Here is a 576716-nt window from a genome sequence, read left to right as displayed (position 1 = left end):
GGAAACAACGCAAGGGGGATCTAGAATAGTATTGGAAGTAGAAAACTTTGATATCGGAAAGCATCAGAGATAGGATCAATAAGGCCTATCATAAATTAAATGGAGGTAGCAACTATGGAAGTCAAGGGAGGGGGGATCAATCCTTAGCATTTCAATCACAAAGCTGTTCAGTCTCGAGCACAGAGCCTTGTCCTTACCCAGACTGAACTTAGACAAGGGCGAAGGGGATGATAGTCACACTTCTTGGGGACGAGATATGTCAGACGAGGAAAGTCATCCTTCCTTGGGGAAGAGGGAGAAAGCGCATGCGCCTCTGAGGGAAGGCTGCAGATAGACAAGGAAGTAAGATGGACGGATTTAGAACAACCTAAGGATAAGACGGCAGATCCCATAGCATATCCAGAGCTCCCCGAGGACAATCATATAGTGAGCAGATTAAGATCGCTGCCATCAAGGAGATGGACAGGGACGATTGTACCTGCCATTGATAGGCTGACGATGGGAGCTGGCTGCGGGTAAAGGTTTACGCAATTTCACTTATTGGAAAAAGGGGGAGAAAGACAACAGTATATTCCATGGTCGCAGATGGATAATGACAATTTAAGGTGCAAGCTCCGGAGCTTGACTTCGGGCACTGGGAAATGGATATACAAATATTGAAAATGACAGGAGGAAACACGCAGGCCATAGGGGACATAAAGGGTCTCCTGGCAGCTATTCTTGGGGAGAGAGCTGATGACATATGGAGGAGAGCAGGGTATTCAAGTATGACAGCACAAAACACAGCACATGATGGAGCGATATTTAATAATTGTAGAGCAGATGTTTGGAGGGCTCCCAGGGTACACTAGAAAGGGGTGGATTCCAAAATAATAAATGTGCGTTTCAGAATGCACAGCATGAGAATCAGACCACACAGGGAGGATTTAACTAAGGGAGACTAGTTAGGTGGGCTCCCTCTGTATGCTGGACTTGTGGGATGACAGGGCACATTGCACGCGTCCGTGGGAGCCAAGGAAATGTACAGAATGGCCAATTCACGAGAGGGGGGACAGCTGATCCTCCACCATATAGCATACAAACTAGGGAAGGGTTCGCCTAAGATCAGACAGTGTGTCAGACACAAGCGCTGCAAGTGCAGCAGGTACAACAACCAGAGCAAGTGCAAATGAATCCACCACAAAGGCAGTCACAACAGCCCCCCATGCAGACACAACAGTATTCAAACACAGGACAAGTGCTGACACAATAGGACAGCTCACAAGGCGACTTGATGTAGTCAGTACTATCAGTGACACCAGACGCCCAAGAGAAACCAAGGGTTGATGTGATGATAGGAGGCAAATCCTTTTCTTTTTTAGTAGACACTGGGGCATCTCGTTCATGTATATGAGAGGGAAAAGATCCAATGTTGGGAATTGCCATGAATGCTCAAGGGTTCTCTGGAACTACAAGTCGAGATGCTTGTACTAATGAATTACCAGTCCCTTTAGGAGAGTGTGACTTGTCTGTTCCTTTGTTGGATTCAGGGCACACACGAGTTAACATTTTGGGAAGAGATTTGATGACAAAACTAAACATGACAACTTCATTTACTGATCAAGGGATAGTGTGGTCCACTCCAGGTATACACTATTTAAACGTGGGAACATTTATACTGACGGTCACAGGGCAAGCGGCTTTGCGAGGTGTTCCAGTAGAACCCAAGGTTTTCCTGTATGGGGTGAGCATTTTATTGACATGGCTGCCTGGCTTAGTGGGAAAAATTGTGAGGATACCGGATGAGTTTCTGTTTAGACCGCAGATACCTATGGACAAAGGGGGGGGCAGACTATCCCTATAGAATTGGAAGCAGTCATAGTACGAAGGGAAATGGCGATGCTTGAAAGAATGGACGATGAGGGTAGACCATGGAGGACAGTAATAGCACTCGAAGAAGAGTACAGATTGACTAATATAACTAATGATGACATGTTCAGAGAAGACCAAACAGAGGATGAAGTGGTGTTCTTTATGAGCATCACATACTGGATATAAATAGAGAAAAGGGAAGTCCCACAACAAATGGCGATAATGCGTCAACGTCCAGCATTTTTTCAGGAATACTTGAAGAAAGTGCCCAGCATCCTTTGGACTACAGGCCTTTATGACGTAGGGTTGGTAAAGGAATTGGGGAAGTCAAAATAAAACTGAAGCAATGAACAATTTTACCTCGAGCAAGCTAGTACCCCATGTCTCGAGAGGCTGATGAGGGTATATTTAAGACCATTTCAGCACTGATGAAACAAGGTATTTTGGTGCCCTCAGAATCATCACGCAATACTGCTGTGTATTCTATAAAAGAATTGAAAGGAGGGTCATGAAGATTGATACAAGATATGAGACCGATTAACCAGATTGTAGAGGCAGAATTTCCCTTAGTTCCCAATCTGGCGACAATATTATGCAGTATCCCAGAAGAAGCTCGATATTTTATGGTGAACAATTTAAAGAATGCGTTTTTCTTCATCCCGTTGCACAAAGATTCACAAGACTTCCTTTACATTTTGCCAAACTCGACTGAAACATACTCATTTACCCAAGGGGTACTGTGAGTCTCCATCGATCTTTGAGAACGTCGTACAGATGAACTTAGGTAATATTGATCTTAAGAGTGTGGTGATACAGTACGTAGATGACATTTTAATTTGAAGCACGACGGAAGATGAGTGCAGACGAGGTTCTATTCAGCTGATGACTATCCTAGCAGACAAAGGATACAAGGTAGACAAAGAGAAGTTACAGTACTGTCAAGAAGAGGTGTTATACATAGGACCGTTGATTTGTTTGTTTGTTTTGTTTATTTATATAGCGCTACGAACCCTCAGGTATCTGAGCGCTGCTTATTTCCCACGGTGTGTGGTGCTCATTTATCGACCTCGGAAGGATGAAAGGCTGAGTTTGGCCCTGCCGGGATTCGAACCTGCATGAGCAGGCTCTGCACGGATGTCAAAGCAAGCGCTCTACTCGCTGTGCTATCTGACCGGCTTTCACATGAAGGAAAGAAGGTAACACCTGAAAGAGCTGAAGCAATTATGAAAATCACAGAGCCAGATACAGTGAGACAAATGCAGCAGTTTTTGGAACTATGCAGCTATGTTAGAGCCTGGGTGTTTGATTATAGTTCATACACGAAAACCCTTTTGCAAGCTTTAAAGAAAGCACAACTGAATAAAGTGAAAATAGAATAGACTGAAGAAATGGAGGAAGGGTTTGGGAAATTGAGAAAAGCTATTTGTACAGCCCCTGTTTTGGGAATACCCAATTATGCTAAGAAGTTTTATTTATTTTCACATACAAATGGGACTGTCATGACAGCAGTACATACACAAAGGACTACATTGGGATACAAACTTCTAGCATATTACAGTGGGATTTTACACCCATTTATGAAAGGACACTTTCCTTGCGAACAGTCATTGGCAGGCACCGCATCCCAATTGAGAATTCTACAAGTATTGTTCTGGGCTGCTCTATGATTCTCTTTGTGAAGCATGCTCTGTTTGCCATTTTAGAGGAGCTCAAAGGTACATTGACATCCCCAAGAGCTTCTGCCTATGGAGTAATAATTTAAAACCCAGTGATTAAAATTGTCAGATGTAAAATAGTGAAACCTGCCACGTTTATAGATGAGCCAATAGCAGAAGGCGATCAAGTGCATGACTGTGCTTATTATGTTGAATTCTATAATGATATACACTGTGTGAAGGAAAATGCTTTGTCAGGAGGGGAAATTCTATTTATTGATGGTTCTTTGAAAATTGATCAGACTAGTGTGGAAATGTATTCTGGCACAGCTGTAGTGAGGCATAGATTGAATGGGGAATTTAAAGTTGTAGCAAGTGCCAAGTGTTAGGAAGGATTTCATATTTGAATGTAATTTTCCCTCCATGTGTCAACCACCAACCTTTTTGCTGCTGTTTTACACCCTGATCTAACCTTTGCCAGAGAAGTGCAGTCCTCAGCCGCACTCCTTTGGGCTTTGCTCAATTCTTATGGGGAAACTGACATGCCCTTACGGCAGTCAGTACTGGGAGACTTTGTTTCCCTTAGTCCTTTCCTCATGTTGCAGCTTTTGTGCAACATGTAACAAGAGTGCAATGTAACTTACTTTACCACACCCTTGGGTCTCTCATCATTCCAAAGGCCCCAGAAACTCTCGCTGGACTTATTATGAACTGTGCAGGTGTGTCACGGACAGGACTGGCGGCAGCTATTATTTATCTTACGTTTTTAACCCTTTTTTGCCATGTTATCTGCGCTTACCGCATTTGGCAATAGGTGGCCTGGCTCCAAATGAGGAAAAATATATATGGGCGGAACGCTCTTTTTTGGGTGCCTGGCTCTTGAGGGTTAGATAATTGCAAAATTACAGGGGGGTGGAGTCAAAGGCTTCCCTAGCCAAAAGCGTGACAGGGGGTCAACAGGACCTTGCAAAGGAGCTATGTAACTAATAGCTCTGAAAAAAGGAATTCACCGTAGGATACAAAGAAAACAATGAAGATTTATTTTAACAAGAAGACATATTTTCAGAATTCACAACACATATACATATAAAAGTGCATGTATAGTGTGCACAATAGTGGGGTAGTACATAGTAGTGACAGTCTATTTTGTGTATTGTTCGAAATCACAACACATTTAACATTATCATAGTGGTGACAGTCTATTTTGTGTATTGTTCAAAATCACAATACATCAATGTTAAATGTATTGTGATTTTGAACAATACACAAAATAGACTGTCACCCCTATGATAATGTGACCAATAGTGGAACCAACTATTCTCGGCACCTTCATCAAACCCTTCAAGTAAGCATCTTTGGAATTGTCCGTGGGCCAACCAGTGGGCGGGCCATTTTACGCAGGACGTTTGCTCTGTCATTCCTGCGGTTTCGAGGAAGCCCTCGAAACCTGGTATACTGCTTGCTCTGTGTCCACGGCACCCTCACACCGAATTTCGTACACTTGGCATTCCCAGGTCTGAAGTGAGACGAGTGCGCCCGGACCGGAGTAAACACGGTTACCGTGTTGCCCTGCTGTGGCAACGATCTGTGCAAGTTCGCTGCACCTGTGACCCTCTTGACCCTCAAGACTGCTACCACGGAAACTACACAGTGTCGAGACGTCCTGATTGTCGCATTCGAACCTGCCAGCGAAGTGGATTGAACTGGCGAAGTCTGGGTCTGCCTGCGTCAGGGACCGTTGAGTAGTCCATACCCCAACTGGTGGCCCCTAGCGCAGGAGCCCATTTCTTTTCTACCACTGTTGCAAAATAGTGACCTATCCCGCACTCTCAACCAGCCTCTAACCGCAAGTGGAGGCCCTGTTTGAATAGTGGGGACTTGTTCTTCATCGACCACATCCACCTTCCTGAGCTTCTTATGACCCTTGAAGAGACCCTATTTTTTCCAGTGGCACAAGCGTGTGCCCATAGCCCATGTACGATAACATGTTTCAGCTCTGCTGAGCCTTTTTCAAATCAGGGCCGTATTTAAATGTAAACAATCCACAGGACTGATGTCCCTGTAGTAATAACGGGGTATGATCCCCAGTAACAATCTGTCTCCCTCAATCAGATGGTCGCACATGTTGGCAAGAAGTACATGGGCTCCACATGCAATGTGTAATTGTGCAATACGACTAAAAATATACATATTTTGATGGCGCTGAGTCCTGTATTTCTTTTACATATCTGTTAGAAGTGTATGTGTTTATTCTATCGACTAGGTAGCGTGGGGCAGTGTTGTTGAGGCATTTGTGTGTCAGTGAAGCTACTTTGAGCATGATTTTATCTGTAGTGTGGAGCCAATTATGGGTTCTCCTAATGTTAGAAATGTATTCTCTCTTGGGGATGCTAAGCGCAGCTCTAACAGCGTTGATTTGTAGCATCTGTATTTTGTTGGTAACTTGCCTACTGGCTCCTAGGTAGAGGGCATTGCAGTAGTCCAGTTTTGATAATACCAGGGCTCTAGCTAGTGTAATGCAGCTTTTGGTTGATAAGAAGGGTTTGGCTGCTCTTATAAGCTTACATGTGTAGGCCGTAGAGGATGACAAGGAGCTAACCTGTTTATGGAAGGAGAGGGAGGAGTCAATGTATATTCCTAAGGTTTTCACTTCTTTTGCTACCTTGATCGGGTTCCCGTCTATAATGAAGCTAGTGTAGTTGTGGTCTAGTTTGGTTAGGTTTGAGGTGGAGCCAAGGATGATTTATTTATTTATTTATTTATTTATTTATTTGCATTTGTTTAGCGCACAGGCATCCCAGAGGGCATTGTGAAGCTTGTTACAGATATGACTTGTTGTACATACAGTGCAGTCATTACTTAGTTGCAAGAGAGGAATAGTAGTTACAGGAGAGGAGGAGAAGAGAGGAGAGGAGGAGGAGAGAGAAAAATGACACGATGGAAGAGGAATTAGTTAAACAAGGTGGTTTTCAGTTTTTTTCGGAAGGCAGTGAGAGAGGTTTCTGCTCTGAGTGTGCTAGGTAGTGCGTTCCATAGCTTAGGGGCAATGTGGGGGAAGCTTATTCCACCTGCTCTGGCTCGTTTGATGCGTGGGACCCTAAGTTGGTTGGTGTGGCATTGCCTAGTTGGTCTGGTGGAGTGAGATCTGGCTAGCGTATCAGACAGGTATGAAGTTGCAGACAGGTTGATACATTTGTGTGCGGTGGTGAGTATTTTGAATGTAATGCGCTCTTTGACAGGTAGCCAGTGTGCTGCCTTTCTGGCTTGCGTGATGTGGTCACTTTTTGGTATATTGAGAGCTGCTCTTAGTGCATTATTCTGTGCTGTTTGGAGTTTATTGAGATTGGAATTGGAGGTGCCAGCCAGTAGCACGTTTCAATAATCTAGTTTGGCTCCAATAGTGGCTCTGGCAATAGAAAAGCAATTATCTTTGGTTAGGAAGGGTTTGATGGCATTAATGAGCTTAGTGCTCAGGGTGGAGGCAGAAACAATGGAGTTGACTTGCTTGTCCATGGAGAGTGAGGCGTTAATGTGGACTCCTAGTGTTTTAACAGAAGGTAGAACTCGGATGACACAATTGTCTATGCAGAAGTTGGTGTAGAGTGGGTCGAGGTTCGTGAGGGTGGATTTTTGACCAAGGATGAGAATTTCGGTCTTATCTCTGTTAAGACATAGGCCGTTCGTGGCCATCCATGCTTGGATGGTGGCGTATATATTCTGGAGGGTGGCTGCGTCCTGATGGAAGAGTCCTGTGAGCGGGTATCGTCAGCGTAATTGGTGTATGTGATCCCAAGTGCGTCCAGTTTATCAAAGAGAGGTTTGGTAAAAAGATTATAGAGGGTAGGAGACGTACATGAGCCTTGAGGGATCCATGCCTGATGGTGGTAGGCTGTGCGTTAGCTGTATTGGAAAACACTTTCATCACTCTTCCTTCGTGGAAGGAAGTGATCCAGTTTGTGGCTTGTTTGGAGAAATGTGCGGCCTGAGTGAGATGGTCCGTGAGGAGGGCATGATCGACTAAATCAAATGCCGCCGAGAGGTCTAGGAGGAGCAGAAGGGCCGGTTTGCCTTTATCTAAAATTAGGGTAATTTGGTTCTTCAGATCTAGTAAAGCGGTTTCAGTGCCATGACCTTTGCGGAATCCGGACTGCCTTTTACCTAGGACAGCGTTGTTTTCCAGGTAGGACTGTAGCTGCATGTGTGCAGCTTTATCTAAGATTTATAGAAGAAATGGAACCGTTGTAATGGGACGGTAGTTGTTAGGTTGGGCAGGGTCCAGAGTTGGTTTTTTTAAGAGCGGGCGAACCCACGCCTCTTTAAGGCTGTCAGGGACTTTGCCCGTCTTGAATGAGGCGTTGATGAATGCTGTGATGATCGGTGTGAGGGGTGCCGCACACTCTTTAATGATGTTGGGGGGGGCATATATCGCCTTTGCATTGAGATGGTTTGAGCTGTTTGAGGATGTGGAGAGCATCTGATTCGGTGATTGGAGAGAAATTGAATTTGGAGGTGTGCTTATCTTTAGTGGTATTGACGGAGAGGGTCTGATGGGGGTGCACAGCCTTGAAGTGTTCTGCTATTTTATTTTGAAGAAGGTCTATTTTGTTTAGCATCTCTGTTTGGATGCTATTGCAGCAGGCTTCATCCCTAACAATCTCATCTGTACAGATTGTGGGGACGGTGAGCTCTTTAAAGATGGTGAAAAGCTCTTTTGAGTGGGAGTTGGCTTCCAAGATACGTTTATTGTAGGTTTCTGACTTCGCCTTAAATATGGCACTTTTGTATTTTTTAGAAATACAAAGAAAGTCTACTTTGGTGGTATCACAAGGATTGGCCTGCCATGTTTTGAGGGCTTGGCGCTTGCATTGGCGTAGATTTAATAAGTCCTCCGTGAACCATGAGTTGGAGTGAAACGATTTTTTTTATTTTTTGTTTTCAAGAGGAGCTGCGGCGTTGATGGCATGGGTGAGGGTGTCTTTGAAGATCTCTGCTAGAATGTTGGTGTCAGAGGAGAAAGGAGGTGCTAGGCAGAGGTTGTTGAGAAAGGGACGTATATTGTCTGCTGTAAGTTATTTGGCACTTCTGGCTATCTTGGCCGGTGCGGGTATAAGTGGTTTGAAGTATACGGATATGGGGATGCAGAATTGGAGGCAGTTGTGATCAGACCATGGAAGGGCTGTGTTGGAGTTGAGGGTGGAGCCACAGTTGTGATCTGCCACCCAGTCTAAGATACAGCCTTTATTATGGGTCGGGGCAGTAACTATCTGTGTGAATCCTAGATCTGTGAGGTTTCTGACGAGAGTGGTAGCTGCTTTGTCAAGTTTATCATTGTATCCGAGGTTTAGGTCTCCTAGAAGCAGTGTTTTGGAAGTTTGTTTGATATTTTATCCAAGGAGATGGTGGACTATGCCTGTGAAGTTATTGACAGGGCCTGGAGGTCTATATATGATATGAATGTTTACTTTATCTTTAGGGGAGAGGGTGAGTTTGGCTGAAAGGATGTCTGTGGTGTCTTCCCCGGTGGTAGGGGTCTGTCTTAAGGCTAGGGTGTCTTTAAAAATTAGTGCGACCCCACCTCCCGTTTTAGCTAATCTGTCCTGTCTTAAGATCGAGTAACCTGGCGGTACAGCTAGACTGATAGTAGGGCCAGAGTTCCGTCTTGTCATCATTCAGGCATAGACTGTGCGAGGCCATCCATGCCTGGATGATGAGGTACATCCTGTTCACCAAGGCCAAATCATGGTTGTAATCTCCCGTCAAACGAATGAGGATCTGGGTATCATCGGCATAATTAGTGTAGGAGATACCCAGATCATATAGATCATCAAACAGTGGCTTCGTGAACACGTTGTACAGTGTAGGGGAGACACATGAACCCTGGGGGACTCCACATGTGATGGGGATAGGGTCGGCGGCAGCGGTTGTGGAGAAGACATGCATGGATCTATTGCTTAGGAATGACTCGATCCAGCCGATGGCTTCTTGGGAGAAGTGGGCCGCTGAATCCAAGTGATTGCACAGGATTTTGTGATCGACTAGATCGAACGCCGCGGAGAGGCCTAGGAGGTGTAATAGGGCAGTTTTCCCGTTGTCTCTGAGGGTATCAATTTGAGCCTTCAGGTCGATAAGGGCAGTTTCTATCCCGTGTTGGGGTCTAAAGCCTGATTGCCGAATACCCAGGAGATGGTTTGTTTCAAGGTATTTTTGAATTTGTTGCTAGGCTGTCTTGTCTGGTATCTTGAGCAGGAATGGGACGGTGGTAATGGGTCTGTAGTTGGTGGGAATGGCGGGATCAAGAGAGGGCTTTTTGAGGAGGGGGAGGACCCAGGGGAGGACCCAGGACTCTTTAAGGTTGCTAGGGACGGTGCCTGAGGAGAAGGAGGCATTAATGAGTTTGGTAATGAATGGCGAGAGGTCTCTTGCCGCATCTTTGATGATTTGTGGGGGGCAGAGGTCACCCTAACAGTTAGATGGTTTTAGACTGAGAAAGATTTTTTCCACTTCAAGAGTGGTGACTTTGGAAAAGCTGAAGCGAGAGGGGTTGGGTTGGGGGTGTTGGGGTGTGCGGTGCGGGGCAGCATTAGTGGGGTTGGTTGGTTTAGCTATAGATTCTTTTTTATTTTTAATTTTAGTTTGTAGGCCTGTGACTTTATTGTTTAGGGCGTTTTGGACACTAGTGCACCATTGTTTGTCCTTCCCACAAGTGGCTGGAGTTATTGCAGGTGTTTACAGTTCTTTGATGATCGTGAACAACTCTTTGGTACTGGAGTTGGATTGTGCAATTTTCTGGTTGTAGGACTCTTGTTTGGCAGCTATGATTTCTTTTTATGTAATGTCTTGTTAAGGTCTATGGGAGATTGTCTCCAGGCTTGCTCATTTTTACATTTTTCTAATCTAAGAGCTTAAAGATGGCTAGAGAACCATTGGTTGAGGTGCTTTTTTGGTTTACATTTTCTTGGTTTTAGTGGTGCAATGGAGTCTAAGGCTGTGCGCATGGTTTTGTTGTAGGTTTCTACAAGGTCGTGGGGGTTGGAGGTAGCATAGAGTTGGTTCAGCGTCGGGAGGATGAGAGGGATCAGTTTTTCCACTGTTATATTTTTCTTATTTCTTGTGGGGATGGCTGAGGCTAGCACATTATTGGTAATGGGGCTCAAAGCTTCGAGGGTGAAGGAGAGGAGATGGTGGTCAGACCATGGTTGAGGTTATTGGTGATAGGGACCGCGCAGTTGTAATCTGCTACCCAGTCGAGGGTTCTCCCTTTGTTATGGGTGGGGCCAGTTACTTTTTGGGCAAAGCCTAGTTCAGACAGAGTATTATTGATGAGGGTAGCCTGGTGGTCTTTGGGGTCTTTAAAGCCTAGGTTGAAGTCCCCTAAGAGGAGGATCTGGGAGGTGTTTTTAAGGTTATTGGTGAGGATGGTGCTGAGGTCTTCCTCGAAGGATCCTAAGGGTCCAGGAGGTCTATAAAGTAAGTGAATGGTTATCGTTTGGGAGTTGGCAGTAGGCAATTTAGCTGTGAGTTATTCACATGATGGGAGGTGGGTAGAGGAGTCAAGTCTAATGTTTAGGCGTGTTTTGGCGATTATGGCCAGGCCGCCGCCTCTAGATTCAGTTCTATCCGCTCAGAGGATGGTGTAGTCATCGGGTATGGCTAACGAGAGGGCAGGCCCTGCGGCTGCGTGGCGCCAGGACTCGGTTATGGCTAAAAAATCTAAATCTTCTGCTAGAATAAAGTCTGCTATGTCTGTAGCATGGTCTATTATAGAGCGTGCATTAATGAGTGCACCTTTTATGGGTAGGGCGGTAGCCTTAGTGGGGGTGGGGATGGTGGTTGTGTTGTAGATTTTGTGATCGGTCGTAGTATTGAATGGGCTATACTTGGGTCTTTTCAACGTAAGGTTGGCGCAGGTGCTAATGGTAGGGGAGCGGTTGGTCAGTTTGGACTGGATCGAGTCCCTGGCTCGAGGCTTATATAGCTTGGCAAGTCTGGATCGTAGTTTGGTGTTTCTTTCAGAGAGGCTGCATGGTAGAGAGAGATGGAGCAGCATGGTTGTGATGTAGGGCTATGTGGGGAGTGGTGAGGTAGTGCTTATAGTGGCCGAGCTAGGAGTAGACCTAGGAGAGCATGAGAGATTAATAAGGTGGAGAATAGTTCTCAGCAGTATTGAATAGATGCCTGGTAAGAACATTTTGTAGGCGGTGGGTGGGGTATGGAGGTCAGAATAGCAGTAGGCTAGCAGTTACTTGGTGGGGCCAGTAGTAATGACTGGGTGCAGTGGTACTGTTACACAGGATAATGAGATAAGCTCATAGGCTGTGCTCAGTCAGCATTAGCAAGATTAACAATGGCTAGGAGCATTTACTAACAGCCTGGGCTAGGAGCATTGACTAACAGCATGGGCTAGGAGCATTGACTAACAGTGTAGGCTGGGAGGCACACAGTGAGCAAATTGCCAGAGGCTAGGGTGCAAACGAGTGAATTCAGTCAGCATTAGCAAGTGGCTAGGAGCATTGACTAACAGCATGTGCTGGGACGCAACAAGCACATTGTTGGGGAGAATTCTCTGTAAAGGCTAATTTCCCAAACCTAGTGAGTCCCCCAGCAGCTTTGCTGGATTTTTTGGGGTTTATTTTTTCTCCTGCTAAGAGTGAGACTCTTTTTCTCCCACTCTTAGACATGATTTGAGGTGTTCCCTTGACTTTGTATGTGTCCTATGGGCTATGGGGTCCTTTTCCCCATAGGGTTTCATGTGTTTTTGATATGTGGGTTACACAGCCCCCTCCGTGCAGTAACCCAGGGGTGTCGTAGCGACTCCATACCCTGGGACTGACTACTGTCTCCCCGGGCATGTAAAGTCACCATTGGCTTTACTAGTCTTAAATTGTGAACAGAACCAGTACAAACCATCATATTGTGGACGTACTGGTCGGGGCAATTCGATTGCCCCGGGGTCTGTTGTTCGAGGAGGCACTGTCCAGTTCCCCCCAACCGAGCTTTTGCTGGTGGCAATGGATACTACTTTTTATATTCGACCACGAATATATTCCTATGGGATTTTCCCATTGTTCGAGGCTACCATTTTTTAAAATAGCCTCGAACATACCGCAGGTTTATTAAATTAATATAAATTCACCGGTTGGTATTTTTTGCCAAAACTTGGTTCCAAAATGGCGTTTGTGTTCGCTTCTGTGACTCCAACCCAAGTCGAGCCCTTTGTTCCACTTTTTGGCGGGCTTCTCCACAGAAGCCTCCCAAAAGTGGTGTTACTCTGTCTGGGTACCACAGGGGGTGTGGGAGGGGGTTTAGGCACCCTGGACTGAGTTGCCTCGGCAACTCAAGTCGCACTCTTGTGTGATTGGCCCAAGTGGTGAGCCGCCCGGCTCACCACTTAGCATGTTTGAGTGACAGCTAGGCTGAATGAATGGGGGTTTTCTGCATAAAAGCAGGGCTTTGGGGACTGGAACTTCAGAAGTCACCACAGGACCTAAAGAATCCAAGGAGGGAGAAGCTGAGCCGACCTGCAACGACAACACCACGGGTGGAGACCTGCTGAACCGTCTCACCATTTTTCCCGACGACAGAGGAGATCTCTAGTCCGGAGAGTCTTCTTCCTTTGACTGGTGGGGATAACCAGTTTGCCTGTCTTTTTGCCTTCCTGGACCATGTCGTGGCTGCCTTGCCCGTGCCAAGCACCCCGGCAACCGGAATACCACGGTTTACCACCACTGCGAAGAAAAGGGTAGTACCTTGTAACCGGGAAACTCTGCGGCTGGTTTCTTCCCTGGCAGTGCAACAACCTTCATCTTTCATCCACGTTCAGACCTCCTCTTCCTCTGGACAAAACACCAACTTGCACTCGCTGCCAGGAACAACTGCCCCCACTGGAGCGTTCTTCCCATTTCAGGTACTGTGTCCCGTCTGGCTTCCCTTGCGACAGATCGTTCGGGTTGACAGTAAATCCTCGACTTTTTAACCTGGGTTAGCCTGGGGACTGTTAACTAACTTTTCCTAACTTGATCTCAATCTTTTGTGAACTATTTACAAAGACTCTTTGGGCATAACCCCACTGTGTGATCCTGGACACATTTTGCTTGCTCTCTCTAAGAGTGGGCCTGGCATTTGAACTTCCTTGCTCTCCAGTAGACTTTACCTAACCTGCCTCACTGTGGTTCTTTGAAAAGTATTGAGATTTGTGTGCTTTCATAACTCTGCCTTTTTCCCTCCCTTTTTAAATAACTTATTAGAGTGCCATCTTATGTTAAGCACTCACCTCTGTCTGAAAATAAGTGGTGTTTCTCACTAAGACTTGTCTAATAAGTAATTAGGGTTGTATATATATAATAGTGACTGTGTGTTGAATTTACTTACCTCTTTTTGTGCTAGCGTAATTTACAAGTGTGTCTTTAAATAAATAATTATAGACTTTTTACACCAAAGCTCTGGTCAGTGTTTGCTTGTGCTGCTGTATCTCTGTACCTATTGTCATCTTGAGAGAAGTCTGACTGCTCAGTAACAGCTACCAGGTAAATCTGGGTGGTACAGACTGCTACCAATTGGGTTTATTGCCAACCACCTGTAGTCATACATCTTTTGCAGTGGTCCCTAAGGGAACTGCACAGGTTTCTGCCTAACACAGATTTAAACAGTGGCTGGGCTAGAGTGCTCACATTTTGCACGTAAACAAGTTTATCGTAGTCTGTCTCTATTACAATGCAGTAAAGTGTTCAGTGGGCATCTAGCGTTTAGGCAGGTTGCGATAGTGGTGATCGGGTAAGAAGTGATACAGAGTTGAATTGTACCATGTTATTTAAGGACAAGTCCTTAAATCCAGCAGAGTTTTCAGGCGACGGCGACGATAGGCGTGGACAGGCAGGGACAGGCATACAGCCTTGTAGCAGGCCTTTGAGCAGAAGCCGGCTCATGCCTCCCGATCTGCTATTGGCCCAGAAATGGTAGTGGAAGGCCAATGGCAGCGTGGGCAAGTCCAGGCACGAAGAGAGAAGTGCCTACAGTTGCCGGGCGGCCTTCTTGGAATGGCACTCAGGCAGAACACAGTGTTGGGGTCTCATCGTATTAGAAAGCAAATCAGCCGTGGATGGTAGCCTCTGCGGCGGTTTCGGGCGGAGGGCTGCGGCAATGATATTCAGTGAGATTACTTCACTGGAAGCCAAGAAATAATAGCTTCTTGCGATTGCAGTGCAAAAGGCAGGTGGCCGACCTATGTGAAGGAGGAAGCTCCAGCTTCCCTACTAGGCGGCACACCGCACTGCTCCTGCAGCGGTGGAAGGATGCCACTCCAGTGGAAGTTGGATGGTGAAGGCGGGACAGTATATGCAGGCTATGTGGAAGGAATGTGGGGTCACCTATAAGTTTTCTTCCGCATACCACCCCCAGACCAATGGTCTGGTGGAACGGTTTAACAGGACCTTGAAAAGTATGATTGGGGCATTGGAAGAACCTCAAAGAAGAAAATGGGATCTTCTTTTACCATGCTTACTGTTTGCCTACAGAGAGGTACCACAAGAGGGTGTTGGCTTCAGCCCCTTTGAACCTCTGTTTGGTCACCCTGTGCAGGGACCCTTAGCCATAGTCAAGGAGGGATGGGAGATGCCCACTCCACCCATTACTACCAACGTAGTAGACTATGTGTTAGGGCCCAGATAAAGGATGGTACTCCTGATGGGTCTGGCTAGTGACAAGTTGAAGGCAGGACAAGCTCTGGTGAAACATTGTTATGGCCAGAAAGCTTCCCTCATTAACTTTACACCTGGTCAGAAAGTCCAGATCATGAATCCCATAAGGCCTAGGGCTTTACAGAATAAATGGTCAGGCCCTTACACAGTGGTGGAGTCTGTTAGGACAGTTTTTCTGAAGTCCAGTTAAGGGCCTAGCAAAACCATTCTAGTGAGGCAGTACAAGACTCCACTCTTAGTATAAGGCTGTACCACCTGAGTTCGGGGTAGCGTAGACGGTATACACACATTTCATGGAAGTACTTTTCATCGTGGGACTTTTCATCGCCACTTTTTCATCGACCAAAACTCTTTTTTGGGGTTGGGGTATGATTATATAAGTAAGGGGGGGAGTCTGGGGGAGGACCCCCCTGAAATAAAAAAATGTAAAAAAAGAGTTTTGCTTGATGAAAAAGTGGCGATGAAAAGTCCCACGATGAAATAACGTAGAACCAGCGTAGACAGAGCAGCCAGGCTTATCTTAGGAGGGAGAGAGGGCAGTAGATAAAGTACAAGTGAAAATTGTAATACAAATGATCCAAACAAACACTGAAACACTATGTATTGTAAAAATAAAGGATTTATTTAAATACAGGTAGGCCCAGATAAATCTAGGGGTTAAGTAAGTACTAACACATTATATGAAATCACAATATAAAACACAACACTATACTTGAAATTACACAGACCCAAGTATAAACCTTATTTGGAACACCTAACAGTAGTTCTAGGGAAGTCAAAACCTTGTTATACACATTAGGTCAAGCCTATTCTTTGGGAGTAAAAGACCAATGGTTACTTTTAGATTACTTTTGGTAATACAAGGACAGTGGGCCCTTCCAGTTGTACAGTGACTCTTGGAACAAATCACATAAACAGTCAACTGGACAATATACTTTTGGTGAATAGTGAAACACTTATTCTAGGTGCAGTAAAAACCTATTGTCATGATGCATACCCCCGGGGACCCAGACCAAGTCCAGCAACCCCGGAAGCAGGCATCAAGTTATACTAAGCAAACCCAACACCCCCTGCTAGGGGCTATTTGGGTGCAGTCCTGGCGCCTATGGTGCCAGGCTCATATGGAGAGTCAGTCTGGCGCCATAGGCGCCGGCCTCATAGATTAAAACCTACCTGATGCAGACCATGCTGCAAGAGCTCCAAGCCAAAGGAGGCTTGGAAGGGACTACTTTACCTAAGGGACTATTTTTTACTCGGGTGGGGCTGGGGAGGAATACTTACCTGGGACTACTTTGGAGCCTATTTAAACCACGCCCGAAGAGCAGCACACGCTTCGCGTTATTCGGCATCCAGCAGCGTAATGCTCGCCGTGCCTGCAAGTCTGCATCCAGTCTTCTGCCACGCCCGCCTCGAGTCCGGAGCTCCTAGAAAAAGGGGAGAGAAGGAGAAAAGGTTAGAACAAGAGCAATACCTTTGATCCTTACCTGAATTCGCGATCCATCGCGCCTTCGAGCTGGAAGAAATAAGTTATTTTATGTGCGTCGCCTCGCCTGCAGCAGCGCTGCGCTGAAATCACCGGCCTTCGCAGCATCTTCACATTCCACCGCATCCTTCTGCATGCTCCCGCCGCACTCCGGCACCCAAGGGGAAGACAAGAACAGCAAGGTGAGCCATGGGAATACACAGAGGCAATATTAGTTACCCCCCATAGACTTACCTGATTTTACCACCGGGGGTACTATTCCTCTTCACGGTTTGGCGCAGCTTTCACTTCATCCTCGCCGAACCCTGGTCCCTAAGCATGGTGAAACAAAGGGACAAACAAGGGGAAACCTCCTCACCACAATAGACTTACCTGATTTTACCGCCGGAGGCATTATTCCCAGAGACTTCATACTTTCTCTCAGCGCCTGAATAAGGGAGAAAGCAACAGGTTACATATTGACATTATTTTATCGAACTGTGTTGGATAATACAAATCCTTACCTGAATATTACCGGTTGCCACGAGGAACTCTTCGCTAGGGTCAAGCTGCGACCTGCAAGGAATCGGACAAGAGTGAAAGTCAGACATTTGAACTCTTACGAACTACATACTTACGGCGTCTTGCTGGGAATCTCAGAGTCAATATTGTTCTGGATCTCACCAATTCCTTCGAGCCAGTGAAGTAACTGGTTATCTACGCGCCCCTGCGCTCGAAGCAGGATGGAGCGCTCATCTTTCCAAACCATCAGGTGAGACTATAAGAGGGGACACCAAAGGTGATCAGTGGGGAGAACGGCGGGAGTGGGGGGGGTTAACGCTCAACTTCACGGGTGGTTAATTCCCTTTCTCCATTTGCAGAAGAATATTCCTACTGGCCAAGCAAACGATGCTGGGTGGGCCAGTCCAGTCCGTCATCTCGGCGCTACGCATCACATTGGTGGAGACAGCAGCTGTCCAGTTCAGATCGACGCCCCTGTGGGAGCCAGGTGAGCGTAACCCCTATAACTACTTTTGTCATAACACACAGTTATACCAGGTGAGTAAAACATAAGGATGTAATATGCAATTACAGATGCTTTCGAAATCAGGGAACCCCAGATTGAGGTAAGCAATAACTCTGGTAACTTGTTTTGGATAGCACACAGCTAACACAAGGTAAGTAAAACCCACTTACTTTAACTGCACAATGAAGTGGAAAGTAAAACCCAATGTCACACTTTACTGAATAATTATTCTAGGTTGGCAACAACCTAATGTAGACTTATTAAGGACAGGCTAGCAGCAAGTCAGGGGAAGCAAGACCCAGTTGGGGGACACTCATACAGTTATCCTAACAGGACTAACCTGGTGATACCAACAGTTGGAGGACACTCATACAATTACCCTACAGGAATAATCTGGTGAAACCAACATATTACTTTTGTAAAGAGGCACAACCTAATCACAGGAGAGTAAAATACCTTCACATCTACTTTCTTTTAGACTGGCAAAACAGTGGCTAAGGAAGAAAAGATGTTAACCATACTTTTAAGAATAGTGCATCACACATTCAAGGTCAGTAAGAACTTTTGTAACTGTTCACTCTGAGAATTACAGTTACCCACCAACTCTTTATAAGTAAGTAAAACACTTGATTTCTTTTCTAGGCAGAAGTCCCAATCCCTTCAAAGTCCTTCCCTTAGAGCATGAGTGTTCTCAGTGGCACAAGGGGGGGTCACTAGGACTAGTGACCAAAAGGCAGAGTTAGAATAAGTTCTTTAGTAGCAAAAGTCGGAGTTCCTTAGGAAATCTAGGCAAACAGGTGAGTACTTTACTTCTAGGGTTAGAAGAGGTTCCAGGGGCTTCACAGAAGACACCCCAGCAGGCTTCTAGCAGTGGGACTGGGTCTACTGGACGAGGGACCTCCCAATCACAGAAAACACCCCAGGACTACACAGAAATCCCAACAGGCTTAAGGTAAGTATATACTCAAGCCAACACAGTACCTCAGCAATGAAGAAGAGATTGCGGGAGAACTTCAGGGACTGCAGCCAACTACCCGGTCAGTGGATTCCTTGTCTTGGAGACTGAACACAAGACCTCAGAAGGGACCTTGCAACAGGGATTGATGAAGAAGGCTCTAGGCAAGGTTTTACTCACAGCTGAATGTGGTTCTGCGGGTTTGGCGCCTTTTCAAGGAGCACAGAAGAAGACAGAAAATCGCGGTTGAATTCTCGTTGTTTATAAGGTCCAGCACTCTTCTGAGGGGACTTTTTGGATTCGATTCGTGTCTCTGGAGATACACCAGGATGCTCACGAAGTTTCAGCGAGATTCGGAATTCGGAAGACGGTGTACCGCACAGTGGCTGGAGGTCCCAGGGTATTGGGGTATTGCAAGAACGCGAGGTCGCAACAACCCGTGGGATGGCTCGAAATGCAGGTCTTCTTGAGTCTAGTGGGTCTTACTAGGCTCTGCATTCACGTCATCGTTTACGGAGACCTCAGGTCAATCGGAAGGAAGGGCTGCAGCAGGCTCCGGTTACACAGCAGGCTCTCCGGTTGCTGGAAATCATTCCCGCCGCTTTTCCTTTGTCACCCTCTTCGGTTTTCTGTTCCAGTGGTTGACATGACTTCAGCTTCCAGGTTTCCAGTATTTATATGGAACTGCAACACAACCTCTGCATTCTCTCCCCGCATTTTACAAGAAAGGGGCGTCTGGCTGTCCAATCAGGACAGCCAACCCCCCACTGGGATTTGGCCCAGTTGAAGGAAGGCATGAGACAAAGGAGGGGGAAGTTTTGGACTCCTCTCCCACTTCCTGTGCTTTCCGACTGACTGGAGCCTGGGTGGGGGGGTCCAGGGGACTCCCGCCAAAGACAAAAATCAAACAAAGGAATTTCCTGCCCTGGATGGCAGGGGAAGGAACAAGAAACGACAAAACACTAAAATGGCAGAAAAAGAAGACAGGGGCCATTTTGGTAAAATGAGCACCCTTAGGTGCCTTTACTGCAGCTTTGATTACAGCCCGCGGTAAAGGTGCACCAAATTAGTAAAAGGTATCACTGCCACCAGCCATTAAAGGTAAGCTTGTCACTGTAACAGAATTGTTTCAGTTTAAATGTGAAAGGGGATACATTGTATCTCCCCAGCACTCCACATAAGGTTGGGTGTGCTGGTTTCACAGAATAAAATGTAAAAAGGGATCCAAAGATCCTTTCTACCCTTGGGAACTGTAGTTCACTCAAGGTTAGCACAAGAAAGTTAAATGGGGAGCCCCTAGGGCAAATCAGCACCAACAGGCACTTATTGCCAATAAGTTGTTAGACATGATAACTTTAAAAAGACACTATGGAGAGTCTTAAAATGACACCCATAAAAAGAGTTAAAGAGAGGTGAGTGTGGAAAAAGGTTCCCACTCACTGAGGTATTAATGAAAAATATCCCACTAGAAAAGCAAAAAGTTCTGGAGTTGAACCAGGAAAGGAAGATTTACCAGCTCTGTGGAAATATTACCTAACAGAGTCACTGGGTGAGGTCAACTATTTAGTGGACCTTGGAAGGCCTGGACAGGCTCCAAAAGTGTTCCATGTAAATAGGCTGAAGGCTTTCATCCCAAGAGTTGAAATCACAGCACTGCTATTGGCTTCAGATGTTGAGGAAGAGGAGTTGAACCTCTTCCTGACCTATTCCAAAGCAGTCCTTCAGATAGTTCCATTGAGCGTGTCCGAGTGGCCCCTCATCTGACTTCTGATCAGCAGGCCGAGGTGAAAAGTTTGCTTAGGCAATTTTCCCCCCTGTTTTCAGAATCCCCTGGTTTGACACCTTGGTGCAAACGTAGCATAGACACAGGAGACAGTGTACCTACCAAAGGTAGGGGATACAAAATGTCAGACAAAGTACGGTCTTACATTAAGACAGAGGTCAACAAAATGGTGGATCTTGGGGTGATTGAACCCTCTAGTAGTCCTTGGTCCAGCCCTGTAGTTTTGGTTCCAAAAGCAGGTACTTCTGAATTAAGGTTCTGTGTGGATTACAGGGCTCTGAATGCTTTCACCAAGACAGATGCACACCCCTTGCCTAGAACAGATGAGCTGGTGGAAACCTTGGGCGCGTCCAAATACCTCAGCACGTTTAACCTCACTGCAGGCTATTGGCAAATAGCCCTTGCAGAACATGCCAAGGAGAAGACAGCTTTCTCAACTCCAGAGGGCCTTTACTAGTTCCGGGTAATGCCTTTTGGGTTGAAGAATGCACCTGCCACATTCCAGGGGCTTGTGAATCATATGTTGAATGGATGGACGAATTCTGTCTTGCATATCTCGATGACATAGCAGTTTTCAGTGCCACCTGGGAAGACCATGTGAAACACCTAGGGATTGTGTTACAGACTCTTCAGAAGGCCCACTTGACCATAAAGGCCAGTAAATGCCAGATTGGACAAGGCTCAGTGGTTTACCTTGAACATGAAGTAGGTGGAGGGAGGATACAGCCTCTACCCAGTAAAGTACAAGCAGTACAAGACTGGCCTACCCCCACTACACAGACCGAAGTGAGAGCCTTCTTAGGACTCACTGGGTATTACAGAAATTTCATGGCAGACTATGGCACCATAGCTGCCCCTCTGACTGCTCTCACTACTCCAAAGAAACCCAAGAAGGTAACTTGGACTGAAGAGTGTGAGAAGGCCTTCAATGGCTTAAGACTCCTTGTGCCAGGCCCCTGTGCTCAGGGCCCTTGATTACCAAAGACATTTTATTGTGCAGACAGATGCCTCTGACACTGGGATAGGAGCTGTACTATCACAAGTCGATGAGAAGGGTAAGGAACACCCCATTGGTTTCATTAGTCGCCATTTTAAGGACAGAGAGCTCAGATGGTCCACAGTAGAAAAAGAATGTTTCTCTGTTGTGTGGGCCCTACGGAAGCTGAGGCCCTACCTCTATTGGACCCACTTCACTTAAAGTGGCTAATGGACATGAAGGGAGAGAATCCAAAGTTGCTTAGGTGGTCCATAAGTCTGCAAGGCTTTGACTTCACTATTGAGCATAGGCCAGGTGTCCAACATAGCAATGCTGATGGGTTGTCCAGAATGTTTAACCGACCTGAACAAGAAACTCATCCAGGGGTGGATTAGTTCCCCCTGTCCTTAGTCTGGGAGGGGCGAGTGTTAGGAAAGATTTCATATTTGAATGTAATTTTCCCTCCATGTGTCAACCCCCAAACTTTTTGCTGCTGTTTTACACCCTGATCTAACCTTTGCCAGAGAAGCGAAGCCCTCAGCCGCACTCTTCTGGGCTTTCGCTCACTTCTTATGGGGAAACTGACTTGCCCTTACAACAGTCAGTACTGGGAGACTTCGTTTCCCTTAGTCCTTTCCTCATGTTGCAGCTTTTGTGCAACATGTAACAAGAGTACAATGTAACTTACTTTACCGCACCCTTGGGTCTCTCGTCATTCCAAAGGCCCTAGAAACTCTCGCTGGACTTATTATGAACTGTGCAGGTGTGTCACAGACAGGACTGGTAGCAGCTATCGTTTATCTTATGTTTTGAGCCCTTTTTTGCCATGTTACCTGCGCTTACCGCTTTTGGCACCAATAGGTGGCCTGGTTCCAAAATGGCCATGCCACGAGGTTCTTTGTCCTGTCCTTTGGCCATCTTGCCCCTTCACCTTCCCCAGGTTGAAGCAATCCGGGTCAGTCCTTATTTGGTCATGCACTTTCCCGCGAAACCCAAAGCTTTCCCGGGTTTCTGCATGCCTTGTGTGTGTGCCTCCAGGATGTGGGCTGGGATGTCTGTTCCCAATGCACATCCTGGGTGCCAGAGAGTCTGGAGTGTCCTGAATGCCTGGGACCACTGTGGTCCGTGATTGGTCCACGTATGGAGTGAGTATTTGTGAGCAGATCTCCCATTGGGTCCTCTCCATATTGGCGCGGGAACTTTGGATAAGAGGAGGCTGAAAACACCACTACCATGTCAATCTCCTGAGTTCACACGAACAAAGGATAAGGAGCCAAGTATCCTGCAACAAGAAGCCGAGTCGAGGAACCGCTGGTGACACGCTGGAAGGTTTGGCACCCTGAGCCCGCTGTCGTCCTACGAGACCCCTCTGCATCTGATCATCCTAGATCATCCTAGAAGGTCTGCAAAGGTGCTTCGACCCATTGGAATAGTGGGACCAACTATTCTCGGTGCCTTCATCAAACCGTGCAAGTAAGCCTCTTCGGAAGTGTCCCTGGGCCAACCAGTGGGCTGACCAGCTTACGCAGGACGTTTGCTCTGTCATCGCTGCGGTTTCGAGGAAGCCCTCGAAACCTGGTATACTACTTGCTCTGCGTCCCCGGCACCCTCACACCGAATTTCATACACTTGGCATTTCCAGGTCTGAAGTGAGATGAGTGCGCCCAGACCGGAGTGAACACGGTTACAGTGTTGCCCTGCTGTGGCAACAACCTGTGCAAGTTCGCTGCACTTGTGACCCTCTTGACCCTGAAGACTGCTACCGCGGAAACTACACGGTGTCGAGATGTCCTGATTGTCACTTTCGAACCTGCCAGGAAAGTGGACTGAACTGGCGAAGTCTGGGTCTGCCTGCGTCAGGGACCGATGAGTAGTCCATACCCCAACCGGTAGCCCCTAGCACAGGAGCCCATTTCTTTTCCACCGCTGTTGCAAAATAGCATCCTATCCCGCACTCTCAACCTGCCTCTGCCCGCAAATGGAGGCCCTGTTTGAATAGTGGGCACTTGGTCTTCATCGACCGCATCCACCTTCCTGAGCTGCTAGTGACCCTTGAAGAGACCCTATTTTGTCCAGTGGCACAAGCGTGTGCATGTACTATTGAGCATAAGGCTCCTCTCTTCGTAGGGCTTGGACTGCCTCTTAGTTAGGTGTATTCGTGATGTGAAACTGGGTCTAAAGATTACTTGCATTGCCTGTTTTCCTCACCATCTAGGTGGTCTACATATTTCGTGCTTCTTAATCCGTTAGACCCCTCTGGTCTTGTATATATATTGTGCTGATTGTGATGTGTTGGTTTACTTCAGTATTATTGTGATTCTTTGCTATAGTCTATGTTACAAAGGCATTGTAATAAATGTGTCTATATTTTTAATATAACACCTGTCTGGAGTAATTTGTAAGTGTCCTTGCTTTGTGTGCTCATTGAGGTCTTTCAGTCACCCTCACCCTTCTTGAGACTTAGGGCCTCATCACGAGTTTGGCGTTAACCCTTAAATCAGGTGGTCGCGCTATTACTGCCGGATTTAAGGGTCCACCAAATCAGGGCTTTGCGCTATTCCCGCCAGCGGGAAATCCGCTGGCGGTAAGAGCGCAAAAATTCCCCATTGAGCCCAATGGGGAATGGGGCATTCCCGAATGGGCTCAGTGGGGAATGGGGAGTTCCATTACCGCCAAACCTGTGATCCGGCACTAATAGCACCGGGGGGTTTGGCGGTAGGGCTAATACCGCCGGCGGTAATACCGCCGGCGTTGCCGCCCAACTCGTGATGAGGCCCTTAGTCTTGACTGCCTGCCATAGCTACCCTGATTGGTCTGGCTTGTCCAGAGGTTACCCTGTTCCAAGAAACTAGGTTGGACTTCTGAACCTCTGCCCCTCCAGGACAGAGTTCAGAAATCCATCTTAACACCAGGTTACCATCTCACTTTTCAGCGCAAGCAGCAGAATTGGTAGCACTTATTGTCGCACTCGAGAAACACAAAGGGCAGGAAGTGATGTGTACAGTTACTCCGCCTATGTGACGTCAACCATACACGCAGGGTAGCACGTTGGAAAAGAAGAGGCTACCTCTGTGCCGATGGAACTCCATTGCAACATGCATCCTTATTGGATAGGCTTATTAAGGCACTACAACTCCCAGTAGCCATAGTGGTTGTTAAGTGCGTGGCTCACACTAAGCGAACAGATTTTATTTCTTGCGGAAACAAAGCCGCAGATGTAGAAGCCAAGAGGGTTGCATATTCTCCAGATATTTCAAGTTCTGATACTCCAATCAGTAAAGAGAAAGTTGTCACAGCTATGTTGATGCAAGAAGGGTTTAATAAATTATTGATTACCCAACTAGGGGCGATTCAAAGAAGTGCACCGCAGGAAGAGCAGGAATTATGGAAATGAAAGGGGTGTTCTTTATCCTCCACAGAAGCATTATGGTGACAGGATAGCACTGGAAAGCCGGTGATGCCAGTAGCATTTTAAAGGTTACACTTGAGTCTTGCTGCAACAAATGCAGAAGACCGGTTTATTCCAAATTTATTAAAGCACGTTGCACTATTTATAGTGAATTGCATCGTGTGTCAAATGTTTACTGCTGGGTATACACTGAGACCAATCAGAGAGGTAATACCTCGAGGTAATACCTGGATCGAATGGTCCATTTCAGCATTTACATATTGTCAATATGCTGCAGGTGGGTGTGTAATAGATATAGGTATCTGATAGTGGTGGTGTGTCCTTTCTCTAGGTGGCTCGAGGCAGGTCTGTGTACACACCCTGATGCCACTTTTTAGCACGTGAAGTCTTTCCAAGATGGGGTGTGTGTGAAGTGCTGAGATCTGATAATGGGACACATTTTGTAAATGAGGTGTTTGAACAGGTAGGACTTTTACTGAATATTAAGCACAAGTTTCCTTCTGCTTATCACCTGCAAGCAAATGGAATATGTGAGGGACTCAATGGCCTCCTGAAAGAAAGAATTAAATTGACATTGATGAAGGGATGGCTATATTGCCTACCCTTAGCTTTATAGGCCCTTCGGAATCAGCCTGGTTCAGACCATCAACTCACCCCTCACAAGCTAGTGACAGGGAGGCAGCTGAGAATGCCTCTTAAACCTTTGTCTAGGAGTAGAAGTGATGCCCAGAGTGTAGCTAAAACATAAGGTGATGAATTGAAAGAATATTGGACATTAAAGACCTCTAGCATCTCTCTCATTTCAGATCAACTCAAGCATCAGGGCGGGGTCTGTCTCAGAACACAGATGAAGACAATTCAGCAACTGGATCACTCAAACTTTTATTGGCACCCAAGCTGTTTGTTGGTGATTCTATCCTGATTGATCATTTCACCAGATAGTGGCATGAGCCACGTTTTCATGGCCCCTTTAGCGTTGAAAATATAACCCCTTCAGCAGTAAAAGTCTAAGGCAGGCAAGCTTGACTTCACTTAAGTGATGTGAAAGTTAATGAAGTTGAGACCTTCCCTCCCACCATTGTCAATCCAAAAGCAGGATAAGAAGAAGAATTTCAGTGTGTGCAGATCGATCGATGACAAAGAAGAAGGACGATAAGGCGACCAGTTGATAAATGCATATTTTGCATTTGAACTAAGAACACAAACAGAAACTCCTTATAGATATTTCAGCAGGAGTGGAAACCCTTGCTGAGAGTCTTAGGAATTTAGAAAAATGAACTTTTTTTTAATTATTTTTTTTATTTTTTATTTTATTTGTGTATGTTCCAAATGGAACTTTACAAAAGAATGGGTGTGTAGAATTGCTCATTTGCTTCTGAAGTACGGTTGAGCGTCAACCCAACATTTTTATGGCTTGTTGAAGGATCTTCACTAGTGCTGTTTGCCAGGTTGCTCTGTCTCCCCACCATCATTCTGAGCCACCATTGTTTTTCGTCCAGCTGGCCGTCAATGAGAAATTGGTTGAGGTAGGCAAGTCTTATCGACTGGTTTTTCGGGCAGGATATGAGCAAATGGTGGATCGTTTCATTTCCTGCACCACAAAGGCGACACTCACTCGTAGCCGAGGTGCTGTAACGCTCACCTGATTCCCGCAGAGGCGCCGGTCTTGACTGGGTGAATGCCGTATCTTCAAAGGTGATGTGTAACACAAGGTTGCCTCTTTGGGCTGGACCTCTGTGCACTGTATGTCTGACTCGAAGAGTAAGATGTCTGCAGATAGAAAATATGGGATTAATGAACTGGGGTTATTGGGTGCCTCTCTCCTCTTCCCTTTCTCTTCTCCTGTAGAACCCCAAAGGTTAACGCCCTCACCTTAGGTAAGTGAACGCCGAGCTCTCCATCTGCCTCGGGGCAGGGTGCCGTAACCAGTTTCTTCACTGGATAAGGGTGCAGGCCTCTTGACCTCAGAGGACTGCTGTCCGTCGTTAACTGCACGAACGGTAAGTTCTGGGCACTTCAAATGTCTTAAAAGTCTTTTGTAATGATATCTCTTGTTTTGCAGGGTTCCGGCGATGGCGGATGGCGGGCTGATGAGAGTTGAGGATCGAACCCGCATGAGGAATAGAAGCGCCTGGAAGCACGTAAGTAAGCGCTTGTAGCCTGCTTCACGATGCGCACTAACTGTCCCTTTTATCTTGCAGGTACAAGTTCGGAGCTTTAGAGAAGCTGAAGGGTGCTGGAATACCCACTGGATTCGGCGTGGGAAGGAGTAATGGCACGTGAGTAATAAAGTTGCCCAATGTCTTTAAACGCACCTTCTTTTGTCTTTCAGATGCGGGATGCAGCGCCGAAGGCCTCCGGAGCGTGCGAAGAGCTGGTAAGCTTTTGTCTTTCAGATGCCGGAATGCAGTGCGAAGACCTCCGGAGCATGCGAGGTGTAGGTAAGCCTTTGTCTTTCAGATGCCGGAATGCAGCGCGAGCCATTGGTGACAGCCGATGGACCAGGTAAGAGATGCGCTGCCACTGAAGACCGTAGTGCTAACCTGTTCTTTCTTTGTCTTTACAGGTGCTGCTGAAGACTGGATTCCAGGATGGTAAGCCTTTGTTCCCTTAGGCCCAGGATCAGAAGCAGAAGACACGATGAGCGTTCTGCTGCAGAGAATGCAGAATAACACAAAGCAAGATTCATCCATCGGGTGTGGTTTAAATAGCCTCCTGTAGTGCTTAGGTGTCTCCTTCCACAGCCACGCCTAGGTAAGAAAAGAGTTCCTGCTTTCCAGAAGAGTTCCAGGAGTGGCTCCTGCCCCACCCAACAGGAAAAGTAGTCCCAAACAGAAGAGGATCAGGGGTTCAACTGGCAGGTAAGTAAGCAGCATGGTCTGCTGCAGGTAAGTCCACCCAAGCATTATGAGCCCGGCGCTTCCAGCGCTGGGACTGGGCATCTTTATGAGCCTGGTGCCACTGGCGCCAGGACAGGGTCCAAAAGGTCCCAATTGGGACTGGCTGGCACTCGGAACCGGGGTTATGGGTCTGCTTCCAAGGGAGTCGGGCAAGTCCTGATCTTTTGGAAGCAGAGATCATGACAGCACCCCCCCTCAAGGCCCCTCCCAAACCGGGCTTCTCCGGGGGTTTGGGCTTGTTAGGAAATGTTCGATGAAAACTTTTGATTAGACGAGGCGCGTGGACATATTCTGCAGGTTCCCAGGATTTTTCCTGGGGACCGTAGCCTTTCCAGTCAATCAGGTAAAATAGTTTAGATTTGGAGATCTTGGAATCCAGGATGCTTTTGACTTCAAACTCGAGTTCTCCATCAACTAGAATAGTTAGTCGGGTTTGAGGTTGCACGGGTTTTAATAGAGAGACGTGGAAGACCGGATGTATCTTCATGTGAGGGGGCAAGTCCAACTTGACCGCTACTGGATTTACTATGGTAGTGATGGAATAGGGACCAAGGTATCTTGGGATGAATGTGCGTGGTCCTTTTAGAGGTAGATATTTGGTGGATAACCAGACTTGATCTCCTACTTGATATTGGGGGGCTTCCTTCCGATGTTGGTCTGCTCCTTTCTTGTATTGTTCTTTAGCCCTTTGAAGGTGAGAAACGGCTTCCTTAAAGGCTTGGGTGATTGTAGAATGCAGGTGGTCTACTGCTGGTGTTCCAAGATCTTGGAGTGGATCCAACTCCGAGGTTCGAGGGTGACTACCGTATAAAAGGGGTCTTCCCAGTTCCCGAGTGGACAGAGTTATTGTAGGCATATTCGGCTATCCAAAGGATATCTTTCCAAGTTTTATCAGTTTGTTGTAGCATGCAGCGCAAATACTGTTCCAGAGTTTGATTGGTCCTCTCGGTTTGTCCGTCGGTTTGAGGGTGGTGGCTGGTCGAAAGTCTCACATCAATTTGAGCCGACCGACAGCAACTTCGCCAAAAATGAGAAATAAATTGACTACCTCGATCCGAAATTAGAACTGAAGGAAAACCGTGCAGTCGGACGATGTTTTCGAGAAATTCTCGGGCCAGAGTTGCTGCTGTTGGTAAGCCTTTGAGTGGAATGAAATGCGCCATCTTGGAGAATAGGTCCACGATTACTAGGATCGTATTGTATCCGGAGCATGGAGGTAGATCGGTGATGAAGTCCATAGAAAGCGTATGCCAAGGGCGAGGTGGGATGTCAATAGGGCGTAAGAGGCCGGCTGGTTTTTCCTTTTGACTCTTGTTTTGGGCGCATACTCCACAGGACATTACAAAGTCTCTGATATCTTTTTTCCAAGACGGCCACCAGAAGTAGCGCTTGATCTTTTCCGAGGTCTTGGTCATACCGGGATGTCCTTCCATTAAAGAATCGTGATAACAAGAGATTACCTTTTTCTGTAAATCTGTGCTGGGCAGGTATAACCGTTCTTGGAAATATAATAGGTTGTCCTTCACCGTAAAGTCCTTTCCCTGTAGATGCCAATTCTGTATGTCTGCTGGAGTTACCAGTAGCCTGGCTTTATCCTTAACTTCCTCTATGATTTGTGTGGCGATTACACCTAGAATTCTTTGTTCGGGAATGATAGGTACAGGTTTAGGATTGATCAAATGTTCTTCCACTCCCATCCGAGAAAGGGCATCAGCTTTACCGTTTTTTGTACCAGGTCGATAGGTAATTATGAAGTCAAACTCTGCAAAGAATAGTGCCCAACGGAGTTGCCTAGAGGATTGAGCTTTTGCGGTTTTCAAATATTGCAGGTTTCGGTGATCTGTAATCACAGTAACGGTGTGTCGGGCCCCCAGAAGATAATGCCGCCAAGCCTTAAAGGCGGACTTGATAGCTAGAAGTTCCTTATCAGTAATAGTGTAATTGATTTCAGGAGGCGAGAATTTGCAGGACCAAAATGCCACGGGATGCAACTGATTGGTTACTGGGTCCTTTTGTGATAGAACTGCCCCCATGGCAAGGCTCGAAGCATCAGTTTCAACGATGTAGGGGAGTTCTGGGCGAGGATGTTTTAAGATCGGTGCAGAGATAAATCTAGTTTTCAAATTCTGGAAAGCTTGTTCCGCCTCGGTAGACCATTCAAAACGTTTGTTTTTCTTTAACAAGGCGGTGATGGGCTGAACTATTCGAGAGAATTCGGGGATAAACCTGCGGTAAAAGTTAGCGAAGCCTAACATGCTTTGAACACCTTTTACGGAGGATGGCGATGGCCATTTGAGAATTGCATCGACCTTCTTTGAATCCATACGCACTCCGCTAGGTGATAATATGAATCCCAAGAATTCAACTTCAGTCACGTTGAAAACACATTTTTCCAACTTAGCGAAAAGTTTGTGTTGACGCAATCTCTCGAGGACCATTTTCACGTGTTTCCGATGTTCAGTTTCCGATGAAGAATAAACGAGGATGTCGTCAATGTAAACAACAACACACACATCTATGAGCTCTCTGAGGACATCGTTCATAAAATATTGAAAGGCGGCCGGGGCATTGCAAAGTCCGAAGGGCATGACCTGATATTCAAATAGCCCATACTTGGTGCGGAAGGCCGTCTTCCATTCATCGCCCTCTTTTACTTGTACCAAGTGGTAGGCTCCTCTAAGATCCAGCTTTGTATATATGCATGCTTTTCTGACTTGGTCCAGGAGTTCAGGGATCAAAGGTAACGGATATCTATTCTTAACGGTGATCTGGTTCAGGGCGCGATAATCTATACAAGTTCTAAGGTCCCCTTCTTTTTTTGGAACGAAGAACAAAGCTGAGGAAGCAGGGGACTTGGAAGGACGAATAAACCCATTCGCTAGGTATTGATCCAGGTATTGTCGGAGGTGAAGATTCTCAGGCTCGGTGAGGGCATACATTCTACTACAAGGAGGAGTAGATCCAGGTATCAGGTCTATCTGGCAGTCATAAGACCTATGAGGAGGTAGAGAGTTAGCCTGATCCTTCCGGAAAACATCTTGGAATTCTAGGTATTCAGGAGGTAACTGGGGAGCCTCCGAGGAAATTGCTGCCAGTGCAACACCAGGTCGAGGGTGACAAGTAGAGACACATTCTGGAAACTGAACCGTTCTTGCTCGCCAATCGATCTGAGGATTGTGCTTCTCTAACCAAGGAATTCCTAGAATAATCTGGAACTGAGGGGCCTTGATCACATCGAACACGATCTTCTCATGGTGTCCATCTTGACTTACTAGCGTCACTTCTTGGGTGGTATGCGTTACTGGTCCGGAGGCTATCTCCATACCATCCACCGTAGTAATGACGTCCTTTACAGCCTTTGGACAAAGAGTCAGATTCATCCTCAAAACCATTTCATGATCCACATAATTGCCGATGGCACCGCTGTCGACGTAAGCTTCAATCGCATGTAATCGATCCGGATGTTCAGGGCTAATGAGGACCATAGGTATCACGAAATGCGAGGTCACTGAACTGGTTTTAACGCTCGGCAAGAGGACCTCTATTCTTGTCGGGCGAGGTCGTTTCCCTGCTCAGAGTTTGTGACCCTGGTAACTGCAGCTCCTACTGCCTTCTTGGCTGGTTTCACCGGACAGACTCGAAGAAAGTGCCCCGAGTTTCCGCAATAGAGGCATAATTGCAGCTGTTTTCTCCTTTCCCGCTCCTTTTGTGTTAATGGTCCTTTCAGGCCCCCTAATTGCATGGGTTCCCCGGAGTCTACTCCTTTGGTAGGAGTTGGTGGTTTGGAAAATACTCGAGCATCAAACTTGGAACGATCGGCCTCCTGTTCTGCAGTCTGTGGTCAATTTGAACGACTAAGTCAATATAGTCTGAACAGTCTTGCAGGGGATTCACTACTTGGGCTAACACATCTTTGAGCTCTCCACGTAGACCTCTATAAAACAGCGTAATCCTTTTGTCCTCAGGCCATCGAGTTTCCACTATCAGTCTGTTGAAAGACGCAATATAAGCCAAAAGGTCTTGATTACCCTGTCGCAATGAAAGGAGCTCATTGTCCAAGGCCTGCCCCTGTGAATGTCTTGCAAACAGTTTTTCCATACTGAGCTGAAAAGCTTGAAAATCATGGAGAACCGGATCATCTTGATTAACTAGAGGGATCGACCAGTCTGCCGCATTGCCACTAAGGTACGAAAGCACGAAAGCTACCTTAGCTTGATCAGTTGGAAAGGCTGCTGGCCGGCATAAGAAGTGCAACCGGCACTGATTAATAAATACTGCAAACCTCTTTGGGTCACCAGAAAATCGTTCGGGTGGAGCCAGAGGTACATTCCCAGGTAGGTTGATCTGCACTGGGTTCGTAGAGGATGTTGAAGGAAGATTTGCCCCTGATGCGGGTAACAGAGTTTGTCCGGCTTGTGACTGTAGCAATTGTCTAGCGAGATCGTCTGTTCGCTCCTTGGAAATAATCAGTTCCCTTCTTAGAGCATTCGTTTCCTGACGGGCTGCATGCACTTCTGCTCTTAGTTCCCCAAGTAACTGGACTAGCTGGTCGGTATCCGAGGTTTCCATAGCGCCTGGGTGGGAGTTTTGCGGTAGGCTTTGTGTTCTGTAACGCTCACCTGATTCCCGCAGAGGCGCCGGTCTTGACTGGGTGAATGCCGTATCTTCAAAGGTGATGTGTAACACACGGTTGGCTCTTTGGGCTGGACCTCTGTGCACTGTATGTCTGACTCGAAGAGTAAGATGTCTACAGATAGAAAATATGGGATTAATGAACTGGGGTTATTGGGTGCCTCTCTCCTCTTCCCTTTCTCTTCTCCTGTAGAACCCCAAAGGTTAACGCCCTCACCTTAGGTAAGTGAACGCAGAGCTCTCCATCTGCCTCGGGGCAGGGTGCCGTAACCAGTTTCTTCACTGGATAAGGGTGCAGGCCTCTTGACCTCAGAGGACTGCTGTCCGTCGTTAACTGCACGAACGGTAAGTTCTGGGCACTTCAAATGTCTTAAAAGTCTTTTGTAATGATATCTCTTGTTTTGCAGGGTTCCGGCGATGGCGGATGGCGGGCTGATGAGAGTTGAGGATCGAACCCGCGTGAGGAATAGAAGCGCCTGGAAGCACGTAAGTAAGCGCTGGTAGCCTGCTTCACGATGCGCACTAAGTGTCCCTTTTATCTTGCAGGTACAAGTTCGGAGCTTTAGAGAAGCTGAAGGGTGCTGGAATACCCACTGGATTCGGCGTGGGAAGGAGTAATGGCACGTGAGTAATAAAGTTGCCCAATGTCTTTAAACGCACCTTCTTTTGTCTTTCAGATGCGGGATGCAGCGCCGAAGGCCTCCGGAGCGTGCGAAGAGCTGGTAAGCTTTTGTCTTTCAGATGCCGGAATGCAGTGCGAAGACCTCCGGAGCATGCGAAGAGTAGGTAAGCCTTTGTCTTTCAGATGCCGGAATGCAGCGCGAGCCGTTGGTGACAGCCGATGGACCAGGTAAGAGATGCGCTGCCACTGAAGACCGTAGTGGTAACCTTTTCTTTCTTTGTCTTTACAGGTGCTGCTGAAGACTGGATTCCAGGATGGTAAGCCTTTGTTCCCTTAGGCCCAGGATCAGAAGCAGAAGACATGATGAGCGTTCTGCTGCAGAGAATGCAGAATAACACAAAGCAAGATTCATCCATCGGGTGTGGTTTAAATAGCCTCCTGTAGTGCTTAGGTGTCTCCTTCCACAGCCAGGCCTAGGTAAGAAAAGAGTTCCTGCTTTCCAGAAGAGTTCCAGTGTTCTGAACCTAGGGAGTGGCTCCTGCCCCACCCAACAGGAAAAGTAGTCCCAAACAGAAGAGGATCAGGGGTTCAACTGGCAGGTAAGTAAGCAGCATGGTCTGCTGCAGGTAAGTCCACCCAAGCATTATGAGCCCGGCGCTTCCAGCCCTGGGACTGGGCATCTTTATGAGCCTGGTGCCACTGGCGCCAGGACAGGGTCCAAAAGGTCCCAATTGGGACTGGCTGGCACTCGGAACCGGGGTTATGGGTCTGCTTCCAAGGGAGTCGGGCAAGTCCTGATCTTTTGGAAGCAGAGATCATGACAGGTGCCTCGTATTTGTCGGATTTCGTTAGTTTCCAGTAGGTTCAGTCTTACCCTAAGAAGGAAGTTGTGGGCTGGTCTGCTTGGGAATTTTTCTATGTAGCTCGTTCAGCTTGCACAATGTTTGCGGTAAATGGGCAATGATTTTGTTTGAGGCTGCTTCGTCTTGGGTTGTTGACCAGTCTAGGTTTTTCAGTTTCTGGGTCACTCTGACCGGGTTTGTAATTAGGTCTTCTTCTGTGCAGGCGACTGAGGTCAATAGGGACTTGTCATTTTTCCAAATTGTTAGAATTTTGACCGTTTCGGCTTGCATTTCTTTGCCTACCAGTGTGTTGGTTACTTTGGATGATACATTTTCGGTAGAGGAGCACTGAATTTATGTTTATTGTTCCCTGTAGAGACAGAAGGCTGAGTTCTCACTTTATCGCGGACGTCGAGGTTGATTTGTGTAGGGACAAGACTGTCCTCCAAAAAAAGGCCTTCAAGTCTTGCCTAGACTTTTTTTGGTATCAGTGGCATTGCCTCGGCACCATATGTGATGGAAGGAACCACTTTCATTTTGTAGAATTCGATTGCTAGAATAGTCGAAAATCTGCCGAATTTCAGGTCGATTGCTTTTCCTTGGGCTGCCAGCTTTTTTATTTTGGTTTTGAGGGTTTCTTGCATTGCGGTTTCTTGTTTTGAGCTGTCGATGGTTACGCCGAAGTATTTGAACTCTTTTATTTTTTTCTATCTCGGTTTCTTCCAGAAACTATTTGTATGTTTCTGATCTTTTTTGAAGCGGTCTGTACAACCATTATTTTTGTTTTCTCTTTGTTGATTTAAAGATTGTTTTCTGCGGTGTAGTGATGCAGGTTTGTTAACTGTCTCTGGAGCCCTATCTGGGTCTGATCCAAAAGGATAAGGTCATCAGCTTAAATGAGTCGACTAATTTTAACGTTTGCTAGTTTTGGAGAGAAAGTTCTGGTGAGGTCTTCGGTCTCTCCGAAGTCTCCCATGTACATCAGGAACAGAGTGGATGCGAGTGGGCAACCTTGTTTCCCCCCTCTTCCGGTGGGGATTTCTGTGGAGAGGTGTCCTTGTTGGGTTAATCGCATTCTAAGATCGGTATCTGTGTGTAGTGCTTTTATAGGCGAGAGGATCTCATTTGGGCATTTCCTCTCTTCTAGTTTTTTCCAAAGACGTGACCTGTCCACTCGGTCAAACGCTTGTGAGAGATCTATAAAAGCCACAAATATTCTTGGGTTGCCCTCTAAAACCTTGCTCTTTAGGCTACTGATGGTTAAGATGTTGGCTGTCGTGCCTATGTTTTTCTTGAACCCTGTTCGGAAGTTCTCGTTATATGAAGCTGTTTTGGCCCAGGTTTGAAATCTTGTCAGCAGTAGGGCGCCAAAGTCTTTCCCAATACAGTCTAGAAGAGCTATTGGACAAAAGCTTGAGGGATCACTGACGTTCCCTTTCTTGTAAATTGGGACGATTGTTACCTTGGTCCATGGTGGTGGGATGGATTTCTGTTGTGCACATCTCACAAAGATTTTCAGTGGGGTTGTTTTTTAGGTCCATATTGCTTATCCCGTCCGGGCCAGCGGCTCGAGAGTTTTTGAGTTTTTGTAGGTGGTCGAACATTTCTTCCTGGTCATCGAAGGATAGCCATCCTGTGATATTTTTGTCCCTGGGTTTGGTTTCCGGCTGCGAGGGAGGTTTGAAGAGAGACGTGAAGTAATCAGTCCATTTCTGCTCGCCCATGGAGTTGAGAATCGTGTTTTTTCTCGAAGGTGTTCTTGTTCTTAAAAGCAACCAAAATTCCCTGGCTTTGTTGCCACAGATTGCTTTCAAGATATTTTCTGAGTCTTGCTGTTAGAGGTGGAAGCAATGGTTTTTTACCCAGTTCCGGTAGATTTTGGTGGCAGCTATTATTTTTGCTTCTGCTTGGCTGGAAGTGGTTTGCTTCAGTCTTCTTTTGATTTTATGCAATCCTCACCTTTTTGCTGCTAACTGCGCATCGTATGTGTGATTGTGAGAAATGTAGGGAGTGGAGTTTGTTTTCTTTTTTGTGGTGAAGAGGACTAGAAGGGACTTATAGTCTAGTTTGGGTTTTGCTTCAGGGTAACCACTGGTGGAATATCTTTGGGTCAATTGTCTGACTTCAGCTGCAGTAAGTTTTAGGCAGTTTCCCTAATTGTTTACTTCCACCCCAAGGGACTTGTGTATGAGTTTGTTAAAGGGATTCGACCAGGTGGTTGTGGTCGCTTTCTGCCGTCTTGCGAACCTCGAAAGATGTTGTCATTTCCAACATAGATGTAGTCTATTGTAGCTCGTGAAAGTCCCTGCTCACAGGTTGGTGGACGGTCTTTTCCCTCGAAGATGGAGTCAAGATTTGACATGTGTCTAGAGGTCATTAGCTTGGACCATTGTTTGCCTCTCTGTGCGGCCGCTGATGGTTTGTTAAATCTTCCATTTTTGTCGCGAAACTTTTGGCATGTTGCATTCAGATCTCCGCAATTTATGAGGTAAGACACCTGCCGCGTGGGCTGTATGTGGTCGATCGCTTTTTCCATCATCGATATGTAGCTTTTTGAGTCTGTGGCCGTGGGATTCCAGTAGGTGTTTAAAATTGCTATAACTGTGTTTTGGACTTTCGGCTAGCCTTCCCAGTATAAAAGGACTAACAGAATTGATAGGTTGGCCTGCAGAGTTTCTTTTATCTTGAAGCCCATTCCTTTTCTACATGCCATGACGAGGCCTGATGAAGGGCGGCCTAGTGGGCCTTTTTTTTGCTGGGGCCAGAACCATTTCATATCCGTCCAGTACAGGTTTGTTTACTAACCACGTTTCTTGTAGACAGATGACGTTGTAGAATGCTAACTCTGGGTCGCCCGGTGCAGTCAGATGGAGGTGGCCTCGGGTGTTCCAAGAGCAGAGTTTTAGTAAACTTGAGCTGTGGTTGGCTCACGAGGCGTCGCGGTCATTGGTTTGCCGACATGCGGAATGCTATTTATTGTGGGTTTTGGTCAAGGCCTTTGGAAGCCAAGAACAGATGCCCTGGAGGTTGTTTTTAAGTTGCGAATTTTCTGGCGAAATTTCGAATTACATTGACGTATCAATGTTATACCTAAACGTCAGTTCTTGATCAGAAATTGGAAGCAAGCTCAAAATCCAGATTCATTTGTCACTGAATATCTGTTTCGTTCAACACATGGTTCTCACTGACAGTGATGTGCATTGGCTTGTGCTTGCTGTTTTTGTATTTATCTTTCAAGCTTATCCTGCTCTTGTCAGAAGAGACGTTGCTATTCGCACTTTTTTACAGGATCCTAAAAATGGCCCTGTGATTAGAAGGCTTCTTATAGCGATTATACAATAGATACTGCAATTGCAGGAGTAAAATAAATTTCTTGTGATTGTATTAGAAATGAGGAATGGTGAAGCTAACACGATTTTAGGGAATGTACAAACACGGCCTGTAACAGGATTGCGAGAAAGATGGATGTCGATAGTCTTGTGCATCCTATATACCTGTACGATTACTCTTATTGTCTTTCTGCTTTTCCCGTTTCACACTCTCTTTCATATTGGTCCTGTTAAGGCAGATTTTCCTTTGGTTCTTCCTACTATAAAAACTGCTTTTGATTCACTTCATGATCAGTACACAAACCTTGCATATGGGAAATAAAATATAGGAGAAATGCAGAGGATGATAATGAGGGGATAAACACATGTCCAGACAATGCAGCACACTTGGGTAATAACGTGGTATCGGCACATGAGAAAGGTGGCAGAGAGAACATCTAAGGAGAGTTGCTGTATATGTGCTCTCATACCCTATGCCATGAACACAGTGCAAACTTTAATTTCAAGGGAAGTCCCAGAACACGACACAAGATGCCTTGTTCACCTTGCAGAATGCCTGACTAGAGGACAATTTCAGGGAAGTTGGGCCACTTTGCGATGGATTATATCAAGACATAACAGATGAAAAAGCAACCAGGATGGGAGAGCAAGATTCTTGCTATCTTACAAGTTGACAGGAAGAGGTGGTTGTGAAAGGTATGAAGAGGAGGGAATGCCCAGATATAACAGAAACGGCTGGATTACCTGGCTGATGGGAGTGAGTACAAGTCTTAGTCTATGGACAAGTGAAATCCAAGAACGGATGGGAAGGAGGACTGATGGTGCAACTCATCTACTGAAGCCAGAATATGTGCAAGAGGTACAGAGAGTAAACGATGGATGTTTGAAGTCATGGGCCAAACATGCCAAGCTGCTTAGGTGGGTCGAAGATGAATCAGGTCCAATGATTGTGGTTCCATTGGCGAATGCAACATTGTATTTCCAAAGAGAAGGAAGCAAACATGTGGGAGATCACATAGGCTGCAAGACTACAGTTGACATTACCAGAATGGTAGTAGGGACATCCGTCCTGATGGATCAATATTGGGCTTGTGGGCCCAGGAGCTACATGAAGCTGCCCAAGGATTGTGGAAGAACATGTTCCTTGGTGCTCATCCATGTTCCAGTGTTAGTATTTCCTCAGATTGACCTAAACATTGGAGAATTTCTGAAGTTAGATGCCCATTTAAGGAAGAGAAAATCGCTTCAATTTCTCAATCGAATCAGAAGGGATAATTACTTCTCAGCTAAATCAATAGATGCATGTGAGGCTATTCCATATGAGCATAGGCTGTTCAGCAAGACTGCTTCAATCTTCATGACTATCTTCATGCCTGTGATCCAGACGATGGCCAATGCTAAATGGTTGCAAATTACCAGATGGGAGCTTTTGCAGACAGTCAACACCACCATAAAGGGTTCAATGTTATCATGATCACTGCGATGGAAGGAGTTTGTGCCAAATTTGGGCCATCATGTTGCACATTTATACCTTCTCACGATGATGAGAATGGGATCTTGACAGAGGCCATAATGCTGTTGATGAACCTTCATACCAAGATGGAAGATGAGACCGAGGACATAGCAGATGACAGTTGTTTTGCCTCTATCTACTCATGTATTCCACAGTGGATGGCAAACATCTTCAAGTTTCTTGGAGCAGTATTAGTGATGGTGATGTTTGGATTCTGTGTGATTAGGATAATAATTACACAGTGCAAGAAGACCGCAAAGAAAGCAGTAGTGCTGAAGATCATGAGTGTTGTCGATTCAGGGTTTGGACCCAAGGAATTGACAAATGATGATGTCAGAAAATATATGGAGGCCGGCACCATAGCACCTGAAGGAGCAACATTCCTGCATCTGAAAAATCAGAATAAGTACGTAGGATGATGGGTCAATTGTAATCCGAATGGACAGTGCAGTTACATGACGTGGAGTGTGGATGAACATGTTAAATCAGCCGGTTCCGACTCCCAAGATGGTCGCCGGCAGGAGAAGTCGCGTTTGAATCGCGCTCTCGCCTGGCCGCCAACAATAAAGCACCACAATGTGAAGATTTCCAAGCGGTTGTTGCTCAGCTGGAACCCGGAACGTCCAGTGAGGCGTTGTGAGCAGACCCGTCGCTGCATTCAGTGGGGAAAACGGGTTTGGGGAACAAAACACCCGTGAGCAGCTACGGCCCCTCCCCCACCGAAGAAATTCCCGCCAGGCCGCAGCAACTACGGGTAGCGCTGGGAGAGGAGGTGAATGGTGGTTGTGGGCCTGGTGGCGCTTAAAGGCACTTACTGCGCCCTGGCGGGTGTATAAAAATAGACTTACAAGCTCCGGAGGCTGCGGACCCGTGATCGCCGGCTGGAGGCTGTGTCCTGGGGCCTGGGCGGTGTAGAGGCACGCGCCTGCTCTCTCCCGCTGACAGGGAGCGCGGGGGCCTGTGCACGGGCCGCCGGAGAGGAGCGGGGGACAGCGGGAAGGTCACCGGCCCCTCCCACGGGGGACACACATCTATCCGGTGCAGGGTTGTCCCCCCCCGGACTCCTGGGCAGCAGTAACAGCCGTGTGCGGGCGGGGCCGCAAGGAGGATCATCGAGCTGGAGCAGAGGCAGCAGAGTCAGGGAGGACTGGAGACAGAGGTGAGTGCGCAGGCATAAGCACTCCACCTCTCCCCATCGCGCGTAGGCCTGGGAAGGCTGACCGGCCCTCAAGCACCGCTCCAGCACCAGAAACGGACTGACACCCCTTCACTGCCCTCATTGCCATTGGGGAGGCACTTGGCAAGGGGGAGGCAGAGGCATCAGGGGGGGGAATAAGTCTTCCCTGGAACAGGGCCTTCCCGGGGTAGACACAGGGGGGGCCGCACTGAAGCTCCGCATAGAGGTGCACTAAACATGGTGCCCCAGAGGCCTGACTCTCTGGTGGGAGGACACGGTGCAGGTGGTAGTCACTTCCCACCAAAAGACAACTCGATAGCTCCCACTTCCAGCACCGGGAGGACCGTACAGGCCCCTGCCCACGAATCAGCGAAGATGTCAAGGGCAAAGGGGAAAAGGGGAAGGGGGGCATCACAGACTGCATCGCAACCCCTCAGATAGGATCCTAACCTGTTACAAATGTAGTCCTCAGAAGCACCAATGACCTCAAAGGACCGACCAGGTGAAGAACCCGCATCAGACATCACCTCTCCTGGCCGGACTTCCTTGCAGCCGACAGAGGACGAAATGCGAGCCTGGTTTGTGGAGCTGCAGGACAAGTTCATGTCAACGGTGCAGGAACAGTTTACCTCAATGAGGAGTGACATGAAGCAGGCGGTCCAAGAGCTATGGTCAGATATGGCCAAACTGGAGGAACGGACGGACATCCTAATAAGAGTTGTACAGAATGCGGAAGAGAAAGCGAAACAGAGCAGTGAAACTCAAGAACACCTGGTCAGGCTGACCCACAACCTGGAAATACAATGTGAGGATCTCGAAAACTGCTCCCGCAGATCCAATATCCACATAGAATTCATGCCGGAATCGGTGTTGGACATGGACCTTAAGAGTGCGGTGCAGGAGGTCTTCGGGGACATAATAGAGGAGCGAGATGTGGAGAGAATTGGCATCGACAGGGAACACAGGGTGGGCCCAAAAATAACGGGGGCCCCAGGAGAGAGGCCAAGGGACGTGCTGCCTGCCCTATCATCGTATCCACAAAAAGAACTGATCTTAAGGAAGGCAAGGCAGCTGGACAGTATTAGGATGAATGGGGTGGAAATCCAACTGTATTCAGACCTGGCCTCGGCGACGCTTTTGAAAAGGAGGGAGATGGCCCCATTAGTGAAAGAACTGGTGGCGAAAGGAATCAGATACAAGTGGACGTTCTCATTTGGCCTCTTGTTTGAGTGGGAGGGCAAACAGAGAAGAGTGACCACTTGTGAGGAGGGGCTCCATACACTGGGCCTGCAGGCGGAGGCGGGCACGGCGGGGGGGACAGGGCTAGGGGAGACTCGCACAAGAGGCCTAGGGGCTGGGAGGTGGTAAGGCACATGAAAAACAAAACGGTGGAGGGAAAGCAAGATACCCGGCGGGTGAGAAATAGAAATCTCTGAAGGAAAATAGAGCGGTAGAATGAATCACGGAATATCATTTACATGGCGGCCAGGCAGAGGTTCCGGTGGGGCCACTATCTGGGTCAGCGGGAGATGTGGGGTTTAGGATTCCCCGCACAATTAGTCCTGAGTCATGAGAGGGCAAGGCGCGATAGGCGTAACGCCCTAGCAACCTTAGGTGCCTGGGCCCTCCTCGGGATCAAAGTTGAGTTAATGGTTGGGGGCAAGTTGAACAGTTTGGGGGGAAGTGGGGGGGAGAGACTTTGATCACAAATATCGGGAATGCGGATGCTAGCAACTGAATAGACGAGATGGTGAAGTTTAGAATCTTCTCACTAAATGTAAGGGGGCTGAAATCGCTGGTGAAGAGGAAAAAAATGGAGGGACTGGCGAGAAGGGAGAAGGCAGATTTTTTGCACCTACAGGAGACTCATATTACAAGATAAAAAGAAGATATTTCTGAAAGGGTACACTACATGGGCACAGGCGAATGCGGGGGAAAAAAGAGCAGGGGTGATGATTGCAGTGACGGGGTATGGGGGCGATCCTGGTAGATACACAAGTGGACAAGGAGGGGAGGTTTGCGTTTGCAAACCTCACTGTAGCTGGCTCATGGCTTACCCTAGCGACTATCTATGCGCCAAATACGGGGCATGATGGCTTTCTGAGAGACACCCTAGGGAAACTAGAGGGATTTGCGAAGGGGGAGATAATCTTCGGAGACCTAAACCTAGCCTGGCAACCTAAGCTGGATAGGAGCGCGGGGAGAAGCCATGTTCAGGGAGCCCCATCCAAACATCTTAAACAAAAGATGGAAGATATGGCGCTACATGATGTCTGGAGGGAAAAGAAGGGTCAAGCTAGCGGGTTCACGTTTTACTCAAACGTGCATAACACAATGTCAAGGATAGATTATTTTTGGGTGTCGGTGGGCCTGCTGGGGAAAATCCAGGATATAGATCTGGGCGCTATTACGGTTTCAGATCATGGTTCATTATGCCTGCACTTACAGATCCCAGGCAGAGAAAGGGGCCTCTGGAGATGGAGATTGCCTCCTGACATTTTGGTAGACAGAGTGCTGGGAGGGACAGTGGGGGAAAATTAGGGAATACTTTGACCTAAACGACAATGGAGAGGTACCGCTGGCGTCAGTTTGGGAGGCCTTTAAGGCAGTAATACGAGGGCACATAATAGCCCTAAAAGCCACCAAGGACAAACAGGCCTATGAGTGGGAGCGGACATTGGAAAAGAAAATTGCGGACATTCATGTGGAAATGATAGCTCATCCCACTAGAAGCCTCAAGAAGGCGTTGAGGCACGTGCAGGGACAATTAGATATGATCTGCAACCAAAAAGCTGAGAAATCCCTACTTTACTTAAAGCAACGCTGCTATATCTAGGCCAATAAGGCGGACAGATACCTAGCACGTCAACTCAAAGGGAAACAGAACGCATTGGCAATACTGAAAGTGAAGGATGCTCAAGGAGAGATGCAAACCTGCAACAGGGGTATAGGGGAGGCCTTTAAAGCCTTCTACCAAGATCTCTATGCGACGGAGCATCCGAACGAACAGGAACAAGAGCGGTTCTTATACTCCCTCCCTATTCATTCAATATCGGAAGAGGACAAAAAGCTCCTGGACTCCAGGATCACGGAAGAAGAAGTCCATAGGGTAATAAAGGGCCTCCCGAACAATAAGGCACCAGGTCCAGATGGATTCACGGCCCCTTTCTACAAGAAATACATGGACCTTCTTGTCCCAATATTGACAAGGCTGCTCAATACGTTCAAGGATAGCGGCAATGTAACCCCATCCATGAACGAGGCGAAAGTGTTAGTGTTCCACAAAGCAGACAAAGACCCCACCCTGCCAGGCTCGTATCGCCCTATTGCCCTGATTAATTTAGATGCGAAAATATACACTAAAATACTAGCCACCAGGCTGTCACCCCTCCTCCCGTCCCTAATCGACACTGATCAATCAGGTTTTATTCCCGGTAGACAAACTCATGATAACTTAAGAAGGATCATCCACCTGGTGGAAAAAATTGGCTTCACCCACACTCCGTCAGTATTGCTTTCCTTAGATGCCGAAAAGGCTTTTAACCGGGTGGAGTGGTCCTTCCTCTTTAGAACGCTGAAACACATGGGGTTCGGGGACCAATATATTAATATGGTAAAGGCCAACTATAACTCCCCATCGATAAGAATAGCAATAAACGGGGAGGTAACAGACAAGGGGGGTCATTACGACCCAGGCGGTAAGTACGCCAACTTTACCACCATGGTGTAAACTATGTTTACACCATGGTGGATGGCGGATTTACCGCCCCATTCCAAGGTGAGTGGGGCGGTAAATCCCCATTTCCCATTTTACCCTTCCCCATTCCCATTTTTGCCCCATAGGGCATAATGGGAGTGGGGAAGGCGCTAATTACGCCACCGTAAATTACGGTGGCGTAATTAGCACCAAGGCAGTTTAGCGCCATGGATTTTAACGGCTGCTAAAAGCAGCCGTTAAAATCGGAATCAGGCGTTAAGGGTTAACGACGGCCTTAACCCTTAACGCCTGAGTTGTAATGAGGCCCAAGGTCGAGATATCAAGAGGCACGAAACAGCGTTGTCCCCTCTCCCCTCTCCTCTATGCTATATTCTTAGAGCCTCTCCTAATTAAAGTCAGGGAAACGGTAGAGGTAAGGGGGATAGAGATTGCGGGCAGACAACATAAAGTTATTGCGTACGGAGACGATATGTTGTTGGCTCTGGAAGACCCCGAGAACTCCCTAGTACAGACCCTACAAGAACTGGAAGACTTCGGGGGGGATATCTGGGCTAAAAATAAACAGGAAAAAATCAGAAATGTTGCTCTTAGCGGGTGATAGGGGGTCTCTGGGCAAAGTGGCAGGACAGCTACAACTAAAGATAACTGAAGAGAGCATTAAGTACCTAGGGGTGATGCTTACGAGCAGGGTGGACTTGACCTATAAATGCAATTATTCTAAACTGCTGGATAGTGTGAAGAAGGACTTAGACAGATGGTCCCCTCTTAGGGTCTCATGGTGGGGCAGAATACAGTTGGTCAAAATGAACATTCTCCCCCGGGTGCTTTATTACTTTCATGCCCTCCCTGTGACAGTTCCAAATTCCTTTTTCAAAGCACTGTCCAAGGCCATTTTGTTATTTGTGTGGAACAGAAAACCACCCAGGGTCGCCAGGGCCGTTCTTACTGCACCGATCAAGGCAGGGGGCCTAGCACTTCCGCACTTTAACAATTACTACCAATCTGCACAACTCTGGATTCTGAGGGAATGGCTGGCAGAGGACCATTGCACGACCTGGGCAATGCAAGAAAGGGCAGTGGCTAGGCCCCCCCTTGCAGGACCTATTGTGGAAACACAAACAGCATAGACACCCGAACCTCCGACTTAGTGAGGTCATGAAAATCACCATTGGGGCATGGGACGTTCAAACCAGGAACGGAATCATGACCACCCCACTGGCCCCCTTTACACCTATTTGCCGTAACCCGCTGTTCTAGCCAGGATGCGAATTAGGGGGTTTTGATAAATGGGAAGAGGCAGGGTGCCGAAAAGTTGGAGAAATGACCCAGGACAAAGAACTAAGGTCATTTGCGGACTGCAAAAAAATGTGGAAACTGACAGATGCAGACAGATACAAATATGAGCAGATAAAGCACTGGCTCACCACTCTAGAGATATTCCAGGCAGCCACAAGAGATTTGACACCATTTGAAAGATATATAATATCCAATCCGGGCAACAGAAAACTGGTGTCAACACTATACCACTTCATAAACACCCCGGCAGAAGAAGTAAAATGGACATACATGAAAAGATGGGAGGGTACGCTGGGGGAGGACATTTCTAGATCGCAGTGGGAGGAACTGTGGTTTGATATCCCAAAACTCACCCGAGCGGTCCAAACAAGGGAAATGTGGCTCAAAATTATCACGCAGTGGCACTATACTCCAGAAAGGATCAATTCAATGTTTCCAGAAATGCTGGGTAGCTGCTGGAGAGGGTGCATGGAAAAGGGCACTTGGAGGCATATATGGTGGGATTGCCAGGGTGTGAAGAGTTTCTGGAGGGAAGTCCAAGCGGAAATGGCAAAAATATTCCCTGATGCCATACAAATGGGGAACGGGTTTGGTTGTGCGGAATGAAGGACCTACACGCCAAAAGACTCCACAAAGCACAATGGAGAAGCTTCATGGGCTTAGTTATTGCAGCCTGGGCCACAATCGCCCACAACTGGAAAAAAAGGACCAGCCATTGGTGTTTACTTGGTTACAAAAAGTTTGGTCACAAATGACAATGGAAAAGATTACACACCACCTCCAGGTTCAGAAGCACTCCTTTACGAAGGAGTGGGGGGCGGTATTGGAGTATTTAAAGTCGGACTATATGGAACAATGGTGCCCGCATAATATCAAAATCTCAGACATTTTTGGCACTTAAACTTTTCTAGACAGTACGCATGGCATGTGATCCTACTCTTCCCGGGGGTGGGGAGGGGGGGTGAGTTGGTGGAATTGATGTTTTGATGTTATGATTTACAAAAACAATAAAAATATGTTATATGAAAAAAATCAGCCGGTTCCCTGAAAGGAGTGATGAAGATCTGGACTCCGAAGAAGCACTTCTTCAACAGAAGGTATCTATATGTGGAGACTGGTGAAGGTCTGGCCGATGACTCGACCAGAGGGGGGAGTATAGAGGAGCAGTTAATTGCCTCTACAGAAAGTCCCACCGCCCTACCACCTGTATGCTGGAAGCCTGAGATTGTGCCATGCTTGACCTCAGAAGTTATGACCATTCCATGACTAATATTCAAGAAAAGGTATCCACTAAGAAAAGCTTATCAGATGTACTTCCAAAGAGATGACAATCTCATGGTGCTAAGACTGTTGGGGGTCAGTGGTCTCTCAGGCACTGCTGGCGCAATTGGACTCATGTTAGGGCTGTCTTCTACATTCCCTCCAAGATGGCGCTGATGAATGCCGGTAGTGTGCTAGTTTCAAATGACTTCCCAAGATGGACTCCGCCCATGGTCTCTCACAGAAACACTTATCAAGGCTCAAGGCTGGGATCCACACACACCTTGCGTCACTTCTCCCCATAGAAGATGCTTCGTAACTTACCTGTTTACTAGGTATTGTTTCTATTCTCAATCTGCATGTACATCGCTCACAATCTTTATCGGATCTATCTCTTTCAGAATGCTAAAAATAACAGTGTCAGCATCCTCGCTGAAACCTTAGCAACAGAACGAAATCACTACTTTTCGTTGTTATTCCTACACACTATTATATCTCAGAAATACTTACAGATTTTTCATCTTGCGGAATATCGCTGCCTTTTTGTCCTCCGACCCTCTTCTTCAGACGGAAGAGATCTCGCGTGTCAGTTCGATTGTTCACCACAAAGACAGGACACACACGCTTTCCTTGCCGAGCGACAAAGATTCTTTGGGGACATTTTCAATCCGAGTTACGGTAGCAACTCTTTTTTCCACTCTTTACTAACCCACACAACTGTTCCAAACATTTACATTCTATTTTTGCCATACTATAGGAGACAAAGCTCTCAACCCTGTATGCTGATCCCAAGTTACCGACTCCCTGCTAAAGAACAACAGTTCCGCTATCTTGGTACTTACCTTCCTTTCTTGATCAATCGTCCATGTCCGAACCCCACACATTCCTTAACCCTTCATGTTCATTAATCCTTTAGAGCTCCCCCATTTCAGGAAACTCTACATGATAACGGGTTCAAGTTCCTGAAGATCAGCGGTTAACCAGTCTTGTGTAGTCCTGCAGTCTCCAGCCATCTGCAGACTTCATCGACCAAGGTTTTCTTCCCCAGAGGGTTTCCCTGAGGGTTCTGAGTCTTCTCACGCTGTGTTACAGCGGAGGAGTCGTAGGGCCTTTAGGGGAATTCTCACTTGTTTCTGTTTGCGGTCTAATCCAGGTTAGTGCATTAAGCTTTATTGAACCTAGTTTATGTCTGGGATTCATACAGATCATACAGATGGAGGAAATCCCTTGCTCACTATTCTTAGAGAGGCAGAGCTCCACCCTACTGATGAGGTCCAACCAGACCGAAACACGTGTCTGGGGTTGCTGTTGGTAATCTTGTTCAGAGGAGAATTTCCTAGCATTTTGGTGCTGGAATGCCCCAGGGAAGGACAAAGACTGATATGTTTTGGATATTTCTCTTCTGTGAAAGATAGTGAGCTAAAGACTCTGGGTAAGGCTCTCGTACCCAGAATTAATGTCTGGCAGAGGGACTCCCAGGACACCCCCCTTATTATTTGCATATTTTAAGTAACTTTGGGTCTGACCATAAGTTACTAGGGGAATCCAGACGTGGACCCCTTGCTCACTATTCTTAGAGAGGCATAGCTCCACCCTACTGATGAGGTCCAACCAGAACGAAACACGTGACTGGGGTTGCTGTTGGTGGTCTTGGTCAGAGGAGAGTTTCCTAACATTTCAGTGATGGACTGCCCCAGGGAAGGATAAAGACTGATATGTTTTGGATATTTCTCCTCTGTGAAAGATAGTAAGCTTAAGACTCTGGGTAAGGTTCTTGTAACCAGAGCTAATGACTGGCAGAGGGACTCACAGGACCCCCTTGTTATTTGAAAACCCCTGAAGGAACATGAAACAGTGCAAAAGAGAAGCTGGTGACATCACAAGAGATGAGTGTGACACACTGGGAACACTGGCTGAAGAAGAAGATACATTACCCTTATAGAAACTGATGATGAAGTAAAGAATCAAGTAAACTTTCATATGCAAAAAGAAGATTGCACGTGTGAAGAGCACTGCAGAAAATGCAAGTGGTTCAATAACTGTACAGATGCTGTAACGCAAGTAGATCAGGTAATCGTAAATGCTGGCTATGAGTAGTGAATAGACTGCAGGCAAGGCTGACATTTTATAGAAACTGGACATCAGTGTCATAACCTTAGTAAGCTTAAACCCATGGAGAGAAGAGCCAAGAGCTGTGTCGTAGCTAAGAATTAGCAGAAATCATGGATGAGTCTGGAAGGGCTGTCTGGCTGAAGCAGCCAAGACTGGTTATCTATTCTTGAAGGCAGTGAACGCGAGATGCTGAATCATCTTGTAAAGGTGCAAAGAAAGAACAACATGGGTGCACGGTTTTATTCATTTAAGACAATTAAAGACTGAAGAATAGACCAGATCATGGTCTCCTGTCATGTGAGCCAAGAAAGGAAATAGAGGTGGGCGAAGGGTTTGAGAACAATGATAGTGTGTGCTCGCACTCCCTTACATTCCCAAAGACAAGGATACTTTGCAAGGCCAAGTTCAAAGACAATCTTCATGGCAGAAGGCATGGGTGATGAAGGATGTTGGACTAATTGGGTGGGGAGGTACAGTCTAGTCCACCTACTACAAGGTTATGTGCTGCTAGTGAGCCGAATGTTCCATACATGGCACAAGCGTGCCAACCAATTGTAGAGGGCCATATAACAAAGGACCTTATAGTTTTAGATGTACCGGTTTTCTTAATAATGATGAAGATGACTTGCACTAGAGGTAGGCACAAGATGTCCACCTGACAGTAGAGACCCTGTAGAGGAGGAGCCAAGTACCCCTACTCCAATCGCCCTGCCCTTATTACCTGTCTGTTGGAAACCAGAGTATGGGGGTCATTACGAGTTTGGAGGTAGCCATGGTGCTATTAGCGCCATGCCTGCCTCCAAACTCGTGTCCAGGTTCCTTGAATGGGGATTTACCGGGTCATTCCAACCTTGGAGGACCCAGTAAGTCCCCATTCAAAATACCTATCCCCATTCCCATTCGAGCCCCCATAGGGCTCAATGGGAATGGGGAGGAAGCTAATAACGGGCCCGTTATTAGTTCCCTGGTCCTTTAGCGGCTCCGGCTAAGGGCAGCTGGTTTCACCAGCCAGCGTTAGTGGGCTCGCTAAGGGACCTTGCAATGCGGCGGTAAGGGGTTAACGGCACCAACATCCTTACTGGCGCCATTAACCCCTTACCGCCAGCCTCGTAATGAGGGCCAATGAAACATACACAGAGCAGTTGAACAGACAAAGAGCAGAGTATGGACAGTACCAGTGAAAGTACCAATTCCTAAGAAGATCTTGGAGGCAAGGTAACCACTGAGAAAACCGTACATACATACAAGAAAATGGCCATTTAAATGAGATTCCTGAAGAAGCAAAGCAGATAAATGACAAAGATGAATGGTGACGTCACACAGAATCGAGCTGACGTCTGTAGAAGAGATGCAGGGACTAGAGAATGCAGACATTCTATAAGGCAACAAGAAAGTACCAAGGATAAGTGACCTCTTGGGATCAAGATGAAGAAGCTTATCTCACAGAAACAGATGAAGATATCAAGTCATTTTACACGTGTACAGACAAAAGAAACGTAAGCAGATGAAGTAATCTTGAGGCTAGCTTTATAGTGAATAGATTTCGGCAAGCGCCTATATATATATATATATATATATATATATATATATATATATATATATATATATATATATATAAATAGCATTATTGCTGTTGTGTTTCTAGTTAGGACCCAGACTCTTGACTGCATGCCCGGACTCTGTACTCTGTCGACGTCACCGATGGTATAAAAAGCTCGAGCCGCGCCCATTGCTTCAGTTCCGTTTTTCCGATCGCTTCGCTATCAAGAACGGCGCGCTTGAGATTTTCTGTGAAGCAAATGTCATCTTCTTTCGACTCCTTCGACAGGCAAGACTGGGTTCAAGAAGTGCATAGATTGTGGATCGAAAATGTCAATCACGGATCCCCACCGAGTTTGTATCTGGTGTCTCGGTTCAAGTCACTGAACCGACGACTGTGGCTCCTGCCAATCCATGACCGAGAAGGCCCTTCGTGAGAGCAGAGGTAAACTGTCGGTGGGGAGGGAAGCCTCTAAGAAAGCTACGTCCAAAAAACATACAAAAGCGACTGATTTGAAGGAATGGGATCGCCATAGGCATTCCAAGAGATCTCGATCTAGGAGTAGATCGAGACACTCTTCTTCCTCGTCCAACAAAATGAAGAGGAGACATAGATCTCCCTCATCATCATCTTCTGAGTCGACCGAAGAAATTCGATGTCCGACAAAATCGGATTCCCCCAGAAAATGGGAGGAATTTTGTAAAAAGATGATGGAGGTATTCGAGAATGCGGCCCGACCCCCACGAATGAACCTCGGAAGAACCATACCCCTAAGGTCGCTCCATTGGACGACAAAGGGAAGTCTAAAACTACTATGGTAAAAGCCAGTAGTGTCGAGGATACTCGAAAAACTCGAGTCGACGACAAGTCGTCGAGGACTCTTCGAGAGTCGAGCACCTCTCCGGTGCCACATAAAAAACATAAGTCGTCGAAGGCTTCGACGACTTCATCGACGCCATCGGCGTCGATTGTTTCGGCACCGAAGCTAAAAGCATCCTCGACGCCTGTATCAAAGTCATCTTCGAAGTAATCGAAGATTCATTCGACAACTTTGAAGGAATTTTCCATTCCTTCGACACATATTGTAGAGGAAGAAAGGAAATTTACTCCATTGCCCAGGTCAGACTTTTTTAAGTCCATGTCCTCAATTTATGAGGAATCTGGCTCGGAGGAAGATGAAGTCACTCCTTTCGGAGTTTCATATGGCACAAAACAAGTTCCTGAGGAACTCATTGATCAAGAGTCTAAAATGAGAGACCTGAGTGACACTCTACATTCTGCCAGTGGAATCGACACCTCCCTAGAATTAGAGTTTGCCAGACCTAATCCTGCAGAACATGCAGACTCAGGGTACAGGAGTCTTATGACCAGAGTGATTGAGTATATTATATACTTCACCCGTTTTTTAACAGGACAACATGACAGATATAATTGTCAGAGGTCCTCAAAAAGATCCAGTTCTCCCTTTCCACAGGGCTCTTCAGAGGATAGTGGAGAAAAACTGGGAAAATCCTGAGAGCATTGCTACTGCAAATAGTAATTTCCCCAAGAAATACAGACCAGCTGGTACGGATCCTGAATATTTAAACAGGCATCCAACTCCAGAGAGTCTAGTTATTCAGGCAGCTTCCACATCATTCCACAACATTAGCACTTTCATGTGCTAATCCATCCAAAGCACAGAAAGTACCTGAGGTTCGTGATTGGCAACTCTCATTATCAGTTTCGAGTTCTGCCATTCGGGTTGACCTCCGCCCCGAGGGTTTTCACCAAACTATTGGCGGTGGTTGCAGCGAGTCTCAGGAGAGGGGGTAATCACATCTACCCCTACCTGGACAATTGGTTGATCAGAGCAAGTTCTCCAATGCAAGCTCAGGAACATCTTTCGATCACCTGCCACTTCCTCCACAAATTGGGCTTCTCCCTCAATTTCAAGAAGTCCCATATGATACCATCCCAAAAGCTCCAGTTTATCGGAGCAGTCTTGGATACTTCCTCGGGAAAAGCCTCGCCCCCTGAGGTGAGAGCTATCCACATTCTGCAGATGGTAACAAAGTTCCAGAATGCCCAACGTCTACCGGCCTTCGATTTTCTCAGGTTGCTCGGCTTCATGGCATCCTGCATTTTCCTAGTACCAGAGGCCAGGTTGAGAATGAGATCCCTTCAATGGGCACTCAGAACTCAGTGGTCCCAGTTCTCAGGGAATATGTTGGATCTTCTGCAAGTCCCGAGTGCAGTTGCTCAGGATCTTCTATGGTGGGCATGCAACGACAACATTCTCAAGGGAGAATCTTTTTGGCAACCATGGCCAGAGATAACAGTAGTGACGGCCGCCTCACTTACGGGGTGGGGAGCACACACCAACAATCTGACAATCAGTGGTCGTTGGTCTCCATCGGAGTCCAAACCACACATCAACCTTTTGGAGCTGAGGGCAATCAGACTAGCGCTGAAGGCCTTTCTGCCCTCTGTATAGGGAAAGAATGTCCTGATAATGACGGACAACACAGTGGCCATGTATTACCTCAACAAGAGAGGAGGTGTAGGGTCACTACCACTGTGCATAGAGGCAATGCAGCTCTGGTTCTGGGCAATACGAGAAGAAATCTCTCTATCAGCAGTTCACCTAGCCGGAGAGCAGAACACGGCGGCAGATGCTCTGAGCAGGCAGAGCACAGTCTCTCCCGAGTGGGAGCTAGCTCAGGAAGTCCTTCAAGAGATCTTCGCCCTTTGGGGAACCCCGCAAGTGGATCTGTTTTCCACCGTAATCAATCGGAAGTGCGAGCAGTACTGCTCAAGGGAATTTCCTCAAAGAGGAGCTCTGGGAGATGCATTCGTAGTGAAGTTTCCACTGCTGTACGCGTTTCCCCCTGTCCCTGTGATTCCTCAAGTAATCAGGAGGTTGAGAAAGTTCAGGAAAACCATGATTCTAATTGCCCCGGATTGGGCCAGGAGGACCTGGTTCCCGGACCTTCTAGACATGTCCATCTGCCCTCCAATACGTCTTCCACAAAGAGAGGATCTTCTCTCGCAAGAGGAAGGTCGGGTTCTCCATCCAGAGGTCAAGACACTCACCTTCACGCGTGGTTTCTGAGAGGTTGAGATACAAGGATTGGGATCTTCCAGGTGACGTAATGGAAGTCTTGCTTTTGGCCAGAAGGCCAGCAACAAAATCTTTGTACCAATTTCGCTGGAACAGGTTTAGTAACTGGTGCAGAGATAATAATGTGGACCCTTTTCAATGTGCCACTCCAGTAGTGCTCTCTTTTCTATTACATCTAGCCAATCTCGGGCTCCAGATAGGAACAATAAAAGGATACCTTGCTGCGCTGTCCATTTTCAAGTGCACCTCGGAAGAGGTTTCATATTTCAAAATACCATTAATCATTCAATTCTTAAAAGGGCTTACTAACGTATACCCTCCAGTACCTTTTCATGTCCCAACTTTGGATTTAAATTTAGTACTAACATTTCTGACTTGCCTACCTTTTGAGCCTCTGCACTCCTGTCCATTGAGGCTTTTAACATTAAGAACTGTCCTTCTTGTGGCCCTGTCATCAGCCCGCAGGGTTAGTGAACTTCAGGCTCTCTCATGCAAACCACCATATACTGTTTTTTATAAGGATAAGGTAGTCCTTAAAGTTAAACCTTCCTTTTTACCAAAGGTAGTTTCAGACTTCCATTTGTCACAAAAAATAATATTACCAACATGTTATCCTCCTCCTCATTTGGGCAAGGAAGAGGAGAGACTGCATAGACTAGATCCCAAGAGGGCTCTTAGTTTTTACATCTCAAGGATGTCTAAATTACGACAAGATGACCAACTGTTTGTGGTTTATACTGGTCACAAACTGGGCTTATCAGTAACAAAACAGACCATATCCTGCTGGATCATTTTGGCCATAATTGAATGCTACAGATCGGCGGGAAAAGACCCACCAGATGGGCTTCAAGCCCATTCTACAAGGGGAATAGCTACTTCTGTGGCTCTACAGAGGGGAGTCCCGGCAGCAGATATTTGTTCAGCTGCAACTTGGAAAACAATGCATGCATTTATCAAGCATTACTGCTTGGATACCGCGTCCTCCAATGAGGTTATTTGCCAGGGCAGTTCTACATTCTGTCCATGAAAACTGTAATTAGTACTCCCACCTCCAAGATTGCCACTGCTATGGGAGTCTATCATAAAATGAGGAATACGTGGGAGGACACAATCCATTTGAAGAACAAGTTACTTACCAACTGTAACGTTCTTTCGACTGGATGTTCCTCCCACGTATTCCTCATCGACCCTCCCATCCTACCCCGCAGTACAGTTTACATTTTCTTACACTTTCCTCTCACGAAGAAGGTATCAGTCATGGGGCATGCCTGTGTGTTCCTCCTACATGTTCATCGAAAAAACAGAACTGAAGCAACGGGCGCGGCTCAAGCTATTTATACCATCGGTGACGTCGACAGAGTACGGAGTCCGTGAGGGACAATCGACGCCACAACCTCGAGCAGAGCGCCCTCTGCCGAGAATTATTTTTCCCGAAGCAGCGAAGCTGGAGATAACGACTTATCATAAGATGAGGAATACGTGGGAGGAACATCCAGTCGAAAGAACGTTACAGTTGGTAAGTAACTTGTTCTTCTGTTTCATTTAGTTTTCTTTTACCACGTTTTACTTTATCTGGAACAGGGTATTGTTTCAGATGAGGAGTGTACAGTGAACACAAACTATTGTATTCTAAAATGCAAGGAATATCAGCTTTGACTTTACTTGCATCAAAGTTCATTAGCAATAGACCGTCAAGTGTACGTAAGCGTGATAATGCTACGTAGCTCATGCCTTCCTTAAAGACTGTGTTTCCTATATCTATCAATGCTTTGTCTAGGGTAAGACCTTGGGATTTATGAATGGTAAATGCATATGCAAGAGTTAGAGAAAATTGCTCTCTACGTACATACATGTCTTTGAAGAGAAGGAATTGAGCAATTGAGCGCCCTATCCTTTTCACTTCTGAAACTTTATCAAAGCGAATATTGACAAACTGAATGTTGCTATCACGTGGGTATGATTGAAAGCCAACAACTGTGCCCAGTGCGTCATTACCTAGCCCTTGCTCTACGTCAAGGTTACATTTAAGCATTACTCTATAATTTAAGGATAATTTAAATATTTTTTCAACCCAGCTGTGTTAGAGATTGAATTTTCTAAACTATTTAGTCTTGTTGTGGCCTGCTCACACATGGGTACTGTCATACCATGTACGTCTAATTTGTCTATGGCGCTAATTTCCAGTATTGGTTGCATTTCTTTATTTAACATTGTTTCATTGAATTTGAAACAGCTTGCAAGAGTTGGCATTAAGGCCATACAATTGACATTTTTGTGTGCTATTTGTTCCTTAACATCAGTTGCACATGCATTGTCGCCATAAAGTGCATGTATGTGCCGGTTTTTCAATACAACTTGTGCCTTTTGCGATAATACACCAACTCTAATACTTTTTAAGATGTTGGCATAAGTGAGATATGCAGATTGCCACATGTTCTCAGTTAATTCTCTATATTGAAATGTTGCCAAAGGTTAACATTACCTATGCTACCAACAGTTTTCCGGCAGAGTTTGTGGCCTAATGTCACGCACGGCAGTCGCTGGCAGCTGTGGAGACGCTGGTGGTGGAGCGGCCATTGACTTAGCCGTCACGCCGCCCGCGCTTTCCTCGGCAGCGGTCTAGTTTTCCAGCCCTTCCGACCAGCGACGTCCTTTTAACGAGCGCCAACCCGGAAGCCAGCGCGTTGCAACCTTTTCGCGTTAGGCTTCCGGGTTGGTACGCTTCAGTCCTTTCCTCTGCGGCTGCCGCCGCTCCCTTTCCTTTTTCTCCCGCTTGCTTGCTGGCTTTCATTTTTGCTCTTGGCACGCCTCGCTCTGTTGGAGCTTTTTCTCCGCTCCACCTTGGCTCTCTCTCTCTTTCCTTTTTCCCCTGTTCTCCTGGTTCCTTCCCCCTCAGCTCATTCATTAGTCACCCCATCTTGGTACTGTTGTTTCTCCCCTGAAGCAGTCACCATACACCACTTCCTGTGGATTTCCTTATCAGCTGGATCCTTCAAGTTACACAGTCCCACCTTGTATCCTGCTGCCATCTTCAACTAAGTAGGGTTTTTTTGCGCCTATCGGCTTTTTCCCCTTAACCGGTCTGCCCCGGTACGGGGGCCCCCTTGGCCCCATGTTAGAGGGGCAGGGTGGCTTCCTCTCGAGGCAGGCCTCATCCACACTCCAGCGAGGAGGCATTGAGAATAAAGAGATTTGGACTCACATCGGACGAGGAGACCACAGGTGAGCAGGAGGGTGTGAGGGGCACTCAGGGAAGAGGGGTGAAATTGACGGAATCCAGGAGTGAGCCTGACAGTTTGCAACGCCAAAAAGGGAATATGGCCACCCCAGAACAAATACAAGAACTAGTGGCCGCACTCCAGGCCATGAATGTAGAATTACAGAACGTGAAGGCTGATAACGCAGTCTTGAGGCAGATGGTCTCTACTCGGGAAACTAGGGATTCCGATTTACCTCCTATGGCCCTATCCTCGGGCATTTTTGGAAGCCTGCTCCATTTATTTCGCCTTTAGACCTCAGTTGTTTCTCAATGATCACACCAAGGTGGGATTTATGGTATCCAACTTGACAGGGAATGCCTTAGCTTGGGCCGCCCCTCTAGTGACCAACAATAATCCTATCATCAGAGACTATGAGGGCTTTTTGACCTTACTGTGCCAAACTTTTGAACAACCTGAGATAATACATGTTGCTGCGGAAGAACTCTTGGATGTGCATCAAGGTTCCAGTGATTTGCTGACATATATCTTCACCTTTAAACGTTTGGCTTCAGATGCTGGATGGCCAGAACGGGCCCAGTACACAATATTCCGTCGAGGTTTGAAAGAGGAGATAAAGGATGAACTGGCAAGGATAGCCCGCCCCACCACCCTGTCTGATTTATTCTCCATTGTTACTCAGATTGACTACCGCCTCAGTGAACGCAAGGCGGAAAGGAAGAAGCAAAAAACCCTGGCCCCTTTCTACCAAGTGCCCACTCTTTGCCCTCCCTGCCTCACTACAGTAACAAGGAAGAACCGATGCAAGTGGGGTCCGCTAGATCCCCCTTGACACCCGAAGAGAGAAGACGTCGGAGGGATGCTGGCCTCTGCATGTATTGTGGATCAGGCGCCCACCTACTTCGGAACTGTCCAGAAGTCCCGCCTAGACGGTCGGGAAACGAACAACCTCGGAACTAAAGGGGACGAGTAACCGAGGTCAGAGCGCTAGTCCCTATGTCACTGTGACGGTAGCTTCACACCCAACCACGTTGGACTCTCGCCTCATGGCTGTTCCTATCCAGTTGGAAACTCCGAAAGAAGTACTCACCACCATGGCCTTGCTGGATTGTGGTGCCGCTGGGGTATTTATGGATACCATGTGGGCGCACCAACAAGGTCTCCCTCTGCTAAAACGGGAAGAGTTCCAGAAGGTAGAAGGAGTAGATGGTTCCCCGCTTTCGTCAGGGCCTATTACCCATTCCACAGTATCCTTGAAGGTACGCATTTTCCAGCATTCGGAACAAATACAATTCGACTTGATTCGAGCAGCCCATTTCCCAGTAATCCTTGGGATTCCCTGGCTGAGGAGGCATAATCCGCTCATCGATTGGGCACAGAACACCATGGCCTTTACATCCCCATACTGTAAACAGAATTGTTTATTTCATTCTTCAGAAGAATTGGTCCAAGTCCTTACTCCCCAACAAGAAGGAGTAAATGAGATTTGTAAGGTTCCCCCGGAGTTGGACAAATTCAAAGAAGTCTTCAAAGACAATCTTGTCTTAGATTTACCCCCATATAGGCCGGAAGACTGTGCCATCGAGCTGGTGCCAGATGCCCTGGTTCCGTTTAGCCGCATGTTTTCCTTGTCTCTACTGGAGAAGAGGACTCTTCGCAATTATTTGGACTCCCATCTGACCAATGGCCTCATTCGTCCCTCCAAATCTCCGGCTGGAGCCTCTCTATTCTTCATACCTAAGAGGGATTCCTTTGAGTTAAGGCCATGCATTGACTATCAGGGTTTGAACAAGGTCACGGTTCGTGACCGCTATCCAATGCCTTTGATAACAGACATATTGGAAGCTGTTCAGGGTTCTACCACCTTCTCTAAGTTAGACCTCCGGAGTGCCTACCACCTTCTCCGAATAAAGGATGGGGACGAATGGAAGACTGCTTTCCGGACTCCGTTTGGCCTTTTCGAGTATTGAGTGATGCCATTTGGCTTGGTTAACGCTCCTGCCATATTCCAGCGTTTTATGGATCGCCTGTTTTCTGATCTGTTATACCTCAGTGTCATAGTATACCTGGATGACATTTTAGTTTTTTCGAAGTCCACCTCTGAACATACATTACATCTCCAGACGGTCCTACATCGTTTACAGTCGCAACATCTATTAGTTAAACCCGAGAAGTGCCTCTTCAATATGTCTTCCGTTCCATATTTGGGATACATTCTTTCCCAGGAAGGCATCACCATGGACCCGAGGAAAGTATCTGCCATCCTGGACTGGCCCACACCCACCTCTCTGAAAGACGTTCAACGGTTCCTGGGTCTAGCCAACTTCTACAGGAAGTTCATCAGTCAATTTTCGCTGATTGTGCTGCCCATTACCTCTCTACTTAAAAAAGGCGCCAAACCTTTTCTCTGGTCGGAACCAGCTAATCAAGCTTTTATCGATCTCAAAAGGAGATTCTGCTCCGCTCCTATTCTATCTCAACCAGATCAAGACCAGCCTTTTATAGTCGAGGCCGACGCTTCTGCAAGCGCCTTAGGTGTGGTACTCCTTCAACTGAAGGATGGCAAGGAACATCCTGTAGCATATCTTTCCAAGACTCTTTCCACAAGTCAAAAGAACTACTCTGTTATTGAAAAAGAACTTTTGGCTCTCAAGAGTGGAGACACCTGCTATAAGGCAGAGCGTATCCGTTTACATTACGTACTGACCATAAGAATCTGAAGATTCTCCGTAATATGGAATGTGTCAATTCAAGGCAGGCTCGCTGGGCGAATTTTTTCAGCAAGTATGACTTTACCATTACCTACATTCCTGGCACTCAAAACAGCTTGGCGGACGCCCTGTCTAGATGTCGGTCTGCAGACTACCCCTCTCCCTCCGTTAGCCACCCTATGTTTCCCCGAAACAGAATCGTGGGGATAGTCTCCTCATTTCTGCAAGAGATTAAGACAGTAACTAAACCTGATTTGGCAACCACCGTACCCGGTGACTTACGTTCTCAAATCCATTGGTCTGAGGTTTTTTTACTGGTGGGGCAGCATTTGTACGTCCCCTCTAAGTCCTTACAACGTAAGGTTCTGGAATGGGGTCACAACCATGTAACTGCAGGGCACAGGGGAGTCCGAGGTACCTTAGAGCTAATTTCTCGATCATTTTTTTGGCCTTCACTCTCCCATGATGTAAGGCAACACTGTAAAACGTGTGTGGTTTGCGCCCAGAATAAGAACTCCACCCACAAACCCTACGGGTTGCTAATGCAGCCGGACTTGCCAAGCCGGCCATGGTCCCAAATTTCCACTGACTTTATAGTAGACCTGCCCAAATCCCAGGGGTCAACTTGTCTCATGGTTACGATTGACACATTCACCAAGCTGGCCCATTTTTCCGCACTGCGGGGAGTGCCGTCTGCCACCGAGATGGCCGAAGTTTTCCTCAGGGACATTTTTAGGCTCCACGGACTTCCTGACAAGATTATTTCTGACCGGGGTAGTCCGTATACATCTCGATTTTGGGGTGCCCTGTGTCAACGGTTAGGGATAGAGAGGGCTTTGTCATCAGGCTTCCATCCTCAGACCAACGGTCAGACAGAGCGGCTCAATGTCACTCTCGAGCAATACCTCAGGTGTTATGTCAATAAAAATCAGGACAATTGGGTGAACCTTCTGCCCACCGCCAAATTTGCGTATAATAACGCTGTGCACTCGGCAACGGGACTCAGCCCTTTTTTTCTGTTCTTATGGCTATTACCCTCGCAGTATTCTCCCAGTTTTTTCCTCACCTACTAATATACCCACCATCGAATCCACCCTGGATCAAATAACTACAGCCCACACTACAGCTCAACGGAGTTTAGCTTCGGCTAGACGCAGGTATAAAGACCTATCTGATCGAGCTCATTTACCCTGCCCTGACTGGAAGGAGGGCGATCGGGTCTGGTTATCTACTAGATACTTGCCTAGGTGGGTACATTCGACCAAACTAACCCCCCGATTTATAGGACCCTTCAAGATAATCAAGAGGATTAACCCAGTGGCTTTCAAATTGCAACTTCCCAAGTCCATGTATTGGGTGCACCCGGTTTTTAACTCCTCCCTTCTCTGCCCAGTTGATCCAGACACCCCAGTTAGTAAGGCTACAGGGCTATTGAGTAATCCCAAGTCTATACCTGAAGAATATGAGGTGTCTGCCATCTTAGATTCCAGATATCGTAAGGGCAGGTTGGAATACCTGGTGTCGTGGAAGAACTATCCCAGTTCAGAGGACTCCTGGGAGCCCAGGTCGTATGTACATGCGCCTAGGCTTGTCAGGCGTTTTCACCGGACACATCCAGGGAAACCCGGAGGGTTCGGGTCTGGAGGGGGGTATACTGTCACGCACGGCGGTCGCTGGCAGCTGTGGAGATGCTGGCGGTGGAGCGGCCATTGACTTAGCCATCACGCCGCCCGCGCTTTCCTCGGCAGCGGTCTAGTTTTCCAACCCTTCCGAACAGCGACGTCCTTTTAACGAGCGCCAACCCGGAAGCCAGCGAGTTGCAACCTTTTCGCGTTAGGCTTCCGGGTTGGTACGCTTCAGTCCTTTCCTCCGCGGCTGCCGCCGCTCCCTTTCCTTTTTCTCCCGCTTGCTTGCTGGCTTTCATTTTTGCTCTTGGCACGCCTCGCTCTGTTGGAGCTTTTTCTCCGCTCCACCTTGGCTCTCTCTCTCTTTCCTTTTTCCCCTGTTCTCCTGGTTCCTTCCCCCCTCAGCTCATTCATTAGTCACCCCATCTTGGTACTGTTGTTTCTCCCCTGGAGCAGTCGCCATACACCACTTCCTGTGGATTTACTTATCAGCTGGATCCTTCAAGTTACACAGTCCCACCTTGTATCCTGCTGCCATCTTCAACTAAGAAGGGTTTTTTTGCGCCTATCGGCTTTTTCCCCTTAACCGGTCTGCCCCGGTACGGGGGCCCCCTTGGCCCCGTGTTAGAGGGGCAGGGTGGCTTCCTCTCGAGGCAGGCCTCATCCACACTCCAGAGAGGAGGCATTGAGAATAAAGAGATTTGGACTCACATCGGACGAGGAGACCACAGGTGAGCAGGAGGGTGTGAGGGGCACTCAGGGAAGAGGGGTGAAATTGACGGAATCCAGGAGTGAGCCTGACACCTAAGGTTATAAAAATCGGTTCACCTTTCACTGGTGTCAATTATAGAAGATCTCCGAAAACAATGATGTGTTTCCCTGCAAAGAGTTCTTCGCTGTTACTTTTAAGTACTTCTTGCAATCTGAGATGAATCAAAGCCAACATTAGGTTGGAGACCATGCTCACTTCATCTATTAGTAACATGTTCATTTGTTTCAATACCCTGCGTAATTCCATTGCAGCTTCTGCAGAAAGTGTGTAGCAGTCTAATTTATTTTGATGCTCTAATGGAAGCAGTAGTAATCGGTGTAAAGTGACACCACCTATGTTGTAGGCAGCTAAACCTGTGGGGGCCGTTACAACAGCTGACAGTTTGTTGTTTGTCAATTGTTAAAGGAACTTGCTGATGATTTTGATTAAGAATGTTTTCCTTGATCCAGATTCACCACTGACGTACAGCAGTACAGGTTTGTAATTTTGGCGGGTACATTCTTTATTTTCGTGTTGTACACCATGTACAATTTGTTTTGTTACGTCTTCAAAAATGGTGCGCTGATCATTGTTAAGTTTTGCCTGTTGTACAGTTAACTCTTCTGTATCTTCTTGGTACTGATACATGGTGTTTTCTACTTCTGCCATAGCTACTTCAGCCTCATTTGCTATTAGTGATTGTCCTAGTGGTTCTTGACTTCCTGTTACAGAAGGTTGACTACTGTCGGAAGAGTCCTTATCTAGTTGGGCCTGAAGTTCTTCTTCCTGTTGCTGCTCATTGTGTAACATTGTTTTGTACTGCGTAAAGGTCACATCAGTGATAGCGCTTTCATTTGCTTTGAAAGCATCTTCATAGCAGTCATAGTTATCTAGTATGTCTTCCTCTTTTCTCCATGGTTTGAAAAGTTGTAACAGAGACATGTAATATATCTTTCTGTTGAGGAGTTTTTAATGACAATTTTACATGATTAATTAAGCTTTGTTTGTTAAGTTTCACTAAGCTCCCTTCACAATCAGTCACTCTATATCTACGTTTGCTTTCATCGGGTTTTACATTATTTTTGTATGCAAAGTTTTGAGCTATGTGGTGTAGACACATGCTTTCCAGAGTGCTGCTACTGTTCGGATAGTATGTGTCCAGTAAATTGTTTTTTAGAATGTCATGGCTGTTGGGATCATTTCTGGCAATTGTTTCTATGTCCTCATATGATTTCCGAACTCTTTAACTCTTTTTCTAGATTTTACAGGACCAAGACAGAGCCATACTATGTTGTCTGATTTTCCATACAAAGCAACACTGGTTAAACGATCTGCTGCTTCATAGGCGCCACATTCTCTATGAGAGAGCATTTTTATGCCTAGGCTGTACAATTTCTGTGATAATGTTTTGTCTGATGCCAGGTCACCCCAGAGGTCTTGAAGCTCTGTTTTTTCTGCTTTTGTTAAGTAGGCTGTAACATATCGTGCAACAGCAGTTGAATTGTCTGCAATGTACTGCACATCTATGTTTGCATTCCATAAGAGGGCAATGATTGCATTGTAATCATTGATATATTTTGATTCTTCCCTTCTTTCTTTTTATGTAATACGTGTTCTTAGGTGATTTACCTTTAACACTATGTCAAACTGAAGACATGAAGTTGTTTATTTCACCTGTTTCTGTAACTGGTCTAGGGAAACCAAAGCAGCATTTGGTCTAGTATTTACCTTTGTTTTTATATTTGCGGCGACAATATTTGCCACATTTGTGGCTATGAAATTGTAAAATCTGCCCATGCAGCTCACTATGGGTCTGTTGAGAAGGGATTTCACAAGTGACATATTTTTGGATAAACTGCAAAACATCGCTGTCACTGTCGTGACCAAATATCGGTGCACCTTTGATCCATAACAGCATGTGAATACGTGGTGCTCCTCTCGCTTGATATTCTTTACTCCAAAAGAAGTGTTGCACTTCTCCAAGGGGAGGAACAGTTTTATTGCAAATAAAGTGTAGCATTGCAATGAAACGATGATGGAAATATCTTGACACATTAACTGGATCTAGAGAGCAAAGTTCTCCAGGTGTTAATATATCTATGTTGTTTTTGTTGCTGTTTGCTATGCGTAGGAACTCATGTAAATCTTCCCATGCATATTCGGCACAACGTAGCGTAACAAACCAAGTCGGTGGTCCAAGATTTCTGATCATACAACGCATGTCTCCATGCCGTCGGAACCAGTATTCCTTTGTACCACGCATGTTTTCAAACAAATTTGTTATACTTGATTGTAAAACCTCATCTTTTTCCTGTACTTTTTGTATTAACTGCGTAGCTGACATATTTTGAAAGTGGGTACCAGATTTAAGAATGTGTGCAACTCCATAACATAGTGTTGCTAATTCACTTTCATAGAGTAGGTGGAATATGTATTCCACATTTTGTCTAAATCTGGGATCTTGCGAGTACATTCGTAATGAACGGTATTCTGATGTCCCAATCTGAGTGGGTCTATCATCTACTCCACCTTTGCAAGTAGGAAATAGCAGTGGAAAAGCACGTGCTTCAATACTTTGTTCCCATATACTCATTGGTGACCCTTTGGTTTGTCGCATTTGGTAAGTTTCTAGTGCATCATCTATGCTTTCATTGGAATGCAATGGATGAATTGTGTAATGGTCCAAAAGAGTGGATACTGTAGCAGGATCCAGAAGTTCGAATTGTCCAGTTTCTGATGGATCTTGAATTATTTCAGTTGTTTCCCTTAAGATTTCCTCAATATTTATTTCCTTGTAGTACTCATTATTGTCTTTTAGATATTGCAATGCTTGTCTAACTTTGTGTAAGTCCACTAATTGTTGCCAATTTTGTTTGTCCTTTGTTGGTACTCCATTTACTAAGACTATTAAAGAATGCTCTATTGAACGTTCCACTCCTAGAGTGTGCACATTTTCCATTAGATCTAATGGCAAATAAACTACTTTGCCACAAATGCCTTTCACCAATTCAGAGGAAGGTAATTGTGCTGTTTTTGGATGAAGGTTTATAATTGCTTGAAATGGGTGAACTGTTTGAATTATTATGCTCTCATACAAATTGAGCTGTTGCAGGATTTTTGGTAATGGAAAAAATTCCAAATTATTTGTAATAGCACGTGAAGGAGTGTGGTTGTTGTCTAATTTTGTAGTACAGTAACTGCAACATATTAGGCGTTCAGTTAGTTCATATTTGTTTTCTGCTAAAAGGTAAAGAGCTAATTCAAACCATTTAGAATCTTCATTGTCTTCTATTTTGTATGCTATGTCCACATTTTTTGTGTTCCTTTTGTAAAACGTTCTGCGTCAACACACAAACACATGGTTTGGTACTTCAGCCGATGACCTTTTAAATTTTGCTATTTCTTTTCTGTATGTGTGTAATAGAAGGTTGCTATGTGCAGAATTGTTGCTACTATGTTCTAGAACTGTTGCATTTTGTAAGTGGCTCTCACTTCCAAAATACTTTCTCTGAATACGGTCAATTTCTTCTTGTAAGTATTTGGGTGTACCATGCAGAAGAGTGGTATTTAAGTTGCCTAATTCTGAAGCTGGTCTTCTTGCATAGTATATTTTATACACTAGATTTCTTACATTGGAATGATGTATTGATATCCTTTTGATATCATGGAAGTTGCTTTTGCAAAAAGGCCCAGAAATGCAGGCTAATGAATGTCCTTTTAGTCCTGTGTATTTCCGCACTGGACAAATATCCATATTTTGCAGCACTTTCATTTTACTTTTATCTTTACCTTTTACATATTGATTGAGGAACTGACGTAAAGATTTGAACGCTTTGTTTGGAATGGTACACATTGATGTACACAGCCATTTGTATACTGGATGGTGTGGTTCTGCTGAATCGAGAGGGAATTCTGAGTTTTCAGGGAATACATTTGTAAGCAGTGTTTCTTGCTCCATGATGGTAGTATTGGTTTTCTCATACACTCGTCTACTGCTATGGATGGCAATTGTGTTTGTTTGATTTTGTTTGTATGCTTCTTCATTAAAATATGGTTCTGTGGTTGTTGTGTGACTCTATTCACCACCACAAACATGTAAGAAATTATTTTTGTTCACATTCCGTTTATTGCTGAGTTTCTTTTGTAGTTTAGTACTTAGTTTTGTTAGTGCTTTCATCCTATTTAACACTAATATAAACAACTTCCTTTTGAGAAGGATTGCACTGTCCACGAGAGCTTGTAGGATTAACTTTCTACGGTAGGTTTTAAGGGGTGAGGATGATTTTGGTCCTCTTCTTAGTAGATTCTGAAGGACTCTGTGATGAAACATTTTTGATAAAATACTTTTTTTACTATGCGTTCTTGTTACACTATCAGGATTATTAGGAGCATTGTTAGCTGTACTCGTAGTCGTTTTTTTGACAACATTTTTGTGTTGTGACACATTTTGATGGAGGAGGTAACGTTTTGGTAGTTGAGACTTCCTTTGCTTTGCTAACCAACTCCATTAGCTCGTTTGTTCCAACATTCTCTACAAACTCTACAACAGGTGGATGCTTACATTGGGCACTTTTATTTTTATTTGCTCTACTTTTGGGTTCCTTTCTACAGAGTTGCTTTTTGGTAGGCATTCTTTGGTGTCTGTTGAAAAAAAAGGTATACTTTGGTCTGTTGTCCAATGTCTGTGTGCTGTGTGCATGTGTGCATGAGTCTGATGGGGAAGCTCTTTGTCATAGTGTGTTGATGTGCATTAGATTCTTGCAATGATTTGGTAAGGCTACTTTATTGTTTGTATACTACTACAATGTGCTTCAGATGAGAGTACAAAGTGGGCTACTTGTGACGAGAACCATTATTAGTAAACAAAATGCCATAAACTTGCAACAGCAAGTTCTTTTCTAAATCTAACCTTCTAAGGATTACGTATGTTATTTGAGTTCCAAACACACAGGGATTTGTGAGCAATTCTGCCTGTTATTCTTTGTTCAATAAATGGATGTTTGTAGGTAGAATGGTTTAGAAATCAATGTTTGCTTTGGCGCCCAAAATAAACAAATAACCCACACAGTGTCACAAGTCTCTCCCGTTCTCACCTGTCTTTCCTTACTTGCGACCTTCTTTGATGATTTCTTTCACACGGTCTGGGATTTGTAGAGACCCGTGTGCTGGTCATCTGGTTCCAGCGTGGGGATAGCGGTCCTACTCCAGGGGGCGGTCGGATGTCCAGTACCAGGAACCAGGAAGGAGACTAAGTCCGAGCTCAGAGGCACGGAACGCCGTGACTCGAGCGCAGGCGAGGATCCCAGAAGAAACGTAAGGTAAGTTTGAGGAAAGGAAAGGGAGGAAGTAGATTCAAGAAATCGGTAAACAGGACTCGGAAGGAAGTTCCGGGCGAACTTCGACAACACACGTCAGACGGCTCCGAGCGGTAGCGTTGAGAGGCGCAGAGCCGTGGGGGTGTGTCTGCTTTGTAGAATGTTGAACGTAGTGCGTAAAGACTGGCAAGCTGTGTTCAGCACCAAACGGCCATGTTGGAAGGATCACGGAATTCAGTCCTCTATGGGTCAGGGACCGCAAAGTCCAGAATGGGTGAAGGTGGCGGTTCATGACGCACAGCCTCTTTGAGGAGTAGTTACAATATAAAGGTAGTACTGTACTTACTTTTTTTTGCAAAATAACCAGGTTTCTTCGGATATGTCGTCTGCAGTGTAGATGCTGTTGATTCTCGGGAGAGTAGTCTTCACTGCGGTGCAAAAAAACAAAATCAATTACTTTGTGTGTTTACAGCAGTGATGATACTGCACACATTAATTGTGCTTCTTTCGTCACAGCATTCTACTTTCATATTTCAACCCAGTGCATGTGTGCATTTCACTTCATTCTGTGCAGTCTTTGCACGGTATTTGCAATATGGTACTTGAAAGTCCTTCAAAATTGCTAACAATTTTAAGTTTGTGGAAATGCCTTCTTTTTTACACAGTGTACTATGTATAGGAGAGAGGTTTGTAAGCAATAGGGCACAGTAGTAGATGGGGAAACATTTTCTACTTGAAAATTAAAAGCACGATGCCGAGAAATCGGGAGACCCTCAGAGGGAAATGTCACCACAGCAATCGGGAGCGCTTACTTTTCTCATACGATTACATTGCAAGTAGCATTACTGTAGCCCGTACACAGTACACAACTCCAACATTTTCACATACAAAATTGAGTTCCGCCCTAAATAGGCATGCTTGCAACGTATGTATAGGTTATGCGGAAGACAGTAAGCAGTCGTGCGGTTTGTCAATGAATGCACTAAAAAGGGGGAGCGTTCGTATGTATTGCCTATGCACATTTATTGGCATTAATTTCTCTAAATTAAATCATAAGGGTTGCACATGTTCTCTGATTACAATATACATACCTGTATTCTATTCTCATGCATATGCGCATGCATGGAGCTGTACGTAGAAATTCGCAATACTTGCACAGTAGCTTGTCAAGTAGGTGCTTTGCAATGACATGCGACTTCTATTCAGAATCATCGACAGTAATTTTGAAGTGCGCAATGTTGATGACGGAGTTAGAATTAGCGATGTTCAATGTGATTGGTGGATGGTTGTGTGACTGCTTAGTTGTGTCCAATGAGGGACTCAACTTGCTACCGCCGTGAAAAGGGTGGAAGGACTGGGTAAGAGTTACGTGCTGCACATAGGCAACGCTTGTCCGCAGGTAGGGCGTGTCACATACAGGTTTCTACAGCAAATCCTGCATGGAAAGGGGACTGTAGGCATCAGCCAATCAAATGTTCATTTTACTCTTTTGTGTCGAAAGACGGTGCATACACTGAAGATGGCAGAGGTGGAGAGGGTCAGGGTTTTGGTGCTTGGAGACATTTTTGTGCATGGCTTACAACACCATGCCGAGAGTAGGGATGTGGCACACAATTTCGATGTGAGAGGAGTGGAGGTGGTGTGGAGCACTGACACTGATGCCAATGCTGCGGCAATTCTGCAAGTTTGCAGAGACATGCGTACAATGACCACTCCTCATGTGGTAATTTTGCACTACGGTGCTTCCCATTTGGGATACGTGAGTTCACGTACTTTGTTGGCAGATTTGGCACAGTTGGTTGAAGCACTCATGACCATCTTCCCAACAACAAAAGTAATTCTTTCTGCTTTACTTCCTAGAGTAAAATGGGGCAACAATTCTGTTTTCTGTCCAGATCAAAGTATTGGGAGGTGTATCATCAACCACGGCATGCGTGCATTCATGTTACGAGCTGGTATGTTTTTCGGCAGACACAATAACATTGCTTCAAGCAATGCAGATTATTTTGAAGCAGATGGTGTTGCGCTATCTTCTTTGGGAAATGCGATGTTCTTTTGGAACGTAAGGCTTGCTTTAGAGAAGGTTCAATGCAATGCAAATGATATTGAGCAGAGCTAGGGATTGGTCCATAAAGTTCAGTAGGTGTGTTTTGAACGGCGCACTTTAGTAAGATCGTCTTCTCCCTGACTGGAGACCACACAGTCATGGCTTTCCATGCTCGAAAACAGATTATCTGTATTTTTGGAGACTCATGGATACATTGGTTGAAGGTGCATGCAGAAAGCTGCAGTTTATCTGCATATCTTAGATTTCCTCATGTGGAAGTGCACTGGCATGGCGTGCGTGGCATGAGGTGGCTGGACTTGGTACCTCTCTGTGTTACTTTACTGACAGAGCATCCTCCAGATATACTTATCATTCATTGCGGAGGAAACAGTTTAGGCCATGTCTCTGGAATTTCTTTGCAATTTGCACTGAAGGAAGGACTTGCAAAACTCATGGACATGTTTCCAAATTGTCAAATACTTTTTTCCCGTATTGCACAAAGACAAAAATGGCTGTGTTCTTCTGCGATTGGTCCACAAATGGAGAAAGCGAGACGCAATGTGAATAAGGCTATTAGTGCCTTTTTAAGAGATGTTGGCATGTCCTCCTTCCACAATGAAAACATTTTGTTTCGCAGCTCTTTCATTTTCCACAGAGATGGAGTCCACCTCACATATGCTGGCAATCAGATTTTTCTTTGCAATGTACAAAATGGATTGCGACCTCTTTTGAATTCACACTAACCTACCTGACAATCCGTTTTCTTCAATCCACAGTTTTTGACCCACACAACACACCACGAAAAGGCTCTTTTCAGAGCCACCACTTACTCCCAGCGTACACTTCATTGTGTTTGCTCCACTTGCCCCTTCCCTTTTTTCCCCTACGACTGTCCGCGAACTTTTCCACCACTCCGCGGGGGTCTACGACCGTCACTTCATAGTTCTATCTTTAATCTGAGGAAGGCGGCTCTGAAAGGAGCCTTTTCTGTAATTTGTGTTGTTTTCACGTGTATTGCTTCACAGCACACGACACACTAGGAGAAGAGGCCAAAGGAGGGTAAGGAAGGCACACCAGCCACGGGGATAAGAAAGGGCAAGTGAACAGAGAAATATATAGGGTGAGCTTTATTTAGGTAAGGAGCAGATCTTCTGGTGCTCTGTGACCGTAGCCTCAAAAGCACTTCAAAAACTCTCCCCCCTGCAGAGTACTGCGTCACAATACTTACACAATAGTGTCACCTTTGAAAGGTAAGGTTCAACAGCATTGCGAATGGCCTGTGAGGCAGCTGGAGGGAGGCGCTCCCCCACATGAGCATCTCTTGTGGTGGGAGGATCGGACACAGAGGATGCTGTGGAGGAACTCAATCGACTATGCTCTTCACATGGGACCACCTTGCGAATGTCCACAGTGTGGAACGAAGTGAGGGGTCGCTTCATGGTTGTCATACCAAAGCTGTACGAATCAAGTCTCCCGTGACTCAGCACCACCTCGCACTTGTTACACTTCACCAGGTTCGCACGTGCTTTTAGTACGTTCCCAGAAACGGAAAACAACCGCCACTCCCACGACTCCTGACGAGTGCTCCTAGTGCTGAGTTCCTCCACTTCATTCTGTTCCTCCTCTTCTTCCTCGCTCTCAACATCCTCACCCATATAACCCTCTGCAGGCCTTTGGGGAGGTGGTGGTGGTGGCGTGTTTGGGGGTGGTGCAGAGGCTAATGAACCAACAGCAGCCATGGAAGCCATACCAATTAGTTTCCTTTTGGTCACTACAGCAGTAAAGGCAGTATAACTCAATCTGCTATAGCTAGAAGGACAATGAAGATGCGCTCGGGAGTGTGGCCATTTCTAGGGGTGGAGGGGTGTGCCTTGTGACCGTCTTCATCACTGCAAAGCGGTACAAACATTTTACACACCAAGTCCTCAGGGCAGCTATTGTCTGGGATATGTGAAATTATATTTTTACACTCTGCAATACTTTTCCTTGTGCCTACAAGTGCTTTTTGACTGTTGCGGAAGCACACAAACTGCGCAAATTAGTCCACACGCTCAGCGTGGGTGCGGTCACATGATGATGTCCTGAACACATCCGCGCCAGAAATGGGAGTCCGCTGCACAGCAAATGCAGAGTACCAAATGTGCGAATGCAGCCAAGTGTCCTACGTACAGTGTTCGGGTTCTCAAACTAATTCAAAGTGCGACACAAGTGAGACAGACAGTTAGGGACAGGTGCGATGTTCCCTATACTTACGGTTGTACTGAGTATGTGCATACATGATATGTTCACTGTACGGACAGTTCCAGTGTCCTTAGGACAACTCCATTTTGTTTGCCTACGAACTTTCCGGCCACCGCGCCTGTTCTACGGACGGCACAATTTTGGCTGTGCCCGATACGGCCAGGTATACTGTCCTTCACACACTCCCATTTTGCTCGTTTTCAGCCATCCCGGACATCTGGTGTGTTCTACGAACATGTTTATCTTGTTTACAAGCGGTACGGCGAGGTATAATGTCCTTAGGACGCCCCTTTCTGTTGATGTACGCACAACTTCAACAGATGGTGCGGTCAAACATCAAGTCCATCTTACTTGACATTAGTAAGGGTAGGTGTACTGCCTTTACAGCACCCACATTCCATTCCTTACAGATAGGTCGAACAGGTGCGCTGTTCGCAAACATTTGACGTCTTTTAAAAAAATAAAGTTTTTTACTCACACTCTTTCACTACAACTACTGTACAAAAACATTCCAAACACACACACTTCAATCCAAAGAAATAGCAGGGGAAGCAGACACTGACACAAATATGGGGGAATTAGATTATAACACAGGCTGCTTATGAGGAGAAGATTTGTGAGGGGAAGAAGGAATGGATATTTCGTCAAAACGTCTATTTTCCTCTTGAAGGTTTGGGGGAGGTTCACTACGGAATGGAGAAGCGGGGCAGGTACAGGTGGGGCAATGGTAACAAACTTTTCCTCTCACACAGTCCTCCACAAACTCCTATAAACCTTTAAAATTCTCGTTCAATATGTGAGTTTTCTGCTCAATCCTTTTTATCCTATCTTCTTCTGTTTGTTGCCCTTTCTTCTTTTCTTCCTTGTCTGTTCAACAAAAATATACATATGTTAAATGCCTATAAAATACTGGTCATTATTTTGCATATGCAGAGCAATGTGTACCATTATTGTCGCTGTCTTCAGACATTTCCCAATGCGGAAAATACTCCTCCAGCCACTCCAAAATACTAGCCATTTCTGAGTCAAAACAACAGAAAGAAATTATTATTTCTGCACCACATACCAAAAAAAACACACATATACAAAAAAATTACCTCCACTGACTCTTTTGATGTAATCTCCCTTCTTCCTACTGCGTCCGTCCACTGTCGTTCTAGGCTGCCGAGTTTCTGTGAAGTGATTACGATGGAGGCATCCTTTTTTTTATGGTACCATCCATTTCATTCTGCATGCTTATTAAATGTGTCTTTTTCTATTCACATTTTCAGGTTTCCATAATGACTTATTACTACTTATAATATCTTTATGTCCTTCTTCTATGTTGTACACTTTTTGTGTAAGACAATAGTACATTTTCAGATACCCCCCGCCTCTTTGGGTAATGTTGATCCTCTCCACCCCTGTCCGCATACAGGCGCTCAGTCCATCCCTTTCTATTATCAATAGGGAGGGGGTTCTGTATGTTCTATGTTAAATGTATATCAAGTACGTAGATTATACTACATATCTCCCAAAATCACATCATCACAGTGTATATTCTACACAACACCTTCATTGACACACTGTCATGATTAAGTTCCCCTCCCAAAAACCTGTAAAATTGACTACAAGAAAAACTTTGTTGAGGGAACATTATGGTTAAGTTGCCCTCCCAAAAACCTGTACAATTCACTACAAAAATAACTTGGTTGAGGGGACGTTATGGTAAAGTTGCCCTCCCAAAAGCCTGTACAATTCACTACAAAAAAAACTTTGTTGAGGGGACGTTATGGTTAAGTTGCCCTACCAAAAACTGTGCAGTTCACTAAAAAAATAATTTCAACCTCCCCTTTATGGTTCAAATTAAAACCGAAAAACCCCTGAAATTCGACAATTATGGTAACCTAAGCACCCAAACCTGCCACCGCCCCTGTGCACTGCAACCACTAACACCCAGACCATGAAAGATGTCATCTCAAATGTCACTGATGACTTCACTGACGACATCACATATTCAGTCCCTTTGTTTTCGTTCCCTGCCATATATATATATATATGTACATTCAGTAAAAAAACTTGATGTTTGTGATGTCATCTTTGATGTCCTGGGTGTTAGTCTTAGCAATGCGCGTAGATGGTGCGAGTTATGGTTGCTTATCTTACCATAATGGGGGAATGAGCAGTGTTTTTTGGTTTCGCTGTAAAGTATAACATTCCTTTAACAAAGTTTTTTTTTACTGAATGTACATATATATATATGGCAGGGAACGAAAACAAAGGGACTGAACATGTGATGTCGTCAGTGATGTCATCAGTGACATTTGTGATGACATATTTCATGGTCTGGGTGTTAGTGGTTGCAGTGCACAGGGGCAGTGGCAGGTTTGTGGGCTTAGTTTACCATAACTGTCGAATTTCAGGGGTTTTTCAGTTTTAATTTGAACCATAAAGGGAGGTTGAAATTATTTTTTTAGTGAACTGCACAGGTTTTTGGTAGGACAACTTAACCATAACGTCCCCTCAACAATGTTTTTTTTGTAGTGTATATATATATATATATATATATATATATATATATGCACATGGACGAGTAAAGGATGGATGTTTCCACTACGCATTACAAGCAGTGCTGGATAGTAGCAAGAAGGCCTCATTTCAGGGTGTCCACGTTAAAAAGCAAATAGAATTACAAAGTGAATCCCAGCAGAAGGAGTTGGATGAGCCAAGATGCCAGGGTCTTATCAAACTGGAATAAACTGACATTAGATACAATTTGTGTGAAGGAACAGAAACTCCTGTCCAGAAGGCTTGAGCAAAACAAAAGACGTCAGAGGACTATTAAAAATAGAATTTTAATACACTAAAAGGCTCGATTCCATGGTCTCCAGTCACGTGGAAGGATGAAGTTGTACGAATGAGGTGGTCACAAATACGCATGAGGGCAATTTCTTAGAGCACAGTGCAAACTCAAGGCCAGGCTTCAAAGCCTTAATTGACACTGGACCATTGAGGTGATGATGGATTGATTTGCTAATTGGTTGGAAGCTAGTGTTAAGACGAACTCATATGCACCTGGATGTTCAGCCTGCCTGCTGCTAGAAGTAGGTGGAAAAGTACTGACGGGGGTTAGAAGCCAACCAATTGTAGAGGACCGCGTAATTAAGGGTCCTATAGTTTGTGTAGCCAATGGGACGTTGTGTATTTAGTGACGTTCATAGTGGCCATTTTAAGGGGAGGGCTTAGTTGCCTCACCAGATGTTAAGTACCCTATCAATTTCCTTCACTATTCTATACTGATATGGAACTAATACTTAGATATTAACTTGGAGCCTATCACTTCCCTCAATAGGTTTTTGTAGTTTGCCTCATAGGATGACGTTGGTAATGACACTAGTCAACACGTCACTGATGATGATTTTGCCTAATATAACCTCAGTTCTTTGGAAGATTCGTTGAGTAAGAGGATCGAGTGAGTGCTGATATTCATTGTACTCCCTGTTTTAGATAAATGATAATAAAACAGATTTCCTTTTGCCAATCTACCTGAGTCATTAAAATTCTGCATCCCCATCCATCTCAAGGGTAATTGCTACTCATCAATGGGGCTGGGATATCCAGTTCACTTGGTAGCAGAGGTTGGTTTATTAAAAAATCCATCGACATAAGTAAACTATAGCATCCCAGAAATATCACACGACTTTTCCCATTCGGCTGACAAGCCGTGAATCTCCCCGTAGATAGTGGTTAGTGTAATTATCAAGACCTTGCAAGGTGGGTGTGATGGGTCCCCTGATTTCATCCATAATCTCCTCCCACATCTATGCGCAGCTGATCGGACAACAGTTTGAAGAGGCGGAAAAAGAGGCGTGCAATTCCAAGAGTCAGAAGACGAACATGCCAATGGTGAGTAGAAACTGAGGAGAGTGGCAAATTGATGCATGCGTAGTAAATAAAGGGAAGTGATAAGGGAAAAAGAGAGTAACGAAGGGAGGCAGGATAAACATAACATGAGAATAAGAGTGTTAAAGTGTTTAATAGATTGAGTGTGGCCGAGCAATATATGTTATCGCAAGTTTTAAAGATCATTAGAAGAAATTTGAACCCAGAGTCCCATAGTGGAACACGTGGAAAATGGATTTCATTAAAGGCGAATCCAAAGGGGTTAATTTACACTTCATATGAAGTATTTTTAGAGGGCAAGACAAGTCTTAAGGAAAAGATCGTAGGAGATTTATATGACCGGTTGAGTCTGTCTGTTTGTTTTATGTGGTTTTGAAGAATAAGCGGAAAAAAATGATTGTTTTTATTGCACTTGCGACGGTTGGTGCCCGCTCATATTGTGTTGTTTTCCTGAAACGTATTTTTAAATCTGTGATTAAAGCAAGCGAGTGTCAAACAGGTTAAGAGTAGACGAATCGAGAATGGAGGATATTACTCCACTTGTGCATCTCTGCAAGCAGTAGCCGAAACATGCACCTAAACTTAGACAGTATAGTGCAGAATGGGTGAAAGGAACCGCAGATAAAATGTTTCTGCCGTGGCCGCATATGCTAACCTACATACCGTACCCATGGTAAAAAGAGCAAGAGCAGGTGGTGCTAGCTTCCCCTACCTAGCTGCCCTGCACTGAAATGCCCTCCCCACTGCCCTGCGAGCTGAACCTACACTCACTGCCTTCCGTAAAACCATGAAAACCACCTTATTCGCCTGATCACCTTATGATATTTGAACTGTGTACGTTTTATGCATAACATGTATTACATCCCTGCGCTCCAATGTTGTAACATATGCATAATGTAACTAAGCCTGTTGCAAGTAACAGCGCCACAATGCCCCTGGGCTGTCTATGCGCTATATAAATGTAAAAAAATAAAGGAGGGTCACTGTCGAAAGCAGTCCTGCAGCACATGATGACATATTTGCATGCAGCATATACTGGGAAGAAGCTAGACAAGCGCCTAGCGAGCTTAGTGCTCTGGAAAATGTACTAGGAGGAGCGGGATAAGCTGCCTCCTATAGACTGGATACTTAATATATGCGAAGAGGGGGGTGAAGAGCCCTATGCTCCACCCGCCCCATCTGAAATGAAAGCAAGAATAAGAAAGATGATGGATTGTACCCATTGAGGGAGCATAAAGAAGCCACACGATATAGCAACCCGGCATAGGAGTCACCTACGCAAAGTAGTGACGAGGGCCCAGAGAAAAATACTGAGAAAGATGTTATCTCTAAAGTCCCGAGGGACAAGGAGAGACGCGATAAGGAACGAAGCGATCAAGTACGTACGTGTCTAGATATAGGAAGAGAAATAAAGAGATGGAAATGAGAAAGAGATAAAGCTGATGAGATGGTGCTCTTACAGAACAAATGGATGGCAGGTCAGATTTTGCTTAATCTGAATAGTAAAAGCATTGAGGAAGTAAGACAAAGAGAAGATCAAGACCAGGAAGATAAAAAAGATAAAGAAAGGGAGGAACGATTGAAAGATGAAGGGGCAAAAAGGAAAGATAGACAGAGACAAGAGCTGTTATATCAAGGTGAACAAGCAAAACAACAAGAGAGAGCAGAACAGCAAAGAAAATGAGATAACAGGCAGAGAGCAATGGATGAGCAGGAAGGATTAGAGCAAAAAAGAATAGAAGAAGAGGGACAGAAGTTAAGGGATAAGAGAATACAGAAAAAAGGGATGAGAAGATACGAAGGGAAAATGAGGGAAGGGATATGAAGAAAAAAGAGGAAGACAGAGTGATAGAGGAAGCGAGAAAGCAAAGAGAATTTGATGACGATATGGAACGCAAAAGAAGGCAGAGAGCGTGCGATCTTGATCGCCTGGAAAAGGAAGTAAGAGATCCTCATCTACAAATAGCATGGGAGGATATAGAGGAATTCTTTCCACAGTACGAGTCAATACCAGGCACGTCTAGAGCAAATCTAGAAGACGAGTTTGACTCTAGGAGTATTGGGGAAGTGATCGATAAAGTATGCCATGAAATGAAAGCTGAGAAAGAATTAAAGGGGAAGTGAAAAAATTATCAACTTGAGAGCACTCAGTTGTATGACACAGAGGGAGCCTCATGTAGTACGAAGCATAAGGAGATGTCTTTAGATAGACTAACTCTGAATATAGATGACGAATAGAGAAGGTGCACGAGTTTCACACAAGAAATGTCAGACGAAGACAGGGAAACTTTCCATGGGGAAGAGACAGATGACGCATGTGGTCCTGAGGGATGCTTTCCTATGGATAAGGAAGTAAGATGGTCGGATTTAAAGACACCTATACCTAGGGTGTCAGAACAATTTACACAGTCAGACCGATTTAAAGGGCAACTCCATGGTGAGAGGGGGGAGTCGACGCCTTATGTAAGCAGATTAAGATCATTGCCAGGAAGAAGGTGATGCAGCAATATTGTCCCTGTGGTGGACAGACAAATGATGAGAGTTGAGAATGAGTTTGGGGCTTCGCAGTTTCCCTTGCTAGAGTAAGGAGGAATGAGACCACAGTATATACCATGGCCTCAAATGGAAAGAGATAATCTAAGGTGTAAACTCCTGAGTTTAACTTCTGGCCCTGGGAAATGGATACATGAGTTAGAAAAAAATATGGGAGGAAACACGTTGGCTATAGAGGACATTAGGGGTCTCCTAATCACCATACTTGGTGAGAGAGCTGATGACGTGTGGACTAGGGCAGGGTGTGACTACAGTCAACACTGCTCACGATGGAGCACCATTCAATAACTGTAGAGCGGCACTCTGGAAAGCGCTTAGAGTACTGTATCTGGACACGCCCGATATGGGAGCTATAATGACGAAAAAGATGAAGGACAGGGATGACCCGCTTGTTTACATTCAAAATTTTTAGGAGGCATGGAGCTTGGAAACACGCAAATCCTGGGGAAAATCTATACCGGTATTCTATCATATATTATGCAAAGGGCTGCCAGAGCAAGTACAAAAGAAGCTCAAGAAGTTAGTGGGTAAAGAAGCAAAACCGTGGTCGGAGATTCAGCTGACCATTGCGCATTACTGCAGACTCCTGCAGGAAAAGAATCGCAAAAAAGACGATGTGAGAAAAGGCAAAGATGCAAAGCTAGTGCGGATATCTTTTTCGAAATGCGCCATTGAACAGGCAATGTTGACGAGTGCAGATGGATCGAATTCACAGCAAACAGTGAACATGCCGCATGTGAATAATCCAAAGCAGTTCGTTCAAAACAATAGTGAATTTATTCCATGTGGAAGAGGATTCCGAGGACGAGGTTGGCAAGGTAATCAAGGGAATTGGCAGAATAATCAGGGAAGCTTTCAGAACAACCAGGATGGGTTTCAGAATATGCAAAATGGGCAGGTTGCAAGACCACCGCCTATATGTTGGATTTGTGGTATGGCAGGGCACTTTGCTCACATGTGTAGAAGTCAAGGGTTAGTGCAAAATGGCCAGTTTTTGGCCAGTATTTGAGAGGGAGATGTCGAATCCGCCTGCATATTAGCAGCAGAACGGAGATGGATTTGCTCAGAATCAAACGTTGCAGCAGCAAGCACTGAGAGTACAGCAAGGCTTGCAACCACAGCTGGTAGCCGTTAATCCGCCGCAAGGACAGTCGCAGCAGTGACCTATGCAGCTTCAGCAAAACACAAGCACAGGACAGTTAATGACTATCAGGCTTGGTCCCACCCCGAAAGGGGCAGTCAAGGCCGAACTGCTAAATAACAGGGGATGCTTGTGGTCTCGTGCAGAAGGGATGTGACCTAGCAGTTCGGGCTGGAATACCCCTTTGGGGTTGGGACCAAGCCTGATTTGCATATGGTCTTTCCCCTTTTGTAATGGCTTGGCAGGCGAAGAACGGTGGTCTGGAGGGTTGCCCAGAGCAATGCCAGAGGTTAAGATTTATTCTAAACCTTCCAGCCATCACCTCTTTTGTTTTGCTATTCTCACCCCGAGTGGGACTGGTGTGCCCAGACGTGGGTCCCGTGCTTGCTGGGCCTAGAGACCCAAGCTACTCCTCACTTATGATGTCCAACAAGGCTGAAACATGTCTGGGGATGCTTGTGGTGGTGGTGTGCAGAAGGGATGTGACCTAGCAGTTCGTGCTGGATTGCCCCATTGGGGGTGGGACCAAGCCTGATTTGCATATGGTCTTTCCCCTTTTGTAATGGCTTGGCAGGCAAAGAACGATGGTCTGGAGGTTTGCCCAGAGAAATGCCAAAGGTTAATATTTATTCTAAACCTTCCAACCATCACCTCTTTTGTTTTGCTATTGTCACCCCGAGTGCGACGGGTGTGCCCAGACGTGGGTCCCGTGCTTGCTGGGCCTAGAGACCCAAGCTACTCCTCACTTATGACATCCAACAAGGCTGAAACATGTCTGGGGATGCTTGTGGTCGTGTGCAGAAGGGATGTGACCTAGCAGTTCGGGCTGGACTATCCCTTTGGCGGTGGGACCAAGTCTGATTTGCGTATGGTCTTTCCCCTTTTGTAATGGCTTTGCAGGTGAGGAACAATGGTATGGAGGGTTGCCCAGAGCTATGCCAGAGGTTAAGATGTATTCTAAACCTTCCAGCCATCACCTGTTTTGTTTTTTCAATGTCTAGATCAACAGGAACACTAAGTAGCATATCACATCCATAATAACTACACTTTGATAACACTGAAATGGAAACATGGCTCCCAGCTCGCTGCCACCCCCATGTTAGCAATAAGGTGCAAGCAACATAAACCCCTCTTAATCACAGGGACCTTTCCTGACCACCACAATATCAGCAGCATTATGCACTATGGTTGACAGGTTGCCCCTCTTTAAGACAAAATTACAGTCATCATTCTATTGGTTAATAATTATGTTTTTAAAAGGCTAGTGCTTTGCTTCCTTGCCAGATGGCAATTCCTCACATTTCTAGCGTCACAGATCATCTCCCCCTATCCGCTCAGGAGATGGCACTGCTCTCACAGTCTGAGGTTGGCTGAGTGCAGCAGGGACACAGCTACATCAGCTAAGACCTCACAGCAGTAACCAAGTCTGGTTGCAGGATAGGGCAGGGCACAGGGCCATTGCACGCAGCAGCCAGGCTTCAGGGCATTGTCTGGCTGAGAGCACAACTCCATGCAGGACCGGAATCCATGCAAGAGGGTCTGGAAGGCACAGGGTGATGCAGCAACAGGCTCCTATGGAAGGGGCAAGATACGCCTGCCAATACAGGGCATGGCTCAGCTTTTCAAGCTTTAAGGAACATACCAAGGACAGGTGTATGGGGTTCAAGAAGGATGTACCAAGTACCAAACCTGGGGTGAGGGTTTAAAAAAGGTACACATTTTCAACACAAAGTGTATGAATGGAAGGCTGGTGGAAAACAGGGAGTCTGGAATTAAAGTGGTGTAAATCTGAACGTGAGAAGAAGAGTTAACATGATGATTCATGGTAACATAAAGTGAATTGTTTAATTAAAACATCCGCACATGCCAGTTCCAACTCCAGTTCAGTTTCAAGTCAGATGAGGAGGCATCCTCGGCCTCCTGCAGGTGTCTGGAAGTATGAAAAACAGCACATTTTAAAGTATAGAAGAAAAACAGGAGGCAGGAAGGATAGCTTCCAACATGAGGGCTCAATTTCAGCAGACAAAAAAGTAAACACAAGCAAAGGTGGGGACAGAGGAGACGTGGTGGCTCAGAGGAGTTTCATTTTAACTGACGAACAACTTATGGCCAGAGTGAGGGCCTAGGAGACTTAGTGGCTTTGGGGGTTTCAGAGCCGGGGTAGGGTGGTGATCTGCGCCGGCCGCGAGTAGAGAAACCTGGCATCCCCCAGCGCCAACGTGACCAAAGCCGTCAGGTATTTGGATGTCGCCAACCTCCCGCAGCCCCTCTGTGGCAGCGAGGCGTTGTCGTAGCATCCCGCCGCGGTTGGGAAGGGGAGCAGGTACGGTGGTGTGTGGAGGATCTGGGCGGGATATGTGCGGGAGCGGGGGAGAGCGGGGAGCGTGTGGGTGTAATCGTGACAGGAGCATTACAACTCCCAATGGACACACGTGCTGTTCTTGGGCCGAGGAATGAGGCAAGCCAGGTGATAACAGACTCTGAGCAGTTAACCAGGTCTCTTATCCTGTCAAGTAGGAGAAAGTGATTCCAACAAGATCAGGAGTGCAAGCTTGCCCCTTTCGACTATTTCACTCAAGTTGGTGTGTAAATGATGTCTACACCCTGAGATTTTATCTTGTTTAACCGAACACCGACTCTGACTTCCTAATTCCCTTCCTTAAGCTCCCCTGACCTGAGATACATCTAAATTGGGATCTGCCCCATCAGCCCACCATTCATTGTAAGGTTCACAGGTAGACCAATAGGGTGGGCCCGACATGACAGACCCCTGCTTAATTCCTGGTACCACTCATCAATGTATGAGGCCAGAGGATGGATGGTGCCCATGTAATGTAATGTAAGAAGATTTTGTAAAGCGTAAGATCACGCCCAAAAGGCATCTGAATGCTAGCAAACCCATTAAGGAGGAAAAAGAAAAAAGCAACACTACTGTATATAGAAGAAACACTACCTAACTTAGTCAGAAGAAAAAAGCCTGAAGTGCTCTGCGAAACCGAAGATGATCAGGAATCCCCTTAAAGGACCTGCGAGTGAATTCCAAGGTACTGGGCGTGCACTGAAAAAGAACACTCTCCAGCCCACCGAGGGACTTCCAGCAGATTGGAAGAAGAGGATCGTAGGGAATACACAAGCCGGTAGGGGGCAGTTTAGCTTATAAGAAAAGAGGCCCTACTTGAAAGAAAGCACAATGGACCAGATACAGTGGGCCTCATTCCGAGTTTGGCGCAAAGGGATACTGGGCACCAGTAAGGACACTGGTGCCGGTAATCCCTTTGCGCCCTATTCTGAGTACCCTTAGCGGGTCCCTTCCTTAACGCCTGGTTTTACCCCATTCCCATTGAGCCCTATGGGGTCCCGCAAAGGTTGGACTAGACCGGTAAGTCCCATTGAACCAGGTCGGAGTCGGAACCGGTTCGAGGCAGCCATGGCGCAAAGAGCGCCATGGCTACCTCCAAACTCGGAATGAGGCTCAGTGTCTTGAACTTAATCCGACTCTTAACAGGAAGCCACTGCAGTTTAACTAACAATTGTGAAGCCAAAGAGCGGGATGGGGCATTAATCGCCAAACGCGCAGCAGCATTTTGGAGAACTTGAAGATGATGGACCAAAAAATAAGGTTGGCTCAAGTAGATCCCATTGCCATAGACCAAAGCACCAGCAACGGAAGCAGTAACTACCGGCGCCCGAAACTACAGCGGCACAAAAGGTGGCCTCAGGCAAGCTGTCACTTCATCTATTGCCCGCCAGGGCTCTAACCCCTTACGCACTATAATACTTAACACTATTTCCTATACTACTTAACATTTCCCATAATAATCCCACCTGTGTAACATTGCGAATATTTATAATTATGTACCCTGCCCTATTTAACATGTATCACACACACAACTATATACCTGAATATGTATAAACAGAAAGTATAACATGCAACATCTACCACATGTCTCTGTGCACAGGGGTGACTGCTGCACGGGCATCACAGCACACACAGCTGACACTCAAGAATGATACAATAGGGACGATTATGGAAATAAATGATGTTCCATGTCTTGCTATAATCGTGAGTTAGTCATGTGGCTCTCCAAAGATAAGGGGTCCCATAACACGGCCGCTTGCACCCGCTGGGACCCGCCCATAACTTGTGTCTGCTTAATATGTGGAACGGCTGCAGAGCTAAGAGGTCCTCCAGGCACAAGCCATGATCCCTTTCCTCTTAGATATGAAAGGACTTTACTATGGGTTGTTTTGTGGTCTAGAGTGAGGTCCTTAAATTCAACTCTGGCTTCTGCTGAAAGGCATGGGGGCCTCCTGAGCAGTGGCGTGATAGGAGAACTGCTAGGGGTGCTAGTAACCACTCTGGCAGCGGTATCAAGGAGCACCTGCAGTTGTAGGATAATGCTCTTCCTAACTCTCAGGAGCAGCACGTTTGTGTTGTATTTGTTTTTATTTAATGTATAGAGCGACGGTACAAAATAGTTAAGTAAAATGATAAATCAGAACAGAAGTACGAGAAGTGAAGAGTTGGAGAGAAGTGGCAGAAGCGTTCTTTCAAATGGGACCGAAAGTTACGAAGGGGTCTGGAGGAGTGAATATGGAGGGGTAAAGCAGTCCAATGTTTGGGGCGCCAGTAAGGAGAAAGAATGCAAATGGGAGAAGGACAAGGGGGCTTTGAAATAGAGAGAAGAAAGAGTGACTGAGAACAAAGGGATCGAGTGGGAGAGTAGAAGGGCACTAGAGAGGAGAGGTAATGAAGACATTTGACAGAGAAAGGGAAAGAGTAGATAAAGAGCAAAAGACAGTTGAGAGGTGGAGAGAAGAGAAGAAGTGATAGAGAACCGAGGGGGGAGCGGGTTTGAAGGAAGAAACATATAGAAGAATTAAAGACGCTGTGCAGAGGAGCCACATGGGAAAAAGGGAGACCAAGCAGTAGGGCAGAGCAGTAGTTAAGACGAGAAAAGATCGGCGAGAAGAGGAGGAGTTCAGTAGCACAGAGGGAGAGAACATCACAATGGTCTAACTCTGTAGCTATAACCGCACAGGATATGCATGGGCAGTGATCTTTTCAGAAAAAGGGTGGGATTTGTTTGAAAATCGTAAAATGATAAGATGTACTAATGACGAGGGATTAGCCAAACTCATAATGAGGCCCAAGGACATCAAACACATTGGCTTTTCCCGCTGTTTTATTCTTTGTGCACGTGATGGGGATGTGGGAATATATAGTGGACGACATAGATTTTAATTGACCTGCATTTAAAAAATAAAATTGATTTTCGTTTAATTTAAACTCAGCAAAATATCTCTCGCCCATTTCTAAAGAAGAGAGAAAAGGTCTTCAAGATGCTGAGAGTTATGCTCCATTTCCTGGCGATCTCTGCAGGATCTGAGCGTCGTCAGTGAAAACTCCAGCCCTGCCTAGAAGATCCCAGAGTGGCTATACAAACATGTATATAAAATACATTTCCCATTGGAGCCTTTATGCTCTCTTAAAACGTTTCCATCCTGAAAAAACAGTATTTCTCTTCATGTGCGCAGGCCTCTGCTCACGGCATCACTCCAGGGTGTATCCAGGCCCACCTGGGACCCACACTGCAATCTTCATTTTCCTAGAAACCTGTATAGTTTGCCTTCAATGTAATCTGTGAACAGCAAAGAAGTAACAACAAAAGAACAGGGAAATTGCGGACTCTCCTACGCAACCAATGAACAAAGTATAATGAATGGGCCTCATTACCAGGTTGGAGGCAGCCATGGAGCTATTAGCTCCATGGCTGCAAACACATGGGGGCACATGTACAGTGGAAACGGCAGAGGGCCAAAGCCTGGCCAAAGGCCCTAGCTAGTGGGGCCGAAAGACATGTATAGTGGCCATGGCCTTCCTAGTGGGTCCAAAAGAAACATATTGTGGAACATGTACGGTGGAGATGGTCAGAGGTCATGGCCACTGGCCATGGCCAAAGGCCACGGCTTGTGGTTCGGTAGTGTTTTAAAATATACAGTAGGCGCGGCCAAAGGCAGTGCTCATTGACCAGGGCCAAAGGCCATGGCTAGCGGGCCTGAAAGACATGTATAGTGGCCACAGCCTTCCTAGTACGTCGAAAAGAAACATATTGGGGGAACATGTGCAGTGGACAAGGCCCTGGCTAGTGGGCCCGAAAGATATGTATAGGGGCCACAGCCTTCCTAGTATGTCAAAAAGAAACATGTTGGGGGAACATGTATAGTGAACAAGGCCATGGCTAGTGGTCCGTTAGTGTTTTAAAATATACAGTGGGCATGGCTGAAGGCAGTGCTCATTGGCCAGGTCCGAAGGCCCTGGCTAGCGGGCCTGAAAGACATGCATAGTGGCCAGAGCCACATGGTGGGGTCAAAAGAAACATAATGGAGAAACATGTACAGGGGACATGGCCAAAGCGCATGGCTAGTGGCCCATAAAAATCTTCACTGAACAAATCTTAGTTAATGTCAAGTTAATTTGTGCACGTTTAACGCAACAAAACCCTTTATATTTAGCGGCTGTGGGAAGTCATGTTTAAGTCAGTGCGCTCCCGCTGCAAAGTCCATGAGCTCATACATATTATAAGAGAAGGGATTCACAATGACACACAAAATGGCGTTATGGGGGGGGCATAGTATTATGGGGGACATCAATGGGAGCCTGCTGAGTGGTAGGCTATGCTTAGCATTCCTAAGGGACTGTTGTCACTTCCGCACGTACATCTTGTGTCCTTTTTCCCTGTGTTGTTAATATGCACTGTATCAGTATTTAAAAATTGCATTTTGAAAAACCTGGCCTTTTCTACCCTTCTTTCGGATTCTCAAACCTAGGTTGCCCACCTACTTATCTCAAACCGGCACATTTTGAAAAACTCGTATCCTAGTGTTGTCTTCTGTCCTATTGTGCAACTTGCTTGCCTCTCACTGTCCTGTCTGCCTACTCCAGTGACCTTCGCTAGTGTCTTCCCCACTCCTCTCCCACCTACTCTATGGTGCTCTCTGTCACTCCTATTTTTTCTAACTGCTTCTCTATTGACTCTCCTGCTCTCCTCACTAAATCTGGTAGGAAGAAGTTTAAAAAGGACATCCTGGTCTCCAACCCAGGCCTCCCTACCGCCGACACCTATACCAGTCCCTCTTCCAAGGAAATTCTCACCGACATCCTCTTTGTCATTCCCTCACAAGACCTATGGACCCTTCATATGGTCTCTGTGCTGCCCCCTTTCTCCTCTTCTCCCATTAATGGAGGCACCCGCTGGGATGCCCTCCTGGCATCCTTCCATTCCTCTAAGGTCATCATTAATGTTTACTCTAAGGGGACCGTCCTGGTCCAAGGCCCTCAGGCTAACCTTCACCTCTTTGATAGATGCTTCCCGCGCCTCATTAACTTCCTTTCTTCTCCTTCTGTCCCCGGTCCCCTTTCCTTGACTACCTCACCTCCCCCTTCTGCCTCCTCCTTGGCTACCTTGTCTTCCCCTTCCCTCACTGCGCCTCTCGGGCTCCTTCTAACCTCCACAGGGTGTACTTCTGATCTGTACCACTCCCCAGAAGTCCTTCAAGGATGGCAACCTTCTCCATATTGCCACTCTAAACTCTCACTCTGCTGTCAAACACTCCTCTGATATCTGCCGCCTTCTGGAAGAAATTTGACCTTGATATCCTCGGTCTCACCGAAACATGGTTCACGTCCAGCTCTGTCACGAGCTATGATACGCTCCTGCCTGACGGCTACAAGATCCTCTTTGTGCCCAGGGCCAACCGCTCTGGTGGGGTGTAGCCCTGATCTTCCCTGAGTGGATTCCTGCCTCTGTCACTCTTACGCAGCCCTACTCCTCTTTTGAATGCATCGTCTGCAGGCTCTCGCTCTCCCCTAGCCATTCATTTACTGTGGCTACTATCTATCGGCCACCTGGTCACATTTCATCCTTCCTCTCTGAGTGGGTGGACCTCTCCGCCTCATTCCTGGCCTATACTACCCAACTCCTCCTTCTTGGAGACTTCAACATCCATCTGGAGGCCTCCTGCCCTCCCACCAAATTCTTTCGCGACCTCTGTGACTCTCTCTCACTCACTATTCTCCCCTCTGGCCCGACTCATTCTGCAGGGCACACTCTTGATGTTCTGATCTCCTCAGACCTTCCCCTCTCTGTCCCTCTCACCACTCCTCTCTCCTGGAGTGATCATTGCCTCCTCTCCTCCCACCTCACCCTCCCTACCCCTCAGGCCAAGCCACTTCCATCACTGCCACCCACCTTCTCGGTCATCCGACCCATGAAGTGCGTGTCAGCTGAGGCTTTCGCCGCCACCTTCTCACCCGCCGCCACCTTCTCACCCCCCCCTTTGGCTGCCCCTGTCATGAGGATCCGCCTGAAAGCCAAAGCCAAGTGCAACTCCTGGTATGACTCAGACCTCGTCACCCTAAAACGCAAGTGTAGGGTGGCCGAGAGGAAATGGTGTGCTTCATGTACATCCTCTGACAAACTGGCCTGCCGCAAAGGCAATACTGGCTTTCTGTCCTTACCAAGAAGAGAGCGCATATCCAAACCCGCGTCTCTGCAGCATCTAACAACTCGGCTGAACTCTTTAAAATCTGCAAGGAACTGGCCAATCCTGCCACAGTATCTACCTCTCCTGTCCCCTCCCAGGCCCTCTGTACGCCTCTGGTTTCTCATTTCATCTCTAAGACTCAGGACATCCTGTCCCCTCTCTCCCCCTATCCCTCCCTCCCCCACTCCCTGTTCTTCCTCTGGCCTTTCTGCAGCAACTTCCCCTCCCTCCTTCTCCACCGTCCCCTTTTTGCCGCAGACGAGGTTTCTAGACAAGTCCGATCTATGAAAGTCTCGTCAAAACAGGTTCACCCCTGTTCCTCCAAAACTATCAAGGACCACATTGACTCCCTGGCTCCTGCCCTGGCTGATTTCTGCAATCACGCCTTCACCACTGGAGCCTTTCTGCCCCCCCCCGAAGCATTCCCTTGTGACCCCCTTCTTAAGAAACCATATGCTGACCCCTCCTGCCCGGCTAACTATCGCCCAATCTCCATCACTGCCTTCCTGGGCAAGCTCCTGGAGAAACTGGCTATCTCCCAGCTTAATCTCCACGCTGAATCTGTTGGTTGTCTTCATGACCATCAGTCTGGCTTCAGAGCTGCCAGAAGCAAGGAAACTGCTCTCCTGAACATCCATGAAGACTTGCTCTCCAACCTTGACTCTAACTCCCCTTGCGCCCTCATCCTGCTTGATCTCTCTTCTGCCTTTGACACTGTCAACCATGCCATCCTGCTCAACTGTCTCCGTGATAACCTGGGTATCACTGGTCACTGGTCAGGCTCTGGCATGGCTAACTTCTTTCCTCCCCGACCGACCCTTCCAGGTCCAACTTGAGTCCTTCCTCTCTGCTATCTTTTTCTCTACCTGTGGTGTCCCCGAGGGGTCTAACCTCCCTCCCTGGCTGTTCAACCAATACTTGGCACTCCTGGCCCACCTTCATCTTCAGGCTACCCTCTGCTCCCCCTCTACTTCCCTCATCTCTGACTGTCTGTCCGCTATTCAGGAGTGGTGTGCCGCCAATGACCTCTGCCTTAATGCCAGTAAGCCTGAGATTCTCATCATCAGCACTCAAAGGCTCCTTCCTTTCCTGTTGCTCTCTTCTGGAGAGGCCGGCCTCTCTTGGCCCTCTTCCTTTTCCCACCTGCAAGGCTTAAAAACTCAGGGTCATCTTCGACTCTACACTCTCCTTTTCTCCTCACATCTCTGACGTCTCTAAGAAGTCACACTACCAGCTACACCTCCTCAGTGGTATTCTTCCTTTCCTCTCCTTCCCCCAGAAGCTCACTGTTTCCAGAGCTCTGGTTCTCTCTAGGCTGGACTATTGCAACAGTCTCTTTCTAAATCTGCCTGCCTCTACTCTCCGCCCTCTGCAACTTATCCAGAACAGGACTGCGAGACTTGTCCTTGGCCTCAAGCCCAGGGATCGTACCTCTCCAGGACTGAAATCTCTGCACTGGCTCCCAGTGGCTGCGAGGAATAAGTTCAAAACCCTCTGCATCGTCCACAAGGACTTCTGGGGCCTGGGGCCTCAATACCTTCAACTCTCTCTTCCAAAATACCTTCCTTCTCGAGCTCTTCGCTCATCTGCCTCAAACTCCTTCAGGGTCAGACGCTTCTCCAAGCAATGACTTGGTGGTAGAGCTCTTTCTTCGGCTGGGGCCTCCCTCTGGAACAGCCTCCCTGCCTCCCTGAAACTTGAGGAGAATCATCTTCGGTTCCGGAAGCACCTCAAAACCTTTCTCTTTGCTTCTGCTTTTTTTCCTCCTCTCCCTTGCTGAGATCCTAGCTGATACTGAAACTGCACTGGTTACCAGGCCACCATCTGATCTCGGGTCCAGATCCCTTCCCCCCCATTTGCACTCCTGCACTGCGTTCCTGGCTACCCCCACACTTGGGGACTGTTTTTCTGTATCCCCACAGTCCCTCCACCCGCACTTGACATCTGATGTCGGCACTTATCCTTGCACTTGCCACCTGCTGGCCGTACTTTTACTTATTGTTATTTATTTTGTTATCCCATGTACTGCACTGCCCTCTCCACCCTGCCCCCTTCGCACTTCTCCTCCTTCCCCTTCCCATGCGCTTGCATTATCTGGAGGACACCTGGGCTAGTAGGATCATTGTCTGTCTTCCCTCTGTTCCCCCTCCCTTGCCTCGTCACGCCTTGAAACACGTGTGTATAGACGCGTTATAAATGCCATATCATATCACATCATATCATGTTAGCGCATCCTATAAAAGGGATCACAGAACACATGCCTCAGCTCACAATCGTGCAGCGCATGGCCCTACGAATGTGGATAATCTAAAGTGATTTAAGAGTCTTGTTGGAAGTGCTGATACTGTGCAGCTGACTTGCACTTTGTGTCCCTGGCTTCCCTAGTGCATTTTGGCCACCAAGGCATGACCAAAACAAGGGCACATCTGTGAGACACAGTTGGGGTCCTGGAGGTTGTGGTAAGAGCTGGAGAGGTAATTAGTCTCTACCTTTGGTGTGAGGTGATGGAGAACCTTACACTAACCTCTGCAATAGAGATACCACCATGTGCACCATGCCGAGGAGATTGACATGAACCGCTATGGATGAGTGGTCACACTATCCAGATTTGGAGACTGCCTCCTCTTCGGCAGCCAATGCATCGCTTCCTGCAGTGATGGAGATGTGGAAAGACTCAAATAAATTTGAAATTAAAATAAATCTGTATTTCCCAAAACATAGCCATAGGCATGGAGGTGGCTCTTTACATGTTTCTCCAAGAGTATCACTGGTCCACAGGTGTAGCCCCTTCCAAACCGCTGATGAATCCTTCAGAACCCCTGATGAATCCTTCAGAACCCCTGATGAATCATTCCGAACCCCTGATGAATCCTTCAGAACCCCCTCAGAATCCCTGATGAATCCTTCAGAACCCCTGATGAATCCTTCAGAACCCCTTATGACTCCCTGATGAATCCTTCAGAACCCCTGATGAATCATTCCGAACCCCTGATGAATCCTTCAGAACCCCCTCAGAATCCCTGACGAATCCTTCAGAACCCCTGATGAATCCTTCAGAACCCCTTATGAATCCATGATGAATCCTTCAGAACCGCCGATGAATCCTTCTGAACCCCTGATGAATCATTCAGAACCCCAGATGAATCCTTCAGAACCCCTGATGAATCATCCAGAACCCCTGATGAATCATTCAGAACCCCTGATAAATCACCAGATTCTTTTCTATTCTATTTCCATTTTCTTTGAAATTATCAAGTGCCGTTTATGAGAATATATTTAATCATTATTTATTTATTTATTTGTTTATTTTGATATAGTGTAAAATACAGCCTTTCAAAAATAAACATTATCCAGTATAAAAATAATTACAACAAATTTGACAATACAATATCTAAAATACATTTCATGACATAAACACTTAACACTTTTTTCAAGAGCAGTTATTTGATGGGTTGCAACAATTTGAGGTCAATGGTATCAGTTTGATTCGGTAAACTTAACAATTCAATAAACAAAAGAACCGCAATGTTCATTTTTGGTAACTGACTATTATGCAAGATGTTCTAAAAGTTTTCTTGATTCAGCATGGAATAGCCAACAAAAATATGTTTAAACATTTGACAACTTTGCCGTAGTAGCACTGAACATTCATAGATTAGATGTTTTAATGTCTCTATATTTGATGGTACAAGACAGAATCTAGAGCTAACATTTGATGTATTATTTCGCATAAAGCGCACTTCATTCGTAAGGCAGATGTTCAACCTGATTCTCATATATGTAGATCTGGACTTAGGATCTGGAAACTTAATCAGATAGTTTTCAACTACATGAAGTTTTTTAATTGCAAAAGTTTGAACAATCCTCTGTCAACAAAGGTATAATCAATTATTGCTGTTTGTGTGCCTCTTTGCCATGTACTCTGTGGTGGCATGTAACCTTTTTTTGCTCCATTTAATTTTAGGAACTGCCGTTAGCTCATGAAAGCATTCCATATTACAGCTGTCGGAGTCAGAGGTTTCCTCACTTGGGCTATGCATGTTAGGTTTAAATCACCAGTAATTATTACATGGCCACAAATTGGGTCCAGTATTGTTAGTTTTAGTAATTCATCCATGGCTTCGAAAAAGTCAGTATCATTTATTGCAACATGGTTCCAGTAAATGTTTATTACACCAATATTAGTTGACTTACATTTTATCTTTACCATCTGGAGAAAACTATTCGGGGAGAACCAAGGCTCAATTTGCATATTGGGAGGTGTTTTTATAGCTACCATTAACCCTGCCACGGGTCTACCTCTGACTGGCATAATAGCTGGAATCAATAATACAACATGTTTATCCCAAACAGGGACGTGGAAAGCCATATTTCCTGAAAGGCCAGAATGTCATAACTCATCAGCAAACTATCTTTGGATTTGGTGAGATGCTTAAAGCCTCTTGTATTCCAAGAGGCTAGGGAAAGGGTATTCATATTCTTGACTAGTTAGTTGTTATTCACGCTCATTTCTCTGATATCCAACATTTGTCCATCCGTTCTTGACATGTCTGTCTGTGAAATGCGACATTGGCCTTTCGGATACCCATTTGGTTTAGAAACATACTGATTTCTCAGATTAGGGAGCTGTTGTTGATCAAATGGAGCTGGATTCAGCAGAAGGAAGCCCAGTTCATAAAGGTCATCTCTCGCCTGCCACACAGCGTTTTTGACAAAACTTGATCTCATCCATAGTTTTATCATAGACAAATCATTTCTGTGAGGAAATTCTATCTGGTCTATGTCACTCGAACATATCCCTTCAAGAGCTAAAACCTCTGCAAATATATTCATCACTGATTGTCTATTCAGGTCAAAACTGCGAAAGGGATGGGGGCGACACTGCATCATCAAACAATTTGAGGTCGAATCTCTTGATGGAGTACAATACCCAGCTTTAGTTGCATAACTTACTTTCGGTTGGGACTGAAAATGAGATTGCCTTGCGGTATTGGTCATGGGTGTTTGGATTACACCACTAGTGACATTTAGTGCTGGATTCTCTTGTATATTCGCCTGGGCAATGATTCTTTTTAAAGATTGTTCTAATTCAGTTTTCCATTCGCTCATTGAGATTATCTTTTCCTGACTCAATTCTGCTGTGTCGTATCGTCCACCCCCTTCGCAGGTTTGTTCTAATATCTATCCCACTGATTCTCTCTCTGCGTGATTTAAATCACTAGTTTGCTGACACGGCAATGAGTTAACTGTGGCATTTGGTTCGTTGTTAATATCCTTTATATCTTGCTCCCTTTGAATATTACCAGATACAACATCCTTTTGCTGTTTTGCCAACAGGATTAGATTGTCCAAGGGCTTGTATGCTATAGGCATGTTTTGCACCAGCCGATTTTGACTCGCTTTTTGTAATATCACATTTCGATATTTGTTAGCGATAGCCGTACGAGCTATAGCAGTGGCAGTTTTGGGCAGCATTAATGATCGAATAAACTGTCTCGTACCTGTAATTTTAGAATTTGCAACAGTTGGAACATTTTTTGATTTTTCTGTTGCAGGTTTTATAATGGTATTCATCTCTTTCTTTCTTACATCAAAAATGTTATATGTTAGGGCATTTTTATCCTCCGGTGCTCCTGGAGCAGTTTGAGCCAAACTATTTTTTTCCGTCTCTTTCAGGGATTGCTTTATTGGCATTTCCAAGTTCTTAGACTTGGCTTTCTTTTTTTTAGTGCAAGTATTCTTGGGCAGTATTTGTTGGAGCCCTTTCCACACCCTTTTCTTCATGCAATTCGGAAGGAACTTGTTTATTAACAATCTCAACAAAATGTCCTCCTTTTTTTTTTTTTGGCACCCAATTTCAAAACCGCCTGTTGATTTTGTGTACAATCAATTAGCAGTACCTCATCATGATTCGTTTTTATCTCTTCAATCCTCAGATCCACAGTTGGTCTATTTACTAGGCTGCTTTGTTTTTCACAGCATACACATTGTGATTCGTTGGATTTATTTGCTTGTAACAATTTGATCAGTAACATATGTTGATCATTTATTTTGGTATCTAAAGTGTCATATAAACGTGTGAGTGAGAACAGTGCTGCATTGATGGTTTGTATTGATGTTTCTAGACCTATTACGAAGTTTCCCGGTGTGGCTTGTATTTTCTCATTTGAAGCAGAATGATTCTGACGAGGGGTTGGTTGTGCAAAGGATCAAGACATTGCAGAGGATGCATTTGCCGTAGGGGAAACATCATGGGTGATTGATATAGGTCTTGTCTGTTTACGCTATCATTTAGGACCTGTTTGTAACTACTAGTTTTTTTTGCCTTTGGTGAACTAGCCATGGTCCTATTATGAGGATTTTCCATTCTCATCTCATCCACATTCTCACTTTCGATAGTAATTATAGGTGCATTCATCCCAAAATCCTCATTGCTATGTTTGTGGGTAAATTGTGAGCCAGGTGAGATTGCTATCACTTCATTTATGGGATCCACTCCCCCAAGTCCTTGTTGGTCAACTATATTTAGGACTCCTGCTGCAATTAGCGAGTCAGGGATAGAGGGTTGTATGCTTGTATCATTCTCATCAATGTATCTACTCAATAGACCCTGATTAATTAAATCAACATTGAGACCCTGGGTTTGGACAGTTTCCAGTTTCCTGACCATTTCCCCCTTACCCCCGGGGCGCAAAATGTACTTATGTCGGCCATTGCTGAGCAAGCTCTTATGCTAGAGGCCGACTTACTGACTCGCATGAGATTTATTGTTCTTGAAGACATTTTGGGTGTGGAAATGGCTTCCTTCGCTCACACCGTGATTACCTCCTTTGACGGCATCCCCGTGCGCAAAGTCATTACCATTTTGTTTATAGTCTCTTATAGTAACAACTTAAATGTTGCAGGCAGGGAATGTCACAGCACAGAAAATCGGACCACACTTTCAACAGTCAAAAGAAAAGGCCCGCGGGTTCACCCGTAACCACTTCCTTTCAAAAGGCGGAAACAATGTCTTGACCACTACATAAATACGCTGCCGAACAAAAGAGCAGCACCAATAAGGTAATATTCAAATCTATTGCTCTAATTAGTATTGGCCAGAGATAGGCACACACTTGCAAACCAAATTGCTCACAAAGGTAAACAGCCAAAACTTAGTGCTTCAGAAATTTAAAAAGAACGTTATGTTTACCCACAGCCCTCAGACCCTCAGCCAGCAGACAGCCGACAGCACTTCTCAAAGCACTTCCTCCAAATGTGCGCGCACCAAATGCATGCGGCTCGTTGTTTTCAACGATTATGGGAGAAAGGGGCGGAGCTTAAGTTCGTAGCTCTGTAAATAAGTGAAATAGCAAAATATATTATATAAATAACACTACTTTTAGTGTAGTAAAGAGTTGGAATGAAAGTCTTTTCTTTCTCTGTGTCTTTACCAGGCTTTGAAACAGTATTCCAGAGTCCAAGAGAAACGGGCATTCAGTCTCCTCCACAGCCGACAGCACTTCTCAAAGCACTTCCTCCAAATGCGCGTGCGCCAAATGCGCGCGGCTCGTTGTTTTTAAGGATTATGAGAGAAAGGGGCAGAGCTTAAGTTCGTAGCTCTGTAAATAAGTGAAATAGCAAAATATATTATATAAATAACACTACGTTTAGTGTAGTAAAGAGTTGGAATGAAAGTCTTTTCTTTCTCTGTGTCTTTACCAGGCTTTGAAACAGTATTCCAGAGTCCAAGAGAAACGGGCATTCAGTCTTCTCCACAGCCGACAGCACTTCTCAAGCACTTCCTCCAAATGCGCGTGCGCCAAATGTGCGCGGCTTGTTGTTTTTAAGGATTATGGGAGAAAGGGTCGGAGCTTAAGTTCGTAGCTCAGGCTTTGAAACAGAATTCCAGAGTCCAAGAGAAACGGGCATTCAGTCTCCTGCACAGCCGACAGCACTTCTCAAACCACTTCCTCCAAATTATTAAAGCCATGTTTTAGGTTTAGACCTGACAATGGACAAAGGGACAAAGGGAGAGAGGTACAGATATAATTCAGTTGTTTATTCCAAAGTCCAGGCACATCACAGTGAAAAGGACGTGTTCCTGGCCATGGCACAAACGAGGAGTAGCCAAGAAAGATTGGCTAGGGTAGTGAAGGGACTGAGCAGGACAATAGATCTTAGGTCTAGGCTGATGAATCACTGCTGTTACCACCATCAAGAAGTGCTCTGGTGACTTGTGGCATAGCGTGAAGCCAGCACAAGCAGCTAGGGGCAAAGGAGACAACAGCAAGCAGTGGCAATAGACATTCAAGTGGGTGCCGAGGGTCCCCTGCAAAATGGCCACCCCATTCTCAAATTGTGCATGCCCTGTGAACTTGCCCTGGACAGTGGTTGCATACAAAGTCAGCATGATCACGTTTATTGATGGAAGACAGAACATTAAGGCAGTCGCCCTCAAGTCACCCAGCTACCTCACAGAGAAATTTAGCATCTCTGGTGGACAGCACACCACCAGAAGCCAGGAGAAGTGCAGACTTGAAATCTGCCGCTGCATAAAGGAAAGGACCAGAAAACAAGCCCTCTCTGCCTACACCCCAAGACTATGGAACCTCCTCCCGTCAGCATCAGACTCACCCCCACACTCCTACAAATCAGAAAAGAACTCAAGACCCACCTCTTTAAGGAGATTCTCCTCCTCAACACCCAGGTCATCACGTTGCCCTTCGCACCACCTGACTCGCTAGATGCCGCCTGCCCCTCTCCTCCCTTCCACATTGTACAGCCGTACCCTCTTCTGTGCCCCTCTGTATCCTACCCCCGATGTATATCTCTTCTGTTGTGAACTCTGAAAAGCGCTCTGTTATGCATCTGTACGCTTGCATACCTCTGTAAAGCTCTCTGTTGTTTCTCAAAGATAGGTCAGTGCTCAACATATACCATAATAATTATAATAATAATAATAATGATGGGAAACTCAAGTTTCTTCAACCTCTTAAGTGCTAAGAGCTTGTATGTTCGCCCTGAATTCCCATAAGGTATCATTGTACGCTTCACCCACTCCCGCACTTAAGGTTTCAAAGAAGTGCAAGAATAGAAACTACCCTTAGCAGACTATGTCAAAGGGGGGGAATGGGTGTGGAGTAAGAATGATGGGTGTCGAAGAAAGCCTTCCCCTTACTGAGAGATATGGAGCTCACGTCAAAGAGACTTTTGACAGCCCAGCCAGAAAGTGAGCGGCTCTCCTAGGTCATTTTTTTGAATATATTATATTTTTTTATTGTGTATTATTATGGATGTTATCATTTCTACAATATACAGGTATTGAAATTGAGATTGGATAAGCAGGAGTTAAAAGCAGCTCGTGGGTATCCAGCATTAACCAATGACTAGGAGCGACCAGTGGGGAACCAGGAGCCAGTCATAGCGTTCCGCAAGTATAACTCCCACATAAGATGCAAACTCATTTATTTTGTACAATATTTATGCCCCTCATGCTTTAAATATCATATTGATGTGTCCTTATGTTTATTTATAGAGTGTCCAAAATGCACAAAGCATTGGTTGGGCTGGGGAGCGAAAAAGGACTCTTGGTAGGTGTTGATGTCAAGCTTACAAGGATCTTCTAAGCTACAAGCAAGAGCTAAATAGCTCCTAGCTCCCCTCAATTCCGAACCCTGAAAAACACAATCATCTCACACTAAAATATATAATAATAATGTCCAATTATTTGATTTACTAATTCATATTGCTCCAACATTCTATCAATCTCACATTATCTATAGCCCTGATCTTCGCGCAGTCATTCGTCCATTATTTATTCAACTCTATTCCATAGTGTCCTCAAAGCTATAATTATCGGAATAGTATTTGCCTGCATGCACCTACCCCAGAAAGACATAGGGCCTCATTATAAATGTTCCGGTTCAGTTCGGAAAAAATGCCGGAAACAGTGCTGGTAAATCCAGCTCCAGCATTTTGGGGGCCATGGATCTCCCGGCAGGCCTGACCTGCCAGGAGTTCAGGCCCCTACCTGCAAATAAAAGCCTGAAACACTGGCACTGTTACAAACAGTGCCAGAGATTCAGGCAATCCCATCCCATGGAGTACTATTGGACTCCATGGGAATGGGAATTTACCAGCTCTCCGGCATCCGTAATATCCCAGTAATACTGGGATATTGGGCAGCGGAGACAGTAAGGCAAGTGCCGGTATCCCGCCGGAATTACCGGCAAACCTATAATTAGGGCAATAATAGTCATTATAAGCCATTTTTCCCAACAATGTACATCTGTCATCTTTAACCTTGTACAATCGATGAGTCTATGTCAAAGAGTATCATATGAATTAGTTCCGGGGCACAATCTACACGTTCTCTTGTTTCATCCGGGGTCCTGTGACAGCCAGACACGGGAGCTGATTCAGTCTCACTAATAAGAAGAACCTCCTTAGCATGGGACAAGGGCACTTCAATAAATACCGCTGGGGTTTAGTTGGGTGTATTTTTCAATAGCTCCTTCTTGGAGAAAGACATATTTTCCTATCAATTCTCGGTTTTTGATCAAGTCCCATCTAAGGCAGCGCATCCTCATTTGTGTGTTGATTCCAAGTGTCTCCATAATGCCTTCCAAGGGGTATTCTATTTTCGATAAGAAACTACGCAGGTTTCCAACAACCAGTTCAGCTTTTTGTTTTATGCCGCACCCAATTCTTCTCTCAATAATGAGAAGAGCGGCTGGTTTTGTTGATTCTTTATTTTGAGCCACATGCCTGGCCTGCGCATCTCCAGTTGGGTGGTTAAAGAAGTACTAAGCAACAGGCTTCACATTCATCCAGTGGTGGTGGAGGAAGAAGGACTAGAAGTGCGTCCACTAAGAGGGACACAAGGATAGCATGATTTCCTAACTAATGCTGCCTATTGTGGCACTCATTCTAGATTACGCTGGAGTGCCGCTTCTCTAAAAGTGGATAGAATAAGGAAAGAAGAACAATATGCTGTCTTCTATGTACTTCAGAACTCATTATCTTGTGATTATTTACCAAAGTGCCTGCTTCAAATACTTTCTTTCATTTGTACTTAAAAAGAGAACAACTATGGCATAGTTCAGCTGTCTATTGTAGGTACAATACTGAACGTGTTCCCTAGAATCTCTAAAAATTTAAAAAGTGTTCACTCTAACAGTAGCTTTATTTTAGCCGACCAACGATTTGAGCGGAGAGGACTGCTCTTCTTCCGTATTGGGCTAAAAGTTGGTGATATGACTCTCTCTGCATGGGTGGAAAAGGTGAGTTGCATCTCGCGCCAGAACGCACGTTGTAGTCAGGCAAGTCAGGCCTTGACTGGTGCCGGTCTGGTCATTACGGCACGGTAACAGATATTAGCACACTGTAGACAGACAATTGTGATGTCTCTTGAGTAGGACAGTATATCCGTGCAGTGTCTAGAACGTGCTCTGCCGATATGATTGAATATTGGATTCGTTATGGAACATGCTTTCGCTTGGGAAGTTCCACTGATAATTGATTCCACCAATCCTAATGCCCATGTTCGGATCATAGGTGGCGCTGCCATGTGTCTTACCAGCGAACACTAGCTAACACCGCCACACCCATGGTGCATGCGGGAGAGTAATGTATGCACCTGTTATAGTTGATCCTTGAAGCACATATCTCTTAATTTGGGCCACTCCCACTAATGTCTCATCTTTCTCCCCTCAGTCACATGGATACCACATGGGAAAATGTCTAGACGCAAAATTCAAGCTCCAATTTAATGGAGCGTGGCTAGTGTCTGCCAGGGTATTGCTTCATTGAGACCCACATTGGTGTGGAGGCGAAATATCCAATTCTGCTCTCTTTTCAGTAGCAAGGACTGGATATTCCCTCTGCCCCCCAGGGACATATTACCTTTTCAATCACTGTCCACTGAATATCAGTAGATGCACGCGTGTTCCCAGCTGAGTCTGATACATGACGTTTGTTCTTGAATGAGCTTTTTGATGGGCCTGCTTGTCATTCCAATATATTTCAATTGTCAAGGACACTTAATTAGATATATTACATTTGGAGTGTTACAATTTGTAAAGGATTTCTGTTTCCATGGCGTTTTAGAGCGTGTTGTCAGGGAACAAACATTGCATTCCCCACACAGTGAATGTCCCGAGAGTGGTTCCACATCCCATAATGTACCCTGTTGCACAGTCGGATCTGGCGGTTGGTATGATTGTACTGTGTCCCGCAGATTAGGTACATTATGGGGTGTGGAACCAACCTCAGGAACACACGCGCATGGTGGCACATTTCCAAAAGCAACAACATGCAGCTACTGGTGCCAATGGTGGCCGCCTGCAGGCCGCATCCTGCCACTACCACCACTCCCATAAAGAATGTTGTAAGATTCGGCACACGGCTATGTAATGGGTAATTACATTATTGGACAATTACGTGCACAATATAAGTTGGGAGTAAGTATTTATATATAGCCAAGATAGAGCCCTCATCCACCCTCCTGTCTCCAACTGCTGACACATGTTGTTTACTTTCCAATGGCCTCATAAACAACGCATGTCAGTCGCTGGTGGCACGTCAGCCTCTCATGCATGAGAAGCTGATACTGCACATCTCCCCTTCCTCACAGTGAGGTCATTACTCGGGCACACTCTTCTTAGTCACATAGATATTCCGTCAAACGTTGAGGTCTGCGATAGGATCTACCCCACCTTGAATGACGACCACTGTCTGAGTTTCCACAGGGCAAGGAAGCATCAGGCATCAGGATTACTATCTTTTTACATTCCGCCCATTCTGGTCACTCACACCAACATCTTTGTCTGACTCACCAGTCGAGGCACCAACTGTACCTCGCACTACACACACTCTTCCCATGTTCCATACACATCCATCATCAACCCTCAACCCTCACAGCATGTTTGAACACTTCTACTACCACTATAGGTTTGGACCACCTGCAGGGCCATCCCTAAGAGTGGGAGGTAGCTTTATCCTCCCTGTGTCTCCTACAGCAGGTGCAACATTCTTGGACCTCGTCAATCCTGTTGTTACACATCACCGCAGATGGTCTTTGTGGGCACGTACCCGCATGTGCGGTACTCTTCTTACAGGTAGTTCCAAGATGGATGCCCGTGGGATTCCCCATACTACCTGCATCGGTCCAGTCTTTGCACGTCTCTCCGACGTACGGCCAAGCGCTCACGTGATCCTTTATCTGGAATCCAAGCGGACAATGCTTTGCGTCACTACTGCTTTTGGCACTCCGTGAGTTCGCTTTTGATACTTTCCACTTACTTATTCTAGTCCATTCTAATTGTGCCTCTCATCTCTCCTAACCCTGTCCTTTCCCTTTATAAAGATTCACCCTTCAGTCTTCCCCGGCTCATTTCTCCGTCAGACCAATCCGGCAGACTGGAGTGTTTCCCGTTCCTCCTAGACTTCCGTTAGAGTAAGTTTAGTCCCTTGAGAGCTCCCCCTTCACTTCGATTAGGATTCTCACCTGTTGATTCCTTCCAGAGTCTCTCCCGCTGCTCCACTAACCATCCGATCTCCAGTCCTGAATATTCTTCCTCCATCTTCGTTCCTTCGACGGTGAGAGGATTATTTTCTGTTTCCTACTATACCATTCTACTTTCTTCCCGCCTCTTACTTTCTTCTGGTTTTCTTCTCCCTTGTACCTAGAAGAAGCCTCCCTTGTGACTTCCTTGTTCTGCCATCGATCCGAGACGCTTCTACTTCAGCCTCCCCATCCGCACGAGTTTGGACTCAACCAGGGTTTTCTTCCCATTAGAGGGTTTCCCTGGCGGTCCTGTCCTCTCCCTTGGGTTATCTTATCCCGGGTCGGAGAGACCAGGGCTGTCTCAGGGGAGCTTTCACTGCTGCATTGGTCCTCCCATTTGGATTCATCGATCTGTCAAGGTGAGCTTGTTGCAGACTTTGGCGGTAAAAGTCTGTTTGACAACAGCTTTATTAAATGGCATACTGCAGTATTAACACCTGTACCATCATGCACCCTTTGTTCTTAACTTGAATACTCCTGATGCGTTGCTTAACACGTTCAAGTCTCACCTCAATTTTGGCACTCCTCTCTAACCAGGGTGGAACAAACTTTGTATTGGCCTTGCCCCCTCGATTGAGTTTGAAAGGAGAAATACCTGTTGTGCAATGAGGGGAAAAACAATGGGCAACAACAGTATCCCTCACAGCATTTTTACAATCTAGACCATTGGATCATGCCATTCGAATGGCCTCCTTGAGAATGCATTTGAACCTCTCAACAACACCATTCGTTTGGGGATGGTATATGGTGCTAAACTTGTGTTCTATGGAATGTGCGCTACAGTATTCTTCCATTTCCTTAGCCCAAATTGGGTACCATTATCGGTAACTATACACTTTGGAAGACTCTCACGTTCACTGATTTCTTTCAGAAAACAAATGACTGACTTTGTAGTGATCTCTGGTTTGATCAATACCTCCGCCTACCGAGTATATAAGTCAATCACTCCCAGACAAAAAAAAAGTTCACCCTCACTCCAAACAGGATCTAGGACATCTAAACCCAATTTGTCCCATGGTCTAACAGGGTTGTCAGTCGAAAACATGGGATATTTTGTACTTGCACACACTTTGTCACTTTTACAACAAAGGATAAAGTCCCGAACTGCTCTTTCAATCTGGATGTCACATCCTGGTCACCAATATTCGCTCTTATCCTCTGCTTGGTCTTGATTATGCCTTGATGTCCCTCGTGCCCAAGATCTATGATCCTGGATCGTACGTTCAAAGGTGGAATGATTTTGTCGCCACGCATCACCAAACCACCATGGAGACTCAATTCATTGATGACATTGCAATAAGGCGCTATTCTTGTCACCAAGATAAATTCTCCTCCTCATTCCTTCTCCACCTTCTTGTATTAACTCTTTCAACTTATGGAGATACTCGTCCTCATTCATCACCTCTGCCCATTCCTCCGGTGGAATAGGAGTAGTGTCAATGCTGAAAACTACCTCATCATCTGGAACCTCCTTGTCCGAATCCATCGCATTTGTGAGTCTGGATATGCAATCAGCCGATCTGTTCATGACACCTGGTACATATCTGACTATGTAATCGAATTCCTGCATCTGCGTGCCCCACTTCTTGATACTTCCTGACACTTATTCAAGCTCTTTGACGTGAAAATTTCAACCAACGGCTTGTGGTCCATGCGAAACTCTAAATCAGTGCCCCATATAACATTCCTATATTTATCAGCAGACCATCTTATGTCTAAAGCTTCCTTCTTGATCATGGTATATGATTTCTCAGCATTTTTTAAATTCCTCTCCATCATATTCAGGAGTGAGAACAGCGCCTAACCCAATGTTGCTGGCATCAGTGGTGACAATGGTTTTGCGGTCGCTTCTGAAATTCTGTAGAAGAGGAGCTTGGGCTAAGGCCGACTTGATGGCTGAAAATTCACCATCACGCTCTCAGGGAAGCTCACGCATGCACACTGTGTGTTCTGCAAGATTATGGACACAGTACTCTGCCATTCCAATAAACGTGCGAACCTCCTCTCTGGAGGTCAGCCTGGGCATCCTCTCACTTGCATCAAATAGTTGTTTTTTTGGGCATACACCTTCAGCTGAAATGATGTGGCCCAAATATTCAATTTCTGTGCAATTGATCTTGCACTTTTCCCTGCTTAATGTCATTCCTGCACTGTTTAACTTTCCAAACACATATTTCAACCTCTCATTGTGTCGTTCTAAACTGTCAGCATGAACAAGTATATCATCTTGGAAAGATATAATTCCATCTGTGCCATCAAACAGTCTATGCATAATCTTCTGAAAGACTGAAGCTGCCGAAATGAGACCAAAAGGAATTCTCTTGTACTGAAACAAACTATCAGGCATTATGAAAGCAGTGAGGACTCATGATTCTTGATGCAGTTTGACTTGATGATACGCAGACATTGAATCCAACGTGGAGAAAAATTTGCTAGCGCCAATTGTGGACACTATCTCTTGAATATTGGGAAGCGGGTGTCTCTCAGGGAATCACACATTTGTTTAACTCGCGCATGTCAATGCATATTCTGAGTGTCCCTGTCTTTTTGCTCAAGACAACTAACGGGGAAACCCATTCACTGGCATCTATTCTCTCAATGATGCCCTTTGACACCAATTTCCTCAATTCAGTCTTCACCTCATCTCTCATGGACAAAGGAATACTTCATAGTTTTTGCACCACAGGCTGATGACCTTCTTTCATCTGAATCTTGTGGACTAATCCATGCAAACATCCAATTTCGTTTAGAAATATTCCTTCACTCTCCATTTGCGTTTTGTCACTGAGGGCTTCGTGAGTGCTGCCTCTCTCAACAGCGAATACTAACTCTTCTGCATTGGGATCTAATCTGATCTAATCTGACCTTGGTTTATGTTGATATGTCCAACTCAATAACGACTTATAGGCAGCAGCGTGTATTTAGAGCCAGAATCTATCATCATGTCCATGACAATGCCGTTGATGCATACAGCGGTTCTGGGGCTATCAATCTCGTGCTCATCATCAGCTTCGTTTGAAATCATGTAGACACATTCTTCTGCCTCTCCTTCGCTGTGCTCATCACCAATGCAATTTGCTGTGGCTTTCTTCCTTTGCACAGCTTGCAGATGATTTTTAAAGCTGGACATTCAGGGTCATCCGCCCAATGACCCACATTGTCGCATCTGTAACATCTGCTGGGACTGTTCCTACGTCCACTGAGAGGTGCTCTGCCTCTCCTGTCATTTCTGAGACCCGATCATAGCCCCTTCTCGTGATATCTTCTCACTCCCAATGTCTCGTCAACAAGCATAATGTTGTCCTTGTTGTCAGTAGGCTGTCCGTGTGACTTCCTCTGTTTGCTTTCCTCATTGGATATATTTATATTTTTCACTCTGTCCTCCAACATTTTGATGCAGTTGTTGGTGTGCGCCACCTCTTTTGCCACGCGTAATACAACATCCAGCGATGGGTTATCTTCTGACCAAAGGATTTCTCTGACTTTTGGGTTATTGCATTCAAGCATGAACTGGTCCCTAAAATGCTCGTCCAGCTGGTCATTAACGTTGCAGGTTCTTGCTAACTTCCTCGGACTTGTAATGTATTGCTCCACACTCTCACCATCTTCCTGGATCCTCTTGCCAAATTTATAGCGTTCAAGGATAGTGCTGAGCTTCTTTTCATAGTGTTTGGCAATACTTTCCAATGTTCTCTCATATTCATTTAGGTCTGCCCTTGTGAGTTCCGGTAAATCTTCAAATTCTACCTGACCTGCTGATTCCAGACAGTGCAGAAGGAGAGACTTCCCCTTTTTCCACACTGCAATTCTGCCCAGAAACAACATTTGCATAGTGTTCGAATTACTTTATCCAATGTCTCTATAGAATGATGGGTTCCCCAAAGTCAGGTAAGAAAAAAAACAGGGGGTGGCACACCGCTGAAATCCATGCCAGTTAAAGATATCAGTGCTTGTGAAACTATATGCAATGATGAACTCTCTGCAGTTTTGGGAAAACTCTTGGATGCATTCAGAACTGGCTGTGGTTCTATTTATTGTGGTCTATGATGCTGAGGGGCTGGTGACCTATTGTGAGCTGTACAGATAGATTCAGGTTCACTAATGTTTGTAACTTGACTGGTGCAGTGAATTGTCGGAACAGGCTGTGGCCAGATCGTAGATGTGCTCCTATTATATGATGGCGGTAGTTATCCAGTAGCAAAATCGAATTGAGGTGCTTTCTGGTGCGCCCTTATTACATGGGGCCGGTAAATTTCATTGTTCGGTGTGAGCGCAACGTGGTAAGAAAAGGGTTCCAAATGCAGGTCTTTCAGAGTGCGCCTCTATTATGTGGGTGCGGTAGTCCTCTTTGCCGTGCACGTAGAAGCGTACGTGCGTGCATCCAAACCAATGGGCTTTTCTTACAGCTTTCGTGTGTACAATGAATATCTCAACGCGGCCCGTCGCAATGCGTAAATGCGGACAATTACTTGCACAATATAAGTTGGGAGTAAGTTTACATACAGTCAAGAGAGAGCCCCACTAGCCGGGGCTCTCATCCGCCACTCTTGTCTCCAACTGCCATCATGGGGTGTTTACATTCCAATGGCCTCATAAACAACGCGCGTCAGTCGCTGCCAGCGCATGTCAGCCTCTCATGCATGAGAAGCTGATACTACAAATGTCAACACCATAGCAGCAATTGGTACTGATACACCCCCCTCCAACAATACCTCTACTGCTAAGGGCAACTGTCATAGCTCACACTTGAGGTGCTCACTGGTCAATGTCCGCTCCATCAATGTCCGTGCCCTGGATATCCATGACCTCATCATTACTCATGACCTTGGCATCCTCATGATAACGGAATCATGGCTACACGAGGCCTCAGGTCCTGCACTATCCCTAGCCCTACCCCAGGTTACTCTATCATCAGACAGGACCGTCCCACTAAGGGTGAAGGAGTAGCTATGATAGCTAAAGAATTCCTCTCTATCAGAAAGACTGTCAAAAACTTAAACAATAACAGTGACTACCTCCTTGCTAAAAACAACCTCTCCTACCACTGCACTATTACTATGCATCTTGTTTACCGACTCCCCAGGACCCGTAGGTGACTTCCAAACAACCCTCACTCACCTCCTGTCTGACAATCTGAAAAACTCAAGCAAAGCTATCCTACTTGTAGACCTCAACCTAGGACTTAATGACACAAATGACCCTGCAGCCAAGTCACTCAACATTGCGCTCAAGACCCTAGGGTTCAGCAACACTATTACTGGTCCCACTCACAGTCAAGACTGCTCCCTAGATTGGATAGCCCAACACAAGTGCCCCCTTACTATCACTGCCAACTAATCTACCCCATGGTCTGACCACCATGTTATCCACTTCAGTATCCCCACTGCAAGAAACAAGCATATCTCTGCCCCACCCATGCCCCAAGCCCTTTCTAGAAGTTCTTGTCAACTTACAAAAGAAAGATTACTGCCATATCTATCAGTACCAGCTTTCAGGACCTCCTTCTCAGCCGACCCAGAGATCCTAGCACTTATGTATGACAAAGCCATCAAAGCAGCAGTTGAAGATATCGCACCACTAAAACCACGGAAGGCTAAACCTAAAAGCCACACCAATGCCTGGTTTACCACTGACCTTCTGGCACTACGGTCTAAGAAACGTGCAGCCTTATCACTATGGCAAACCACCCACACGGACAAAGCAAAACTTGACTTCAAAGTCTGTGCCAAAGAGTACAAAAAAGCAATCATCTGTGCCAAAGCCATTTCCTTTGAAACCAGGATCCTGGAAGCACAATTCCATACCAAAGAGATCGTCTCTATCTTTAGGGATTTAGAAACTGCCACGTCCTCGTCACAGAACTTCACCAAAGACAAGACCTGGTGCGAAGGAATCCAACCAGCCATGATCAGGAAGCTCAAGACCCCCCAAACTAAAATCCGAACAACCAGACAGACCTTGAAGAATACCCCTCACCCGCCCCTGGACTACCACTACCCCAGTCACCTCCGCCTCCTTTTCCTTCAAGACAATTGAAGAACTGCACATGATCAATATCATGCAATCCATTAAGCCGACTAATTGCAAAGGCGACATTTGCCCAGCTGCAATTATCAAAGACTGCGCCAGTCATCTTACACCATTTTATACAGCATTCGTTAATGCATCCTTTGCTACCAGCAAGGTCCCCTCCTCCCTCAAGGAAGCATGGGTCCGCCCTCTTATCAAAAAACCCACCGTGGACCCCTCCTCAACCAATAACTACAGGTCCATTACCACGGTGCCCTTTCTGCTTAAAATACTGGACAAAGCGGCCTACTTACAGGTGCAACAATTTATTGAGGAGAACAAACTTCTTGGGTTACGACAATCAGGTTTCCGCCCAGGGCACGGGACGGAGACCCCCCTACTTGACTTGAAAAACCAGATGGATGATGCGAGAGATTCAGGTAAACCTGCTCTTCTCCTTCTCCTTGATCTCTCGGCAGCATTTGATCTTGTTGGTCAGAATGTCCTGTGCCACCACCTATCCGCCACAGCCAAGTTTTCACCAAGAGCCACTACATGGATCTCTTCTTTCTTGCAAAGAAGGACCATGCAAGTCTTACCTGACCTGGCCTCCACCTCACCCACCATCATTCTGTGTGGAGTACCACAAGGGTCATGCATCTCACCCACCCTTTTCATTATTTTTACAAGCCCCTTCTTCCTCATTCTCGACTCATTGGGTATCTCGTACACTAACTACACGGACAATACCCAGATCCTCCTTACACTGACAGGAGACTATGACAGCGACTCCAGGACTCTCAACGACATCTACAACACCATCCAAGCATTGATGGCGGCGAATGGACTCTGCTTGAACTCTGACAAGACTGAGATGCTCCTGGTAGGCTCCAATGAAACACTCAAGAACCTTGACCCACAGTTTAGCCACTTCCTCATTGACTGTATCAGAATCCCAGCTGCCAACTCAGTAAAAAGACTGGGAGTTTATCTTGACTCTAACCTACCAATGACCAGGCAAGTCAATGCCATCGCCTCCGCAGCGGCCTACTACGCAAAAGTCATGACCGCAGCCAGACCATACCTCTCCGAGGACAACTGCATCACCATTGCAGGAGCTATTACAGGATCGAGACTGGATTACTGCAATGTCCTCTTCCTAGGCACATCTACAAAAAACATGGCATAGCTACAAGTCATCCAAAACGCAGCCATCGGCATCCCGAAAAAGGAACACATAACGGCCGCCAGGAAACAGGCGCACTGGCTCCCAGTTAAAGAGAGAGTTATCTTTAAATCCCTTGCCCTCATACATAAGTGTATCCGCCTAACTGCCCCCCTAGCTCTCAGAAAGAATTCACCTCATCTCCTCTACAAGACTGACTAGAACACCCTTCTGGAACATGCTCACAGTACCTAAAATTAAGAGACCCGAGCAGGAGGCGCCAGCTTCCCATACCTAGCAGCTCAGCAGTGGAACGCCCTATCACCACCTGCCCTTCGTGGAGAAAACTCCCCTCTGGCATTCCGCAAAGCGGTGAAAACACTGCTCTTTTCATAAGCACTGACCACACGCCAGCTAACTCAAGATCTAGTCCCGCAAGACTAGAATGCTCTAATGTATGTTATGCAACTGTATGTAATGTATATATGATCCACATGCAAATGTTTTCTATCTGTAACTAAGCTACTCACAAGTAACAGCGCTGCGATGCCCAAGGGTTGTATGTGCGCTATACAAATGTAAAATAAAAAAAATAAATCAGAAGAGAGCTGGGTCTGGTATCCTTAGCATCCACGGTAGACCAAAGAGCCATGAGCTTTTTTAGGAAGATGATACTGGCTGAGAATTTGCCGGCTCTGAACATCATTAAAGATGAAATGGAAAGCGGGCAATGTCTAGACCTGAACAGCTGGGTGGAAAGGAGGAAAGACAAACTACAGGAAATTGTGTGCACAGAAAAAGAGCTGATAGAGAATCCAGACAGAATCAAGCAAAGAATGGAAACGATGGATTGGATTCAGACACTTGAGTCAGCTACAGAGAACAAATTACTATTGCATCTCCCTGCAACTTTCAATAAAGTGAAATCACTGTTAAAGTACTGCGTCAAATTCCCAGAAAAAAGAAAAAGAATGCTGTTCATGAAAGCGAGATTGAACTTACTTTTAACCCAGGAAATCTTAACCATCAGGGGCGTAGAAGGCAAGCAAGAATCGGCTGTGCAAAAAAACGGAGGTGAAGGAAACTCTGAGACATTTAGTGATATATTGCCCTGACACCCAATATAACAGAACCGTTCACCTAGTACCTCTAATCGAGAACCCGTGGATGTTGTGTGAAAACAACCTATGGAATAGGTTAATATCGGGAGAAACCACAAGATGGACTGTGGCAATGGCGAACATAATCGAAGCAATTTTCCGACAGATTCTGGAGTTGCCGTTACTGATTTAAGGGGAACGTCGGATTGACACACTGTCATCAGGAGTGTCGAGAGGACTGAAGCTTCAACAGCTGAAAACGTTTTGATAAATTTGCTCAGGCTTTCCCTGATCAAAAAAGTCACAAAAAAAATAATAAATAAAAAAAAATCCTAAATAAAAATAAAATGCAGCTACTGGTGTTCAATGGACAGTGATAGAAAGGTAATGGGTCCCTGGAGGGGAGGGGATATTCCGCCTCCAAAAGGCCCGCGTGGGGCTCAGTGAAGCAATGCACTGATACAAGGTGATAGCGATTGGCAAATACACAGAAGGAACACAAAATTAAAATCCTGGTTCATGTGAATGGATGTTCCCCGCACATTTCCCCAGCACTCTCCGGTTGCGAAACAAGCTGTTGTGCAATGGGTTTGGCGTGTGTTCAGGACACCTGTCACTGCCCCCTCCCTTCCCACCTGTGTGCGCCTTTAAATGGCAGGGGGCAGCATGCTGGGGAGTCAGACACTGTCCCCGACAGCAGCATGAAGGCGTCTGCCGCAAGCACCCTGGCCCTGGCATTGGGCCTCCTCTGCACAGTGCAGGCCAGGCTGATCATCTCATCAGGTAGGAGCGAAATATTGCCTGTGGGGTTTCACAGATGAAAGGAAAAAAGAGTACACCGGATAGTCAGCAATGATTCAACCCCACAGGGCTTCTATAAGCGAGCTTCTCGGTTGGGAATTAGCCACATAATGCCCCCCACCCACAAGCCCCACTCCCTGCCCATGGGTTAAGGGTGAGGCAACCCTCAGAGACAGCAAAGAAGAGGAGGGGGCGCCTTGGGTGGACTGGCCTATAGGGAACTCTGGAGAGTTCCCTGTAGGCCTCTGCACCCTGGGTCTCTTGTGTGAGGTGTTTCCAAATTTGACCATAGGAAAAGCATTGGACTTGTTGAAAATGTGTACTATGGGGCCACTTTGGAAATAATTTCCAGGGCCTCTTTTGGCTCCCAGTCCACCCCTGGCCCTGCTTAGGCACTTATATTACTGCCAGCTCGCATCTCAAGCCGTACACATCACGCCCCTTCTCCGTTGGGGTGCTCGATGGAAGATATTGCTGGTGAGGGAGCAAACACCAGTGTCTATAGGTGGAAATATCAGGCCTCTGTCGGCCACTTTGAGAGGGTAAGGAGGGAGACTAGTAGAGTGCTGAGAGGGTGAGCAGGGAGACTAGTAGAGTGCTGAGAGGGTGAGCAGGGAGACTAGTAGAGTGCTGAGAGGTTGAACAGGGAGACTAGTAGAGCGCTGAGAGGGTGTGCAGGGAGACTAGTAGAGTGCTGAGAGGGTGTGCAGGGAGACTAGTAGAGTGCTGAGAGGGTGAGCAGGGAGACTAGTAGTGTGCTGTGAGGGTGAGCAGGGAGACTAGTAGAGTGCTGAGAGGGTGTGCAGGGATACTAGTTGAGTGCGAGAGGGTGAAAGGGAGACTAGTAGAGTGCTGAGAGGGTGAACAGGGAGACTAGTAGAGTGCTGAGAGGGTAAGCAGGGAGACTAGTAGAGTGCTGAGAGGGTGTGCAGGGAGACTAGTAGAGTGCTGAGAGGGTGAACAGGGAGACTAGTAGAGCGCTGAGAGGGTAAGCAGGGAGACTAGTAGAGTGCTGAGAGGGTGAACAGGGAGACTAGTCTCTACTAGTCTCCCTGAGACTAGCGCTGAGAGGGTAAGCAGGGAGACTAGTAGAGCGCTGAGAGGGTGAGCAGGGAGACTAGTAGAGTGCTGAGAGGGTGTGCAGGGAGACTAGTAGAGCGCTGAGAGGGTGAGCAGGGTGACTAGTAGAGTGCTGAGAGGGTGAGCAGGGAGACTAGTAGAGCGCTGAGAGGGTGAACAGGGAGACTAGTAGAGCGCTGAGAGGGTAAGCAGGGAGACTAGTAGAGTGCTGAGAGGGTGAGCAGGGAGACTAGTAGAGTGCTGAGAGGGTGAGCAGGGAGACTAGTAGAATGCTGAGAGGGTGAGCAGGGAGACTAGTAGAGCTCTGAGAGGGTAAGCAGGGAGACTAGTAGAGTGCTGAGAGGGTGTGCAGGGAGACTAGTAGAGTGCTGAGAGGGTGAGCAGGGTGACTAGTAGAGTGCTGAGAGGGTGAGCAGGGAGACTAGTAGAGCGCTAAGAGGGTGAACAGGGAGACTAGTAGAGCGCTGAGAGGGTAAGCAGGGAGACTAGTAGAGCGCTGAGAGGGTGAGCAGGGAGACTAGTAGAGTGCTGGGAGGGTGAGCAGGGAGACTAGTAGAGTGCTGAGAGGGTGAGCAGGGAGACTAGTAGAGCTCTGAGAGGGTAAGCAGGGAGACTAGTAGAGTGCTGAGAGGGTAAGCAGGGAGACTAGTAGAGTGCTGAGAGGGTGAGCAGGGAGACTAGTAGAGTGCTGAGAGGGTGTGCAGGGAGACTAGTTGAGTGCGAGAGGGTGAACAGGGAGACTAGTAGAGTGCTGAGAGGGTGAATAGGGAGACTAGTAGAGCGCTGAGAGGGTGAACAGGGAGACTAGTAGAGGGCTGAGAGGGTGAGCAGGGAGACTAGTAGAGCGCTGAGAGGGTGAGCAGGGAGACTAGTAGAGTGCTGAGAGGGTGAACAGGGAGACTAGTAGAGCACTGAGAGGGTGAACAGGGAGACTAGTAGGGTGCTGAGAGGGTTTGAAGGGAGACTAGTAGAGTGCTGAGAGGGTGAACAGAGAGACTAGTAGAGCGCTGAGAGGGTAAGCAGGGAGACTAGTAGAGTGCTGAGAGGGTGTGCAGGGAGACTAGTTGAGTGCTGAGAGGGGGAGCAGGGTGACTAGTAGAGTGCTGAGAGGGTGAACAGGGAGACTAGTAGAGCGCTGAGAGGGTGAACAGGGAGACTAGTAGAGTGCTGAGAGGGTAAGCAGGGACACTAGTAGAGTGCTGAGAGGGTGAGCAGGGAGACTAGTAGAGTGCTGAGAGGTTGAGCAGGGAGACTAGTAGAGTGCTGAGAGGGTAAGCAGGGAGACTAGTAGAGTGCTGAGAGGGTGTGCAGGTAGACTAGTAGAGTGCTGAGGGGGTGAGCATGGAGACTAGTAGAGTGCTGTGAGGGTGAGCAGGGAGACTAGTAGAGTGCTGAGAGGGTGTGCAGGGAGACTAGTCGAGTGCGAGAGGGTGAACAGGGAGACTAGTGGAGCGTTGAGAGGGTGAAAAGGGAGACTACTAGAGGGCTGAGAGGGTGAGCAGGGAGACTAGTAGAGCGCTGAGAGGGTAAGCAGGGAGACTAGTAGAGTGCTGAGAGGGTGTGCAGGGAGACTAGTAGAGTGCTGAGAGGGTGAGCAGGGTGACTAGTAGAGTGCTGAGAGGGTGAACAGGGAGACTAGTAGAGCGCTGAGAGGGTGAACAGGGAGACTAGTAGAGTGCTGAGAGGGTGAACAGGGAGACTAGTAGAGTGCTGAGAGGGTGAACAGGGAGACTAGTAGAGCGCTGAGAGGGTAAGCAGGGAGACTAGTAGAGTGCTGAGAGGGTGTGCAGGGAGACTAGTAGAGTAGAGTGCTGAGAGGGTGAGCAGGGAGACTAGTAGAGTGCTGTGAGGGTGAGCAGGGAGACTAGTAGAGTGCTGAGAGGGTGTGCAGGGAGACTAGTTGAGTGTGAGAGGGTGAACAGGGAGACTAGTAGAGTGCTGAGAGGGTGAACAGGGAGACTAGTAGAGTGCTGAGAGGGTAAGCAGGGAGACTAGTAGGGTGCTGAGAGGGTTTGCAGGGAGACTACTAGAGTGCTGAGAGAGTGAACAGAGAGACTAGTAGAGCGCTGAGAGTGTAAGCAGGGAGACTAGTAGAGTGCTGAGAGGGTGTGCAGGGAGACTAGTAGAGTGCTGAGAGGGTGAGCAGGGTGACTAGTAGAGTGCTGAGAGGGTGAACAGGGAGACTAGTAGAGCGCTGAGAGGGTGAACAGGGAGACTAGTAGAGTGCTGAGAGGGTAAGCAGGGACACTAGTAGAGTGCTGAGAGGGTAAGCAGGGAGACTAGTAGAGTGCTGAGAGGGTGTGCAGGGAGACTAGTAGAGTGCTGAGACTAGTAGAGTGCTGAGTAGGTGTGCAGGGAGACTAGTAGAGTGCTGAGAGGGTGAGCAGGGTCACTAGTAGAGTGCTGAGAGGGTGAACAGGGAGACTAGTAGAGCGCTGAGAGGGTGAACAGGGAGACTAGTAGAGTGCTGAGAGGGTAAGCAGGGAGACTAGTAGAGTGCTGAGAGGGTGAGCAGGGAGCATAGTAGAGTGCTGAAAGGGTAAGCAGGGAGACTAGTAGAGTGCTGAGAGGGTGTGCAGGGAGACTAGTAGAGTGCTGAGAGGGTGAGCAGGGAGACTAGTAGAGCGCTGAGAGGGTAAGCAGGGAGACTAGTAGAGTGCTCAGAGGGTGTGCAGGGAGACTAGTAGAGTGCTGAGAGGGAGAGCAGGGAGACTAGTAGAGTGCTGAGAGGGTGTGCAGGGAGACTAGTAGAGTGCTGAGAGGGTGAGCAGGGTGACTAGTAGAGTGCTGAGAGGGTGAACAGGGAGACTAGTAGAGCGCTGAGAGGGTGAACAGGGAGACTAGTAGAGTGCTGAGAGGGTAAGCAGGGAGACTAGTAGAGTGCTGAGAGGGTGAGCAGGGAGACTAGTTGAGCGCTGAGAGGGTGAGCAGGGAGACTAGTAGAGCGCTGAGAGGGTGAACAGGGAGACTAGTAGAGCGCTGAGAGGGTAAGCAGGGAGACTAGTAGAGTGCTGAGAGGGTGAGCAGGGAGACTAGTAGAGCGCTGAGAGGGTGAGCAGGGAGACTAGTAGAGTGCTGAGAGGGTGAACAGGGAGACTAGTAGAGCGCTGAGAGGGTAAGCAGGGAGACTAGTAGAGTGCTGAGAGGGTGTGCAGGGAGACTAGTTGAGTGCGATACGGTGAACAGGGAGACTAGTAGAGTGCTGAGAGGGTGAACAGGGAGACTAGTAGAGCGCTGAGAGGGTAAGCAGGGAGACTAGTAGGGTGCTGAGAGGGTGTGCAGGGAGACTAGTAGAGTGCTGAGAGGGTGAACAGAGAGACAAGTAGAGCGCTGAGAGGGTAAGCAAGGAGACTAGTAGAGTGGTGAGAGGGTGTGCAGGGAGACTAGTAGAGTGCTGAGAGGGTGAGCAGGGTGACTAGTAGAGTGCTGAGAGGGTGAACAGGGAGACTAGTAGAGCGCTGAGAGGGTGAACAGGGAGACTAGTAGAGTGCTGAGAGGGTAAGCAGGGAGACTAGTAGAGTGCTGAGAGGGTGAGCAGGGAGACTAGTAGAGTGCTGAGAGGGTGAGCAGGGAGACTAGTAGAGTGCTGAGAGGGTGAACAGGGAGACTAGTAGAGCGCTGAGAGGGTAAGCAGGGAGACTAGTAGAGTGCTGAGAGGGTGTGCAGGGAGACTAGTAGAGTGTTGAGGGGGTGAGCAGGGAGACTAGTAGAGTGCTGTGAGGGTGAGCAGGGAGACTAGTAGAGTGCTGAGAGGGTGTGCAGGGAGACTAGTTGAGTGCGAGAGGGTGAACAGGGAGACTAGTAGAGTGCTGAGAGGGTGAATAGGGAGACTAGTAGAGCGCTGAGAGGGTGAACAGGGAGACTAGTAGAGGGCTGAGAGGGTGAGCAGGGAGACTAGTAGAGTGCTGAGAGGGTAAGCAGAGAGACTAGTAGAGTGCTGAGAGGGTGTGCAGGGAGACTAGTAGAGTGCTGAGAGGATGAGCAGGGTGACTAGTAGAGTGCTGAGAGGGTGAATAGGGAGACTAGTAGAGCGCTGAGAGGGTGAACAGGGAGACTAGTAGAGTGCAGAGAGGGTGAGCAGGGAGACTAGTAGAGCGCTGAGAGGGTGAACAGGGAGACTAGTAGAGCGCTGAGAGGGTAAGCAGGGAGACTAGTAGAGTGCTGAGAGGGTGTGCAGGGAGACTAGTAGAGTGCTGAGAGGGTGTGCAGGGAGACTAGTAGAGTGCTGAGAGGGTGAGCAGGAAGACTAGTAGAGTGCTGTGAGGGTGAGCAGGGAGACTAGTAGAGTGCTGAGAGGGTGTGCAGGGAGACTAGTTGAGTGCGAGAGGGTGAACAGGGAGACTAGTAGAGTGCTGAGAGGGTGAACAGGGAGACTAGTAGAGCACTGAGAGGGTAAGCAGGGAGACTAGTAGGGTGCTGAGAGGGTTTGCAGGGAGACTAGTAGAGTGCTGAGAGGGTGAACAGAGAGACTAGTAGAGCGCTGAGAGTGTAAGCAGGGAGACTAGTAGAGTGCTGAGAGGGTGTGCAGGGAGACTAGTAGAGTGCTGAGAGGGTGTGCAGGGAGACTAGTAGAGTGCTGAGGGGGTGAGCAGGGAGACTAGTAGAGTGCTGTGAGGGTGAGCAGGGAGACTAGTAGAGTGCTGAGAGGGTGTGCAGGGAGACTAGTTGAGTGCGAGAGGGTGAACAGGGAGACTAGTAGAGTGCTGAGAGGGTGAACAGGGAGACTAGTAGAGCGCTGAGAGGGTAAACAAGGAGACTAGTAGAGTGCTGAGAGGGTGTGCAGGGAGACTAGTAGAGTGCTGAGAGGGTGAGCAGGGAGACTAGTAGAGAGCTGAGAGCGTGTGCAGGGAGACTAGTAGACTGCTGAGAGGGTGAGCAGGGTGACTAGTAGAGTGCTGAGAGAGTGAATAGGGAGACTAGTAGAGCGCTGAGAGGGTGAACAGGGAGACTAGTAGAGGGCTGAGAGGGTGAGCAGGGAGACTAGTAGAGCGCTGAGAGGGTAAGCAGGGAGACTAGTAGAGTGCTGAGAGGGTGTGCAGGGAGACTAGTAGAGTGCTGAGAGGGTGAGCAGGGAGACTAGTAGAGTGCTGAGAGGGTGTGCAGGGAGACTAGTAGAGTGCTGAGAGGGTGAGCAGGGAGACTAGTTGAGTGCCGAGAGGGTGAGCAGGGAGACTAGTAGAGTGCTGTGAGGGTGAGCAGGGAGACTAGTAGAGTGCTGAGAGGGTGTGCAGGGAGACTAGTTGAGTGCGAGAGGGTGAGCAGGGAGACTAGTAGAGTGCTGAGAGGGTGAACAGGGAGACTAGTAGAGCGCTGAGAGGGTAAGCAGGGAGACTAGTAGGGTGCTGAGAGGGTGTGCAGGGAGACTAGTAGAGTCCTGAGAGGGTGAACAGAGAGACTAGTAGAGCGCTGAGAGGGTAAGCAGGGGGACTAGTAGAGTGCTGAGAGGGTGTGCAGGGAGACTAGTAGAGTGCTGAGAGGGTGAGCAGGGTGACTAGTAGAGTGCTGAGAGGGTGTGCAGGGAGACTAGTAGAGTGCTGAGAGGGTGAGCAGGGTGACTAGTAGAGTGCTGGGAGGGTGAATAGGGAGACTAGTAGAGCGCTGAGAGGGTGAACAGGGAGACTAGTAGAGTGCTGAGAGGGTGAGCAGGGAGACTAGTAGAGTGCTGAGAGGGTGAACAGGGAGAGTAGTAGAGCGCTGAGAGGGTAAGCAGGGAGATAGTAGAGTGCTGAGAGGGTGAGCATGGAGACTAGTAGAGTGCTGAGAGGGTGAACAGGGAGACTAGTAGAGCGCTGAGAGGGTAAGCAGGGAGACTAGTAGAGTGCTGAGAGGGTGTGCAGGGAGACTAGTAGAGTGCTGAGAGGGTGAGCAGGGAGACTAGTAGAGCGCTGAGAGGGTGTGCAGGGAGACTAGTAGAGTGCTGAGAGGGTGAGCAGGGAGACTAGTAGAGTGCTGAGAGGGTGAGCAGGGAGACTAGTTGAGTGCCGAGAGGGTGAGCAGGGAGACTAGTAGAGTGCTGTGAGGGTGAGCAGGGAGACTAGTAGAGTGCTGAGAGGGTGTGCAGGGAGACTAGTTGAGTGCGAGAGGGTGAACAGGGAGACTAGCAGAGTGCTGAGAGGGTGAACAGGGAGACTAGTAGAGCACTGAGAGGGTAAGCAGGGAGACTAGTAGCGTGCTGAGAGGGTGTGCAGGGAGACTAGTAGAGTGCTGAGAGGGTGAACAGAGAGACTAGTAGAGCGCTGAGAGGGTAAGCAGGGAGACTAGTAGAGTGCTGAGAGGGTGTGCAGTGAGACTAGTAGAGTGCTGAGAGGGTGAGCAGGGTGACTAGTAGAGTGCTGAGAGGGTGAACAGGGAGACTAGTAGAGCGCTGAGAGGGTGAACAGGGAGACTAGTAGAGTGCTGAGAGGGTAAGCAGGGAGACTAGTAGAGCGCTGAGAGGGTGAGCAGGGAGACTAGTAGAGTGCTGAGAGGGTGAGCAGGGAGACTAGTAGAGTGCTGAGAGGGTGAACAGGGAGACTAGTAGAGCGCTGAGAGGGTAAGCAGGGAGACTAGTAGTGTGCTGAGAGGGTGTGCAGGGAGACTAGTAGAGTGCTGAGGGGGTGAGCAGGGAGACTAGTAGAGTGCTGTGAGGGTGAGCAGGGAGACTAGTAGAGTGCTGAGAGGGTGTGCAGGGAGACTAGTTGAGTGCGAGAGGGTGAACAGGGAGACTAGTAGAGTGCTGAGAGGGTGAACAGGGAGACTAGTAGAGCGCTGAGAGGGTGAGCAGGGAGACTAGTAGAGTGCTGAGAGGGTGAGCAGGGAGACTAGTAGAGTGCTGAGAGGGTGAACAGGGAGACTAGTAGAGCGCTGAGAGGGTAAGCAGGGAGACTAGTAGTGTGCTGAGAGGGTGTGCAGGGAGACTAGTAGAGTGCTGAGGGGGTGAGCAGGGAGACTAGTAGAGTGCTGTGAGGGTGAGCAGGGAGACTAGTAGAGTGCTGAGAGGGTGTGCAGGGAGACTAGTTGAGTGCGAGAGGGTGAACAGGGAGACTAGTAGAGTGCTGAGAGGGTGAACAGGGAGACTAGTAGAGCGCTGAGAGGGTAAGCAGGGAGACTAGTAGAGTGCTGAGAGGGTGTGCAGGGAGACTAGTAGAGTGCTGAGAGGGTGAGCAGGGTGACTAGTAGAGTGCTGAGAGGGTGAATAGGGAGACTAGTAGAGCGCTGAGAGTGTGATCAGGGAGACTAGTAGAGGGCTGAGAGGGTGAGCAGGGAGACTAGTACAGCGCTGAGAGGGTAAGCAGGGAGACTAGTAGAGTGCTGAGAGTGTGAGCAGGGAGGCTAGTAGAGTGCTGAGAGGGTGTGCAGGGAGACTAGTAGAGTGCTGAGAGGGTCAGCAGGGTGACTAGTAGAGTGCTGAGAGGGTGAGAGGGTGAATAGGGAGACTAGTAGAGCGCTGAGAGGGTGAACAGGGAGACTAGTAGAGCGCTGCACTACCGCAGGTACTCCTTCCCTCCTCATCTCCCATTGGCAGGAATCAGGTCTGATGGAGGGGCTGCAGTTCAGTGCATGTGGAATTTTCATGACTATGGACCTCAGTTCGAGTTTGGCAGTATTTCTGCTTAACTACCGTCAAACTTGTTTACCCTAACAGCCACAGGGTCCAGCAGATTTACTGCATGATTACAGGTGGGGTAAAGATAGTGTAATTCCCCATGTTTTGAGTACATAGGACTCCATGGGGCAGTAACTCCACAGCAATAAATCGGATCATTTTTGGACCTGAAGTGAGAAATCTACCTCTACAAACTTGCTGGAGGCAAATCCTCCACATAAAGGCCACATGTATTCTGCGCTACGGTAAAAGTGGCGTTAATTTTGTTACCGCCTCAAAAGTAGCAGTAACAAACTCAGTGCAAGGACATCGCATTGAAAAAGCATTCATTGATATGATATGGCAATTATAACGTGCCTATACACAAGTGTTTCTAGGCGCGACAAGACAAGAAGGGGGAAACGGAGGACAAAACAACGATCTTACTAGGGCTTGTGTCATTCAGATCGCACAAGTGCATGGAAGTCGAAGGGGAGAAGTGCAGGGGACAGAGATGTGCAGGTAACTCAAAAGTGCGGCCAGCGGGTGGATCAGTGCAAGTAAATCAGAAAGTGCACCCAACGGGTGGCTCATAAGTGCAGATAGAAGGAACTGTAGGGTTGCAGGTACAGACCCTTAAGTGCTGGGGGTGCTGAGAGGCAGTGCAAGGGCAACTGGAAATGCGGGAGCCTGGGTCCAAGTTCAGAGGGTGGCCAGGGGACCAGTGCATGGAGCAATCGGGACATCAGCAGGGGAGAGGAAGAGAGAAAGCGGGAGCAAAAAGGAAGATCTTGAGTTGCTTCCGGAACCGGAGGTGGTTCTGCTCCAGTTTGAGAGAGGCAGGGAGGCTGTTCCAGAGGGAGGCCCCAGCCGAAGATAAAGATCTCCCCCCAACTCATTGATTGGAGAAGCGACTGACCCTCAAGGAGTTGGAGGTGGATGAGCGGAGAGCTTGAGAAGGGAGATGTTTAGGAAGAGAGAGTTGGAGTTAGTGCGGTCCAAGGCCCCAGAAAGCTTTGTAGATGATGCAAAGCATCTTGAACTTGATCCTTGTCGCCAGAGGGAGCCGTAAAGAGATTTCAGAGCTGGAGAGATGCAATCCCGGGGCTTGAGGCCAAGGACAAGTTTCACAGTCCTGTTCTGGATAAGTTGTAGAGGTCGGAGAGTAGAGGCAGGTAGGTTTAGAACGGGGCTGTTGCAGTAGTCCAGTCTAGAGAGAACCAGGGCTCTGGAGACAGTGAGCCTCTGGGGGAACGTGAGGAAAGGATGAATACCTCTGGGGAGGTGCAGCTGATAGTTTGACTTCTTAGAGATGTCAGAGATGTGAGGGGAGAAGGAGAGAGTGGAGTCGAAGATGACCCCAAGGTTCTTATCCTCACAAGTAGGAGGGGCAAGAAGGCACAGAGTGGCCGGCCAGAGAGAGAGAGAGGAAAGGAGGGAGCGTGTGTCCCAATGAGGAGGATCTCAGTCTTACTGGCATTAAGGCAGAGTTCATTGGCGGCGCCACACTCCTGAATTGCGGCCAGAAGGGGAAGAGGCAGCTGAGGGGAGCCTGAAAGATATTCATTCATGTTTATATTACACATTGAAGATACAAAAATGAATTGTAGTTAAAGAAGGATATTTACAGAAATACTACAATGATAATAAAGTGATAACTGGTAAAACTGGTAAAACTGACACTAGCTTAAACAAGCATTGACAATGACAATAGTTGTAGCTTTTGTGTAGGCATGGGCTAGAACATGTTGTGATTACCTGGGCACATAATAGAAGTGCCTGGTAAATGTCTATCTAATACCTATAGACACAACTATTGGCTTTGGCTATGCTTGTATTTAACAGGACTTCAATGCAAGGGGCGGATATAAATCAGGTGGTTGAAGTCACACTTGTTCAAGACATTTTAATGCACCAGTATTGCAATTTAAGTGGTATTTAAGCCATTAACTCTCAGCACACCGCTTAGAAGTACACAGGCAGGCCAAAGTTTGATGTTACCACTTGATGGCGCTAGCTCAAGAGATCCCAGGAGGATGTGTTTAGGGCAGGTAGGGGGTTGGAATGGCAACGGAACTTAACATGCGCATTGGCAGTCAATGGGTAGACAAATAATAAAAGTTGTCTATCCCCTCTAAAATGTAATCTCCCACCAAACTGTAATCCAATGCAATCGTTTTGGAGTTTACCAGCCAAAATTAAAAATAGACAGAGAAATAAAACACTAATAATATTATAGAAAGATAAGAACGGAAAAGAGTAAAGAAAATCAACGGTGAAGAGAGGAAATATACAAGAAAATAGCAACCATTTAGATAAGTTTGCTGTATGACAAACTATACATACAAGTCATCTCCTGAGAAATTGTAAAGTCAATGGGCCTCATTATATGTTTTCCAGTATCCCACCAGTAATTCCAGCAGTATACCAGCAAACGGACCTTCCGTTACCAGCCCCTGAGGTGGCGGCAACCGCAGACAATTCCCAATTCCATGGAGTCAATTGCTGGTATTACCGGCACTGGCAAAACCCTTGCAGGTAATACCGGCTCTTTTTTGGTGGTTGGGGCCCAATTTACTCCAACTCTTGGCTGGAGGTAAATCAGCCAACTCCTGCTGGCAAACTACTGCCACTTTTCCCGCCACTTTTCTTGCGCCGCCAAACTTATAAGACCCAATGTATTAAGTCACATTCTGGTGAGTTGTCTGGGGGTGAAGTGATGTAAATCAGTTTTAAGAGTGTGGGCCTGTGCTGGAGGAAGCAAGACTGATTTGCAATAAGAATACTTTTATTGGCTTTGCTTTGCACATAGGTAGCCCGGATTACTGCACAGTGTGTTCTGCTCTGCCCTGCTGCATTAAGCTGTAGTACATGATGTGATGGAACACTATGTTCTTTTTCTTGGATATGTAGACCGCTAGCATGCCATAGGTTTCACCGAGTATGTATATGTATGAGCAGGAACATGTAAGCATCAGAGCGCTGTACAAGGGGAGCGCCCCCAGGGAGTTGAACGAAGGCAGCAGGGGTAGCAGAGGAACTGGGGAAGGGGCAATCGCACCTGCTTATCCCATCTCAGTGCTCTTGGCCATAATGGGCCTTCATCACTCTCGCCATGGTCTCTGTAATCATTGTCACCAGGTGAGCAGTTCATGACCCCCCTTGATTGTGTGCAAAGGAAAGGTAATGGGCAGCTTCTTCCAGGGATGTCCTGTTAGGACCCAGTCGGGAAAGTACTGTGGACGGAAAAAGCAGGACTGGCAATAGTGACCCTTACAGCACGAGGTCAGTCGCCCCTCATGTATACGGGTCCCCTGGGACCTTTGGGGAGATGTTCATGTGTATCAAAGGTCTGAAGAGAAAAAATAGCTTTCTTCAGAGAGAACCAAAAAAGGATCGATTTAGTACATGTATGTGTGGGAGAGTGTGTGAAGGTATGTCGCGGGAATGGGAGGGGGCGGGGCGCGAGTTTAAATGCTGAAAGTTACATGGCGAGCTGTGGTAGACGTTGCTGATCAGTCTCTGATAACTGATGCCTCTGACGTTATAAAGGACTAGGCAAAGCATAATACTACTCAGGAAGGTCTGCTGAGGCCTAAAACTGCCGACAACAATGAGGGCTTAGTCACATCTATTCTGAATTTCACTGGTTAACTCGCATTGCTATTTCCAATGTTCAATCCCACCGCATGGCAGAGTCCTAGCACCCTGTAAATTGCATGTCAAGTAAAAATAAACATTAAGAAATGCTCTTCTGCCAAAGGAGGATGTTGAGCTATGATTAGAAACACACTTATAGGAATAAATAAACGAACTCAACTCGCCTTGCACTGATTGTTTCTCAGAATGCAGAAGCCCTTGGCTGGGAAGCATCCCCTCCTTAGGGTGCATGGAGATCCTTACAGAACATCCGAGGGATTACTTTGAGATCCCCACGCGGGCAACACATGAGGTGGGGGTTTTGACTGTAATCTCTTCAGGAGGGATGGTGTTGGAAAGGGGATATGAGCGCAGGCGGATGATTGCTTTGCTGCCTGTTCAGGAGGAGTAGTGTTGGCAAGGTGTTATGTTGTCAAGGGGATATAGTTGCAGGCCGATCCCTTTGCTGCCTGTTCAGCAGGGGTAGTGTTGGCAAGGAGACATAATCGCAGGCAGATCCCTTTACTGCCTGTTCTGGAGTGATGTTGTTGGCAAGGGGATATAATCACAGGCAGATCCCGTTGCCGCCTGTTCAGGAGGGGTGTGTTGTCATCGGGATATAATCACAGGATGATCCCTGTGTTGCCTGTTCAGGAGAGGTGTTATTGGCATCGGACTATCATCACAGGCTGATCCATTGCTGCCTGTTCAGGAGGGGTAGTCTTGGCACTGGGATATAATCACAGGCATATACATTTGCTGCCTGTTCAGCAAGGGTGGTGTTGGCAGGGGAGTATAATTGCAGGCAGATCCCTTTGCTGCCTGTTAGGAGGGGTGGCGTTGGCATCGGGCTATAATCACAGGCTGATCCCTGTGTTGCCTGTTCAGGAGGGGTGGTGTTGGCATCAGGATATAATCAAAGGCTGATCCCTGTGCTGCCTGTTCAGGAGGGGTGTTGTTGGCATCGGACTAACATCACAGGCTGGTCCCGTTGCTGCTTGTTCAGGAGGGGTGGTCTTGGCATCGGGATATAATCACAGGCTGATCCCGTTGCCGCCTGTTCAGGAGGGGTGGTGTTGGCATCGGGATATAATCACAGGATGATCCCTGTATTGCCTGTTCAGGAGAGGTGTTATTGGCATCGGACTATCATCACAGGCTGATCCATTGCTGCCTGTTCAGGAAGGGTGGTGTTGGCAGGGGAGTATAATTGCAGGCAGATCCCCTTGCTGCCTGTTCAGGAGGGGTGGGGTTCGAAAGACGATATAATTGCAGGCAGATCCCTTTGCTGCCTGTACAGGAGGAGTAGTGTTGGCAAGGGGATATAGTTTGCAGGCAGATCCCTTTGCTGCCTGTTCGGGATGAGTAGTGTTGACAAGGGGACATAATCGCAGGCAGATCCCTTTGCTGCCTGTTCAGCAGGGGTGGTGTTGGCAGGGGATAACATCACAAGCAGATCCCTTTGTTGCCTGATTAGGAGGGGTGGCGTTGGCATCATGATATAATCACAGGCTGATCCCTGTGCTGCCTGTTCAGGAGGGGTGGTGTTGGCATCAGGATATAATCAAAGGCTGATCCCTGTGCTGCCTGTTCAGGAGGGGTGTTGTTGGCATCGGACTAACATCACAGGCTGGTCCCGTTGCTGCTTGTTCAGGAGGGGTGGTCTTGGCATCGGGATATAATCACAGGCTGATCCCTGTGCTGCCTGTTCAGGAGGGGTGTTGTTGGCATTGGGCTAACATCACAGGCTGGTCTCGTTGCTGCCTGTTCAGGAGGGGTGGTGTTGGCATCGGGATATAATCACAGGCTGATCCTGTTGCCGACTGTTCAGGAGGGGTGGTGTTGGCATCGGGATATAATCACAGGCTGATCCCTGTGTTGCCTGTTCAGGAGGGGTGTTGTTGGCATCGGGCTATCATCACAGGCTGATCCATTTGCTGCCTGTTCAGGAGGGGTAGTCTTGGCACTGGGATATAATCACAGGCAGATACATTTGCTACCTGTTCAGCAGGGGTGGTGTTGGCAGGGGGGTATAATTGCAGGCAGATCCCTTTGCTGCCTGTTCAGGAGGGGTAGGGTTCGAAAGACAATATAATTGCAGGCTGATCCCTTTGTTGTCTGTTCAGGAGGAGTAGTGTTGGAAAGGGGATATAGTTTGCAGCCAGATCCCTTTGCTGCCTGTTCGGGAGGAGTAGTGTTGACAAGGGGACATAATCGCAGGCAGATCCCTTTGCTGCCTGTTCAGCAGGGGTGGTGTTGGCAGGGGATAACATCACAGGCAGATCCCTTTGTTGCCTGATTAGGAGGGGTGGCGTTGGCATCAGGATATAATCACAGGCTGATCCCTGTGCTGCCTGTTCAAGAGGGATGGTCTTGGCATGAGGATATAATCACAGGCTGATCCCTTTGCCGCCTGTTCAGGAGGGGTGGTGTTGGCCTCGGGATATAATCACAGGCTGATCCTTGTGCTCCTTGTTCAGGAGGGGTGTTGTTGGCATCGGGCTAACATCACATGCTGGTCCCGTTGCTGCCTGTTCAGGAGGGGTGGTATTGGCATCGGGATATAATCACAGGCTGATCCCGTTGCCGCCTGTTCAGGAGGGGTGGTGTTGGCATCGGGATATAATCACTGGCTGATCCCTTTGCCGCCTGTTCAGGAGGGGTGGTGTTGGCATCGGGATATAATCACAGGCTGATCCCTGTGTTGCCTGTTCAGGAGGGGTGTTGTTGGCATTGGGCTATCATCACAGGCTGATCCATTTGCTGCCTGTTCAGGAGGGGTAGTCTTGGCATTGGGATATAATCACAGGCAGATCCCTTTGCTGCCTGTTCTGGAGGGATGGTGTAGGCAAGGGGATATAATCACAAGCAGATCCCTTTGCTGCCTGTTCAGGCAGGATGGTGTTGGCAGGGGGATATAATCGCAGACACATCCCATTTCTGCCTATTCAGGGTAGTGTTCGAAAGATGATATAATTGCAGGCAGATCCCTTTGATGCCTGTTCAGGAGGTGTAGTGTTGGCGTCGGGCTATCATCACAGGCTGATCCATTTGCTGCCTGTTCAGGAGGGGTGGTGTTGGCAGGGGGGTATAATTGCAGGCAGATCCCTTTGCTGCCTGTTCAGGAGGAGTAGTGTTTGCAAGGTGATATGTTGTCAAGGGGATATAATCACAGGCAGATCCCTTTGCGGCCTGTTCAGCAGGGGTAGTGTTGGCAATGGACATAATCGCAGGCAGATCCCTTTGCTGCCTGTTCAGCAGGGGTAGTGTTTGCAGGGGAATATAATGGCAGGCAGATCTCTTTGCTGCCTGTTAGGATGAGTAGTGTTGGCAAGGTGATATGTTGTCAAGGAGATATAAACGCAGGCAGATCCCTTTGCTGCCTAGTTAGGAGGGATCGTGTCTCAAGGGGATATAATCACAGGTATATCCATTTGCTGCCTGATCAGGAGGTGTGGTGTTGGCAATGGGATATAATCGCAGGCTGATCCCTTTGCTGCCTATTCTGGAGGGGTCGTGTCTGCAGGGGATATAATCACAGGCTGATCCCTTTGCAGCCTGTTCAGGAGGGGTGGTCTTGGCATCAGGATATAATCACAGGCTGATCAATTTGCTGACAGTTCAGGAGGGGTGTTCTTGGCACCGGGGTATAATCACAGCTGATCCATTTGCTGCCTGTTCAGAAGGGATTATGTTGCAAGCGGATATAATCGCTGGCAGATACATGTGCTGCCTGTTCAGTAGGGGGTGGTGTTGGCAGGGGGATATAATTGCAGGCAGAAACCTTTACTGCCTGTTCAGGAGGGGATATGTTGGCAAGTGGATATAATCACAGGCAGATGCCTTTGCTGCCTGTTCAGGCAGGGTGGTGTTGGCAGGGGGATATAATTACAGGCACAACCCATTGCTGCCTGTTCAGGAGGGGTAGTGTTCAAAAGACAATATAATTGCATGCAGATCCCTTTTCTGCCTGTTCAGGAGGAGTAGTGTTGGCAAGGGGATATCATCTCAGGCAGATCCTTCATCTGCTTGTTAGGAGTGGTGGTGTTGGCAAGTGGATATAATGACAGGCAGATCCCTTTGCTGCCTGTTCAGGAGGAGTAGTGATGGCAAGGGTATATAATCGCAGGCAGATCCCTTTGCTGCTTGTTTGGGGGGAACCTAGCGAGAATATGCTTGCTCCAAGGTTATTAAAAAGGTTCCACCGTAATCACCCAAACAAACTAGGACCAATGGGTGGATCAGCCATTAGGGGGGGTTTGGGGAGGAGTGCTGTCATGGTGCAGGCACCCAAAACCCTGAAACTGGTGGGGCCATCCCGAACTTTGGCCCCAGCCAAGCTCACCTGGACTCAGTCCTGGCGCCGCTGGCGCCAGGCTCATGGAGGTGCTAGTTACATGGTTCATTAACTTCGCTCAGAGAGGCTGAGCCATTCAGTTCAGGGTGTGGCCTGGAACTACTTTACCTGAGAGAAGGGATACGGAGAAGAGGAACATTTTCTTGGAACTACTTGCAAGGCTATTTAAACCGCACCCAACAATCTGAACACGCTTCGCGTTATTCTGCACTCCTGCAGCGTAACGCTCAGCGTATCAGATGATTTCTTGCTTCCTTCTGCCACGCCCGTCCAGAGTCTTCCATCCATCAGCACCTGCGAACAGAGAATAACAGGAGTTATTTAAGCATCGAAGGCCTTACCTGCAGTACATCCAGATCTCATCTCCTGCTTTCCCACGGACCGCCGCATCTACAGAACAGAACGAAAAGCACCCTCTCGGGTAGCTACTCATCAGATCGGCCCGCTCAAGCAACTTCATCGGACAGTTCTTCACTCAGCAGCGCGCCGCAGCTCGACACCGCCACACGGATCTTCTATTCTTCTTCCTGGACTCACGCCGTACCTGCTGAACAGAAAAGGACAAACAGGTTAGTCGCATGTAGCAAAGGAAAGCTACAGAGGCGAACATTTGCGTGCCCAGCACAGCGCTATACTTACCGGCAGGAATCCTGAGCATCATTGTCAGGAGGTTCATCCATCATCCAAAGGTCGCTTAACGCTGCACCTGTAAGGCAATAACGGACATTAGTTATCTTGAACAGAAAGACTTAAAGGCAGTCATTCCATGCAGTTATTGGAATAGAGACTTACCTGCTTACTCCCGGGCCTTCTACTTCAGCAACTTCCTTCGGATCAGTGACGTAACTCGGTCCAGGAAAGACTGTGAACCGCGCCCCTGCCAGATTGTGCAGGACGGAGAGCTCACCCATTCAAAAACAGAGGTGAGCCAGAAGAAGTGAAGGATAGACCGGAAGGAGGTGAAACCACTGACCAGCTCCCTTTGGAAGCTAATATCTTGTTTCGACTTGCAGGCTAAAATCTCCTGAAGCAAGGACTAAGGGGAGACGCAAGCTAGCATCACCAGCCAAGCGGAGCAGCATCAGGACAGACAACACCCTACGCACACGAGCACGCCCCCGTGGAGACCAGGTGAGCGTGACAGTAGTGTTGGCAAGGGTATATAATTGCAGGCAGATGCCTTTGCTGCCTGTTCAGGTGGGGTTGTGTTTACAGTGGATATAATCGCAGGTAGATCCCTTGGCTGCTTGTTCAGCAGGAGTGGTTTTGGCAGAGTGATATAATCGCAGGCAGATAGATCCCTTTGCGGTCTGTTCAGGAGGGGTGGTGCTGGCAAGGGGATATAATGGCAGGCTGATCCATTTGCTGCCTGTTCAGCAGGGGTAGTGTTGGCAAGGGGACATAATCACAGAAAGATCCCATTGCTGCCTGTTCTGGAGGGATGGTGTTGTTAAGGGGATATAACTGCAGGCAGAACCCTTTGCTGCCTGTTCAGGCGGGGTGGTGTTGGCAAGGGGATATAATCACAGGCAGATCCCTCTGCTGACGGTTCAGCAGGGGTGGTGTTGGCAGGGGAATATAATCGCAGGCAGATCACTGTGCTGCCTAATTGGGAGGGGTGTTGTTGGCATCGGGATATAATCACAGGCTGATCACGTGGGTGCCTGTTCAGAATGGGTGGTGTTGGCATCGGGACATAATCGCAGGCAAATGCCTTTGCTGCCTGTTCTAGAGGGATGGTGTTGGCAAGGGGATATACTTGCAGGCAGATCCCTTTGCTGCCTGTTCAGGAGAGGTGGTGTTGGCAAGGGGATATATTCACAGGCAGATCCCTTTGCTGCCTGTTCACCAGGGGTGGTGTTGGCAAGGGGATATAATCGCAGGCAGATGCCGTTGCTGCCTGTTCAGGCAGGGTGGTGTTGGCAAGGGGATATAATCGCAAGCACATCCCATTGCTGCCTGTTCAGGAGGGTTAGTGTTCGAAAGACGATGTAATCACAGGCAGATCGCTTTGCGGCCTAATTAGAAGGGGTGATGTTGGCATCGGGATATTATCACGCGCTGATCCCGTTGGTGCCTGTTCACCGGGGGTGGTGTTGGCAGGGGATAAAATCGCAGGCAGATCCCTTTGCTGCCTGATTAGGAGGGGTGGTGTTGCCATCGGGATATAATCACAGGCTGATCCCTGTGCTGCCTGTTCAGGAGGGGTGTTGTTGGCATCGGGCTATAATCACAGGCTGGTCCTTTTGCTGCCTGTTCAGGAGTGGTGGTATTGGCATCAGGATATAATCACAGGCTGATCAATTTCTTGACAGTTCAGGACGGGTGGCCTTGGCACCGGGGTATAATCACAGGCTGATCCATTTGCTGCCTGTTCACCAGGGGTGGTGTTGGAATCAGTATATAATCACAGGCTGATCCATTTGCTGCCTGTTCAGAAGGGGTGTTGTTGACAGGGGGGTATAATTGCAGGCAGAGCCCTTTGCTGCCTGTTTAGGAGGGGATATGTTGGCAAGGGGATATAATCGCAGGCAGAGGCCTTTGCTGCCTGTTCAGGCAGGGTGGTGTTGGCAGGGGGATATAATCGCAGGCACATCCCATTGCTGCCTGTTCAGGGGGGGTAGTGTTCGAAAGATGATATAATCACAGGCAGATCCCTTTTCTGCCTGTTAGGAGGAGTAGTGTTGGCAAGGGGATATAATCGCATGCAGATCCCTTTGCTGCCTGTTAAGGAGGAGTAGTGTTGGCAAGGGGATATAATCGCAGGCAGATCCTTCTGCTGATGGTTCAGGAGTAGTAGTGTTGGCAAGGGGATATAGTTGTAGGCAGATCCCTTTGGTGCCTGTTCAGGAGCAGTAGTGTTGGCAAAGTGATATGTTGTCAACGGGATAAAATTGCAGGCAGATCCCTTTGCTGCCTGTTCAGGTGGGGTCGTGTTCACAGGGGATATAATCACAGGTAGATCCCTTCGCTGCTTGTTAAGCAGGGGTTGCTTGGCATAGGGATACAATCACAGGCGGATCCATTTGAAGCCTTTGTAGGAGGGGTGGTGTTGGCATCGGGATATAATCATAGACTGGTCACTTTGCGGCCTGTTTAGGCAGAGTAGTGTTGGTAAGGGGATATAATGGCAGGCAGATCCCTTTGCTGCCTGATCAGGAGGTCTGGTGTTGGCAAGGGGATATAATCACAGGCAGATCCCGTTGCTGCCTGTTCTGGAGGGGTGGTTTTGGCAACAGGATATAATCGCAGGAAGAACCCTTTGCTGTCTGTTCTGGAGGGATGGTGTTGGCAAGGGGATATAACTGCAGGCAGATCCCGTTGCTGCCTGTTCAGGAGGGGTGGTGTTGGTAGGGGAATATAATCACAGGCAGATCCCTTTGCTGCCTAATTAGGAGGGGTGTTGTTGGCATCGGGATATAATCACAAGCTGATCCCGTTGGTGCCTGTTCAGGAGGGGTGGTGTTGGCATCGGGACATAATCGCACGCAGATCTGATGGTCTTGGCAAGGGGATATAATTGCAGGCAGATCCCTTTGCTGCCTGTTCACCAGGGTGGTGTTGGCAGGGGATAAAATCGCAGGCAGATCCCTTTGTTTCCTGATGAGTAGGGCTGGTGTTGGATTTGGCATATAATCACAGGTTGGTCCCATTGCTGCCTGTTCAGGAGGGGTGGTGTTGGCATTGGGATATAATCATAGGCTGATCCATTTGCTGACAGTTCAGCAGGTGTGATGTTGGCGTCAGGATATAATCACAGGCTTATCAATTTGCTGCCTGTACAGAAGGGATAATGTTGCAAGCGGATATAATCGCAGGCAGATACATTTGCTGCCTGTTCACCAGGGGTGGTGTTGGCTTGTGGGTATAATTGCAGGCAGACTCCTTTGCTGCCTGTTCTGGAGGAGATATGTTGGCTATGGGATATAATCGCAGGCAGATGCCTTTGCTGCCTGTTCAGGCAGGGTGGTGTTGGCAGGGGGATATAATCGCAGCACATCCCATTGCTGGCTGTTCAGGAGGGGTAGTGTTCGAAAGACGATATAATCACAGGCAGATCCCTTTGCTGCCTGTTCAGCAGGGGCGGTGTTGGCGAGGGGAATTAATTGAAGGAAGATAGATCACTTTGCTGCCTATTCAGGAGGGAAAGTGTTGGCAAGGGGAAAAAATCGCATGTAGATCCATTTGCTGCCTGTTCAGCAGGGGTGGTGTTGGCAAGGGGAAATAATCACAGGCAGAGCCCTTTGTTGTCTGATTTGGAGGGGTGTTGTTGGCATCGTGATATAATCACAGGCTGGTCCAGTTGCTGCCTGTTCTAGAGGGGTGGTGTCGGCATTGGTATATAATCGCAGGCAGATCCCTTTGCTGCCTGTTCAGGAGGAGTAGTGTTGGCAAGGGGATATGTTGTCAAGGGGATATAATCGCAGGCAGATCCCTTTGCTGCCTGTTCAGGAGGGATGGTGTTGGCAGGGGATGTAATCGCAGGCAGAACCCTCTCCTGCCTGTTCAGAGGGGTAGTGTTCTTTGCACGGGGAAATATCACAGGCTGATTCATTGGCTGCCTGTTCAGGAGTGGTGTTGACAAGGGGATATAGTCGCAGGGAGATCCCTTTGCTGCCTGTTCTGGAGAGATGGTGTTGGCAAGGGGATACAATCACAGGCAGATTCCTTTGCTGCCTGTTAGGAGGGGTGGCGTTGGCATCAGGATATAATCACAGGCTGATCCCTGTGCTGCCTGTTCAGGAGGGGTGTTGGCATCGGGCTATAATCACAGGCTGCTCCCGTTGCTGACTGTTCAGGAGGGATGGTCTTGGCATGGGGATATAATCACAGACTGATCCCTTTGCCGCCTGTTCATGAGGGGTGGTGTTGGCATCAGGATATAATCAAAGGCTGATCCCTGTGCTGCCTGTTCAGGAGGGGTGTTGTTGGCATCGGGCTAACATCACAGGCTGGTCCCGTTGCTGCCTGTTCAGGAGGGGTGGTCTTGGCATCGGGATATAATCACAGGCTGATCCTGTTGCCGCCTGTTCAGGAGGGGTGGCGTTGGCATCGGGATATAATCACAGGATGATCCCTGTGTTGCCTGTTCAAGAGAGGTGTTATTGGCATCAGACTATCATCACAGTCTGATCCATTGCTGCCTGTTCAGGAGGGGTAGTCTTGGCAATGGGATATAATCACAGGCAGATACATTTCCTGTCTGTTCAGCAAGGGTGGTGTTGGCAGGGGAGTATAATTGCAGGCAGATCCCTTTGCTGCCTGTTCAGGAGGGGTGGGGTTCGAAAGACAATATAATTGCAGGCAGATCCCTTTGCTGCCTGTACAGGAGGAGTAGTGTTGGCAAGGGGATATACTTTGCAGGCAGATCCCTTTGCTGCCTGTACAGGAGGAGTAGTGTTGACAAGGGGACATAATCGCAGGCAGATCCCTTTGCTGCCTGTTCAGCAGGGGTGGTGTTGGCAGGGGATAACATCACAAGCAGATACCTTTGTTGCCTGATTAGGAGGGGTGGCGTTGGCATCAGGATATAATCACAGGCTGATCCCTGTGCTGCCTGTTCAGGAGGGGTGTTGGCATCGGGCTATAATCACAGGCTGGTCCCGTTGCTGCCTGTTCAGGAGGGATGGTCTTGGCATTAGGATATAATCACAGGCTGATCGCTTTGCCGCCTGTTCAGGAGTGGTGGTGTTGGCATTGGGATATAGACACAGGCTGATCCCTGTGCTGCCTGTTCAGGAGGGGTGTTGTTGGCATTGGGCTAACATCACAGGCTGGTCCCGTTGCTGCCTGTTCAGGAGGGGTGGTGTTGGCATCGGGATATAATCACAGGCTGATCCTGTTGCCGACTGTTCAGGAGGGGTGGTGTTGGCATCGGGATATAATCACAGGCTGATCACTGTCTTGCCTGTTCAGGAGGGGTGTTGTTGGCATCGGGCTATCATCACAGGCTGATCCATTTGCCGCCTGTTCAGGAGGGGTGGTGTTGGCAGGGGGGTATAATTGCAGGCAGATCCCTTTGCTGCCTGTTCAGGAGGGGTAGGGTTCGAAAGACGATATAATTGCAGGCAGATCCCTTTGCTGTCTGTTCAGGAGGAGTAGTGTTGGCAAGGGGATATAGTTTGCAGGCAGACCCCTTTGCTGCCTGTTCGGGAGGAGTAGTGTTGACAAGGGGACATAATCGCAGGCAGATCCCTTTGCTGCCTGTTCCGCAGAGGTGGTGTTGGCAGGGGATAACATCACAGGCAGATCCCTTTGTTGCCTGATTAGGAGGGGTGGCGTTGGCATCAGGATATAATCACAGGCTGATCCATGTGCTGCCTGTTGAGGAGGGGTGTTGGCATCGGGCTATAATCACAGGCTGGTCCCGTTACTGCCTGTTCAAGAGGGATGGTCTTGGCATGAGGATATAATCACAGCCTGATCCCTTTGCCGCCTGTTCAGGAGGGGTGGTGTTGGCCTCGGGATATAATCACAGGCTGATCCTTGTGCTGCTTGTTCAGGAGGGGTGTTGTTGGCATCGGGCTAACATCACAGGCTGGTCCCATTGCTGCCTGTTCAGGAGGGGTGGTGTTGGCATCGGGATGTAATCACAGGCTGATCCCGTTGCCGCCTGTTCAGGAGGGTTGGTGTTGGCCTCGGGATATAATCACAGGCTGATCCCTGTGTTGCCTGTTCAGGAGGGGTGTTGGCATCGGGCTAACATCACAGGCTGGTCCCGTTGCTGCCTGTTCAGGAGGGGTGGTGTTGGCATCGGGATATAATCACAGGCTGATCCCGTTGCCGCCTGTTCAGGAGGGGTGGTGTTGGCATCGGGATATAATCACAGGCTGATCCCTGTGTTGCCTGTTCAGGAGGGGTGTTGTTGGCATCGGGCTATCATCACAGGCTGATCCATTTGCTGCCAGTTCAGGAGGGGTAGTCTTGGCACTGGGATATAATCACAGGCAGATACATTTGCTGCCTGTTCAGCAGGGGTGGTGTTGGCAGGGGGGTATAATTGCAGGCAGATCCCTTTGGTGCCTGTTCAGGAGGGGGAGTGATCGAAAGACGATATAATTGCAGGCAGATCCCTTTGCTGCCTGTTCAGGAGGACTAGTTTTGTCAAGGGGATATAATCACAGGCAGATCCCTTTGCAGCCTGTTCAGCAGGGGTAGTGTTGGCAATGGACATAATCGCAGGCAGATCCCTTTGCTGCCTTTTCTGGAGAGATGGTGTAGACAATGGGATATAATCGCAAGCAGATCCCTTTGCTGCCTGTTCAGGCAGGATGGTGTTGGCAGGGGGATATAATCGCAGGCACATCCCATTTCTGCCTATTCAGGGTAGTGTTCGAAAGATGATATAATTGCAGGCAGATCCCTTTGATGCCTGTTCAGGAGGTGTAGTGTTGGCGTCGGGCTATCATCACAGGCTGATCCATTTGCTGCCTGTTCAGGAGGGGTAGTCTTGGCACTGGGAAATAATCACAGGCAGATACATTTGCTGCCTGTTCAGCAGGGGTGGTGTTGGCAGGGGGGTATAATTGCAGGCAGATCCCTTTGCTGCCTGTTCAGGAAGAGTAGTGTTTGCAAAGTGATATGTTGTCAAGGGGATATAATCACAGGCAGATCCCTTTGCTGCCTGTTCAGCAGGGGTAGTGTTGGCAAGGGACATAATCGCAGGGAGATCCCTTTGCTGCCTGTTCTGCAGGGGTGGTGTTGGCAACAGGATATAATCGCAGGCAGATCCCTTTGCTGTGTTCAGGAGGGGTGGTGTTTGCAGGGGAATATAATGGCACGCAGATCTCTTTGCTGCCTGTTAGGATGAGTAGTGTTGGCAAGGTGATATGTTGTCAAGGAGATATAAACGCAGGCAGATCCCTTTGCTGCCTGTTCAGGAGGAGGAGTGTTGGCAAGTTGATATGTTGTCAAGGGGATATAATTGCAGGCAGATCCCTTTGCTGCCTGGTTAGGAGGGATCGTGTCTCAAGGGGATATAATCACAGCTAGATCCATTTGCTGCCTGATCAGGAGGTGTGGTGTTGGCAATGGGATATAATCGCAGGCTGATCCCTTTGCTTCCTATTCTGGAGGGGTCGTGTCTGCAGGTGATATAATCACAAGCAGATCCCTGTGTTGCCTAATTAGTAGGGGTGGTGTTGGCATCGAGATATAATCACAGGCTGATCCCTTTGCTGCCTGGTCAGGAGGGGTGGTGTTGGCATCAGGATATAATCACAGGCTGATCCCTTTGCCGCCTGTTCAGGAGAAGTGATGTTGGCATCGGGATATAATCACAGGCTGATCCATTTGCTGCCTGTTCAGGAGGGGTGGTCTTGGCATTGGGATATAATCACAGCTGATCCATTTGCTGCCTGTTCAGAAGGGATTATGTTGCAAGCGGATATAATCGCAGGCAGATACATGTGCTGCCTGTTCAGCAATGGGTGGTGTTGGCAGGGGGATATAATTGCAGGCAGAACCCTTTGCTGCCTGTTCAGGAGGGGATATGTTGGCAAGGGGATATAATCGCAGGCAGATGCCTTTGCTGCCTGTTCAGGCAGGGTGGTGTTGGCAGGGGGATATAATTACAGGCACAACCCATTGCTGCCTGTTCAGGAGGGGTAGTGTTCAAAAGACAATATAATTGCATGCAGATCCCTTTTCTGCCTGTTCAGGAGGAGTAGTGTTGGCAAGGGGATATCATCTCAGGCAGATCCTTCTTCTGCCTGTTCAGGAGGAGTAGTGTTGGCAAGGATATATAATCGCAGGCAGATCCTTTTGCTGCTTGTTCGGGGGGAACCTAGCGAGAATGTGCATGCTCCACGGTTATTAAAAAGGTTCCACCGTAATCACCCAAACAAACCAGGACCAATGGGTGGATCAGCCATTAGGGGGGATTTGGGGGGGAGTGCTGTCATGGTGCAGGCACCCAAAACCCTGAAACTGGTGGGGCCATCCCGAACTTTGGCCCCCTTGTGGGCTTATCAGGCCCCAGCCAGGCTCACCTGGACTCATGAAGGTGCTAGTTACATGGTTCATTAACTTTGCTCAGAGAGGCTGAGCCATTCAGTTCAGGGTGTGGCCTGGAACTACTTTACCTGAGAGAAGGGATACGGAGAAGAGGAACATTTTCTTGGAACTACTTGCAAGGCTATTTAAACTGCACCCAACAATCTGAACACGCTTCGCGTTATTCTGCACTCCTGCAGCGTAACGCTCACCGTATCAGATGAGTTCTTGCTTCCTTCTGCCACGCCCGTCCAGAGTCTTCCATCCATCAGCACCTGCGAACAGAGAATAACAGGAGTTATTTAAGCATCGAAGGCCTTACCTGCAGTACATCCAGATCTCATCTCCTGCTTTCCCACGGACCGCCGCATCTGCAGAACAAAACGAAAAGCACCCTCTCGGGTAGCTACTCATCAGATCGGCCCGCTCCAGGTACTTCATCGGACAGTTCTTCACTCAGCAGCGCGCCGCAGCTCGACACCGCCACATGGATCTTCTATTCTTCTTCCTGGACTCACGCCGTACCTGCTGAACAGAAAAGGACAAACAGCTTAGTCGCATGTAGCAAAGGAAAGCTACAGAGGTGAACATTTGCGTGCCCAGCACAGCGCTATACTTACCGGCAGGAATCCTGAGCATCATTGTCAGGAGGTTCATCCATCATCCAAAGGTCGCTTAACGCTGCACCTGTAAGGCAATAATGGACATTAGTTATCTTGAACAGAAAGACTTAAAGGCAGTCATTCCATGCAGTTATTGGAATAGAGACTTACCCGCTTACTCCCGGGCCTTCTACTTCAGCAACTTCCTTCGGATCAGTGACGTAACTCGGTCCAGGAAAGACTGTGAACCGCGCCCCTGCCAGATTGTGCAGGACGGAGAGCTCACCCTTTCAAAAACAGAGGTGAGCCAGAAGAAGTGAAGGATAGACCGGAAGGAGGTGAAACCACTGACCAGCTCCCTTTGGAAGCTAATATCTTGTTTCGACTTGCAGGCTAACATCTCCTGAAGCAAGGACTAAGGGGAGACGCAAGCTAGCATCACCAGCCAAGCAGAGCAGCATCAGGACAGACAACACCCTACGCACACGAGCACGCCCCCGTGGAGACCAGGTGAGCGTGACAGTAGTGTTGGCAAGGGTATATAATCGCAGGCAGATACCTTTGCTGCCTGTTCAGGTGGGGTTGTGTTTACAGTGGATATAATCGCAGGTAGATCCCTTGGCTGCTTGTTCAGCAGGAGTGGTATAATCGCAGGCAGATCCCTTTGCGGTCTGTTCAGGAGGGGTGGCGTTGGCAAGGGGATATAATGGCAGGCTGATCCATTTGCTGCCTGTTCAGCAGGGGTAGTGTTGGCAAGGGGACATAATCACAGGCAGATCCCATTGCTGCCTGTTCTGGAGGGATGGTGTTGTTAAGGGGATATAACTGCAGCAGAACCCTTTGCTGCCTGTTCAGGTGGGGTGGTGTTGGCAAGGGGATATAATCACAGGCAGATCCCTCTGCTGACAGTTCAGCAGGGGTGGTGTTGGCAGGGGAATTTAATCGCAGGCATATCACTGTGCTGCCTAATTCGGAGGGGTGTTGTTGGCATCGGGATATAATTCCAGGCTGATCCATTTGCTGCCTGTTCAGCAGGGGTAGTGTTGGCAAGGGGACATAATCACAGGCAGATCCCATTGCTGCCTGTTCTAGAGGGATGGTGTTGGCAAGGGGATATACTTGCAGGCAGATCCCTTTGCTGCCAGTTCACCAGGGGTGGTGTTGGCAAGGGGATATAATCGCAGGCAGATGCCTTTGCTGCCTGTTCTGCAGGGGTGGTGTTGGCAAGGGGATATAATCGCAGGCAGATGCCTTTGCTGCCCGTTCACCAGGGGTGGTGTTGGCAAGGGGATATAATCGCAGGCAGATGCCTTTGCTGCCTGTTCAGGCAGGGTGGTGTTGGCAGGGGGATATAATCGCAAGCACATCCCATTGCTGCCTGTTCAGGAGGGTTAGTGTTCGAAAGACGATGTAATCACAGGCAGATCGCTTTGCTGCCTAATTAGAAGGGGTGGTGTTGCCATCGGGATATAATCACAGGCTGATCCCTGTGCTGCCTGTTCAGGAGGGGTGTTGTTGGCATCGGGCTATAATCACAGGCTGGTCCTTTTGCTGCCTGTTCACCAGGGGTGGTGTTGGCATCAGGATATAATCACAGGCTGATCCATTTGCTGCCTGTTCAGAAGGGGTGTTGTTGGCAGGGGGGTATAATTGCAGGCAGAGCCCTTTGCTGCCTGTTTAGGAGGGGATATGTTGGCAAGGGGATATAATCGCAGGCAGAGGCCTTTGCTGCCTGTTCAGGCAGGGTGGTGTTGGCAGGGGGATATAATCGCAGGCACATCCCATTGCTGCCTGTTCAGGAGGGGTAGTGTTCGAAAGATGATGTAATCACAGGCAGAACCCTTTTCTGCCTGTTAGGAGGGATGGTGTTGGCAGGGGGATATAATCGCATGCAGATCCCTTTGCTGCCTGTTCAGGAGTAGTAGTGTTGGCAAGGGGATATAGTTGTAGGCAGATCCCTTTGGTGCCTGTTCAGGAGCAGTAGTGTTGGCAAAGTGATATGTTGTCAACGGGATTAAATAGCAGGCAGATCCCTTTGCTGCCTGTTCCGGTGGGGTCGTGTTCACAGGGGATATAATCACAGGTAGATCCCTTCGCTACTTGTTCAGCAGGGGTTGCTTGGCATCGGGATACAATCACAGGCGGATCCATTTGAAGCCTTTGTAGGAGGGGTGGTGTTGGCATCGGGATATAATCACAGACTGGTCACTTTGCGGCCTGTTTAGGCAGAGTAGTGTTGGTAAGGGGATATAATCGCAGGCAGATCCCGTTGCTGCCTGTTCTGGAGGGGTGGTTTTGGCAACAGGATATAATCGCAGGAAGAACCCTTTGCTGCCTGTTCTGGAGGGATGGTGTTGGAAAGGGGATATAACTGCAGGCAGATCCCGTTGCTGCCTGTTCAGGAGGGGTGGTGTTGGCAGGGGAATACAATCACAGGCAGATCCCTTTGCTGCCTAATTAGGAGGGGTGTTGTTGGCATCGGGACATAATCGCAGGCAGATCCCTTTGCTGCCTGTTCTGGAGGGATGGTCTTGGCAAGGGGATATAATTGCAGGCAGATCCCATTGCTGCCTGTTCAGGAGAGGTGTTGTTGGTAAGGGGATATAATCACAGGCAGATCCCTTTGCTGCCTGTTCACCAGTGTGGTGTTGGCAGGGGATAAAATCGCAGGCAGATCCCTTTGTTGCCTGATCAGTAGGGCTGGTGTTGGCATTGGCATATAATCACAGGCTGATCCCTGTGCTACCTGTTCAGGAGGGGTGATGTTGGCATTGGGATATAATCATAGGCGGATCCATTTGCTGACAGTTCAGCAGGGGTGGTGTTGGCGTCAGGATATAATCACAGGCTGATCCCTGTGCTGCCTGTTCAAGAGGGATGGTCTTGGCATGAGGATATAATCACAGGCTGATCCCTTTGCCGCCTGTTCAGGAGGGGTGGTGTTGGCCTCGGGATATAATCACAGGCTGATCCTTGTGCTCCTTGTTCAGGAGGGGTGTTGTTGGCATCGGGCTAACATCACATGCTGGTCCCGTTGCTGCCTGTTCAGGAGGGGTGGTATTGGCATCGGGATATAATCACAGGCTGATCCCGTTGCCGCCTGTTCAGGAGGGGTGGTGTTGGCATCGGGATATAATCACTGGCTGATCCCTTTGCCGCCTGTTCAGGAGGGGTGGTGTTGGCATCGGGATATAATCACAGGCTGATCCCTGTGTTGCCTGTTCAGGAGGGGTGTTGTTGGCATTGGGCTATCATCACAGGCTGATCCATTTGCTGCCTGTTCAGGAGGGGTAGTCTTGGCATTGGGATATAATCACAGGCAGATCCCTTTGCTGCCTGTTCTGGAGGGATGGTGTAGGCAAGGGGATATAATCACAAGCAGATCCCTTTGCTGCCTGTTCAGGCAGGATGGTGTTGGCAGGGGGATATAATCGCAGACACATCCCATTTCTGCCTATTCAGGGTAGTGTTCGAAAGATGATATAATTGCAGGCAGATCCCTTTGATGCCTGTTCAGGAGGTGTAGTGTTGGCGTCGGGCTATCATCACAGGCTGATCCATTTGCTGCCTGTTCAGGAGGGGTGGTGTTGGCAGGGGGGTATAATTGCAGGCAGATCCCTTTGCTGCCTGTTCAGGAGGAGTAGTGTTTGCAAGGTGATATGTTGTCAAGGGGATATAATCACAGGCAGATCCCTTTGCGGCCTGTTCAGCAGGGGTAGTGTTGGCAATGGACATAATCGCAGGCAGATCCCTTTGCTGCCTGTTCAGCAGGGGTAGTGTTTGCAGGGGAATATAATGGCAGGCAGATCTCTTTGCTGCCTGTTAGGATGAGTAGTGTTGGCAAGGTGATATGTTGTCAAGGAGATATAAACGCAGGCAGATCCCTTTGCTGCCTAGTTAGGAGGGATCGTGTCTCAAGGGGATATAATCACAGGTATATCCATTTGCTGCCTGATCAGGAGGTGTGGTGTTGGCAATGGGATATAATCGCAGGCTGATCCCTTTGCTGCCTATTCTGGAGGGGTCGTGTCTGCAGGGGATATAATCACAGGCTGATCCCTTTGCAGCCTGTTCAGGAGGGGTGGTCTTGGCATCAGGATATAATCACAGGCTGATCAATTTGCTGACAGTTCAGGAGGGGTGTTCTTGGCACCGGGGTATAATCACAGCTGATCCATTTGCTGCCTGTTCAGAAGGGATTATGTTGCAAGCGGATATAATCGCTGGCAGATACATGTGCTGCCTGTTCAGTAGGGGGTGGTGTTGGCAGGGGGATATAATTGCAGGCAGAAACCTTTACTGCCTGTTCAGGAGGGGATATGTTGGCAAGTGGATATAATCACAGGCAGATGCCTTTGCTGCCTGTTCAGGCAGGGTGGTGTTGGCAGGGGGATATAATTACAGGCACAACCCATTGCTGCCTGTTCAGGAGGGGTAGTGTTCAAAAGACAATATAATTGCATGCAGATCCCTTTTCTGCCTGTTCAGGAGGAGTAGTGTTGGCAAGGGGATATCATCTCAGGCAGATCCTTCATCTGCTTGTTAGGAGTGGTGGTGTTGGCAAGTGGATATAATGACAGGCAGATCCCTTTGCTGCCTGTTCAGGAGGAGTAGTGATGGCAAGGGTATATAATCGCAGGCAGATCCCTTTGCTGCTTGTTTGGGGGGAACCTAGCGAGAATATGCTTGCTCCAAGGTTATTAAAAAGGTTCCACCGTAATCACCCAAACAAACTAGGACCAATGGGTGGATCAGCCATTAGGGGGGGTTTGGGAAGGAGTGCTGTCATGGTGCAGGCACCCAAAACCCTGAAACTGGTGGGGCCATCCCGAACTTTGGCCCCAGCCAAGCTCACCTGGACTCGGCGCCAGGCTCATGGAGGTGCTAGTTACATGGTTCATTAACTTCGCTCAGAGAGGCTGAGCCATTCAGTTCAGGGTGTGGCCTGGAACTACTTTACCTGAGAGAAGGGATACGGAGAAGAGGAACATTTTCTTGGAACTACTTGCAAGGCTATTTAAACCGCACCCAACAATCTGAACACGCTTCGCGTTATTCTGCACTCCTGCAGCGTAACGCTCAGCGTATCAGATGATTTCTTGCTTCCTTCTGCCACGCCCGTCCAGAGTCTTCCATCCATCAGCACCTGCGAACAGAGAATAACAGGAGTTATTTAAGCATCGAAGGCCTTACCTGCAGTACATCCAGATCTCATCTCCTGCTTTCCCACGGACCGCCGCATCTACAGAACAGAACGAAAAGCACCCTCTCGGGTAGCTACTCATCAGATCGGCCCGCTCAAGCAACTTCATCGGACAGTTCTTCACTCAGCAGCGCGCCGCAGCTCGACACCGCCACACGGATCTTCTATTCTTCTTCCTGGACTCACGCCGTACCTGCTGAACAGAAAAGGACAAACAGGTTAGTCGCATGTAGCAAAGGAAAGCTACAGAGGCGAACATTTGCGTGCCCAGCACAGCGCTATACTTACCGGCAGGAATCCTGAGCATCATTGTCAGGAGGTTCATCCATCATCCAAAGGTCGCTTAACGCTGCACCTGTAAGGCAATAACGGACATTAGTTATCTTGAACAGAAAGACTTAAAGGCAGTCATTCCATGCAGTTATTGGAATAGAGACTTACCTGCTTACTCCCGGGCCTTCTACTTCAGCAACTTCCTTCGGATCAGTGACGTAACTCGGTCCAGGAAAGACTGTGAACCGCGCCCCTGCCAGATTGTGCAGGACGGAGAGCTCACCCATTCAAAAACAGAGGTGAGCCAGAAGAAGTGAAGGATAGACCGGAAGGAGGTGAAACCACTGACCAGCTCCCTTTGGAAGCTAATATCTTGTTTCGACTTGCAGGCTAAAATCTCCTGAAGCAAGGACTAAGGGGAGACGCAAGCTAGCATCACCAGCCAAGCGGAGCAGCATCAGGACAGACAACACGCTACGCACACGAGCACGCCCCCGTGGAGACCAGGTGAGCGTGACAGTAGTGTTGGCAAGGGTATATAATTGCAGGCAGATGCCTTTGCTGCCTGTTCAGGTGGGGTTGTGTTTACAGTGGATATAATCGCAGGTAGATCCCTTGGCTGCTTGTTCAGCAGGAGTGGTTTTGGCAGAGTGATATAATCGCAGGCAGATAGATCCCTTTGCGGTCTGTTCAGGAGGGGTGGTGCTGGCAAGGGGATATAATGGCAGGCTGATCCATTTGCTGCCTGTTCAGCAGGGGTAGTGTTGGCAAGGGGACATAATCACAGAAAGATCCCATTGCTGCCTGTTCTGGAGGGATGGTGTTGTTAAGGGGATATAACTGCAGGCAGAACCCTTTGCTGCCTGTTCAGGCGGGGTGGTGTTGGCAAGGGGATATAATCACAGGCAGATCCCTCTGCTGACGGTTCAGCAGGGGTGGTGTTGGCAGGGGAATATAATCGCAGGCAGATCACTGTGCTGCCTAATTGGGAGGGGTGTTGTTGGCATCGGGATATAATCACAGGCTGATCACGTGGGTGCCTGTTCAGAATGGGTGGTGTTGGCATCGGGACATAATCGCAGGCAAATGCCTTTGCTGCCTGTTCTAGAGGGATGGTGTTGGCAAGGGGATATACTTGCAGGCAGATCCCTTTGCTGCCTGTTCAGGAGAGGTGGTGTTGGCAAGGGGATATATTCACAGGCAGATCCCTTTGCTGCCTGTTCACCAGGGGTGGTGTTGGCAAGGGGATATAATCGCAGGCAGATGCCGTTGCTGCCTGTTCAGGCAGGGTGGTGTTGGCAAGGGGATATAATCGCAAGCACATCCCATTGCTGCCTGTTCAGGAGGGTTAGTGTTCGAAAGACGATGTAATCACAGGCAGATCGCTTTGCGGCCTAATTAGAAGGGGTGATGTTGGCATCGGGATATTATCACGCGCTGATCCCGTTGGTGCCTGTTCACCGGGGGTGGTGTTGGCAGGGGATAAAATCGCAGGCAGATCCCTTTGCTGCCTGATTAGGAGGGGTGGTGTTGCCATCGGGATATAATCACAGGCTGATCCCTGTGCTGCCTGTTCAGGAGGGGTGTTGTTGGCATCGGGCTATAATCACAGGCTGGTCCTTTTGCTGCCTGTTCAGGAGTGGTGGTATTGGCATCAGGATATAATCACAGGCTGATCAATTTCTTGACAGTTCAGGACGGGTGGCCTTGGCACCGGGGTATAATCACAGGCTGATCCATTTGCTGCCTGTTCACCAGGGGTGGTGTTGGAATCAGTATATAATCACAGGCTGATCCATTTGCTGCCTGTTCAGAAGGGGTGTTGTTGACAGGGGGGTATAATTGCAGGCAGAGCCCTTTGCTGCCTGTTTAGGAGGGGATATGTTGGCAAGGGGATATAATCGCAGGCAGAGGCCTTTGCTGCCTGTTCAGGCAGGGTGGTGTTGGCAGGGGGATATAATCGCAGGCACATCCCATTGCTGCCTGTTCAGGGGGGGTAGTGTTCGAAAGATGATATAATCACAGGCAGATCCCTTTTCTGCCTGTTAGGAGGAGTAGTGTTGGCAAGGGGATATAATCGCATGCAGATCCCTTTGCTGCCTGTTAAGGAGGAGTAGTGTTGGCAAGGGGATATAATCGCAGGCAGATCCTTCTGCTGATGGTTCAGGAGTAGTAGTGTTGGCAAGGGGATATAGTTGTAGGCAGATCCCTTTGGTGCCTGTTCAGGAGCAGTAGTGTTGGCAAAGTGATATGTTGTCAACGGGATAAAATTGCAGGCAGATCCCTTTGCTGCCTGTTCAGGTGGGGTCGTGTTCACAGGGGATATAATCACAGGTAGATCCCTTCGCTGCTTGTTAAGCAGGGGTTGCTTGGCATAGGGATACAATCACAGGCGGATCCATTTGAAGCCTTTGTAGGAGGGGTGGTGTTGGCATCGGGATATAATCATAGACTGGTCACTTTGCGGCCTGTTTAGGCAGAGTAGTGTTGGTAAGGGGATATAATGGCAGGCAGATCCCTTTGCTGCCTGATCAGGAGGTCTGGTGTTGGCAAGGGGATATAATCACAGGCAGATCCCGTTGCTGCCTGTTCTGGAGGGGTGGTTTTGGCAACAGGATATAATCGCAGGAAGAACCCTTTGCTGTCTGTTCTGGAGGGATGGTGTTGGCAAGGGGATATAACTGCAGGCAGATCCCGTTGCTGCCTGTTCAGGAGGGGTGGTGTTGGTAGGGGAATATAATCACAGGCAGATCCCTTTGCTGCCTAATTAGGAGGGGTGTTGTTGGCATCGGGATATAATCACAAGCTGATCCCGTTGGTGCCTGTTCAGGAGGGGTGGTGTTGGCATCGGGACATAATCGCAGGCAGATCTGATGGTCTTGGCAAGGGGATATAATTGCAGGCAGATCCCTTTGCTGCCTGTTCACCAGGGTGGTGTTGGCAGGGGATAAAATCGCAGGCAGATCCCTTTGTTTCCTGATGAGTAGGGCTGGTGTTGGATTTGGCATATAATCACAGGTTGGTCCCATTGCTGCCTGTTCAGGAGGGGTGGTGTTGGCATTGGGATATAATCATAGGCTGATCCATTTGCTGACAGTTCAGCAGGTGTGATATTGGCGTCAGGATATAATCACAGGCTTATCAATTTGCTGCCTGTACAGAAGGGATAATGTTGCAAGCGGATATAATCGCAGGCAGATACATTTGCTGCCTGTTCACCAGGGGTGGTGTTGGCTTGTGGGTATAATTGCAGGCAGACTCCTTTGCTGCCTGTTCTGGAGGAGATATGTTGGCTATGGGATATAATCGCAGGCAGATGCCTTTGCTGCCTGTTCAGGCAGGGTGGTGTTGGCAGGGGGATATAATCGCAGCACATCCCATTGCTGGCTGTTCAGGAGGGGTAGTGTTCGAAAGACGATATAATCACAGGCAGATCCCTTTGCTGCCTGTTCAGCAGGGGCGGTGTTGGCGAGGGGAATTAATTGAAGGAAGATAGATCACTTTGCTGCCTATTCAGGAGGGAAAGTGTTGGCAAGGGGAAAAAATCGCATGTAGATCCATTTGCTGCCTGTTCAGCAGGGGTGGTGTTGGCAAGGGGAAATAATCACAGGCAGAGCCCTTTGTTGTCTGATTTGGAGGGGTGTTGTTGGCATCGTGATATAATCACAGGCTGGTCCAGTTGCTGCCTGTTCTAGAGGGGTGGTGTCGGCATTGGTATATAATCGCAGGCAGATCCCTTTGCTGCCTGTTCAGGAGGAGTAGTGTTGGCAAGGGGATATGTTGTCAAGGGGATATAATCGCAGGCAGATCCCTTTGCTGCCTGTTCAGGAGGGATGGTGTTGGCAGGGGATGTAATCGCAGGCAGAACCCTCTCCTGCCTGTTCAGAGGGGTAGTGTTCTTTGCACGGGGAAATATCACAGGCTGATTCATTGGCTGCCTGTTCAGGAGTGGTGTTGACAAGGGGATATAGTCGCAGGGAGATCCCTTTGCTGCCTGTTCTGGAGAGATGGTGTTGGCAAGGGGATACAATCACAGGCAGATTCCTTTGCTGCCTGTTAGGAGGGGTGGCGTTGGCATCAGGATATAATCACAGGCTGATCCCTGTGCTGCCTGTTCAGGAGGGGTGTTGGCATCGGGCTATAATCACAGGCTGCTCCCGTTGCTGACTGTTCAGGAGGGATGGTCTTGGCATGGGGATATAATCACAGACTGATCCCTTTGCCGCCTGTTCATGAGGGGTGGTGTTGGCATCAGGATATAATCAAAGGCTGATCCCTGTGCTGCCTGTTCAGGAGGGGTGTTGTTGGCATCGGGCTAACATCACAGGCTGGTCCCGTTGCTGCCTGTTCAGGAGGGGTGGTCTTGGCATCGGGATATAATCACAGGCTGATCCTGTTGCCGCCTGTTCAGGAGGGGTGGCGTTGGCATCGGGATATAATCACAGGATGATCCCTGTGTTGCCTGTTCAAGAGAGGTGTTATTGGCATCAGACTATCATCACAGTCTGATCCATTGCTGCCTGTTCAGGAGGGGTAGTCTTGGCAATGGGATATAATCACAGGCAGATACATTTCCTGTCTGTTCAGCAAGGGTGGTGTTGGCAGGGGAGTATAATTGCAGGCAGATCCCTTTGCTGCCTGTTCAGGAGGGGTGGGGTTCGAAAGACAATATAATTGCAGGCAGATCCCTTTGCTGCCTGTACAGGAGGAGTAGTGTTGGCAAGGGGATATACTTTGCAGGCAGATCCCTTTGCTGCCTGTACAGGAGGAGTAGTGTTGACAAGGGGACATAATCGCAGGCAGATCCCTTTGCTGCCTGTTCAGCAGGGGTGGTGTTGGCAGGGGATAACATCACAAGCAGATACCTTTGTTGCCTGATTAGGAGGGGTGGCGTTGGCATCAGGATATAATCACAGGCTGATCCCTGTGCTGCCTGTTCAGGAGGGGTGTTGGCATCGGGCTATAATCACAGGCTGGTCCCGTTGCTGCCTGTTCAGGAGGGATGGTCTTGGCATTAGGATATAATCACAGGCTGATCGCTTTGCCGCCTGTTCAGGAGTGGTGGTGTTGGCATTGGGATATAGACACAGGCTGATCCCTGTGCTGCCTGTTCAGGAGGGGTGTTGTTGGCATTGGGCTAACATCACAGGCTGGTCCCGTTGCTGCCTGTTCAGGAGGGGTGGTGTTGGCATCGGGATATAATCACAGGCTGATCCTGTTGCCGACTGTTCAGGAGGGGTGGTGTTGGCATCGGGATATAATCACAGGCTGATCCCTGTCTTGCCTGTTCAGGAGGGGTGTTGTTGGCATCGGGCTATCATCACAGGCTGATCCATTTGCCGCCTGTTCAGGAGGGGTGGTGTTGGCAGGGGGGTATAATTGCAGGCAGATCCCTTTGCTGCCTGTTCAGGAGGGGTAGGGTTCGAAAGACGATATAATTGCAGGCAGATCCCTTTGCTGTCTGTTCAGGAGGAGTAGTGTTGGCAAGGGGATATAGTTTGCAGGCAGACCCCTTTGCTGCCTGTTCGGGAGGAGTAGTGTTGACAAGGGGACATAATCGCAGGCAGATCCCTTTGCTGCCTGTTCCGCAGAGGTGGTGTTGGCAGGGGATAACATCACAGGCAGATCCCTTTGTTGCCTGATTAGGAGGGGTGGCGTTGGCATCAGGATATAATCACAGGCTGATCCATGTGCTGCCTGTTGAGGAGGGGTGTTGGCATCGGGCTATAATCACAGGCTGGTCCCGTTACTGCCTGTTCAAGAGGGATGGTCTTGGCATGAGGATATAATCACAGCCTGATCCCTTTGCCGCCTGTTCAGGAGGGGTGGTGTTGGCCTCGGGATATAATCACAGGCTGATCCTTGTGCTGCTTGTTCAGGAGGGGTGTTGTTGGCATCGGGCTAACATCACAGGCTGGTCCCATTGCTGCCTGTTCAGGAGGGGTGGTGTTGGCATCGGGATGTAATCACAGGCTGATCCCGTTGCCGCCTGTTCAGGAGGGTTGGTGTTGGCCTCGGGATATAATCACAGGCTGATCCCTGTGTTGCCTGTTCAGGAGGGGTGTTGGCATCGGGCTAACATCACAGGCTGGTCCCGTTGCTGCCTGTTCAGGAGGGGTGGTGTTGGCATCGGGATATAATCACAGGCTGATCCCGTTGCCGCCTGTTCAGGAGGGGTGGTGTTGGCATCGGGATATAATCACAGGCTGATCCCTGTGTTGCCTGTTCAGGAGGGGTGTTGTTGGCATCGGGCTATCATCACAGGCTGATCCATTTGCTGCCAGTTCAGGAGGGGTAGTCTTGGCACTGGGATATAATCACAGGCAGATACATTTGCTGCCTGTTCAGCAGGGGTGGTGTTGGCAGGGGGGTATAATTGCAGGCAGATCCCTTTGGTGCCTGTTCAGGAGGGGGAGTGATCGAAAGACGATATAATTGCAGGCAGATCCCTTTGCTGCCTGTTCAGGAGGACTAGTTTTGTCAAGGGGATATAATCACAGGCAGATCCCTTTGCAGCCTGTTCAGCAGGGGTAGTGTTGGCAATGGACATAATCGCAGGCAGATCCCTTTGCTGCCTTTTCTGGAGAGATGGTGTAGACAATGGGATATAATCGCAAGCAGATCCCTTTGCTGCCTGTTCAGGCAGGATGGTGTTGGCAGGGGGATATAATCGCAGGCACATCCCATTTCTGCCTATTCAGGGTAGTGTTCGAAAGATGATATAATTGCAGGCAGATCCCTTTGATGCCTGTTCAGGAGGTGTAGTGTTGGCGTCGGGCTATCATCACAGGCTGATCCATTTGCTGCCTGTTCAGGAGGGGTAGTCTTGGCACTGGGAAATAATCACAGGCAGATACATTTGCTGCCTGTTCAGCAGGGGTGGTGTTGGCAGGGGGGTATAATTGCAGGCAGATCCCTTTGCTGCCTGTTCAGGAAGAGTAGTGTTTGCAAAGTGATATGTTGTCAAGGGGATATAATCACAGGCAGATCCCTTTGCTGCCTGTTCAGCAGGGGTAGTGTTGGCAAGGGACATAATCGCAGGGAGATCCCTTTGCTGCCTGTTCTGCAGGGGTGGTGTTGGCAACAGGATATAATCGCAGGCAGATCCCTTTGCTGTGTTCAGGAGGGGTGGTGTTTGCAGGGGAATATAATGGCACGCAGATCTCTTTGCTGCCTGTTAGGATGAGTAGTGTTGGCAAGGTGATATGTTGTCAAGGAGATATAAACGCAGGCAGATCCCTTTGCTGCCTGTTCAGGAGGAGGAGTGTTGGCAAGTTGATATGTTGTCAAGGGGATATAATTGCAGGCAGATCCCTTTGCTGCCTGGTTAGGAGGGATCGTGTCTCAAGGGGATATAATCACAGCTAGATCCATTTGCTGCCTGATCAGGAGGTGTGGTGTTGGCAATGGGATATAATCGCAGGCTGATCCCTTTGCTTCCTATTCTGGAGGGGTCGTGTCTGCAGGTGATATAATCACAAGCAGATCCCTGTGTTGCCTAATTAGTAGGGGTGGTGTTGGCATCGAGATATAATCACAGGCTGATCCCTTTGCTGCCTGGTCAGGAGGGGTGGTGTTGGCATCAGGATATAATCACAGGCTGATCCCTTTGCCGCCTGTTCAGGAGAAGTGATGTTGGCATCGGGATATAATCACAGGCTGATCCATTTGCTGCCTGTTCAGGAGGGGTGGTCTTGGCATTGGGATATAATCACAGCTGATCCATTTGCTGCCTGTTCAGAAGGGATTATGTTGCAAGCGGATATAATCGCAGGCAGATACATGTGCTGCCTGTTCAGCAATGGGTGGTGTTGGCAGGGGGATATAATTGCAGGCAGAACCCTTTGCTGCCTGTTCAGGAGGGGATATGTTGGCAAGGGGATATAATCGCAGGCAGATGCCTTTGCTGCCTGTTCAGGCAGGGTGGTGTTGGCAGGGGGATATAATTACAGGCACAACCCATTGCTGCCTGTTCAGGAGGGGTAGTGTTCAAAAGACAATATAATTGCATGCAGATCCCTTTTCTGCCTGTTCAGGAGGAGTAGTGTTGGCAAGGGGATATCATCTCAGGCAGATCCTTCTTCTGCCTGTTCAGGAGGAGTAGTGTTGGCAAGGATATATAATCGCAGGCAGATCCTTTTGCTGCTTGTTCGGGGGGAACCTAGCGAGAATGTGCATGCTCCACGGTTATTAAAAAGGTTCCACCGTAATCACCCAAACAAACCAGGACCAATGGGTGGATCAGCCATTAGGGGGGATTTGGGGGGGAGTGCTGTCATGGTGCAGGCACCCAAAACCCTGAAACTGGTGGGGCCATCCCGAACTTTGGCCCCCTTGTGGGCTTATCAGGCCCCAGCCAGGCTCACCTGGACTCATGAAGGTGCTAGTTACATGGTTCATTAACTTTGCTCAGAGAGGCTGAGCCATTCAGTTCAGGGTGTGGCCTGGAACTACTTTACCTGAGAGAAGGGATACGGAGAAGAGGAACATTTTCTTGGAACTACTTGCAAGGCTATTTAAACTGCACCCAACAATCTGAACACGCTTCGCGTTATTCTGCACTCCTGCAGCGTAACGCTCACCGTATCAGATGAGTTCTTGCTTCCTTCTGCCACGCCCGTCCAGAGTCTTCCATCCATCAGCACCTGCGAACAGAGAATAACAGGAGTTATTTAAGCATCGAAGGCCTTACCTGCAGTACATCCAGATCTCATCTCCTGCTTTCCCACGGACCGCCGCATCTGCAGAACAAAACGAAAAGCACCCTCTCGGGTAGCTACTCATCAGATCGGCCCGCTCCAGGTACTTCATCGGACAGTTCTTCACTCAGCAGCGCGCCGCAGCTCGACACCGCCACATGGATCTTCTATTCTTCTTCCTGGACTCACGCCGTACCTGCTGAACAGAAAAGGACAAACAGCTTAGTCGCATGTAGCAAAGGAAAGCTACAGAGGTGAACATTTGCGTGCCCAGCACAGCGCTATACTTACCGGCAGGAATCCTGAGCATCATTGTCAGTAGGTTCATCCATCATCCAAAGGTCGCTTAACGCTGCACCTGTAAGGCAATAATGGACATTAGTTATCTTGAACAGAAAGACTTAAAGGCAGTCATTCCATGCAGTTATTGGAATAGAGACTTACCCGCTTACTCCCGGGCCTTCTACTTCAGCAACTTCCTTCGGATCAGTGACGTAACTCGGTCCAGGAAAGACTGTGAACCGCGCCCCTGCCAGATTGTGCAGGACGGAGAGCTCACCCTTTCAAAAACAGAGGTGAGCCAGAAGAAGTGAAGGATAGACCGGAAGGAGGTGAAACCACTGACCAGCTCCCTTTGGAAGCTAATATCTTGTTTCGACTTGCAGGCTAACATCTCCTGAAGCAAGGACTAAGGGGAGACGCAAGCTAGCATCACCAGCCAAGCAGAGCAGCATCAGGACAGACAACACCCTACGCACACGAGCACGCCCCCGTGGAGACCAGGTGAGCGTGACAGTAGTGTTGGCAAGGGTATATAATCGCAGGCAGATACCTTTGCTGCCTGTTCAGGTGGGGTTGTGTTTACAGTGGATATAATCGCAGGTAGATCCCTTGGCTGCTTGTTCAGCAGGAGTGGTATAATCGCAGGCAGATCCCTTTGCGGTCTGTTCAGGAGGGGTGGCGTTGGCAAGGGGATATAATGGCAGGCTGATCCATTTGCTGCCTGTTCAGCAGGGGTAGTGTTGGCAAGGGGACATAATCACAGGCAGATCCCATTGCTGCCTGTTCTGGAGGGATGGTGTTGTTAAGGGGATATAACTGCAGCAGAACCCTTTGCTGCCTGTTCAGGTGGGGTGGTGTTGGCAAGGGGATATAATCACAGGCAGATCCCTCTGCTGACAGTTCAGCAGGGGTGGTGTTGGCAGGGGAATTTAATCGCAGGCATATCACTGTGCTGCCTAATTCGGAGGGGTGTTGTTGGCATCGGGATATAATTCCAGGCTGATCCATTTGCTGCCTGTTCAGCAGGGGTAGTGTTGGCAAGGGGACATAATCACAGGCAGATCCCATTGCTGCCTGTTCTAGAGGGATGGTGTTGGCAAGGGGATATACTTGCAGGCAGATCCCTTTGCTGCCAGTTCACCAGGGGTGGTGTTGGCAAGGGGATATAATCGCAGGCAGATGCCTTTGCTGCCTGTTCTGCAGGGGTGGTGTTGGCAAGGGGATATAATCGCAGGCAGATGCCTTTGCTGCCCGTTCACCAGGGGTGGTGTTGGCAAGGGGATATAATCGCAGGCAGATGCCTTTGCTGCCTGTTCAGGCAGGGTGGTGTTGGCAGGGGGATATAATCGCAAGCACATCCCATTGCTGCCTGTTCAGGAGGGTTAGTGTTCGAAAGACGATGTAATCACAGGCAGATCCCTGTGCTGCCTGTTCAGGAGGGGTGTTGTTGGCATCGGGCTATAATCACAGGCTGGTCCTTTTGCTGCCTGTTCACCAGGGGTGGTGTTGGCATCAGGATATAATCACAGGCTGATCCATTTGCTGCCTGTTCAGAAGGGGTGTTGTTGGCAGGGGGGTATAATTGCAGGCAGAGCCCTTTGCTGCCTGTTTAGGAGGGGATATGTTGGCAAGGGGATATAATCGCAGGCAGAGGCCTTTGCTGCCTGTTCAGGCAGGGTGGTGTTGGCAGGGGGATATAATCGCAGGCACATCCCATTGCTGCCTGTTCAGGAGGGGTAGTGTTCGAAAGATGATGTAATCACAGGCAGAACCCTTTTCTGCCTGTTAGGAGGGATGGTGTTGGCAGGGGGATATAATCGCATGCAGATCCCTTTGCTGCCTGTTCAGGAGTAGTAGTGTTGGCAAGGGGATATAGTTGTAGGCAGATCCCTTTGGTGCCTGTTCAGGAGCAGTAGTGTTGGCAAAGTGATATGTTGTCAACGGGATTAAATAGCAGGCAGATCCCTTTGCTGCCTGTTCCGGTGGGGTCGTGTTCACAGGGGATATAATCACAGGTAGATCCCTTCGCTACTTGTTCAGCAGGGGTTGCTTGGCATCGGGATACAATCACAGGCGGATCCATTTGAAGCCTTTGTAGGAGGGGTGGTGTTGGCATCGGGATATAATCACAGACTGGTCACTTTGCGGCCTGTTTAGGCAGAGTAGTGTTGGTAAGGGGATATAATCGCAGGCAGATCCCGTTGCTGCCTGTTCTGGAGGGGTGGTTTTGGCAACAGGATATAATCGCAGGAAGAACCCTTTGCTGTCTGTTCTGGAGGGATGGTGTTGGAAAGGGGATATAACTGCAGGCAGATCCCGTTGCTGCCTGTTCAGGAGGGGTGGTGTTGGCAGGGGAATACAATCACAGGCAGATCCCTTTGCTGCCTAATTAGGAGGGGTGTTGTTGGCATCGGGACATAATCGCAGGCAGATCCCTTTGCTGCCTGTTCTGGAGGGATGGTCTTGGCAAGGGGATATAATTGCAGGCAGATCCCATTGCTGCCTGTTCAGGAGAGGTGTTGTTGGTAAGGGGATATAATCACAGGCAGATCCCTTTGCTGCCTGTTCACCAGTGTGGTGTTGGCAGGGGATAAAATCGCAGGCAGATCCCTTTGTTGCCTGATCAGTAGGGCTGGTGTTGGCATTGGCATATAATCACAGGCTGATCCCTGTGCTACCTGTTCAGGAGGGGTGATGTTGGCATTGGGATATAATCATAGGCGGATCCATTTGCTGACAGTTCAGCAGGGGTGGTGTTGGCGTCAGGATATAATCACAGGCTTATCAATTTGCTGCCTGTACAGAAGGGATAATGTTGCAAGCGGATATAATCGCAGGCAGATACATTTGCTGCCTGTTCACCAGGGGTGGTGTTTGCTTGTGGGTATAATTGCAGGCAGACTCCTTTGCTGCCTGTTCTGGAGGAGATATGTTGGTATGGGATATAATCGCAGGCAGATGCCTTTGCTGCCTGTTCAGGCAGGGTGGTGTTGGCAGGGGGATATAATCGCAGCACATCCCATTTCTGGCTGTTCAGGAGGGGTAGTGTTCGAAAGATGATATAATCACAGGCAGATCCCTTTGCTGCCTGTTCAGCAGGGGCGGTGTTGGCAAGGGGAATCAATTGAAGGCAGATAGATCACTTTGCTGCCTGTTCAGGAGGGATGGTGTTGGCAGGGGATATAATCACAGGCAGATCCCTTTGCTGCCTGTTCAGGAGGGATGGTGTTGGCAGGGGATATAATCACAGGCAGATCCCTTTGCTGCCTGTTCAGGAGGGATGGTGTTGGCAGGGGATATAATCGCAGGCAGATCCTTTTGCTGCCTGTTCAGGGGTGGTGGTGTTCGTAAGGGAAAATAATCGCAGGCAAATCCCTTTGCTGCCCGTTCAGCAGGGGTGGTGTTGGCAGGGGATGTAATCGCAGGCAGATCCCTTTGCTGCCTGTTCAGGAGGGGTAGTGTTCTTTGCACAGGGAAATATCACAGGCTGATTCATTGGCTGCCTGTTCAGGAGTGGTGTTGCAAAGGGGATATAATCGCAGGGAGATCCCTTTGCTGCCTGTTCGGTGGGGGGGGGGGGGTGTTGGCAGGGGGATATAATCGCAGGCAGATCCCTTTGCTGCCTGTTCAGGAGGGATGGTGTTGGCAGAGGAATACAGGGAGGCAGAACATGAGCAGAGCTCAGGCGGCATGGGAGGTCTGGTGTAGGAAAGATCCTATCCAGCATTTTGGATACCACCCACATTCGTAGTTCAGTCCTACCTCAGCGCCACTGAGTGCAGTGTAATCTGGCAATTGATGCAAAAGAGGGCACCAACTCCTCCAGGCAGATGTCCCCTTTTGCGTTACAGTTTACAGCCAATAAACCATGGCTTGGATTTAGCTATAAATGGAGTGGGAGCCTCCCATTGTTATTGTATGCCTTTATTCATTTTGTGGTATTTATTTAGTGAGGGTTCTGGGGTGTTTTACCCAGAAATAATTAAAAAATAAAACAAGAGCCAACAGGAAAAACCTGGATCAAGTCCCATGCATTAGTGGGAACTGACCGTTGGATGATGGGAAAACCAGGGACAGGGCAAACATGTGGCGGGGGAGTGCCTACATGCAGGTGTGGTGATACGTGCAGGGTAGGTAGCGAGCAGGAGTCAGTAGTCAGAGCTCCTTTCTCATTGGGTGGTGGAGTTTAGATCTGATTTGATGGAGTGTATAGTGATTGTGTATTTAACATGGGGAAAGGGACTCCTAGTGGTGCAGGCAAGAACAGAATAGGCGTGGAAGCTAGAGGTGTCACAGGGTACTTGGGTGATGGCGAGATAGTGGAGAATACTGAAGTGGAGGATGTTTGTGTTGTGAGTAATTACTGTGTTCTATAGCACACTATTACTTGTATCCTGGTACTTACCACACTTAAGCTGCATAGCATCTGGTCCACATCTTTGGAGAGCATAGCCTGCCCTTGCCCTCGCTACCAACTTAGAGTGGAAGGAGGCTCGCTTTCTACTCCATCTGTTTAATCATTTTGGCTAAAACCCCATGACAGGCGTTGTGGTGCAGGTGTGAGCACAGTGCAAAGCAGCATTGGCTCCCCCTTCTGCACATAACTCGGTTTGGTCACAGAGATGCTTCATCTTCATACATTGCTCCCAACGAAGAGTGTTCCTGCCCCTTCATGCATTGCTACCACTGAGGAGCAGTACTCCCCCTTCACACATTGCTTCTGATGAAGAGCAGTACTCCCCCTTCCCCAATTGCTTCTGATGAAGAGCCGTACTGCCCCTTCACACATTGCTTCTGATGAATAGCAGTACTCCCCCTTCACACATTGCTTCTGATGAAGAGCACTACTCCCCCTTCACACATTGCTTCTGATGAGGAGCAATACTCCCCCTTCACACATTGCTTCTGATGAAGAGCAGTACTGCCCCTTCACACATTGCTTCTGATGACGAGCAGTACTGGCCCATCACACATTGCTTCTGATAAATATCAGTACTCCCCCTTCACACATTGCTTCTGATGAAGAGCAGTACTCCCCCTTCACACATTGCTTCTGATGAATAGCAGTACTCCCCCTTCACCAATTGCTTCTGATGAAGAGCAGTACTGGCCATTCACACATTGCTTCTGATAGATAGCAGTACTCCCCCTTCACACATTGCTTCTGATGAATAGCAGTACTCCCCCTTCACACATTGCTTCTGATGAAGAGCAGTACTGGTCCTTCAAACATTGCTTCTGATGAATAGTAGTACTCCCCCTTCACACATTGTTTCTGATGAATAGCAGTACTCCCCCTTCACGCGTTGCTTCTGATGAAGAGCAGTACTGGCCCTTCACACAATGCTTCTGATGAATAGCAGTACTCCCCCTTCACACATTGCTTCTGATGAACAGCAGTACTCACCCTTCACGCATTGCTTCTGATGAAGAGCAGTACTGGCCCTTTACACAATGTTTCTGATGTAGAGCCGTACTGTCCCTTCTTACATTGCTTCTGATGAACAGCAGTGCTCCCCCTTCATGCATTGCTTCTGATGAAGAGCAGTACTGGCCCTTCACACAATGTTTCTGATGTAGAGCCGTACTGTCCCTTCACGCATTGCTTCTGATGAAGAGCAGTACTGGCCCTTCACACAATGTTTCTGATGTAGAGCCGTACTGTCCCTTCACACATTGCTTCTGATGAAAAGCCGTACTCCCCCTTAACACCTTGCTTCTGACGAAGAGCCGTACCCCCCTTCACACATTGCTTCTGATGAATAACAGTACTTTCCCCTTCACCAATTGCTTCTGATGAATAGCAGTACACCCCCTTCACGCATTGCTTCTGATGAAGAGCCGTACTCCCCCTTCACACATTGCTTCTGATGAAGAGTAGTACTGGACCTTCACACATTGCTTTTGATGAGGAGCAGTACTCCCCCTTCACCCGTTGCTTCTGATGCATAGCAGTACTCCCCGTTCACACATTGCTTCTGATGAAGAGCAGTACTCCCCCTTCACACATTGCTTCTGATGAATAGCAGTACTCCCCCTTCACCAATTGCTTCTGATGAAGAGCAGTACTGTCCCTTCACACATTGCTTCTGATGAAAAGCAGTACTCCCCCTTCACACATTGCTTCTGATGAATAGCAGTACTCCCCCTTCACACATTGCTTCTGATGAAGAGCAGTACTGGCCCTTCACACATTGCTTCTGATGAATAGCAGTACTCCCCCTTCACACATTGCTTCTGATGAATAGTAGTACTCCGTCTTCACCCGTTGCTTCTGATGAAGAGCAGTACTGGCCCTTCACACATTGCTTCTGATGAATAGCAGTACTCCCCCTTCACACATTGCTTCTGATGAACAGCAGTACTGTCCCTTCACGCATTGCTTCTGATGAAGAGCAGTACTGGCCCTTCACACATTGCTTCTAATGAAGAAAAATACTGTCCCTTCACACATTGCTTCTGATGAAGAGCAGTACTGGCCCTTCACACATTGCTTCTGATGAAAAGCCGTACTCCCCCTTCACACCTTGCTTCTGACAAAGAGCCGTACCCCCCTTCAAACATTGCTTCTGATGAATAGCAGTACTCCCCCTTCACCAATTGCTTCTGATGAATAGCAGTACTCCCCCTTCACGCATTGCTTCTGATGAAGAGCCGTACTCCCCCTTCACACATTGCTTCTGATGAAGAGTAGTACTGGACCTTCACACATTGCTTCTGATGAGGAGCAGTACTCCCCCGTCACCCGTTGCTTCTGATGAATAGCAGTACTCCCCGTTCACACATTGCTTCTGATGGAGAACAGTACTGTCCCTTCACGCATTGCTTCTGATGAAGAGCCGTACTGGCCCCTTCACACATTGCTTACGATGAAGAGCACTACTGCCCCTTCACACATTTCTTCTGATGAAGAGCAGTACTGTCCCTTCACGTATTGCTTCTGATGAGTAGCCATACTGTCCCTTCACACGTTGCTTCGGATGGAGAGCAGTACTGTCCCTTCACACGTTGCTTCTGATGGAGAGCAGTACTGTGCCTTCATGCATAGCCTCTGGGGAAGAGCAGTACTGCCCCTTCACACATTGCTTCTGATGAAGAGCAGTACTGTCCCTTTACACATTGCTTCTGATGAGGAGCAGTACTGTCCCTTCACGCATTGCTTCTGATGAAGAGCAGTACTATCCCTTCACACATTGCTTCTAATGAAGAGCAGTACTGTCCCTTCACACATTGCTTCTGATGAAGAGCAGTACTGGCCCTTTCACACGTTGCTTCTGATGAGGAGCAGTACTGCCCCTTCACACATTGCTTATGATGAAGAGCAGTACTGCCCCTTCACACATTGCTTCCACTGAAGAGCCATACTGCCCCTTCACGCACTGCTTACGATGAAGAGCAGTACTGCCCCTTCACACATTCCTTACTATGAAGAGCAGTACTGCCCCTTCACACATTGCTTACGATGAAGAGCAGTACAACCCCTTCACACATTGCTTACGATGAAGAGCAGTACTGCCCCTTCACACATTGCTTACGATGAGCAGTACAACCCCTTCACACATTGCTTCCAATGAAAGGCAGTACTGTCCCTTTGTGTATTGCTTCTGATGAAGAGGCATACTATCCCTTCACGCATTGCTTCTGATGAAGAGCCATGCTCCCCCTTCACACATTGCTTCTGATGAAGAGCAGTACTGGACCTTCACACATTGCTTCTTTTGAGGAGCAGTACTCCCCCTTCACCCGTTGCTTCTGATGAATAGCAGTACTATCCCTTCATGCATTGCTTCTGATGAAGAGGCGTACTGGCCCCTTCACACATTGCTTACGATGAAGAGCACTACTGCCCCTTCACACATTTCTTCTGATGAAGAGCAGTACTGTCCCTTCACGTATTGCTTCTGATGAGTAGCCATACTGTCCCTTCACACGTTGCTTCTGATGGAGAGCAGTACTGTCCCTTCACACATTGCTTCTGATGAAGAGCAGTACTGTCCCTTCACACGTTGCTTCTGATGGAGAGCAGTACTGTGCCTTCATGCATAGCCTCTGGGGAAGAGCAGTACTGCCCCTTCACACATTGCTTCTGATGAAGAGCAGTACTGTCCCTTCACACATTGCTTCTGATGAGGAGCAGTACTGTTCCTTCACGCATTGCTTCTGATGAAGAGCAGTACTATCCCTTCACGCATTGCTTCTAATGAAGAGCAGTACTGTCCCTTCACACATTGCTTCTGATGAAGAGCAGTACTGGCCCTTTCACACGTTGCTTCTGATGAGGAGCAGTACTGCCCCTTCACACATTGCTTACGATGAAGAGCAGTACTGCCCCTTCAAACATTGCTTCCACTGAAGAGCCATACTGCCCCTTCACGCACTGCTTACGATGAAGAGCTGTACTGCCCCTTCACACATTCCTTACGATGAAGAGCAGTACTGCCCCTTCACACATTGCTTACGATGAAGAACAGTACAACCCCTTCACATATTGCTTACGATGAAGAGCAGTACTGCCCCTTCACACATTGCTTACGATGAGCAGTACAACCCCTTCACACATTGCTTGCAATGAAAGGCAGTACTGCCCCTTTGTGTATTGCTTCTGATGAAGAGGCATACTATCCCTTCACGCATTGCTTCTGATGAAGAGCCATGCTCCCCCTTCACACATTGCTTCTGATGAAGAGCAGTACTGGACCTTCACACATTGCTTCTTTTGAGGAGCAGTACTCCCCCTTCACCCGTTGCTTCTGATGAATAGCAGTACTATCCCTTCATGCATTGCTTCTGATGAAGAGGCGTACTGGCCCCTTCACACATTGCTTACGATGAAGAGCACTACTGCCCCTTCACACATTTCTTCTGATGAAGAGCAGTACTGTCCCTTCACGTATTGCTTCTGATGAGTAGCCATACTGTCCCTTCACACGTTGCTTCTGATGGAGAGCAGTACTGTCCCTTCACACATTGCTTCTGATGAAGAGCAGTACTGTCCCTTCACACGTTGCTTCTGATGGAGAGCAGTACTGTGCCTTCATGCATAGCCTCTGGGGAAGAGCAGTACTGCCCCTTCACACATTGCTTCTGATGAAGAGCAGTACTGTCCCTTCACACATTGCTTCTGATGAGGAGCAGTACTGTTCCTTCACGCATTGCTTCTGATGAAGAGCAGTACTATCCCTTCACGCATTGCTTCTAATGAAGAGCAGTACTGTCCCTTCACACATTGCTTCTGATGAAGAGCAGTACTGGCCCTTTCACACGTTGCTTCTGATGAGGAGCAGTACTGCCCCTTCACACATTGCTTACGATGAAGAGCAGTACTGCCCCTTCAAACATTGCTTCCACTGAAGAGCCATACTGCCCCTTCACGCACTGCTTACGATGAAGAGCTGTACTGCCCCTTCACACATTCCTTACGATGAAGAGCAGTACTGCCCCTTCACACATTGCTTACGATGAAGAACAGTACAACCCCTTCACATATTGCTTACGATGAAGAGCAGACTGCCCCTTCACACATTGCTTACGATGAGCAGTACAACCCCTTCACACATTGCTTGCAATGAAAGGCAGTACTGCCCCTTTGTGTATTGCTTCTGATGAAGAGGCATACTGTCCCTTCACACATTGCTTCTGATGAAGAGTCCTACTGCCCCTTTACACATTGCTGTGATGAAGAGCAGTACTGTCACTTCATGCATTGCTTCTGATGAAAAGCAGTACTGGCCCTTCACACATTGCTTCTGATGAAGAGCAGTACTACCCCTTCACACATTGATTCTGATGAACAGCCGTACTCCCCCTTCACACATTGCTTCTGATGAAGAGCAGTACTGCCCTTTCACACATTGCTTCTGATGAGGAGCGGTACTGTCCCCTTCACACATTGCTTCTGATGAAGAGCAGTAGTGCCCTTTAACACGTTGCTTCTGATGAGGAGCAGTTCTGTCCCTTCACGCATTGCTTCTGATGAAGAGCAGTACTGTCCCTTCACACATTGCTCCTGATGAAGAGCAGTACTGTCCCTTCACACATTGCTTCTGATGAAGAGCAGTACTGCCCCTTCACTCATTGCTTCTGATGAAGAGCTGCACAGGCCCTTCACACATTGCTTCTGATGAAGAGCAGTACTGCCCCTTCATACATTGCTTCTGATGACGAGCAGTACTGACCCTTCACTTATTGCTTCTGATGGAGAGCCGTACTGGCCCTTCACACATTGCTTCCGATGAATAGCAGTACTGGCCCTTCAAGCATTGCTTCCGATGAAAAGCAGTACTGGCCCTTCACAAATTGATTCTGATGAAGAGCAGTACTGGCCCATCACACATTGCTTCTGATGAAGAGCAGTACTGCTCCTTCACGCATTGCTTCTGATGAAGATCAGTACTGCCCCTTCACATATTGCTTCTGATGAAGAGCAGTACTGTCCTTTCACACATTGCTTCTGATGAAGAGCAGAACTGACCCTTCACACGTTGCTTTTGATGAAGAGCAGTACTGGCCCTTCACGCATTGCTTCTGATGAAGAGCAGTACTGTCCTTTCACACATTACTTCTGATGAAGAGTAGTACTGTCCCCTTCACGCATTGCTTCTGATGACGAGCAGTACTGTCCCCTTCACGCATTGCTTCTGATGATGAGCAGTACTGTCCCCTTCACGCAGTGCTTCTGATGAGGAGCAGTACTGTCCCGTTCACACATTGCTTCTGGTGAAGAGCAGTACTGTCCCTTCACAAATTGCTTCTGATGAAGAGCAGTACTGCCCCTTCACACATTGCTTCTGATGAAGAGCAGTACTGTCCCCTTCACACATTGCTTCTGATGAAGAGCAGTACTGTACTTTCACACATTGCTTCTGATGAAGAGCATACTGGCCCTTTCACACATTGCTTCCGATGAGGAGCAGTACTATCTCATTCACATACTGCTTCTGATGAAGAGCAGTACTGCCCCCTTGACGCCTTGTTTATGTTGAGGAGCAGCACTGTCCCATTCACAGATTGCTTCTGATGAAGAGCAGTACTGGCTCTTTCACACATTGCTTCTGATGACGAGCAGTACTGTCTCATTCACACACTGCTTCTGATGAGGAGCCGTACTGTCTCATTCACACACTGCTTCTGATGAGGAGCCGTACTGTCCCCTTCATGGATTGCTTCTGATGAAGAGCAGTGCTCCCCCTTCACACATTGCTTCTGATGAAGAGCAGTACTGTCCCATTCACACATTGCTTCTGATGAAGAGCAGTACTGCCCCTTCACGCATTGCTTCTGATGAATAGCAGTACTGTCCCTTCACATATTGCTTCTGATGAAGAGCAGTACTGCTTCTTCACACATTGCTTCTGATGAAGAGCAGTACTGTCCCCTTCACACATTGCTTCTGATGAAGAGCAGTACTGGCCCTTTCACACATTGCTTCTGATGAGGAGCAGTACTGTCTCATTCACACACTGCTTCTGATGAAGAGCAGTACTGTCCCCTTCACGCATTGCTTCTGATGAAGAGCAGTACTGGCCCTTCACACATTGCTTCTGTTGAAGAGCAGTACTCCCCCTTCACACATTGCTTCTGATGAAGAGCAGTACTGCCCCTCCACACATTGCTTCTGATGAAGAGCAGTACTTCCCCTTCAAGCCTTGCTTCTAATGAAGAGCAGTACTGTACCTTGACGTATTGTTTCTGATGAAGAGCAGTACTGCGCCTTCACACATTGCTTCTGATGAAGAGCAGTACTGTTCTTTTACACATTGCTTTTGACGAAGAACCGTACTGTCCATTCACACATTGCTTCTGGCGAAGAGCGCTGTCAATTCACGCATTGCTTCTGATTAAGAGCCATCCTGTCCCTTCACGCATTGCCTCTGGGGAAGAGCAGTACTCCCCCTTCACACATTGCAACTGATGAAGAGCAGTACTGGCCCTTCACACATAGCTTCTGATGAAGAGCAGTACTGGCCCTTCACACATTGCTTCTGATGAAGAGCAGTACTTCCCCTTCAAGCATTGCTTCTAATGAAGAGCAGTACTCCCCCTTCACACATTGCAACTGATGAAGAGCAGTACTGTACCTTCACACATTGCAACTGATGAAGAGCAATACTGTACCTTCACACATTGATTCTGATGAAGAGCATTACTGCTCCTTCACACATTGCTTCTGATGAAGAGTAGTACTGTCCTTTCACACATTGCTTCTGATGACGAGCCGTAATTTCCCCTTCACACATTGCTTCTGATGAAGAGCAGTACTGTTCTTTCACACATTGCTTTTGACGAAGAACCGTACTGTCCCTTCACACATTGCTTCTGACGAAGAGCGCTGTCAATTCACGTATTGCTTCTGATTAAGAGCCGTCCTGTCCCTTCAAGCATTGCCTCTGGAGAAGAGCAGTACTCCCCCTTCACACATTGCTTCTAATGAAGAGCCATACTGTCCCTTCACACATTGCTTCTGATGAAGAACCATACTGTCCCTTCACACATTGCTTCTGATGAAGAGCAGTACTGTCCCATCACACATTGCTTCTGATGAAGAGCAGTACTCCCCCTTCACACATTGCTTCTGATTAAGAGCCATACTGTCCCTTTACACATTGCTTCTGGAGAAGAGCAGTATTCCCCCTTCACACATTGCTTCTGATGAAGAGCCATATTGTCCCTGCACACATTGCTTCTGATGAAGAGCAGTACTGTCCCTTCACACATTGCTTCTGATGAAGAGCAGTACTCCCCCTTCACACATTGCTTCTAATGAAGAGCCATACTGTCCCTTCACACATTGCTTCTGATGAAGAGCCATACTGTCCCTGCACACATTGCCTCTGGTGAAGAGCAGTACTCCCCCTTCACACATTGCTTCTGATGAAGAGCCATACTGTCCCTGCACACATTGCCTCTGGAGAAGAGCAGTACTCCCCCTTCACACATTGCTTCTGATGAAGAGCAGTGCTGTCCCTGCACACATTGCTTATGATGAAGAGCAGTACTGTCCCTTCACACATTGCTTCTGATGAAGAGCAGTACTGTCCCTTCACACATTGCTTCTGATGAAAAGGCGTACTGTCCCTGCACACGTTGCTTCTGATGAAGAGCAGTACTGTCCCTTCACAAATTGCTTCTGATGAAGAGCAGGACTGTCCCCTTCACACACTGCTTCTGATGAAGAGCCGTACTGTCCCCTTCACACATTGCTTCTGATGAAAAGCAGTACTGGCCCTTCACGCATTACTTTTGATAAAGAGCGGTACTGTCCCTTCACACATTGCTTCTGTGGAAGAGCAGTACTGTCCCTTCACGCATTGCTTCTGATGAAGAGCCGTCCTGTCCCTTCACGCATTGCCTCTGGGGAAGAGCAGTAGTGGCCCTTCACACATTGCTTCTGATGAAAAGCAGTACTGTCCCTTCACCATTGCTTCTGATGAAGAGCCATGCTGTCCCTTCACACATTGCTTCTGATGAAGAGCAGTACTGGCCCTTCACACATTGCTTCTGATGAACAGCAGTACTATCCTTTCACACGTTGCTTCTGATGAAGAGCCGTTCTGCCCCATTCATACAGTTCCTCTAATGAAGATCAGTACTGGCACTTCACACATTGGGTCTGATGAAGAGCATTGCTGGCCCTTCACACATGGCTTCTGATGTAGAGCAGTGCTGGCCCTTCACACATGGCTTCTGATGAAGAGCATTGCTGGCCCTTCACACATTGCTTCTGATGAAGAGAGGTACTGGCCCTTCACTCATTGCTTCTGATGAAGAGCAGTACTGTCCCTTCACACATTGCTTCTGATGAAGAGCAGTACTGGCCCTTCACACATTGCTTCTGATCAAGAGCAGTACTGGCCCTTCAAGCATTGCTTCCGATGAAAAGCAGTACTGGCCCTTCACAAATTGATTCTGATGAAGAGCAGTACTGGCCCATCACACATTGCTTCTGATGAAGAGCAGTACTGCTCCTTCACGCATTGCTTCTGATGAAGATCAGTACTTCCCCTTCACATATTGCTTCTGATGAAGAGCAGTACTGTCCTTTCACACATTGCTTCTGATGAAGAGCAGAACTGACCCTTCACACGTTGCTTTTGATGAAGAGCAGTACTGGCCCTTCACGCATTGCTTCTGATGAAGAGCAGTACTGTCCTTTCACACATTACTTCTGATGAAGAGTAGTACTGTCCCCTTCACGCATTGCTTCTGATGACGAGCAGTACTGTCCCCTTCACGCATTGCTTCTGATGATGAGCAGTACTGTCCCCTTCACGCAGTGCTTCTGATGAGGAGCAGTACTGTCCCGTTCACACATTGCTTCTGGTGAAGAGCAGTACTGTCCCTTCACAAATTGCTTCTGATGAAGAGCAGTACTGCCCCTTCACACATTGCTTCTGATGAAGAGCAGTACTGTCCCCTTCACACATTGCTTCTGATGAAGAGCAGTACTGTACTTTCACACATTGCTTCTGATGAAGAGCATACTGGCCCTTTCACACATTGCTTCCGATGAGGAGCAGTACTATCTCATTCACATACTGCTTCTGATGAAGAGCAGTACTGCCCCCTTGACGCCTTGTTTATGTTGAGGAGCAGCACTGTCCCATTCACAGATTGCTTCTGATGAAGAGCAGTACTGGCTCTTTCACACATTGCTTCTGATGACGAGCAGTACTGTCTCATTCACACACTGCTTCTGATGACGAGCCGTACTGTCTCATTCACACACTGCTTCTGATGAGGAGCCGTACTGTCCCCTTCATGGATTGCTTCTGATGAAGAGCAGTGCTCCCCCTTCACACATTGCTTCTGATGAAGAGCAGTACTGTCCCATTCACACATTGCTTCTGATGAAGAGCAGTACTGCCCCTTCACGCATTGCTTCTGATGAATAGCAGTACTGTCCCTTCACATATTGCTTCTGATGAAGAGCAGTACTGCTTCTTCACACATTGCTTCTGATGAAGAGCAGTACTGTCCCCTTCACACATTGCTTCTGATGAAGAGCAGTACTGGCCCTTTCACACATTGCTTCTGATGAGGAGCAGTACTGTCTCATTCACACACTGCTTCTGATGAAGAGCAGTACTGACCCCTTCACGCATTGCTTCTGATGAAGAGCAGTACTGGCCCTTCACACATTGCTTCTGTTGAAGAGGAGTACTCCCCCTTCACACATTGCTTCTGATGAAGAGCAGTACTGCCCCTCCACACATTGCTTCTGATGAAGAGCAGTACTTCCCCTTCAAGCCTTGCTTCTAATGAAGAGCAGTACTGTACCTTGACGTATTGTTTCTGATGAAGAGCAGTACTGCGCCTTCACACATTGCTTCTGATGAAGAGCAGTACTGTTCTTTTACACATTGCTTTTGACGAAGAACCGTACTGTCCATTCACACATTGCTTCTGGCGAAGAGCGCTGTCAATTCACGCATTGCTTCTGATTAAGAGCCATCCTGTCCCTTCACGCATTGCCTCTGGGGAAGAGCAGTACTCCCCCTTCACACATTGCAACTGATGAAGAGCAGTACTGGCCCTTCACACATAGCTTCTGATGAAGAGCAGTACTGGCCCTTCACACATTGCTTCTGATGAAGAGCAGTACTTCCCCTTCAAGCATTGCTTCTAATGAAGAGCAGTACTCCCCCTTCACACATTGCAACTGATGAAGAGCAGTACTGTACCTTCACACATTGCAACTGATGAAGAGCAATACTGTACCTTCACACATTGATTCTGATGAAGAGCATTACTGCTCCTTCACACATTGCTTCTGATGAAGAGTAGTACTGTCCTTTCACACATTGCTTCTGATGACGAGCCGTAATTTCCCCTTCACACATTGCTTCTGATGAAGAGCAGTACTGTTCTTTCACACATTGCTTTTGACGAAGAACCGTACTGTCCCTTCACACATTGCTTCTGACGAAGAGCGCTGTCAATTCACGTATTGCTTCTGATTAAGAGCCGTCCTGTCCCTTCAAGCATTGCCTCTGGAGAAGAGCAGTACTCCCCCTTCACACATTGCTTCTAATGAAGAGCCATACTGTCCCTTCACACATTGCTTCTGATGAAGAACCATACTGTCCCTTCACACATTGCTTCTGATGAAGAGCAGTACTGTCCCATCACACATTGCTTCTGATGAAGAGCAGTACTCCCCCTTCACACATTGCTTCTGATTAAGAGCCATACTGTCCCTTTACACATTGCTTCTGGAGAAGAGCAGTATTCCCCCTTCACACATTGCTTCTGATGAAGAGCCATATTGTCCCTGCACACATTGCTTCTGATGAAGAGCAGTACTGTCCCTTCACACATTGCTTCTGATGAAGAGCAGTACTCCTCCTTCACACATTGCTTCTAATGAAGAGCCATACTGTCCCTTCACACATTGCTTCTGATGAAGAGCCATACTGTCCCTGCACACATTGCCTCTGGTGAAGAGCAGTACTCCCCCTTCACACATTGCTTCTGATGAAGAGCCATACTGTCCCTGCACACATTGCCTCTGGAGAAGAGCAGTACTCCCCCTTCACACATTGCTTCTGATGAAGAGCAGTGCTGTCCCTGCACACATTGCTTCTGATGAAGAGCAGTACTGTCCCTTCACAAATTGCTTCTGATGAAGAGCCATACTGTCCCTGCACACATTGCTTCTGATGAAGAGCAGTACTGTCCCTTCACACATTGCTTCTGATGAAAAGGCGTACTGTCCCTGCACACGTTGCTTCTGATGAAGAGCAGTACTGTCCCTTCACAAATTGCTTCTTATGAAGAGCAGTACTGTCCCCTTCACACACTGCTTCTGATGAAGAGCCGTACTGTCCCCTTCACACATTGCTTCTGATGAAAAGCAGTACTGTCCCTTCACGCATTACTTTTGATAAAGAGCGGTACTGTCCCTTCACACATTGCTTCTGTGGAAGAGCAGTACTGTCCCTTCACGCATTGCTTCTGATGAAGAGCCGTCCTGTCCCTTCACGCATTGCCTCTGGGGAAGAGCAGTAGTGGCCCTTCACACATTGCTTCTGATGAAAAGCAGTACTGTCCCTTCACCATTGCTTCTGATGAAGAGCCATGCTGTCCCTTCACACATTGCTTCTGATGAAGAGCAGTACTGGCCCTTCACACATTGCTTCTGATGAACAGCAGTACTATCCTTTCACACATTGCTTCTGATGAAGAGCCGTACTGCCCCATTCATACAGTTCCTCTAATGAAGATCAGTACTGGCACTTCACACATTGGGTCTGATGAAGAGCATTGCTGGCCCTTCACACATGGCTTCTGATGTAGAGCAGTGCTGGCCCTTCACACATGGCTTCTGATGAAGAGCATTGCTGGCCCTTCACACATTGCTTCTGATGAAGAGAGGTACTGGCCCTTCACTCATTGCTTCTGATGAAGAGCAGTACTGTCCCTTCACACATTGCTTCTGATGAAGAGCAGTACTGGCCCTTCACACATTGCTTCTGATCAAGAGCAGTACTGCCCCGTCACACATTGCTTCTGATGAGGAGCAGTACTGTCCCTTCACGCATTGCTTCTGATGAAGAGCAGTACTGTCCCATCATGCATTGCTTCTGATGAAGAGCAGTACTGCCCCTACACACATTGCTTCAGATGAAGAGCAGTACTGTCCCTTCACACATTGCTTCTGATTAAGAGCAGTACTGCCCCTTCACGCATTGCTTTTGATGAGGAGCAGTACTGTCCCTTCTCGCATTGCTTCTGATGAAGAGCAGTACTGCCCTTTCATGCATTGCTTCTGATGAAGAGTTGTACTGCCCCTTCTCAAATTGCTTCTGATGAAGAGCAGTACTGTCCCCTCATGCATTGCTTCTGATGAAGAGCCGTACTGTCCCCTTCACACATTTCCTCTGATGAAGAGCAGTACTTGGCCCTTCACACATTGCATCTGATGAAGAGCAATACTGGTCCTTCACACATTGCTTCGGATGAAGAGCAGTACTGGTCCTTCACACGTTGCTTCGGATGAAGAACAGTACTGTCCCTTCACACACTGCTTTTGATGAAAAGCTGTACTGTGCCTTCATGCATTGCTTCTGAGGAAGAGCCGTACTGGCGCTTCACACATTGCTTCTGATGAAGAGCAGTACTGGCCCTTCACACATTGCTTCTGATCAAGAGCAGTACTGCCCCGTCACGCATTGCTTCTGATGAGGAGCAGTACTGTCCCTTCACGCATTGCTTCTGATGAAGAGCAGTACTGTCCCATCATGCATTGCTTCTGATGAAGAGCAGTACTGGCCCTTCACACATTGCTTATGAAGAAGAGCACTACTGCCCCTTCACACATTGCTTCTGATGAAGAGCAGTACTGTCCCTTCACACATTGCTTCTGATTAAGAGCAGTACTGCCCCTTCACACATTGCTTTTGATGAGGAGCAGTACTGTCCCTTCACGCATTGCTTCTGATGAAGAGCAGTACTGCCCTTTCATGCATTGCTTCTGATGAAGAGTTGTACTGCCCCTTCTCACATTGCTTCTGATGAAGAGCAGTACTGTCCCCTCATGCATTGCTTCTGATGAAGAGCCGTACTGTCCCCTTCACACATTTCCTCTGATGAAGAGCAGTACTGGCCCTTCACACATTGCATCTGATGAAGAGCAATACTGGTCCTTCACACATTGCTTCAGATGAAGAGCAGTACTGGTCCTTCACACGTTGCTTCGGATGAAGACCAGTACTGTCCCTTCACACACTGCTTTTGATGAAAATCTGTACTGTGCCTTCATGCATTGCTTCTGAGAAAGAGCCGTACTGGCGCTTTACACATTGCTTCTGATGAAGAGCAGTACTGGCCCTTCACACATTGCTTCTGATGAAGAAAAATACTGTCCCTTCACACATTGCTTCTGTTGAAGAGCAGTACTGTCCCTTCACACATTGCTTGTGATGAAGAGCAGTACTGGCCCTTCACACATTGCTTCTGAGGAAGAGCCGTACTGGCGCTTGACACATTGCTTCTGATGAGGAGCAGTACTGTCCCTTCACGCATTGCTTCTGATGAAGAGCAGTACTGTCCCATCATGAATTGCTTCTGGTGAAGAGCAGTACTGGCCCTTCACACATTGCTTATGAAGAAGAGCACTACTGCCCCTTCACACATTGCTTCTGATGAAGAGCAGTACTGTCCCTTCACACATTGCTTCTGATTAAGAGCAGTACTGCCCCTTCACACATTGCTTTTGATGAGGAGCAGTACTGTCCCTTCACGCATTGCTTCTGATCATGGGCAGTACTGCCCTTTCATGCATTGCTTCTGATGAAGAGTTGTACTGCCCCTTCTCACATTGCTTCTGATGAAGAGCAGTACTGTCCCCTCATGCATTGCTTCTGATGAAGAGCCGTACTGTCCCCTTCACACATTTCCTCTGATGAAGAGCAGTACTGGCCCTTCACACATTGCTTCTGATGAAGAGCAGTACTGGCCCTTCACACATTGCTTCTGATGAACAGCAGTACTATCCTTTCACACATTGCTTCTGATGAAGAGCCGTACTGCCCCATTCATACAGTTCCTCTAATGAAGATCAGTACTGGCACTTCACACATTGGGTCTGATGAAGAGCATTGCTGGCCCTTCACACATGGCTTCTGATGTAGAGCAGTGCTGGCCCTTCACACATGGCTTCTGATGAAGAGCATTGCTGGCCCTTCACACATTGCTTCTGATGAAGAGAGGTACTGGCCCTTCACTCATTGCTTCTGATGAAGAGCAGTACTGTCCCTTCACACATTGCTTCTGATGAAGAGCAGTACTGGCCCTTCACACATTGCTTCTGATCAAGAGCAGTACTGCCCCGTCACACATTGCTTCTGATGAGGAGCAGTACTGTCCCTTCACGCATTGCTTCTGATGAAGAGCAGTACTGTCCCATCATGCATTGCTTCTGATGAAGAGCAGTACTGCCCCTACACACATTGCTTCAGATGAAGAGCAGTACTGTCCCTTCACACATTGCTTCTGATTAAGAGCAGTACTGCCCCTTCACGCATTGCTTTTGATGAGGAGCAGTACTGTCCCTTCTCGCATTGCTTCTGATGAAGAGCAGTACTGCCCTTTCATGCATTGCTTCTGATGAAGAGTTGTACTGCCCCTTCTCAAATTGCTTCTGATGAAGAGCAGTACTGTCCCCTCATGCATTGCTTCTGATGAAGAGCCGTACTGTCCCCTTCACACATTTCCTCTGATGAAGAGCAGTACTTGGCCCTTCACACATTGCATCTGATGAAGAGCAATACTGGTCCTTCACACATTGCTTCGGATGAAGAGCAGTACTGGTCCTTCACACGTTGCTTCGGATGAAGAACAGTACTGTCCCTTCACACACTGCTTTTGATGAAAAGCTGTACTGTGCCTTCATGCATTGCTTCTGAGGAAGAGCCGTACTGGCGCTTCACACATTGCTTCTGATGAAGAGCAGTACTGGCCCTTCACACATTGCTTCTGATCAAGAGCAGTACTGCCCCGTCACGCATTGCTTCTGATGAGGAGCAGTACTGTCCCTTCACGCATTGCTTCTGATGAAGAGCAGTACTGTCCCATCATGCATTGCTTCTGATGAAGAGCAGTACTGGCCCTTCACACATTGCTTATGAAGAAGAGCACTACTGCCCCTTCACACATTGCTTCTGATGAAGAGCAGTACTGTCCCTTCACACATTGCTTCTGATTAAGAGCAGTACTGCCCCTTCACACATTGCTTTTGATGAGGAGCAGTACTGTCCCTTCACGCATTGCTTCTGATGAAGAGCAGTACTGCCCTTTCATGCATTGCTTCTGATGAAGAGTTGTACTGCCCCTTCTCACATTGCTTCTGATGAAGAGCAGTACTGTCCCCTCATGCATTGCTTCTGATGAAGAGCCGTACTGTCCCCTTCACACATTTCCTCTGATGAAGAGCAGTACTGGCCCTTCACACATTGCATCTGATGAAGAGCAATACTGGTCCTTCACACATTGCTTCAGATGAAGAGCAGTACTGGTCCTTCACACGTTGCTTCGGATGAAGAACAGTACTGTCCCTTCACACACTGCTTTTGATGAAAATCTGTACTGTGCCTTCATGCATTGCTTCTGAGAAAGAGCCGTACTGGCGCTTTACACATTGCTTCTGATGAAGAGCAGTACTGGCCCTTCACACATTGCTTCTGATGAAGAAAAATACTGTCCCTTCACACATTGCTTCTGTTGAAGAGCAGTACTGTCCCTTCACACATTGCTTGTGATGAAGAGCAGTACTGGCCCTTCACACATTGCTTCTGAGGAAGAGCCGTACTGGCGCTTGACACATTGCTTCTGATGAGGAGCAGTACTGTCCCTTCACGCATTGCTTCTGATGAAGAGCAGTACTGTCCCATCATGAATTGCTTCTGGTGAAGAGCAGTACTGGCCCTTCACACATTGCTTATGAAGAAGAGCACTACTGCCCCTTCACACATTGCTTCTGATGAAGAGCAGTACTGTCCCTTCACACATTGCTTCTGATTAAGAGCAGTACTGCCCCTTCACACATTGCTTTTGATGAGGAGCAGTACTGTCCCTTCACGCATTGCTTCTGATCATGGGCAGTACTGCCCTTTCATGCATTGCTTCTGATGAAGAGTTGTACTGCCCCTTCTCACATTGCTTCTGATGAAGAGCAGTACTGTCCCCTCATGCATTGCTTCTGATGAAGAGCCGTACTGTCCCCTTCACACATTTCCTCTGATGAAGAGCAGTACTGGCCCTTCACACATTGCATCTGATGAAGAGCAATACTGGTCCTTCACACATTGCTTCAGATGAAGAGCAGTACTGGTCCTTCACACGTTGCTTCGGATGAAGAACAGTACTGTCCCTTCACACACTGCTTTTGATGAAAATCTGTACTGTGCCTTCATGCATTGCTTCTGAGAAAGAGCCGTACTGGCGCTTTACACATTGCTTCTGATGAAGAGCAGTACTGGCCCTTCACACATTGCTTCTGATGAAGAAAAATACTGTCCCTTCACACATTGCTTCTGTTGAAGAGCAGTACTGTCCCTTCACACATTGCTTGTGACATAGAGCAGTACTGGCCCTTCACACATTGCTTCTGAGGAAGAGCCGTACTGGCGCTTGACACATTGCTTCTGATGAGGAGCAGTACTGTCCCTTCACGCATTGCTTCTGATGAAGAGCAGTACTGTCCCATCATGAATTGCTTCTGGTGAAGAGCAGTACTGGCCCTTCACACATTGCTTATGAAGAAGAGCACTACTGCCCCTTCACACATTGCTTCTGATGAAGAGCAGTACTGTCCCTTCACACATTGCTTCTGATTAAGAGCAGTACTGCCCCTTCACACATTGCTTTTGATGAGGAGCAGTACTGTCCCTTCACGCATTGCTTCTGATCATGGGCAGTACTGCCCTTTCATGCATTGCTTCTGATGAAGAGTTGTACTGCCCCTTCTCACATTGCTTCTGATGAAGAGCAGTACTGTCCCCTCATGCATTGCTTCTGATGAAGAGCCGTACTGTCCCCTTCACACATTTCCTCTGATGAAGAGCAGTACTGGCCCTTCACACATTGCATCTGATGAAGAGCAATACTGGTCCTTCACACATTGCTTCAGATGAAGAGCAGTACTGGTCCTTCACACGTTGCTTCGGATGAAGAACAGTACTGTCCCTTCACACACTGCTTTTGATGAAAATCTGTACTGTGCCTTCATGCATTGCTTCTGATGAAGAGCCGTACTGTCCCCTTCACACATTTCCTCTGATGAAGAGCAGTACTGGCCCTTCACACATTGCATCTGATGAAGAGCAATACTGGTCCTTCACACATTGCTTCAGATGAAGAGCAGTACTGGTCCTTCACACGTTGCTTCGGATGAAGAACAGTACTGTCCCTTCACACACTGCTTTTGATGAAAATCTGTACTGTGCCTTCATGCATTGCTTCTGAGGAAGAGCCGTACTGGCGCTTTACACATTGCTTCTGATGAAGAGCAGTACTGGCCCTTCACACATTGCTTCTGATGAAGAAAAATACTGTCCCTTCACACATTGCTTCTGTTGAAGAGCAGTACTGTCCCTTCACACATTGCTTGTGATGAAGAGCAGTACTGGCCCTTCACACATTGCTTCTGAGGAAGAGCCGTACTGGCGCTTGACACATTGCTTCTGATGAGGAGCAGTACTGTCCCTTCACGCATTGCTTCTGATGAAGAGCAGTACTGTCCCATCATGCATTGCTTCTGATGAAGAGCAGTACTGGCCCTTCACACATTGCTTATGAAGAAGAGCACTACTGCCCCTTCACGTATTGCTTCTGATGAAGAGCAGTACTGTCCCATCATGCATTGCTTCTGATGAAGAGCAGTACTGGCCCTTCACACATTGCTTATGAAGAAGAGCACTACTGCCCCTTCACACATTGCTTCTGATGAAGAGCAGTACTGTCCCTTCACACATTGCTTCTGATTAAGAGCAGTACTGCCCCTTCACACATTGCTTTTGATGAGGAGCAGTACTGTCCCATCATGCATTGCTTCTGATGAAGAGCAGTACTGGCCCTTCACACATTGCTTATGAAGAAGAGCACTACTGCCCCTTCACACATTGCTTCTGATGAAGAGCAGTACTGTCCCTTCACACATTGCTTCTGATTAAGAGCAGTACTGCCCCTTCACACATTGCTTTTGATGAGGAGCAGTACTGCCCTTTCATGCATTGCTTCTGATGAAGAGTTGTACTGCCCCTTCTCACATTGTTTCTGATGAAGAGCAGTACTGTCCCCTCATGCATTGCTTCTGATGAAGAGCCGTACTGTCCACTTCACACATTTCCTCTGATGAAGAGCAGTACTGGCCCTTCACACATTGCATCTGATGAAGAGCAATACTGGTCCTTCACACATTGCTTCAGATGAAGAGCAGTACTGGTCCTTCACACGTTGCTTTGGATGAAGAACAGTACTGTCCCTTCACACACTGCTTTTGATGAAAATCTGTACTGTGCCTTCATGCATTGCTTCTGAGGAAGAGCCGTACTGGCGCTTTACACATTGCTTCTGATGAAGAGCAGTACTGGCCCTTCACACATTGCTTCTGATGAAGAAAAATACTGTCCCTTCACACATTGCTTCTGTTGAAGAGCAGTACTGTCCCTTCACACATTGCTTGTGATGAAGAGCAGTACTGACCCTTCACACATTGCTTCTGAGGAAGAGCCGTACTGGCGCTTGACACATTGCTTCTGATGAGGAGCAGTACTGTCTCTTCCATGAGGTTGTGTGTGTAATGTTAAATAATACAGGGCCCATACTAAAAATATGAATGGTAAGTTCCTTGTGGCACTGCTGCACTGGTGCTGTCAATAATATTGAATGCAGTGAAACACTTGTAGTTCCAGTACTAGGTCAAGTTGTTTTAATGTGCAATTATGATAAATAAATTCCTTTGTAGGAATTGGATTAACCAAAGCCAAGATGTGTTTTAAACCCTTCTGGGTCTTTTTCAAGGCTCGTACAAAAACAACCATCATATACAGTGTACACAACGCCTTAAATAAAGACGTGTATCACCAAAAGTGTGAGTCCCAAGATGGAAACACGTGACATGAGTGCGATTTGTAGCATTTCCAACATATTGTTCATAGTGTTTATACATATTTTTTTATTTTGTATTAAATGTTTATTGGTTAAACTTGTTTATACTACAACACATGGCACAAACAAGTCATTCTAACCATTTTCACTAATTCATTCATTCCATTCCTGATAAAATAAAAGTTTCATAGGACATATCAGTCTTTCCTCCAACTTAAGTCAGCGGGGAAGGGAGAAAAGGAGAAAAACAAGATAAATCAAATTCCGTTCTTAATTGCTCATGTGGCCTCCGGATCATTATTCGCAAGTGGACTTCAATTCCTTGGACTTTACTAGAATAGCTTCAATAAACCTAAGGACCTCTGGACAAAGGCTGGCACTCTCTCCATTATCATCCTCTCCCACCAGCTCTGATGTTTCTTAAGGTATTTAGTTCCTAAGCTTGACAAAGTTGGGCAGATGGTTACCCAATGATTAAGAGTTTCTACCATTCCATGCAATCTGCAGAATCTACAATGTGCTTCTTCCGGAGATATTAACTTCCTCTCAAGTGCCACCTCTCTTGTATCTAGGGTATTTAGTCTCACTCTCAAAAGGATGTCTCTGTAGAATGGTGAGGGGAACTTCTGCAGATATAATGGGAGTTGGTGTAATCTCTTTCTTGCTCTCTCACAGCATGGTCTTTGGGGGGTCTAAGTTCCTCAAGCGCACTGTTTTAATACAATCCTGCTCGTGTAGGTTCTTTTTGATTTTCATGAGGTGGGAAAGTAACTCATTTTCCACTAATTCACGGGCTGCCATTATTCTCTCGATCTTGTCCCACCATTTTCGCAGCACTTGATCATGGGTTTTTCCTTGACATTTAAATTTCTTTAGAGGTGACTCTTCTTCTGCCAATCTACTTTTTCGGTATATTGTTATGGAGTTCCGTAGCACAATACTCTCTAGGGATTGGAGCTTAAGATCTTGGCGTATGACCGCCATTGAGAGGGCGTTGGGCAGCCATAGACATTTGCGCCAAAACAAACCTTCTAATAGAACCCAGATTTTCAAAGCCATACACAACATACCCTCTGTTAGGCAGAATTATCTTTAAAGGCTACTTTCCCTTACCTATAGAGTCCCTGAGCAGCTTTGCTGGATTTCCAGGCTTTATTTCTTTATCCTGCTAAGAGTGAGACTTTTTTTCCCACTCTTAGGCATATTTGTGATGTGTGTTTGAGGCTATTTTTGTGCTTATGGTCTATGGGGTTTTCCTCACCCCCATAGGTATCATCTTATTCATGTGTCTTACACAGCACCCTCAGTGCAGTAACACAAGGGTGTCATAGTGACCCCCAAACACAGGCTCCATACCCTGGGACTGACTACTGTCTCCCAGTGCATGCAAAGTTACCATTGACTTTGCTAGTCAATAGTTATGAATAAAACCAGTACACACCATCTTACTATGGAGGTACTGGGAAGAGTTAATAGTGTTTGTGTATTTTCGAGAGGGTACTGTCCAGTCCCTCTCTCCAAAGTTTCTGGCTGGTGGCAGTGGTTACTACCATTAATATTCGACCGCAAATATTTTCCTATGGGATTTTCCCATTGTTCGAGGCTACCACTTTTTATGATAGCCTTTAACATAGCGCAGGTTTATGTTTTTACTAACTTTACTCTGGTGGGGTTTTTCACCAGATCTTTGATAATATTTCTTTCTCGTGTCTCGCTCTGTAATCCAAACCCAGGTTGGGACCCCTTTGTTCGTCCTTTGGCGGGCTTCTGGACACAAGCCCTCCTTCAGGTGCCAGTGAGTCTGGGGTAGACAGGATGTGTGGGAGGGGGTGTAGGCACCCTGGACAGGGTTGCCTAAGCAACCCAAGTTGCACTCTGCAATTGATAGGCTGGGAGTGTATCCCGCCAGGATAACCACCCCGCTGTGTGAGTGACAGCTAGGCTGTATGAATGGGTTTTTTTCTGCATAAAAACAGGGATCTGAGGACTGGAGCACAAGACGTCCCCATTGGACCTGAAAAATCCAAAGAGGAGAGAAGCCGAAGACATCTGCAACGACTGAGCCACCAGCGAAGCCCTGCTGCAGATCCTCACCACTTTTCTCCAATGACAAGAGAAGATCTTCACATGCAAGTGCCTTTTTCCCTTGAGCTGGTGGGGCCAACCAGTTCGCCAATCGCCTTCCCGGACCTGCCTTGGTCGAATCGTCAGTGCCAAGAACTAGGAGACCGGATAGCCAGGCATCTGGCCACCACGACTGCGATTTAAATGAGCGTACCTTTTTATTTCCGTTTTGGCATCACTGCAGCCGGCTTCTTCCCTGGGCAATGCAGTGACTCGAACCTTCCTCCATGATGAGAGCCTCTTTCCCTCTGCTGGATCTTCTGAACTGCAGGAACTGCGAGGAACTACCGCCATCGCCAGAGCCTCTTCCACTTTTAAGGTACATTGTTCCGCCAGGCCTTCCGTTTGGGTACTGCTAAAGGTGTTTTAAATCCTTTACTTACCTTATGGGCTGGCCATCCCTATAATCTAACATTGCCTTTTTACCTATGCACCCTCCTTTTCAACCGTTAAACAAAGACTTGACTGCAGCTACTAGAACTGTTTGAACCTGGGCACTTTGACTCTGGCACAGGCCTATTGACTCTGGCTAATTCTGTTACAACTGCCTTCTCTAGATTGCTTTTCATCAAGAAATGTGTTGGTGCACCTAAACTCTTATAAACACCTTTCCTTCCCCTTTGTATATTGTTGAAGTGCCATTTTACTCGGTTTTCATCTAAGTATTGCTTATGCTAAAGTACTACCTTGCCTAACTTGTTCACAATCCAATTGGGAAGTGTTGCTGGTGTGTTTAGGAGTCTAACCCTGTATAACTTGATCTTTCCCTCCCTCTGAAGAAATTGTTAGAGTGCCATTTCTGCTTGGTTTACACTGTGCCCTTTTGCTCAGTTTTCACTCTTGTTCGAACTTGTCTACAATTTAAATAGGGAGTTGTGTATACTTTTCTTGACTGTTTTAACTTGATTTAATGATAGTGACTTGTGTGTTGAGTTAAGAGTGTGTAAAATAAAAATATATTTTTTTTTGATACAAAGCTTTGGTCAGTGTTTTCTTATCCCATAGTACTGTAGTCCTATGGTGTAAACCCTGAATACTGCTCATGTCCCTCTTGAGATAACTCTGGCTGCTCAGCCACAGCTACCAACTAAATCTGTGTGGTACAGACTGATTCCAAAGGGGATTTATCACATATAAATGTAGTCCTAATCTTCTGTAGTGCTCCCTAAGGGAACTGCATAGGATTCTGCCTAACACTGGTGGCAGCGGTGGGATAAAGTATTGAGTTTACATTTTAGAGTGCTGCTAGTACCTTGGTTCAACTAACAACAAGGCTTAACAATCACTAAAAGCTCATTAAAAAAAAGTCAAGTCAAATATGGAAAGCTATAGCCAGGAGACCCTCCTTGTAAATACTGCTGATTATTTAAGGGATCTGTGTAGACAGAAAAGTCTTCCTGTCAAAGGCAAGAAATCAGAGTTGATTGAAATATTGCTGGAGAAACAAAGTCTGGAGAATAGAGCTGTAGTGCCTAGTCCTCCAGCAACTGTAGCAAATATTGAGGATGATAATGTTGATGATGTTATTGTGGAGACAGATGAGGAAGAGGAGGCTGGCAATATAACCCCCACTGGCCCTCTGCCTGCTCAAAGGCTTCAAGCCTTGGCTACTGGACCTTTGTCAGGTCCCACATTAAGTCCTGAGTTTATCTCACTATAAAAAATTAGGCTTGAACTTGAATGCAAAAGAATTAGTGCCCAAACTGAACAGAACCACCAAGAACTAAGGCTCAGAGAAATGTAGCTCAATCATGAGTTGGAGATGAAGAAATTTTCTGTGGAAAATTCTTCTCTCCCCGGATCCTCTAGATCTTCCAGTCCAAAGAGACCCTGGATGCCTAAAGAGATTGTGGGTATGTATGAACCTAAGTTGGATGTGTTAGATTGGTTGGCTATGTTTGAGTATAATCACGGGCTCCAGGAAATCACAGGGAATCAGTTGCTTCCATGGTTATTCTCTAGGCTCCCCCATGTTGCATCTGAAGTGGTAATGGAGGTGGGGGAGGTGGATAGGATGGACTATGAATGTGTGAAGCTAGCTTTAATAGCTAGATTTGGGAAGACCCCTTCCCAGTACCTTAAGATGTTTAGGACCCTCAAAAAGCATGATGGTACCCCTTGGGCTACCTGGTTGACTGAATGTTTGAAAAACTTAGAGGGTTGGATTAAGGGTTACAGAGTTACCACTTATGAGGGAATGAGAAATATTGTTAAGTTGAAGTCTATTTATGATGCCTGCTCCCCTGAGCTCAGACAGCACTTGGCTGATTCTAAGGAAATGGATCCTAGGAAGTTAGGTAAGGCTGCTTACTTGTGGGTTGCCAACAGGGCTACTCACAAGGAATCTGGGGCAACTGAGAAGAAGGATGAGAGAAAGCAGCACAGAAAGATAACCAAGAGAATTCTAATACCTCCCATCCCCAAGAGGGCCACAAACAATAGAATAGCTAGGATAAGTCACCTAGGAAACCAAATAGGCAAATGAACCCTCTGGGGCCGAACCAGAGGTAGGTCAGCAAAAAACCCCATTCCTGAGAGCATTTGGAAAATGCTATGTTTGTGAGTCTACTGACCATTTAAAGGGTGAACCCAGATGCAAGGGTAAACCTGCAGGGATCAGCACAGCCTCCTTAGCCTTCTCCCCACAGGAAGAAGTACAAATGGCTAGAGCCCATTATGTATTGTTTGCTGAAGCACCCTTGGGTCTTCAAGCAACTGTATCCTTAGAGTCCATGGGTCTGGTTAGCAAACAGTTGGCTAATCCTGTTACAACTGCCTTCTCTAGATTGCTTTTCATCAAGAAATGTGTTGGTGCACCTAAACTCTTATAACCGCCTTTCCTTCCCCATTTCTATATTGTTGAAGATAGGATTGTGGTTGGCTCTAGGTGTGGAAACAACCTGTGCTAGGCCCTGTTGTATCTTAAGCAAGCGTTGATGGGGTTTGTCTGTTGCAAGATCACAGGGAAAAAAAAAAAATTTCCTCCTGGATATCTTGCTTCCGTAGTTCAAAGAATGGTTCTAACACGTTGGTTATTGCGATACAATTTCACTTTTATTTGTGCTAGTGCTGGGTAACTTAAGCATTGAGTAGGTACGCATTGGGTACATTGTGGGGCAAATTGTGTCCCTTGTTTGTCAGCCGATACGTGTTTCGACCCGTGGGTCTTTATCAAGGCTGATAGGAATTCAATAATCATGTGAAGTGCGCATTTAGTGACATTGTAAGAGGATTCAATTCAGCACTACAGCCAAGTCAACGCCTAGTCTAGAATACTGAATGAAAACCCTTATTGATATATCTTTATGTCCAGTTCATGCGTTCTGGATGACTACCCATATATAACACCCCTCTCTTGGAATCCTCCTGACCCCACTGAGCCAAGAAGTAGTTCTGTTTTGCAAGTTAAAAGGTTTAATTGATAATTTAAACAATATATATATATATATATATCACGCTTTATAATAAAATTTATAATTGAATATCACACTTAATCTGATATGATAAAGATTAACAACGGAGAATCTGGCACTAGCACACTTCTTTATAATCACTAAGGAGTTGACATGAAATGGATAAGATAGCAACAATACTTTTATGGTTTCCAATGGATGCAATGTGGAATGAAATGCAGTACAGAAAATAACTTGATAGGATTTCAGCAAAAGACAATGTAATCACTTTCTTGGACAATTCACCCCCCTTTTATGCAATGCAAGGAAAGGGAAGGAAGGCACACAATTCTCAGAAATGCAATTAAATGTGATTCAGTTAACCCAGCAACTTAGACTACAGAAGTTTAAAACACAGGCAAAATGCTTTGATATGTGCTGGCAATGGAGTGAAAATATGTTAAAATGCTTTTAATTCCCTCTAGAGGTTCAGGGTGAGTGAAATCAAGTTAATATTAGTCCAGGCTCACTTTAGCAAGGATCTAGGGTGTAACTAGCAGGTTAAACGAATTTCTGGCAAATGGAAGGCAAGCAGCAGCAGATTTTTACACGTGAAGAAATTTGCAAATCGCGGTAAAATGTCAAATCGCGGCTAAATTTGCGAATGCACCGAGCGCGATTACAGAGGAACTACAAGGACTATCACTATCGTTTTGGGGTCCTAGGAAAGCCTAGGATCTCAGCTTCCGGATGAAAGTTACTGCAAGTCTCTAGCACAAACGGTCACGGAGATATGAGCGATTAAACAAAGGTCGTTTTTCAGATTTGAAATTTTAAAGTTCAAAAGACAAGTGCAGCTTGCAAATAGAAAATGACAAGTGACAGCTTTACAAATGACAGGTGACAGTTAGGAGACAGTTCTACTTAGATTAAAATAGGATTGAATTATATTATTTTAACTAAGAGATTGGTTCTGCACAGTTTTGCTATGTACTCAATATATTTAGAAATATGCCTTGCCACGGATCTGGTCAGGTTTTGGACTGCACTCCGGTTCAGCTCTCTCTGGTTTTGGATACTGCTCTGCTTTCTCTGGGTCTTTCTGCACAGCTTTCTCTGGAGATTGATGGAGGTAAAGTATGGATTTTCCCGGCAGATCGTCCCGCAGCAAATGGATTTGAAGGTCCCTATCTGTCCTGTCTGTTTGCTTTTATGTGTTTTTTTAATGGGTGTGTGTGAGCAGCATCACTAGCCAGCCCCTCTCCACTTATCATTGGCCAAGCTTTCATTTCTCCCCTGATTGGGGGAGCTAAGTTGTGTCAGAGTGATGTCATTTTACAGCCTGCAGAAAGTCCACTCCTCCTGTCAACTTGCACACAAATCTAGATTTGAACCAAATACATATTTGCAGAGGTACATATTGTTTTAAAATCATATGCACCCCTCACATATCACAGGAGGTATACCCTGTCCAAATCTGCTCTTCCTGGGGGCTTGCATTTAGAAATGGCAATATTTGCACTTTTTAACTGATTTTGCAATTTCTGACATTAACCCAAATTTATACACATGTGCGCAAGGAGTATGGACATTAGTTGATGAAGTGTCAGATTTTTCACATGCACACATTTTGAGTAATATCCTCTTTTCCGCTAAAACCCCCCTGAACATGCCACCGGTTCTAAAAACCTCTTAAAATGTGGGCAGAAAAATCACAAGAATTATGGTGTCATTTAAATAATTTTCACAAGTCCGTACTATGAGTTATTCATCTTTTTCTAAAACCATATTCTGGCTATAGAGGTGTGTCTTTTCATGTCACATGGTACAGAAACCAGTCTTTCCAGTTTCTGCCAAGCTCAGAGACCCTGCCCCTCCCAGCTTCTGCCAAGAGGAAGCTCCATTTACGACTCCCGCCAATAAAACATTTGCCTGAGTCAGGACAGGGCTTTGTTCAGAGCTCCTGTATTCTGTGGGGGTTCCCCTTAATTCAATTATCAGAGCGATGGCATATCCTTAGTGTGGCCAGCAAAAGGCAGATAGGCCTGGGAACACAGCTGTGACTCAAGTTTCACTCCTGATGGGGGGTAGTTGCCAGGCAGAATTCAGTTCCTTAAGCCAGGTTTCAGATAAAATGTCACTTTTTGTTCCCCAGTCTAAGTCAAGACATTTTTTTACATATGCAGCTAGGATGCTGATTCTAAGTTTAAAACTATGACATTTAAACAATTGCAACCTATGTGACACTCAGAAGTAGGTCACTCAGTCAATTTAAACATTTAGATTTTTTTAGTGTCTTTCAGTCCAAATTTACTTAAACTGCTGAAATCCACAGCTCAGCCAGTCTTGTTATACACCTTCAAGTCACTTCAGGATATAACTTTACATTGGATCCACCTCTTAAAATGTCTTTCTTTGGCATGTTTTGGGTTCATTTATTCAGTTTTCTACAAAATCTGGTGGTTTTAAAACGCCGGCTTTTGGATAGTGGTGAGTACTGGTACTGCACCCCTTTTTGGGATTTAAGAAAATGAATTCCCAACAGTTATGGGTTTGCTTTTGGCAATCAGTATTGCCATTCCCAATGGTTTCAGACTACTGTGTGGGTAGTCCAATGGTGGTTTTAGGCAGTGTCCTTCTGTGCCCATAACATCGGCAAAAATGAGTGGCAGCCTATTCTTCATGCATTTCCCTGTGCATTTTCTGGGAAGCTCTGGCCATCATGATGTTTTCCATGTCAGTACTGCACAGTTTTGAGGTAGGGCTCGGATGCATGGGTAAATACATCCCACAAGCCCCCCCTCTTGCGATGGCCATTCTATTTCACTGATGGGACTCGCAAGACCTGGGATGTTTCCTCATCTTCTTCCAATAGATGGCACAGTTCAGCCATCTGATGGGAATATTGGGCGGTACACTGGGCCCATTGGATCTTCGTTCCCGGTCTCCGGATCGTCCTCCTTGGCCCGTCTCAAGGTTTTCTTTCTCCTAGGACGACAAAGGAAGAGCGGCAATACCTATTCATAGACATTTTTCCCCCACTGTTGAGATAGTGGGGCAGCATATGCATTTCATCATAACAAAACATTACATTCTTATTTTGAAAAAAAACAGTATAACTAAGAGACAGTTTCATGCAAATCACAATATTTTAGAGACTAGATGTGGTATGTTTTATGGTTGGAACTGAATTAGTCTGAGACAGTACCCGCTAGGATTCCAGAGGATTCCTCCAGTTGTTGCAGAGTGTGCCTGGGATGGCAACATTTCAACTGGTTTATGTGGACCCACTTGTCTTCCCCCGCTGCCAAAGGACCTTTGGGGATGTGGATTTTGTAGGCCACAGGGGAGATCTTGTCGATGATCTCAAAGGGTCCCTTCCACGTAGGCAAAAATTTCCGCTGTTTTGCCTGGTTTCTTTGGAAGTTGTATAGATAGACCCGGTCTCCCACCTGATATTCCTTCCTGGAAGTTTTCAGGTCATAGTGGGTCTTCATGCTATCAGCTGATCTTTCTAGATTCCGCTGAGCATAAGCAAAAGCATGTTGAAGGTGTTTCCTTAAATTCTCCACATACACATGAGTTGTGGAGGCATTTATCAGTGTCTGCTCTTGGGTCCTGTAGAGCAAATGCTGCGGAAGCACCATCTTGCGCCCCGTCATCAACTCAAACGGTGACATTTTGGTTGCAGATGAAGGGGTAGATCTGATGGCCATTAGGACCAGAGGTAATCGGGTATCCCAACTTGGCCCAGAATCTACCACAAACTTTTTTAAGATGCTCACAATTGTCCGGTTATAGCTCTCTACTGCCCCAGAAGAAGCTGGTCTATAAGCAATATGCAACTTCCTTTTGACCCCCAGTATCTCCCACATCTTTGTCATTACTTCACTGGTGAAGTGGCTACCCCTGTCTGACTCAATCCTTTGAGGTAGACCAAAACGGGAAAAGATGTGGTTAATCATCAGGGCAGCTGCCGTTTCTGCCTTGCAATTTGGGGCTGGGAGACATTCCACCCACTTGGTAAACAAGCATGTCACAGTCAACATGTACTTATTCCCCCTAGCCGAGCGAATCACGGGGCCTACGAAGTCGATTTGTAAATCTGACCATGGCAGTGTCATCCCCCGCTTTTGGAGAGGCGCACGGTGCGTGAGGGATGATGGCTGAAATTGTGCACACACAAGGCACCCCTTCAAGTATTGGTCAAGGTCCTGCCCCATGTGTGGCCAGTATGCAACCTCTCTTAAGATTTCCAATGTTGTGTGAAACCCCCTATGACCGGCGGTGGCCGCATCCTGGGCGTGACTTAACATCAGGCTTCGGAATGAGGTAGGAACCACCCACTGATCGTGGCCAGCTTTGGATTTCCTTACCAGCAAACCGTCTTGGATTCGGAACATTTTTGGACATTTCATCAACACCCTTAGGTCCTCTTTCCCAGTGTAATCGGTATCCGTCAGGGGAAAGTTCTCAGGGTCCTCAATGTGTTGGTAAAATGTACCAATTATTGGATCCCCCTTCTGAGCGGTAATCAAATCAGCATCAGGGGTCTCCTTACTCCATTGTGCAATTGAAAGGTCGTTGTGAGCATTTGTCTGGGACCTAGTGATGGCAGTGACCTGGATTTCCCCCAGCAGGGACTCAATCTCAATTAGATCCCCTTGGATGGCCCCGGTTTTGGCCAGCTGATCAGCTAAGTCATTTCCAGTTTTGTCTGGTCCCTCTACTTTGGAATGACCCTTGATCTTTTTCCAATAGATGGTCATCTCATTCGAGGTGACCAGATCATCAATGTTTTGGATCAACTTCCCATGTTTCAAGGGTTTGTTGTTAGCACATAACATGCCTCTAGTTTTCCAATTAGCCAGGTGCTCCACGAACCAATTCCGTACATAATCCGAATCTGTGATTATGACCAGTTCGTGGAGTTGATGCTGGACAGCAGTGAGGATGGCTTGATGCACAGCCATCAATTCTGCCACCTGACTACTTCGGGGACCAATTTTGTATCCAGCAGAGGGTTCTGGGGACTCATTCACCCATGCATTCCCTACGCCGGCCTACAGTTCTTTCTCCCCGTCGTTGTCAACATGGTAAGAGCATCCATCCACATAGACAGTGGGCATTCCCTCACACTTGTCTTCTTCAAAGACTTTGTGTGGGGAATTAAGGTATGCCTCCATGTTGTCCTTGATTTTCCGACTTTCGTCCTCGAGACAGTTTTCTCTGGCACAATCATGCAAGTCAGCCAGACCTTGCGCGAGGGGTCTCTTCTTGTTTTGTCCATATCTGACCTCCACAGGAAAGCCTTGCATTGACAGAATCCAGGAAGTAATTCGGGAATTACTCACATCTCCGGCCCGGATTCTGTCACTTTGGAGATATTGCAGAGGCTGGTGTGGAGTCTCCACTATGATGTGTTCCCCCTGGATAAACGGGTGGTAATTCCTCAATGCCCACACCGTTGCCAGGAGTGCCTTCTCACAATCATTGAATTTTTCCTCCACAGAGGATAAAGTTTTGCTCGCATAGGAGATTACTTTATTGACCTTGTCATGCTTTTGGTATAATACTGCCGTCAAGCACGTATTAGAGAACCCCGTCTCCAGGAAGAACTCCTTGTTTCTGACAGGGTAAGCTAGGCAAGGCGCTTGTGAGAGGCTTCTTTTGAGTTGTATTACTGCCTCGGCTTGTTCTGGACCCCATTCCCACTTGACCCCCCCCCTTCAAGAGATGAATCAGGGGTCTGGTGATCTCTGCGTAGCCCTCAATGAACTTTCTGCTGTAATTAGTCAGCCCAAGGAGGCTCCTTAGTTCCCGCAGAGTTGTGGGGTCTTTCAGTTTCTGAAGTGCTTCCACTTTCTTTTCCTGGGGACAGAGACCCTGAGGAGTAATCTCATGCCCCAAGAAATTAACACGGGTTCTACACCATTGTGCTTTCTGAAAGGAAAGTTTTGCTCCGGCGGCCCTCAACTGCGTCAGAACATAACGGATCTCCGCTATGTGTTCCTCCACAGATGAACTTTTGATGAGGACATCATCTACATAAGCCAGGTTACCCCTCGCACCCAGGTCTGGCATGGCCTTATGTAGGAAAATATTGAACTCATTACCGGAGTTAAGGTATCCGAAGGGAGTCCGGGTCCATGTGTACTGCTGGCCCCCAAAGGTAAAAGCCAGTTTGTATTGGTCCTCCCTGCTGACAGGCACGGTCCAGTACCCATTGGTCAGGTCTATTGCAGTGAATACCTGTGACCCCTGGATCTGGGCCAGCCCTTGGTCAATGTAGGGCAGTGGCCATCGGGAAGTATGGACCCGTTTGTTGAGCTCCCAAGGTCAGCGCAGAGTCTCCACTGGCCGTTTGGCTTCAATATTCCCAGCACCGGATTATTGAAGGTGCTGTGGACTGGACGGATTATTCCCCGGAACTCAAGGTTCTTAATTATTTCAGTAAGGGACTCCATTGATGCGAGAGGCAAGCGATATTGCTTCACAAACACAGGAGTCATGCCAGGGTCCGTGGGGATTGTTGTTGTGTGGAGGTCAGTGCGACCACAGTCATATGAGTCTACCGCAAAGAGATCTTGGAAATCCAAGAAAACTTGTTTCAACTTTTGCTTTTGTTCCAGAGTCACACAGGCATCAGCTAGGTTGACTCTCTCTTCCACCATCTGCCTGAAGCCTGGAAAGACTTCTGGTTTGGCTATTTCAGCGGCCTCCTCCAGCTGGGTGGAGAAGTCCCTGGTCAGAGTGCTGATTTGGACTGGAGGCTTCAGGTGGGACAGGCAGCCCTCATGGACCTGGAAAATCACCTCATCCCTCCTGAAGTCACAAGTCACATCTTCCTTACCATAAGGGCAAGAAGTGTACACCATGCCGGGTAAAAATCCTGTCTGGTGTTGTATTGTCATCACTGTCACTGTCAAAGCAGTCCTTGGGGATTGGTCCTAACAGTTCATTTACTAAGTCTATGGAAAAATGTCGGTCATCAACCGCCATTCCAATAATGGTGCCTGCGGCTAGAGTAATACTCTTTAAGTCGGTGTTATCCACCTCTATTGGAATGGTGTCATGTTCTATGTTGACTAATGGAGTTGGGTTTACCCCCAACCCTTGCTGTTGAAGAGAAGCATTTAGATGTATGTAAGCATCAGGGATTTTCAAATGTTGTCCTCTTTTAACTTTCACTTCCAGGGAGAATTGTCGGGTCCTTTCTGGGATGGTGACTTCCTCTTTAATCTGAATTTCAACTGCATAAGGTAGCAATTGAGCTGACCTAAATGCTTTTTCTGGATCATCAAAGCCCATGGGATTATCCGCTAATCGGGACCAAGCTTTGAAGTTTATTAGGTCCAAACTAATGGCAAAGCGATTGAGAATGTCACTGCCTAAGTAAAAGGCGGCAGGGACGTCTCGCACGACCCAACAATTATGGACAATGCTCTTGTTGCCAATGGAGATTTTGAGCATACACCTGCTTGGCAGGAGATGTTTGGAATTAGGTGCTTCCAGGTCCATTTCCCATTTGTCTATCAGTTTGAATGTGGGAATGGCTGGATCTTTTGGGAGTTGGCGGAACATGGCTTCGCTGATGAAGCTCTTACCGTTGTTCACACACACTCGAGCGAGAACAGAGTCCTTCCCATCATTTAATTGGACAGAGATGAACAACTGCTCTCCAATTTGCTGAATATCAGCCAGGCTCTGAGCTGATTTCACATCTTTCTGGACTATAGGACTGGGAGTTTCTGATTGTGGATTAGTATAGAATTTCAGAGTGTTTCCTTCCAGCGTGGAGTACCACTTTAGACTGGAAGGAAGGTTGATTTTCAGGAATAGAGAGGACCCCCCATCACCAGTCTGTTGTCCTACTGCTATTACTGTCACGTCTGGAATTTGGCTATTCTGGAAGTGAAATTCTACTTGGTCAGGTTTTTGTTCAACCATGTGGCAGGTGCCGTTTAAACTAACATGGTTGACACTCTGTTTTAATTTTATTGGTCGGCTAGTCTGGGTCCAGAGGACCTTGTTTACACAATCTATTAGGGGTGACAACCTTCTCAGGAGGTCATTCCCCAGTAAACAAGGGGTGCCCTCTGGAGTCACAACTATGACTGGGTGTTTCAACTTGTGTCGCCCAATTTTAATGTCCAAGTCTGCCGTCCCCTCGACGGGAATTTCCTTCCCGTCAAAGTTCTGCAGTTGTCCAGGAAGAGAGGTGAGAGGAATTTGGTAATTCTCTCCCCTTCCTGCATTCAGTTCGTCAAAGGCCCTTCTGGACAGAAGGGTAGCTTGAGATCCAGTGTCCACCAGTGCCAAAATTGTACCCTGCCCCTGTACTTGTACCGGGGCATAATATCTTCCCTCCTTCTCCTCAAGGGGGCACAGATAATGCACATTTTTGGACAACTGGTGGGCTAACTTTCTGGTTTTGGACATTACAAGAGAAGAAATTTGGGGAGAATTCTGTGGAGAGCCTTGGGAATCTGAAAGGAAAAGTTGGCAACTGGAGATCAGAGCCATTGTGGGTTCCCCTGGCTCCGGTTCCGGGCCGCCCCCCCCTTTTTGGAGGCAGTCACCAGGATGGGTTTGAACCAGGGGATTTTCTTGCTGTTGGTTCTGGGATGAGATGGTGGGCGGCGGTAGCTCAGTCTCCACATCTCCCCAGTCTGGATTTGCATCCCTAGGGACCCATTTTTCTTTGGGAGGAGTTCCCCCCTCTCTGAAGGAGAAGATCCTTTTCCCAGGATCCTCTGAGGATCCCTCTCCCTCAAATTGGAAGATCTGTACCTCCTCCTCAAACTGAGTCTGTTTGGGTCTTTTGTTTCTCCTACCCCCCCTCTGCTCCTTAGGAGGCAGACTTTCAGGGGCAAGAGATTTTGTTTCCGGTTCCTGGGTTTCCAGGGGCTGTTTACAAGTGAGGAAGGAAGCTTCCTCCAAGGCTTTACACCCCCCTTCCCTTTGTGCCTCCTCCCTGGGGACCGGTGAGTTATCGGGGTGCTGCCCCCGTCATTGTTCTGGGGCACAAGGTCCAGAGTTGGGTGCGTTCTGCGCCGGCACGCCGATCTGAATGTTCTGCTGAGCCCTCAGTATGTGACCCAGATCCCGTGCCATGTTTTGAACCTGGCGCTCTAACTGGGAAACCCGCTCAGGCTGATACGGGGCCCTGTTTTCTCCCCTTGGCTGATCCCGGGAAGAGTAGCTGTCCCTCCTCTGGTAATACCCCGGGTTGGGAAGATTTGGGTACCCCTCCACCCTTGGCCTCCCCTCTCCCGGATTCAGTGGTCTGGGCTCAGGGAATTGGGGAAAGAAGGATGGATGGTTTTGGGGCTGAAAGTCGGGTGGATATCTGGGGAAAAAGTTCTGCCCAGGATTTGGAGAGTTTCTGCCCTCCGGTGGGAAGTTAGGAGGGAAGTTCCCTGGGTTAGGTGCTTGGCTGGATCCCCCCCCTTGGGCTGGAGGAGTCCACACATAACCCAGGATGGGTCGATTTCCCTTGTAACGGGGACTTACATAATCAGGAGAGCGAGGGACCCCATTTGTGGGGCTGCCTCCCTGGCTCCCTGTCTGTGACTGGCCCGAGGACCTTCTGGGCCTAGCATTATTAGGTGCAGGTAGGTTTTTAGGCCCCCCCATCTCCAACTCTAAAACGGGGGTGACCTTTACCTCTGCCACCTTGGCAGCAGCAGGGGTGCTGTTGGCTTTGGGGTTTTTCTGAGCATTATTTTTGCTATCTACCGGTTTCTGCACCTCATAGATCCGGGTAGCCTGTTCAAGGACCCAGTCTAAAGATCTTTTCTCGTGAAAATCCCTCACGAGCTGGGTCATTATGTATTTGGGCAAGGCATGAAAAAATGTATTTATGAATTCTCTACTGTCTGTGCGCACCCTTCTGGTGGTCTGCGCAAAAGCACGTTTCAGTTCTTGCACAAATTCTTGTGGGGCCTGATCCTCCCCACATTGCAAATTGTAGGCTGCCTTGCGAGCCTCTTGAGGATTTCTGTGAACAGAAAAATGTTTCAAGATGGCCGCCTTATAGGTGGACCATCTTAAATGATTTTGGTCCTCCAGCCCCGCAAAGAAACTGGAGTATTCCGGGGAGAAGGTCCACTTTACATATTGAATACAGCTTTGGCTGTCCTTCAAATGGAAAGTCTCCATCATTTGCTCAAACAACTCTAAGTGCTGCCAAACAGAATACTTAGCGTTCTTATGGTAAGGCGTGATGACGCTCCTGATCGCCTTAATCTGCTTTAAGGGGTCCTTAAGCAAGGCCCTTTTTGCCTTATTGGCCTTTTTGGTTCGGGTAACCCTTGTCCATTCATCCTCTGACTCAGAGGCACTGCTCCCAGAGGTTCCTGTCTGCTCTTCCAGGTTTTCCCGGATTCTGCGAGCCTGGGAATGGCTGGCAGAATGTGGGGACCTGGTCTCCTGTGTCCTGCGCAGTTCAGAGGAGTCTTCAGATTCCTCCTTGCTGCCAGGATTTGATGGGTACCCCCCCACTGACCTAACTGGGCAGAGGTTTTCAGGATGCCCTTAATGGGCCTACTCTCCTGGGGTTCCCCACTGAACTGTACTGTACTTGGGTGCCCATACCCGGATGCCCACCCCTCCATTCCTGAGTGGTACTGGCCTATGAGCCCCATACTTTTAGCTGGATAGTAATCTGCCATCCCTGTGGCCCTGTGCTCATGTGCGCCAGGGGACATGGGGGTGGTAGAGTCCAGGGACTGGGAGAGATGAAGGCCCCTGGTGTTAGGGCTCCTGAGGTTGGTTTATAGTCATAATGTCGACAACAAAAATGTCGACAGTCAAAAAGTCGAAAAAAAAATGTCGAAAAAAAAAATGTCGACTTTTTTTTCAATGCATTTTTTTTTCGAAATGGGGGGGGTTCCCCCCAGCCCCCCTTTTTTTTAATTTTTTTTTTATTTTTCCCTTTTATTTTACTCCCGAACCCCTAAAATAAATATATAATTAAAAAAAACGAAAGTCGACATTTTTTTTTCGACATTATTTTGTCGACATTTTTGTCTGTCGACATTTTTTTTTCGACATTATGACTCCCCACCCCTGAGGTTATGGTCAGGAGTCTCTCTTTCCCAGCGGACCTCATCTCTATCCGCCCCTGCTCCCTGTTGCAATGCAAGAGCCTGCATTTCTGCTTTCAGTTCCTCAGTCAAGGCCTTACTCGACTCTATCATTCTCTCCTGCATCGCTACCTGTTGTTGGAGCCTATCATTGTGTTGACAGAGGGCCTCATTTTCCCTCTGTGCTTCCTGGTTGGTCCTGGAGAACTGGGCCAGTCTTTGCTGCAGGAGGTTTACCTCCTGAGTCCCATCCCTACCGGCCTGCTCCTTTCTTGCCAGAGCATCTTCCACCCTTCTGGTGTGCTCTACCAAGTTCTGGTTTTCTTTTTGGAGGTCACCCAGCCCCTGGAGGGCCAGGTGATTTTCTTCAATTTCCTTTTTTAAGTGGCAGACTTCCTGGCCTAAAGTGTCTCTTTCCTGACTGAGAGCCTGCATCTCTGCTGCCAGGTCGTCCCTCTGCCTTTGAAGGGCACCAGCTTTCCGGCGCTCTTCATCAAACTCTGCCTGGGTATCCAGGTCTTTCAGAATCAGTTTATTGCTTTCTGCCTTTTCCCTATCTAGGTGGCCTTGCAGGGTGACTACCTGCTCTGCACACACCCTGTTGAAGTCCAGTTGTTGCTCCAGCTTTTTCTGGCTTTGCAGTAGGGAGTCCAAAACTTCTTGGTGTTCCTTCTGCAAGGCCCGAAATCTGGTATCCTGTTCTGACTTTTCCTTTTGCAGCACATCCATATCCTCCTTTATTTTAGTGATGTACTGTCTGGTCTCATTTTCTGACTCCTGGCTTCTGTGCAGCCTTTGCTCAGAAGAGTCCAGATCAGATTGGGCCTTCTCTAACGCCATCTGTTGCCTTTTTGCCAGATCATGGCCTTCAGCACATTTATTCTGTATGGCTCCCATATATAGATATAAATATGCCGCTATCCTAACAATCTTGTCGTGTTCATCTTTGGCCTTAGGAGCCATATATAGTTCACTCAGGGCCAAATGTAATGGACCCTGATCTCTCCATAAGTCTGACCCTGTTTCAGTGGCCTGTCGTGTGATGGCCTGCAACCAGGCATCCTGGCCCTGCTCAGCCCATTCACCTCTCACAAATAGTTTATGTAAGAAGTGCTCTCTGGCTATTTTCATATCTACCAAGGTCGTCATTCTAGAGATTGGTCTCTGTCCTGACTTACAGAAGTTAGTATTTTATTTTTGCAGAACAGAACTTTTCTTGGAGTGTCCCTTTTGAGGAATGCTTCACAGCGTAATGCAGCGTGGTGATCCGACTGGATGTATGTATCCCGTCAGTTGGCACGCTGTATTAATCTGCACAAATGGTAGATCTAACCAAACGTCCGGCACGAGCCCCCAATTTGTAAGAGGATTCAATTCAGCACTACAGCCAAGTCAACGCCTAGTCTAGAATACTGAATGAAAACCCTTATTGATATATCTTTATGTCCAGTTCATGCGTTCTGGATGACTACTCCTATATAACACCCCTCTCTTGGAATCCTCCTGACCCCACTGAGCCAAGAAGTAGTTCTGTTTTGCAAGTTAAAAGGTTTAATTGATAATTTAAACAATATATATATATATATCACGCTTTATAATAAATTAATAATTGAATATCACACTTAATCTGATATGATAAAGATTAACAACGGAGAATCTGGCACTAGCACACTTCTTTATAATCACTAAGGAGTTGACATGAAATGGATAAGATAGCAACAATACTTTTATGGTTTCCAATGGATGCAATGTGGAATGAAATGCAGTACAGAAAATAACTTGATAGGATTTCAGCAAAAGACAATGTAATCACTTTCTTGGACAATTCACCCCCCTTTTATGCAATGCAAGGAAAGGGAAGGAAGGCACACAATTCTCAGAAATGCAATTACATGTGATTCAGTTAACCCAGCAACTTAGACTACAGAAGTTTAAAACACAGGCAAAATGCTTTGATATGTGCTGGCAATGGAGTGAAAATATGTTAAAATGCTTTTAATTCCCTCTAGAGGTTCAGGGTGAGTGAAATCAAGTTAATATTAGTCCAGGCTCACTTTAGCAAGGATCTAGGGTGTAACTAGCAGGTTAAACGAATTTCTGGCAAATGGAAGGCAAGCAGCAGCAGATTTTTACACGTGAAGAAATTTGCAAATCGCGGTAAAATGTCAAATCGCGGCTAAATTTGCGAATGCGCCGAGCGCGATTACAGAGGAACTACAAGGACTATCGTTTTGGGGTCCTAGGAAAGCCTAGGATCTCAGCTTCCAGATGAAAGTTACTGCAAGTCTCTAGCACAAACGGTCACGGAGATATGAGCGATTAAATAAAGGTCGTTTTTCAGATTTGAAATTTTAAAGTTCAAAAGACAAGTGCAGCTTGCAAATAGAAAATGACAAGTGACAGCTTTACAAATGACAGGTGACAGTTAGGAGACAGTTCTACTTAGATTAAAATAGGATTGAATTATATTATTTTAACTAAGAGATTGGTTCTGCACAGTTTTGCTATGTACTCACAATATATTTAGAAATATGCCTTGCCACGGATCTGGTCAGGTTTTGGACTGCACTCCGGTTCAGCTCTCTCTGGTTTTGGATACTGCTCTGCTTTCTCTGGGTCTTTCTGCACAGCTTTCTCTGGAGATTGATGGAGGTAAAGTATGGATTTTCCCGGCAGAGTGTCCCGCAGCAAATGGATTTGAAGGTCCCTATCTGTCCTGTCTGTTTGCTTTTATGTGTTTTTTTAATGGGTGTGTGTGAGCAGCATCCCTAGCCAGCCCCTCTCCACTTATCATTGGCCAAGCTTTCATTTCTCCCCTGATTGGGGGAGCTAAGTTGTGTCAGAGTGTTGTCATTTTACAGCCTGCAGAAAGTCCACTCCTCCTGTCAACTTGCACACAAATCTAGATTTGAACCAAATACATATTTGCAGAGGTACATATTGTTTTAAAATCATATGCACCCCTCACATATCACAGGAGGTATACCCTGTCCAAATCTGCTCTTCCTGGGGGCTTGCATTCAGAAATGGCAATATTTGCACTTTTTAACTGATTTTGCAATTTCTGACATTAACCCAAATTTATACACATGTGCGCAAGGAGTATGGACATTAGTTGATGAAGTGTCTGATTTTTCACATGCACACATTTTGAGTAATATCCTCTTTTCCGCTAAAACCCCCCTGAACATGCCACCGGTTCTAAAAACCTCTTAAAATGTGGGCAGAAAAATCACAAGAATTATGGTGTCATTTAAATAATTTTCACAAGTCCGTACTATGAGTTATTCATCTTTTTCTAAAACCATATTCTGGCTATAGAGGTGTGTCTTTTCATGTCACATGGTACAGAAACCAGTCTTTCCAGTTTCTGCCAAGCTCAGAGACCCTGCCCCTCCCAGCTTTTGCCAAGAGGAAGCTCCATTTACGACTCCCGCCAATAAAACATTTGCCTGAGTCAGGACAGGGCTTTGTTCAGAGCTCCTGTATTCTGTGGGGGTTCCCCTTAATTCAATTATCAGAGAGATGGCATATCCTTAGTGTGGCCAGCAAAAGGCAGATAGGCCTGGGAACACAGCTGTGACTCAAGTTTCACTCCTGATGGGGGGTAGTTGCCAGGCAGAATTCAGTTCCTTAAGCCAGGTTTCAGATAAAATGTCACTTTTTGTTCCCCAGTCTAAGTCAAGACATTTTTTTACATATGCAGCTAGGATGCTGATTCTAAGTTTAAAACTATGACATTTAAACAATTGCAACCTATGTGACACTCAGAAGTAGGTCACTCAGTCAATTTAAACATTTAGATTTTTTTTAGTGTCTTTCAGTCCAAATTTACTTAAACTGCTGAAATCCACAGCTCAGCCAGTCTTGTTATACACCTTCAAGTCACTTCAGAATATAACTTTACATTGGATCCACCTCTTAAAATGTCTTTCTTTGGCATGTTTTGGGTTCATTTATTCAGTTTTCTACAAAATCTGGTGGTTTTAAAACGCCGGCTTTTGGATAGTGGTGAGTACTGGTACTGCACCCCTTTTTGGGATTTAAGAAAATGAATTCCCAACAGTTATGGGTTTGCTTTTGGCAATCAGTATTGCCATTCCCAATGGTTTCAGACTACTGTGTGGGTAGTCCAATGGTGGTTTTAGGCAGTGTCCTTCTGTGCCCATAACATCGGCAAAAATGAGTGGCAGCCTATTCTTCATGCATTTCCCTGTGCATTTTCTGGGAAGCTCTGGCCATCATGATGTTTTCCATGTCAGTACTGCACAGTTTTGAGGTAGGGCTCGGATGCATGGGTAAATACATCCCACAACATAGATGTGACATATATAATATTGATGCATAGTGAGTGGTGTTTAAGTGAGGTGTTTGGTTAAGTAATGCAAGGTAAATAGTCACATACATTGGATGCAATGACAAAGCATTAAAGGCAAACGGAGAGAGGAAAAAGCACAAAGGGAAGATTAGCAAGGTAGTTGAAGGAGGTGGTTGGGGTTAAGTAATTGAGAGGATGGGTGCCTCTTACCTATTGTACATGGTCTCTAGCCCTCTATGGGGTCCTGGTCCGTTGTCTATGATGGCTGTCCTGTAGAGACAGTGGCTCCTGTTGGGCCTTGTAAGGTCAGTGGGTTGGAGTTAGGTGCGGTTGTCTGCTGTTTGATGTAGGTAAGTTGGTGGTGGGGGCTCCTGAGGGAGTCTGGATGCTGTGGGTCATGTCCTCATGCGTGATGACATGCTGGGGGCATACTGGGGCCAGGGGTGTGGGTCCTGGGGGTGAGAAAGCAACCCTGTAGGAGTAGGGTATGGAAGTGGCTGTCTGATGCCATAAGGAGTACATTGTTAATGTGGGGGCTCCTCGTGGAGTTTGGGGGCGAGATGTCAACCCGTGTAGGAGTTGGGTAAAGATGTGGCTGTCTGACGCCACAGGGGAATAAGTAGTTGAAGTGGGTGCACCTAGTGGAGTCTGTGAGCTGTGGGTCACATCCACGTATGTGGTGAATATTGGGGACAGGGGTGTGGGTCCCAGGTGCGGGATGGCACCTCTGTGTGGTGAACAAGCCAGAACCGGGCTGGGAGCAATGTGGCATGGCAGCCCGGTGCAACAATGGAGCACTGCTGTTATTGTCTGCCTGCCCTGAGGGGGGGAGAGACTGGAGGGGGTCCTGGTCCCCTCGTGAGAGTGCACTCAGAACTTGTGGTTGAGGTTCGCCGGTGTGCCGACTCTCCCAGGTGGGTGGGATTAATGTGTGGTTGGCGATGCAGGTGGGGCTGGATGCCGTGTTGGGCAGGTAATGAATTAGGATACGGCCCGACCAGTTTGGAAAAAGAATTGTGACCAGGTCCGGGTGTAGCTACGGAGGGGGTCAAGGGCTGGGTCTTACCTGTGTGCTGGTTCGCGTTCGTTATGGCTCCTGTGGAGTTTGGCGGGCGGGCATCTAATATGCCTGTGCGCCACTGGTTGCCGAGTCATGTAGGTGAACACGGCGCATGCACAGGAGAGCAGTGTCACTGCACGGGAGGGCGCGCATGCCACAGGGGATCGGTGGTCCTCCCTTGCACATGGGCAAGGGGTCAGTGTGGCATTGAGTATGCGCGTGTGCAGGGGGAAAGTGTCCCATCATAGCCCAAGTGTTAGGTTATTGTGGGGCCACAGTTGATCCGGGGTTGGGGGAAGCGTGATGCGTTGAGCTGCAGCTCATTGCTAGGTTGGATGGCCCCAGTGGGCGTGTCCATTTAACATGTGGAAGGTGGTATTGTATTGGGATGAGTGTAGGCCCTCGAGGCCTGATAGTAACGTTAGGTCCAAGTATAGTGGGATGTAAGGGTTGAGCCTGCAATCTGAGAGTTGAGAAGTGGGAAGGTCTGCGTGCTGCTGGGCCATCCTTCTGAGGCAGTCCCCGTGGCCGGTGGCCAGATAGAGGTGAGAGGGGCTGGTGTAGTCCAGGCTGTGAGGCAGTCTAGGAGGCCCAGTGGGCCGTGGTTGGGCATTGTCTGTCATGGTGGCTGTGGTATGTGTCCCACAGCTCGCATGTGCCAAAGCAGGAGGGGGGGAAAAAATGAAAGGGCCCCAGCTGATTGAGTCGGAGGTCCGCTGGTATGAAAGGCTCCTTAGGGCTTTGGAGGGTTGAGGTTGCCCTGTGGGGTGACATGGGTCATGGTTGGGTCCCGGAGAGCAGGCTGGTTATGTGTCAAAGAAGAAGAGGTTTACAGAAAAACATTGAAGTCATGATCTTTGTTAAGTCCATTTTTGACACATCTGAATCGGCAGATCAGTCTTGCTTCCTCTTGTCTGACTCTTCTTATTCTGTCTCCTCCTCTGGCTCCCAACTTCACGGTTTTCAGTCCAATAAATCTTATCAGGCTTTTGTCCTCCATCTGATGGTTCTTCTGCCAGTGGTTGGCCAAGGGCAGCATTTGGTCCTGTGAGTGGATACTATTCATGTGTTCCCTTATCCGAGTTCGTACTTCCCGGATGGTGCTCCCTATGTAGATCTTGTTACATACACAGATTATTGCATAGATTACATACTTGCTTCTACAATTGAGGTGCTCCATGATTTTGAACGGCTGGCAGCCTGTACATTTTGCACATTTAGTTTGGGTGGCGTATTTGCACATTGAGCAGGTTCCACATTTAGTGAAGCCAATTGGTGTTTGTCTGGTCAGCCAGTCTTGTGCCGAGATGTTTTTCTCAGATAGGAAGGATGGGTTGAGTAGGTTTTTTAATGTTGGTGCTCTGCTGAATGACATACTTGGGTATGCTTCTAGACTGGGTTTGATGTGCTCATCCATCAGTAGTAGGTCCCAGTGGTTGGTTAGGATTTTTTGGATTGCCTGACTGACCTTATTGTATCTGGTTACAAATCTGATTGTGGGTTTAGCATCTTTCTTCTTTGGTGTGGGCAAGAGTAGTGTTTCTCTTTGAATGCTTGTTGCTTGATTCCTGGCTTCCGTGAGGTTTTTGTCGGAGTAGCCTTGGGATTTGAATCTTTGATCCAGCAGATCACATTCGTCTGTAAAGAATTTTTGAGTGTTGCAGTTTCGTCTGGCGCGAATGTATTCCCCTTTTGGGATATTCTGTATGACGCTTTTCCTGTGACAGCTTTTTGCATGTAAGGTTGAGTTGCCTCTGTTGGTTTGCGAAAGGTTTTGGTTGTTAATTTGTTGTTCTCAATTTCAATCCTTAGATCCAGAAAATCGATTTGGTCTGTGCTGATGTGTCTGGTTAGCTCAATGCCATAGTTGTTTGTATTCAGGTAGTCCACGCATTGGTTGAGTTCCTCTTGGGTTCCTTTCCATATGAGGATGACATCATCTATATAGCGTGCCCAGTTGACGATAAGGGTGGTGAACTTTGTTTCTCTCATGTCATGTTCCTGTTCATAAGAGTGCATGAAGCAGTTGGCTAACGCTGGAGCATAGCTGGCTCCCATCGCGATCCCCTTGGTTTGTTTGTAGTATTCTCTGTGGAAAAATAAAAATATTGTTGGTCAATGAGAATTTGAGAAAGGTCTTTGTCATTTCCACTTGGTCAAGGTGTGATGCTGATTCATGTTTGAGGAGATATCCTAGGCTGGTTATGACTAATTCATGATTGATAGATGTGTACAGGGCTTTGACATCTAGTGTGGCCATTATGAAGTTGGGTTGCCACTCTATTTGTGAGAGTATAGACAAGGTGTGCATGGTGTCCCTGAGATACGTCGGTATCTTGGTGACTAATGGTTGTATCACATTGTTGATATATCTGGCTAATGTCTCAGTAATTCCTCCTATTCCGCTCATGATCGGTCTACCTTCGGGAATTGTATCGAAGGTTTTATGAATTTTAGGCAGGAAGTAGAGAGTTGGCATGATCGGGTGATCTGTCCTGAGGTAATCATATTCATTATCCGTTATCAGCCCTTCTGTTTGGTAGTGTTTAAGGAGTTCTTGATGTTCCTTCAGGATTCTCGCCTGTGGGTTTGTGTCCAATTTTTCATAGTTGCCTGGTGTTTGCAGATGGTTTTGTGCCATTTTTAAATAGTCAGTTTTCTCCATTATTACAATGTTGCCACCTTTGTCGGCCTCCTTGATTATGATACTCATCTCTTCCCGTAATTTCTTGAGTATGGTTTGTTCTTCTTTCGATAGATTGTCTTTGTTGCTTGTCTTTTGATTCTGTTGCTCCTACAATTTGTGTAAGTCATTGGTGACTGCTTGTTGGAATGTGTCTATGTAGATCTCTGCAAAAAGTTGCGGAGTAAATTTAGATTTGCTTTTGAGTTCCGGGATACTCATGGCTACATTCTGGATCCCGAGTTCTTGCATGCACTCTTGTTTACTTTTGAGGTCTTCTTCCAGCGTACTGAGGAGATGGATGTCCTCTAAGTCACGTATAGTGAGCGTACTGGGTTCCGGTGCCCTTTCTTGGGGTTTGTAAACTGTTGTTTTGGTAGCAAAGAATTTGGTCAGTTTGAGACATTGTGTGAATTTAAAAAGGTCAATTTGGATATCCACAAAGTTGCTGTTGCTTGATGGCGAGAAGGAGAGTCCCTTGTTGAGTACTTTCTTCTCTACGTTTGTGAGTTCCTTATGTGACAGGTTCAAGATTTGATTTTGTCGTTCCTCTGTCCCATCCTTTTCTGGGATGTTAGGTAAGATTTCCACAGAGCTGGTAAATCTTCCTTTCCTGGTTCAACTCCAGAACTTTTTGCTTTTCTAGTGGGATATTTTTCATTAATACCTCAGTGAGTGGGAACCTTTTTACACACTCACCTAATCTTTAACTCTTTTTATGGGTGTCATTTTTAAGACTCTCCATAGTGTCTTTTTAAAGTTATCATGTCTAACAACTTATTGGCAAAAAGTGCCTGTTGTTGCTGGGTTGCCCTAGGGGCTCCCCATTTAACTTTCTTGTGCTAACCTTGAGTGGACTACAGTTCCCAAGGGTAGAAAAGGATCTTTGGATCCCTTTTACATTTTATTCTGTGAAACCGGCACACCCCACCTTATGTGGAGTGCTGGGGAGATACAATGTATCCCCTTTCACATTTAAACTGTAACAATTCTGTTACAGTGACAAGCTTACCTTTAATGGCTAGTGCCAGTGATACCTTTTACTAATTTGGTGTACCTTTACCGTGGGCTGTAATTACAGCTGCAGTAAAGGCACGTAAGGGTGCTCATGTTACCCAAATGGCCCCTGTCTTCTTTTCCTGCCATTTTAGTGATTCTTGTCATTTCTTGTTCCTTCCCCTGACATCCAGGGTGGGAAATTCCTTTGTTTGAGTTTTGACTTTGGCGGGAGTCCGCTGGACCCCCTGCCCAGGCTCCAGTCAGTCTGTAAGCACAGGAAGTGGGGGAGGAGTCCAAAACTTCCTCCTCCTTTGTCTCATGCCTTCCTTCAACTGGGCCAAATCCCAGTAGGGGGTTGGCTGTCCTGATTGGACAGCCAAACGCCTCTTTCTTGTAAAATGCGGGGAGAGAATGCAGAGGTTGTGTTGCAGTTCCTGATAAATACTGGAAACCTGGAAGCTGAAGTCATGTCGACCACTGGAACAGAAAACCGAAGAGGATGACAAAGGAAAAGCGGCAGTAATGATTTCCAGCGACCGGAGAGCCTGCTATGTAACCGGAGCCTGCTGCAGGCCTTCCTTCCGATCGACCTGGGGTCTCCGAAAACGCCGACCTGAACCCAGAGCCTGGTGACACCCACTAGACTCAAGAAGAACGATGAGAATTCAAACGTGATTTTCTGTCTTCTTCTGTGCTCCTAGAAAAGGCGCCAAACCCGCAGAACCGCATTCAGCTGTGAGAGAAATCTTGCCTAGAGCCTTCTTCATCGATGCCTGCTGCAAAGTCCCTTCTGAGGTCTTGTGTTCAGTCTCCAGGACAAGGAATCCACTGACCAGGTATTTGGCTGCAGTCCCTGAGGTTCTCCTGCTGCAATCTCTTCTTCATTGCCGAGCTACTGTGTAGTCCTGGGGTGTTTTCTGTGATTGGGAGGTCCCTCATCCAGTGCACCCAGTCCCACTGCTAGAATCCTGCTGGGGTGTCTTCTGTGAAGCCTCTGGACCCTCTTCTAACCCTAGAAGTAAAGTACTCACTTGTTTGCCAGTTTTCCTAAGGAAACTCTAACTTTTGCTACTAAAGAACTTATTCTAACACTGCCTGTTGGTCACTAGTCCTAGTGACCCCCCTTCTGCCACTGAGAACACTCATGCTCTAAGGGAAAGACTTTGAAGGGATTGGGACTTCTGCCTAAAAAAGAAATCAAGTGTTTTACTTACTTATAAAGAGTTGGTGGGTAACTGTAATTCTCAGAGTGAACAGTTACAAAAGTTCTTACTGATCTTGAATGTGTGATGCACTATTCTTAAAAGTATGGCTAACATCTTTTCTTCCTTAGCCACTGTGTTGCCAGTCTAGAAGAAAGTAGATGTAAAGGTATTTTACTCTCCTGTGATTAGGTTGTGCCTCTTTACAAAAGTAATGTGTTGGTTTCACCAGATTATTCCTGTAGGGTAATTGTAGGAGTGTCCCCCAACTGTTGGTATCACCAGGATAGTCCTTTTAGGATAACTGTATGAGTGTCCCCCAACTGGGTCTTGTTTCCCCTGACTTGCTGCTAGACTGTCCTTAATAAGTCTACATTAGGTTGTTGCCTACCTAGAATAATTATTCAGTAAAGTGCGACATTGGGTCTTACTTTCCCCTTCATTGTGAAGTTAAAGTAAGTGGGTTTTACTTACCTTGTGTTAGCTGTGTGCCATTCAAAACAAGTTACCAGAGTTATTGCTTACCTCAATCTGGGGTTCCCTGACTTCCAAAGCATCTGTAATTGCATATTACATCCTTAGGTTTTACTCACCTGGTATAACTGTGTGTTATGACAAAAGTAGGTATAGGTTTTTACTGCACCTAGAATAAGTGTTTCACTATTCACCAAAAGTATATTGTCCAGTTGACTGTTTATGTGATTTGTTCCAAGAGTCATTGTACAACTGGAAGGGCCTACTGTCCTTGTATTACCAAAAGTAATCTAAAAGTAACCATTGGTCTTTTACTCCCAAAGAATAGGCTTGACCTATACTAAATGTGTATAACAAGGTTTTGACTTCCATAGAACTATTGTTAGGTGTTCCAAATAAGGTTTATACTTGGGCCTGTGTGCTTTCAAGTATAGTGTTGTGTTTTATATTGTGATTTCATATAATGTGTTAGTACTTATTTAACCCCTAGATTTATCTGGGCCTATCTGTATGTAAATAAATCCTTTATTTTTTACAATACATGGTGTTTCAGTGTTTCTCTGGATCATTTGTATTACAATGTTCACTTGTACTGTATCTACTGCCCTCTCTCCCTCCTAAGATAAGCCTGGCTGCTCTGTCTACGCTACCCCGAACTCAGGTGGTACAGCCTTATGCTAAAAGTGGAGTCTTGTACTGCCTGAGTAGAATGGTTTTGCTAGGACCTTAACTGGACTTCAGAAAAACTGTCCTAACATGGGATTGTTACCTTGTTTGTCTTTGCTCTATCTCCTCTTCCAATTCTCTTGCGTCTTTTGTCTGGTCTTCCTCCTCTCTCTCTTCTTGTGGGGTTCTTGTATTTGTTAATGGTACTACAAAGGACACCTCTTTTTGATTTGTGGCTTGAGACGGCTTGCTTTCTTGTGTCGTTTGATTTGTTCTAAAAAAGACAGTTTAGTTGGTTGTCTATTGCGTGTTCCTGTGGTTCCGTTACTTCTTCTGGTTCACTGTCTACTTCAGAGCTGGCTGGTGAGCTGTTGGGTGTACTCTCTTTAGATTTAGGTTTGTCTTGATCATATTTGGCTTGGTAAGTGAATACCCTGTCTTCTTTGTAATCTTTGTCGTCTCTGAAGAATTTGTGAAGTTTCCTCATTTTGACTTCATCCTGATGTGTTTTGAGGATTTTGTACATTGTTTTGTAGTTTTTCTCTTTTGTTGATTTCGGGGCATCATAGTCCTCTATTTCTTGCTTTAGTTCTTCTAGGAGAATGACAGTTCTTGCATGTTTCCTTTTTGCATGTTCAATCAGTAATATTATCATTGTTGTTGATCCATGTATGAGGTTCTGCTCTCATTCATCCGCTAGATCAGAGTCTAGTGGATCATATCAAAATCTGGGAAGATGAGTATCCTTAGGCCTCTTGGTATTTTCTTTTGTTCCGCACATTCTTGCATTGTCGTTTTTTCCCAAAATGTGTTAATTTCTTTTCATGTGGATGTGGGTCACATCCACATATGTGGTGAATATTGGGGCCAGGGGTGTGGGTCCCAGGTGCGGGATGGCACCTCTGTGTGGTGAACGAGCCAGAACCGGGCTGGGAGCAATGTGGCATGGCAGCCCGGTGCAACATTGAGCGCCGCTGTTATTGTCTGCCTGCCCTGAGGGGGGGAGAGACCGGAGGGGGTCCTGGTCCCCTTGTGAGAGTGCACTTGCAGAACTTGCGGTTGAGGTTCGCCGGTGTGCCGGCTCTCCCAGGTGGGTGGGATTAATGTGTGGTTGGCGATGCAGGTGGGGCTGGATGCCGTGTTGGGCAGGTAATGAATTAGGCTACGGCCCAACCAGTTTGGAAAAAGAATTGCGACCAGGTCCGGGTGTAGCTGTGGAGGGGGTCAAGGGCTGGGTCTTACCTGTGTGCTGGTTCGCGTTCGTTATGGCTCCTGTGGTGCTTGGGGGGCGGGCATCTAATATGCCTGTGCGCTACTGGTTGCCGAGTCACATAGGTGAACACGGTGCATGCGCGGGAGAGCAGTGTCACTGCACGGGAGGGCGCGCATCCCACAGGGGATAGGTGGTCCTCCCTTGAGCATGGGCAAGGGGTCAGTGTGGCATTGAGAGTGCGCGTGTGCAGGTGGAAAGTGTCCCATCATAGCCCAAGTGTTAGGTTATTGTGAGGCCGCAGTTGATCCAGGGTTGGGGGAAGCACGATGGTTTGAGCACACCCCTCACACCCAGGACCCACACCCCTGGCCCCAGCATGCCATCACACATGAGGAAAAGACCCAGAGCATCCAGACTCCCTCAGGAGCCCCCACCACCAACCTACCTACATCAGACAGCAGACAACCGCACCTAACTCCAACCCACTTACCTTACAGGGCCTAACAGGAGCCACTGTCTCTACAGGACAGGAATCATAGACAACGGACCAGGACCCCATAGGGGGCTAGAGACCACGTACAATAGGTAGGAGGCACCCATCCTCTCAATTACTTAACCCCAACCACCTCCTTCAACTACCTTGCTAATCTTCCCTTTGTGCTTTTTCCTCTCTCTGTTTGCCTTGAATGCTTTGCCATTGCATCCAATGTATGTGACTATTTACCTTGCATTACTTAACCAAACACCTCACCTCACCTCACCTAAACACCACTCACTATGAATCAATATTATATATGTCACATCTATGTCACTAAATGCGCATTTCACATGATTATTGAATTCCTATCAGCCTTGATAAAGACCCACGGGTCGAAAAACGTGTCGGCTGACAAACAAGGGACACAATTTGCCCCACAATGTACCCAATGCATACTTACTCAATGCTTAAGTTACCTAGTACTAACACAAATAAAAGCGAAATTGTATCGCAATAACCAACGTGTTAGAACCATTCTTTGAACTACGGAAGCAAGATATCCAGGAGGAAACTTTCTTTTTCTATATATTGTTGAAGTGCCATTTTGCTCGTTTTTCACCTAAGTATTGCTTATGCTAAAGTACTACCTTGCCTAACTTGTTCACAATCCAGTTGGGAAGTGTTGCTGCTGTGTTTATGAGTCTAACCCTGTATGACTTGAACTTTCCCTCCCTCTGAAGAAATTGTTAGAGTGCCATTTCTGCTTGGTTTACACTGTGCCATTTTGCTCAGTTTTCACTCTTGCTCAAACTTGTCTACAATTTAAATAGGGAGTTGTGTATACTTTCTTGACTGTTTTAACTTGCTTTAATGATAGTGACTTGTGTGTTGAGTTAAGAGTGTGTAAAATAAAAATATATATTCTTTTTAATACAAAGCTTTGGTCACTGTTTCCTTGTACCCTAGTGCTGTAGTCCTATTGTGTAAACCCTGAATACTGCTCATCTCCCTCTTGAGATAAGTCTGACTGCTCAGCCACAGCTACCAACTAAATCTGTGTGGTACAGACTGATACCAAAGGGAATTTATTGCTCTCACCTGTAGTCCTAATCTTCTGTAGTGCACCCTAAGGGAATTGCATAGGATTCTGCCTAACACCCTCCGCACCATATGACAAAATGGGGACCACCTTCTGGTGGTAGAATGACGGGATCGGTATGAGGGAACATTTGCCATATGTTCGGAGGATTCTCATGCCTTGTGCTGCCAGGCGCTTGGTCTTTAATCTGAGCGCATGATAGTGGGCACTGTCATCACAGTGCTTATTTATGACAACCCCCAAGTACGTCATTGTGGAATTTCCAACATATTGTACATAGTATTTATACACATTGAAAAGTAGCGTCAATAATTATAACGTCCGTATTTGGTACAATGTAAAACATTGTATTAAATTACATTGTATTGCATAACGAACATCCCATGAGGGGAAATATGAGAGGGAAAAGAGGGGGGAAAGGGGAAAGAAAGAGAAAAGACAAAATTCGTAATGTTTACATAATTCTTGACCACAATGACTTTCGATTAGGCGTACATTTCATACTCGCTTGCCCAAAGGGACTCCACCTCACCCGTAATGTTATACGTCTCTTGATTCGATCAAATTGGAAGTGAGCAGTTGTGGTACCTGTTAATGAGTAGGAAGAAAAATACATTGTAAGAAGTGCTTATTGTGATGCTGCCAGACAGTTCCCAGTGCATATTGTGCTAAGCACTGTTACCTTTCTCAGAATTAGTGGCCACAGGAATACCAGTGGCCCCTTCCTGATTCAATTATGTGTGTTCAACTTTAATCTGAAAAACCCGAACACGTGTGCATAAGTACCCATGTCTGATTATGGTCTCTTAACTAAGGAAGCTGAATATGAAGGGTCAATAGGAACAGGGGCCCAAACCTATAATTTTTATTTAATTAGCATTTTTAAAGCGCTCACACAGCCTGAGGGCATCGAGGCACTGTTACAGGAATATGTCTCTTAATTGAATATTTACAATGCGCTTATACCCCAGAGATTTTTAAGCACAGACCTGGGATCGAATCTGTGTTGCTTCGCGTCATCTTGTTTCCAAGGCGAGCTCATTGCACTGAGCTATCCCCCCGGGATAGTTAAATCGTTGCAGATTAATTGTTACCTGATCGTACACTTCAATATGCCTCCATAATATCCAAAAGCCTAATCCTAAATGTTGAGTGTATGTGAACCCGTGATCCCTAATTTAACTCGGATCCATCGTAATCTTACCTTTTTGATCATGGGAAAGGTCAATACATCAGGCTGTGGTCAGACAAGATCCGGCATTCAGCGTTCATCGCAGTGATACTCAGCGCCATTTTGCGGACGTGTAATACTTGCTGGGTGACGTCACTGGCTAGGTTAGGGTGCGAACAGCAAGATTGACCATGTTGCCAATTGGGTTGGACATCTTCATGCCGTAGCCTCAGTTAAGGTGGTTACACAATGTAACAAGTTGTTACTATAACACTTAAACATATGATGGTAAAGTGTTATGAGTGGTGTTAAAATGGAAAAATGGTCAGAAGCAGCAACTTTGCATGGAGAACATTGAGAACTAGGAGCTCCCATCTTGTATCTAATAGGAAGCCCGGTTATGATTCTGGGTGCATGTGCCACGCATACTGAACACAGTGAAGACCAGTCTTTAGCTGGGTATGACTCCAATTTCATAGGCAGTCAGCATGCGGTAAGTAACTCCTTTATGGAACTAAGTGTATCATTAATACAAGTTATTGTTGAAATCAACTTTCGTTACAAGAAGACCTTGAACTCATGATCCAAATGTAATCCTTGTGTCACAGCGCAAAATTATCACGGTGCCAGTACCAGTTACAAAAACAACAATCAGTGTCATAGTTGAGGCATCATGTAGACCAGTGGTCTTCAAACATTTTTGGGCTGCCTCCCCCCCCCCCCCGAGTAAAATTTAGGCAGGCTGGGCCCCCCAAAAATGCCAAATGGACATTATGTACAAATGGCTTTGAACTATTGCGCTCCATCACCGCACCCTATTCCCAGTATAGTCAATGGGCTCCACCACCTGCTCCCATCACAGTCGCTGGGCTCCCTCATCCCACTCCTACCCAGTCCCTGGGCTCTCACCAGCCCATCCTAGACCCCAGGCTCTCCCCACCCTGCTCCCACCACTGTCCCAGAGCTCCCGCCGACCGTACTCCCCCCCACAGTCCCTGGGCTCCCCGACCCCATTCCCAACACAGTCCGAGGCCCAGTGGGAGCTGGTGAATTTTTTAAGTGGAGGGGCATCAATATTTCCCACAAAAATGCCATTGTGACCGAGCGCAGCGAGGGAGCCGGAACCATTGAAGGCAGGTTTGGGGGTTTTCCCCCATTCATTTTTTTAAAAAATGGGTTAAAATGTTGCATTTTAGAGCATACTTAAAAAAAAATGGGTAACAGCCAGACAGTTTGCAATTGGCACTGGGGGTTAAGGGGGGAAAGCATGGTATTTTTGACTGGACATCTATGATAGATATCCAGTAGCATAAAATACCATCCCTGTCCCCTGGGCTCCACAGCACCTCAGGAGAGCTGATTTTGATAGGTGGGTAGGGTGATTGAGCAACAAAGGCATTTTTAAAATGCCTTTGTTGTACACCCGTCCTTCCTCCCTCTACCCCCACTCACCAAAATCAGCTCAACAGACCAAAAGAAACACACACACACACACATTCACACAGCAATCACGCTATCATTCATAAAAGCACCCATCACCATACACTCACTCATAACACAAGCATACACGCATCCATACACATATTTAAATACAAAAATAAAGGAACATAAACGTACTTTCTGCAGTGGCCTGCGCGTGGGTTCTGAAATGCCCCGCTCCAGGTTGCTCTGTTCATATGTGGATGGATGCGCGGGAGCTCACCCTCGCACATACAGACATGCAGTGCCCCAGCCAGCATTTCCAATGAGCTATGCAAGGCTGGCGAAGTAAAAAGTCCCCAACTGTGCATGGCTCAGTGAGCATTTGTGGCTGGGGAACTGGAACAGTGTTTCCCTTTGACAGTTCAACAAGCCGAGCCCTCTCTCAGCTGGGAAAAGCAGCTGAGGGAGTACTCAGGGTTTCACTGGACTGGCTCCTTGGCTCCTCCATAATGGGTGAGGAGGTGACTGGGTGGACACCCCCTCGCCCATTATGGATGAGTCACCAGGCTCGGACTGGCCTATAGGGCAAAGCCCGTACCAAAAATGTAAAATACTAGTGTATGCCAGTCAAAATGGGTCACTTTTTTGGCCAATGTGGGCCAGTTTGATGAGTTACTTCACTATGCAGCTAGTAGTTTTGACCATTGTTGCTAAATAAACATTGTTAAAATGTAAGCAAATTGTGATATTTAAACAAAATACACCCCCTTGGGTACTATTCAAACAGTCTGTGACTAAAGGAATGAAAATACATTTGCAACTGTGGGCGCTTTTTCATTGGTGCCTGAGAAAGTTTTATGGTCCAGTCCGACCATGTGAGCAGCCGCCCCTGCCCATTTCCTTCAATCTAAAAAAAAGAAAAAAAAAATATATTTTTTATTTTTACATTTCATGCTGGGCTCTCACACCCTCCCACCCAAGATGCGGCCGTGCCCCACAGTTTGAAGAGCTCTGATGTAGACAGTGCCATGGAAAGTAGGTGAGCCAGGGAAACGTATGGGCATAAGCTCATTACAGTGTTTGTGTCGCTGTACGGTGCCTCAATCGTATTTGTGGAAGAGACACGTTTTTAGAAGTTTTCTGAAGATCACGCAGGAAGGTCTGTCACTCATTAATGGAGGCAGTGAGTTCCAGAGTGTGGGGGCTGTGACCAGGAAGCTAGATCCTCCAGCTAGTTTTTTGTTGAACCTGGGGGTGAGTAGTGATAGGGAGCAGGAGGGTAGGTGGCGTGTGGATGTTTTTCTGTTGATGTGGGTGTTGAGGTACGGAGCAGCTGTGTTGTGAATGCAATAGTGGGCAATTGTATGGGTCTTGAAATCTATACGTGCTTTGATTGGGAGCCAACGGGCATCTCTTCTTGCCTGTGAGATGTGGTCTGTTTGCTGAAGACCCCAGGCAGCTTTGAAAGCATTGTTTAGCAAGAGTTGGAGTTCAGAGAGGTTCTTGGCTGAGGTACCTATGAATAGGACATTACAATAATCCAATGTACTGCTGCTGATGGCTCTGGCTGCTATTAATCAATTGTCAGGTGCCAAGAATGTTCAGCTAAGGCTAATCAGCTTAGTAGTGTAAGCAGTGTAGAAGGTAAGGGAAGTGATGTGCGTGTGCATGGTGAGTTCCGCATCTAGGTAGACCCGAAGGGTTTTTCCTGGCTTGAAAACGGGATGGGGTTGCCGTCAGTGGTGAAGGAAGCGTATGCAGGGTAAAGGGATTTCAGGCTGTGAGGGGAGCCCACAATGAGTGTCTCAGTTTTGTCATCTTTGAAGCAAAGGTGATGGTTGGCCATCCACTTTTGTATGATGCTGTAAGTTTGCTTAATGAAGGTGGAGTCTTGGAAGTACTTACCTGTGAGCTTTGGAGAATCTTGGGGTCATCAGCAAAATTTGTGGAGGTGGTCTGGCTGAATTGTTAGGGGGCTTCTTGGGAAAGTGACGATGCAAGGTACAGTAGGAATCTGGAGTGGCATGGAGGTTGTGTGGGGTCCTTTACACACAGTCATGTTTTCATGTCTACTGGATGGCGGCACCACAGGGTAAATCTATAGACGTGAGGCAAATTCATCACGAATATGTGGTCTACATTATCTCAGAAATATAGTACCTGCCCAGGGATCAAGTTTCCTAATGTTACAGTGAGAGCGTGAGAGGGTGCGTCAAGAGCTGTCCATGTGTGATGCTTGTCTTATCCATCTGTTTGCATATTATCATTTTAATGCATTTAAACTTCTGTAGTGATGAGATTAAGAGATGATTCATGTATTTTTGTGTGAGATTTTAATGCTTGTTTATCTCTCTGTCGCAGAGAAGCGTGGCGAGTGTCCACAGCGCATCTCATGGTGCGATCGCCCACCACCGTATAATCATACGTGCAACAATGACTATGACTGTGGCGGAACCCAGAAGTGCTGCATCGAAGTTTGCACAAAAGAATGCAGGAACATCGTTCCAGGTAATAGCGTGATGTAATGTCTGGGATTACAATCAGAGTCTGGGTTAGTGATGATCAGATCAGAAGATCACTCAAGAAATGAGATCCCAGGGGGGATGGATAGATATTGACTCCACCTGCAGTGTCTCTGTCACATTATGACTTTCCTTGCATGGGTTACTCCATGTATCCCAGTGGTGGTTGACTCAGGCAAGATGGCAAAGGTGGGTCTTGCATAAACATAGACTAGCACGGCATATCAAGATAATATGTTGGCCTCATCTGCCGGCAGTAATCCCATACACTCTAATCTTGCAAGTAAACTGTGTTTGCCAGCTGTGATTGCCCTGTGGCATCTTCAGAACTAATTGTGGCTTCACTGCATCTGTTGTAAACAATTTTAGTAATTGTAATTGTTTTTTTATACAGCGCTTATACATAGCTGTAGTGCTTCAATGCGGTTTGAGGTGGGAGGGGAACAAGGGAATACAGTAATCATTCTTAGGCCTTGAAGTTTCCGAATGAATCTGAACAGAGAACTAGCCTACTAGGCCTGACGGCATTTCTCCGAGTGCGAGTGCATGAAGTGTTACAGTTGGGGATGTGGGGACAGGACAGACAAACATTGCTAGTCCCAGTACATTTAGATCAAGCATACGTACAGACGGAGGTGCGAGGAAGAGAGGGTGGGGGCCCTGTGCTGCCCTTTCTCTGAAGGAGCAATAAGCTACTATGCTACTGAGCCTCTGCCTCAACGATTCTAGCTCTTAAGTCCTTGTAGCCAGGGGGGACTCTACAGGGGGACTCTACTTGTGCACCACAGACCAGGCACACTGGACTGTTCAGACTACTTCAGTCCTTTGTTAAGCTTGCAACTCTCCAGGTGTCAGAGCTGAGTTTGATTTAAAGTGCACGTTCAAAGCAGGGATAAATGACATCCAGATATAACTCAAACCCAAAGTCGGGTTTAGATCTCAAGTAAGTCAATGCACTACTGAGCTTAAGGCAGGCTTCTTGCATAGCTCGCCTTGAGGCCTAGTTTGCAGCACTTTCTCCATGGCGTCTTTGGTCCTGTTTTGTGGAAATTGCCAAAGATGGTCAAGGTTAAGTTTACCTAGCCAGTACTTCAAGTGCTTAAGCCATGGGAGTGAATGGCACCCTTCCAAGGTCTAGATGGATCTTATTGCACCTCTGTATCTTGACAAGCCCGGGACTGTCCATATCCTAGTCCAGTATAGTATAGGCTTGAGGCTTACTTGGTCTTCTTTTGGGCACAGGTCACACTCTAGGTGAAGAACAATATGTTTCTTAAATATAACGACTGTATAATAGCCAATCAGGTTTGGGGGATTTAATGATTTGCCAGGGCCTGCCAAAGCTGTTTCCTCGGGACACAGTTGAAGGCAGTCTTAAGATCAACAAAGACTGCATACATTTTTAGCTCTTTTCAGGATCGTATATATCATCAATATCCAAAGGGCCCGAAAACTCTGGTCTGCTGTGCTGGTACCTTGCTGGAAGCCAGCCTGGAGGTGGCTCATTGTATCTGCTGAGTCGACCCAAGCCTGGAGACGCTCAAGAATGGCTTTAGAGAAGAGTTTGCCTGCTGCATCAAGTAGGGATATTGGGCGATAGTTCCCTGGGATGTCCTTCCCTTCCCTTCCTTTTTATAAATGGGCACTATCTCTGCCATAGACCAAAATTTTGGAACTGTTCTCCCAGCAAATAATGGCATTAGAAATACAGCATAGCACTGGCCCCCAGATTGATGGCTCATCTTTGTAGATGTCAAATTAGGATTTTGGCTGGGCCTCGGTTTTTCCCATGCCCCCATTGCTCTTATGACTTTACTGCATCACTGTACCTCTGTTACAGTAATGCAGTGATTTTCCTCTTCTGGTAGCGATCCCCAAGTTATTTCTGGGTCTTCCTCATCTGATACCCTTGATTCCTCACACCATGAATCTGGGCCTATGCTGCGCTGTAGGTCACAGAGTTCGTTTTCACCTTCGCCCGCCACCAGTTTTCAGAATAGACATGAATCACCGTTCCTGCAAGCATCAAGTAGGGTGTCCAATCTGCTCCTATAGACGGCTTCCTTTTTCATTTTCATCGTGTCTGGTAGGATGCACGAAGCTCCCGGAGGCAAGATTTATCAACTGACGGACCCTCGTTTAAGCATGAGTCAATTCTCCCCTTGGCTCTCCTGCAACCGGCATCAAACCATTTGTGTTGCTTCAATAATCGATGTTTGACTGTCCTTGATGGCTTTGTAGTAAAGGGATGTTACATAGCTCTCAACCATTTGTGTCGCAAAGGCGGGTGAAAACACCCGTTTTTGTTTTTGGCGGGTGAGTCCGCTCTTTACAAGGCGGGTGACACTCGCCAAAAGCGTGTGAGTTGAGAGCTATAGATGCAGGCTTGGAACCATGGCATCATTCTCCCTCAGTGTTGTGGACTCATTTGTCACAGTATCACAAATTACATTTATATTCTCAATTATTGCTTTGTAAATGTCTGGCTTACGATTCTCTTCTTTGATCTTAGCCCATTTCATTGTTCATCTAACACGGCCCTCAACTGCTATATGCCTACCTCCTATAATTCACTTCCATCTTCTAAATTAGGGTAACAAATAACGCAGGCTGATTTTCATAAATACTGCAAGTAGAAATCTACATCCATCACTTCTTATCACATGGACAGCCATAATGAGGCAGATATTCAGGAATACCACATGCAGAAATAAGTTATCCCACGCATCTTCCAAATTATTGAGGGCCAGGGTGTTCAGCTAGTCATAGTATTATCCAGAAATCAGAGGAAAGCACCTCACAGCGTGTAGAATGCGTAGGGAGAATGTGCCAGGTTGCCCCTCGCTGCACGTGCTGAATAGAGGCTTGGAATATTCCCACTAGTCACAGTATTATCCAGACATCAGAGGAAAGCACCTCACAGTGTGTAGAATGCGTAGGGAGAATGTGCCAGGCAGCCCCTCGCTGCACGTGCTGAATAGTGGCTTGGAATATTCCCACTAGTCACAGTATTATCACAAGAGTGGGCAGTCAATGACAAATCTTTGTCACATCTTTTCTCAGTGATACTGAAACCAGGAGTGTGCCCAGAAGACCCCAATGGATGCCACAAGATTGAAGATGACGAGTGCTATGGCGACAACCACTGCCCCGGGGATCAGAAGTGCTGCGTCTTCCACTGTGGCTTAAAGTGCAAGAACGTGACAGCAGCAGCAGGTACCTGTAATGGAAGGCTGTTAAACCCGATGGAACACTTAACTCTTGATTTTATTTCAGGATGAGACAGGTCTTGCCACAAGTGGGGAGTGTCTCATATTTAAAACATTTCCTCATTAAATAACACGACAGGTGGTGAGCTGCATCTGCAAAATATCCCTTCTCACTAGTCATAGTTGAATGCTTGAACTCTGAATCAATCGAAAATTGTCAGGTTCGTCCATGTCGAACTTCTCAAATGTTAATTGTGTTTCCGGTAAGCAATTGCTTTAGAAACTGGGATGTGGGGTTGAGGGCAGTTTCTAGTCCATTTGGTGCCCAAGGGAATGTGCCCCCCTCAACACCACCGCGCGCGCCACTCCCACCGCACCCCATGCGCCACTCACAAACTACACTATAAAGGGACTCCTACCCAAAGTCAAACAGTCCGTCACACAAAGAATAAATTGCCATTTGCAATGGTGGGCCACATTTTAATTGGTGCCCAAGAGAATTGTATGCCCCAGTCCCACTTCGGCTGCAGATAATGAGGACTGGGCACACCAAGAGACCATGAATATGGCACAGGATGCAGTATATACAACCAACAAAGAACGCAAGATTCTGAAGGGGGGTTGGAGGCAACCTAAGCCAAAAGGGCAATGACAAGGAGACACCTGAACCCAATAAACAATCACTTTAAAATTCTTTGAATGGGAATCAAGTGTATGCTTTGATACAGTAAAGTCTGACTGTTGACTTGTTATAAGGATACATCGACCCGGATTATTTATTTATTCATGCAATGTTTGTCGGGTACCTGTATATTTATTTATTTATGCAACGTTTGTCGGATACAGGTATCCGACAAACGTTACATAAATAAATAAATTATCCGTGTCCATGTACGCGACAATCATTGCATAAATAAATAAACCGGGTCGTGGCTTAAAGAATATTTATTCAGCAACACTGGTCAAAACTATTATCAGCACAATGAAGTAACTCATCGCCAGTGCCATGGAAGTGGTTTATAGTGGAATTGATACATAGTTTGGGAAAGAGGCAGCATGAAAGAAATAGCGCCGCTTTAAACTATTATTTTGGCCATTTTCTGGGCTTGCAAGGACTCACCATGGGCCCAAATGGGTCTCCGTTTGTATCGTGTCGGTGCCCACGGGGCGTCCCTGCAAGGCACACCCACTCCCCACTGCACTTCCCCTCCCATCAGAATGCAAGCATGAAACCATTTTGTGACTAATGACCCACCATTAGCAGATTTCTGTCGGCATTGTGATGGGAGGGGCTGGTTTTAGCTGCAGGGGGACCTGAAGTGTTTTAATTGGGGTGCTTATGCCCACACCTCACCCCAAGTGGTGCGAAAGTGGTCAGAGGGTGCCTCTAACTTCTGTAATGTGACGTAGTACTTGCGTACTACGTGACATTACAGTCAGAAGGGGCAGCGCCAGCACCTGACCCGTGGAACTTTCACCACGGCAAATCGTCGCCCCACAAACTGGAGAATTTCCTCCCCTCCAGAGGCTCCAGGGACCGGGGGCAATGTCGACCCCAGGCAGCTGCCTGCCTCGCCCGGGCCAAGAAACTTTTGAGGTTTGGTTATCAGTCTGTAAAATTGTATTCAGAGAGGCAGGGGATTTTACCATGTGCAGGCACAGGGAATGGAATGCAATTACATTAGGAGGGTAAGATCTTTGTATGTAGAGAGAAGGTTGAATTGGGATCCCTGTCAACATCCCACGCACTTAAACTTTACTTGTTAGGGGGCCACTGCATCACAGAAAGCAGCCTGGGTGATGCTCATGGTCCCTACTTTTTTGTGGTTACTGAGGGAGCAAAAGACTGCAGTGAGTGGCTTTAGTGAGATACTGCACGCAGGCATTGTCTTTCACAAGGGCCAGAAAACCTCAGTTATTTTCTTGAGTGAGGTACACTTTCTTGCTGGAGAACCAGAAAACCCCACTGGCTGGTGGAGGTTTAAGATTGTATTCAGTTAATGCAACCATGTTTGTCAGAGGCATGCCATTTTTTGGGATCCAACATCCTGTGAAGTGGCAGGAGTATGTGTGAGGAATTGCCATCTGTCAAAATATGCAAAGCCCTGGCTTTTGAGATTTGTATTAGTGCATAAACGTATGCAGGTGATTCCTTCTCCAAAGGGGTAATTTGCTAACCAGATCCCCTTTGGCGCACCTCCACGCAAAAGCATAGTGCACATGCGCCCTGCTAGCTACGTCAGTAGCCCGATCTGCAGCACCCATTCCAAGGGCATGTTCAAAGGTCACACAAAGCCCACTTGACTGCCACAGCAACGTCATTGCAGCACAGGGGTGACATTTAAAGACATGCCTCCCGTACTCAAACTACAATGATCATGAGTACCCCATGATGGTGGCAAGGTAATCTCTAATAATAAGCTATACCTTAGTTTAGGTATAGTGCATGGCGTTACTTATGTTCTCCAACATTGGAACTTTCATGGATTCACATGCTTAGAATATTCCCCGTCGTCAGGCCGGGAACCTCGTTATATTTATGAAAAAACGTTTTCCCTCGGAAAAACCGGACACTTTTGTGTCCTATCGACGTCCTTTTGGGCCGCTTACGCATGCCCCAATAGGACGTGTGGTATAAATAGCCCCGCCCCCGTGGCTCCCTTCAGATTTCAACCGTCTCCAAAGAAGTCGGGATCACCTCGTTTTTCTACTCTTTGTAAGGTTGTATTTTCTTTCCCTATGTCGGGGAAAGCGCTGTTCCGCCCGTATGCCACGTGTGGGATGAAGAAAGTGTACGAAGGAGATGGGCACATGGATTGCCTTTATTGTCTTTACCCCCATCACTCTGCGGACAACTGTGATGTTTGCAAGGGGTTCTCGCAAAAGACATTGAAAGACCGTCATCAGCGTCTAATAACGTGGCTGAACTAAGGAGGCTACCCTCAGTCTGAGGTAGGGTCAGTGCACAGTCTGACATCGAACAGGCCTGAGTCCCCTGTAGTTCCTCGCTGCTCTGTGTCAGTGGAGCCTCCGGCAAAGAAGCCACGCCCTGAGGAAAAGAGTTGATCCTCGTTGGGGAAACATCTGGCGAAAGATGCCCCTTCAACATCATTGAAGCATGGTCGTGTGGACCAGGGCCGTCAACAAGGGAAATCTTCCTCTTTGTCTAAAAAGGACAAGAAAGACCCTTTAAGGAGATCCTCCTCAGCAGACCATCATCGGTCTTCCTCGGGTAGAGATTCAACGAAGCACCGGCCTAGAGAATCAAAAAAGGTGGGATCGCCTAAAGAGTCTGCGTCACAACTACCACTGCCGTCAGTGGGAGTCCTGTCATCGACGGCTTCGCTACTGCCTGTGTAGTCAATACCCGCAGTGGCCTCGTCGACCCCGGCGGCGACGATTGTGGAAGTGGCGCCTAAATTTCCATCGTCGACGGTGGAACCTCCAGAGGTTTGGCAACCGGCAGTGTATGATACAGTTCTGCCGGATACCCTGCTACTGCAGGAATCGGCTTGGTTGGTATCGTCGATGGAGGAGGAGCGGGAACAGGTTGTTTGTCCAACAGATCTTGGTTTACAGGGTGTAGGCCCGTCAACGGCCTCGGGATGCAAAATGCCCCCTCTTCATTGTCTCTGCTGAATCCGCAATCACTGTTGTCTTTGCAAGTGTTGTCTACGCTGCAATCCCTCTTAAGCCAGTTAGATGCAAGGCTACCTCCCACGGGTACACCTCCAGGGATACCAGTGATACCTGTTGACGACGCGGCAGGTCCTGCTCCACGAGCAACGTCAAAGGCTGATTTGCCGGCCTCCCGTCTGGTTAGCGAAGACCCCCACACCGGTCACACCCGAAGGAAGGTGAATTGCAAGATTCTGAATCAGATCAAGGGCCTAGAGACTCCTTCTCAGACATTTCATCATCGCCTTCGAGGGACCCTATGTGGGAATCGGATGGAGAAGTGGAAGCTCCTATAAGCCCGGCACAGCCGTCACCGCCAGATGACATTGGTTCCTTCCATGCCATGATGGCGAAAGCCTGTTTCGAATTTGGTCTGACCCCAGAGGAAGAAAAGAAGGAATGCTTCTTATTTGACCATATGGGGAAGAGGAGAAAGTCAGTCTTCTCGGTTCCCATTCTGGACCATGTTTGGCATTTGGCAGGAAGGCTTGCGCACCATGCGTCATCCATTTTCGGAGCCTGCAATCAGGGACAGGCTAGAAAAGAAGTTTAAAGCCCCTGAATCTACACCTAAGTGTTTGACCGCGCAACCCTCCTTGGAATCAGTAGTGTCGGCGGCGGCTGGCAGAAAAGCTAGGTCGCAACACAAGTGCACGACACCTCCGGACAGTGAAGCTAGAAGGCAGGATGCCTTTGGTAAGAAAGTCTTGGCAGTGGAAGCGACGACGGTCAAGGCCGCTAACTCGTTAGCTATCATGGCAAGACATGACTGTGAAATGTGGCATCGCTTGGCCCAATCTTGAAACACCTGCCTGAAGAGCACAGGAAGACAGCCATGTTACTGGTGCGTGAGGGGGAAGAGGCATCAAACCACTCTATCAACATCGCTGTGGATTTGGCAGAGTCCGGATTCAAACAAATAAATGTACAAACTTTAGGCCGGAAGTCCAGTATAAAGTGTTAGACATGCCATGTGGAAGGTGAGCAGTTGTTCGGGGAGAAGGTTGACGACGCCCTTAAAGGCATGAAGGAAGATTCGGACACGGCAAGGTCGTTGGGGGCCTTACAAAGTGGATGAGCTTTTAGGCCTTTTTGCCCCTTCCGCGGAGCCTCTGTGTCAAAGGTTTCCCCCCGGCTCACCTGAGTTCTCCTCTTGTGGTGTTCCGCGGAGGACTCCTTCTCCCGGCCGGACCGGGACTTGTATAAGTGCGCGCGAGTCGAGTCTGACTCCAGCGCGAGCGTTCAAAGTTCCAGGAAGTTGCGTATTCCAGGACGTCCAGGAAGAGGATCGAAGAAAGGTAAGAGATACTGGAAACAGGGGAAAAGGGAAAAGAATAAGGGAGTTGGCCAGGAACTTGGAAGGGTAACGCCGAGCAGCACACACACACGTCGAGACACTACCTAGAGATAGCGTTGAGACGCGCGGAGGGGCGCGGCGTGGCCCATTTATAGAACGTGCCGTGTCCGACGTACAGGCTAGTACGGAACACGGCACTGGGCACGGCCATGTTGGAAGTATCAAGGAGCACACTCTCCATCTGGACCAGGGCCAGGAAGACCAGAAGGGGCTATGCCCATGGTTCATGACACTCTGGGAATACCTGGTTCGCTGCATCCAGGGATCAGAGTTTCCACAGATCATCATACTCCTCCCAAGGGTACAGGCGAGCTGTCCAGGTGACACGAAGAGGCCGGGATTTCCAGGGGTCTAGGAGGAGAAGAGGACAGTCTTCGTCCGCCAAAAGTAAACAATCAGTCTCAACAATGACAATCTTCAGGACGTCCTGGGAGGCAGAGTGTCCCGTTGCGTCGACGAATGGAGGAGTATAACATCGGACCGTTGGGTGTTGGACACAGTAAAACTAGGCCACTCTTTGCAGTTCAAGACCATGCCGTCTCAAATTCCACCTGTGTATTCAGCGCAACCCCATCTTCATATATTACAGCAGGAGGTGCTGCTTATGCTGCAAAAAGGGGCTATAGAATTTTCTCCAGTGGCCGAGAGAGGCCTGGGAGTTTACTCCCATAACTTCATGCTAAAAAAACAAGACTCTGCAACGCCTGAAGTTCAAGATGCTTGCGCTTCAAGAGGTCATCCGATCGATACAACTGGGGGGATTTTCTGGCGTCGTTGAACTTACAAGACGCATTTTTCCACATAACCATGCGTCGACGACACAGAAGATTCCTAAGGTTTGTGGTGGGTCAGAGTCATTACCAGTTCAAGGTGCTTCCCTTCGGCCTGAAATCATCTCCCAGGATGTTCATGAAATGTTTAGCTCTGGTGGCAGCATGGCTACGAAGAAAAGGTCACCACGTCTACCCTTACCTGGACGACTGGCTAATAAGAGGCTCGTCCCCGGCAGTGACGCAAGCAAGCCTAGAGGCCATCATGCAACTACTACAGCGGTTAGGCTTTGTAATCAACTTCAGAAAATCCTTTCTGTCTCCTCAAGGAGCTTGCTGTTTTTGGGCGCGGAGTTCCAGACTCAATCAGGACTAGTGAAGCCTTCCATGGAGAGAGTTCAAAAACTCAAACAAAGAGCAGAGGAGTTGAGAACTGGCACCAGGGTGTCAGTCAGAAAATACATGTTGCTGCTAGGAGCCATGGCGTCATGTATTCCGCTAGTGAACAACTGTCGTCTCTTCATGAGACCGATACAGGAATTTCTGGCAGACCGATGGTCTCAAAGTCACGGATTGTGGTCCGACAAGTTGAAGATCAGCAGCGAGCTTCTAAAAGCGCTTCAGTGGTGGCAACTTTCAGACAACCTGACAAGAGGAATGCCTCTGCTGGAACTGAAATTTCAATTGACATGGTGACGGATGCATCTCAAAGAGGATGGGGAGCCCATCTGGGGTCCCTGCAAGTTCAACGCCGATTGTGCCCAGACGAGTCGACCCTTCACATCAATGTGCTGGAACTGAGAGCGGTTCGTTGGGCTCTGAAGGCGTTTTTGCCGCGCATACAGGAATCAGTGGTGAGAATATTAACAGACAATACTACCACAGTGTTCTACCTCCGGAAACAAGGGGGCACTTGTTCCAGAACACTCTCGGGCGAAGCCCAGGAAATATGGCACTAGGCCCTTGAACAAGGAATAAGCATAGTGGCGTACCATCTACCAGAGGTGAACAATGTACAGGCAGACTCTCTCAGCAGAGAGATGAACCAACTACACGAGTGGGAGCTGAACGATCAACAAGTGTTGAGCATCTTCAGGAAATGGGGTCGTCGTTCGCTGGATCTTTTCGCAAACCGGGAGAACAAGAACTGCAAGAAATTCACCAGCAGATGGCCACAGTCCAATTCGCTGGGGGATGCGTACTCTTTCCGGTGGATGGGCAGGTTCGCGTATGCGTTGCCTCGTTCCTGCTCATTCGACAAACCCTCCAGTGGATTCACAAATATCCATGCTGTGTGATTCTAATTGCTCCTCACTGGGCAAAACAGTCATGGTTTTCGGAACTACTCCAGCTATCTGTGGCAGAGCCAGTGAGGTTTCAAGAGACGCTGGACCTTCTATTCCAGGACAAGGGAGCGATTTGGCATCACGACCCGGGCTCCCTCAGCCTGACGGCTTGGCTGCTGACTTCTCCAAGTTTGGGGTCCTAAACATTTCTTCAGATTGTCGCTGAATTTTGGAGGTGGCGAGGGCTCCGTCCATGAATGTTTCATATGCATGTAAGTGGAAGAGATTCTGTGTGTGGTGTAGGGATCAACCAGGTGTGGATCTGATAAACATCTCCTCAGAGCAAGTTCTGCCTTATTTGCTACACTTGGCGAAAAAAGGATTATCTTTCACCTCCATAAAGGTTCACTTGGCAGCCATTTTGAGGTTTACCTGAAAAAGGCACTCGATTCCGTTGTTCAGTGACCAACTAGTCGAGCATTTCCTGAGAGGGTTATTTCGAACCTTTCCTCCGGCCAAAAAGTTTCCTCCTAGTTGGAGTCTCAATCTGGTGCTGTCAGGGCTAATGAAGGCTCCTTTTGAGCCTATGTCATCATCGCGCCTCAAATTTTTGTTGTGGAAAATGGCTTCTTTACTTCAGCAAGAAGACTGTCGGAGCTGCAAGCGTTGGTGATTGACAGCGGTTCCTTCTGCTAATCTTCATGTTGGGTGATTACCCTTCACTTTTGGATCCCGCTGATCCGGGTTCTTTTCCTTCTCTCAGTCTCAACCTACCTGTCAAGGGCACACTGGTTCCTGGCGCAGGAGTGGAATTAAACAACCACCCCCACACTGATCTTGATACCTGCAAGTCGAAGCTTACACAGGCATTCACAACCAGAGCAGGGAAAGAGGGTTAGGCTCTCGTTGGTTGGATGGGTAATAGAAGTTAGGGTAACCGGAAAAAGGGCTAGGTAGAGGTTGTGGACAGGGCTGGGGAGATTGGGGAAGGCTTGGCTGTTGCACACCTTTATCTTATGCCAAACAAGGTAGCTTCTGTACTGCTTGAAGGTGGATGCACTGTTATTAATTGTACCCTCAAGCAAACATAACCACTATGTTAACATCACATAGAACCAAACAAAGTATACAATCACAGTATGTCAGTTGGTAGCTCACTGACACTGACTAGCAATGCGTGCAACACTTAGATCTTTTAATTGTTCTAGTCCGGTAACGTGGTCCTTGATGTCACCAGTCGCGAGCTGTCAGTCTTGTGCTGCGTCTTGGAGGTTGTGCAGGCAAGGCTCAGGCTACAAAGAAAGAATATTGTGTTATTGCTTGCTACGCATTGACACTGTCATTCACTCTGCATGCCACTTTCATACGCTCTCCCTCAGTGGTTAATACCGTGTGAGACCGCACGTGGCTACCCACGAACTGTTTTCACAAGCTGTTCAATAATGCCAGCATGAACTTAGCCGCACATGGCTTGCGGCATCAAGTTTTCCCTTGGTTCCGCTTTCTCAGCACTACGTTCTTTTAATGGCAACGAGAACGTGCTTTCACACGTGGTTCGCCCCGGGTTAATGTCCTCCAGAACGTGGAGGCACAACAAATGCGGGGAAAAAAGGTGCCTCAAAAGCAGCTACTTATCTTGTTGTGCCGGCACAGGGACGATCGTTATGGGCTGAGATAGGCATGCCCCCTGCGCTTCCCCAGCTCCCTCTGCAGTGGTCCCGGATCTGTCTGCTGCGCTCCCCACTCCCTTTGCAGCGCGTCCCAAACTTATCTTTAGGCAGGCGAGGGGCCGGATGCTGGATCAGGTGGGACGGGGCCCCTTGTGCGTGGTTTTGGCCAGAGTTGCTCCGTGCACGTCCTCCTCCTAGGGATCCTCGAACACAAGCCCCGTGCTTTGGTGCTCGCGCATGCACGGTGACACGCGCCACGCCCAATCTGCCTTCTGATTGGCTGCCCATGCTCAAAGCATGCTGGCAATGTAGTTTTGATGTGCTTTTAGACTACAGAGAGGACAAAGCAGTCTTCTGTAAGGCAGCACACCCTTCTTGGCTGATTTCACAGTGTTATTAAAGTCTTTACATGAAACATGGTGCAAAACACCCACACATCCACCACCCTTAGCATTGGTTCATGTGCTTTGTCTGTGTGTTTTTGTTTTTCCTTTGGTCTGCCCCTGACACTACCAGAGCACTTTCCAATTTAAACAGAGACTTCCGAAAGGCGATTTCGTCTCGCTGGATCACTCTGTTAGCCTATGGCAAGTGCGGGTTTCACAAAATCACAGTTCACTCAGTGTTCCCCTCAGCCGGGTGCAAAAGCCTTTTCCACAATTCCCTCAGTCGGGTTCACACTTTCCCAATGTTCAAAACTTTAGCAACTTGTCAAGGACTTTTGATTGTACAAGGGGTTGGCTTGACCCTTGTATGACCACCTTGACACCTCATGTTGGCCTTTCCTATGGCCTCTTGGTACTTGTAGTTTTAATACTCTTTTAGCTCAACACATTCTCTTTGTTTAGGAGAGGGGTAGCAGCCAGAGACCTTTGAATGAATGCCCACGTGGTGCCAGACCACTCTATCTCTGGTATCCAGTTTGTTCATGAAAAGTATTTGTATCTTAATCTTCCTAATGTTGCCATTGCAATCTTGAGCCTAACACAGTACGGCCCACTATCAGGTTCTTCCGACTCTCCGGCTGTGCTGAACTTGTGTTTTTTCATTTGCTGCTGTATTCAAGGAAGGTACCACGATGGCAACCGTGTCTCCATGCCCTGGCTATCAGTGCGGGTGGGCTTCATGTACCATCGACATCCGTCACAACATTCGCCAGCTGCGATTCCCGGTCTTATGTTTCTTTTATTTGAGGCTTTGCAGTTCTGTATTCGGAAGGGCAAGGGCAACTCCATCCTTGATGTCCTTTCAGATCTTGCTGCCTTTCTCCTCTGTTTGAACTGCCGTCCTGGAATAGCTGCTTCCTCGTGCGTTCAGCCTTGCTCAGAGTGTGCTCTCGTGCTTTGCCTTTTATCCCTATGGGGAAGGGAAAGGGCAGTCAGGTGTGTGTAGTTGTCTGCAATTGCCTGAGCTTACTTGACCCTTTTATTGGGACATGTCAGTTAAACGGCTCTGGTATTAGCCCATTGTCATTCACAGTGTGAGAAAGTGTTCATGCTGGAAAGGGGGGGGTAGAGTTTCTAAATATCCCACTGGGCAGGATGGGGAAAAGGTGTCATAAGGAAGGGAATACCGTGTCTCACCCTTCCGTGCCCCATTTCCACTCCCCGAAGGCTCCCCATCCAGTCGATCCTCCCGCATTGGTCCACCCCCAGGAACTGGATCCAATAGCGATGGTCGTGTCCTGGCCACCTGGATGACAGATCCCTGGGCACTAGCGGCTGAGACACCTTCAGGTTTCTCATAAGGTCCTCTGAGTTCTGTATCTCCCTATGTTCCCTGTTCCCTGGTAGATGTTTAGGGGCGGGATCATGCTTCCCTCTTTGGATATCCTGGCCTTCCTTCACTGGTGGAAGATTTAAGGCAGACTCTACCATCAGCCAGGGTCCAAGATTGAGATATTCTTTGTTACATTTGGTAAAGTCTTCAGAATGATTTGCTAAAAGAGGGGCCCAGCCCTCTTTTAAAGCCATGTGGGCAACAATGATTGGTGTAGGCTAGGTCTACCTTAGTGAACCCATTCTAAGGTCCCTCCCAACATTCTCCTGTATGCCTGAGGTAAGAACCAGAGTGCTTTGCAACAGGAAAGGAAAAGGGATGAAAAACGGGAACTAGGTGTGCCGCAGAACTAAACTGGCTGAACCCTTCTCTCAACAGAAAGAGCTATGGGCTCACGTCCTTGTGGTACTAAGTCCCACCCATCTTTCTGTCTGTTGTGTTCAAAGAGTCACTTTGGTTAATGCTCTCCCCTGTGTGGTCCCTGTTAAAGCAGAAGGTCTCCCATGAAGCTGTGGTGAGACCAGACTCTCTGGCTCCTGCAAACCACATTCTCGCACCTTAAGAATGGGGTCCCCCTACTGGGGTGGTATACCTTAAACAACAGACCAAGACATGACAGTTCACTGCCATCAATACTGAGAGACGGGAGCTGACTTCAGGTTGACACAGTTACATATGAATGTTTGTTGGGTTTCCTGTATCCTTTGTTATCCTCTGCAGCCAGGCCCCGTATGGGCCTGTTTGAAGTACCCTCTATTGGTATGATAATCGCTGCAGGGCCTAACAAAAAAGCAGGGTGGTTCCATGGAACCTTTGTCAATTAATCAGGCCACTGCAGGCGGAAGGTTGTTCCTTCCCCTTGCTGGGAATGACATTGTGCACTCCTTGTGTGTCACATTCCAACTAAATATGACCGGGCAGACGGTGCCTGTTGGCTTTGTAAAGCCCGGAGTACACAGGTCTGTGCTTTGTCGTGGTGTGAGCATGGGAATATGTGTGTGGATTTGTCCCACACATTTTCCTGAGGTTGATCTACCATCATTCCATTTAAATACAAATTTCAAAAAGCTCAGGCGAGCGCACATCTACCATGCCGATGGTCAAATTCCTCACAATTCCCATATAAGAACATACTCATGTTTGCTTTGTGCATAATGCCAGTAATGATACTGTAAGAAACCATATCCATGCTTGTTCTCGCAATATATGGCAGTTTCTCCAGATAAGGACATGCTCCAGTTGGATTTACCATTAAGAATGCCATGTCGCAGTATGAAAACATGTCCAAACTGAATGCACCAAAATGCCAGTTGAGTTGCATAATAACACTTACCATTTTTTGCTTTATCAAAGATGCTCAATACAAAATGTTAAACAACAATAAGAAAGGGTTACACTGGTTACACCAAAATGCCAGTTCAGCCATCCAACACTTGCCTGGCTTGCTTTATCAAAGGATGCCCAATACAAAATGTCATGCCATGGGAAGAAAGGGCTAGGCTAGCTGCACCAAAATGCCAGACTACCCACGCAATATACCATGCTTGCTTTATTATAGATGCCCAGTAAAAAAGGACATGCCTACCTGCTAGTGTGCTAGCGCCTGACACATAATCACAATAATTATTAATGTGATTGTGTGTGTGTGTGCGAGGTACTGAGGGGCCTAAGGGACAGATTATGTGTGCGGGCGCTGCTGCCCCAGGGGATAACCATGGCATTTTGTACTGGGCATAGATGCCCAGTGAATAATTTCATGCCTCCCCTCTGTGACACCCCGCACTTGGCAGACACACATTATTAATTGTGTGCATGCGAAGTGCTGTGGGACCCAGGCGCGGAATGTTTTACTGGGTATGGGTATCTATCATAGATGCTCATTAAAATATGCCATCACTGTCCCCACTAACTTACAATGAGGGCCAGTGTACGCAGTAAGGATTGTATGTATGGTTTTGTCTCATGAGAGCGCAGAGTTTTACACATTAACAACTTTTCTCAGTGAAACTGAAACCAGGACAGTGCCCAGCGGCCACCATCAACTGCTTCAGGCCTGAAGCTGACCAGTGCCAGAGCGACGGCGACTGCTCTGGGGATCAGAAGTGCTGCTACTTCCGCTGCAGCTTTAAGTGCAAGAACGACACCGCAGTTACCTGTAATGTCTCGGGGTTACATTTGATGCAACACTTAACTCATATTCTTTCTTCCAAGCGGAGACAGGTCTTGTCAAAAGACAGGGATCTCTCCATCTCCAAGAAAAACATTGCACAAAAATAACATGACGTATGCTGAACTCAGGGGCGAACTGGCAAGGGGGCAAAGGGGCAACTGCCCCCCAGGCTGGCTGGGCTGTTGCCCCATGGGCCAGAGCTTCAAAATGTAAATAATATAATTGCAAAGATGAAATCCTTCAGAATCTAGCCTGCTACGATGGAAGCGAGAGCTGCACAGCTTGCTCAGACTCTGTGTAAATGGAGCCAGGCATTATTCTTGATTTCAGCAATACTCTAGATAGGCCCGGGAGGCCCTCACACATGGGCCTCCCCAATCGGTGAGAGGGAGAGGAGCCTAGACTGCAGTGGCATGTTCATACCGCCGAGTGGCAATGTATGCATAACCAATTATGTGACCCTGCATGGTAATGTTGGCACCACTGCTCCCCATACACGATTAGGAAAATGGCTGTTCTGTTGTTATTGCAGAAAATGGCAGCGTTACCTTGAATTCCTGCTGGACTTGGATATAGCTGTTTTGGAGAGATCGATCTTGCGAGCAACACAGAAACGGGGTCGGCACCGGCTCCGTACACTCATACGGGTCAAAAGGGAAAACGCCCTCATTGCTAATGGAGACTTTCGCCCTGACATCGATAAGGCGGTCTATTGAGATATAACAGAGACACCAACCAACAAATTCACGGGAACAACATAAGGGGATACAATTGGCTCGATTAACCAAGACTATTGATGTGAGGTCCAAGCCTGAGGAACGGTGCCAAAACCTTTGCACAAAACGGCGATAGATTCCGGCCAACTATTGCTTGCCAACTACATTCCTGTGAGGCTGGAACATGAAGGCACAGGAATAAAAATAGGTGACTACTCGCTAAACGAATCCAACACACACAATTTCGAGTTATTTACAAAACTGTATTTTTCATATCTGTATGTCCTGATGAGGCGCACTGGTTGGAATTCCTTCAACTAACTAGTTGCCCGAAACTCGAGTCGACACAACCACAGTTCCTACTCCATCCAGGAGTTGGATCTTACTTGGGTTTTATATAGAAACTTACGTGGCAATTGAATATATTTTAAAGAGATCTGACAATATATGCCATTTTCAGAATATATGTTGATGCACTTTATTAGATGAAAAATATTGTCAAGCATCTAAAGGTCTGTGGAATAGACCAGGTGTTCTTATTTTAGAACAGACAATAGATATTGCGTTTGTTTGCACAAGTATGAATGATATTAGTTTGAATGGGGATGAAAGGGTATGAGATGAATATTATGAGATACGAGATCACTGGTTGGTGTGGTGTTTTGTTACAATTAGATTTTAATGATTGCAAACTAACGATTTTCTCTTTTGTACACATTTTTATGATGGTGATATAATAAAAATAATAGCACCCAGGGATGTTACTTATACGGTGGTTATAGAAACGGCTGCTGGGCTGTTGGTGGTACTTACTTTTGGACACAGTTAAAAAACACACCTAGAAACATAAACAATTCAGTTATTAATTATTAGAAGACTACAAACTAAGGGGTTCATTCAGAGTTGTGCAGATTTTTTAATACCACTCAACAAAGTTAACCAGCTCCACCAGTGGTATTTCAGAAATATCACCTCTGATGGCGGGAATATAAAAGATGTTCTTTTCAGCCATTTTCAGCATCAATGTGAAGGGAGAAACGACTATGTCCAGTAGTGGCTCACATCACTACTGTTCATTTTCTTTATGCACAAAAGGGTAAACACTGCCCCATTATGCATTATATGGGTACGGTGGTGAGAGGAGGTAATCAGAGATGCCCACCTGTTTACCGTCTCAACATGGCCCTTTGTAGAAACGTGTTTCACTCTCTTGAAGGGAAGCACCCGTGTTTCCATTCTGTAGAGTAAAAAAAAAAAGATTACAAAAAATTGGGGCCTCTTGATTTTTTTACCTGCACCTTTAACGAAGAGGACAAAATAGGTGTTTATATGCAAAAGTTCCACCTAAAATACCACCACCAGCATTCCCATGAAATGCCACTGATGGTATTTGATCAAACTCTGGATGGCAAAATCAATAGTACTTGCCAAATACTGGCAATTTTACTGTTGCCACCCAACTCTGAATGATCCCCTAAGTCTGTGATCGTTTTTCATAGGGCTTCATTCCAAGTTAACCGATGCAGCAAAAAAGTGGCGGTAATTCTGTTATCACCACTTTTCCCCCACTGCCAAATTATAATGTGTGTCCGATTTAGCGGCAGCTGAATTACTGTGTGGTAAATCTGCCAATTTTCAAAGGAAAATTGCAGATTTACCTCCAGCAAAACCCTGGAGATAAATCCCCCACTTTATACCTCCAAAAGGCTTCAGATTTACCATGTGGTAATTCCCCAGGCTGTAAATCTGCCAATAATCCCCATGGAGTCCTATGGACTCCAAACATGGGGAATTACCACCACTTGTAGTCTAATGGTAACTCCTGGGGCCCAACTGGTGGTAACGGTTACTAAGCTTGACAGTATTACAGCTGATTTGCTGCCAGAATACTGCCAAACTTGTGATAAGACCCATTGTTTTGTCCACAACACACTTCTCTTACATAACCAACAAAAGACACACTTGAAAATTAACACCAGTTTTCCGAAATATAGATACAAAGTCACATGAGCATAGATGCATCCCGCCAACTCTACTTTACACTGTCACAAATACACTCAAACACATTACTGCAGTTACAGATACTGAAACGCACACACACTCCACCTTATTTGAAGAACCACATGAATATAATAAACTCCTCTGGCTCCCTCGCCATTGCCAGGCCCAAGGTGTATTCCCTATGCAGTTCCCACTGCTTCCGTGAGTTGAAAGATGCAGCCGGCCTCCCAAGAAAGTGCCACTTGGGAGCACTAAAAAGATGCGCCCTCTTGCCGTCCTTTGCTCTGCATTGTCCAAGTGTAGACCCCATTGCCGCAATTACCAGCAACACCCTGACCACGGCCTCTTGTCGTGTCTGGCAGAGGCTGAATGGCAAATCATGGGGGTCTACTGTCTAACTTTAAACCTGGGCAACGGACGGTGGCTAAAGGCAAGGAATGGGCTTGGTGTGAAGGGCAATTAAAGGGTGTGAAGGGCAAGGAATTGGTGACTGAGCAATGTGGGCAAGTGATGCAGGTGCGTGCAAGGTACAGGAAGGGGACTTAGTTAATAGTTAAAGATGGAGCAAAAGGGGAATGGAGGCCTGTAAATTATTTGTAAAAAATGGGGGCATAGAGAATATGGTGCAAGGGAAGCACTCTGGAGGATGATGGGTAAAGAAAATAGGGTAAATGAGACGGAGGTACATATCTGGAACAGTAGGTCAGCAGGTTGACTGTTGCTGGGATATATGTCTAACCTGCATGCCATTGACCCGATTGTGGCACTGGCTTGACCATATTTCTTTTTTCTGACTAAGTGATGCATGCTTGCTTTATGGGCATATGTTACAATTACTACTTCTCTAATATTTCTTCAGGTTGCTTTATCATGTGACTCAGTGCTTTCACAGTACACACAATTGTACAGACTAAGATTATAATTATAATAATTGTTCATTATAAGTATAATCTTAGTTCATTTCTAAGGTGCATTTGCCCCAGGATATGGATAATGAATAGACCTCCCCCTTTTAGATACATTGGTGCTTTGAAAACAAGATTTATTGAACAGTATACTAATTTAACCCTTGAAAAACAACTTTGCAGAAAGCATTTATTTTTGTTTCTAATATTGAAGATGGAAAAGGAGATGAAGTCTTCCCTCCTTTCTGAATTCAAAGCTGTGGAACCAAGAAGGCAGGGCTCAAATCTCCACATCATACACTTCATACATTATGTGATCCTGAGCAAATTATGTGGCATCACTGTGTCTTATTTTCCTTAACTATCTGTAGAGAAAGCCTCACTCATCTGAATTATTCTCTATAGTGTTCCTCTATAAATGATTATAATGTTAACAATGTATGTTAAGCATACTGGTGAGAAGGCACAATGACAAGGGAGGGTCTCATGATGTGGGAGATGGGTGCACAGGGTGCAGGTATGGATTTTTAGTTGTGGGCTGGGGAGGTAGGAAGCCGGTTATGTGCATTTTGCCATTCCAGCTCCTGTTTGGCTCTGGGAGCAAATGGTCACCCACAGGTTCAGCAGTGGCTCTGCTCTACCAATGCATTTACTAGCGTTGCCGTCTCTTTACATTGTTCTAAAACTAAAGATGGGCATGGGCTGGGAGGAGATGTAGCCTGCTGTCAAATTACAAACTGCAACACATTGAAAACTGGGCTCAAATCATATCTTTCCCATTCCACCAATGATGTTATCCTTGTGAAATAACTTTACTATGTTTGGTAAGTGGGAGAATTTCCAGGGGTTCGATTTCTAAGAAGCCATGAACACCACTGACAAATTATGTTTCATAAAAGGAAAGTCATGTCAACAATGTCTACTATGTATACTTGAGAATGTGTGGGAGGGGGAGAGGTTGGTATTGAGTTGACTTGTTCTGGAAGTTGGAGGTGCTGCACCGTGGGCTTGGGGCATTGCACTATGGACCAGAAAAGTAATCTTGCCCCCCTAGGTCTAATGATGCCATACATCCCCTGCCTGAACTCCTGAACTTCCGGGTCACTAGTCCTAGATGAAGTCATTTGCATGAATTCTGAATTACTCAAAATATTGGTGGCTTTGTTCATAACAGGCTGGCTCGCTTTGCTTAGCTCCTCTCTAATGGGTGGCCGGTCGTGGCCCTCAACCCATCATGGATAAGCCACAGAACTCAACACATTGCAATAGAAAAGCCGGCTAATTCTAGATTCTCTACAGCCAGGCAGAGGCAGAGATTGTGACTGATGCACACGGACGCGCAAACATCATTTAGTAATAGCCACAACCCTTTTTTTCCTGCTTTAATTCATTTAGTTATAAACGTCTTCCAAAAGTATGAACATAGTATAGAATTACAACAGCACACTGTACAGAAAAACCTATAAAATATAATTAAATCAACACAGTTTGAATTAACAAAATGAACAAGTGCCTGGATGAAAAAGTAGGGCAACAGGGCCTGCCCAGATGCAAAACTGCAAAGCTGGTTTTTTAGAGACTTTCTAAATATCCAAACATGTGCAAATAGACAAAGATTGAGAATTTGGTCGAACAGAAGAAAACACTCCCAGAAACGATCAACAGAGGGTCGAAGATCTCCAGAAAATGAGGACCTCCATTTTAAGTTGATCGAAGCTCCTCGCCCTTGTCAGACTGTCGAAATCCAGATTCTGGCATGGCTATGCTATGAGCAAAGGCCAAGACGCCTGCAGTGCTATCATGGCTATGCTATGAGCAAAGGCCAAGACGCCTGAACTGCTGTCATGCTATGCTAAGAGCAAAGGCCAAGACGTCTGCACTGCTGTCATGGCTATGTTATGAGCAAAGGCCAAGACGCCTGCACTGCTGGCATGGCTATGCCATGAGCAAAGGCCTAGACGCCTGCACTGCTGGCATGGCTATGTTATGAGCAGGATAGGAATCCTTGGAGTAGACCTTGGAATCCACAGAGAGATAATCAAGCTGTATTTAGACATTTGGGTCTTGATGGCATTTGCTGGCTCTGGAAATAAACACACCACAAGCAGAGTCAAAGGTGATTTGTGAAGACCTCTAAAGATGGGTTAGAGTAAGCAAAACATGAAAGATCAGAAGGACTCAGCCAACAAATGAAAATCAGCAACGTGGCCTAGAGTTTTGATAGCTTTGAGAGATTATAGTTCAAATTAAAAGATTAAACTAGAGGTGCAACGTGTGTTTGAAAGATCAGTGGACTGCTTGGGGACCTCTCTTTTGCTATCGCTCTTACAGCTGAGCCTGTACATGCAATGATTTGTGATTATGTTTGTTTTAGTCGCTGGGTGTTTTCCCCATCATTAGAATTACGTGTTTCAATGTTTTCAATAATGATAGTTTGAAAAATATAAAATGGTACGTTAGAGAAGTCAAAACATTTAGATTGACACCTCCTGTGAAGTCTTTGAGTGGTGAAGGGCAGTTTGATGCCACTTCCTGTGATACCCTTCTTGTGATTCCTTTGTGTAGTCAAGGGCAGTCTGATGTCACTTCCTGTGATGCCCTTCTTGTGATAGCTTTGAGTGGTGAAGGGCAGTTTGATATCACTTCCTGTGAGTGGCGAAGGGCAGTCTGATATCACTTCCTGTGGTGCCCTTCATGTGATGCCTTTGAGTGGTGAAGGGCAGTTTGATATCACTTCCTGTCAGCGGTGAAGGGCAGTCTGATGCCACTTCCTGTGATGCCCTTCTTGTGATGCCTTTGAGTGGTGAAGGGCAGTCTGATGTCACTTCCTGTGATGCCCTTCTTGTGATGCCTTTGTGTGGTCAAAGGCAGTCTGGTGCTACTTCCTGTGATGCCCTTCTTGTGCTGCCTTTGAGTGGTGAAGGGCAGTTTGATGTCACTTCCTTTGAGTGGTCAAGGGCAGTCTGATGTCACTTCCTGTGATGCCCTTCTTGTGATGCCTTCGAGTGGTCACAGGCAGTCTGATGTCACTTCATGTGATGCCCTTCTTGTGATGCCTTTGATTGGTCAAGGGCAGACTGATATCACTTCCTTTGATGCCCTTCTTGTGATGCCTTTGAGTGGTCACGGCCAGTCTGATGTCACTTCCTTTGATGCCCTTCTTGTGATGCCTTTGAGTGGTCACAGGCACTGGCACTGTTATGTAACATCCTCTGACTGAGACATGCACCTTCCACTGATGTTTTGTAGAGGCCAGCTACAGTGTGGTCTTTAAGTGATCAATGACAGTGTACTGTCACTTCTTGTGATGTCATTTAAGGGTCATGGTTAGGAGGGATGTCACTTGCTCTACCCCTTTGCATTGTGGCGAATGGCACCACAGCAGAGCCAGGTGAGAAAGGTCTTAATAGGTACATGTCCATGCAACACAGTGACAAGGTCCTCCACCTCTGGGGTCCTGGAGATTGGCAAATAGTGATAGGGATAATTTATAAGGTGGATCTCTGGGGTGCACTGTGATGCTTGCATAAAGGACAGGTTTGACCCGAGAGTGTGCATTTTAAGCTGTGATGTGCACTGAAGGTCTTTTCATATGAACACAGTTCAGTGGGAGGTAAAGCTCCAGTTCAGTGGCACTAGGACCCCACTATTGCTGCCTTATGGCATTTGTATCCCCTTCAGTCACAGGGTTTTCTAATCTGGCTCATACTTTACTACAACAAAAACTGGTCAATTTCCAAAAGACGATTGCATATATGTTCCTATCTTGTCCAGCTCAGGACCCTATAATCATGCTGGATACAGGTCTTGGCTGAATAGCCAGTAGTCTCCAGAACAAGGCTTTATATGTGTGTTGGTTCCCGCTCATGGGTGTGTAATCATGTTTGGTAAAGCTCATGCTGACAAAGTAACGCTGTGCCCAGCTGTATGATCATGTTGTGTCGAGCGAATGGCTGCATAATCATGTTACATGATATGGGATACTTAGTGCAAGGGGGTATTAGTGCTAGCTGGTGGTGTTCATGCTAAGGGACTTATTTAGTGCAAGGTGCTGCTGTTACCTGCTAAGGGACATATTTAGTGCAAACTGGTGCTGTTACATACTAAGCCACGTACTTAGTGCAAGCCGGTGGTGTTACATCCTAAGGGGCGTATTTAGTGCAAGCTGGTGATGTTACATCCTAAGGGGCATATTTAGTGCAAGCTGGTGGTGTTACATCCTAAGGGGTGCATTTAGTGCAAGCTGGTGGTGTCGCAAAATATGGGTGTATTTAGTGCAAGCTGGTGGTGTTATATGCTAAGGGGTATATTTAGTTCAAGCTGGTGGTGTTATATGCCAAGGGACGTATTTAGTGCAAGCTGGTGTTGTTACATCCAAAGGGGCGTATTTAGTGCAAGCTGGTGGTGTTACATCCGAAGGGGTGTATTTAGTGCAAGCTGGTGGTGTTACAAGATATGGGTGTATTTAGTGCAAGCTGGTGGTGTTACAAGCTATGGGTGTATTTAGTGCAAGTTGGTGGTGTTATATGCCAAGGGGTGTATTAAGTGCAAGCTGGTCGTGTTATATGGAAAGGGGTGTATTTAGTGCAAGCCGGTGGTGTTACTTCCTAAGGGGCGTATTTAGTGCAAGCTGGTGGTGTTACATCTTAAGGGGCATATTTAGTGCAAGCTGGTGGTGTTACATCCTAAGGGGTGTATTTAGTGCAAGCTGGTGGTGTTACATCCTAAGGGGTGCATTTAGTGCAAGCTGGTGGTGTTACAAGCTATGGGTGTATTTAGTGCAAGCTGGTGGTGTTATATGCTAAGGGTTGTATTTAGTTCAAGCTGGTGGTGTTATATGCCATGGGGTGTATTTAGTGCAAGCTGGTGGTGTTACATCCTAAGGGGTGTATTTAGTGCAGGCTGGTGGTGTTACAAGCTATGGATGTATTTAGTGCAAGCTGGTGGTGTTATATGCTAAGGGGTGTATTTAGTGCAAGCTGGTGGTGTTATATGCTAAGGGGTGTATTTAGTGCAAGCTGGTGGTGATACATCCTAAGGGGTGTATTTAGTGCAAGCTGGTGGTGTTACATCCTAAGGGGTGCAATTAGTGCAAGCTGGTGGTGTTCATGCTAAGGGGTGTATTTAGTGCAAGCTGGCGTTGTTACATGCTAAGGGGGTATTTAGTGTTAGCTGGTGGTGTTACATGCTAAGGGGGTATTTAGTGCAAGCTGGTGGTGTTACAAGCTATGGGTGTATTTAGTGCAAGTTGGTGGTGTTATATGCCAAGGGGTGTATTTAGTGCAAGCTGGTCGTGTTATATGGAAAGGGGTGTATTTAGTGCAAGCCGGTGGTGTTACTTCCTAAGGGGCGTATTTAGTGCAAGCTGGTGGTGTTACATCTTAAGGGGCATATTTAGTGCAAGCTGGTGGTGTTACATCCTAAGGGGTGTATTTAGTGCAAGCTGGTGGTGTTACATCCTAAGGGGTGCATTTAGTGCAAGCTGGTGGTGTTACAAGCTATGGGTGTATTTAGTGCAAGCTGGTGGTGTTATATGCTAAGGGTTGTATTTAGTTCAAGCTGGTGGTGTTATATGCCATGGGGTGTATTTAGTGCAAGCTGGTGGTGTTACATCCTAAGGGGTGTATTTAGTGCAGGCTGGTGGTGTTACAAGCTATGGATGTATTTAGTGCAAGCTGGTGGTGTTATATGCTAAGGGGTGTATTTAGTGCAAGCTGGTGGTGTTATATGCTAAGGGGTGTATTTAGTGCAAGCTGGTGGTGATACATCCTAAGGGGTGTATTTAGTGCAAGCTGGTGGTGTTACATCCTAAGGGGTGCAATTAGTGCAAGCTGGTGGTGTTCATGCTAAGGGGTGTATTTAGTGCAAGCTGGTGGTGTTATATGCTAAGGGGGTATTTAGTGTTAGCTGGTGGTGTTACATGCTAAGGGGGTATTTAGTGCAAGCTGGTGGTGTTACATGCTAAGGGGTTATTTAGTGCTAGCTGGTGGTGTTCATGCTAAGGGACTTATTTAGTGCAAGGTGCTGCTGTTACCTGCTATGGGACATATTTAGTGCAAACCGGTGGTGTTACATGCTATGGGAGTAATTACTGCAAGCTGGCGTCCTCTGCATGCAATGGAATAGCAGTATGATGGGTCCTGGGGATCCTGAAAGCTTATCTTGATTAGATAAATGACTTCACATGCAGAGCCTATAATGCCAGGGCACTCTCTTTGCAGGTGACAAAGACTCTCTTTCGTACAAATGCGCCACACTAGTTCAATAATATCTCCAGAGTCGAGATTTATTAGTAAGTGCCCTTCAGGGTAACACGTGGTTCGACATCATTAGATAGTGCCTTTCTCAAGCCAGGGCTGTTTAATTTGACATTGTAATTCAACAAGTGCACAAACCAAAATAAAACAGTGAATAATAAAGATTAACCATTAAATTACATAATTCGCCAACAATGATAATATGCATGTCACAAGTTAATTAATGGACAGAAAGCATAAGGGATGGGATGAAGGGGAGGATGTGTAAGGTTAAGAGTATACAGAAAGAAAAAAACAAGAAAAAAACAAAATAGAAATGACATGGTTAATAATAATCATCATTATGTTTGAAATTCTTTCTATATATATCACTCTTCCTTTTTAATGTTGAACTATTGGTGTTTACATTTGGTTGTCTTACCACAGACTGAATTTAATGATGTCATAGACATCTGATCTTATATTCGTATGTTGTTACTTTCCACCATTAGCATCCAGAATGTACGTGATGATATCTAAATTACTCCAAAGTAGTTATATGTGTGTCTCAAAATACACTTAGTGCCAATAATTAGTACTCGAACTTAATATGGACTCAAAAAATCTTTCCAACACCATTTAAACATACATTATACCCATGTTACCTGTTGACATGGTGCAACTTGATAATATCTTTCCGTCTGTTCTAGAATGTGTTAACCGGGTTAAATCCCTGCAATGAAATAAGTCTTGTTATTCACCTGACTGTGCTGTTGTGTCCTTAGCTGTTGGCCGATGTTGCCTAATATTTAGAAATTTAGTCAATAACTGTGAGTGCATTATTGTGCATGAATACATGTACTAATAGACACGTTTTACTATTTAAAACGACACCCGATGCCGTTTAGACACTGTTGCTTGCTTTCAAAGCATTAATGTAACACATTGCGGAAGGCGTGTTTGCCGTAAGCTGCCCAAAACGCTTATTAGCAATATGTATTTTGTCCATGCGTGATGCAGAGAAGCCGTTTATTACGTCCGTCTGCCGCGACCATCGCGCGTGGAATAATATCCAGTATGTAATCCATTATTAGGATGAACACGCTTACCGTATCATCGGGGGCGTCCAAAGTATGAGGATCAACCTGCATACTAGCTGCATCGGTACTTTTATAAAAACTCAGCGTTCGTGTTGATGGTGGGAGTCATGGCAACGAGGTAGTCCTTCCTTGATTGCCATGACCCCGCCGGCCATCTTTTGGGCTATCTAGTATGTACTTTAATGCTGGAACGGGTTTTCATACTGCACTATTATTTTGCGAATAGATTTACAAATGTAAATGTTACGATTTACGCTGGTAATTGATGGAAAATAAATGAGCGTGAATCTTGCATTACTAATACTCATTTCTGAAAAATACGTTAAGTGGCAACATTATATTTATAGTAATCTTAGCCTTGCAATGTTATAAGTATATTGCTGATTCGGACCTGGTTGTCAAACATGCATAAATATGAATGCATTATATTATGCACGGGCGAGATACCAGATAGCATTATATTTAGCACAGGATACATTAAGACCGGTACTTGGTAAACAGGTCTCATGTATCTCCTCGCATATTTAGGTAGTTGGTCTCGACACAATAGTAGATGATTAACTGTATCGACCCAACTAATGGGTAAGTCATGCTTTGTACAGATTAGATGAAGTAAGTTGTGTCATTGCAGTGGGCATATGTGTCCATTGACCATTGGTATCTTTTCACAATAAAGTATATAGAATTTACACTGAGTCATATTATTGATTGGAATTATAAAAAGCAATACATTTCACTGTCCGTGTTCAAACCAAATTTCAAAGTCTGAAACTGACAAATGAGTCTGGCTTCTGATTGTCTCAATGCTAGCTCAAGGTTTCCTCCTCTGGTGCCAAGTCTTTCCTGTTTCAATCCAATGAATCTGATCCCTGTTTTGTCAGCCATTTGGTGTTCTTGTTGCCAATGTACGGCTAGTGGTAAGTTCTGATTTTGACTGTCAATGCCTGCCAAATGTTCGCAAATTCTTGTTTGGAGTTGGCAAATCGTACTTCCTATATATACTTTGTGACAAATACATATAATGGCATATACTTAAGTACGGCAGTTAATGTTTTGTTTAATGTTCAAATAACTTCCATGGTCATCCTGAAATTTACTTGCCGGTGCGTGTGCATATGGACAAAAGGAACATGTCCCACATTTTCTAAACCCAAAGCTGTCTGGGGTGAGCCAGTTGGATGGTTGGCTGTCACTGATGCTGGGGAGCAGTGAAGGGCTAACAATATTCCTCAATGTTTTGGCTCTGGTAAACACGATTGGAGGTTTCTTCTGTGTGAATGATGTGAGGTCAGGATCCAATTGTAATAAATGCCAATTTCGATTAAGGATTTGCATGATCTTGGAGTGGTCATTCGAATATGTTGTAATAAATCTCACGTTTTCTAAATGACTTTTAGTAGTTTGTTTTTTACACAGAGTTTCTGATTGTTTTAATGCCAAACTTTTGTCTGCTGCTTTTTTTTTATATGTTTGACATTGTAGCCTCTTTGTTTGAATCTTGTTGATAATAACTCACATTCTCTTTGAAACTGCAAATGTTCTTTGCAATTTCGTCTGGCACGAATGACCTCTCCTGCAGGATTGTTGTCCTTGACCATTTGTAAGTGACAACTAGTTGTTGTACACAATGTTGAATTCACTTCAGTTGGTTTACGGAAAGTTTTGGTGTGTATTTGGTTGTCCTTTGTGTAGATTGTGAGATCTAAAAAATGGATTGATGCAGCATCTATTTCTGATGTGAACTGTATTCCATATTTACTGGTGTTGATACGTTCTATGAAGTGTTCTAATAGCTGCTTCTCTCCTCTCCAGATCAGGAGAATGTCATCAATATAGTGCGCCCATACAATTGCATGTTCGCTCTAATGGCTGTCATTGTAGACTACGTCATCCTCTAACATCCCCATGAATAAATTGGCTAATGCTGGTGCATATTTTGTGCCCATTGCCGCTCCCTGGCGCTGGCGGTAGTAGTCTCCATTAAACATAAAAACATTGAGTTCCAGTGTTGCTTTCAACATTTCTTTTAGCTATATATAGAAAGAATTTCAAACATAAGGATGATTTTTATTGACCATGTCATTTCTATTTTGTTTCTTTCTTGTTTTTTCTTTCTGTATACTCTTCACCTTACACATCCTCCCCTTCGCCCATCCCTTATGCTTTCTGTCCATTAATTAACTTGTGACATGCATATTATCATTGTTGGCGAATTATGTAATTTAATGGTTAATCTTTATTATTCACTGTTTTATTTTGGTGTGTGCACTTGTTGAATTACAATGTCAAATTCAACAGCCCTGGTTTGAGAAAGGCACTATCTAATGATGCCGAAACACGTGTTACCATGAAGGGCACTTACTAATAAATCTCGACTCTGGATATATTATTGAACTAGTGTGGCGCATTTTTACGAAAGAGAGTCTTTGTCACGTGTTTTTACTATAGAGGTTGGAGTGTGTACCTCTATCTCTCTTGACAGATGCGACATGTACAATGACTAGTCAACTGATGTAAAACTAATACTAGGTCGCAGAAGGTGAAGGTCGGCGTCAATCCACTCCATTACTTGTGTTCACTCTCTTTGCAGGGCATGCGTCATCCTGTTGGTAAGAAGGATGTCAAGGAGGATTGAGAGGCCATGTTACTATATCCAGGCAACATGGCAGCTCATGGAAACTCATGGCATTAGCAGGAGGCTTTCCAGATTCCCAAATGCCAGTGTTAGCCTTTGAGGGTGCAAGATGACCTACTTATGTCTGGACAAACCTCCAATGAAACCTCCGGAGACTCCTTAATACTGAATCGCGGAGTTCATTAAGAAAAATCAAAGTCAATTCCCCACTTGCACCTCACTTCATTTGCTCAACAGAAGCCCTAGTTACTGGTTTTATACCAGTGAAAAAGTGACCCATGATGTCCAGTCTCAGGCTTTATGCCATGTTCTTCATCAGACTTTCTCACGTACCTGCTACATTGCTGTTCCATCAAGCATCTTTCCCTGTTGGAAGGATGAGCAGTAGAGGATGGTACTGACAGGAGAGGATTGTACTGACATGTTCTTACTGACGTTCCGGTAATGATGCATGGACTCCAGACGAAATCTCTAATGGCTGCCACTGTCTCCAGAAAGTACATTCTAACTATGACAAAGTAGACACCTCTGTCACATGTGGTTGCACTGCACTTGCACATTACAGTAAAAATATCTTTTACATGTTCACTACTAGTACTTAGTTAATAATAATAATATTTTATGACATGAGTGGACAGAGTTTGACAAATCTATAACTTTTCCCAGTGAAACCGAAACCGAAACCGAAACCAGGACAGTGCCCAGAAGACAACATCAGATGCATCGTGGCTGAAGCAGACGAGTGCACGAGCGACCGCAACTGCACCGGGGATCAGAAGTGCTGCCACTTCCATTGCGGCTTAAAGTGCATGAACGCGACAGCAGGTACCTGTAATCGCTGGCTGTGAAATATGAGGCCACACTTAACTAACATGTTTTCTTTCAAGCTGGGGAAAGGGATGAGGGTCTAGCAGATAACTCCACAAATCATATACAAATAATGTGAAATCTGGTGATTTGCTTCCATAATCTCTCCCCTCTCTCTAGTCCTATAAACTCTGAAACATTTGCCGAAAATAACTTCTCAAAATTCTTTTGAGGTACGGGCAAAAATGTTTGAGAGGTTCAACCAGCAGGTTATCTACTAAGTGTGTGCTTTCGAGGAATGGCCTCAGTGGGTAGAAGGTACTGGGGAGGTAGGAGATCGGTGGCAGGCACAGGAACAGGGGATGGATTCGAATTGGGCTCCTGGTCTTTAGTTAAACTCAAAGTAGTGTCGAATTCAATGAAAAGTGGAAGGAGATTGCAGCGTGCAGAGAAACTATTCCAAGATGGCCGCCATAAAAAAAACTGAAAGCTCCAGAGACAGCATATTTTCTGTCATTGCAGAGTTGCCTGTTCAGGGGAAGAGGGAGGGCACATCTGAGGGAAATGCCACATACGTTCCCCTCTCTGTAGAATGTGTGAACTGTAATCTGTTGCCACTACCTTAGAAAGCAAGTCACATCAATGGGGAATTCTGACCCTCACAAAGCATTCTGTGTGAGAGGAGCTGCCTCACTCAAGGATTTTCAGCTCTCTAATCTCATGAGTGCCACTCAGGCTAGTTACTAGTGTAGGGGGCCTGTGCATCCTGCTGCGTGCGTCCAATTCAAATAAACATTTTAAAAAACAACACATGGAATTCCAATTATCCAGTTATTTAAATCTTATCAGCGTCCATCCTGTGCCGCTTTTCTGTGGTGCAGATGATAATCACCGCAGGGCAAGTGAAGCCGATGGGTAACGGCGCCACACTGCCCTTGGTAAATGCCCTTACTCTAGCTGGAGGCGGTTCCCTGGTGAGACACTTATCTTGCCTGCCCTTATGGCCCCTTTGTGCCATGGCTCCCCTGGAAAGTTCACTTATTTAGTGACAAAGCCTACAATAAACTGTTTCCAATACCGCAGGCTATATATTTTATGTTGATCTATCAAATCTCTACATATGTTTTTATGTCTCTAATCAGAGCCTTTCTATACCAGTGTGCATCTTTTTAGATGCATTACCCCACTCTTAAAGGGTCTATATGTTATATTGTGCTTGGCCCTATATAGGGGCACTTACTAAGGAAGCAACCGATCACTATGCGATGCTGGTTTAGAGTTACAGCAGCAAAGTAATCCGGCTCCAGGGAAGACCTATTCTACTGTAGATCTGGGGGGGGTCCTGCTCCATAGAGGTGCCAGCTGAGGATCCTTGATATTCCCCAAGTTCTTCCTCGAGACAGGCCTTGAGATTTATCCTGAACATCAAGAGCACTGGGGCCACCCCAACAGTGCCACCAGGAGAGTGTTTCAGCGGGCAGGTGCATCCCAAGAACATGCTTGTTTTTTCTTTACGTGCCAGCCTCGTCCTGAGCCTTGCTATAGTCTGACTGCTGAAGGTGCAGGTGCAGAGGGTTTAGGTCCCTGTACAATGTTGCTTTGTGGGGGTATTGCCAGGAATGTTGTGGCCAAAGGATGATAGTAGGGTGCCAATATCCCAGTTGGCTGGGCTAACCGAGGCCAATGTTATCAGGATTTACTGCAGAGCATCCAAGTTCTAGAAGGAGCTTGGTGGAGACATGGTGGGCTTACCCTGCCCCTTGCATCCAAGTTCTAGAAGGAGCTTGGTGGAGGCATGGTGGGCTTACCCTGCCCCTTGCATCCAAGTTCTAGAAGGAGCTTGGTGGAGACATGGTGGGCTTACCCTGCCCCTTGCATCCAAGTTCTAGAAGGAGTTTGGTGGAGACATGGTGGGCTTACCCTGCCCCTTGCATCCAAGTTCTAGAAGGAGCGTGGTGGAGACATGGTGGGCTTACCCTGCCCCTTGCATCCAAGTTCTAGAAGGAGCTTGGTGGAGACATGCTGGGCTTACCCTGCCCCTTGCATCCAAGTTCTAGAAGGAGCGTGGTGGCGACATGGTGGGCTTACCCTGCCCCTTGCCTCCAAGTTCTAGAAGGAGCGTGGTGGAGACATGGTGGGCTTACCCTGCCCCTTGCCTCCAAGTTCTAGAAGGAGCGTGGTGGAGACATGGTGGTCTTACCATGCCCCTTGCATCCAAGTCCTATAAGGAGCTTGGTGGAGAAATGATGGGCTTACCCTGATCCTTGCCTCCAAGTTCTAGAAGGAGCTTGGTGGAGACATGGTGGGCTTACCCTGCCCCTTGCATCCAAGTTCTAGAAGGAGCGTGGTGGAGACATGGTGGGCTTACCCTGCCCCTTGCATCCAAGTTCTAGAAGGAGCTTGGTGGAGACATAGTGGGCTTACGCTGCCCCTTGCATCCAAGTTCTAGAAGGAGCTTGGTGGAGAATTGATGGGCTTACCCTGCCCCTTGCATCCAAGTTCTAGAAGGAGCTTGGTGGAGAATTGATGGGCTTACCCTGCCCCTTGCATCCAAGTTCTAGAAGGAGCTTGGTGGAGACATGGTGGGCTTACCCTGCCCCTTGCATCCAAGTTCTAGAAGGAGCTTGGTGGAGAAATGATGGGCTTACCCTGCTCCTTGTCTCCAAGTTCTAGAAGGAGCTTGGTGGAGACATGGTGGGCTTACCCTGCCCCTTGCATCCAATTTCTAGAAGGAGCGTGGTGGAGACATGGTGGGCTTACCCTGCCCTTTGCATCCAAGTTCTAGAAGGAGCTTGGTGGAGACATGGCGGGCTTACCCTGCCCCTTGCATCCAAGTTCTAGAAGGAGCGTGGTGGAGACATGGTGGTCTTACCATGCCCCTTGCATCCAAGTTCTAGAAGGAGCTTGGTGGAGACTGTTAGGCAGAAACCTGTGCAGTTCCCTTAGGGACCACTGCAAAAGGCTTAAGACTACAGGTGTTGGCAGTAAACCCAATTGGTAGCAGTCTGTAGCACCCAGATTTACCTGGTAGCTGTGGCTGAGCAGCCAAACTTCTCTCAAGATGAGTTAGACAGTATATAGAGTATACAAGATAGGTACCAAAATACAGTAGCACAAGCAAACACTGACCAGTGCTTTGGTATCAAGTATATAATTATTTATTTAAAGACACACTTAGAAACACTCTAGCACTATTATTGTAAGCAAGTTCAAAAACACAGTCACTATTAATATATATATACATCCCTTATTCCTTATTAGACACGTCTTAGTTAACACCACTTATTTCCAGACAGAGGTGAGCGCTTAACTAAAGATGGCACTCCAATAAGTTAAGAAAAAGGGAGGGAAAAGGCAGCAATTAGGAACAGCACACAACACAATACTTGAAGCACTTAGCAAGGCAGGAAAGTCAAAGTCTACTTGTGAGCAAAAAGTTCAGAGGCCAGGCTCCCTCTTGGAGAGAGTAGAACACAAATGCGCCCAAGATCACACAGTTTAAAAGGCTTGGAAAGTCTTTCAGAGAGTTTAAAAAGGAATCAGTTCAGCTCAGAAAAGTTCAGTTAGCCAGCCTAGGGCCAACCCAAGTGGTAAGATGAGGATTTACGAGACACCCCCACACAGACCGTTGCGAGGGAGGCCAGGCGGACACAGTACCTTGAAAATGGAGAGAATCCTCCAGCGGGGGCAGTTGTTCCTGGCAGTGGATGCAAGTCACGGCATCATCCAGAGGAAGAGAAGATCTCGACGTGAAGGAAAGCTGAAGGTCGTTGCACTGCCAGGGAAGAAACCAGCTGCGGAATTCTCCGGTAAAAAGGTACTACCCTTTTATTCGCGGTAGTGGTAAAACGAGGTATCCCGGTTTCCGGGGTGCTTGGCACAGGCAAGGCGGCCACGAGATGATCCGGGGAGGCGAAAAGGCGGGCAAACTGGTTATTCCCACCAGTTCAGAGGAAGAAGACTCTTCGGGATGAAGATCTCCTCTATCGTTGGAAGAAGTGGTGAGTCGGTTCAGCAGGGCTCCACCGGTGGTGTCGTCGTTGCAGGTTGGCTCAGCTTCTCCCTCTTCGGATTCTTTGGTCCTGTGGCGACGTCTGAAGTCCCAGTCCCCAAAACCCTGCTTTTATGCAGAAAACCCCCATTCATCAGTCCTAGCTGTCACTCAAACATGCTAAGTGGTGAGCCGGGCGGCTCACCACTGGGCCAATCACACAAGAGTGTGACTTGAGTTGCCGAGGCAACTCAGTCCAGGGTGCCTAAACCCCCTCCCACACCCCCTGTGGTACCCAGACAGAGTGGTACCACTTTGGAGGGCTTCTGTGCAGAAGCCCGCCAAAAGTGGAACAAAGGGCTCAACTTCGAGTTGGAGTCACAGAAGCGAACACAAACGCCATTTTGGAACCGAGTTCTGGCAAAAAATACCAACCGGTGAATTGATATTAAATAAATAAACCGGCGGTATGTTTGAGGCTATGTTAAAACGTATTAGCCTCGAACAATGGGAAAATCCCATAGGAATATATTTGCGGTTGAATATAAAAAGTAGTATCCACTGGCACCAGCCAAAACTTGCTCAGGGGGATTGGACAGTGCCCCCTCGAACAGCAGACCCAGGGGCAATCGAATTGCCCCTACCAATACGCCCAAAATATGATGGTTTGTACTGGTTCTGTTCACAATTTAGGACTAGTAAAGCCAATGGTGACTTTACATGCCCTGGGAGACAGTAGTCAGTCTCAGGGTACAGCGTCTATGTTTGGGGGTCACTATGACACCCCTGTGTTACGGCACGGAGGGTGCTGTGTAACACACATACCAAAAACACATGAAGCCCTATGGAGTAAAAGACCCCATAGCCCATAAAACACATTACAAAGTCAAAGGATATCTCAAATCATGTCTAAGAGTGGGAGAAAAAGAGTCTCACTCTTAGCAGGAGAAAGAAATAAACCCCAAAAATCCAGCAAAGCTGCTGGGGGACTCACTAGGTTTGGGAAATTAGCCTTTACAGATAATTCTCCCTAACAGAGACATGGCGGGCTTACCCTGCCCCTTGCATTCAAGTTCTAGAAGGAGCATGGTGGAGACATGGTGGGCTTACCCTGCCCCTTGCATCCAAGTTCTAGAAGGAGCTTGTGGAGACATGGTGGGCTTACCCTGCCCCTTGCATCCAAGTTCTAGAAGGAGCTTGGTGGAGACATGGTGGGCTTACCCTGCCCCTTGCATCCAAGTTCTAGAAGGAGCTTGGTGGAGACATGGTGGGCTTACCTTGCCCCTTGCATCCAAGTTCTAGAAGGAGCGTGGTGGAGACATGGTGGGCTTACCCTGGCCTTGCCTCCAAGTTTTAGAAGGAGCGTAGTAGAGACATGGTGGGCTTACCTTGCCCCTTGGTAGTAGGGAGGATATGAGTTAGATGGTTGGCCCTGGCAGCGTGGTCGTCCAGTCAAGTGGAATAGGGTGTAAGCATTTGACTAGAGGAAAAGTGGGGAATAGGTGATCGAATGTGTTGAGCCTAAAATGTGAAGGTTTCAGTGCACGCTGTTTCATGTTCTTTGATTCAGTGAGGTTAAGAAGAGCGTCTGCAGTGCTTTACATGACTTGGTTTTCTGGTATGTTGAAGTCATCAAAGAAGATTTATATGAGTATGACACTGATCTCATTGAGAAATGTCCTACACCTGGGAGGTGGGCGATATGGGGGTCTGTCTTTGCCATAGTGCCATGTGAGGTGCTCCATGGCCTCCATTGCCAGATGGCTCTGTACTAGACAAGCCAGATTTGTGGATGACTGCAAGTCCTACTCCTACCTTCTCATGCAGTTGGCATGTTGGACAGTGCACCGAAGGGGGAATGAGGATGTCTAGCATGTGGGAGGAAGTGCGAGAGAACCATGTCTCAGTGATAATGCTTCTATGCAATTACACCGATCAATTACTCGTGTGCGTGCTCTGATCTGGGGCTCCGTCTGGGTCTCTGCATCACTCTTCCATGAGTTCAACTCGTCAAACATGAGTTTCTATCTCCCTCTAGTGATTCCTCATGCATAGGCGGACTCAGCTGCTGCTAGTGCTTAAATGGCGTTCATGTTCCTCGAGCTAGCCAACTCTGTGGAGATGGCCGACACTTGTTGGTTAATGTGTCCACAGTAGATCGGCACACACCATCAATACATTGCTGCCACATCCTCATTTACAGTGAATAAAAACACCATTGCCTTTACTTTGCCCATCACAGGTGAACATGTTGAGACAATGCTTGATTCTCTGTAGACTGTTTAGATTCCAGGGTGCAAGTGCCAAAGCGTGATTTGGTAGTTTCGAGCAGTAGGAGTAGCCATGACTCCCACCTAAGTTGCTGCTTTCAATTATACATTACCATTGTTCTAATGTGAGAACAAAACATTGAATTGCTGTGCAGTAAATCTAATATCAGATAATCAAAAGCTACAACTACAAATGCAGTGCAAACAAGTGCCTAGCAAAAGAAGGCAGGATATCAGGGCCTACTTCAATGCCAACCTGCAAAGCAGGTAGTCAAAGATGGCTAAATTGCAAACCATCGGAAATCAGATGAAGATAAACAGGGAGCATGTTCCAACAAGAGAGAACCCTCCCAAAGAAAGAACGAGAAGGGTCGAGAAATACAGGACATTGGGGACTTGCATTCAAAGTTGATCTCAACTTCCCAAGCCTCATGAGGCCAACAGAATCCAGATTCCGGAGCCCAAGAAGCTTGCATGACCAACATGGACCACATTAAGAGCAAGGCAGGAAGCCTTGAAGGGGATCCTGGTACTTAGGTAGAGACAGCGACTCCCCAAAACAGCTAGGCTGCAGCATGAAGCAGGGCCTCCAGAGGAGCAAGAGGGTCTTCAGACCTTAGTTATAGTTGGGATATGAAAGAAGAAAGGAACAGGCAACCAAATGAAAACCCGAGCCAGTGGGTTGGATTGAGCAGATTGAACAGGAGGTGTGAGTTTCAGAACTGGGCTTTGTGATCTCTAGACATGTAAATAATCTTAAAGCTGATATTTTACATGTAATCATTTGAAATTATGTTTATTTTAGTGTTCGATCCCATCATCATATGTGTATTTAAATGTTTTAAATAAAGATTGTTTAAAACACATGCATTGGTCCGTCAGTGGAGTCAGCGACGGTGTAATATCCCTCCAAGGGAAGTCTTTGGTTGGTCAAGGACAGTGTGATGCCTCTTCCTTTGATGTCTTATTAGGATTCAAGGACAGTGTGATGTCTCTTCCTTTGATGTCTGATTAGGATTCATGGGCAGTGTAATGCCTCTTCCTTTGATGTCTTTACAGATTCATGGGCAGTGTGATGCCTCTTTCTTTGATGTCTTTACAGATTCAGAGGCAGTTCAATGCCACTTCATTTGATGTCTTTACAGACTAATTGGGAGTGTTATGCCACTCCCTTTGCTGTCTTTACAGGCACATGGGCAGTGTGATGCCACTACCTTTGATGTCCTTACAGATTTCATGGGAAGGTTCTGTACAGATTCATGGGCAGTGCAATGCCTCTTCTTTTGATGTCTTTACAGATTCATGGCAGTGTGATACCTCTTCCTTTTATGTCTTTACATATTCAGGGGCAGTGTGATGCCATTTCCCTTGATATCTTTACAGATTCATTTGAAGTGTGATGTCTCTTCATTGAATGTCTTTACAGATTCATGGGTAGTGTGATGCCACTTCCTTTGATGTCCTTACAGATTTGTGGGAAGTGTCTGTAGAGATTCCTGGGCAGTGTGATGCCTTTTCCTTTGATGTATTTGCAGATTCATGGGCAGTGTGATGCCACCTACTTTGATGTCTTTACGGATTCATGGGACATTTGATGCCTTCTGCTTTGATGTCTGTACAGATTCATGGGCAGTGTGATGCCACCCCCTTTGATATCTTTACAGATTCATGGGAAGTGTCTGTACATATTCATGGGCAGTGTGATGCCTCCTGCTTTGATGTCTTTATAAAGTCAATGGCAATGTAATGCCTTTTCCTTTGATGTCTTTACAGATTCATGGGCAGTGTGATGCCTTTTCCTTTGATGTCTTTACAGATTCATGGGCAGTGTGATGCCACTTCCTTTGATCTCTTTACAGATTATGGGGTAGTGTGATGCCACTTCCTTTGATCTCTTTACAGATTCATAGGACGTGTGATGCCTCTTCCTTTGATGTCTTTACAGATTCATGGGCAATGTGAGGCCACTTCCTTTGATGTCTTTACAGGTTCATGGCGACTGCAATGCCTCATGCTTTGATGTCTTTATAAAGTCAATGGCAGTGTAATGCCTTTTCCTTTGATGTAGTTACAGATTCATGGGCAGTGTGATGCCACTCCCTTTGATGTCTTTACAGATTCATGGGAAGTATCTGTACAGATTCATGGGAAGTGTCTGTACAGATTCATGGGAAGTGTGATGCCTCCTGCTTTGATGTATTTATAGTGACAATGGCATTGTAATTCCTCTTCCTTTGATGTCTTTATAGATTCAGGGCAGTGTGATGCCACTTCCTTTGATGTCTTTAAAGATTCAGGGGCAGTGTGATGCCTCTTCCTTTGATGGCTTTACAGATTCTGAGGCAGTGTGATGCCTCTTCGTTTCATGATTGTCTGTCCAGTGAGGTCTATAAATGGTCAAGCATAAACAAACAAATGTGATTGGTGGAAGGATATCAAACCTGACCACTGGCAATACTCTGGTCAACATCCTTTATGATTGTATTTTTTTGTATCTCATCTGCACCATTGCAGAACCATCTTGGAATGCCATCAAAGGATACAGTCCATCCATCCATGGTTGTAAATGGTACAGTACAGTGTGATGTCACTTCATGTGATATCTTTCAATCTTGCATAGCCTTGTGTTGCAGTAATACTCTTGGAAGCAGCTAGTTCTCCTAAAAGCGTGATATTTGCGAACACATTCATGCCAAAGACCTTCTCCTCTGATTTCTATAAGGACTGTCAAAGTGTGATGCTCATGACATGTGAGGTGGTACTCCCTGGGGAAGAGTAATGTTTAGGTAACTGGCAGGTATGCCTTCTGATGTGGGGCTGCACTATTATTGGCTTGCTATAGTGGTATCCCCTTCAATCACAGAGTTTTTAATCCTGTCGCATGCCTTTGTTACAGACAAAGCTGGTCAATGTCCAAAAGACAATTGAATATGTAAGCGAAAGGACCACGATTAGTGCAATAACGATGGCAGCTGCACAGGGAATCAGAAGTGCTGCAACTTCCACTGCGGGTTAAAGTGAAAGGAGCCAGAACCAGCCAGCACTTTGACTTAGGATCACTGACCCAGAAGACCACCACACCCATTCATTAACAAGTAGCAGGCTGAAGAACTGTAGGGTTGCCTACAGGCTACAGCAATGCCAGAGGTTAAGATTAAGTCTAAACCTTCCAGCTATCACCCCTTTTGTCTTGCCTAAGGCATCCCGAGTGTGCAAAGAAATGGGTCCCGATCCTTAGCCACACCACCATGCACCTGAACGCTATCATGACTCTAGGATTAGACGTCAAATCATACGCCATCCAGCTCACAGCCGTAAAATCACTCTGAGTGCAGGCTATAACCCTACATAAGATGTCACCGGACTGGATTCTCTGTATTCAATGGAATAGCAGTCAGGTTTTATCTAAGTAGATGGCATTCAAAGTGAAGGTGGTGTCCGATATCAAGGCAAGCGGTTTGAGTGAACATGTGAAAATAGCCCAAACTCATGGCATTAGTAGAAGCCCTTGGATAATTCCACAGGACAAATGTAATGAATTCCAGACCTACTGAATGTGGGCAGATGTCAGCCATTCCAAATTACAGTTGCATCTAAAACATTTGATGGCTCATGGTGCACACTTGTTTCTGCAGGTTTCCACCAAAACTCCCAGGATTGTCTATTTAGGATCATATAAACAAAATCAAAACATTCACGAAGAAAAGCCAAAATGAATTCACTAACTGTACATCTTTCATTGACTCGATAGAAACTCTGGTTTCCTGTGTCCTAGGCATGTCCAGCGTCTGGCATTATTCCACGTTCCTTAGCAAACCTTCTCAGGTCCTCCCGTACGCTACACTTCCTTAAAGCTTCTTTCCAGGGGTGTTGCTAGGTCTGGAAAAGATCCAGGGGTACGCTAATTATGGGACTATCGGGACTGGGGGCTAGCTAGCTTTTTTGGTTGTAACCCCTGAGCTTCTTTCTATCCGGGGCTACAACCAAAACACCCGGGGCTATATTCCCCTCAGCCCCCCCCTAGCAATGCCTCTGCTTCTTTAATTTGCAGGATTGTGAGAATGAGATCATGTATTGACAGAATTGTACAGATTTTCAGGCAATGAGCTAATAACTGTAAAGAAATGTAATTATTAGGCATAACTGTGATCAGAAAGTCAATTTTAACTGTGACCGTTATATGCCTATATTATTGTGGTTTGTGCCTCAATTTCGTAGGGCTGCAATTCTCTCTCATGGGAGTGCCCACCTGTTCTCTGAAGTCTGTCCACAAGAGACCCCAGAGATCCCACTCTGACACTGATCACAAATGGTCCCCTCTGATGCATCCTGTCCAGCTCTGCTCTCCTGTTTCTTAGCCAGAATCGTTTTGGTTCCATCCGACTCAGACAGAAAAAGATTTGAATGGTATTTGGAAGAAGAGCTGTAAACAATGGAGGAAGATCTCCTGTGCCCCAGTGAGAACCAAAATGTTTTGCCCCCCCCCGCCCCAGTGAGAACCAGGATCTCCTGCTCCCAGCGAGAATCAAGATCTCCTGCCCTTGCGCAAGAGCCAAGTTCTCCTGACCCCCACAAGAACCAAGAACTCCTGTCCCCAGTGAGAACCAAGATCTCCTGCCCCCAGTGACAACCAAGATCTCCTGCCCCCAGTCAGAACCAAGATCTCCTGACCCCCAATGAGAACCGAGATCTCCTGTCCCCCATTGGGAACCAAGATCTCCTGCCCCCCAGCAATAACTAAGATCTCCTATCCCACCACGAGAACCAAGAAATCCTGCCCCCAGCAAGAACAAAGAACTCCTGTCACCCAGCGAGAAGCAAGATATCCCGTCCCCAAGCTTGAACCAAGGTACATTTTTGAAGTCAGACAAAGGCATATTTACCTGCAAAAAAGGATGACCCAATAGTGTTTTTTTATACTGAAGACCACCAACTTGAAGGGTCCCTAGTGCAAGAAAGGAGCATCAGCGACAAAGCAATGCAGATGCATCAACACCACCACACTAGACCGGCTTCACACACCCCTTACTAGCTTGTGTAAGGAGGTATGCGGCTGCATCTGGAATATGATGCAGTCTCATTGTGAAGAAGGCCAGGAACCCCAGACACAGGTTGTTACCGCAGGGCTTGAGTTGGCTTTAAATTCAGAAGTGAGGAAAATCATCTGGGGATGGAAGCAGAACTCTAGGTATTTCTTTTCAGAGCATCCCTTGCACGCCAGCTGATGCTGTGGTCACAGTGAGCGGATATTGCCCTCTAGCTGCTGCTGTGGTCGCAATGGATAGATATTGCCCTTTAGCTGCTGCTGTGGTGGATATTGCCTCTAGCGGCTGCTTTGGTCGCAATGGGTGGATATTGCCCTCTAGCTGCTGCTGTGGTCGCAATGGGTGGATATTGCCCTCTAGCTGCTGCTGTGGTCGCAATGGCTGGATAATGCCCCCTAGCTGCTGCTGTGGTCGCAATGGGTGGATATTGCCTTCTAGCTGCCGCTGTGGTTGCAATGGGTGGACATTGCCCTCTAGCGGCTGCTGTGGTCGCAATGGGTGGATATTGCTCTTTAGCTGCTGCTGTGGTCGCGGAGTCCGGCAGAGTCCCAGTTTTCCCAGAGACTCTCCGTGTGTGTATCCTGTGAGGAGCTGCAGCAATCTACGTGGAGTCCGCTTTCTAGCTCCAGTGTCTTTCATTTAAATATACTTTTGCCACGCGCAGCGCGGCGCGGAGTCCGGCAGAGTCCCAGTTTGCCCAGAGACTCTCCGTGTGTGTATCCTGTGAGGAGCTGCAGCGACCTACGTGGAGTCTGCTTTCTAGCTCCAGTGTCTTTCATTTAAATATACTTTTGCTGCGCGGAGTCTGGCAGAGTCCCAGTTTGCCCAGTTCGCCCGGGGGCGACCGGGGGCGGGTGCTGGAGATGGTCGCCACTCTGAAAGCCTGCCTTTCGAGTGGGCCGCAGACGCGCCATAAGACACTGCAGCAGCGTCGGATGTTAAATCCATGGACTGCCCTGCCGGTAACTTCGGCTGCTGTTGCTGTTGCAAGTCAAAATCCACAAGGTAAGCTTGTTGTCTGCGTGAAGCCTGTGGGCCCTCTAGCTAGGGCCACGCCTCACACCACCGCCCAAGTGCATCATGATGACTCCATCGTTCATCTTGAGTCTACTGTTACGCCAGGTCGAGCTGACATTTTTGATTCTATTTCTTTCTCTAACCCGGCAGGCTTGACACCCTCCCAATCTGTATCAAAACCGCTGGTTCTGCTATCCGTTACTGACCTTGCACCGATCCTGACGCCGCCAGCTGATTGTGTAGTGGCGGATGTTCCATATGCGGCGAAACTCCCTCCTCCCGAAGCCTATTTCTCCCCCTTTGATCTTACGGACGCAGAAATCATAAGCGCCACGGCGGCTACTCAGGATAAAACCAACGAAGTAGGAACTCCGTTGGCTTCTCCTATCCTCGTAATCGACCAGGGCGGTGTTGATGCTTGCTCAGCGTTACATGCAAATGTTGAACGGGATAGTTTCATTACTGCAGCTGACTCAAATATTACGCCGGCCGCGCAGCTTGTTTCCAGAAATGGAGCGACAGACCAGATCTCCTTCTTTTAAGGCAATACAACGCTTGATTTCCCCAAAAAACTCGCTGCCTACAACAGGGCCAGTAGAAAACAACGACTTGTTACTGTCAGCATTGAAGTTTGGTGAAGTAAGCTCTACTATCAAAGCGCACAAGGTGCAGTGTGCTGCAGCCTCAGCCTTGTCTCCTCAGAGCCCTGGCTGCATGCCTGAGAAGGCAGTATTGGCCCTTTCTGCACCCAAAGTTGATAAGCACGTCCCAGATCGGCCACAATCTGGACCACTTGATGTGATTTCAGTCCAACAGCGCTTGCGTAATGATCAACCGAAGTCTAATCCTCGGACGCCGAATATGGGCCAGAAACATTTAGCGCATCCGATTACAACCTTGTTGGCTACATCCACATTGCCTCCACAAACAACGCCGTGCTCTGGTCTCCAAGAAAAAGGCAAACCTCTTCTCTCGACGTGTACAGCGAAACAGCGAGAAGGTAGCAGCTGTTTACAAGGCTCAAATTTTTCAGCACAAATAACCACTCCATCAAAAGCCTCCACGTCCAGCTTCGAGCATTCAACTGCTCCAACTCCAGTTAAAGATGGTCAGAAAACACCAAATTCCAAAATCAATTTATCTGTGGGTGCTGCAATACAGCTGCACAGCAATGTGCTAGCGGCTTCATCACAAGCCATGATCCCCTTTGTCAAGCTGTATGAGTCGCTAAATGAAACAATTAGAGACCAAGGGGCTATGCTACTAAATCTTTCATCTAAACTGGACCAAATTGATTCTTTTACCAAGTTCATCGAGCAAGATGTGCAAGCAGGAAAAGATGCAAGCACACACTGGCATTCTCGTCTAAATGACCTTGTCACCCTACAACAAGAGAGACAAGACCTCCAGCTAAAATGTCTTTTGGAGGTCCTGACTGAGATTGCGCCCTTACTCAACTCAGGCCACAGTTCAACCCAGTGCAAAGCTGATAAGTACAGTCCTGTCTCACCGTTGAACGCTCTTTCCAGGCCGCAGGCAGAGAAGCAAGGTGGTGCTTCTTTTGCCTCAGTGACATTTCAAAATGATTGCACTACTGTCCCGCTGGAGGCAAGTCAAAATGCTTGCCACTCAGCTGCAGTCAGTGCATCTCACAGCTTGGTTGGGGCTGTCCAGCATGTTTCATCGAGCGCTATGTTAGCAGTAGCGGATGCAGAACCACCATCTCAAGCTACATCGAGTTCATTAACTGCCGCAACACAAGCTGATATTCAGGCAAGTGCGCCACCCATAGCTGGCATCTTCATAGGACATGCAAAGAATGACATAGCTGGCTGCTCTACACAACCAAATGCAGCCAGCACAAAATCCAAGCTCATAGTTCAAGCCAAAACTGTGAAGCAAACTACTACGTCTAAAAAAGCAAAACCGGCAGCTCATACATCCACGGAAAAGTTCATCAGAAACCTGACTACACCCCCGCGGTTGGGGCTTTTCAAGCGCAACACTGAGGATGTGAATGGTCCTACAGTAACTCAAACCAGTGCATTAATGCCGCCCCTGAAACAAGGTGCCAAGTGTCATCGTTTAAACTCAGACGATAGTTCCTCAGTCATCTCGGTGAAATTGGACTCACTGGATTTATGCCATCTGTCTACTTATTCAAACTCTAGCGATGATGAAATATCGCAGGGTGCCATTGATGAAAATCTGTCCGAGAGGCAGAGGTTTTCGGAAGCTGCTGATGCAAGACAATGCTGATCTCCACTGAAGTGGCAAGCAGTGCATAGTCGCCGTTCAATCTCTTCTCACAAAGATAACTCAAACTCCATGGATGCTACATCCAGTCTAAATCCAAAATTGACCATAAATCAACACAACCAGCAAACTCGTCCCACATGGAGGTCTCAAGCTCGACATTTACAGCGACAAAACAACTATAAGTGCAAATTGAGACTACAAAATATCCACAAAGAAGAAAATGAGCTGAACTTGGATCGAGCAAACGTTTTACGCTTATTCAAACATATTCCACCTCTGCGACTGATTAACTCGGATGACATTAAAACCGTTGAATATGTGAATGAACGATGCTCTGATGCCGTGCTGTTACACATTGACGCTGCAGGAGTGCGAAATACGCTACTCAAAGCTGCCGAGGATCTATTGCTGTTTGGTTTAGATATTTCGGTTGAACCAGACAAGCATTCCCGGAGTTCCAATTCCAATCAGCCGGCTTTTAGTTCGGCTGACCTAAATCCAGCAGAGGTGAGAACTCTACGTCACAGTATGGTCTCTGAGGGGAAATTAGGTGACTCTAGTGCCCAAAAGGAAAAAAAAGCTAGTCACCAGAGAAATCAAATTCAGGACTAGCCATGACTATGTCACCAGGACGCCATCTCTTCCATTATCTCATGGAATACTTGAGGGTTCCATCATCTGTTCCAGGAGTTCGAGGTCTCTTTGGATGAAGTTTTTGCTATCTGTCTGCAAGAGACCTGGCTGTGCGATGCACCAATAAGAGATGGCTTTGTTACACTGATAAACCCTGCCATCAAAAACAAACAAGGGCGCCCGAGTGCAGGACTATTGACCATGATACGGTTGTCTCAAAACTGGTCTAGTCCAAGTTGCTCTAATCCAAACCCATATGTCCAAGGATCTATTATGCACTCACAGACTGAAAACTCAAATGTTGTTCATTCTCTGTTATTGATAAATTGCTATTGGAACCCAGCTAAAATACAGGAATCTGTCTTCACTTCAGCGATAAATGCTCTAATGGATGATGCAATGCTGAAATATCACAACTTGTCAATCATCTGCTGTGGAGACTTAAACGGGTCCTGGTTTAAGTGTGATCCACATTCTAACATCTATTGCCAACTCGCCCATGATGAACTAGGTACGAAAGAGCGTTGGTCAAATCTAATGGAGACGCATAACTGTGTGATGTTGAATGGGAGGGTGCGAGGTGACATGCCGGCTCAACCGACATGGCATCGAAATTCAATGCACAGTATCATTGACTACTTCTGGGTCTCCAGGAATTGTGAAGAGAAAACCAGCGCTCTTCACTCCATAATTTCGACAAAGAGCGATCACAGGGTATTAAAACTAGATTGCCTACTGCCAGCGCCTACATCTGCACTATGATATTCGGCGCCAGTGGAGGCACACCCAAGTGGCAATCGCTTAAGATTGAGCATTAAGAAGATATGCTCCTTAACGGAAAATCTGATAAATCTGCCAATTGGTGTCGAGTATACGCCGCTTTTATCAATACATAAAACAACAAACAACATGGTACCCAGCCAGCTTACAAATCACAACCATTGGTTCAGCAAAGTGATGGATGTAAAAAAAAAGAGCTAAGAAGTGACATCCGTAGTTTAAAAAAACAAAAAAAGTCTCCTGGAACATCGTGCGCGATGAAGTCAAAAGACGAAGAGCAATATATAGAAATTGGTATAGATACCAGAGACTCATCGTCGAGCAAGATCGTGCAGAACTCATGATGAAACTGTTGGTTACCAAGAATACACGAGACACTTGGAAAATCCTGAATATGGGTCCATCAATAAGTACAAACTTAATGCAGAATACGATCCCTGGTGATATCTGGTGTAAACACTTCACGGCAGTTTTTAACAGTCAGTTTAAGGACCATATGTCATCTCCTGAAGCAAACCAGTGCCGTGGGATGTCGAAATGTTGCACATTGAAATTGTGGACGCCATCAAGATGCTCAAAAATTCGAGTGCTGCTGGTCCAGATATGATCAGCAATGCGATGCTAAAATAAAATCCACAAATCTGGGCCCCTTTCATTGAGCTCCTTTTTCAAAATATTGCCAGTGCACGCAGATTGCCAGAGTCTTGGCTCACTGCAATTGTGATCTTGATTCACAAGAAGGGCAGTTGGGATGCTCCTGAAAACTATAGGCCCATAGCCCTCCTAGATTGCATTGGCAAACTTTTTGGATCCAATCTGAGAGTGAAACTGGCTTCTTGGGCAAAAAAAGCAGGAATTCTTGATGTCCGCCAAACAGGGTTTTCCAAGGATACAGGAGTGGACGTAAATCTCTCTATATTAACAGCTCTGAAACTCGATGCCCTAAAACAAAAAACCAAATTGCATCTAGCCATCATTGACATGAATCAAGTGTTTGATGGCATTAATCGTGAACTGCTTTGGACAAAATTAATCAAATGGAATTGTCCTGCGAATATTCTCACCCCAATTATGGCTCTTCACGCGAACACTTCATTTCGAGTACGCCTTAGCAAGAATGGAGACTTATCTGACAGCATCTCCACCACAAGAGGAGTGAAGCAAGGCTGTCCGCTTGCCGCTGACTTGTTTAAATTATTTCTGGCAGATCTCCCGAATCATCTCCAAAAGGGACACTGTTTTCCCCCGAGAGTAAATATGTCTCCTGTGCGCTATATTGCATGTGCAGATGATCTGGTATTGACCGATAAAACACAGATTGGCCTACAACGGCTATTAAACTGTCTTTTCGATTACCTAACTATTAACGGACTAGTAATCAATTCAGACAAAACGAAAATCCTATCAATAGGTTCCAAAACCAGCAAAAAAGATTGTGCATTTATTTGGGCTGTTGGCGGCCAGTGACTAACCTCAATCAACTCGTTATCTGGGTGTCCAGTTTAACAATTCACTCTGTGAAGAGCAGTGGCTAAATGTTCTAAAACTGAAAGCAGCAAGATTGGCACTCCAAGCGGCAAAGCTTAATAACAACTTTAGAACATTTTCGCTAACTCCAGTACTAATGTTCTACCTTCAAAAGGTAGTCCCTATTCTAACATTCGGCACAGAAGCCGGTTGGAATATTAGTGAGCAAAAATGGAACCAACTAGAGGGGCTTCTCTGGAGACGTGTTCTGAATCTTCCGGACTGTGTCTCAATCACTTTGATACGCCACGAACTATCGTTAACTTCGCTCTTCTCCCATATGATCTGGAAGTCCATCCTGCTGTGGCGGAAAATAAAAGACGTGAGTGGGGCGCCAGCCTACAAAATATATACTCTTATTGGTGATCCAAACTCCAGTTGCATGTTAGATCGATGGCACAAAAAAGTTCAAGACTGGATCGTGGCTGCAGAAATTAATAACTTCGACCTATTTTCTCGCCCCAAACTTGCAAAAAGAAAATTTGAAGCATGGTCATGGATCGCCAATGTTGAGAAAAGGACAACAATGGCAAACTCTAAATGGCTAGGCAATGCACACAAAAAACTCAACTCCCAAGCCCAATATCTGACTCATTGCTATACCCGCTTTTATCGGGAACAATTCCTACGTTTCCGTTTAAACATCTTGAACTCGAAGGAAATTCTATATCAAAGGAAACATCCCATTGTAAAAAATAATCTATGTCGCTTCTGTGCCGCTTCAGTGGAATCACTGAAGCATTTAATTCTAAATTGCCCAGCGTTATGTTATCATCGCTCTGCCTACCTAGGCGATTTCGCACCTCTGGATAGGGATATGGCGACATGGTGGCTCTTGATTTCCTCTGGACAAAACAATAAACATGTATGTGCCATTGTAAACTATCTAACAGCACTTCTAAAGTTTCCATTGGACTACAAACAAAATTCCATCATGTAGTCTCAGTAACTCATAGAGAGGCCGGTAATCCATGGTGTCTGCTGCATAGAAATGATGTGACAATGCCTTGAAACAAAAGTTTTTTCTGTTTGTTAAAACTGTAGTTTTTCAATAAAATAAAAAATAAAAAAAATGGGTTGACATTGCCCTTTAGCTGCTACTGTGGTCGCAATGGGTGGACATTTCCCTCTAGCAGCTGCTGTGGTCGCAGTGGGTAGATATTGCCTTCTAGCGGCTGCTGTGGACGCAATTGGTGGATATTGCCTTCTAGCTGCTGCTGTTGTTGCAATGGCTGTATAATGCCCTCTAGCTGCTGCTGTGGTCATAATGGGTGGCTATTTCCCTCTAACGACTGCTATATGCGCCCAGATACAAATGGTTGCAATGGGTAGACATTCCCCTTTAGCTGCTACTGTGGTCGAAATGGGAGAACAATGCCCTCTAGCGGCTGCTGTGGTAGCAACCGGTGGATATTGATCTTCAACTGCTGCAGTGGTCGTATTGGGTGGATATTGCCCTCCAGCTGTTTCCTAGCCAGAGTCTTTATTTATGGTTCCCTCCGACTCGGATAGAAAAAGGTTTCAGTGGTCTTTAGAAGAAGAGCTGTAAACAATGAAGGAGGATCTTCTGTTCCCCAGTGAGAGCCAAGATCTTCTATTCCCCAGTGAGAGCCAACATCTCCTGTCCCCCAGCGAGAACCAAGATCTCCTGTCCCCCAGCAAGAACCAGAATCTCCTGTCCCCCAGCAAGAACCAGGATCTCCTCTCCCCCAGCGAGAACTAAGATCTCCTGACCCACCGCGAGAACCAAGATCTCTAGTCCCCAGCGAGAACCAAGATCTCCTGTCCCCCAGCAAGAACCAGAATCTCCTGTCCACCAGCAAGAACCGGGATCTACTCTCCCCCAGCGAGAACTAAGATCTCCTGTCCCACAGCAAGAACCAAGATCTCCTGTCCCCAGCAAGAACCAGGATCTCCACTCCCAGCGAGAACCAAGATCTCCTGTCCCCCAGCGACCCAGCGAGAACTAAGATCTCCTGTCCCCCATTGAGAACCAAGTTATCTTTTTGAAGTCAGAAAAAGGCACATTATTTGCAGAAAAGGATGGCCCAATTGTTTTTCTTATACTGAGGAGCACCAGCTTGAGAGGGCCCCAAATGCCAGGATGGGGCATCAGCAACAAAGTTTACCCTTTTGGAATGCAAAATGCATCAACACCACCACACTAGACCTACACCATTTACTAGCTTGTGTAAGGAGGTATGCGGCTGCATCTTGAACATGCTGCAGTCTCAGCATGAAGAAGGCCAGGAACCCCAGCACAGGTTGTTACCGCAGGGCTTCAGTTAGCTTTAAAATCAGAAGCTAGCAAAATCATCCAAGGAAGGAAGCAGAACTATAGGTATTACTATGTGCAGCATTCCTTGCACCCTAGCTGCTGCTGCGGTCGCAACAGGTGGATTTTGCCTCTATCTGCTGCTGTGGTCGCAATGGGTGGATATTGCCCTCTAGCTGCTGTTGTGGTCGCAATGGGTGGATATTGCCTTCTAGCCGCTGCTGTGGTGGATATTGCCCTCTTGCTGTTGCAGTGGTGGATATTGCCCTCTAGCTGCTGCTGTGTTCGCAACAGGTGGATATTGCCCTCTAGCTGCTGTTGTGGTCGCAATGGGTGGATATTGCCTTCTAGCCGCTGCTGTGGTGGATATTGCCCTCTTGCTGTTGCTGTGGTGGATATTGCCCTCTTGCGGCTTCTCTGGTCGCAATGGGTGGATGTTGCCCCCTAGCTGCTACTTTGATTGCATTGGTGGATAATGCCCTCTAGCTGTTGCTGTGGTGGATATTGCCCTCTAGTGGCTGCTGTGGTCGCAATGGGTGGATATTGCCCTCTAGCTGCTGCTGTGGTCGCAACCAGTGGATATTGCCCCTTAACTGCTGCTGTGGTCGTATTGGGTCGTATTGGGTGGATATTGCCCTCAGGCTGTTTCCTACTGAGAGTCTGTATTTATGGTTTCACCTGACTCGGATTGAAAAAGGTTTCAGTGGTCTTTAGAAGAAGAGCTGTAAACAATGAAGGAAGATCTCCTGTTCCCCAGTGAGAGCCAAGATCTTCTATCCCCCAAAGAGAACCAAGATCTCCTGTCTCCCAGCAAGAACCAGGATCTCCTCTCCCCCAGTGAAAACCAAGATGTCCTGTCCCCCAGCAAGAACCCGGATCTCCTCTCCCCCAGTGAAAACCAAGATGTCCTGTCCCCCAGCAAGAACTAAGATCTTCTGTCCCCCAGCGAGAACCAAGATGTCCTGTCCCCCAGCGACCCAGCGAGAACTAAGATCTCCTGTCCCCCAGCGAGAACCAAGGTACCTTTTTGAAGTCAGACAAAGGCACATTATTTGCAGAAAATGATGGCCCAAATGTGTTTCTTATATTGGGGAGCACCAGCTTGAGTGGGCCCCCAATGCCAGGAAGTGGCATCAGCAACAAAGTTTACCCTTTTGGAATGCAAAATGTATCAACACCACCACACTAGACCGGCATCCTACACCATTTACCAGTTTGTGTAAGGAGGTATGCGGCTACATGTGGAACATGATGCAGTCTCAGCATGAAGAAGTCCAGGAACCTCGGGCACAGGTTGTTACTGCAGGGCTTGAGTTAGCTTTAAAATCAGAAGCTAGCAAAATCATCCAAGGAAGGAAGAGGAAGTATAGGTATTCCTATGCGCAGCATCCCTTGCACCCTTGCTGCTGCTGTGGTCACAACGGGTGAATATTGCCTCTAGCTGCAGCTGTGGTCGCAACAGGCGGATATTGCCCTCTAGCTCCTCCTGTGGTCGCAATGGGTGGATATTGCCTCTAGCTGCTGCTGTGGTCGCAACATGTGGATATTGCCCTTTTGCTGATGCTGTGGTCGAAATGGGTAGATATTGCCTTCTAGCCGCTGCTGTGGTTGCAATGGGTCGACATTGCCCTCTAAGCTGTTGCTGTGGTGATTATTGCCCTATTGTGGCTGCTGTGGTCGCAATGGGTGGATACTGCCCTCTTGCTGCTGCTGTGGTTGCAATGGGTGATATTGCCCTCTAGCGGCTGCAGCTGTGGTCTCAATGGGTGGATATTGCCCTCTAGCAGCTGCTGTGGGCGCAATGGGTCGATATTGCTCTTTAGCTGCTGCTGTCGTCGCAATGGGTGGCTACATGGGTGTAGGACATGGGGGAGCAGGTGGAACAAAACCCCCCACAATTTTAAGTGGGTGGATACAATGTCATTTATCCCCCCAGTTTGTGTCTCTCTCTGCAGCGTGTAAAATATGGTCTGCAGCCTGTCTGTGCTGTGATGTGTGCAAACTTCAGACTGTCTGCAAGCTACAGCAGCGGGTAAAACAAGAACTCTGCTCGCTCATGCATGCCCCCTCCACCCCTGCGCCTGCGCATTTGGAGTGTGCCCTGCCCAGGCCAGGGAACAACATACTGCACGTGTCCTGAGTGCGCAGTGCACTGCTGCGCAGCATCACGCAGTTTCCAGAACGAAGGAGATTGGAGAAGCAAGCGAGGCAGCGACCCGTGCTCCTGAGAGACTGACAGCGTGTGTATCGAGGTGGGAGAGAGACATAGTGAGACTCTCCGACTGCTGCGACTCGACCTCCTGAGAGACCTCAGCAGACTCAGCTTAGCTACTACCGTACTTTTAAGGTAAGTCAAAGTGGCCCCTAGGTCCTCTCTGCCCAGGTGCAGCACCTCAAGGCCATGTGTGCAGGGGGTGGATGAGAGGGGCACAGCCTCTGCCCCATTTGCACACTGTTAAGTATAAAAACATTGCAGGCTGATTACAATGGGGGTTAATGCACTGCGTACACATAGTCCCCATTCTTCTGGGTCTGTTTATCAACACCCCCTGCCTCATTCCTGCACCTTGTCGCGCACAAATACACATAACAATAAAGGTCTAGCGCCGCTGCCTGGTTTAAGGCAGTGGGTGGGGTGCAGGGGAGCTAAAACGTGGCCCACCAGCACTGATCGCTGCATGCTGCGAGGCGAGCAGTAGGAGTTAGAGATGTCTGATTCTAAAACGAGTGGGTTGTGAGAGGGGGGAGGGCCGGGCGTTGGTGGGAGTTCAGATGTGATCTCTAGAGGTTCTGCGTTAAGGGGGAATTGGTAGACCAGACTAGCCTGGCTTAGTGGTATTCTCCCAGGTCACGGTGCAGAGTGTGTCTCATTCTTGCCTTAAGGCCCTCGCAGTGGATTTCATATCCCATAGTCATTCTGTGTATGGGGGACTCTATGCTGATACTGAAAGCAACAATACACTATTAAAGGTTACACATCTCTCCTAAGAAAACATGGCACGGGCCATTTAAGTACAGCAGCAGCCCAGCTCACAATGGCCAGCACTGCCCTTTTACAATTAAGGTTGCAGCAGTTCTGCTGAAACGTCAGACTGTTGCCCCATTAAAATATTAAAAGGCCTGTTGAAACATGCAGAACTGTCTCAGAAAGACTAGAGGGATTCTGCTCACAAGTGCCGCTACTGTGCCTTTAAAAGTCTATCCCTGCTCTGGACATCCCATTCCGCTCAAGAGTTGGAAGAGGCGGATGCTGGGCGTACCACTGCATTTGTGTCAATTTTGACTCTTTGTGCAGCCCACCCACCAAAACTGAACAGAATGCACAAAACAACCCAGGTGTGTCCTCCAATATAAATGGCTAACATATGCTATAAGATAAACACAGTGGTTGTAAATCTGATTGGCCAGAACACCTACAGCCGGGCTGGGGGACATCAAAAGGAGCAGAATTTGATGCATTCCATGTTGGTAGTGGAGCAGAATGTGATGCATTCCATGTTGGTAGGTGGAGCAGAAAGTGTTGCATTCCATGTTGGTAGGTAGAGCAGAATGTGATGCATTCCATGTTGGTAGGTGGAGCAGGAAGTGTTGCATTCCATGTTGGTAGGTGGAGCAGAATGTGATGCATTCCATGTTGGTAGGTGGAGCAGAACATGTTGCATTCCATGTTGGTAGGTAGAGTAGAATGTGATGCATTCCATGTTGGTAGGTGGAGCAGAATGTGATGCATTCCATGTTGGTAGGTAGAGCAGAATGTGATGCATTCCATGTTGGTAGGTGGAGCAGAAAGTGTTGCATTCCATGTTGGTAGGTGGAGCAGAATGTGATGCATTGCATGTTGGTAGGTGGAGCAGAAAGTGTTGCATTCCATGTTGGTGGAGCAGAATGTGATGCATTCCATGTTGGTAGGTGGGGCAGAATGTGATGCATTCCATGTTGGTAGGTGGAGCAGGAAGTGTTGCATTCCATGTTGGTAGGTGGAGCAGAATGTGATGCATTCCATGTTGGTAGGTGGAGCAGAACTTGTTGCATTCCATGTTGGTAGGTAGAGTAGAATGTGATGCATTCCATGTTGGTAGGTAGAGTAGAATGTGATGCATTCCATGTTGGTAGGTGGAGCAGAATGTGATGCATTCCATGTTGGTAGGTGGAGCAGAAAGTGATGCATTCCATGTTGGTAGTTGGAGCAGAATGTGATGCATTCCATGTTGATAGGTGGGGCAGAAAGTGTTGTATTCCATGTTGGTAGGTGGAGCAGAATGTGATGCATTCCATGTTGGTAGGTGGAGCAGAAAGTGTTGCAGTCCATGTTGGTAGGTGGAGCAGAATGTGATGCATTCCATGTTGGTAGGTGGAGCAGAAAGTGTTGCATTCCATGTTGGTAGGTAGAGCAGAATGTGATGCATTCCATGCTGGTAGGTGGCGCATAATGGGAGGCATTCCATGTTGGTAGGTGGAGCAGAAAATGTTGCATTCCATGTTGGTAGGTGGAGGAGAATGTGATGCATTCCATGTTGGTAGGTGGCGCATAATGTGTATTGCATTCCATGTTGGTAGGTGGAGCAGGTTGGGTTGCCGGTTCACCACCTCTACCAGCAGAAGGTGGTGCCACGTACACTTACTCTCCTTAAATGTGGTAACATTGCTGTGACATGTTGCTTTTGTCCCAGTACATGTATTTAGTCTCTGATAATTACTAACATATAATCCTTTTAAAGGGATAGCAGCATCGGCATTAATGTGCTATTGAATTCCATTAAAGGACTGCTGGATAAGTGGAAGGCACATCGGCTCGGCTGGGTTTCAACTTGTAGCCTGCATATTAAACATATATCTCTGCAGAGACACACAAAGGGTATATACCCCAGACTTGCAGGTTAAAAGTAGATCTCTGCAGCAGGTGCAGTTACCCCCTGAGCTGTATGTACAAACCGGCTTGCATGGCTGGAAGGCCCCTAAGGTGGAAGAAATTCCAGTAGTAAGCAAGGATTCCCTGACTTTTGAATGGCTGTGCGTCAGCTTTACTGGTGACTTAAAAGAATATCCCATATAGGAATCAGGAGATCAATAAACCGGCCGTGCCTCTGAAGAACTGGTAGGCCTAAAATCTGAGACAGTAATGCAGGCTACACACACTGCCCGCCATTGTACAACATACATGCCAACACAGCGGGACAAATATATTCAAACACTGTCCCTGTTTAGTGTTTTTGTTCTTTTCTTGGCAGCAAATGTTGGTTCTGCGCCATTATAAGCATAGGAGCTCTTCTGAGAAGTGCAGTTACTGTTCCTATAATTATGTACATCTGTCCTGCCTGAAAGTGCGGGTACTTGAGCAGCATTCCTTAAAAAGCATTGGCAATCCTTTTGGTGTTCATATGCTCTTTGCATGTTGCATTTATAGGCACCAGGGTGCAAGGAGGAGAGTGCAAAGTTTGATGGGACGATGCGATAAGCGGTGCTGAATGAGAAGGGGAATAGAGCAAGGGAGGAAGCCATTGACAGAGGGTGCCACTGATGATGAGCAAGAGGAAATATGAGCCAGAAAGGGTGCAAGTGAGAGGGTAAGAAATAACGCAAGAGTGTGAGAGGAGGATGAGAGAGGAGGTGAGGTACGTGGATGGGGGAATAGAGGGTATAGGTTCGGTGGGGCTAGAGAGATAGAAGGAGAAGGTGTGCGTGGGTGGGGGTAGCTACGCCAGAAAGATTCACCAAAACCAAAACAGAAAGAAGTAAAGCATCACTGAAATGCTACCTTCAAACTGCACAGAGCTCCGCTTTGAGCCTACTCTGCGCCTGTACCAGCATCGCCAGTTGGCTCTGTACCTCCCAGGAACTGGGAAAAACAAGTATAAGCAATGCCAACAGTTTGAGCTATTGTAGAGGCATGGGAAATGCACTTGCCAGGCACTGCCGTAGTGGTATTAACTGGCCATTGATGGTAGCCAGTGCTAGTACTTAGGCATCTAATAGCAGTGCTTTGCAAATGCCTAATACTTGTATGCAAGCCAATCCTGTTGGCTTTGCCAATGCTTGTTTATTCATTTGTGTGGTTTGCTGCTCTGCAAGCTTGTTTCACGCTCTTTACTGTCTCTTAGCATGTATCTAGGATATTTAGAGCAGGATGTTACAAAGGTTTTCTTGGTGTCGGTCGTGGCAGGTTATCTTTTGCTGGATTACAAGCAAAGGTAAGCAGGCCGGCATGGGTTGGGAGGATTTATTAGAGGGAATGTCATATTTATACAGTTAACATGCGCGATTTGCACACGGAAGTTGAAACAGAGAAGGAGCTGCTTCCTCTGTCATTATCCAGGCAGACAGTACATTTAACACTGTGCGTCGGCTTGACACAGTGCTCTGTGTAAGCGAGAAACACATAGCGAACTTTCATTGAAAAGCTTTCTGTTCAACCCTCATTAAGCAGACGGCGAGCCGCGCTCCATCAACCCTGGGCTATCACGACAAACATCACCAAAATGCTGTATGTTTTCAAAACTTTTCAAGATGTAACTCTGCTAAAAGGGGGCATTCTCCTGGCAGGTTTAGGACTAGATGGAACAGCGCACACCACAATGAAAGGCCAGCATCAGCCAGAGTTTTACATTAAGCATTCTCCTCCTGAACTCGATTTTGCTGCCTGTTTACTGTTTCCACTGGCTATTTATTTGCCTGCACATACAGGAAAATCCATCAAACTAGCACAAGGCCTAACATCATGCTCTGTCATTCCATCAGTATATCATGTTTCTAAAGTTTGTTTATAGTTCAGCTCAGTTAATGGCCATAATCGGAAACGCTGAGTCCTCGGTGTAAGGCGTTTGTTGTGTATGGTATCCTCGACGCCAGAATTGGTTGCCTCTTATTGTGCGATATGTTAAATAGTAATTTGCGTCTCTTAGGTAATGCTTTGAAGCTTTTAAAACTTTGTATGTATTGAAACCAGGAGTGTTTCCCGATTAGGGAACACCTACCTTTATGAAGTCTTAGATACTCCCAGTCCTTACTTAGCACATCCGGCCCATCTCACCCCAACAGCCAAGAGCGCACAGTCTATATTCCAATCAAAATGCACACCGGTTCTGTTTCTTTTATCTAATTGCAGCAATGTCAGGTGATATTTTTAAATGTCAACAGGAGACCTTGTTTGCTTCACTCCCATGGTTGATGATTCCAATAAGGATTTGGAGACCTTACATACGTATTTTAAAGCTTAAACATTACAGTGGTGCCTCCAGTGGAGCTTGTAGAGAGGTCCCCACCCTAGTGTGTGAGCATGGAGGAGTAGGTGCGTGCATAGTTCTTGTGAGATGTAAGCATTCTAATGCCACTCAACAAGGACTTTGGAAGTCGCCCCATACCTTATGAATGCTATCGTCCCACTGCACCGCTTTCCCCTTTATGGTCACGGAATGCCTCGGTTTGCTTACCTACTTTATCCCACACATTCATGTGATGCTGATATGTCGTGGTACATTGAATTCTTTTGTTCTCCACACACTCCTTTCTCTTCCATTTGCCAGAATTTGTCTTGTTTTGATTAATCCTTATATTCTCAGCTCCAGAAAAGAGTGGCTCGTGCCCGTTGCCTCCCATGTTACCGGCATGCATTTTCCCTGCCCCGCCAACGAACGAATGCGCCACAGACCAGGAATGCCAGGATGACCAGAAGTGCTGCGACGCCGGCTGCAGTCCACAGTGCAGGAAGCCCCTGCAAGGTACAGAAGCAGCCTAGGTCCCTATTCATACATGTCGTGGGGTCCTGGGCGGGAGAAGGGGACGGGCAGTGAGAGGATTAGCCGGAGTGCTCACTAGGAGCCAGGACCTGAACTCTAACTGAGGACATTATCCCTGAGGCCAGAATACGATGAGTAAACACAGTGAGGGCCATTATGAGGCAGAAGTAGGCCAGATCACCCTTCACTGGCAGCAAGTGACAATCTGTGCCGTATTCATACGTTTTATTATTATTATTATTATGGTATTTATTGAGCTTCGAGAAGCAACTGAGTGCTTTACAGAGGTATACACCAATACAGATGCACAACAGAGCACGTGACAGCACACACAGGGTGAGAGACAGAGCCTGAAGTCTGCTTCTACCTCTCCCAGGCGCTCCGTGCTTCAAATCCACGTACAGCTCCGTCTATGTGCAGTTTCCGTGTGCACAGTGGTGATCTATGTGCAGTTTCCGGTGATCTATGTGCAGTTTCCATGTGCACAGCGGTGCTGGCACCCCTGTGGAATGCACCTGTTTTTTTGAGCTTGCTGAATCCCCACAGGGATGCGTGTGATGCCTCCTGCAAAGCGCATAAACGGTGAGCCGGATTAAGGGTACTGTATTGGCAGGGGCTTAAACAGGCTTTGTAGCCTGAAATCCCCCTGATTACAATCACCATTGCACAGAGAAGACGTGGGCATGCTCGTGGCAGCAGTCATTTAGTGCTATAGACGAGTGTGCTCGTCCTATTTCCATAGACTTGCATTTGCATTGATAACTTAGCATTTAAGGGGTTAACAGACCATGCAAAATGGCCGCCATCGGCTTGGGAAGGGCTTTTAGATGGACTAGTGAATATATCGATATGACAACAATGTGTTCTATCAGTATCATCACTGCGACGAGCAAAGACTATCAATAATGATACGGCTGGCATCTTTTAACAGTAGTGCAGTAGTATGAGTAACAGGTCTGTGTGGCGACATGCTTTGGGCCCTGCTGTTCACTCTAACGGCTGAGGGTTGTGGGAGTCGGAGTCCAAAACATGTGGTGAGCCAAAGTGTCCAGACACCCGATCTAGAGAATCTTTTCACCCTAAAGCCTGTCCAATTTATGCACTTATGCATGCAAATATCTCAAATGCACATTATGTGCACACAAGACGGGGTAAAGTGGTTTAAATAGACACAAGACAATAGCCTCAATTAAAGGCCTCTATAATGGTATATGAATTATGACGTGTATCTATCAAAGGTTTCAATATTCTGCACCAAGTCGCCGGGTGATGTTTCTTTTACAAACCCAAAAATGCATTGTGACCATCAGACCAACTCGACAGTCATTCTGCATAAAACTACACTATGGTTGAAAGTGTGTAGAATAATGATTTGTATAACTATGCCCAATTTCTACAATGCTTGGATGGCAACAGCACGTGAAACATGTAATTATTTTCTGAATTCGTTCTTTTCCAGATAAATCTGGCCACTGCCCACCCTTCAACAGCTCCATTTGCAAAACTGCCCGCCCGTTACCTGGTACATGCAGCAACGACAACCAGTGTGAAGGGACTGAGCGCTGCTGCTGCCATGGCAACTGCAGGATGGAGTGCACAGCGACAGGTAAGGAGATATGAAAGGCCGTCTGCAATGAACGTGTTTCTATCCCAGCCAAGGGAATCCCATGGCAGCGTCAGAGTGGGCCAAGGTGACAGTAAGTGGGTGGACTGGGGCTAGGCTCATTATGGCAGGCTCATGACCACATCATCTATAATGGAACTGACTTCCCTTGACTCCTCTGCCGTGTTTAACTTATTCACCAACAACCTCCAGTGCTTCTCACCAGACTCCCATTAATGATGAAGGTACTTATGTTTATACTGCCGATTTTTTGGCAAAGTAATTTTTTACTGCCATTTTGTTATGATTTTTTTAATGCCAAAATGAGGGGTCTGTCTGTCCACACTACCTAATCATGCCATTCCCCTACTCAACCCACCTCAACCCAACCCCCCCTCCACTCTACGCACGCCATATTGCCTGCCCATGACGTGCATAAGAAGGCAGGCCTGTGTGCCTCAGAAACCCTGCGATGCAACTCTTCATCTGCATCCTGTAGCCTGTGAGCTCCTCGGATAAGAGGGTCCAGCGCCCATGATAGCCAGAAGCATGTCTTCTGGGCCAGTGCTTGGCTCACTCTCACCTTTAGAGTCTTTGGGTGGGTGGGGCCTGCTGCTGTCCTCAGAGGTCACCTATTTCCCAGAATCAGGCAGGGTCTTAAGGGTGGGGGAAGCAGCTCGGCTGTTGTGCTTCTGTCTCCACTGCTGCCGGGTTTTGGAATCTCACCAACACATTTCGGAGAGAAGCTGATATGCTTTGTGAGTTCCAGCAACTCAACAATGCAATGATTTCCCTACATCCAAAGTCTCTCCCTATCCATACTCCTTATCATGGACGGGTCTCTCACATCTTTTTAAAACTTGCCTGCAATGTGGCAATAATCCTTCTGCACTGTGACGTTAACCCCTCGTTCCAAGCACCACTGCTGCAAACAGGTAAGGTGGGGGGTTGGGATCTTTAAAAAATAAATGAAAATAAAGATATGGGAGGGGAAGGAAGGAAGATGGTGGCCGGCGTTGGGGTGGCAGCCTGCGGGTTCTGTGCACCATGGGCTGAGATTATAGGTTTCAGCCAGTGATCCACGGGACCTGATTGGCTGTGTGCTCCAGCATCTTGAAGCCTCTATTGTGCTAGATGGAATTACCAATAAAGATCACAGACCAAATAACTGGACAGACTCTAGGAATATGGCAACACGTTACTTTATTCACATTTAATAAAGCAGGGAGACCTGGCAGGCATTGTACTGATGCACACACACACAAACACACAAACAAACTTGTTTATATAGAGGTTTTTTACCCCATTGTGCGTCTTCTATGATGTCATCCTACGTGGCAATTAATAAAACGTAGCGAGGGAAGGGATTGGTTAGGGGAACAGATCTACTAATAGAACATATAAGGATTAGTGCATCATTGGCTGCCCTTTATATGTAGGGCACGCCTTGAACTACCTGTAAATGCATACAGTAGTGGTTATTTTGGACAAAATAGTTGGGGATTAGTCTATGCAACATTTTATGTTAGGTTGCGCACTAGACCCACTGATTGCTTGGCATTTCCACCCAACCTTGGACTTTCGGCTCGTTACAGCATGTAAATGAAATGAAACCTAGGTGCTTTGACTCACATCAGACTACTCCCTACATTCCCAATTAATCCATCCTCTCACATCGGTTCGCCATAAGCCAAAGTCTTCTGTTTGTATTTGACCTTGTATCCTGTTCACTGTCCTGGAACATTTGAGGAAGTGTGAGCACACCACTATCTTCATCTGAGGCTTAATGAATAGCCCTTGTTTTTGACTTCTAGATCACGTGTTAAGAGACCACAAATGTGTTTATTTCGACCTTGTATTTACTGCTATTTGATTCAATTATACTGGGTGTCATTGCTCCTTTTGGCCTCTGGAGACTTGCTCACTTCATCTTGTATGAACTTTATACACTTTTAATTGTCCAATACGTGGCTCTTGCAAATATGTTCTACTTCTTGAATCTAAAAGAAATATGTCTAACATTCAGGGCTAATCCATCTACCTCCCCTTGGGCCTTGCAGTTATTCCTTAAAATGGTATCCTTAATCTAGGCCAACATAGACTCCTGTTTGTTTTGCACAGAGAGCTTTCTTCCAGCATCTCCTGATTTTGCAGCCTTGGTCTATCTCTGAGGTAGCTTGGTTGAAACTGAAACTAGCCGGCCTCCATTTTCCTATCATGACCGTCCTTGCCATGTTATATTTACCTCTATAGCACGCTTCTATATGTCTCATCTACCTTGTGTTACAGTTATTGGCCAGAAAGTTACATCATCTTTGGGTATGTGTTTCTCTTAGTGCTTCAGTTACATCGTTACTTCTTAGGTATTTCATATGGTTTCAGTATAGCTTCATATATCTTCTTTATGACATCACTCTGCCCTTGTCAGATTTCACTTAGCGTTCCATGATGTCCAGTGGTGCGTGCTAACATCCTTCCACGCAATATCCTTCCACTTGCTCAGTGTGAGGGTACATTCTTTCTGTATATCTGAGTGCATAGCATCTCTAATACACTCTATGCGGTATAGGGACAGTACATGGTGTCCCATTCACAGCTCCTCTCCTGCTGTTCCAATATGACAGTGGTGAGGTGGCAGCAACTAGTGAGAAGGCATCCACCTGCTCCTCTACATTCCACCCTCTGGTCGAATATTCAACCATATTCTCTTCTTCAATCGTTTTCATCTTCTATTCATGCTGTTCTTTCCTGAGGATCCATGTCTTTGTCACCCCCCCGCCCCAGGTGACCTGCATTCTTTATATGCTCATCCACACTCCATGTCATGTGGCAGCAATCTCCTGATGGTGTACAGAATATCCATCATCCTACATATTTTTTATGATCCTTGTGGTAGTAGAACTGTGTTACTGGAGGTGCAATGGGAATCTTCTTTATGTTCTCATAGGTACTTTCCTCATTCTGAATTTCTTCTCCAGTTGCAGCATCTATGTCAATCATTATCTTCATCCCAATAGCTTGCTTAGCTGTCTTCTGGCATTGTCCCAAGATGATCCTTATAAGACAAAATCCTAGCAACACAAACACTAGTATTTCTCCAAGTAGCTTGAAGGCATTCCCCAACCAGGTTGGAATCCATGAAATCAAAGACGTAAACCAATCATCATCCTCTATCTCATCTGCTTCATCCTCCATCTTCGTGTGCAGGGTTGACAACAATGTTATTGCTTCTGTCAAAGTTCCATTTTCTTCATCGTGGGCAGGTATAAATGTACTCAAGAAGGCCCAACCTTGGCGCACACGTCTCCTTCCATTGTTATAATTAAGTCCAGGACATATCAATTCTTCTCTGATCGCATTAAATCCTTTTATTGTCGTATTGATCGTCTGCAGCAGCTCCCATCTTGTGATTTGTAACCACTTGGCAGTCTGAATTCCTAGAAAGAATATTGCTGTAAATAGCACTGCCATTCTGCTGAACAACTTGTGCTCATCTGGAAAATCATGATAGGCTTTTACTGATTTTGCAGAGAAATAATTCTCCAGCATGGGGTCTAGCATGGATTCACATGCTCATGAATATTACCCGTCGTCAGGCTGGGACTCTTCGGTAAAAGAAAAAACAGTTTCACTTTTGTTTATAAACTGCCTTTCTCCTGAAAACCAATCACTGAGCTCTGGGTCATACTGCCCCTATCCAATGACTGCCCTCTCCCTAAGCCCCTCCTCTGGCAGCCATCTTCAGATTTTTGCCGCACTTTCAAGTGTTGGGAGTCCTCACGTATTGCTCTTCAAGCTTTCTGCGTTTTTCTGCGCTTGTTTGGTTAGAAAATCCTGTTTTGTTCAAATCGAGCCTGCTGCAGATTGCGGGAATGTTTTCACGGACGACAAGCATTCCCAGTGTATGTACTGTGTACACCCTACACACAAGGAGGAAGATTAGTGAGATTTGCCATGGCTTCTCCAAGCGCACAACGAAGGACCGGCATGCCTATCTGGCTCAAGGCCAAGGTCTCTACCCCATTTGGACCACAGGGATAGAACTCACCAGGGTCCAGCCAACCTGAGCGGGCTTCTAAGCCCTTTCAGGGCACTCCTGTGGGGGGCCAAGACAAGGCCAAGCACTGCGAGTCTGCTTCCGTTGGGGTCCTGCGACAGTCAGGGCACACTCATTGTCCCCATTCGCCTCGATCTCCAGCCATCACTCCAGTTCTTCATCAAGAAGGAAGTCGGCTACCCCAGGGAAGCTGTGGGAGAAGCAGAGGAGGCCAAGCAGGACATGGGATCCGTCCTGCCGGCGAAGGCACAGGTGCCCCAGGCCAAGACGTCCTCTTCGATCGAGATGCTGGCGGCTGCCCTCTCGGCCCAGACAACTCAGGACCCGAAGAAAGGAGGGGAGATAAAGAGCTACAGGGCACAGACATTTCATCGTCCAATGAGGAAGACGTTACTTCCATCCACACCATCCCGGAGCTCAGGGGTGACAACGACGATGAGAATGTCAAGGAGTCACCCGCCAGACGACAACGACGAAGTCGACGAGGCAGAGGGTGACTACACAGGTGCTGGACCCAGCATTCCTGTGCCCCAAGAGCCCCCCAGAGATCTGTTGCAGGACATTCTGTCGACTCTCCACTCTGTTGTGTCAGAGATTCAGAAGAGGATGTCGACGGCACCGCCAGCAACTCCACCGACGGAGACCCCGTTCTCACCGGGGCCACCGCCAACCAAACAAGAGGAGAGGGCACTCTACGCCTCCACTCCAAACATCGCTGCCTTCACCCACCCAGGGAAACGGGGATGAACAAAGCGACGGCAGACACCGACGCCGACAGACTCTCTCCGCCACCAAGGGCGTCTCCGCCGGGTGAAGTGGGATCTTTCCATTCCATGATTGCCTGCACATCTGAACTTTTTCAGCTCACCCCAGAGGAGAAGAAAAGGGAGGGATTCCTGTACCAATGCCGGGAGGCGAAGAGGACGACTGTTCTGTCGATTCCACTCCTGGATGACGTATGGGATGATGGGCTAGCGCTCCTGAAGAATCCCTCCTCGGCAACGGCTAAGAGAGATCAGCTTGAGAAGAAGTATCGGGTTACTGCGGTCGCAGCCATCGCTGGATTCGATTGTTTTGGCAGCAGCAAGGAAGAAGTCATCCAACCCAACGTCGTCGTCAGCATCTGTTCCCCTGGATGACGAGGGGAAGAAGTTGGACGCTGTGGGTCAGAAAGTTATTTACTCGGCAGCGACTACCATTAAGGCGACCAACACCCTAGCGATCATGGCCAGGTACGACCGGGAACTTTGGTACAAGATGGCCCCGATCCTGGATTTCCTTCTCAAGGACAAGCGAGTTGAGGCAATGGAGATCCTCCAGGAAGGTGAGGTCCTTGAGGAATTTTGGCGGTGGATCGTCCTAGCCCTACCACTCCACGACCCAGGAAGCCTACAGGGGTTGTTCCAAGGCTTTAGAGGTGGCCACCACCATCGTCAAGGGGCCCACGGCGGCATTCCGGCCACGAAGCAGGACTGAACCGGCTGAGACGTCAGGCCCCCACCCCTGCATCCCTGTTGGAGGCTGCTGGCAAACTTGGTCAGTGTGTGGGAAAACATCTCCACCGATCGATGGGTGCTGGATGCTCTCGCCCACGACACACCTTGGAGTTTCAACAAAGGTGTCCTCGTATACCGCCGGTGGACCAGCAGGAACAGCACATCCCGCAGCTGCTGCTGGAGGTGCGGGCGATGTTAAGAAATTGCAGGGCATCAAGGTGATTATATCGATCAAGAAAGATGCCGCCCTAATAGATGCGAGTAGGATAAGCTCTGAGGGTTTCAAAAGATGTACCACTATTCCCCTATTCAACTTCTTCCCTATTTTCCTGAAGGAATTGGCAGAGGTAGTGGCTCACCCTAAAACCACTATTTTTAAGGGAACCCGTGTTCAGCTGTCATCATAAAAACCTGTCCACCGACCCTGCTTGTAGCAATCTGCACATTTGTGAACACCTCGCTCATGGAGGGACTTGTGCTGTAAGATCTTAAACACCCAGGGGTGACCCAATTCCTGAAAAAACGGGATCTTCCTGTTAGGCAGAATCCTGTGCAGTTCCCTGAGGGAGCACTACAGAAGATTAAGAATACAGGTATATGCAAGAAAATCCCCTTTGGTATCACTCCGTAACACAAAGATTTAGTTGGTAGCTGTGGCTAAGCAGTCAGACTTATCTCAAGAGGGAGATGAGCAGTATTCAGGGTTTACACATTAGGACTACAGTACTATGGAACAAGGAAACACTGGCCAAAGCTTGGCATCAAAAAGAATATATATATTTATTTTACACACTCTGATGTTCACAAACAAGTCACTATTATTAAAGCAAGTTATACCAGTTAAGAAAAGAATACACAACTCCCTATTTAAATTGTAGACAAGTTTGAGCAAGAGTGAAAACTGAGCAAAACGGCACAGTGAAAACCAAGCAGAAATGGCACTCTAACAATTTCTCAAAAGGGGGGGAAAGGACAAGGTATACAGGTTTAGACTCTTTAACACACCAGCAATACTTCCCAAGTAGATTGTGAACAAGTTAGGCAAGGCAGTACTTTAGCATATGCAATACTGAGGTGAAAACCGAGCAAAATGGCACTTCACAAGTTTAAAAAGAGGGAAGGAAAAGGTGGTTATAAGAAGTAGGTGCACCAACACATTTCTAGGTGAGAATCAATCAAGAGAAGGCAGTTGTAACAGATTTAGCCAGAGCCAATAGGCCTGTGCCAGTGTCAGTGGTACAAGGCAATGTGCGCAGGATCAAAATGTTCTAGTAGCTACAGTCAAGTCTTTAACGATTCGAAAAGGTGGTTGCAGAGGGTGAAAGACAATGTTAGACGATAGGGGCGGCCAACCCAGTAGGTAAGTAAAGGATTTAAAACACCTTTAGCGATACCCAACGAAACGGGAGGCCTGGCGGAACAATGTACCTTTAAAGTAGAAGAGGCTTCTGCGGTGGCGGTAGTTCCTGGTAGTTCCTGTTGTTTGGGAGATCCAGCAGAGGAAGAGAGGCTCTCGTCGTGGAGAAAGGTTCGATTCACTGCACTGCCCAGGGATGAAACGAGCCGTGGTGCTGCCAAACGAATAAAAGGTACGCTCCTTTAAATTCGCGGTCCGGGTGGACGGGTGCCTGGCTATCCGGTCTCCTAGTGCTTGGCACTGGTGATTCGACCAAGGCCGGTCCGGGAAGGCGATTGGCGAACTGGTTGGCCCCACCAGCTCAAGGGAAGAAGACTCTTTCCGAGGAAGATCTTCTCAAGTCGTTGGAGAAAAGTGGTGAAGATCGGCAGCAGGGCTTCACCGGTGGTTCAGTCATTGCAGATGTCTTCAGCTTCTCTCCTCTTCAGTTTCTTAGTTCCAGTGGTGACGTCTTGTCCTCCAGTCCTCAGGACCCTGCTTTTATGCAGCAAAACCGCCATTCATACAGCCTAGCTGTCACTCATACAGTGGGGTGGCTCTCCTGGCGGGAGAACCCCCCAGCCTATCAGGGCAGAGTGCGACTTGGGTTGCGTAGGCAACCCTGTCCAGGGTGCCTATTCCCCCTCCCACACATCCTGTCTACCCCAGACATAGTGGCGTTGAGAGGAGGGCTTCAGCGCAGAAGCACGCCAATTGGACGAACAAAGGACCCCCTACCTAGGTTAGGATTATAGCGAAAGACACGAGAAAGAACTATTATCAAAGTTCTGGCAATAAAAACCTACAGAGTATGTTAATATCAAAAGAAACCGGCGGTCTGTTAGAGGCTCTCAGGAAAAGTGGTAGCCTCGAACAATGGGAAAATCCCATAGGGAAATATTTGCGGTCGAATATTTATGATAGTAACCACTGCCACCAGCCAGAAACTTTTGAGAGAGGGACTGTACGGTACCCCCTCGAAAATGAACTTTAGGGAAAAACTATTAACCCTTCCCAGTACTTCCATAGTAAGATGGGTTGTACTGGTTTAGTTCATAAGAATTGACTAGTAAAGTCAATGGGGACTTTACATGCCCTGGGAGACAGTAGTCAGTCCCACGGTATGGATTCTATGTTTGGGGGTCGCTATGATACCCCTGTGGTACGGCACGGAGGGTGCTATGTACCACACATGTTAAAAAGATGATTTCTATGTGGGTGAGAAACCCCATAGACCAGAAGCACACAAGATAGCCTAAAACACACAATAGCAATCAGTCCAAGAGTGGGACAAAAAGGCTCTCACTCTTAGCAGGAGAAAAAAATAAACCCTTAAAATCCAGCAAAGCTGCTGGGGGACTCTATAGGTAAGGGAAATTAGCCTTTGAAGAGAATTCTCCCTAACTCTCCCCCCCCCCAGACTAAGGGACAGGAGGATCTAATCCACTCCCTGATGAGTCTCTTACCTCTAGTCAGTTAAAAACATCCTAGAGAGACCATCAACATTTTGGTGGTGACATCCTGACATGTGCTGAATGGTAAGATCAAACCCTTGGAGGCAGATTGACCACCTTAATAGTTTTGGGTTTTCCCCTTTCATTTGCATCAACCAACTCAAGGGTTGGTGGTCAGTCTGAATGGTGAAAGTAGAACCATACAAGTATGGCCTAAACTTCTTCAGAGACCACACAATGGCAAAACATTCTCTTTCAATAGTTTTTTTTTTATTTGTATCTGGTTTAAACACAGTTAAACCTTTACAAAATTTTAGAATAAAAATGTTCACAGTGTTACAACGTAAAAAGAAAATACATTTGCAACATTATTCCAAATATAAAACTCATTAATCATGTTATACAATTCATATTATAGACCATAAAACAAAGTCATAAAAAATAAGAAAGAAGATCACACAGCATTTCCATCTTTCAGACTTCGTAAATAACAGTCGAAGATCAAAGAAGAAGAAAAGAAAGGCCTTGTTTGTCCTTTAGTGAGTAATTAAATTTCCAGTGTAAATTTTAGAATTGTTAATTTGTTCTTTCTAGGGTAGCCAAACCACACACTTCTACTAGGAAGGTGACCACTGCTAGCTTTAGTGTGTTTGACTTTCCGTGTAGCATGTAACACCATATTAATTCAGTGTGGACTCTAGAGGGATCATGGACACATTTTCCAAACACGTGTAACCTCTGTTGCACTATCATTGAGCAGTTTAGGAGAAGATGTTCAAGTGATTCTGTCGTGTCAACACAACGACAAAAGCGACAGGGAATTTTTAGGCTCATGGCAGATCTGATCTCGAGAATTTCCCCAGTAGGGAGCACATTGAAACGGAACCGTAAGTAGATTGCTCCCCTTACCGGGTCAGGGAATTTGGTTAAATAGGATTCCAGAGTGCCTAGCTTTTTCCCCTCAGTGACCAGTTGTTTATAGATCTTTGAGGAGGCCACTTTTTCCGTAGTGGTGGCCCAATTTGACCACTATAGCCGTTTTTTCACTTCCATTGGATTAGTGAATAGCATTTCATGAGAGACATCTATGGTATTGAGAAGGTTTACACAGTCTTTTTGTAAATTTAGCATCCATACTGAATCACTGGATCCCCCTCTTAGTCTACCGCCCAATAACGTATAATGTGAATTATTTTTAGATATCATTAGGTTCCGATATAAAGCCATTTTTTCCATTTTACTCTCATGGTTAATGAAATAAGGCCTAATTCGTAGCGAAATGCAGGTATCGGAACACAATGGGGCAGATACAAGATAATTTTCCGCCAGATCTTTGATTCCATTTTATGGACCAAACGATATATTTCAAACGGTAAGATTTCCATGCCGTATATCAGTTTTCGGAACAATTTTCAAGTTGTAAAACCTAATCAGAGGAGTGTTAGAGAATTTACAAAATTTACCTGAGATCTTTCTCATTTGGAGGATGAGCTTATCTGTTTTATCCAGGTAGAAATTCCAATAAGAGTTTATCGACATGCTTCCAAATATAGGGAACCCCAGATAACAGAGTGAACTTACTTTTGCTAGCAGACATGTATTTATTCGCAATTTAAATTTTATAGTTCTCTTCCTGGAGGTAAAGGATATGATGAAAGACTTCTTTTCATTTATCACCAGTCCATTTTCTTGTGCATATATAGAAAGGGCCCTAAGTTTTCGCTGTAAACCCACTGGGGTACTATCGACCAGAAGCAGGTCATCCGCATAGGCATTCCAACATATTTTAATGCCCTCAATTTGTGGAGAGACCAGGGAAAAATTTGTGAGAGGGAGATCAGCATCAGTGGTATAAAGATTGAAAAGAGTAGGGGCAAATAGACACCCTTGTCTGAGGCCATTCTTAGCGTGAATTATTTGGGAAAGATCACCCGACATATTTAATCTTACTTGAATTGCCGAGTCTTCATGGAGATTAATAAGAATTGTCAGCAGATGTGACGGCAGCTCCATTTGGGATAATTTAGTCCACAGTCTCACCCTGTCCACCTTGTCAAAGGCGAGCGACAGGTCTACTGAAGCCAGGTATATAGGTGTTGCCATTTTTTTACAAGCCTTTTCTAAAAGTAAACAAATAATCAGCCCGTCTATTTCAGTTCCCATCCCTTTACGGAAAACAAACTGCTGGGGGGGTAAGATATTGTTTTGGTTCGCCCATTCCTCAATTCTCTGTAGTACTAGACTTGCAAAGATCTTGGAATCAGCGTCCATAATTGAAATCGGGTGGTAGTTTGTCGGACAGGTTCTGTCCCCTCCTTTATATGTAGGCACAACGTAGGATAATCTCCATTATTGGGCAATTGTCTTGGTCTGCATAATGGAATTAAAGAGTATAAACAGTGATTTTGCCCAATGTTCTGGTTTTTTCTTCAAGGTGTTATTTGTCAGCCCATTTGGGCCGGCTGCTCTTGAGTTGTTCGACCTCTTAATCTGGGCTTCAATATTATTCATCGTAAAATCGAAACCCCAAGACCCCTCTTTTATAAGTAAGAGTTCATACGTCATGGCCATTTTCCCTTTGTATAGGGTTGAGAAATGTGTTCCCCAGGTATCCGACTGTACATTAACAGATTGGAGTACTACCTGTCTTTTTTCAAGCGCATTTATTAATCCCCAAAATTCCCGACCTGATGTTCCCTTTAGGGCTGCTAACATAGCAATATATCATTATTTTGCAGTACACACTTATGATTTTTCATCCCATTTTTTTATTTTGTTTAATTTGTGTAATTTTCCTCTTTTTTTCTATCTCAGTCAAGTTGGTTCTCAGGATAGATCTTATTTGTCGATTTGCAAAGTTTTTTTTTGGCTTACCAGCGGATCATACATATGTGAATGTGTTGGTTTCAAAGAGCCGTATTTATTAGGTTTAACTGATCTCCCTATCAGATTTTTGATAAGGTCAGTAAAATGCAAGACCGAATAACACTGTGTTTTGGCGGACAAAGACATTCTGTTAAAGTCTTCAACGAAGACTGTATTAAGTTTGTCAATGTTTCCTTCATGCCAAGTTATGCGGTTTCCACTGTATGACACTATCGAGTTTATCTGCATTGGTCTTTGTTTAGAGATTCTGTTATTTAGTGCCATAATCATTTCCAAGAATCTGTGGTCACTCATATTAGTGTCACTTATATGAAATTCCGAGCACAGTGCTGATATAGATTTTGACATAAAGATGTGATCAATGTGTGATTTATAATGTCCATTCGACCAAGTATGCTCATACAAAGAGCAATTGAATATGCCATTAACATGGTCCAGTCCCCAATATTCAAACAAATTCCTCCAAATTTCACCATTAATAAACATGTGTTTGATAGAACAGGCAACAGCGACCCCTTTCTCAATGCTAAGCGTGGGCCTTAATAGTGAAACGCCCATCTTTTTCCCAATTCCGTGCCCGTATTTGATTTCAGAGTTAAAATCACCCGAAATTATAATGTCAATTCCTCTGTATTTAAGCAGCATAGCGGCAAGGCAGTTGTTCAAGTACGAGATGTCATTGCCCAGAGATACTTGAGTATTCCAGTAGATGTTTAAAACAAGCATCAATTCAGAAACTGAGTTACTTCCATGTTTCACTACAACGGCAACTGCAAAATTCATTAATTCAATCGATTCCAAAATACAGGTACCTAATTCGAGTTTGACTGCGACAAACAACCCACCCGTTGGTCTTCCACGTGATCCCGCTTTAGCCAGAAGATGTGTACATATAAAACCGTCAAGTTGTATCGGAGCAGTCAACCACGTTTCCTGTATACAAAATATGTTAAATGATGTAAGTTTTGCACACAGTTCCCCAGAGTTCATCAGATTCGAGTGGCCTCTTCAATTCCATGAGAGGAATTTCCAATCTGCCACTACTTTAGTGGCATTAAAGGTTTTGTTTCATTTTTGCATCTCCGATATGGATTCTCTAAGTGTTTGGGCTAACCAGGCCAAATCCTGCCCCTCCTTTAACAGTTTGAGTATTTTCTTTTCGTATCTCTACCTCATCCCTACAGGGATTAGGGCTTACTTTTTCTATTTCCCGAGCACTTCCCCTCTCCCAACCATTACTAAAAATCAGGATGTCATAGCCCATTCTATTAAATTGTTCCACCTCCTGAATGATCATATCAAAAATCTTTTGTGAATTGGGAACAATGCTGACATGGTCATGGCGAGAGGGATGGATGAAGTCCATCAGACAAATGTCCGCTGTTCCAATCATCCTAAGTCGAGGGACCTCATTGAATAGTGAGAGAATGCGTGGCCTATTCAGCGAGGAAGGGCCACCAATATCACAGAGATTATAGAGGAGGATACTCGGATATTCCTGGAATGAAATGTCTCGCCACGGTACATTCCTGAGATCGCTCTCCTTCACATGTAGGGGTCTAGCTGATTCATATTGAATGGGGTTCCTCGAGTCATGGGATTCGATAGGATAAAGAGGTCCATGCCTCGGGGACGATTGGATGAGATTTCTTTCTGGTTGCTCCCACTGTGACGGCGGAGCATTTTCCGTTCCGCCTTCCCTTGTTAGGGAAAAAGTGGGTATCTCATTCGTGTTGTTGTAGAACCGAGACAAGTCGGGAAGGAGGTCCATCATAATCTTTTTTATGGTGTCAGGAAGATTTGCAATGGCCCCATCAACCCCAGACCGGATTTGTTGAACTTCTTTCAGGGGTAGTTTTGGGCACTCCTTCTTGGCTCCATCTAATAGGAGAGCCCCGTGATGGAGATTTGTTTTCACCTCAATCGCATCCTCACCAGTGGTCTTAACCGACTCCAATGGTGTAGGAGGTAGGGAGGAGAAACCCAATCTATTGGATTCTGCTGAGGTGGTAGGGTTTTCTGCCAAACCGTTGGAGAGGTCTTGTGGTAAGATCGGCCGATCAGTCGACTTCTCCAAAACCTTATAGAAGTTAGACAGCTGTGACTGTTTTATCTCTTTATTTTCCCCATCCATATGTAATGGTTGTACTTTCTCGTTGTCAGTTCCGATAATTTTATCAGTTATCTTTGGTCTGAAATCTTCCCTCTGAGTCGGGTTTGTTTTCCCCAATTTTTTCATGTTTTTCCCAGTTACATTATTTCCATTAGTTTTTGTTTTTTTTTTCTTTTCAGATATCAGCTGCATTTAATTGTAAGGCCATCCTACTTTCCTCATTGAGTTGTCTTAAATCAGATAGTGCAACTTCATTCGGGGAAGCCTTCGATTCTGGCTTGCGGGGTTCGGGTCTAGCAGGCATCCGTCCCTTTTTCATCAGCCTTTTGCTTGCCTTTAACGCCAGTCGTTTCTGTTTTCTTGAGAGGAAGAAGCCGTTCCCCACCGGACTCCCTTCCTCCTTTTGCTTTTCAGTCTCATCGACCGGGGCCCCTGCACCATCAATAGATTCCAACAATTTTGCAAGTGCTGATGGACTGTCAGGTGGAGAGGGGAGAATGGGGTGTTCGTACTGAATGGATATTACTGGTCTCACAGGGATTAGAAGTACCAGTTTTCCAGGTAGATCTAACAGGCCCTTTTCTAAGATAGACATTTTCGTTGATAGTTCTTTCAAGGCCTCCATGATCCTTTTTTCCCCTTCTGGCTCCAATTTCTGTTCTTTTTTCTCATCGTTCTTTTTATTTTCCTTTGGTAGGTTCAATGCAATCCCCACAGGTATCACACTAGCATAGCTCGCAATCTCCTTTCCACTAACCAGGGTTTGAGTGCTTTGTGAATTATTTGTTTTTGGGATTTGTATGGGTTCTTTCTCTTTTGAGAACGCCATCCTTTCATCTTTGCCCATGAGAAAACCTTCTACTCTAGTTAATTTTAATTGAGTATCAAAAGCAACCCTTTTCAGATCTTTTATCTCCCAATGGGTAAGCTCATGGCCTTTATCGAGGAGGTTTAATATTCTAGATAATACTGGTAGTGACTCCTCAAATTTGGCATTACTGTCATTAATGGTCGAACTGGTAAGGGAGGCTCCCATAATTGGCGGAGTGTTAGTATGGGTTGACAGTACAGGGATCGGCTGATTCCCCTTTGGTATGGTGGTTCCCTGCACCTCTACAACATTATTCTCTTCCACCGCCCCAACCTTGCTGGGTATCTGTGAAAATTCAGGCAGATGGTAGCGGGAATTTAGCATTTTGGAGAAAAATCTGTATGATGTAGCAGAACTCAATTTCGGAAGTGTCTTCATGGGCCTCATTCCGAGTTTTGCGGTAAGTATGGGTTTTTACCGGCATGGCGGAAAGATCGAGTCCGGTCTGGTACGACGCCGCAATTTACAGGCCATTCCGACTTCGCGGGCACGAGCTTTCCGCCATGCCGGTAAATCCCCTAGCGGCATACCGCTAAAGGGCCCGTAAATTACGGTCACCGCTAATTAACGGATACGGAAATTACGTCATCGCACAGGAACAGGAAGGAGCACGGCGGCCATCTTTAAAAACACAATCCACTGCCATCCTCTTTTATTACAGTACCTGGAGGTATATTTCGACCCTCAAAAAAGCCATCAGTGACCAGTATCATGCCGAAAGCACTGAAGAAAGGTGCCGCCCGCATCAGGAAGGAGCGTTTCATGCAGGATGAGCTCCAGGTCCTGGTGGACACCCTGCACGCAAATGCTGAGACAGTATTCAGCAGTGACATGCTTAGGCCGACCATTGCCAGGAAGAAGGAGATCTGGGACTTGGTGGCACAGAGGGTGAGCGCCGTAGGGAACTCCCCCCGTACGACGAGGGACTGCATGAAACGGTGGGATGACCTCCGTCTCAGGGTGCGGGCCATCCTATCGGCCAATCAAACACAGGCCCTGGAGACAGGAGGAGGCCCAGCTTCTCCAATCAAGATGATGCCCTGGGAGCAAACGTGTGCGGACATGATGGGCACTGAAGCCATAGAGGGGGTCGGCGAGATGGAGTGCGGTGCCCCGTCATCCGCAGATGGAGGTGAGTGTCATGAGTGAAGATAGTAAATGCATTCCCAATGTAAGGCACCGCCAAGGGCTGGGCAAGAAGTCACATCACGTATGGGAACCCCCCCCCCCGCAAATCATGCCGTCACAAGTAAGACCCAGGCTGATGCCAGGTGCAAGGCTCCAACCCATATTGGCCAGAGCACACAAAGAGGCAGTCAATGTGAGTCAGCACAGTAATCCACCAACATGAGTGACCCAGACACCTGCATGCATTTACTGTCCAATCCCAGATCACTGTCCCACTCCCAACCCAAATGTCAACAAAACGCTGCAATCCCATTGTCATACCATAGGCTTGAAGAAATGCTGACCCCCAAATCATAGCTCATGCCATCTCTCTCTTCCCCCCCACAGGCAGCGGCCATGAAAGTGAGGGCCAGGAAGCCACACAGCCCTGTTCCTCCGGGGGCACAGCCAGGGGACAGCATAAACCTGCAGGAAGGAAGAAGGCACAGGCAACACCACCTGCACCAGCAACCCCCATGGAGGCTGCACAACCCACACCCCTACCCATGCCTGCACTGCCGACGGAGACATGCCCCACGGTGCACTCAGAGGAGTCCAGTGTGGCAGGGGAAAATGCTGCCATGTGCCTCCCCGAGGAGCCAGATAGCCCGACATCTGTTCCCGTATCCGACGTGGAGGAGCCCCATGACATCATGCACGGCCCAGACACCCCATCCTACAGTCAAGTTGCACACAGCGACTCCGGGGAGATTGACACCCCAGGCCTCACAGGCCAAGGAGCACCACCTGCCAGTCCTGGATCCACCTCCCCTGCAGAAAGCCCCGAAAGGGCTGCAGGCTCAACACCACGGCTGCCTAGCACAACTGCCACACCGGCCATGGATGGATTGCACTCCCAGCGCCTCACGGACCTGATTGAGGACTTCATCCGGGACAACCGTGAATCCAGGTCGGAGTGGCACAATGACCTGCAGGCCCTGGGCGAAGTCATCACTGCCAACACAAACCGGCTCTGTGAGGTGCTGGGCCGGATCGCTGATGCCCTGGAGGCAGCACCCCCCAGACCACAGCCCCAGTGGGAGTGCCCACCCTCACAGTGCTCCTCCATGCAGACCAGCCCTGTCCGTCGGTCAATGCGCACACTCCGCTGCCAGAACATGGATACCTCTGGCTCTGGAAGCACACAATGACCATACTGCCACACACAAGTGGCCTATGTTGCACTGATGGGACTATTGTGGGGTTGTTGTGGGGGGAGGGGGAGGGGGGTGAGGGTTTGTGTGGGAGTTGGGGGGGGGAGGGGGGTGAGAGTGTGTGTGGGAGTTGGGGGGAGGGGGGGGGTGTGTGGGAGTTGGGGGGAGGGGGGTGAGGTTGGTGGTTTTGTTGTACACGTTCCTACATATATGTTGAATACACTGGTTGTCTATTCCCAAAAAACAGAGTGGACATTGCTCATTTTGTTTGTGTCTTTTGATGTCGCACATTGCATGGTGTACATGTATCCCCACACCCAGTGCCCAATGTCCTCTCACCCTCACACCCTCAGCTGACTTGTGAGTCAGAAATATTGTCCAATCAATGATTGACGCACTGAACGTCCCTCCTGTGCATCGGCACCGTGCTGCTGTCCTGCCATTCCTTCCTCCTCCCCCTCATCATCATCTGGTGGTAGCAGTTCCACGTCAGGGGGCAGTGGCATGTTCCGAAGGATGCACATGTTGTGTAGCATTACACATGCCATGGTGATCTTGGACACCTTCTCGTGGCTGTAGATGAGTGCCCCACCAGACCGGCTGAGGCAACGAAATCGTGCCTTCAACAGGCCGAAGGTCTGCTCTATCACCACCCGTGTACGGGTATGGGATCTATTGTAGTCCTCCTCGTGCCTGTTCTGTGGGTTGCGGACCGGGGTCGTGAGCCATGGCTTTAGAGGGTAGCCGGCATCACCTGCATGGAAGTGGAAAGGAGGTAATTGTGTGTGCATTCATGGTGGAGAATTGTACTAGTCTTACATGGCCGCAGATGATTACTGGGATGAGTGTGCATCCCCCCCTTTCCTACCCAGGTGGAGTATGCATCCCCCCCTTTCCCACCCAGGTGGGGTATGTACCCCCCCTTCCCACCCAGGTGGGGTATGCATCCCCCCCTTTCCCACCCAGGTGGGGTATGCATCCCCACCCCCCTTTCCCACCCAGGTGGAGTATGCAGGCGACCTACTCACAGCCCCAATGCACTGCCATGGCCCATTCAGGTTACTCACCAAGCAGCCAGGCACGTCGTCCGGCATGTCGCTCCATGTAGCGTGGTAGTGTTGAGTTCCGCAGGACCAAGGAGTCATGAGTTGATCCGGGGTATCGGGCATTGCAATGTGTGATGGCTTTACTGGCATTGCACACCATCTGGACGTTGATGGAGTGGTATTGCTTGCGGTTGCGATAAGGCACCTCCATGGCATGCGGGACCACTAATTCCACGTGGGTGCAGTCGATGGCACCTTTGCAATTTGGCATGCCTGCCAGTGCATGGAAGGCAGCTTTGGTGTCATATATCTCCTGGGGAGTACGGGGTAGGGATATGTATTCCCTTGTGTGGGTGAGGAGGGCATCCAGCACTTGTTTGAGTATCCGTGAAAATATGGGCTGTGAAATGCTGGTAGCTGCCTGTGGCGAGGAAGTGGAGCACAGACACTACCTTCAGTAGAGGGGGGATGGAAGTGCGGATTTCTATGCGGCTCACTGTATCATCATGTATCATGTCCACTCTGCTGGTAATGGTGTCCCAGTCAAGCCGGTACAGGGTGTGGATCTGCTCTGGTGTGAGGTTGAAGGGGGTGGCTCTGATGCGGGGGATTGGGGGCTGCCGGCGTGGTAATGGTGGCTGCACCGGTAGGGCATGCTGGGCCTGTCTCACCCTCCTTCTCCTCCTGTGTATCCTCTGTGGTGGGGGTTGTGGTTGTTGTAGTTGCTGTTGTTGTAGTTGCTGCCTTGCAAGCAGGGCCTCCAGCTCCAGGAATGCTGCTACAATTGGTATCATCTTGGTGTGGGAGGGGGTGTGGTGTGTGGGTGTGCTCCTTTTGTGCTGCGCCAGACTCCATTGCCTCCACCTGTGCTGATTGAGTGCACCTGTTCCTCTTGGAAACACTGCTCAAGGTCCTTAACTCCTTCTCAGCGATGCCGGTATTTACTCCATGGCGGTAAGGTACTTTGTGGTCTTGTGGAGGCCGTTTTTTCCATGTCCGCTTTACTTGGGATCAGCTCCGGTTTACGCCATGCCGCTAATTACGGCATGGCGTGTCGGGCGCGCGCCACTAAACCGCTATTTACGGCATCGTACTTTACGATGCCGTAAATAACGGTCTGGTGGGTCAGAATGGGCCGTAACGGGAAACGATGCCGGTATTCCTTTACCGGCATCATTTTTCCCTTACCACCCAACTCGGAATGAGGCCCATGGACTTGGTTAATCCCACTTCTGGAGCATTTACAGGTGTCAAGGGGCCCCTTGAGAGCCTAGCGCGCCGCCCCAATTCCGTTCTTACTGCTTGCCCCATCATGGATACATCAATATCTATTTCCTCTTGCATATTCTCTGTCCCCTCAATTGTTTTTTGATCAAGTAGGTCATTTACGCTCAGAAAACTTGATTGAGCAGGGATTTGGGTCTCAAATGAGAGACCCGCCGGCACAAAAGAGATATCCTCTTCCCCCAAGAATTGCGCACCCATTTTTGTTTGTATTTGCGAGTGCATATAGGCAAATTCCACTTCCTGTTTAATAGCAGCCATATTTACCTTTGTTTCCTCATCCACTTTCACCCCATCTAAGATCTCCTCTTGGGTAGTAATAGCCCGGAGGGAGTCATGGTTTTCTGATCAATATGTCCTTCACCCAAGGTCATAGCTTCATGATTAACAACCACCTCCATACTAGATTTTGTCTCAATACCGCCACTCTGTGCGGCCTTTGTATCTACGTCCGGGATTGGCCCGGGGGTTTTTATAGCGCATATTTTCCCATTGCGCAACACCGTTGCCATGATGGCCTGTTTAGGGTCTAGCCCCTAAAATCGGAGAGAGGAGGGGACTCACTTACCGACTCTGCACCACCGCCCAGCCGAACAGCCCAACAGCCCACTTGCATGCCACTTCCGGGTGCGCGCGCGGGTGCGCTAGCACCAGTGATTAAATGCTGTGCGCTGGCGGAGGCGGGGATCTGGGCAGTAGAAACAAAAACAATAGAGCATGAAGCAATGAAGCAATAGAGAAAGAGGAAGAGAGTATTTCAAGCGAAATCTCCTATTATCCCTATCCCAATACCAGTCCCAGTCCCAAACCCAATCCCAGTTCCAATTCCAGGCCAGTCCCAGTTCCCAAACAGGACCCAAAGAAAGTCCCACAGCGCATGGCCTGCAATATTTCACCAAGCGGCCGCGTGTTACGCAGCCAAATGTGCTTCCTCTTGCAGACTCACTCACTTCAACTTTAGTCCAAACGAAGCAGCGAAAAGCAATGTGGCTCCAGAGTCTCCCAGCCCAACAGCCCACTTGCGTGCCACTTCTGGGAGCGCGCGTGGGTGCGCTAGCACCAGTGATTAAATGCTGTGCGCTGGCAGAGGCGGGGATCCGGGCAGTAGAAACAAAAAACGGACTTTCAACTTTAGTCCAAACGAAGCAGCGCAAAGCAATGTGGCTCCAGAGTCTCCCAGCCTAACAGCCCACTTGCGTGCCACTTCCGGGTGCGTGCGCGGGTGCGCTAGCACCAGTGATTAAATGCTGTGTGCTGGCGGAGGCGGGGATCCGGGCAGTAGACACAAAAAACGGACTTTCAACTTTAGTCCAAACGAAGCAGCGAAAAGCAATTTGGCTCCAGAGTCTCCCAGCCCAACAGCCCACTTGCGTGCCACTTCCGGGTGTGCGTGCGGGTGCGCTAGCACCAGTGATTAAATGCTGTGCGCTGGCAGAGGCGGGGATCCGGGCAGTAGAAACAAAAAACGGACTTTCAACTTTAGTCCTAACGAAGCAGCGAAAAGCAATGTGGCTCCAGAGTCTCCCAGCCCAACAGCCCACTTGCATGCCACTTCCGGGTCCTCTTTCAATAGTTGCCAACCTTGTCTCTGGTTCATTCAGTTTCCTACTGATGAAGCAAATGGGGTGTTACCTACCTTTCTCATCCAGATGACTAAGGACTGTACCTATACCTGTATTGGAAGCATCTGTTTGCACAATGAAGGGTTGGTGGTAGTCAGGAGCTCTTAGGACTGGAGCTTGACAAAGGGCTCTCTTTGGGCTTTCAAAGGCCTGATTGCACTCCTCATTCCTTAGACCTTTTTTGGGAACTTAGGAGAAGAGATTACATTCAGTGGAGAAGCTATGGTCCCATAGTTCTCAATGAAATTCCTGTAATACCCAGTAAGACTTAAGAAGGCTCTCACCTGGGTTGAGTAGTAGGTGTTTTCCAATTTTGCACAGCTTCTATCTTCGTGAGCAAAGGCCTTATTTCACCACCCTCTACCTCATGACCAATTAGACCACTTTGCTCTGACCAATTTGACATTTACTTGCCTTTATGGTCAGCTGGCCCTGCTCAGGAGCCTGCAAAACATATCCTAAGTGGTCAACATGTTCTTTCCAAGTAGGGCTGAACACTGCAATGTCATCCAAGTATGCCATGCAGAAGTCCTCCATACCATTCAGAACCTGGTTAACCATCCTTTGGAATATTGCAGGTGCATTCTTTAAGCCAAAAGTCATAACCTTAAACTGGTATAAGCCAACTGGGGTGGAGAATGCAGTTTTCTCCTTGGCATGGTCTGTCAGGGCTATTTGCCAATAGCCTGACGTGAGATCAAATGTGCTGAGGAACTCGGCTGAACCAAGTCTATCCACCAGCTCATCTGTCCTTGGCAACGGATGGGCATCAGTCTTGGTGACTACATTTAGAGCTCTATAGTCCACACAGAATCTCAACTCCTTGGTTCCTGCCTTTGATACTAACTCAACTGGGCTAGACCATGGACTAGTAGAGGGTTCTATTACCCCGATATCAAGCATCTTGTTGAACTCTCCTTTGATGTGGGTTCTGACATTTTCTGACATTCTGTAACTCCTGCTTTTGACAGGTAAAAAGTCACCAGTGTTTATGTCATGCTGGCCCCTAGGGGTCAAGCCTGGTGAAAGTGAAAACAAGGGGGCAAATTGATTTAACAAAACTTTGCACACCTCCTGTTGTTCAGAAGTCAGGTTAGACGAGAGATTGACTCCTTCTATTTGCTCATCTAAAGGTTTGCTTCTGAGGAGGTCAGGCAGAGGTTCACTCTCCTCCTCCTCTTGAGCTGAAGCTAGAAGCAAAGCTCCCATTTCTGGTCTCGAGACATAAGCTTTTAGACGGTTGGTGTAAAAGACTTGGGGATCCTCCTTCGGATTGCCTAAGTCCACCAGATAGTTCACCTCTCTAAGTTTTCCCACTATCTTGAAGGGTCCTATCCATTTGTCCTGCAAGGCCCTTTGCATTGTTGGCACCATAACAAGAACTAGCTGGTCTTGAGCAAACTCACCATGTTGGCCTTCTGGTCATGCCAATGCTTAACCAGAGCCTGACCTGCTTTCAAGTTATCACTTGCCTCAGCCATCATGTGTGACATTCTCTTCCAGAGTCCTATCACATAGTCAGTCACTCTGACTGGCTTGGGGGAAGGAGCACTCTCCAACCCCTCCTTGATCAGGGCTAATGGCCTCTGACCATATGGCCATAGAGAGGTTTGAAGGGACTGTAACCCACTCCCTCCTGAGGGACTTCTCTATATGCAAAGAGAAGGCATGGCAGTAGAAGATCCCATTTTGTCTTAAGGGGGTTCTATCATGCTCTTCATGGTTCTGTTAAACCTTCCTACCAATCAGTTTGTCTGAGGGTGGTATGCTGTTGAGAACTTGTAGGTAACTCCACAATTTTTCCACATGGCCTTCATGTAGTGGGACATAAAGTGTGACCCCCTGTCGGATATTACCTCCTTAGGAAACCCAACCCTGGTAAAAATACCAAGGAGGGCCTTAGCCACAGCCTGAGCTGTAACAGTCCTCATAGGAATGGCTTCAGGGTACCTAGTAGCATGGTCTACTACAACAAAGATGAAACTGTTGCCTGAAGAGGTTGGAGGGTCAAGAGGACCGACAATGTCGATTCCCACCCTCTCAAAGGGTACTTCCACCACAGGGAGAGGCACTAAAGGTGCCACGTTCTTGGAACCACTCTTACCAGAAGTTTGGCAGGTGTGGCAACTCTTACAATACTTATCTACCTCATCCCCCATTTTAGGCCAATAAAAGTAGAGAGAGAGCCTTTCCCTGGTCTTCTTGAAACTCAAGTGACCAGCCAAAGGTATCTCATGGGCTAGTTGCAAGAACTGGAGTCTGTTCTCTTGGGGCACCACAAGTCTTTTGTAGTTTCCACGGGTGGACTCAGTCGGTTCTCTATAGAAGAGGCCATCTTCCCAGTGTAACCTATCCTTCCCAGGCTCTTGTCCTTCAAGCTGAGAAGCTGTCTGGTGGTGAAGACCTTCCAGAGTTGGACATTCTCTTTGTCCCCTATTGAAGTCTGCCCTGCTGGGGCCACCTTCTGCCGGTAAAGACTGCAGCTCAGGATGCTCCAAAGGGTCCAGATCACCAATAAGATCCTGGCCTTCTACTAGATCTGAATCCTCAGGCTCTGGTTCAACCACACAAGGTGGTAACTCCCTCTCAGCCTCAGCTGGAGGAGGAATCACACAAGTGATTTTTGAAAACCTAGGAGATCTCCTGGTTGGAATCACTGCAGTGATTCCTTCTGGTTTCTTTTTGGAGGTCTTGGGTTTCCCCTTTGCTTCTGGTTGCTTTGAAATTGCAGTTAGTAGCTCCAGTGGAGCCGGAGTGATTTCTTTTTCTATCATCTCCTCAGAAGAGCCTCTCAAGGTCCTCTCCCTTGCAGGTCTGGTGAGCTCCTGTAATCTCTTACTAGGAGGTCTGGGAGTACATGACACTACTCCAACATCTTTGAGATCATTGCCCACAACACCCTTCCAGGTACTTCAGATTGGATACTAACAGGTATTCTGACAGTCATGTCATTGCACTGGATGACAGCTGGTAACTGGGGAAGCATCTGCCCAGGCCCTCCAGCTATCTTGGTGAGGCATTTGGGTGCCTTAGCAACATCCTTTACCTTGAAAAAAGATTCATCCACCACAGTTATGCTGGACCCAGTGTCTCTAATGGCAGGTGTCTCCTGACCATTCACTAGGACACTGTGCTTATAATACTCTTTAGTATTATTTGGGAAAGAATTATACACATCTAAACTCTGTTGTTCCCACAACCCCAAGGATACTAAAGATACACTAGCTGAGTACTTGGATGGGGTCATCAGCAAGTAGTTGAAAGTTTCCACTGGTCATTGGTACTTCCTCATCTGGAGTGAAGGCTAAGGAGACCGTGTGGATCCCTGAAGGTTTAACCTTACATCTGGGATCCCCTTTCACATGGTCAGTTGAGCCACAAACATAACATTTTCCAGATGTCTTTATGAATGGCGGCTTGCTCTGACCTCCTTCTGGTTTGTGACCAGAAGGTACACTAGCCTGATTTGGTTTCTCTTGTGGCTTACCCTTATAATTTCGTTTGTGGCTCTCTTTGGAATTGGAATTATTTGAATTCTCTTTGTGGTCTTTCTTAGGCTGCTTTCTCTCATCCTTTTTCTGAGTGACCTCTGAATCTTTGTGAGTAGCCCTGTTGGCAACCCACAAGTCAGCAGCCTTAGCTAGCTTCTTAGAATTCAGTTCTTTTGAATCAGCCAAGTGCTGTCTGAGCTCAGGGGGGCAGGCATCATAGATAGACTCCAACATTACAAGATTTCTCATTCCTTCATAAGTGTTCACTCTGTAACCTTAATCCATCCCTCTACGTTTTTCAAACACTCATTCACCCAAGTAGCTCAAGGGGTACTATCATGCTTTTTGAGGGTCCTAAACCTCTTAAGGTACTGGGAAGGGTTCTTCCCAAATCTAGCTATCAAAGCTAGTTTCACACATTCATAATCCGTCCTATCCACCTCTCCCAACTCCATTACCACATCAGATGCAACAGGGGGGAGCCTAGAGATCAACCAGGGTATCAACTGATTCCCCATGATATCCTGGAGCCCATGATTGTATTCAAACATAGCTAACCAATCTAAGACATGCAACTTAGGTTCATACATACCCACGATCTCTTTAGGCATCCGGGGTCTCTTTGGACTGGAAGATCTAGAGGATTCGGGGAGAGAAGCATTTTCCAAAGACAATGGGCCTCATTACACGGTAGGCGGTAAGGGAATACCGTTACCAGTAACGAAATACCGGTAACGGTATTTTCCCAAGCCGATCACGACCCGAACCCGCCGCTATTAGTGGACCCGTAAAGTACGGCGCCACCAATAGCGGCGTGGCCGCTTGCGCGCGACCCCCACACCGTAAACAGTGCCATGGCGCAAATAGCACGCAATCACAACCCATGCGTACACGGCAATACCGGCATCCCAAAGACCCAAAAAGCATGTACCGGCATGGCGCTAATAACAGCATCGAAAACCACACGTTAAGAGTCCTGAGCAGTGTTCCCATCTGCCCATCTGCCCCAGGTGGATACAACCAGCACAGGTGGAGTCAATGGAGACAGCCAGCACTAAAGAGCACACCACACCCCTTCCCACACCCCTTCCCACAGCAAGATGGTCCCAACACCAGCAGCATGACATAGGCCTGCGTACATGACTGCAGTGCAGCACCAACAACAACAGGCAGCACAGAAGAGACGCTTGCGCCTCGTATCACAGTACCCACTCACTGCAACAATTAATACAGCCACTGGCACTAGCTACCACGATTCGCGCCCCACCACACCTCTAGCCTACAATCCCTCTAACGACAGCATACAGGCTCACCACGCTACCTCAGTTGCTACTACCCAACCTAGCCTACCTTGTGCCTTATCAATCAGGAACCACAAATTAGCATCTAGATGCACACATTGGTCTTACCACACTACCAGCCCTGCATCAGGCAACACCTGCAGTTCCAGCCCTCACAAAGCACAACACCTTTTTACTCCTACCTCGAATACTCAACAAGACAACGTTACCACGGTCCCTAAGCTCAAAGGTGCTCTTATAAACGCACGTTCTATCCAAGCTCACGCCCTTGATATTGCTGATCTCATTGTCTCAGACAACCTGGACCTACTTGCAGTCACGGAAACTTGGCTGCACGCAGCCTCTGGACCCTCTCTGACACTCGCTATCCCTGACAACTACACCATAATCAGGTGCGACAGAGATACCAACCAAACTAAGGGCGGCGGCTTAGCCGTCATATTCAAGAATACGCTTAACATCAGAATTGCGGACAGCCTTCAGTTACACTCAGCTGAATCGCTTTCTCTCAAACTATCTATCTCGCCCAATCACACAGCCACTGTTCACCTAATTTACAGGCCTCCTGGACCCACATCTACCTTCGTTGAAGACATCTCCTCTATTCTAGCATCCAGTGCGAAGCCTAGTTCCCAAATCATCATCCTGGGTGACTTCAACCTGGGTTACTTGGACAAGTATGACACCAAAGCCTCAGATCTTGCAAATGTCCTGACTGATTTCGGCTTCACACAACATGTCACAGAGCCCACCCACATCAAAGGTCGTACTCTTGACTGGATTGCCGACATGAACTGTGCCCTTAATGATATTACTGTTTCCCCCTGCGCTTGGTCTGACCACCATCTTATTTCGTTCTCTATTAACACTAGCCCTCCTGAGGACACACAAAACCTCGCACCGCCCACGCGCACACGGAATAAAAAAGACATCACTGTTGAGAAACTCTTACCACTCATCCTCCCATTATTGCACGCAGCTTCAGAGTCCTGCACTGACCCCACAGCATTAGTAGACACTTATAATCGTGTTATGCTAAAAGCCCTTAATACTATCGCCCCTATCAAACTGCGTAAACAAAAACCACGGACCCACTTGAACTCTTGGTTCACTCCGCAACTACGTGACCTACGCAAAGAAAAAAGAAAAGCAGAGGCCTCATGGAAAAGTATCCCCTCCCTGGCCAACAAAAATAATCTTACGCTAGCCACCCTGGCCTATAAAGAAGCCATCCTTGCTGCCAAAAAGGAAGCTTATAATAAAAGAATCACCCAAGCCCGCTCTAACACTAAGGAACTGTTTAAGATACTTAAGGAACTGGAGTCCCCTATCGCTCCTCTCAATAAGTGTACCCCTGACACTGATTGGTGTACAAACATCCAAAATGCTTTACTAGACAAAATCACCACTCTCCAAACTAAAATCAAAGCAAAAAAAAACTACCTCTCAAGTTCAACGAGCACCACCCTGAATTATAAAATACAAGCACTCAAACACAACTTCAAACCATTCAGCTTCTCTCCCCTCTCCATCAAGGAAGTAGAAATCATTATATCTAAACTAAAACCTTCCAATTGCCAAGGTGATGCATGCCCCGCTGTCATCATTAAGGAAGCCGCACCCAAGCTCGCCCCATTTATTACCTCCTTCATAAATGCCTCCTTTGAATCAAGCACCGTACCTGACAACCTTAAGGATGCCTGGGTCATACCATTAATTAAAAAAGCCAATCTTGACCCCAGCAACCCTTCAAACTACAGGCCCATCACCACTGTGCCTTTCCTGCTTAAAATCCTTGACCGCGCAGCCTATCTCCAAATCCAGGAGTATCTCGAACGCAACAATCTACTAGGGCTGAGACAATCTGGTTTCCGTCCCAGGCATGGCACTGAGACAGCTTTACTGGACCTGAAAACCCAAATCGAGGACCTGAAAGACAAGGGCAAATTGGCACTCCTGCTCCTCCTTGATCTCTCAGCTGCCTTCGACCTGGTTGACCACCAAATTCTCTGTCATCATCTCAAAATCGCCGCCCACTTCTCGGAAGCAGCCACTTCTTGGATCAGTTCATTCCTTGCCAACAGAACCATGAGGGTCTTCTCTCCACTAGCAGCGGCTGACCCCTCCCACGTCCCCTGTGGAGTCCCACAAGGATCCTGTGTATCTCCCACCCTTTACAATGTGTTTACTAAACCACTCTTTGATATCCTTGATTATCTGGGTGTCTCCTACACTAATTATGCGGATGACACCCAGATACTCCTCCCTATCACTGGTGATTTTGTAACCGATTCAAAATCTCTTAATACGGTCTACTCCGTCATCCAGGCCTGGATGGCCAATCATGGGCTCTGCCTTAACGACGAAAAAACAGAGTTAATCATCCTGGGCTCCCAAACTAAACTCGCGAAACTTGACGCCAACTACAATTCCTTCACTATTGACGGGATTGACATCAAAGTGGCCAATGTCACCAAAACTCTAGGAATCTACCTTGATTCTACCCTGTCCCTCACACGACAAACCAATGCAGTTGTCTCTGCATCGTCCTACACCTGCAAATTGATTACAGCCTGCAGGCCATTCCTGACTCCAGACAATTGTCTGACCCTCGCGAGAACCCTCATCTTATCCAAAATAGACTATTGCAATGCCCTATACCTTGGGACGAGCCAAAGAAATCTGGACAAACTACAGGTCACACAAAACAACGCCATTAGGGCAGCATTCAACATACCTAGACGGAATCATATAGCCACTATCAGACGCAACATCCAGTGGTCACCTATCTTGCACCGCATATCACTCAAATCACTTGTGCTCACACACAAGGCACAGAACAATGCAGCTCCAGCCTACTTAATATCACGTTTCTCGCATCACACAGCCACCAGACCCTTGAGAGCTGCCCAGGCGCACACTTTGGACATCCCCAGCTTCAAATTACGCTCGGCAGGAGGGTCAAGTTTTCCGGTCCTTGCTGCCAAGCTCTGGAACTCACTCCCCAATGCACTAAGGAACATTCCGCTTTGCCACGTATTCAAAACCAAAGCTAAACTTTGGTTACGGGAACAAGACATCCTGTAAATTTGTAACTGCTCACAGCGCGTACCCTTCTACTGTAACCTTGGGTACTGCTACTTTGTTGTTATTATCTATGTCATTTTCACCCGTTATGTTATACTGTATCATTGTCATTTTCACCGTTCATGTTATACTGTATCACTACCTATGTAACTGTTAACCTCTTCTCCTGGAACCTGTAACTTCTCCTCTGCAACTTGTAACTGCCTACTAAACATGCGCCCGCAAGCCTCCGGGCAAGGTGCGCAATACAAATAAATAAATACAAAAATAAATACGTAGGAGTAGGAGTAGGAGTAGGAGGCCGAGACCTGCGCAGCAAGCACCACCGGGGCACCCAGAAACACCACAAGGGCAGCCAACAAACCCCCGGAATCAAGGCGAAGATGACCATGGTATGTGTAAGGCACAACTAAATGTGCATCTGATGGAATGTGCCCATGGCACCATGCAAACACCAGATGAGCATGATGTGGATGTGGATGAGTATTGTCGAAATGCCCAGCCCGGACATGCAAGAGGCGATGGCATGGCGGGACAGGATCCGCGTCAGCATCGGAATCAGGAATAGCATCAGGAACAAAGGTGGAATATCATGCATGGAGAGACGTGCATTGTTGCCCTTGTGGCCGTCTTGAGGCCCACAAAGGGCCCTCTCCCAAAGAAAATCACACATACACAATGATGGAGACCATGCCTGTTTTTCAACTGCAGAAGAGTGTATTTTGAACATAACGTGTACAGAAAGTGCATAACCCCAACTGTGCAAACACTCTCCCCCCCTCCCCCCACAACACCCCCGAATACACCCTCCCCCCCTCCCCCCACAACACCCCCGAATACACCCTCCCCCCCTCCCCCCACAACACTCCCACGTGAGTTCCAAGGCGTGAACATGTCCTTCCCCAAATGTGGCCGATATTCCTTGTTGGCCCTATTTGTTCGCTCCTTCTTCGGGCGTTTGCGATGGTGTGCGCCTGAGGTTGCGCATAGAGCGGCGTAGGGGGCTTGTCGGCCGCGAACTCCCAGAGGAGGCTGGGCCTGTTTCCTCCTGGGTAGGGAGTGGACATCTGCCCTCAATCGCCTCCGCAATGCGGATCATGGCCTGCCTGAGTTGCCCCATCTCATTGCATATGCGGTTGGTGCATGCCTCCATGGCCTCCCTCGTCTGGCGTGCGAATGCACCAATGTCCTCCCTCAGGTGCCCTGTCTCTGCCACATGTTGACCTACCAGACCAGCCATTTCGGTCTGCCTCTGGTAGATGGCTGATAGGTCAAGTTCCTCGTTGTCTGCCGGTGGAATGGCTGATGCGCCTGGATCAATAGCACTGGCATCAGGCGTAGGTTCCAGGGGGCTCCATGACACATCATGTGTGTGGGCGGGCGATCCGCCTTGGCTGAACGGACCTGGTGAAAACATTGGGGATGCGAGTAAGTGGCGTGTGGGGATGGGGCTCTGACTCAGATCCTCATTCACCGGTGCTTCCTCCGCATCGGAAAGTGGCCCAGTGGCTGCTGCCTCACCCGTAGAGCTGGTGGCAGCAGAGTGCACTCCCTCCATGCTGCCTTCAATTGATGGGAGATACACTCCCGTGGTTACCACAACAGCGGCAGGCATGGCCTCTGGCTGCGTGGCACTGCTGCTCCTGCTGCCTTTGCCCCGGTCAATACTCTTGGGTCCCCTAGAGGATGTTGCGTGGTCCCCGGTGGCATCCCTCCTGGCTTTTTTCATGGGTGTGGGAGTGGGTGCTGACGTGCGTGGCTCCTCATTTTCCGTGTGTGATCCTGCAGGGGTGATAAGAAGGGTAAATCATCATCTATGGGTCTACCTGCATTATGGCAGATGTATACGTCATGCAGTTTGATGCATTTTGGGGTCATCATTGTGGAGGCATGGAATGGGGATGTTGGCTGGCTCGTGCATGATTGGCCCTGTGTTGGTGGGTATGTGATGATGCATGCATGTCTGTTTGTGGCTGGATCCACGGCATTCATATGGACACATGATTGTGGGACCCCTCACCCTTCACTGCGCATTTTTGGGTGCATACACTCACCTCCATCCGATGAAACGGCCACGCCATGCTCCATATCGCCGACCCCCTCTATCGACTCGACTCCTATTGTGGAGGCACATATCTCCTCCCACTCCTTCATCTTCAAGGGGGACTCTGCGCCACCTCCTGTGGCCATTGCCATGTTGCGGTTCACAGATAAAATGTTGCGCACACGCACCCGGAGGTCGTCCCACCTTTTGCGGCATTTCCTGACACTCCGGGTGGTGGTGCCCACCGCACTGACTTTTAGCGCGACTTCGGCCCAGATGGCCTTCTTCTTAAGGAGGGCCTCCCGCCGCATATCGTTAACAAATACTACTCCTGCATTTGCAGCAAGTGTGGTGGTCAGCATCATTAGTTCCTCATTAGTGAACTTTTCTTTGCGCTGGCGATCAGCAGTTTTTTTAAGCGCCTTCGGCATCCTCGAGCTACCCGGTATGGTTCCTGGTCGGAGTTGCCTGGATATATGTCCTGGATGCAGAGGATGGCAATGGATTGTGTTTTTGAAGATGGCCGCTGTGCTCTTTCCCGTTCCTGTGCGACGACGTAATTTCCGGTTCCGCTTTTTAACGGTGTGCGGTAATGGCGGTGTCCGCTATTTACGGGTAGCGGGAGGGCGGAGGCGCTATCGGCGGTTTTGCGGGCGCCGGTAAGGGGCTTTTTGGGGTATTTAGCGGCAGGGCGGAACGGTCATTTACGGCATGGCGCTATGCTCGTGTCCGCGTACTCGTGATGGGACGCTATTAGCGGCCTCTTGCGAGGGCGGACGCGCTAATGGCGCCATGCCGTAAAATTCTGATTTTTTCCGCCTACCGTGTAATGAGGCCCAATGTCTTCATCTCTAGCTCATGATTGAGCTCCATTTCTTTGAGCCTTAGTTCTTGATGTTTCTGTTCAGTTTGGGCACTAATTCTTTTGAATTCAAGTTCAAGTCTCATTTTTTCTAGAGTGATAAATTCAGGACTTAATGTGGGACCTAACAATGGTCAAGTAGCCATAGGTTGAGGCCTTTGAGCAGGCAGAGGGCCAGAGGGTGTGACATTGTTGTCTTCCTCTTCCTCATCTGCTTCAACAATAACATCATCAACATTATCCTCCTCAATATTTGCTACATTTGCTGGAGGGGTAGGCACTACAGCCCCACTCTCCATGCTTTGGTGTTCTAACAATCTTTCAATCATTTCTGATTTCTTTCCTTTGACAGGAAGACTTTTCTGTCTGTACAGATCCTTTAAATAATCAGCAGTATTTACAAGGAGGGTCTCCTGGCTATAGCTTTCCAGCTTTTAATTTTTTTAAAATTTACTTTTAGTGATTGTTAAGCCTGTGGTTAATTGAACCAAGGTACTAGCAGAACTCTAAAATGTAAATCCAATACTTTTATCCCCACTGCTGTACACCAGTGTTAGGCAGAATCCTGTGCAGTTCCCCTACGTAGCACTACAGAAGATTAAGACTACAGGTATGAGCAATAAATCCCCTTTGGTATCAGTCCGTAGCACAAAGATTTAGTTGGTAGCTGTGGCTAAGCAGTCAGACTTATCTCAAGAGGGAGATGAGCAGTATTCAGGGTTTACAGTACTATGGAACAAGGAAACACTGACCAAAGCTTGGCATCAAAAAGAATATATATATTTATTTTACACACTCTGATGTTCACACACAAGTCACTATTATTAAAGCAAGTTATACCAGTCAAGAAAAGAATACACAACTCCCTATTTAAATTGTAGACAAGTTTGAGCAAGAGTGAAAACTGAGCAAAACGGCACAGTGAAAACCAAGCAGAAATGGCACTCTAACAATTTCTCAAAAGGGGGGGAAAGGACAACGTATACAGGTTTAGACTCTTTAACACACCAGCAATACTTCACAAGTAGATTGTGAACAAGTTAGGCAAGGCAGTACTTTAGCATATGCAATACTGAGGTGAAAACCGAGCAAAATGGCACTTCACAAGTTTAAAAAGAGGGAAGGAAAAGGTGGTTATAAGAAGTAGGTGCACCAACACATTTCTAGGTGAGAATCAATCAAGAGAAGGCAGTTGTAACAGATTTAGCCAGAGCCAATAGGCCTATGCCAGTGTCAGTGGTACAAGGCAATGTGCGCAGGATCAAAATGTTCTAGTAGCTACAGTCAAGTCTTTAACGATTCGAAAAGGTGGTTGCAGAGGGTGAAAGACAATGTTAGACGATAGGGGTGGCCAACCCAGTAGGTAAGTAAAGGATTTAAAACACCTTTAGCGATACCCAACGAAACGGGAGGTCTGGCGGAACAATGTACCTTTAAAGTGAAGAGGCTCCTGCAGTGGCGGTAGTTCCTGGCAGTTCCTGCAGTTCAGGAGATCCAGCAGAGGAAGAGAGGCTCTCGTCGTAGAGGAACGTTTGAGTCACTGCACTGCCCAGGGATGAAACCAGCCGCGGTGCTTCCAAACAAATAAAAGGTATGCTCCTTTAAATCGCAGTTCGGGTGGACGGGTGCCTGGCTATCCGGTCTCCTAGTGCTTGGCACTGACGATTCGACCAAGACAGGTCCGGGAAGGCGATTGGCGAACTGGTTGGCCCCACCAGCTCAAGGGAAGAAGACTCTTTCCGAGGAAGATCTTCTCAAGTCGTTGGAGAAAAGTGGTGAGATCTGCAGCAGGGCTTCACCGGTGGTTCAGTCGTTGCAGATGTCTTCAGCTTCTCTCCTCTTCGGTTTCTTAATTCTAGTGGCGACATCTTGTCCTCCAGTCCTCAGGACCCTGCTTTTATGCAGCAAGAACCCAATTCATACAGCCTAGCTGTCACTCACACAGTGGGGTGGCTCTCCTGGCAGGAGAACCTCCCAGCCTATCAGGGCACAGTGCAACTTGGGTTGCGTAGGAAACCCTGTCCAGGGTGCCTCTTCGCCCTCCCACACACCCGATCCTCCCCAGACTCAGTGGCGCCGAGAGGAGGGATTCTGTGCAGAAGCCCACCAAAAGGACGAACAAAGGATCCCCGTCCTGGTTTAGGATTATAGAGAAAGACACATAATAAAAATATTATCAAATTTCTGGCAATAAAAACCTACCGGAGTAAAGTTAGTTAATATCAAAATAAACCGGCGGTCTGTTAAAGGCTGTCAGTAACAGCCTCGAACAATGGGAAAATCCCATAGGGAAATATTCGCTGTCGAATATTTATGGTAGTAACCACTGCCACCAGCCAGAAACTTCTGAGAGAGAGACTGTACGGTACCCCCTCAAAAATGAACGTTAGGGAAAAACTATTAACCCTTCCCAGTACTTCCATAGTAAGATGCGTTGTACTGGTTTAGTTCATACCAATTGCCTAGTGAAGTCAATGGGGACTTTACATGCCCTGGGAGACAGTAGTCAGTCCCAGGGTATGGAGTCTATGTTTGGGGGTCGCTACGACACCCCTGTGGTATGGCACGGAGGGTGCTGTGTACCACACATGTTAAAAATATGATTCCTATGAGGGTGAGAAACCCCATAGACCAGAAGCATACAAGATAGCCTAAGACACACACTAGCAATCTGTCTAAGAGTGGGAAAAATAGGCTCTCACTCTTAGCAGGAGAAAAAAATAAACCCTTCAAATCCAGCAAAACTGCTGGGGGACTCTATAGGTAAGGAAAATTAGCCTTTGAAGAGAATTCTCCCTAACACTTCCTATGGGAGATTCCTTAAACTATAGGCCTGTCTGTATCGGGTAGCATATAGGCAAGTGGCCCAACATCTTAATAACTTTCCCATCCTGAACTGCTGACAATCAGGATTCAGAGCAGGCCATAGGACAGAGATGGCATGATTGGAATTAAAATCTAGGTGTCTTGCGCGTATGGACAAGGGACTTTCTTCTATGCTCAAGCTCTTGGATCTCTTAGCAGCTTTCAACCTGTTAGACCATCCTTTATTGGTCTCCAGGCTCAAAGAAGTGGCAAACTTTTCCCCAGCTGCGTCTCATTGGGTTGTATCCTTTCTCAACAACAGAGAAAGTAGAGTCTGCTCCAAGACAGCTGAGGCTGCTGCTGTACCGATCGAATTTGGCGTCCCTCAGGGAGAGAGCATTTCCCCATGTTTATACAATATTTTCATGGTCCCCTTTTTCACATTGCTGGACCAGAAAGGGATTTGGTTTACCAATTTCGCCGACGACACACAGTGCATCATCGTGCTGTCGGGTTCTCACAACCAAGACAAAGAAAACCTGAATAAAGCTTATGCCAGCATTGAAAACTGGATGGTTTCGAATAGCCTGGCACTTAACAGGTCCAATACTGAACTCCTGATCATTGGTATGCAGTCCACATTATCCAATTTGGGCACGGCCTATGAAGGTTTCCACTTAGGCGATGTCATGATTTCTGCCCCTCATGTCCCCAGCCCTCCAAGATGTCAGGCTGGAGCCAGGCCACGATCACCTACATGGCTCGCAAGGGCCTCTCCATCCCTCCAAAGACCCACTTGGAGTCAGACTTGGCGCTTGTGGCACCAGACTCCCTCACTCCCATTGGATAACATTGGGGATTGGACTTGTAGTGCATTGATGGGGACAAGATGGATGCCTCCACATATTTTGGTTCCCAGAACTGCATGTGCAGTCTAGTCTTTTGGGTGTGGTTCAGCCCAGAGACACCTGGGATACCCAGAGACTATTTAAGCCACGCCCAGACTGAGAAACATGCTTTGTGTTTTCTGCACCTGCAGCGTGACACTCACCATGTTCGGATCGATCACCAGTAGGCCTGCATCTTTCTTCTGCGCTCAGCTCCTGCAAGAACAAGAACAACGTTAGGAACAGCCTTACCTTGCAGTGCTTCTGCCCATCATTCATCGCTCCTTCTGTTCTGCGGGCATCTTCGGCGGTGTCATTCCCATCCCGGCACACTGCTTCCTAAGGAAAAGGGAAAGAACAGAAAAAAGGCATTAGTAAGCATTCAGCAAATCTTTGCTTATTTTTAAAGACTGTACAAGCTTCAAACGCTTACCTGAATCTCAGCCGCTCTGGGGGAACTCTGTCTCCGGAACTTCTCATCCATCTGCAAGAGGGAAAAGACACTCCAGGTTAGCGTGGAAACATCTAGAGGCGCCGCATACCGCGCATACTCACTGCATTTCTTCTTCATTACCGGCATCCACGCTGAAAACGTTGCGGCACCTAAAGGACACAGAAAAAGAACTCAGTTCAATACAAATACGAAAGGGTTGCATTGCGCATCGCGCTCTCACTCACCTTCAGCATTACTCATCTCAGCAGCACGTCGCCATCCCCAGACGCCGGCCATCATCTAAGGAAGGAAAGGAACGAAGTTAGAGAACTGTTCAAAAGACTCATTATACTTACCTGTTGGACTTTTGCCAGTGAAGTAACTAGGCAGCAACGAGCCCGCATCAATCAACGCGCCCCTGCGCTGAAAGCAGGACGGAGAGCACACTTTCCAAGAAAACAAGGTGAGCTGTGGATCAAAGGGAAGGGTTGGACCCCGGGGAAGAAGGGGTTCAAGCACATAGAGACAATAGGGAGTTAAACTCTACCAATCCTGTGTTTCAGGCCCAGTCTCCAGTCGAGTAGACTCCAGGGAAGGGTTGGAGGTTGTAAGAGGTCAGAACAGGCTGAGTGACATCCCTGTGGATACCAGGTGAGCGTTACAGGCGATGTGAAGATTATTCCACTTAAGAAAGTTAAATCTTTAGGGGTTATTTTCGATCAGCATCTTACCATGAAGGCCCATGTGGGGAGCCTGGTCTCGGCTGCCACTTATTACCAAACTCCCTGCTCACTACCTCTCTGAGCACAGTGAGTAGGGAGTTTGCACACATTTGCAAGGAACTTGGGGTTGGTCACCCTGAGTTACTTGGGGGCAACCAGACGTGGACTCCCTGCTCACTGTGCTCAGAGAGGCACAGCTTCACCTCACTGATGAGGCCCAACAAGGCTGAAACACGTGTAGGGGGTTGCTGGTGGTACTCTTGTTCAGAGAGGAATTGCCATAGCATTTCGGTGCTGGACTGCCCATGTGGGTGGGACAAAGACTGATATGCAAATGGATATTTCCCATCTGTGAAAGGTACAGTGAGCAAAAAGCGTGTGCTGCAAACTCTCATCTCAGAACAGGTTATCATGCCATGTTCTTTCTGGAGAGGAGCGCCTGCTGCCTTTTTTTAAATATTTGCAAGGAACTTGGGGTTGGCCACCCTAAGTTACCTGGGGGCAACCAGACGTGGACTCCCTGCTCACTGTGCTCAGAGGCACAGCTTCACCTCACTGATGAGGTCCAACAAGGCTGAAACACGTGTATGGGGTTGCTGGTGGTACTCTTGTTCAGAGAGGAATTGCCATAGCATTTCGGTGCTGGACTGCCCATGTGGTGGGACAAAGACTGATATGCAAATTAATATTTCCCATCTGTGAAAGGTACAGTGAGCAAAAAGCGTGTGCTGCAAACTCTCATCTCAGAACAGGTCATCATGCCACGTTCTTTCTGGAGAGGAGCGCCTGCTACTTTTTAAAAAATATTTGCAAGGAACTTGGGGTTGGTCACCCTGAGTTACCTGGGGGCAACCAGACGTGGACTCCCTGCTCACTGTGCTCAGAGAGGCACAGCTTCACCTCACTGAAGAGGCCCAACAAGGCTGAAACACGTGTATGGGGTTGCTTGTGGTACTCTTGTTCAGAGAGGAATTGCCATAGCATTTCGGTGCTGGACTGCCCATGTGGGTGGGACAAAGCCTGATATGCAAATGGTTTTTTCCCATCTGTGAAAGGTACAGTGAGCAAAAAGTGTGTGCTGCAAACTCTCATCTCAGAACAGGTTATCATGCCATGTTCTTTCTGGAGAGGAGCGCCTGCTACCTTTTTTAAAATATCTGTAAAGCACTGAGCCTGTGCAGTGGCGATGCACCCTATCTAGCACATGTGATGGTGACATACAGCTTGCATGTAAAGCACTTTGCCTGTACAAAGGGACAGCCTGGGTATTGGAGCACCTGGGTATTGGGGCTCCCTGTGGCTCAACGGGTTGAATTTAAGACCTTGTGCATTGTACACCGGGCCATTCATGGTCAGGGGGCAGAATACCTTCAAGCTAAGTTCATGCGTTACTGCGCCACTCGTCATCTGCGCTCAGCCACCTCTGAACAACTGGAAGTTCAAAAGCACAACAGAGACCGGGTTGGAGGCTGGGCCTTCTATATTGCTGCAGCAGATCTGTGGAATAATATCCCACTTATCATAAAGAAAACTCCTAATTATCTGGAGTTTAGAAGGCGGGATAAAACTTACGTATTTTGAACGTCATGGGGCTGTCTCCTTCTCTCCTAGTGCCATGATGCCTTCGGGCGACCGTGTGCTTTACAAGAATCAATAACATAACATAACATATAAAGACTGTCCATGTGGGCAGGACAAAGACTGATATATAAATGGATTTTTCTCTTCTGTGAAAGGTGCAGCGAGCTAAAGTGGGGCTGCGGACTCTCGAGTGGGTACCTTCCCAAAGAACAGGTCATTTACCATGTTCGTTCTCGCACAGGGGCAACTATGACTATTTCTTGATTGTTTAAGGGACTTAGGTTTAGTCACCCTAATTTCCTAGAGTCCTCCAGATGTCGACCCCTTGCTCACTGTGCTCAGAGGCACAGCTCCACCTGAGGGTGGGACAAAGACTGATATGCAAATGGAGATTTCCCTTCTGTGAAAGGTACAGTGAGCTAAAGTGTGGCTGCGGACTCTCGAATGGGTACCTTCCCAAAGAACAGGTAATCTAGGCGTTTTCGTTCTCGCAGCTTCTGATAATTTGTTGACACTATATAAAGCACTTACATTGGGTGATGAGGATACACCCTTCATGTAAAGCACTTTGCCTGGGAAATGGGGGCACACCATGCATGTCCAGCACTTTCCCTGGGTATTGGGGATACCAAGAGCCCGATTCATGGAATTTTTAGCACAGACTTTGCACTGCAAAAATACAGTTCGCACTGACTTTGTACTGCAAAAATACACTTTGCACCACTCTGTGAATCAGAGTGTTCATTGGCAGTTAAAGTCACTTTGCACCAGTGCAAAGTGTGCTAAGAATTCCATGAATTAGGCCCCAAGTATGTAAAGCACTTAGCCTGGATAATGGGGACACACCCTGTCAGTAAAGCACTTACCCTGGGTAATGGGGACACACCCTGTCAGTAAAGCATTTACACAGGGTAATGGGGACACACCCTTCATGTAAAGAACTTAGCCTGGATAATGGGGACACACCCTTCATGTAAAGCACTTAGCCTGGGTAATGGGGACGCACCCTGTCAGTAAAGCACTTAGCCTGGATAATGGGGAAACACCCTGTAATGCACTTAGCCTGGATAATGGGGACACACCCTGTCAGTAAAGCATTTACACAGGGTAATGGGTACACACCGTTCATGTAAAGAACTTCACCTGGATAATGGGGACACACCCTTCATGTAAAGCACTTAGCCTGGGTAATGGGGACGCACCCTGTCAGTAAAGTACTTAGCCTGAACAATGGGGACACAACCTGTAAAGCACTTAGCCTGGGCAATGGGGATGCACCCTGTCAGTAAAGCACTTAGCCTGGGTAATGGGGACACACCCTGAATGTAAAGCACTTAGCCTGGATAATGGGGACACACCCTGTCAGTAAAGCACTTAGCCTAGATAATGGGGACACCCCCTGTCAGTAAAGCACTTATCCTGGATAATGGGGACACACCTTGTCAGTTAAGCACTTAGAATGGGTAATGGGGACAGACACTGAATGTAAAGCACTTAGCCTGGATAATGGGGACACACCCTGTCAGAAAAGCACTTAGCCTAGATAATGGGGACACCCCCTGTCAGTAAAGCACCTATCCTGGATAATGGGGACACACCTTGTCAGTTAAGCACTTAGAATGGGTAATGGGGACAGACCCTGTCAGTAAAGCACTTAGCCTAGATAATGGGGACACACCCTGTCAGTAAAGCATTTAGCCTAGATAATGGGGACACACCCTGTCAGTAAAGCACTTATCCTGGATAACGGGGACACACCCTGTCAGTAAAGCACTTAGCCTAGATAATGGGGACACAGCCTGTCAGTAAAGCACTTATCCTGGATAATGGGGACACACCTTGTCAGTTAAGCACTTAGCCTGGGTAATGGGGACAGATCCTGTCAGTAAAGCACTTAGCCTGCTTAATGGGGACACACCCTGTCAGTTAAGCACTTAGAATGGGTAATGGGGACAGACCCTGTCAGTAAAGCACTTAGCCTAGATAATGGGGACACACCCTGTCAGTAAAGCATTTAGCCTAGATAATGAGGACCCACCCTGTCAGTAAAGCACTTATCCTGGATAACGGGGACACACCCTGTCAGTAAAGCACTTAGCCTAGATAATGGGGACACAGCCTGTCAGTAAAGCACTTATCCTGGATAATGGGGACACACCTTGTCAGTTAAGCACTTAGCCTGGGTAATGGGGACACACCCTGTCAGTAAAGCACTTAGCCTAGATAATGGGGACACAGCCTGTCAGTAAAGCACTTATCCTGGATAATGGGGACACACCTTGTCAGTTAAGCACTTAGCCTGGGTAATGGGGACAGATCCTGTCAGTAAAGCACTTAGCCTGCTTAATGGGGACACACCCTGTCAGTTAAGCACTTAGCCTGGGTAATGGGGACAGACCCTACATGTAAAGCACTTAGCTTGGGTAATGCTGGCACTCTGCTTGTGACTCACTTGCCACTGACTCTGTCATCCGGCTCCATATTTACTAATGGCTCACTTTTCTCTGCAAATGCACTTCCATGGGGGCGCAATCCTGCCTGTCCCGCCTCTCCGCTAGCTAAGTAAACCTCACTCTCCACTGAATTTGCAAGTTCCACTGCAGACTTCTGAAATAATGAACACTGAGATATTTTGTGCAGGATGTGTGGAAATAATTATAGATGATCAAATGAATGTATTTTATGTTCCTTGTGATAGTAAAACCGGGTACGTGCCCAGCTGCCAAGCTCCCCTGTACAGATTATAGCACCCTGGATAACTGCACAGATGATGGGGACTGCGAAGGAAGACAGAAGTGCTGCGAAGGCTGTGGAAAGCACAAGCGCTGCAGGAGCCCTGATCCAGGTACCTTGGTAATATATGTATATATGTATCCCAGTGCTTAAAGTGGCCTGCCAAATCTAGCTGGGGCTCTTAGAGGGGCCTGGTCGAAAAGGGGTGTGGCACCACCATTAAGAGAACACTGAATGCAGCATGTTATTCTGCAAAAGGGCCATCAGGAGGTACTCAGCGGAGGCAAGTGTTGCCTCTTAATTGTGGTGCCATGCCCCTATTCGGCATGACATGAATGGGGATGCAGAAAAACTCTGACACCAAATAATCAAACCAACTCTGGAAGATAGCAAAGGTTGCTGTTTTATTAACAATTATCTAAAACAGGGAGTTACAACGGACATCAACAGATGTTCGCTCGAGCTCTCAGTGAATTTCGCATAAAAACATCCTTTTATACAAGGGATTGTGATACATTCAAGGGGAACATCTAAGTATACGTTCTATAGGGGGTGGGATTGTGATTGGTCATCTGCTGTCAGGTGGACAACTGATGCCTACCTCTAAAATATGTAATCTTCAACACTATTAAGTACACAATATATCATTGGTCTTCAAACTATACAGTGCTTTGTTATACGGCCCTCTATGATTGCTTGGCACGCTCGTATCGTGTCTGGAACATTCGGTTCACTAAGCAGCACATAAGCTCAGACCCAGGTGCCAGGAGATGGACTTGACTTGACCTCCCCACCCAATTAGCCCAACATCTCTCATCACCTATGCCTTCTGCCATGAAGATTGTCTTTGAACTTGGCCTTGCAAAGTTTTCTTGTCTCTGGGAATATATTGAGTGCAAGCACACACTATCATTGTTCCAGAACTCCAAGCTCAACTCTGTTTCCATCCTTGGCTCACGTGACAGGAGACCACGATTTGGTCCATTTCGCATCATTTAAATGTCTTAAATTAATAAAACTTGGCACGCTTGGTGTTCTTTCTTTGTACCTTAACAAGAGATGATTCAGCTTCTCATGTTCACCGCTGTAACGCTCACCTGATTCCCGTAGAGGCGCCGGTCTTGACTGGGCGTATACCGTATCTTCAAAGGTGATGTGTAAAACACGGCTGGCTCTTTGGGCTGGACCTCTGTGCACTGTATGTCTGACTCGAAGGGTAAGATGTCTGCAGATAGAAAATATGGGATTAATGAACTGGGTTATTGAATGTCTCTCTCTTCTTCCCTTTCTCTTCTCCTGTAGAACCCCAAAGGTTAACGCTCTCACCTTAGGTAAGTGAACGCCGTGCTCTCCATCTGCCTCGGGGCAGGGTGCTGTAACCAGTTTCTTCACTGGATAAGGGGAGCAGGCCTCTTGACTTCAGAGGACTGCTGTCCGTCGTTTACTGCACGAACGGTAAGTTTCGAGTAATTCTAATGTCTTTAAAAGTCTTTAGTAATGATGTCTCTTGTTTTGCAGGGTTCCGGCGATGGCGGATGACGGGCTGAAGTGAGTTGAAGATGGAGCCCGTGTGATGAATAGAAGCGCCTGGAAGCACGTAAGTAAGCACTTGTTGCCTGCTTCACGATGCGCTCTAACTGTCTTTTTATTTTGCAGGTACAAGTTCGGAGCGGCTGCAGGGTGCCGGAATACCCACTGGGTTAGATGTGGAAAGGAGTAATGGCACGTGAGTATTAAAGTTCCCCAATGTCTTTAAACGCACCTTGTTTTGTCTTTCAGATGCGGGATGCAGCGCCGAAGGCCTCCGGAGCGTGCGAAGAGTTGGTAAGCTTTTGTCTTTCAGATGCCGGAATGCAGTGCGAAGACCTCCGGAGCGCACGAAGAGTAGGTAAGCCTTTGTCTTTCATATGCCGGAATGCAGCGCGAGGCGTTGGTGACAGCCGATGGACCAGGTAAGTGAAGCGCTGTCACTGAAGACCGTAATGCTAACCTGTTCTTTCTTGTCTTTATAGGTGTTGCTGAAGACTGGCTTCAGGATGGTAAGCCTTTTTCCTTAGGCCCAGGATCAGATGCAGAAGACACGATGAGCGTTCTGCTGCAGAGGATGCAGAATAACGCAAAGCAAGATTCATCCATCGGGTGTGGTTTAAATAGCCTCCTGTAGTGCTTAGGTGTCTCCTTCCACAGCCACGCCTAGGTAAGAAAAGAGTTCCTGCTTTCCAGAAGAGTTCCAGTGTTCTGAACCTAGGGAGTGGCTCCTGCCCCACCCAACAGGAAAAGTAGTTCCAAAAAGAAGAGGATCAGAGGCTCAACTGGCAGGCAAGTAAGCAGCATGGTCTGCTGTAGGTAAGTCCACCCAAGCATTATGAGCCCGGCGCTTCCAGCGCTGGGACTGGGCATATTTATGAGCCTGGTGCCACTGGCGCCAGGACTGGGTCCAAAAGGTCCCAATTGGGACTGGTTGGCACTCGCAACCTGGTTCCAAGGGAGTTGGGAAAACCCTGACCTTTTGGAAGCAGAGATCATGACAGTACCCCCCCTCAAGGCCCCTCCCAAACCGGGCTTCTCCGGGGGTTTTGGCTTGTCAGGAAATGTTCGGTGAAATCTTTTGATTAGGCGAGGAGCGTGGACATATTCAGCAGGTTCCCAGGATCTCTCTTGGGGGCCGTAGCCTTTCCAGTCAATTAGGTAAAATAGTTTAGATTTGGAGATCTTGGAGTCTAGAATGCTTTTGACTTCAAACTCGAGTTCTCCATCAACTAGGATGGGTTTTGGAGATTTAGTTAGTCGGGTTTGAGGTTGCACGGGTTTTAATAGAGAGACGTGGAAGACCGGATGTATCTTCATGTGCGGGGGCAAGTCCAACTTGACCGCTACTGGGTTTACTATGGTAGTGATGGAATAGGGACCAAGGTATCTTGGGTTGAATGTGCGTGGCCCTTTTAGAGGTAGATATTTGGTGGATAACCAGACTTGATCCCCTACTTGATATTGAGGGGCTTCCTTCCGATGTTGATCTGCTCCTTTCTTGTATTGTTCTTTAGCCCTTTGAAGGTGAGAAACAGCTTCCTTAAAGGCTTGGGTGATTGTAGAATGCAGTTAGTCTACTGCTGGTGTTTCAAGATCTTGGAGGGGATCCAACTCCGAGGTTCGAGGGTGACTGCCGTATAAAAGAAAAAACGGGGTTTTCCCAGTTCCCGAATGGACAGAGTTATTGTAGGCATATTCGGCTATCCAAAGTTTGTCTTTCCAAGTTTTTTCAGTTTGTTGCAGCATGCAGCGTAAATACTGTTCCAGAGTTTGATTGGTCCTCTCGGTTTGTCCGTCGGTCTGAGGGTGGTGACTGGTCGATAGTCTCACATCAATTCGAGCCGACCGACAGCAACTTCGCCAAAAATGAGAAATAAATTGACTACCTCGATCCGAAATTAGAACCGAAGGAAAACCGTGCAGTCGGATGATGTTTTCGAGAAATTCTCGGGCCAGAGTTGCTGCAGTTGGCAAGCCTTTGAGCGGAATGAAATGCGCCATCTTGGAGAATAAGTCCACGATTACTAGAATCGTATTGTATCCGGAGCATGGAGGTAGATCGGTGATGAAGTCCATAGAAAGCGTATGCCAAGGGCGAGGTGGGATGTCAATAGGGCGTAAGAGGCCTGCTGGTCTTTCCTTTTGACTCTTGTTTTGGGCGCATACTCCACAGGACATTATAAAGTCTCTGATATCTTTTTTCCAAGACGGCCACCAGAAGTAGCGTTTGATCTTTTCTGAGGTCTTGGCCATACCGGGATGTCCTTCCATTAAAGAATCGTGATAACAAGAGATTACTTTTTTCTGTAAATCTGTGCTGGGCAGGTATAATCGTTCTTGGAAATACAATAAGTTGTCCTTTACTGCAAAGTCCTTTCCCTGCAGATGCCAATTCTGTATGTCTGCTGGAGTTACAAGTTGCCTGGCTTGATCCTTAACTTCCTCTATGGATTGTGTGGCGATTACACCCAGAATTCTTTGTTCGGGAATGATTGGTACAGGTTTAGGGTTGATCAAGTGTTCTTCCACTCCCATCCGAGAAAGGGCATCAGCTTTACCGTTTTTTGTACCAGGTCGATAGGTAATTATGAAGTCAAACTCGGCAAAGAATAATGCCCAACGGAGTTGTCTAGAGGATTGGGCTTTTGCGGTTTTCAAATATTGCAGGTTTCGGTGATCCGTAATCACAGTAACGGTGTGTCGGGCCCCCAGCAGATAATGCCGCCAAGCCTTAAAGGCAGACTTGATAGCCAGAAGTTCCTTGTCAGTAATCGTGTAATTGATTTCAGGAGGCGAGAATTTGCGGGACCAAAATGCCACGGGATGCAACTGATTGGTTACCGGGTCCTTTTGTGATAGAACTGCCCCCATGGCAAGGCTTGAAGCATCAGTTTCCACGATGTAGGGGAGTTCGGGGCGAGGGTGTTTTAAGATTGGTGCAGAGATAAATTTAGTCTTCAAATCCTGGAAAGCTTGTTCCGCCTCGGTAGACCATTCAAAACGTTTGTTTTTCTTTAACAAGGCAGTGATGGGCTGGACTATTCGAGAAAATTCGGGGATAAACCTGCGGTAAAAGTTAGCGAAGCCTAACATGCTTTGCACACCTTTTACGGAGGATGGTGATGGCCATTTGAGAACTGCATCGACCTTCTTTGAATCCATACGCACTCCGCTAGGTGATAATATGAATCCCAAGAATTCAACTTCAGTCACGTTGAAAACACATTTTTCCAACTTAGCGAAAAGTTTGTGTTGACGCAATCTTTCGAGGACCATTTTCACGTGTTTCCGATGTTCAGATTCCGATGAAGAATAAACGAGGATGTCGTCAATGTAAACAACAACACACACATCTATGAGTTCTCTGAGGACATCGTTCATAAAATATTGAAAGGCGGCCGGGGCATTGCAAAGTCCAAAGGGCATGACCTGATATTCAAATAGCCCATATTTGGTGCGGAAGGCCGTCTTCCATTCATCGCCCTCTTTTACTCGTACCAAGTGGTAGGCTCCTCTAAGATCCAGCTTTGTATATATGCATGCTTTTCTGACTTGGTCCAGGAGTTCAGGGATCAAAGGTAACGGATATCTATTCTTGACGGTGATCTGGTTCAGGGAGCGATAATCTATACAAGTTCTAAGGTCTCCTTCCTTTTTTGGAATGAAGAACAAAGCTGAAGAAGCAGGGGACTTGGAAGGACGAATAAACCCATTTTCCAGGTATTGATCCAGGTATTGTCGAAGGTGAAGGTTCTCAGGCTCGGTGAGGGCATAAATTCTACTACAAGGAGGAGTAGATCCAGGTATCAGGTCTATCTGGCAGTCATAAGACCTATGAGGAGGTAGAGAGTTAGCCTGATCCTTCCGGAAAACATCTTGGTATTCTAGGTATTCGGGAGGTAACTGGGGAGTCTCTGAAGAAATTGCTGCCAGTGCAACACCAGGTGAAGGGTGACAAGTAGAGACACATTCTGGAAACTGGACCGTTCTTGCTCGCCAATCGATCAGAGGATTGTGTTTCTCTAACCAAGGTATTCCTAGAATAATCTGAAACTGAGGAACCTTGATCACATCGAACACGATCTTCTCATGGTGTCCATCTTGACTTACTAGCGTCACTTCTTGAGTGGTATGCGTTACTGGTCCGGAGGCTATCTCCGTTCCATCCACCGTAGTAATGACGTCCTTTACAGCCTTGGGACAAAGAGTTAGATTCATCCTCAAAACCATTTCATGATCCACATAATTGCCGATGGCACCGCTGTCGACGTAAGCTTCAATTGCATGTAATCGATCCGGATTATCAGGGCTAATGAGGACCATAGGTATCACGAAATGCGAGGTCACGGAACTGGTTTTCACGCTCGGCAAGAGGACCTCTATTCTTGTCGGGCGAGGTCGTTTCCCTGCGCAGAGTTTGTAACTTTGGTAACTGCAGCTCCGACTGCCTTCTTGGCAGGTTTCACCGGACAGTCTCGAAGAAAGTGCCCTGAGTTTCCGCAATATAGGCATAATTGCAACTGTTTTCTCCTTTCCCGCTCCTTTTGTGTTAGAGGACCTTTCAGGCCCCCTATTTGCATGGGTTCCCCGGAGTCTACTCCTTTGGAAGGAGTTGGCGGTTTGGAAAATACTCGAGCATCAAACTTGGAACGATCGGCCTTCCTGTTCTGCAGTCTGTGATCTATTTGAACGACTAAGTCTATATAGTCCGAACAATCTTGTGGGGGATTCACTACTTGGGCTAACACATCTTTGAGCTCTCCACGTAGACCTCTATAAAACAGCGTAATCCTTTTGTCCTCAGGCCATTGAGTTTCCACTATCAGTCTGTTGAAAGACGCAATATAAGCCAAAAGGTCTTGATTACCTTGTCGCAACGAAAGAAGCTCATTGTCCAAGGCCTGCCCCTGTGAATGTCTTGCGAACAGTTTTTCCATACTGAGCTGAAAAGCTTGAAAATCATGGAGGACCGGATCATCTTGATTTACTAGAGGGACCGACCAGTCTGCCGCATTGCCACTAAGGTACGAAAGCACGAAAGCTACTTTAGCTTGATCAGTTGGAAAGGCTGCTGGCCGGCATAAGAAATGCAACCGGCACTGATTGATAAATACTGCAAACCTCTTTGGGTCACCAGAAAATAGTTCGGGCGGAGCCAGAGGTACATTCCCAGGTAGGTTGATCTGCACTGGATTCATAGAGGATGTAGAAGGAAGATTTCCCCCAGATGCGGGTAACGGGGTCTGTCCGGCTTGTGACTGTAGCAATTGTCTAGCGAGATCATCTGTTCGCTCCTTGGAAATAATCAGTTCCCTTCTTAGAGCGTTCGTTTCCTGACGGGCTGCATGCACTTCTGCCCTTAGTTCCCCAAGTAACTGGGCTAGCTGGTCGGTATCCGAGGTTTCCATAGCGCCTGGACGGGAGTTTTGCGGTAGGCTTTGCGTTCTGTAACGCTCACCTGATTCCCGTAGAGGCGCCGGTCTTGACTGGGCGTATACCGTATCTTCAAAGGTGATGTGTAACACACGGCTGGCTCTTTGGGCTGGACCTCTGTGCACTGTATGTCTGACTCGAAGGGTAAGATGTCTGCGGATAGAAAATATGGGATTAATGAACTGGGTTATTGAATGTCTCTCTCTTCTTCCCTTTCTCTTCTCCTCTAGAACCCCAAAGGTTAACGCTCTCACCTTAGGTAAGTGAACGCCGTGCTCTCCATCTGCCTCGGGGCAGGGTGCTGTAACCAGTTTCTTCACTGGATAAGGGGAGCAGGCCTCTTGACTTCAGAGGACTGCTGTCCGTCGTTTACTGCACGAACGGTAAGTTTCGAGTAATTCTAATGTCTTTAAAAGTCTTTAGTAATGATGTCTCTTGTTTTGCAGGGTTCCGGCGATGGCGGATGACGGGCTGAAGTGAGTTGAAGATGGAGCCCGTGTGATGAATAGAAGCGCCTGGAAGCACGTAAGTAAGCGCTTGTTGCCTGCTTCACGATGCGCTCTAACTGTCTTTTTATTTTGCAGGTACAAGGTCGGAGCGGCTGCAGGGTGCCGGAATACCCACTGGGTTAGATGTGGAAAGGAGTAATGGCACGTGAGTATTAAAGTTCCCCAATGTCTTTAAACGCACCTTGTTTTGTCTTTCAGATGCGGAATGCAGCGCCGAAGGCCTCCGGAGCGTGCGAAGAGTTGGTAAGCTTTTGTCTTTCAGATGCCGGAATGCAGTGCGAAGACATCCGGAGCGCACGAAGAGTAGGTAAGCCTTTGTCTTTCAGATGCCGGAATGCAGCGCAAGGCGTTGGTGACAGCCGATGGACCAGGTAAGTGAAGCGCTGTTCTGAAGACCGTAATGCTAACCTGTTCTTTCTTGTCTTTATAGGTGTTGCTGAAGACTGGATTCAGGATGGTAAGCCTTTTTCCTTAGGCCCAGGATCAGATGCAGAAGACACGATGAGCGTTCTGCTGCAGAGGATGCAGAATAACGCAAAGCAAGATTCATCCATCGGGTGTGGTTTAAATAGCCTCCTGTAGTGCTTAGGTGTCTCCTTCCACAGCCACGCCTAGGTAAGAAAAGAGTTCCTGCTTTCCAGAAGAGTTCCAGTGTTCTGAACCTAGGGAGTGGCTCCTGCCCCACCCAACAGGAAAAGTAGTTCCAAACAGAAGAGGATCAGAGGCTCAACTGGCAGGCAAGTAAGCAGCATGGTCTGCTGCAGGTAAGTCCACCCAAGCATTATGAGCCCGGCGCTTCCAGCGCTGGGACTGGGCATATTTATGAGCCTGGTGCCACTGGCGCCAGGACTGGGTCCAAAAGGTCCCAATTGGGACTGGTTGGCACTCGGAACCTGGGTTATGGATCTGCTTCCAAGGGAGTTGGGAAAACCCTGACCTTTTGGAAGCAGAGATCATGACAACCGCCTTCAAGAATAAATAACCAGCCTCGGTTGCTTCAGCTTGTGACACCAGGCCAGACAACCTCACTATTAATCTACGATCTCAGCTTATTCTTGCTGTGACACAGTTCTTGGCCTTTCCCTCCAAGGGTCCGGGCTTACTCAAATTCATGACACCCATGTCCAGCTTCAATACAATGGCGCTTCGCCTGCAGCCTATTCACTATGTATATCCAGCTTCTATGATCACTTAGTCTACTTGCGTTAGAGCATCTGTACAATTATTGAACGGATTGTATTCTCTGCAGTGCTTTGCACACGTTCAATCTTCTTTTCTCATAGGAAGGTTTACTCAACCCTTAAAGTCATCATCAGTTTCTGTAACTGTCTGTATGAGCCATACATTTTCTTCAACCAGTATCCTCAGTGCGTCACGCTCGTCTCTTGTGACGTCACTAGCTTCTCTTTCACTCTTTTTCATATTCCTTCAGGGAATTCCTCCCTCAGATTGTCGTCACTTCAGGGATACATTTGGTAGGGTTTTCTCAGTGGATATCTTCTTTCGAATATCCGCAGTGGTATGGTCACAACAGCTGGTGTCACGCATGGAACAATCGGGGGCAGGATTTCCTGCTGAGGCATGCAGCTGCTCCTTTACACTCCCCCCTCTGGTTGAGTCATCGACCACCTCTTCAATGGTCTCCACATCTTGAGATTTACTCTTGAAGATATTCATCACCCACCTCCGGGTGCCAGCTGATTTGACATGTTCATCCACACTCCAGGTCATGTAGTTGCACTGTCCATTTGGATTACAATAGACCCATCATCCTACATACTTCTTGTGAATCTTTGGATACAGGAACTTTGTTCCTTCAGGTGCTACAACGCTCACCTATTAGTATTTTCTGACATCTTCATCAGTCAATTCCTTGGGTCCAAACCCGGATTCGACATTGATCATGATCTTCATTCTTACTGCTTTCTTTGCCGTCTTCTTACACTGTGCAATTATTATCCTGATCACACAGAATCCAAACATCACCATGACCAATATTGCTCCAAGAAACTTGAAGATGTTTGCCATCCACTGCGGAATCTAAGAGAATATGGAAGCAAACCAACTGTCATCTATACTGTCCTCTGTCTCGTAATCCATCTTGTTATGTAGGTTTGTTATCAACGTTATGACCTCTGTCAATGTCCAATTCTCGTCATCGTGAGAAGGTCTGAATGTGCAACATGATTGCCCTATTTTGGCACTAAATCCTCCTTCCATCGCTATGATCATGTCAAGGACATATCCGTTCTGTAGGGTCATTAGTCGTATGGCCCTCATCTCTTCTTTGATAGTATTGAGTCCCTTTATGGTGGTATTGATAATCTGCAGGAGCTCCCAATCTCGTAATCTGCAACCACTTGGCATTGGCCATCATCTGGATCCCAGGCATGAAGATAGCCGTGAAGATTGAGGCAGTGTTGCTGAACAATCTGTGTTCATAAGGAATGGAGTCATCTGCTTCTATTGACTTGGCTGAGAAGTAATTCTCTCTTCTGGTTCGATTGAGAAATTCAAGCGATCTTCTTTTTCACAAATGAGCATCTACCTTTGGAAATTCTCTAATGTTCAGGTCACTCTGAGGAATCCCGAATGTTGGAACATGGATGAGCAGCAAGGAACACGTTCCTCCCCAAACCTTGGACAACTTCATTTAGGCCCTAGGTCCACAAGCCCATGATCGATCCATCAGGAGGGCTAGCCCTGCTCCCATCCTAGAAAGGTCAACTGTAGATTTGCAGTCTGTGTTATCTCCCATATGTTTATTTCCATGTCTCTGGAAGCACAATGTCGCATTTGCCAACTGGATCACAGCTATTGGACCTGATTCATCTTCTACCCATTGCAGTAGTTTGCCATGCTTAGCCCATGACTTCAAACATCCATTGTCCACTCTCTGCACCTCTTGTACATATCCTGGCGTCAATAGATGAGCTGCACAGAACATCAGTCCTTCTTCCCATCCCTTTTTGGACTTCACTCGTCCATAGACTAAGACTTGAGTTTGTTCCCAACATCCAGGCGATCCAGCTATTTATGACAAATCAGGGCAGTTCATTTTCTTCATCTGTTCAATGACCACCTCATCATGTCCTGCTCCGGGATACACAAGCATCTCGCTCTTCCATCCAGGTTCCTTTTCCACCTGTGTAGTCTTGATATAATCATCCTGAAATGGAAACAACCATTTCAAACTCCATGCAAAGTGGCCGAACTTCCCTGAAATTGTCCTCTTGTCATACATGCTACAAGATGAATGAGGTACCTGGCATTGTGTTCCGTGACTTCTCCGGAGATGGAAGTTTGCACTGTATTCATGGCATAGGGTAGGAGAGCGCAGATGTAGCAACTTTCCTTAGATGTTCTCTCTCCCACCTTTCTCATATGCTGATACCACATGACCCAAGTGTACTGCATTGTCTATATAGGAATTTATCCCCTCATTATCTTCCTCTGCATTTCTCATATGCCTCCCAAATTCAAAGGTTGTGTACTAATCATAAAGCAAGTCAAAAGAAGTTTTTACATTGGGGAGAACCATAGGGGCCTCTGCTTCATTGGGAATACTAACATGATAGAGACTGTGAAAAATGAGGATCAGAAAGACAATGAGCGTAATCATGCAGGCATATATTATGCACTAAAACATTGGCATCCACATTTCATGCCATCCTGGTATTTGTTGCACTTGTTAATTCTCTAGAACCATGCCAGTTTATACATTTCTCACCTATAATACAATCGTCAAATTCCTTTATACCTGCAACTGTAAAATGTGCTCAGTAATTGCAATGAGAAGCCTTCTTATCAATGGGCCATTTTTAGGATCCTGTGAAGAAGTGCAACAAGCCGATGGACCTCACTGTCAGTAAGTACCATATGTTTAACTGCTTAGAACAGGTATTCACCATGAAATGAATCTGGATACTGATCTTGTTTCCAATTTCTGATTAAGAACTGACGTTTAGACATAGTTTTGATACTTCAATGTCTTTCTAAAGTTAATTTTTGGTCTACTGAAATTCGCTGCCAATCTTTGAACTCCTGCTAAAATATCTATAAAGGAGTGTCCTTTTAAATTTCAGTTCAAATGCAAAATCTGCATCAACAGCTGGTAGTTGCTTTATCATCCTTTTCTTCATTAATGAAGTCTGCACATGCTGAAATTCTTCTTCTTGTCTTGCTTCTGGATCAGCAACGATGGGAAAGTGGATCTCACCCTTATAGGCTTTTATGTCGCTCAGGTGAAGCCAGGCTCCTCTTCCTTGTACCTTTACAGCTGAAGGGGTTGTATTTTCAACACAAAAGGGACCATTGAATCGTAGCTCATGCCACTTTCGAGTAACGTTCTTGATAAGTATTAGGTCCCCAACATATAACTTAGGTGCCGATAGAAGTTAAACTGGGTTGGTTGTTGAATTGGCTACTTTTGTGATCTGAGACCAACCCCCCTAGTGCTTGCCTTGATCTGAAATGAGAGAGATGCTATAGGTCATACATGTCAAACAGTCATGCAATTCATCACCTAAAGATGTAGCTACACTCTGGGCATCACTTCTACTCCTAGATGTAGCTGTAAGGGGCATTCCTATATGTCTCCCTGTCACTAGCTAGTGAGGGGTGAGGTGATGGTCTGATCCTGGCTGATTCCAAAAGGGCATGTAAGGCTAAAGGTAGGTAATATAGCCATCCTTTTTTCAAAGTCAATTTAATCTTGGCAATCCTTTCTTTAAGGAGGCCATTAAGTATCTCACATATCTTGTTCGCTTGCAGGTAATAAGCAGAACAAAACATGTTTTTTGCATTCAGTAGAAGCCCTATTTGTTCAAATAGCACATTAACACAATGTGGCCCATTGTCAGATCTCAGCACGTCACACACACCCCATCTCAGAAAGACTTTGCGCACTAAAAGCTTTGCTGCACAAGTGGTATCAGGGTGTGTACAACGACCTGCCTCGATCCACCTAGAGAAGGGACACACCACCACTAATAGATACTTATATCTATTACACACCTGCAGCATATCTATATATAAATGCTGAACCAGACCATTCTGTTGAGGTATTACCCCTCTTATTGTTCTCAGTGTATGCCCAGCAGTAAACCTTTGACACACGATGCAGTTTACCATAAATAGTGCAATATTCTCCAACAAATTCAGAATGAACCAGTCTTCTGCAATCGTAGCAGCAAGACTCTCCCTAGTTACATGCGCAGGGGTAATGCAGCTGTTCAAGCGCAACCTTTAATAATGCTACTGGCATCACCAACTTTCCAGTGCTAATTTGTCGCCATAATGCTTCTGTGGGGGATAAAGAACACCCCTTTCTTTTCCACAATTCCTGCTCTTCCTGTGGTGCACTCCCTTGAATCTCCATTAGCTGAGTTATTGATAATTTATTAAACCCTTCTTGCCCTAACATGTTTATGACTACTTTTCCTTTAATAGTCTCAGTATCAAAACTCGAAATATCTGGGGAATATATCAACCCTTTTGGCTTCTTCTTCTGTGGCTTGATTCCCGGAAGAGATCAAATCTGTTTGCTTAGTCTTTGCTGCGCATTTAACGACTGCTATGGCCACTGGGAGTTGTAGTGCCTTAATGAGCCTGTCCATTAAGGATGCATGTTGCACTGCAGTGCCATCCACATGGAGGTAGCTCCTCCTTTTCCAATGTGCTAATCCTGTGTGTAAGGTTGAGGCCACGTAGGGGGAGTCACTGTACACCGCCACTTCCTGCTCTTCGCGTTTCTTAAGCGTGAAAATAAGCACTACTAATTCTGCTGCTTGCACTGAAAATTGAGATAGTAGCCTTGCACTTGCTACAACTTCAAATTCTCCATTTAATCTGTGTCTCACTACCGATGCGCCTGAAGGCCTTTCCCCACTAGTCTGATCAACTGTCGAAGAACCATCAATAAAGAGAATTTCCCCTCCTGCCAAAGCATTCTCCGTTAATCGGGGTATATCATAAAATTCAACATAATTAGCACAGTCATGTACATGAACACCTTCTTTTACTGACTCAGCTATAAACGTGGCAGGATTCACTCTTTTACATCTTACAATTTTAATTGTTTGGTTAAAAATTATTACCTCATTAGATGAAGCTTTTTGGGATGTCAATGTGCCTTTGGGTTTCTCTAAAATGGCAAACGGTGCATGCTCCACGAAGAGAGTATTGGAAAAGCCCATAACAATACTTGTAGACTTTTCAATTGCGAACGCGGCTGCTGCCAATGACTGTTCGCAAGGGAAGTGTTCTTTCATTACTGGGTCTAAAATCCCACTGTAATACGCTAAAGGCTTGTACCCCAATGTAGTTCTCTGAGTAAGCACTGCTGTCATGACTGTCCCATTTGTGTGCGAAAACAAATACAATTCCTCAGCATATTTGGGGATTCCCAAAGCAGTGGCTGTACAAATTGCTCTTTTCAGCTCCTCAAACTCTTCCTCCATTTCTTCAGTCCATTCTATTTTTACTTTATCCACTTGTGCTTTCTTCAAAGCTTTCAGAAGTGGTCTTGTATTCGTACTATAATCAAACACACAGGCTCTGACATAGTCGCATAACCCCAAGAACCTTTGCATCTGCTTCACTGTATTTGGCTTTGACTTTTTATAATCGCCCCAGCTCTTTCAGATGTCACCTTCTTTCCTTAATACGAAATCAACTGCCCTATTTATAACACCTCTTCTTGGCAGTATTGTAACTTCTCCTTGTCTACTTTATATCCCTTGTTTGCTAAAATACTCATCAACTTGTCTGCACTTATCTTTCATGGTGCTACAAATTAAAATGTCATTGACGTATTGTATCACTGCATTCTTAAGATCAATATTGCCTTAATCCATCTGTAGGATTTATTAAAGATCGATGGGGACTCACAGTACCCCTGAGGCTGCCTAATATGTTTTGGTCGAATTAGGCAGAACGTAAAGGAAGTCAAGTCTAGTGAGTTCTTGTGCAATGGGATCGAGAAAAAGCATTTTTCAAATCGATCACCGTGAAATATTGAGCTTCCACCGGGATACTGCAAAGTATCATCGCTAGATTAGGAACTAAAGGAAACTCTGCATCTACAGTCTGGTTAAACAGTCTCATATCTTGTATAAATCTCCATGACCCTCCCTAGGTTTTTTGATCAAATACACTGCGGTATTACACAATGATTCCGATGACACCAGAATCCCTTGTTTCATTAGTGTTGAGATAGTCTAGAAAAAACCATCATCAGCTTCTCAAGAAATGGGGTACTGCTCGAGGTAAAATCGCTCCTCGCTTCAGCTTTATGTCAACTTCCCATATTCCCTTTAATAAACCTACGTCATAAGGACTTGTGGTCCAAAGGACGCTTGGCACCTTCTCCAAATCTTCCTGAAAATATGCTGGACGCTGCCGCATCATTCGCCATTCGGTGTGGGACTTCCCTCTTTTCTATCCTTATCCTGTATGTGATGCTCATAAAGAACACCACTTCATCATATGTTCGGTCTTCCATGAACATATCATCAACAGTGATGTAAGTCAATATATACCCTTCCTCTCGAGCTAGTACTGTTTTCGATGATCTACCCTCATCATCTACTCCTTCGAGCATTGCCATTTCCCTCCGTACTATGGCTGCTTCCAATTCCATAGGGATCGTCTGTCCCCCTTTTTCGACCATTAGTATTCGTGGTCTAAACAAAAACTCATCAGGTATCCTCACAATATTTCCCACTAAGCCAGGTAGCCATGTCAGTAGAATGCTCACTCCATATAAAAAAATCTCTGGATCTACTAGAACGCCTCACTGAGCCACTTGCCCTGTGAACGCCAGTATAAATTTGATCATGTTTAAATAGTGTATTCCTGGAGTGGAACACACTATCCCTTGGTCAGCGAATGAAATCATCATGTTTCATTTTGTCATCAGCTCTCTTCCCAAAATATTAACCAGTGTCTGTCGTAAATATAACAAAGGAAGAGACATGTCACACTCTCCTATGGAGACTGGTAATTCATTAGGAAAAGGAACTTTAACTCGTAGCTCCTGAGAACCCTTGAGCATTCATGTCAATTCCCGACATTGGATATTTTCCCTCTCGTATACATGAACGAGTAGCTCCAGTGTCTACAAGAACAGAAAAATTATTTGACTCCTATTGTCACATTGAACCTTGGTTCCTCTTGAGGGTCTGGTGTCACAGATAGTATTGAACACATCAGGTTACCCTGTGAGCTGTCCTATTGTGCGTACAGGCTCATCCCCATCCCTGTGAAAGGGTTTCCTCATACCACAGTGACACCTCTTTTCTGGGTGTCAGCACTTGTCCTGTGTTTGCCTACTTCTGTGTCTGCATGGGGGCTTGTTGTGACTGCCTTTGTGGATTCATTTGCACTTGCTCTTGTTGCTGTACCTGCTGTACTTGCGGCGCTTGTGTCTGATACAATGTGTGATCTTGGGCGAACCCTTCTCTAGTCTGTGTACTATATATATATAAGGATAAGCTGCCCCCCTCTTGAAAATTGGCCATTTTGTACATTCCCTTGGCTTCCACATATGCGTGCAATATGCCCTGTCATCCCACAAGTCCAACATACTGGGGTGCCCATCTGACAAGTCCCCCTTATATCCTCCCTGGGTACTCTTATTCTCATTCTGTGAATTCTGAAACCCACCTTGATTATTTTGGAATCCACCTCCTCTTCCTTTATAGCCCATACCTCTGCCTCATGGCAAAGACCCATATCCACCTTGATCCATCGAGCGCTGATTACTTTCCTGCGATGCGCCCATTGCTTCCTGCATTCCCAACCCTTCTCCACTTGTCAATACCGCCCCTTCTATAGTGAATTTAGACAATTTGTTCTGAACTTACTTGGCTTCCTCGATTTTCCTAGTCTCATCTTTCATCTTATTTTTCTCTTGTAATAACCGACAATGGTGTACTATCATCAGTTGTATCTCAGCCTAAGGCTTCCCTTCCATCCCCACTTCTTTCTTCATCTGTCTCTATACTGGCTCAGGCAACTCCTGGCATAAAATGTGGTAAAATAATGCCATCGTCATTTCCCACGGCTCGCAAGTTTTAAGTTGCCATTTCTCCTGAATGTCCTGAATGTAAGCAATAGGGTCTTCATCTTCCTTCATCTTACATGTCATAATTGCACCCATATCTGATGTATCGGGGTACTGTACCCTGAGAGCCCTCCAAACATCTGTTCTACAATTATTAAATGGAGCTCCGTCATGCGCTGTGTTCTGTGCTGTCACATTTGAATACCCTGCTCTCCTCGATATGTCATCAGCCCTTTCCCCAAGAATAGCTGCCAGGAGACCTGTTATGTCCCCTATGGCCAGCATGTTTCCTCCTGTCATTTTTTTGAATTTGTATATCCATTTCCCAGCGCCCGAAGTCAAACTCGGGAGCTCACACCTTAAATGATCTTTGTCCATCTGCAGCCATGAGATATACTGTGTTCTTGCTCCCCCTTTTTCCAATAAGGGAAACTGTGTAAATTCCAATTCAGAGTCGGCTCTCATCATTAGTCGATCCATGGCAGTGACGATTGTCCCTGTCTGTCTCCCTGTCGGTAACAATCTTAACCTGCTCACATATGGCAGCGATTCTCCCTCTCACCATACAATCGTCCTCAGGGATGCTCTGGATATTTTATGGGACCTTGCGTCCTATCCTTAGGTTGTTCCAGATCTGACCATCTTACTTCTTTATCCATTTGCAGGCTTCCTTCAGGGGCACACGCGCTCCCTCCGCCTGCCTTGAGGGTAGACTCTCTTTCTTCATTGGGCTGGTCTTGTCCCTCCCAAGTAGTGTGACTATCATCCCCTTCCCCTTTGTCTAAGTTCAGTCTGCTTAAGGACAATGCTCTATGTTTGTGAATAAACGGAATTCCTTTTTTGGCTTTGTAATTGAAATGCTAGGGATTGATTCCTCTTCCCTCCCCTCCCATACTTGCTTCTTTCCTTTAATTCTTTTTTAATAACATATTTTATTGATGGTTTTTGAACATTCATACAACATACCAACTGTTTCCCCCCACCCTCCCTCTCCCTTTGCCGGGTCGATTGTCGATCTGTTCGTCTCTTGCCACTCTGTACATCACCTTTCCAGTAATATGTTCTTTGCCGTGTCCATGTTGTGCTCCTGCGCTTCCCACTCTCCCACCCCTCTGACCGATCTCAGGTCACACGTTCTTCCCACTTTACCCAGATTTTTGTGGCCTTCGCCGGGCATCCCTGTGCTGTATAGATTCTGAGTTCTTTCGCCGTGTAGATGACCATTTCGTTGGACCACTGAGCCGCTGTCGGGCACTCCGGGGCTCCCCATTTCTGTGCAATGTCACGTTTTATCAGGCTAATTTCTGTGGAGAAAAGTTCTATTGTGCGACCCAGTGCTCTTGCCAAAATGTGTAAGCATTGTGTCCAGAAGGTATTGATTTTAATGCAGTCTCAGAGGAGATGGATGAAGGTGCCCTTTTCCCCCCGGCATTTCAAACAGTTGGGATCCATTGCCCTTCCCCAACCAAAAAGGGCCACTCGGGGGTAGTATACCCTGTGAAGTATCTTTAGCTGTATCAGTCTTATTCTGGAGTCTATAGAGATTTCACGTGGATGCATGAGAACCTGGATCCAGTCCTCAGGTTCAATGTTCCCGACATCCCGTTCCCATCTGGCTTTGAGGCTGGTCAGCTCTGGGGTGGCGAATGCATTAATAGCTTTATATAGAGTGGTAGTTACCTTGGTGGGGATGTGTTGTGGAAGTAAGTTGCGTTCCAGGGGCGTATAATCTGGGGCGTCAGCAAGTGCTTGCCTGTGGCCACTGAGTGCATGTGATAATTGTGTGTAGTGGTAGTGTTCTGCTGCCGAAATACCATATTCCTGCTGGAGCATTTCAAACGAAAGAATAGAGCTCTCTGTTAAGATATTTCCTATCGTGGTTATTACGGCCCTCACCCACCGGGTCCAGGCAGGCAGCTTCCACACTTCCGTCAGCATGTGGTTATTCCATAGTCGTTGTGCCATGATAATCTTGTTCCCCCAGCCTATGTGCTTGTGTGCCTGCCTCCAGATGATCGCGATGTGAGAAGACATTGTCTGTGTGGGGGGTCTGGATAGGCGTTGATACATTGTTGCGAGTGGTCGGGTGTCCTGCCTGAAGGGTAGTTCTGCTCTAATGTGTGGTAGGTCGCGGTCCCCATGGAGGAGGTCATTGACTATCTTTAGTTGACTGGCCCAGTAGTAGGACTTCAGGTGTGGGACTCCGATACCCCCCTCCCTGATCGATCTCTGCAGCGTGGTCAGCGCAATTCGAGGTTGCCCCCCCTTCCATATCAATTCCCTGAGGAGGCGTTCCACCAGGACAAATTCCGAGTTTGGTATGGCCAGTGGGGCGTTCTGCAGTACATAGAGAAACCGTGGAAGTGCCATCATTTTGAAGAGGGCCGCCCTTCCCATGAGTGTGAGGGGGAGGTGCATCCAATGTCATACGTCCCCCGCGAAGCGGGCCGTTAGTGGGTGCAGGTTGTGACGCACATAGTCTGAGAGGCCCCGGAAACCCATATGCCCAGGTAGCGGAAGCCTTCTCTTTCTATTCGGTATGGGGAGTCCCGAGGGATTGCCAGATCATCCCCTTTTACTGGGAAGAGAACTGATTTCCTCCAGTTTACTCTAAGGCCACTGAAGTCCCCATAGGTCTTTAACATTTGGGTTATGATTGGGCATGCTTGGACTGGATTGCTCAGGTAGAGTAATAGGTCATCCGCATAAAGGGAAACCTTGTCCTTCCGTCCATTTGGCCAATGGAATCTAGACCACGTGGTGATCTGTCATCGGGCCAGTGGCTCGATTGCTAGGGTGAAGAGGAGGGGAGATAGAGGACAGCCCTGCAGGGTGCCTCTGCCCAGCGGGAAGGTTACAGAGGTCCAGCCGTTCACCCTAACTGTAGCTAGTGGCGTTTCGTATAGGAGTTGAATCCAGCTAAGGAAAGTTTCGCCGATGCCCATGCGCCTCATTGTTGCCCAGAGGTTAGCCCACACCACCGAATCGAACGCTTTCTCGAAATCAATTGTGAGGAGTGCGAGTGGAGTGTTAAGGGTTGGGGCCTCTTCCAATAGCAGGTGTAATCGACGTAGGTTCATTCTGGTCGATCTTTGCGGCATGAATCTGCATTGATCTTTATGGACCAGTGAGGATATTACCCCTTGGAGCCTGTTGGCCAGTACTTTGGCAAGGATTTTAGTTTCACTATTGAGAAGCGATATCGGTCTATACGATGTGCACTGGTCGGGGGGTTTGCCTTTTTTGGGAATGACCACTATGTTGGCCGTTCCTAGATCCGGTGGGAGGGTGCCCTGTTCTTTGGCAGTGAGGAATAGGTCCCGGAGGGGGGTGGCCATCTTGTTGCTGCCCAATTTCTTCCAGGTCTCAGCCGGGAAGCCATTCGGGCCAGGTGTCTTCCCAGATTGTAGCTGGGTCATGGCCTCCGTTATTTTGGTTTCGTCTAATCCCCTGTCTAAGTGAGTCCTCTGCAATTCCGATAACTGCGGAAGCACAATCTCATCTAGGAGGGAAGCGATTGTGGGGACCGTTGGGGCGGCGTAAAGCGTAGTATAGAATTTGGCAAAAGCCTCTGACGTGTCTGTGTCCCTCCTCCCGTCTTTCCAGCCATGCCAATAGTTTTCCGGCTTTGTAACCTTGCTCATAAATTCTGGTCTTCGATTCCCAATGCGCCTGCCGTGCGTTATCAAGCGCCGTGTTATGGAGTGATGCTCTAGCCTTCAGGAGGGAGAGGTGTATTTACGGGGAAGCGTTAGATATATATCTAGTTTCCCATTTCTTTACTTCCTCCTCTGCCTCTGTCACCATCCTGCGATGTTCTCTCTTTTGGTTACAGATCCAGGCTGTCATGTCCCCCCTAAGCACTGTCTTATGTGCCTCCCATAATATCACGGGGTCCTCTACCGAGCCCGTATTGATCTCAAAGAATTTGTTGGATTTGTCCGTAATGTGCTCCACGAACTCGGGGAGGCTCAGGTAGTAGCCATTTAGCCTCCATGTTTTGGGTGGCAGGGGACGAGCCGGACGGAGCGTCACCTACAGGGGAGAGTGGTCTGATATTCACCAGGGAAGGAAATCTGCCGATATAACCCTATATGCTTCTGGGGCCGGGAGGAAGAGGTAATCCAATGTGGATAAGGATGCATGGACCCCCGAGTGGAAGGAAAATCCTTGGTCTGTAGGGTGGAGTTCTCTCCACACATTGCTCAGACCAAGTGCTGATGTGAAGGTCGCCAGCCGCGTGGGCCGGTCTGGGTTCCGGCTGCGGATGTGGGTCCGGTCAAGTGTGTTGCACATAACATTGTTAAAATCCCCCCCCCACGATCCACACCTCTGCTTGCTGTTGTGCCATCAGGGCCGTCACCTCCCTCAGGAGACCCTCCCCCAACCCCGGCGGGGAATATATCGCTAGAATGGCCACTGTCTCTCCCCTCAGCGCACCCCGGATCATCACAAAACGGCCTGAGGGGTCCTGTACCACAGCAGATAGATCAAATGGGAATCGCTTATGTAAAAGGATCAGGGCACCCCAGGATCCCATCGTGTACCCTGCATGGTATGCTAGTCGGTAATTAGTTCTGCGAAAGAACTGGCAGGTTGAACCGCTAAGTGGGTCTCGGTTAGGAGGGCTATATCAGGAGAGCGTCTGTTAAGGAATTGCATGACTAGTCAGCGTTTTATACTTGAGCCCATGCCATTTACGTTCCAAGTAATGATTTTGAGAGACCTGTGGCGTTCGTTGGGTGTCATTGGGGCTATTGCGTTTCCATAAGGAACAAGTTACTTACCTGTAACTGTTGTTCTCCAGCATGGGTCTGGCATGGATTCACATGCTCATGAATATTCCCCGTCGTCAGGCTGGGAATCCTCGGTAAAGAAAAAATCAGTATCAGTTTCGTTTCTGAACTTTCTTTCTTAGTAGTAACCAATCACTGATCTCTGGGTCATACTGCCCCCAGCCAATGACTGCCCTCTCCCTAAGCCCCGCCTCTGGCAGCCATCCTCAGATTTGGTAGCACGCCAAGCGGCAGTATGACCAAGTGAAGAGCCGCAGAGGGGTAGGTGGGAGGGTTCGCATGTGAATCCATGCCAGACCCATGCTGGAGAACAACAGTTACAGGTAAGTAACTTGTTCCTTCTCCAGCATGGGGTCTGGCATGGATTCACATGCTCATGAATGAAAGAATATATAGCAGTATACACATGCACAACCACGGGAGGTGGCAACAGGCTCAACATTAAGCAATACAACAACTCAACATTAAGCATCTCTTACCTCCTCACCAGGCTCACCTTAAGCGAACAGGTTACGCAGCACTGCTTGGCCGACCCTGGACTCCTCCCTGGAGTCCCGATCGATGCAGTAGAATCTTATGAAGGTGTGCGTCGACCTCCATGTAGCAGCCCTGCAGATGTCCAGCAGGGGCACACCAGACAGGAACGCCTTGGTAGCAGCGATTGCTCTGGTCGACTGGGCTCTCGGATGGCCGGGTTTGCCAACCGGTGACAATGCATGATTGAGCCGGAGAGCCATCTGGAGATGAAAGTCTTCGAGAGAGCCTTCCCTTGATTCACAGACCCAAAGTTCACAAACAGTTGTGACGTCTTTCGAAAACTCTTTGTGCGGTCCACATAGAACTTCAGTGCTCTAGCTACATTCAGGGAGTGCAAAGTCTTCTCGGCCAGTGTCGGCCAGGCGATGGAAAGAAAACTGGTAACACCAAGGGCTCGTTGAGGTGGAAGTCCAACGGCACCTTGGGCATGAAGGAGGGGTGTGTCCTCAGCACCACCCTCGTGTCATGAAAAGTCAAGTATGGGGGGTTGCAAGATAGGGCCTGAATCTCTCCCACTCGTCGTGCAGAGGTGATGGCCACAAGGAACGCTGTCTTCCATGACAGGAACTTCAAAGGCGCCGAATGCATAGGCTTGAATGGGGCCCCCATGAGCCTGGTCAGCACCACATTAAGCTCCCACGCCCGGACAGGAGCCTTCACCGGCGGGAATGATCAGAATAGTCCCTTCATAAATTCCTTCACCAGGTGATGGGACCACAAGGACGCCCGTCCCGTCGTCCTGGTATATCGGGAGATGGCAGCCAGATGTATTTTTATGGAGGCGTGAGCCAGTCCAGCCTTGGCCAGCGACAGCAGGTATGGCAGCACTTGAGGGGCTGTAATTCGCAGAGGGTTAATCTTCTGTGCACGGCACCAGACAGAGAACCTCTTCCATTTATGACCGTAGCACTTGAGAGTTGAGGACGCCCTGGCCTTTGCAAGAACCTCTCTGCAAGCAGCCAGGATATCGTACCCTCCAAACTCTAGTGCTGCAGGAGCCAGGCCTGCAAGTTCAGCGACTGTGGGTCGTGGTGGAGAATGGCGCCTCCTTCTCTGGAGAGAAGATCCGCGTCCGCCGGCAGCCTGACTGGCGGGGACGTTGACAAGTCCAGAAGGTCCGGGAACCAGACCTGCCTCGGCCACGCCGGTGCGACGAGGATCATCCTGCCCCTGGACTTCTTGAGCTGGTTGATGAGGCGGAGCAGCAACGGCAATGGAGGGAACGCGTATAGAAACAGGCCGTCCCAAGGGAACGAGAAAGCATCGCCCATGCTCCTCGGCTGTGGGAACCTGCTGGCGAACCTCTGGCACTTGGAGTTTGTCCCCGTCGCAAACAGGTCGATCTGGGGTTTGCCCCATCGTTGGAAGAGTCGATCCACTTGATCCTGGTGCAGTTCCCACTCGTGGCAGGAGCGCAGCTCCCTGCTGAGTGAGTCGGCAATGGTGTTTTTTATTCCTGCCAGGTGGAAGGGAACCAGAAACATCCCCTGGGCAACGGCCCAGTGCCACAGATCCTGGGCCTCCTTGGATAGGGCTGGGGATCTGGTGCCCCCCTGCTTCCGTATGTAGAACATCGTGGTGGTGTTGTCGGTGAAGATCCTCACCACTTTGTCCTTGAGGGACGGGAGGAACGACTTGAGCGCCCAGAACACCGCTCGGAGCTCCAAGATGTTGATGTGAAGAGACCTCTCCTCCGGGAGCCAAAGGCCTCTTGCGTGGAGATCTCCGGTGTGGGCCCCCCACCCCTCCAGAGAGGCGTCCGTAGTCACTGTCTCCTGAAACGCCGGGGTTTGAAAGTCTGTGCCTGTCGTGAGGTGAGCCCGGGTGCCCCACCATTGGATCGGCCGACGGAACTCCTCGTTGAGGGGGATCCTGTCCTCGAAGCAGCCCCTCGCCTGAAACCAGCGGGCGTCGAGGAACTCCTGTAGCGGACGCATCCGAAGTCTGCAAAGGGGCACAAGGTAGATGCATGAGGACATCATCCCGAGAAGGGACTTGATGGACCTCACCCTGGCCACGTCCGTGTCTAACAGGCACCGCACCTTGCCCAGGGTGGTCTTGGTCCTCTCCTCTGAAGGGGAGGCCAATTGCTCCACTGTATCGAGCTTCGCCCCCAAAAACAGTGCTACTTGGGATGGAGCCAGGTGGGATTTGGGGTAGTTGATGGCGAACCCCAACTCCGTGAGCAACCGGATGGTCCTCGCCGTAAAATCGACGGCGAGTTCCCTTGACCTTGCCCGGATTAGCCAGTCGTCCAGGTAGGGGTAGACGTGGATCCCCTGCAGGCGCAGCCGTGCCGCCACAGGTGGCAGGCAATTGGTGAAAACCCTGGGTGCCGACTTTGATCCGAACGGTAGGGCTCTGAATTGGTAGTGGCGTCCCTGAACCACAAACCTGAGGAACTTCCTGTGCCTTTTTAGAATGGGAATGTGGAAGTAAGCATCCTCCAGGTCCAACGACGAAAGGAAGTCGCCTTCCTCCAGCTTTCCCAGCACGTGATGGAGGGTGACCATCCTGAATTTCTGTGCCTTTTTGTATATTTGTTTAACTGACGCAGGTCCAGGATGGGGCGCAAACCGCCTGTCTTCTTTCTGACGAGGAAGTACCTTGAGTACACTCCGGAGCCCCGGAGCCTCCTGGGGGCGAGCTCGATGGCACCTGTCTTGAGCATCGCCTCTACTTCCAACAGCAGTTGAGGGACGTGATTCTCCTTCCTGGCCACAGGAGGAATGCAAGGGCACTTGTTTAGGAATTCCAGCGAGTGCCCGTTGGCCAGGGTGTCCAACACCCAACGATCGGTGGAGATGGACTCCCACACTCTGACGAACTTCGTCAGCCGGCCTCCCAACGGGGTGCTTCGGTGGGGGCCCGACAACCCGTCCGGGTCAGTCTTGCTTGGAAGCGGCCTTGCCGCCTTGGCCTCCTTGGCGATGACGGCGGGAACCCCCTTGCTTGCCGCGACCTCTGTAGGCCTCCTGGGAAGAGGAGCGGGCCGCCTGGCGGTAAGTGGAGGAGCCACCGTTGGATCCTTTGGAGGTACCCTGTCTGCCTCTGGGGCTCCGAAAGGGCCGTCGCTGCTGAAGCACCCCAAGGGCCCGGGCCGTCTCCGAGTCGGTATTGATGGCCTGTAGAGACTCATCCACAGCCTTACCAAAGAGGTTGTTGCCGTTGAACGGCATGTCCAACACTCTGGTCTGGACGTCCTGGCGAAAGTCCATCGCCTTGAGCCATCCTCGTCGCCGGAGGCAAACTCCGTTGCCCAGTTGGCGAAATCCGGTATCGGCAATATCCGTCGCAACAGTTATGGCGTGATCCGACGCCACCTCGCCCTCCTGCAGAATTTCTAGGGCCTCTGCCCTTTGTCATCAGGCAGGAAATCTAGCAGGGGAGCTATCTTGAACCAGAGCTCCCTGTCGTAGCGGGCCACGATCGCTAAGGCATTGGCCGCCTTAATCGTCGTCGCCACCGACGAGATGACTCGTCGTCCCATAGAGTCCAACTTCTTGCCCTCGCTGTCCGGCGGGGAAGTGGAAGTTGAAGCCGCCGTGCCCGCTGCCTTCTTCTTAGCCGCTGCCGAGATGACCGAGTCCGGCGTGGGCTGGGCCCTGAGGCACAAGGGGGCGGCATCGGGGACTCGGTACTTCTTCTTGTACCTGTCCCTCTTGGCGGGTGTCGTGGCAGGGTTCTTGAGGACAGCAAGCCCCTCGTCCCAGATGTCATCGAGTAAAGGCACCGTGAGGACCGTCTTCCTCTTAGCCTCTCGTCGTTGGTACAGAAACCCCTCCTTTTTCTGTTCTTCAGGGCAGAGCTGGAAGAGCTTGGATGCCCTGGTTATCATGGCATGGAAAGAGCCAACTTCGTCGGCTGGGGACGCCCGCAGGGGGGGTGACGATGGGATGTCCGCTGTGTCATCGCCGCCGTCATCGTCCGTCCCCGTCGCCGTATCCGTCGCTGTATCCTCTCCCAGCGAGGGGGATGAGGGGTTCACCGGTCTCGCAGGCACGAAGGGCGGAGCGGGGTGGACTCTCCTCTGCTTGTTTGGAGGGCTTCCCGACGGGCCTGGTTCTGGCTCCTCCGTCGGGGTGCATGGTAATCTCGTCCTTATCTCGGTACATAAGGATTGGATTGCCAACAAAATGGCCGCCGAGCTTTCTTGCGGCTCGGGCAATAGCTGCGATGGATGGGATGGCCGCTCCATTGGGCCCTGTTCGTCGTCGTCGTCGCTATCTTCGATCACGTCAGCAGGGACCGTCCCCTGGGATCGAACCTTCTCGAACCTCTCGTTGAGTTTTATGAACCACTCGTTGAGGCCTATGGACCTTTCGTTGAGGCCCTTCTCGGTCTCCACCAGTTCCTCCTCAGAGGCTGATTCCGAGTCTGTAATGGGCGCCGCCCCCCCCCTCTTTTTCAGCCGGGGCTTTCATGGGGGTCTTAGCGATGGGCTGGAAAGAGGATTCCCTCCGCGGCGGCAGGGATACTCTGGGCCCAGAGGCCATTTCCATTGGCGTAGTCTCAGCCGGCTCCTCCAGGGTCGCAGCGACCACTTCGGTAGAGGCCTTAGCCAGGTGGATCAAAGCCCTCACCACCTTAGGTGCGTCCTGGGCCTTCGCCTTGGGGGGAGGGTCAGCACCTCGCTCCCCCTTCGAGATCGACCGGGTCCGCTCCAGCGGCCTACCCAGGTTCTCGGACTTCCTCTTCCCCGAACCAGAGCGCTGGCTCGTGGTCAAACGTGCCGGGGAAGTAACGCCCTGCTTGGCAACCGAAGAGCCCTACCTTTCGGTGCTCCCGGAGCCCGCGGACTCGCAGTGCTTGGCCTTCTGTTGGGCCCCCGTCACCGGGGCGCCCTCAAAATACTTAGAAGCCCACTCAGACTTCTTCTTCGCCTTCTCACTTGCTGTGCCCTTCTCCAGCCAGGTGGCGAGGTGGGAACGACGATTTTGTTTGGTCCATTCCGAAAGGTTCTTGCAGAACGCACAGTCCTTCTCCACGTGCGACTTGTCCCCATGGAGGCAGTAGAGACATCGCGAATGCTCGTCCGCCTTGAAAACGTTATATAATCCGCATCCAGGGCAGTTCCTAAACAGCTTGGATCCGGGCATCGAGCTCGCCTTGTCCTGGGCCATGTCCGTTGAGGTAGGCCGCAGATCTTCCGGAATCCTACAAGAAGTGTAAACTCGACGAAAACTTCAACCTTGAGGGGCATAGAAGAATTCTGAAACAGGTCCCCGTTATCGGAAGTAGAAACGGTGGAGCTTGAGGCTCGATTAAACCGAAAAAATGAGAATTTCTCCTGAAAAAGCGTGAAAACGCAGTAAAAAAACTCTAGAGCTAAACACGAGGACTCCCAACACTTGAGCGTGCGGTAAAAATCTGAGGATGGCTGCCAGAGGCGGGGCTTAGGGAGAGGGCAGTCATTGGCTGTGGGCAGTATGACCCAGAGATCAGTGATCGGTTACTACTAAGAAAGACAGATCAGAAACAAAACTGATGCTGATTTTTTCTTTACCGAGGATTCCCAGCCTGACGACGGGGAATATTCATAAGCATGTGAATCCATGCCAGACCCCATGCTGGAGAAGTGGGGTCATCTTGGTGCTGTGTGGTCATTTCTGTGTAGAGATCTGGAAGGTTGTGCCAGGTGGGTGCATGGTGCGTTTGGTCGTGGAGGTGTGGCGTATGTGTGAGGTGGAAGCGTTGACAGCAGACATAGTGTGTTCGGTGGCATCTTGATCAATGTGGATATGGTGTGATTTCCCTGAAAGTAACTAACCTAGAACTGTATCCCTTCCCCCCTCCCCATACTCCTCCCCAACATGAAGTATCTGTCGCCCAAACTCTACTCCCGCTCAAAACTGTGTCGCCAGATTAACTTAATGTGAACTGTAGTCACCTTCCCACCAACTTACTACTCGCTTGCGGGTCTAGTGACTCGGGTCAGGGGCGTGGTGTCTGCCGATGGCATGGTGTGTTAGCGATGGCAGCGCATGACTCTCTGATCAATTGTGTGGGAGCGACGGCATCCCATCACTGATGTTGTCCCGGGAGGAGCTTTGCATTGCAAATGGTTGCCAAGAAAAGGATTGATCGTAGAGCGTACTGATGTTACCGTCAATTCCCCTCTCTGGCCAACATGACTTTTCCAGGAACCTTGTCAGGGATCACGGTCTTCGTCCGAGTCCGCTGGGATCTCCGGTATGGGTCGTTGGGTGGGTACATCTCCACCGTGATCGGGGTCTTGGTCTACCTCTGCGGTTTTGAACGGGTGCAGTCCAGTCCCCTGTGATATGGGTCTCAGCCCATTTCCAGGCTTCCTGAGGATCGGTGAAGTGGACGGTTTTACCTTCCTGCTGGATTTTCAACTGGGCCGGGAACAGCAGCCCGTACCTCACGTTCATAGAGTGGAGCTTCCTTTTAAGGTGCTCGAAGGATTGTCTGGCTTTCTGGACCTCGCAGGTATAATCTGGATAGAATGCAATTCTGGCTCCGTTATATGTCATGGTCCCTTTGGTTCGGGCCATTTGTAAGATGGCGTCCCTGTCTTGATAATTGAGGATCCTCGTGATGATTGTCCTTGGGGGTGCGCCAGGGGTCGGGCGGCTTGCGGGTATGTGGTGTGCATGTTCCACCGAGAAAAAGTTTGAGAGAGTCTTTGGCGCATACAGGTCTGCCAACCATTCCTCCAGAAAAAGCTCCATGCTGGGTCACGTTCCGGCAGTCCCAGGATGCGAATATTGTTGCGGCGGGACCTGCCTTCTCCCTCATCCACCTGGGCCTCCAGGGCTTTCAATCTGGTCAGTGCTTGCGCCAATTGTTGGTGCACCCCACCGAGGCCATCCTCCACACCGGAGATACGTTGTTCCGCCTCCCCAGTTCGGCATGACACTTTTTGGAGGTCATGGCGGAGGAAGGAGACCTCGGTAGAGATGGCATACATTTTTTGCTCCACCGAGGAGCGCGAGCTGGCGATGGCGGCCATCACATCCTTGAGTGAGAGGGTCTCGTCTGGCAGAGGGGGGTCACCCCATGGTCCTCGGTGCCCTGTACAGTGGATGTGCTTGTAGCATATTGGTCCATGGTGCTTTGTGTTTAGGTCTTTCTGCTTTTTTCTTTGCCCATGGTGTTGCTTTGTGTAGGGCCTCGTATATCTGTCAGTGCCAGTGGAGGGGGCCTCGTTCGTCAGGATTGGCATTTTTTGCGCACTGGAGGTGCTTCTGCCCTTATTGCGTGTACGGGCGTATGTTGCTGTTTCCCCCAGGGGCACTCCCTATGGGCACATCTGATTCGGGTTGGCAGGTCCCGTGTAGCGGCTTACCCGTGGCCGTTCACTTTAGTTCCGGGATCCGGGGGGGTAGAGGGGTGGACTCCCAGCTGTCACCGCCTGTGTCGGGTTCCCCCTCTGGGGGGATCCACTCTCCGCCTCCGGGGGCGGCCGAGTCGTCCGCACCCCGTCCCCTGGCCGCACCACGCGGCTCCGGCAGCAGTTTCAGCCGATGTCGCAGGCCAGGGGCTCGCCCACTCTGCTCTTCCCCGCCCCGGCCGTACAGATGACAGGATTCGGTGGCGGCTCACCCTCGGATCGCCCCGGGGATGCTGGCGCAGCTGCTGCGTTCAGCAGTCGCAGCTCGTGGGCTGCATTCGCTGGTCCCTGTCACGCTTCAGCGGGTCTTGAAGGTGGCCATCTTGTTCAGGCTTGGGGAGTTCCCGGGCAAAACTTCCAGCGCCGATATCTCGTGTTTCCCTTTGCGAACTTGGCTCTGTTCTCCGCCGGGTATTGCTCCGAGGTTGCGCCGCCCGGAGTTATCTTTATTTTGCTTTTACACAATCCATATGGCAGGATTTTGCAGGATGTTTCAGGCGGCCACGGGAGCGCCGAGGATTCACGTCTTCATCGCTCGCTCGCTGGCCTTTCCTTTAATTCTTGATAGACCTTATCGATCCTTTCTCCAATGCTCACCATATCAAAGTTTTCTTCTTCCAATACTACTCTAGATGGCGTTGGCATTGCTTCCTTCATCAGAGGAATCTCTTCTATTCTGTCCCATCATATTTCTGGGCTTGGCCCTACTGGTTCCTTATGAATGAGACTGGTATCAAGAACCCACTGTCGTCTTCTTCTTCGTTCTATTTCTTCATATAATTCTCTTTGCTTTCTTACATCCCTTCTTATTCTTTCTTCCTCTTGCCTTTGTTCTTCTCTCCTTACACCTTCACTTCTTTCCTCTTCTTCCCTTTGTCTCTGTAATCTTTTGTCCCTTAATATTTGCGCTTCCTCCACTTCTCTCTTCCTTTCTCTTCTATCCCTATCTTCACTCGCTCTCTGTCTGTTGTCATAATTTCTTTGTTCTTCTGCCTGTTTTTCATTTTTTGCTTGTTCCTCCTGATATAGCTATTCTCGTCACTCCCGCTCTTTCTTTTCTGATTGTCTTCTTTCAATCTCTTCTCTTGTTCTTTGTCCTTTTAGTCTTGTTCATCCATACCTTCTCTTTGCTTAACTTCCTTGATACTTTTTCGCATCTATTTTAAGTACTATCTTTCCATCCATCCATTCGTTCTGCACGAGCGCTATCTCGTCAATTTTATCCTTCTCTCCTTTCCATCTCTTAATTACCCTATCTATTTCTGTCGACAGATTCTTCTTTTTCTTGTATGACCTTATAGATCTCTTCTTTTCTCTTACTGCCCCCTGGAATATCATTGCTATTGTAAGCTTGGAGCTCATATATCAGATTATTATACACCGTTGACGCTTTCAATTTCTTTAAAGGGTACAACCCTATTTCTTCTGTGCTAGCGCCTTTTACTTCAGGTGAGGTAATGGGAGCTGAAGGCTTAACACCTTCCTCATTTCGCTGACTAAGCATCCACTCCTCAGGTCGAGGGTCTTCCCTTTCTTCCTGATAATTTTTCCTGAGCTATAGAATTGCTATATAATTTCTAAACTTTTCTCTAATATCTTCCCCGTGTACACAGCATGCAAGTATGTGGTCATGTGTTGCAATACCCCTTTTTTGACAATGACCCCCCTTGTGGCCACAGCATGAACATTTTATCGCCGCGCCTTTCACCCATTCCACACTATATTGATTGAGCTTGGGCATATGCTTTGGTAATGTCTTACATAAGTGCATTAGAGGAGTGTCTCCCATAATGACAAGTCTCAATAGACTGTCACTACTTACCAGCCTTATGAAATAACCTTTATACTTTTGCTTAAATCACCTCTTTTTCAACACCTTTAAAACAACAAATATGAGCATGCACAACAATCGCTGCTCAAGCCTCTTATTTCTTAATTAGCGACCTCTACCTTAATCACTATTGCTCCTCAACTTTTTTCAATTACTTCACAACTTCTATCGCTCTTCGATATTTTTACTCAACAAACAACATACAGATCAGTGCACTTTAAACATCAATAAACACAGTAATCACCTTTTTCTCTCTTGCCTTTACTTTGTGCCCTGTACAGGGTTTGAGACGTCACCTTAACGTAAACCTGTTTATGCGTTATATGTTTCTGTTCTACCCCCATTGGGATTTGAAATGTCTCCTTCTGAAACTCCCTTGAGCCAGGACTCTAGGTGCTACCTTTTCTTCACACAATATTTCCCGTTATCACAATCCCATCCCCTTCATTTGCCATTCCCCTTAGTCTACTCACCATTCGTTCGTTAATCCACTCGAGGCCTTCAGTATCGACTCCTCCTCCAATCCGACTACGTCGCCTATCGTCCGCAGAGTGCCCATGGAAACTGGGCAGGGATTTCATCAAAGGGGGACCTGCCCACTGTCTCAGTTCTTCTTGCAAGTTTATTTCTATCGGCCGCTCTCCATAGGAAACCCAGCAATCTTCCGGCTAATGGCGGAGGATACTTGATTGTCCGAAAAGACTGGTGGAAAACTGGTTTGGATCTTTTCCAACCATCCGCACCGCTCCCACGTGAGAATATGGCACTTTGGATATTGTGCATGCAATGGATGGGGATGCAGAATAACTCAGATACCAAATAATTGAGCCAACTCGGGAAGGTGGAAAAGGTTTCCTCTACCATCAACGGACGTTCGCTTGAGGTATTATACAAAGAATACATCAGACGTGATGTCATACTACGTGGCAAATAAGAAAAATACAAGTGATGGTGATACATTCAAGGGGAACATCTAAGTATACTTTCTATAAGAGGTGGGATTGTGATTGGTCATTTACTATCAAGTGGACAACTCATGCCTACCTCTAAAACATGTAATCTTCATCACTATTAAATACACAATATATCATTGGTCTTCAAACTATATAGCGCTTTGTTATACGGCCCTCTATAATTGGTTGGCATACTTGTGCCGTGTCTGAAACATTCGATTCACTTAGCAGCACATAAACTCAGACCCGGGTGCCAAGATGTGGACTTGACGTTACCTCCCTATCCAAATAGCCCAACATCTCTCATCACCCATGCCTTTTGCCATGAAGATTGTCTTTGAACTTGGCCTTGCAAAGTATTCTTTTCTCTGGGAATATATGGGAGTGTGAGCACGGACTATCATTGTTCTAGGACTCCAAGCTCAACTCTATTTCGTTCCTTGGCTCACATGACAGGAGACCACAATTTGGTCCATTTTGCAGCATTTAAATGTCTTAAATGAATACAACTTTGCACGCTTAATGTTCTTTCTTTACACCTTAACAAGTGATGATTCAGCTTCTCATGTTCACCGCCATCAAGAATAAATAACATGCCTTGCCTGCTTCAGCTTGTGACACCAGGCCATAAAACCTTGCCATACATCTACAATCTCAGTGTATTCTTGCTGTGACACAGTTCTCAGCCTTTCTATCCATGGCTCCGGGCTTACTAAAATTCATGACACTGATGTCCAGCTTCAATAAAATAGCTGCTTTGCCTGCAGTCTATTCACTACGTACATAGCCAGCTTCTATGATCACTTAGTCTACTTGCGTTACAGCATCTGTACAATTATTGAACGGCTTACATTCTCTGCAGGGCTTTGCACATGTGCAATCTTCTGTTCGCATATAAGTGTTTACTCGATCCTTAACTGTGTCATCAGTTTCTGTAAGATCCATACATTTTCTTCAACAAGTATCCTCAGTGCGTCACGCTCGTCTCTTGTAACGTCACTAGCTTCTCTTTCACTCTTTTTCATATTCCTTCAGGGAATTCCTCCCTCAGATTGTCGTCTCTTCAGGGATACATTTGGTAGGGTTTTCTCAGTGGATATCTTCTTTCGAACATTCGCTGTGGTATGGTCACAGCAGCTGGTGTCAAGCATGGAACAATCTCAGGATTCCAACATGAGGTGGGGGGCGGGGTTTCCTGCAGAGGCATGCAGCTGCTCCTCTATAAATTAGTTAGCTAAAATGGTTATATTTTTGTAATTTCCTACATATGGCTAAAGTACTCTATTTTTCACTAAGGTACAGTCTCCATCTTTACCCAATTTGTGGTCAGGTACATGCATGACTGCTAAAAAAGTCCCAGAAATTGTATCTGGTGCGTCAGAGTTTGCTTCGCTGCTAGTAAACCATAACTGACTGGATCTGCGGGGCTAAATCCGAGAGCTTTTTACTTGATCTAGCCACATGGGGGGACTTGCAAGACCCCCTGTTTTTTGTGAACTGAGTGCAGGATCCCTTTAATCAGGTGAAGCTTGCAAAATGTGCAGAGGAGTTATGAGGATCTGAACCACCATGACATGTTTTGGGATCTAAGGAAGCTGACAGGATATCTCATACACATTATGACCAGGTATCCCAGCTCGGATGGATTGATCTGCAATTGACACGTAAATATCATCGCAGGCCCCTCGCAAATGTCGATAAAATACGAATGATGTTCCAACCTGCGATGCCGCAAGCCGATGCGGCTCAACACTGTATCCGTGATACAAGGTGAGTAAGCAGATGCAATATTGGGTGTCTACAGACAAAATAGTAGATTAACTGAAACTTTGCACCAGGGCAGACACACTGCTGAACTCTTACTGGCTGCTTTACTATTGTTAACCAGCCCTGATCATGTCTACATCCCTTTCTCCTGTTCTGAGTGTAATGGAAATGTGGTCTAAGACAGCCAACTTTGACATCTCCCACAACTAGGCCTCCGTCTTCATTTTTTGGCTTGAAATCTAATTCCGAAAACATGTTTTCTTATCTGCAGTGATTGCTTTTTAGTTCAAAGAACTTCATATCCATCCGCGCCTGACAAGAAGGGAGAACATAAAAGAGGGCAAGAGATTTCAGATCCGTCCCAAACATTTAATTGATTTGAATTTGGAATATAAACCCAAAAATCACACACCGTATCCCAATCCAAAGACATCTGAGTAGAGGAACATAGTGTCAATTTCACAATTCTGAAACATGTCTGATGACCAAAGCCTCAACCCTCGCCTTTCTAGAGGTGGCCATTGGATCCGTAGATGCAAGTCGTGTATAGAGAATCTCCTGTTATATGAATTTAAGGCCTAGTATGTGAATATGAATTTTCCCCAGTACAATGAACCTATGTTTTGTATTTAATTCATTCATCTTTTATAGCACGATTGATATGGGGACCTCTCGTATATGTTGCATGACTTCCTCGTTGAGGTCGATTCCCAAAGAGGATCCAATCAATCAGAGTAAATCCACTTGATCACCCAAGCTATGAGAGTCCAACAGAGACTGCAACAGCTGTTTGAGTTGCAAATGAGACTGGGACTGAGGCCCTCCATAGCCCTAATTTCTAGAACAGACCTGTTTGTGCCTCAGTGTGGAACAAGCCGTTGGCCATTAGTGGCACACAACCTCTCATGTTACATCTCCACCATTACATTTTGCAAACTCAGTATGTTGAAAATAGAATTGTGTTTTTTCACTATATTAAACGCCCTTCATATCAGAAAGCATGTATGTCATTATGTTAATTTGTTTGCAGACAAATCCAGAGGGCGCTGGTGAACCTTTGGAGGGGCGCCAATATTTCCCAATAAATTGTGCAAGTGACCGAATGACCGAGGGAGCGTGACCCAACCTAGGAGTGAACAGGGCGCCTTCAGTTTTGTGTGAAATGAAAGAAAATACTCAGCAGGTGCCAGTGTAACATAATGACCACAGTACATGGATGAGTAGTGGCTAAACTGCGTACTCAGCCCCAGACTACTACTTTGCCAGTAATAGTAAAGCGCCCTGATGCCCTCGGGCTGCCGGCGCTATAGAAGCAGACACATAACATAACATAACAATGATACTGATGATAAAGGTGAGACTGGCACAGCCAGACAGGAATATCGCCTTCGCCTCTTTTGGCAAGCGCAGCCGAGGGCAAGCTTAACTCTTCAGGAAGGGTCTGAGAGGGGCGGCAGAAGCAATTCAAGCATCAACAGTAATGTGGGACCAAAACAAAGATTTCGGCCGCAAAATGTCAACGTTTATCAAGATGTCTTTTAAAAGCTATAGAAGGTGCACTTAAAAGTCACTGTGGTCCTTTTAGACAGGTCAGGGGGTTAGGGCCTCTTCAATTACGCTATGTTCTTATCTTTGGAGCACCACAGGGTCGAGCTAATGTAGCAGGGATGTCTACCACACGCCTTATAGGGCGACAGGTGTGGGCGGGAACACAATATCCTAATATAACTTTACTGAAGACTTGACACGCCTCTTATGTGTTTCGAGTCCCCACTTAACTGGGTCCAAGATCGCCCACCCTGTTGTGATGTAGACAAGAAATGAGCAAAGATCAGGGCAGGATTTTCCCCAAATACCCCTAACAAAAAAGACACTAGATTAAAGTAAATGGCACACAAAAGGAATGGTGGGAAAAGGAATGCTGGTGTACAATTCTTTTAGTTGTTGTTTGCTTACCTCCCCCGGTACACCAGCAGGGTTTTGAGAGGTGTTTTTAAAAAAGAGGAAATCACAAGACACTATATATAATTAACTAAACCCTAAGCAGCTGCATATCCAGGGACATCATTTCAAAAGTGAGGTGTAGCGGAAGTGACATCACACGACCCTTGACCTCTAATAAATCTTACAGGAAATGATGTCATTTTATCCCACCGTGAAGTCACATCACGTGACGCGATGGAACACAACCTTTCACCCCTTGACAAAATAGGAAGTGACATCACATAGCATTGTTCCTACACTACGAAAAAATATGGTTAAGATATCACTGTAATGCAGTGGTCTTCAAACCTGGTCCTGGGACCCCCTGAGCAAAAACGAGGGCAGTCCGGGCCCCCCCAAAAATACCAAATGGATAGTATGTGCAAATGGCTATGAACTATTGCGCGCTGTCACCGCACCCTACTCTCAGTATAGACCCTGGACTCCCCCACCTGCTCCCATCACAGTCGCTGGCCTCCCTCCCAATGTTGTATTTTAGAGCACGTTTTTTAAAAAAAATGGGTGAATAGCCCAACAGTTTACAATTGGCGCTGTGGTTCAAAGGGGGAAAACATGGACTTTTTCACTGGATATCTATGATACATATCCAGTAACAAAAAAAAATACCATCCCTATTCCCTGGGAAACACAGCACCTCACAAGGAGAGCTGAATTTGACAGGTGGGTAGGGGATTGTGCAACAAAGGCATTTTAAAAATGCCTTTGTTGTACAACCCTCCTTCCCCCATCTACCCCACCTTGCCAAAATTAGCTGAACGGACCAAAACAAACCAACACAGTTACACACACACTCACATAACAATCACTCTATCATTCATACACGCCCCTCTCCAGGTTGCTGTCTGTATGTGCGAGGAGGCGCAGGAGCTCCCTCTTGCACATACTGACATGCAGTACCCCAGCCAGCGTTTCTAATGAGCTGTGCAAGGCTGGCGAAGCAAAACGCCCCCAGCCTTGCATGGCTCAGGGAGCATGTGCAGTTGGGAAACTGAACTGAACTGTCAAAGGGAAACAGTGTTTCCCTTTCACAGTTCATCCAGCCCAGGAGCACTCCCACAGATGGAAAAAACAGCTGAGGGAGCTGGGCTGGCTCCTTGGCCCCTCCATAATGGGTGAGGGGGCCACTGGGTGGACGCCCCCTCGCCCATTATGGATGAGCCACCAGCTCGGACTGGCCTATAGGGCAATAGGGTATTGCCCATACCAAAAATGAAAAGTGCTAGTATAGGCCAGTCAAAATGGGCCACTTTTTTTGATAATGTGGCCCAGTTTAATGAGTTACTTCACTATGCAGCCAGTAGTTTTGACCATTGTTGCTGAAGAAATATTATTGAAATATCACAATTTGGTTACATTTTAACAAAAACCACCCCCTTGGGTACTATTCAAACAGTCTTTGACTAAAGGAATGAATATCATTTGCAACTGCAGGCTGCTTTTTCATTGGTGCCAGAGACAGTTTGTCCGACCATGTGAGCCAGATGTCATGCTGGGCTCTCATGCCCCCCTAGTCCCCACCTCGGATGCGACAGATTGAAGACCTCTGCTGTAATGTGATATGCATTTCATATCAGAATGGATCACCATATGTGTCATTAATATCAGTATGGATAGGCCCATATTACTAAATTAGTGTGAATGCAAGCAGACGTCCAAAGCCAAATGATACTGATGTGTTATTATATAGAACTTACGCTTAAGCGCTTTACATACAACAAATATACATACAATATCACCCAACCTGTGTTGGTATTCACTTATAAACCTCAGAAGAATAAAAGGCTGAGTTGGCTTTGCTGGGAATTGAGCCTGCAAACTGCAGAACACACTCACATCACAGCAGTGAGCACTCAACTCACTGAGTTATCTTACCAGCTACAGCTATCGATAGTAAAATGAATAATTACATGTCTGAATGATCTCAAAGTCAGAAAGCAAATTACACTCTGTAGTGAATACCATTAACCTGGCAAGTGAGATTTAACAGCAGGCCAGGTCATCTGCAGGTCTGGTGCCAAGGTGGCCACATGTCAAGCATCCGTGGATCTACTTTTCAGGCTTCAGAGGTTGGAAAAATGCATACTATTGGCATGGTTCATAACTGTGTATTAAAGAATTTAGAGAAGCTCAGGGAAAGCAGCGCACTCACACAGCATCCCGTACTCTGGGCACTCGTGACCTCATACTTGCAAACAAATATCCTGAGCAGCATGCAATGGAGACAGGAAAGGTAGACACATTACAACAAAGCATTAATTGTGGCACACTGACATCAAGGGCCACTTTATGTGTTATGGTCACACATTTCTACACTGTACACAATCTTTTAGGCACAATGATTTTGTCAAGTGGCCGAGGACACAGAGATGGAATATCTTGTGAAGATCGTAACAGAGAAAACGGCAGAAAAAACCATGCTATAACTGCAACTTGTGAAATGCAATATACGTAGTCCGGAATGGACGCTTATTCTACTCTACATGATTTTGGGATGCCCTTTGAGTGGGATCTGTATCTGTGGATGTAGGGACCAACACTAGTGTCTGATTTAACCATTGGTCTGTGTAGATGGCAGCCTGAACGCCCTCAGTGCCAGCATCATCACTGTCTTCTGGCTGGCCTTCTGCTTTTCTCACAGGGATTGAGCGTTCAAAGGATCTTCTTTGGGCCTTCCAGCGGGGAGTCACAGCTGTATTGTTACTGGCCACTGGACCGGCTCTTCTTCAGTCACTTCTGGTGTCATCTCAGCCTCTTCCACGACAGAGCAGGTGGTTCTGGTGCAAGGGCTCGATGTTCCTTGCCCGTCCCTCTTCTTGCAGTTGGTAGACTAGGAGCTCTCCTAGCTGATGCTCTATCACCTAGCTTGTTGCGTCCTCTCTTTCCCAGGCTGCAGATCGATACACAACCCCTTGGTGAAGTGCATTAAACCGAACGTTGTCATAGCAGTGTTTGTTTCCTTCCGCTGTATTCTCTGCTCTAGCTCGGACGATCTGATCTCATCTCTCCAGCTGACGCTTAAGTTGTTATAGTTCCTGCTGCCTGTTCCATCTGCAAACTCTCTGAAACACAAGGCTAGGGGCAGTCTGGTGTCCCTTCCAAACATTAAGGTCTACGGTGTAAGCCCGGTGGCATCATTCTTTGTACTATTGTAAGCATGGGTCAAGGTAGACACATAGCGATGGAACCAAATCCATTCAAGTGGGGTTCTCCTCCCATTTAAATAATGGGCTAACATGGTGCATTTTACAGCACACTTCTTAGAAAAATTGGGTTAACTGCCAAAGAGTTGGTTTTGTAGGGTAAGACATGAAAAAAAGTTCACAGAAGCATTTCTCAAACACATTTTCATGATGCTTTTGCACACAATATGTGCCAGTATAAAACATGTTCACACTGGCTGTGCCCATACATTTCTATTCTTGCTGCGCCAATCTACGCTAGTAGTCCCATATAAGGATTCCCATGTTTGCTTTCAGCATAATGCCAGTAATGATACTACAAGGAAACGTGTGCATGCTTGTTCTACCAGTATATTGTAGTATCCCCTGTTAGGCAGAATTATATGGAGAACACCACACACAATTAAGACTACAAGTGACAGCACAAATTCACCTTTGGTACAAGCCTGTACTACACAGTAAAAGTGGTAGCGATGGCTGAGCAGCCAGACTTATCTCAAGAGCAAGTGAGCAGTATCAAATAGTTACACAAAGTACAGCTATTACTATGATTCAAACAAACACTGACTCATCGTTTCTGAGTAAAAGAATATACATTTATTTAGACATCAGTTGTATAACATTTCACTAAAGTAAAGCAGTTAAAAATCACACTCTTAATACACCACACCACTCCCAATAGGTTCCAGACAAGTTCAGCTCACAAATGAAGTGGGAGCAAAATGGCACTCCAGAAATTTAAAAGGGAGGGAAAGACAAAGTTTGGCAGAAATTGAACAGTACCAAGAGTTCCAGATGAAGGTGGTCGCCAGAAAAGTTAAAAGAGTAGAGAAGGACAAGCCCTTGAATTGGAGAAATATTTCAAACACTTTCACTGCGGCTGAACGAAAGAACAACCGGATTTGCACACTACCTTTAAATGGAGAAAACGCTGTAGCTGAGGCGGACGTTCCTGGTAGTTCCGGCAGGCTCACGGTTCCTGAAGTGACTGTCGGACTGACACGAAGTAGGATGACTGGAGGGTCCTGCACTACCCAGGGAAGAAACCAGCAGCAGAGCAAAGCAACAAATAAAAGGTGCGCTCCTTAAAACCCAAGCAGGGTCCGACCTTCCTGGCTATCCGGTCCACTGTAGCTCTGTACAGCGAATTTGACCAGAGGAGGGAGTCCTGGCCTGCAGTTTGGGCGAGCTGGTTGGTCCCACCAGCTCAGGGGAAGAAGATTCCTGGAGGATCTTCTCTGTCGTTGGAGTTCGAGGATTAGGACCTGCAGCAGGGCTTCACCGGGCGGTTCAGTCGTGGTAGGGGTCCTCTTCCGCCAGCTCCTCGTCGGTTCTTTCGTTCCAGTGGTGACACTGCCTTTCCAGACCCAGAGACTTGCTTTTTATGCAGTTTTCCCCCATTCACACAGCCTGGCTGTCAATCGCACAGCAGGGTGGCTGTCCCGCCGGGACAGTCACCACAGCCAATAATTTCAGAGTGTGACATGGGTCTCCAAGGAGACCCTGTGCAGGGAGTCCTAAACTCCTCCCTCACATCCTGTCCTCCCCAGACATACAGGTGCTTAAGGAGGGCTTCTGCTTAGAAGCCTGCGAAAAGACGGTGAACAAAGGAACCAAACCTGGTTTGGCGCGCAGAGTAAAACACGAGAAAGACATTTTCAACAAGAAATGGCGAATAAACCCAGCCGGAGCCTAAATAAAACATATGGTCCAGCGGGTTTAAGTTTGAGGCTACCAAGATAGCCTAAAACAATACCAAATTATTTAAGATAACCGTGGTAGGAAAAATAGGGTAGTTACCACTGCCACCAGACAAGTCTTGATGAAAAGGGAGCTAAACAATGCTCCAAGAGAAACAGACAAAAAGGAATAAGTATTAACCCTTTCCAGTATTCTATGTAAGATAGGGTGTACTGGGTCTGTGGTTTTACAGAGGTTAATAAAGTTAATGGTAACTTTATATGTTCTAGGAGACAGTAGTCAGTCCCAGAAAATGGAGTCTGAGTTGGGAAGTCTAAAAGACAACCCGGAGTTACTGCACTGAAGGTGTTGTGTAACACATAGTAAAAAGATGATGCCTGTGGAGTAGATGAGGCTCCACAGTCTATGAACACAAACATGTTAAACACACACAGCAAAACACATGTAAGAGTGGGAAAAAAGGCTCTCACTCTTACCAGGTGAAAAAATAAATCCTAGAAATCCAGAAAAGCTGCTGAGGCACTCAGTAGGTAAGAGTAATTAGCCATTCTGGAAAATTCCACATAAGAACATACTCCTGAGCTTAGGGCCCTTGGTGGGTAGCGCGTCATGCAGTAAATGGGATGCAGAGTAACTATTTACACTAAATAATCAAACCACCTCAGGAAGATGGCAAAGATCTTTTTACTGTTTTATTATCAATTGTCTAAAACAGGGAGTTACAATGGATGTTACACAGCATTCTCTCAAAGCATTTCATAAAAACAACACACCTATAGTAACAACTCGTCCTGCGTGACGTCATGCTACGTGGCAAATAAAAAAAACTTACGGGGGGTTGTGGTTGTTTCAAGGGGAACATTTAAGTATATTTTATATAAGGGATCGGGTTGTGATTAGGTCTCTACAGTCAGTTGGACAAGTCATGCCCACCGATAATGCAAGTCATCCTCAAAAGTTACTAGAAACACAGTACCTCATATAAGGCTCTTCTTCATATGGCACTCTACAATTGCTTGGCATGCTCGTGCCATGTCTGGAACATTCGTTCACTAGCAGCATGTAAACTCATACCCCAGGTGCCGGGGGGGCTGGACTGCGCCTTTCTACCAAATTAGCCCAACATCTCTCATCACCCATGCCTTTGGCCGTGAAGATTGTCTTTGAACTTGGCCTTGCAATATATTCTCATGTCTAGGAATATAAGGAAGTGTGAGCCCTCGATTATCATGGTTCTCGTGTGCCCTGTGTGCCCAACTCTATTTTCATCCTGAGCTCATGTGATAGTAGACCGCAATTCGGTTCATTTTGCAGCATTTAATTGTCTTGAATTAATCAAACTTGGCACTTATGGTGTTCTTTCATTGCACCTTAACAAGGGATAATTCAGCTTCTCACGTTCTCTGCCTTCAAGAATAGATACCCAGTCTTGGCTGCTGCCGGTCTTGACACCAGGCCAGACTGCCCTTCTCGCTTCCTCCATGCTCCTAGCTAATTCTCTGCTGCGACACAGCTTTCAGCCCTTCTCTTCATGGTTTGAGCTTACTAAAATTGTGACACTGATGTCCAGCTTCAATATAATGGTGGCTCCGCCTGCAGTCTATTCACTACGTATTGCCAGCTTCTATGATTACTTAGTCTACTTGCGTTGCTGTATCTATACAGTTATTGAAAAATGTGCATTTTCGACAGTGCTCTTCATATGTACAATCTTCATTTTGCACATAAATGTTTACTCGATTCTTTTCTTCGTCCTCAGTTTCTATAAGGTCCATACATTCTCTTCTTCAGACAGTCTTCTCAGTGCGTCATGCTCGTTTCTTGTGACATCACCAACGTCTCTTTCTCTCTTTTTCATATTCCTTTGGGGGCCTACTCCAAGAGATTGTTATCTCTTCAGGAATAGATCTGATACCTTTTCGAATGGATTGTGTCCTCCCACTTATTCCTCATCTTAGATAATCTGCCAGCTTGCTGCTTCTTTCTTTGGAATTTTTTTTACCTGAGGGCGCTGAGCTCGAGGCCGAGTAGTTTGTCCCTCGAGGGCTGCCGTCGAGTGTCAACGTTATCCTTCGTATAAAGGGCTCGAGCCGTGACTGTTGGTCTCGGTTCTGTTTTTCAGAGCTTCTGCTTCATGTTTCGAAACAGCGCGTCAGTTCTTTCATTGAAAATGTCTTCATCTTCAACTCCTACCACACCCAAGACAGGTGTTAAAAAGTGTCTAAAGTGCGGAAGGAAGATGTCCATTACGGATCCTCGCCGCAATTGCCTTTGGTGCCTAAGCCCTGACCATCGGGTCGACGAGTGCGGTTTGTGTCAGGCGATGTCGAATAAGGCTCTTAAGGAATGCCAAGGTACGCTAGCGGTGGGAGAGGAGTCTTTTAAGTCTGCAAAAAGACTCGGTAGTGTCAAGTAGAAAATCTCGTCACGAGTCGAGGCGGTCCAGGTCGAAGAGTCGCTCGAGGAAATCTTCCTCCTCTTCATCTAAAAAATCAAAGAAGCGACATCACAAATCTTCTTCCTCTTCTTCCATCTCGCCTGACAGAAGGTTAATTTCATGTCCTTCTAATCATGATTCCCCAAAGAAATGGGAGGCCTTTAGGGCTTCAATGCTAAAGATTTTTGAGAAGGCGGCCCCAACCCCCTCAAAAAAGTCACGTGAAGAGCATGCCCCTGTCCACTCCAAGAGTGACAGGGGGAAAGCTAAAACTGTACACGCAAAATCCAACAAAAAGTCGAGGGCGTCCTCGGAGGATGATTCTCCAGCGCCTCATGAACAAGAGAAAAACCTTTGGTGCACAAATCGAGGTTGAGGACAAAATGGCGTCCTTGTTGTTGAAGTCAGGCATTGACTCGACACATCCTTCGACGACTACGTCGAAGCCAAAGATGACATCGATACCTTCAACCACAGTGTCGAAGCCTCTCTCGACGACATCGAAGCCTTCCTCGATGACATTGAGGATTCCTTCGAGCATATCGAAGCCAGCGTCTATTCCATCGACGATTTCGACGCCTTTGTCGGGGAAATCTTTAATACCCAAAATGACATTTATGGCTAAACCTAGGTCAATGCCGCCACCTTTACAAGAAAAAATCTTCCATCCTCAGCCCAGGCAGGAATTATTTTAATCTATGTCTTCTATTTTTGAAGAACAATCCTCTGATGAAGAAATTACATCAGCTGGTCTTAGATTTGGAACAAGAGAAGTTCCTGAAGAATGAATAGACCCAAGTACCAAAACGGCAGACCTTTATGACTCCCTACAATCGGCCAGTGGCCTAGATACCTCACCTGAGGAAGAATTTGAAAGACCAGACCCTACTGACCATGCAGAATCTGGGTATAGGAACCTCATGGGAAGAGTCATCGACTTCCTGGGGTGGAAGACAGTGTCATAGAGTTACGAACAGGATGACATGACAGATATTATTGATGAAGAACCTCAGAAGGATCCAATCCTTCCTCTCCACAAAGCTCTACAAAATAGCATTGTGGCAAATTGAGAAATCCCAGAATCTTTACCAGCTGTAAATAAATAATTTGTGGGAAAGTACAGACCTTCACCTTCAGATCCAGAGTATCTGTCTAAGCATCCTTCACCTGAGAGCTTGGTGATTCAAGCTGCGACTGCAAATAGGCAATCAGCTTATCCCTCCATGAAGTGTTGACTTCGGGCAGTATGACCCTTAAATCTACTAATGTGACTTGTACATTAGCTATATTTACTTACACGCTGTGGGACTGCTTGAATGCAGTGGCTGAACACATTCCAGAGGGTGAGGAACGTGATGGTTTCCTGGCGATAGCAAGAGATGGAAAGGAGGCTATGGAGGAGTGCCTCAAGTCAGGACTGGACACTGCTGATAGTGTGAGCAGGTCCATGGCGGCTAGCACGTTTTTACGCAGATTTGCTTGGCTGAGAAAATCTGGTTTGGCATCTGATGTACAGTCAATGTTACTCAATATGCCCTTTGATGGCTTGAGGCTGTTTGGCAGCAAGGGGGACAAGAGCTTGGAGAAGCTGCAGACCTCAAAAGCGGCAGCAAAATCACTCAGTGCCGCTATAAGACAGCCTCAACAACACTCTTACGCAGGCTCATCTTCCTGGAAGAGTCGCCCTTTTCTCTTCTATTCCTCCTTTGGAAAAGGGAGGGGGCAGGCCAGTCAGAGAGGCCAACAGAGAAAACCCTTTCATGGTGGAAAAGGGAGAGGTGCTAGATCAGCTAGAGCAGCGGCTTCTACCTCCTCAGCCACTGCTGCAGCCGCTGCAAAGCCATTTTGAGGTCTTAACCCACAAAACCCTGGTGGGAGACAGAATCACTCGGTATCTGGACAAATGGCGGGGCATTCCTTTTCATCAAAGACCTCAAGATCATCCACCGGGAGCCAATTCTGTAAAAATTCCAGACCTGCTTCTTGTGCAGTAGATTTTAACCCTGCTAGAGAAAGGTGCAATAGAACATGTACCTGTAGCGGAGAGGAACAAGGGTTGGTACTCCCCTTATTTTCTCATCCCCAAAAAAGAGAGAGGGTTGAGACCCATCTTGGACTTAAGAAACTTGAACAAGTTCCTCAGGAAGGACAAGTTCAAGATGGTGACCCTTTCTCAAATCCTTTAGGCTCTTCAGCTTCAGGACTGGCTGGTTTCATTGGACCTTCAGGATGCTTACTTACATGTGCCAATCCATCTCAAGCACAGAAAGTACCTGAGGTTTGCAATTGGCTGCTCTCACTATCAGTTTCGAGTTCTGCCATTTGGGCTGACCTCCGACCCAAGGGTTTTCGCCAAGCTGGTGGCTGTAGTAGCAGTGAGTCTCAGGAGAGGAGGGATTCATGGCTACACTTACCTGGACGATTGGCTAATCAGAGCAAGTTCACCAGAGCAAGCCCAGGAACACTTGACCATGACCTGCCACTTCTTACACAGACTGGGCTTCTCCCTCAATTACAAGAAGTCACAAATGATTCCAAGCCAAAGACTCCAATTCATCGCAGCAGTCCTGGATACTACCTCAAATTTCAAAATGCCCAACATCTACCATCTTTCGGCTTTCTAAGGTTGCTAGGCATCATGGCATCCTCATGGCATCCTGCATTTTTCTGGTGCCAGAGGCTAGACGGAGGGGCCCTCAGGACTCAATGGTCCCAGTTTTCGCGAGAGATGTCAGATCTTCTGCAAGTCTGTACCAAAGTAGCTCAAGATCTTCTATGGTGGGCTTGCAAGGAAAATATCCTCAAGGGGAAACAGTTTTGGCAACCATTTGCAGAGATAACGGTTATGACGGACGCTTCACTCACGGGGTGGGGAGCCCACACCAACGATCTGATAATCAGCGGTCGTTGCTCTCCATCAGAGTCCAAACTACACATCAACCTTTTGGAGCTGAGGGCAATCAGACTAGTGCTGAAGGCCTTCCTGCCCTCTGTACAGGGAAAGAATGTCCTAATAATGACGGACAACAAAGTGGCCATGTATTACCTCAAAAAAAGAGGAGGCGTAAGATAACTCCCACTGTGCAGAGAAGCAATGCAGCTCTGGTTCTGGGCAATGCAAGAAGGAATCTCTCTATCGGCAATTCATCTAGCTGGAGAGGAAAACATGGCGGCAGATGCTCTGAGCAGGCAGAGCAGTGTCCCACTAATGGGAACTAGCTCAGGAAGTCCTTCAAGAGATCTTCGCCCTTTGGGGAACCCCTGAAGTGGATCTGTTTGTGACCGGAACCAACCGAAAGTGCGAACTGTACGGCTCCAGGGAATTTCCCCCGAGAGGAGCTCTAGGGGACGCATTTGTGGTGGACTGGATATTTCCACTCCTATATGCATTCCCTCCAGTCCCCTGTGATTCCTCAAGTAATCAGGAGGTTGAGAAAGTTCAGGAAAACCATGATCCTAATTGCCCCGGACTGGGCCAGGAGAATGTGGTACCCGGACCTTCTGGACATGTCCATCTGCCCTCCAATACGTCTTCCACAAAGAGAGGATTTCCTCTCGTAAAGGGAAGGAGTCAAGTTCTCCATCCAGAGGTCAAAGCTCTCAGCCTTCACGCTTGGCTTCTGAGAGGCTGAGATATAAGGATTGGGACCTTCCGGACGACGTTATGGTAATGTTGCTTTCGGCTAGAAGGCCAGCAACAAAATCCTTGTACCGGTGTCGTTGGAAGAAATTCAGTAACTGGTGCAGGGATAAGAATGTGGATCCTTTTCAATGTAGCACTCCCATGGTGCTTTCCTTTCTTTTACATTTGGCCAACTCGGGGCTCCAAGTTGTTACTATTAAAGGATATTGAGCAGCGCTATCTATCTTCAAGCGCTCCTCAGAAGAAGTTTCATATTTTAAGATGCCTTTAGTTGTCCAATTTCGTAAAGGGTTAACAAATGTGTTCCCTCCTACACCTTTTCAGGTTCCCATTTGGGACTTAAATTTAGTTTTAAAATGTCTCATGTGTGCCCCCTTTGAGCCTTTACATTTTTGCCCTTTAAGGCTCCTAACTTTTAAAACTGTTTTACTAGTGGATTTAACTTCAGCCCGGAGGGTGAGTGAGTTGCAGGCACTCTCTTGTAAGCCTCCTCACACTATTTTCCACAATGATAAAGTTATTATGAAGGTCAAACCTTTTTTTCTTACCTAAAATAGTTTCAGTTTTCCATCTGTCACAAAAGATTGCTTTGCCTTCCTTTTGCCATCCTCCACACGCTAGTAAAGAGGAGGAAAGGTTCCACAGGTTAGACCCTAAAAGGGCTCTCAGCTTCTATATCTCTAGACTTGAAAGATGTAGACAAACTGATCAGTTAGTTGTCGGTTACACTGGACACAAATTGGACATTGGTGTGTCCAAACAAACCTTATCCAGATGGATAATCCTAGCAATATCTGAATGTTACAGGTTGGCTGGAAAAGAGCCTCCAGATGGATTAAGGGCTCAATCAACCAGGGGCATAGCAACTTCCACGGATCTTCACAGGGGTGTGCCTGTGCAGGACATTTGTGCAGTGGCCACCTGGTCATCCATGCACACCTTTGTAAAACATTATTGTTTAGACTCCACTTCTTACCAAGGAGGCCTTTTTGCAAAAGCCGTCCTTCATTCAGTACATAATGAAAAGCTCTGGTACTCCTCCAAATTACTACTGCTGTGGGAGTCTATCTAAGATGAGGAATACGTGGAAGGACACAATCCATTCAAAGAACAAGTTTCTTACCAACTGTAACGTTCTTTCGACTGGATGTTCCTCCCACGTATTTCTCATCGACCCTCCTAACCTTTCCCTCCGTACAGTTTTTAAGCTTTTTGCACTTGTACTTCCTTAAGAGCCTGACATCCTTCAATGCCTGATACAACTGCTGTGACCATTAACACCGGAAAAACAGAACTGAGACCAACGGGCGCAGCTCGAGCCCTTTATACGACGGATGACGTTGACACTCGACGGCGGCCCTAGAGGGACTAAAACTACGTGGCCTCGAGCACAGCGTCCTCTGGCGAATTTATTTTCTAAAGAAAGAAGCAGCAAGCTGGCAGATTATCTAAGATGAGGAATACGTGGGAGGAACATCCAGTCGAAAGAACGTTACAGTTGGTAAGTAGCTTGTTCTTCTCAAAGGTTCAACGCAGAATAGTCACAGCTGCTGGTGTCAAGCATGGCAAAATTTCAGGCTGCCAACATAGAGGTAGTAGGGGGACGGGACCTCCTGCAGGGGCAGTTGGCTGGTCCTCTACACTCCCCCCTCTGGTTGATTCATTGACCACACCTTCATTAATCTCCACATTTTATTTTCAACCTTTTGAAGAAATGCTTCTTTGGGGTCCAAATCTTCATCACTCCTTTTAGGGATCCTGCTGATTTTACATGTTCATCCACACTCCAGGTCATGTAGCTGCACTGTCCATTCGGATTACAATAGACCCATTGTCCCACATACGTTTTGTGTTTCTTTGTGTATTGGAACTTGGTTCCCTCAGGTGCTATGATGCTGGCCTCTATGTTTTTTCGGATATCTTCATCTGTCAACTCCTTGCGTCTCAACCCTGATTTGATCTCAATCATGATCTTCATTCCTACTGCCTTCTTCACTGTCTTCTTGCACTGTGTAATTATTATCCTGATCACACAATCCATCACTAGTATTGCTCCAAGAAACTTGAAGATGTTTGCCATCCACTGTGGAACCAATGAGAATGTGGACATGAACCATCCGTCATATGTGATGTCTTCTGTCTTGTCTTCTATCTAGTTGTGCAGGTTTGTCAACATCGTTATGGCCTCTGTCAAGGTCCCATTCTCGTCGTCGTGAGAAGGTATGAACGTGCAGCATAATGTCCCGATTTTGGCTCAAACTCCTCCATTAATCCCTGTGTTCATGTCAAGGACATATCTGTTCTGCAGGGTCATTCATTTTATGGCCCTCAATTCTTCCCTGATAGCATTGAATCCCTTTATGATTTTGTTGATGGTCTGCAGAAGTTCCTATCTGGTAATCTGTAAACATTTGGCATTGGCCATCGTCTGGATCCCAGGCATAAAGATAACCATGAATATTGAGGCAGTCTTGCTGAACAACCTCTGCTAATGCTCATATGGGATGGCATTAAAGACTTCTATTGATTTTGCTGAGAAATAGTTCTCTCTTCTGGTTTGATTGAGAAATGTGAGCGATCTTCTTCTTCTTAAATGGACATCTGCTTTCGGAAATTCTCCAATGTTCAGGTCACTCTAAGGAATTACTAACACTGGAACATGGATGAGCACCAAGGAACACGTCCCTCCCCAATCCTTGGGCAGCTTCATGTAGGCTCTGGACCCACAAGCCCAATAATGATCCATCAGGATAGCTGTCCCTTCCTTCATGCCTGGCACAGTAAACATTCGGCCACACTGGCGATTCTCTCCAACCTTCCTCGTACCATTATTTCTTAAACATAAGGACACATCCTTCAGGGGTACTATCTGCGCTGGTCCTCCTTTATCGTTGACTCATGTCAGCATTCTTGTAATCTTTAGCCATTGATCTTTGCATTCTTTTTCTGCATTTGCCACAACTGCTTCCCACTGTCCGGTTAATGCTGTTGCTTTGCACACAACTAGTCCATCAGCCCACCCTTCCTAAGTACTGCTTCTTTGATTTATTTGTAGTTGACCTTTTTCCCAACATTCTAGTATTTCCTTCCCATTCCTATCTTTGTATTGTAGAATCTTGTTTTCTGCAATCTTGATTCCTGTACCATTCATTCCCACTGTTCATATTTTATTATTTGATGCTTAGTTTCTGGCTTCTCTCTTGTCGTTAAATCTTGCACATAATTGTCTTCTCTTTGTGATGTTGCTTTCTTCATCCACACTATGGATGCCATTCTGCCTTGGAACTGTCCTCTTGTCAGGCAAAGTGCGAGATGTGTCAGGCAATGGGCTTTTTCCACTGATACTTCTGTGGCTATGAGTATTTTAGAGGTTCCCAAAGAATAAGGTATTAGGGAACACAAATAGCAACCCTCCTTAGATGTTCTCTCTCGCACCTTTTTCATGTGTTGATACCACATGTTATTACCCAACTGTGCAAGTTAAAAGCAGTTCTCCTAGTGGGGGATCATAGGAGCCTCTGCCTCTGTGGAAATAAACAAATCAGAAGTAGTTCCCGTAGTGGGGAGGACCAAAGGGACATCTGCTTTATTAGGACCAATGTAATAGAGAGTGTGAACCAGGAGAAACAGAAAGACAACAAATTAATTTGTGCATACATACACTATGCATAAGATCATTGGCATCCACCTCTCTCGCCATCCTGGTCGTGTTTGTTCATTCCCTAAAATTGTGTTTACCTCATCATTCCTCATTTCTAATTTAATCATAAGAAAATGCTTTTACTCCTGGTGTTTACATATATACTCAATGATTACAATTAAAAACCTTCTAATCACAGGGCCATTTTTAGGATCCTGTAAAAAAGTGTGAATATCAATGTTTCTTCTCACAAGAGCAGAATAAGTTTGAAGAATAAATACAAAAACAGCAAAAACGATCCTATGCACATGGCTGTCAGTTAGGACCATAGGGCTAACCAAATAGATACTCAGTGAGAAAGGAATCGGATATTGCTCTTGATTCCCATTCTTAACTAGAAATTGTCATTTAGGCATATTTGTGATAAAGCAATATTTCTCTAAAGTTCATTTTCAAATATTCCTGTGACTTCCATCAAAGGTTTACACTCCCGCGATAATATCTATAAGGGGTCTCCGAATGAGTCACAGTCCAAATGCAAAATCTGCATTTATCAGATGTTGCTTTGTCGTCCTTTTTCTTGGTCATTGATCGAGTCTGCACACTCTGAAATTGTTCTCCTTGTCTTGCTTCTGGTTCGGCAATAGTAGGTGGGGCGGTCTCGCCATTGTACAATTTCACGTTGTTCAAATGAAGCTAAGCTCGTCTACCTTGGACTTTTACTGCTGAGGGGGTGATATTTTCAACAACAAAGGGGCCATTGAAAAATGGCTCATGCCACTATTGAGTGAAATTTTTAAGCAGAATGGTATCACCAACAAAAAATTAAGGTGCCGATAAATGTTCAGGAGATTCAGTTGTTGGATTGTCTTCATCATGGTTCTGAGACCGACCCCTCTGACGCTTGAGTGGATCTGAAATGAGAGCGATGCTAGAGGTCATACATGCCAAATAATTTTACAGTTCATCACCTACCAGTTTCGCTGTACTCTGGGTATCACTTCTACTCCTCGATGGAGGTGTAAGAGTCATTCTCATTCACCTCCCTGTTACTAGTCCATGGGGGGTGAGGTGGTGGTCCGAACCAGACTGACTCCATAGGACATATAAAGCTAAGAGCAGGCAATATAGCCATCCCTTCTTCAAATTGAGCTTGATTTTGGCAATCCTTTCTTCAAGGAGGCAGTTGAGTCTCTCACATATCCCGTTTGCTTGCAGGTGATAAACAGAAGACTTAGTACTCAATAATAGTCCTATCCGTTTCAACACTTCATTACCAAATTGTGACCCATTATCGGAACTCAGCACTTCACACACACCCGATCTTGGAAAGACTTCACGTACTAAAAACGTCACTGCGGAAGTGGCCTCAGGGTGTTTACATGGACCTGCCTCGATCCACTAAGCGAAGGGTCACACCACCACTATCAGATACCTATATCCATTACATACTTGCAGCATGTCAACATAATCTATTTGTAAATGCTGAAAAGGACCATTCAGTTGAGGTATTACTCCTCTAATCATTCTCAGTGTATACCCAGCCGTAAACATTTGACACAAGATGCAATTCACTACGAAGAATCCAACATGTTCTAACAAATTTGGAATTAACCAGTCTTCCGCAATCGTTGCAGCAAGACTTTCCCCATTTACATGCACAGGGTAATGCTGCTGGTCAAGCGCTACTTTCCACAATGCTACTGGCATCACCGGCTTTCCAGTGCTATCCTGTTGCCATAATGTTTCTGTGGGGGATCAAGAACACCCCCTTCGTTTCCATAACTCCTGCTCTTCCTACAGTGCACTCCCTTGAATCTCCATTAATTGGGTCTTTGGCAAATGATTAAACCCTTTTTGCATTACCATAGTCGTGACTACTTTCTCTTTGACATTTGGAGTGTCAAAACTTGAGATATCTGGGGAAAACACAACCCTTTTGGCTTCTGCGTCTGCGGCTTCATTCCCGCAAGAAATAAACAAAATCTGCTTGCTTAGTAGGCACTCCGCATTGAACGACCTCTATGGCCACCAGGCGTTGTAGTGCCCTAATAAGCCTGTCCAATAAGGATGCGTGTTGCACTGGAGTGCCGTCCGCTGAGAGGTAGCCCCTCTGTTTCCAACGTGCTAGCCCTGCGCGTACTGTTGACGTCACATAGGCAGAGTCACTGTAAACCGTCACTTCCTGACCTTTGTATTTCTCGAGTGCGACAATGAGCTCTACCAACTCTGCCGCTTGCGCTGAAGTGCGAGACGGTAGCCTGGCGCTTGCTACAACTTCAAAATCTCCATTTAATCTATGCCTCAATACAGCTGCGCCAGAATGCCTTTCTCTACTAATCTGATACATTTTCATAGAACCATCAATAAATAGAATGTCCCCTCTTGGCAATGCACTTTCTTTCACGCAAGGTATATCATCATAAAATTCAACATAATTTGCACAGTCCTGTACATGATTGACTTCTGTTACTAGCTCAGCTACAAATGTGGCAGGATTCACTGTTTTACATCTGACAGTTTTGATTGTGGGGTTCAAAATCATTACTTATAGGCTTAGGCTCCCTGAGATGTCAATGTACCTTTGAGTTTCTCTAAAATGTCAAACAGAGCGCGCTCCACGAAAAGAGTCGTAGAGCAGCCCATCACAATACTTGTAGACTTCTCAATTAGCGAATGCGGCGGCTGCCAATGACTGTTCGCAAGGAAAGTGTCCTTTCATAACTGGATCTAAAATCCCACTGTAATATGCTAGAGGCTTGTACCCCAATGTAGTCCTCTGTGTAAGCACTGCTGTCACAAATGTCCCATTTGTGTGTCAAAATAAATAAAATTCCTCAGCATAATTGGGAATTCCTAAAACAGGGGCTGTACAAATCACTTTCTTCAATTCCTCAACCCTTCCTCCATCTCCTTGGTCCATTCTATTTTTACTTTGTTCACCTGGTTTTTCTTTAAAGCCTGCAAAAGGGGTCTTGTGTATGAAATAAATTCAAGCACTCAGGCTCTAACATAATTGCATAGTCCCAAGAATTGTTGCATCTGTTTTACTGTGTGCGGTTTTGCAATTTTCATAATCGCCTCAGTTCTTTCATTTGTCACCTTTTTACCTTCATGTGAAATCAACAGTCCTATATATAACACCTCTTCTTGACAATATTGTAGCTTCTCCTTGTCTACCTTGTATACTTTGTCTGCTAAGATTGTCATTAATTGAATTGAGTCCTGCCAGCATTCATCTTCTTTAGTGCTACAAACTAAAATGCCATCTACGTATTGTATCACTGCACTTTTCAAATCAACATTGCCTAGGTCCATCTGGAGGACCCTGTTAAAGATGGATGGAGATTTGCAGTACCCTTGAGGCAGCCTAGTCTGTTTCAGTCGAGTTTGGTGAAACGTAAATGAAGTCAAGTCTTGTGAGTGCTTGTGCAACGGGATTGAGAAAAATGCATTTTTCAAATCAATCACCATGAAATATTGTGCTTCTACTGGGATACTGCATAGTATCGCCGCCGGGTTAGGAACTAGAGGACAATCTGCCTCTGCAATCTGGTTAATCAGTCTCATGTCTTTTATGAATATCCATGACCCTCCCTTTGATTTTTTGATATGATAAACCTCGGTGTTGCATGACGATTCTGATGGCACCAGCATACCTTGTTTCATCAGTGCTGAAATAGTCTTGAATATACCCTCATCAGCCTCTCGAGACATGGGGTACTGTCTTGCTCAAGGTAAAATTGCTCCTGGCTTCAGCTTTATTTTAACCTCCCCTATTCCCTTTAATAATCCTACGTCATAAGGGCCTGTAGTCTATATGACGCTGGGCACCTTCTACAGGTCCTCTTCAAGAAATGCTGGACGCTGCCGCATTATTGCCATTCGCTGTTGGATTTACCTTTTCTCTATTCTTATCCAGTATGTAATGCTCATAAAGAACACTACTTCATCGTCTGTTGGGTCTTCTCTAACCATATCATCATTAGTAATGTCAGTCAACCTGTACCCTTCTTCGAGAGCTATTACTGACTTCCATGGCCTATCCTCATCATTTGTTACTTTGAGCATCGCCATGTCCCTTCGTAATGTGGCTGCTTCTAATTCTAGAGGGATAATCTGTTCCCCTTCTTCGTCCATATGTATCTGTGGTCTGAACAAAAATGTGTCAGGTATCTTCACAGTCTTCCCCACTAAACCAGGTAGCCATGTTAGTAGAATGCTCACTACATAAAGAAAAACATCTGGCTCTACTGGAACGCCTCGCAGAGCCATTTGCCCTGTGAACACCAGTATGAATTCACTCACTTTTAAGTAGTGTATTCCGGGAGTGGAACACACCATTCCCTCGTCAGTAAATCAAATTGTCATGGTACGTTTTTTGTCATTAAATCTCTTCCTAAAATCTTAACTGGTGTTTGTCATGAATACAATAATAGAACAGGCATGTCACATTCTCCTACAGAGACTGGTAATTCATCAGTAAAAGGAACTCAACTTGTAGCTCCAGAGAACCCTTGAGCATTCATGTCAATTCCCAACATTGGATATTTTCCCTCTTATATACATGAACGAGTAGCCCCAGTGCCTACTAGAAAAGAAAACGTTTTGCCTCCTATAGTCACATCAACCCTTGATTCCTCTTGGGGGCTTGGTGTCACTGATAGTACTGAACACATCAAGTCGACCTGTGAGCTGTCCTATTGTGGATACATGCATACCCCCGTACCTGTGAAAGTATTTCCTCTTATCACAGTGGCACCTCCTATTATAGGTTTCAGGAATTGTACCGTGTTTGCATACGTTGTGTCTGCATTGGGACATGTTGCGACTGCCCTTGTGGTGGTTTCATTTGCACTCGCTCTGGTTGCTGTGTCTGTTGCATTTGCGGCGCTTGTGTCTGATACACTGTCTGATCTTGGGAAAACCCTTCCCCAGTTTGTGTGTTATATGATGGAGGATAAACTGTCCTCCCTCTTGAGAATTGGCCATTCTGTACATGCCCTTGACACCCACATATGCGTGCAATGTGTCCTGTCATCCCGCAAGTCCAACATGCAGGGGGAGACCGCCTGACTAGTCCCCCTTGATTGAATCCTCCTTGCATATTCTGATTCTCATTCTGGCATTTTGAAACCCACCTTGATTTTTTGGGAATTCACCCCTTCCTCTTTTGCCCATACCTCTGCTTTGTGGCATGAACCCAATCCCTCCTTGGTCCATCAGACGTTGATTATTCACCTGCGATGCACCCACTGCTTGCTGCATTCCCAAGACTTCTCCGCTTGTTAATACCGCCCCTTCTATGGCAAATTTTGACAATTGTTGCTGAACCAATTTGGCTTCCTCATTTGTCTTAGCCTCCTCTTTCTCCTTGTTTTTCTTTTGCAATAGACGACAGTGATGCACTATCGTCTACTGCATTTCAGCCCACGGGTTCGCCTTTATTATGATGTAGGTTTCCCAACAAGACGCTTGCTCTGTAGTATAGTTCACAGGTTTCTTTCTTCACAACCACATCATGGTAATCAGGTTACATCAAGAGAGATCTTGTGGAGAGCCCACTGGCTCTCACCACCCAGGCTACATCTTATTGAACTGCCTAGGTCAGAACTCCACTCACTCAACATTCTACTTAGACACACAGGGATCCACACTAACATTCCATACTGACAAAACCACTCACCAAGACATGCATACAGGGTCAGGGCACAGATATAACAGCTTAGATTCCCACTTGTTTCTTCATTTGCCTCTGTACTTGCTCGGGCAACCCCAGACATAAAATGTGGTAAAATAATGCCACAGTTTTTTCCCACGGCTCAGGCGTTTCAAGTTGCCATGGCTCTTGAATGTCCTGAATGTAAGCAATAGGGTCTTCATCATCTTCCTTCATCTTACGTGTCATGATTGCATCCATATCTGATGTGTCGGGATGTTGCACTCTAAGAGCCCTCCAAAAATCTGCTCTGCAATTATTGAATGGCGCTCCGTTGTGAGCTGTGTTTTGTGTTGTTACACCTGAATAGCCTGCTCTCCTCCCTATGTCATCAGCTCTCTCCCCAAGAATAGCTGCCAAGAGACCCTTAATTTTCTCTATGGCCAGTGTGTTTCCTCCTGTCATTTTATCTAATTCATATATCCATTTTCCAGCGCCCAAAGTCAATCTCGGGAGCTTGCACCTTTAATAAGGGAAACTGCATAAACCCTAACCTGCAGTCGGTTCTCATCGTCTGTCTATCCATGGCAGGGACGATCGTCCCTCTCTGTCTCCTTACCGGTAGCGATCTTAACCTGCTCACATATGGCGTTGATTCTCCTTTTTTGCTACACGATCGTCCTCTGGGATGCTCTGGATATGCTATGGAATCTGGCGTCCTATCCTTAGGTTGTTCTAGATTGGACCATCTTACTTCTTTGTCTATCTGCAGGCTTCCTTCGGGGGCACAGTCACTCTCTCCCTCTTCCCCAAGGAAGGATTCTCTTTCCTCCTCCGACCTGTCTAGTCCCCGACTAGTGTGACTCTCATCCCCTTCACCCTTATCTAAGTTCAGTCTGCTTAAGGATAAGACTCTGTGCTCAAGGCTAAATGGATTTTCTTCTTCGCTTCGCGATTGGAATATTGGGGACTGATCTCCCTTCCCTCGGTTTCCAGATTTGCTAACTTCTTTTAATTCTTGATAGGCTTTATCGATCCTGTCTCCAATACTTCATATATCAAAGTTTTCTTCTTCTAATGCAACTCTAGATGCCCCTGACATTGCTACCTTTAATGAAAGAAACTCTTCTATTTTGTCCCATCGTATTGCTAGGCTTGACTCTACTGATTCCTTACGAACATGGCTAATATCAAAGTCCCGCTGTCTCCTTCTTCGTTCTAACTCTTCAGCTAATTCTCTTCGTTTTCTCACCTGCCTTCTAATTCTGTCCTCTTGTCTTCGCTCTTCTCTCCTCACTTCTGCTCTCCATTCCTCCTCTTCTCTTCGTCTCTGTATCCTTTTGTCCCATTTATGCGCTTCCTCCTTCTTTCTTTTCTATCCCTATCTTCTATTGCTCTTGCCTATTGTCGTACTTTCTTTGCTCTTCTACCCGCTCTTGTTTTTTCTCTTGCTCCTCCTGATACATCTGTTCTCGTCGCTTCTTTCTCTTTCTTTTATGCTCTTCTTCCTTTAAGCTCTTTTCTTGTTCTCTGTTTTTCTATCTTGTTTGCCCTTATCTTCTCTTTGCCGTACTTCCTTGATGCTTTTCCCATCTAGCTTGAGTAATATCTGTCCTCCAATCCATTCGTTCCACATGAGCGTTACCTAATCAGCTTTGTCCTTTTCCCCCTTTCCATCTCTTAATCTCCCTTTCTATTTCTGTCGCTACATTGGACCGCTCATTCTTTTCTTCTTTATTTTGTATGATCTTAAACATCTCCTCTTTTCTCTTGCATGCCTCTGGACTATTGTCACTGCTATAAGTGGGCAGTTCGTTTATCGGATTACTATGCCCCATCCCTGCTTTCCGCTCTTTTAGAGGGTACAACCCTATTTCTTCCGCACTAACACCTTTTACTTCAGGCGAGGTAAGGGGAGCTGAGGGCTCAGCACCTTCTTCCTTTCGCTGACTAAGCATCCACTCCTCCGGTGGCGGATCTTCCCTTTCTTCCTGGTACATTTTCCAGAGCATTAGAATCGCTAACCTTTTCTCCAATTTCCTCCCTGTGTACGCAGTATGCAAGCATGTGGTCATGTGTTGCAATACGGCTTTTGACAGTGATCCCCTTGTTATCACTGCATAAACATCTTACCTGCCATGCCTTTCATCCATTCTGCACTATACTGTTTGAGCTTGGGCATGTGCGTTTGGCAATGTCTTACATAAATGCATCAGAGGAGTGTTTCCCATTGTGATGAGTCTCAATTGACTGTCAATACTTACCAGGTTTTATAAAATACTTTAGCCACTTTTCAATATTCTTAAAACAACAAATATGAGCACGCTCCAACAATCGCTGCTCAAGCCTCTACCTTTTCAATTATCTCTGTCTATCTCTGGACTGGTGCCAACGACTTCCCTAGATAGTCTTTTTAGCTCATCAACTTCGTTTCAATTCCTTCCCAACTTTTGTCATTTCTTCAACACCTTAACTCAACACATAACACAAACAGACTAGTCGACTTTACTAAAAATACTCAGTAATCACCTCTTTTCTCCTTGCCCCTATTCAACTATCCTGTCACAGGATTTAACTTGTCTCCTTATGTTAACCTGTTTACACGTAGCCTAGATACTGCTACTGGAGTGTGAGACAACTTCTTGTAGACCCCCTTGGGTCAGGCTTCTGGGCACTTCTATCTCTATCTCCACACAATATTTCCTGTTACTTTTAAATTACCACAATCCTGTTCCATTAATTTGCCATTCCCCTCAGTCTAGTCACCATTCAGTTGTTTTGAGTTAAGGCCTTCGGTATCGTCTCCTCCTCCATCCGACCCCTTTCGCCTTCCATCCGCAGAATGTCCCTGGAAACAAGGTAGGGATTTCCTCAAATAGGGACCCTGCCCACGGTCTCGGGTTTGTCTTGCAAGATTTCTATTTGGCCGCTCTCCACAGGAAACACTGCGATCTTCTAGCTAGATGGCAGAGGATGCCCAATCGTCTGAAACTCTGGAGCTAACTGATCGATGGGTCTGAACCACCCTACCAGTGCTACTAGGGCCCTTCATGGGTAGCGCATCATGCAGTAGATGGGATGCAGAGTAACTCGTTACACCAAATAATCAAACCAACTCAGGAAGATGGCTTTTTACTGTTTTATTATCAATTGTCTAAAACAGGGAGTTACAACAGACATCAACGGACGTCGCACAGCGTTCTCTCAAAGCATTTAATAAAAAACAACACTTTTTATAGTAAAAACTTGTCATACTGCATGGCAAATAAAATAAACCTAAGGGGGGGTTGTGGTTGGTTCATAGGGAACATCTAAGAATACTTTCTATAAGGGATCGGGTTGTAATTGGGTCCCTACTGTCAGGTGGACAACTCATGCCCACCCCTAGTGCAAGTCATCCTCAAGATTATTAGAAACACAGTACCTAATTGGCTCTCAAACTATAAGGCTCTTTGTTATATTTGGTTGGCACGCTCATTCCATGTATGGAACATTTGGTTCACTAGCAGCATGTAAGCTCACACCCCAGGTGTCAGAGGGTGGGCTGGACTATACCTCCGTACCCAATTAGCCCAACATCTCTCACCCCGCATGCCTTCTGCTATGAAGATCGTCTTTGAACTTGGCCTTGCAATATATTCTTGTCTCTGGGAATATAAGAGAGTGTGAGCGCACGATTTTCATAGTTCTAGAACTACGTACCCAACTCTATTTTCATCCGGAGCTTACGTGACAGGAGACCACAATTCAGCCCATTTTGCAGCATTTAATTGTCTTGAATTAATAAAACTTGGCACTCATGGGGCCTCATTAAGAGGTTGGAGGTAGCCATGCCGGTTATACCGGCATGGCTACCCCCAAACATGGGTCCGGCTCCGACTTCTGCGAAAGGGGAATCACTGGGCCATTCCGACCTTGACGGGCCCGGTAATTCCCCTTGCACGGGAGCCGTGCTCCGGCTCCCGTGCAAGGGGAATCACCGGGCCCGTCGAGGTCGGAATGGCCCAGTGATTCCCCTTGCACGGGAGCCGGAGCCGGTACGTCCTCATTCCCATTTGAGCCGCCATAGGGCTCAATGGGAATGAGGAAGATGGTAGCAGCGGTACCGTTCATAACGGTACTGTTGCTACCATCCAGTTCTGCTCGCGGGTGCCGCTCTGCACGCCTGGTCCGACCAGGTGTGCAGAGCGGCCCCCGCGAGCAGAACTCGTAATGTGGCGGTACAGTGACAACTGCGCTGGCAGCACTACTGGCGCAGTTGTCACTGTACCGCCAATATCGTAATGAGCCCCATGGTCTTTTTTCATTGCACCTTAACAGGGGATAATTCAGTTTCTCACGTTATCTGCCTTCAAGAATAGATAATCAGTCTTGGCTGCCTCCAGTCTCGACACCAGACCAGACAGCCCTTCTCTTCATGGTTTGAGCTTACTAAAAATGTGACACCAATGTCCAGCTTCTATATAATGACAGCTCCGCCCTCAGTCTATTCATTACGTATAGCCAGCTTCTATGATTACATAGAAAACTTGCATTGGTGCATCTATACAGTTATTGAACTTGAATTTTCTTCAGTGCTTTTCATACGTGCAGTCTTCTCTTTCTCTCGTTTTCATATAGCTTTGGGGACCTCCTGCAAGAGATTGTCATCTCTAGGAGAATACGTCGGATAGGGTTTTCTTGGTGGATACCTTTTCTCGAAGATTTGGCGAGGAATAGTCACAACTGCTGGTGTCAAGCATGGCACAATTTCAGGCTGTCAGCATACAGGTAGTAGGGGGGTGGGACTTCCTGCAGGGGCAGTTGGCTGCTCATCTACACTTGACTTTAACATTGAAAATGTATGCCACAGTATGAAAACATGTTCAAACCGGTTGCACCACGATGCCAGTCTTGCTACATAATAGCACGTCATCATTGCTCTATGAAAGATGCCTAGTACAAAATGTTATGCCACAGTAACAATAAAACCACTGATCCTGCTTGCTTTATCAAAGATGCCTTATTACAAAAAGTCATACCACAGTAAGAAATGGCTACACTGGTTGCATAGAAATGTCAGTGTAGCTTTGTAATAACACTTGTCATGCTTGCTATATCAAATCTGCCCTGTACAAAATGTCATACCACAATAATAAACGGTTAGGCTGGCTGCTTTAAAATGCCAGTCTAGCTGCATAATAACATTTATCATGCTTGTGTTATCAAAAAAGCGCAATCCAAAATGCTATGCCACAGTAACAAATGGCTACACTGGCTGCAACAATATTCCAGTCTAGCCACATAATAACACATATCATGCTTGTTTTATCATACATGCCCAGTAAAAAATGCCAGGCCTACACTCTTTTGTGACCCTTGCGTCTCCATTATATGTCATCCTTACCACTTTAAATCATACCGATGACACTGCTGTCCCAATATATGTCACCATTGGAACATTCAATCTCTTTCATTACATTGGTGCACATAGATAAAAGCAATTCCAATTCGCCTTGCCCCAGAAATGCATATCCACTGTGCACATACACTAAACACCCCTTCCCACTCGGCCACCTATTAAGTACAAGAGACCCCAGGTTAGGGCTCACACAATCTTCCTCTCTCCTGACTTGGATCATGCACTGATGCTCCTCTCACTATGTACCTTTATCCAAGGCTGCACCATCGATTGCTTCCCCACCACTGCGACATCAGCAGATGACCTGCAAAGCAGCTCTATGCTGTGCTGATATCCTTGTACTTAAATAACCTCAGAGAGCTCACAATGCACCTCTATCAAGACTCTTACTTAGGAACTCCAGGATCCCCACGGAGGCGGCCACAGTACATCTTTCTTGACCTGCTCTAATTCGTGCATGACTTTGGGTACTCCCCTGTAGGAACGCAGGCTATTCTAGAAAGGCCCCTCAATGTACCTCTCATACCAAAGCAAGACACACAAAGAGTACTGACAACTCCCCTCTTCCATGCACTGCAGTACGAGATTGCATTGCAGTACTGCGGTGTCCACAGAGCTCTGACCATGTCCTTCTGACTTGATTTTGGTCATATCCCGGTATCCCAGTACTGAGACATTCCTCGGCATTTAACAATTCACCTTTCCATGATTTCAGGTACGTCCTGGTGCCAGCGCTCTTAGTCGCAATGCCCATTAATTACCCAGTAAGTGGAAATTATCTGGGCCTTTAGATAAAGCATGCCTTTCCTGTTCTACCCCTGCACAACTCCCTTAGTATTGAACTTTCCACTGAGCTCTCAAAATGTACATCTATCCTGATTGACACCTACACCATTATCCTTAACCATGCCAGAATCCTATCCCAGTATTGAGATCTGCGCAGATCTCCCACAATGCGTCTCTATCCTGCACTTCACCACACAGTTATGTAAGTACTGAACCCTATGCAGAGCTCCACCAATGCACCATTATCCTTACCCGTGCCAGAATCTTACCGCAGTATTAACATTTCTGCAGAGCTCCCACAATGCGTCTCTATCCTGCACTTCACTACACACAGTTATGCAAGTACTGATTCCTCTGATGAGCTCTTGGAATGCACCATTATCCTTACCCCGTGCCAGAATCTTATCCCAGTATTGACATCTCTGCAGAGCTCCCACAATGCGTCTCTATCCTGCACTTCACCATACACAGTTATGTAAGTACTGAACCCTGTGCAGAGCTCCACCAATGCACCATTATCCTTACCCATGCCAGAATCTTACCCCAGTATTGAGATCTCCACAGAGCTCCCACAATGCGTCTCTATCCTGCACTTCACCACACACAGTTATGTAAGTACTGAACCCTGTGCAGAGCTCCACCAATGCACAATTATCCTTACCCGAGCCAGAATCTTACTCCAGTATTGAGATCTCAGCAGAGCTCCCACAATGCATCTCTATCTTGCACTTCACCACACACAGATATGTAACTACTGAACCCTGTGCAGAGCTCCACCAATACACCATTATCCTCACCCATGCCAGAATCTTACCCCAGTATTGAGATCTCCACAGTGCTCCCACAATGCGTCTCTATCCTGCACTTCACTACACACAGTTATGTGAGCACTGAACCCTGTGCAGAGCTCCACCAATGCACCATTATCTATACCCGTGCCAGAATCTTATCCCAGTATTGATATCTCTGCGTCTTTATCCTGCACTTCACCACACACAGTTATGTAAGTACTGAGCCCTGTGTAGAGCTCCAACAATGCACCATTATCTATACCCGTGCCAGAATCTTATCCCAGTATTGACATCTCTGCAAGCTCCCACAATGCGTCTCTATCCTGCACTTCAGCACACACAGTTATGTAAGTACTGAACCCTGTGCAGAGCTCCACCAATGCACCATTATCCTCACCCATGCCAGAATCTTACCCCAGTATTGAGATCTCCACAGAGCTCCCACAATGTGTCTCTATCCTGCACTTCACTACACACAGTTATGTAAGCACTGAACCCTGTGTAGAGCTCTACCAATGCGCCATTATCCATACCCATGCCAGAATCTTATCCCAGTATTGACATCTCTGCAAGCTCCCACAATGCGTCTCTATCCTGCACTTCAGCACACACAGTTATGTAAGTACTGAACCCTGTGCAGAGCTCCACCAATGCACCATTATTCTCACCCATGCCAGAATCTTACCCCAGTATTGAGATCTCCACAGAGCTCCCACAATGCGTCTCTATCCTGCACTTCACCCCACACAGTTATGTAAGCACTGAACCCTGTGTAGAGCTCCACCAATGCACCATTATCCTTACCCGTGCCAGAATCTTACCCCAGTATTGAGATCTCTGCAGAGCTCCCACGATGCGTCTCTATCCTGCGCTTCACCACACACAATTATGTAAGTACTGAGCCCTGTGCAGAGCTCCACCAATGCATCATTATCCTTACCCGTGCCAGAATGTTACCCCAGTATTGACATCTCTGCAGAGCTCCCACAATGCGTATCTATCCTGCACTTCACTACACACAGTTATGTAAGCACTGAACCCTGTGTAGAGCTACACCAATGCACCATTATCTTTACCCGTGCAAGAATCTTACCCCAGTATTGACATCTCTGCAAGCTCCCACAATGCGTCTCTATCCTGCACTTCAGCACACACAGTTATGTAAGTACTGAACCCTGTGCAGAGCTCCACCAATGCACCATTATCCTTACCCATGCCAGAATCTTACCCCAGTATTGACATCTCTGCAAGCTCCCACAATGCATCTCTATCCTGCACTTCATCACACACAGTTATGTAAGTACTGAACCCTGTGCAGAGCTCCACCAATGCACCATTATCCTTACCCGAGCCAGAATCTTATTCCAGTATTGAGATCTCAGCAGAGTTCCCACAATGCATCTCTATCTTGCACTTCACCACACACAGTTATCTAAGTACTGAACCCTGTGCAGAGCTCCACCAATACACCATTATCCTCACCCATGCCAGAATCTTACCCCAGTATTGAGATCTCCACAGTGCTACCACAATGCGTCCCTATCCTGCACTTCACTACACACAGTTATGAAAGCACTGAACCCTGTGCAGAGCTCCACCAATGCACCATTATCTATACCCGTGCCAGAATCTTATCCCAGTATTGATATCTCTGCGTCTCTATCCTGCACTTCACCACACACAGTTATGTAAGTACTGAGCCCTGTGTAGAGCTCCAACAATGCACCATTATCTATACCCGTGCCAGAATACTATCCCAGTATTGACATCTCTGCAAGCTCCCACAATGTGTCTCTATCCTGCACTTCAGCACACACAGTTATGTAAGTACTGAACCCTGTGCAGAGCTCCACCAATGCACCATTATCCTTACCCGAGCCAGAATCTTACTCCAGTATTGAGATCTCCACAGTGCTCCCACAATGCGTCTCTATCCTGCACTTCACTACACACAGTTATGTAAGCACTGAACCCTGTGCAGAGCTCCACCAATGCACCATTATCTATACCCGTGCCAGAATCTCATCCCAGTATTGATATCTCTGCGTCTCTATTCTGCACTTCATCACACACAGTTATGTAAGTACTGAGCCCTGTGTAGAGCTCCAACAATGCACCATTATCTATACCCATGCCAGAATCTTATCCCAGTATTGACATCTCTGCAAGCTCCCACAATGCGTCTCTATCCTGCACTTCAGCACACACAGTTATGTAAGTACTGAACCCTGTGCAGAGCTCCACCAATGCACCATTATCCTCACCCATGCCAGAATCTTACCCCAGTAGTGAGATCTCCGCAGAGCTCCCACAATACGTCTCTATCTTGTACTTCACCACACACAGTTATCTAACTAGTGAGCCCAGTGCAGAGCTCACCAATGCACCATTATCCTTACCCGTGCCAGAAACTTACCCTAGTAATGGGATCTCCACAGAGCTCCCACAATGCATCTCTATCCTGCACTTCACCACACACAGTTCTGTAAGTACTGAACCCTGTGCAGAGCTCCAAAAATGCACAATTATCCTTAACCGTGCCAGAATCTTCCCCCAGTATTGCCATCTCTGCAGAGCTCCCACAATGCGTCTCTATCCTGCACTTCACCATACACATTTATGTAAGTACTGAACCCTGTGCAGAGCTCACCAATGCACCATTATCCTTACCCTTGCCAGAATCTTACCCCAGTATTGAGATCTCCACAGAGCTCCCACAATGCGTCTCTATCCTGCACTTCACCACACACAGTTATGTAAGTACTGAACCCTGTGCAGAGCTCCACCAATGCACAATTATCCTTACCCGAGCCAGAATCTTACTCCAGTATTGAGATCTCAGCAGAGCTCCCACAATGCATCTCTATCTTGCACTTCACCACACACAGTTATGTAAGTACTGAACCCTGTGCAGAGCTCCACCAATACACCATTATCCTCACCCATGCCAGAATCTTACCCCAGTATTGAGATCTCCACAGTGCTCCCACAATGCGTCTCTATCCTGCACTTCACTACACACAGTTATGTGAGCACTGAACCCTGTGCAGAGCTCCACCAATGCACCATTATCTATACCCGTGCCAGAATATTATCCCAGTATTGATATCTCTGCGTCTTTATCCTGCACTTCACCACACACAGTTATGTAAGTACTGAGCCCTGTGTAGAGCTCCAACAATGCACCATTATCTATACCCGTGCCAGAATCTTATCCCAGTATTGACATCTCTGCAAGCTCCCACAATGCGTCTCTATCCTGCACTTCAGCACACACAGTTATGTAAGTACTGAACCCTGTGCAGAGCTCCACCAATGCACCATTATCCTCACCCATGCCAGAATCTTACCCCAGTATTGAGATCTCCACAGAGCTCCCACAATGTGTCTCTATCCTGCACTTCACTACACACAGTTATGTAAGCACTGAACCCTGTGTAGAGCTCTACCAATGCGCCATTATCCATACCCATGCCAGAATCTTATCCCAGTATTGAGATCTCCACAGAGCTCCCACAATGCGTCTCTATCCTGCACTTCACCCCACACAGTTATGTAAGCACTGAACCCTGTGTAGAGCTCCACCAATGCACCATTATCCTTACCCGTGCCAGAATCTTACCCCAGTATTGAGATCTCTGCAGAGCTCCCACGATGCGTCTCTATCCTGCGCTTCACCACACACAATTATGTAAGTACTGAGCCCTGTGCAGAGCTCCACCAATGCATCATTATCCTTACCCGTGCCAGAATGTTACCCCAGTATTGACATCTCTGCAGAGCTCCCACAATGCGTCTCTATCCTGCACTTCACTACACACAGTTATGTAAGCACTGAACCCTGTGTAGAGCTACACCAATGCACCATTATCTTTACCCGTGCAAGAATCATACCCCAGTATTGAGATCTCAGCAGAGCTCCCACAATGTGTCTCTATCCTGCACTTCACTACACACAGTTATGTAAGTACTGAACCCTGAGCAGAGCTCCACCAATACACCATTATCCTCACCCATGCCAGAATCTTACCCCAGTATTGAGATCTCCACAGTGCTCCCACAATGCGTCTCTATCCTGCACTTCACTACACACAGTTATGTAAACACTGAACCCTGTGCAGAGCTCCACCAATGCACCTTTATCCTTACCCGTGCCAGAATCTTACCCCAGTATTGACATCTCTGCAAGCTCCCACAATGCATCTCTATCCTGCACTTCAGCACACACAGTTATGTAAGTACTGAACCCTGTGCAGAGCTCCACCAATGCACCATTATCCTTACCCATGCCAGAATCTTACCCCAGTATTGACATGTCTGCAAGCTCCCACAATGCATCTCTATCCTGCACTTCATCACACACAATTGTGTAAGTACTGAACCCTGTGCAGAGCTCCACCAATGCACCATTATCCGTACCCGAGCCAGAATCTTATTCCAGTATTGAGATCTCAGCAGAGCTCCCACAATGCATCTCTATCTTGCACTTCACCACACACAGTTATGTAAGTACTGAACCCTGTGCAGAGCTCCACCAATACACCATTATCCTCACCCATGCCAGAATCTTACCCCAGTATTGAGATCTCCACAGTGCTACCACAATGCGTCCCTATCCTGCACTTCACTACACACAGTTATGAAAGCACTGAACCCTGTGCAGAGCTCCACCAATGCACCATTATCTATACCCGTGCCAGAATCTTATCCCAGTATTGATATCTCTGCGTCTCTATCCTGCACTTCACCACACACAGTTATGTAAGTACTGAGCCCTGTGTAGAGCTCCAACAATGCACCATTATCTATACCCGTGCCAGAATCCTATCCCAGTATTGACATCTCTGCAAGCTCCCAGAATGCGTCTCTATCCTGCACTTCAGCACACACAGTTATGTAAGTACTGAACCCTGTGCAGAACACCACCAATACACCATTATCCTTACCCGAGCCAGAATCTTACTCCAGTATTGAGATCTCCACAGTGCTCCCACAATGCGTCTCTATCCTGCACTTCACTACACACAGTTATGTAAGCACTGAACCCTGTGCAGAGCTCCACAAATGCACCATTATCTATACCCGTGCCAGAATCTCATCCCAGTATTGATATCTCTGCGTCTCTATTCTGCACTTCATCACACACAGTTATGTAAGTACTGAGCCCTGTGTAGAGCTCCAACAATGCACCATTATCTATACCCATGCCAGAATCTTATCCCAGTATTGACATCTCTGCAAGCTCCCACAATGCGTCTCTATCCTGCACTTCAGCACACACAGTTATGTAAGTACTGAACCCTGTGCAGAGCTCCACCAATGCACCATTATCCTCACCCATGCCAGAATCTTACCCCAGTAGTGAGATCTCCGCAGAGCTCCCACAATACGTCTCTATCTTGTACTTCACCACACACAGTTATCTAATTAGTGAGCCCAGTGCAGAGCTCACCAATGCACCATTATCCTTACCCGTGCCAGAAACTTACCCTAGTAATGGGATCTCCACAGAGCTCCCACAATGCGTCTCTATCCTGCACTTCACCACACACAGTTCTGTAAGTACTGAACCCTGTGCAGAGCTCCACCAATGCACAATTATCCTTAACCGTGCCAGAATCTTCCCCCAGTATTGCCATCTCTGCAGAGCTCCCACAATGTGTCTCTATCCTGCACTTCACCACACACACTTATGTAAGTACTGAGCCCTGTGCATATCTCCACCAATGCACCATTATCCTTACCCGAGCCAGAATCTTACTCCAGTATTGAGATCTCAGCAGAGGTCCCACAATGCGTCTCTATCCTGCACTTCACCACACACAGTTATGTAAGTACTGAACCCTGTGCAGAGCTCCACCAATACACCATTATCCTCACCCATGCCAGAATCTTACCCCAGTATTGAGATCTCCACAGTGCTCCCACAATGCGTCTCTATCCTGCACTTCACTACACACAGTTATATAAGCACTGAACCCTGTGTAGAGCTCCACCAATGCACCATTATCTATACCCGTGCCAGAATCTTATCCCAGTATTGATATCTCTGCGTCTCTATCCTGCACTTCACCACACACAGTTATGTAAGTACCGAGCCCTGTGTAGAGCTCCAACAATGCACCATTATCTATACCCGTGCCAGAATCTTATCAAAGTATTGACATCTCTGCCAGCTCCCACAATGCGTCTCTATCCTGCACTTCAGCACACACAGTTTTGTAAGTACTGAACCCTGTGCAGAGCTCCACCAATGCACCATTATCCTCACCCATGCCAGAATCTTACCCCAGTATTGAGATCTCCACAGAGCTCCCACAATGCGTCTCTATCCTGCACTTCACTCCACACAGTTATGTAAGCACTGAACCCTGTGTAGAGCTCCACCAATGCACCATTATCCTTACCCGTGCCAGAATCTTACCCCAGTATTCAGATCTCTGCAGAGCTCCCACAATGTGTCTCTATCCTGCACTTCACTACACACAGTTATGTAAGCACTGAACCCTGTGTAGAGCTACACCAATGCACCATTATCCTTACCCGTGCCAGAATCATACCCCAGTATTGAGATCTCTGCAGAGCTCCCACAATACGTCTCTATCTTGTACTTCACCACACACAGTTATCTAACTAGTGAGCCCAGTGCAGAGCTCACCAATGCACCATTATCCTTACCCGTGCCAGAAACTTACCCTAGTAATGGGATCTCCACAGAGCTCCCACAATGCGTCTCTATCCTGCACTTCACCACACACAGTTCTGTAAGTACTGAACCCTGTGCAGAGCTCCACCAATGCACCATTATCCTTACCCGTGCCAGAATCTTACCCCAGTATTGCCATATCTGCAGAGCTCCCACAATGTGTCTCTATCCTGCACTTCACCACACACACTTATGTAAGTACTGAGCCCTGTGCATATCTCCACCAATGCACCATTATCCTTACCCGTGCCAGAATCTTACCCCATTATTGAGTTCTCCGCAGAGCTCCCACAATACGTCTCTATCCTGTACTTCACCACACACAGTAATGTAAGTTCTGAACCCTGTGCAGAGCTCCACCAATGCACCATTATCCTCACCCATGCCAGAATCTTACCCAAGTATTGAGATCTCCACAGAGCTCCCACAATGCGTCTCTATCCTGCACTTCACTACACACAGTTATGTAAGCACTGAACCCTGTGTAGAGCTCCACCAATGCACCATTATCCTTACCCGTGCCAGAATCTTACCCCAGTATTGACATTTCTGCAAGCTCCCACAATGCGTCTCTATCCTGCACTTCAGCACACACAGTTATGTAAGTACTGAACCCTGTGCAGAGCGCCACCAATGCACCATTATCCTTACCCGAGCCAGAATCTTACTCCAGTATTGAGCTCTCAGCAGAGGTCCCACAATGCGTCTCTATCCTGCACTTCACCACACACAGTTATGTAAGTACTGAACCCTGTGCAGAGCTCCACCAATACACCATTATCCTCACCCATGCCAGAATCTTACCCCAGTATTGAGATCTCCACAGTGCTCCCACAATGCGTCTCTATCCTGCACTTCACTACACACAGTTATTTAAGCACTGAACCCTGTGCAGAGCTCCACCAATGCACCATTATCTATACCCGTGCCAGAATCTTATCCCAGTATTGATATCTCTGCGTCTCTATCCTGCACTTCACCACACACAGTTATGCAAGTACTGAGCCCTGTGTAGAGCTCCAACAATGCACCATTATCTATACCCGTGCCAGAATATTATCCCAGTATTGACATCTCTGCAAGCTCCCACAATGCGTCTGTATCCTGCACTTCAGCACACACAGTTATGTAAGTACTGAACCCCGTGCAGAGCTCCACCAATGCACCATTATCCTCACCCATGCCAGAATCTTACCCCAGTATTGAGATCTCCACAGAGCTCCCACAATGCGTCTCTATCCTGCACTTCACTCCACACAGTTATGTAAGCACTGAACCCTGTGTAGAGCTCCACCAATGCACCATTATCCTTACCCGTGCCAGAATCTTACCCCAGTATTGAGATCTCTGCAGAGCTCCCACGATGCGTCTCTATCTTGCGCTTCACCACACACAATTATGTAAGTACTGAGCCCTGTGCAGAGCTCCACCAATGCACCATTATCCTTACCCGTGCCAGAATGTTACCCCAGTATTGACATCTCTGCAGAGCTCCCACAATGCGTCTCTATCCTGCACTTCACTACACACAGTTATGTAAGCACTGAACCCTGTGTAGAGCTACGCCAATGCACCATTATCCTTACCCGTGCCAGAATGTTACCCCAGTATTGACATCTGTGCAGTGCTCCCACAATACGTCTCTATCTTGTACTTCACCACACACAGTTATCTAACTAGTGAGCCCAGTGCAGAGCTCACCAATGCACCATTATCCTTACCCGTGCCAGAAACTTATCCTAGTAATGGGATCTCCACAGAGCTCCAACAATGCGTCTCTATCCTGCACTTCACCACACACAGTTCTGTAAGTACTGAACCCTGTGCAGAGCTCCACCAATGCACCATTATCCTTACCCATGCCAGAATCTTACCCCAGTATTGCCATATCTGCAGAGCTCCCACAATGTGTCTCTATCCTGCACTTCACCACACACACTTATGTAAGTCCTGAGCCCTGTGCATATCTCCACCAATGCACCATTATCCTTACCCATGCCAGAATCTTAACCCATTATTGAGTTCTCCGCAGAGCTCCCACAATACGTCTCTATCCTGTACTTCACCACACACAGTTATGTAAGTACTGAACCCTGTGCAGAGCTCCACCAATGCACCATTATCCTTACCCGTGCCAGAATCTTATCCCAGTATTGACATCTCTGCAAGCTCCCACAATGCGTCTCTATCCTGCACTTCAGCACACACAGTTATGTAAGTACTGAACCCTGTGCAGAGCTCCACCAATGCACCATTTTCCTCACCCATGCCAGAATCTTACCCCAGTATTGAGATCTCCACAGAGCTCCCACAATGCGTCTCTATCCTGCACTTCACTACACACAGTTATGTAAGCACTGAACCCTGTGTAGAGCTACACCAATGCACCATTATCCTTACCCGTGCCAGAATCTTACCCCAGTATTGAGATCTCCGCAGAGCTCCCACAATACGTCTCTATCCTGCACTTCACCACACACAGTTATGTAAGTACTGAACCCTGTGCAGAGCTCCACCAATACACCATTATCCTCACCCATGCCAGAATCTTACCCCAGTATTGAGATCTCCACAGTGCTCCCACAATGCGTCTCTATCCTGCACTTCACTACACACAGTTATTTAAGCACTGAACCCTGTGCAGAGCTCCACCAATGCACCATTATCTATACCCGTGCCAGAATCTTATCCCAGTATTGATATCTCTGCGTCTCTATCCTGCACTTCACCACACACAGTTATGCAAGTACTGAGCCCTGTGTAGAGCTCCAACAATGCACCATTATCTATACCCGTGCCAGAATATTATCCCAGTATTGACATCTCTGCAAGCTCCCACAATGCGTCTGTATCCTGCACTTCAGCACACACAGTTATGTAAGTACTGAACCCCGTGCAGAGCTCCACCAATGCACCATTATCCTCACCCATGCCAGAATCTTACCCCAGTATTGAGATCTCCACAGAGCTCCCACAATGCGTCTCTATCCTGCACTTCACTCCACACAGTTATGTAAGCACTGAACCCTGTGTAGAGCTCCACCAATGCACCATTATCCTTACCCGTGCCAGAATCTTACCCCAGTATTGAGATCTCTGCAGAGCTCCCACGATGCGTCTCTATCTTGCGCTTCACCACACACAATTATGTAAGTACTGAGCCCTGTGCAGAGCTCCACCAATGCACCATTATCCTTACCCGTGCCAGAATGTTACCCCAGTATTGACATCTCTGCAGAGCTCCCACAATGCGTCTCTATCCTGCACTTCACTACACACAGTTATGTAAGCACTGAACCCTGTGTAGAGCTACGCCAATGCACCATTATCCTTACCCGTGCCAGAATGTTACCCCAGTATTGACATCTGTGCAGTGCTCCCACAATACGTCTCTATCTTGTACTTCACCACACACAGTTATCTAACTAGTGAGCCCAGTGCAGAGCTCACCAATGCACCATTATCCTTACCCGTGCCAGAAACTTATCCTAGTAATGGGATCTCCACAGAGCTCCCACAATGCGTCTCTATCCTGCACTTCACCACACACAGTTCTGTAAGTACTGAACCCTGTGCAGAGCTCCACCAATGCACCATTATCCTTACCCATGCCAGAATCTTACCCCAGTATTGCCATATCTGCAGAGCTCCCACAATGTGTCTCTATCCTGCACTTCACCACACACACTTATGTAAGTCCTGAGCCCTGTGCATATCTCCACCAATACACCATTATCCTTACCCATGCCAGAATCTTAACCCATTATTGAGTTCTCCGCAGAGCTCCCACAATACGTCTCTATCCTGTACTTCACCACACACAGTTATGTAAGTACTGAACCCTGTGCAGAGCTCCACCAATGCACCATTATCCTTACCCGTGCCAGAATCTTATCCCAGTATTGACATCTCTGCAAGCTCCCACAATGCGTCTCTATCCTGCACTTCAGCACACACAGTTATGTAAGTACTGAACCCTGTGCAGAGCTCCACCAATGCACCATTTTCCTCACCCATGCCAGAATCTTACCCCAGTATTGAGATCTCCACAGAGCTCCCACAATGCGTCTCTATCCTGCACTTCACTACACACAGTTATGTAAGCACTGAACCCTGTGTAGAGCTACACCAATGCACCATTATCCTTACCCGTGCCAGAATCTTACCACAGTATTGAGATCTTCGCAGAGGTCCCACAAAGAGTCTCTATCCTGCACTTCACCACACACGGGTATGTAAGTACTGAACCCTGTGCAGAGCTCCACCAATACACCATTATTCTTACTCGTGCCAGAATCTTACCCCATTATTGACATGTCTGCAGAGCTCCCACAATATGTCTCTATCCTGTACTTCAGCACACACAGTTATGTAAGTACTGAACCCTGTGCAGAGCTCCACCAATGCACCATTTTCCTCACCCATGCCAGAATCTTACCCCAGTATTGAGATCTCCACAGAGCTCCCACAATGCGTCTCTATCCTGCACTTCACTACACACAGTTATGTAAGCACTGAACCCTGTGTAGAGCTACACCAATGCACCATTATCCTTACCCGTGCCAGAATCTTACCACAGTATTGAGATCTTCGCAGAGGTCCCACAATGAGTCTCTATCCTGCACTTCACCACACACGGGTATGTAAGTACTGAACCCTGTGCAGAGCTCCACCAATACACCATTATTCTTACTCGTGCCAGAATCTTACCCCATTATTGACATGTCTGCAGAGCTCCCACAATATGTCTCTATCCTGTACTTCACCACACACAGTTATCTAAGTAGTGAGCCCTGTGAAGAGCTCCCCCAATGCACCATTATCCTTACCCGTGCCAGAATCTTACCCCAGTATTGAGATCTTCGCAGAGGTCCCACAATGAGTCTCTATCCTGCACCTCACCACACACAGCTATCTAAGTAGTTTTCCCAGTACAGAGCTCTCAGAATGCACCATTATCCCTACACATGCCAGATTCCTACCCCAGTATTGAGATCTCTGCAGAGCTCCCACACTACGTCTCTGTCCTGTACTTCACCACACAGTTACCTAAGTAGTGAGCCCAGTGTAGAGCTCCACCAATGCACCATTATCCTTACCCGTGCCAGAATCTTACCCCAGTATTGACATCTCTGCAAAGCTCCCACAATAGGTTTCTATCCTGCACCTCACCACACACAGTTATCTAAGTAGTGAGCCCTGTGCAGAACTCCCAGAATACACCATTAGTCTTACCCGTGCCAGAATCTTATCCTAGTATTGAGATCTCTGCAGAGCTCCCACAATGCGTCTCTATCCTGCACTTCACCACACACAGTTATCTAAGTAGTGAGCCCAGTGCAGAACTCCACCAGTGCACCATTATCCTTACCCGTGCCAGAATCTTACCCCAGTATTGACATCTCTGCAGAGCTCCCACAATGCCTCTCTATCCTGCACTTCACCACACACAGTTATGTAAGTACTGAACCCTGTGTAGAGCTCCCAGAATGCACCATTATCCTTACCCGTGCCAGAATCTTACCCCAGTATTGAGATCTCTGCAGAGCTCCCACAATGCGGTCTATCCTGCACTTCACCACACAAAGTTATGTAAGTACTGAGCCCTGTGCAGAGCTCCACCAATGCACCATTATCCTTACCCGAGCCAGAATCTTACTCCAGTATTGACATCTCTCCTACAATACGTCTCTATCTTGTACTTCACTACACACAGTTATGTAAGAACTGAGCCCTGTGCAGAGCTCCAGCCAATGCAGCATTATCCTTACCCGTGCCAGAATCTTACCCCATTACTGAGATCTCTGCAGAGCTCCCACAATACATCTCTATCCTGTTCTTCACCACACACAGTTATGTAAGTACTGAACCCTTTGCAGAGCTCCACCAATGCACCATTCTCCTAACCCATCCCAGAATCTTACCCCAGTATTGACATCTCTGCAGAGCTCCCACAATGCGTCTCTTTCCTGCACTTCACCACACACAGTTATCTAAGTACTGAGCCCTGTGCAGTGCTCCACCAATGCACCATTATCCTTACCTGTGCCAGAATCTTACCCCGGTATTGAGATCTCTGTATAGCTCCCACAATGCGTCTCTATTCTGCACTTCACCACACACAGTTATGTAAGTACTGAACCTTGTGTTGAGCTCCACCAATGCACCATTATCCTTACCCGTGCCAGAATCTTACCCCAGTATTGACATCTCTGCAGAGCTCCCACAATGCGTCTCTATTCTGCACTTCACCACACACAGTTATGTAAGTACTGAGCCCAGTGCAGAGCCCCACCAATGCACTCCATCCTGTCTTGGAATGTGCCTATTCTTAAGGGCCATAAACAGGTCAGCAGTACAAGATTGTTAACCTGACTATTGATGAGCTGAGTCTGCATTCAGCAGATTCAAATGGTAACTGATTTGCATATTGAAAGGATAGCCTGAAAACCCAGTGGCTCTGAAGGCTTGAGCACCCCTGGAAAGCACCATCCTGGCTTGCAGTGTGTCCTGGTAGCTCAATACTGAGACCTGCACATTTCCCCTCCCCCAGCTCATTATGAGTTTGGTGGTTTCTGGGTGGTAAATCCACTGAGATACCACCAAACAGAATTACTGTTAGCACACTTGGTCCGTTGGTATTACCACCAGATTACAATGGCGATAGGCAGTGTTGGTCTCCATTAATTTGAGTCCATAGGGCTCCATGGGGGATTTCAAAGGTATTACTGCTAGCAGTAATACCATCATTTTGGGTGGTAAAGTGGTTGAATTACCTCCAGCTTCTTGCTGGAGGTATTTCCTCCACCTTACCCACAAAGTCATAGTTGGGTGGTGCAGTAATGCGGCGGTATACAGTAATACTGCCACATTTTACCCACACTGTTGAACTCATAATGAGGCCCTATATATATTACACGGCCACGGTAGTTGCCGTGAAGTTATGGTTAAGTTGCTGTTTCCATAGGAAGAGCACTTTTTGGGCGGCTTATAACTTCGCTCGCCCTGGACGAATCCTCACCAAACTTTGCAAAAAAAGTATATGGCCCACTCTGAATTTTATTGCAAAGTTTGGTGAGGTTTGGTCCAGGGGGGAAAAGGTATGGGGGGGGTCCCATAACGTTTTTTTTCCCCATAGACATAATGGGAAAAAATCCTGCTCACGCCTACATCCCAAACCGCTGGACGAATTTTCACCAAATTTGCGGCAGGAGCGGCGGCTTGGTCCCGAAAGAGTGCTTTTGTTAATTTGGTGTAAATCCGTCCAGTAGTTTTTTAAAAAATGACCAAAACATAAAGCAAAAAAATTAGTGATATCTATGTCCGCTCCGCTGACACACTTCCCTGTTCGCTCCGCGGACAGGACACCGATTGGCTAATTGACTTGCGTCATGTCCGCGGACACCCAACGTGTTCGCTGATTGGTTGGCGTGAAGCGTGAGGTGCGTCAGATTTTTGGAAACGCCTGCCATCTTGGGACATCGGCCGGTGTCCGCGGACATCGCGGTAAAAACATATTAAAAAACACAACATTGCACTTGTCAAACTTATCAAATAATCTTTGGGGAGATGAGGGGTGATGAGGATGGGATGGAATTTGGCTGCAAGAAGCAAAAAAATGGGTGGTTTTTACTGCGAAAGTCCGCGAACAGTCCTGAAAAGTTCGCGAACACCTCAGCATTACAAGGTTGGTGAAATGCAGTTCTTGGATGGCTTATAACTTTAGCACCACTTAATGGAACTGCATGACATTTTGCATGTATATTCCTGGGCCGATTCTGAGTGAGTATGCAAAGTTATGTGGGATTCTGTCATGAGGGGGCAAAATTAGAGGGGGGTCCCAAAATAATGGAAAGACTTATAAATGAGGTGCCATTTGACGAATCCTCACTTAATTTGGGAAACTGAAAATACATTTAGATAGGAATGTTTTTTCCGAAGTTTGGTAGGATTTTGTGAAGAGGGGGCAAAATTAGACAGGGGTCCCAAAATAATGTAAAGGCTTATAAATGAGGTGCCATTTGACAAATCTACACTTCATTTGGCGCACAGATAATAGATCAAGATATACATGTTTTTGAGAAGTTTGGTGGGATTCTGTCAAGAGGGAGCAAAATTAGAGTGGGGGGTCCCAAAATATTGTAAAGGCTTATAAATGTGGTGCCATTTGACAAATCTACACAAAGGTTTGCAAAAAGATGATAGATCTAGATTTAGATGTTTTCCTAAAGTCTGAATGGATTTTGTCAAGTAGGGGCTAGGTTATATGACTATTCTATGTGCATACATTTGACACTTTTGGAAAAAATAAAACATGGGTGGATTCCCAGCAAACTTGCTTAAGGAGCATTGGCAAGGACCTACAAGCATGGTTTTGCAAATGTGCCAGTGTTTTATTATTTGACAAGTGTCATAATGTAGCTACAAAAAATAGCGGTATACCTTTAGTGACTGAGGGGTAGCCTGTGGCCATGGGCAGTGGCCAGATGGTCCGGGTCATAGAGTAAGGTCGTGATCCAGACAATCTGGCTACTGGCCATGACCACAAGGGACAGAACATAGGATTAAAGTGGCCATGTCCACCTGAGACTGGCTTTGTGGTACAGTTCTTAGAAATTGGGATAGATTTGAAAGGGAAGAAAAATGAGCTCGTGATAATATGGTCATAGGGTTCTCTTTTTGCCTTCTGCAGGCTGCTATGGAAAGCGAAGAGGGGCCCTGTATGGAACCCTCACGTTCCCTTTCCATGGCGGCCATCCTAGAAAAGGATTTTTCTTCTTACACCTGGACGCCGCAGGCGTCCCGGTGTTGGAAGAAAAATCCTATTTTTTAGCACCACAGGTTCCCGCTTTGGGAACCTAGGGTGCTAATGGCCTTCATCCCCCATTTCATTGGCTGGGATGGGGGGATAATGGTCCAGAGTCCTTGTGATCCACCCTTGCTTCGCTTGGGCTGATAACATGGGCTGCTGGGTCGGTATCCACCGTTCCAGTCCCTGGAACAGAGGATGAACGCCACAATATTCCCATTAGCATAACACAAAATGCAAATGGAAATGTTGGAAAAACTTATTTAGTCTATGTACTTTGCTGAGAAATATAAAGTAGATGGAGTCTATACATTTTTTTTAGTTCTATTTTTTAACTGTGAAAGGTGCAGGGACGTCATTTCACCAAAATGCCAGGGGTAGCGGAAGTGACATCACACGAGCCTTGAACCCTGATGACATCACAGGAAGTGACAGGAAGTGATGTCATTTGACCCCACCCCGAAGTGATATCGCGAGAAGCGATGGAACACGACCTTTCACCCGTTGACAAAAATGTGGAAGTGACATCACATAGCATTGTACACTACGAAAAATATGGTTACAATATCACTATAATGTGATGTACATTTCATGCAAGAATGGATCGCCATATGTAGCGTTAAGATCAGTGTGTATAGGCCCATATTATCAAATTACTGTGAATGCAAGCAGGCGTCCATGACCAAATGATAATGATGTGTTATTACATAGCACTTACGCTTATGCGCTTTATATAAAAAAAAATATCATCCAACCTGTGTCGGTACTCATTTATCAACCTCAGAAGGATGAAAGGCTGAGTTGAGGTGTTTAAGAACAGACTAGATAGGGGACATGGTTAAGGAAAATGCTCGGGTCATGTGTAGTGGTTTGCGGACGGACCTTGAGAGATGGAGTCTTTTGAATCTTTCTTTGTGGGGTAAGGTGAATGCCTTAAAGATGATATCTACCCCGAGAATTACTTATGTTTTGAGTATGGTCCCTTTGATGTTCCCTGAGACTTTTTGGAGAGAGTTGGACAGGATGCTGCAGGAGTTCTTGTGGGATAGGAAGCCCACAAGGTTGAAGTTGTGGAAGTTACAATTGCCATTGCATAGGGGTGGTCTTGGGGTGCCGAATTTCAGGGCATACCACCTGGCTTTCTTTTCAGAATTTTTGGTTCCATTTGTGGAGGACTTGCAGGATGTCTGGGTACAGGCTGAAACCAGTTTCCATGGGCCTCTGACTCCAAGAGCTGTGTTGACTTCGGTCTCTAGACAGAGTTGTGGACATGATTTGCTGATGGTTAACATGAGGAGCGCCTGGAAGGGCTTGTGTCGTTATTTGAAGGTGGACGCTTTGAGGGAGCCCAGTGCCTCGGTGTGGCTAAATCCTGCTATCAAAATAGATGGCAAGGTGGTCTTTTGGGCAGATTGGTTTCTGGGTGGGTGAGGTGGGTTGCTGATCTGTTTAAAAATGGTCGTTGGATGAATGCAAGGGAATTGCAGCAACAATATGGTATTGAAAACTTTAGACCCTCTGATTTTGTGAAGCTTAAACGTATGATTGGAGTTGTGGATTTGGAGAGGAAAATTGCATTGGATCTGTTTGCAAGGAATTTGGTGGGTTCGGGTGGGGGACTGGCCAGTCGCCTGTATAAAGCATTTGTGTCGTGTTATCAGGGGAATGATTCTTTAAGAGAGGAATGGGGCAGGAGAATCAGATTGGATATCACAGAGGGCTTATGGCAAAACATGTGTGTGAATGTGAAGTTGTGCTCGCTGGGACTCACGGAAAGATCGAGACAGATTAAAATTCTTAATCAAATTTATTGGACGCCTGAGAGAATGTGTAACAGAGGGTTGTTGGAGAGTGCAGATTGTTGGAGATGTTCATGTGAGATTGGTACGATGGAACATCTGCTATGGGATTGTAGGCTGATGAGACTGTTTTGGGGTGAGATTGGACGTGAAGTGATTGTTGGTCTCCCGGTCTTGGATTTTAGTGTGATCATATTGGGGAGTGATGAGTCTTTGGATGATCTCACTCAAAGTGAGAAGAAGTGGTTGTTCAGAGGGGTGATGACTGGTAAAAGAATTATATTGAGGAACTAGAAGAATGCTTTGACATTGAATGTGGAGACGTGGTTGTCTGAGATGCATGAATTGGCAAATATGGAGAGAGTGATGTATAGGAGGTAAATTGGCTTTGTTTGAGAAAATATGGGGTAGATTTTTGCAGTTGTTTTAAATTGACATTATAGTTGTTTGGTGGGAGGGTAATTGAGATGTATTTGAGATGTTGGGTTGAGATTTCTTTTTTACAGAGGTCGTAAGGGAGACCTCCAGTTGCGACCTCTGGCGACCCCCAAATGATGTCCCTGGAAAGGTGGTTCCTAAAGGAATATGTCGTTTGTTGTTTTTGGATGTATTGGCAGGAGAGCTGAGAACGAAAGGTGGGGAGGAAAATGAGGGAAGAGCAACCAAACACTAATATGGTGGGGTAGGTGGACAAGGGAAAATGTTGCGCGTGTGTTATTTCTAAGTTAGGGGGCACTGTTTCTCATGTTTCTTGATTACAGCAGTGGTGGTGGCTCTTGGGGAGGAGGGATGGCATTAGCTGATGCCATTTTAAGATAAATAGCAGTTTTGCTAAAAGTCTGTACTGTGTACTAGCTTGTTAATGGATAATGAGTAGGAATAGGAGTTGGAGCTGTGCAAGGGACATTTTGAAGTTGGAAGTTCCTAGATCAGTAGAAAATGCAGTTCTGAACTGTCCGTCAAGCAGAGATCTTATCGTGAAGTGCGTACGGGTTCTCAGACACGTCATCATGCCGCGCACCAGTGTATGGTCATGTGGCACTGTCCGGAAGGTCCGCTATGAGTCAAATGTTCGTAGACATCTATGGATGCAAAACTAGTTGAAATAGTTGCAAGAAGTGTATAGAAGTGTTAAAAATTATAAGGTGAAACTTTGGAAATTGGACACAAATATTGCTATATTGGGTAAGTCTGATATTAGTAAGTTGTAGAAAAATAGCATGCACTGGTCAAAACCTATGAAATTCAATGAAAAAACTTTGTCAAAGGGAAGTTATGGTTAAGTTGCACTAATAAAAACCTATGAAATTCACTGAAAAAACATTGTTAAAGGAACGTTATGGTTAAGTTGGACTAATAAAAACCTATGAAATTCAAGGAAAAACTTTTTAAGCGGACGTTATGGTTCCAAATAAAACTAAAAAAAAATGAAATTCGCCAGTTATGGTAAGCTAAGCAACCATAACTCGCGCCACCACCGTGCACTGCTAGGACTATCACCCAGGACATCAAAGATGACATCACAAATGTCATTGATGACATCACACGTGAAATACATTTTGATGAAAAGTCTCTACAAGGAGTTGTGTTTATATTGTTAATAACAAGATGTCAGGAGTGATCGGGAGACCTATCATGAACTACTTAAAATAATGTTCTCATATAATATCATTGTATTGGAGTGTTGTTGTTAATACAGAAACCTAATCATATATGAACATAGGCAATGACTGCAGCATGCACCATAGAAGTACACTATTTATAATATTGTAATTTTGGATAGTACAATAATGAATGCCCCCTTATCAGAGTTTTGAGTAATGTTAAACATGTACTAACTAGCTAACAATTCAAGACTTACAGCACTTGTGCTGGTACAAACAAAACATATGAAGCACCACAAAGCATACACATCAGAGGCACATTCAGAGAAACTAAAGTAAGGAAGAAAGAAACTGCATCAAGTTTATCTTCATGTATACAAATGAATTGTGTGTTTGAGGCCTGCTCATTTCCCCTTGTATGTGCACCATGAGCTGAGACCAAACCCTAACAAAAGTACTTAAAGAACATATGACAAGGTTACCATCTAGATATATAGCACCTTTTTACATTTTATTATTCTGACTGCCAGTGAACAAAACCACCTGGCCTATATATGTCAAGGAACAAAAACAAGTGGCCCAGATATGTGATGTCATCTGTGATGTCATCAATAACATTTGTGATGTCATGTTTGATGTCCTGGGTGTTAGTCTTAGCAGTGCACGGTGGTGGCGCGAGTTATGGTTGCTTAGCTTACCATAACTGGCGAATTTCAGGGGTTTTACGGTTTTACTTGGAACCATAACGTCCGCTTAACAAAGTTTTTTCAGTGATTATATATATATATATATATATATATATATATATATATATATATGTGAAGTTAAACAGCATCTTTAAGAAGAAAGTGGTTTATGCACCGGCTGCAGGTACATGGGCAACCTGCAAGTTTAATTCCTGAATGGGTCGAGGAGGCGTTACAGCCATCCAAGGTTGATAAAATAAGTTGCTTTATATTGTCTGATAACACTTGTTATGCACTGCCTGGAAGTAGTTCAGTTAAAATGTGCTCTGCAATTTGAGTCTATTTCTTCTGCACACTTCAAATATTTACTGAAGCACTGTAAAGAATGGCTAATATGCCTGTTAGGAAATATTTCATAATTGAATGTAATTTTCCCTCCATGTGTCAACCCCCAAACTTTTTGCTGCTGTTCTACACCCTGATCTAACCTTTGCCAGAGAAATGCAGCCCTCAGCCGCACTCCTCTGGGCTTTCGCTCACTTTTTATGGGGAAACTGACATGCCCTTAAAACAGTCAGTACTGGGAGACTTTGTTTCCCTTAGTCCTTTCCTCACGTTGCAGCTTTTGTGCCACATGTAACAAGAGTGCAATGTAACTTACTATACCGCACCCTTGGGTCTCTAGTCATTCCAAAGGTCCTAGAAACTCTCGCTGGACTTTTTATGAACTGTGCAGATGTGTCACAGACAGGACTGGTGGCAGCTATCGGTTTTCTTATGTTTTGAACCCTTTCTTGCCATGTTATCCACGCCTACCGTGTTTGGCACAAATAGGTGGCCTGGCTCCAAAATGGCCATGCCACGAGGTTCTTTGTCCTGTCCTTTGGCCATCTTGCCCCTTCACCTTCCCCAGGTCGAGCCAACGCAGGTCAGTCCTTATTTGGTCATGCTCTTTCCCGTGAAACCCAAAGCTTTCAACGGCTTCTGCATGCCTTGTGTGTGTGCCTCCAGGATGTGGGCTGGGATGTCTGTTCCCAATACACATCCTGGGTGCCAGAGAGTCTGGAGTGTCCTGAATGCCTGGGACCACCGTTGTCCGTGACTGGTTCACGTATGGAGTGAGTTTTTGTGAACAGATCTCCTCTCCGTTTTGGCGCGAAGGGAACTTTGGATAAGAGGAGGCCGAAAACACCACTGCCATGTCGATCTCCTGAGTTCACACGAATAAAGGATAAGGAGCCAAGTATCCTGCAACAAGAAGCTGAGTCGAGGAACCGCTGGTGACCCGCTGGAAGGTTTGGCACCCTTAGCTCGCTGTCGTCCTGCGAGACCCCTCTGCATCTGATCGTCCTAGAAGGTCTGCGAAGGCGCTTCGACCCATTGGAATAGTGGGACCAACTATTCCCGGCACCTTCATCAAACCCTGCAAGTAAGCCTCTTCGGAAGTGTCCCTCAGCCAACCAGTGGGCTGACCAGCTTACGCAGGACATTTGCTCTGTCATCGCCACGGTTTCAAGGAAGCCATCGAAACTTGGTATACTGCTTGCTCTGTGTCCCCGGCACCCTCACATCGAATTTCGTACACTTGGCATTCCCAGGTCTGAAGTGAGACGAGTGTGCCCGGACCGGAGTAAACGCGGTTACCGTGTTGCCCTGCTGTGGCAACGACCTGTGCAAGTTTGCTGCACTTGTGACCCTCTTGACCCTGAAGCCTGCTACCGCGGAAACTACACGGTGTCGAGACGTCCTGATTGTCGCATTCGAACCTGCCAGCGAAGTGGACTGAACTGGCGAAGTCTGGGTCTGCCTGCACCGGGGACCAGTGAGTAGTCCATACCCCAACCGGTGGCCCCTAGCGCAGGAGCCCATTTCTTTTCCGCTGTTGCGAAATAGCGACTCTATCCCGCACTCTCTACCTGCCTCTGCCCGCAAGTGGAGGTCATGCTTGAATAGTGGGCACATGTTCTTCATCTACCTTATCCGCCTTCCTGAGCTGCTAGTGACCCTTGAAGAGACCCTATTTTGTCCAGTGGCACAAGCGTGTGCATGTACTATTGAGCATAAGGCTCCTCTCTTCGTAGGGCCTCTTAGTTAGGTGTATTCTTGATGTGGAACTGGGTCTAAAGATGACTTGCACTGCCTGTTTTCCTCCCCATCTAGGCCCCATCTAGGTGGTCTACATATTTCGTGCTTCTTAATCCGTTAGACCCCTCTGGTCTTGTATATATATCGTGTTGATTGTGATGTGTTGGTTTACTTCAGTATTATTGTGATTCTTTGCTATGGTCTATATTACAAAGGCCTTGTAATAAATGTGTCTATATTTTTAATATAACACCTGTCTGGAGTAATTTGTAAGTGTCCTTGCTTTGTGTGCTCATTGAGGTCTTTCAGTCACCCTCACCCCTCTTGAGACTTTGGGCCTCATTACACGGACGGCGGTGGACCAAGGTGCTATTAGCACCTTGGTCCATGCCGGTACAATACCGGCACCGCCTTGGTGAAAAGGGGAATTACCGCCCTATTCCAAGGTTGGTGGGGCGGTAATTCCCCCTTCCCCCATTGCCCTTCCCCATTCCCATTTTTGCTCCATAGGGCATAATGGGAATGGGGAAGGTTCCAATTACGGCACCGCAAATTGCGGTACCGTAATTAGCTCCCTGGTCCCTTTGCGGGTTGGTTTTTAACGCCTGCAAAAAGCAGGCGTTAAATTCTACAACCCACAAAGGGACCTCGTAGTAAGGCGCTAAGGGTTAATGGTCACCGTTACCATTAACGGTGACCGTTAACCCTTACCGCCATCCGTGTAATGAGGCCCTTAGTCTTGACCGCCTGCCATAGCTACCCTGATTGGTCTGGCTTGTCCAGATGTTACCCTGTTCCAAGAAACTAGATTGGCCTTCTGAACCTCTGCCCCTCCAGGTCAGAGTTCAGAAATCCCTCTTAACAATGCCCTCCAGCCGCAGACAAGTATTGACAAAGCCAACAGTTCTGACTTTTGTGTTGGCATTGGATAGGCATTTAGCAGGCACTGTCATTTATTTATTTTTGCATTTATAAGTAGCGCACTAAGCCCTTAAGCCTCTACGCCCAGTTCCATAGCTGAGATAGCAATGTGTGATGGCACATTCAGGTGAAGACAGTTTAGGTAATAAAGTCCTTACATGAAAAGCAATGTTTATAGATCCTTTCTAAAGGTCCAGTCTGAGGGTTCACTTCTGATTGACAGAGGGAAGTTATTCCATAGTTTGTCGGCAGTGACTGGGAAGCTGGTACCACCATCTCTCAATTGTTTGAAGGTGGGCACTTTGATGAGGTGAGCGCTACATGAGCGTGTAAAATGAGAAGGGTGGTATCTTTCGAAGCGCTGAGAGAGGTAGGACAGTGCAGTGTTAGTGAGCAAAGCGGTGAATGAGGGACAGTGTTGTGAATTTGAACACTTTGTGTATTGGTAACCAGGGAACCTTTCTTCTGGCATCAGAGATATGCTTGTATTTGTACATCCCTAAGGTGGCTCATAAGGCGTTGTTTTGGATGGTTTGGAGCTTGCATAGATTGTGTTTGGATGTGCCTGCCTGCAGAGCATTAAAATAGTCAAGTTTAGCTCCGATAATTGCTCTAGCTATGGTGAGGCCATTGTCAGTGGGGAGGAAAGGTCTGCTGGCATGTGTACGTTTGGTAGTGTAGGCGGCCCATGGGTTTGGCAGAGGTTGACTGGGAATTGGGGTGCCATCGATGGTGAAGGCATTGTATGGAAGGTCAAGTTTGCAAAATGAGGCATGTGTGCCGATAAGGACGATTTCTGTTTTGTCGTTGTTGGGAGAAAGGAGGTGTGATGCCATCCAATCTTGAATGATTTCACAGGTAGAGTTGATGTTGCTGCATCTTGTTGGTAGTTGCCTGAGACTGGGAGGAGGATTTGGATGTCATTGGCATAGTTAATGCATGAGATGCCCAGGGTGTCGAGGTGGTCAAGGAGGGGTTTGTATATATGTTGTAGAGGGTAGGCGACATACAGGATCCTTACGGAATGATACAGGTTACAAGGGTAGAGGGGGCAGTGTGGTCACAATGAAAACACGGGTGGATCTTCTGGATAAGAAGGAGGCAACCCAGTTAGTGGCAGCTGGGGAGAGGTTGGCAGTTGTGGTAATGTGTTTGGCAAAGGGTTTGGTGGTAAGTGAGGTCAAAGTCTGCTGAAAGGTCAAGCACGATTAGGAAGGAGAGTTCACCAGTCTCTAATATCCTCTAGGTGGTCTTTCAGATGGAGCAGGGCGATTTCAGTTCTGTGTCTTCGCCTGATGCCTGATTGTTGGAGACCAATGATGTGGCTTTCTTCTAAGTAGCATTGGAGCTGGAGGTAAGCGGCTCAGTCTAGGATTTTTAGGATGAAAGGGACAGTGATGATGGGGTGGTAGTTGGTTAGGATGGTGGGGGTCCAAAGATGGTTTCTTGAGTATAGGGAGAATCCAGGCTTCCTTAAGGCTAGTTAGGACTTGAATAGTGGTGAATGAGGTATTGATGATGGCAGTGATGATGGGGGAAAGTGCTTCAGCGCAGTCCTTGATGATTGGGGCTGGGCAGGCATCTCCTTCGCAATGCAAGGGTTTTAGACTGTGTATTATGTTGGTTACTTCCTGCTCTGTTTGAAGGTGGAAGTTGAATGGGGCAAGGGGTTGGCAGAGGACTCTGGTGGGGGCAGGTAGTTTGTTGAAGTTTCGAGCGAATGGCTTCTTGTACTTTGGAACACCAGGTGTCATATTCTGAGAAATCAGTGAGTAGTGCAGAGGGGTTTCAAGTTCTTGAAGGAAGGAGAAGAGTTCATGAGTATTAGATTTCACATTGGCAATTCTTGAGTTGTATGTGGTGGATTTGGCTGTGTATGGCTTTTCTATAATCTTTGGCCAGGGAAGAGAGATATTTGTTGGTATCTGATGGGATTTTTCTCCAAGTATCTTTGGCTGGACTTTTCTTGGTGCAAATGGCGAGGAGGTCGGGGGTGACCCATGCATTTTTATGGGTCGAGGATTTGGCGTACTTTAAGGTTGTTTGTTGCTTGTATGATTAATTTGGCGTAAGTGTCCGCAAGGGTCTCTGGATTAGGTCGTAGATTTGAGGTGTTCATGAGATCTGAGAGCAGTGGTAGGAGGCGGTCTTTGGTGATATCTTTGGTGCAGTGGGACATGGATTCCAGTAGGCATGTGTGAGGGCTGGATGTGTGTTTGCTGGTGGGGATGGAGAATGTGATCAGATGGAGATCTGACATGGGGCAGGGAATGATGGAAAGGCTAGAGGTGTGGCAGCTTAGGTTGGATAGCCAGTCTCAGGTGCGTCCTAGGATATGAGTAGGTGCAGGTACTCTGTGTGTGAAACCTTGGCTGTGGCTTGGACTGTTGCATTTTTGTCATTTAAACCTAGATTGAGGTCACCTAGGACTAGGAGTGTAGATTTGGGTTTGAGATTGGAGGTGATGATTTGTAGGTGGTCTTCCTCAAGCAATAGGGGGACGTCGTGGTCGGTAGGCGAGATACAATGTGACAGTGTCAGTGGGAGATAAAGAGATTTTAGAGGCGAGGAGCTCACAGGTAGTAAGCATGTATTGGTTGCTCTGATGGCAATGGTGTTTTTCTGTATTATGGCTACTCCACCTCCTTTGTTGCGATTCTGTCGTTGCATAGGATGGAATACCCTGGTGGGATAGTGCTTGTCAGGGCAGGACCGGCTGCTGGGTTAAGCCAGGTATCTGTGATAGCCAGTGAAGATTGTTGGTAGTGATTAGGTCAAGGATGTCAGGTGCATGTGCTGGGAAGGATCTTTTACTGATAAGGGCGCATTTAAGTAGTGGTCTTGTTGCAGGGTGTTACGTTTTGTAGAGGTTTGTAGCTGCGGGGGAATGAGAAGATTCCTGGAGTGAGGTGTAATGTTGCGAGGGCAGATAGGTTCTTGGGAGGTGGTTGTAGTGGTGTAGTTCCACGTTCGGAGGTCTGACCTGGCGGGCTGTGCGGCACCCACGAGCCAAACTCATGATTGCACCAGCACTGTTATTAACGGTGCCGGTGTAACCATGCTCCCCACCCCCATTCTGCCCTCTGGGGCAGAATGGGGATTGGGAGCACAGCCATACCGCCACCCGCGAATGGGCAATTACTGGCCCATTCAACTCGTAATGGGCCGGTTATGGCCCATTTGCGGGTGGCGGTGCCTGTAGCGAGTTTGGCAGTAATGAGGCCCAATGTATCGGTTCAAGGTCAAGCCGTCCTAACAGCTTAGGATGCGATTCTAGTGGAGGCTGCGGCTCCCTGCCTCTAAGCCTCTGTTATTGAATATGGGCTTTCTGTTTTCATACCTCAGGAATGATAGTTGGATCCCCTGCTTTCTATCGTACTTGGCAGGAGACTTTCCCTTTTGGGATATTTATTTGTACCTGTGGTTTGCTTCTTTTTGACGATCTTTCCTTTCAGGTCTGAATTTATTTTGGCCTGTTCTTTCTTTTTGTTCTCTCTCTTTCCTTTTTTCCTTGCCTCCTGACTGGTCTTCAACCTTGAACACCATATTTAGCTCTTCTTCTGTGTCCTTTGCCTTCCCTTCTTTACTTCTTTGATAATACCTCTTGACCTCAGGAGGAGTGTTGGTGAATCCGCTTGAAGAGTCTCCAGATCTTTGCGATCTCTTTCTGTCATCCATGTTTCTTTGGTCAGCATCATTTCTTTGCCTCTTTCACTTGTAGATGTTGACGCTTCTGTATCTTCCAATGAGTATGTTGAAAGCTTTGTTAAATCTATCTCCTCCATTGAGCATTCTCCTATCCATGTTTAACCAGCTTTTGTGAGGGTGTTTTACCATCAATCCCCCCCCCTCGTGTATGGTATTAGTTGGTGTATCTTTTCTCATGTTTTTAACACATTTCTTCCCTTCTTTGGGAGGAAATGCGATGTTCTGAAAAAAAAACTTGCTGCATTTTACTTTGATTATTTTATTTTTCAGTTTTCTTTCCTGGGCTAGAGGCATTGTCCCCTTCCTCTTTTTTCTTTTGGCTCTTATTTTCTCTGAAATACTGGGTAGGGGTTATGAGAGTTCCCTTCCTGTGGTAAGTTTTGGGCAGCGATAAGGCAATTTTTTCCACTCTCTCTTTGTTTTTCGTGTTTTTAAGGGTTTCCTTCATTTCCCCAACCGCTACGCTAGTCATATTTTCAGTGAGGATTTCCCTTTATAGATCTTCATTTTCCTTTACGGTTTGTCTCCTTAGCGGTTCCTTTCTGTTTCTGGTATCCCATCTCCTTCCACGGTCCCAATATCAATTGGGGCCTAATTTGATGTTGTTTTCCTTTGTTTTTTCTCCTGGGAGTAGGCCTCTCTTTCTTTCAGTATTTCCTGCATTGTGTTCCGCAACATGTTTTTTTCCTCTCTCTCTCTACAGCAAGGGTTTCTTGCATTTTTCTTTCTATATCTGCTGCACTTGCTGCTTCCTGGTCTACTTGTGATTGCAGCTCAGTAATGAATTGCTCCACAAACACTATTTTTCTATGAATCATTGCTGTTAGTGTTGCTTGGTCCTTGTAGTTTTCATTCATTACTTTGTACATTTTTAAGAATGGGGCCAGTGATATGTTAATTGCCACCATTATGTTTATTTTTATTTATTTATTTTATATTAGGTTTATATGGCGCTTTAATCCAAAGCGCTTTACAATATAACATCAGGATACAAGAATAACGAATGAAGCATAATAGCAATCATGAGACAAACCAGCGAGACAATATGGGGTCGAGTTCCTTGGATTGCGACAGGGATTCCTATTCCGTGGGGAGAAGACCGAGTCATCAAGTGAGATGGAAGCTAAAGCAGATCCCCTTGGATCTTTACATGAGACAACAAGAAAAACAGGAAGAGATTAGAGGGTCTGAAAGTATCCAACAGAAAAAATATTGCTTGGGAGTCTCTCATTTGTATGAGTTATTTCATAGTGACAAGTAAAATAGCCCATTTAAGCCAATGAGGCGCACACAACATTGGCCACCTAGGGGCCCTCCCTGGAAGTTCACCTCCTGATCAGAGCCACACAGCAAGGCATCATGGGTATTTTCAACTATTTTGCGCTCACAAGAAGCATTGCTGTGTGGCCCTGATCTGGAGGTGAAGTTTCAGTGATGGCTACTATTTTTATTTTTTATTATTCTTGATGTAAAGAATAAGATGTAAGATGTAAACTGTCGAAAAATGTTACCACTGCAATGATCCCTTTTGTCGTTTTGCCACACATCAAGTGATCCCACCAATGTTGTTCTTCTAAAATCAATGCATTTTTAAACAAATGACCCATGTGGGTTTCTCTGTTTTGTGTTGTTCCTTTGCACATTAAAAGTAAGTGTTTAAGGTTTCCACATTTTCCTCAAACTTTTCCTCAAGACATTTAAACGGATTCTGAGGAAAGTTGTTTGTGTCCCTTTATACGGTAATTTTCGCAAGTATTCAATTGTCTCATTGACTTTCTGTGAGTTTGGTGGAAGATGTTGAGTGAGTTTGTTTTTCGCTTGCGTTTTCTAGGGTTTGAATCCAATCCCAGATTTTTAGTCTCAATTTGGTTTTGTTTGGGTTTTCTTCTAGTTCACTTTGCGAACTGCCTATTTCTGTAAGTAGGTTGTTGTTTTTCTTTGCCCATGCTGTTTCTTTTATTTTCCATTTCCTCTCTGATTGATTTGAAAGATTTGAAGTTAGAAATTTTGATTTTCCGGTACAGCATCAAGCCATTTAATATGACTGCCACTTTCAGGGAAAACAGCGTAAGTTCTCCTCTTATTGATGCAATTGGTGTTGATTGCGGTAAGTTTAATGTCCTTTTCCAAAGGAAACCATCCAATCTTGACCAGATAGTTGGTATCTCGGGCATAGCTTCTGTGCCATATAGCAAGGCCGGAATTGCTTTCGACTTATAAAAGTTGATTGTCGCTTGCATCGAAAACCTACCATATTTTCTGGCCACTTTCTTTGTTTGCGCCGTCACCAGTTTTGTTATTCACCCAAAGTGTTTCCTCCATTTGGGTTTCTTGTCTACTGCAGTTAATAGTCACTCCTAGGTATGTAAACGAAGGGACTTTTTCCACCTATTGACCTGCAATTGACCATCTTGTGCTTTCCTTTTGTTTGTGATGTTTTTCGAAAATGTTTTGGATATTGATTTCTAAATCGTTTTCCTTTATGTATTCGTGTAGCCCATTTAATCTACGTTGGAGACCTATTGCCGTGTGGTTGAGCAATATTATATCGTCTGCATACAATAAGCGACTGATTTTGTCGTTTCCTAGTTTTGGAGGGAAGATCCTTAACTTGGTCTCATGGTGCCCAATGTCACCCGTATAGGCGTTGTACAATGCAGGTGCTAAGGGGCAACCCTGCTTGACTCCTCTTGCAGTTTTGATTTTCTTTTGATAGCTGGCCCATGCCACTGAGCCTTACTCACATAGTGGTCACTGAGTAGAGACTTTTGATTGGGGCCAAGATTGTGTTTGGACAGTTCCATGTTGTTAGTTTGTACCAGAGTACCAGAGTTTACTCTGTCAAATGCTTGGCTTAAATCCACAAACCCCAGGAATATTCTCGGTCCCCCGTCCAGGATTTTAGCCTTCATGGCTCTCAGTGCAAAGATGTTTGCCAGTGTCCCAGAGTTTAGCTTTCATGGCTCTCAGTGCAAAGATGTTTGCAGTGTCCCAGAGTTTTTGATGAAACCTGACTGGAAAGGGTCTCGACATTCCGAGGATGTTGCCCAGAGACAAAAATTATCCAACAAGAATGATCCGAATAGCTTGCTCAGCACATATAGGAGTGCTATTAGGCAGCAGTTCTCAGGACCCGTGTTTTCATTTTTGTTGTAGATAGGGACTACATTGTCTGATGTCCAAGAAGGCGGTAGGCTTCTCGATCTGATACATGTATCGAAGATGTCCATTATTAATGGGACCCAGATCTCTCTATTCCTTTTCAGGTCTTGGTTTGTAATCCCGTCCGAACCCAGGGCATGTGAAGATTTTAGTTTTTTAATTTTGTCTTCGATGGAATCTCGATCGTAGTCCAGTTGCCATGTTGTAATAGTCTGTGGCTTTTTGTACTGGATGTCTGTTTCTGGTTTACCGAAGAGTTTTGAAAAGTGTTCGATCCATTTTTGCTCTCCTACATTGTTCATCAACGTGCCTTGTGTGAATAGGTTTGTCGAATTGATCAGAGACCAGAAGTCTTTCGTTCTTTTCCCACTGAGACATCTTAACATGGCTTCCGAGTCCTCTTGGTACAGCAGATGTCTGTGATGTTTCAGCCAAGATGTATAGATTTGTTTTGCCAAATTTGCTGCTATTATGTTTTTTTTTTGGTCGGTCCTTTCTTGGCCATTCTGATTGCGTGTCTCATGGCCTTTCTTTTTTCCATCAACTGCTCATTCCTGTAGTGTAGACAGGTTGTAATTTGCGCGGTATTCTTCTTACTTGGGTGCAAGTATCGATGTAGTAGTGGTCTGTAGTACAGTTTTCCCAGGGCCAAATTTGATGTTAGCTTCCCTTTGGCTCTATGATAGTTGGCAGCGACGTTTTCTATTGATGTGCTTGACAGTTTTAAGCTCTTGCGCTGTTGGGCCGGTTCTATTTGGTGATTCAAGAAGTGGGGTACGGTAGTTGGTGGTATCTTCCAACCCGTTTGTAGTATGTTATGATTGCTTTTCAAGGTTCTGCTTACCTCTAAACTTGTGGTTAGCGCTAGTATAAATCTTGACACATAGATATGATCTTTGTTGGCTCTCAAACCGTCCTGTTCCCAGGTCGAGATCTCCTGGCTACTATATGCTGCCGTTTTGTGTATGCGGCTGATTGGCTGACATAGCATTTTCTACTCTCATAGTAAAGGTGAAGGGGGTTTTATTCTTGCCTTATTTTAAACCCACCATCGTAGTGATGCTGTTTGGTATTTTTAAACGTGTCACAGCTTAACATTGGCTTGCGTCGCGTCTGATTAAAATATAACCTCTTCTATCGCCATTGCTACCAAGCTGACCATGTTCTGTGACAATATGGGTGATTTTGTGGAGTATACCGCCACTTGCATTGTGTAAATCTCATTCAAAATGTGTGTGGTTTATTGCGTACCAATTTCTAAAGTTGACAAATAGACTCTAGGGGGTCATTGTTGGATTGTTGGTGACAGTAGAATCATCCTGCTCAGTGTACAAATTTACTATATATGGTATGCAATAGAAAATACTGCATGCATTAAAAACTGCCTGTTTATGTTTTCAGATATTACCTAAAAATTCCACAAGGTTTTACCTACACGCAAACGGTAGAGGTAATGGGATTTCCCCCAACCTACTTAAAACACTTTTTCTGTCTCCTAAGTGATGTATTGAGCATCCCTGTCACTTACACTCTTAAAGCAGGCCAGGGTGTCACAAAGCATGCACCTGCTCCATGTGCACCAGTGTCCATAATTGTTCTTTATTCTATTTAATGTCTACATTCAATCGCATGGCTTCCAGTGCTATACATATGCTGACGATCCGCAGATTGTGGTACGTCTTGATCTTGCTCATTCTACGGCTGCAGCCAGTCTTCACTTTTGTCTTAAGTCCGTTGGCAACTGGATGAGCTCAAGACCTAATGGCGACAAGACCAAGATTCTTGTGGTCGGCCCTTCCTTTGCCTCTTCTCTCTGGACCCCATCTTTCTAGCCTTCTTGTCTGGGTTCTGTAGAGTAACTCTTCAACACACACACCAGAAAAAATACAACCCACTTGGGAAAAAGGCCCAGCACACCTTTTGCAAGGAGAACACGGTTTAGTCTCACAAAAATACAAGTACATTCCAGCCAGAAACTTGAGTTTATTCATACAACCTTGATTGGTAAACTCTGGATATCTCTTGCATGAGCTTCATTTGCTCTATTAAAACACCTCTCAACTCGGTGCTCTCTTTATAGTTATGCTGCTTACAGCTTGCTTTGTGTCTCACGCACTCTTGTCTTCACTTCGGGCTCTTTAACAGTTTTCTATGTATCGTTGGCTACTTGGCATGCAACCTGATCTCCTTTTAGATTCCTCCACTCCTGGGTTCTTTCTTCTATACTCCTTCTTCTAGCATCTGGTTCTCTTGATAGTCTTATTTCATACTCCTTAGAAACTGTACCTGGGCTTTGCTTAAACCAGCGTGGCTTTTTGCTCACAGGACCTTTGCCTTCTTCCCAGTGTAATTGTCTCCAATCCCTCTTCAGTCTTCTCACAGGGTTATTTGTTACTTGCTTGATGAGCTGTTCAAATTGGCAATCGGATAACATTTCTCATATCTCGTTTTCATGACTGGAATGAGTTGTACTCTTCATGTCTTATCGTTAATACTGGGACTAGTTGCACTTTTCATATACTTTTGTATTTCTTGTAACTCATCTTTATGAAAGGGACGAGTTCTAGTCTTTATATACTCTTGCCCCGGCGGCCTCTTACTTTTGTCATTGTCCCTCGTAACTTCATCTGCATAGAGGAACACTGCAGGCCACGGCACGCACGCAGGTGTTCTTCTCCATTGTCGGTTCTCTGGTTCTGGCTTCCACTCGGTCTGCAGTCGTCTACAGATATGGGTGACAGAGAGCTTTGCATGCTCCCAGCTGTGATGGTCTCAGAATCATTCAGCGGGTGTCTTACCCACCACGAGGCGATCATGGTCACACCACCACCAGTTCCTGGATACTTCTTTCTTCTCTGACAGCAGTAGCAATGCGCTGCCCTTCTCGCCAGTGGTGATTGTTGATGCAAGTAAGTAAGACTTCAACAAACAATGGGACATTCTGAAATCCTAATTTTTGGTGATTGTTGATCATACAACAATGATATCAAACAAATGTATTTTCTGGAATCCTCATTGCTGGTGATACAGATATATCATCATGAAAGAAAGGAGCCTCCCCAAACCTCATTGTTGGTGATTGTGAATGATGCAGCGATGGGTAAAGAGAACAGGTTTGTTTCTTTTTCACAAGAAATGCCCCTAAGGTGTTCTGGCCGTCATTTTATTATGGAGGGATTACATTTTTATGTTTAACTTCAGTTTTAAAATATTTTGCTCCTAGGATGTATTTAGGAGGGGATGAGACAACCTTAAGGGTGCTGTTGCAGTGGTGAGTGGGATGGCTCATTCCAATGGCGCATGGCTGCATTATTCATGGGAATGCTTTTGGGAGAACATTGGAACTACTGGAATATTAAAAAAACACTAATAAACCTGGATTAATTGATATGATTGTGGAGTGGCAGATTAGATCTATCGTTTGAAGAGAGGCCTTCTGTTGTTGCCAAATTTGCACCACCTGGAGCTGGAGCGTTCATGTTTTTCCTTGTTTTGTTGCAGATCACGCTGGTTTCTGTCCAGTGTCTCGATTCCATATCTTGATTCTTTGTACTCCGAATAATACCGTAGTTAACTGCAGCCATGACTTGGACTGCCCCCCCGATGAGAAGTGCTGCACCTCTGTCTGCAAAACGGACTGTGTGAAACCGTTGCAAGGTACAGTACCCGTGTAGGGGATGACCTTCAAACACTGTAATCAAATGGTACATGTTAAGAGGTATTTAAATATGATTGTAACATGAACAATTGCATTATATTTACATGAATTATTCTTATCATAATAGTGCTCTATGGTACTTGTTACTGTATCTTATTGTGTTGCTTTTATCACGTTTGTTGAAATAAAGCTGAGACTGAATGAATGGACTTATGAATCATTTGAGCAGATGCACAGGGTCTCCACGGGATCCAGTTCAGACTACATGCTTGTAGATCTCTGAAATACTGTGGGTAATCCACCAGATAACTTTAAATGCCTCTTGGAACTGGCTGCTGGTTTATATTGGGTTTAAGTTAAGTAATTTTAACTATTATCATTTTCTATTCATCCAATTGATGAAATCGGAGTAATCTACATGCTGCTACTGGATCCAATAGAAATGTAAATGGTACTTGGCCAACTGAATTTTCACAAGACAAAATAGACCGAAATAACACTGATCTGCCTCCTCCTTTCAGTGGGTGCATCTGGGCTACTGTTGAAGCTCTTTCATAGACAGGAGCAAAACAACAAAACCTAATATAGACGCAAAAACACATTGGTGTCAACATGAGTTGGTTTTGAACAAAATCCCAGAGACATGTTCTCGTAAAGTGCAACAGGGCCAAATGGCGATTTTATCTTGTGGCTTAAAAGTGTAGACAAATAACATTAATTTCAAAAACCTATACAAGAGGAAAAGAAAAGTTAAGAAACACTTCTTGCTGCCACACATTGCGCCCCATTTAACAGGACTTCATCAGGAAAGATCAGTCAATAGTACATAGACTTTTTTACTCTTAAATAATAATTTCCTTTTCCTGCAAAGCGTGGACCTGTCATGTGATCCGAATCCTAAATCATTAACAGAGTAGGTCTCTAGGAGATGCAGCATCTTAACATGGTTTGAGCAAATACTGTTCAATGAAACGAAGCACAATTAAGATAATACAAAATATAGCTCCCAGGTTTACACTATAAAGGGAGTGGAAACAGTTAATTCTCTGCACCAAAACAAACTCAAGCAAGTGCATGAAAATCTAAAAATTCTTAATATACACCATAACTAGCTTGCCACATTTGTAGGCATGCACCTAAAAAGAGAAGGAGGGAGGGAGAGCAAAGCAGCAAATTCATTATAGCCAGAATTCATCCTAAGTGGGCATAGAATAAATCAGAATAAAAATCTGAAATAAGACAAACCTAAATTAAATAGACAAATACTTTTACATATATGAACCGTTTCTTACCTATGACAAGCAGAGCTTAAAGGATAGTTCCGGGACTTCTTTTTTATTGTCCCTACGGGTCGGCCATGTGTTTGTAAGCATAAATCGGTAGATCGTAGGAAACTTTCCTATGGACCTTACCCGACTTTTCGCCCATTATCGCACTCGAAATCAGCCTCCATTTTGTGATAATCCTATCATTCCGCCGCATCGCCCTGGCTCACCTGCCTTTGCGGCACTAAATCAAATCCCCCGCCCCTGAGCCTGACATCAGCAGACGCGTACTGCCCATTTCAAGCACGTCTCGTGTCAACAATCGCTGCGCCTCAGCTATTGACGTGTTGCCATGGAAATGGCAGGACGCCTCTTTCCCCAATAAGTATAAACAGACCGTTTCACAACATACAGCAGCAGATTTTCGATTCCATTCCTCTCTGTGCGTTACTTTGAGTATTCTGTGACTCGTTTCTGTGCTCTGGTCAGCTACCTTCGTTGATTGTAGCCCGTGTGAACAGATACCAGTACCACCGCTATAAATTATCTTACTTTCTTTACCACACAATGGCTACAATAATGCCGTATATGTACGAGCCCGAGTACACCGAGGAAGAACTACTGGAAAGGCAAGCACGCGAAAACGATGGGGATTCGGACGGCAGTTGGGAGCACCAGTCAACGGATGAAGAGCCTAGACCATGTCGCATGGACGGCGTCTCCACCTGGTGCACGTGCAATCGGTGCGAGCTAATGCCAACTGAGGAGGAGAACTGCTGCTGCCGTGAAAATTCCGGGTGCTTGGCCTACATTTCGGAAAGCGAGCAAAGTCTGCAGGAAGGCGAGCAAAGTCCGCAATGCATCACCGAGCTGCCAGAGTTCAGGGAAGCCTGCCTCTCACGGACAGTGTTGAGGATGATGATGGTGCTTATGCACGAACTTCGTGGCACTGTTCGTCCGCGTAATCCGAGTAACGAGTAAGTATACTCTGTTTGTGATGTCAGTGATGCCACCACTATTTCATGGTCGTCTCCCACATATAAAATTATATTTACATATCATTTGAACGCATGTAAATTGGTTCCATATAGTGCATTTTCTAGATATAATTTTTTTCTAAGAAAAATGACATGTGTTACCTGAATCGACATTGATAAGAAAGTTTGGTCAGTTTAATACAGTTTGCATCTTTTTTTTTCACAGGTGGTACAGGCTGGTGGCCTATCGTTGCTTCACTTGGTGGCTTCACGGGAGGCTCGGACACCGCGTTCGGAGAGTAATACCTGCCTGTGCGGTACTTGCCATTAGACAACATTTCCCCAGTGACAGTGGACAATACCGCGGATTTTCCCTCGATGTGCTGCAACCTCAACTTTACAATGTGTAATGTTTATTATTTATGTTTAACTAAAATCTAAAATAAAGCCCAACATATATTTTAACAATGGTTGTTTTGATTTTTTAAATGAATCTAGTGTATATTCTCCTGGGAGGGTGAGGTATTTATAAACTCACCCCCCTGCCTTCCATGTAGTAGATCCTGCAGCCATCCTCTTACATTCAGTTAGATGGCCTCTCCTTGGTGAGGCCCTGCGGCAAACGGGTCTTGTCTGCACGACCACCGCCCCGATCCACCCCCCCCCGCCCTATCAAAGGCAGTTCGCACCAGGGTACTTGCGCTGCTGGCAAGTGGAGCTGTCAGGGAGCGATAAAGGCCAAGAGGTGCCAAAGACCATGTACACTTCAAAGTGGTCTATAGAGCATGGGTTGTTGTTCCCATGTCTACCTCCAGACCCCGTGTCTCCTGCCAAGCATCCCCCCTCACGCTGGACGCCCCCCTGCAATCCACATAAGTGTGTCTCCATTCACGAGTCTTCCTGTGTCTTGTCTGCACGACCACCGCTCCGATCCACCCCCCCCCCGCCCTATCAAAGGCAGTTCGCACCAGGGTACTTGCGCTGCTGGCAAGTGGAGCTGTCAGGGAGCGATAAAGGCCAAGAGGTGCCAAAGACCATGTACACTTCAAAGTGGTCTATAGAGCATGGGTTGTTGTTCCCATGTCTACCTCCAGACCCCGTGTCTCCTGCCAAGCATCCCCCCTCACGCTGGACGCCCCCCTGCAATCCACATAAGTGTGTCTCCATTCACGAGTCTTCCTGTGTCTTGTCTGCACGACCACCGCCCCGATCCACCCCCCCCCGCCCTATCAAAGGCAGTTCGCACCAGGGTACTTGCGCTGCTGGCAAGTGGAGCTGTCAGGGAGCGATAAAGGCCAAGAGGTGCCAAAGACCATGTACACTTCAAAGTGGTCTATAGAGCATGGGTTGTTGTTCCCATGTCTACCTCCAGACCCCGTGTCTCCTGCCAAGCATCCCCCCTCACGCTGGACGCCCCCCTGCAATCCGCATAATGCCACGACATATACACGTCATTCATTCACAAACACACCCCTGTTTCGAATTCTTTATAACCCACTTCATATTTCTAATGAGAACTTCTTTGCGCTTTGCTAGTCAACCTGTGAAGGTGCTGGTTATCTGCTCTTCGTCTCTGTGAACTTCCGTGACCACTTTGAGCAAACTCGTCAGTTTGCAACCTGTGAACTGCTCCCTGTTCTACGACAAGAAACTACTCTGATCCCTGCATCTAACTGTTTGTTCGTCAAGGTAAGTCCATGTACCATAATCATTTTGCGTCCAATTTTTTAATTTATATCTATTTGCTAGTAGTCATCAAATTGCATCCATGTTTTCTTTTCGTTCACGACAGTACATGCAAGGAACTAGTCACATGTTCTGAGTTTAGTCAAATTACTTTTTCTATTTTTTGAAAGTTATTGAAATACTTATCCGCATGTGAATAACGTGTATAGTTCCAAGAACCAAAACGGACCTTGCATTGAACCTTTTATGTGTCATTTAATGTTTTAACACATTGGTATTCATAGAGAATTGTTGATCTTTACTTTTCAGAACTTTCCATAATGCCTGCCTGTTCCATTGGCGGTTGCCCTTCGAAGACCCATAACAAATCTGAAGGTACTATAATGCATGTTTTCCCTAAAACAATAGATCAGATAAGAGAATGGGTCCGATATTGCGGATATCCAGCCTCTGAGCTAGAAAGTAGAGTCCTAGAAGTCTTTGCGGACAAGAGGGGTGATCGATACCGCATCTGCAGCAGGCACTTTAGCCCAGACATGTACTCCGCATCATTGCTAATAAAGAAGAAAACACCGCGAGCGAGGCGAAAATTGCTCTCAACCGCTATTCCCACTCTATTCGTCCACATCCCTCCACTGGTGAGTCAAGTTTACGTATTTGTCTCTCGGCCTTGCGGTAGTGTGTAGCATTAGCTAACAATAATTTCCCCATTTATGTATCCACTCAATATGAAGGCGGAAGATTCTCCATCCGTGTCGTTATTGCAGTCATCAGCCACTTCAAGCGCCTATCGGGTAATCTTACTTAGCTATTCTGACACTGACTTGTTTTAGGCATGTAAATCAATAGTTTTAATTGATCGTGTAATTATTTTACCTAATGGTACACCACAGTACTCGTCCTCTAGTCTTTGTTTTCAGTTATAATTATTGTTATCCAAAATAATGCAAGTACTGTCTTTCAGGGAGATGCTGAGGAGTCCAACGCATTGACGACAACCGTAGATGTCACTCAGATGCTCGAGGTACGTTTCCGGACAGTTCCATCGATGGAGATCATCAGATCTTGCATTCTTGTAGCGTGATTGTTACACACAATGTTTCTTTCGTTTTTAGCCATTGGTATGTCCTTCTGTCGTCGCCCTCCTATGTGTCTTCTTTTTTCAATATTGTGTTCATAACTAATGAAAGTCCTATGTTTCAGGGAGTCGATGGAGCATTAGTCCAAGAAGAAGGGGGAGCATGCAGTTACGGGTCGGCGCAACAGCTTGCAGAAGTGTGCACCGCAGTTACAGCGTCCCTTGATGTTCTTATGCATTTCGAGGTATGGATACTGACAGATCAATCATGCGAGATCAAATGACGTGATTACATCCGCTATACTTCCTTCTTTATTAACGCAAGTACTATGTTTCAGGGATCTGACGGAGCTTCTTCAACAAGAACATCACCCCTAGTAGTTGATGCAGATCTCTGGGTGGTGACACTTCCAACGATGGAGCAAATCGAATCATATTTAGATATCCATTATTTATTTTAGACAACTGATCATTTGTGCAGGTCTATTTAGATGAGCCGTTGACGCCTGCAGAAAGTTTATGTTCTTTTAAACAAAATAGAAAACCATACTAATGCAATTACTGTGTTTCAGGGAGTTACTGAAGCATCATCTTCAATAATATCATCAATGGAAGTCTATGCGGAGCCCGAGGTATGGATCTTGACAGTTCAATCTAACTAGATCAACAATGCGTGAACTATTGTCGTTTGAATGTTCTACACAATGCGTTCATTCGTGTTTTGCTATTGAGATGTACGTATGGGTATTGGTCCCCAAGTACATTTTGTGTTTTCAATATTATTATACATACTAATGAAAGTTCTATGTTTCAGGGAGTCGATGGAGCCTCAGTGAGTGATGGATGTGCTTATCATGAAAATATAGTCGTTGCAGCGCGAGAGGAAGTGGAGACATGCACACACGAGTCGGAGCAACAGCGTCCAGATGTTGAAGTTCGAGGCAAGAAAGTTTCAAAGAAAAGAAAGCAAAAGAAGGTTAGTGTCCTGTTCACTATATTATGTTGTCTTTCACTGTCAATAGTTCAATACTGTAAGTTGTGTTTAAACTGAACATCCCTTTTCTAATCTGTCCTCTAGTTGCGAGTGGGTGTAAGAACTAGATCTACACAGACAGTGAAGCGAACGAGAGATGTTGCTTGTCAAACCTTTTGGCAGGGACTTGAGACTGGAGATGCATCGTGCCAATGGGAAGAATATGAAGTGATTGACAAGGGAGCTATACCACCACCAGCCATTGATAGTGAATGTCCTCCTGGTAGTTCGGATGCAGTTGGAGATAAATTCACAGAATCCACACCCGCAAAAAATAAGAGCGCGCGAAAGTTGAAGACATTGTTTTTTTCTCCCATCTCCGGACAAGGAACAGATGTTGCAATGGAAGAGAATGAAGTGGACGACAATGAAACACCATCAATATCACTCAGCATAGCGGAAGACGATATCAGAGATTGTACCTTTCATGCGAGTGACATGTCCTCAACGTTACAGGCCGAACCAGCTGGGATGCAGAGTGGCAGTATAAGGAAAGAGGCCAAATTCATTGTATTCGATAGCTGTTTGATGGATATTATTATGATGATGAAATGTGGGCATTGGGTTGGTGGGGAAGTATGTGGGGAGCCATTGATTAATGTGACTCGTGCAATTCGAGGCACTAACCTTAAAATACATGCCACCTGTACACAATATCATCCGTTCGCATGGTCTGCACAACCCATGCTGGGGCAACTGCCAGCAGGCAATCTACTTTGTGCAGCGGCCGCACTTTTTAGTGGTTCAAGTTTTAAAAAGTTACAGTATTTCTTTCAGTTTGTGGGAATCCATTTCATTGCGAAAGTCAGTTCTACAAATACCAAACTGATTATCTATTTCCAGCCATCAGCGAAGCTTGGAGAATGGAAAAAATGTCAATGGAAAGTACATTCGCGGGCAAACGCTTCAGGCTAGCCGGTGATGGACAGTGCGACAGCCCAGGATTTTCAGCCAAGTACTGCACCTACCACTTTCAGGACATGGAAAGTAAGAAAATTGTGAGTTCGGTGGTCGTGCAGGTGTCACAAAGTACATCCTCAGTGGCCATGGAGAAAGTTGGCTTTGTAGCATCATTGCAAGAACTACAATCGCGGGGAATGGTGATCGACCTGATAGCCACGGACAGACACGTTTCAATTGCCAAGACAATGAGAGAAGAGTACAAAAATATAAATCACCAATTTGACGTATGGCATCTTGCAAAAACAATCAATAAAAAATTGTCGGCTGCAGGAAAAAAAAAAGATATGCAAGGTATTTCACAGTGGTCCAAGTCAATCAGCAACCATCTTTGGTGGAGCTCAAAAACATGTGAAGGGTCGTTGGAAATTCTACTGGAAAAATGGCGGTCAGTAATGTTGCACTGTAGCAACGTACATCGATGGTCGACAAATGAGCATTTCCACAAATGTGAACATGGCCATTTGTCCACAGAGGAGGCACGGAAGAAGAAGTGGTTGATTCCTTCATCACCCACTCACAAGGCCATTGAAAAGATTGTATTTGATAAAACTATAACAAGAGATTTGAGGGGACTCACGGAATTCTGCCACACAGGAGATTTGGAGGTGTTCCACAATATGTGCCTAAAGTACAGGCCCAAAAGATTGCATTTTGGCATGGAAGGCATGATAAATCGGACTCTTCTAGCGGTCTTGGCACATAACCATAATGTTGGCCGTCAACAAAGTAGGACGACCGGAACTTAAGGGACGCTTCGCTACAATAAGGCCTTCGCTAAAAGAAGTAAACAATGGGTGATCAAACCAGTGTTTGAGGATATGCAATATGAGTTTATTGAGAGACTTATCGTAGATGTCCTCGATAGGCACATACATGGAGTGGTGAACGAACCTATGCAGGGGACAACTGCATTGCCACCCAACATTGCCTCTGTTCCATGTCCACCGAAAGCAGAGCTCATTGAGAAATACACATCACGGTTTAAATGATTGTAATTTGATTGTCTGTTCTCTCGAGTCTCCTCATGTTGCAGGCCCATTGCAATTAAACCAAACAGTAATATAAATCATTTTTACAAAAATTATAGAATGTTTCCGTATTACAAACACATGGCCGACCCATAGGGACAATAAAAAAAAAGGCACGCAGACAAGATGCCCTTACACTGACTGCAGCTAACTAGAAATGTGTGCTCGCTCAAAGTGAAGGTCAGCTGCTTTGATGTTTTGCTCGGGTGGCGGAACGTCCCACGACCCAGTATAAGGTTCTATTGTGATTTGACCTTGACAGGCCGGGACCATCCTGAAAGACTATGAAAAGATAATGAATAAAATTTCAGAAACGAAACGATGAGCCACGTTCATTAGAAGAAGTAACGTCGGCAAAGGAGTGGTGTTTCGGGTCTGCCCTACACAGAGACACAATGGAAAATGCAAATATAATGTAAGTAACTTTTGATGAGTTTATACCGCAATTTCATTACTATACAGTGGCTTTAAAGACGGGTTCAGTTGTACTTGTTCGTTCTATGTGGCATATTGTTTTCTACCGCGCACTATCTTGAGGAGAAACATCTGCTTTTACTGAAGCACCTCAAAACCTTCCTCTTTGCTTCTGCTTTCTCTCTCCCTCTCCCCTGCTACAACTGGTCCACTGTCTGCGACCTCGGTCCTGGGCCCTTCCACTCTCCACCTGCACTGCCTCCCTGTCAACCCCTGCACTGGGGGACTGTCTCAGTATCCTACAGCCCCCCCTTCCCAGCACTTGTTCTGCACTTACCTTGCACTTGCCACCAGCTGGCCCTATTTATTTATTATTTTATGCTACTTACCTTGTACACCACCCCCCCCCCCTCCCTGCCTCGCCACGCCTTTAAACACTTGTGTACACCCAGTAGCGCTGTCCTCGCTATGATTTTAATAAGGATCTGATGGTGAGACTAATTTCATTTTTTATGTTTTTAGGTACATCATTCACTACTGTCTGTGTCACGAGTACCAGACACCGGCGGACGGCTTCTACAGCCGCCAGTTGCTTCTCCGCGTGAACAACGTTACCACCCTGACCATTTTATGGGACGATCGCCAAGTACAAGTATGCCCTTACGCGGTACTAACGGTTAGATGCAACATACCTACCGTTGTGGTGGCCTAGTGCCTCGTTGTTGGAACAGCCATGCGATTATCAGTGCGACCGAAGAGCTTATTTTTATCGTAAACCAACACCCTGTCTACTGCACACGAACATCGCTTCCCTCAAGACGAACTAATTTGGATCGAGAGCAAAGAAAAATGCAAATCGCTGAATATTCTCTAAACATTTGATGTCCAATAAACGTACTTTGCCAAATGTACAATCTTGCCGTTTGCTTTTAAACCACGGTTTCACATTCCGAATTGTGGCGCTGTATTGTGAGATGCTCTAAGACCCTGTGTACAGCAAAGGACCATCGCGTTCCTCAATACGAACATTTTGGAACATGAGCAAATAAAAATGCAAATCGCTGAATATTCTCTAAACATTTGATGTCTAATAAATGTACTTTACCACATTTACAATCTTGCGGTTTGATTTCAAAGTACAGTTTCATATTCCGAATTGTGGTGCGCTGTATTGTGAGCTGATCTGTGTTGATTTCCGGGGTCTGTGTGGAGTCGCGTAGAAGACGCCTGGGCGCGTTTGCCTACGCAGCACAGTAACGTCACGGAGAGAGGCGGGGAATATGAATGTTTTGATAATGTCTGTTTCAGGGGCGGGGGATTTGATTTAGTGCCGCAAAGGCAGGTGAGCCAGGTCGATGCGGCGGAATGATAGGATTATCACAAAATGGAGGCTGATTTCGAGTGCGATAATGGGCGAAAAGTCGGGTAAGGTCCATAGGAAAGTTTCCTACGATCTACCGATTTATGCTTACAAACACATGGCCGACCCGTAGGGACAATAAAAAAAAAGTCCCGGAACTATCCTTTAATTGAGGAAGACAAATAGTTCTTCATCTGCATTATGTCCTTTCAATTTATTTGTTCCAAGTTCAATAATTAATTTACATTCTATTTGTCATCATTTTAGTTCTCTGTTGTATTATTATTTCTGTTCCTAGTGTGTTATGTTATGTCCTTGTGATTTATACTCTGCAGCACTGCCATTTGCATGGTCTCCAGGCGCTCTGGTGGATCAGAAAAGGAAGGAGGGGTGGGACGGTTTAGTTAGTGGACTAGAGCGATAAAGCGCTAAAGAGCTTTGATGTGCTATTGGTAGCCTGAGTTCAGAAAACCGGAAACTCTGTTCTGGGTTTGGTTTTAGTTGGTAAGGGTTTGGTAGTGTTTGTTGTATGAGTGTGTGTAGGATGATTTGTGTGTAATTGGTTTAGTTTTCTGTAGTATATTGTATTTATTTGGGTATTGCAGAGTGTGTGCATTTGTTGTTGTTTTAGGTTTCTGCTGCTATAGAGCTGTTTTGTGTTTTGTTTGGTGTTTGATAGTAAGTATGCAGGATGTCGGAAATCATTTACTAGTGTTAATTAGTGATGTTACTAGTCTGTGCCCTCCTATGCAGTGGTTATGTTGGTCTGGCAGGGTTCATATTCTTCTATGGTGGTTTGTGTCAAAGTGCTTTATTTAATTGGGGCATTCAGGTTTCAGTTGTTTTGAGTGTTTGTCTTGTGTTGTATTGGCTGTCCCACTTTGACAGTGTTTCCTGTTTAGCTTGGTGTCAGAGACGTTGCTGGGGAGGTGTGAGGGGACTATAGCCACAGATCCTTTGGCTGTAGCCCTGATAGAAGCTCAGTGGCTACAACCAAAAGGCTAGCTAGCCCCGAGCCCTGACAGTCCCGACATGAGCTCAGCCCCAGATCGTTTTCAGAACTAGCAATACCCCTGCTTGGTGAGTTAAAGAGACAAGTTTTAGAAATTTCCTAATTTTCAGGTGGTCTTCTCTTGTTCGTATTTCCTTTGGGAGTGAGTTTCAAAGTTTTGCCGGGATGCCGGAGAATGCTAATCCAGCACATTTCTGCTTTGATTATTGTTTTGGTTTGATGTGAAGGTCGTAGCTGGACCTTAGCGTTCAGTTTTTAGATGCAAATTCTTCTTGTATGACTTCCATTCCTTGGCCTTGGATTGCTCTGTGGGTTATGCATGTTTTTGAAAGAAAATTATTTTTTGACTCGTAACCAATGTAGGGTTCTCAGTGCTGGCTTGATGTGTTTTGTCACGAGTCTGAGGAGTAGTCTTGCTGCTGTGTTCTGTATTCACTGTAGATGTCTGTAATAGCAAAAACGTTAATCAGTGATGCATCGCTGTTGTGTTTTTCTGAAAAGTCTAATGTTGGGGATAACTTGTTTCATTAATTTTATTTGCTCAATAGTGTTGAAGAATTTGCATTTCTACAGACCTATAGTAGACCACACATGCATTAGTTCACAAGGACATGAAATTATATAAACTACGAATTTAGTTAAGCAGTTTATCACTTGTTTTATATTTCATGTCTTAGTCTTATCCATATAGTTAAGGTCGTCCACTGGTCTCACAAACTCTGCATTATTACATTTCTAAAAGCCATTTGCTCTTTCCTGTTCATAGCATACTGGGAGAGATCCATTCTTTCAAAGTAGGAGCTTTTGATTAGATTCTATCAGGGTAGTTCCCAATTACCTTGTAACATAAAATAGCAGTTGTGTTTGTAGAGCACATGTTCACCCCCAGAGGGACATCTTGATGCTATTCACATATAACAGATGTTTATTGTTACCCAACTTAATAGCACCTTGCATAGATCCTTAGCACTACAAAGGATCAGTCAGTGCTTTATCAGTATCCACTTAACAGCATTAGATTTGGCAGTACATTTAGTTATACATTTAATTGGAGTGTTGTCTGATGGAGCTGATTTATCTGATTTAGACATTTTGAATGATTCACTCCATTTTGATATTTCACTCTTATTGATGCTTTCTCAACAATACCACAAGAGTATCCCTGTGCTATAAGGTGGCTATCAATGATTTTCACTTCTCGAAGAAACTCATTTTCTAAAGAACAATATACCTTGGCCCCAGAATTCTCCATAAGGGATACTATTCATGAGGGTTTTGGGATGATAACTTTTAGCATGCTTATTAGAGTTGGACACAGTAGGTTACCTATAGATCTTGCTGAGTAATGGGCTATTGGCCACTTGGAACTTAACATCTAAAAAAATAAGTTCATGCATATTGGAGGTTACGATCAACTTCAAATTAAATTCATTCATGGTAAGTAGATGAATATGTTCATGCAAAGCTTAACTGAGCCATTCCAGATAACAAATAGGCCATCTATATACCAAAACTAATATATGACATGGTCAATATAGTTTACATTCTTTTATGACCAGACTACCGTTTCTTCGCACTTCATTTAGTTGTCTAAAACGTACAGATCTAGAGTTCACAAAATAGCTGCAAGCTTGTTGCACATATTTCTGTTTAATGCTAGTTTATAGAGAGAACACCAACAGAAATGAGAACACATGTTTCCCTATGTAACTTTTTGTAATTTCTCTAAAAGACCAGATGTGTCCCTATTATAGGAATTCAGTTTTTTCACAAAGGGCTGCAAAAACAGATTTAAGAATTTTCAAATAGCCTCTAATAGTGAGGTATTGGACGAGACAATTGGTCTTCCAAGTTGAGTGATAATACTCTTGTGAAATTTAGGTAAGAAATATAGAATAATAGTCACAGGATGATAATATTTTAGAAATATCACTTCTTTCCAATTCAATACATTTTACGTTTTCCAATCTGTTAGTAAAGTATCACAAGCAAGTTTAGTTTTTGTGAGTACTTTCTCATTGACCAACTCATAAAAATCTGGATCTTGCAATTGATGGAATTCTTAAATTTCAGGTGAACGTTTTTGTTTTTCAAGATTTTTTAAATCCACCATAATGCCTCAGTGCTCCAAGTACAAAGCTGTCACGACTACACTGCACTGACGATCCCTCATAAGGGGGCACCCAGGTATGCACCTATCTGCAGCCTTGAGAAATGTATGTCTTGGATTGATAGAGCTATGTGTACGTTGCACTGCCTGTAAGACAAAGACAGTTTTCTGTAGTAAAAGGCTTGCATTTGGGCTCATTTGCATACCCACAATGCTTTGCTGATGTTGCTCTTAACTGGAGGGGAACTTCCAACGATGCTTACTAGGCGGCAATGTGGCATATGTGCTGTGATGTTCTCTGTGGACCGCCTTAGCCTCTGGAGCCTACTACGCTTCTCCATTCACACACATAGAAGCATCTTTATTCTCCTACAAACAAACAGGAATTGACCAACTAACAGTCTTTTTGCTCCTCCTCTTGCTGCTGCCCCGTGTCTCTCCCCACGTGACATGTGTGAGTGAGGACATCACATGTGCTTGGGTCACATGGACTATTCTACTTTCACATTTCAGGTGAAAGGTTTTTAAAACATTTTCTAAACCCACCATAACATTGCTGTGTGCCTTCATTTAATTTTTAATCAATCAATGTCATTGATGGATTTACATTGAAAGTAATATAAACTGTATTAATGAAAATCTCAAAGTATATTTCGAATGGATTGTGTCCTCCAACGTATTCCTCATCTTAGATATATCCATACCGTCAGCTTTGATGCTTCAGAATTTTTTTATCTCACCACCAGATGGCGCCCCACTCGAGGCTGCGGCGTCAATGTCCATCGGCGGCATCTGTCGAGTGCCGATGTCATACGCTGTACAAATGCCTCGAGCATGCCAATTGGCCTCAGTTCCATTTTTCTGTTAGCTTCGCTTTGGATCGATATAAACGGCGCGTCAGTTCGAATGATAATGTCGTCTTCATCTAATCCTTCCACACCGAAGACTGGATTTAAGAAAATGCCAGAAATGTGGAAGAAAGATGTTGCTAACTGATCCCCATCGGAATTGCCTCTGGTGCCTCGGTTCCGACCACCGTATAGATGACTGCGGTTCTTGTTAGTCGATGACCCATTAGGCCTTAAAAGAACGAAGATGTAAACTGGCGGTGGGGAAGAATCCTCGAAGTTTTCTTCGAGGGGGAGAAAAGACTCGGCTGAGTCTTCAGTAAAACATCATAAAAAATCTAGGTCGAGGAGTAGATCCAGGAAGTCCTCTTCTTCGTCCACTAAAAAGGCGAAGAAAAGACGACACCGGTCTCCCTCTTCCTCTTCCTCGACATTGTCTGAGGAAGTTATAACATGTCCATCGAGACATGACTCCCCTAGAAGTGGGAAGCTTTCAGAGCATCTATGTTAAAAAAAATTTGAGAACGTGCCCCAGACCCCTCAAAGTCTAACGAAGACCATGCCCCTGCACACAAAATGGTGTCAGACTCTCATACGTCATCAAAGTCCTCATCTAGAACGTCCTCGAAGGCCCTATCGAAGGCGGTCGAGCACAAGGTGTCGATGAACCAACCTAAAAAGGTTACGTCGAGTGCACTATCAACGGTATCGAAGGCTCCTTCGACGGTGTCAATGGTCTCGACAACTCCTTCGACGGCATCAACGATTCCATCGAAGGCATCGAAAATTACCTCGACAATATCGAATGTAGTGGCTACAACATCGACTCCATCAACGCTTTTGTCGACGTCTACACCCATTCCAATGGTAGAATCGACACCAATGTTAAAATCTATACTACCTGAAAAGGTGTTTCACCCAGAAAGTAGACATGATTTTTTTAGGACCATGTCATCTATATATGAAGGAGAGTCATCGGCAGAAGAAGAAGAGGTTTCACCTGCTGGTGCTACAAGACAAGTCCCTGAGGAGTTAGTTGATCCTCAAACTAAGATGCAAGATCTATATGAGTGCTTGCAATCAGCAAATGGTCTGGGTACTTCTCCAGAATATGAATTTGAAAAACCTGACCCAGCAGAACCTGCAGATGCAGGTTATAGAAAATTGATGAACAGGGTAATTGAATTCATGGGATGGGGTAGAAATTCACCTGTCTATCAAGATCATGACATGACTGACATCCTTTCAGGAGGACCTCAGCCAGACCCCATACTTACAGTTCATATAGCTTTACAAAGGAAGTTTAATACTGCATGGGAAAACCCTGAAACTATTCCGGCAGTAAATAAGAAATGTGTGTCAAAATATAGACCCTGTCCTTCAGATCCAAAATATTTAGGTAAGCACCCATCTTCAGAAAGTCCGGTAGTTCAAGCAGCTACCTCTACTAGGAATGCTGCTTACCCTACAATTCCCCCTGATAGGGATGATAAAAAGGTTGATGCATGGTCCTGAAAGATTTTTACGTCAGGGAGCATCCACAAATGTAACCTGCACCCTTGCAAGATTTACATATACCCTGTGGGACTGCAGGTCAGCTGCAGCTCAGCACATCCCGGAAGGTGAGGAATGTGATGGGTTCCTATCTATAGTAAGGGATGGAAAAGAGGCTTTGGGGGAATGCCTTCAATCAGGTTTGGACACAGCTGAACGTATCAGTAGGTCCATGGCGTCTAGAACGGTGCTACATAGATTTCCATGCCTAAGAAAGTTGGGGTTTGCACCGGATGTGCAATCCAGGCTTCTTAATATGCCATTTGACGGCTCGAGGTTGTTTGGCAGCAAGACGGATGAAATTTTGGAGAAACCGCAGACCTCCAAAGGGGCGGCAAAATCACTGAGTGCCGCTACACGACAACCTCAACAACTCCCCTACACAGGCTCATCTTCCTGGAGGGGTCGTCCCTTTCGATGTTATTCCTCATTTGGGAAAGGGAGGGGATGGGCCAGTCAGAGAGGTTAAAGGAAATTTCCTCGGGGGCGAGGAAAAGGTGCTAGATCTGCCCCAGCAGCGGCATCTGTCCCTTCAGCCGCGGCTGCAGCTGCCGCAAAACCACTCTGGGGTTTTGACCCACAAGACTCCAGTAGGAGGCAGGCTCTCACAGCATCTGAAATAATGGTGGGGCATTACTTCAGATGCTTGGGCGCTAGAAACAGTATCCCAAGGTTACTGCCTTCCTTTTCAAAAGAAACCTCAGAATCACTGTTAGGGAGAATTCTCTGTTTAGGCTGAATTTCCTAACCTAGTGAGTCCCCCAGCAGATTTGCTGGATTTTTGGGGTTTATTTTTTTCTCCTGCCAAGAGTGAGACTCTTTTTCCCTCACTCTTGGACATGATTTGAGTGTGTTTCTTTGAATCTAGATGTGTTTAGTGGGCTATGGGGTATTTTACTCCATAGGGTTTCATGTGTTTTTGTGAGGTGTGTTACACAGCACCCTCCGTGCAGTAACACAGGGGTGTCATAGTGATCCCCCAGTATAGACTCCATACCCTGGGACTGACTACTGTCTCCCAGGGCATGTAAAGTCACCATTGACTTTACTAGTCTTAAATTCTGAACAGAATCAGTACAAACCATCATATTGTGGACGTACTGGCTGGGGCCATTTCGATTGCTCCAGGGTCTGTTAGTCGAGGGGGCACGTCTCCGTCCCCCCTGATCGAGTTTCGGCTGGTGGCAGTGGATACTACTTTATATATTAAACCGCAAATATTTTCCTATGGGATTTCCCATTGTTTTAGGCTACTATCTTTATTTAATTATTTAAGGTAGCCTCAAACATACCGCCGGTTTATTTAATTAATATTCATTCTCCGGTTGGTATTTTTTGCCAAAACTTGATTCTAAAATGGTGTTTGTGTTCTCTTCTGTGACTCCAACCCAAGTTGAGCCCTTTGTTCCACTTTTTGGCGGGCTTCTCCACAGAAGCCCTCCAAAGTGGAGCCACTATGTCTGGGGTACTTAGGAGGGGTGGAGGGGAATTTAGGCACCCTGGACTGAGTTGCCTAGGCAACTCAAGTCGCACTGCGTCCTGATTGGCCCAAGTGGTGAGCCGGCCGGCTCACCACTTAGCATGTTTGAGTGACAGCTAGGCTGAGTGAATGGGGGTTTGCTGCATAAAAGCAGGGCTTTCGGGACTGGAACTTCAGAAGTCGCCACAGGACCTAAGAATCCGACGAGGGAGAAGCTGAGCCGACCTGCCACGACACCACGATCGGTGGAGCCCTGCTGGACCGTCTCACCACTTTTCCCAACGACAGAGGAGATCTCCCGCCGGAGAGTCTTCTTCCTTTGACTGGTGGGGATAACCAGTTTCACCGTCTTTTCGCTTTCCCGACCTATTTCGTGGCCGCCTTGCCCGTGCTAAGCACCCCGGCAACCGGGATACCATGTTTTACCACGACCGCGAGATAAAGGTACCACCTTTTACCGGAAAACTCCGCGGCTGGTTTCTGCCCTGGTAGTGCAACGACCTGCATCTTTCCTCCACGTCGAGATCCTCTCTTACGCTGGACGACGCCGCAACTTGCAACCACTACCAGGAACAACTGCCACCGCTGGAGGATCCTTCTCACTTGTTCCGTGTTCCGCCTGGCTTCCCTTGCAACCGACTGTACGGGGTAGATTTAGCCCCCGGCTTTCAAACCTGGGTTAGCCTGGGACACCCTGGCTAAACTTTTCTAAGCCTCTCTAAACTCTTCACTGAACCCTCTGCAAGACTTTCTAAGCCTAGTGTAACTGTGTGATCTTGGGCGCATTTGTGCTCTGCTCTCTCTAAGAGTGGGCCCAGCCTTTGGACTTTGGCTCACCAGTGACTTTTTGCTCTCTGCCTTGCTAATAGTGTTCCTGAATCGTAGAGTGGTATAATCCTGCCAATTCTGTCTTTTTCCCTCCCTTTTTCACAACCTTAGTATAGTGCAATCTAGTTAAGCGCTCACCTCTGTATGAAAATAAGTGGTGTCTTACTGTGATTTTCTAATAAGGGAAAAAGGGGTGTATATATCATAATAGTAACTGTGTTTAGAATATTTTTACAATAAGAGTGCTGGAGTGTTTCAACTGTGTGTTTATAAATAAATAATTATATACTTTGATACCAAAGCTCTGGTCAGTGTTTGCTTGTATTATTGTATCTGAGTTCCTATTGAGTATACTTTGCATACTGCCTAACTCTTCTTGAGGGAAGTCTGACTGCTCAGCCACAGCTACCAGGTAAATCTGGGTGGTACAGACTGCTACCAAGTAGGTTTACTGCTAACACCTGTAGTCTTAAATCTGTTGCAGTGGTCCCCTAAGGGAACTGCACAGGTTTCTGCCTAACAATCACCCACCGGGATACAACTCTGCCAAACATCCAGATCCGCTCCTGTTGCAGAAAGTTTTAACCCTGCTACAGAAAGGTGCAATAGAACATGTACCTGTAGCGGAGAGGAACAAGGGTTGGCATTCCCCATATTTCCTCATACCAAAGAAGGACGGAGGACTGAGACCCATCTTGGATTTGAGAAGCTTGAACAAGTTCCTCAGGAAGGACAAATTCAAGATGGTCACACTTTCTCAGATCCTTCAGGCTCTCCAACTCCAGGATTGGTTGGTATCATTGGACCTTCAGGATGCTTACTTTCATGTGGCAATCCATCTCAAGCACAGAAAGTACCTGAGGTTCGAGATTGGCAAATCTCACTATCAGTTTCGAGTTCTGCCATTCGGTTGACCTCCGCCCGTGAGTTTTCACCAAGTTGATGGCAGTGGTGGCAGCGAGTCCCAGGAGAGGGGGCATTACGTCTACCCCTATCTGGATGATTAGATGATCAGGGCACGTTCTCCAGAACAAGCCCAAGAACATCTGTCCAAGACTTGCCACTTCCTTCACAAACTAGGGTTTTCTCTGAATTTAAGAAACTCAAACATGATACCATCACAGAAACTCCAGTTTATTGGAGCAGTCCTGGATACTTGTTCGGGCAAAGCCTCGCCTCCTGAAGAGAGAGCTCACCACATTCTGCAGATGGTAATAAAATTCCAGAATGCCCAGTATCTACCGGCCTTCGATTTTCTCAGGTTGCTTGGTCTCATGGCATCCTGCATTTTTCTGGTGCCAGAAGCCAGATTGAGGATGAGATCCCTTCAATGGGCCCTCAGGACTCAATGGTCCAAATTTTCTGGGGAAATGTCAGATCTATTGCAAGTTCCAACCAGAGTAGCACAGCATCTGCAATGGTGGGCTTGCAGGGAAGATATCCTCATGGGGAGAATCTTTTTGGCAACCATGGCCGGAGATAACAGTAGTAACAGACGCCTCACTCACAGGGTGGGGAGCTCACACCAACGAGTTGACAATCAGCAATCGTTGGTCCCCATCGGAGTCCAAACTACACATCAACCTTTTGGAGCTGAGGGCAATCAGACTAGCGCTGAAGGCCTTCTTGCCCTCTGTACTGGGAAAGAATGTCCTGATAATGACGGACAACACGGTGGCCATGCACTACCTCAACAAGAGAGGAGGAGTAGGGTCACTGTCACTGTGCAGGGAAGCACTGCAGCTCTGGTTCTGGGCAATACAAGAAGGGATCTCTCTATCTGCAGTTCACCTAGCTGGAGAGCAAAACACAGCAGCGGACGCTCTGAGCAGGCAGAGAACAGTCTCCCACGAGCGGGAACTAGCTCAGGAAGTCCTTCAAGAGATCTTTGCCCTTTGGGGAACCCCACAAGTAGATCTGTTTGCGACCAGTGTCAACAGGAGGTGCGAACTGTACTGCTCAAGGGAATTTCCCCCCAAGAGAAGCTCTAGGAGACGCATTCGTGGTGGAATGGGAGTTTCCACTTCTGTATGCGTTTCCTCCAGTCCTTTTGATCCCTCAGGTAATCAGGAGGTTGAGAAAGTTCAGGAAAACCATGATCCTAATTGCCCCGGATTGGGCCAGGAGAACATAGTACCCGGACCTTCTGGACATGTCCATCTGCCCTTCAATACGTCTTCCAAAAAGAGAGGATCTTCTCTCGCAAGAGGAAGGTCACGTTCTCCAGCATGGGGTCTGGCATGGATTCACATGCTCATGAATATTCCCCGTCGTCAGGCCGCGAATCCTTGGTATAGAAAAAATCAGTATCAGTTTCGTTTCTGATCTGTCTTTCTTAGTAGTAACCAATCACTGGTCTCTGGGTCATACTGCCCCCAGCCAATGACTGCCCTCTCCCTAAGCCCTGCCTCCGGCAGCCATCCTCAGATTTTTACCACACGTTCAAGTGTTGGAGTCCTCGTGCTGTAGCTCTCGAGCTTTTGCTGCGTTTTTGTGCTTTTTCAGGAGATTTTTCTCATTTTCGGTTAAATAGAGCCTCAAGCTCCACCGTTTCTACATCCAATCAACGGGGACCCATTTCGGAGTTTTCTACGCCCCTCAAGGGTGAAGATTTCGTCGAGTTACGCTTTTGGAGGATTCCAGAAGTTCCGAGGCCTACCCCGGACATGGCCCAGGAGAAAGGAAGCTCGACGCCAGGGAAGCTGTTCAGGACCTGCCCTGGATGCCAGCTTCAGAATGTGTTCAAAGAGGACGAGCATTCGTTATGCCTCTACTGTCTCCATGAGGACAAGACGCACATGGAGAAGAACTGTGCGTTTTGTGGGAAAATGTCGGAGCGGACCATGAAGGATCACCACCTCCGTCTCGCCAACTGGCTGAAAGGGAAGAGCCCGTCAGGCGAGAAGAAGAAAAAGAAGTCCGAGTGGTCTTCTAAGTCCTGTGAGGGAGCCCCGGCGACGGGGGCCCAACAAAAGGCCAAGCACCGCGAGTCCGCGGGCACCGGGAGCGCCGAACGGTCAGGCTCCTTGGATGCCAGTCAGGGCGCATCCTCCCCGACGCCATCAACCACGAGCCAACGCTCTGGCTCGGGTAAGATGAAGTTAGAGAACCCAGCGAAGCTTCTGGAGAGGCCCCGGTCGATCTCGAAGATTCCGGCAGAGGGGGAGCGAGGCTCAGACCCTCCCCCCAAGGTGAAGGCCCCAGACGTACAGAAGGTGACGATGGCCTTAATTCACCCTGCTAAGACCTCGATTGAGGATGTCGCAGCGGCCCTGGCTCAGCCTGTGGAGGCTACACCAGTGGAGGCGACCTCAGGATCCAGAGTCTCCCTGCCACCACAGAGGGAGTCGTCTTTCAGGCCCATTGAGAAGACCTCCACGAAGTCCCCATTGGAAAAGGAGGGGGAGGGGCAGGTGGCCATCATGGATACAGACACGACCTCTGAAGAAGAGCTCATCGAAGTTGTGGAGGAGGCCCAGCCCAACGGGAGGGATCCCGACGAGGGCGATGACGAGAGCGACCGTGTCGCTGACGAGGTTCCTCAAGAGCCCTCGCACCCGTCGTTTCCGGTGCCGCAGGACACTTCGGCAGCCATTTTGTCAGCAATTCAGTCCTTATGCTTGGAGATAAGGACAAGGTTGCCCCTCCCCCCGATGGAGGTACCTGAGCCAGACCCGACGGGACCTTCGGAAAGTCCACCACATAAGAAGAGGAAGACGCATCCTCCGCCACCTCTCCCACCTCTGCGGCCTGCTCTGCCTTCCCACCGGTCTACTACCCACGGGGATGATACAGGCACGGACACGGCTACGACAGGTACAGATGATGACGGAGGCGACGACGGGACGTGTACTCCGTCACCCCCTGCTCGGGCGTCTCCGCCCGACGAGATTGGATCCTTCCATGCCATGATTTCCAGGGCATCCATGCTCTTCCAGCTCTGCCCAGAAGAGAAGAAGAAGGAAGGGTTCCTTTACCAACGGCGCAAGGTTAAAAGGAAGATGGTCCTCGCCGTACCACTTCTTGAGGACATCTGGGATGAGGGGCTCGCCCTCCTCAAGAACCCTGCCACGGCGCCTGCAAAGAGGGACCGGTACGAGAAGAAGTACCGGGTCCCCGACGCTGCCCCCTTGTGCCTTCGGGTGCAACCTACCCCGGATTCGGTCGTCTCAGCGGCGTCAAAGAAGAAAGCTGGGGTGGTGTCGGCCTCGACATCAACTTCCCCGCCGAACGGCGAGGGCAGGAAGCTGGACACGATGGGACGACGGGTCATCTCATCCGCAGCGACGACTATCAAGGCGGCCAACGCCCTGGCTATCGTAGCCCGCTACGACAGGGAGTTGAGTTCAAAATCGCCCCTCTATTGGACTTCCTTCCGGACGCCAAAAGGGCTGAGGCCCTTGAAATCTTACAGGAAGGTGAGATTGCTTCGGACCACGCCATCACGGTGGCAACGGACATCGCCAACACCGGTTTCCATCAGTTGGGCAACAGCGTTTGCCTGAGACGATGAGGATGGCTCACGGCGACGGATTTCCGCCAGGACGTACAAACCAAAGTTTTGGACATGCCCTTGGACGGGAACAACCTGTTTGGGAAGGCGGTTGATGAGTCCCTTCAGGCCATCAAGACAGACACGGAGACTGCCTGGGCACTGGGAGTGCTCCAACAATGACAGCCGTCCTTTCGGAGCTCCGGAGGCAGACAAAGTGCCTCCAAGGGATCCGGCAGTGGCTCCTCGACGTTCCGCCAAGCGGCAAGATCTTCGTCTCAGGAGGCCTACAGGGGACGCGGCAAGTCAGGTGGTGCCCATCGTCGTCGACAGGGAGGTCACAGAGGCAAGACAGCCTCCAAACAAGATTGAACCGACCGTGGGGTCGGGCCCCCACCGAAGCACCCCGGTGGGAGGCCGGCTGGCGAGGTTTGTCAGCGTGTGGGAGTCCATCTCCACTGACCGTTGGGTGCTGGACTCCCTGGCCCAAGGGCACGCCCTCGAGTTCCAGAAGAAGTGCCCTCGCGTTCCACCCGTGGCCAGGAAGGAAAATCACGTCCCTCAATTAAGGGCGATGCTCAAGAAAGGTGCAATCGAGCTCGTCCCAAAGAGGCTTTGGGGCTCCGGTGTTAACTCAAGGTACTACCTCGTAAAGAAGAAGACAGGAGGATGGCGCCCCATCCTGGACCTGCGACGACTGAACAAGTACATCAAGGCACAGAAGTTCCGGATGGTCACTCTCCAGCACGTGCTGGGACAGCTGGAGGTTGGTGATTTCCTGTCGTCGTTGGACTTGGAGGATGCGTACTTCCACATCCCCATTCTAAAAAGACATTGAAAGTTCCTCAGGTTTGTGGTCCAAGGGCGGCACTACCAGTTCAAGGCCCTTCTGTTCGGATTGAAGTCGGCACCCAGGGTGTTTACCAAGTGCCTTGCACCGGTGGCGGCGCGGCTGCGCCTGCAGAGTATCCACGTCTACCCTACCTGGACGACTGGCTCATCCGGGCAAGGACAAGGGAGCTCGCCGTGGAGCACACTGCGAGGACCGTCCAGCTGCTCACGGACCTGGGGTTCTCCATCAACTTTCCAAATTCCCACCTGGTCCCGTCGCAAGTCGCCCTGTTTCTGGGAGCCAAGCTCGACACAGTGGCGCGGCTCGCCTCGCCGTCGGAGGAAAGGACCAGGACCATCCTGGGCAAGGTGCAGCATCTGCTGGCCACAGACATGGCCAGGGTAAGATCTATCAAGTCCCTCCTCGGGATGATGTCCTCCTGCATTTATCTGGTGCGCCTTTGTAACGCTCACCTGACTCCCACGGAGGCGCCGGCCTGGTTTGCGCTGCGGTGGCCTCTTCCAGGGTGGTGCGCAGGACTCGGAAGATGGACTGGACCAGGCCCCCCAACTCTTGCTTGCCTGGCTCACTGAAGTACCCTTCTGTAGGCGAAAATAGGGGATTAATGGTGTGCGGGGTAAGTAATCGGTCTCCCTCTTTCCCCTCTCACTCTCCTTGACACCCCTCTGTGATTCAGCGCAACAGCTCACCTTAGGGTCTGGAAGGGCGAGCTCTCCATCCTGCCTCTGATGCAGGGGCGCGTAGATATCCAGTTGCTTCACTGGATTTTCGGATTGGTGAGAAGCAAACTTGCTTGGCTTCCAGGTAAGTTTTTTGATTAATGGTTCCCCTTGTGTCCATGCGTTAATGTTCTAACGCTAATGTCTTTTTCCCCATAGGGGCCGGGGTACGGAATGCCGGGGAACAGGCACCGACCCGAGATGAAAGGTGAAATCCTTGTGGAAATCAGGTAAGTCTTTAATGAGCGTTTTGATAATGTCTTTTCATTTGCCCATTAACGCTGATGTCTTTTTCCCCTTAGGGGCCGGGGTCTGGAACTGCCTGGATGCGGCGCGGACCCGAAATGAAAAGGGAATGACCCAACAGGTAAGCCTTAACATGGAGTCTTAGCTTCCCTTCTCCCTTCTTTCTCTCACCTTTGTTCTTGTCTTTTTCTCCCTAGGTGCTGGGGAGCGACTGTGGATCCGGATGGTCGCTGCTGATGGAGGCGCCCTGTAAAGGTGAGTAAATGCAGCGCTGCAGCAGTCAATGCGATGAGTTTTTAAAATAAATGTCTTCCTTTTCAGGATCGTTGGCGAAATGTCTCCAGGTTGCAGATTTAACAGGTAAGGTCTTTTCCTTCTTCTGTTCTCTTGTTCTATTCCTCTGCAGGTGATCAGGATGCTGGCAGGCGTGGAAGAAGTCAAGATGCAGGAACAGACACGGTGAGCGTCCAGCTGCTAGATGCAGAACAACGCGAAGCACGTGTGGCTGATCGGGTGTGGTTTAAATAGCCTTGGAAGAAGTTCCTGGAATGTGTCCTTCCTCCAATCAGGTATGTATCCTTCCCCGACCACACCCGGTGGTAAAAGAGTCCCACAGGAAAAGTAGTTCTGGCCTCAAGATGGCCCGGCTGTTGCAGCATGGTCTGCATCAGGTAAGTTTACACCAAGCACCTTTAAACACAAAGTCATCTTTTATGAGCCTGGCGCCTTCGGCGCCAGGACTGTTGTCCAATATGAGCCTGGCGCCAAAGGCGCCAGGACTGAGTCCACAGGGCTCCTACTTGGGGCTGCTGAGACTCCTCCCGAGGGCATGATGCCTGCTTCCGGGGGTGCTGGGCCGGTCCTGGTGCTCCGGGGGCAGGTATCATGACAGCACTCCCCCCCAAGGCCCCTCCCAAGGTTGTTCTTTCTGGAGGCTTAGGTTTATTTGGGAAATTCCGATGAAACCTTTTCACCAGCCGAGGTGCATGAACGTGGTTGCTGGGTTCCCAAGACCTTTCCTGAGGCCCATACCCTTTCCAGTCTATTAGATAGAAAAGTTTTGACTTAGAGATTTTGGAGTCCAAAATGTTCTTTATCTCGAATTCAGGCTCCCCATCTACCTGAATTGGTTCTGGTGGCTTTATTAATCTGGTTCCTGGTTGCACTGGTTTCAAAAGTGACACATGAAAAACAGGATGAATCCGCATGTTAGCTGGTAACTCGAGCTTGACTGCCACTGGATTAATGATAGCTTTGATCGAATAAGGGCCTAGGTATCTTGGATTAAAAGTTCGAGGTCCCTTTAGCGATAAATGTTTTGTGGCCAACCATACCTGATCTCCAATTTGGTATGAAGGCGCCTCTTTTCGATGCAGATCTGCATTTTTCTTGTATTTCTCTTTTGCGTGTTGCAAATGAGCAGTTGCATTCTTGAAGGCTTGAGTTATAGTAGAATGCAAGTAGTCTACTGCAGGCATTTCAAGACTCGAAGGAGAGTCCAGGTCTGAAGTACGAGGGTGGTGTCCATATAGTGTGTAAAAGGGGCTTTGCCCAGTTCCAGAGTGCACCGAGTTATTGTACGCATATTCAGCCACCCATAACAAATCCTTCCAGTTACCCTCTGATTGGTGCAACATACACCGTAGGTATTGTTCAAGGGTCTGGTTCGTTCTCTCCGTTTGACCATCGGTCTGTGGGTGGTGGCTGGTTGAGAGTCTCACGTCGATTTGTGCTAGTTGACAACACTTTTTCCAAAAATGGGAAATAAACTGGCTTCCCCGGTCGGAGACTAATATGGACGGGAATCCATGCAAACGGATAACATTTTCGAGGAATTCTTTGGCAAGGACTGCAGCTGAAGGTAACCCTCTCAACGGGATAAAATGAGCCATTTTTGAAAATAGGTCCACCACAACCAGAATGGTATTGTATCCGTTACAAGGGGGCAGGTCCGTGATAAAATCTAGTGATAAAGTGTGCCAAGGCGCTGGTGGAATGTCTAAAGGCTGAAGAAGGCCGGCGGGTTTTGTCTTTTGGCCTTTGTTTTGGGCACAAACTCCACAGGACATCACAAAAGACTTAATATCCTTGCGCCAGGAAGGCCACCAAAATTGTCGTTTAATTTTTTCCTCCGTCTTGGCAATGCCAGGGTGTCCTTCCATCAGGGGATCATGGTGACGGGAAATAACGAGGTCTTGCAATTCTTTTTCTGGTAGAAATTAACGTCCTTGGAAATAAGGTAGGCCATCGTTGACCGAAAAGTAAGACCCCTTTTGGATCCAATCCTGTACTGCGGTAGCGTCCATGAGTTCTTTTACACGTGCTTGAATGTCCTCGAAGGTTTGTAGTGAGGTTAATCCCAAAATTCTTTGCTCGGGAATGATTGGTACAGGTTCTGAAGTAGTGTCCAAATCTCCCATTCCAATTCGAGATAGAGCATCCGCTTTGCCATTCTTACTGCCGGGACGGTAAGTGATTACGAAATCAAACTCAGCAAAGAACAACGCCCATCGGAGCTGACGTGACGATTGTGCTTTGGCAGTCTTCAAGTATTGTAAGTTCCGGTGATCAGTGATCACAGTGATGGTGTGCCTGGCGCCAAGAAGATAATGCCGCCAAGCCTTAAAGGCGGACTTAATGGCCAATAATTCCTTATCGGTAATTGCATAATTTACCTCAGGCGGTGAGAACTTTCTGGACCAGAATGCTACAGGATGTAGTTGGTTGGTTTCAGGGTCTCTCTGAGACAGTACAGCTCCCATGGCTAAACTGGATGCATCAGTTTCCACTATGTATGGGAGATCGGGACGCGGGTGCTTCAAAATAGGTGCAGAGGTGAATTTTGCTTTTAATTCCTGCAAGGCCTGTTCCGCTTCCTTGGTCCATTCGAAACGTTTATTTTTCCTTAAGAGTGTTGTGATGGGTTGTACCACACGTGAAAATTCTGGGATAAATCTGCGATAAAAATTGGCAAAACCAAGCATGCTTTGGACCCCTTTCACCGAACTAGGAGATGGCCATTTAAGGATGGCCTCCACCTTTCTTGAGTCCATTTGGACCCCTTTTGGCGTCAGGATGAATCCGAGAAACTCAACCTCGGTGGTATGGAAAACACACTTTTCCAGCTTAGCAAACAGTGTATGCTGGCGTAATTTCTCAAGGACGGCCCGGACATGCTTTTTGTGATTAGATTCCGAAGAGGAGTACACCAGAATGTCATCGATATATACGACAACACAAACATCGATGAGTTCCCGGAGGACATCGTTCATGAAGAACTGGAAAGCTGCAGGCGCGTTGCACAACCCGAAAGGCATCACCTGGTATTCGAATAGTCCGTATTTTGTGCGGAAGGCGGTTTTCCATTTGTCGCCTTCCTTTACTCGTACCAGATGGTAAGCCCCCCGGAGATCTAACTTGGAGTATATGCAGGCGTCCTTCACTTGGTCAAGGAGTTCAGGGATCAGAGGCAAAGGGTAACGGTTTTTGACCGTTATCTGGTTTAATGCGCGGTAGTCGATGCAAGTTCTAAGGTCGCCTTCTTTTTTCGGCACGAAGAACAAAGACGAGGATGCCGGGGACTTTGACGGGCGAATAAAACCATTGGCTAGGTATTGATCCAAATATTGTCTCAAATGCAGGTTCTCAGGTTCGGTAAGGGCATAAATCCTGCTACAAGGGGGCTGTGCACCTGGCACCAGATCGATTTGGCAATCGTACGATCGGTGAGGAGGTAAAGTATTTGCCTGTTCCTTTTGGAAGACGTCCTGAAAGTCCTGGTATTCCGGAGGTAATTGCATGCAGGCAGAGGTTATAGATGCTAAATGAATCTTCGGGTTTTCTGGGTAACAGGTTTGTGCACACTCCGGGAAAGTTATTCTCTTAGCTCGCCAATCAATTTGAGGATTATGTGTCTCTAACCAAGGGATTCCAAGAATAACCTGAAACTGTGGAGCCTTGATTACATCAAACACAACTGCCTCCCGATGGCCGTCAGGACCAATAAGAGTCACCTCAGTAGTGGAGTGAGTTACCGGTCCAGAGGCAATTTCAGTTCCATCGACTGTGGTGATGACATCTTTGCTGGTTTTAGGACGGAGTGGGAGGTTTATCCTAGAGACCAATTCTCGATCCACATAGTTTCCAATAGCCCCACTATCGATGTATGCCTTAATTGCATGCATGCGCTTAGGCTGTTCCGGATCTACGAGGACCATTGGCACGATGAAATGCGAGGTCTGAGAGTTAGTTTTCAAGCTCGGCAAGCGGACCCCTACGCTTGTCGGGCAGAGGCGTTTCCCGAAACAGAGTCTTCGAGGTTTTTATCAGCGGCTCCCACCGCCTTTCTGGGCGGTTTTGCCGGGCAGTCTCGTAGGAAGTGTTCTGAGTTCCCACAATAAAGACATAATTTTAACTGTCGCCTCCTTTCACGTTCCTTTTGAGTTAAAGGTCCTTTAACCCCTCCAATTTGCATAGGCTCAGAGACATCAACACCCTTGGGGTTAGCGTGGGTCTTGACCAACACCCGGTTTTCTAACCTGGACCGATCTGCTTTCCTGTTTTGAAGTCTGTGATCCAATTGGACCACTAAGTCTATATACTCTGTGCACTCTTGAGGCGGATTTACAACTTGGGCCAAGACATCTTTAAGTTCTCCACGTAGACCTCGATAAAATAACGTGACTCTTTTATCCTCAGGCCATCCCGATTCCACAATCAGTCTATTAAAGGTTGCAATATAGGATAGGAGGTCCTGATTGCCCTGTCGCAAGGAGAGAAGTTCGTCATCCAGGGCCTGCCCCTGTAAGTGTCGAGCAAATAACCTTTCCATGCTTGCTTGAAATCCCTGAAAATCACGGAGAATTGGGTCATCTCGAGTAACCAGTGGAACTGACCAGTCGGCAGCGCAGCCGCTGAGATATGACAAAACAAAGGCTACCTTGGTCTGATCATTAGGGAAGGCCCCAGGTTTGCACAGGAAGTGCAAACGACACTGATTCATGAATACGGCGAATCGTTTAGGGTCCCCAGCAAAGCGTTCGGGTGGGGCCAGCGGCATGTTTCCAGGTAGGTTTATCTGCACAGGATTACTGGAAACCACAGGAGCGGGGTTCCCTCCGGAACCGGCTAGAGGAGTCTGTCCAGCTTGACTCTGCAAAAGCTGTCTGGCCAGGTCATCAGTTCTTTCTTTTGATACTATTAGTTCCCTTCTGAGGGCATTAGTCTCCTGCCGAGAGGCATGTACTTCAGCCCGTAATTCCCCCAGTAATTGGGCCAACTGATCAGTCTCAGACATGTCCATAGCGCCTGGGTGGGATTTTGTAGGAAGGCTTCGCGTTCTGTAACGCTCACCTGACTCCCACGGAGGCGCCGGCCTGGTTTGCGCTGCGGTGGCCTCTTCCAGGGTGGTGCGCAGGACTCGGAAGATGGACTGGACCAGGCCCCCCAACTCTTGCTTGCCTGGCTCACTGAAGTACCCTTCTGTAGGCGAAAATAGGGGATTAATGGTGTGCGGGGTAAGTAATCGGTCTCCCTCTTTCCCCTCTCACTCTCCTTGACACCCCTCTGTGATTCAGCGCAACAGCTCACCTTAGGGTCTGGAAGGGCGAGCTCTCCATCCTGCCTCTGATGCAGGGGCGCGTAGATATCCAGTTGCTTCACTGGATTTTCGGATTGGTGAGAAGCAAACTTGCTTGGCTTCCAGGTAAGTTTTTTGATTAATGGTTCCCCTTGTGTCCATGCGTTAATGTTCTAACGCTAATGTCTTTTTCCCCATAGGGGCCGGGGTACGGAATGCCGGGGAACAGGCACCGACCCGAGATGAAAGGTGAAATCCTTGTGGAAATCAGGTAAGTCTTTAATGAGCGTTTTGATAATGTCTTTTCATTTGCCCATTAACGCTGATGTCTTTTTCCCCTTAGGGGCCGGGGTCTGGAACTGCCTGGATGCGGCGCGGACCCGAAATGAAAAGGGAATGACCCAACAGGTAAGCCTTAACATGGAGTCTTAGCTTCCCTTCTCCCTTCTTTCTCTCACCTTTGTTCTTGTCTTTTTCTCCCTAGGTGCTGGGGAGCGACTGTGGATCCGGATGGTCGCTGCTGATGGAGGCGCCCTGTAAAGGTGAGTAAATGCAGCGCTGCAGCAGTCAATGCGATGAGTTTTTAAAATAAATGTCTTCCTTTTCAGGATCGTTGGCGAAATGTCTCCAGGTTGCAGATTTAACAGGTAAGGTCTTTTCCTTCTTCTGTTCTCTTGTTCTATTCCTCTGCAGGTGATCAGGATGCTGGCAGGCGTGGAAGAAGTCAAGATGCAGGAACAGACACGGTGAGCGTCCAGCTGCTAGATGCAGAACAACGCGAAGCACGTGTGTCTGATCGGGTGTGGTTTAAATAGCCTTGGAAGAAGTTCCTGGAATGTGTCCTTCCTCCAATCAGGTATGTATCCTTCCCCGACCACACCCGGTGGTAAAAGAGTCCCACAGGAAAAGTAGTTCTGGCCTCAAGATGGCCCGGCTGTTGCAGCATGGTCTGCATCAGGTAAGTTTACACCAAGCACCTTTAAACACAAAGTCATCTTTTATGAGCCTGGCGCCTTCGGCGCCAGGACTGTTGTCCAATATGAGCCTGGCGCCAAAGGCGCCAGGACTGAGTCCACAGGGCCCCTACTTGGGGCTGCTGAGACTCCTCCCGAGGGCATGATGCCTGCTTCCGGGGGTGCTGGGCCGGTCCTGGTGCTCCGGGGGCAGGTATCATGACAGCCTTTGCAGGCTTCGGATGTGCCCCTTACAAGAGCTCCTCGACGCCTGCTGGATCCAGTCGACGGGCAGCTTCGAGGACAGGATCCCACTCAACGAGATGTTCCGTCAGGCGATCCGCTGGTGGGGTACCCGCTCTCATCTATCGGCGGGCAAAGACTTTCAGACCCCAGCTCACCAGGTGATGGTGACGACGGATGCCTCCCTAGAAGGTTGGGGAGCGCACTCCGGAGATCTTCACGTGAGAGGCCTTTGGCTCCCGGAGGAGAAGTCACTCCACATCAACATCTTGGAGCTCTGCGCAGTGTTCTGGGCCCTCAGGTCTTTTCTTCTGTCCGTCAAGGGCAAGGTGGTGAGGATCTTCACTGACAACACCACCACGATGTTCTACATCCGGAAGCAGGGCGGAACCAGATCCCCTGCACTATCCAAGGAAGCCCAGGATCTGTGGCATTGGGCCATTGCCTAAGGGATGTTTCTGGTGCCTTTTCATCTGGCAGGAATAAAAAACACCATCGCCGACTCACTCAGCAGAGAGCTGCGCTCGTGCCTCGAGTGGGAACTACGCCAGGATCAAGTGGATCGACTCTTCCGACGATGGGGCGAACCCCAGATCGATCTCTTCGCGACGCTGACGAACTCCAAGTGCCGGAGTTTCGCCAGCAGGTTCCCCCAGCCGAGGACCATGGGCGATGCTTTCTCGTTCCCCTGGGACGGCCTATTTCTTTATGCGTTCCCTCAGCTGCCGTTGCTGCTCCGCTCATCAACCAGCTCAAGAGGTCCCGGTGCAGGATGATCCTCATCGAACCGGCGTGGCCGAGACAGATCTGGTTCCCGGACCTTCTGGACTTGTCAGCATCCACACCAGTCAAGCTGCCGACGGACGCGGATCTTCTCTCCAGAGAAGGAGGCACCATTCTTCATCACAACCCAGAGTCGCTGAACTTGCAGGCCTGGCTCCTGCAGCACTAAGCACTAGAGTCTGGAGGGTACGACATCCCAGCCGACTGCAGAGAGGTTCTTGCAAAGGCCAGGGTATCCTCAACTCTCAAGTGCTACGGACATAAATGGAAGAGGTTCTCTGTCTGGTGCCGTGCACAGAAGATTAACCCTCTGCAGATTACGGCCCCTCAAGTATTGCCGTACCTACTGTCATTGGCCAAGGCTGGACTAGCTCACGCTTCCATCACTATACATCTGGCCGCCATCTCACGATACACCAGAACTATGGGACGGGCGTCCTTGTGGTCCCATCGGCTGGTGAAGGAATTTATGAAAGGATTGCTCCGATCATTCCCACCGGTGAAGGCCCCTTCCACAGCGTGGGAGCTCAACGTGGTGCTGACCAGGCTCATGGGGGCCCCATTTGAGCCTATGCATTCGGCACCGTTGAAGTTTCTGTCGTGGAAGACAGCATTTCTCGTGGCCATCACCTCTGCACGACGAGTGGGAGAGATCCAGGCCCTATCTTGCAAGCCACCACACTTGACTTTTCACAACACGAGGGTGGTGCTGAGGACACACCCCTCCTTCATGCCCAAGGTGCCGTCGGACTTCCACCTCAACGAACCCTTGGTGTGGCCAGTTTTCTTCTCGTCGCCTTCGTCGCCGGCTGAGAGGACTCTGCACTCGCTGGACGTAGCTAGAGCGCTGAAGTTCTACGTGGACCGCACAAAGAGTATTCGGAAGACATCACAGCTGTTTGTAAACTTTGGACCTGTGAATCAAGGTAAGGCTCTCTCGAAGGCTTCCATTTCCAGATGGCTCTCCGGCTGCATCATGCACTGTCACCGGTTGGCAAACCGACAGCTGCCCGGGTTCCGAGAGCCCACTCGACCAGAGCGATCGCTGCTACCACGGCGTTCCTATCTGGTGTGCCCCTGCTCGACATCTGCAGAACTGCGACGTGAAGGTCGACACACACCTTCACAAGATTCTACTGCGTCGATCGGGACTCCAGGGAGGAGTCCAGGGTCGGCCAAACAGTGCTGCACAACCGGTTCGCTTAAGGTGAGCCTTGTGAGGAGGTAAGAGATGCTTAATGTTCAGTTTTTTGTATTGCTTAATGTTGAGCCTGTTGCCACCTCCCATGGTTGTGCATGTGTATACTGCTATGTATTCTTATATTCATGAGCATGTGAATCGATGCCAGACCCCATGCTGGAGAAGGAACAAGTTACTTACCTGTAACTGTTGTTCTCCAGCATGGGTCTTGCATAGATTCACATGCGAACCCTCCCGCCTACCCCTCTGCGGCTCTTCACTTGGTCATACTGCCACTTTACGTACTACCAAATCTGAGGATGGCTGCCAGAGGCGGGGCTTAGGGAGAGGGCAGTCATTGGCTGGGGGCAGTATGACCCAGAGACCAGTGATTGGTTACTCCTAAAAAAGACAGATCAGAAACAAAACTGATACTGATTTTTTCTATACCGAGGATTCCCGGCCGGGAATATTCATGAGCATGTGAATCCATGCCAGACCCATGCTGGAGAACAACAGTTACAGGTAAGTAACTTGTTCCTTCTCCATCCAGAGGTCAACACACTCAACCTTCACGCATGGCTTTCTGGGAGGTTGAGATACAAGGATTAGGACCTTCTGGATGATGTCATGGAGATCTTGCTTTCGGCCAGAAGGCCAGCAACTAAATCTCTGTACCGGTGTCGTTGGAACAAGTTCAGTAACTGGTGCAGAGAAAAGAATGTGGACCGTTTCAATGTAATATTCCCACAATATTGTCTTTTCTGTTACACCTGGCTAATCTGGTCCTGGTTGGCAGGATAAAAGGATATTTAGCAGCGCTATCCATTTTTAAGCGCTCCTCAGAGGAAGAATATTACTTTAAGATACCTTTAATAACTCAATTCTTGAAAGGTCTAAATAATGTGTTTCTTCCAATACCTTTTCAAGTTCCTGTGTGGGATTTAAACTTGGTACTAAATTTCATGACATGCATTCCACTTGAACCTTTATATTCTTGTCCATTAAGGCTCCTTACTCTAAAAACAATACTTCTTGTGGCAATGACATCAGCCCGCAGGGTAAGTGAGTTGCAGGTACTTTCTAGTGGTCCTCCTCACACCATCTTTTATAAAGATAAAGTAGTCCTTAGAGTAAAACCCTCTTTCTTGCCAAAAATTGTCTCAGATTTTCACCTGTCACAAAAAATAACACTGCCTACTTTCTACCCTCCTCGTCACACAAGTAAGGAAGAGGAACAGCTACATAGATTAGATCCTAGAAGAGCTCTTAGCTTCTATATCTGAAGATTGGCAAAACTACGTCAGTGTGACCAGCTTTTTGTGGGATACACTGGCCGTAAATTGGGACTAGCTATAACTAAGCAAACATTATCTAGATGGATAATGTTGGCTACACCTGAATGTTATAGTTTGGCTGGGAAAGATCCTCCAGATGGGCTGAGAGCTCATTCAACTAGGGGCATGGCAACTTCAACAGCAATTCAAAGGGGTGTCCCAGTGCAAGATAATTGCACAGCAGCCACATGGTCATCCATGCACACTTTTATAAAACATTATGCTCTAGATTCATCTTCTTCTAAAGAAGGTCTATTCGCTAAATCAGTACTTCATTCTGTACATGACTAAAATTTCTGTACTCCCTCCTCCAATACAAAACTGCTTTGGGAGTCTATCTAAGATGAGAAATACGTGGTAGGACACAATCCATTTGAAGAACAAATTACTTACCAGCTGTAACATTCTTTCGATTGGATGCTCCTCCCACGTATTCCTCATGCACCCTCCCAGCCTACCTCACAGCACAGTTTACATGATTTACACTCTAAATTCTTTTAAGACTTGGGTCAAAAAAGGCACGCCATTAACTACTATCCGTTGGTTTTAATATCCGAAAAACCAGAACTGAGGCCAACGGGCACTCGAGGCATTTATACAATGGATGCCGTCGGCACTCGAGGGATGCCGCCGAGGGACATTGATGCCGCAGCCTCGAGTGGAGCACCCTCTGGTGGAGAGAGGAAAAATGTCCAAAGCAGCAAAGCTGAAGGGAAGGATATATCTAAAATGAGGAATACTTGGGAGGAACATCCAATCGAAAGAACGTTACAGTTGGTAAGTAACGTGTTCTTCTTACTTTTTCTAAAGTGGGAAATTCTGTCTAAATCTGTGTATTTTGTTTTAATGAAGTTATTTTTCTTTAATGTTGGTTTATTAGAACAGGAGACCCCACCTCTCCTCCTTCACCTGTTCCTGTCTATACTCCCATTCTTTTCCTTGCTTTGGCCAGACCTATTTCAGCTCATGAAGCTTTCAAAATGAAAGGCAATCATCTGTCCTGTACACACTATCTCTCTTCTCACCCTCCCACACCCAACTCAGCATTTTTCTTATTGACAGGTGTCTTTTCTTTTGATATTTTTCATGTTAATTTATGTAACTATTGAAGTCCAGTTACTTGTATATAATTAATTTTTTGTACTTTGTACCAATGAAGCATAGGGAACAGATGAGTGATTTGAACTCTGTGGGGCATGCTGATTGCACAGGTCATTATGGTTATGTTACTTTTGATAAAACATTATAGATTTGTCAACAATAACAGGATAGGTACGGTTGGAGTGTACCCTACACTTCTATGATGAGCATCATCATGGAATAACAGTGCCAGGTTCAAATCTGTTCTCCGAGATAAAAGAAATCATACAAAAGAAAGGGAAATTGACCACTTATGTTAGGGGGCCCTCCGGGGGATGGTCTTGGATATCCAACCTTGCTGAGCATGTTCGGGCACTAATTTCTAATTTCTTGAATATTACTTTCAGCGCCTGCTTCTCCGATTCCATTGTCGGTCATTAGTTTGTCTACTGCTAAATATGCTGGGTTGACTAGTCTGTATCATCTCCCTCCTTTTGTGACCATTTTGTGACTATCTGATCTTCTCTATATACAATTCATGGTGAGTCTTGTCTATACCAAATGTTATCGTGGAGGATAGCTGCGTTCTACTGGCGGAGGTGTTATGCAAAGTGTGTGAGGCATGAGAGACAATATGTGTGCAGCTAGACCAAGTTTTATCGGGCGGGGGATAGCTGCATTCTAATGGGAGAGGTCCTGTGTAAAGTTTGTGATGCAGGATAGACATTATGTGTAAGGTGGACCGAAATTTGATCGTAGAGGAATAGCTGCATTCTAATGGCAGAGGTACCCATCTCCAGTTAAAAAATAATTCCAACAATGTTTTTTGTTTGAGGGTATCTTTTGATCGTAGAGGAATAGCTGCATTCTAATGGCAGAGGTACCCATCTCCAGTTAAAAAATAATTCCAACAATGTTTTTTGTTTGAGGGTATCTTTTTTTTAATGGTTTTTGTAAAGTTCAAGTTCTCCGCTGCAGATTAGTCAAGTGAGGAAGGGTGTTCCAGAGGTTTGATCCATGAGAGTAGAGAAAGGTTCTTTCAACTTTCCTGTACTAGGTTTGGTGGATGACAATTTGTCCAGTCCGAGGCTGGCTGGCTGGAAATGTTAGTTGATATTGTCAATGAGAACCTCGTTTGCAACTGTATTGTATATTTGAGTTCATTACAAGGTCTTGAATTGCAATCTTTGCTTCATGGCATGGGCTTCCAATAGATTATTTCAAAGCATGTGAAAAGTGCTTGCACTTGCCGAAAACTAGAATAATATAGACCACATATGTGCCACTGGATGATTCCCTAAGCATATGTGTGACGATGTGCTAGTTACCTATACAGTGCTACAGTCCTTTTAATGAAATCCTATGTTGTACATATAGGAAGCCCTGCAGTATGTACTTTCCTCTAATGAAGTTGCTGTGCTTTTTGGTTGCCTAGGAGACAAGGGAAGTGGGAGAGGACTCGGAGGGAGACTGTTACAGCTGGGCATACTGAAGGGGTCGGAAGCTGAAGGGCTGAACAGCTCCAGCTGATGGTGTGTGTGTGCCGTGGCACAAAGAAGGCGGTTGTCTCCGAAATAACGAGGCGATCGTTATCTCCGTACAAAGACATTATTTGATTGTGCCGTTGCGCTCGAAGAAGGAGTCCGATAAAAAATCGAGGCGAGCGTTGTCGCCTGCTGGAAACAGTGAGTAAGTGAGCCATAAAACTATAAAGAAGTGAGATAGCATTTAAAAACCGGCACGATCGTTGCCCACGTATGAACTGGGTGAATGAGAGCAGTTACATCTGAGGACACAGTTAATTAGCGGAAATAAGTAGGCGATCATTGTCGCCCATTAAACTTTGATGGAACTGGCACCATTGCGCTTTGTGAAGGGGACAATCCATGACGAGAAGGTGATCGTTGTCGCCCATTGAACTCTAATGAAACTGGCGCTGTTGTGCTTTGAAGTGAGGAAGCCTGATGGAAATCAGGTGATCGTAGTCACCGTGTCAAGTTAAAGCAAATGCGCTGTTGCGCCAAGTGTTACCTCATAAAGAAATTTCGTATTACAAATTTGTGTGTGTTGCCTGAGAAAAAGGGTGTTAACAATTAATATAAAGAAACAGAAGACTGAGTAACAGAGTGAAGAGTCAGAGAAGAAACGAATGCCATAAATGAGTTGTCGTTTGGATGACGGATATTGGGCAAGTTCGTATGCTCTTCTAGAATGGGAATTTAGACCCCAGGAAGGCCCTGTAGGCACAACTAAAGAAAGTTAATAGAACTTTGTCAACCTATAACAATTCGGCCTTTCTTGGAAATATTCAAGAGTAAGAAGAATGGAAGGAACAAGATAGCAGTTTATGAGTCCAAAGACAGACCTAAAGATGGACTTATAAAGAAGTAAGGATACAAAGGAAGAAGAAAAGAGAAACATACGTAATTTTCTATAAGTAATGAAAGATGCAAGAAGAAGAATAAGAAAGAGTAGAGAACATAAAATGTACATTAATTCTTACCTTTTCGTATCCTGTGAAGACATCCAGTTGAAGAAAATAAGAAACAAACCAGAGAGAAGCAGTATCCTTTATTATAAACCTGAAAGAGAAGAAAGAGTCTGTTTATAAAAGATTTGGGTTCTCTTCGTAATCCATACAAATTACTCATTGGCTCAGACTTTTATTTACATTATTTAAGAGTACATTCACATTTGGTGTTAGAAGTGGGATTGCGAGAACGCCATGGAGGAACTTATTAAGACTCTGAGTGAGGGGCAGCAACTACTACAACAAGCTTTACAAATTCAGAACCAGCAAGCCCAGGCGGACACATTAGCATTCCAGCAAGCATTACAACTACAACAGGCTCAGTAGTTGGAAGTTACAAATGTTAGAAATAACCCTCAAGTCCCCACTTCAGTTTTGCAACATTTTTTTGTAAATTTCGAGAGAGTGGCTCGAAACGCACAGTGGCCCACCGAGAGATAGTGTCATTACATCGCACCATTAATGACCGGTGAAATGCAATGTGCTTACCAAGCTGCAAACCCAGCGGGAGACACAAACTATGGGGACATGAAGAAAGTAGTGTTGGAACGATTGGGACATGATGAGGAAATGTATCAAATTAAATTCAGAGAGGTTTAATTGGTTGGAGAAGAGCCTCTGAGACAATTATTTTATAGATTAAAAGAGCTTGCAGAGAAGTGGCTGCAACCTACTATGTCTTCTCCTAGTTAGATAACAGGAAAAGTAATCTTGGAACAATTTATCGAAGCTCTTCCCGGTCCCGGTCCTGTAAAAAGATGGGTCAAACAGCATCATCGACTATCATTAACTGAGGCTGTAGACGTAGCCTCAGTTTATCAAAAAGCTGGGCAAGGCAAGATGTTATCCTCTACGACCAATTCCAGACCTCATGCCATTATGAACAAACCTATATCTCAACCAAGGTGGCCACATTCCATGCTAAGAAAACCAGAAGTAGAAAATCTACGTTCCAGACCTAATAGCGAGGGCCCTGTTACCTATCGTCAAACTCCAACAACAGCTCGAGGACCCCAGTGTTTCGACTGTGGAGACTGAGGGCACCTCGCCAGGTTCTGCCCGAAGAAGCTTAAATCGGAACCGATGGATGTGGGGGTTTTTGAGTTCCTAAAGGAAAATTAATCTTCTGAACAAATACCCGGAAGACAATCACAATATCTGTATACTTGTGATGCTGAAGCAGATGGAAAACCCACCACTGCGTTGGTCGATTCAGGAAGCCTACAGACAGCTGTAACATCGGAGCTGGTAGGTGAAGGTTATTATTCTTCAGGGGAAATACCTATTTGATGTGTTCATGGGGATATAAAGGCTTATTCTTTAAGGAAAATACAGATCAAGCTGGCCGAGGAAACAATGGGCATAAGAACTGCCGTATTACCCAGTTTACCCAAGCCCTTACAAATTGGTTCGGACGTTCCAAAATTTTCGAAAATAGTCCATGAAAGTGAGAAGAGCTGGTTAGAAATGTCTCCCTTCCATGAAGAAGAAATATCTAGTACACCTCTTAGATCACAGAAGAGTAAAAAGATAAAAAGATTAATGAAGCAAGAATGGAAAACCAAGAATGTTCTTCCTGTAGCTGTCGACTGGAAACTAGACGAGGAGGGAGATAGCTTTAGGTCCGCTCAAGAACTGGATCCTTTACTACGATATGCCAGGGAATGTGCCTTAGAAGACTCACCTGTGCAGGGACCACATTTCATAAAACAGAATGGATTATTGTACAGACTGAGCAAGTCTCGGAATGGAGAGGAATTGAAACAGTTGTTAATTCCCAGTAAATACTACAAAACCGTGCTGGAAGTCGCTCACTTACAGGTTGGGGAAGGACACTTGCGGTCTCAGAAGAATTCTGAAAAAATTCTAGACAGGTTCTACTGGCCAGGAGTTTATGATAAAGTAGTTACGTTCTGCCAATCATGTGAGGAGTGTCAAAAGACGAACAGAGCCAATGTGAAGAAGGCACCGTTACAACCTATGCCACTGGTCTTGGAACCTTTTAGCAGAATAGGAGTCGATATTGTGGGACCCCTAGATCCATCCAGGAGAGGTCATAAGTATATCCTTGTGGTTGTAGACTATGCCACCCGATATCCGGAGGCTTTTCCTTTAAAAGCCACAAATACTCAGCAGATTTGTGATGTTCTAATTCCCTTTATTGGTAGAGTTGGAATTCCTCAGGAGATCATCACCGATCATGGCTCAAATTTCATGTCCAATATATTTAAGCAAGTCTGTGAAACTCTGAAAATTGAACACCTAAAGACAGCAGTTTACCACCCACAGACTGATGGTTTAGTGGAACGCTACAATCAAACCATAAAACAAATGCTAAAGAAAACTACCTCTCCCGAAAATAAAGACTGGGATAGAGTCTTACCTTGGATACTGATGACTTTAAGAAACACTCCTCAGTCCTCGACAGGTTTTTCACCTTTTGAGTTACTATTCGGAAGGCCAGTAAGAACTCTATTGGATATACTGAAAGAGAATTGGGAGGAACAACCAGATCGTGAGCTAACCCTGACAGAGTATGCCTCTCAATTACAGGAAAGAGTGGAGGAACTGCAGGCCATAGCCAGAGATAATCTTCTTCAAGCTCAAATAAAACAGGAGAGATATTATAATCAAAACTCACATCTACGTACTTTCAAAACAGGAGAACAAGTATTAGTGTTATTGTCCACCTCAGAAAACAAAATGTTGGCAGCATGGAGGGGACCGTATGGAATTAAAGAAGTACTAGGTCCTTTAACGTATAAAGTAAGACAGCCTGGGAATAGGATACCTTGCCAGACATATCATGTAAATCTTCTAAAAAAAAATGGATACCGCCAGCTCAAACAGTGGCCATGATAACTCTTGATGTACCACCGGAAGAACATTTTCCACAGTTCAAGGAGAAAGTAGGATTGGAAAATCTGAACATTAACTCAGAGTTATCGTCTATTCAAAAAAATGAATTATCCCACTTGCTACAATGTTTTTCTGAAATATCTCTTCCCTACCAGGGAGGACTAAACTAACTTATCACTGCATAGTTACCAAACCTGAAACCATAGTAAGACTCAGACCATACAGAATACTTGAGGCAAAGATAAAGGCCATTAACCAAGAGGTTCAAGAGATGCTGGATTTAGGGATAATTGAACCATCCCATAGTGATTGGAGTTCTCCTGTAGTTTTAGTACCAAAACCCAATGGCAGTGTGAGGTTCTGCATGGACTTCCGAAAATGAAATGAGGTTTCTAAATTCGACGCTTACCCAATGCCAAGAATAGAGGATTTGCTAAATAATCTGGGAAAAGCAAGGTTCCTGACCACCATAGACTTAACCAAGGGTTACTGGCTAATACCTGTGTTACCATCAGATAAGGAAAAGACTGCGTTTGCTGCTGTCATGATGCCTACCCCCAGGCATCCGGACCAAGCCTATCAGCCCCGGGAGCAGGCATCTAGACATTTAGTAAAACCTCAGCAGCCCCGGTTAGGGGCTATCTGGGTTCAGTCCTGGTGCCTTAGGCGCCAGGCTCATAGTAGGAATCAGTCCTGGCACCTAAGGCACCAGGCTCATAGTCATTACTTACCTCAGGCAGACCATGCTGCAAATGACTCCAATCCAACATGAAGCCTGAAAGGGACTATTTTTCTACAGGGACTATTTTTTACTCGGGTGTGGTTCTAGGGACTTCTTACCTGGGACTACTTTTGAGGCTATTTAAATCACACCCGACCAGCAACACGCGCTTCACGTTATTCTACATCCAGCAGCGTAACACTCACCGTGCCTGCAGCCTGCATCCAGTCTTCTGCCACACCCGCCTCAAATCCGGAGCTCCTAAAACAAAGAGGAAAGAAAGGGACAAGGTTAGAAAACGAACTTATTTCTATTCCACACCTGATTCTGGATCCATCTTGTCTCCGGACCTGTAAAGAACATCAGTTCTGCACGCGCCGCACCTCCAGCTGCAGCGCTGCACCATACTCACCAGTCTTCACAGCATCCTTTGGGTCAGCGCTGCCTCCATCATTTCTTCGCCGAACTTCGGCACCCAGGAGACAAAAGAAAACCACATGGTGAGCCGAGGGAACCAACAAATATAACTCTTACCACCATAGACTTACCTGATTTACCACCGGAGGCATCCTTTTGTGACTCTCCATATTTTCACATGCCGCATCTGTAAAGAGAGACAAAACAACACGTTTTCCTCATGCAACATTTACTGGACAGCGCCGGGTAAGCAGACTCTTACCTGAGCGCCACCAGCTACCACAAGAGCATCTTTTCACAAGCCAGTTGCAAGACAAGAAAGGAAGGGGGGAACAAGAGTGAACATCGGACATATTGAACTCTATGAACTTAATACTTACTGGTCCTCACCAGGAACCTCAGAGTCAATACTCTCCGGAACTCTCCCGAGCCTTCAAACCAGTGAAGTAACTGGAATTGACGCGCCCCTGCAAATCCACGCAGGATGGAGAGCTCGTCTTTCAAGAATATAAGGTGAGATTGCTGTGAGGGCATTTCGGAGGTGATTAGTTGGGGAGGACTGTGGGGGTGCCATCACTTGAATCCACAAGTGGCTAAATCCATCTCTCCACTTGCAGGAGAATATTTCTACGGGTTAAGCAGACAAGATTAGAAGGGCAGATCAGTCAGTCATTGCTGCACTACACATCACGTGGGTGGAGACCGCAGCTGTCCGGGTCCGACTGACGCCCTTTGTGGAAGCCAGGTGAGCGTAACAGCTACTCCTACTGGGCTATATCAGTTTACGGTGTTGCCATTTGGTTTACATGGAGCGCCAGCAACATTTCAAAGATTAATGAACTATATTATAAAAGGTCATGAACAATATGTCGGAGCTTATCTAGATGACATCATAATTTACAGTCACACCTGGCCAGAACATCTGAAGCATTTAAAGGCCAGACTTGAAACATTGAAATGAGCAGCGTTACATGTAAATCCCAAGAAAACCCATGTTGCAACCTTCCACGCTAAATATTTGGGATATTATATGGGTCAAGGAATTACTAAACCACAGGAGTAGAAATTAAAAGCCATCAAGCAGTTGAAATTCCCGGAAACTCCTAGACATGTACGAGCCTTTTTGGGATTTGTAGGATATTATAGGAGGTTTATTCCGCACTTCTCTACACTGGCCGCCCCGCTAATGGATTTGCTGAAGAAGACCTCCTTGACAAAGAAGACTTGGCAAACAATCGAAACACTAACGCTTTGAAAGAGGCCCTAAGCAATAGGGCTGTTTTACATTGTCCAGACTTTAAGGCTACATTTTTCCTTCATACTGATGCCTCAGGCACAGGTGTCGGAGCAGTATTATTCCAAAATCAGGGAGAGGATGAAAGACCGATACTATTCATAAGTCGAAAATTACTACCTCACGAGTTAAGTTATCCAACAATAGAAAAATAGTGTTTGGCAATCACACCCATTAAATGGTACCAAAATAAGGATCAGCCTCCACACTGAAATTGTGGAGCCCAAAAAGTGTTCATGTGTGTTAAAACATTGTTTCAAATAACACTTCGGGGAAAAACTTTGAAGTTCAATTCATCGCCTCCCTGAATGTGATCTGGCAATCAAATGAGCCATTGATGCTCTGAGGTATTATCTACTTGGCAGAGAGTTCACGTTAATAACGGACCATGCTCCTTTAGTCTGGCTTGCACGTAACAAAGACTCAAACCAGAGAGTACTCAGGTGGTTTCTTTCTCTCCAGCCCTTCTCATTTAAGACTATTCATAAACCTGAAAGTTACTAACCCAAGCTGATTATTTGTCCAGAGCTGAAACCCTTCCCGAGCGTAAGGGCTTAGTAGAGGGGGTGTGACGATGTGAATAGTTACCTATACAGTTCTACAGTCCTTTTAATGAAATCCTATGTTGTACATACAGGAAGCCCTGCAGTATGTACCTTCCACTAAGGAAGTTGCTGTGCTTTTTGGTTGCCTAGTAGACAAGGGACGTGGGAGAGGACTCGGAGGGAGACTGTTACATACTGAAGGGGTCGGAAGCTGAAGGGCTGAACAGCTCCAGCTGATGGTGTGTGTGTGTGCCGTGGCACAATGAAGGCGGTTGTCTCCGAAATAACAAGGCGATCATTATCGCAGTACAAAGACATTATTTGATTGCGCTGTTGCGCTCGAAGAAGGAGTCTGATAAAAATCGAGGCGAGCGTTGTCGCATGCTGGAAACAGTGAGTAAGTGAGCCATAAAACTATAAAGAAGTGAGATAGCATTTAAAAACCGGCACAATTGTTGCCCACGTATGAACTGGGTGAATGAGATCAGTTACGTCTGAGGACACAGTTAATTAGCGGAAATAAGTAGGAGATCATTGTCGCCCATTGAACTTTGATGAAACTGGCGCTGTTGCGTTTTGTGAAGGGGACAATCCACGACGAGAAGGCGATCGTTGTCGCCCATTGAACTCTAATGAAACTGGCGACGTTGCGCTTTGAAGTGAGGAAGCCTGATGGAAAACAGGTCATCGTAGTCACTGTGTCAAGTTAAAGCAAAAGCGCTGTTGCGTCAAGTGTTACCTCATTAAGAAATTTCGTATCACAAAGTTTGTGTGTGTTGCCTGAGAAAAAGGGTGTTAACAATTAATATAAAGAAACAGAAGACTGAGTAACAGAGTGAAGGGTGAGAGAAGAAACAAACGCCATAAATGAGCTGTCGTTTGGATGACGGATATTGGGCAATTTCGTATGCTCTTCTAGAAGGGGAATTTAGACGCCAGGAAGGCCCTGTAGGCACAACTAAAGAACGTTAATAGAACTTTGTCAACCTATAACAATTCGGCCTTTCCTGGAAATATTCAAGAGTAAAAAGCATAGAAGGAACAAGATAGCAGTTTATGAGGCCAAGGACAGAACTAAAGATGGACTTATAAAGAAGTAAGGATACAAAGGAAGGAGAAAAGAGAAACATACATAATTTTCTATAAGTAATGAAAGATGCAAGAAGAAGAATAAGAAAGAGTAGAGAACATAAAAATTACATTAATTCTTACCTTTTCGTATCCTGTGAAGACATCCAGTTGAAGAAAATAAGAAACAAAGCAGAGAGAAGCCGTATCCTTTATTATAAACCTGAAAGAGAAGAAAGAGTCTGTTTATAAAAGATTTGGGTTCTCTTCGTAATCCATACAATTTACTCATTGGCTCAGACTTTTATTTACATTATTTAAGAGTACATTCACAATATGTTAGAGTAACCCTGGTGTCAATCAGACGCTCTGTGATGCATTGAGTAACACTCATTGGCCATTTGCATTTTGCTTTTGGGTTTTGTCAATTTGTCTCTTTACTGACTTATGCTTAACCCACAACTCCCTGGGGGCAAAAGCTAAATAAATAGAGACATTATTCTTTCTATGGTTTCCAGTAATTTCTTATCAAAACTTTATTTAGGGTGCTACAGTGGAAGGCAGCCCCAAAAAGGCTTTTGTCATAGTTTATTTGAAGGCCGTCCCAAGACCTGGTAGAGATAGTGTTTTTTTTCTATCTCCGGACAGGTCCTTAAAAGTATTAATGTACTTTATGCAATGTCCTAGACCCATTGAGCTTTTGGCGAGTCCCCATCTCTTTGTTGGGCTTTAAGGCACTTTCATCTGCTGCTGATTCGTCTAGCTCTCCATCTACCCAGCCATTTATTTATTTATTTATTGCAGTTATATAGCGCACCTAACCCTCAGGAATCTGGGCGCTTAGCTTAGGTATACGGTTACATATGAATTACTTGATTTGTGCAAAAATACAGTTGCATATACAGTTCTAATTTGTTGCAGGAATACAGTTGCAAGTACATAACTTAATTTGTGCATTGCGAGGTAGGGTACGTTATGCATTACAGTCTTATATGCAGCCTGCAGGAGTTTGCTAAAGGGTTGCGTGATTAACAGAAGCAACGGTCTAGCTATAAGGACCCTGAGTGCCTGTGAATTGGGCAGGTGGTATCATTAGTCTCAGGATTGCAGGGTGGTTAGGCGGTACAGTTGCGTAGGCTGGTAAGTAGGCTGGTAAGTTATGCATTACAGTCTTTTATGCAGCCTGCAGGAGTTTGCTAAAGGGTTGCGTGGTTAACAGAAGCAACGGTCTAGCTATAAGGACCCTGAGTGCCTGTGAATTGGGCAGGTGGTATCATTAGTCTCAGGATTGCAGGGTGGTTAGGCGGTACAGTTGCGTAGGCTGGTAAGAGGATGCAAAGGTGTAAGCATAATTTGTGACAAGTGGGATACGTGGGATATGTGGGATACGTGGGATATGGGTCTGAGGTTGAGATGTCCTAGTGTTTGAGTCAGGGATTAGTTAGCAGGAGCTGCGTTAGTTCCTGGAGTCCTGGTTGAAAAGCCAGGTTTTCAGTTTTTTTCTGAAGGACCGTAGGGACGTGTCCATCCTGAGTTTAGGCAGCAGAGCATTCCAATAGTGTGTGGCAAGAACAGGGAAACTAGAACCGCCAGCTTTCTGTCTTTTGAATCTGTGTGAGTTCAGTCGCCCTAATCTGATCTGGTGGGTCTGGCTGATTGCGTTTTTGAGATCAAGTTGGAGAGGTAGCGCGGGGCGGTACTGGCCAAGCATTTATGTGTCAGGGACAGTCCTTTGAATTGAATACGCTCTTTGACTGGTAGTGAGTGGATATTTCTCCTGGCCGCAGAGAAGTGGTCTGTCATTGGAATATTGAGGGCCGCACTGATGGCATTGTTTTGAATGGTTTGGAGCTTCTTGACGTTTTTTGAAGAAGTGCCCACAAAGATTTCATTGCAGTAGTCTATCCTTGAAAGTATTACAGCTCTGACTAGCGTGATGCGATTTTCCACCTTGAGGTAGGGTCTGCATGCTGTGATAAGTTTTGCGGTGTACGCGGAAGCTGAGGAGATGGCGTCCACTTGCCGGGAGAGGGTGAGTGACGAGTCAAGGTACACATCTAGTGTCTTCACTTCTTTGGAGACTTTAAATATGTTTCTGTCTATGTCAAATGATTGGTAGGTTAGTTGGAGGTTCTTCAGTTTAGCTGGGCTGCCTATGATCAGGATCTCTGTTTTATCGTCGTTAAGACAGAGTTCGTTTTCGGCCAACCATGCTTGGATTGTGAGGTGGATTAAGTTGATAGCTTTGGAATCTGTATCATAGTCTCCCTTGATAGCTAAGAGTATTTGAGTGTCATCAGCATAGTTTGTGTATGTGACACCAAAATTATCTAGTTTATCAAAGAGTGGTTTAGTGAATGCATTGTACATAGTAGGGGATACACAGGATACCTGTGGTACTCCACACAAGACTGGAGTAGGGTGTGCAGCTGCCGTGGCTGAGAAGACACGCATTGATCGATTTGAAATGAACGATTCGATCCTACTGATGATGTTGTTAGAGAAGTGGGCATCGCTGGCCAGGTGGCGGCAAAGGATCTTGTGATCTATTAGATCAAGTGCCGCCGAGAGGTCTAGTAAGAGAAGGATGGCTAGGTCGCCTCTGTCTCTTATTAGGTCCATTGGGTTTTCAGATCGACAAGTGCAGTTTTTGTGCCATGGCCTGGGCGTAACCCTGATTGGCGGAGGTCAAGAAGGCTGTGTGATTCGAGATAGTTTTGAATTTGTACATAGGCCACTCTATCTAGAATTTTTAGAAGAAATGGCACTGTTGTAATCGGCCTGTAGTTAGAAGGCACGTTTGGGTCTAATGTGTTTTTTTTAAATAACGGGAGCACCCATGATTCCTTCAGGTTGTCCGGTACTCAATTTCTAGTAAAGGAGTAATTTATCAGAGCAGTGATAAATAGAGCCAGATTGTCTGCACAATCTTTAATTAGTCTTGCTGGACAGATGTCTCCTTGACATCTCAAAGGTTTGAGGCCTTTAATGATTTTGATTTCCTCAGTAGTGATAGGAGATCATTCAAATTTGGGGTAAGGTTTAGGCGGTTTCTTTTCAGAGCTCGGTTGAGCTAGGATCTTAAGTTTCAGTTTATTTTGGTTGATCTTAAGTTGGAGAGGGGATATGTTATCCATGAGCACCTTTTGTATATTTTCACACCAGGCTTGGTCTTTGATGCAGTGGTCAGGGGTCTGTGAAGAATATTCTAGTTCCCGTAGGACTGAGAAGAGCTCTTTGGTTCCTGAGTTGGAATTTTCTATGCAGGAGTTGTAGGCATTGCTTTTAGCTTGAAGTGTGGCTTCTGTGTATTCAGAGGCAACGGTTGCAAAGTGTAGTTTATTCTGGTCTGAGGGGTATTTTTTCCAATTGCTTTCTGCATTTTTTGTTTTTATTGCATAGGTCTTTCAATTCATGGGTGTACCATTGGTTAAAATGAGGCCTAGGTTTAGCTTTTCGGGTGTCCAGGGGTGCCAATTCGTTGATGGCTGCCTTTATGGTTTGGTTGTAGGTGATGACCAGGGAGGCTGGGTCAGCAGTGTTGGCCGTATGCATGGTGAGTGGTAGGAGTAACGGGGGCATGTTGTCAGGAGTCTTATTATGGGTGTTACGGGTTTGAGTTGCAGGTGCGTCTGCAGGTGTAGTGTTAACTGGAGTCAATCAAGAAGAGGATGGTGTTGTGGTCAGACCGAAGGGATGGGTTGTTGTTAGTGATCAGCGTAGGACAGTTGTGGTCAGCGAGCCAATAGAGGGTGCATCCTTTTGCATGTGCAGGCCCTAAAGATCGCAAGGTGAAACCTTGAGTCTCTATGGTGTGGGCCAAGGTGGTTGCATGAGGGTCAGAACTGTCATTAAGCCCTAGATTGAAGTCACTTGGATAAGTACTTTGGATGTTGGTTTTAGGTTGGTGGCCAGTAGGGTGGAAATGTCATCATCAAAGGAGGATATAGGGCCCGGGGGTCTATATATGAGATGGAGAGTTAGAGAGGAGGTGGGCGACGTGGTGATTTTGGCAGACACTGATTGGGCTGAATGCAGTGCAGCGTTCGAGATTTCACGTAAATTCAGGTCCATTTTGAATGTGAAGGCGGTTCCTTCTACTTTTGCATTAGTTCTATCTTTCCTGATGATGGAATAGCCACTTGGTAGGGTGAGGGCTATAGAAGGGCCGGCTGCAGGGTGCAGCCAGGTTTCTGTTATGGCGATGATGTCAAGGTTGTTAGTGACAATGAGGTCTGAGATAGCCAAGGCGTGTGCCGGGAGAGATCTCGCCTTATTCAGGGCACACTTAATAGGGGCTGTAATACTGGGTTTGTCAGTATTAAGCATTGTCGTAATCTGTGCTCTTAGAGGCGAAGTTGATTTATTTATGACCTGTTGGCTCTGCTGTTCAGTATCTGTGAAGCGGGGGGTATTGGTAGTTATGACGTGGGCTTGTGTGTCAGGTATGTTGGTAACTGAGGGTTTGTTTTTGGGTTTATGGTGGTGTTTGGTCCTGTACCGAAGTTTTTTGTTTTTTAGTACAATGTTGGGGTATTTGGGACTAGGTGTGATATTCCGCTGATTTTTCTTGGTAAGGCAGGCAAGACTGTTTATGGTCTGCCTAAGACGTGTTGTGTTGGCAGTATTGGGGCTGACATTGGTGCAGGTGTTCAACTGTTGCAGTTGAGGGAGGAGCGGGGAAGGCTGGATAGTATGTGGTTTTGGAAGTATTTTTGCCATGCTTAGCATCACTCGAGTTTTGGCCAAGCTCGGGTGCGGGCAAGCAGATAGCATTTTTGCTAATGCCATGAGCTAGTCTCGGTTACTGAGATTTGTTAAAGGAAGGGTTGGTTGATGGGATGACTCAGGTGAACCTGCAGGTAGCAAGCAGTTAGTATGGAAGCAGGGCTAGCAAGATGGGTGTCAATTAATTATCAACGGCATGCATGGTAGGCAATAGGGCAAAAACAGACAATCACAACTGGAAACAAAATAATGTACTACATGAGTGTACACATGCATAGGTGCAGAATCGCGGCTTAGTCATAGCATATTTTACGTGCTGCTAGGAGCAAGTTAGGTGACCAAGGTTTCATGTAGGGGATGCATCCATCAACATAGGCAGTTAGACAAGGTACAGCAAACAGTCTTCGCTATAGTTAGGAAGCAGCTATCTAACATGCAACCCTCAGTTTAGCAGTAAATACACGTTGAGCAGACAACGTTTTCTGGTGATGGGCAGCGGTGCCGCATCTACCCGATCACCATGGTCATGGCCAGGACTTTTAAAGGCGCTCGGTACCTTGCTACCGGATACTAACAGTAGCGCGAGATGTGGCTCCGTGGAAGATATTTGGCAAGAGGTAAATGACGAATAGGGTGACCATGGCAGTTATATTATGTCACAATCCTACGAGTCACATGTCTTCATGAGAGTGGGTTATGTATGGAAGGTTGACAACGGCCTTTGACTGGTGTAGACTAGTGGGCATAGGGGGAGGCCGTCAGGCAAATACAGACAGAGGTGAAAACAAAGTAAAGGTACAACATAAATCTGCACATACGTAGGCGTGGAATCACGGCTTGAACCTAACATACTTTACGTAGTGCTGGAAGCAGATTAGGTGTCCGTGGTCTCATCCGGGATGTATACAAAGTTAGCTGAGGAGATAGCCTGGAAGGGCTTAGGACAGGCGCTTACCGCAATAAGAGTGTGTATTAGTTGCTCGGTCAAAGGTCCCTCTGCGCGAACGACTAATGGTGGGGTTTCACGGCAGTCAAGTGTTGGAGGGCGGCATGGTGATAGGAGAGGCCATGGAATGACAGGGTTCCTGGCCCCTGGCGTTCGGCATCTCGGACAGGCTCAGACAGGGCCTTGTAGAAAACGGGCCTTTGAGAACGAAGGGCCAGCTTCTGCTTCCGGTGAAGGCGGTTTGCTCAAGAGCGTGTGAATGGGCAATCAGCTGGAGCGTCAAAGCTCTCCCAAATGGAAGTAAACATGGCGGCTATTTTCATATGGCTATATTGCAGCAGCAAAGGAATGAGAATTTACGAGATGCGATGCAAAAAAGGCAGCAATGGCGGAAATATTCTTTTGTGCACCACGGAATAGTGCACACTTTAAAAGTAGGGATTAACCACAGTGCAATACGTTAGGGTCAGGCTTACTGCATGTGCTTCTGCATCTCACCCAAGTGACGGTGCAATCCTTCTAGTCCGATGCTTCTCAAGGTGCAGGTGCAGTTCATGCGGTGGAGAGCACTCCTGCTCTCTCTCGGAACTGCTGGAGTCAAGAATGGATGAGGCTCAGACAGGGCTTTGTAGAAAACGGGCCTTTGAGTACGACAGCCCGGCATTCGCCTCCGGTGAGGGCAGTTCGCTCAAAAGCATGTGGATGGCCAATCAGCTGGGGTGCCAAAGTTCTCCCAAATGGAAGTAAACGTGGCGGCAACCCATGCATTATCCCCTTCATCTACCCATGCACTGGCCTCTCTATCTACCCAGCCACCAATTCCATCCCAATGGTGACACCCTGTCCAGATTCACCATACACTACCCCTGCACTATCCTCTCCATCTACTCCTTCAATATCGCCATCATCTACCCATGCACTTTCCTCTCCATCTACCCCCCATCTACCCATGCACTATCCCAATGGTGACACCCTGTCCCGATTTACCATGCACTATAAGATTTTTTTAAGTTCTCTGTTTTAACTGTGAAAGGTGGTTCCTAAAGGCATCTTTCTTTTGTTGTTTTAAAAAATATATGTTTGTAGGAGAGGGTTGAACATAAGGTAGGTAGGGAAATGAGCGAAGAGGCACCAAGCACTAATATGGAGGGGCAGGTGGACGGGGGAAGATGTTGCGCAGTGTTATTTCTAAGGTAGTGTTTCTCATGCTCCTTGATTACAGCTTCAAAAGCAGTTCGAAATTGCTTCCCCCTGAAGAGTGGTGTGTTGCAGTATATACAGAGGACTGTTATCTTCGAAAGATATGGATCAACAGCCTCTTTTATTACTTGCAAGGTAGCTGGTGGGATTTTGTGTCCAACAGAAGTAGGCTCTGTTTTTACAGTATTGGTTGAGGAAGATGATGTGGAGGAACACAGGCTACTACTTGCAAAGACAGGAACAATCTTTCTGAGAGCATTGCAGTGGTTGGATTTGGTGTGGCCGTGCAAGGAGGTGGTCTCGTAGGAGTATTGTCCGGGTAGTCTGTGACTGAGTACAACATTGCACTCAGTGCATTTCACTTTGGTAGCTTTTGCCTTTCGTACACTCCCAACAGTGGTAAAGAACAGCCACACCCATGATTCTCTCTGGGTGCTAGAGGTAGGCACTTCCTCTACCTCATCTTCTTTGTTCTCTTTATTGTCTTTGGAAATATTGCGCTTTTTTTTTCTTGTGTAGGTCCTCCAGCTAGTGTTGGTGCTGGTGCCTCTTGGGGAGGAAAGATGGCAAGAGCTGATGCCATTTTTTATAAATCGCAGTCTTGCTACTATTATTCCAAGTATGTGTTTTGTACTAGATTGTTTATGGACAATGAGTAAGAATAGGTGTAGGAGCTGGGCAAGGAGACATTTATGCTTGAAAGTTCCTAGATGAGTAGATTGCGTTCACGGACACATCATCATGCTGCGCGCGAGCGCATGGTCACGTGGCACTGTCTGAAAGGTCCGCAATGACATCAGACGTTCGCGGATTTCAACGGAAGCAAAAACAGTGGAAAAAATGTAGAAGTGTTAAAAATGCTAGAAGCTGGGAAATGGTTGACATCACAAATGTCATAGATGACATCACTGATGACATCACATGTAAAATTAATTTTGATGGAAATCCCTACAAGGGGTTGTGTTTATAATGTTGGTAACAAGATGTCAGGGGTGATTGTGTAATGTTAAACATGTAATAACTAGCTAACAATTCAAGACTTACTACACACTTGTGCTAGTACAAACAATACATATGAAGACCCACAAAGCATACACATCAGAGGCACATACAGGGAAACTAAAGTAAGGTAGAAAGAAACAGCATCATCAGAAAATGTTAACAGCATTAAAGTTTATCTTCATGTGTACAAATGAATGGTGTGTTTGCGGCCTGCCTGTTGCCCAATGTATGTGCACCATGAGCTGAGACCAAACCCTAAGGAAAGTACTTTAAGAACATATGACAAGGTTAATGTCTAGATACACAGCACCTTTTGAATTTTAATATTCTGACTGTCAGTGAACAAAAACAAGTGGGCCAACTATGTGATGTCATCAATGACATTTGTGATGTGATCTTTGATGTCCTGGGTGTTAGTCTTAGCAGTGCACGGTGGTGGCACGAGTTATGGTTGCTTAGCTTACCATAACTGGCTAATTTCGGAGGTTTTCGGTTTCATTGAATTTCATAGTTTTTTATTAGCACAACTTAACCATAACATACCTTTAACAACGTTTTTTCATTCAATATAGAAATCTGCATATTTAATTCAGACAACAGACCTTCCAACAATGCTTCTCTTTATGGAGCTGTCCCACTTTCTGTCCTTCCATAGGGGACTTGGTGTCTTTTGCTAGATTTGGTTGGAGGGCTCTCAGTTTCCTTTTGGCTTAACCTGCTTCAGCCAATATCAAGTCTCTCATGTAGACTTAGCTCATTGCCCAAATGTCTAGTCCATTGCCCAAACCGATTCTTGTGTCGGGACTGAATCTTGATTGAATTTGAAAGTATGTCCTACCATGTCTCTCATTCTAGTTTGGGCCATGCACTCCTTGTATTTGTTGGGACTGAATCTTGATTGAATTTCAAAGAGTCTCCTACCATGTCTCTCATTCTAGTTTGGATCTTACGCTCCTTGTATTTGTTGGGAATGAATCATGATTACATTTCAAAGAGTCTCCTACCATGTCTCTCATTCTAGTTTGGATCTTACGCTCCTTGTATTTGTTGGGAATGAATCATGATTACATTTCAAAGAGTCTCCTACCATGTCTCTCATTCTAGTTTGGACCATGCACTCCTCATATTTGTTCGAATTCATTCTCCTTCTTTTCATTCAAGGCTTTTCCCTCTTTAGAACTATTTCCATTTTAATCTATACATTGGTTGATGCCCTTGCATCAAGTAACCCACATTGGGAGATTCCATAATATATGTCAGCCTTTTTCTCCCCCCTTGGCATTCAGGGTCCATTCTCTGTGATGTGGAATTATCTCTCAAAAATATGCCGCAATTTCCAGCGAATGGGTTTTGTGTCACTGCAATTTCCATTAAGAACTTCGAGAATCTGGCTTCAAAGCAACCGTCTCCCTGTCAGGTGCATTGATCGATCCCACCACTATCCTTTGCACACATCTGCTTGCACCAGTCTGCAATTCAGTGCAATTAGGTGCACTCTGTCCATCAGAGCCAAAGACTATTTCTAGGTCTATGAGCGAACTTAGTTCCTTTTTTTAGAGTGGCTCTCTAGAATACAAAAGGGAAGGGACCTGATTCACCCTGAATGTGGAACCCTGAGCAGCTAAACTCTCGCTGATAGTCAGACGCCTCAAGCCTTAGGGCATTTTTGAAAAACTGAATATGTCACTTTTCAAAAACATCAATTGTGATTTTAATTATTTTCCCCAAACATTCTCTGCTGCTGTCGGGTTTTGACATCTGTTACTCAAGCGAAGGCCCGTAATCACTGTATGAATCTGGCCTTGTGCTAAGGGGTGAAATGTTGATGATGGAAGCAGTATAGGTCACTTAGTCATGAAAGCCATGTCAAGTAACCAGCCATGGCAACCCGTTGTGCCCTAGATAGGTGGTCAGAAATAGTTGGTTTTGGGAAAAGGCATGTAATTGATGAATGGACCAGCTGAATTACGGCTGGTAGGCACTCAAGCTTTACAATCCTTTTGCAGCAATATCTAGGCCTCACTGTCTCTTCTCTTCAGATTTCCTTTCTTTCTTCTAGGTAATTTAATCTTTATATTTCTTCTAGTCACTCTTCCTGCTCTTTATATTTAAGTATCTACTCCTCTTTCTCTTGTCGTCGTTTCTTTCAATGATTACATTTTCACTACTTACCTTTCTGACTCCCCTATTTTTGCATTTCCTTTTCCCTCCACTGATCATCTGATTCTGTCCTTTTTTGGCTCTTCTTCTCCATCTCCCAATGCTTAATTCTTGACTTTTGAGTCAAGACCTGGGTAACCAGCCATTGGTGAGGATTGCACACCCTATAACCGCCTGGTCAAAGAATTAAGAGAGAGTTAAATGTAAAGTCAAACATTAGTGCTACAGGAAATATATAACACAACTCAGTCAGTAAAAAAGAATGTCCAATTTGATAACTGGTAGCAGATGCCAATGACCAATGCATTTCGGAACTAACTAGTTCCTTCATCAGGGAAATACCTGCTCCTGCAGAGTATGGTGGAAATGGCCACACTCTGTACATCTCATTAAGGATCTTCTGCTCTATAGAGACAATCACTGGCTAGCATCACTACAGATGGCAAGCTAGGCAACACTCCTCAAGGGCGAGGAGAGTCTCTAACATGAAGTGGTGCCAATAGCTATCAGCATCTGCTACCAGTTTATATTAAATTGGACATTCTTTTTTGCTGACTAACTTGTGTTATATAAAGCACTTGTGTTTGATTTTACATGGTTCCATGCCTTTTTGCATTCCAAGTACTTTAGCTCGCTGGAATTCCCAAAACTTATCGCATTATTTTGTACTGGGGGGGTTCTCCACCAAGCATCCCCTTTCCCTATCCTGATCCCCCTTCTCCCACCCAAAGCCCCTCCCCATCCCTTTTACCTCTCACCCCCGATCCCCCATATATATTTCGATAGGTTTTGTCGGCGGAATTCATTCGAAGTAAAGTATTTCGAAAGAATTCCTGTCGGCAAAAGGGCAGCATATGTTCTTTACATTTACCTCTGTATTAATTATTTAACCAGGTGGTTCTAGGGTGCGCAATCCTCACCAATGGCTGGTTGCCTAGGTCATGTTTCAGACTGCTAGTTGAGAGTCTGTTGCGGAGCACTCTTTGAGGATATGCACCCCATTTACTTGTATAAACTTATATTCAAATTCAAATACTGATTGACAGCACAGCAGTGCCCAACTACACTCTACCCATTGTTCTTTCTTGACCTTTGCTACTTTGCCACATCTTAGGACCCCCTTAATGTTCACCGGTCTCTTCTTCCTTCTTGATAATTCTCCTCTCTTCACCCTTGTTCTTCTTCCTTCTCTTCTGTCCTGTTATCTACACTTGATTTTCATCACCCACTTTCTCTTTTTGCGCGACTTGTAAATGTCCGCGACCTTGGTTGACTTCGTCCTTGCACCCTATCCGCAGAACTCTACGCAAAGTGGGATGTTGCTGGGGAAAGGTCTTCCTCCTCACGCCACCCATGATCTTCACCCATTTCCACCAAACACCTTTACTGTCATTTCCTGAATTCCACTCTCTCATACCATCCTTCTGGTTTCTCCTTAATAATTTTCGGCTGCCTGACCCTACTTTGAATTCCCCTCTTTCTGCATCTGGTGTCAGGTCTTACTTTACTTTCAAAATTGATCATCTGTTTTCTTTTTCCTCCCCTCTTCCACACTCATGCATTTCACACTCCCACTCTCGGCTGTCTGTCTTTCCTTGTTCCACCTCCCATTCTGACGTTTTGGTTATTTATCTGCTGCAGCGATATAATCCGACTGCTGCTCCATCGGACCTTCTTCCTTCAACACTTATTCCCTTGTTTTCCCCTCATTCTCTTACTTGACTGTTATTTCTAATTCTTCTCTTGCCATTGTCAATGTTTCTCCTTGTTTTATGCATTGTCACCATTGTCCTTATTTTTAAAGACAACCTGTGCAGGGCTGTCTCAAGATCTCTGCTGCTTCTCTCTCGATGTTCCACTTGGTCTCCACGCTCTTTCAAGATGGTCCAGTAGGTGGCAGACCGCAGCAGCGACAGTGTGTAGACAGTATGTAAGGGCCCCAAAATCTCTTATATGGGCTGGAGTGCATATGTCAGGTTCAGCCCACCATTGTGTGCAGCGGTGGCGAGCCCAGTCCTGGTGGGCCACTTGACATGGGGGTGGCCCCTTTACTTTATATGCAGCCCTGGAGGGCTGTAACAGTTGGGCACTCCTCTGATGTGGGGAGCGCCATTAATTTAATGTGCCTGGGCTCGCAGTGATTGTAGGCCACCTGGGGGTGGTAGTGTTTACAGACGCCACCCTGCTAGTCAAGGACTGCCAGCAGTAGTGGCTTTGACGAGTGCGGAGCAAAGCACCTTTAAACCGTTATCCGCACAGCGCTCCTTTTGCGCCTGCAATTTGTTTTCTTTCTTTCAGATTAAAGGAACACTTGTTTGACCACACACACAAGCGTCCTTCGTCCTCAGCCCTGAGCATAGCCTTGGCCTGTTCTATAAATGTATCAAGCATTGATTTTGATGCACAGGTCACATGTTTCCACCCTGTGCCCTTAATCTCAGGCACCTCCCACAGTGCCCCTGAACTCCCAGAAACTTGCTCTAGAGAAGGAGGAACAGAAGCCTGAGAGGAACAGGCAATGGGAACCTCACACTGGACCCCCGGTAAATCATAAGTACATTTTTTAAAAACATTTTTTATTTGTTTTGGCTCGCTGAGCCTTTACAAAAAGAACCAGATAAAACAAACATGTTACATATTAGAAAAAGGAGAAATAATTAAAACATTGTTTTCCTTTTTTGCCAACCCTGCCAATTTTCCAGGCGATTGTTCATTTTGACTTTGATCTTTTCCACATAGCATCTGTGTGTGCAAGATTTGGAGGACTACGTTCTTTTTCTATGTATGTTAAATGACTATTTCACAGTTAGTTAACACCTGAATGGCTGCTGACGTCAACACGGCGGTACCAGATATGAGTCTGTCCCAGAGGAAGTCTGATACAATATCCTCCTCTCTGCACACAAAGTTCCTGAAGAGTCTTAACCGATATATCCATGAACCTTCACAGTCCATTAATAAATGCCTTAATGTTTGTTTGGCAGGGTTTATACAGATCAAACACAGTTTTTTTGCCTTATCCCCTTGGTTCCGCTTTTCGAAGACCACCCCACAATGGACAAGATTTAATCTCATTCTGAGGAAATTTGAGCATGGCTTTCTATTTGGAAATTTAATTAGATAGCGTGAGAGACACCCAAGTCCCCCCTCAAAAGTGCCCTTTGGATTGGATCCGATCTTACTTTCTCTATTGTTTCGATCCAATCTAAGAGTTCTAATTTTTTTTTTACTTTGAGTGGGTTTAGGACCAGAGTTTCCTCATCCAGATCTATTCTTATGAGAGCCTTTGTTAACCTTTCCCCGAGTGAGGTCAAAAGGGATGATTTGCCCTGCAGCCTATGAGTCCTCTCCGTAGAGTGAGGTATATTTCCCTGTAATTTCTCGGAACAGGGAGATGAGTTTCCAATCTGCCATACACTTCAATGACTTTAGTCCCAGCTCGAATCTCAGACTTTTTGTAGATGTACAACTTGGAAGTCCCAAGACCCTTTTCCAAAGTCGACCCTCAAAATGTTCCCAATTAGCTGACCAAAGCCCTGGTTTAGCTTCCAAGCCATAGAGTATAACTCGCACCACTTTTGCTAGATAGTACTTCACTAACGGAAGGATGGAAAATTTACAGAACTTATAATTCAGTTTAATCATTTGTGACCCAGCTTGTGTAACCTTGGCCATTACCTCAGATTCTACCTTATATTGTGCTGGATGGGCGTGTACATTGTACCCCAGATATTTTATGTTTTCCACAATTCTTATACTTTCGCCCCCCAGATTCCAATTTTTATATTTGATTTTTACCAAAGGATGTTTGAAAATGAGGACATTTGACTTGGCAGGGTTGATTGTTGGTTTATTTATCCCGATGTACTCATTCAGTTTCATGAGGAGCCGTTGCAGACCAATTGGTGTTCTGTCTAGTAGTACTATGTCGTCTGCATAGGCCAGCCAACAGATTTTTCTCCCATTTATGGTGGAGCTGGCCAATGCAGCCGATTCAAGAAAGGGTCCCATGTCTACCAAGAACAGATTGAAAAAAGAGGCGCACCTAGGCACCCTTGTCTGACCCCCCTGTTAACCTCTATTAGTTTTGAGGGGTGACCCATTGCATCAAGCCGAAATCTTAGGCTTGTTTCTCTGTGGAGTTCCACTAAGATGAACAATAGTGTTTCTGGCATTCCCCACCTTCGTAGTTTTTGCCAAAGTAGTGCTCGTTCTACTTGATCGAAAGCTTTCGATAGGTCGATCCAGGCTCCATATAGTGGAGGTGCTTTCTTTTCCTCCGTTTGTTCATTCAGTAGATTTAAGATCAGACCATTTACAGATGTCAAGTGTCCTTTCCGGAATCCTGTTTGAAAGCGTGATAGGATGTCGAAATCTTCTACCCATTTCGAAACATGGTTTAATAATAGTTTCATAAATATTTTGCTTTCAATGTTGAGCAGCGCTATTGGTCTGTAGTTTGCAGCTGCCCGACGGTCCCCATTTTTAAAGAACAGTATTACCAAAGCTGTTTTCCAAGTAGTTGGAAATATCTGTTTCTTAAGTATTTCATCAAAAAGTGCGGTTAGTAGTTTTGACCAGAGTACCGGTTCACTTTTAAGTGTCTGATAGGTCAGACCATTCAATCCTGAAGCTTTAGATTTCGAAGAATTGATTATGATGTCATAAATTTCCTCCTCATTAAACTTGAGTTTCCAGGCAGTATCTGGTTTGATCGTAAAGTGACAGGTACTACGGCTCTTATAGGCCTCTGTTAGATATTCGACCCAACTATCTTCAGACACTAGATTACAGAGAGAGTTTCCTGCTTCCCCCTCAAATTGGTTCATTGTTTCCCAGAAGCTTTTGCTGTTATCTTCTCTTAGTATATTAAGTACATATTCCCCATCCGTTTGCATCCGGATTTCCTTTTGTGAAATTGACCAAGATTTATACTTTGTTTTCTCTCTTTTTATTTCTATTTTCAGTTGTTCTGCCGGATACCCTATTTTCTTAATTTCTCGCAGGGCTTTCCTATGTTCTCTTTTTCTCTTTTGCGTTGGTTCATCAAAGGCATGAAGATGTTTTTGTTTATTTCTCCCCACTAAGTCTCCAGGTGTTAGTGTTGCACAGAGAAATTTGGTAAACCTCTTTGGGTCGCATTCCAGTTTCCAGATATGTTCAGGAACCTCTTTTAGGCGCTTATTGAGCTTAAGTCCTCCATCTTTATATTTCACGACTCTGATTTTCCCTTTTTTCCCCTCTAGGTTCTGAGATTCTCTTTCCATTTTTGTTCCTAGAATGTTTTGGAACGAGAGCTTGAGTCTGCTGTGGTCACTGCCTGCTTCCCGTTTTAAAGTTAGAATTGATGGCAATGCATGCAGGTTCTTGGATACAAAAATAAAATCTAAAGCAGAGGATGACTTCCCTCTATGCCATGTTTTATATGCTCCATGGTCTCCCTCTTGCTTACTATTGACCATTTTGAGGTCCCATCATTCCATAAGTTCCTGCCACATTCTTCCCCTACTTATCTTCCCAGCATTCAAGTGATATGCCTCTCCCTTTTGTGGATATAGACAGTTTGTGTTAAAATCTCCTGCCAAAATAATGTTGCTACAGGCTGAGATCACTTTCACTGCTTCCAGTAGTAGGCCCAGATCTTCTATGAAAGTGTGCAGTTTTGAGCTGGTGGGGTTCCAGTATATATTTATCAACACCCAAGCTGAAGGTTTCTCTTGTAGGCTTATTTCTGCTCTACATGCATGGATACATAGGGGATTTTTCCATATTTCTACTACATTTTTGAAAGTTTGGTTCTTGAGGGCTAAAAGCAGACCCCCTGATGGTCGTCCTAATGGTTTTTGTAAAGCCGGTAGGCAAAGAACTGTGTATCCTTTGATGTTTAAAGGGTTCACCAACCAAGTTTCTTGACGTAGAACAGTGTCACCCTGATTGACTAGATGTGCCTGCATTTCTTTTGCTCTAATAGTGCTGGAGCCCCTCAAATTCCAACTGAACACATTTAAATCATCCTTTCTAAAGTTGCTGCATGCCCAATCCTAGTTTCTGCAGAACTTGTGAAAGGATTTCTGGAAGAAGTGTAAGAGTATTTTCTTTTATGTCTGTTTCCATCTCTTTGCGTCCCCCTTTCATTAGGTGCAGTTCATTTGAGTTTTCCCTTCCCTTATTTTTTAGTGTTGGGATGCTCTGGTGGTTGCTGATAATACTTCTTTCGAAGGCATTGTGTCCTCCGACATATTCCTTATCTTTGATAATTTGTCTCCAGCTTGCTGGCTTCTGATATTTTTTTCTCTGTAGAGGGTGCTGCGCGTCGACATCCACCGAGTCGATGTCCCTCGACAGCCACCGTATCGGCGCCGACATCACCATGCCCATAAATAGCCACGTGTGGCGTCCGTTGCTCAGTTCCGTGTTTCCGCGCTTTGTGGGGCCTCGAATATCGTTGCTCAGTTCAGTCAGATAAACCTTCTAGATTTACATGAAAATACCAACTCGTTCTCGATGGTTTCTTCATCGGAACCGACAATGCTGCGATCCGGCTTAAAAAAATGCCGAGACTGCGGTAAAAAAATTTCGATAACGGATCCACACAGGATCTGCTTGTGGTTCTTCAGCGAAAGCCTTGAAGGAGCGCAAGGGGAAGCTCGAGAGAGGTAAGTCAGTGAAAACCACCTCAAAAGTTTCTTCGGCTGAGTCGAGGCATTCGTCTCCTTGCCATCGAAAGCATTCCCATTCTAGATCTCGAAGTAGCTCCCACCATTCGTCGAGATCAAGACACTCAAATAAGAGACATCGAAGATCCCCTTCCTCGTCATCTTCTGTTTCCCCAGAAAGGGTCTCCTGCCCCACAAAACACAGCTCTCAGGCTGAGTGGGCGGAATTCAGGAAGAAAATGCTAAGCGTCTTCAAGAAAGCGGCCTCGACCTCCACGAAGACAGCTGAGGGTGATACCCCGGGTAAAAAGCACAAAAAATCAAAACGCCGCGAGTCGCTACACCCGGCGAAAGATTCCACCCCGCCACGGGCCATCAGGTAAGAAGGCACCATCTTCGACGCCGTCATCGAAGATCCCTTCGATGCATGGATCGGCGCCATCGACGCCGTTGTCGAAGGGTTCTTCGACACATCGGTCGATCGACTCAACGCCATCGTCGACGCCGACATTGACGCCGACATCGACGCCGATGAAAGAGAAAACCACGGCTACTTCACAGCCAACAGTGATACCAAGAGCCTCCGGCACGACGCCGAGACCGTCGTCGACATCCTCGAGTAGGATCCTGATCCTCTCGAGTTCTTCGAGGCCTCTTCCAGTTTTCTCGACGCTGTTCTCGGCGCCTTCGAAGCCTGTCACAACGGCGTCCACGACATTGACGTTTTCTCACCCAATAATGACGAGTCTGGCTCCTTCTGCCTTAGAAATGGGTTTTACACCATTTCCGTGGTCAGAGTACCCCGGATTATCTTCAATCTATGATGAAGGGGAGGATTCTGACCAGGAAACCTTCGGGTTGCAGAGGACCACACTACCTGTTTCAGAGGATTTCACCTCTACAGGAGTAATTACATGAGGCAAGTGGGCTGAACACTTCCCCAGAAGTGGAATTTGTTAAACCAGACCCAGGGGAACATGCCAAAACACCCTATAGAACCCTGATGGCAAGGATTATTGAATTTATGGGTTGGTCTGCGCCTTCACCTGTTTTTCAAGAGGATGACCTGACAGACATATTAGACAAAGGTCCACAGGAGGATCCTGTGGTCCCCTTCCATGCAGCCTTACAAAGAAAGTTTTAATCTAAATGCGAAACCCCTGAAGTTATCCCTGCAGTCAATAAAAGATTGTCAGCCAAGTATAGGGTAGCTGCGGCTGACCCTGAATACTTATCAAAACACCCAACTCCAGAGAGCCTGGTGGTTCAAGCGGCAACTTCATCAAGCAGCAGGTCCACTTACCCTACTGTCCCACAGGATAGAGATGACAAAAGGTACGATTCTATGGCAAAAAAAGTATTTTCTGCTTGTAGTATGGCGTTGAAGTCCATCAACGCCACCTGTACTCTCGCCAGGTTCAGTCACACACTGTGGAAGTGTGCTTCATCGGTGGCTGACTGCATACCCGAAGGAGAGGAAAGGGAAGCCTTCCTTAACATTATTAAAGATGGCAAAGATGCCATGTGCGAGTCACTTCAAACTGGCATAGATTTCGCTGACAGTATCAGCAGGGCCAGGGCGGCAAGTACGACAATCCGCAGGCATGCGTGGTTGCGAAAGTCTGGCTTTGCTCCAGATGTACAAGCCAGACTTTTGAATATGCCCTTTGACGGCTCTTCTTTATTCAGTAAAAAGGATGATGACAGTCTAGAAAAGTTGCAGACATCTAAAGCAGCGGCAAAATCGTTAAGAGCTGCAATCCGCCAAACTCCTTTCCGCCCCTCAGGAACCTCTGGAAGAGGAAAGTCCTTCCGCTATTATTCCACATTTGGGAAAGGCAGATCCTTCAGGCCCTCCAGCTCCAGGACTGGTTGGTATCTCTGGACCTTCAGGATGCTTATTTCCATGTGCCAATCCATCTCAAACACAGGAAATACCTGAGGTTCGCAATTGGCGACTCTCATTATCAATTTCGAGTTCTGCCATTTGGGCTGACCTCCGCCCCGAGGGTCTTCACCAAGCTAATGTCGGTAGTGGCTGCGAGTCTAAGGAACGAAGGGATCCACGTCTACCCCTACCTGGACGATTGGCTGATCAGGACTGTATCTTCGGAACAAGCTCAGATCCAGCTAGATTATGTCTGCCACTTCCTTCACAAACTGGGCTTCTCCCTCAATTTAAAGAAGTCACAGATGATACCATCACAGAGACTCCAGTTCATTGGAGCGGTCCTGGACACTTCCCTGGGAAAAGCCTCGCCACCAGAGGTGAGGGCTCAAGATATTCTGCAGATAGTCAACAAGTTCCAAAATGCCCAATGTCTCCCAGCCTTCGACTTTTTGAGGTTGCTAGGTCTCATGGCATCCTGCATCTTCCTTGTGCCAGAGGTTCGCCTGAGAATGAGATCTCTTCAGTGGGCACTGAGAACTCAGTGGTCGCAATTCTCAGGGAGAATGACAGATCTCCTCCGGATTCCGAACAAGGTAGCCCACGACCTTCAATGGTGGGCCTATCCAGAGAACATCTTGAAAGGAGAACTGTTTTGGCAACCATGGCCGGAGATAACAGTAGTCACAGACGCCTCACTCACGGGGTGGGGAGCCCATGCCAACGACTTGACCATCAGCGGTCATTGGTCTCCATCGGAGTCCAGACTACATATCAACCTATTAGAGCTGAGAGCGATCAGACTAGCGCTGAAAGCTTTCCTGCCATCAGTACAGGGGAGAAATGTCCTGATAATGACGGACAACACAGACAACACGGTGGCCATGCACTACCTCAACAAAAGAGGAGGCGTAGGGTCACTGCCACTGTGCAGAGAGGCAATGCAGCTCTGGTTTTGGGCAATTCAGGAAGGAATCTATCGGCAGTCCACCTAGCCGGAGAGAAGAACTTGACAGCGGACGCTCTGAGCAGGCAGAGCACAGTCTCCCACGAGTGGGCGCTAGCTTAGGAAGTCCTTCAAGAGATCTTCGCCCTTTGGGGAATCCCTCAGGTGGATCTGTTCGCCACAAGCACTAACAGGAAGTGCGATCTGTTCTGTTCAAGGGAATTTCCCCCGAGAGGAGCTCTAGGAGACGCGTTCGTAGTGGACTGGGAGTTCCCACTCCTTTACGTGTTTCCACCAGTCCCGGTTATTCCTCAAATGATCAGGAGGTTGAGAAGATTCCGGAAAACCATGATCCTAATTGCCCCGGACTGGGCCAGGAGAACGTGGTACCCGGACCTTCTAGATATGTCCAACTGCCCTCCAATCCGTCTTCCACTCAAAGAGAATCTTCTCTCACAGAAGGGAGGTCAGGTTCTCCATCCAGACATCAGAACCCTCAACCTTCACGCTTGGCTTCTGAAAGGGTGAGGTACAAGGATTGGGACCTCCCTGATGATGTCATGGAGGTGTTGCTTTCGGCCAGAAGGCCAGCAACAAAGTCTTTATACTGCTGCCATTGGAACAAATTTTGCAGCTGGTGTAGAGAAGGGAATATCGACCCTTTTTCATGTGGTACACCAACGGTGTTATCGTTTCTACCCTACTTGGCAAACTCAGGCCTTCAAGTTGGCACTGTAAAAGGCTATCTCGCAGCGCTTTCAATCTTCAAGCCCACTGCGGAGGAACCATCGTATTTCAAACTACCTCTAGTAATACAATTTCTCAAGGGATTAACTAATGTTTATCCTCCAAGACCATTCCAAGTTCCCTTATGGGACTTAAATTTAGTCTTAAACTTCCTAATGGGTACTCCATTCGAACCACTCCACTCTTGTTCGCTGAGATTTCTCACGCTTAAAACTGTCCTATTGGTAGCACTAACATCTGCTAGGAGGGTGAGCGAGCTACAAGCTCTCTCTTGTAAACGCCCCCATACAATTTTCCATAAGGACAAAGTTGTCCTACAGGTGAAGCCTAATTTCCTCCCAAAGGTGGTTTCTGAATTTCATATTACTCAGAAAATTACCTTACCTTCGTTCTACCCTCCTCCCCATCCGGGGAAAGAGGAAGAAAGGCTACATAGGCTGGACCCAAGGCAAGCTCTGAGTTTTTACATCAGCAGACTGGCTAGGATTAGGCAAGCAGACCAACTGTTTGTAGGATACTCAGGTCAGAAGTTGGGACTACCCATAACAAAACAGACCATTTCCAGGTGGATTATTTTGGCCATTCTGGAATGTTACAAACTGGCAGGGAAAGAGCCACCCCAATATCTTAGGGCTCATTCAACCAGGGGTATCGCAGCCTCTTCGGCCCTCCAAAGAGGGGTACCGGATATGTGCGGCTGCCACATGGTCGTCCGCACATACGTTCACAAAATTTTACAACCTGGATTCCTCCACTAGTCAAGAGACCAGATTTGGAAAAGCCATATTACATGCGGTTCATTCCTAAAAGGGATACATGACATTATTACTCCCACCTCCAATTACATGCCACTGCTATGGGAGTCTATCAAAGATAAGGAATACTTCGTAGGACACAATCCCTTCGAAGAACAAGTTACTTCTTACCTTGTAACGTTCTTTCGATGGGATGTTCCTCTGACGCATTCCTTATCGCCCCTCCCATCCATCCCCACAGTAACACTTCCCTTGTGGTTGCAGCTTACTCTCCTTCAAGGTCAATAACCAATTGAGGCATGACTTATCTTATGCTGCAAAACGGAACTGAGCAATGGACGCCGTGCTTGGCTATTTATGGGCATTGTGACGTAGGCGCCGATACGGTGGCTGTCGAGGAACATCGACTTGGCAGACGTCGACGTGCAGCGCCCTCTACAGAGAAAAAATTTCCGAGGCCAGCAAGCTGGAGATGAATTATCAAAGATAAGGAATACGTCGGAGGAACATCCCATCGAAAGAACGTTACAAGGTAAGAAGTAACTTGTTCTTCTGTATCATTACCTGAAACCTCCAGGCCATAGGATTCCAACTCCACGGACTCTTGTAGCATGGAATTTTTTGCATTCTCGGAGGTAAGTATCAAGTTAATTGCATAAAGGGTCTGCTCTCCCTGGTGGTGCCACAGAGAGCAGCCAGGGCCTCATCTAGGTTTTCATCCTGACCTGACATGCACTGTGTCAAATGTGGGTCTGTATCTACAGTGGAGGAACAGGAAAGAGTTCCTCTACCAAGTCCAGTGCAGTACGGGCGATTGAGACAGGATCGGGTACCACCTCTGAAGGAACACTCTCAGGATGGGGTTATGGTTCACTAGGGGTGGGATCTTGCTCTGTGAGTATAGGGACTGTGAGAAACCCAAGGGCCTTCTCACTTCTACTCCCTTTGGATCCTTTAGGCAGGTGGCCAGGGAAAGGCCATCGCTCTTGGATCCTGCCCCTGGAGGTGGACAAGCGAGGTAGGATCACCTCGATAGAGAGTCCTCAGGGATTGGAAGTGGGATGCCCATAAGTGAGACACAGTATTCCACATCCTCCTTTCAGAAAGGGACCCCTATCCCAGAAGTGGTTATGGGATATTGTTCATCTTGTTCCCTGGTGTCTGAGAAGTGTAGAAGACATTTTCAAACCAGACATGTTAAACAGAGGAAGCAAAATAATTGGGATGAGACACTTTGTAACAAATCATGGTACCCCCTTATCCTCATGATAACCAATCTAACCTCACCCTGACATTTATGGGTCATTATAAGAATGTTCTACTTCATCCCCCCTTTCAAATGCATAACAGTACCGAGACGAGGAAGAAACCACTAGGAGCCATGAGGATTACCTCCTTTACTCATTTGAGTACTGGGACGAAGAAGATGTCTGGAGATCAGGCATGTCCCACTGGTTTGCTTAATTGTGGTCAGGCAAGTCAGGTAATGCAAAACCCTAACTCACACCTGCAGCCTGTTAGCCCAACACAGGTGTATACAAGGAGGTGCTTCTGGAATAGGAGAGAGAAGGAGAAGGAAAGTAGAAGCCGTGCGGGTGAGAGAGAAGCCAAGAGGCCAGTATGCCAAACAAGACCCTGGGAGTCCTGCTGGATGGTGAATGCAGACCGGAGCTCTCACAGAGGGGAAGGCGAGCAGCAGGCACTGTCAGAAGGTGAATGCCAAGCTACACGTACAAGCTGGCGAGTGATCAGTGGAGTGCCCATCTATATGGCTTTCTCTCAGGAGTTGCCAAGGGCGCTCGATGAAGACAGTGAATAGGATATAGGTCAATGAAACATGTGAAAGTAACTTATCGAATTGAATGAAACGCAAGTTACTTATATTGAATACCGAAGTGAATGAAACAAGTGAAAGTAACTAATTCAACTGAATGAAACGAGGCAAATTATTTCTATTGAATACTGCATTGAAGGAAACCAGTAAAGAGGCATTTATTTGAATACTGAATTGAAAGAAACAAACAAAAGTGTAATCTTTGGCAAACAGAATTATGTATCTGAATGAAAGACTTTTAAATAAAGCAGGAACAAGATTAAGAAACAACATATATGAGAAGGTTGTGAAGCTGTGGTTTGAGAAATGGGCTTTTGATCAAAATATTGAACTCTGAAAGAAACCTGGAAGGTCCTGGCTGTGTGACCTGTAGTGGGTGGACTGTGTGGTCTAAAACTGCACCTAGACCAGAGAACATATCTACGCCAACAAGGAAGCATACTTTGATGAAAACCGGATAGCAACTGATGATTATCATCAAACATGGGGAAGGGAACCCTGAGGTATAATGAATTGCGAAAGTTCAGTTGATACAAATACAAAGCTACAAGATATTTCTTGAGGTATTTACTTTAAGCTTAGGGAAGGGCACCCTAAGTATTGGTGCCTTGAAACAGTGTTATCCTGGAACTGTGTTGACCTTGGAGAAGGGCACCCGATCGTTGTAAAGGTATAAAACTGTATTTTTCTAATATTCTAGGAAGACAAATTGAGCCCTGTTGTGAGCTTATTGACATTTGGGAAAGGAAGCTAAAGAGTAAGCCAGAGCTGGAAAACAGCTCAGAAATGTATGTTTTGAACACTGTTTTGGTTGACGTCCCCACACATTGTTTTGTATTAGTTGTGAGGGCAAGAGTAGGATTTGGACACAGAGAGACTTTGATCACATTCAACGTCAGCGTCTTCATTGGCTTCCGACAAGCCTTCTGATGATCTCACAGCATCAGTAGCTGGAGAAGTATCTGGGGATTGAGCCTTTGAAGGATCTTCTTCTGGCCTTTCATCGTGGAGTAGCTACTGTCTTGTTACCGGCCCTGGCCTCCGGGTGCCCAGCATTGCCAAGAGGGTTCAATTAAACCTCTCCACCTGGGCATCCCCCTGAGGATGATATGGCGTTTTACGGGTCTTCTTGAGGCCAACCAGCTCCAGCATCTTCTTGATGAGCATTGATTCAAAAGCTGGTCCCTAGTCGGAATGAATCTGAATTGGCAAATCATTGTGCACAAGGTGTTTTTCCCACAACACTTAGGCAACGGTGGTGGCATGCTGATCTTTGGTGGGAATCACCTGTGCGTACTAAGTGAAGTGGCCTGTCATCACCAGGATGCTCTGTACTCCTCGCTTTTCCATCTCCAGCATGAGTAAGTCGCTGCAGATGAGGTCCATAATACTCAACATCTGCCGCTAAACTTGGGCAGGAAAACCTTGGATGAACCAACTCAAAGGTTCTGTTGCTGCCGAGATGTCCGTGCTGGTCGTGGAGTGCATACAGTACAGCTTGGTGGACTCTCTGTGGCAAAACATAGGCATTGTCGTAGACTGTCTCCAACTTTGCTTTTCTTGTACAGGATTCCACCCTTCTGCACGAGTGTCTTACACTCCTTCAGCATTTCAGCTTGCTCGGGGTCATATGCATGATGTCTCTGGAACACATCCGCTCCGGTGGTCTTGGCTTTCAGGACCTGAGCAATGTCAGGATCCACTAGCTGTGACATACAGATCTCATCTCAGGTCAGATGTGGTAGCTCAGATTATCCCAGACTGGTGATGTTGCTGTAGATGGTGGGTACCGCCTCAGCTGAGGCGCTCAAGAAATCCATGCTCCTGGCTCTGCCAGACCCCTGTTGACTTGCAGGCTGGCAGATAGCTCTGACACCTGCTGAAGACATCTTCTCCTTCCACGAGATGGATCATGCTTTATCATCCAGCTGAGCACGAGGCCTCTGAGATAGGGCATTGATGTTAGTGCTCCCAGGACTGTTTTTTAGACTGAAATTGTATGTGCGCAGTGTGGCAAGCCATCAGTGTCTGGTATAATCTAGCTTCGCTGACTTCCACACATACTTAAGGAGGTTGTTGTGAAGGTGGCGCTGTAGATGTAATCCTGGAACTTCTCTGTAAGGGCCCACTTCAATGACAAATTTCTAACGGTATCCAGTTATTTTTTGGAATGTAATATTTTCGAAAGTCAATATTTAGAAAATATTATTTCAAAAATACATTTTCTCGAATACATTTTTTACTAAAATAATATAATAATTCGAAATACTAAATGTATTAGAATATTAAATAATGTATTGAACAGTAAAATAAAATAAAATGTATTGAATGGAACTGTTATCTTTTTTCACCACTAGGTGGTGCAATTGTATAACATTTTGTAATCTAACTTAATAATATTATTTTTGAAAACAGAGTTCTTTTCGTAACCCTTACGCATGCGTCACGTTTGCGTAAGTGCCATTTTGCGAGTCTGTTCGTTACCACCGGGTGTCTTTGCTGCTGCTCTTCCCATTTCTCTGGATTTTTCAGGTGAGTGGTCTGATAGTGTTCTGGGGGGGATAGCCTAGTAGGACAGGGACCTAACTAGCATGTCGGTTATAAGCCATCTGTCTATTCTAGAATGCAAATCATGGACTGAGGAATAGAATGAGTACGTGCGGGAATCGGGGTACATTAGCCGCCAGGCATCCACTAGTGCCAATCGAGGGAGCATTGTGAGAATGGTATAGGCCGCTCTGGAGAGTTGGCGAGGTCGCGAGCCCGACCTGTCCAGGGTGACATCCAATATTGTATTAAAATCACCTCACCATATAATCGGATCAAAGGGAAGCTTTCCAGGACAGGCTAGGTGTAGATAAAAGTCAGGGTTGTCGACATTCGGGCCGTAGATGTTCAGGATAGCTACCTCCTGGTATTGCAATGTGCCGATGGTCAATACATATCTACCAAGAGGGTCTTTACACAAGTGTTTACATACAAATGTCAAGCTTCTGTGTATTAAACTGAGAGTACCGCGGCTTTGGGTAGAATAGTTAGTGTAATACCTCTGGGGGCCCCACTGTTTAGCGAATCGGTCACATTGTTCGGAACGAGCGTGGGTTTCTTGCAAGCATAGAATTTTAACACCGTGGCGTTCGGCATATAGCTGTATCTGCCGCATCTTTCTGTGGTTTCCCAAGCCCCGGACATTCCAGCTCATAAAGGTCAGGTTGTTACTTGCCATTCGTGTAGGGGTGTTGATTGAGCTTCAGCGCATAGGTCACCAGAGAAAAGGGAGTCAATTGATCTGGGTGTAAGCGGATCGCTACCTATGTATTCATGATGTACTCCCGTGGCGCATGTGGCACCTCCAGTGGTTGTCAATACTTTTTTAACCATAACGTCCCTCCACCCCCACCTCCCACATCCCTCTCCCAAGTAGAGGGACGAAACCCAAACAAATCCATAACAAAAACAAACTTCTAGGCATCTGCGCCTGGGGGGGGGGGCTTTTGGTTAGCCTGGAAGTGGCACGCCAAGCCGGGGAGAGAGCGTGAGGAGATTATACAATGCAGCAGTGATAACCAGAGTACATAGTGTTGGAGCAAGGGTGTAGCGGGGCCTCGGTCCGATAGAGAGAGGGCAACTGGGACCAAGGACATCAACCGTGGGCCTTGGGGAACCCAAACGAAAGTAACTTGTAGGTCCAGTGTGGGTCAGTTGAACCCAGAATCCCGGTGGCCAGTCACCGGAGGCCTGAAAACGGCTGTGGGATCGTTTCCAAACTGGGACTACATCCGAGTGTCGAACTGCTCAGAACACAATGAGGCTGTGTGGTGGCCAAGGGCAACACTGCCGAGGATCAGTGGGGCTACAAGAACAAACCTACTAACTGAAACTTTCCATTTAAGCATGGGTGTCATAGGAAGCCTCGCCAGCGGCGGGCACATATACGACATAGGGACGGACAAGGGTCATCATAAACCTAGCCCATGCTGCAACAATGAGAGGGTCATCCGGGAAAGTGCTCATCAATGAATTTCGATGCCTCTTCTGGGATAGCGAAGAAAAGAGTTTGGTTTGAATGTTCGATCCTTAACTTCGCAGGGAAGAGCATGGAGTATTTGACTCCCAAGTCACGAAGTCTCTTTTTCACAGCCAGGAAGGTTTTGCGCTCTTGTTGTACAGCGACAGAGAAATAGGGGTAGGGATGGATCCTCGCCGATCCAAGGAGTAGTTCCCCCTTGGTTGTGGCCGCACGTAGCAGGGCATTGCGGTCCCGGAAGTTTAGGATTCTGGCAATGATGGGTCGAGGAGGCGCCCCCGGCCTCGGTTTGACAGTAAGAGAGCGGTGCGCCCTCAGGGGGGGTCGGGCGGTGGCCTGGACGGTGTCTTGGCAAACATATTAAGCGAGCTTTGTTTCTTTCCAGCGCCAGCTCCCTTTGTCATAGCAGCGGTGAAAGTATGGCTCTAGGGACCCCGAGGGGGCACACACGAGTAAGCTTGATAGATTGCTATGTAGATGATTACCCAGATGGGGGTGCTGTGTGGCGATCCCTGGCAAACCAGAGGCACCGGTGTGTCCCCCCGCCCCTGCGAAGTGCGGACATTGTTATGGCGCTTCGGGTCCGATGTCTCGGGGGAGCAGAGACTGCGAGAATGGCACAAAGGGAGACAGCCGCACACGGAGCAATGTCAGTGGGGGCCCTGAGGCACGGCCCTGTAGAGCAGTAAGTGTGGGCAACCTAAGCCCCGCGGCGCGCTATGAGCTGGGTAGGATTCAATGAATTTGGGAGTGCGCAGCTGTCTGGGTGGTGGGATGTAGTTGAAAGGCTGTAGGGTTATTCCAATGGGTTTGATCACCAGCTCTGTATGGTTACAGGGGCCCTATGGATCTTGTATCCCCAGCTGTTGCACCGGGCCTTGGCGATTGGTAGGGTCCCGACTGTCGGATCAGTCACATTAGTTAAAGAAGCGGGACTCAGGGATGCTGAAAGTGCGTTGCCCCAGCGAGTGAGGTATATAGCAGGTAGGGGGCCACGGACATGTTGCAACACGCCGGCTCAGCGAGTCTGCAGTAGGTGTGGAGTAGCAGGGGGAGCGGGCTGCAGACAACAGAGGCAGTGTTGTCGTGCAGCCGTGTGTGCCCCCGCAGACCGTGGGGAGAAGCAATGTGCGAAGGCAGTCACTGGAGCGTGGGGGCCGCAGCGCAAGCCCGCGCCAGTCGGATCAGGTCTCCACAGGTTAAGCTGATGCAGGGCAGGGCCGGCCGCCCCGGGACACAGGAGCCGGTAACTTAAAATCCCCTTGTGCCCCCTTCTACCTTGACGTGAAGTGTGGCTTGTCTTGAAACGGGTGGGGGGCGGCAGAGGGAGGACGAGCTGGCCGCATGAAGGCGCGGGGGCCCACAGTGTTGTCCCGCCCTCTGCAGCGCAAAACTAGGCAGCGGGGGACTCCGATGCCTCCAGGCGTCTCGGGAGTCAGCAGGAGGAGGTAGCAGTGGGTCCAGGGAGGTTTCGTGGGTCCGCTGGAAAATTTCAGGAGTTGGGTCGAGGGAGCGTAGGGCGATCACTTCAGTTGCGGCAGCTCAATTTGCCGAGGAGGACTCGGGCACCCTTCCCCCCCGGCCTCCTGCAGCGCCACGCTCTCAGGTGAAAGAGAGAGCCGCAGCCGCTGGAGCCGCGGGACGGAGCAGGCCCGGCGCATGCAGCCCCAATTAGAGCAGGGAATCACAGCTCAGCCCTCCGATGTTATAAGGGTCCAGGAATCAGAAGGGTTGCGTCGGAAAGGTTCACCCAACAGCTCCGACAGCGCAGGGCAGATTAGCTGCATTTGAAGGGTATTTTTTAGGGATTATATGCTCTCCCGGTCCGGAGCACTGGAATCAGGCGGCCATCTTGCTTCGGCACAACAGCGCCCCCAGCGTTGACATTTTCAATGGTGAGTGAAGTGCCGGAAAGAAAAGGTAAAAGAGTGTAAGAAACAAATCAAATGCATGCTGGATGTTAGGCAGAATCCTGTGCAGTTCCCCTGGGGAACACTGCAAAAAGATTAAGACTACATCAGTAAGCAGTAAACCCAGATTTACCTGGTAGCTGTGGCTGAGCAGTCAGACTTCTCTCAAGAAGAGTAGGGCAGTATGCAGAGTATACACAATAGGGGCAAAACACAGTAGAACAAACAAACACTGACCAGAGCTTTATATAAAAAGTATATAATTATTTATTTAAAACACACTTTATGGCATATACTAACACTCTCAATCAAAAGCAAGTTAAAACACAGTCAGGTAAAGTATACACACCTCCCTTAATAGTTATCAGACAAGTCAGGGTTAAAACACTACTATTTGTTAGAACAGATGTGAGCGCTTAACCAAGATGGTACTCTGATAATGTAGTTAAAGGGAGAGAAAAATGCAGAGCAGAAGAATAAAACAGTTCCCAACACTTTTAGGATTTCAGAGCAAGGGAGAAAGGCAGGTTATACTGTAGAGCCAAAGTTCATAGGCCAGGCCCACTTTAAATGGAGCAAAGCGAAATGTGCCCAGGATCACACGGTTTAAAGTGCACTGAAAGTCTTTGCAGAGTGTTCAAAAGAGGTTGGGGTGATTCATAAGATATAGTTAGAAGGCCTGGAGCCAACCCAGTTTAGAAGCCAAGGATTTATGGGTCACCTTTAGCAATCTGTAGAAAGGGAGGCCAGGCATGACACAGTACCTTAAAGAGAAAGGAAGCTCCAGCGGGGGCAGTTGTTTCTGGCAGTGGTTGAAGTTCGTGGTTCCGACAAGGGTAAGAGAAGATCTTGTCGAGGAGGGACCGTGGAGTCGTTGCACTGCACAGGGATGAAACCAGCCACGGAGTTCCCGATTAAAAGGTGCAGTCCTTTTATTCGTGGTCCAAAGGGGTGAGCTTGGCTATCTGGCCGCCGGGGTGCTTGGCACAGGCGATTCGACCAAGACACGTCTTTGGAAAGTGAAAAGGGCAAACTGGTTGATCCCAACAGTTCAGGGGAAGAAGACTCGTCCAGCAGAAGATCTTCTCTTGTCGTCGGGAAAGTGGTGAGGTAGTTGCAGCAGGGCTTCACCGGTGGTGTCGTCGTTGCAGATGGCTCAGCTTCTTCCCTCTTTGGATTCTTAGGTCCTGTGGCGACTTCTGAAGTTCCAGTCCCAAAGGCCCTGCTTTCATGCAGAAAAACCCCCATTCATCAGCCCAGCTGTCAATCACACATGCTAAGTGGTGAGCCAGGCGGCTCACCACTGGGCCAAACAGAGTAGAGTGCGACTTGGGTTGCTAAGGCAACGCAGTCCAGGGTGCCAATTCCCCCGTCCACCCTTCCTGTGGAACCCAGACAGAGTGGCACCATTTGGAGGGCTTCTGTGGAGAAGCCGGCCAAAATAGTGGAACAAAGGGCTCAACCTTGGTCAGAGTTACAGAGACGGACACAAACGCCATTTTAGAATTGAGTTCTGGCAAAAAGACCCAACCGGTGATTTAATATTAAATAAATAAACCGGCGGTATCTTTAACATTGCACCAAAAAGTGGTGCGTTTAAAATCAATGGGAAAATCCCATAGAGAATATTCTGGTGGAATATTTCACGTGGTAACCACTGTCACCAACCAGAAACTCGACAAGGGGGGACTGGACAGTGCCCCCTTGAAAACAGACCCAGGGGCAATCGAATTACCCCTTACCGGTACTTCCACAATATGATGGTTTGTACTGGTTCTGTTCACAATTTTGGACTAGTAAAGCCAATGGTGACTTTACATGCCCTGGGAGACAGTAGTCAGTCCCAGGGTTTGGAGTCTATGGGCCTCATTACACGTAGTGGGGTAAGGGTTTACCGGTACTGGTAAGGGCACCGGTACCGGTAAACCCTTACCAGCTTACTACGAGGTCCCTTTGCGAGTTGGAGACTTTAACGCCTGCTTTTTGCAGGCGTTAAAAACCAACCCGCAAAGGGGCCAAGGTGCTAATTACGGTACCGCAATTTGCAGTACCGTAATTAGCACCTTCCCCATTCCCATAGAGCCCTATGGGGCAAAAATGGGAATGTGGAAGGGCAGTGGAAGAAGGCGGAATTACCGCCTTCACAACCTCGGAATTAGGCGGTAATTCCCCTTTCTTCAAAGGCGGTGCCGGTAATTTACCGGCATGGACCAAGGTGCTAATATCACCTTGGTCCACCGCCTAACGTGTAATGAGGCCCTATGTTTGGGGGTCATTGTGACACCCCTGCGGTACTGCACTGAGGGTGCTGTGTACCACACATACAGAAAAACAGATGATACCCTATGGAGTAAAAAGAAACCCCATAGCCCATAAGCACATAACAAGTCAAAGACATACCTCAAATCATGCCTAAGAGTGGGAGTAAAAGAGTCTCACTCTTAGCAGGAGAAAAAAGCAAACCGCAAAAATCCAGCAAAGCGGCTGGGGGACTCACTAGGTTTGGGAAATTAGCCTTATAAGAGCATTCTCCCTAACACTCGCCCCCCCCAGACTAAGGGACAGGAAGATTGAATCCACTCCTGGATGAATCTCATACCTCTAGTCGGTTATAAACATCCTAGAGAGACCATCAGCATTTTGGTGGTGACACCCTGACCTGTGCTCAATGGTGAAATTAAACCCTTGAAGGCAGATTGACCATCTCAATAGTTTTGGGTTTTTCCCTTTCATTTGCATTAACCATCTCAAGGGTTGGTGGTCAGTCTGAATAACAAAAGTAGAACCATACAAGTATGGCCTAAACTTCTTCAGAGCCCACACAATAGCAAAACACTCTCTTTCAATGGTTGCCCACCTTGTTTCAGGATCCTTCAGTTTTCTACTGATGAAGCAAATGGGGTGTTCCCTACCTTTCTCATCCAGTTGGCTAAGGACTGCACCTATACCTGCATTAGAAGCATCAGTTTGTACAATGAAAGTTTGGTGATAGTCAGGAGCTCTAAGTACTGGAGTTTGACAAAGGGCTTTCTTCAGGTTTTCAAAGGCCTGATTGCACTCCTCATTCCATTTGACCTTTTTAGGGAACTTAGGAGAGGAGATCACATTCAGCGGAGAAGCTATGGTCCCATAGTTCTCTACAAAATTCCTGTAGTGCCCAGTGAGGCCTAGGGTCTGAGTAGTAGGTGTTGTCCAATTTTGCACAGCTTCAATCTTACTGGCAAAGGCCTTATTTCACCACCTCCTACCTCATGTCCAAGGTAGACCACTTTACTCTGCCCAATCTGGCATTTACTTGCCTTTATGGTCAGATTGGCCTTCTCAAGGGCCTGCAAAACCTGTCCTAAGTGGTCAACATGAACACTGCAATGTCATCCAAGTATGCCATGCAGAAGTCCTCCAACCCAGTCAGAACCTGATTTACCATCCTTTGGAAGGTAGCAGGTGCATTCGTCAGTCCAAAAGGCATAACCTTAAATTGGTATAAGCCAACTGGGGTAGAAAATGCAGTTTTCTCCTTGGCATGGTCTGTCAGGGCTATTTGCCAATAGCCTGACGTCAGATCAAATGTGCTGAGGAACTTGGCTGCACCAAGTTTATCCACCAACTCATCTGTCAGTGGCAAAGGATGGGCATCAGTCTTGGTGACTGCATTAAGAGCTCTATAGCCCACACAGAATCTCAGTTCTTTGGATCCTGCCTTTGGTACTAACACAACTGGGCTAGACCATGGACTAGTAGAGGGCTCTATTACCCCAAGGTCAAGCATCTTGCTGACCTCTCCTTTGATGGTGGTTCTTACAATTCTCTGACATTCTGTATCCTCTGCTTTTTACTGGCAGACAGTCACCAGTGATTATATCAAGCTGTCCCCAAGGGGTAAAGCCTGGTGAAAGTGAGAACAGGGAGGCAAACTCCTTCAATCTTTTCATCCAAAGGTAAGCCTCTGAGGAGATCAGGGAGAGGTTCACTCTCTTCTTACTCTGCTGATGAAGCTAGAAGCAAAGCTCCCACTTCAGGCCTAGAGACATAAGCCTTTAGTCTGTTGGTGTGAAAGATTCTGGGAGCCTCCTTGGGATTGCCCAAGTCCACCAGATACTTGACCTCTCCAGGTTTTCCCACAATGTTGAAGGGTCCCATCCATTTGTCTTGCAAGGCCCTCTGCCTTGTTGGAATCATAACAAGAACTAGCTGGTCTTGAGCGAACTCAACCATGTTAGCCTTTTGGTCATGCCAATGCTTGACCAAAGCTTGACGGGCTTCAAGTTATCACTAGCTTGAGCCATCATCTGTGACATTCTCCTCTGGAGTCCTATCACGTAGCCAGTCACTCTGACTGGCTTGGGGGAAGGAGCACTCTCCAACCCCTCCTTAATCAGGGCCAATGGACCTCTGACTGGATGGCCATAGAGAAGTTCATAGGGACTATAGCCTACTCCCTCCTGAGGGACTTCTCTATGAGCAAATAGAAGGCATGGCAGTAGAAGGTCCCACTTTCTTCTAAGGGGTTCTTCTAAAGCACCTATCATGCTCTTCATTGTTGTATTAAACCTTTCAACCAGTCCATTTGTCTGGGGGTGGTAGGCGGTAGAGAACTTGTAGATAACTCCACAGTTTTTCCACATGGCTTTCATGTAGTGGGACATAAAATGTGACCCCCTGTCAGAGATTACCTCCTTAAGAAACGCAACCCTGGTAAAAATACCAAGAAGGGCCTTAGCCACAGCCTGAGCTGTAACAGTCCTCATAGGAATTGCCTCAGGGTATCTAGTAGCATGGTCTACTACAACAGGGATACACCTGTTGCCTGAGGAGGTTGTAGGATCAAGGGGACCAACAATGTCAATCCCTACCCTCTCAAATGGGACTCCCACCACTGGGAGAGGCACTAAAGGTGCCACATTCTTGGAACCTCTCTTGCCAGAAGTTTGGCAGGTGTGACATTTCTTGCAGAACTTATCTACCTCAGACCACATCTTTGGCCAATAAAAGTAGAGTGAGAGCCTTTCCTTGGTCTTCCTGAAACTCAAGTGACCAGCCAAAGGAATCTTATGGGCTAGCTGCAAGAACTGAAGTCTGTTTTCTTGAGGGACTACAAGTCGTTTGTAGTCTACTGGTGCAGACTCAGTCGGTTCACTGTAGAAGAGGCCATCTTCCCAGTGCAACCAATACTTCCCAGGGTCTTGCCCATTAGCCTGAAAAGCTGCCTGGTGGCGGAGACCTTCACGAGTTGGACATTCTCTGTGGGCCTTACAGAAAGCTGACCTGCTGGGTCCACCTTCTGCCAGTAAAGACTGAAGCTCAGGATGGTCAGCAGGGTCCAGATCTCCAATAAGTTCTTGGCCTCCTACTAGCTCTTCTTCAGAGTCTAGTTCAACCACACAGGGTTGTACCGCCCTCTCAGCCTCAGCTGGAGGTGGAGTTACAGGTGTAACTTTGGACAACCTAGGGGAAGTCCTTGTTGGAAGCACTGGAGTGCTTGCTGCTGGTTTCTTCTTAGAAGTCTTGGGTTGCCCCTTTGCTTCTGGTTGCTTAGAGATTACAGTAAGTAGCTCCAGTGGAGTAGGAGTGATTTCTTTTTCCATCATCTCCTTGGGAGAACCTCTCAAAGTGTTCTCCCTTGCAGGTCTGGTTAGTTCCTGTAACCTTTTACTAGGAGGTCTGGGGGTGTGTGACACATTTCCCAACAGAACCCTTCCTGGTACCTCACATTGTACACTGACAGGTATCTTCACTGTCGGGGGGAAATTCTCCCGGGGTCGGCTGGGCCGTCCGCGGACCTCCTGGCAGGGAGGCCCCAACTCCTCCCGTATATCCCAAAAAATTGAGTATGAGACACACGCAAGAAGCAAGGTGGTTCTGCTGTTTATTAAACAAAACGGCAGGGATGGGTCAAGGATCGTACGCGTCCGTCCTGACACTCTCTCCCAATCGTGGGGCTCGCAGGCCCTTTTTACCTTAGTACGACGCGCTACTTACGTCACCTGGGAAAGTTAGCAAAAAACCTATTGCCACTCTGGATTGGCTCCTCGAGTGGTAGGGTTAGTATAGCATACGTATAGAGAGCATTATTAGTGGTCGAGGGTTATTCAGGTGGTATACTTGGGTTGTACCTTCAATTTGATACATGAAAATTGTTACATGAAGACCCCTGAGGATTGGTCAATGTTAATGGCGTCAGTGATAAGAGCCCCATGTTCTGATTGGTCCACTCGCGAGCCCCCCAGTCTGGGACCATCGCTGTTCCCAGCTCGCGGTGCACCTGTCATTTGCAACAATGTTTCACTATGGGTATGTGCAGACAATGTGAGGATTTATTCATATGCTGGAAGGCCGACTACTCCCACCGCCGATGTCCATTGAGTCGCTTAATTGTATCTGCCTGTGTCTTGAAACGGGGGATCCAGGCGCCTCCCTCCTCCTGGGCCTAGCACCCTGTCAGGTTTGGCTTGGTCACGTGAGGTGGGACCGTGGTTGAGGCAGAATTCTGCACAATTAATATTGCATTTTCCACTGTGTGCCTGGCTTAATTTTCAGGTGTGACCTTGGCGTCGGCTTGCGGCATGCGAGTTTGCACCATTGTGCCCTTGACTGTCTGCTTTCGCCGGGCTCATTCTGCAGGGTCAGCAACTGTACTCTTGCTCATTCAATGTTCATGGAAGCTCTTGCTTGCGGCCTACTTGGGCCTGGTGCATAGGTGGAGCCGTTGGATACACAGGCGCTTTAGGTTATGGTATCATATTGCTTTATCCCCAGTATCGTATCTTCGTTATATTTCTCATTATGGCGCATGGGTTTAGGAGAAGCGTGAGCAAGCTTTTTAGATGAGTTCATTGTGCGTCTTGCGTTTCTGCATTTTGAAAAGCCTACGTGAAAAATAATAAAGATGCGCGTCAGTGGGTGTGTCCGTCACCTACGTCATAGCACCGAGTATGTTCTTCGTGTGGATTGGTGTGGGAGTGTCCAGTGTGCATGTTTGCACGGGTGTGCTGACCGTTGGTTAGGTCGTCATGGCATCTCTAACGATGTGTTGATTTAGTGCTGGATGGTTCAGTCGAGTCCATCCATGCCGCAGGTGTCGGCATGGGCAGGGCCGGCTGGTGGGCAGGCGGGTGGGCACGCGGGTGGGCACATCCGTATGTTCCTGTACCAGGGTATTTGGTCGTCTGGTAGATGGGCAAACTCCTCTTGTGGCGGGTGCCTGGGCCGTGATCCTCTAGGCCAGGGGTGAGAGGGGATTGGTGGGAGCCTTTTGTTCCATTCTCCCACTTCAGTCCCCCCTCTGGTCGACTTGTCGACCACAAACATATCCTTTTCCTTATCTCCTCTCACTCTCCATATTTTAGTTACTCCTCCCAAATGTCCATAGTGGTTAACATGGTCTTCAAATGACCAATACATATATACACAGGTTCCTCCAGGTGTGCAGTATACCCATTTCCCTATGTAGCTCCTTGGGTTTCTTGGGTTTTCGAGCTTCACAGATGGTGGGTCCAGGTGGTTGGTGATGATCTGGTTGCGCAACTTCTCTCTCTCTTTTATTATTGTGCCTGTGTGTTGGCCGTCATCTGCTGGCATCAAGGGGTGCATACCAACCATTTCGATCATCTCGTCAGTGGTGCGTGCCTTCCGGGCCTTCCAAAATCTTATTATGATCAGTGCAGCTCCAGCCAAAATAATGCATCCAACTATAATCTTCAGTCCATCTGACAGCCAAGATGGCATCCATGACCATAATATCGAAAACCAGCTGTCATCCTTTTTCACACCTTTACTTTCATCCATCATTTTGGAGTGCATCTGGGCCAATTGTGACACTGCTTCTGTCCGTGTACCATTGTCAGCATCGTTAGCAGGAATGAATGTGCAGCATGATTGTCCTATCTTTGTGCAAACTCCTCCTTCCATTGCTGTGAGGAGGTCCAGTACATATCTGTTCTGTAGTGCTACCATCCTCACTGCTCGCAGTTCCTCTTTTATTGCGTTGAATCCATTTACTGTAGAATTAATTGTCATCATTAGTTCCCATCTAGTTATCTGGAGCCATTTTGCGTTTGCGTAAGCCTGTAGTCCCGGATGTATTATTGAGGAGAAGAACATTGCTGCTCTGCTGAATAGTCTGTGTTCTGGCAGGATTGAAGTGAGTGCTGTTTCCGACCTTCCCCATAGGTAATTTCCTGTCAGGGGTTCTCCTTGTCTTTTCTTTCCATTCAGGACAGTGTTGTTGCCGTTGTTTTGGTTCTCTGGCCCCTTCTGAGGTTGTACAGATCTCTTCTTCCTCTTGTTTCCTTCATCCATTTTGGGGAAGTTCGCCACATTCACATGTTTCTGGGGCACCACTAGTGATGGTACGTTAACGTGTACCATTGTGCATATACCATTTCACAGAGGGGGCAGTGTGTGGTATGCCTTGTCTCCGCAGGCCCAGTAATGGTCCATTACCACTGCTGTTCCTGCTCCCCCCTCAGGTAACTCTGTCACGCTTGCACAGTTGGTGTTGTATCCCACGTCCACTTCTCCTTTATGTTGGTAGCATACCTTAGGTGCAGTCAGCGGCAGTATTGTTATTGGGTCTTCATCCTTCTCTATCCACGTTAGCATGGGTACGTACTTGACCCAAGTCATCCAACATCTGTCGTTGTGTTCAGCAATAGTTGTAGTATCCTCTCTCGTTACCATGTTGCTGCCAACCACTCCTATGTCCCATTTGTCACCCAGGTACACCTTCCCTGTTATTATTATCAGTGGTCTTTCCCAGCATCCTTGTTTACCAGGAACTTCAGTGGCGTACCAATCACATGGTAGGTACTGTAGTGTTACTTTCTTTGTTTCTCCTTTTTCAGGGCCACTTGTTATGTATCTGAATGCTTCAGCATGCAAACTGGCCTTGTGGTAACTCAAATAAACCTTGTGAAGTTGTTTTCGTACGGGTATGTGTCTCGTGTTTCCATACCAGGTGCACCGTGTTTCCTTGAAATCTCCCTTTCGTTTGGAACAGTGCCAGGTATATTATACATCGTGCTGTCTTTTCATCTATTTCCGTGGCAACGAAAGTTCGGGAAGCGCTCATGGCGTATGGGATCAATGAGCAGACGTAGCAGCTGTCTTCTGTTGTCTGCTTACCTATTTGAGTCATGTGTTGGTACCACATGTTGTTCGAGACGTGTGCTGAATCTTGTATGTAGTTGTCAATACCTTTATGGTCTGAGTATGTGCTGCGTTTAACTCTATTTCCCTTGTATGGTATTTTGCTAGTACCACCTGACGTAACACCTGTTGCAGCCGAGGGTGGGGGTATATTAGGTTTGGGTACAGCCAAAATATTGATAGCATAACTGTTCTGCCATACAGAGGCAGCCAAGAACCCGGTGATCATCAAAATCCCTATCATCTTTATTACAGAGGCTAATCTCACCGGCATTTTGCTCTTACCTTGGTGCAGTCCGGCAGCTAATTCTTGCGACGTTAAAGTTGCCCGCCTGAAAATTCTCAATATGCTTGTTATTAGTGTTAGTTGTTGTTTTCAAGCTCTCCCTATCAAGTAGTCGTTCAGTGCCCAGGCGAAGAGCTGTTCCCACGCCAATCTAAGCGATCTATCTCTTAGGACAGGCAAGTATGGGTGGAGGTGGGGCATTGATTGTTCTATGGCCAAGAGAAATGCTGTGTAGTAGACACATACCCTCCTCCTTTTCAGGTACTTTGGCCTTTTTATGTGATAGACAAATTGGTGTGATAATTCTTCAGGGTAGTTATCGTCTGAGGGTAGCATCTACTCCTCGGCAGGGAACCTTGTTAGTTATCTGTTTTCTTAGCAGTACAATAACACACGGTACCTGCATGTGCGAGAGAAAAAAAAAAAAAGGGAGAACATTCAATTCAAGTGTTTACATGTGTATATGTGCAAGATAATGTCCTTCAGTTGGGTTATTACTGCAGTGGGTGGGACGTCGATAGGCAGGGGGTTTAGGGGTCAACTGGCGGAAGTCTCTTTACTCTTTGATCGTGTGACCATGGGGTGGGCGGTATGGGAATTACCCTTCTCTATTTCAGTAGTTGTCTCTGGGGAATCTGGGGGGTGGTAGGGTAGGGAGACACTTAGGCCGTTGGCTGTGGTAGAAGTCTCTTCCTCCGTGGGTGACGCTGCTGCTGTTCTTCCAATGGCCCTGTCGGCGACGCTTTGGCGGGTCTGGAGTTTGCAGATCTTTACGTCGTGTAGGTGATTCCAGGCACGTTTGTCCTGCAGCTTTACTGCTCTCGTTGATACTTCCTCTACCAGGTGGGGGCCAGTGAAGCCTGGGCTGTTCTACTTTCTGTTGAAATTGCGGAGTAGTACGTGGTCACCTTTAGCAATTTTGCACAGTTTTTCTCTTTCCAATTCTTTATCCGCGTCTTCTTGTTGATCACTCTTAGACCCGCCCCGCGTGCGCTCGAGCTGTTGAGACACAAACACTACACTAGTAATCAAAGAAGACACATATTGGTACATTTCATCACCAAGAACAGTTGCAGTGTTTTCATAATCAGTGAATGCTCTTGATGTTGGCGTCAGAGGAAGGCGCATTTGACGTCCGGTCACCACCTCGTGAGGGGTGAGGTGGTGGTCGGAGCCTGGTCTATTCCTTAGCTCAAATAGGGCTAGCGGAAGGCAATACAACCAACTCTTCTTTGTTGTTTGCTGTATTTTTGCAATTGCCTCCTTTAGTAGGCCATTCAGGCGTTCGCATATACCGTTGGCCTGCAGGTGATATGCACATGCAAATTTATGCTTGATGTTCAGTAAGGATGTGATGTGCTGGAACATTTCATTGGCGAAATGTGGGCCATTATCTGACCGCAGTACCTCACACACTCCCCATCTGGGGAAGACCTCCCTCACTAGAAATTTAGCTGATCTGAATGCATCTGGGTGTGAGCAGGGCCCTGCCTCAATCCACCTGGAGAATGGTCATACTACTACAATCATATACCTATTTCCTTGACATACGTTGATCATATCAACATAGTCAATATGGATGTGTAGGAAGGGTCCCTCTGGCCGGGGTATAGTACCTTTTATCACCTTCAGCGTGTGACCGGCCGTGAACTGTTGACATGTGAGACAATTGCTGATAAAATTTGTCACATGGGAATTTAACTCGGGGCAGAACCAATCTTCCCTAATTCGTGCTGCAATGACTTCCTTGCCTTTGTGGGCTGGGTGGTGTAGTTGGCTTAGGGCGGTGTTCAATAGTGCCAATGGCATTACCATCTTTCCAGTGTTACCCTGGCGCCAAAGTGCGTCAGTTGGTGACATTGTACATCCTCTTTTTACCCATATTTCTTTTTCTGCCATTGGTGCAGCCGCTTGTAGCTCCATTATCTGTGTGGCTGGGAGATGGGTATATCCTTCTCTTATCAACATCTCCTTAGCTATTCCCCTCCCTCTCCCTCTCTCTGACTCTGGGGGGTTCCATGTCTCACCAAAATATGCAGCATATTTTGCATGTGCGTCTGCTGCTGCATTCCCTTTTGAGATATGATCTTCTCCATTAGTGTGTGCGGTACATTTGACCAAAGCTAATTCTTGGGGGTCATTTATTACTTCAGTTAGTTCAGGCAACAAGAGAGCATGTTGCACTGGAGTGCCGTCAGCTCTCCTAAACCCTCTTCTCCTCCATTTGAATAACCCTGAGTGGACAGTAGATGTGACATATGCGCTGTCAGAATATATGGTCACTCGTTTGTCAAAGCTTTCCTTCAACGCCAAGATCAGTGCAACTAATTCAGCTGCTTGAGCAGAGTAATGCTGTGGTAATTGTACACATTTCATCGCCACACACACCGGTACCTCTGTCATTTTTACCACTGCTGCCCCAGTTCTCCTTATCCCATCACTTTGGTCAATTGTTGATGACCCATCAATGAACAAGAGCTCACCTCCATCTAGTGCGTTCTCTTCAACCTTTCTAGTACATGAGTACATTTCAGTAGTCTGTGTACAATCGTGTGCATAGTCTCCTTCCTCAATTACTTCTGCTATGAACCTTGCAGGGTTAACCGTGCTGCATCTAACAATTGATAGTTCTGGTCTAGATAAGATGATCTCATAACCTGACGCCCTCTGCGTGGTTAGTGTGGACTTAGGCTTGTTCAATATTGCAAATAGTGCATGTTCCACAAATAGTGTGGTTGGGCACCCCATGGTGATTGCTGATGCTTTCTCTACCGCAAAGGCAGCTGCGGTGAGACCTTGTTCGCAAGGGAAATGACCCAACATCACAGGATCCAAGTGACCACTGTAAAACGCTACTGGTTTGTAGCCCATGCTTGTTTTTTGAGCCAACACTGCTTTCATTACTGCTGAGTCGCAATGTGAAAATATAAAGAATTGTCGTTCATAATCTGGGGTGGCCAGTACCGGAGCAGTTGATATTGCATCTTTCAGTTCATCAAAAGCCTCTTTCATTTCCATTGTCCACCCCAATTTTTTCTCCCCTTTGTTAGCTTCTCTTAATGCCTCAAGTAGGGGTCCTATGTATGAGCTGTAATCAAATACCCATGCTCTACAGTAGTTGCACAGTCCCAGGAACTGCTGCAGTTCCCTCACTGTTTGTGGCAATGGCATTTTTTAAATGGCCTGTGCTCTTTGTGGTGCAATCTTTCTTCCGTATTGGGATATGAGCTGACCAATGTACAGTACCTGTTCCTGACAGTACTGTAACTTTTCCTTGTCTACCTTGTAACCTTTTTCAGCCAATATTGTCAGCATCTTTAATGAGTCCTCTCTGCATCTTCTTTCATTTGTGCTGCAAATTATTATGTCATCAACATACTGCAACACTGTGCTTTCCACTTCAATGTTACCCAAATCCATCTGTATTACTCTGTTGAAGATTGAGGGTGACTTGCAGTACCCTTGTGGCAATCTGGTGTGTTTCCACTTTGTGTTTCTGTAAGTGAAGCTTGTCAGATCTTGTGAGTCTGGGTGCAGGGGTATTGAGAAGAAGGCATTTTTTAGGTCTATCACTGTAAATCGTGATGCCTCTGCTGGAATGCCGCACAATATTGTGGCCGGGTTTGCTGCTATGGGGTATTCTGCTTCCACTATGTTGTTCAAAGGCCTGAGGTCCTGTATGAAGCGCCAAGACCCCCCTTTAGCCTTGCGCACTGGGTATACAGCTGTGTTGCATGGTGATTCTGATGGGACCAATATGCCATTATTTACAAGGGCCGTTATTGTTTCATATATGCCCTCATCTGCCTCTTTTGATAGTGGGTACTGTTTCACTCTGGGGAGTATTGCACCCTTTTTCAATTTTATTCTTACTCCCCCTATGCTTTTTATGCACCCCACGTCATAGGGACTAGTAGTCCATAATGATGTGGGTACTTTTGCCATATCCTCCTCAAAGAAGGGAACTGGGGTGGATGTGGGTGCCTCAAGTGCCATTGCAATTTTCTGTGCCACTTGTTTGTACGTCACTCTTAGCCATATTTCTACACTCATCATAAACACCATTTCACCTTCTTCCTTTTCTTCTGAGAAGAGCTCCTCATCTGACACCTGGGTGAGTCTACATCCCTCTGCTAGTGCTATCACTGCCCTCCATGCCCTTCCTTCTCTGTCTTGGGCATGTACTGCGATGTAATCAGCAGTTGCTATTATGCTCTCTATGTTCACTGAAATCACCTTTCCTTCTGGTTCATTGGCTGGTGTTTCTGGTCTAAACAAATAGGCTGCTGGCCTCCTCCAGATCTTTCCTTCTATCCCTGGCATCCATGCAAATGCCATGTCTGTCCCGTGCTGGAACAGTTCACCATCTACTGGCTCAGCCCTAATCACTGTCAGTCCACAGTATGCTTGCATAATTTGTCGTGCAGTGAGCATGTTAATTCCTGGAGTGGAGCAAATTATGCCGTCCTCCGTAAAGGAGATCGTCATATTCAACCTGCTCATTATGTCTCTCCCCAGTATATTTACTGGTGAGGCCCTAGAATACAAAAGTGGGACTGACATGTCATAATCCCCTATTGATAAGGGAATGTTATCAGTAAAGGGAACCAACCCTCTAGCCCCAGAGAATCCTTGGGTGTTCATGGCTTCACCTGACATCTTAAATTTACCTTCCCTTATGCAAGACCGGGTCGCCCCGGTGTCAACAAGGAATGATAATTTTTTGTCACCTATCGTTACCTCTATGCGTGGTTCCTCCGCACTATTAGGTGTTACCGACAGGATGGGACACACCAAGGCCGTCTGTGGGCTGTCCTATTGAGGGTATAATGATTGACCACTTCCTGTGTAAGGGTTGTGTCCCAGGACCGTCACCCTACCCAGTTGTGTTTGCTGTAGTTGTGTATTGGTAGAGGTTATGTTATTGTCTTGGATTTGTGCAGGTTGCTGTACTTGCTGTACTTGGGGTTGTTGTGTTATCGCTACCTGTTGTGGCAGTGAATATGTCTGTGGCTGTTGTTGTGTTACTAGTTGTTGCTGTCCATTTCCCTGTTGCAATGTCTGCTGTTGCTGGATGCCCTGCTGTTCCTATGTGGGCCCTTGTTGTCCCTGTTCACTCCATGATGGTGTGCCTGGTCTCACTCTACACGTGCGTGACGTGTGCCCTACTAATCCACAAATCCAACACACCGGTGGTTCCCTGTTCTGCCATGAAAAGCTTCCTGTGTTGTCCTGGTATACTGGTTGCCCGGTGGGGTAGGAATTTCTAAGTCCTCCCACCTGCTGTTGTGTGTTATATCCGTATCCTCTCCCTCTCATTATTCCTCCCCTTCCCCTGTTGTAATTATAATACCCAGCTCCTGGCGTTGAGTATCCTCCTCCCATGTTAGTCGTGTATGGTTGGAGTGGTGGCAGCTGTTGTGTTACAGTCTGTGATGATTGTATTTGGGAGGGATCTTGTGCAGCCACTACTTGTGTGGGGCTTTGAGTCATTGTTGCAGGTGTGGTTATTAGTGCGCCTTCCATCGTGTATTTAGTAAGTTTTTTCTGTACTAATTTAGCCTCTTCCGTTTTTCTATCCTCTTCCTTTTGTTTCATTTTTTCTTGCCATGTCCTACAATGATGCACTATTGTCAGTTGTATTTCTGGCCATGCTTTTGCTTCCATCCCCACTACTTTCTTCAGTTGTTTCTGAACTGCTTCTGGGAGCCCTTGTACAAGTATATGGTAGAATATTGCTGGTGCCTTGTCCCATTGTTCTCTAGTTTCCATGCGCCACTTTTCTTGAATGTCCTGGATATAATCAACAGGATCTTCGTTCTCACGCATCTTGCGCGAGGTAATTGCTCCTATGTCTGATGTGTCTAGATACTGTACCCTCAGTGCCTGCCATAATGCATGTCTACAGTTTGCAAATGGTGCCCCATCGTGTGATGTGTTTGTTATTGTGACCCCGGGGAAGCCCGCTCTCTTCCAGATGTCATCCGCTACATCCCCTAATATTGATATTAGAAGGCCCTTTACATCCCCCACTGCCAATTTCTGTCCTGCGGTGTGTTTTTCCATTTCATATATCCATTTACCCGCACCTCCACTTAATGATGGGAGCCTGCACTTTATATTTTCCTTGTCTGCATGCTTCCAGGGGACGTATTGTGGTCTAACCCCTCCCCTCTCCAGAAGTGGCATTAGGTTGTGTCCTTGTTGGCCCTTTGGGTCCCACACAATCGAATCCGTACATCCCTCCTCTTTTTCCCTGTCTTCTACGTCGTCAATGGGGTCCACATTGCTCGTAACTTTTTCTCCTCCCTCTCTTCCCTTTCTTTTATCATTTCCTCTATTTAATGTGGGCGTGTGTATTCGTTCTCCCTGCCTGCGTCCAGGGAGGTCTCTAAGCCTACCTGCATAGGGTGTCAGTTCGTTTGGGAAGGGCGCTAGTTTAGATGGGCATGTTGCACGTAATGAGCGTGAGGAAGTGGAGCATGTAGGACGGGATGGTGACGGTGTGGCTGCACGTGTCTGCCTTTCCGCTATTCCTTGCTCTTCCTCCTCACTTCCCTCCAGTTCTTCCTTTCTCCTGCAGATCCATGGTGATTCTCCGTTTGTCCGGGTGATGTATAATTTATCTAAGCTTTCCCTTTCACTGTCTCTCCCTTCCTTCTCTATCCCTTCTCCTTCCTCACTGCAAAAGTCCTCCATTAATGGCAACCCCCAATCTGTCTTTTTCCCCCTGATCGTTACTGTTTTTAAGTCTATTAGATCCGTTCCTCCATTGTCTTCTTTGCCATTCTATGCTATATTTGATCAGTTTCTCCCTATGGGGTGACAATGTTTTACATATGTGTTGTAGCGGGGTAGTGAGGGTGTTCCCCCACCCTCCCGATCCTGCCCCGTATGACATAGTAGCGCTTCACTTGTTATCCTTCCCCTATTTGGTAGCGGTTATCTTACTGACAGTTTACAATATACAGCCTTATATCTTTACCTGGCCCCGTAAATTTGGGGACTTGCGATAGTCCGCTAAGGAAAATTAGTAAAATATAGCATTTACATTTGTATATTCTTTTCTTTCTTTTCTTCCTTTACAGAACACCCTTACGGCCCCCTGCGGCCGAGGCGCACGTAGCCCCCTGCGGCTGCGTGCCCCTTGTGACGTTCTTATACAGCCGTCCCACTTTCACTTGCTCCTCCTCTCTCCTCTACACTTGCCGTGGCCGGCGTTCTCCGTGCACAGCCACGTCCCCCTTTTCGCCTTCCCCCCGATCAACTCACTACCGTTTACCTCCGTTTCCACTCCCTTACCACAATTCTTTTCCCCACCACTCTCAAAAATAAAGATGCCTTGTGCTCGAGATATCCTATGAAAGCCCTACTGGTGACGTCACCGATCTCTTCAAACTACTGGTAAGTTCTTCATTTTAAAAGTTCAAAATACACTTGCAATCTACCCCCGTTAACCCCACAGCTGTCTTCCTGTCACGCCTGGAACAAGGTAATCAACAATATAATCGGACTGCGCACGCTGCGTCGCCTCGCGTGTGATACGCCCCTCGACAGGAGGGCTTAACCAGCCAATTATCTTCCGTATTGGGCAACCAGCTAGCTACCGCCTACAGGGAAACGTCATCTATCTATCGAGTTTCCTGCTCGATCAATAGGGATCCTCATCTACTCATTGATCAATAATTACCAAATCGTAGGAAACCGCGCACACACACACCCTTACACGTGGTCGCGACCTAGGCCAATCAGTGTCTCTGAGCGGCCGCACGTGATGTTTTCGTGCTCTGCCCCCTTCTCTCCCGTAACGTAGCGGACTGCTCTCGCACTTGTCCGGCTACCATTCATTTCATTGCCAACACTAATTTATCAAACCTTCGCCGCGCACCTGTGCAACACCTCCCGCCTCCCGTATTCAATTCCTCCCCCCTCCCTCACAATTTCACATTGTTTGTTGTGCGTGGCATACTCACCAAGTGCTCTTGATGCGGGGCCGCTCGACTGCATGCACCCCTCCAAGCGGCTCGCCACCTCCCCTCGTCTGGACCACGTCTGGACACTCGCCAACCGCGGGCGGGATACTTCTCAACCGGCTCCCGAAGGCCAATATCCGGATTGCGCTGTCCGGTCTTCTCGCAGTTCCGCGATGGTCCTGTAGTCCTCAAAAGGGGGCAGCGGCAGAGGGGGCCGCGCCGCCGGGCCTCCTCGCAACGGGAGTACTCGGAAAAATAAAATAAAGCAGACCTCAAACAGATCAAAGCAGTGCCTCCAACTTGTCGGGGGGAAATTCTCACGGGGTCGGCTGGGCCGTCCGCGGACCTCCGGGCAGGGAGGCCCCAACGCCTCCCGTATATCCCAAAAAATTGAGTATGAGACACACGCAAGAAGCAAGGTGGTTCTGCTGTTTATTAAACAAAACGGCAGGGATGGGTCAAGGATTGTACGCGTCCGTCCTGACACTCTCTCCCAATCGTGGGGCTCGCAGGCCCTTTTTACCTTAGTATGACGCGCTACTTGCGTCACCTGGGAAAGTTAGCAAAAAACCTATCGCCACTCTGGATTGGCTCCTCGAGTGGTAGGGTTAGTATAGCATACGTATAGAGAGCATTATTAGTGGTCGAGGGTTAGTCAGGTGGTATACTTGGGTTGTCCCTTCAATTTGATACATGAAAATTGTTACATGAAGACCCCTGAGGATTGGACAATGTTAATGGCGTCAGTGATAAGAGCCCCATGTTCTGATTGGTCCACTCGCGAGCCCCCCAGTCTGGGACCATCGCTGTTCCCAGCTCGCGGTGCACCTGTCATTTGCAACAATGTTTCACTATGGGTATGTGCAGACAATGTGAGGATTTATTCATATGCTGGAAGGCCGACTACTCCCACCGCCGCAGATGTCCATTGAGTCGCTTAATTGTATCTGCCTGTGTCTTGAAACGGGGGATCCAGGCGCCTCCCTCCTCCTGGGCCTGGCACCCTGTCAGGTTCGGCTTGGTCACGTGAGGTGGGACCGTGGTTGAGGCAGAATTCTGCACAATTAATATTGCATTTTCCACTGAGTGCCTGGCTTAATTTGCAGGTGTGACCTTGGCGTTGGCTTGCGGCATGCGAGTTTGCAACATTGTGCCCTTGACTGTCTGCTTTCGCCGGGCTCATTCTGCAGGGTCAGCAACTGTACTCTTGCTCATTCAATGTTCATGGAAGCTCTTGCTTGCGGCCTACTTGGGCCTGGTGCATAGGTGGAGCCGTTTGATACACAGGCGCTTTAGGTTATGGTATCATATTGCTTTATCCGCAGTATCGTGTCTTCGTTATATTTCTCATTATGGCGCATGGGTTTAGGAGAAGCGTGAGCAAGCTTTTTAGATGAGTTCATTGTGCGTCTTGCGTTTCTGCATTTTGAAAAGCCTATGTGAAAAATAATAAAGATGCGCGTCAGTGGGTGTGTCCGTCACCTACGTCATAGCACTGAGTATGTTCTTCGTGTGGATTGGTGTGGGAGTGTCCAGTGTGCATGTTTGCACGGGTGTGCTGACCGTTGGCTAGGTCGTCATGGCATCTCTAACGATGTGTTGATTTAGTGCTGGATGGTTCAGTCGAGTCCATCCATGCCGCAGGTGTCGGCATGGGCAGGCTGGTGGGCAGGCGGGTGGGCACGCGGGTGGGCACATCCGTATGTTCCTGCACCAGGGTATTTGGTCGTCTGGTAGATGGGCAAACTCCTCTCGTGGCGGGTGCCTGGGCCGTGATCCTCTAGGCCAGGGGTGAGAGGGGATTGGTGGGAGCCTTTTGTTCCATTCTCCCACTTCATCACAGTCATATCATTGCACTGGATGAGAACTGGTAACTGGGGACACATCTGCACAGGCCCTCCAGCTAACTTGGTGAGGCATTTGGGGGGCCTAGCAACCTCCTCTACCTTGAAAAAAGATTCATCCACCACAGTTATGCTGGCCCAAGTGTCCCTAATGGCAGGAGTCTCCTGACCATTCACCTGGACACTGTCCTTATAACACTCTTTAGTATTATCTGGGATAGAATTATAGACATCTAAATTCTGTTGTTCCCACAACCCCAGGGACACTAAAGAAACACTGGCTGAGACTCCAATGGGATCATCAGCCAGTAGTAGAAAGTTTCCAATTGTCATTGGTACTTCCTCCTCTGGAACGAAGGCTAGGGAGACAAGCTGGACTCCTGAAGGTTTACCCTTACATCTGGGATCTCCTTTCACATGGTCAGTAGAGCCACAGACATAGCATTTTCCAAATGCTTTCTGGAATGGAGGCTTGCTCTGACCTCCTTCTGGTCTGGGACCAGAAGGTACACTAGCCTGGTTTGGTTTCCCTTGTGGCTTACCCTTAGGGTTTTGTTTGGGGCCCTCTTTGGAATTGGAATTATTTGAATTCTCTTTGGAGTCCTTTTTTGGCTGTTTCCGCTCATCCTTTTTCTGAGTTGCCCCAGAATACTTTTGAGTAGCCCTGTTGGCAACGCACAAGTCAGCAGCCTTAGCTAACTTCTTGGAATCTAGTTCCTTTGAATCAGCCAAGTGCTGTCTGAGCTCAGGAGAGCAGGCATCATAAATTGACTCCAACATAACAAGATTTCTCATTCCCTCATAAGTGTTCACTCTGTAACCCTTAATCCATCCCTCTAAGTTTTTCAAACTTTCACTCACCCAGGTAGCCCAAGGGGTACCATCATGCTTTTTGAGGGTCCTAAACCTCTTAAGGTACTGGGAAGGGGTCTTCCCAAATCTAGCTATTAAAGCTAGCTTCACACATTCATAGTCCACCCTATCCACCTCCCCCAACACCATTACCACATCAGATGCAACAGGGGGGAGCCTAGAGAACAACCAAGGAAGCAACTGATTCCCTGTGATGTTCTGGAGCCCATGATTATACTCAAACATAGCCAACCAATCCAACACATCCAACTTAGGTTCATACATACCCACAATCTCTTTAGGCATCCGGGGTCTTTTGGGACTGGAACTCCTAGAGGATCCCGGGAGAGAAGCAGTTTCAACAGATAATTTCTTCATCTCCAGCTCATGCTTGAGCTATATTTCTCTGAGCCTGAGTTCTTGGTGCTTTTGTTCAGATTGGGCACTAATCCTTTTGAACTCTAATTCAAGTCTCATTTTTTCTAGTTCAAGGAATTCAGGACTTAATGTGGGACCTGACACAGGTCCAGTAGACATAGCTTGAGGTACTAGAGCAGGCAGAGGGGCAGTGGGGACAGTTATATTAGCCTCACTTTCCTCTTCTGAATCTACAACATTATCAATACTTTGATCCATATTACCTTCATCACTGTTGTCTACATTTGCTGGGGAGGTAGGTTCCTCTGAACCACTGCCCAGACTTTGGTTTTCTAACAATCTTTCTATAAGTTCCATTTTCTTGCCTTTTACAGGAAGATCCTTATGTCTACAAAGAACTCTTAAACAAGCAGCAGTTTTTGCAGAAAGGGACTCCTGGCTGTAACTTTCCATAGTTTGACTTGTTAAAAAAAAGCTTTTACAGTGCTAAGCTTTGTGGTTAGTTGCACTAAGGTATCAGAAGCACTCTAAAATGTATACTCAATATAAACCCCAACGCTGTACACCAGTGTTAGGCAGAATCCTGTGCAGTTCCCTTGGGGAACACTGCAAAAAGATTAAGACTACAGGAGTAAGCAGTAAACCCAATTGTTAGCAGTCTGCACCACCCAGATTTACCTGGTAGCTGTGGCTGAGCAGTCAGACTTCTCTCAAGAAGAGTATGGCAGTATGCTAAGTATACACAATAGGGCCAAAACACAGTAGAGCAAACAAACACTGACCAGAGCTTTGTATAAAAAGCATATAAATATTTATTTAAAACACACTTTATGGCATATACTAGCACTCTCAATCAAAAGCAAGTTAAAACACAGTCAGGTAAAGTATACACACTTCCCTTAATAGTTATCAGACAAGTTAGGGTTAAAACGCTATTTGTTAGAACAGATGTGAGCGCTTAACCAAGATGGCACTCTGATAATGTAGTTAAAGGGAAAGAAAAAGGCAGAGCAGAAGAATAAAACAGTTCCCAACACTTTTAGGAATTCAGAGCAAGGGGGGAAAGGCAGGTTATACTGTAGAGCCAAAGTTCATAAGCCAGGCCCACTTTAAATGGAGCAAAGCGAAATGTGCCCAGGATCACACGGTTTAAAGTGCACTGAAAGTCTTTGCAGAGTGTTTAAAAGAGGTTGGGGTGATTCAAAAGATATAGTTAGAAGGCCTGAAGCCAACCCAGTTTAGAACCCAGGGATTTAAGGGTCACCTTTAGCAATCTGTAGAAAGGAAGGCCAGGCAGGACACAGTACCTTAAAGAGAAAGGAAGGCCCAGCGGGGGCAGTTGTTCCTGGCAGTGGTTGAAGTTTGTGGTTCCGACCAGGGGAAGAGAAGATCTCGTCGAGGAGGGACCGTGGAGTCGTTGCACTGCACAGGGATGAAACCAGCCACGGAGTTCCCGATTAAAAGGTGTGGTCCTTTTATTCGCTGTCAAAAGTGATGAGCTTGGCTATCCAGCCGCAGGGGTGCTTGGCACGGGCGATTCGACCAAGAGATGTCTTTGGAAGGCAAAAAGGGCGAACTGGTTGATCCCACCAGTTCAGGGGAAGAAGACTTGTACAGTAGAAGATCTTCTCCTGTCGTCGGGAAAGTGGTGAGGTAGTTGCAGCAGGGCTTCACGAGTGGTGTCATCATTGCAGATGGCTCAGCTTCTTCCCTCTTCGGATTCTTAAGTCCTGTGTCGACTTCTGAAGTTCCAGTCCCAAAGGGCCTGCTTTTATGCAGAAAACCCCCCATTCATCAGCCTAGCTGTCAATCACACATGCTAAGTGGTGAGCCGGGCGGCTCACCACTGGGCCAATCAGAGTAGAGTCGACTTGGGTTGCTAAGGCAACGCAGTCCAGGGTGCCAATTCCCCCCTTCACCCTCCCTGTGGAACCCAGACAGAGTAGCACCATTTGGAGGGCTTCTTTGGAGAAGCCCGCCAAAATAGTGGAACAAAGGGCTCGACCTTGGTCAGAGTTACAGAGATGGACACATACGCCATTTTAGAATCGAGTTCTGGCAAAAAAGACCCAACCGGTGATTTAATATTAAATAAATAAACCAGCGGTATCTTTAACATTGCACCAAAAAGTGGTGCGTTTAAAATCAATGGCAAAATCCCATAGAGAATATTCCGGTGGAATATTTCGCGTGGTAACCACTGCCACCAGCCAGAAACTCGACAAGGGGGACTGGACAGTGCCCCCTTGAAAACAGACCCAGGGGCAATCGAATTACCCCTTACCAGTACTTCCACAATATGATGGTTTGTACTGGTTCATTCACAATTTTGGACTAGTAAAGCCAATGGTGACTTTACATGCCCTGGGAGACAATAATCAGTCCCATGGTATGGAATCTATGTTCGGGGGTCACTGTGACACCCCTGTGGTACTGCACTGAGGGTGCTGTGTACCAAACATACAGAAAAACAGATGATACCCTATGGAGTAAAAAGAAACCCCATAGCCCATAAGCACATAACAAGTCAAAGACATACCTCAAATCATGCCTAAGAGTGGGAGTAAAAGAGTCTGACTCTTAGCAGGAGAAAAAAACAAACCCCGAAAATCCAGCAAAGCTGCTGGGGGACTCACTAGACTTAGGAAATTAGCCTTATAAGAGAATTCTCCCTAACACTGGAGTTAAAAAAGTAGGAAAATTTGTGTCTATTACCTGTAGAGTGTCAAGCCTTATGTTAAACAGGTGGAGACCTGTAACCTTGCTTGTAGCAATATTGAGTGCTCGGATGTGAACACTCGAGACTAAACAGGGCGCTCTATGATAAATATGGAAACAGAAATGTAATCAGTTGAGAGAACCATATTCTGATGTCAACGGGTGGATCAATGCGTGTAGGACCTACCTGGCGAGAGAAGAGGTCTCTGTCAGTGCTACTTTCCAGGGCGAGCGCGTTCGCAAGGCCGGGGATTTCCTTGTTTGACCGTTGCTGTGGCAACGGAGTCCTAAAATGTCACGCGTCGCGTCAGGAAGTGGCGCAATGCAGAGTCTAAGAAGCTGCTAGTGTGAAAATCAGGCATAACTGTAAAAAACTAAGAATATATGTGGATGTCTACTGCCGTGTTGCGAATTATGGTGTGTGTTAAAGTAAAAAAGAAAAATAGAAAAAAGCCTGGAAATAAAAGAAATACTGCTAACAGAACTTGAGGGTGTAAACTCAGTGCACAAACAAGAATACATTAAAGGGAAACACACCAAGATAGGAATTATTACTACGAGTGTTGACCAAACTGAACAGTATCTATAAGGTGTACATACATCATTCTATAAAGTGCTGATAGGGGGTAAACCCAGGAAAGGGATATGTCCTGTTATTAGAATGGGCACCACTGTCGCGGACAATGCCATCCAGGGGGCACCTTGGGTCCCAGACAAAGGGTCCGGGATGGGCGACAATGGTGCTGTTCATACAACTTTGCTGTTACCGTGAACAGATATAACATACAGAGATTCCCCATGGATTAACGTGGATTTTCGAATTGGTGAGTACCTTAACACTTCAGATTATACGCTATTGCTTCTAAAAAGTGATATGCATCTTGTGTTTCAAAATTGTTCACTATACTTTGAATTTGTTGTTCATAGTCTCTATATTATTTCTTTTTTACTTGTGCATTTTCCAGTGTAATTGTTTGAGTTAACTTAAACTCTTGTGCTGATTGTTCTGTAATTAAGTCCTGTAAGAAATGCAATAGTGTTGGGTTGTTGATACACAGGGGCTGATTCATGGAATAATTTGCGCCAAAAAATGGGGATTTGTGCGCCATTCTGCCCGCAAATCCCTGTTTAACAAATGGGGATTTGCAGACAGAATGGCGCACAAATCCCCATTTTTCGGCGCAAATAATTCCATGAATTAGCCCCTGAATCTTTTGTTCATTCTGTTGTGCCACCCTTCCAGCATGTTGTTCGTTTTAGCTCTACCCTCAATTATTGCAACGTAACAGTTCCACCACGATATTTGATATTTTGGTCTCCTTCTTGTACCATTCCTTGTTAATTGCCACAACCATGTGTCTTCCATGTAATCTAGCAAATCTGTTATATGTTCTTCATTTTTCTTATAGTATTCAGTGTCAATTAAATTTACGTAAAACTTAATCCCTTTTTCCTCTTTCACAAATGCTAAAGCAAACAATTTCTTAATATTGTGCTGGAAATCGCTATCCTCTATGTATTTTGTGTGAAGGCCCAGTTTTTGTAGTTTTCTCCATATGGCTTGTGTAAAGTGAAAAAAACAACCTTGTATCCATGTCTCTTTGTATACTCCTTTGAATGCTCTTATTTGGGCTAGTTCGTAGTCCATTACTATTGTGTTAGGCATTTTTTCAGGAATGGCTTCTTTAATTTTTTCAAATATTAATCTGTATAATTCCTCTGTCTTCTTTGGCATTAATACGAACAATAGTGGAATAAGACTTTGGTTAACTGATCCATGAACACTATAAAACTGTTGAAACGGTTGTGGGCAAGTCTTAAATGTGGCGTCGCTTTGCCAAACATCACAATTTCCAAGGTGTCGCAAGTTACTGTTCGTTGTAAAAATTATTATCTTTTACTCCTTTGTTTCTATTGTCACGTAGTGAAAATCTTCACCTATGTCTGTTTTTCTAAACATTTCTGGTTTGTATATTTCCTTGTATCCCATCGGTGCTATTGGCAGATTTTCCATTTGTTGTTTTTTACGATTCAAGGTACGTTGTATATGTTTCTCAGATGGCATTTGCGCCGCCACATGTAACAGTATTTTGGTACATGTGCGAGCTATTACAGACCCGCTGGCCTCACTTGGGTTTTCCACAGCTTTTTGTTTAATTTCATTCACTGTTCTTTTTACTAGTATTGCCACTCTGTCTGGTAAATGGTTATGTTCACCTTTTCTTTTTATCATCGTTTTTTCAGTAATTGCTCTCTCTGCGCAGTTCGTCTTGTGGTATTCTGTACACTCCCAATAAATTGTGTCTTTTCTTACTAATTCTCTGCTATACATGTAACCCTCATGAATTAATTATTCTCCTCCTCTCTGCGACTTCACATACTCGATGGCGTTGCTCATTTTGTATCTACAGTAACAAAAACCACGTTTGTTGTCACCTTTTCTTTTTATCATCGTTTTTTCATTAATTGCTCTCTCTGCGCACTTCGTCTTGTGGTATTCTGTACACTCCCAATAAATTGTGTCTTTTCTTACTAATTCTCTGCTATACATGTAACCCTCATGAATTAATTATTCTCCTCCTCTCTGCGACTTCACATACTCGATGGCGTTGCTAATTTTGTATCTACATTAACGAAAACCACGTTTGTTGGTTTTTTTTGCGCATGTACTACATACAGATTACACTTATTATACACTTCCTCTCATTTCTATATTTTTCTTAATTAATACCTCTATATATGTCACGCAGTTACAGTGTATTTTTCCTCGCTGTCTCTGACCTCCATTTCTGTCATGCAATGCCTGTTTGATCTCAACCGTCATCTGTTTGTCACTGTTCACTTAAGGTGCTTTACTCTTGGCTTTCACTCACTCGTTTAACCCTTAGTATTGTTATTTTATGTGCTTTTGACCACTCATAATGTGTATAATTTGTGTGTTCGTTGCGGAGGGTGCGAGGATTGCGTGAGTAGTTGGGGGTCTGGGGGGGGTGACCCCCCAGGACATCATTTTTTTGGACAAGTTAACCCTGGCATTTAGGCATTGGGTTAACAAATTTCTTTTTTCAAAAATGTTGTTTCGATAAAATGACTATATCAATTATAATTATCTAATGTCGACACATTTACATTCAACATTGTTTTTTCTGAAAAGTTGTCGGTAAAATATTTTTGGTAATATCACTATAAACCATTTTTAACATGTGGATTGGATAGGTATCCACATGCAAGCCTCGGCTGGCGAAAGTGACCGGTCTCATCTGTGGTAGAGAACAGTTCCCAATCCCTCTAGATTCGCATCCACATGCAGTATGCAAAGAAACTGCAGATCCGTGTAGTCCAGAACTGGTGCTGTTGTGATGGTCCGCTCGAGCTCCGTGAAGGCATGCTGGCAGCAGTTAGATCACTGCTCTCCAAAGTGCTCCCATGGATGATATTGATAATTTGCTGAATTGGTAGTATTCCTCTAGCTACTCTAGGTAGGAGGGTATCCTATGGTGAGGTCCACAAGTGGTCGGGTGATGTTGACATATCCCGCATCAACCCACCTGTAGTAATTACAGAATCTCAGCAAACTCTGCAACTCCTTGAGGGTCTGAGGTCTTGGCCAGGTGAGGTGGGCGTACTTGTCCAGCAAAAAAAGCACTTTTCCACATTAACCTTTAGCCCTTGCTCCTGCAGGCCATCCAGCAACTTAATGAGCCTCCTGTTGTGTTCTTCAATGGTCCTCCCAAACACATTGTCATCCAGGTACACCAGTAGCTCCAGGAGGTTCATGTCACCGACAGTATTTCACATGAGGTGCTGGAAAGTTGCTGGTGCACCGTAGCTGCCCTGAGGCCTCCTGGCAAACTCGTAAAATCCTAAAGGACATATAAAATCTGTCTCTTCAAGATCCGTCAGAGGTACCGGGATCTGGTAATAGCCTCTCTGCAAGTCCAGGATCAAAAACCACATATTTTCAGTCAGGCACTCCAATACCTCATCTATGTGGAGTGGAGTGTTCTGGTCTGGAATAGTACAGGGGTTAAATCGATGGTAGTCGACGCACAGCCAGACATCCACATTTTTCTTCAGGGCGACGATGATGGGAGAAGCATAGGGGCTCTGGGACTTCTTGATAATCTCTGCCTGCAGAAGATCATCCAGATGGCGACATACTTCTTCCACGTCTCCTGGGGCCAGGCGTTGCGACCTCTCCCAGGAAAATGCCACATTTGTCCATGACTCCCATATCTGTTTTCCATTTCTCCTCTTTTTCTGATCAGCTTCATTCCACTTTTACTGACTGTCTTGCTGGCATTAAACTATGGATGCTCACTCATTCCCTTCATCTTAATCCTATCAAAACTGATGTTCCTTTCTTTACCACTCCACCCCCACACACGTTTTCTCCTCCTTCTATGTACTTTTATCCCAATACTCTCTTTTTATCTGTTCATAACCTCAGTGTCTTGTTTTCCTCATCACTCTTTCTTCACTCTCACTTGCCTATTCCTGTCATTTTCAATCTTATAACATTCACAAAGTCTCTCCTTTTCTCACCTTTGTAGTGACATTTTTTTCTCACTCTAGTCTTTCCTATCTCTTCTACTGGGTCTCGCTGCTTCTTCTTTGGCCAAACTTCAGTCTGTTATCATTTATTGTACTAGACATCTTTTTCTGCTCCCTTCATCTCTCCTTCTCTTACTGCTCCTCATTGGCTCTTATTTCCTGTCCATCTCCAGTTTTGTTACTCATGCACTGTTTTTAAATGTTTTCATGGTCTTGCCTCCTGCTATCTTTCTTCTCTTGGGTCTGTCTGCATCTTTCTTCTTCCTCGTTGTTCCTATTGGCTGTTTATGCACTTGACATCCTTGTAAATACAATTGTGCTCAGGAAGGTCTAAACATGCTTGGAATTACAATTCATATACAACCAATACCTGGCACCTCTCGCCCACCGCATTGCCTAAAGGACATTGCCGCTCTCTGGTCCAACATTCAGTGATACGCTGATGACACTCAGCTCGTTTTCAGGCTCTCCTCTGTCACCTCTTCTCCTTCTCTCATCTCTGACTGTCTGTCTGCTATCCAGGAGTGGTGTGCCGCCAACACACTCTGTCTTAATGCCAGTAAGACAGAGATACTCTTCATCGGCACACCTGCACCCTCCTTTCCTGTCACTCTCTGGCTGGCCTCCCTTGGCCCTTTCCCTGCTGCCACCTGCGAGGCTAAAAACCTAGGGTCATCTTCGACTCCACACTTTCCTTTTCTCCTCACATCTCTGATGTCTCTAAAAAGTCAAACTGCCAACTGCACCTCCTCAGAGGTGTTCTTCCTTTCCTCTCCTTCCCCCAGAAGCTCACTGTCTCTAGAACTCTGGTTCTCTCTAGGCTGGACTACTGCAACAGCCTCTTTCTAAATTTGCCTGCTTCTACTCTCCGCCCTCTGTAACTCATCCAGAACAGGACTGCAAGACTTGTCCTTGGCCTCAAGGCCAGGGATCGTATCTCTCCAGCACTGAAATCTCTGCATTGGTTCCCAGTGGCTGCAAGGATTACGTTCAAGACACCCTGCATTGTCCAGAAGGCCTTCTGGGGCCTGGGTCCTCAATACCTCCAACTCTCTCTTTGTAAATACCTTCCTACTTGAGCTCCTCCAACTCTCTCAGGGTCAGTCGCTTCTCCAAGCAACGAGTTGGGGTAGATCTCTTTCTTCGGCTGGTGCCTCCCTCTGGAACAGCCTCTCTGCCTTTCTGAAGCTTGAGGAGAACCAGCTTCGGTTCCGGAAGCACCTCGAGACCTTCCTCTTTACTTCTTCCTTCTCACTTCCTCTCCCCTGCTGATTTCCTGTCTGATACTGCACTGGTCACCTGGCTTCCCTCTGATTTCGGGCCGAGGTCCCTACCCACCCAGTTGCACACCCGCACTGCCTCCAGGCAACCCTTGCAATTGGGTCTGTGCTGTAACCCTACGGTCCCCCTACCTGCACTTAGGATGCCTGCTGTCTGCACTTACCCTTGCACCTGCCTCCTGCTGGCCACGCTTCTTGTTATCGTTTTGATCCCATGTACAGCAGTGCCCCCTCCTCTTTCCCCTGGCACCCCCCCCTGCACTTGCACAATCTCAATGTCACTTGGCCTTAGTAAGATCATTGTCTTAAACCTCCCTCTGTTCCTCCTCCTTTGCCTCATCACGCCTTGAAACACTTGTGTATAGGCATGTTGCAAATGCCATATCACATCATACAATATCAATGAATTCCTGGCCCTGCCATAGATATTCCTGAGTTCTTCTCGAACAGGAAGACATTGCTTGGATCTCCCTTCCTTCAGCGGATGGTGCACCTCGGGCATCTGCCATTCAGAGCATCTAAAGACAGGAGATTAACCCTGGGCTCTTCTCCCACTGGTTACCTAGCATTGGCCACAGTGCCACGGACCAATCCACATGGTCCTAGAAAGAGAAAACCTACACATGTGGTCTCCATGCCCACTTTGTGAAGGACAGTTCATCACACAATGCATACTAGACCTGTGCCAGTGGTAAGACAAGGGCAAACGTAGCAGGAATTATCACACCCACCCCGGGCCACCACATCACATGAAAAACAGCTACTGTATATTTCAATACGTCTGTGACAATCACTGCCCAATGTGGTCACCAGGTGCAAAGATTTGAGACTGCTAGGATCTCTGGGGACAGACAAGGCAATTTGCTGGTATGAAGATCAGTGAGATCGTTCCTCAGCTCTTTTTCGCGAATTGCCACAGTTTTGTACAAATGGACTCCACTAGATCACCAACTCTACCCATCACCTGTGAAGTCCTGAAAGGATCCATTTGCTCCCCCGTGATCTGCAGTCTTTACATGGAACCACTCTCGCACCACATAAAATTCATATCTACCCAATATGCAGATGACACATAGTTCTACCTCAACATACCCTTCATTGAAGACGTCCACAGGCTCCAGGCCTGCCTCAAACCTATCCAATCATGCATGCCCATTGCTAACCTGACGCTCAGCCCCTCCATGACTTAATTCCTACTGCTGACCAACAACACCCGAACAACCTGACATCCAGATCTGACTCGCTGCTATGACCCTTGAGTGCTTTACACCCAACTAGCCACCTGGCGCTGAGTCCCTTAGCCATGGACAGAAAACTCTCCTTCAAATAGCACACAGCAAGGAAGACTCAAATGTCTGGATACCACCTTTCTCTCCTGTTGAAAATCAAGATCTTCATCTAAGAAAACCAACTTCCAATCTGCTGTCCAAACTATGGTCCTCTCCTACTTGGATGCTGGCAATGCCCTTTTGGGAGGACTTCCAGTCTCTACCCGGCACCCCTTAAATGTGTCCTGCAAACTACAGCATAACTCATCATATGACTCTGCAAATCCGACCACATCACCCCGACCTTCAACAAACAGCACTGGCTCCTGTTGCAAGCCCATATCATCTTCAAATCTTGCTGCATCATCTACAAGGCTTTCGCCATGAAGTCCCCAAGCTAGCTCACTGAGAAACTCAGCCTCTCTGGAGGCCTACGATGCACCAGAAATAAAGACATTTATAGACTAGAACTCTGCCGGTGCAGGAAGGAAAGAACCTTATGCCCCAAGACTGTGGAGCCCCCTAGCCACCAGCATCAGACCCACCCTCTCACTTCTACAATTCAGGAAGGAGCTCAGGACCCAACTCCTCAAGGAATGGCTCCTCCCTAACGCCGAGACCTAGTCACCCTCCACTCATATTCCTACCTGAGACTGAGTGATCTGCTCTCAGGGTCGGATTGGCCCTTCAGCCTTTCATGCCTGAAATCGTCCCTGGGAAGTGGGGGCCGGTTTCCGGCCATGCCTGGGCCAGTTTGGAAAAAAATATTCTTTTTCAAAAAGCCTTCTTAGGCTGATAAATGACACTTCCTATTTTGTCAAGGGGTGAAAGGTTGTGTTTCATTGCTTCCTGGGATGTCACTTTGGGGTGGGGTCAAATTACATCACTTCCAGTGATGTCATCGGAGGTCAAAGGTCGTGAGGCGAGGGGCGGGCCACTTTTTTGAGGCAAGAGTTGGGGCACTTTTTTTTGGGGTGACTGTGCCTATTTCTTGTCCCAGTCCGACCCTGTCTGCTCTCCACTGTTTCTTCCTCAGGTTGTTTCTAGATCCCTTGCTGACATACTGCCCACCCCTCCCCTGTTGTTATCTCCCCACCCCTTGTTTCTCTGCTTCGCTCACCGTGCTCGTCCCCTATGATTGTAAAGTGCCCGTTGCTTCCCGAAGCTATGCCAGGGATCAATAAATACTCTAGTAATAATACTATTAATAATAATAAAGGGACAGTGGCACAAATAGGCGTTGTTTGTTTTTTAGTAAGAATCATTCAACTACTTTCTGAACTCTCTCTATTTTTTAAATGTGTTCATGGCAATATTTGTCATTTTATCACATATGTATATCGCCCTTATTTTGAAGTCACAATTGTACAATATAACAAGACTGAATGTAAAGCACCTTTGCTATGCTCGAGATAATGTGGCAAAGTCGGGGGCAGGTGGAAACTACTTAAATATTCTCATTTTCTTTCTCTGTTTCAGAGAAAATGGGTGAATGTCCAGCGACAAAGCCAGACCAGCCTACTGCATATGAACTGTCAGACATCTGCAACAAATGCAATGATGACAAGGACTGCACGGGAGATTTCAAATGCTGCCCGGGCTCCGAAGGGAAGGAGTGCATGTCGCCAAAGAGGATATGTTGTAAGTCTTTGCCAGAAAAATGCCTGGGGATAAGGACACATCCACCTGATACAAATGGCCAAGTGCCTCAAACCCCTTCAGGGAAACTCATGAGCTCATTGTTCAAGTTGTACATCAACACCCATGGTGATAAAGGCACATTGTGTATTTGCTTATAGTCTCTGTACCCCAATCAAATAACTTGCCTGTTGTGAAATGTGTTGCAAACACAGATATACCAGCGCCACAAGGCAAATATAAGAGAAAAAAATGCATATTTCAGCATTTATGTACCAGAAGAAAGCCGCAAATAGTTGAGGCAAAAATCAAGCTTGTTGGTGGTCTCTCTCTGCTCATTATGTTGACCCCATTGTAACTATTGTTAACTCCCATCAGGAAAAAAACAAATTAGTAACCAACAGTAAAAGGGTCCCTTTAAGGCCTCAAAAAAAACAAAAGACAAAAAATCTAAAAAAAAATAAACCAGTTGAGGCTGTAGCAGCCATTCCATTAGAAGACCGACAAACGAAATTGCCAAAAGAATGGCTGAAAAATCAAAAAACCAAAAATAATCTTCAGAAAACTGGTTTGCCTATTGTTATCGAACATGTGCCGGAAACCAATATAAGATGTCCTCTCATGGCAGCTCTTCAATTAACCCAAATTGCATCAGTTATATCGCGTGTTCCGCTGAACAGAGCTGCAATTTTGAAATTATTCCATAAGATTGTCCCACTTCGGGTTGTTACATCAAATGATATCAAGTTGGTCAATCAAATTGAGTTAAATAATCATTACTCATCGAATGTATGTTTCAAAAATGATGCAACCCTGAACTATGTGCTTGGTTTTGAGGAGAATTTGCTAAAACTGGGATATATTGCCCAGCCTGTCGAGATTCCGACTATCAAACGTTTAATAGCTATGTCAGGCAGCTATGATACTCAAGCTGCCAGGAAACGTGATCTAACCTTTGACAGTGCAGCATTAATCCCAGACAAGGATAACACAAGAGCTTGTGACAAAATGGTGCAATCTTTGTCTATTGAGTCCACCCCGGAAGGATACTGGCAATGGTTGCCTCTATCCTTTAAGGACCATTTCTCCGGGACACGCGAATGACAAAGGTCACAGGCATTGCTCTACTCGTGGAATACCAGGGGTTTAACCACATGTTTGATGTGGATGGTCTTTTGGCCAACATTGACATTTTTCATGTAGTTGCCCTTCAGGAAACGTGGATAACAGCCGAAATCCGAATAGATGATCGTATGACTGTCCATGAAGTAGCCACCAAAGCCTGTTTGGCCGTCCAAAGGGGGGTCTCCTTATATCGGTAAAGAGCCCATGGACAATTGAAAAACTTCCTCAATCTTCTCTGAATATACTAACAGCTAAAATCATAAAGGGGGAAACAAGTATTATTATTGTTAATATCTACGACCCACCAAAGCTGTCATTAACTTCAGAAAACACTAGAGTTATTGATGCTATTCTAAAAAAGTATTCCAATAAACTCCTGATACTACTTGTTGGTGGTTCTAATGCCAAGATTGATGAGCTCCTCCAAGTTGAGCAATTGGTAGATGCCATAATAACATCTAATCCCATTAAAAAAGGCTCAAACCATAAAGGAAAAAAGTGGTATAGTCTGCTACAAGCACATAATATGACACGTCTAAATGGCATTACTAAGAGTGATCATAATATGGCCCCCCAAGCGGGTAGAAGGTGTGCGAGCAACAACCATTGATTACATATTTACCAACGCTCCTGGTATGCCATTTGTAAACGATATGGGAGTTGCAGGTCATGAGGAAAGTGACCATCTGCCCCTATGTCTTCTCATTGACACTCCGAAGAAGAATCTCATACCTTCATTATATGCAAATAATGGCCAGATATTGTTAAACGAAGGCCAGAATCGTATTCTAATAAAACCCCATAATTTTGAACAAGCTAAAACAATGGCCCGAAAATTGTAACCGGCCTTTATTCAAACATATACATCAGGACCATGCTCTGACGACCAATTAATTGGCCAATTTTCTACTGTTATGACGAACATACAAAGCTCTATAATAAAGCCTCGAGATTACAAATCTGTCATTGAGAGAGTTAACATATCGAGACCTATCCATAAGGATAATGATAAAAGTATTCAAAATGAGAAAAAGAAACTACGCTGTAATATAAAAACACTGGTCCAATCAAAAAAGGAGGAGACAACACCAATTTCTATATCATCTCAGATTCGAGTCTTAAAGAAAACCTATCAACATTGGCTAAAAATCTAGAGTTAAATCTCTGGAAAAAGATTGCTAGGTTATCATTGTTGGGTGCTGGAAATGCGATAGGGCATCTCATAGCCAAAAACAAAAAAAGAGACTTAACTATATATTTCATTAGCGAAGAACAATGGGCTAATCATATTGCCTCGACGATAGGAAGGACTGATATTGTTGCCGAAGCTATACCGATCCCAGAATCACCTTGGGACTGTTCAGCCTCAGTCCTAGACATTATTGCTATAATAGAACATTTAAAATCATCTTGTGCGGCGGGCCCTGATGGTATTTCTAACCTGGTGATTAAAAGTGATCCGCCATTATGGGGAGCGGCCTTGCATATATTATTTAAACATATTGGCATCTATGGTAAACTACCACCGTCCTGGAAATCGAGCAATATCTTGACGGTACATAAGAAGGGTGTTTGGGATAATCCTTCTAATTTTAGAATGCTTGCAATGTTAGACTCTACATCTAAAGTTTTCACCAAGGTTCTGCTGTATGAACTAAATTCTTGGATTAACTTGACCAAGATCCTTCCACTCAAACAGATTGGTTTTCGCCCAAAATCAAGCACATTACATAACCTCACTATCTTAAGTTCTGCTATTGAACATTCTTGGGAGCAGCGGAACCTTGATGTTTATTGTGCTTTTATCGATTTCTCCGCTGCGTTTGATAAGATATGCAGGAATCAGTTATGGGGCAAATTGACGGAATGGGAGATTCCGAGTGGCTTGTTGCGTATGTTGATGTTATTACATGCCGATACTTCGGTTAGTGTTCGTCTTAATGCCTTAGGCAAACTATCAAAATCTATGCCCTCCAAACGCAGCGTTAAACAGGGATGTATGGTTGCGGCAACACTTTTTAACCTATATTTGGCTGACATGATCGTCTCCTTTAACATTCATGCTGCTAACCCCATTAAAATAAGGAATGTGACTGTGGGATGGCTAGCATACGCAGATGATCTCCTACTTCTTGACTACACTCCAGTGGGGTTACAGCTTATGTTAAATGCACTTGTCAAATATGCATATAACAATGGCCTCATAATCAATAATCAAAAAAGCAAAATCATGGTTTTCACCAAGAAGTTGAGACCAAAGAACTTAAATTGGTTTTTACAAGATGCGACAATTGAACAAGTGTCCTCTTTTAATATCTAGGGATTGCCATCGATGAGAAACTGAAGTGGGACTTACAATTGGCAGAGATAAAATTGAAATGTGAGGCCTCCACCAACACATTAAGTGCATTTATTGGCAGGAATAACAGATATAGCACAGCGGCTGTTATATCTATATACAAATCAAAAATAACAGCAATATTGTCTTACGCAATAGCGATTTGGGGTCATAAATTCAAAACTGCACTCATTCGGCTTGAAGCCAAATTACTAAGGCGTTTGTTCTGTTTACCCAAAAATATAAGTATTTAATATCTGTATCTTGAATTTGACTTAAAAGGTATATGGAATGAGTATCTATCACAATGTGTAATGCTATTCTAATGTTTGACTACGGCTTCTATTGACACAATAATTGTTCCTTATGTACAGGCTTTTCTATCTTTGGATGCCATTAAACCAGTTGGTACAATTGGTATATTAAAGTGTACTCATAGTCAGTGGTTTAATGATGATAGCTATCCATATATTGAAGGTAACATAAAATTGTGGCTTAAAAAGAAATTGACAATAACAGCTTTCCATCAAAATATGACACATCTTGAATCATTGAAATCTGTGACAGAATATTGCCAATATAGACGAGCAAGAGTAGTCTACTCCGAGATATATGTTGGCTTACCCGAACCCAAGGTTATTTCGGGTTTATCTCCATTTGAAATTTAACACTTCTGTAGCTCTATCACCCAAAAGATGGTTGAACAAAATCAAATATAATCACAAATACTGTAGATTATGTGGCAATCTGTCGGAAGAAACTTTGTTGCATCTTTTAACTGTATGCGAAAGCTTAAATTGTCTTTGTCTGCAATATCTTAAATCGTACAACAATGCTGTTATTATGTCTGATACTCGTCGATTATGGTATGAATTTTTACAAGGTGATGATATTAACTTGATCTATTATTTTGTCAAATTTTATATGCACATTGTTGAGATTTTTAAATGTCTATATTGAGATAAGTTGTAAAGAGCAGTATAAATGTATTTTATGGTGTTTGTTATGAAATGCTATATGTGTTTTACTATGATGATCGATTTTAACCCTTTTAAATGATGATATACAAAGCCCTGTGCCATATGTATATTCAATAAACAATTTCAATTATAGTCTCTATTGGGTGTTACACCCACCTTCCCTCCACCTCAGAGCACTCAGGAAAAGGGAATGGTGAAATATGGGTAGAGGGTGTACAGTACCAATACAATAAGGAAGGGTTTGAAGAGCTTTACAAGAGGCGAGGCAGGGATCGCTGTGCTGATCCTAAGTGAACTTAGGGACCCTGCTGCCGGTGATGGGGTTTTTGGTAGCCAGGATCATGCCATATTGAAATTGGATTATACAGAGATGGGTAAGAACCTAGGTCACACAGTCGCTGGGTTAGTGGGTATATCTATCGGATAGTGTTATCCGTTCTGAAAGAAATTGAGTAGAGTCTTCACGGTTAGGATCATGGTGATTTTAATTACACAGTTCAATAAAATGATCGCCAAGACCGCTCATTTTATTGCAGAAGCCCGCCAGGCCTGACAGGTTGTAAACCAACACGAGCAATCTTTCCAAAGCTCACTTCCCACATCAGTGCATCCTATTGTCTAACATGCCTTGAAAAAGAACCAGGAGGGTCAAATCACGTATCAGCTGCACTGTGTGATGAAAATCACAACAATACTAACCATCAAGACTCTACAGAATTTCTTTCAGAACGGACAACACTATCCGATAGATGTGCCCACTGACCCAGCAGCGCCTGTGTGCGCTAGGTTCTTACCGATCTCTGACCATCACAAGAAGGTTGCAGGGTCAGACTGAATGAATATGGAAAGTGTGCCAGGATTAGGCCTCTAGCTGGCCCATGCAGTGGACATGAAATTGATCTGAAATTATGGCACAAGTCCATATACCAGAGCATTCTAGGGCCTGAAGTAGTTATAATCCGGTCATGGGCTGATGACTAGTTATTCCAGAGGGTTTATCCCTGTGTGTGAAGGGCTCCTCCACCACGCCATTTATACTTAAATGGGCAGTTGTAAAGTAGGTTTTCCTTGGTTGATCACAAACTCCTCGGTGGGAACAATGATTGGACGGTCTGACACGTGTGTATGATGTCTGGCCATGCAGGGGCTTATCAATGAGGAATATCATCCAAAAGTATGATATTTCCAATATAAGGGCCAGTGTAGGAACATCCAAGCTTGCATAATATGGGCATAGCCTTTGAAGTTGCACAGCATGACTTACGACGCACTAGAATTTCAATAGTGTGCCGTTACAGTGTACAGCATTGGGGGCCATACTCACCCAATTCTTGCACTCACTTCCTGTATTCAGTTTGTAGCCCCTCACACTAGATGTGATGAAAATGCCCCTTGAAACTAGATGGGGGTGGATTGTTACAACTCTGAGTGAAGCTTGCATAATGCCTATATCTTGTGCTTTGTCCTAAAACAGAAAGGACAGCAGTCCAGCTGCTTTCTTCCAAGCAACAGAACCAGAAGTAAATCTGCTCATATTATCCACAATTCTATGGGACTTATTTCTGAATCTTCAGAAGTGGCAAAAGAAGTGAACAAATCAGGGGTAAAAGGGCTACACCTGTGCGAACACTCCAGGTGTTTTCAATGTTTTGACAGACAGCACCGGACCACAGAATGGCATTACAATGTCCTACTGTCTTTCAAGCTGTGAAACAAGCATTGACCCAGTTGGCAGCGAGAGCATGGAACACCCTACCACATCACATGCGCATTGCACCCTCCATCACCACTTTCAGAAAGAGCCTCAAAACACACCTGTTTCCCCACACGTAATTCAGCCCCTCCACCTGCCCTGATACCACTTGGCTATCCTAATCTTTCTGTCCTATCCTAAAAAAGTATTTTTAACTTCGGTTTCACCTCCCACCTTTGAACCTTGCACAGAGGTCAGAGATCCTCTGTATAGGGCCAGCACTGAACACTAATTCAAATAAAATAAATAAATATCTCTTTCTGCCTGGCCTCCATTTTGGTAACTCGCGTGTGTGTGTGCGGTTAGGTGGAACACAGTGCCCCAAAGCTGCTGGCCCAGTCATGTCCTCAAAAAGCAGAAAGGGTACATCAAAATGCTTTGCTTATCTGTGTGTTTTGTGCTTCTGGAAAATCCAAACTTTTATGCAAAGTTTGGCAATAGCTGGTCCCATTTCCTGATCACCCATAACTGGGAAATTGATGCCCAAACAATGTGAAACACTTAAGTTGTATCACACCCACTTTACATTTCCATAGATACAGGGATCTCACGGGCCCCATGCAATGTGTAGCCATTCTTCACGCACACACTGATCCCCATTGCCGCTGTGAGGGAATATCCATCTACCTGGAAAAAGCACACAAACCCCAGACTGCAGTGGCGCAAAAGGGGCAAGGTCTACTCTCTTTTGCACAGAAGAGCAGGTACTCACTATCCCAGAGTATGTGCTTTCTTTTGAGAAGTGCTGGTACTCCTCCATTAATGATATTGACTTCCTGCTTAGAAGTGCCAGTGCTCTGTCTTTCAAAGGAAGTGCTGGTACTCAGGACCGGCAATGACCTTCCTATTTAAGGCACTGGCATGGGCCAACCAGCCTCCTGGGCAGGCCTGGGCATAGTCATCGGGGAGTCTTGCCTTAGGCCCTGGTATATGCGGTGCAGACTCCTCCCTGGCATGATTTCTTCACTGCGCCACTGCAAGCCTGCCTGCCCCAGCACTTGCTGTTCTCAGGCTTCCCACGTGACTCAGGCATATAATGGAGATTGAATCGAGACACTCATTCTGGCTCAGCAGGTTTGCTAATGGCTCAGATGCTTATTTTTTTCAAATCTCCCTCAAAGCATAAAGGGGCTTCTAATTGAGCCATGTCGGGAACTTGGCTCACTCGGTAACTCCTAATGTGCCCTTTGCAAAATCAAGTTGTCTTTTAACCTCTATGTAAGTGGCCGAACAATGGAAATAAAAAACAGACTTGTTCACCCAGATTTCCTATTGCTCATAGGTACCCCGTTGCAGTCATTGTGAAAGTTGCTCACCCTTGAATGGAAAGTCCCTCCACTGTAGCTTGTGTCATGCTTCCCGCTGGTTGGAGGATGCGTGTTCTCCAGAACACGTTCAATTTCAGACTTTTTCATTATCTAAGCTGTGGAACCTGTTAGATGAGGCCACTCAGCTTTAACCCCCTGCCCCTTCCCGCCTTCAATCCTCCTCCCCAGGGTCATTTTAAGGAATTGTGGGGATATGGGCACAGACACGTTCAGGCCCCCCCTTTAACTAAAGTAATTAAGGGATCCAGAATCTCTGGTCACACAACAAGCAATGGGGCTCCTTGAAAGCCCCCTTGCGCTCTTCATTCTTATTGGAATCCAAATAAAAAACAACTTGCATTTTAAAATCACCAGAAACGACCGGGATGAAAAGGGTTCTATGTCATAATTTCACTTTTTATCGGTCGCCTAACAAAAAGACAGATTTTCTTCTACTGATTTTAGGCGGCCTACAAAAAGCGAAACACACCACATTCCCTCGTAGTCAACCTGCCTACCTCCACCACCCTGACCCCTACCCCCCTCTCTGGCATGATTTATTCAGAATTGGGGGTTTCAACCACAGATTCTCCCTACCTCAGCCCCTCCAACTCCCTCCCTTCCCAAGACTCCCCCAACCCAAACATACACAAACATACAACACACACACAAGCACACACTTACCTGGTCTCCCTCAATGGCTGCTCCAGGTCCTGGCGTGGCTGTCAGTCCCTGCGCGTACTCGTGTGTGGTAGGGGCATGACCGTTCGATTTAGAAAGACTGCTACGTGCGGTCACAGAGTGGTCTTTCTAAATCGTTTTTTCGAATGGATTGTGTCCTCCCACGTCTTCCTCATCTTAGGTATATCCTTACCTTCAGTTTGCTGCTTCGGAATTTGTTTTTCTTCTTCTCTCCACCATAGGGCTCTCCTCTCAAGGCTGCGGCGTCGATTTTCCTCAGCGGCATCCGTCGAGCACCAACGTCATCCACTGTATAAGAGCCTCGAGCGTGCCCGTTGGCTTCAGTTCCGTTTTTCCGTTAGCTTTGCTTCGGATCGTTTCAAACGGCGCTTCAGTCTTTCTTAAAAGAAAAACAATGACGTCTTCATCGAACCCTTCCACACCGAAGACGGGATTTAAAAAATGTCTAAAATGTGGAAAGAAAATGTCTTTGACTGATCCACACAAGAATTGTCTTTGGTGCCTCAGTTCCGACTTCGAATTGAAGACTGTGGTTCATGCCAGTCGATGACCCATAAGGCCTTAAAAGAAAGCAGAGGTAAACTGGCAATGGGGGAGGGTTCATCAAAGTCTACTTCGAAGGGGGAAGACTCGACCGAGTCTTTGAAAAAACATCATAAAAACTATAGGTCGAGGAGTAGATCGGGAAAGTCTTCTGTGTCATCAAAAAAGACAAAGAAAAGATGACATTGATCTCCCTCTTCTTCCACGACCTCTTTGGAGGAGGTGATAGCATGCCCTTTGAAGCATGACTCCCCGAGTAAATGGGAAGTCTTTCATGTTTCCATGCTTTAGATTTTTGAGTATGCGGCTCAGACCCCCTCAAAAAAGTCTAAAGAAGACCATGCCCCTACTCACAAAAAACATGACAGAGGAAGGTCCAAAACAAGAAAATCCGACAAATAGTTGTCGGGGGTGTCATGTAGGGACTCTTCCCGATCACCTCATGGAAAAGACCTTCCGGTGCATAAATCGGAGGTAGAGGGAAACAAAATGGCGACCATGGCCGGAGATAACAGTAGTAAAGGACGCCTCACTCACGGGATGGGGAGCCCATACCAACGATCTGACAATCAGCGGTCGCTAGTCTCCATCGGAGTCCAAACTAAACATCAACCTTTTGGAGTTGAGGACAATCAGACTAGCGCTGAAAGCCTTCCTGCCCTCTGTACGGGGAAAGAATGTCCTAATAATGACGGACAACACAGTGGCCATGTATTACCTCAACTCAACCAGAGAGTAGGAGTGGGGTCACTACCACTGTGCGGAGAGTCGATGCAACTCTGGTTCTGGGCAATACAAGAAGCGATTTCTATGTCGGCAATTCATCTAGCTGGAGACCAAAACACAGCAGCGGACACTCTGAGCAGGCAGAGCACAGTCTCCCATGAGTGGGAGATAGCTCAGGAAGTCATTCAAGGGATATTCGCCCTTTGGGGAACCCCTCAAGTGGATCTGTTCGCAACCGATACCAACCAGAAGTGCGAACTGTACTGCTCAAGGGAATTTCCCCAGAGAGGAGCTCAAGGGGACGCGTTTGTGGTGGACTGGGAGTTTCCACTCCTGTATGCATTCCCTCCAGTCCCTGTGATCCCTCAAGTAATCAGGAGGTTGAGAAAGTTCTGGAAGACCATGATCCTAAGTGCCCCGGATTGGGCCAGGAGAACGTGGTACCCGGACCTTCTGGATATGTCCATCTGCCCTCCAATACATCTTCCAAGAAGAGAGGGTCTTCTCTCGCGAGAGGAAGGCCATGATCTGCATCCGGAGGTCAACAAACTCAACCTTCACGCATGGCTTCTAAGAGGTTGAGATATAAGGATTGGGATCATCCGGATGACGTGATGGAGATTTTGCTTTCGGCCAGAAGGCCAGCAACCAAATCTCTGTATCGGTGCTGGAACAAGTTCAGTAACTGGTGCAGAGAAAAGAATGTGGACCCATTTCAATGTAATATTCCCAGAGTTTTATCTTTTCTATTACATTTAGCTAATCTGGGGATCCAAGTTGGTACGATAAAGGGATACTTAGCAGCACTATCCATTTTCAAGAGTTCTTCAGAGGAATAATCTTACTTCAAGATACCTTTAATAATTCAATTGTTAAAAGGTTTAAATAACGTATTACCACCAATACCTTTTCTAGTTCCAGTGTAGGATTTGAACTCAGTTCTGACATTTCTCACATGCATTCCATTTGAGCCTTTATTCTCTTGTCCGCTAAGGCTTCTTACTCTAAAAACAATACTTCTTGTAGCATTGACATCAGCCCGCAGGGTGAGTTACAGGCGCTTTCTAGCGGTCTGCCTCACACCATCTTTTATAAGGACAAGGTAGTTCTTAGAGTTAAACCATCTTTTTTGCCATAAATTGTTTCGGATTTTCATCTGTCACAGAAAATAACTTGACCTACTTTGTACCCTCCTCCTCATGCAAGCAATGAAGAGGAGCAACTACATAGACAAGATCCCAGTGTGATCAACTTTCTGTGGGGTACACTGGCCGCAAATTGGGACTTGCTATAACTAAACAAGCATTATCTAGATGGATAATTGTGGCTATAACAGAATGCTATAGATTGGCTGGGAAAGAACCACCAGATGGACTGAGAGCTCATTCAACCAGGGGCATGGCAACTTCAACAGCACTAAAAAAGGGTGTCCCTGTACAAGATATTTGTGCAGCTGCCACATGGTCATCCATGCATACTTTTATAAAACATTATGCCCTGGACTTGACTTCTTCTCAAGGAAGTCTGTTTGCTAAATCTGTACTCCATTCTGTACATGATTAAAACATTTCTGTACTCCTACCTCCGAAACAAAACTACTTTGGGAGTCTATCTAAGATGAGGAATACGTGGGAGGACACAATCCATTCGAAGAACAAGTTACTTACCAACTGTAACGTTCTTTCGATTGGATGTTCCAACCACGTATTCCTCATCGACCCTCCCAACCAACCCCACAGTACAGTTTACGTAAATTACACTCTAAATTCTTTTAAGGATTGGGTCAAGAAAGGCACGCCATTAATTACAATCCATAGGCTACAATATACGAAAAAACAGAACTGAAGCCAACGGGCGCGCTCGAGGCTCTTATACAGTGGATGACGTCGGTGCTCGACGGATGCCACCGAGGGACATCGACACTGCGGCCTCGAGAGGAGCCCCCTCTGGTGGAGAGAAGAAGAAAACACATTTCCGAAACAGAAAGCTGAAGGTAAGGATATATCTAAGATGAGGAATGCGTGGGAGGAACATCCAATCGAAAGAACGTTACAGTTGGTAAGTAACTTGTTCTTCTTTATACATCTTTTTTTTTTAAAGGTCTCTTGACCTAATACTATAAAAACACAATGGTTAAAATAGCTGCAGTGAAACCTGTCCATGATTAAAACATAGTAACTGGTTTTATTGCATAGGCGCAGATACAGGGCAATTATTAACAATACAGATCAGAAGTTGTTTGAAAAAGGAAGACATCCCCCAACATAGACACAGAACAATTAACCGCCTCACCGAATATAAAAACGCAGAAGCATGGGTGCTGGTGACAGATTGGAAGCAATGGAAAAGGTACACATTCCATAGCATGGATCGAGGATAAAGATAAGACGCTACCAGCAAGGTGCACATATCTGGATTCAGATCTAGTGAGCGAAGACACACATGACTTTGTGATGTGTGATATATCAATGGCCACTATTATTACATGTGAGGACACACTATAGCCAGTTAACCTATGAGTGAGGCTTTTGTAAGAGAACCCTGATAACTAAGTTAGCCTTAGGGGCTGACAATTCTGTAATATTTAGCGGCTGGCACATTTGACAGGTTCATTGAGTTTCCCAGGATCACCCACTTTAATTAAGAAGTGAAGCTGTGATTTGAAAAGAGTGCCAATTCTGCACTTGACCAAACTAGTTTCCATTTGTATCATACAGCAAGATGCAAATAATTATGAATGTTTGGCTTTCATGGGCCAAAGCAATGCACTGTTTGTAGACATGACTTTGAAAGTACACAAATCACATAAAAACCAACACAAAAACACCTTGTAGAATAACTTTATACTAAAGGTTAATGATTTAGTTGAATTTTCTCCATCAGCGAGTAAAGTCTCCAAGTACACAAGACTACTTGGCACAAGCCTAAATAGTGTGATCTATGTTTTTTCCATTGCATTGTAAAGATTTAAATATACCAGACACAGGATTGTGGATTGTTATTTATGATGTGCAGAAGAACAGTTGAACTTGTCCAAAAAGTAAACCACTTTTGTGACTAATAAGCAGACCGGAAAATAAGCTGGTCACAGGCCTGAGTTATTGGGTCGACTGTTTCCTGTCTGGTACCCCTTCCAGTCAATTAGCCTATGTCAAAGAAAAGAGCGTGCAATTGCCTAAACTAGTGTACCAGTATGTGAGAGGGCAAGCATGTTTACAGGAGAGATAAACGGTGAGCGCACCGGGAACATTTGGCTACCGTGCTGAACTCTTCCAAATTGAGGTGTTACGTAAAAGCAGCCAGTTGCAGGAATCTGATGGGGCAGTGTTCATGTGCCCCAACTAAAGGATTCGAGAGTTCTTGTTGGAATCCCATGAAATTGGCGTCCGTATACTATTTGTTAAAGATTACTATTCTTCATAAGAATTGCTTGATCACAGTTTGTTGAATAAGGAGCAGTCTTGCTCTAATGTTGTGCCCTTAGGCCATTATTGTTACTGTGGGTCTGATGATCACCGACCGTGGGAGTCTCGTACAACTGAGGCACTCTACCTCCCAAGAAGCACTATTTAATGCATCATACTAAGATAAACTCTGTGCATCACGCCTCACCATTCCAACTACTCAGAATAACCTAACTGCCTTGATAAAGACCCTTGTGTGATCGAAACACGTGTCGGCACCCATAGTAACAATAAATACCTAACGGCACAACATTAGAGCAAGACTGCTCCTTATTAAAGCCCTATTGTTCACAGGAGACACCACAGTGATGCACAATGAGATAAGGTTTGTCCAGGATCACAACATTGTCTTCTAGTGAAGACGGAATGTGGGTCTTGTCCCTTTCATTCCTCTGTCTTGAATGTGGCTACCTAATAGCCTCTCCTGACATACGTGAATCTAGTGCCAGCATATATCCACGTGATCAACCGGTCGGAGTACCGCAAAACGCGTCGTCCCTTTTACAGGTTTTTCCTTTCAGCACACTAAGAATAAAACACAAGTGACTGCTGGAATTTATTTGTGCTGTTTGCTTTCTCAACGTTGTAAGGATATTGTACTCCCCAGCTGCTCTGGGAGTGCAGCCGACTTAGCCTCACCTACCTCATATGAAGGGTCTCTTTTCAGTATATATATATATATATATAAGTTATGGTTGTAGTTATGGTTAAGTTTCTTTTTCCATAGGAATAGCACTTTTTGGGCGGCTTATAACTTGGCTCCCCCTGGACGAATCCTCACCAAACTTTAAAAGTATATGGCCCACTCTGCATTTTTTTGCAAAGTTTGGTGAGGTTTGGTCCGGGGGGTAAGTTATAGGGGGGGGGTCCCAAAACGTCTTTTTATCCCATAGACATAAGGGGAAAAAAACTTTACTCACGCCTACAGCCCAAACCGCTGGACGGATTTTCACCAAACCCCGCCTTCCCTTTCCATGGTGGCCATCTTGGTAGAAGATTTTCCTTCCTACACAGGGACGCCGCAGGTGTACTGGTTTGGGAAGAAAAATATTTTTTTTTTTGCACTCCGGGTTCCCACTTTGAGAACCTAGGGTGCTAGTGGTCTTCATCCATTGAAAAGGACGTTAAGGTTACGTTGCACTAATAAAAACCTATGAAATTCAGTTAAAAAAATATTGTTAAAGGGACATTATGGTTCCATTGCCCTACGAAAAACCTGTGCAATTCACTAAAAAAAACGTTGTTAAAGGGACGTTATGGTTACAAGTAAAACTGAAAAACCCCAGAAATGTGTCAGTTATGATAAGCTAAGCAACCATAACTCACGCCACCACCATGCACTGCTAAGACTAACACCCAGGACATCAAAGATGACATCACAAATAACATTGATGACATCACTGATGACATCACATGTGAAATTAATGTTGATCCCTACCTACAAGGGGTTGTTTTTATTATGTTGGTAGCAAGATGTGAGGAGTGATTGTGTAATGTGAAACATGTCATAACTACCTAACAACTCAAGACTTAATACACACTTGTAATAGTATAAATAACGCATATGAAGACCCAATGCATATAAATCAGAGGCACATACAGGGAAACTGAAGTAAGGAAGAAAGAAACAGCATCACCAGAAAGTTAATTTTCCTGTATACAAATAAATTGTGTGTTTGAGGCCCGCTATTGCCCCATGCACGTGCACCATGAGCTGAGACCAAACCCTTAGGAAAGTACTTTAAGAACATACAACAAGGTTAACGTTTTGATATACAGCACCTTTTTAATTTTTATTTTGTGATTGGCAGTAAATAGAACCACCTGGTCTAGATCTTTCAACGAACCAAAATACGTGAGGCAGACAGTCACGTCATCAGTGATGTCATCAATATTATTTGTAATGTCATCTTTGATGTCCTGGGTGTTAGTCTTAGCAGTGCATGGTGGTGGCGTGAGTTATGGCTGCTTAGCTTACCATAACTGACGAATTTCTGGGGGGTTTCGGTATTACTTGGAACCATAACGTCCCTTTAACAAAGTTTTTTTAGTGAATTGCATAGGTTTTTAGTAGCGCAACTTAACCATAACGTCCTTTTAACAACGTTTTTTTTACTATATATATATATAACTTTATCAGCCTGAGACATAGGCAAGGGAGAGTCAGCCTTCATAGAATTCGGTACAGTGATCAGGCAATGATCACTATAACCAGTGCTTAACAGACTGAGCTATCAACTGAGCCATGGCGGCACTCCATTTTATCCCTAGGCATTTCAATTTTATTTTTGCAAGTGAAAAATGTACTGTCCACACACACACACACCTGAAAAGACTACAGGAGTTGTACTATAGTAATAGCACCAGCTACCAGCTGTGTGCACTATAGTGCACACAGGAAGCATTACATGATGAAATGATCTGAATGGAATACACGTGTCAACAACAGCTGGGCAGCAGGTTTTTAGCCTCACCATGGTACTATGAAATATCTGTATTATTTATGATTTAAAAAAAAAATTACCATGACATCTCAGCACCAGGCAGTCATATGGGGGGCTCCCCTCAGGGTGGGGGCTCAGAGTATGTGCCTCTTTTGCCCTCCTACAAAGACGTATCTGCCCCGTCCCCTGTGGTACCCAGAATTAGAACATGCCACTGTTTTATATGCATGTCTCATTGCATTGCCTCAGTCTCTTCCTCTTGATCCTTTTTTGCAGGATTCCCAGTCCTTCCTGGCAGCAAATTCTTCAGACAACTCGACCGCTGGATTCCTGGAGGACAGGCGCTGAATACGTCTTATGCAGCCTACTTGGGGGTTTCTACCTGAATCTAAAGTTCACACAATTCTTTAGTAGCTTTAGTAGTCGTTTTGAGTTTGGATTAAAGTCAGAAAAGCTGCAATGTAACATTGTAGAGGATCACATTAGCATAAGTCTTCAGAGAATTCTGATTGGCTGAGAGTGGTCTGCTGTGCTTATATTTTTAATCTGTAGCCAATGGGCGTGCAGCATATAGTAGGCGCTGCCCTCCTTGGCCTTTGATAATCCAAAACAGGTATTCATCAAATAATAAAAACATTACTACTGCTTTGCAATGATTTTGTTGTCCTTTGTAAAGTTGTCCAGTAGACCTGATATTCACAAGAGTGAATTCTCTGTAATGGCTGCCAATGGAAAAGGCTGTGCATTTATTGACTGTGTAATTTTAGGGACAGGTGCTTAGTGTGGATTAATTTCTTGCACTGTAAACTCTAGCCCCAATTGCCACCACCCTCATTCTGGGGCATTTAATATTGAAGAATTTACAGGCAAAATGGCTTGTGCCAGATATGTTCCTCCATCGGCTATTCCATGTATTATGGCATATATACCATGACACCACACATATGTGCATTCATCACACGCATATGGTTACACGGCATGTGGCAGTGCATGCTGTTTCAGAGATTGTTGATTTCTGCCCTGTGTTGCTGTATCAACGAAAACCAAACACAGTTTGACAAATTGTATTGCTGACTGGGACACAGGTCGTGAAAGTGGAACAAAGGTTGCGATAGTGGCATACACCTTTGCACGTTTACAGCTCATGGGATTGTGCATGTATGCGGCTGCTCCCTCAAACATCTCTGTTGACTGTGGATTGTATCCGGAATGTCCCACAAATAAAGAGATATGCTGGGCAGCTAGTCTGGTATTTCCCCCCGAGAGAGCTTAGACTTTACATATAAAAATTCCCCTCAGCCAAACTTAGAGGCTGGTACCTCAAATTTAGATTGGATTGTCTGCTGACATTTGATGTGGTAGGGCCTAAATTGGGGATTCCACCCGACCTTGGTGGGGAACTGGAGTTGCTGCAACATCTGGTGGTGTATTGTCCCAGGGTATTGAAGGAGAGAATTGCTTCAATTAACCCCCTTTATTAACTCCCTGACAGGTCTCATAGCATCTGACATATGCATAGACTTAAAACCACCGCCCACCGGTCCCTTACTATGGCACTGGTAAAGGTCTTGATCCTTACCTTCTCCAGCCTGGAGGAGGTGATGGAAGGGGCCCTCTTAGAGGCAGTGGCACCGTTGGGCCCTTAATCTGGCACTGGTAAAGGCCTTGATCCTTACCTTCTCCAGCCTGGAGGAGGTGATGGAACGGGCCCTCGTAGAGGTAGAGGCACCACCGGTCCCTTACTTTGGCACTGGTAAAGGTATTGATCCTTACCTTCTCCAGCCTGGAGGAGGTGATGGAAGGGGCCCTTTTAGAGGCAGAGGCACCACCGGTCCCTTACTCTGGCACTGGTAAAGGTATTGATCCTTACCTTCTCCAGCCTGGAGGAGGTGATGGAAGGGGCCCTTTTAGAGGCAGAGGCACCACCGGTCCCTTACTCTGGCACTGGTAAAGGTCTTGATCCTTACCTTCTCCAGCCTGGAGGAGGTGATGGAAGGGGCCCTTTTAGAGGCAGAGGCACCACCGGTCCCTTACTCTGGCACTGGTAAAGGTCTTGATCCTTACCTTCTCCAGCCTGGAGGAGGTGATTGAACGGGCCCTCGTAGAGGCAGAGGCACCACCGGTCCCTTACTTTGGCACTGGTAAAGGTATTGATCCTTACCTTCTCCAGCCTGGAGGAGGTGATGGAAGGGGCCCTTTTAGAGGCAGAGGCACCACCGGTCCCTTACTTTGGCACTGGTAAAGGTATTGATCCTTACCTTCTCCAGCCTGGAGGGGGTGATGGAAGGGGCCCTTTTAGAGGCAGAGGCACCACCGGTCCCTTACTCTGGCACTGGTAAAGGTCTTGATCCTTACCTTCTCCAGCCTGGAGGAGGTGATGGAAGGGGCCCTTTTAGAGGCAGAGGCACCACCGGTCCCTTACTCTGGCACTGGTAAAGGTCTTGATCCTTACCTTCTCCAGCCTGGAGGAGGTGATGGAAGGGGCCCTTTTAGAGGCAGAGGCACCACCGGTCCCTTACTCTGGCACTGGTAAAGGTCTTGATCCTTACCTTCTCCAGCCTGGAGGAGGGGATGGAAGAGGCCCTCTTAGAGGCAGAGCCACTTTTGGGTGTGGGATGAGCCCCTACATACCTTGAGAGTTATGCCCTTGGTTTTGGGGCAGGACTGTTTTAGGGGAGGGTTGCTGAGTGCATTTCCAAAGGTCAGTGAGAATAGCATTAGCGAGCGACACAAAGACAAACATGAGATTATGTGTGTGGTGAGGGAGAATCTAGAGATGCTGATTTATGATTTACGTGTATTTTCTTTCTTTTAATCATATTTGTGATAGCATGTCTCTCATGTTGAGCATTAGAGCACCTTGTGTACTGAAAACATTTTTCTTTTTAATAAAAAATCAAAAGGGGTTTTTAATTGTTTCCTGAAGTACATAAAGTTGAGACTAGTATGTAAATCGGGAGGAAGGGCGTTCCAGTGCTTCGGCACCTGGACGCAGAACTAGCTCCCCAGGGCTCTGGACCGTTTGAAACATTGAACCACAAACGAGGAGGCATGTGATGAAGGTAGATAATGAACAGGAGAGAGAGCACCTCTGAAATGAGTTCCATAGATAACCACATCTTTAAAAACAAGAGTGAGGAGCTTGAGTCTAATTCTGTTTGCAACAGACAACCAGTGAAGAGAGCAGGCATAATGTGGGATCTGTGGGGTAGTCCCAGAACAGTGCGTGCCCCAGTATTCCGTGTTACATTTGTCTACCACATTTCTAGGGGTCACCTTGCAGCAGTGAGTTGCCATAATAATCACGCAAACTGATGACGGCTCATGCAATATCTGCAGCATGCTCTTCCGAGATATACAGTCTAATTTGACATAGTTTATTATAGAAACTAGTTGCACTGATGACTTTACATGTTTCATCATAGAGAAATCTAGATCAAAATACACACCCAGTTTTTCCACAAATGGTGATAGTTTAACATTCGCTTTGTCAGGCAGAAGCTGCTTGTTGGGGTATTTAGACTTAGCAGATACAAATGCATTAGGGCAAACTGAGCCCATTCTGATCCATCCATTCTTCAATGAAATCCAGTGAATGATTCATTTTAACATGTACTGAGTCACTGTTTTGGGGGGAAATGCGGAAGATGTGTTGAGTGTCCTCAGCATAGATCTGAAAGGTGATATTGTTATGTTGAAGCCAGTCAAGCAGTGCCTTTAAATAGGTGCTAGAAAGCAGAAGGGATAAACATGCTCCTTGCTGCACTCCACAGTCTAGCTTAACAGTTTTAGATTCAGTCTGATTGATCCTGACAGAGGCCGTTCAGTCGGTTAAGAATGAAGAAACCGGAAGGGGCCACCAGGGGGCGTATAGGTAATGGCTGCCTAGGTGCCGTGCTCCCGCCGAGGCTGTGACTTTAATGGGGATTGAGCCCCCCTGAGACCCTCAGGCGGATTCACCGGGCCTGTCCGTGTCGGTGACCCCCCGTGGCGCCCCCGCCCGAAAGAGCGGAGCTCGAGGCCCTCGGGAGACCAGAGAACGGGCCGTGACGGAGGTGCGGCCTAGAGAGAGCATCTGGCTCATCGACCAGGGAGGAGGCGCGGCCCGCCGGAGAGAGGAGATCAGCCTGAAGACCAGGCCCCCAACGGGCCGTGGCTCCTGAGAAGGCGGTGCAGCCTGCCGAAGCGAATGAATTCAGCGGGTGGATCCGGCCCCCAACGGGCCTTGGGAAGGAGAGACAGGCTGCTGAAGCAAGGAAGCCCGCTGACCGGTTTCACCCCCCAACAGGCTCTGGGACGTGGGAAGAAGAAGCGGCCCGGTGAGGTGAGGTGGCTGACCAGAGGGGCCGGCCCCTGTCATCACCGACCCCCCCCCCAGCACCGGGGGGCGTACGCCGGCTCCCAGAACAACGACCCCCGCTACGAAACTTGGGCCTTCCCTGTCCCCTCCTCCCCCCTCCCTTGGAGTCAGCACAAGTTCCTGGCAGAGCGGGCCCGGCGGGAGGAGCGGCAAGGCAGCACTGATCCCGGCCTCCGGGTCTCGTAGATCGCGGTAGCGGGCCCCGACATCCCCGGGAGCCAATCACAGTAAAGAGAGGGCAGACCGGAAAAGAGGACATCCATCCGCTCCAGCCCAAACAGGTGGTGGCCCCGGGGCCAAGCCCCTGGGCGTGTGCCCGCCAGTCACTTCGCGGAAGGAGAATAGAGGCAACGGACAGAGAGAGGGGACCGGTGCCAGCGGTCCCTCCACCCTGCAAGACTACACCGAGACGAGGAGAGGCCCGGGTTTGAGGCCCCCACCTGGCGCAGGTGGGGCGTGTGCCCGCCTGGAGGCCGCCCCTCCCTGCACAGGGGCACCTTTCCTCCACGGGCTACCTCAGAAAAAACCTCGACCCGGCACTACAGGGAGGGGCCCCAGGGAAACCCCCCACAGCTCCAGGACAGCAGAGGACCCCACAGGGTACGCAACAGAGGACTCTATGCACTGGCTAGAGACCCTGCAGGCATTCCGCTACAGGGAGATGGGGTATCCTAGCTTCTCTGGCTCTGGTGTCATGGCTCACCCAGAGGCCTCGACGAAGTCCATGACAGCGATGGAAAGGGGCTTTGCCTCCATCCTACAAGAAATTAGGGAAATGTGGTCAGACATCGCCCAGAAGTTTGAAAAGATAGACCAAAGGGTGGACAAAGTTGAGGATAGACGCCTACAGGTGGAAACCAACCAGTCCTCATCAGCAGCCCAGGAGATCCAAATAGACATGAGGCTATCGGCCCTGGAGAAAAGGGACGAGGAGAGAGCCAGGCAGATGGATGACTATGAAAACAGGGAGCGGAGGAACAACCTAAGATTTTTCGGGATACCGGATATGGAAGGGGAATCTGAGAGGGACTTAATGTCATGATGCCTACCCCCGGGGGACCCAGACCAAGTCCAGCAACCCCGGAAGCAGGCATCAAGTTACCCCAAGCAAGCCCAACAACCCCCGCTAGGGGCTATTTGGGTGCAGTCCTGGCGCCTGTGGCGCCAGGCTCATATGGAGAGTCAGTCCTGGTGCCATAGGCGTCAGGCTCATAGATTAAAACTTACCTGATGCAGACCATGCTGCAAACCTACATGATGCAGACCATGCTGCAAGAGCGCCAAGCCAAACGAGGCTTGGAAGGGACTATTTTACCTAGGGACTATTTTTTACTCGGGTGGGGCTGGGGAGGAATACTTACCAGGGACTATTTTGGAGGCTATTTAAACCACGCCCGAAGAGCAGCACACGCTTTGCGTTATTCTGCATCCAGCAGCGTAACGCTCACCGTGCCTCCAAGTCTGCATCCAGTCTTCTGCCACGCCCGCATCGAGTTTGGAGCTCCCAGAAAAAGGGAGAAAGAAGGAGAAAAGGTTAGAACAAGAGCAATACCTTTGATCCTTACCTGAATTCCCGATCCATCGCGCCTTCGAGCTGGCAGAAAGAGGTTATTTTATGCGCGTCGCCTCGCCTGCTGCAGCACCGCGCTGAACTCACCGGCCTTCGCAGCACCTTCACATTTCACCACATCCTCCTACATGTTACCGCCGCACTCCGGCACCTAAGGAGAAGACAAGAACAGCAAGGTGAGCCAAGGGAATATACAGAGGTATACCCCCCATAGACTTACCTGATTTTACCACCGGTGGTACTATTCTTCTTCACGGGTCGGCGCAGCTTCCACTGCATCCTAGCCGAACCCCGGCCCCTAAGGGGAAACAAAAGGACAGCAAGGTGAAACAAGGGACTAAAAAAAGTCCCTCTTCACCAAAAAAGACTTACCTGATTTTACCGCCGGAGGCATTATTCCCCGAGACTTCATACTTTCTCTCAGCGCCTGAATAAGGGAGAAAGCAACAGGTTACATATGGACATTATTTTATCGAACTGTGTTGGATAATACAAATCCTTACCAGAACATTACCGGTTGCCACGAGGAACTCTTCAATAGGGTCAAGCTGCAACCTGCAAGGAATTGGACAAGAGTGAAAGTCAGGCACTTGAACTCTTACTTACAGCGTCTTGCTGGGAATATCGGAGTCAATATTGTCCTGGAACTCACCAATTCCTTCGAGCCAGTGAAGCAACTGGTTATCTACGCGCCCCTGCGCTCAATGCAGGATGGAGAGCTCATCTTTTCAAATCATCAGGTGAGACTATAAGAGGGAACATCCAAGGTGATCAGTGGGGAGAACAGCGGGGTGGGGGGATTTACGCTCAACTCCACGGGTGGTTAATTCCCTTTCTCCACTTGCAGAAGACTATTACTACCGGCCAAGCAAACAAAGCTAGGAGGGCCAGTCCAGTCCGTCATCTAGGCCCTACGCGTCACATTGGTGTTGACCGCAGCAGTCCAGTCCAGATCGACGCCAGGTGAGCGTAACACTTAACCCGAGTGGTGAGAGACATCATTAGTCTTCTGTTCGCAGAGGAGATGACCACAGAACTCATGTTCGACAGGGTGCACAGGGCAGGTGGAAAGGCGGGGGAATCCCGGGTCTGTCCTAGCCCGATTCCACTACTACACGGAAAAGACCAAGGTCCTGGAGGAAGCAAGGAAGGCGGGGGTGATCAACTATAACAACGCCCAGATCTCCATTTTCCAGGACCTCTCAGCTTACATCTTGGCCAAGCGCAGAATGTGTCGCCCCCTAACGCAACTACTCAAGGAGAGGGGGGTGCGCTACAGGTGGGGGTATCCTTTCTCCCTGACCGTTGAATATATGGGCCAATGGACAATGCTGATCACCGAAGAGGATATAAGAGGGGCCATCCGGGACTATGTAGTGGACTCCACCCCTCGAAGAGGCCCAGTCGGCCCAGCAGCAATAGATGGGAGAGGCCCAGGCCAATCGGGCACCAGGAGAAGGAAACCCGGCTCGCGGAAATACAAGAAACTGAATACGCCGCCACCCGCACTGGAAGAAGAGCACATGGACTCGGAGGGCTGATGGCGGGGGAGTCCCGACCAGCTGCGGGGCAGGAATGGATTTTCGTGAGGTTTCAACAAGGACAGTGTCCCTCTGAACAGCAAGTATAATGGGGGCTGCCGATGGGACGAAGCGGGGGGGAAGGTGGGGCTCAAGGAATCGAGCAATATACTGTGAGCCTGGCCGAGGGGGACAGGCTGGTGGTCCGGCCAAATGCCAGTACTGGCGGGACTAATTGGCTGGACGCCGGGAAGGGGTATGGGGGTCAGTTCAAGTTGTTTGGGGTTGTTTTTTTGGGGAGAGGGGTGGGGGGCAGTTGGGAGTCAGTTTTAGGGCCCCTCGAGGGGGAGGGGGAAGAATTCAAGCAATCAAGTTGCAAGACAAAAGAAGCGAAACAGGAGTTTCGATGTGATGTGGGTAGCCAAATGGGAGAATTCCATAGATTATGGCTGAAGGCTTGCCGGCCCTGAGGGTGGGAACCTTGAATGTGCGGGGCCTGAATACCCCCACCAAGAGATCTCTAGTCTGTAGAGAATTCAAGAGGGCCAAACTGGACCTGCTTTTTTGCAGAAGACACATTGGGCTTGGGGGAAGGAACCCAAGATGAAGGGAGGAGGAATTGGCGAGATGCTTTGTGCATCACACAGGTCTAAGAGGGGAGTGGCTACCCTTCTAGCGAGGGGTGTAGTCTTTGAACAGGAGGCCACACTGAAGGACCCCAAAGGCCGCGACCTACTGGTAAGGGGTTCTCTGCAGGGCGCACCCCTAACTCTCGCAGTCGTATATGGCCCGAATGAGGGTCAAGCTCAGTTCTGGGAGGAAGTAAGAGACAGACTGAAACTTTTTGTGCACGGCACGGTGATAGTGGGGGGAGACTTTAATATGGTTCTGGACCCGTCCTCAGATAGAAAACAAGTGGGTCCCCCAATCATTATGCCCGCGGAGGAAGCCATGGCACGTAATTTCCAGAAGGTTAATTTAGAGCTGGGCCTGGTAGACACAATCCCGACCCCTAGGACAGACGTCCCCTCATTTACGTACTACTCGGCCACACATACCTCGTACTCTAGAATTGATTATATCCTGGTGGATATACCCCGAAGCCCCTATATCTCGGGCCACAGGGTTGACCTGGTCCCCTGGTCTGACCATGACTTGGTTCGTGTCGCTATTGCTGAGGGCTGGCGCAAGGACCGCAGGGGACGTTGGAAATGCAACAACGCCCTACTGAAAGATGAGGTCCTCGCCCAGGAAGTGCAAGAGGCCATAACAGAGTTTTTCGAGCTAAATGATAATGGGGAGGTTGGCATACACACTGTGGGACCCTTTCAAGGCAACCCTATGTGGTGTTCTCATCAAAATAGGAGCCCAGAAAAAAAGAGAAAGGGACGCCCGGGAAAAGACCCTCAGGGAAAAGATAGCCCGACTCCAGCCTTGTGGCTCCCCGGAGCGGCCTCTCGAGCGTGACCGGGTCGCCGCCCTGGAGAACTACAGGCTCCAATTGAAGGACCTCCTCCTGCACAAAACAGAGAGAAGTCTCCAGATGGTTAAACAAAAATATTACGGGAAGGGGGACAAGGCTGACAGGATCCTAGCCTGGAAGTTAAGGGAGGTCCGGCGTAGTATAATGGTGAAGGCAATGAGAAACGCTCATGGGACGATGGGCCACGACACTACCCACATAGGGGCGGCCTTCCGCCAATACTACGAAAAATTGTACACGTCAGAATATGACGAGGGCGATTCTCAAATAGAGGACTTTCTGGGGTCCATTCAAGTCCCGGCCTTAACGAGAGAGATGTCGGAGGGGGTGGAGGGCCCGGTCACCGAGGAGGAGATGGACAAGGTAATTAGTGGGATGAAGGTAGGAACCTCCCCGGGGGAGGACGGTTTCACTGTTTACTTTTACAAAAGGTTCCGCTCCACCCTAGCCCCACGCCTGGCAAAGGTTTTCAACTCAATACTGGAGGGGGGCATTCTCCCCGATTCCATGATGGGAGCCATTATAACAGTGTTGCCCAAAGAGGGTAAGGACCCTACAGAGTGCTCCTCTTACCGCCCAATATCACTACTAAACATGGACGTGAAGATTCTGGCCAAGGTGGTGGAGAAGCAGATGGAAGGGATAATGCTGAAGCTGGTCCATGGTGATCAGGTGGGTTTCATTAGAGGGAGGCAGGGAGCGGACAACATCCGCAAAACGATAGACCTGCTTCATTATGCACAGGAATCCGATCTGGATGCATGTGTCCTTTCCCTAGACTCCGAAAAAGCCTTCGATAGGGTGGAATGGAGGTATATGGAACTCCTCCTCCAGAAAATGGGCTTCGGGGTACATATTAGGAGCTGGGTGTCCGCTCTCTACAGACCCCCCAAAGAAAGAGTTCAAGTGAACAGCGGTTGTCCGAGTCCTTTCCTCTCTCATGGGGGACCAGGCAGGGTTGCCCGCTCTCCCCCTTGATATACGTCCTCACGATGGAACCACTAGCCATAGCGATTAGAGCACACCCGGCCATCAGGGGGATTAGCAGAGGCGAGGTGGAATTTAAGTTATCCGTGTTTGCGGACGACGTTCTGGTGTACATGGTGAACCCTGCCTCCTCACTCCCCCCCTTCTTGTCCCTGGTGGCCACGTTTGGGCGCTTCTCGGGGCTCAAAATTAACCCAACGAAGTCAGTTTTGCTCCCAATGAAAGTACGGGACCCAGAGATGGACCTGCTGGATAGGTTTGAAGGGATAACAGTGAGTAAGGTCTCTATACGATACTTGGGCGTCCTGCTGACCAGGGACCTAGCTAATCTTGCTAGTACTAACTACGACCCCATAATGGCAGGAATCACATCAGACCTGAGGAGATGGGGTAAGATGATCCTGTCTTGGTATGGCCGGATGACAGCGGTCAAGATGAATGACCTGCCAAGACTTCTGTACCTATTCACAGCGCTCCCCACCATAGTCCCAGAGCAGACTTTTAGGGACCTACAGCACGCAGGACGAGAATTCATATGGCAAGGGAAAACCCAGAGGACTGGGAGGGCGATCCTAAAGCTGCCGAGGGAGGAGTGGGGGGGTTTGGGCTCCCTGATTTCCGCCTTTACTTCCGAGCTGCCCAGTTGAGAGTCCTCCTGGAACATATGAAAGAAGGGATGGGGACGTATTGGTCGTACTAAGAGGACATGGACACCCACCCACTAAAGGTCAGGGACCTCCTGTGGGCCCCGCGTAAGTCTATCCTGGGAAAGCTGAGAACCCATCCGACCCCGGGAGTTCTTCGGGAAATCCGGAGAGAGGGCCCACAGATGGCTTATCTTACTTCATGGCCGTCCCCGATGTCGTCCCTCTGGGGACTCCCCCTTAACCTGGGTAACAGGGGGTTTCGGAACTCTCAGATCTGGTCAGACATGGGAATGGAATGGGCGGGGAAAATGTTCAGGGAGGGAGAATTCCTACCTTACGAGGAACTGAGGGATGCACTGGGTCAAGGGTCCCTTACCATTTTTTAATACCTCCGCCTCAAGTGCATATTGTGTGACCAATCTTGGGGCAAAATCTGAGGAGGCAGCTGACCCTCTTTGAAAAGTTCCTGGACACAGCGTCCTCAAGGAAGGGCGCGGTATCGAATATGTATAACATTTTGAATACCATTAACCTCCCCGAGAGGTGGAGCTTCCGCTCATTCTGGAATTATCTGGCTGGGGAGGTCATCTTGGAGGATGCGTGGTCCAGGGTTTTTAAGATTGCCTTCCACAGGAACCTATTCACCTCGAACATGGAACATTATTTTAAGATTTTGTAGGGATGGCACAGGGACCCAGTGAAACTATCAAAACTTTTCTCAGGCGTATCACCGAGATACCTGAGGGAATGTGGCCAGGTGGGGTCAAGGAAACACATGTGGTGGCTTTGCCTGAAGGTTCAGGACTTCTGGGTGAGGGTTCTGTCCTGGATTGCGGAGTTGTCGGATGAGCCTCTCCCTATGAACCCGCTGTCGATGCTGCTGGGCCTCTCCCCGGAGGATATGGAAATATATAAATACCCAAGGATGACAGAAACAATGTTGCGGGCGGGAAGGGTGGCCCTGGCACAGAAGTGGAAAAGCCCGGAAACCCCCTCCAAGGAGGAATGGTTGAAAAAGGTAAAGAACATGTTCTCGATGGACAAGCTTACTGCAATGGTAAACAATGACTCTGGTACTTTCCTGGCAAACTGGTATGGAGTGCAGCAGTCCTGGGGATGGGACGTTCACTGATACCAAGCATGTGACCATGTCCAGGGGGAGAGGAGGTGGGGATCAGGGAGGGACTGTAAACAGAATGAGTGCTCACGTCCCGAGGAACAGCAACAGTAATTCAGCCAGTAAAAATGGCCACCAACCACATCATCTCCAAAGTATAGGAATCGAAGAGAACATTAAACGTCTCCCGAGTTTGAAGTTTTAATATGATTAAGGGGAAGGGGGGGAGGGCAAGAATTTTGGAGGGGGTGTGGGTCAAGGGTATGGAACGGGTCGATTGATTGTTTTTTATGTACCTCGGCTCTGCCCAGTTTGTAACAATAAGAAAATGCCAATAAAGCCCAAGTTTAAAAAAAAAAAAGAATGAAGAAACCCAACATAAAGTATCATCTGATATATTGGCAGTGGCTTTTCACCTCGTTGACAGGATGGAGTGATTCAGGGTATCAAAGCCGATGAATCAAGCACAAGCGAAAGCATGGATGAATCCGGATCCATGATGTGTAAAATATGATCTTCTACATAAAGTACTGACGCTTCAGTACTACGGCCGGGTCTGAAGCCTGAATGGAAATTGACTAGTAGGGAATTGTTCTTGAAGCTGATTGGAGACTACTTTGTTGATGATTTTAAGCAAAATGGGAAAGTTGGGAATGGCTCTATAATTCTCAACTTCACGTGAGTCTAGGTATTTGTCTTTAAGCAGTGCAGCAACCCTGGTGCTTTTTAGGTCTTTAGGTATGGCTCAGTCAGATATTGATTCATTGATAAGGTGCGTAATGAAAGGAGTAGCGATAGGGCTGCACATTTCATTACTACTGGACGGGCAGTGATCGCCAGGACAGGTGGTTGAGTTTATTGAAGAGAAGCTGCCACCAGATTGTTCTCAACGGGCTTAAAGGTGAACAGGCGGATTGAGCTCACATTTGAGCATTTCCCACAGGAAGCATTACCCGAGATTGCAGAATCAGACCTGAGTTCGAGGGCAATGACCTTGCGAATATTTGATGTTTTTATATTGAAAAGAAAGGGCCCAGGAGTCACACCATTGAGAAGAGTCAGGAGTCGCCTTTATGCATGCTTTGTGGTTACACAGTTCTTGTAAAATCTTTAATTGTTTTTTAGGTGCATTGGAGGTACTCTCAATTTGCGTCAGAATCAGTCTTCAACAGTGAACCGAGCCATAAGGCCTCAGACTGGAAATTACAAGTTTTCAACAAAAATAATAAAGTTGTATAAATAGTTTAGCTACATATGCGGGACACTACATCAACACCAGTGGTGGGCTCTGAGTTGTCCTTTCGCCGTCAGAAACACAAAAACTGTATTTTGCCTAGACATGAAAGTGAATTACTTTTTGGCGAAAGCGCCATATATGACGCTGTGCCCTGGGGCCCCCAACCGGCCCAGAGAGTTGGGGTTTGCCCAGAAGCACTTTAAGACAAGATAGCAGCACCCGTGAGATGGATGGGGGTGCAGATTAATACTCCAACACCAAATCAATAATGACAACTTAACGGTTTGGCAAAGGGAGTCCGTTTAATGACAAGTACAAAAAACAGGGAGTCTCATGAATATCAGCGGATGCGTGATCTTCCTTCTCACTTCACAACTCCAACGAACTTCATAATAACAACATTTATACTAAATGTTTAACGCTTCAAAGTTGGCATGCAATTCTATTGGTTAAGGAAAGGTAACTTTAATATAGCTACTATATCTGTGTATGTAACGGAGTGAGGGGATTGTATAAACACTGTCAGGTGGGACATCTAAGCCCTACCTTCAAAATAGATACTGTAGACGTCACAAAAAGTATGACGTCCCTTTGGTTTTACTAATTATAGGACCCTAGATTACTTGGTCCACTGTGATTGGGTTGGCAGCAAACCCCACTCATACTTTTCCACTTTGCCTAGCAGCACGCAGAATGGTCGGCCAGGTGCAGGGTGCCCCTTAGCTACCTGGCCTTCCTCCAATTATTGTTACAATCAATCATCACATTAGTAGCCATGTGTCAATTATTTCACTGTGGTTGGCCTCGAGACTGCATCTCCTGTCTGGCAAGTTCTGATATCTTCGCCTGGCCTGATGCCATGCATAGGTGTGAAAGTCTTGCTTCTACTCCCTTGTCTGGTCATGTGATTCTGACACTGTGAATTTGTCTCTTCGTCATATAATTTGTGTATTTGATTTTCGTTTCACCCACCACCTGCCTCCAGTTTCTTATCTTGACCTTTCTGAAGCAGGATATTCTGTTCTTAGTTTCAATTAATTGTAGCTACTGTTCGTCTCTTCTACTGATACAACCATGATTTTCTTGGCACGATTTGCCATTGCTGAGTTTCGTTTCTGACGCTTATTCTTGGTTTTGCTCAATACGAACCTTCCTTGTGTGGCCTTTAGTAACCTTTGGTTAATACTGCTTCTTGTGCAAAGTGGAAGTATACTTATATACCATGCTTCTTTCTTTCTACTAAGTATAGCATGCAGCACGGTTTTCTTAGCTTTTTTTTGCTGTTCCAAACATATACAGGTGTAAACTGGTTGAATATCTTCATCGTGCTTACAGCTTAACTTTCTTATGTGTGACGTTGTCTACTTGCCTTAGGTTCACGATGCCCTTTGTCCATTGGGTTTCGTCTCTTTACATCATTCTCTGGTCGTCGGTTCTTCTATATGTGAGTCAGTCCGGGTTCTCGTGTCGTCATCATTCGTCTTCCATTAAGACCCTTTTGGTTTCTTCAGGGACTGTACTTAGATGATCTTCATTTCGTTTCATTTGTTGATATGGTTTTCTCAATGGGTACCTTACTGTCCATGGTTTCCTTGGTACTGGTACTTCAATCGGTGCTATTGTTTTGATAGGTACTGGACAGAGCCCCACTGCGGCTCTCTGCTGGTTTATTTGCTCATCATACGTTACATATTTTGGTGTGAACATTCCTGGTACTTCAAAATGGACGGTTGGAAATGGACGGTTGGAGTTGTACTTCAAAATGGTTGGTTGGAGCACGGGCTGTATCTGGGACCTCCTGTACACTCCCCCCTCTGGGCGATTCATCGACCACTTTCATCTTTTCCTTTGAATCCATCTTCTTTGGTTCTTCTGTATTCACCTTCACTTCATCGCCTGGGTCCATTCTCTCTTCATCCTCTGGGTCTATACATGATGGTCTAAAGAAATATCTCTTTGGGGTCCAGATCTTTATGACTCCTTTTAAACTTCCTGCTGGTCTCACATGTACGTCCTTGTTCCATGTCATCAGTTGACACTGTCCATTTGGGCTGCAGTAAACCCATCTTCCCACATAATTTCTATGCTTCTTTGGATATAGAAACTTTGTTCCTTCTGGTGCATGAATGCTTGCCTTCTCAAAGTCTCTAATTTCTTCATCAGTTAGGTCTTTGGGCTTCCATCCTGGCTTGACATCACTCATGATCTTCATCCCTATGGCTTTTTTCACAGTTTTCTGGCATTGAGATATTATTATCTTGATAACACAGAATCCTAGCAATATCATCACTAGTAGGGCTCCCAGGAAATTGAATGCATCTGCCATCAATTGTGGAACCCATGAGAATAGTGATCCAAACCAACTGTCATCATCAACTTCGTCAGTTTCATCAATCATCTGATTCTGTAGTTTCGTCAGCATACCTATGGCCTCCGTTAGAGTTCCATTTTCTTCATAGTGAAATGGTATAAATGTGCACATGATTCTCCAATTTTTGCACAAACAACTCCATCCATAGCTGTGATCATGTCAAGTACATATCTTTTCTGGAGAGTCATCAGTCGGATTGCCCTTAACTCCTCCTTGATTACGTTGAATCCTTTATGGTTGTGTTGATGGTCTGCAGCAACTACCATCTGGTTATGTGCAACCATTTAGTATTTGCTCCAACTTGATATCTTGACATGAAGATTGTCGTGAACACTGATGAAGTGAGGCTGAACAGTCTGTGTTCATATGGGTTTGCATGAAAAGCTGCTTCTGATTTGACAAAAAAGTAATTATCTCTCTTTATTCAGTTCAGCAGTTCCACAGATCTCTTCTACCTCAGGTGAGCATCTGCTTTCGGGAAACTGTCAATGTTCAAGTCACTTTTCGGGATCACCAACGCTGGAACGTGGACATTCACTAGCGTGCACATACCTCCCCAGTTTCATGGCAATCTGATGTATGCTTTGGATCCACATGCCCAATAATGATCCATAATTACTGCAGTTCCAGGCACCATTCCTGGAGCCTCAAAGATTTGTCCACAGTTCTGATTCTCTCCCATATTCCTAGTGCCATTATTCCTGAAGCACAATTTTGAGCTTTCCAGTGGTACTATCTGCAAGGGTCCTCCTCTGTCTTCGACCCATGTCAGCAGCTTTGCAAGCTTTGGCCATAATGGTTTGCATATCCTTTGTGCATTTTCAATTGCTTCTTTGCAGGCTCCAAGGACCATCCATGCCCTGCAAATCACTACTCCTTTCTCCCATTCGTCTGGTGAAAGCACTATTCCCCAAATCTGCATTGGGCCTCTGTTTTTCCAATTTTGAGCCTCTTCTGGAGTTTTTCCTTGGACGTTCATTTTTTGATTTGCTTCTCTTTTAAACTCTGCTCCTTTAACTCCAGGCTTCTCATATCTGATCACAATGGCCTCATTACGAGGTGGACGCAAAGGGATACCGGGCACCATTAAGGACATCAGTGCCGGTAACCCCTTTGCGCCCTATTCTGAGGTCCCTTAGCGGGTCCCTTCCTTAACGCCTGGCTTTACCAGGCGTTATGGACGGGGCTCGTTAAGGGACTTCAGCGCTAATAACGGTACCGCAATTTGTGGTACCGTTATTAATGCCTTCCCATTGAGCCCTATGGGGGCTGAAATGGGAATGGGAATGGCTTTTTCAATGGGGATTTACCGGTCCTGGTAAGTCCCCATTGAACTAGGGCGGACTCGGTACTGGTATTGGAGGTAGTCATAGCGCCATGACTACCTCCAACCTCGGAATGAGGCCCAATGTGTTTTATCTTTCCACTGTTTCTTGTCTTTATGTCCTGGACATAATAGTCTTCAAAGAAATGGACTGGATTAACACTCTTGAAACAGCTACTCGATATAAACTTACCAACCATCTCCCCCCGTTCTGTAAAAAATTAGACTCCGTTCAACCATACTTGAAACTATTCCCTAATAGATCAACTAGAAACTTCTTTTTAAAAATTCGACTCAACCTACTAGAAACAAACGAAATCTTGGCGATTAGACGCATATCCACGACCAGTAATTGTCGGCTTTGCAAATCTACAGAGACTAAAGAATCGATAAGACACCTGCTTCTGACTTGCCCTGCGACGACAGACATCCGTCGAACTTATTTGAAAGACACCTTCTCAAACTTCACCTTGCAAGAAGAAGAATCATGTTGGAACAAACTGATAGACGGTGACAAACAAACATGGCAGCTGGCAACAACAAACATTATGAAGCACATTTTTAATGTCCTCCTTCCGCTGCAGTCTCAACACAATGTTCCTACGATTCAATGATTTTCTTTTTCCCCTTACACTGACAAATACGTGAGGCTGCTCTCGACTATTTAACTATTAGGAACGTCAAACGTTACAACCACATCAAGTGCGCTTTCAAACTTTCTTCCTTTGTTAAAAAATCTTATTTAGATTAAATACAAATAAAAAAAATAAAAAAAAAAAAAAAAAATAGTCTTCATTTGGGTCGCTTGCTTCGGTTGCCCAGTTCAATGAGGCGTCACTACCCATGAACTGACCTCTGGTCTTGCACATTGCTATGTGTGAAAGGCAGTGCACTGTCTGGACATCAATCTCCACAGCTACGACGATATTTGATTTTCCCATGCTGTATGGTAGGAGTGCACAAACAAAGCATTACCCCTCTGAACTTTGTCTTTCAACTTCTTTCATGTGCTGGTACCAAATGTTGTTTCCCAAATGTGCTGTGCTGTCCAAGTAATCGTTTAGTTCACTGTCATCTCCGTGTATGCTTCTCTTGATTCTTAAAGTTTTCATGTAATTTGCCAGAACTACATCCCTGAATGCATCTGTATGGCTTCTTCCTGCTGGAGGATTCTCAGGTATCCTGGTCCATGGCGCAAGTCTCCTCATCTGTACCATTTGAGTAGACAAAAATCTGGCAGTTCTGTCCTTGTCCTCATGCATCTTTTTTCTTCGGGTTAGAAATGCCCATATCATCCATTTTGACATTGGTCCAGTATATGGCTGTATTGTAGAACTTGTACTCGTCCCTTTCATTGGATCATGCATGCTTGTTAATGTTGGCTCTGTTTATTCTCAACTCCTCTTGTCTCTTCAGGAGTTCGGTTTTTTCCATTTGTCTTTTCACCTCACTTGTAGTGGAACTTCTCATAGTAGACAGTCTCTTCTTCTCCCATGCTTCGGATTGTGGTTCTGCAGTCATTGGGCCTCATTACGACCCTGGCGGAAGACCATGGTCCATGCCGGTAAGTTACTGACTCCGCCATGGAGAAAGGGGGAATTACCACCCCATTACAAGGTTGGTGGGGCGGTAATTTCCCCTTCCTCCATGGCCCTTCACCATTCCCATTTTTGCCCCATAGGGCTCAATGGGAATGGGGAAGGAGCTAAGTACGGTGCCGCAAATTGCGGCACCGTAATTAGCACCAAGGTCCCTTTGCGGGTCCCTACTTTAACGGCTGGTCTACACCAGCCGTTAAGGTCGGGTCCCGCAAAGGGACCTCGTAATTAGGCGCTAATAGGTTAACAGCGGCGCCGCCTTTTACGGCGCTGTTAACCCATTAGCGCCTGAGTCGTAATGAAGCCCATTGAAACTAGGCCTGGTGTGTGTGCATTCAATGTTTGCATGCGTGTGGTTGCCAGTAACCTTTTCACCTTCATACTCTGCTGACCCTGTCTCCGGCTTTTTGATTCACTTGTTACCACAAGTGTGTGTGTGCCATTGCTAATCACATCCTTCTCGAGTTCATTCATTCACCATCGGATCTTCTAGGGACTGGAATGACTATGTAAGGTCTGGGTGCATTCGAGGGCTTCATGTGTGCATCATTAGGCGGGTGCACTGGAATTGGACTGCTTTGTGCACCAATAATAAATGCAGTTCTAATCGTCAGCGACAGTAAAACAATGATGAATATAATGCATAAATACATAATACCCCTGTATGTCAGTCTGCAGCATTTACTTCCAGAAAAGTGCAGACGTCTCTCCTCTCGAGGGAGGATGAGATTGCTGCTCTGGATCCCCATCTCGATCATCCGTTGAAAGATGCTAACTTTTAATACAACTTCTAAACAATGTTATCTCTAGATTCTGTTTGTGAGTTGCAGGTACTAAACAATTGTCCCCCTTTGTCTAAACAATGAATTGTCTATTATCTCTGGATATAGTTCTCTTGCTAGGCTATGGGAAGTGTCAGAATCAGGCAATAATTCAGTAGGTTTCTTTACTGTGCATGTTCAAAATAGACTAGCTCCTAGTCTGTGCCTCTGGTCTGCTTCATTCCCAAAGACATGCTATGCCCTTGTCAGTGTGACAAAAGTGAAATTTCTTGCACGACTCTCTCGATCTGTCCCTTGGCGGAAAGTTTAAAATCTTCTCAAATAGTCCTGCTAATGATTAGAAAGATAGACTTGCATCACGATACCATGCAAGAGCATGCCCATCTGTGTAGAATTAGCTGGGTCTCTGATAAATGTGAGGACATCAACACCAACAGGTCTCCCCACAAGTTCTGGGAAATCCGCTATTAGGCGAAAGGCGAAAGAAAACATTACTTGCCAACCTGCTGTCTTCTGGTGACAGGGACATTTGTCCTGCCTTGCTGAAGTTTGAGACTGCTTGGCCCTCCTCACGGTGAACAGTTTCTGCAATTTCGGTGTGCGTGAAGAGCAACTTGGAGAACAATACCATTTAGGATTATACATAAATGCTCTATATTTGCTGGATCCCGAAGAAATGTCAATACATCTGTAGTTCTTCCAACAACATCTGGACAATCTTCAATTAGGCGAAAGAACAGTACACTAATAAGCCTATTCGCTTCTTCCCCCGCTGGGACATTTGGTTTTTCCTTGCTGTATTCAAGAAGTAGGAGGAACTGCTCGGCAATTACAGTAAGCAACCTCCTTATAGTTTTTTCATTTTCAGGATCTTGAAGAAAGTCAGTGACACTATTCATCCTCCCTACCAGTGATGGGTTTGATCTAAGCACTAGGTCGAAGTATATTAATACATCTTTGGTGATGTCATTACTGTGGGACACCATAAGTGATTCCGAACAAGGTCTCTGTGTGGAAAGAATCTGGATACTGTATTTTCTTCCAAGTTATGTGTCCCTGATCAAAATTTGGCATATTCTTTTTACTTAGTCAAGGATTCGGTGTGCCTCAATCCAAAGTTGAAAGTCAACAGACTATGTTGTGGCTTCCACGTGCATGTTTTCTAGGATGCACAGAGTGTCCGTTTTTATGTCTTTATCCTCTTTTTTTTCTCAGAGGAATGTCCAAAATGAAGCCACAACTTCTGCACAAAAGTTCTTTGTGTTTGCTTTGCTGCTGCTCATGCGTCCTTCTTCCTTGTCATAGATCTCATCTGCACATGCTGTGGTTCTTCCCCGCCGTTCGTAGCCTCTTCGCGGTGGGGTGCAGGCAGGGGGCCTTCTCCAATGTATGGTTTGATGTCACCCATAAAGATCCAAGCTCATTTTACCACTGTAAAGGGACCGTTAAACCTTGGCTCGTCCGACTTTTTTCCTCATGTGATTCTTCACCAGGACGGTGTCTCCCGGGAAGATTGATGGTACACGTAATCCATGAGTTGGGTCTGTAGTAGTATCTCCTTCTGTGTTCCGTGCTGCCCTGTACCCTTTTCGTCATCGCTGCAGCTGGTCTGAAATTACAGTAAAGCAAGATGTCATACAATTCAAGTAATTTTACAATTCAGACCCTAAGATTTCTCCTGTCGACTGGGCATCACATCTAGCTCTGTCTCGGGGTGTCATGGGAGTGAGCATTCTTCTTCCTGTGCTTATTTCGTGCGGCGTAAGATGATGGTCAGAACCAGGTTGGTTCCTGAGTGCATACAGTGCCTACAGTGCCAAAAGAAGGCAGTGTAATCATCCTTTTCTTAGTAAACTTCAACTTGGCTATCCTTTCCTTTAATAAGCCATTGAGCTTCTCACATATCCCGTTACCTTGCAGGTGATACGCCGACGAGAACTTGTGCTTTATACCAAGCAACAAGCTAATCTGTTTGAAAAATTAATGTACAAAGTGAGTCCCGTTATTTGATCTCATGACCTTGCATACTCCCCACCTGGGAAATACCTCTCTTACTAGAAATGTGGCTGCACAGGTAGAGTCTGGGTGTGTACATGGACCTGCTTCTATCCATCTAGAGAATGGACACACCACAACAATTAGATACCTGTAACCGTTACATACTTGAATCATATCGACGTAATCGACATGCAAGTGCTGAAAAGGTCCATTGGGCCTTGAGATGATTCCTCTAATTACTTTTAGTGTGTGCCCAGCCGTGAACTGTTGGCAAATTATACAGTTCACCATAAAAAATGCAACATGCTCCACTAAATTCGGTATGAACTAGTCTTCAGCGAGCGTTGCCGCTAGATTCTCTTTTGTCATGTGTGCCGGATAGTGTAACTGCTGCATGGCTATTTTTAACAGGGCTACAGGCATTACTAGTTTACCAGTGCTGTCTTGTCGCCACAAGCTTTCAAGGGGTTTAAAGGACACCCTCACCACTTCCTGAGGTTTTTCTCCTCCTTTGGTGCCTCCCCTTGGAGTTCCATTAACTGTGTTTGTCCCACATTATTGTAACTCTCAGGGTCACTCCGTACGACAATCATTTTTTCATGTACATTTGTGACTTCTACATCCATGATCGTCTTGCTCCTGGATGCCATACGCTTGGATTCTGTGTCTGCTGCTTGATTTCCACGTGAGATAAAATCTGTCCCCTTCATGTGGGCCGCGCATTTCACGACCGCTATGCCCACTGGGAGTGGTAGTGCCTTAATCAGCCTGTCCAATACGGCTGCATGCTGCACTGGCGTGCCGTCCGCTCGGAGGTAGCTCCTCCTTTTCCAACGCGCTAGGCCTGCGTGCACTGTTGATAAGCAGAGTCACTGTATACAGTCACTTCCTGGTCTGCGTGATTCTCAATCGTGAGTATCAACGCTAATAATTCTGCAGCCTGTACTGAATAATGAGATGGTAATCGTGCACTAAGAAGCACTCGAAATTCTCCATTTGCTGTGTGCTTCATCACAGCAGCGCCTGTATATCTTTGTCCATTGCTTTGATCGTTTCTTGAGGAACCGTCAACGAAGACAATGGGCTTCATTACAAGTGCGGCGTAAAAACCGGCAGGCTACCGCTGGACTCGTATTACCATTCCGCCTCCGTGATTCCAGGAATCACCGGGGCATTACGACCCCAGTGACCCGGTAATTCCAGAGGTGGAATTCTGTTAATCCCCATTCCCATGGAGTCCCATAGGACTCCATGTGGATGGGGAAGTGGAAACACTGGCACCATGCTGTAATGGTTCAGGTGTTTCCACGTCCGTCTGCAGGGGGGTGGCGTTACTCCCGCCAGGTCAGACACTGAGGCACTTCTCTTTTGATCATTTACACCCAAAAGGTAAGGTTCACCTCAACTGCTGTTTCTCCCTCGTCTGTTTGCTCATCGAACAGATCTTCATCAGTGATGTCAGTCAATCTGTCTCCTTCTTCAATGGCGACTTCTGTGCACCATTGTCGGCCTTCATCATAACAACCATATATTAAAGCCATTTTCCCACGTATCGCGGCTAAGTGTATCACTAAGGGAAATACTTGTCCCTTTTCCTCATGCATAGGTATTCTTGGCCTGAATAGAAATTCATCTGGGGTCCTCATGGTTTTCTCAGCAAGGCTTGGCAGTCCTGCCATTAACACGCGTATTCCATATGCAAATATTTAGGGCTCTAACGGTACAGCCCTCAGAGCTGTGTGTCCTGCGTATGCTCTAATTATTTCGCATACGTTCATACTATGCCCTCCTCCGTGAACGAGATTGTCATGTTTAATTTTGTCATTAAATCTCAACCCAAGATGTTTACTGGTGTTTGTCATGAATATAATAGTGGTACATTCATATCACATTCACCTATAGAAACTGGAAGTGTATCTGTAAAAAGAACACGACTTGTAGCTCCTGTGAAACTCTGAGTATTTATAGCATCGCCGGACAAGGAAAATTCACGTATACATGAACGTGTTGCACCCGTGTCAACTAAGAAGGAATAGTCTTTATCCCCTACAATGACATCCACCCTTGGTTCCTGGTGAGGGTCTGGTGTCACTGATAGGATAGAACACATCAGGGTTCCTAGTGAGCTGTCCTAGTCCATATATAATTTTGTCCCACCCTGTGTGAATGGACTTCCCCCATCACCAGTGTTATTCCTTATTCAAGGGTTCACGGCCTGTACTGTGCTTACTGTCTGTGACAGTTGCATCAGTGACTGTTGAGACTGCCCCTGCAGAAAATTCATCAAATTCTGAAGTTCAACCTTTGCTGTGCTCCTGGCGTTTGTTGTTTGCACTGTGTGATTCTGTGCAACTCCATTTCCTCCCTGCTGTAAAAGCACAGGTGGATTCACCATACCTGCTCATGTTCCTTGGCCGTTTTGCATCATGCCTTGATTACTGCATGTGCGTGCTAGATGTCCTGTCATTCCACACAACCAACATAGTGGCAGCGGTCTGATCATTTGCCCATTTGATATATCTTGATTGCCATTTTGCATGTTTTGAAAGCCTAATTTATTATTCTGGAAGCCTCCCTGATTACTCCCTGATTACTCTGCCATCTTCTTCCTCTAAATCCTCTTCCTCTGGGGTAAAACCCAGTATTGCCCTGTTTATTCTGCTGTGGATTATTCACCTGTTGCATGCACGACCCGTCTGTGCTAGTTATCACTGCCCCTTCAAGGGCATATTTTGACAGTTTCTTCTGCACTAACTTTGCCTCCTCACCCTTTTGTGCAGCCTCTTTTTTGCTATTCTTTTCTTGCAGCAATCTGCACTATTGTGCGATGGTCAGCTGTATTTCTGACCATGGATTGTCCTCGATTCCTACCAAGTTCTTGAGCTGTTTCTGTAACGGATCTGGCAGCCCTTGGCATATATGATAGAACACGGGTATAGATTTCCCCCAAGATTCCCGAGTCTCGAGTACCCATGTGTATTGGAAATTCTGTACAGCAACAAGTCTTCCGACTCCTTCATCTGACGTGTCATTATAGCTCCCATGTCGGAAGTGTCTGGATATAGCACTCGTAATACTTTCCATACCGCTGCTCTGCAATTTTTAAATGGAGCTCCGTCATGCACAGTATTAATTGTGGTCACACCAGGGTAACCTGCCCGTGTCCACACATCATCTGCTCTATCACCAAATATGGTGATTAAGAGACTTTTAATATCCTCTATAGCTAACGTGTTCCCTCACGTCATTTTCTGTCAACACCTTTCTCGAGCAACAGAAATAGGGACGCATAGTTCTCTCTTTCTTCTCTCATTGTTCATCTATCTATTGCAGGGGTAATATTCCAGCATCGCCGTCTACCTGGCAATGTCCTTAGCCGGCTCACATAGGGCGGTGGAGACACCCCCCCTGACCGTGAGATACTTCCTCGCGTCGGTCTGTCTATGTGGCTGACTCCGATGCCCTCGGTGCAGACTCACTAGATTCTGACTGACCATCTTATCCCTTTCCCCCTTGAGAATCGTTTTTCGCATCTCCTCTCTTTCATCGTCAGACATTGTCTGTCCCCAACCTGTGCAACGTCTTGCATCATCTTTGTTCCTACTCATTTCCAACCTATCTAGGGACAGTTCTCTATTTCCGCTACTTCGGCAGACATCCTCAGTATCGTAAAGCTGAGTGCTCTCCATGCGCTCGTCTTCCCCCTCCTCTTGGGGTAATTGTTCTAGCCCTATTTCTTCATATATCCAATCGATCATCTCTCCGATGCTTCTGGTGTCAAAGTCATCCTCTATATATGCCCTAGACGTGCCTGGTACTGAATGGTACTCAGGAAATAATTCTTCTATATCTTCCCAGTCTTCTACTGGCTCAGGTTTTTTAACCTCCCTTTCCAAATATTCAAGATTGCTTGCTCTTTGCCGTCGCTTATGTTCTACATCGTCATCGCTTTCTCGCTTCCTCTCTGACCCTATCTTCTTCCTCTTTCTTTGCGTCTCTACGTTCATTTGCCCCTCGAATTTCTTCATACCTTTGTCCTTTATCCTTTTCTCCCGTATCCTTTGTTGTTCTTCTACCCTTCACTGCTCCTGTCTGTCTTGATCATTGGCTACTCTTTGTTTGCCTTTCTTGTTCTTCGCAATATAACTGTTCTCGTCTCTGCCTATCTTTTTTCCTTATTCTTTCGTCTCTTAATCCTTTTTCTTTTTCCTTCTCTTTTCTCTGTATATTGTCTAACTTCTCCTTTTGTTTCGTGTCATCAATGCCTTTGCCATCGAGTTTCAATAAAATCTGACCTCCCATCCATTCGTTCTGTGTGAATACTATCTCATCAGTTCTATCCTCACGTCCTTTCCATCTTTTGCCTTCTCTCTCTGTATTGAGAGATGTACTTGCTTGTGCCTGGTCTTTTCTCTCGTTCGCGCATTTCTCCTTGTCCCTCAGGACTTTGGAGGTGATATCTCTATTTTTATCCTTGTGTGGATTTTCGTCACTACTTTGCGTAGTTGACTCATAAGCCGGGTTGCTATACCCTGTAGCTGCTTTAAGTTCTCTTATTGGGTATAACCCTTCGTCCTTACTGTCTTCAGTTTTTGTTTCAGATGGGGCGGGTGGTGCTGTGGGCGTCTCACCCCCCCTCTGTACATACATTAAGTATCCAATCTACTGGTGGCTCCTCCTCATTATCCTGTTGGTACATTTTCCACAACTCTAGACTAGCTAGGCATTTGTCTAACTTTTTGCCCGTGTATATGGCGTGCAAATATGTCGTCATGTGTTGTAGGACTGTTTTAGATAATGATCCACCCTGGGGCCAAGGCATAAACTTTTACTTGCGGTTCCTTTAACCCATTCTGCACTTTATTTTTTCAGCTTAGATGCATGTTTCGGCAACTGTTTGCATAGGTGTACTAATGGAGTCATGTTTTCCATGTTTAAATTTGTTCACTTTCTCTTTATACAACACTTGTTGTACTTTCCGTTATCTAAGCAATTCCAACAATATGAACGAGCACCAATCATCGCAAGCTCCAATTCTGTTTTTTCCACAAAATTGTATATCTTCTAATTTACTCAATAAGCATCAGGTTGCATTCTACAATATTTCAAATATCCAATCGTGTAATTTTTATGCTAGTTCCTCAAAGGAAAAATGTTTGTCCTATGACGTCACAACAAATAAACGTAAGACAGATGTTCACAAACTAGACAAACTCCAGCTGGTTACACAGACGTCTGCCTCTAATATTTACCCCGACATGGAGTTTAAACTCATCCCTTTCACGGGCGTCTTTAATCGCTGTGGTGATCTATTTGTTCCTCTTTATTCAGGACTCTGGATGCAAGTTTCTTCTAGCCGCTATATTAAAGCGTAGGAATAGGCGAATCCTCTCTCTTCTCAGGTGTCCCCCCCGGTATTCTCTTTTTACTACTTGTCACCCTTTGAGTCACTATTCCTTCCCCATTTCATGGCCACGTTAGTGGACATGTAGTTATGGTTAAGTTGCTGTTTCCATAGGAAGAGCACTTTTTGGGTGGCTTATAACATGGCTCCCCCTGGACGAATCCTTACCCAAGTTTGCAGAGAAAGTATATGTGACACTCCAATTTTTTTTCCAAAGTTTGGTAAGGGTTCGTTCAGGGGGAGCAAAGTTATATGGGGGGTCCCAAAACGTCTTTTTTTCCCACAGACTGAATGGGGCAAAAACTTTGCGCACGGCTACAGGCCAAACCACTGGACGGATTGTCACCAATTTTGCAGCAGGGGCTTGTTCCCCACAGCGTACTTTTGTAAATTTTGTGAGAAATCGTCCAGTAGTTTCCTTTAAAAAGATCAAAAAGTAGCATTCTAAGAATTAGTGATATCTATGTCCGCTCCGCGGTCCCATGTTAGGGAGAATTCTCTGTTTAGGCTGAATTTCCTAACCTAGTGAGTCCCCCAGCAGCTTTGCCGGATTTCTGGGGTTTATTTTTCTCTCCTGCCAAGAGTGAGACTCTTTTACCCTCACTCTTGGGCATGATTTGAGTGTGTTTCTTTGAATCTAGATGTGTTTAATGGGCTATGGGGTCTTTTACTCCATAGGGCTACATGTGTTTTTGTGATATGTGTTACACAGCACCCTCAGTGCAGTGACACAGGGGTGTCTTAGTGACCCCCCAGTATAGACTCCATACCCTGGGACTGACTACTGTCTCCCAGGGCATGTAAAGTCACCATTGACTTTACTAGTCTTAAATTCTGAACAGAACCAGTACAAACCATCATATTGTGGACGTACTGGCTGGGGCAATTCGATTGCCCCAGGGTCTGTTAGTCGAGGGGGCACGTCTCTGTCCCCCCTGATCGAGTTTTGGCTGGTGGCAGTGGATACTACTTTTTATATTCAACCAAGAATATTTTCCTATGGGATTTCCCATTGTTTTAGGCTACTATCTTTATTTAATTATTTACGGTAGCCTCGAACATACCGCCGGTTTATTTAATTAATATTAATTCTCCGGTTGGTATTTTTTGCCAAAACTTGATTCTAAAATGGCGTTTGTGTCCTCTTCTGTGACTCCAACCCAAGTCGGCCCTTTGTTCCACTTTTTGGCGGGCTTCTCCACAGAAGCCCTCCAAAGTGGTGCCACTATGTCTGGGGTACTTAGGAGGGGTGGAGGGGAATTTAGGCACCCTGGACTGAGTTGCCTAGGCAACTCAAGTCGCACTCCATCCTGATTGGCCCAAGTGGTGAGCCGGCCGGCACAGGTTTCTGCCTAACACTGGTGTACAGCGGTGGGATTTGTATTGAGTATACACTTTAGAATGCTTTAGGATACCTTAGTGCAACGAACCACAAAGCTTAGCACTGAAAAAGTAATCTTTCTAACATGTCAACATATAGTCAAGAGTCCCTTGCTACAAAAACTGCTGATTGTTTAAGAGTATTGTGTAAGCATAAGAACCTCCTGACTAAAGGCAAAAAAATGGAGTTAATAGAAAGGTTGTTAGCTAACCAAAGTCTGGATGATGGGTCTGAGGAACCTAACATGCCAGAAAATGTAGATAACAGTATAGAAATTGATATTGATCCAAATGTTGATAATCTTGAGGAAGAGTCAGAAGAGGAGGGTGAGGCTGCTGTGACTGTCTCCCCTAGGCCTCTGTCTGCTCTACCTGCTGTACCTACTGGGCCTTTACCAAGTCCCACACTAAGTCCTCAATATCTCGAATTAGAGAAAATGAAACTTGAACTAGAGTTCAAGTGGCTGAATACTCTGGCTGAACAGAGACATCAGGAAATGAATCAAGAACTAAGGCTAAGGGAAATGGAGCTCAAGCATGAGCTAGAAATGAAGAAATTATCTGTCGAAAATGCTTCTCTCTCTGGCTCCTCTAGAAGTTCCAGTCCTAAAAGACCCCGGATGCCTAAAGAATTGGTTGGTATGTATGAGCCTAAGTTGGATGTGTTGGATTGGTTGTCTCTGTTTGAATATAATCATGGGCTCCAGAACATCACAGGAAATGACTTGCTCACTTGGTTGTTCTCTAGGCTTCCCCCTGTTGCAACTGATGTGGTAATGGAGTTGGGGGAGGAGGATAGGAAAGAGTATGAATGTGTAAAACTAGCTTTGATAGCTAGGTTTGGGAAGACCCCTTCCCAGTATATTAAGAGGTTTAGGACCCTCAAAAAGCATGATGGTACCCCTTGGGCTACCTGGGTGAGTGAAGGGTTGAAAAACTTAGAGGGATGGATTAAGGGTTACAAAGTGAACACTTATGAAGGTATGAAGAATCTTTTTATGTTGGAGTCAATTTATGATGCCTGCTCTCCTGAGCTCAGACAGCACTTGGCTGATTAAACGGAATTAGATTCCCGAAAGCTAGCTAAGGCTGCTGACTTGTGAGTTGCCAACAGGGCCACTCACAAGGATTCTGGGGTAACTCAGAAAAAGGATGAGGGGAAACAGCCTAAAAAGGACTCCAAAGAGAATTCTAATACTGCAAATTCCAAAGAGGGCCCCAAACAAAACCAGAAGGGTAAGCCACCAGGGAAACCACAGCAGAATAGTGTCTCCTCTAATGCCAAACCAGAGGGCGGTCAGAACAAGCCTCCATTCCAGAAGGCATTTGGAAAATGCTTTGTTTGTGGCCCTACTGACCATGTGAAAGGAGATCCCAGATGCAAGGCTAAACCTTCAGGGATCCAACTTGCCTCCTTAGCCTTCGCTCCAGAAGAGGAAGTCCCTATGGCAAGTGGAAACTTTCTACTGCTGGCTGATGAACCCATTGGAGTCTCAGCCAGTGTTTCTTTGGTCTCTCTGGGGTTGTGGGAACAACAGAATTTAGATGTGTATATTTCTATCCCAGATAATACTAAAGAGTATTATAAAGACAGTGTCCAGGTGAATGGTCAGGAGACTCCTGGCATTAGAGACACTGGGGCCAGCATAACTGTCGTGGATGAATCATTTTTCAAGGCAGAGGATGTTGCTAAGGCACCTAAATGCCTCACCAAGTTAGCTGGAGGGCCTGTGCAGATGTGTCCCCAGTTGCCAGTTCTCATCCAGTGTAATGACATGGCTGTAAAAATACCTGTCAGTGTACAATGTGAAGTGCCAGGTAGGGTTCTGTTGGGTAATGACCTAAAAGCTCTTGGAGTTGTGTCACATACCCCCAGACCACCTAGTAAAAGGTTATAGGAGCTCACAAAACCTGCAAGAGAGAAAACCCTGAGAGGGTTACCTCAGGAGATGATGACAGAGATCACTCCTTTACCACTGGAGATCAGGAGCAAAGGGTCAACCCAAGACTCCTAGGAAGAAGTCAGCAGCAAGCACTCCAGTGCTTCCAACAGTTACACCTGTAAATCCACCTCCAGCTGAGGCTGAGAGGGAGGTACAACCGTGTATGGTTGAACTAGACTCTGAAGAAGAGCTAGTGGGAGGCCAAGAACTTATTGGAGATCTAGACCCTGTGGACCATCCTGAGCTGCAGTCTTTACTGGCAGAAGGTGGACCCAGCAGAGCAGCTTCCGTAAGGGACAAAGAGAATGTCCAACTCTGGAGGGTCTCCGCCTACAGGCAGCTGCTCAGGCTGATGGGCAAGAGCCTGGGAAGTATAGGTTGCACTGGGAAGATGGCCTCTTCTACAGTGAACAAACTGAGTCTGAACCTGGAGACTACAAACGCCTTGTAGTACCTCAAGAAAACAGACAACAGTTCTTGCACTTAGCCCACGAGATTCCTTTGGCTGGTCACTTGAGTTTCAAGAAGAGCAAGGAAAGGCTCTCACTCTACTTCTACTGGCCAAAAATGGGGGCCGAAGTAGATAAGTTCTGCAAGAGATGCCATACCTGCCAAACTTCTGGTAAGGTTGGCGCCAAGAATGTGGCACCATTAGTGCCTCTCCCAGTTGTGGGAGTCCCATTTGAGAGGGTAGGGATTGACTTTGTTGGTCCCCTTGATCCCCCTACTTCCTCAGGCAACAGGTTTATCCTTGTTGTAGTAGACCATGCTACTAGATACCCTGAGGCAATACCTATGAGAACTGTTACAGCTCCGGCTGTGGCTAAGGCCCTCCTTGGTATTTTTACCAGGGTTGGGTTTCCTAAGGAAGTGATATCCGACAGGGGGTCAAACTTTATGTCCCACTACATGAAAGCCATGAGGAAAAACTGTGGAGTTACTTACAAGTTCTCAACCGCCTACCACCCCCAAACCAATGGGATGGTGGAAAGATTTAACAGAACCATGAAGAGCATGATAGGTGCTTTAGAGGAACCCCTGAAAAGAAAGTGGGACCTTCTACTACCATGCCTTCTCTTTGCTTATAGAGAAGTCCCTCAGGAGGGAGTAGGTTATTCTCCCTTTGAACTTCTCTATGGCCATCCGGTCAGAGGTCCATTGGCCCTGATTAAGGAGGGGTTGGAAGGCGATCCTCCCCTCAAGCCAGTCAGAGTGACTGACTATGTGATAGGTCTCCGAAGGAGAATGTCACACATGATGGCAGAAGCTAGTGATAACCTGAAAGCTGGACAAGCTTTGGTCAAGCATTGGCATGATCAAAAGGCTAACATGGTTGAGTTCACTCAAGACCAGCTAGTTCTCATTATGCTCCCAACAAGGCAGAGGGCCTTGCAAGACAAATGGATGGGACCCTTCAAAGTTGTGGGAAAACTTGGAGAGGTCAACTATCTGGTGGATCTGGGAAAACCCAGGGAAGCTCCTAGAGTCTTCCACACCAACCGACTGAAAGCGTACATCTCCAGACCGGAAGTAGGAGCCTTGCTTCTAGCTTCAGCAGCAGAGGAAGAAGAGAGTGAGTCTCTCCCTGATCTCCTCAGAGGTGTACCTTTAGATGAAAAAATTGAAGGAGTCAATCTCTCTTCAGATCTGACACCTGAGCAACAAGAGGAGTGCAAATCTATGTTAAATCAGTTTGCCTCCCTGTTCTCACTCTCACCAGGCTTGACCCCTTGGGGACAGCACGAGATACTCACTGGTGACTGTCTGCCAGTCAAAAGCAGAGGATACCGAATGTCAGAAAATGTGAGAACCCATATTAAGGGTGAGGTCAAGAAGATGCTTGATCTCGGGGTAATAGAACCCTCTACTAGTCCATGGTCTAGCCCAGTGCTGTTAGTACCAAAGGCAGGATCCAAAGACTTGAGATTCTGTTTGGACTATAGAGCTCTTAATGCAGTCACCAAGACTGATGCCCACCCTTTACCCAGGACAGATGGTGGATAAACTTGGTGCAGCCAAGTACCTCAGCACATTTGACCTTACGTCAGGCTATTGGCAAATAGCCTTGACAGACCATGCCAAGGAGAAAACTGCATTTTCCACCCCAGTTGGCTTGTACCAATTTAAGGTCATGCCTTTTGGATTAAAAAATGCACCTGCTACATTCCAAAGGATGGTGAACCAAGTTCTAGCTGGGATGGAGGACTTCTGCATTGCATACTTGGATGACATTGCAGTCTTCAGCCACTCCTGGGAGGATCATGTGAACCACCTAGGACATGTTTTGCAGGCTCATGGACAGGCCAATTTGACTATCAAAGCAAGTAAATGCCAGATAGGTCAAAGTAAGGTGGTCTACCTTGGGCATGAGGTAGGAGGTGGAGAAATAAGGCCTTTGCTCAGCAAAATTGAAGCTGTGCAAAATTGGACAACAACTACTACTCAAACCCAAGTGAGAGCCTTCCTAGGCCTCACTGGGTATTACAGGAATTTCATTGAGAACTATGGGACCATAGCTTCTCCACTGAATGTAATCTCCTCTCCAAAATTCCCTAAAAAGGTCAAATGGAATGAGGAGTGCAATCAGGCCTTTGAAAAACTGAAGAAAGCTCTTTGCCAAGCTCCAGTATTGAGAACTCCTGACTACCACCAAACTTTCATTGTACAAACTGATGCTTCCAATGTAGGTATAAGTGCAGTTCTAAGCCAACTGGATGAGAAGGGTAGGGAGCACCCCATTTTCTTCATCAGCCGTAACCTGAAGGATCCTGAAACAAGGTGGGTAACAATAGAAAGAGAATGCTTTGCTATTGTGTGGGCACTGAAGAAGTTTAGGCCATACTTGTATGGTTCTACTTTTGTCATTCAGACTGACCACCAACCCTTGAGATGGTTAATGCAAATGAAGGGAGAAAATCCAAAACTATTGAGATGGTCAATCTGCCTGGAAGGGTTTGATTTCACCATTGAGCACGGGTCAGGGTGTCACCATCAAAATGCTGATGGACTCTCTAGGATGTATGTCATCGACTAGAGGTATGAGGTTCATCCAGGAGTGGATTAAATCCTCCTGTCCCTTAGTCTGGGGTGGGCGAGTGTTAGGGAGAATTCTCTGTTTAGGCTGAATTTCCTAACCTAGTGAGTCCCCCAGCAGCTTTGCCGGATTTCTGGGGTTTATTTTTCTCTCCTGCCAAGAGTGAGACTCTTTTACCCTCACTCTTGGGCATGATTTGAGTGTGTTTCTTTGAATCTAGATGTGTTTAATGGGCTATGGGGTCTTTTACTCCATAGGGCTACATGTGTTTTTGTGATATGTGTTACACAGCACCCTCAGTGCAGTGTCACAGGGGTGTCTTAGTGACCCCCCAGTATAGACTCCATACCCTGGGACTGACTTCTGTCTCCTAGGGCATGTAAAGTCACCATTGACTTTACTAGTCTTAAACTCTGAACAGAACCAGTAAAAACCATCATATTGTGGACATACTGGCTGGGGAAATTCGATTGCCCCAGGGTCTGTTAGTCGAGGGGACACGTCTCCGTCCCCCCTGATCGAGTTTTGGCTGGTGGCAGTGGATACAACTTTTTATATTCAACCGAGAATATTTTCCTATGGGATTTCCCATTGTTTTAGGCTACTATCTTTATTTAATTATTTACGGTAGCCTCGAACATACCGCCGGTTTATTTAATTAATATTCTAAAATGGCGTTTGTGTCCTCTTCTGTGACTCCAACCCAAGTCGAGCCCTTTGTTCCACTTTTTGGCGGGCTTCTTCACAGAAGCCCTCCAAAGTGGTGCCACTATGTCTGGGGTACTTAGGAGGGGTGGAAGGGAATTTAGGCACCCTGGACTGAGTTGCCTAGGCAATTCAAGTCGCACTCCATCCTGATTGGCCCAAGTGGTGAGCCGGCCGGCTCACCACTTAGCATGTTTGAGTGACAGCTAGGCTGAGTGAATGGGGGTTTTCTGCATAAAAGCAGGGCTTTGGGGACTGGAACTTCAGAAGTCGCCACAGGACCTAAGAATCCGACGAGGGAGAAGCTGAGCCGACCTGCCACGACACCACCACCGGTGGAGCCCTGCTGGACTGCCTCACCACTTTTCCCAACGACAGAGGAGATCTCCCGCCGGAGAGTCTTCTTCCTTTGACTGGTGGGGATAACCAGTTTCACTGTCTTTTTGCTTTCCCGACGTACCTCGTGGCCGCCTTGCCCGTGCCAAGCACCCCGGCAACCGGGGTACCACGTTTTACCACGACCGCGAAACCAAGGTACCACCTTTAACTGGAAAACTCCGCGGCTGGTTTCTTCCCTGGTAGTGCAACGACCTTCATCTTTCCTCCAAGTCGAGATCTTCTCTTCCCCTGGACGACGACGCAACTTGCACCCACTACCAGGAACAACTGCCACCGCTGGAGGATCCTTCCCACTTAAGGTACAGTGTCCCGCCTGGCTTCCCTTGCTACCGACTGTACGGGGTAGATTTAGCCCCCGGCTTTCGAACCTGGGTTAGCCTGGGACACCTTGGCTAAACTTTTCTAAGCCTCTCTAAACTCTTCTTGAACCCGCTGCAAGACTTTCTAAGCCTAGTGTAACTGTGTGATCTTGGGCGCATTTGTGCTCTGCTCTCTCTAAGAGTGGGCCCAGCCTTTGGACTTTGGCTCACCAGTGACTTTTTGCTCTCTGCCTTGCTAACAGTGTTCCTGAATCATAGAGTGGTGTACCTCTTTATATTCTGTCTTTTTCCCTCCCTTTCTCACAAACATATTAGAGTGCAATCTAGTTAAGCGCTCACCTCTGTATGAAAATTTATCTAATAGGGAAAAAGGGGTGTATATATCATAATAGTAACTGTGTTTAGGATAAGTTTACAATAAGAGTGCTGAAGTGTTTCAACTGTGTGTTTTTAAATAAATAATTATATACTTTGATACCAAAGCTCTGGTCAGTGTTTGCTTGTATTATTGTATCTGAGTGCCTATTGAGTATACTTTGCATACTGCCTAACTCTTCTTGAGGGAAGTCTGACTGCTCAGCCACAGCTACCAGGTAAATCTGGGTGGTACAGACTGCTACCAAGTGGGTTTACTGCCAACACCTGTAGTCTTAAATCTTTTGCAGTGTTCCCTAAGGGAACTGCACAGGTTTCTGCCTAACATCCCACTTCCCTATTTGCTCAGTGGAGAAGATTTTTATTGGCTAATCTATGGCATGCTGTACATCAAGATGTTGCGCTTTCACAGATTGGTTCTGCCGCAGCGTCAAGTGCGTAGCATTCTTTTGATACGGCCGCCATGGTCATTTTGTTTTTGTGTTGTACGCTGAAATCCCCGCAAACATACCTTTATGGAACACTGTGTCGATAGGTAAGCATTACTTATAGGTAGCAGTAGGAAGTGAAACAGTGCTTTATTCTTGTTACCACTATCATACCGTACAGTGAAACTTGGTAGGCAATGTATGACAAGTCATTACTGCGTCTATGTAAGAAGCCACCACCAAAAGTACTGCGGTCAGACTGGCGTCCTATAGCTTGGAATCTGAGGCAGCCACCTGCACAGTTTCGTAAACACAGCGCGTCTGCACATGGTCGGGAGTAACGGTTCTCATGATTGACTGCTGATATGTTGTTGCAAAATGAGAATGTATTTACGTTCTGAATGAAGGTCACTTCATTTCATTTTTTCACTAGGTGCTCATTATGGTCACACATGTACCAAACCTCATAAGGGTCAATTGTTTTTCGACCTTGACGTACAGGGAAGAGACAGAAAGAATGTAGGGAGTCACAGTTTGTGAAACATTCCCTTTGATAAGTTATGCTTCAAAAAGGTTTGTGAAGCACATGAAATATCAGTTCCTGAGGACGTCTTCTTGCAAACAACTACTGTGTGTAGACGGAGGCCAAAATGGAAGCGGTGCATATCATGTAAGCTTATTTTTCAGGCCTGTACACCAAACTGCCATTAATTACTTAGTCTGCAAAAAAAAAAATGTTTTTACTACTAATGCATAGCTCTCAACCATTTGTCTCGCAAAGGCGGGTGAAATCACCCGATTTTGTTGGAGGCTTGGCTGGTGAGTCAGCCCTTTGCAAGACAGGTGACAACCGCGGGTGAGTCGAGAGCTATTCTTATGCATTTGGAAGTTTGTGTGCCGTTGAAATTTCAGATTGCACATTAGCACCGTCTGTACGATGTCACTACAATTTCCACTATTACCTACGAAATTTATGTAGCATTGATATTTTTTTACCTATTATGCAGATTGTACATTGTCGCCGTTTGTAGGGAGTCAGTACTTTTCCCCATATAACATTTATTGTTAATAGAAATGTTATGTGTTACACCTTGCATTTCCGCAAAGGCTTCGTATTGATAGATCTTTTTTGTCATTTTCCACTCAGCTACTTCCTTCCCTATTGCGGATGGCATGGATTGCAGCGTCCGAGTGACGGTTTCTTTAATCGTCAAATGCAGCTATTCGTCACCGGTTGTATGTGCGTCATCATTGAATGGGATGACCGCATCAGACCTCTTTGTCCGTACGCAGTTGTAGCAGTAAGAAGCAACATACCATCCTTTCTGGTGTCATAGTTTGCAGCCATTCACGTCGCCTTGTAAATCACTGTGACAGGAATACGACTACTGTGTCAACAACGCATAATTTCTGTGTGGTTAAACAACAACGTCACCATTGCCACTAACATTTTAAGTAACATACCATACTTTCTGATGGACTACATCACAGCGATTGACGCCGTCTTGGCAATGAATGTGAGAGGAAACCGACTACAGTGTCGCCACTGCATACTGTGCGTGTGATAAAAACTGTGGCACCAACGCATGGTGACTGTGTGGGAAAACATCAACGTGACTGTCAAAATTAACATTTTCATTGTGCAGCAGAGACACAAACTTCCAATTTCTTTGCAAATGAGAAAAGGGCGATGATTTAGCGCTGTGCATTGTGAAATAAAAGTACCTTACTACTTTTTACATGTTAGTGTGTTTTTTAACCATTTCATGTTCCCCTTTCCAATCTGCCATGCTACGTTGCAGGTTGCAGTATGTTCTTTAATAGGTGCCGTATCACGGTACGTAAGTCTTTATGGAATCATTTGTTTACGCTGCCAAGGTGCGTTATCCAGAATGCTATTGCACACCACTTTCTTTGGCAACGTGAGGCTCAGGCCCATCTATTATGTTTTTGTGCCGTTAGGGTACATTCTGTCACACATATGCCCCAATTCCCAAGATTAGTTCTGCATGAAGACGCTATATTGTCAAATTTGGTATCTTTCTTAAAGTGGAAAAATGAGATCAGGTGCAGTGAAAGTGTTTGCTGTACAGAAATGTTTCAAAAGCAATGCTTCCTTCTCACTACACATTTCTTCACCCATTTCACCTTGTGGCACTTACACAAAAATGTCTGCACAGGTCAGTGGTAATGGTGTTGCTTGCAATATTTCTGCCATTAGTGCACTTCACTTCACAGGGTTTGTTGTGATTTTGTCCACACGTTAGAAGACTACTTCTTTGCCTTCTGTACTCTCATTTTTGCCAAACATATTCACTGTATGTTCCACACATTTATGTAAAGTTCATTGCGCACAAACAAACACCTTTGTGTTTTACATGTGCACAGGTCAGTGGTAATGGTGTTGCTTTGAATATTTCTGCCATTAGTGCACTTCACTTCACAGGGTTTGTTGTGATTTTGTCCAGACATTAGAAGACTACTTCTTTGCCTTCTGTATGCACATTTTTGCCAAACATATTCACTGTATGTTCCACACATTTATGTAAAGTTCATTGCGCACGAACAAACACCTTTGTGTTTTACATGTGGTAGTGTTAGTGCCTTTCTGTTAAAGGTGTTGCTGATAACCACACATTTTAGAACGAATACAAATGTTCTTCACCCACTACGGCCACACGTTTTCCTTTTTTACTTTCTGGCAGCTGTAATGGAAAGCGCAAAAAGACTTTCTATGCAACACCCGCCTTCCCTTTCCATGGTGGCCATCTTGGAAAAGGATTTGTTTTTTTCAAACGGGAACGAAGATAAAAAATCATTTTTTTTTGTGCAATAGGTTAGTGCCGTAAAATCTGTATTGGTAATGGCATTCATCCCCCATTTTATTAGGGTGGAATGGGGTTTACTGATTCAAAGACCTTGGTATGCACTCTTGCTTCTATTGTGGTGCAAACTTGCCCTGTTGAGTCGTGAACGGGAAGTGTTGCAGTTACAAGTTCGTACAACAATATACAATGTCCTTCCGCACTATCAACGACTCACCCATATTATTGTGAAGTTGTATGAGTTCTGCACCATGTGGCCATGCTGTGCAACAGCATATGCTACTGTGCAATTCGTAGAAAGATGGGCAGTGAAGTGAAATGTTGCTTTACAGTATGCTTATGTGTTACTATTGGAATCATTCTAAATGCTCAACAAAAAGTTTGGTCAATTTATGTTATGAATCACTTACAGTACTGCCAACCTATGCAAATCATTCAAAAAACGTTTGTCAAAGGGACATTATGGTTACGTTGCCCTACTAAAAACATACAAAATTCACTACAAAAAAAACTTTGTTAAAGGGACGTCATGGTTAAGTTGCCCTATTAAAAACCTATGCTATTCTGTACAAAAACTTTGTAAAAAGGACGTTATGATTACAAATAAAATCTAAAAACCCCTGAATTTCGGCAGTTATGGTAGGCCAATCACCCATTTTTCCCATCAGCACTCTCCACTGCTACCACTACCACCCCAGACATAAAAGATGCCACCACACATGCCATTGATGCCATCACGGACGCCATCACATCTTTAGCCCCTTTCCTTTATGTCAGCCAAGCAATCATAACTCGCGCCACCACCGTGCACTGCTAAGACTAACACCCAGGATATCAAAGATGACATGACAAATGTCATTGATGACATCATCTCATTGTGGCTACTCCTAAGATGGTTGTAAGTAGGTTTGTTGATCTATAGGTATGCGCCCAAGTAGAAATCTTCATTGAGGCCTAATGGGGTCATTGCATCTAGCGTGTGGATCCTGTATAATTCTCTTTGTGCCAATCTTTTGGCCATGTCCCCTCCTCTGGGTGCTTGTAACGCTCACCTGATTCCCACAGAGACGCTGACCCGAACTGGACTGCTACCGTTTCTTGTATCGTGAGGAGCAGGGCCCGGAAGATGCTCTGGACGGGGCTTCCGAATTTGGATTGCCTGGCTTGTAGAGCAAGTTTTCTGCAGATGGAAGAAAAGGGATTGATTACCAGCTGGGGTGGATATGTGTTCCCACCAATCTCCCGTTTCTCACTCTTCTTGACCCCCAACTTGGTTTCTGCGAGCTCTCACCTTAGGTATTGTAAAGATGAGCTCTCCATCCTGCTTCAGGTGCAGGAGTGCGTAGAATCCAGTTATGTCACTGGATGGGAAATAGTTGCGGACACTGTGTCCTTCGTCTCTCCTGCGGTAGCCATAAGTATGAGTGTCTTTTCTCCACAGGAGCCGGGGCCCAGAAACCTAAAGCTGGTAAGTCTCTTGGTGAGTATTTGTTCTCCGTGCTTAGTTAGTGCTCACCATGTATTCCTCTTATGCAGGTTCTGGGATGTAGCTGGCGTCGTAGCCGCGGTGGAGGAAGGTAAGTGAAAGAAAAGCGACTGCTTACTTCTAATGATTGTCTTTTTCTGCTTACAGGTGCCAAGATGCTGCCGGCGACACAGCCGCTGTCGCGCGTGATGAGACATGTAAGTAAGTGGAAGAAATGTGGGCGCTTTAGAGCGGGCACCTCTAATGACTGTCTTTTTCTGTTTTTCAGGTGCCGAGATGCTGCCGGCGTCGTGGCCGCGGTGGAGTTCGGCGAGGCCACGGATGGGTAAGGCAAGGCGGCGCGCTGCGAGCGTTTGAGAGCGCTGCTAATCTTGTACCTTTCCTTTGCAGGATCGTCGGAGGTAGGATTGCTGAGGCCGGATTCCGGTAAGTAATTTCTAATGCTCGCCTTCTCTTTTCTTGTCTGTTTGCAGGTGTTCCGGGTGCTGGCGGGCGTGTCAGGAGCCAGGATGCAGGAGCCGACTCGGTGAGCGTCCTGCTGCTGATGCAGAATAACGCGAAGCACATGTATTCCATCGGGCGTGGTTTAAATAGCAGAGAAGTGCTTCCAGTGTGTGTTCTTCCACCGGTTCCACCCAGGTAAGAAAAGAGTTCCTGAATGGAGGGAATAGTTCCTCCCAGCCCTGATGGCTGGGGACTTCAACCAGACTGGATTGTTCTGGGTAAGTATGCAGCATGGTCTGCCTCAGGTAAGTCCACCCAAGCATTATTACACAGTTTATCAATATGAGCCCGGCGACTGAAGTCCTTTATGAGCTTGGCGCCAAAGGCGCCAGGACACGGTCCAAAGGGCCCCTGTAGGGGTCTGCTGGGTCCGGAGATGTGGAAGAAGGGTCTGCTTCCGGGGGCGCTGGGCCAGTCCTGGCTCCTCGGGAGTAGTGCTCATGACAGCGCTGGTCGGATTACTTCCAATACAACTACTCTGAGTTGAGAGATATTGTGTCCATTTTCTTTAAAATGTCTTGCCACTGGAGATTTGATATTCCCCGTTCGTATATTGTACTTATGTTCTGTCCATCTTTCTCGAACCTTACGTATGGTCCTACCCACATAATACTTGCCACAGGGGCATCTCAGTCCATAAATGACACGTTTGCTTTCACAGGTTGCAAGTCTTTCAGCATAATCTTCTTACTACTGTTGGGGTGTCTTATGTGGTCACCTTTGATTAGGTTAGAACAATGTTGGCAATTTAGGCAAGCATGGGTTCCTGTCCTTTGTTTGCTCAGTGTAGTTTGTGTAGTCTTTTTTGGTCTTTCTGCCCTAATCAAGCTGTCTTTAAAATTCTTACCCCGTTTGTAGGCAAACATTGGCGGGGCAGGGAATAGTCTGTTCAAGTTAGGGTCTGATTTTATAAAGTCCCAGTTCTTGTTGATTATTCTTTTCACCTGGTAGCTTTGGCTAGAATATTTTAGAGTGTGAATTAATCTGTTTTCTTGTTTTTTCGGTTTTTCTTGTAGTATATCTTCTCTTGTTGTGGTAGTTGTTCGTGTCAATGCATCATTGATTGTTTCTTCTGGAAAACCTCTTTTTATGAATCTTTCTTTCATGGTTTTTTGTTCTGATTGTAGTGCCATGGGGTCCGATGTTATCTTTTTTAGGTGTAAAAATTATATAGAATGTAAGTCTCCTACAGGTTTCACTTGAAATCCATCGGACCCCATTAACACTATGTTACAACTAGATCACTATATATTTTCCCCCTTTATTTAGTCACGACCATTTACGCCTCAATCTGTCCATCACCTTTTTGCTACATTTGACCTATTAGCCATGATATCTTTACCTTGCTAGCCGCCCTAACGGCATTCTGAAATTCTTTAAACACGTGATTTGAATAACTATGTCACACTTACAATTTGGACACTACGGGCCTTTTATGCCCCAGCCAACATCAATCCTAATCCTTTTAAACTTCCTCTACATCCCGCAAGGAATATATTTTCTCTATATTTTCTTAATATATTTTTTTGTTTACATTGGCGACATCACGTCACGCCATGACTTAGTGACGTCATCATTAAGCGCCACCATATAAACGGCCATTTTGATCCCCATTGTGATCACGCAACGAATGTGAAAAGAACCTCCACAATCCTGGACTTTATCCTTCAGGTAAGCTTCTTTTCACCTCTGTAGACACCACCCTATCTAATCCTTATTCTTTTACTTACCTTTGCCTTTTCAAATCTTTTTTTCTTTAGTTAAACGGCACAGCAAAGATCGTATAGACTCACCCGACATTTCGACCAAAAGACTTAGTTCCTATTTCGTTCACATCGTGCGCTTTGGCGACTTTTGGAACATTACTTAGGGTAAGACCTTTCCTATTAAGTCACAACATAAATACCTGTATACATATTCATCCACTCTGACTTAACTTAGTCAAGGGTAACTAAACGCAACATTTAATTACTTTCTGGGAATCTTGTAGCTTTAAGAATATTCTAAAACTAACAGATCACCCTCGGCCATGAGTTTATTGTTTTAATTATGGTTTTTAGACTAAGGGTCTACTGTAGACCGTGTTGAACTTGAAAAAAATGCATTGTAGATTCCAATATTTATCAACAAAGTTAATGTTGTATTTATGAGTTCTCATCTCTAGCATGACAAAGCAACTGAATATGAAGCTATAATTACTTATTTTCCTTATTTTCCTTATGAACACAATAATGTTATGATTATATATGTAAACAGATACAAATAGTACTCTACTGTAAATATAATTATGTTTTTTGAAATGTTCCTATAGATGTGTTACACAATGTTGAATATACAACTGAAGAAGAGATATTTATCTCGAAACGCGTTGGGCCACCTATGAACTTTTGAACAATAAAAACATCTTCTGAAGAAATATCCTCATCTATAAGATTAATTATTCTGAAGATACAATATGCTTGCATGTCAACAAACATATTTGAATGTATGAATTTGAAATTCACTCCTAAAAATCATCTTAAATGTTTAGCTTATCTATGAGCTTGTGAAAGTGTGCAGGGGACGGGAGTTCCTCCATCAGGAACTTATCTTGTTCACGATTGGATAAACACTGTCAGGTGGGACATCTAAGCCCTACTATGACGTCCCATTGGTTCTACCAACTATAGGATCCTAGATTACTTGGTCCACTGTGATTGGGTTGGCACCAAACCCCACCCATACTTTTCTACTTTGCCTAGCAGCACGCAAAATGGTTGGCCAGGTGCAGGGTAGCTAAGCTACCCGGCCTTCCTCCAATTATTGTTAGAATCAGTCATCACTTTAGTAGCCATGTGTCAATTATTTCACTGTGGTTGGCCTCGAGACTGCATCTCCAGTCTGGAAAGTTCTGATATCTTCGCCTTGCCTAATGCCACGCGTAGGTGATTCAGACACCATGAATTTGTCGCTTCTTCATATATTTTGTGTATCTGATTTTCGTTTCACCCACCACCTGCCTCCAGTTTCTTATCTTGACCTTTCTGAAGCAGGATATCCTGTTCTTAGTTTCAATTAATTGTAGCTACTGTTCGTCTCTTCTACTGATACGACCTTGGCTTTCTTGGCACAATTTGCCTTTGCTGAGTTTTGTTTCTGCCGCTTATTCTTGGTTTTGCTAAATACGAAGCCCTCCTCGTGTGGCCTTTAGTAACCTTTGGTTAATTCTGCTTCTTGTGCAAAGTGGAAGTATACTTATATAACATGCTTCTTTTGAGGTAGATTATGTATAGTGGCACTATCTTTCTACTAAGCATAGCAAGCCGCACAGTTTTCGTAGCTTTCTTGCGGTTCAAATGCGGTTCTTATATGTGACATTGTCTTCTCACCTTAGGTTCATGATGCCCTTCATCTCTTTACATCATTCTCTGGTCGTCGGTTCTTCTATATGTGAGTCAGTCTGGGTTCTCGTGTCATCACCATTCGTCTTCCATTAAGACCCTTTTCGTTTCTTCAGGGACAGTACTTAGACGATCTTCATTTCGTTTAATTGGTTGATATGGTTCTCAATGGGTACCTTACTGTCCATGGTTTCCTTGGTACTGGTACTTCAATAGGTGCTGTTCTTTTGATAGGTACTGGACAGAGCCCCACTGCGGCTCTCTGCTGGTTTATTTGCTCATCATACGTCACATATTTTGGTGTGAACGTTCCTGGTACTTCAAAATGGACTGTTGGAGTGCGGGCTGTATTTGGGACCTCCTCTACAGCACTTTCACTAAGAAGTCATTTTGTTTCAAAAAGCTGCCTTGCCTGTCAAATCTTCTTCACAAGATCCCAAGTGATGAATATATTGGCTAGCATGCTCGGTTAAGCTGCAGATATACAAAGTTAAGGTGTACTGGTGTCAACAGATGGTGTCAGAATCAGTCTCCACCAGTGAACCGAGCAATAAGGCCTTAGAATGGAAATTTCAAGTTTTTAAAAAAAAGTTGTATAAATAGCTTAGATACATATGCGGGACACTCCATCAACACCAGTGGTGGGTTCTGAGTTGTACTAACGCCATCAGAAACGCAAAAACTGTATATTGCCTTGACATGAAAGTGAGTTGCCAAGAAGTCATTTTGTTTCAAAAAGCTGCCTTGCCTGTCAAATATTCTTCACAAGATCCCAAGTGATAAATATATTGGCTAGCATGCTCGGTTAAGCTGCAGATATGCAAAATTAAGGTGTACTGGTGTCAACAGATGTCGGTGTCAGAATCAGTCTCCAACAATGAACTGAGCAATAAGGCCTCGGACTGGAAATGTCAAGTTTTCAACAAAAAAAAGAAAAGTTCTATAAATAGGTTAGATACATATGCAGGACACTCCATCATCACCAGTGGTGGCTTCTGAGTTGTACTAACGCCATCAGAAACACAAAAACTGTATTTTGCCTTGACATGAAAGTGAGTTGCCAAGAAGTCAGTTTGTTTCAAAAAGCTGCCTTGCCTGTCAAATCTTCTTCACAAGATCCTAAGTGATAAATATATTGGCTGGCATGCTCGGTTAAGCTGCAGATATGCAAAATTAAGGTGTACTGGTATCAACAGATGTCGGTGTCAGAATCAGGGCCTCATCACGAGTTGGGCGTTAACCCCAGCGGTATTACCGCTGGGGCTATTAGCCCTACCGCCAAAATCCAGGCACTATTAGCGCCGGATCACGGGTTTGGCGGAACGGTTGGTTCCCATTCCCCATTGGCCCATTCGGGAATTCCCCATTCCCCATTGGGCCCAAAAGGGAATTTTCACTCAATCCCGCCAGCGCTATTAGCGCCACCGGTAATAGCACAGAAAATCGGCAAAATCGCAGCGTAGAGCTGGGGGCAAATTCGCCAAGCCCATGATCTGGCAGACCCTTAAATGCAGCGGTAATAGCGCTACTGCAACATGTAAGGGTTACTGCCAGACTTGTGATGATGCCCTCAGTCTCCAACAGTGAACCGAGCAATAAGACTGTACATTTCAAGTTTCCAACAAAACAAAAAGTTGTATAAATAAGTTAGATACATATGCAGGACACTCCATCAACACCAGTGGTGGGTTCTGAGTTGTAATAACGCTGTCAGAAGCACAAAAACTGTGGAGCTTTCGCCAACAAGTCAGTTTGTTTCAAAAAAGCTGCCTTGCCTGTAAAATCTTCTTCACAAGATCCCAAGTGATAAATATATTGGCTGGCATGCTCGGTTAAGCTGCAGATATGCAAAATTAAGGTGTACTGGTGTCAACAGATGTCGGTGTCAAAAGCTTAGTACCTGGCAGCACACTCCTTATGAACAGCGATTGTGTCAATTATGTGGTAAGGAGGTTGAAACCATAAGACCTTTATCAACAGGCTGCAAGCATTCGCTAGGCATTTATGTAAAATGATATGGGAGACTGGATCACGATTTAAATGTTATTTTCACTGACCAATTTTGGAGCCACATTTTTGCAAGCGATAACACAGTGATACATTTGAATGTTTTTTTATATGTGGTTGGAGATAATCAAAAAACTTCAAGGGAATTTTTGCACATTGTATCTTCCTTTTACATGAATATTTTGATGAAATGTTCTGTATGTATGATTTTATTTTCTATTTGATTTGATGATTTCTGGGTTAAAGTTAAAATTAACCAATAAAACACTAATAAAAAAATGAAAAAAAATATTATCATTGTAGGGAGATAGTTGCTTACTGGTAAAGTATCTTTCACTAGAAATGGTAGGTTGTGTTAGGGCGTCAAGTAGTTTGCATATTGTACTATAAAAACTTTCAGAAGTTTTAGCAATCTTTCCCGACTGCTCGACCTTTCCCAGTGCATTTCCAGTTTTAAATCAAGGTATTTAATTGCGTTCACTGAAATCTTGATTCAACATCTCTGATTATTTACTATCATATTTCTAGGTATTGCCTTCTGAAACCCCAAAATCGGAGAATGCAAACTCAATTCCAATAACAATTTAGCGTCACTGCTTTTATCTGAGGGAATTGATAGCAAACTTTCCGTCTTAAAAGACAGTGAATCAGATACAAATATAAAATCGATGATGGAATGTAAGGATCTACGGTTCTAAGTCGGTTTACAAGGACAATCACCTTTTACATTCCCATTACAATGACGTAATATCCAAGTATTCATAAAATCATACCATTTTCTTCCCCGTTATTTATTTTGGTGCTTGACGAACCTTGGACATATCTTAACTGAATAAAATATGTGTACAGAAATGCAATTTTTCAATGCAATATTTTCTCTGGTACCAATGTTTGTTTTTGATTTCGGAGTAACTAGATATGTTGAACTGGCTGTCTATTGACTGAAGCTGAATTTACGTAAATGCTAACTGAAGAGAAATTGAGTCCACTGGCCGATAAGCGGCAATGCTATCATTGAAGATTAAAATCTAGAAATCTATGTAATGTATTTAAGAAGTGATTGCATGTGTACCACCTCATAGCGAGATTGCCACAGGCAGGCCTACTCTTGTGTATATAATTTCTCATATTCATGTATTAGGTTGTGGTGACTTCCCCTACATCAAGCAAGGAGACCATCTTTGACCTATTTTTATTTAAATAAATTAGAGTTTTGGAAATTTCCATGAGCAGATTCTCCTCTGGGTGAGGCTTTACTTTGCATTTGGTGGCCCTCATTTTCTTTGTTTTCTCTCCTGCTCCCCGGTAGATCCTGCACTCATTCCACCATCCGATTGGTGTGTGTGACGATCATGTGACCAGAACTCCACAACTTTGAAGACTCTCCCAGGGCAGTCAGTGAAGGGATAAGGCAAAGGGTACCTCCCTCACCTGTTTGCCTGTTCGCACTGGGTGCCCCAGCCAAGCCACTAAAGCCGTCTGCAGTGACTTCAAGGTAAGAGATGACCATTAGGCTACATAGCCAGTGCTGTAGGTGTGGCACTTGAGACTGTCCTGAAACTACCGGAACTATAGTGTTACCACGTATTAACTCTTGCTTTGCCCCCTGTTTTTAGACCTCTGCATTGAACTTATCTGCACTTTTCACTATAGCCACTGTGTTCAATTTAGCTGCCTCTGAGTAGAGCTGCACTTTGAATTTTTGGTCAGCGTTTAGTTTAGTGGCCCTTTGAGTATTCTCAGTGTGTAGAATTTGCTGCACTTGAACTTTGCCATTGTATTCTATTTAGCTGCATACGTGAGTATATCCATGGTACTGAATCCTGTTGCATTTGAGCATAGCCACCATTATTTTGAATACAATCCTCGCTTAAGTTCTCTTGCACTACAATCTTTGCCTCTGAGCTGAATTCAGCTGAATTTTTAGTCTGAGTATAGCCACTGCATTGTATTTAGCTGCATCCTTAAGTATAGCCACTGTGTTATATTTTGAATATAACCATAGTTCTAATATTTAACTGAACTTTATACTTCGCTGCATTTTTTAGTATAGACACAGTTTGATTTTAGCAGCATTTTTTAGTATAGCCACTGTTTTGAATTTAGCCGCATCGTTGAGTATAGCCTCTGTGTAATGTTTTCAATATAACCCCTGTGCTAAAACTTTACTGCACTTTAAACTTTGACAACAAGCTGAATTCAGTTGCATTTTGAGTAAAGCCACTGAATGGAATTTAGCTAAATTTGTTAGTATAGCCACTGTTTTGAATGTAGCTGCACCTTTGGGTATAGCCACTGTGTAATATGTTCACTATAACACTTGTGATAAAATGTAACTGCGCTTCAACTTTGCAACTGAGCTGAATTTAGTTGCATTTTTTTGTATAGCCACTGCATCAAACTTAGTTGCATTTTAAGTATAGCAACGGTTTTGTTCTCAGCTGCATTTTAAGTATAGCCACTGTATTGAATGGAGCTGCATTTTTGAGTGTAGCCACTGATTTGAATTTAGCTGCACTGAATTTTTGCCACTGCGTTACTTCTACTTGCCCTCTAAAGTGTAGCCACCGCACTCTCGAACAACAACACAGTGTTGGACCTATTTGCTTCTGAACTGCTTTGAACCTAGCTATATTCTGAGTGTAGCCACCATTTAATTCTAGCCTCCCTTGAGTGAGCTGATGGTGTAGCAGGCCCCCCAGTAACCCATTCTAGACACCAGAAAAGACTCAACAGTCTATCCATTATGACAACCAACTCCCAGACCAAAGGGGCACTTTGGCGCACCAGACAAATGGCCAATCCTTCTGCCCAACCCCTTACCCTGCACACTCCACACATCCAGCCCCCGGGGGAGCTCTCCCTCCAAACACCTCCCTGTACCCCCTTTGACCTTCCCACTAAACTTCTCACACTGTGCCCGCCTGACCCCCTCCCGCCACAGTCTTTGCATCCCTAAGTGCCGCTCAGGTTTCTCTCACCAACACCCCTTACTTGGCAGACCCACTCACCCACACACACACACACACACACACACACACGTAACAGGCACCCCATAACAGGAATCCCCATAAGCATAGAATCGACAACACCCAGAACATCACTTCTGTGCACGCCTCACCCAATCTCTCTTCAACACTTCCTTTGACACCCCCAACACTAACCCCTCAGCCCTCTCAACACTACCCTGGACATCATTTCATTTCACCCCTATGACCCCCTGTACCTTTGCTGCCCCCCTACCCTCCTCTGTCACCAATCCTGCAATTCAATCACACACCATCCGTACTCTCCCTTCCACCTCTCCAGACCTCTTCCCAAGGAACCGCACATATCAAGCACTCTTTTTACACCCTCAGAGAATGCTCAGAGCCTCGCCCTCACACCATACCAACAGACCCTCTGCTTTCTGCTTTCATATACGTCCCTCTTTGGCCTGCTCCACCCTCCCCACTATTCACACCACTACACCCCACAGGCCGTCCACAAGGGAATCCCCTGCCCTGCCACCCCTCCACTCGCCTCTCCAGGGGCTTCTCTCTTGCATCCTCATTAATGCCAGATCAGTCACCAAAAACTGGCACAACATTCACAACCTTATTTCCTCGGAAAGCCCAGACATCCTTTCCATCCTGGTTCTCTGATGACTTCCGACCCATTGCACATGAGGCATTCCACCCAGGTTACACTGTTATCCCTCACAAAAAGAACTAGCAGAGCAGGCGGGATCGCCATCCTCCACAAATGACACTTCTCCATCTCACACTCCGAAATGCAGACTGTGGTTCCCTCCTAGTGAAACTTCTCATCAACCCCTCTCTTACCCACAGCTTCTTACATAACTACAGACCTCCTGGCTACAACAGACACTTTGATAATGCTCTAAGTGACACCCTGGCAGCCTTCCTGATTACCCACCCATCCCTCACCATGCTAGGAGATCTTAACATTTGGTTTGATGCCCCGCACAACCCTATGACACAACCACTCCTGGACAACCTGGAAGCCCTCAACATGACTCAGTAAGTATTAGGTGCCACACACACTGCAGGAC

General features: G+C 46.6%; 1 protein-coding gene and 1 long non-coding RNA gene across 2 annotated transcripts; one reads left to right on the top strand and one right to left on the bottom strand.

Moving 5' to 3' along the window:
• The first annotated feature begins 109401 nt into the window (after window positions 1-109401).
• Window positions 109402-528131, top strand: LOC138452541 (uncharacterized). The gene is made up of 10 exons (XM_069604986.1): window positions 109402-109492; window positions 210562-210708; window positions 213786-213938; window positions 240901-241059; window positions 268395-268553; window positions 270031-270177; window positions 310632-310778; window positions 406669-406824; window positions 511938-512099; window positions 527755-528131. Coding segments are annotated over exons 1-10 (1314 nt in total). The 5' UTR covers window positions 109402-109410; the 3' UTR covers window positions 527757-528131.
• Window positions 236525-237694, bottom strand: LOC138453019 (uncharacterized). The gene is made up of 3 exons (XR_011260353.1): window positions 237609-237694; window positions 237165-237232; window positions 236525-236619 (listed from the first exon to the last, which is right to left on the bottom strand). It is a non-coding gene; the product is annotated as an uncharacterized lncRNA (long non-coding RNA).
• Window positions 528132-576716: the final 48585 nt, after the last annotated feature.

Source organism: Ambystoma mexicanum, chromosome 4p (genome assembly GCF_040938575.1).
Source record: "Ambystoma mexicanum isolate Mex_15411 chromosome 4p, UKY_AmexF1_1, whole genome shotgun sequence".
Taxonomy (NCBI): domain Eukaryota; kingdom Metazoa; phylum Chordata; class Amphibia; order Caudata; family Ambystomatidae; genus Ambystoma; species Ambystoma mexicanum.
This window is presented reverse-complemented; position numbering and strand designations above follow the sequence as displayed.

What these genes read in the sequence shown, in the direction of transcription:
- LOC138452541 (XM_069604986.1), top strand. Translation starts at nt 109,411, where the DNA reads ATGAAGGCGTCTGCCGCAAGCACCCTGGCCCTGGCATTGGGCCTCCTC. An exon ending in GTGCATGAACGCGACAGCAG is followed by an intron (nt 241,060 to 268,394) that starts GTACCTGTAATC and finishes TTATATTCTCAG; the next exon opens with CTCCAGAAAAGAGTGGCTCG. An exon ending in CTGCAGGAGCCCTGATCCAG is followed by an intron (nt 310,779 to 406,668) that starts GTACCTTGGTAA and finishes GTTTTGTTGCAG; the next exon opens with ATCACGCTGGTTTCTGTCCA.